Genomic DNA, 576,716 nt, shown 5'->3' on the forward strand with positions numbered 1-576,716 from the left:
TTTTTCACTCCAGAATGTTGCCAAATAATTCTTGTTCATTACTGTAAAGCACTTTGGATCTAAACTTTGCTTTACTGAAATGTCAGCTCTTCCACTGCCTCTAATGGGAGCAAATCTGATTTGACCTCTAGTATAAATAGTTCAAAATAAGAATTTGTTTTAATCTCTATGAGCTGTCTATATCTGCTCTCCTGTTCTGTTCTTTAATCCATTGTCTATCCTAGAAAATGAATCAGATTCTCAGTTGGTATAAATCAGTGTAGCTCCATTGGTTTCAGTAAGAACAGATTTAAAGTCCAAAATCGTAATGATTCAAATGCTACGCAGAGAACAGACTGATTGCGTAGGAATGAACTCAGTCAACTCAATGAAATGATCACATACACACACACACTGTAAACAAGAGACACTTTTGACAAATCAGATTAAAAGCTTCATATTAGGTTAAGTAGCTGGTAAATTGACTAGATTTGGAAATCTTTTAACAGAGGTGGCTATACAATTAGAGATTTTCTTGGTTTCTAGAATGCAGGAGCTGTTTTTCTAAAAAAGGTGCCAAAGCTAAAAGAGTGAGGTTACAGAATGGCCATCACTTCCATACTGGGCCCTGTGCAACATTTACATTTTTTAGGCTACCAAGATAAACTGTTCTAGAGAATGAATTGGGGTGTGTATGTATCTGCCACCAGTTTTTAATGCTGGTTTCTTGCAAGATTCCTGAGAGAGCTTTAAAAAGCAATGAAGTTACATAGTAACCCATATATTTTAAACCTAAGAAGTACATGGCTTCTCAAATTCTATTGACCTTAATGGGAATCAAGTGGCTAAAATTTTGTACTCAGCTTTGAAAATGTACACCTAGTGATCCAATCTCATCCACTTCTCTCACCATCCTATTTTGTCTCTAAACCAAAATGAGGATTGTGGAGAAAAAAAGTATTTGTGATTCCTCACATTCATGTTACAGGCATTGCCATCATCATTATGCTGTGACTGTGCAGGGAAAACAGATTTATGTTAGCTGGGGATTTGAAATTTTACAAAATGAGTAATTGTTTATAAACTTTAAAGTGCTAAAAGGATTTTTCAGGTTAACATTACATTTCAGGTTACAGTAATATATATGTGCTGTGCCCATATTCATTAGGATTTTTTTAATGGCACTTTTATTTAAGAGACACTGCTGTATCCAAGTCCATCTTTCCTGCTTCCTCCCACCCCCCAGCCTCCAATTTTGTGTGTTATCTTTGAGTAATGACTGAATGCAGCTTAGTAAGGATTGGGGGTGTTGCCATATTATTAACTATGCCCATATTCTGGAAACATCATAATAGTAATATTTCCAAAATAATCACTTTTTTATAGCTGTGAGACTGTTGATACTATCTGCATCTTTGTGAGACGCTGACTGTGCAGTTGTTGCTGTGCAGTCATTTAGTGCTTGCATCCACAAGTACTTAATGACTTTGCAATAATCAGCGTTACTGTGCAGTAGTAATGAGCTATTGCGCAGTCAGTGTCTTGTGTAGACATGGCCACTGAATGGCACCATTCCCATTGTCCTTCTATGAGCATCTTGCCTAAGAAAGTACAGTATGAGACATCCATAATATGAAAGTAAAAAATATCCATAATATCTTTATTGTTTAAACCCTCATCCATTCCAAGTGCCTTTGTATGGAAAAATCTGCTTGTTCACCCTCTGCATGTAAAAAGCCAGAGGTCAGTATTCTGTCAAAGCCATATTTTGGTATATGCATATGGAGAGGACTGCTGCCTCCAACCACCATGCTGCCAATGAGACGCTCTCATAAAGGTTGTTCTATGAGGGTAACCAGGAAGCCAGATATGGTTTCTGATAGGCATCTGGCTGGAGGGTGCCTTTAGACATCATAACTTCAGATGGTGGAGCAAATCTGACTAAAATAATGCTCTTGAATTACTGCTTTCCACCTGCCATTGTTTACTTATGTGTCTAAGGAAGTCCTTCAAAATTTAATTCTTAAATTGGCCTGATAATTCCTCTATTGAAAAATAATATGTGGAGAATATGAGGAGAATATGCTTCTCCTCAGCTGGAACATAAAGGATTTTTTTTCATATTAACATGTTTTCCAATTTTGTCATTCACAAATGACAGGATTTCGGGAGCTGAAACATAGTGATAGCTCTTTCCTCCTGTATTTGTATCTGCATGAGCTAACCTCATCCAATTTAAATTCCATCTGCCATTTTTTGATACTTTTTCAAAATCTGTTGCTTCCAGTTTCTCTGATGTAGTAATAAACAGAACATATCAGGTAGAGTACGAGATAAGCCTAGTCTTCCCATAATATTCAAACCAAATCTTTGTGCACATTCCAAAATGCCTTTATGAGTATCCATTATTTTCTATTATCATCTGTTCTTGTATAGCTCAAGTTTTGACTTGGGCTTGCTATAAACATAAAAACAAAAATTACTAGTTGCATTCAGAATAATTACTGTCCAAAACCTGCTAAGAAACCTTCATTTTAGATTTAAGTCACTAGTGGCCAAAGTAGATGAAGTGAGGTTTCAAAGTCTTTGTTATTTTATTCATTGCTACTCATATTTTTCCTCAGTATTCTCTTAACCTCTTTGTCAACCCCCTTTACAGTTAGTGGGGCCTTTTCTCTAAACCTCTTCAGACTGTTTCTTAAGTCATCTCTACTACCTTCATCATTCATGAATTGCATCCAGTCTTTCTTTCATTTTTTTTCTTCATCTTGCTTCTTCGCTAAAATCGTCCAAACTATTCCTGGCATTTCACACTTCTCTGCCACCTTTTATGATTATTATAAGCTGGTAGGGCTGGCAGGCTTAAGTAGAAAGACAAAATTATTGTTTTCAACTTGCCAACTCTGATCATAACCCATAATAAGATTCATTATTATGTTCATGCTGGCCTTCATCATTTCCAACAAAAATCATATGAGAAATGATTATCTAATAAGTTATTTAAGAAAAATAAAACTGGGGAATTCTGCATTAAAAAAAAATCATGGCACTATGCTGAGTGAGAGACTCACAGGAGGGAAGTTCATTGTTAAGGATTAAACTTCTAATATCTACACAGCAGAATAAATATCCTCAGTACTGTAACTACAGATGATATTAATAAAAGCCTTAAGGATTGTAAATCACAGGGATCTTTCAAGAAATAACTGGTAAACTAAAAAGTAGACCAGGGATCAGTTAATTTATTTGTCAGTTTTCTTCACAGACAGTTTATTACATTTCTCAGTAATTGAGACATTTATATGAAACAGCACTGAAAACTTCTCCATTTACTTTACAGCTTGGTTGTGTGACATGTGTTGCGCTTGAAAAATCTCCTTGTCACTGATGAATAGGAAGTCTTTCCCAGGAGGTGGCCACCCATTTATGCAAAATCTAAGGTGTTTTTAAAATATTTTAAGGTCAACATTTTGACATTAAGGTACTTCTAAGCAACTAAATACAAATGGTCCAGTTTTCTGATGTGCTGACTATTTGCAACTTTCCTTGGAAATCATTAAATGAGGCAGGTGTTTCATACACCTGACAAAGAGGAAACAAAATAGGGGACAAAATGTTGATTGTCAGTTTGCAACGAAGCAAATTCCTCCTGCATGGTTAATTGATATCTCTGTATCAATTTGGGTATTGCTCCTCTCAGAGGAGCTAAAGATTGGATCTAGCAATCAGTAAAAGGTTTTTCCACAGTTCAGGAGAACAGACAGGATTTTGTTCTTTGCTGGTTATTTTATCATTTACGTGCCTGTTTTTCCCTCCCAGGAGATTTATGTAAGCTAGGTCACTGCCCTTTGGAACCTGCAATTTAATTTAGACTGCACTCATTTGCTTTCCCTTCAACCTCACCATACCTGAGGTAGGCCACACAACCACTTCAATCAGATGAGTATATGCAGTCTAATCCGTTATCAGGTCATGCTGAATCCTAGGTGACTTATTCTGTGGTTAGCAAGGCACAGCACTATACGCTCCTAATCTTTTAGTCTGTCCAGATAAAGACAGGACCTCCTCCTTTAAGACAGTGTGATAGTCAAGCATGAATTTGACAGATATGTCATAGCTGCCTATGCTTTATGGTTAGGACTGCAAGAGGAAGGGGTGGGGGTAGAAGAGAATTCTGTGATTTCAGAATACAGAAGTGAATGTCAGTGCATGAAAGCTTGTGCCACATACATGCAAATGCGCATGTGCATGCACATAAGGGCATGTCCAGCCACATTTAAAGCTGTACAGACTGGGGCAGCTGCTAGCACAAGCCCAGAATGAGATTTGAACACACATATCCAGTTCATGATAAGATGTCTAAGTTGCTCTGCCATTGTGCCCCATTAAAACCAGTGCACATCTCTAAATATGTTGATCTGTTTTTTTGCAGTAATGTATCATAAATGTTTTCATATTCATTACATTCTATAGTATTTTTCCAATATTCACATAATTTCTCACAAATTATAATTATTTGAATATTGGAAAAAGCATATTAATTCCTACTAATAATTTGGCCAGCTGCATTATATTGTTTTATATATGGGTAGTAGATTGGTAGCTATTTGATGACTCCTTGTTTAATCCATTCTCAATAACTTATTCATCTTACTGATTTGTGCACATTATTTAAGGTATACAGAGCTGGTTTACGTAGAAAAATAAATAGTTATCAGTTTGTAAGTGCCAAATTTATTTTATCTGAATTTTTTTTCATTCAAAAGAATGAAATATTGATTTTAAAATGTGCTATAGTTTTAGGTTTGAGCACAGATAGGAGCTTGTATATAAGAGTATTTTCATCTTGATCTCTGGCTTAAGGAGGTTTATAGTGGAGTCATCAACTTTGGGTTGATTTTTCTTCTAAGACATCTTACACCTTAAACCTATCTACAAACCAGATTGGCTATTGTTAAGTACCAGAAGTTGAAAATAAATAGTCATTGCTGCCATTGAAGATTCTTTTCTGTCTATAATTGCTGTGATTCATTTTTCCCCCGAAGGAAAATATGTTTGAATTGGAAGAAATAATGAAAGATCTGACAAAGCACAAAGTCATTTCTAGACAAGTAGAATGCTGTTCTCCTGGGGCTAGGTCTGTTGCCTACCGTAGTCAATAGAAACATTTCAATTTACCTCAATATATGTGGGTTCGGACACCTCACCCTATTTAAAAATGTTCTGAAGTTCATCTTCATCCAGTGAAGCACTTAAACATGTGCCTTAATTTAAAGCAATAAAAACATGTTATTCAACCATGTTATTAAAATTATGCTGAGGCTTAAGCACTTTCTTCAATTAGGGGCCCGAGAGAACAGTTTGCGCCATGAAAAACTTATTTAGAAGTACTTGTGTTGCTACTGTATATGAACTCAGTTATTTCAACTGTCCAGGGCCTTCCCCACCAGAAATCATGTTCCCTGATTGACCATCCTAATTGTTTGATTTGGAAAGACTTTGGTCATAAGTTCTCTTTTTGGAGTAAGGTAGAACATTCTCGTACCACTTCTTTCAGTAGTTTGGAGAGAAAGTTGCTTCTCCTTGGGAAAGACAGGTATAGAGAAAAAAGGAGTAAGACAAAGGAAGGGAAGAACCATTTTGAAAGAAAGTATGAATGTACCTTAGTTCTGGGGTTTTACCAACATTGGTCATTATCCTGTGCAGACATCTTCTCCAAATCTTTTTTCACAGTAAACCATCTTGTTTCCACTCGACAAAGGTTTGCTATGAACACAAACAAAATAGTGAATTGAGAAGAATGTGTGTTTCCAAGTTAGGAATAAGGTAGGATAGTCATTTTGACTAGGACTCAGATTCAGATTTGACAAATGGATTAGGTTTATTGTCCATGTTCACTGTACCAGTTGTCTGGAATAAGCTATACCTTTTGTTGAAGACTTCACTTACTGGTGCCTCCTTTTTATGCTTTGTATGAGTTCATCCAAATGTCATTTATGAACACTTACCAGCTTTTCCAGAAGTAGAAAGCTATCTATAACTTCATTTCCATGTATATGCTGGGTAGTTGTATGAGCCAATATTATATGGGATTCTGTATTCATAGAATCATAGAAAATTAGGGTTGGAAGAAACCTCAGGAGGTCATCTAGTCCAACCCCCAACTCAAAGCAGGACCATCGCCAACTAGATCATCCCAGCCAAAGCTTTGTCAAGCTGGGTCTTAAAAACCTCCAAGGATGGAGCTTCCACCACCTTTCTCAGTAGCCTGTTCCAGTATTTTACTACCCTGCTAGTGAGAAAATTGTTCCTAATACCCAACTTAAACTTCCCTTGCTGCAACTTGATGCCATTGCTCCTTGTTCCACCATATGCCACCACTGAGAACAGTCTAGCTCCATCCTTTTTCAAAGCACTCAGGTAGCTGAAGGCTGCTATTAAATCCCCTCTCAGTCTTCTCTAGACTACATAAGCCCAGTTCCCTCAACTTCTCCTCTTAAGTCCCCTCACCATTTTGTTGCTCTCTCCAGTACTCTCTCCAATTTGTCCACATCCTTTTTGTAGTGGGGGACCCAAAACTGAACACAATACTCCAGACATGGCCTCATAAGTGCTGAAGAGAGGGGGATAATCACTTCCCTTGACCTACTGGCAACACACCTACCGAAGCAGCCCAGTATGTTGTTAGCTTTCTTGGCAACAAGGGCACACTGTTGGCTCATATTCAGCTTATTGTCCACTGTACCCCTAGCTCCTTTCTGCAGAGCTGCTGCCCAGCCAGTCAACCCCCAGCCTGTTCTGGTGCATGGGATTGGTCTGTCCTAAGTGCAGGGCTTTGCACTTGTCCTTGTTGAACCTCATGAGATTCCTTTTGGCATATCCTCCAATTTGTCCAGATCACGCTGAATCCTAACCCTACCCTCCAGCATATCTACTATTCCCCCAGTTGGTGTCATCTGCAAACTTCTGTGCACTCTATGCCATCTTCCAGGTCACTGATGAAGACATTGAACAAAACTTGCCCCAGAAACAACCCCTAGAGCACTCCACTTGATGCCAGCTGCCAACTAGACATTGAGCCATTGATTATTATCCTCTGAGCCTGATGCTTCAGCCAGTTTTCCATCCACCTTCCAGTCCATTCATCCAGCCTCTACTTCCTTAGCTTGCCTGTGAGAATGTTGTGGGAGACTGTATCAAAAGCCTTGCTAAAATCAAGGTATACCACATCCACTGGTCTCCCTCCATCCACAGAGCCAGTCACCACATCATAGATGGCTATCGGGTTGGTCAGGTATGATTTGCATTCAGTGAATTCATGCTGACTGTTCCTAATCACCTTCTTCTCCTCCAGGTACTTGGAAATGGATTCCTTGAGGATGTCTTCCATGATTTTTCCAGAGACTGAAGTGAGGCTGAATGGTCTGTAGTTTCCTGGATCCTCCTTTTTCTCAATATGGGCACTATGTTTGCCCTTTTCCAGTCATCCAGGACATCTTCTGATTGTCATGAGTTTTCAAAGATGATGGCCAGTGGCTCTGCAATCACATCAGCCAGCTCCCTCAGCATCCTTGGGTGCATCCCATCTGGTCCCATGGACTTTTATATGTTCAGCTTTTTTAAATAGTGCTTAACCTGTTCTTTCATGACTTTTGGCTGCTTACCTCCTCCCCAAACTGTGCTGCCAGGTACAGTAGTCTGGGAGCTGACCTTGCCTGTGAAGACTTTTGTGCAGCTTTTTCTGCGTCCTCTGTCATGAGGTTGCTTCCTTCGTTCAGTAAGGGACCCACACTTTCCCTGATCCTCCTCTTGCTACCAACATACTTGTAGAAACCCTTCTTGTTACCCTTCCTGACTTCATCCCAGCATGCCCAAGCAATGCTCTTATACTTCTCCCTAATTATTTGTCCAAGTTTCCAGTTATATGCTTCCTTTTTGTGATCTAGTTTACTGATAAGTTCCCTGCTAAGCCAACCTGGTCTTCTGCCATATGTGCTAGTTTTCCTGCACATTGGGATGGTTTGTTCCTGCACTCTCAATAGGACTTCTTTATAAAGTACAGCCAGCTCTCTTGGACTCCTCTCCCCATCAGACTGGCTTCTTAGGGGATCCTGCTCATGAGTTCCCTGAGCGAGTTCAAGTCTGGTATCTGAAGTCCAGCGTCCTTACTCTGCTGCTCTCCATCCTTCCTTTCCTCAGGATCTTGAATTCAATCATCTCATGGTCTCACTGCTGCCCAAGTTCCCATCCACAAGAATTCCCCAGCAATTCTTCCCTGTTTGTGAGCAGCAGGTCAAGAAGAACATGGTATCTAATTGGCCACTTCAGCACTTGTACCAGGAAGTTGTCCACAGTACCAGGAAGTTGTCTGCAACACACTCCAAAAACTTCTTGGATTGCCTGCACACTGCAGTATTCCTCTCCCAGAAGAAGCAAAGGTGATTGCAGTCCTCCATGAAAACCAGGACTTATCATCAGGAAACTTCCGCTAAGTGTTTGAAGAAAGCCTCATGCATCACTTCCTCCTAGTCTGGTGGTCTATAGCAGACACCCACTACAACATCACCCTTGTTGCTCTCCCTTCTAACTTTAACCCAGAGACTTCCAACAGGCCTATCTCTAGTTTCATACTGGAGCTCTAAGCAATCATATGGTTCTTTTACATACAAGGTAACTCCTTCTCTTCTCCCCTGCCTGTCCTTTCTAAACAGTTTGTACCCATCCATGACAGTGCTTCAGGCATGTGAGCTATCCCACCAAGTCTCTGTTGTTCTCATCACATCATAGTTCCTTGACTGTGCAAAGATGTCCAGTTCTTCCTGCTCGTTTCCCAGGCTCCGTGCATTCATGTACAGGCACCTAAGGTAACTAGTAGGGGTGTGCAAAGCGGGTCCTATTCGATTCAGATTTGGTCCGAATCAGGGACAGTGATTCAGTTTGTTGATTCGGATCACTGTCCCCAATTCGATTTGGCCAAATCTGAATCTGAAGATTCAATGCTGATTCGGAGAATCAGTGATTCAGACATAAGCACAGCATAAAACGTTGTTCTACATACCTTGAGATAGCAGGCATGGCCTGTGAATGCTGCAATGCTGGGGCACATGGAGCATCCCACAGGAGTGCGGGGGGCCCTCCACATGCTTGGTGGCAAACCAGGAAGTGGATTGGAAGTAATTCTGGTCCACTTCCAGGTCTGCTGGGGAGAATGCTTGGGGGGGGCCCCCCGCACCTCCCCAGCTCAATGATTGACCACAGGGGGACCATGGCTGTCCCCCCTCAGATCCAGGAGACACAAGTGACTGAGCTGGGGAGGTGTGTGTGTGGGGGGGAGGGGCCTGCGCGCTCCCCAGCAGACCCAAAAGTGAGCCAGAAGTGATTCTGGTTTACTTCTGGGTCTCCTGCCACATTAGGGAGTCCTCCATGCTTCTGTGGGACTCTCCACGTGCCCCAGCATCACAGCACTCATGAGGTGCCTGCTACCTACAGCATAGAAAAAACATTTAAAGCTACCTCTATGTCTGAATCTCCAAATCTCTCTGAATCAATTTGGAGGGTTCCAATTTGATTTGGAGAGATTAAAGCATTCTATGATTCAATTTGGATTCTGAGATTTGGCCACCAAATTGGGCTGAATCTCCACCGCATCGAATCAGGGACCGAAGCTTTGACCGCCCTAGTAACAAGTTGATTGCCCTGATTTCTCAGGAAGTATGAGAACATCTCTCATGTTGCCCACTCCTACTTGCTCTTCCTTCAGGTCTTCTGCTTCCCCACTTACCTCAGGGCTTTGGTCTCCATCCCCAGTGAACCTAGTTTAAAGCCCTCCTCACTAGGTTAGTGAGTCTGTTTACAAAGATGCTCTTCTCTCTCTTCATCAGGTGGATCCCATCTCTTCCCAGCAATCCTTCTTCTTGGAACATCCCATGGTCAAAGAAGCCAAAGCCCTTCTGGTGACACCACCTGTGCAGCCAGGTATTAATCTGCAAGATGCACTCATTCCTGCTCGGGCACTTTCCCTTGACTAGAAGAATCAAAGAGAACATCACCTTCTCTGCGGCTTGCCAGGAGCCCAGACCCCTTCACCTTTGCACCCATCCCTGTAGTCACTTTTGATCCACTCAGGGTCTCCCCTAGTAGTATCATTGGTGCTCACATGGATGAGCATCATGGGGTAGTAGTCAGAGGGCCAAATGAGTCTCAGTACTCCCTCCATGACATCTTGGATCTGGGCTCTGGGCAAGCAGCAGACTTCCTGATACAACAGGTCAGGTCACCAGATGGCTCCTTCCATCCCCTGTAGGAGGGAGTCTTCAACCACCACCACCACCCATTGCTTCTTGTTGGTGCTGGTTTTCTCACCTTGGTGAGGCCTGTCCTGTCCTCGTCCATCAATGGAACATGTTCCTCACCCTCTGTTGCTAGGGCTGTATATCTGTTCTCCAAATGAACTGCTGTAGGTGGAAGTGAAGATTTATGCTTCCTGATAGAGGTCACAAGCTTCCACCTTCCTGGGAGTCCATGTCCTCTCTTTTCTCTAGCACCACCTTTGGTAGTTCTTTCTCCAGTCCTGGAGGTGTCCTCCAGCATTGAACTGATGAACTCCTCATGGCAGAGGATGCTTCAGAGCCTCCTCCTGTAACTCTTTTGCCTGTTCCCTGACACACACCACCAGAAATCATTGCTCACACCCCAAGCACTTCCTGACCTAGTTGTCACTGGAAGGAACTGGCAAGCTGCAGTCCCCATACTGCCAAACTCGGACCTGGTGGGGAAGCCTCAATGGTGATTGGTCCTGCCTGGACAGAAACCTCACAGATGCAAGCAGTGGCAGTGGCTCTGGCATTGTGATGTACTCCAGCCACTTCCCTGGGTCTCTAAATCTGCCTTCTCTCTCTTATTGCTCTTCTTCCAAGCACACCTCACTGGCTCCTTTGTCACTCAGGGAGTTTCCTTTTATACCCTGCTGGGCTCTGTCCCCTCGTTAGGGCTTCTGTTAGGCCCAGGCAGCAATAATTCAGCCAGCAATACTCCCAGATTCTCAGAGCATACATCTCAAACACACAAAGCCCACCAAACAAACACTCAGCAAACCAAAGGCACAGGCAGCTCTGGATCACTTACCTTCCCTGGGCAGGATCTGGTGTCTGGTGCCTGGCTTCTCCTCTCCTTCCTCCTCTTGCTCCCAGCAAACTCCTTGCAAACAGCTTACCCTGTTTGCAGCCTCTGTACAATGGCTTCTTAGTCGTTAGCTCCCTGCTCAGCAAAAATTTATGCAGCATCTAGAAAAACTGGGCACTGCTATCAGTTGAGAGTCTCTCTTGAGATAAAAATCACAATGCACCAATAATTCTACATTTCAAGCCAAAGATTACATTTAGTTGAACTAGCACAAATTGTGGATTTCAGCTTTTCAATGAATTGTTTTGTTGAAATATCAAATGGATGAAGAGTGAATATTTTTACAAGACCAGTTATGAATTTTTCTCCATTTGTGATCATCTCTGATTCTAAAGATTATCTTGAATATATTAAGCCAAATTCCTCATGGTGTGACATGTGATGGCAGAACTTGTACATAACAATGCTAAATTAAACTATTCTGTGTTTTTCTACTATTCTCTGGATAAACCAAATGGAGGGGGTTTTTGACACTGCTTTGGAAATGGAGTTCCTGAAATGAATTATGGTTGGTTGATATTCTTTGTTGCTGTTTATAGTATGATATTGCCTAAATCTGCATGCCATTGTGCAAAACACTATCCAAACATATAAAAGAAAAGGAGTCCTACCCAACTGCAAGAATGTTTGCTGTAGATTTTGAAAAATGGGTTACAGGGATAATTCTAAAGAAACTGAGTATTGCGTAAAAATATCCAAGTGGACATTGCTCCATTAAAAAGTGTTTGCAAAGAACACATCAATAGAATAATTTTTAAGGAATATTTATTTTCAGTTTCATTTAAACAACCCACTTTTGTAACACATACTAAAATCTTTAAGAAACATTCTAAGAAATTTCAGCATTGTAGCCACAGGGATAAATGAAATGCATTTCAGTTCTGCAGATTAAAATACAGAATATGTTTGCCTCGTTCTGCATTTTACTTTGTTGCTGCATTTTGGTTTGCTTCACATTAAAAACACATGACTGACACTTGTTATACCAGTAAGCCTTTTTATTGAAAAAAAATATTATTGCATTAAACTACATTCCCAGGAATTCTTTGAATAACCTAAAAAAAAAGCTGCATTGCATGTACAATAGTGCAATTCACTTAGCTACTGTATAATATAAAACACTTTATACAGAGAATACAAAACAAAATTACTAGTTTACAGATTATACTAGCCAGAGTATTTTTCAGTTTTAATATAAACTAAACACTTTTAAAATCAATCAGGTTAAATGGTATTTTTATGCAAATCTGCACAACAAATGTACATGTTCAGTATTTTACAGGGATGCCTCCCTTCCAGAAATAAAAATAGAAGTTGCATTGTTTTGAAAGATAGGGAACTCAATTCTGTTATTGGAATTGTACAATAATTGGTGACCCATATTTTTTAGACTAAGGGCAAAGTAATATACAATGATGCCAAAATAGTTTATTGACTTTGAGTGCATATCCCATATGAAATCACATACCAATACCACCAGGATACTGTAACTCTCTCTAAAATTGTTCTGAATGGAACAGGAATTGAAACTTGGCTGCATATATCAGATCCAAGAATGCTGGTATAAATAATGTATAAATTTGTTGAAAAATAATATACTTGGAAAATAAAATGTATGCGAGTAAATACAGCAAATAATGCACCCAGAATTCTATAACTGTTTAACAAGCTCTTTCAAAAAAATCTACTGAAATGTACTAAGAAATCCATTTTAGCTTTCCTTTGTTTGCATCCAGAGTAGCTATTTTGCATTCACTCATTTTTTATTCCTTCTTAACCTCTGTTTTCTCCATTAATAACTTTATTTTTCACCGTTCCATTTTTAGGTGTTTGTTTTGCCTCTGTTGCTGTCTTGGACATCTGCTATAGTTGTCAAAAGCAATAAAGCTCAACTTTTTTCTTGATCAGGCCTTTTTCCAGGATACCACTAGTTTATTTTACTGTATATTAAGAGATTATGTGTATAAGTATTTTATTAGATGTCTACTAGCAAAGTGATACTGCATGGGTCACAACTTTTGTTTCTGTTTTTTCTTTCATATTTGTTTTGCTGTTGTCAATAGTTCTTGTTACCTTTAAGAAGAAGTGTTCCTCATCCCACACAGAATGGGATTTTGAAGCACATTCTTAAATTTAAAGATTAAAACAATTCTATTGAAGCCCACAGGACCACATGGGTAAAGTTGAATATCTGCATCAGGTTTTGATTTAATATGTGAAGTTCATACATAAAAGCCTGTGTGTGTTTGTGCATCTACTGTCCTGCAAATCTTTACTGCAATTGTGTGTGCAGCTGGATATCTATCAGTTTGCATGTGCTGTTGTTCAATTTGCATATGCAAATACCATAACTATACATACATGCATATATTTGCTCATGAATTTAAGAATGTTATTTCAGTAAAATTTAGCTGGGGTTAAATGGCCTGAAAATGTACTGTTTTAGTGGCTTGAAAAGGTATTGTTTCCACCCCTCCCAAAAGAATCACACTCTTGTTCCCTTCTTAACTGGCAAATGGGTTCAGAATTGATACACTGAGAATTAAGAGGTTAAGATCCTACACCTGTGCTTTTGCAACATTCCTTGCACCTCTGTTGGAGGGCCTGATAGACATGTTAATTTCTGCATCTGTCTTGAGTAAGCGTATTCATCGTAAACAGTTTGAAATACTTATGCATGTCTGTTTATTGCTGGTGATTAGTTACCTTTACATCTTGTCTGCTTTCTATTTTTTCACAAAAAATATTCCTACTGAATACTGTTTAAAACTCCATTACTGAATATATTAAAACTTCACAGATGTTGTTTTAATGTAATTTTATCTGTATGATGTCAAATCTATTCAAGCATAACACACTTGGGGTAACATGAACCACTATGAATCTTATAACAAGAAATCTTTCTATCTCCTTGATAAAGAGATTAATGACTCAAAACAATTAAAACCAAAAACTGTTTTGAACTTCACTATGAAGTCATGTTGCTGGTGCCCCTTTTCTTCTTCTGTTTTGGCAGTATATCTAGTTGAGTTTCCAACTAATTATTAAAGACAATGGAAACACTTCCATTGTTTTGAATTGAAACACTTAATAAATCTGTAGGCATCTATTCAGGCAGCGGTTCCTGTCTGACTAAATAATGCTTATTGTGTCCACCAATTTTGGATAAACAACTTGAAACACAGATGATTTGACTTGCAGAGGCTGAACTTTTTTCAATGAACTGTAAATTCAGCAAAATATGGACATTTGTGGGAAGTGAAACTATTTGTGAATTTGGGTTTAATTTGGCAAATTATTTTAGCTGCTCTTTGTCCAAAAATGGGAACCTGGAAATTACATTTTTTAACATTTTGAAACTGAAGTGTTTTGTTTTGTTCTCTTCAAAATGGCATCATTTATTTAAATGATTAATCTAAAAGAAAATAGGTTGCATTGGAAGGAATAAATGGTCCAAAAGTAAAAAATGTGTGGTTTTGGCTTAGGTTGAATGAAATAGATTAGTTTGAATCAAACTAACTCTTTGTTTCATTGGAAAGCTGACAAAAAATTGACGCAGATCCTATTTCTTTTCCCAATTTTTTGTTTTGATCATCAATCTATTATTTCTCAGGGCTGGTGATTAGTTTACTAACAGGTGTTGACAAAAGCTCTGAAAAATTAAGCCTGTGGGTGGATCAAAATTAGCAAACACTTAAACATGTTGGCGTAATAACACCAATTTACTCTGAAGAGGTCATCCATTGCTCATACTTTTAAATATAAAAAGTGCAGTTGTACTTGATTGTGACTAGATTATTTTAGTCTAGTTTGATTAAAAACAAATTAGAAAATTCAATCATAGATTTTGGTTTTAAAATTCCTAATTTTAATTACAGTTAAGTATCTTGGTTTTAATAGCTTACCCTATGTCATGAAATACGCTTAAGAGTTGGTTATTAGATGTATTAAGTACTAATTTGAGGTAAATCATTAATTGTGCACTGAATTCTTTCAAATTTATTATGTTTGTAACAGGTACAATCTGTTCACCCATTCATTGGCTGATGCTGTTGGTAGGCATACTTCTACTCTAACTACAATCAAGAACTCAGTTTCATGAAGAATATCCAATGTTGTGTATTATAACATCATAAAAGATGACTGGTGTGGTCCAAGTTCAGCAAGGTACAGAAGCACATCCTTAGGTTTATACACAGGAACACTCCCCATGTCTTCAATAGAATTTATGCTGAAGGTAGCGTTCAGTGCTTTACTGGATTTGTATTCAGAGTATCGTGGGAACAATGTTAGAAACTGCACAGTATGTTCATTGTTTCACCAGTGTGTTTTATGTTTTGTTTTGTTTTTTAATTTTTCAATCCAATGTTATTTTTTCAGTATTGAGAATTGATTATCCATTAGAGCTAAACTCTGCCCTGAGTTATAGAGTTTCAGCAGGATTGCAGAGGACAGAAGCAGAATTTGGTCTTTTGGTAACATTTTCATACCCAAAACCCACTTAAAGAAAATTACTTCCTTATGGTAGCTATGTAAAGATATGGTTGCCAAAAAAAATACTAATATTACATTATACTTTTCAACATATTTTCGATTTACCGTGTGCTCAGAAAGGGGTACAAAACGTTTTGTAGAATTTTTTTTTAAGTAGGAAAAATATTTACAAAATCTTTAGGTAAGAGTCTCTCCTGGGCTAGAGCTAGACTAGGGCACCAGCTGCAGCTCTCCAAGTCTCAAGGCCAGACTCCAGCCACATTGCACCTTATAGCTGCTGAGGCCTATCAATGAGTTAAGGTCTTTAATGGATCTTTCCATTAGAAAGTGGAGATGGGTGGGGGTGTTCAGAAAGGAGGCAGAAATATCATAACCTTTTTGTTCCACAGAGTCCCTTTACACCAAGGCAATTCTTTGCTGTGCATTTGTGACCGAATCACAACTTCTTCCAACTGTCCAGGTGACATGTGGTGGCTGTAACATCACTATTGAATCTGGGTTTTTTTGATTGAACAATATTGATAATTGTGCCTCAGGTGTAACTCATCCCCTTTCAGGCTTTTTATGTTATTCAATAGTTTCACCAGCATCTAGAAACTATTTTAAATTTCGTCCAATTAGAGACAACATAAACAGCCATGATCTCCTGAAAGTGTTTCATGTTCACCTTCTGAAAATCAGGCACATTTAAAGGCTGCTAAGTTGCGTGCATTAAAATTGAAGCACCTCAGGTCATTAGCCCTGTTGAAAACTTGGCCATTATGCTTGCATGCTGTACTTCTAGTTTTAACATCAATCATAGACTTTACTTCAGACATCTCTTCTGAAACTGAGCTACCCTCTGCCGAACTAAGTTAGCAGTACCCTCTCCTCCTAGTTCTAATCAAGTGGAAAGCATTCAAATTGCTTTTACTCAGTAGTATGAAAACCAAATCAACATTCATATGCTGTCAGCCACAGTCTTGACATTTAAATATTGCTGATGTGCTCTGAACATAATCATAGGCTTCTCTTAAGATGCATGTTTGAAGACTGAAAAATAATTTTCTTTCAAACTGATTTCTGGAACTAAGGAGTAATAGTTTTGCTAGTTTAGATAACCAGAAATGCTGAAAACTTCTTTCATTGCAGGTAACTGTTGGGTCTGGCTAGAGCAAGAATGGTGGTGAAAATCTTGCCCTTGAAACAATGGATAAATGAATGGATTCAGATGAATTGCAGAAGCTGCAGCTGCATTCAGGTGGGGAGTCAATAAGGTAGGGATAAATGCAGTGTGTGGCAATGTTGGGAGGGTCATGGGAGAAGGGTGAATAGGTGTGGTGGAGATGAGCTGTAGTGGGTGCCCTGTTAGTAGGGTAGGGTGAGTGGGAATGATGGCTGGAGCTAAAGGTGAAAGAGATATGGGAGTGAAATGTGATTGAGAGAGGGGATGAATGTGGGCCAGAGAAAGATGGCTGCTGTGGGGATGTACGGAAGTTGAGACAGCAAAGCGTTGCAGAAGTGTATGGTGTATGGTAGTGAGAGAAGCATGTTGCTGGACAGGAACAGATTGAACTGCTGGTGTAGCAGAGAAGGCAGCTGGTCCTGTGGCAGGCAAAACTTTAAGATGCTTTGCTAGGATTTGTTTCTGCATATGCTGCTGGGCTTGCAGCTGAAGTAACCTGTACTTGTCTATTTCATCTGGGGAAAAAGTTATAGGCTTCTGAGTTAGAGGAGGAGGAGAGATAGATTTACTATACACTTCTAAATCATTTTTTGATTCATCATATTTATGCATAGCACTGTCAAAATAAGAATTTAAATTACTTTCTACTCGATTCAAGTTCATGCTTACATCATGCAGTTCTTCTTTGGTCTCTATTGAACTAGCCACAAGAGAATATCTGTTAGAAGGAAAAGCACCAGGGAAATCATTTGGTACTGGGTCACAGCTTTGTATAAAGGGTTGTACTTCACTAATTAAAATATTTGATTGATCCTTTATTGCTGTGTTCATTTTTAAGTTTGGAGCCTGATGGCCTATTCCTATTTGAATGATGTCTTTAAAAAGACAATTATCATAATCGCTACCTGATGTAAGAGTAACATTATTTATCTGCGAAGTTTCAAAGTTATCTTTCTCTGAGGTGTTTTCCAATGAACAGATTTCAGTTTTCCGTACTTCTTTTTCACCTATAGGTAGGGCTTCTTCAGGCAAAGGTGACATTTCTGCATCATCTATTGATGATGGAAATTTAATAGCAAAGTGACTTTGTGAGTGGTCCTTCAGTTCTGCCCTGCAATTGTTTAGAAATCCCTCTGAATCATGTGCTTGTTCCTGGTTTTTCTTGGAGTGCACTTGTTCTAGAAATAGCCTGGCTCTCAATGACTTTCTTTCTCCTACTATGTCAGAAGAGCCAACATCAAAGATTCTTGATGGGCATCTTGCATTCTGAGAGTCAGAAGATGTAGATTCAACTTTTCCTGATGCAGTGTAATTCTCTCTCTCTGTCTCTGCTTTGCTTTTGTTCAGATAGACAGCCTGTCTTGAGAATGATCCTGAACTGCTGCTTCTTGATCTTCTGCCACTGGATGATCTTTCACTGCTTCTTGAATCCCTGGTAGCAAAACGTTTGGAGCAATGGTAGCTTCTACTCTGGGTGTGTTTTCTGCCAGAATATCCATGTCTGTTTCTGCTTTGCTTTGATCTGTCTGGACGGTGAAAACCTTTAGGTCTTGAATGCTTCTGATATTTAACTGTATCCCTCTGTGTGCAGTTTCTAGTTCTTAGACTTGTAGTGTGAAAGGAGTAATCCTCCTCTGCATCATCAGAAGAGGAAATACAGTTGTGCTTTCTGTGTTTACACTTGTGCCTTTCAACTGTCTTATTTTTTCTTTTACAACAAAAGAGCAAATGACTTCTACTGTGATTGTTTGACCTGTGACTAGAGGAGCTGCTTAGGTAGCTAATTGTACTGCTGATGGAGCTGTCAGAATAGCTAGAACGTCCATCAGAAGATGACTTCTGCGAAGGTGAGAACCGCCAGCATCCTGCATAACTTCCATCATCTTCATTTTCTGAATACCTGATATGAGAACTTACTTTAGAGCAAAGGAAACTTCCAGTACAGTCTCTTCCATTGTCACTTATGTCACTGCTGCCTCCAGGTAAGTTTTCAATGGATTTGTAATTGTTTTGGTTTTCAAGTTTTTCTTCAGAATAAATTAAATCACATTTTGTAGCTTTGTGTTTTTTAGTCCTAGACATAAAGGCAGAAAAGGAAATGCTTTCACTTCCAATGCTGTGTTTTTTTCTTTCACAGATATGGAAATGGGGCTTTAAAGATCTCCCAGGTGATGTTGCATCCAGAATTTTTTCTCTCAGATAATCCTTTTGTGAGACATCAAGGTAAGCAGGCACTTTGGGTATATTTTCATTCAAATCATCTGAAATGTACTTTTGACCATTTCCATTCATTTCTTTTCCTCTGTCTGAATCAGCTTTTTGCTCAGCCTTTCGAGGGCTTGGAGAACCTTTCATCTTCTTTGGTTTCAATGACTGATTATCTTGTTCATTTGACAGTTGCTTGTCTTTTATTAAACCTGAGGGTTCATTTTCATCTGCACTCGCATTTGTAGAGTGCTTGTTACAGCTTGCTTTGTTTGTTGTGGGTTGTTTCCCATCTCTGTGATTTAAAGAGAGTCTGAAGTCAAAATACAATGGATTACAGCCATAGGAAATACAGGGCTCCGTTTTTGTAAACAAGAGTAGTTCTGTGGGCCACTGAAGGGCAGTGCTGCCATCTTTGCTTATCACATGAAGAAATGACAGGGCTTTGGGCTTAATATCTTGAACTGCTTTCTCCCTTGCAAGTGTTTCCATGTTCCCACTTGCGGTTCCTGAACTCTCAAAGGATGTCTCACTTTCGACTGTACTAAGATTGCAATGTAATTCACTTGCATATGCATACTCAGCTGTTTGCTGTGGTGGGAACTCGGCTAGATTATTAGCTAATGTGGTACCACTGTGCTTATAAGTGTTCTTCTGTGTACAAAGCTTGCTAGTTCGGCATAAAGGTGAAATGAGAGTTTCTAGGGGTTTGTCAGACTCATTCAGCTGACTTTCTTGTTCTGTTTCTCTTAAGGTTCCAGTAAAATCCAGCCTTGAAATATGTATTTTGGTTTTGGGAAATAAAGGATGAGCATTGACTGTTTCTTCTAATTCTTTGTCACTGCTTTGATCATTTTCCTTTAGTATTTTTGTCTGTGCGGCTATATTACCTGCAATATCTGCATGACCTTGAGGAATATTTAACCCTTTCTCCACACCTGCTTTTGTATCCTCAGCCACAAGTGTGCAAGAATGACAGCTCTCAGGAGGCTGCTTTGTTTTATGGTTGGGTGATTCACTGCAATCATATGCTTCTTCATTGTTTTCACTGAAAACTGATGCTGATGACTCTAACTTCAAAGGGACTTTTTTAGAGAAAGAGAAAGACACTCCTGTCCTGTGACTAGCATTTGTGCCATCTGGGAACACTTGCATGACCTGATTTCCAAGTGAATAAACTTTCCCAGTACGTGCTTGGTGTCTGCTTGCTGTGAGCTCCTGTTGTTCTTTCTCTACAGTGCTTCCAGGGAGAATTTGTCCTTCACACATGGGCCTTACTGAGATTTTGTCATCTTTATCTAGGAAAATTCCTTCTTGCAGTTGCTGCTTTTCCACAACCAGTCTGGGAGTTTTCAGCACTGGTCTACTTCCTGTGATGCTATAAATAGATAGACAGATAAATAAATATATAAATACAATTGCTGGATTAATTAAAGTTTAATTTAGAAATTATTAGTATTCACCAGGATCAGCCTGTGGAAGGAACTGGTCATCCATGCTGTTGAAAGGGAAAGTTGTTGCACTATACCCATGTTTATATCTTCCAACAGCAGTTAAATATTGGGCTCCTTCAAAAGAGCCAGGAAGTCTTTATTCTCCACAGTCAATATGAGTTGTGTGGGACACAGTCACATTTTATTCAGTTATGCTGGTATAAATCCAGCGTAAACTCAGTTAACTTGACTAGTTACTGTGAATTTATACCAGCATAACAGATCTGAATCTTGTTCCTAATAACTATCCTACAGTTTGTCTTCACTTCAGAAGCAGCATGCTCCAGCCAGAACACGGCCACGCACACCCTGCCCAGCCACTCCTGCCAGTTAGGTCATCCTGGGTTGAGACCCCAGAGTGGTCTCATTAAGCCATGTGAGCCACGTTTGGTGGGGCCTGCTGGGACTATTGTATCTGGGACATACAGCTGCATTGGTAGAAACGTATCCATAGAGATGATAGTCCCAATTTGTGAAGTGGTGCCACATACAAAACTCAATGGCAGAAGACTCAGACCTCTTTTTCATGCATTTTAATCTGTGTTCCTTTCAGAATTAAGTATTTTTATGATCTCTTCCACGTTTATCTTTCTAACATGTTTTACAATAAAATTATTTTTGTGAAACTTTCAAAGAAAAGCTAAGTATAAACAAGAAATATATAAAATACCTCCCTCTTCTGCACTTTATTTTGATACAGTTCCACACTTGTGTACAACTGACTTCCTTTAAAGTTAATTGCAACTGTGCATGAACATTAAAAGAAACTAGTTTCAGTATCTACCAGGATGTGGCTATTTCTTTCATATCATCTTCCCCTGTGTCTTATTCTTGACCTATGTGTGATTTGCCTTCCCAGTCATTTCATTTCAGTTCAAAGTATCCTAATTTGACTATGAAACAATAAAAAAAGGAAAACTACCATGTTTCCTTATTTTGTATTGGAGAGGGGGAATTTATAACCTCCATAGAGGTATTCTCCAATCAGTGCTTTAAAAATATGTTTAGTAGTAGAGCAAATACCTAATTTTGCAATTGAAGCTCTGTTACAGAACTATTATGTAATACACAGCTAAGCAGCATGGAAACTAAATCCAATAAATAAAGCAAAATCTTAAAATTTAACATGTAGTAAATTGGTTGATTTAAAAGTTGGAAATATTTTAACCAAATGGGGTCAAATTCTATCTAGCTGCTAGCTCTGCAAAGCATGTCTTTAAAAATTCAAATATAGGAGGAAATGGTGAGGGAACACTTATTTCCTCTAGTTCTGGTGCTGCTTCAATCATGGGTGGTGCAAAATGACATGACAGGGTGGGCTTAAAGGCTTTATTCTTTGTGTTTATATGCATACATCCCTCATGTAGCAATGGGAGTTCCAACTTAGTCCCCATGTTGTTTATTTGTTATCATGGAAGAATAAGCGCTTTGGGGTACAGCAAGTGAGTTGTCTTTTTCAGGGTGCCATTACTGTCTAGAACAGCGGTGCACATGGTCAGTGACTTACAGATTACACTGACCAGTGCAGACTACAGACCTAGCAAAAGCCTGAGTTACAAATGATATGTACTTAAGCAGGTATACAATCAATCAGCATACAATATGCAATGCCTTTTGATAACAGCTGAGTTGCGTGCAGTCAACTAGCATCATATTGCAATTACAATGAAACTTTTGTTAACCTTGTGTCAGCCTTGGCCACTTTCAGGAGGCTTATGCTAAGTAGCTAGAGCAGGCCACAAAGCCCACTCCAGAGTAAATCTTTGCAGAGGTTACAACTGGCCTAGGCAGCAAAGTAAAAGAAACAGAACTTAGCAAGTAGTATTCCCAGATGGTGAGGAAAGGAGGTAAGAAGTTCTCTCTCCTAAGTCTGTATTTTTCATGAGCAGAAAGACCCCCAGGTATCTTCCAGGTCCACACCAAAAACTGGCTTAGTCCAGTTCCCCAGATATCAGTGGAACAGAAATTTGAATAATGCCAATCAGAGGATATTATTAAAATAAGCCACACATAAATATTGGGTGTAAACATGGGGGATTTTGGGAAAGACCTCAACAATTCAAGATTATATGCTGCCAATCTGCACGTCACTATCCTCCTTTCTTCTGTGTCTTCCCTGGCTAATATAGGTGAGACTCTGTACTGTGCTGTTGAAAGTTGCAAGTCAGGCATAGTGACAAGAATAATCAATAAAAGTTGGGTTTACAGGTCTGTTTCTTGCCTCTTTATATTACTAGGGTGGTAGCAATATCTTGTCGGCTAAAAGAGAATGGAGGATCACTGAGAAATGTGATTGTATCTTGATTTGATATACAGAAAGGGTAATCTTTAAGGTAATTGTAACTGTCCCTGAATTCTCTGTCAATGCTTGCAAAGAATTCCTGATCATACATAGGCTCTCAAAAGACTCAGTGGTACTGGGATTTTGGTAATAGCACTTCTGCTTGTCATTACTCCAAAAAAGCCTAGAGCAGTCAGGAATCTTGCAGCCCACCTGAATCAAGGAGTGGAATATTTTCCACTTATTTTCTCAACCATTAGGAGTGGGAAGAACTACTGCAATGCATCCTAACAGCAGATTCATTGGCTTCTTTGTGGTATAGCAATCACCCACCTATTGCTCACCTTAGAAGAATATCTGTGGAGATATCCCTGTGGCAGAGAAACACAAAAGAATCCTCCTATAGGTAGTCAAATTTCATTCAATGAAGTTGCATGAAAATAGACTTTATTATAAGAGGATCTGTCAGCACTAGGTGTGACAAAGTGATGTCTTACTCAAAAGAGATTACATATGCTTAAATGACTATAGTATACAATGGATCTTATCATTTGCACTGCAGGACAGGAGTTTCATTAGCTATTTAGCTTGTTGTAGCTTATAGAGTCATAGGTTAACATACACACTAGGTCTAGTACTATCTATTCCACTGAAGCATTTGGTGTATGTTAGGGTCATTAAACAAATTTCTCAAATGTAAATGTTTATGATTATAGACTTCATATTATACCTCTATAATAATCAATACTGGGCAAACTTAACTGAGGTAATCACACGATGATAGCTCTGTCTACTCTAGGGACAAAATATCTAAATGGTCTGAGTATACTAAAAGTAATGAAAAAGTAATGAAAAACAATTCAAAGACTAAACACAGAGACATTATGATCTGTTTTGTCTCTTCACTTTTCATAAAATGCTAAGAGTTGTACTAATCTGTTCAGGTCAGTGTTAATAAGGTAAAATAGTAATGTAAAAAAATAATATTCAAATCAATCAATTTGGGGCAGATTAGATTAAACAGGCTACAGGGGAGGAAAACACAAACCTTCAAATGCCAAGTAATTAATTCAGGGATTTTCAATTTTATGGTTTGCAGAACAGGAACATTTTGAGTCAAGGATAACTGAAAATATGTTATAGTATATGTGTTCACAGTACATAATAGAGAGCAGGAAGAAAGTTAGAGATATTTCTCATGGGACTAAGAAAAGGCAGTGTTAAAAAATCATATAAATTTAAAAAACTTGCCATTCTGACTGCTTCCGTAACTCAGCAAGCTGATGGAGTCGCTTGAGTGCTTTTTCCTGTTTTTTCTCATCCTTCCACGACTTCGATGCCACATTTCTGGCAAATTCCCTTTGCTTTAAATCTTTCAACCTCTGTGTAAAAAAGGCAAAGAATCAAATATGTACATAAGAGATGCATTCCTTCTGACTAAATTCATGTGTCTCTGCTGAGGCCACTGTGTCACTGGAGGAAAAAAATAAAAATCATCTTAAGCAGAGTATTTTTTCATGACAATGCGACAAACTGACGTATGTTTTGTCTTGTAATTTGCACACCTATATATTCATGATGTACTTCTGTGCATGTGTATAATATATATGTACATGTAATATACAGGTACATACACATATCTCATATGTATTATGTGATGAGTGAAAATCCTGGTTCCACTCAATGAATATATATGAAACTACTTCTATAAACTTATCTGTATGGGAATGTGTATGTATAACATCTTGTATTTGCGAGTCTCTGTGTGTGTAATCACAGGTGAATAGGGTTGTATGTGTGAGAATACGTTTTAAGAACAAACTTTTATTTTGAGAGAAACGGAGTGTCTAAAATATTTAATTAGGAATATGCAATAGCTTTCTTTTGAGGAATTTCACTACATTTCTGGAAAACAAATGTACTGGAAAAAATGCAACAGAACCAGGCTATGAGAATCCTTTTGTTCCTGAATGTTACATTTCTTAATTAAGAGGTTTTGCACAGGTGCTAATGTACAATGCAGAAAGAAGCAGAGTCAGCAGAAAAAGTGATGACTGTATTCTTAGGAAAATGGAGATGGTTCATCTTGCTTAGAATTAATTAAAATCTTTAGGACTCCAAGGCTGTAGTGTTAATTTGTAAGCAGGTTTTATGTGAGCTAAGTTACCCATTTAAATAAGAGTTGCTAAGGCCTTTGACTGATAGATTCTGTAGCTGTAGCTGAATCCTACACAGACTTTACTGCGAGGCAGTCAAGGTCAACTGCAGCAGAGGAATTCTGAACCAAAAGTTGGTTAGGGCAGAGACTGAAAGGACTCCACTGACTACTGTGGAAGTTTGAAATACAGGTTACTTTCTCCCTGTTTCCTTTAAAAGAAATATGATATTAAGCTTGCTCTTCCTTCAAATCCCTTCCATTTAATGTCAGGCTTCTGTTTGTGCAAAACCTACATTTCTTCCACTTGCAAGAAGGCCCTTCAATGCCCTTTTACTTGAGACTCTTCTCCCATCTAATCTCATTGTCCTCTGCTCCTCTGTGGATGCACTCTCCGGATCCCCTACCTGCCCATCTATGTGACTTATATTAGCCCATTATTTTAGTACCTAAGCTATTAACATATGTATTCTCACAAATCGAGCTGGGCAGAAAAGAGTTTCAACATTCCTGCATTTCATGAATATTTTTTGTGTTTTTAAGCTTCTTCCATTGTGTTTTAATACAAAACCAAGACATATTTTACTCTTCATGGAAAATTATAGAGAAAAAGAGAGGGAAAAGAACTTATTTTGGGAGCAGGCAGTAGTCATGTTCCTCAAGAGGCACTTAGGCTTAAGCCTCCACTTAATTTCAACTGCAATTTTTAATGTGGCTTCTCCAATTCTTTTTAGGTGCCTACTTGTTAACCTGTCAGTGCCTAAGGATTACCATCCTAAGCATTGCCAATCTCTCAGAGCAAATAGCCACAGGCATGAAATATGGGGTCCAAACTTATGAAGCATCATCCAGCAATGCTCAGCCTCATGTAATGCCTCTCAGGGTTCAAGCTTCCTGATATTCATGCATGTATGGAGGCACTTCACTTATCTTTAAATACAGGCATACTTCGTTTTATTGCGCTTCACTTTATTGCACTTTGCAGATATTGCGTTTTTTACAAATTGAAGGTTTGTGGCAAACCTGCGTCGAGCAAGTCTATCGGCGCCATTTTTCCAACAGCATTTGCTCACTTCGCATTTTTTAGCAATAAAGTATTTTTTAATTAAGGTATGTACATTTTTTTTTGACATAATGCTATTGCACACTTAATAGAGTACAGTATAGTGTAAACATAACTTTTATATGCACTGGGAAACCAAAATATTTGTTTGACTGGCTTTATTGCGATATTCACTTTATTGCGGTGGTCTGGAACCGAACCCGCAATATCTCCAAGGTATGCCTGTAAGTTATCTCAGGTACTGGAAGAAATATGACCATATAAGTACAAAGCTCTGCACACGGTACTTTATCCTTCCATTTAAAGTCCTGCTCACAGTGAGTCTACCCTGTGGGGCTCACTTCAAATCTAGAAGAATATCAGTGGGGTTCTTTCACACACTCCTTCTTCCACACCTACTCCTGAGACCTCTGATGTGCCTGAGAGTGGCTGCTGGAGATAAACCTGAAACAGCCTCATGAGAAAACTTCTGAGTTGAAAGTATGGGTAGTTGGCAAGGCTGGGGTGCACCCCTCAAGCAAATCGGGACACTTGCTGTTGCAGTGCAAACAAGTCATCAGGCAGCAGTGGTACTGCGCCTTATCCATGGTGCTGAAGTGCCAGGTCATGCTGAATTCGATCATACAGAGACGGGGAGTGATTCCAAACTGCTCTCTTGGAGGAGGGTCATTGTGTGCCTGGATTTGGGCTTGGGGCAAGTGAGGATTTGCCCATCTTGACATCTTTGCAATAATTATAATTAATGAAAATGTCCAGTTTACTGTGTGCTTTGCAAGCTGCTTGGTAAACTTACATTGTGGGTGCCTCATAGTGCAGTTGCCTTCCCATTCCAACTGTTTCTGGGTGTTGCAAAATGTATGTGTTAGAGGATCCAGGCTCTCCAGGTTTCCTCCATGATCTGAGGAAAGGCAGCAGTAATTTCAGAGAGGGGACCTCTGTGCTTGTCCCTCCAGCTGTTACTTCTTCATGATGTTCACACTTTCCATTCTCTTCTCGTGACATCACAGCATAGTGGAAAATTTGTAGCAGGAAAATTCAACATACTAGGGTAATGACTGTTCTGTTGTTGGGTCAAAGACTGAAGACTGAAGTACAGCAGATGCAGCGTTCAGGATCCTGTGAATACTGAGAGGGGACTTTAGAAGTATAATAGAACTTCTTTCCTTCTTATCTAGCATTGAACTAGATAATGGAAATGTCCATGTAAAATGTAGAGGCTGTAGCAATCAGTGATGGATTGCACAGTGGCTGTTTCAAACAGATATCCCTGTATAGAGGTTTGAGCAGTTGTTCATGACTTTTCAGGGCCTCAAGTTACCTTGAGGGGTCGGACAGGACAATACTTATGCTGGATTTCTGAAAACTTCACACATACATACGTACAGGCCAGGTCTACATGGGATGCTGACTGTGCAGTAGTCTGTCACTACGTCTCATGTCTACATGAGATGCTGACTGTGCAGTAGTTCGTGACTACTGCACGGTAGTTTCCCATTGCAGGAAGCATGGCACAACACTACTGTGCAGTAGTTATAAGCTACTGTACCATCAGCATCACAAAAAAGCCATTCCTTGGTGCATCTGCACAGTAACTCCGGTAACTGCACAGTCATTTAGCATTTGCTTGTACCAATACTAAATGACTGTACAGTAATGGCTGCACAGTCAGTGTCTCATGTAGATGTGACCACACATTCTAAAAATCCTGCTGTGTCAGGGTGGTGCTGAGCAATACTGAGCTCACGTTCCTTCAAAAATCTATCCCTAATTCTATAACGTTGGATTGTAAGGAATGTGGAAGATACAGATTCAAGTCCCTGAGTTTCTCATATCCTTGATTTGGCTCTGACCACCAGGCAATAAAGTACAAAACTCTGGCAGGAAAGACTGAGAAACCCAGATTCTGAATTAGATCTAGTTTCAGATCACTGCTCTGGTTATCAGCATGAAGGTGATAACTTGTACTATTGTTCATTTTAAGGTGGGTTTTTCTTTGAACAAAAAACCTTTCTGGGTCCTAAGAAACCTCCACAGTGAAAGCTTAGTCCAACTAATACATATCTGCAATAGTATCCATTTTTCAAAAATTGGCATTTTCTGACAAAAATCATTTGTAGAAAAATTGCTAGCCAGCTCTGCTCACAATAGGGTGAGGCCCAAAAACACCTGCTCTAGGTCAAATAGTAAGTCTGTGCTAGAACAGGAAACTTAACCCAAGCCTATTTAACCACTGGCTAGCATCTTAACTACTGGAACAGTCAACCTTCCTAAGTCACCTGAGTTTTTTCTCTTTCTCTTCACTCTTGTTCACCCTCCTTTGTAAGTCCTTCATTCTCTTTTCCCCAGATTCTTCTCTCCCTCCAAAATTTTCTTCATCTCTTTTTCTTTTCCCCATGGTCCTCAGTCTAGTTTCACTTATATTCTTTCCTCTCTATGTTATTCCTGTTTTCTATGATGCTCATAACTATAAAATCATTCCCTTCAAAACCCATTCCTTACTCTTCTTCCAGCCATCCTTTCTCCTCACTACCACTAGTATTTCCTCCCTCTTAACTGTGCCAGTCCCTACACTTGCTAGCTTTTCCGCCATATCCCTATGTTCTTCGCCCTTCCAAAGCCACCTCACTATTTTCTTTATAAAAGTTCTCGTTCTTGAATGTGCTCATCCTTCTGAATCCTCTTCTTTGCCCCACCTCTGAGGTACTGACTTCATTGGAACCTAAAAGAAATTCAACAAATCTAGTTGGGAAACAGAATTTCCCTAATACAGAAAATTTGGATTTTCTTTTGATCATTCTTATTTGGGACAAAAAGTAAAAATAAAAAAAAATTGTACTGCCTGAACTGCCTGGCTCCCTTCTGTGCTTGGGGCACATTGGAGGCATTTGTCCAAGGTGTTCACTCAGCAACTAGCTCCTCTGGGGGCTAGAAAGCACTCAGGAGTTGGGATCTCCCAAGAGGTTATTCGCCAGCAGCTGGGGGATTCCTGGCTGCCAGGAAACCTGCTCACCTGGTTTTCATTAAAAATTTTGAGAGAAATGCTACAAATCTGGGGAACGTTCTGAATCTGTCAGATCAGCACTTTCAAAAGGAACACTTCCTTGTCAGAAAACTGTCAGCCAGTACTGGTGCTTGGTATCTCAGAGGACTGAATTCTGCAATGATATATCTGCAAATCCCTATTTAAAAGAATGAAACTTTCACAGCCTTGAAAACAAACAGGTTTGTTTTCACCCGTGTTCTTCTATTTTTCTCTGCCCCCACCCACACCTCCATTGTCAACCTGAAATATGTCATAGACTGCCCTCTTCTTCTGAAACACTTCTCACTCTCTGCAATTTATAATTAAATAAATTGGTAAAATAAGACAAATGTTAATCTCAGAAAGAAAACTTCCATTTCATGGAATTCTAGACACAAAACTACTAAACAAATCTGTGGGTACAAAAAACTCCCACTGAACCACATTCTCTGACAGCTTTCCAATTTTACAGGACTATAAAGTTATATAAAAAAAAATAAAGATCTCATTCTTCACAGAAAAACATAAGTACTCCTTGATTCTTATTAACATGTTCTACTTGAAGAAAGGGCGAAGAAACACATTTAAAAAATGTCCTCTACTAATGCTTGCTATGTTTTAGCTGTCACCACGAGCTACTCAGTAGCACACATAAAGTATTCATGAGAAAAAACAGAAACAGTTTCTACCTGTCAAGGAAACAAAGAACAATGTGAAAGCTAGTACTGTGGAATGCAGGTGCTGAAGAGCGGTGCCATTTCACTTCTTTGACAGTCAGGACGATAATCAAGCAAGCAAACGGACCAGCACTAAGAATAGAAGACTTGCTGTATTTTTACTCACTAATGGCACACAGCAGATGTCAAGGAAACAGGGAAGAGAACACAGGGAGTATAGCTACTGCACACAAGTAGCATATTTACCTCAATCTGAGACAACTTTGAATTTAAGATGTTTCCTGCAATAATTAGATTCTATACATGGAAAATGTATAATTGTTATAATTTTCCATGTATAGAAACAAATGATCAAAGGGATTCATGCTGCCTCCCCCCGACCCCCCACTGCAGCAGTGGGGAAAGCAGCAGCAGGGTGACAAGCTGTGGCAAGGGGCAGATAGTCGAGAAGTCAAGCAGCCTAAACCCTGCCCCTTCCCCCCTGCATCATAGAATCGTAGACATTTAAGGGCTAGAAGGGATATCAAAAGATCATTGAAATCAACTCCCCTGCTCTGGGCAGGACTACTGCTGAGATCAAATTATCCCAGCAAGGTGTCTGTCCAGTCTCTTCTTGAAAACTTCCAAGGTTGGGGACTGCAGCACCTCCTTGGGATGTCTATTCCGGATTCTGGTCACCCTAACTGTAAAGAAGTTATTTTTTGCATCCAACCTGAAACCATCCCCTAACAGTTTATGGACACTGCTTCTTGTCCTCCCCTGGGGGGCCCTAGTGAACAGGCTTTCTCCCAGTTCCTAATATTCACCCCTTACATACTTATAGGCTGCCACCAAGTCCCCCTTAGTCTTCTCTTCCCCAAGCTGAACAGTCCCAGATCCCATAGTCTTTCCTCATAAGGTTTGTCCTCCAAGCCTTTAATCCTTCTTGTGGCCCTTCTCTGCACCCTTTCAAGATTCTTCTTGTCTTTTTTGAAGTGTGGCACCCAGAACTGGACACAGTACTCCAGCTGGGGTCTCACAAGTGCTGAGTAGAGAGGAAGTATCACTTTCTTAGCCCTGCTGGTGACGCATCAGTTAATGCATCTCAGTATGCTATTTGTTCTGTTGACTACAGCGTTGCGCTGGCAGCTCATGTTCATCGTGTGATCAACCATAACCCCAAGGTCCCTTTCAGCCATCATGCTAGCCAGGACATCTCCTCCTAACATATCTCTTGCTGCCTTTCCACCCCACCAGTTGCCACCCTACCACCTGACTTCTCCATGGTGCCTGCATCTCCTGGTGCCTGCTCCCTGCCACTTGGCTCATAACCCTCCCGCAGTGTCTGGTTTCCTCCCTCACACGTACAACTTGCACCCTTGCTTTCTGCCTCTCCTGTGGTGCTTCCCCCACTTGCCACCTGTTCCCCCCACCCCCTCTGCCTCCCACCATGTTGAATGGGGGGGAGAGGAATCTCAACTTTGATTCAAATAAATATAGTAAATAAGAATTTCTTGTGAGAGATTAAATTTAAAAATTAGAAGCACATCCTCTATGTGTGCAGAAAAGGAGAAGACTTTTTTGCATCCTATCCATTCACCAACACAACTTGTGTTAACCCAGAACAGTTATTTTACTGTCACCTTATGAATATTTTTGGCTATATTTGTAAAACAATAACAACCATTTTTAACATGCACATGAAGACTTTCAACAGGTGGCGCTGAACAACATAAAAAATGCTCTGTACACCAAAATAAGAGCGCTGATCCAGGCTGGTAAGCCAGGGAATTAACATCTATTTAAGTATGCAATTGCATTTTTCATGCAATTAGGTGCTTAACTAAGCATCTAAAACTAGACATATGCAATAAATTATGAATAATTTAATAGTATTTTAATGCTTTGTCCTCCAAATTTTACAAATAACATTACTATGGGATAATATTTTATTTAGAAAAAATCTACATCCCAATTTATATATATAAAAGCAATACAGACAATTGCAATAACTAAAAGTAGCATGCTCTCTCTCTCTTTCTCCCTCTCTTTTTATACACACACACACACACACACACTGTGGGTGTTCATATGTGCGTGTATGTATATAAGTGAGTGTGTGCGTGTATGCTTCTAATTTTAAAGTTTTTAAATACAAAATTATAAAAACACCCACAGTGTTTTGAAACAATAGAAAGAATTATTCCTGATTTATAGGAAGCTATTACTATTCATTATAAAGAAAAACAGGTTGGAGTCATTATATGCTCTAGCGAATCCTCAGTTTTGGGTCCTGGTGCATCCTGACTCTCTTCTTCCTTTATGCTGATGTAAATCATTTGTAGCTCCACTAAAGTCAATAGAGCTGCAGAATTGTAACTGAGGGGAGAATCAGAACCAGAGATTCACACTTAAATTATATCTTATGGTCCAAGTGAAAAAAAAAGTCTGTCCAGCAGTGATTAAATTAGGATGGAAATTTGAGTGGGAGGGCTATGGCTAAATGTCTACTGCTACAGCAAATCATTAATATTTGATATGGTTGGACTTAAGTGTTATTGGGAGGGAGAAGGGTCTGTGCCAACCTGAGGCTAACCACCAGCTGCCAAACTTACCTAAAGACCTTCTGTATTTTGTATGGCATTGGTCAAAGGGCAATGATTTGACTTGAGGTCAGAATGAACCTCTGTGTAGGGCTGGGCTTTATTGGAATTTTACCATTATCAGTGTAATAAAAAGTACTAGAAACTGAAAAGATGCAGAGAAGGGCAACAAAATGATTTGGGGTATTGAGTGGCTTCCATTCAAGAAAAGGCCATAAAGGGGAGGTCTGTCTAGCTTGGAAAAGAGATGATTGGAGTGGGTGGGATAGAGGTCTATGATACTGGGATCTAAACAAAGTGAATTGGGAAGTACTATTTACTATGTCTTATAGTACAAGGAATTGGGGGCACTCAATGAAATTTGAAGGCAGCAAATTTAAAATAAACATAAGTACTTCTTAAATGTAATACATAATTTACATGTGAAACTTATGTGGAACTTATTGCCACAGGAGGTGGTTGAGGCCAACAGTCAAGCTGGACTGAGAGATGGAGTAGGAAAATTTTATAAAGCTTAAGGCCAATCGGGGACAATTAAACACAACATTATGAGATGTTACCTCAGACTCCAGGCATCCTATGGTTGCTGGTAATCTGGGAAAGTCTGACAGGGTATGAACCATTCTACCCATGCCTCCTCTAAAGCATTCATACTTGCCAAAGTCAGAAGCAGAAGACAGGGTTAGATAAAACTTTGGTCTGATGATGGTAGTTCCTACATTCATGTTCTCACAGCTAAATATCTGTGCTTCACTTTCTGTCTGGCCAGCCTGTTCAAGTATTTATAATTGTTGCCCTCTAGCATCTGATTTAAAAAAGAAGAGTTATACTAATATTACTAATAGATTGTTGCTGAAGTAGAGGCATGTACTTTTGGGAGTTAAAGTCCTGCCTGATGTTCCCCATACTGCAGACAAGTGGTTTAAGTAATATTCACAGTGCAGCCCTGAATAGGTCCGGTAAAGACTTTAAATCTATAATTTCTCTGTTATTGATGAACATAATGGAAAAATGCAAAATATTTTTTTTAACAGAGGATTAATGAAAGGGGTTTTCAGAACCAGTATTTCAAAGTCCTTCCAATGTCAAAATAGTATTTGTGAGAGAGGAGGATTCAGAGACTTTAAACATCTGGTAGTATGAACTTCAGAGAGAAATCCTACAGTTCTGGGTGATTCTTAACTTTGGCACTCTACTTGCCTTCCTACTTTACTCCTCTTGTGCATCTCTGGCCTTCAGGGAACAATTTCTCTCTTTATGGAGGCTGAGGGAGTAGATGGAATATAGTACTGGGGAGTGTATCTCATTGACTGTCAAAGACAATCTTTGGATCATATTCTTAATCGCTCTGAAGAAGCCTGTGTATATAGCTGGTAGGGCAAGGTCCAAATCAGCCTTGTAGTGGCACTGATGATGATGTAAGTTATGCACTGAGAATCTAAATTGGATGAAACTCCACTGACAATGGCATTACATTGATGGAATTAGGAGGTAAAGCAGCCTGTGTTCTTTTCTCCTTTCTATACCCACTGATTGCCAATTGTTTTCTTGCTTCCATTCAATCTTTTTCATTTTACATCCTCTCTTTACCAGTAATGTTCACTACTCCATAATACAATGCTACCATAAAACAAATATGAGAAATGCATTCATTTGCTTTAGGCAGCATTTAGCTGGATTTGGATTATTACATGCAATAAGCTTATGATAGCTGACAATCAACAAAATCTTGGTTTTCATATATAAAGCAGCATAGATTTTCTGCTTTTCTGCATCCTTTCTTATTCTACAAAAGAACTGGTTCAAAGTATCTGAAATAAGTACACAATACAATGGACAAAATATTGACAATAACAGGATATTCAATAATTTTGCTTCTTTTAGTACTCATAACCATAAGAAAATAATGGAACCAATTACATTATTTGCAAAGTAACTTAAGACTATAAAACATCAGATGACTATGATAAAGTTATTAGTGAACATAATTAAGATTTATGTCTATAGCTTACAGTTTAGCTGTCTGAGAAGGGGTTGGGGGAGGCAAGAATGGGGTAATTTGCTTTCACCAACATATTCTAAAAATAAATCTGAAAGGATGTTACATACAGGAAACTAACTTGATATTAACTGATAATATTTTACTGTTTTGAATTGTAAGCAATTACAGATCTTTTAAAATGTGTGGTAGTGACCACACATAGTATATTATATTATAATCAACATTAGCAAAGAGGTTATTGCTAGCAAAAATACATGTAAAGTTAGAAGGAAGCTGAAAATATGGTAAACAAGTTTCTGGTTACAGAACTGGATATTAGAAAGAAGGGGAAAAGAGCTTACTCAGTCATGACCTGTGAAAGTCCCTCCTGCCAAGTATTGCATGAGAAAATAACCATAGATTCAACTTGCATAGAAAAGCTTGGGGGGACTGACTAAGTGCTTGTCTTGCATATTTCTTCCATAGAGTTTCCTGATATCTTGTTGTTAGAAGTTGTTCATGGGGTTCTGCTCTGAGCCCTCATCTCAGAAGCCATCAAAATAGTCTATTTCCTGCATGATTTTTTAGTAGTGGAGCTTCTCCACTTTCTTAGGGTGGCCATAACTGGAAATAAAATAACATACTTTTTGGACACAAAGGAAGACTATGTCTTGAGGCTAATGACAAATTATATTCAATTAATGAGTAAAATTCAAAGATGCCCAAAGAGCTATTTTATTCCTGTGGGAGGTGTGGAATTGCCTTGCCACTGATAAAGCAACATATTTTGATATATTTCTTGCCAATCCCATGGCGACTAAGAAAGCAGTGTAACAAACTTAAGTGACCTAATGAGTAAGGGTCACTTGAACGTAAACATAGGTGGTTCATTCTTTTGAGTTTCCAAGGGCATCAGTCTTAAAGAATGAACTTGCTAGTTCCCTAGCTCCCACAAGCCTTAATAAGGAGAATATATTAGACCATTCTCTGTGTTTAAGTGCTATATAAGTCCTACCATGACTATGCATAATCACACCAAGAAAAAATTTAAGCTTGCTGATACTCAAGATAGAATTTTGTGTAGAGGCAGAGGCTAGAGTCATGCAACACTTGTAGTGGAGTTAATACTGGCATAATCCAAAGGTCCGTATAAATGTGGATAGGGATCTATGTTTGGAGGATCCTCTCTTTCCCATTTTGATTACAGGGAAGGATTGTCTAGATTGGTCAAAACCCTTTTGCTCCTCTTTAGCTTATTTTGGAAACAAAACTTTTAAGTGCTTAGTCTTAGTAATTTGTGAATGATCCAACTGGAAGCAATAGATCTTGCTGTGTCAAAAGAGGCATCCACAGTGAAAAAAGATAAAGGATAAATCATTTGATAATGAAGTCCTTCAAGGAATGATGTAGCATTATTTTATTAGGTGAGTAGGCATTATGTAGGCTTGTACCACTATAGTTGATATCTTAAAGCTTCTTTGGAGAGAGACTTTCTTGGAAGAATGAAGCATGCCCAACCTTTTGATATTGAAGGACATGTTCCCAATAGTTCCTTACCACCAAAAAGAGATATAGTTTATCTAGGGGAGTCCACTCTTTACAAACCAACTCTGTCTGCTTTGCATTGTTTTGTGCTTAGAGGTTCTGGTTTTTTGGTTATTTTATTACTTTATAGGAGAAAGATGTTCTATACACCTCTTTACTTTTGCTATGATAGTTCTTTCTGTTATTGAACATTGGAACTATCTTGTCTTAATTAGTGTTCTTATAGCTCACCACTCTACTTACTCCTCAGTGGCCCTCAGTCACTATAGGCTGCTCAGAAATAGTTAAGAAATCCAAGAATCTGTTAAATGAATTTTTGGTAATGTTGAAGTAATGTAAATGTGAGGTCCAGAGAATATGTGAGAGGCAAGAATTTGTGTGTGTGATATCTTTTATTAGACCAGCTGTGATAAATAAAAGCTGTGATATCTTTTATTAGACCAGACTAAACGGTTGGATATTACCATACCCTTCTCCAGTTCTCTGGGAGAAAAGCAGACACAGCAGAGCTAAGTAGCAGATGCAACAAAAGCTTGTGTAAAACTTCACATGTAAATAAAAACAGGCTTTAAGAGAAAGTATAACATAGCCAAAAAGCAAATGAGATGCAGCATGAATCTGACAATGGAAGAACAAGATCATTCAGGAGGGTCATCATCACTTGGGAAGTGCAGAGATTAGCAAATATCAGGCAGACTACAGTGGTCCAAGAAGTTATTGTCTATGTTAAGTCCCTGGTTCTTGGTGCCCAATAGGCTAAGGAATTTTTTTTCCCAGGCTCATTTTGTGAAGATGTTTTGTAAATTCCCTTTGAGCATGTGAACTGTGAGGTGAGACAAAGTGATTTTTTGTGAAAAGTGTTCTACCTGTGTTCTAGTGTCAATTATCATTCATTTTGGGGTGTAGTATTTGTCTGGTTTCACCCACATAATTTCCATGAGGGCATTTGGAGTACTGGATGAGATATACCACATTCGGGGGTAGACACATTTCTGATCCAGGGATTCTGATAGTTTTGTTGTGGGATGTGTTCATTTTTTGCACAGCAGAAGTGAGTTGACAGGTCTTGCATTTATTGTTAAGGCAGGCCTGCGTCTCATTAGATACCTGTTGATCAGTTGTGAGTTAACTTTTGATGATGAGTTGGGCAAGGTTAGGGAACTATTTGAAAGCCAGGAGTGGTGAGTCTGAAAATATTTCACTTAAGGTCTGGTGCTTTTTGAGTTTAGGTTGTAATTGTTTGATCTTTCTTATTGAAGCAAGTGTGAGATGGTAGGTGACAACTGAGGGTGTGCAGCCAGGGAGGATTTTCTTGTATTGTACTAGGTTGCTGCAGGGTATTTGGGTGACTCTTTCCATGCTTCTAAGTCTATCCTAACCATGCAGTTGGTGTAATGAAATATATCACCCACAAAATATTGCCTCTTGCAAATGGATTTCTGTAAGTTTCCTGCTATATTGCTGATACTCTATTTGCTATGTCTGAGAATTTTCCTCCATCTCCTTGTCTAGATGAGGTATTGCTTGCAATCCATCTTTTCAGCAATTATTCTGTCATTTTTAATTACCACAGCTAATCAGGGTGTCTACTAATTAATATTCAGATCCTTTAATTTAGCCACAAAGTTAATGTAACTGGATGAGATGCTTAATATTTGTATAAGACTTAGAAAGTGTAAGCCACATAATAGTAATGTCCTCTATAATGGGACATAATAGTTATGTCCTTTATAATGGACTCAGATGTCTTCTGTGCCCCCACATCAATACAGAGCACATTATTATTAGACCTAATAACAAGGAATACAACATCCCAGGTTCATTCACTTGCAACTCTACCAATGTCATATATGCCATCACCTGCTCACAATGCCCATCTGCTACCTACATTTGACTGACAGAGCAATCTCTATGTGTAAGAATGAATGAACATTGATCTGACCTCAGCTGCAGAAAGACATAAAAGCCTGTGGCAGAAAACTTCAACCTCCCTGGATACTCCATCTATGACCTCAGGATGCTGTTCTAAGGCAGAAAAAATGTAAACACCAGTTTGAATGAGAAATTGTGGAGCAAGGAATCATCCACAACCTGGACTGTGTTAAGTATGGTTTAAATGGGGACTACGGATCTTTATTTCATTGCTTGGATTAGCTTTTGTGACTACTTTGTTTCTATGGGTTCTTTGCTTATATGCCTTTCACAACACCCACATTCCCCCTTCTCCTCCTCTCCCACCCCTGCTTCCTATCTATTGTTTTCTAATTACTCACTCCTCTTTATCTCTCTATGTACACTTTATTTAGTTAGTCTATGAAGGTGCGTATCTATTCTATCTACTCTGATTGTACCACACGCTCCCATACCATTGCAAGGGAATTATATCTGGTCAGTGATATTGATGTGTTGAATCAGGTTTCTAGCTCTCAAGACAATTTCTTCTATAACTGATTTTAGAACTGGATTCTAGTAGTGAATATAGCTGCCAGCTCCTTGTGCTACCAGGAATGTAGCTGATGGAGCCTCTCCAGCTCCTCAATGAAAATGGTTGAAAGATGAAAGTCTAGGACCAATCTGATCTCCTCTTTCCTCCCTTTCTCCTCCTCCTTTCTCTATGTAGTCTAGGGAATGGCAGGACTGGGAATGGGCCAGGAACTTTAAACAGAAGCTATGAATAAAGCTATATAAACATTTTGGACAGAACTTTGAATATCCCCAAGCTGTTTGTGAATTCCTATTAAATTGTTAAGGCATTTAAAACTGACATTTTTATAAAAATGTTAGAACTAAACCTCTCAATATTTTCTCAAAGAGATGTGTTTTTTTATTTGTAAATTTAATCCAAACAACTTTTTAAAAAAGCAAAAGTAAAAAAAAAGTATCTTTCTATCTGAAACCATTTTTGTTTAGACATAATAACTGAAAAAATACAGTTCCACCCAAACAAGTAGAATTTTTTCAAATAAATTCCTCAATTATTTACATAGCTTTAGCTGTAAAGCACAAATCAAGATGAGCATATTTCAATTTGGGAATGCAAGTAGTTTTATTAAAAACAGCCATTCCTAAACTGTCTTTCAGTCCAATATGTTTGGAATATAGAGGACAAAAAGGGTGAGAGAAACATAACTTTGGTTATAAATCCTTTTTATTGTACTTCACCCAAAAATGAAAAAAAAAATAGGCTGTAATGATGAGTATAGAATACAAATTGTCAAATGAAAAGCCAAGGGAAAAAGTTCCAGCAAATCTCTCATGCAGCTAAAAAATATTAAATATTCAAGCAGATGTAGGTTTTATTAACAGAAACTGCTGTCTTCCTACAAAAACTTTTAACCAAGTATCAAGCTGTAGAAAATGAGTTTTTTAATATTTCTGTTTTGTCAAAAGTGAAATTCTGCTCCTATTATAATAGCTTCAAATAAACAGATTGCTCTTTGAATGGGAAAATGATATTTGAGAAGTTAAAAGGTATCCATTAGGCTAGCTAAGTGCTTTAATAGAAAAGTCAAACTGAGTGAAGTATAGGAGATTTACAAAATGACATTTGATTGGAGGTCTTCTCATATTTTTTTGAGATGATAAGGTCAGACAGAGCCATTATGATCATTTAGTATGAATGAATAACATAGGCCATGAGATTTACCTGGATTAATTCCTGTTTGAGCTATAGTACATTTTTTTAAGAAAAAAGATCCAACTTTAATTTAGTGATAGTTTTAGAGTGGTGAGCTATAACGGTCCAGTAAAAATGAAAAAGGCAGCGATTTTTGTGGTGATATCTTTTATGGGAGGAACTATATAGGATAGATACAAGCTTTTGGTTATCAAGTTCTCCTCTTCAGGTCTGAGAAAAAAGCGGACACAGCTTGAGCTAAATAGCAAATATCTCCCCATATACCAGGACATCAACAATGCCCTTGACCATCAACTAAAGTTACACAAGTCCTTTCGGTTGCACACATACTCCCCCTCTACTCCTCATACCCCGCCTCTAAGCGGCACTGGTCAGGCCGCAGCTGGAGTACTGCGTCCAGTTCTGGGCACCGCACCTCAAGAGGGATGTGGACAGCATCGAGAGGGTCCAGAGGAGGGCCACTCGCATGATCGGGGGCAGCAGGGCAGGCCCTATAAGGAGAGGCTCCAGGACCTGAACCTGTTCAGCCTCCACAAGAGAGGGCTGGGAGGGGGGGAATCTAGTGGCCTGTTACAAACTAGTTGGAGGGGACCAGCGGGCATTGGGGAGTCCCTGTTCCCCCTGTGCACTACCAGGAGTGACCAGGAATAACGGTCACAAGCTGGCAGAGGGTAGGTTTAGGTTAGATATCAGAAGGCGTTACTTCACGGTCAGGGCGGCTAGGGTCTGGAACCAGCTTCCAAGAGAAGTGGTGCTGGCTCCTACCCTGGGGGTCTTTAAGAGGAGGCTGGATGAACACCTTGCTGGGGTCATTTGACCCCAGTATTCTTTCCTGCCATGGCAGGGGGTTGGACTAGATGATCTGCTCAGGTCCTTTCTGACCCTACAAACTATGAAACTATGAAATATTTAACCTTCAACAATATGACTTCAACTCTGACGAGCTTAGAAAACTGAATGGAGTTCACGGGATGCCCCACATAAACATCTTGTGATAGAGCCAACACAGAAAGTCCCTGGCTTTGATCTCCCATGATGCTCATGGGCAACTCTAAACTTTATCTGCACAAACTCTGGGAGGTGCAAATACTTGATGCACAAATGGAAAAATAAAAACTCTCTAGTGTGAGACTGATTACCCAGGACAGACCATGGAACAGATAATGACTCAATGCCCAATCCAAAAATATGAAGGAGATATCACAGTAATACACTCTGCTGCTCCTGACACAACTGTGTGGCTCAGCCACCGAAATATAAAATGGTAGTTGCTGTTCTGTATTTACATCAGCCATACAAAAGAAGAAGTGATGAGACATATCAGTTAGATAATTTTTAACATGTGCTGTATTAATTTTATATTGTTTTAGTTCATTGATTGCCAAATTTTTCCAACCAACAAACCACTGTCATCCCTCAACATTTCTTGGCAACCAACATGCACCCTTATAATGAAAATATTAATTGAAAGGGGAGAGGGAGAGCTCATGAGGGCCCACTGGTAATCTGTGTACCATAGTAAGGAAACAACTGTTTTAGTTTCTCAATCAAATTATCATGTAATACCCAATCATGCCTTACAAAAGTCTTTTATATAAACCCTATTACCTTTATCAGCCAAACAATCATCTTATAAAAATTATATTTTTGACAAGCTGCTTTCTATAAGCCTGTATGGATTAGCATTAATCATATTACCTGTCTTTAATCCTGTATTAATCAAGGCTTTATTACTCAAGGCTTAGTCAATAAGAATGCTTTGTACCTGAAAGCTTGTGTAACTTTATGCCAACTGTAGAGATGATCCAATAAAAGATACCACCCCAAAACAATCCTTGCCTCTTACCTAATTCCTGGAGCATCATAGTTACAATGTCTCTGTAACATTTCATTAATCAAGTTCTTTATCAGTGATTGTGTTATTTTCCCTGGGTTTGATGTCAGGACAACAGGGCAGGGTGTAGGTGTATAGGGTTTGTGGGGTGTGAGGGAGGGTGGGGGTGGAAACCCCCATGGCGCACAGCCCCCACCAGAGGTGGCAGCAGCAGGCCCTTGGGATGCTTGTGGCCCATGCAGGTGCTTCCACCTGGTGGTGCATGGCTCCAGCCAGAGCTGCATGTGTGGGTTTTTTGCACAACTGGAAACCAGGATAAAGTACACAATAAGGACACAACCATTTAAATACAGTGGTACATACAACATTAGATGGGAAAGTGTCATTTGATGTCCTGATTGTATTTGTGACTTTCCCCATACCCAAGGTAAAAAAAAAGGGAGGAGCACCACCCCAAATACACCCTCTTTGCCCAGCCTGTTTGTGGGCATGCCAGATTTCTCTTTCCACCACCTGTTGAGTTATCACGGAGGCAATTCTCTGAATGTCCCTCAAGCAATATGTCTTTATATCACCTCTTGAAATGAGTGGTGCTTTAAAGGCATGTCATATCATGAATGTACATAAAACTACCTTTAATATTGTAAAATGGAACTGTTGGGTAGTTTTATATATTTATACCTCTTCTCAAATTCTTTGCCTATCACTTAACATAAACTCTCCTTCTTAGCAAACAATGATCTTACAGCAAGTCTACTTTTATTATTTATTCCTGGGAAACTATTTTTGTATGTTTTTTTAAGTTGATTTTGATTCAGCCAGTAGCTTGCTATTTATGTAGCCAATACCACTTTTCTCACAGCCGTGAATTTGAATTATTTATTGTAAAAAATAAATGTGAGTGAGAGCATTCATAGAAGCACAATCCCTTTAAAATATGCGCCAGCACAGATTGAACATGGTGATAGTGACTTTATATCCTTTGGACGAGGTGAGCCAAAATGATACCGTAAGTTATTCTGAAGACAAGGAGAAACAGGGCACTTCAATCCTATTCACCTTATCATTTTATTCTCTGAAACAATATGTCATTGCTTTTTTGTACAGTATTGGTTTAACTCTTTAGAATAACCTTGTACAATTCTGTGGACTCTGGAAAGAATGTACTGAATGCAAAACACTCTCTATTTCATATATGAGTTTACTATAGCAATTCATAAATGTTTCACTCAGCCAGTAGGCCAATTTAATGTAATGTGCTTTGCTTTTCTGCATACCTGGATTTGATGCCTGTTTTATTTTTACTATCAATTTCAAGGACATTTTTTCACTTTTAACTAGAAGATAAAGGCCCTTGTACTCACACAGGATCAGATGGAGATACATTTAAAATAAGGTATTCCTGATTTACATTTCAGTGTGATGGAAATCACAGTGTGGCCCAGGATACCTATTTATATACTTATTTGGAGAAGCTGAATGTCTGACATAGTACTGGCTAAAATAGCATGAAACACTTAACTGCAAAACCAAAAAAAAGGAAGGTAATCACTGGAGCCTTTGAGAGAAGTGAATTTTCTTTGGAAGAAAGATCAACCTTAGTACCATAATTTGGGTACGTTGCAAGGGGGGAAAATTATACTGTGGCCTTTAAAGCAATATTTTCTGTAGAAAAATGCAGTTGCTGATAATTATGCACACTAGTGAATGATATTATTTTATTCCAATATCACTGTTGCCAAGTTTCTATCTTTATACACAATACAGGAGACCTAGTGAGGGGAAAGGGAAAGAGAAATTAAGGTGAAACCTCTGCTTTTACTGTGCTGGTTCCTGTCACACCATCCACCTTAGGTGCTCATTGTGGTTTGCAGGGAGAAGGGTCTTGGCTGTGTTCCCAAAGGGGCTCCTGAAAAGACAATCCATTTGGCCATGGTGTGAGTTTTATCTGGAAGAGATAATGAGCTCCCTCTCATGCATGACTCTGGGGTGGAGCTTGAGTACTGGAGGCTCTGTTTATTCTGTGCTATCATGCTAAAATGATATTTCTTCACATGATATTATGCTGCTATAGTGCCTAGGACAATAGTCTGGACCATGACCAAAGCTCCCAGTCAGGACCACAATGCAAATAAAAAAATAGTGTATTTTCTCACACATATCTCACATGGTTCCCCCCCAAAAGTAATTGGAGAAAATTGGGGTGTGCATTAGACATGAAGAAAAGTGCTCCCCACAGTTCCAGAAACTTGTTGCAAGGGGAGGAGGAGCAGTGGCAGCATTAAAGTCACAGCTCTAGGAGCCACAGAAATTAACACTTGCCACCTCTCCCTCTCGCCCCCCTATTCTCAGGTGCCAAATTTCCAGACTAATAGATCAAGGCAGCACATGGTATTTGTCCACAGCAGGACCCGGCCTGCCAGGTCTGACCTAGCACATGGCCCTGGATCTGGCATGTGGCTCAATGCACAGCCCCAGTAGAGCTGGCATGCCAGATCAGGCTCTGCTGTACAACCCCAGTGCAGTGTGCCAGATCAGCTTCTGCTGGAGCCAGCATGCAACGCCAGTGGGGCCAACAAGCTGAACTGGGTCCTTCCATGCAGCCCCAGACCCAGAGTGCTAGAGCTAGTGTCTAGAGTTTGACTTGGTACAAAGCCCCAGACCCAGCATGCCAAGTTGGGCCATGGGCCTCATCTAGAGCATAAAGCAGGCAACAGACTTGGAAGCAGGTTTGGCCCTATAGCTGTTGGATGATTTGTCTTGTTTATTCAATCTCTTCTCTCAAAACAAGCTGTGTACCATATACAGGGGCATTCAGTATGCACAAAAATACCCAGAATAATTATTTAGTGTATTTCTTACTAGTCTGGACACCACAAATCCCCAAATGAGTATATAAAGACAGATCAAACAAAATGTAACTGAGTTTTACATATGTACCATTTACCATTTTCATGCATAACTGAAAGTGTGTTTAGACATATACAAGCTGGGTTATGTATTCCTTGGCCTTTTAAGGCACTGAGCCAATGTCCATTGAAGCACAATGACTAGACTCCCACTTGTCCCATGGGATCTGGATCTGACTCTATAAATTAGATATTAATCTTAATCATTAACTGTAGTTATTTGTGTATAATGGTAGAGCTGATTGGAAGCCAGAAAGTCTATTCAGTAAGAATCTGATATTTGGGGTTATGTGGTTACCATTCGTCTTCAGAAGAAAAAGCCCAAATTTCAAATTAAATTAAAAGTTCAAAAAGTTTCCCCTTGGGACTGTAAAAATATATGTTACATGTGAATACAATATACTGTAAGATAGTCAAACTGAATCATATGGCACTATGAAAACAAATTATTTGAATAGTAACTAAAGAAAATATTTCAACATTTTTGAAGCAAAATGTTTCGATTTTTAAATTTATTTTCAATGACTAATTTTGTCAAAACCAATACATTTCTGGGGAAAATTGATTTCAACAAAGCAGATTTTTGATAGAGAAATGCTAATCTGAAAAATTTTGATCAGTTGTAGTCATTAAGAATTGCTATGGTATTCCATGTATCAGCATCTATCATAATAAATTTATTATTTGTATGAATGTCATTCATACTTCCTTATGTATTCCCTGGTAATTTAGCATTAGTTAGAGGACTCTTATAGATCTATTATCTTCTTTGATGCCTGGGGCTGGTGAAGTCTAATTATTAAGAAATTGCTAAAGCGGTAAAATGAAAATTAGTCTGGAGTTACCCACTTTATTTTTTTTTCCCTTGGAGAGGCATTAAAGGATGTTAATTAATACTTCTAACTCTGGGTAACAAATTTCTACTCCCACCATTTTTTATTGCCACCACAATAATACACAGATATGGTCTCTATTTTGTTTTTTAATCTTGGTTTTGCAATAAATGCCCCTTAAAGACATAGAAGATGTGCATTTCCTCATACATAAACATAATTGATTAGCATGACTTTAGAGCTCCACAGGACTCAATTATGCAGTCAAATTCCATACATTAATCACTGCACTGAAGGTACAGATGGCCAAAGTGAATAAATATATCATCGCTTCAGATTCTAGACAGATGTTCTTTGATCCAGATACACCTTTATGGGTTAAAATGGGTGCAAATGGGTTTAGAAGAAATATTCATCCCCTAGAGGAAGGCAAGCATCTGGACTGAAGATGACAGCTTGGAAGTTTTTGAGAAGGGAACTTAAAATTGACTTTCTGTGAGTATTTGAAGACACAAGTTTTCCTACTCGTAAAATCAACTACAGAAATGTTTTCAAAGAGATATTGTAATTCAATAAACAGTTGACCGAAGCTATACCATGTAGGTACTTAATTCAATATTCCCTGAATATTCTGAGGCCTTCCTCCTGTTGTTGTTCCATTATTATGACTCGGATCGCTTGTGTCATTAAATAATAAAGTGAGTTATGGCACCATGATTTACCTTGTCATGATGCCCTAGCTCAGTTTTAAGCAGAGCTCTTACATAGCCACATTCTCAGCTGATGCAAACTAAGCCAAATCAGTTAATTTTAAGTGGAGTTGTGCAATTTTCCATGAGCAGCACATCTCACTTAGAAACCTGTCTCTTGATAACTGCCAGTCTACAAAGCACAGGGGAGATGATACTGTACATCTGCAGTCTGGCATAATGCTCTCATGACACTCAGTAATTTAAAACACTGCATGTTTTAGGCATACTTTTAAAAAAAGTCCCTCAGCAACCTCAACTGCTGCAAAGGGCCCCTGCCAACCCCCAGCAGTAGCCAGAGGTAAGCAGGGCCCCTGGAGAGAGAGACTAGCCCCAGCGTAGCCGCAGAGAGGCGGCAAAGCAGTTGGAGTACTGCATCCAGTTCTGGGTGTTGCACTTCAGGAGGGATGCGGACAGCATTGAGAGGGTCCAGAGGAGGGCCACTCGCATGATCAGGGGGAAGCACGGCAGGCCATACAAGGAGAGGCTATGGGACTTGAACCTGTTCAGCCTTCACAAAAGAAGGCTGAAAGGGGACCTGGTGGCTACCTATAAACTTGCCAAGGGGGACCAGCAGGCAATTGGAGAGTCCCTGTTCCCCCGAGCAAGACAGGGGGTAACAAGGAACAATGACCATAAGTTGACTGAGAGTAGATTTAGGCTAGATATCAGGAGGCACTACTTCATTGTCAGGGTGGCTAGGAGCTGGAACCAATCTTCACCAAGGGAAGTGGTGCTTGCCCCTACCATGGGGGTCTTCAAAAGGAGGCTAGACAGCACATAGCTGGGGTCATTTGACCCCAGCATCCTTTTCTGCCCATGGTAGGGGGTTGGACTGGATGATCTGCTTAGGTCCCTTCCGACCCTACCAACTATGAAACTATAAGCCAAGGAGAGTCTTGCCCCACCCTGCTCCAGCCCCTACTTGGCCCAGCCCCCCACGGAGCCATGCAACCAGGCTGTGCAAACAGGTGTGCTTATCTGCTTGGTGTGTGAGTTAGCTCAGAGTTTATGCAGGAGGGTGAGCAGGAGGGCCTGAGGCCTTGCTTGTGAGCCCCCTTGGGTAGGCATTCCCAGCCATAGCCAGCCTATCAGTGGCCTGACATGGATGGGCATGCACCGCAACCCGAGGGTCTCCCCTCTCTGGTGCCTCAGAGGTCTCCACCCAGATGGACCCTTTGGTTCCGGGCTCCACACAGATGGAGCCCCTGGCTCTCAGCTGCAGGGGCTGCCTGTCGCTTTTTCAGGCTCTGGGGCCTGGAAGCATGGCCACCTCCCCTTGTGGGTTCTGCTCTCTACTGGGGTCTCTGGCATGCCAGCTGGAGGAGCTCCGGACTGCAGTCCAGAGACTTTGTGCCATCAGGGACTGTGAGCAGAAGATAGACTCCTACTACCAGGCCCTTCTCCCCTGGGAGACAGAGGGTAGACCACGGTCTCCCTCCAGGACAAGGGAGGACTCGGGGACCTCCTATTCTGTCTAGCCAAGGGGATGGACCAAGGTGGTCAAGGGCCCCAAGGCCCGCCGCACCAAGGCCCCTGCCCCACTGGAGCCATGCAACAGGTATGAAGCCCTTGCAGCCCCAGCAGAGCCTGCCGAGTTGCCAGCTCCTGCAGGCAATACAGGCACTACTGTAGCTACCGCCCCCGCTCTCCCCAAGACAAAACACAAAGTGTTTGTCGTGGGAGACTCCATCCTGAGGGGGACATCTGCCACTCCGACCCCTTAGCCCAGGAAGTCTGCTGCTTCCCAGGAGCCTGCATCCAAGACATTGTGGAGAGGATCCCTAAGCTCCTCCAGCATGGGATCACTATCCCATGATCCTTATCCATGTGGGCACCAATGATATGGCTTGTGCCCCCAGTCGGGTCATGGGGCACTACAGAGATTTGGGAGTGGGGCTAAAGAGTCTGGGGGTGCAGGTGGTGTTTTCTTCAATCCTCCCAGTCTCGGGCTACGGGCTGAGGAGGATCCAGGTAGTTAACTAAAGACTGCAGTGCTGGTGTCATCAGGAAGGCTTTGGCTTCCATGGCCACAGTCCACTCATGGTGAGAGAGGCAATGAGCTGCTGGGAAGGGATGGCCTCCACCTCTCTCCCCTGGGGAGGAGGCTCTTCTCAGGCAGACTGGCTGACCTGCTCCACCGCGCTTTAAACTAAGCCCACCCACTGGGGGACAGGGGTACTACCGCCACTGCTGGCCTGCTGAGCAATCCTTGCAAAGCCAGCAGGCCAAAGCGCTTAAGGGAGCCCACCTCTGCCCAATCCCTGGAACAATCTATAGGCAAGGCAACGGCCCCCCAAGGGGATACTTGCCTGCTTGTACACAAATGCCAGACGCTTGGGGAATAAGCAGGAGGAACTTGTCTTCCTGCTTAATGCAAGTAATTATGGTGTCACAGGGATAAACAGAGACCTGGTGGGACTCCACCCATGACTGGGCCATGGGTATAAATGGCTATACTCTGTACAGGAGATACTGAGTAGACAGTCTACTGTGGAGGGGAGGGGGCGTAGCGCTCTATGTCAAGGAGAGCTGTGTGTCCCTGCAAGCTGATATTGGTGACCAGGGTGGACAGCTGGAGACACTTTGGGTTAAAATCCATGGGGAATCCAGCAGAGGGGACATGATGGTGGAAGTCTACTACAGACCTCCTGCCCAGGATCAAGAGCTTGAGTAGGAGTTCAGCTGGGAACTGACTGAGGCCGCATGCTCCAGATCCATGGTTGCCATGTGAGATTTCAACTACCCAGACATCTTGTGGGAAGAGTGCTCTGCTAAATCTGAGTAGTCACAAAGCTTCCTCTCGTGCATGGATGACCTCTATCTGATGTTGCTCTACGGGCCAATGAGAGGTAAAGCCCTGATCAACCTGGTACTGGCAACCAGAAATGACCTAAATCAGCGACCTAATGATCGAAGGGAAGCTGGGTGACAGTGACCATGAGCTGATCACCTTCACCATCCGCTGTAAAGCTGGCAAGTCAGTCAACAATACAGAAGTCCTTAACTTCAGGAAAGCTGACTTCCACAAGCTCTGGAGGCTTGTTGGTGAGGTCCTAAGGGACCATGACCCCAAGGGGAGGGGAGTTCAGGAAGAGTGATTACTCTTTAAGGGAGCAATCCTCGATGCACAAGCTAATGCTATTCCATCTCAGAGGAAAGGCAGCAAAAGGGCACAGCAACCCCTTTGGCTCTCCAGGGAACTAGCAGACCTCCTGCAGCTAAAAAGGAAGGCCTACAAAGGATGGAAGACGGAATCCACCTCCAAGGAGGAATATTCCTTACTGGTCCAGACCCACAGAGAGTGAACCGGGAAAGCCAAGGTTGCGACAGAACTCCAACTAGCTATAAGTATCAAGAACAATAAAAAAAGTCCTTTTTTAGATATGTGGGCAATTGGAGGAAAAGCAAGGGCAACATTGGACCCCTGCTAAACCAGATGGGGCAACTGACAACTGACGCCCAGGAAAAAGCCAACCTATTAAATAGGCACTTTGTGTTGGTCTTTCATCAGTCCCATGGGATGCCGCTGCCCACTATGGGACAAGGAGGCCTGAGTGAGGGAAATTTCCTGCCCTCCATCAATGCTGACCTTGTGAAGGAACACCTTGAGAGGCTGGACACCTTCCAGTCAGCCGGCCTTGACAATCTGTACCTCAGGGTACTCAAGGAGCTGGCTAGCATCATAGCTCAGCCCCTGGCATGGATCTTTGAGAACTCCTGGTGCTCTGGTGAAGTGCCTGAAGATTGGAAGAAGGCCATGTGGTGCCAATCTTCAAGAAAGGGAGGAAAGTGGATCTGGCAAACTACAGGCCTATCAGCCTGACCTCTGTCCTGGGGAAGCTCTTAGAAAGGATTATTAAAAAGAGGCAATTCTTAACAGACTAGCCTGAAGGATAGCCAGCATGGGTTTGTTGTGGGTTGGTCTTGATTGACCAAACTTATTTATTTATGACCAGGTGACCTATCACCTGGACAAGGGAGAAGAGATTGATGTCATATATCTTGACTTCAAAAAAGCCTTCGGTCTGGTATCCCATGATCACCTCTTGGAAAAATTGGCCAACTGCAGCCTCGGGTCCACCAAGATCCACTGGCTGGGGAATTGGGTCCATGGTTGGACCCAGAGGGTAGTAATAGGTGGAAGTCACTCATCCTGGTGCTCTGTGACTGGTGGGGTCCCCCAAGGTTCTGTCCTTGGACCCATATTGTTCAACAGCTTCATTAATGATGTGGACATTGGAGTCAGAAGCAGACTGGCCAAGTTCGCAGATGGCACCAAACTTTGGGGTAAAGCATCCACACCTGAGGACAGGAGGGTGATCCAGGCTGACCTTGACAGGCTCAGGAAATGGGTAGATGAGAATCTGGTGGTGTTTAACACTGAACAATGCAAGGTTCTCCACCTTGGGAGGAAAAACCTGCAGCATCCTTATAGGCTCGGCAGTGCTATGTTGGTTAGCACTAAGGATGAAAGGCACTTGGGAGTCATGATTGACCAAAAGACAAACATGAGCCTTCAGTGTGATGCTGCAGCTAGTAAAGTGAGCAAAACGCTGGCTTGCATCCATAGATGCTTCTCAAGCAAATCCCAGGACGTCATTCTCCCATTGTACTTGGCCTTGGTGAGGCTGCAGCTGGAGTACTGCATCCAGTTTTGGGCTCCATAATTCAAAAAGGGTGTGGAGAAGCTTGAGAGAGTCCAGAGAAGAGGTATGTGCTTGATCAGAGGTCAGGAAAACAGACCTTACGAAGACAGGCTGAGAGCCTTGGGGCTCTTTAGCCTGGAAAAGCGCAGGCTCAGGGGCAATCTGATGGCAGCCTATAAGTTTATCAGGGGTGTTCACCAGGTTCTGGGGAAATGCTTGTTCACCAGAGTGCCCCAAAGGATGAGAAGGTTGAACAGTTATAAACTACTGCAAGACTGTTTCAGGCTGGACATAAGGAAGAATTTTTTCACTGTCTAAGCCCCCAAGATCTGGAATAGCCTGCCATCGGAAGTGGTTCAAGCACCTATATTGAATGCCTTCAAGAGAAATTTGGATGTTTATCTTGCTGGGATCCTATGACCCCAGCTGACTTTCTGCCTCTCAGGCAGGGGGCTGGACTTGATGATCTTCTGAGGTACCTTCCAGCCCTAATGTCTAAGAAATCTGAAGATGCTGAGCAACCACACCACAACACAGTGAAAAACCTAAGCATGTGTTAATCTTGAAGCATGTGTTAACTCCACTGAAGCCAACAGAGTGCTGAGTGTGATGCAGCCCAACAGTTTAGCATCTGGCAAGATCAAAACCTGTATCTCTGTTGGGCTGTTTACATTTCAGATTTTGCCACACTACTTGTTAGAATTAGCATCTGTAGCTTCTTTTTTTTTTTAAAAAAAAAAGCTCATTCAAATTTTGTTTTCATTATGAATTTTCAATCCTTTATGTTTCATTTAGCATGTAAATGTTGACTCGCCTAATCAGGTTATAATTTTAAGTAGTTTGCAAGTTAACTGCCTTGACACCTTTCTGCTATGTTTCAAATCTGTGTTTTGATATTATTCTAATGTACCTGAACTTTATTTCTGTTGCACTGAAATCCATGTACAGGCAGTCCTTGACTTAAGTCTTTTCGAGTTACGATGAATGGCACTTACAATCTTTGTAAATTTACACCCTGTTTTGAGGTTCTGACACCAGTTTTGACTTTATGACACTCAACACAGCTGCCTCCAGATGGTAAGTTCCTTGTGGTGGGGAGAAAGGCGGGAGGAAGGGGCAGCAGATCAACACCTCTGCAGTGAGGGAGGGATTGGGACTGGGGACGGGCTGGGGCAAAAGCCGCCTAGCCGGGGTGAGGGGCTGTGGGGAGAGGGTGGGGTGGCTCTCTGATTTGGCACCATGAAAAAAGCAGGGTGTAGTTCTGTACAGGGCTGTATCACATAGCTGTCAGCCTGCCTAAATAGGGGGAGCTGTCAACCATGCTAAATATTTAATTTAAGGTCTGATGGAAACCAGCCACAAAGATGTTACACGTATTTTGTGGAATATTTTACTAGCTGGTTTCCTGTTTTGTTGCACCATTAATTGCTTAACGTGAGGCAGGATTATTATTTATGGCACAATTAACAGGTTAATTGCATCTTAAATGTAACATGTGCCAGGGGGCTTACATTTATAGTTATAATTGCATGTAGGACATTTCCATTCATTTTTATGCACTTTATACATGTCCAATTTATACTAACAGTTGAAAAATATAACCCCCCTGGGTGCTTCATATATTTGAGTAACCAGTCCACTAGACTGGATGATTTTGTCCTTTCCTCCTGGTTGCAGGATAAGTAATAAGATTTTGGTAATTAAAAAGTGTACCCTCAGAGAAGAATGGAAAGGATGATAACAGACAATAATGTAGAGCATTTCCTCGGACAGACGCATCTGATTATTCCTCTGCCTTAAATGCCAAAGTCTGACAATATGATTCTGTAATTCCTCATATAATGAAATACCTAAGAAATATCTTACAGTCATTGGACCATCATTAACAACTATGAAATTAACTGTCCCATGGGTTTTTTTCCAATTTAAAGAGGGTTAAATTGCTAATTTACATGTTAATTAGCATTCTTTCTAAAGAGTAGCAAATGTAATTCCATACCATCTAGCATTTAACAATTTAGCTTATCTAGACATTAAATTTAAACGAAGCTCTTCATTATTTGCTAGAGATTTCTTAAGTACTAATGATTAAAAGAATCTCATTATTCTAAATAACATTCAGTTTTGCTAGGGTGAATACTACTAATTTGCTTTATCTCTGCATAATAGGAAAGTAACAAAGCATTTACAGTGCAGTGAGTGCATCAATTCTTGATAAAGCACACTGGACTTCATAGATTTGGGGGTTTAAAATAAAGACTTTTGTAAGATGACATTTAGAATCGGAATGTGTTGCCTCAAGTCATATCCAGTCAGTAGGCTGTGCTCAGTGGCATTTGATAATTTTGTTTCTGCTATCCCAGCACTACTCTAATACGTACTTTATCATGTTAGGCATGTGTAAATTAACACCTCCTCTCTTAGCATTTAAACAATTAATGTGCAGTATTAGAAAGTATAAATTATAGAACTTAATCTTAAAATCAATTTGAATTGAGAAATAAAAGCTACAGCTTAATTCAGTACTACCAGATATTTTCCACTTTCACTTTTACCCGCCTGTGCCAGCTCTTTGCTTAAATGCCAATGTAATTTAGTGGGTGTGCTGCATTCTTTTGTTACCTGAAGTTACATCAATGTATCTGAAAATGACACAATATGATAGATTGTTTCATGGACTCACTAAATCATATATTAAAAAGGTACTGAAATGCCATATGTAGAAAAGATGATGGAACATGCTGCTGTGCTGTGGAGTGTTGCAGCAGTGATGCATAGAGCTCATTTCGAAGTGTGGGAGTTGTAAACCCACCAATTGAAATGTATCAAACAAAAGTCCAGGGCCCGAAGAAAGGAGGGCATTTAGGTCCCTGCATTTTCTGGTATCAAAAATAGGCAGGACTCTAGATCAACGCCAGTTCTCTTTCCCTCTCAATTTTATTTTTTGCAGACCCTGATGCAGAGCTCCAGGAGATTCACTGTATATAAATCACCCAATTCTGTATCACTACAAAATCTATAGCGTCCCAGTAAATAAAACTGTCCCAAAATACAGCTGGTTACAGAAAAAAATTCCCATCAGTGCATCTTCCCCCTATTCCCTTTGCCTGTCATGTAGCACTTACAAAAGAAAGGGTGAAAGACAATGGGGTATAACACAGGAGAGGAGTGAGAGGTGACAAAAGAAGAACAATTTTTGTGGAAGCTTTGAATGTTAAACCATGAATGTTCATCACCATCTTAAAAAATATATAGTCTGGAAGTATTCTAATGCCAGAGTAACCTGGATACCTCCCCTCTTTTCTTCTTCAGCTTTCATGTTCCAGTTTGTATATCTTAAGTTTTGTAATTTTCTTATTTCCTTTTAACTAGTGTCTCAGTGGTTCAATGCACTGACTTCCTTCTCTAAGCTCACGACTGGAGCTGTTTTAGACAGGGTTTTTTCTTATGGTCTCTTCATATCTTTCACTACTATTGGTGGTCTGCTCTGCTGTTTTCTCCAGGTTCTCCTCCTTTTATATTCCTTATTCTCTCTCTCTCATACACTACCATACTTGCTCCTTTTTCTCTTGTCTTTTCCTCTTGTCCTCTGCCTTGCTTTCTTACCTCCACGTTCTTCTATTATAGTTTCCTAATTCTTACATTCAATTTTGTTGTGTTGGCAACAACTCCAGTCAGTGCACAGATGTATTCCCTGAGCACTGCTCAGCCTGTATACTGAATAACACTAGTGTCTTGTGAAAAAAATTGCATGTGATCATGTAACTGTAAACTGATCTCAAATGCCTGCACACTGGGGGACAAATTTAGATTGCACAAGCAGCTTGTCCTATTTTCTTGAATACCACACCCCTCCAAATAAGACATGTACCTTGCTTTTGGGAGGGCAGAAGGACAAGAAAGAGACTTTTTCAGAGTTATGGCTGCAGAGAGTAGAGACAGAGCCTAATCTTCAGCTCACTTGTTTTCCCTTTCCTGCTCAGGCAAAAGCTACAGTTTTAACTTGTTCATGGCCAAGTTGCCAGCAGCTCTTGGCTGCTCAGCTAGAAGTTGAAACTGTAGCTGCTGCTGAAGATGGACTCCATAAGTAGAGCTAGGATTTTGAAAAGTGTGTAAAATAGTCTACAGGGATGTGAAATAAGAGAAGAGAAACCAGGAATAGCTAACAGACAGCAAAATTGCTGAAGAAAAGATAGTTTGATTAGTGGAGCATCTAGACCATTAAAAAGGAGAAAGGGTCATAAAGAGCTAACAGGAAACAGGAAGATTATAATGAGTCATTAGATAGATTATGAGTCATGAAGTTTAATTGACTACCTGAATAGAAATGCCAGTGCTGCTGCAGAGCACTTGGTTTTAAACTTTTGGTGGAGCAGGAATCAAAGCTGATTTCATTGCCCTCCCCACCCCCATCTCTGCTGGACTCTGTCCCTCCCTCCATGTATCTGCTGAGCTGAAGAGAAAGAAAAGGAGGATCAGCCATCTTATAGCAACCCCTTGCTTATGTTCTAGGCAGAAAAAGCAATCTCTGCTTAAGAAATTAAGCCAAATTTTGGAAGGCTAATTTTTGAGACAAGGGAGTAAGGTATAGGAGTAAATACGGAAATCCTGGCACTTCCGAACTTTTGTATGCTTGGCTTTTTAACCTTAATGGCCTTTTAACTCACTCAGATAATTTTGTAATTCTTTAAAAAAGCAGCTCAAGCCAGAGTTTTCAGTTAGAGCCATATTGACTTTCTCCTGTATCATCAGCTGAATTGGGCCACTAGACCAACAGCACATACAGCTATCACCTGAACTAATGAAATATCACACAGTGGTAGTATGCTGTTACCCTTTGTAACAAAGGAAAGTATAAAGGACTTAATATCACAATGCAAATTCTGGAAGAATGAGAGTAGTGTTGAGTGTCTTTCACTGTGCTGAAGCAATTATGGGAAAGGTAGAGTGAGAAAGTAGAATATTCAATGAGAAATTACCATATGCCCCAAGGGTTGTGCCTATGTGCTATTTAGTAATAATTACCTTAGAAGTAGAAGTAGTATTAATGATGATGAGCAAGAAAATACAAAATATAAGAAATAAATTCGACGAACAAGTTATTAGACACACACATGGCAAAGGGGGATGGTGGCAACAATGTATGGTAAGAAAGATAAAAGAGTGGGAAAAATGTAAGAGAAATCAGAGACTACTAAACAGCATAAGCTAAAATAAATGCATCAGTTCCAAAATGAGAGAGAGAACAAGGGATTTCTAAGGCAAAGATAGCAGAAGTACAGAAATAACAGACTAGACAGACTCTATAAACAGTATAAATGAATTCTTAGCTTTTAGCTTTAGTTTTCATGTGAAAGAAAACAAGACTGATGCCAGGGATATAAACAATATACTGATTCTCAGTAAAGTGAAATGTGTGCATAAAAAACGAACAGAAACTGGAATCACTACATGTATTGTAGCAAAATGGAATAATGAAGCATATAGCAGTTAAAAGATTCTCTCAGGGTCACAACATAACAGCATTTAAAGAAATACAAGCATGCCAAAGAAGCAGTGTGTTTAGTAGGGCCAGACATCCACAGACGATAATCCTAAGAATCTTTTTCCACAGATTGGAAATAAATTCTCTAAGGGCTAAAACTAAGCCAATGTTTCACTGAAATTGAACAATGACTTTTGGGGAGATTTGGGAAATCACTCTCTTTCTTATTCAGCTGAATTTTCCATATTTTGATTTATGTGTTAGAGGCATCTAGCATGACTATATTGGTGCCAATTGTTAGTATTTTCTAAACCAAAAGAATAAGATAAAGTGGCTTCTAAAACCCAGTTTTGTAGAACCTATGAATGTTGTAGAACCTATGAATAGCTTAGCTTTATACCTATGGATACTCCCTTTGAACTAGTGTGGCTACTTATGTTCTTATAGTTAAGGATGTCCATAAGTGTTTGCAGAATAGGATTTCAAATTGCATGCAAATTTACATAAAGGGTAAATTGCAATATGTAAATTGCATTCTCCTATTAAAAAATCCAGCACCTGCCAAATGCATATACCTAAATGCATGATTTGAGTGCATATCCATATCAATTCATACGCAATACACACACACACACACACACACACATCTAGCTACTTAGAAGTTAGCTGTTCCAATTGGTATTTCCTATCTCAGATCACTTGCTATTATGCTTTTACACTTAAACTCATTTCCTTATCAGAAAGACATGATAATAGATTAGCCTTACCCTAATACAGAGGAAGAATCTAAGAGAGATAATTATGAATATTATGTCTGTTTCTGTCTATTTAAATACTGGTAATGTTACAGTGATGTTGTGGCCATGTGTAACAGGAGTGCCGCTTTCGGAGCCTCGCTGGGTGTGCGGCTCTGGTCTCCTGCAATGGGCCGATCGCCCGCCTACTCTCGCCTGCCACGTCTTGATCTTGCTCATAATTGATGAATGGTTTAAATTAGCAGGAAGCTGCCCATTTTTGTGCGCCCCGATGGCAGGGGGCGCCATCTGTGGCTCCTTTTCCTCCCCTGCACCACAGCCCAAGCCTCGCAGATGGTGTTGGTGTGATTCTCTAGGGCCATAGCATTAGGTCCTGGCCCTTTGCTTGCCTTTGGGGCTCCTCAACACCCCTTCTCCCTCTTGGGGCCCCTCGCCACCAGGGCTCTTCACTGCCCCCTTACTCAGGGGCTCCTCGCACCCCCCCAGTCTGGGCTCTTTGATACCCCTAAGTCCAGGGCTCCACACTGCCCCCTAGTCAGGGCTCTATGCTGACCCCTACCCCTGGGGCTGTGTCAACATACCCCCAAACAAAGCTGTGCCCCCACGACACTGCCCACTGCGCCCACTGGGCACCAGGAGTCCCCAAATTACTGGGGAGCTCCTGTGAGGCCTCCTCACACCCCTACAGCCTCACCCAGTCCTCCGGTTGAACAAAACACAAACACAAAGCCCCCGGGCTACAACATAAAACTAGACCCTTCTGATCCGAACAATTAGAAACCTCTCCTTACCAGAGAGAGAGAGAGAGAGAGAGAGAGAGAGAGAGAGAGAGGGGGGGGGAGCTCATCCACCCTCAGCAGGGACCAGGGTGTCCCAACCATCCAAGCTCTCCCCTTGCCCAGGCCGAGTTCCTCCTCCTTCAGCTGCTGGAGGGGAACTGCCCTCCTGGCCTTCTGCCTGGGCTTAAGAAGGGCTAAGCTCCGCCTCTCCCTGGTTCTAGGCTTCCCTGGTTGCTAGGGCAACCAGCACTTGCACAGTCCTGGTGACTGGCAGCTGTGCTTCCCCTTTTCCGCCACTAGGGGTCTCTCCTGAGCCATTTCTACTCTCAGTCACAAGAGCCCTGCCACACTGTGATAACCAGGAATTATGCAAGAGGCATGGATTTCTTAGGGTGATATATTTTATTGGACTGATTGAATAGTTGGGATAGAATTAGACAAGCTTTTGAGTGCAAGACATTCTCCATCAGGTCTGAGGAGTAAAAGCAGGACAGCACAGTAAAAGTCAGCATATTTGGAAGAAAGGGGAGAGAAATTCCCAGGTGTAGATTAGGTAGATTATAATGTGCCATACTATAATATGATATACTATGAAAAAGAATGTCTTGCATTTGAAAGCTTGTCTAACTGCATCCCAACTATGCAGTTGGTCCAGTAAAAGATATCACCCTAGGAAATCCTTGTCTTTTGCATATTTAAATGCTACCATTTGATCTGTTACATGAGTGCTGAATGCTACTTCAGTCCAATATTTGCACATGTGCAGGAACCAAAATCGTTGGTATTAGACAACCCCACTTGTTGGCCATTTAATTGAAAATATAGATATGGATCCCTTATGTTCTTTTGTTTGTCTCCAAGGAGGCACAACCATCCCCAGGATAGGCCAGGAATACAGCCCCTCAGGAAGGATACCTTAAACAAAACATTTGGAAACTATTAATGGCCTCTGTCTGAGGAAGCAGGCTCAGCAGAAAAGCACTAATCTGATTCCCAGTGGAGTATCAGAGACAGGTCTGCAGAAAAATGCTAAATGTAAGACAATCTGTACATAGGCCATTTGTGGTTTTAACCTTTTTCTCTCTGACTAGTATGTACCTATAGACAGGCAACTAATACTTCATTCTGAAGAAGTTTTCTTGGGGAATGTTGAGTTTCCCACAAATCCCAAAGAGAAGTCTCAGGCAGGCAGGGCTGGCCTGACCATCCTGCAAAACCTGCGGCTGCAGGGGGTCCCACAGCCAAGGGGCCATGTGCAACCGGGTTTCTTCCCAGCACGGAAGTGAAAGCCACAGTTTTAAACTCTGCACCCATTTTTGTCACCAAGTTTAAAACTGCGGCTTTCACATTTGCTTCCATGGCAGCTGGAAGCAGGGACCCTCCTCCAGCAATGGGGCTAGGGGAGGTGGGACAGGGCTGGGGTCTTGCTTGAAGAGCCCCGCTGCCCCTGCGGGCCATGAGTGTAACCAGGGGATTGGGGGCAGTGAGACTGAATGTAGCAGGGAGGGAAAAGTGGAGAGGTACCTGGAAAGTCAGATGGCAGGCAGCTTATAGTGTGTCATAAATCCAATGTCTATGTTTAGTCCAGGGATGTACTTAGTAACGGTGTCTTTGAGAGTTGTGCTGTGTTTCTCTTTGGTATGTAGATTAGGTAAAATTCCTTCCCTGGAGGTGTCAGATGGCAGGCAGGGAGGTAACTAATCTTTCTTGTTGTTCTGAAATGAAGTTTAAAATGTAAAATCAGCTAAAATTTGGCATCTTCCATGTTTCAGAGATGTACTTCATAACTGTGTTGGTCTGAGATGAGAAGAAATACAAAAATGTAGAACTCTTGGTTCCAAAATACCTTTTACTAGGCCAACTGGGAAATCACAAGACAAAAGCTAGACCCAAAGGGACAGCTTTCCATCTCCAGCTCCCTCTGTGCAGAAATGAAGTTTTCCTACCTATGGGTATGTCTTATCATCCATACTTTTCTCAGAGCCTGATGAAGGGCCTTTGAGCCCAAAAGCTTGCAGAAAAGGACAATTTTTTTATGATTTCCCAGTTGGTCTAATAGATTTTTGTATTTCTTGTATATTTAGTCCATGAACTCTTGTATCCAGGAAGCTGATGAAGTGAAGTTCATAGGCTTGTCTGTGAAAAGTGTTTTGTGAATTCCCTTTGAGGATTAATATTAAGAGATTGGAGAGAGAGTGATTTTCTTGTGAGAAATATGCCTCCACTGGTAATTGGGTATTCTGGTCTTTACTAGATTTCCGGTATGTGTTCATTCTGGTGAGCAGGTGTTGTTTGGTCTCTCCTACGTATTTTCCATCAGGGCATTTGGTACATTGGATGAGATGTATAATGTTTCTGGAGGTGCAGGTGTGAGATCCAGGAATGGGGATCATTCTGTTGTGGGGTGCAGTAATTGTGGGGGTTGTGGAGATATGTTGGCAGGTTTTGTATTTCTTTTCATGGATCTATTCAGTGTGTTTTGGAAGTTTGGGAAGTTTGATTCTGGTGATGAGGTTAGCAAGGTTCAGTGCTTGTTTGAAGGCTAGGATGGGTGGATCTGGGAAGGTTTCTTTAAGAAACCTTCTAGTCTCCTTCTAGTATGGGTTGCAATTGTTTGAGGATTTTCCATATAGGTTTGAGGGAGGGGTGATATGTCATAACCAGCGGTGTGTGACTTGTTGGGGTTTTCCTTCTGCACTGCAGCAATTCTTCACATGGTATCCAGGTGGCTTTTTCAAATGCACATCTATCCCTCTGAAAGAGTGTCCTTATTGTGTGAAAGCCATTTTAGGATTGGTGAGGTAGCAATCCTTGTGTTCTCAGTGCAAATTTGGTGGGATCTGAGTACTTGACTGTGTATCAGAGGTTTCTTGGTGTGTTTAGGGTGATTGCTGGTTCTGTGCAGATATGTATGTTGGTCTGCAGATTTCTAGTATAACGTGGTCTGTATTTTACCATCCTGGATGCTGATTAGTGTATCTAAAAAAGAGATGTTGGTGCTGGAGTACTCAAGATATAGTCTGATGGAGGGGTGATGATTGCTGAATTTCTGATGAAACTCAATCAGAGACTGCAGGTTTTCAGTCTAAATGATGAAGATGTCATCAATATCTTTTAAGTATAGTAAGGGTTTGATGGTGCAGTCTTTGAGGAATTCTTCTCCCAGGTGGCTTATAAAAAGGTTGGCATACTGTGGAGCCATTTTGGTGCCCATAGCTGTGCCCATGGTGTGGAGGAAGTGTTGGTTATTAAAAGTGAAATTTTTGTGTGTGAGGATGAAGCATATAATTTCAGTAATATCTTTGGGTCTGTACTCAGAATTGTCATCTTGCTCTTGACAGGCTTGGATGGTATGGGATGTTGATATATAAGCTGGTAGCATCCACAGTGGCTAGGAGGGCGTTGCTGGGAAGGTGCTCTATGTTTTTAAATTTTCATAGAAAGTATGTTTTGTAGTGTCTTGGACACTCTTTTGGTAACAAGTAGTTTAAGGATTGATTCCACAAAACCCACTGACTCACGCACTGATTCTCTCACCCACTGACTCCTCAATTTACATTTTCACTGACTGGCTTACATGCAGATCAGCCTTTGGCTTCTTTACTATTCATTCCATCCAGGAAGAGCACACACCAACTGCAGATGCTCCCTCAGCCTGATTAAGGGTTTTTCAACCTGAAAGCTTGCCAGAAAAATGTTTCCAACTATTTACTTGGTCTAATAAAAGATATCAGATTTACCTAAAGAACCTTGTCTGCCATGTGTATGTGTGGAGTGGGGAGCAGGGAGAAGTGGTGGGCATGTGCCCCACAGCCTGGCAGGGTCCACCCAGCCTCCCCTGCCAGCACTAGGAGGGGAAGGGGCCCTTCCCCGCTGAAGCCCAGCTCCCATGTGGGGAGGGGGCCTCCAATTTTGTGCTTGCCCAAGGCACCAGTATACCTTAATTCGCCTCTACACTTGCCTTTCCTACCCGCTCCGCCGATGCCTTCTTTGCGTCAGAGGGCCCAAAAGCTATACCTTGCAGGGGGCTCCAAAAAATTGTGGACCAGCCCTGAAAGCAGGTTTCAAACCCTTTTGTGGCTAAGGACTATGTGGTTGATAAACTGGGGTTCTGTAGCATGGAAACCTAATCTAAAAAAAGAATTCCACCTTAAGAGAAATGCACTGTGCCTGCTGCTTGGAAGACAAAGAAAACTAAGAGGTACAGCCTCAAATCTGTATGTGTCTATTTATCCCTGCTTTTGTGTACCTGCAAACACCAGCTAAAATTTCAATACATGTGCTTACATTTTAAATAGTTTTATACCTACCAGCATTATAGTTATAGTACAAAGGAACCATGGGGGCGCATCCCCACAAATGCACACATGAGTTTCCTTGGGGACAACTAGCAGCGGCACATATTTGCACATATGCTCTGGCATACAGCAAATTGCCATGGGTGGGATAAGGGAGGATGAGGCCAGAAGCTGGCCCCAGCAGCCTTACCTGGCATCCTGAAGCAGTGCACTCCAAGCTCTGGTGTCAGGTGTCGAATGTTGCTGTCACATGCATCACACCACTTTCTTTCTCTGCATGTTTTTTAGATACTGGGATTTCCTGGTATCTAATTTTGCCTCCACACTGAAAACCTATTCACTTGTGCCCTGTGTATTTTGTGGCACCTCAAGAACCTTTGAGGCACTTCAGAATGCACATTCCTGCTTGTGGGGATGCACCCATGGATATCAGTAAGGGCTGTAGGCACAAAAGCCCATAGTTAAACATTGTTGGGGGTTAGACTCTGTAAAGGATGCATCCAAGTGCATGCCAATATTTATATCTAAGTATGTGAATGTTTGTGTATGTAGCCTGAAAAATCCTGCCCAAATAATACAAGGTTCTTTCTACTTAAACAATACTCAGCTGCTTTTTAAAGGTGAGCTTTGCCCTGGCTTGCTATTCCTAAAATATAATAAATACTTGTGATGTCACCAGAAGCCCCAAGATGGCAATACAGCCTTGTTTTTCTTAATTGCTTATTTGTATTATTATTATTATTATATGGCATCTAGATTAGATTTATATCTTAGCATTGTCTCCTTGGGCAACTTCTAAATGCCTTACTAGTTGTCAAAAATCACATATGCAAAAGTGAAAATCTCCAGCTACTACTACAATAAGTGAATGGTTGAATGCTATGAAGGACCACATACCACCAGCAAAACACATACTGTTTATCAAATTCTGCCTCCTTTGTATTGAGACATGTAAATTAGCAACTCTATTAAAGAAAATGTGTACTTATATTATTTTCTTATCACATTTCATATAAGCATGTAAGCTAGTTTTTCAAAAACAAGCTTGTATTTCCCTCTGCAGTAAACCTTTCTTTAAACAAAATGTGACAGGGCACTTGTTTCCTTCAGTTTAAGGCTAGTTTTGGTAAAAAATTGCTTATAATTCAGTTATTGTTCTTCACAAAGAGGAATGTAAACATTTTACAGCAGGAATCATTCATCTCAGATGCTTGGCGGAAAGCACTGTGATGTTATCAAGTTGCCCAAACAAATCTGTTGCCCGGGTCTTCACAGACTCTATATTGGAAAAGAAAAAAAGAAACTGCACTCCAAGCACAGCATATACTTGGAAAAAGTCCCTCTTGTCCAGCTAGACAGACTTATAGATACATAGATGTTAGTGCTGGAAGGGACCTCGAAAATCATTAAATCCAGCCCCCTGCCCCAGGGGCAGGAAGTCAGCTAGGGTTAAAGGACCCTAACAAGACAAGCATCCAAGCATTTCTTGAATAAGTCCAGAGTAGGTGCCTGCACCACCTCTGGAGGGAGTCTATTCCCTCCAAGGGTGGTGCAGGCACTTACTCTGGACTTATTTAAGAAATGCTTAGATGCTTATCTTGTACATTAGTACTTTAGTACATGCCTCCTACTATGAGTGTTACACTCATCTCCTTACTGCCTTTAGTTGTGATATGTTATCTTTAGCAATCCGTAGGTAGGATTTTTCTTTGGAAGTCCAGAAATCAGTATTTGCAAAAAGCAGGCCACTGGCATGCCCCAGCAAAATACCCATACCCTAACACAAAGACACATTAGCTTCCTCTCAAAGTTCTGGAAAGTATTAGTTTCTAAAAGTGGCTTGTCATCAACAGGTCTTTGCTTGTGCTTAGAGAGTGAAAAGGCTCTCCTTTAATCTAGGGATCAGTCCCTGATAGTGTCGATTCTGTCATTGCAGTGACAGGCCATTGGCAATGTCCTTGTCAGTCCCACCTCACCTTTGGCACATTGAAGGGCATTTCTCATGGGTGTCTTGTTAGGTCTGAAGTACAGGTGACCCTCGCTATTTGCGGGGGATAGGTTCTTGTATCCCCCGTGAATGGCGAAATCTGTGTAGAAGGCACTGCATTCATGAATGCTGTCTGTGTTCATGAACTCAGTGCCCCGGTGGCTCAGGGCATGGCTGTTCTGGTGACGGTGGGAGCACAGCAGTGGTAGTGGATGCCTCGTGGTGGGAGCCTGGCGGCAGCAAGCAAAGAGCTCCTGAGGAGCTCTTTTAAGTGTATTTAAGAAGAGGGTTAGGCATTTGTGAATATTTGAAACCGTGAATGCCGAACCCAAGAATAGTGAGGGTTTCCTGTAATGATTTTAGGAATTTTTGGAGAAATGGTTGCCTGAGGACACAGGGGATTAGACTTGTAAAATAGTTCTCTTTCAGTCCTGCATTCTCTGGAGGTCCTTATTCTGGCAAGCTCCTATTGGACTCAGTAAGATTTTGCCTGGTAAAATGTCAATTAAAATTAATAAGGAACTAGCTAATACAACAATTTGTCTTCAAACCCAAACCCCATGCCAAATTCCAGTGTATGTCCAGGTCTGTGTGTTGAAGCCACCTGCCTGCAATTATAAGGCTGTGTGAGGATGATGGAAGGTCCAGAAATAATGAATTAAAACATCTGGCTGCACACTGACATTACTCCTAACTCCCCAACACCATACCAACCCTGATTCTAATACCATACTTAACAACAGATGCAGAGAAGCCCTTGTACTGATAAGACAGCCTAAACACAAGCAGCATCTTAAGATTTACACTCAAGTACTTACTCTTCACTAAGGGTTACCTTTTCCAGCTGGTAAAGACAATTGAAGATATAACACCTGCTTAAAATTTAGTCAGAATTACTTTATGTGTAAATCATATTAGACCATGGTATTTTTTTGGGAGGGAGAAGATAATGTAAAAATATATTTTTTGGAAAAGTGAACTTAACAGACTTCAAAAAAATTCTGACACAATATTCTATAGTAAAACTAAACTAATTTATGAGGTTAGCATAGTGCAATAGAACAAGTCCAGGCTGTTGCTGTAAACTCGTATAAGTTTCCAGAGCTGAAGAAAATGAGTAGTGAACCAAATATTAGAACCAAGTTTTACATTCATTACTTTAATGACTAGCTAAAATCAGATGGCAAAATAGATTATAAAATTACTTTTATAAAATATAATGCTTTGCAATTTTGATGCAGAAATAAAGAAAATCTTTCTGCCACACAAAAATAATAGTGCAGGAGAACAAGGGTCATATGGCACTATACTTAGTGAAACCATAAATGCCTCTACCTTCATTCACCCTTGTACAAAAAATGCCCTTTTCTTTTTCCGTAGGAAATCTGGAAAAAAAAGCACAAAAATATCCAGCCATAGTATAATACCATAATATTCTGTTAAGTAGTTGAATCATTTTAACAGTAATTTGCCACTCATTATTTTCTGAACAACCCTATTTTGAATGCCTATAGCCAAATTCACATTGATTAACAATTCACATTGTTCATTCTCTAATTTTATGGGTCCCCATGTTTATAACAGGAGCTTATGGACAGGAAGTAAGGAGTCTGGAGGAAGTACTAGTACTTTGTATTTCATCTAAATGACTCCTTTGATCAATTGTAAACCTTTCCTGCTGAGATTGATGGAGTCTTTGTCTAATTCAGCCTCAATTAAAAGATTGTTGCCAGAATAAAGAACTATGTGAGTGACATGAAACAGAAAAAAAATGTAACAGAGGAAGCAATGAGGAATTGTCCAGATTTCTGAGAGAGAGGACGTGCCCTAAGGGAAAGGAATTAAATTGACATTTCTGAAATTTTTCTTGTGGTTACCATGCTATTTAACAGTTTGAAACTAACCTTAGAGAATACAATTCAAGAGGTCATAAGCAATGTGATTCCATTTTCTTTTAAGGTTAAAAAATATAGAGTAAATACAGAAGACAGAACTACCCTATTACCTGTATCATGTAGCTACTACCTGAGCTTCAGAATTACTTTTATAAGAGAAGAGTGGAAGAAGCTTGTGCTGCCATGAAATGTGCTATATACTATGTGCATTTAAATATAGGTTGCTAGTCTCTGGTAATGCTGATCTGGCAGCTTTTAGAGCAAGACATTTACTTAAAAATTAAAAAGAGTTTTACTGCTTAAATGTTATCTTTTAGGATGGAAAGCTGCCAAGACAAACTGGCTGGCACATCAAAATGGCAGTTTCATTTTGCATTAATCACACCCAGTGAGTAGCATGGGCACAAGGGCAGGTTGTCTCCATGTGCTGGAAATGGATCTGTTTGAGTTTAGAGATTGTCCTGACAAGTAGAAGAACTGCTAAAGGGTGAAGGCAAATCCTTTTGTGTAGCAAAAGGGGATTATAGGGATTACGTCACACGGTTGGGATATGAAAATGTATTTGTTTTATGTTATTACAGGCATTCTTGTGGATTAATTGTGTTGTGAAGGGCTGTTGTTGTTTGCTTGTTTTTTAAAAATTCCATTAGAAAAATTTGGTTTTGTTTAGTGAAGGATGGATCAAGTTGTGACTGTTACACCCATGCCACACGTTGACTTTGCCCACATTGGCCGTGTCCATATGAGTGTGAACGTTTGTCACCCTGGGAACAAGAAGCAGCAGCACACCTTGTGCCCCTGCTACTTGTCCCCAGGGAACGTCTGTGCCACATGCCCTCTGGTGTGCAGCAGGTTACCCCAGGTGGGGTAGGAGAGGCTGGAGCCAGCACTGTGCTGGCTGCAGCAGCCTTACCTGGGGTGCTGAGGACCTCTTGGGGCTGCAGCGGTGGAGATCCTGCTGCTTGGAGCCTGCCCGGCAGCCGGAGTGTGGCTCCAGCTTCCAGGCTCCAGTTTCGGGTGGCACACACTGCCCCCGCATGCATCACTCTGCTTTTATTTCGCACAGTTTTTTTTGACCCTGGGATCTCCCAGGTTCAACCCCCCTCCCCACCCCGCCTCCCCCCACTTCTACCTTGCAGTGTGAAGAATAGCTGAATGTATGCTACGTGGTGCCACAGACATGTCTGTGGCGCCACATACTGCACATCAATGCTTGTGTAGATGAGGCCACTGACTTCACTAGGTTTGCACAGTGTCAGTGAGGGCAAAGTTGGGCTCATAATGAGAATGCTGCTGTTGGGGATGTCTAGACCCAAGATTTTGGCTAACCTACTGCCCGTGCAACCCCACTCAGGACAATAAATCTGAGTGAGAGTCAGTGCAGCATTTCTGTCTCAGCATGCTGCTATGGCACGTATATGGGGAGGAAATAAGCCTTGCAGTATCTAGTGATTCTTAATCAAATATTTTGTGATAAAGTGTGACTCTCTCTCCCCTCAAGGAGGAAAAACACAGAGCATCCAGCAGGAAATGGGTTAATCTTCTCAGAACCTCCCAAATCAGGTCATAATCATTACAGTGTCTGTCTTATAATTAGAAAGTTCTGAGCTAAAATTCTCTTGAGATTTTGTCTTCATTATGCATTATCTTCCTGTCTCTTTTCTCATTTGGATATGGATGCCTATATTTTCACCACTTAATTATCTTTATCATCTCCCCCTGCCCTACGCACTGGACTAACCCATTTCAATTACATCTTGTGTAGCAGAAGAAAAACCTGATCTGTTACATCAGAAATTCTGAAGGCTCACAGTTCTTGATATGACTTTAGAAAAGTGCTTTACTGCCATTTTAAATGGGCATTTAGCTACATTCAGAAGAAAGTTAGGAAAGCCAACCTTGCAGGGCAGCAAGCATGCACATTCTAGCTCTACCTAACATATAGTAATTAATAAGTTGGTGTAAAACAAATAATGACAAGCAATAAGAAAGGACTATCTGCTTCCAGAAATACCATATCATGTTGTTCAATAGTATGTTATCTTATATTATGTTCTTCGTATAACACAGCATGAATTCCACCCTGAGAAACATTGAGACATAGATTTCAACTTCATAACATATGCTTTTGTTTTTTAAAACAAACTGCTTTTCTGCCCTTCAAACAGCACGATCAGCCTGAAACAGCATGATTGTTTGCCATATGAATCTAAAAGAGGAACTTTGAATGTTTGAGAAAGTGATACATCTCCATTAGTCTGATAGGCAACTCCACATTTAAAAAGATCACATTCAGTGCAATTACTGATCTCAAATCGGGGGAAGTGGCCAGTCAGTTGGATTGTTTTACATTCAATGATGTTTAAGACTAAAATAATATTTTACATTTAATTTCAATGGAAACTAATTTCAAATTGGATTGCATTTGGTGGTTCCCATGACAGCTAGTATTTCACAGGCTGCTCTTCTAAAATAATTAATATAAAATATAATAATAGTCAACTCTCTTTCAAAACCTGATCTTACTCTGTTCCCACCCTAAAATAGCACTTACTTTTAGAGATTCTTTCATTTAGGTTTGATCTACAATCCAGTGAATTCAATGGAAAGAATCTATTTAATGGACTTCAGCAGAGTTTGGATCAAAAGTAATGTAAATGGAGCATGGGATGCAGTTAACAAGAACAACATTCTTAAACATGCCATTCAATATAACTTGAAGTGGCAATAATTATATTATTCTTTAATGATGGAATACCTATAGTAACGTGCATGGTTTTTCAGGTTTACCTGCTTGTGAGCATGGTCATACGAATTGATGTGGTTGTCAAATTCCTGGTGTTTAAGATACTGTTTATCACATAATTCACAATAGAAGTTAGCCTTCACATCCTCCAGAGCCTTTGCTGCAGCCTTCTCTTTCTCTGCATAATCCTACAAAGGCAAAGGTAAAGGTAGCATTTTGTTACAAATAGCAGAGAAGATTCCAGATCTGCCACTTAATTAGATATGTGTTTAAATTATGCCATAAGCAGCATTTTAAATGGTAAACATTTTAAATAGAAAAGAGCAGAACTTTAAAAACTCTGTCAAACAAACCAGACCAAACTGATGATTCACTGAAATCCACAGTGGTGTGAACGTATATGCTGGGGCAAGTCTTTGACTCAAAATATTTTTTCACAAAGATTAAACATTTGTTCTCCAGAATAATTATGCATTTGAGCTTGACCCAAGTCCTCTACTGAAGTGCAAATACTAAGAACCAAAGAAAGCATAGTATTATCAAGTGTATGACTTAAAATGTTTGATGGAGGGAGTTTAACAGTGGAAGGCATGCAAGTGAAAGTGTGGACACAGGGAGGAGTGTGGCAGTGCGGATGCACCCCCTGTTCTGCTCCAGTCTGGGCGATGACTGTATGGGGTGTCAGGCTCAGCAGGGGACAGCAGTTGCAGTGAACAGATTCCTCCTTCCAGCACCTGCTCTCTAGCTGTGCTGCCTCCCCTAACAGCTGTTCCCCCACTGGCTTCAAGCAGGTACTGGAAGGAGGAACCTGTACGCTGCTACCATTTTTCATAGATGATAAAGGCACAGGGAGAACTCCTACCCCATACTGCAGAAAGCAGCCCTACAGGGAGCCTGGCTTGGCCAGGGACAGTGGCAGTAGTGCACAGTTTTCTCCTTCCAGTACCTGCTTCTGGGCAGCAGGGGACACCGGGCTGTGGGTAGGGAGGCAGGGGGAGAGGGCAGGGAGTAGGCACAGACAGGAAGAAAATGTGTGCCACCACCACTATCTGTGGAGGATGTGGGCTCCTCATGCAACTGCTCCCCACAGCTTCTGGCTGGAGTGGGGCCAGAGGTGGTCTGGGGCCTTCTCCCACCCCCAGATCGGCCAAAAACAGCAACAGTGATGTCGACAGGGGGTGGGTACTCCCCCTGTTCATTTGGTCCCCATCTTGCTCCTTGCTGACATGGGGGCTCCAGCCATGCCTTGCCCTCACCCCTGCAGTCTGAGATGCTGCGTGCCACAAGCCACTTGAGTAAATCCTGCATCAGCCTATATGAATACGTGCAATTATGCTGTTATTCCAACATTTTTACCTTGCACAGATATGTGTCTGTACTTTCAAATAACATTGCTCAGAGACAGCAGGCTTAGGGCTTTGTTACACCTTATGCTATGAGCTGCACAAATGTTGATGGGTGTTAAGGCTAGTTTGAGTTTGGAGCAGTTGCATTTTTGGCCAGCAGAGGCCTGAAAGGTAAGAATCCCCATTGTAACTCCAATGGGTTTCCTCCTGCTTCCCTGGTTCTCTCTGTCCCCAGGGCTCCTTTTCTCACCTCCAGCCTCTTGGGGTTCCCCCTTTCCACCACTTACTTTTAGATTCCTATGTGTCTATCCCAGGGGAGCAGACAAAAACGGTAAACGTGCCTGCCTGGCTGTCACTGCTGGGCTGCTGCTCTTCTCTGAGCTGAGCCTACCCAGACAGCAGCAGCAGCAGTGCCTGAGCAGGCAGGTTAATCCTTCCCTGCCTGCTCCCTTGAGACAGACAGTGTGGGCAGCCACAAGTAAGCGGGGGGTGGGGCAGTGAGTGGAGGTCTGAGGTGTTGGGGAAGATGGAGGGGAGTAACTGGGCCAGTGCAGGAGCAGGGCAGGTAGGGTGTTTACATTAAGGTGTAGCCTAGAGTGGTTACCGCTTAGTGTAACAGGAGCTGGGTAACACAGCACAAATAATCCGCCCTGGAGTAGTGGAACTTTGAGTCAGGTAAGGAGTGCTTAAAACTAGTTTCAGGTATTAATGTGTAGACAATCCAAGGGTTAAGAGCTCCAGGAACTACCCCAAATTACCGTGTAACAAGGCCCTTATGCAGTTGAGTTGTGTACTAAGAAAGTTGTCTTTTGTCTTCTGTATTCTATGATATAAAAAGGCTAGAAAAGTTCTGGGTACAATTAGCTCCCTTGGCATAGGGGAACTCTCATCTTGTTCATAATCTGTATCATTCTTGCCTTCATTCAGCTGCAGCATGTGGTTAGGGTATACTGCACCCCAGGTAAACTCAGATGCTACTCAACCCTGTTAGAGGATCCTACCAGGGTGATATAACTTGGAGCCATCTCAAGCTGCTCTAACTTATAGCTAGGACTCCAGTAACATGTATTATCTTTAAGGGTAACTGGTTCTCTAATGGTCTCTGGCTGCATTGAATGGATAATCAAGGAAACAGAAATTATATAGACACAGAGGGCATTGTTTTCAATATTTATTTCTTATGCTGATTGATAAACATGTTAAAAAATGGATTGTCAAGTTAGTCCCCCTAAACACATACTGAAGCCTTTAAATGGGTGGATTTTCAAAAAGAAGCAGTAGCACCAGTTCTGGTGTTGGTCATCATTATATACTGCTGTCATTTTACCTGAGAAAAGAAAAAGCAAATTGCACATGTGACAAATACAGAAAACAAAAGTTGGGAATATATCAGTTAATTTGTTACCCATGATCACATTCACAATGTGTTATTTGTGAGTACCATGCACTTGTACACAGGTTGTGGTAATTCAGTACTTGCTGTAATTAGCATATCCAATCATGAACAGGAATGAGGTGCATTGTTTTTCTATCACAGGGCTTCCATAACTAAATGGAGTTGCTGTCTGCAAACTTGCCCTCAGCAGACCTGCGAATTCTGAAATCTTTATAATAAGAGTCCCAAAGCCTTATTCCACAAAGGGCATGGCCTCCAAGCTTTGAGAACCTAATGTGCCTTCCTTACGTAGTAACACAGACATCACCTCTTAGCACAGTGTGTCAGAACTACTGGAAGAGTTTGTCTCCTGAGTGGTTATAGTATGCAGCTGCCTTGCCTCAACACAAAGATTAGTCCAGGTGCAATCACTAGGTCTTTCTCACCTCTTAAGTTTGAAACAAACATTTAGTTTCCTTTTATTTTCCCTATTCCTTTCTAGATTTCCATGTGAGAAATCTGCTGCATCCTGTTACATGATGTGAAAGCTTGAAGGTGGGGTGTCAAATGGATTCTCAGTACCAAAATATGAAATTCCCATATAACAAGCCATGTCAAACCCAGCCCATCCAATAGTAAGAACATCCAACACATCATCTGTGTGGGATTTCTAAACTCCTTTGACTCAAGTCAATGGAGGCTCACTCTTAAAGACAGTCATCCCTAATACCCCACCTCTGGAGAGTGTACTTAGTATCTCATTGCATGCACTGGACTTATATTTGCAACTAAACAGTTTAAGTGTTTTCATTAGCTCTTCGAAATCTACAAAAGCCTGGTAAAAAGTGATACATTTTTGGTGTGTTTCAGACCTATTGTTTTACCTGCATTAATTATTCACTGGGCCTTTGGTATAATTAAAATGCATAAATTAGAACATGGATGCAATAGCATTAATTGTGCAGAGATTTCTTCCCTAGAAGTCAAGCATAGGGGGCAACATATTTTTATTCTAAATTGGTAAAAGTGCAGGTTTCTGACTCTCTGGCAACTAGCCAAAGCATAATTGTTTTTTCTGGTTATGAACTGTCAATTAAATGTTTACAGCTTACTCCATCATTGCTTGTATTGAAGGAGCAGCCTAATTGCTCGGGGTGAGTGCACTGCATTATCCTCTGTGAAGCAAAACTGAAACTGCTGTTCATGAGCATTCTACACAGCCAGCTTTATCTTTCGCAGCAGAAAGTAATACCGTTCGCTTAGCATAAAGATGTTTTAAAATAGCAACAAGGCATCTCCCAGGTGCTTCCTAAGATAATCGCAGCTACCTCCATTGCCTTATTGCTTAATTATGCTTGTCTGCCATGGAAAAAGATATAATTTCCTGCTTGCTTATCGATCAGATGCAGGGAAATTGAATGCTACATCATATACTTTATAGAGGTCATGGATTTTTCTTTTCCCACACAGGTGTTAAAACTTCCAGCCCAACAATAAACTGTGGATAGTGAAATGAATTTATACATTTAAACTATTTATCCCATCTCCCCTGTTCTACAAAGACCAATGTTCATATTTTGGTCCACATAAAAGAGGCCATGCACAATCATATTTGACAATGTGTTTCACCATAAAAAAGTTTGATTCCCTTTCAGATTTCTCTTCGTTTCACTCAAGAAAATAAGAAAGAAAACCTATATCTTTCTGTATCTGGCACAGCTCTGTAAACATTCTGGATCATATGGTATATTGTGGTGAAATGTACACTTGATGAAATACAGTCACACATTTATGCTTTATGATATGGTGCTTGAAGCACAGATTCTAGGAAAGTACCGACAGATTGCAATGATAACACACTCTTTGTGGGCAGAAAGTCCAACATTGGGTTAACTACTTTACTGAATAACATTAATGTGCATAATATACTATAAAGACTACATAAATGTAGAAAATATACCTGACTGATTTTCTCTAGAAACCTGCAAAGCTATTCCATATTTAAAGATAGTAATTACATTCACACCAATTTAGCCCACAGATGCATATAACTGTAATAAATGTTGATATATTGTATTCATTTAAAATAAATGCATCCATTGTGCATTAGACTGGAAGTGCTTTCATTTAGCAGTTGCTTTTGCTGTTGCTCCTTATTGTGAAAATGCAATTAATGGTATCTGACATTTCATTTTCTAATATAAGGAAAATCAATGAAAAATGCAGTATAACTGAGTTTTCTAGAATGTTGCCGGTGACACCTAGTCAATTAGAAATCATTTATTAAATATAGAGTTTGTAAGAGATATTTAATAGACTGCATGGCCATTAAAGTATGCTGACTTAGAAAAAAAACAATACTATTCAGCTGCCTTCAGAAACTGTTTGCAAATATATCTACCCTGTTCAAGAGCACTAAGGTGAAAAGCAGGTCAGCTTAGACAGTGATAGTTGGAGATGCAGTTCTGTATGAATCTGGGTATTGCTATATATATGTTCTGATGAAATAAATTAATATTAGCAAATAAAGAAAGAGAATAAACACCACATCACTTGGCCTTCTCACTGATCTATATGTGTCTTAAATGAAGAAATGATGACAAGCCAGACAAATGTTGATCAAGTACAGAGTTGAATAACGAGGGACTCTCTTTTCGTGGGAGATAACTGTCTGGTTAGGAGACTTCCTATAGCTTACTTATGTAATGTTAGGTAAAAAATACGAAACTGGAGATGAGTATTAATTTAAAGAGGTACTAGAATCCCTAAGGAACTCAGTTTTTTCATGCCAATAGCCATGTCTACAAAGACACTGACTGAGCAGTGGCAAAACCTGTGATGCAATGCTATTACGCAGTAATATTAGACTACTGCACAGTAGTGTACAAAAAGGGCTTTCGCTGGTGCTACCGTGTAGTAACTTGGGATACTGTGCATTTTAGTACCTTTTTATACAAGTACAAAGTATATGCATAGTAATGACTGTGCAGCAGTGTCTTGCATAGACATGGCCAGCGTGAAGCAAGGCAGAGCTGTTACAGAAAGATTGTACCTGCATATCCTATATACCCTTCTTGTAGACCATTTTGCACCTGTAAAATTACCTCACTTCTCCCTGTATTAAGATCACCACAATTGCATTAGCTTTGGTTTTCTATTAGTTATGGACATTATTATTCATATTCGACTACATGTGTTGTGAAGCTTGTAGGTGGATCCTACTGAACACAGCAAATGATGCTGATGCTGATTGATTTTTATACGATTTTTGTAAAGGCCTAGTCTGGTTGTTCTGATACAGCTCTATAGAGCTGAGGTCTGAGCAAGCACATGAATTTAGGCAGAAAGTACAAAATTGTAATTTTGAACAAGATACTTCAGTGGCATCTATCTTATGTTCACACCTTCTTCGCATATGGCGACAGCTGCAACACAGTGTGTTTCCTCTTCACTTTCTGTGGAACTACTACAATGCTCCAGGCAGATGAGTAGCTGGGCCTAAGTGGAAGAATATGGGAATAATCAAAAGTACTTTTGATTAGATGGTGAAGAACAGGGCATATATGAACTAGAAGATGCAGAAAATGACCTAGGCTGTGTTTAACTGTGTCCAACACTGGGTCTTTTCTCTGCCTATTCACACTTTCCAACAGATAAGACCCTTATTTATTGACTTAGCTTACCTAGGGAGGCTGAGTAGTGGGCAATGAGCAAGCAACATATTTTAACATTGTTTTAGTTTTTGCCCCTTAAGAACTTTGGAAAGTTGGTCAGGAACCATGTGTATGTTGAGACTCCATTTCCACCTTTATTTTCTACTATGCAACTCTCTGAGCCAACCTAGGAATATACCTAAAGCATCCCATGCAGTCCTGAAAATAGGTGGTGCAGATCTCTCTGAGGCCATACCTAGTTGCCTACAGTCTTGGCCATTTGCATTTGCTGATTTGTAACGTTCGAAGTCACCCAGTTTGAAAACTAACTATTCCCATCATTCTGTACCCAGCATATTTCAAAAGAATCTCTCATTGCATATTTCCAGCCACAGCCACTTCCACTAAGATGTGTGTTTTTAGCAGGTCTCACCTGTCTTTCAAAGTAGAAACTTACTGGAATTTTTGGGTTGGATCTTGCAGAGAACTGTTCCCTTAAAAATAATGAACTTTCCTAATTTTAAGTCCATTTCTGATTTAAAAAAAATAAATGATAATCATAAGTTGATTCAATTTGGCTTCAAAGGATTTAGACACAAGGGCTGATGGCTAAGGTTAATTAAAAGAAAAAAAACCCAAGAAATTCAAAATAACTAGTTTAGTGAAGTGTACTAAAATAAAGAGCTTATGGAACTCCTTTAAATCCTAGATACTAAATATCAATTTGCATCCTAAGTAAGGGCACAAACACATGTAGAGAAGGGCTCCAGCACTGAACTGGATTAATAGTTAAAATGATAGGAAAGCAGGGAGACTCCAAGGAATAGAAAAGCGAAACAGGGAAGAAAGTTATGCCTTAGAGATTAGAAAATATAGAGATAAAGTGAGGACTGCCAAAAGTCCGCCTGAGCAAGACATTTTACTGAAAATTAAAACAAATAATAATAGACATTTTAGCTCTATACATAAAAGAGGAAGAGAGGTGCTATGCAGTGACCATGGGATTGAGATTAAAGGTAGTCTAGGTATGGCTCAAAAAATAAATGAATATTTTTGCTTCAATTTCAATTCACATCAGAAGAAATGATGGCCTGTAGCCCAGAATACTGAAAGTGCTTGGAAATGATTTTTTCTCCAGTTGCATGATACCATTCTTTAGTATTTGACAGATTTATTAAAAATCCAGACTACTAGGCTTGCAAACATAGTCCTTATATTTAACAAAGGGAAAAAGTTTTCTGGTGAACTGCAAACCCATTATTCTGGCTTCCATATTATGCATGGATTTAGAACAAACTTTAGGGGAACTAATACTTACAGGCATGGAGATAACTGGAAGAGGTAAATAAAGCCTGACTAAACTGATATCTTTCTTTGATAAGAGTACTAATTTTTTAGATAGTGGAAATGCAATAGATTTAAAGTTTCTGGTTATCCATAAAACTTTTGATACAGTACCACATGGGTAATTATTAGATAAAATGGAGATTATGGGGATTAGTATAAAAACTGCAAGGTGAGTAAGGGACTGTTTAAATAGGAGACAAAAATAGTTTGTGCTGAAAGAATTACTGGGTACAAAAGAGTTAGAAGTGGAATTTCTTTAGGATCAGAGTTGGGACTGATGTTATTTAATATTATAATTAATGACATTAGTATAAAAGATAAATATGTGTTGAGCAACTGCGGCATTGATGCCTACTCAGTGAGATGGGTCGCAAATTGGCTTGATGGTAATACCGAGAGAGTGGTGGTGTATGGGTCATTTTTGACTTTGAGGAATGTGGGCAGTGGAGTCCCCCAGGGCTCGGTCCTCAGGCCTGTGCTATTCAACATTTTTATCAGCAACTTGGAGGTGGGTGTGGAAAGCACGCTGTCCAAATTTGCTGATGACACAAAGATATGGGGAGAAGTGGGGACACTGGAGGGGAGGGACAGAATACAACTAGATCTAGACAGGTTACAGGGGTGGGTGGATGAGAATAGGATGGAATTCAACACAGACAAGTGCAAGGTGCTGCATCTAGGGAGGAGGAACCAGCAACACATCTATAGGCTGGGGAACACCCTTATCAACAACACAGTGGCTGAAAGGGATCTTGGATTCACTGTTGACTCCAGGATGGACATGAGTCACCAATGCAAGGAAGCGGTCAGTAAGGCTAACCGCACCTTGTCATGCATATACAGATGCATTACAAGCAGGTCCAGGGAGGTGATCCTTCCCCTCTATGTGGTGCTGGTCAGGCCACAGTTAGAGTACTGCATCCAATTCTGGGTGCCACACTTCAAGAGGGATGTGGCTAACCTTGAGAGGGTCCAGAGGAAGGAAACTCGCATAGTCAGGGGGCAGCAGGCCAGGCCCTACAAATATAGACTAAAGGGCCTAAATCTATTCAGCCTCCATAAGAGAAGGCTGAGAGGGGATCTAGTGGACATCTATAAACTCACCAGGGGTGACCAGCAGAAAATACATGAGGCTCTGTTCCCCTGGGCACCACCTGTGGTAACAAAGAATAATGGCTACAAATTGATTGAGAGCAGGTTCAGGCTTGATATAAGGAGGCATTACTTTATGGTTAGGGCTGCCAGGCTCTGGAATGGGCTCTCAAGGGAGGTAGTGCTCTCTCCTACCTTGGGGGTCTTCAAGAGGAGGTTGGATAGATATCTGGCAGGGGTATTATGATCCTAGTACTTGTTCCTGCCCAGGGCAGGGGGTTAGACTTGATGATCTGTTCAGGTCCCTTCCAACCCTAGAAACTCTGAAACTATACAGTGTTGGGGGGGGAATTGTCAATATGGAGGAAGACCATGTTATACAGGAAGAACTAGATGGCTGAAGACTGGAGAAATAGAAATAGAATAACACAAAAGTACAAGAGCAAGCACACAGGGGCAAGAGTTTCTTCTATAAACTTGTCAGCTGGAAACGACAAAGGAAAGACTGTGTGTGTTTTAGCACAGTGTTTGATCAGTAGTTGATCACAGAATAATTATAAGTCATCAATGTGATGTGGCTGTGGAAAAGGCAAATGGAATTTTAGGCGGTATTAGGAAGATATTTTCTAATACATTAGGAATGAGACAGTACTCATGCCAGTCTACTTGTCACTCCTCAACCCTGCAAGCTTCATGCAGCCCTTGAGGTAATATGTGACTCCCAGGCCTCTGGTTGCTCCCCACATGGTCCAGCAGCTGTCACTGCTGCCACCGGAGCCTCCCAGATTCCTTTCCCTCCTACAGCTTCTCATGCCTAAGCCTGATTCTGGGGAATGGAGCAGTGTGGCCTGTAGATAAGAGGGAGTCTACAGCAAAGGGATTCAGGGGAACCTGGGGACAGTGTGCAGTATGCGGGTGCTGGCGTGGTGTGGTGTGGTGTGGTGCGGTAGGGAATGCGCTGTGTTGCGAGAGGCCATATGGCGCAGTGTGAGGTGTGAGAGCACTGGCACAGTGCAGGCTGCGGACACCTGCCATCACAAAATCATACAAAGTTAGGGTTGGAAATGACCTCAGGAGGTCATCTAGTCCAACTTTCTGCTGAAAGCAGAACCATCCCAACTAGATCATGTCAGCCAAAGCTTTGCCTAGCCAGGTTTTGAAAAGCTCCAAGAATAGAGCTTCTAACACCTCTGTGGGTAATCTGCTCCACTGTTTTACTACCTTCCTGGTGAGAAAATTCTTCCTAATATCTAACCTAAACTTCCCTTGCTGCAACTTGAGACCATTGCTCCTCATTCTATCATCTGCCACCAGTGAGAACAGTTTAGCTCCATCCTCTATGGAACCCCACTTCAGGTAGTTAGAGGCTGCTATTAAATCCCCTTTCAGTCTTCTCTTCTCTAGACTAAATAAGCCAGTTCCCTCAATCTTGCCTCATAAGTCATGTCCCCCCTAACCCCCTCACCAGTTTTTTTGCTCTCTGCTGGACTCCAATTTCTCCACATCCTTTCTGTAGTGGAGTGCAGAAAACTGAATGCAGCACTCCAGATGTGGCCTCACCAGAGCTGAATAGAGGGGAATAATTTCTTTCCTTGACATACTGGCAACACACCTACCAATGCAGCCCAGTATGTTGTTAGCCTTCTTGGCAACAAGGGCACACTGCTGGCTTGCATTCAGCTTATTGTCTACTGTAACCCCCAGGTCCTTTTCTGTAGAGCTGCTGCCCAGCCCCCAGCTTGTACTGGTTCATGGGATTGTTCTGTCCTAAGTGCAGGACTTTGCACTTGTCCTTGCTGAACCTCATGAGATTTCTTTTGGCCCAATCCTCCAATTTGTCTAAGTCACTCTGAATACTAGCCCTGCCCTCCTGCATATCTACTATTACCCCCAGCTTGGTGTCATCTGCAAACTTGCTGAGGGTGCACTCTATGCCATCTTTAAGGTTGTCGAAGAGGACATTGAACAAAACTAGCCCCAGGAATGACCCCTGGGGCACTCCATTTGATACCAGCTGCCAACTAGGCATGAGGCCATTGATTACTACTCTCTGAGCCTGATGTTCCAGTCAGTTTTCTATCCACCTTACAGTCCATAAATCCAACCCATATGCCCTTAGCTTGCTTGTAAGTATGTTGTGGGAGACTGTATCAAAAGCCGTGCTGAAGTCATAGGTGACACGTAGGACGGGAACGGGGGGGACATGTGTCCCCCCTAAAATTGCCACCACCAGCAGCTGCATCACTGCCTGTGGGAGGTCACTGCTTCCACCCTCCCCCCGCTGACACTGCCACAGCCCGGTCCCTGCTTGACCTACCCTCACCACTGATGTCACCACGGCTGCCTACAGGTGGTCCCGACTCATCCTGCCCTTAACGCTAACACTTCCGCGGCCACCTGTGAATGGTCGCTGTGCCCCCCAGCTTCAGTAGGCATGTGCTGTTCATGGCTGAAGTCAAGGCATATCAAATCCACTGTTCCTTCCACATGCAAAAAGCCAGTTATTTCATCATATTAAGCAATCAGGTTAGTCAGGCATGACTTGCCCTTGGTAAATGCATGCTAATTGTTCCTAATCCATTCATATGGCACAATGGCCAATGGGATCCACATAGTGCCGCACAATGTGATATGTGGCCTGGGCAATTTGCAGCCTGCATGGCATGTGATCAGAGAGTCTGTGACTCCAGACCACTCAAAAGTTGGACAGCCCTGCTATACGTGATAGTTCCAAACTGGAACAGCTGTAGAAAAAGCTTTTCAGTCCCTTCAAGGGGAGGGTAAGAACTTAATTCTTTTAGCCTACCAAATCAATGACTAAGATTTATGATCATTCTCAATAAAGGGTGTAAACACAAGACTTAGTTAAACCAAAGGCCAATATTGTCTTATGCCAACATAAGAACAAATAGGCATAAACCAGCCACAAATAAATGTTATGCTGGGAATTAGAATAAAGTTTTAACTAGGGAGTGAATTTCTAGTACAGACTTAAAATAGGAGCAGTGGGGAGTAAGAAACCCCAACAATTTAAAAAATGGAGCATGATCAGTTTATGAAATAGAACATGTGATGCCTACAATCATGGACTAGACCCAACAACTTGGGAGTCAAATGTTCCAGTCAAATGTTCTTTTGCAGTGTCAAAGGCTACTCAAAGTTATTAATGGTGCATAATTCTTTCTCTGCTCTTCACTGTGAATCTATATTACATTTTCTGCAGTTGTAAAGATTCTGCAGAGGGACAATTATAGCAAGCAGTGTTTAGCCTTTATTTGACTCTTCACTTTCAAAGCATTTCAAAATATTACTAATAATTATCACTATTACATAGGCAAAGCCTATGGTTAAATATTAAGCTTGCAAAGATGAATACTCAAATTTGGGAAATGCCAGACAATCTTATGTAGGTACAGTTGCACAGGAGTAAGATCTTGGCCCTCCCTTAATTGGGTTTGATCCTGAGTATCTGCTTTGCCATTAGGAGAATGAATCCAGAATTAATTGCATTGAGATCTAGCTAAGAGTGGATTCCAAGAAGATTATTTCTTCAAGTAAAGGTAACTCAGAAGGATATTTTCAGAAGTAGACGCCTGCTTATTACACAAAAAAATTCAAACAAAAAAAATAAGGACTGAAACCACTACAGCCATTACTTGGTTGTCCTTAAAGTCATGTTTCTCTGCACATTTTTGAGCCCTCACTAGACCTGGCTGTGACATTATCATCAGCCTTCAATTTAGAGTCAATCCCTTCAATTTGTTCACAATCTAATCCTTTCTCTTGCCTCCTCTTCAGCGATCACTTCTTTTACCTCTTCTCTGATGAGTGCCATATTATCAGTTAATCTGAAGAGTCAGTCCTTCTCCATTTATCTTTTACCATTCTCGTTTTTCCAATTGCAATTCGTAGAGTACAATACATGTTCCAGCATTGAATTTAATAGATTGCGCAATGTTGTATCTCTTTGTCTGATATCTCCTTTCAGCTAAAACCTACTTGACATAATTTTAAGATCCTTGTACATTTTGACCCTGCACTTGTTCTGTAGAACACAATGGATTATGTGTAATGTCTTTCGTAGGGAACTTAGCTCAAAGCACTTTACGATAATGAGCTAGATATTGGTTGTGCAGTAACTATGCAGGCAAATACAGCATCCATTCTGAACTCAGCAACAGTTAGCATACAACCCATCCTTGGCTGTTATAGAACTTTTTTTTATTAAGTAAGTTTCTTCTTCATAAAAGGTAGACTAATGATGTCAAAAAGCTTTTTATAGTCTTTAGATGCTGACAACATTACACCTTTACATTCTCTTCCTTTTAACATTGTTTGATTCAGACTTTGTAGATATCATAATGCTAAAGCCAATTCAAATAGGTCAGTTCAATGGCATGATATCTAATGTGGGAATCTGTTCCTCACAGCCAGCGTGAATAACTTGTCAGTTTGTGAAACTCATTATTTTAAAATTACATTGATATAAATCCAGTGTGATAAATTTGTTTTTGTTTCATAACATGGCTAAGACTATTTTCAATTCTTTTAAGCTAAGCATCTCGTGTAATAACTTTTTGCTGTGTTTAATTAAACCTATATAGGCCACCTTATTTTGCAGATCTTCTATATCAGGCTGCCTCCTCCATATGTCATACTAAATGAAAAAAAATTCCAGAAAACCCAAGCTAACTGTATGTATTACTTTAATATGTTGCTTCTTACAGTATTTTCTGCAAAAGACACGGCATCAAAACACCAAGCTGTGATGGGGAAAACAATCCCCTGATGGTAAAAACACTTGTGTCTACATGGCACTATATGTAATGCCTGTAGCCAGCTCTAAACAAGCTGGAAGCAATATAACTGCGTTACCACAATGTTTTAAGCAGCTAACTTATCCTGCTTATCTAATGTTTCTCAGATGGGAAATTAGCTACAGGAACAGCATATTAATGTGGCTGTACCAATTCCAGTACCTGAGCTACCTCACTGAGAATGAGAATTTAGTTAGATCCAATAAAGATCTTAGGTGTGTACAAGTCAGGCAATACCCAGTGTAGAATGCAAAACCTAGTTTAGATACCTAGCCTCTCTGTATCACTGTATGGAGAGAGTCAAGCACCGCAGATGGGCAATACGAAAAAATGCTGCATTGAGAGTTCCTTGGAGGTAGCTCATAGGAAATGCTTAGGATTTCACTCCTCTCTTTAGGTTCCTGAGTCAATGCTACAGGTTGCCAGCTCTGTCTACTTTGGATTCATAGCCTTGAATTCAAAGCCATGCACAGTGCCCCAAAACACCAAGAATACCTTAACCTTCTCTAGGTAAAGCAGGGGATCAGGACCCCGTCAATATTCTGCTGCTGCAAGGACAGACCTAGTTTGTTAAGATACACTTGAGAGATCCAAGAGCAAGATTCGAGGAAGAGGGCCATGACCTGCACAACAGAGAAAGGCAACTCTGCCCCCACCCTCAACCCCAAGTCCATGCTGATCTGAACGTGGGATAAAATTCCTTCCTGGTCCCAAATGTAGTTATTGGTTTGACCCAAAGGAGAGAAGTAAGACCCTCTAACAAGGGTCAGGTGTATCATCCACTGTGCTGCTATCCCTCTAGCTCTAGGTTTTTTAGTCTGAGCAAAGCCCGGGGAAAATCCCAACCATGGCTGCAGCCAACATACAATGCTTCTGGAGGAAGGAGGAGGAACCAAAACAAAAATAACTCTAAAATCTGTAGCAATTTCTTCCCAGCCAAATGAGGCAACCAGCAATGCCCATAAGCATGGGAATAAAACCAAACACCCTCCACTCCAGCCTGACACAACTCCATATATCACATTCCTCTTTTTGTCATCCTGTTCCCTCCACAAATTTAGTCCAGGTTCTTTACTATTCTTTCTTAATCAGCAAGATGTGGAGCTTTGTTTCATTTTTCTGTGACTGTACATATTCCTTTTCCATTTTCATCTGCCCTGAGCTGCAGAGCTCTTCTCATGATCTCCCAGCAATCCATGTGCGAGGTTTACTGGGCTTCCAAATGTTGCACTTTACAACACACTACAGGCATTTTGACTACTAGATTTTCCCTGACTAATGTTTATCCAATCTCCAATGAAGTAGTTTTCACAACTTAAATAGTCTATTGCATTCACTCCTGTTCTAACAATAAAGAAACTCTTCTTGATTTCAAGTCTCAACCTTTTTCTCTCCAATTTCAAGCCAGTGCTATGGTGATGGAGAAAAGGTGTTCATCTATTTATGGCAGCCTTTCAAGTATCTGAAGACTGCTATCATGTACTCTTAATTGCCTTTTTTGCAAACTGAACATGCCTGTTTCTTTCAACCTCTTCTCATGAGGCTTGCCTTCCAAGCCCTTCTACTATTTTTGTTACCTGCCTTTGGACCCTCTATAACTTCTCCACATCTTTTTTGAAATGTGGAGCACAAAAGTGCACACAATACTCTGTTGAGACCTAACCAGTGCTGAGTACAGTGACACCATCACCTCCTGTGTCTTGTATCTAATCTAACTGTTGATCCTGCTCCAAACCACGTTAGCCTTTTTACAGGTACATACACTGAAGACATGTTTTGGGTCTGTGATCCACCAAGACCCCCACATTTTGTCTCCACTGTGCTGCTATCCACTTAGTTGTCACCCATTTTGTATTTGCATTTTTATTGTTCCTCCTGAGCTTAGCAACTTGCATTAGTCAGCACTGAGCTTCATTCTTTCCAAGCTATTAAGATTGTTCTAAATGATACACCTGTCCTCCAGTGTGTTTGTAGTCCTTCCCAATTTTGTGTCATCTACAAATTTGCTCAAGGAGCCTTCTGTTTCAGCATCCAAATTATTAACAAACACATTGACCAGGACAGACCCCTGTGGGACTTCACACAAACCCTCCTGCCAATCCAAAACATGAATTTACTTATAACTGGCTTTTGTTTGCAGCTACTGAGCCAGTTATCTATCCACTTGGTAGTAGTTTTATCTAGCCCATTCATGGCTAGATCTCTAATGAATTAGCTCTCTAATTTATGAGACAGTTATGTGGGACTGTGAAAAGTCTTGCTGAAGTCAAAGTACAGCATATGTATTGCATTCCTTTCATCCACCCAGCTAGTTATTTTGTTGGAGAAGGAGATGACATTTTTCTGGCATAATTGTTAATAAATCCATGTTGGCTGCTCACAATTAGCTTTTCCTTCTCTAGATGCTTGCAAATGGTCTTGCATCCTTGTAATATGTCACAGTACCTTTCCAGGTATTGAAGTCAGGCTAACTGTTCTATAATTTTCCAGACCCAGCTTTTTGCTTTTTTTCTGCCACTTCACCTGACCCTCACAATTTGGTAAATAGTATCACCAAGGGTTCTGAAATTCCCCTTGCCAGTCCCTTTAGTACCCTGTGATGAAGTTCATCAGGTCCTACTGATCAATCAAAAGCTCTCGAACAGTCTCTTTTGTTATCTTGATTCTCAGCTTCTCTCCTTCCTTGTCCAAATAATCCTTATTAGCTACCTGGTTGCATTTTATTGCATTTCACTTTGTTTTGTGAAGACCAAAGCAAAATAGCTGTTAAACAGCTCAGTTTTTCCCCATATCTTCTGGTAAAAGGTTATCCTGGCTTTGAAAGAATTGAATAATACATAGTTTACTCTTTGTTCCAATCACAGATTTAAAACTTCTTTCCCAAGAAGTTGGATACATGAGTTCTAGGCCCTCCTCCTATTTATGAATTAGTTCAAACCTACATTCCCCATGTTTAGAGAGGATTCTTTAACTTCCAGGCTAGAAGTTAGATGGAATGGAGATACCCTTTTTGTTGAAGCTGTGCTAGTGTGCAGAAAGAAATGTAGGACCTGGGGACCCAGAAGTTGATAGCTGCCCAGCTGCTGTGTAGCTGTAGATAAGGTGCTCATTTAGTGTGGCGTCTGGTTGTCAGGCTTTCCTCCCAGATTTGTTTATGCATTTTACATTAAACAGTGCTTTCCTTGTCCCTCCATTACATGTTACAATCCATGGCAGAGAAACAGGACTCTTACAGTTTCTACTTGAATATCTGTACACTGTATGAAGTGTGTTAGTTATTTTAGCTGTCGGCAAACAGAAGGAAAAGTAAAAAGAAAAAATGCTCTTTTCTGATCAGATTTTAGGGAGTTGGAGGGCCAATTCTCCCTCTCTGTCTGTGGACTTCAACAAAATGGCACAGTTCAAAACCTGTCCCTCCTGTGAAACTCCAGTGCCATTTACCAGTAAGCTATCTAGCTGTCTCTGTCTAGATGTGAGACATATCCCTGAGTGATTTTCCAGAGGCAGTTCCTTTTCTATGTAGCTTCTAACGGCTAGAAAGACCTTCCTAAAATTGTTCCTCCTGGAGCACTCTGTGCAGGCCTATTTCCTCATCCAAAGATAGGACACAGCTCAGCCTCAGTCCTCTCATCAGTTGCCCTCCATAGTGCCCTGCTAAGTTTGGGTCTATCCCAAGCACTCCAGCTACACTGATCAAGAGAATCAAACTATCCACTTTCGTTCCACTGTTGACAGCATGCATCAGACAGAAAGGAACATCACTCCTGAAATTAGTGCTTCATGTAATTAAAATCACTGGGAGTTTCCCCATACATTGTAATGGGTGTGTAGGATTTATTTATTAAAATAAAGGCCAAAAAAAAAAAAAATTATAACAGAACCAAAGTGGGCAAAAGTGCAGATGAAGGGAGGGCTGTGAAGATCATTAATAAAAACAATGAAGGCTTACTTGAAGAGGCAAGTTTGGAGAAGCAAAGAAGTAAATCAGTGATTAAATATCCTTCTCCTTTCTGGAATATTAGTAAAGAATAACATAATGCAGTAGCAAAATAATGGCAAGCTTTTGCTGTGCTGTTGAATCTACTGGCATTCAGTTGTCGATATTAGGATTAGCATTGCAAAACATAACATATACTTTAAAATTCTGCCATTGTCTAGGGCACAAAAGATCTTAAATAAATATTTTGTTGAATAATAAAAGATGTTCCATCCTCATCTGCTCTCAAATGAATAAACTTCAAAATGGAGAGCTAATTCTATTATATGCACTTGGTTGGGAATACATTATCAAGACAGTAACGAGCACTTCTAGTGGTGCCATAGAGACCTGAGGCTTCCTGAAACAACAATTCAAGTAGCTGATTACAGTTGATGCTGTTTCATGAGGCCTCCTGGGGCATCAATTAATCCCGTGAACTCATTCAATTCTACATTTATTTACCAAAAGGATTTGAATTATATGCCAATATAAAATGTTCCCAGTCTCAGAAAGATGATCTAGTTTTGCTTCTTGCTGTCTAACAAGATGTTTTTGGCTCCACTGTTATCTATTACAAATATAAATTTGGAAGTCTCAAGTCCAAAATTACAAGCATTAAATGTTTTAACTTCATTTAGGGGCCCTCACTGTCTTAAATATCAATAGATCTTAAATCTTGAAATGTCTTTTCTAAGCTTTTAATTTATTTTTTAAATGTGATTCCCTACTGGTATTTCTTTTTTTATTAAATATAAACCATGGTAGTCAGCAAAAGTGCTTTATGGATTTAATTGTAGACATTAATCATCTCCAAAAATACCAGAGTTATAGATTAGTGTACTATCTTCTTAGCATGTTTATTAATAAATATATGTGTGTAAGCTTTCTAACATAGGTACTATTTAAAACAGAATACTCAAGGAACTTACAATGAGCAAATAACATTTCTTTCCAGTATTTAAAGCCTCTTTTAAATATCTGCTCTTGAGTGAAAAAAAAGAAAATTATAGGTGGAGTTATGCTGCTTTTATATTAACATGCCACTAGTTTCTTTTTTATGGTAGTACAAATGAAAGTAGAATCTGGCCCACTAGTAATATTGCCCAATTACTAATTTTATTGCATCACTGATTACATTTGACCTGATGTAAATGGATTCACCTTGCAGAGAACTCTCCCGAGACCAAGTTCTGTGATGTAATAAATGGTTGTGTAGGTAACATGTCAGGTATGTGCTGATAAGAAGATCTATGTAATCTATGATTTATTATGCAGGAAGTGGGCAAAGCAAGTGTAGCAGAGAAAGAGTTGATGAGAACGTACAAAAGGAAGAGCTTAACAGAATGTGTCTTGATGTGTGTTGAAGCTATTTTATAATGCACTCAACTGTTAATTACATTTCCTTTCATTCACTCCTTCATTATGTAAGTCCTTAGTTTTGCATGTACATGTGCACACATATACATACACACAGATGTGTACATGCATATAGAATGCCACGTGTCTCTCAGACTTACTTGCTCAGACCTTTTTCCTTAAACCAACACAAATTGATATATTTCCATGATCAGTGAATTTCTTCTATTACATTTAACTCTAATTTCAGAAGGTCATCCCTTTGTACTAAGTATAAGCATACATATGTTACAAAGTCATAATAAATCATTGAGTATTTCAAGATAGGGTGCATTTATTTCTTAACCCAATGCTGGACAACAGTGAGGCGGTTCTTACTAACCTCAAGATAAATGGTAGCAATAATTTTATGGAAGGTTGGTAGTGCAGACAATCTCCACTCACCCCAGCATAACACAAACAAACCATACAAATGTCCAAGTGATAATGTTCTTGTCAGTTCTCACTGTCCACATAAAAAGAACCCTAATTCCTGTTTTGTACCTCCTTCTTTCCAGGACACGAGGAAAGACATCTTAAGCCCCCAAACCTAGCATTTCTTCCAGTTGTACATTTGGTCCAATAAAACCAGTATTACTAAAAGCCCCCTTGCTTCTTGTATAGTTCTTGGACCACTGTGGATGAAACATTTCTCTTACCCTATTTCTTAATGTACACAGGGAGAGGCTCTGCTTGTATTCATTAATACCCCAGTCACAATACCTCAGTCACAGTATGTTTTTAGGCTGATATGGAAACATGTCTAAAACAATTCAGTACTTAAATGTGGGTCTGTATTTATATCATGAAAGCAATGTGCAGATGTGAACAAAACCTTCTGCTAAGTCCAACTAATGCTATGATGTATTTTTTCCTTTCCACTTGAGACACGGAGAATGCAATTTCAAAGTGCTGGCTACAGAACTTCATCTATTGGCCAGATACAGTAAATTCCAATTGTGAATTCAATGTGAGATTCTTTGTAAATTCAAAGTAATCTGCTCGTGTGGCACAGTGGTTGTGACAACATTTGCCAGAATTACAGTACATATTTTATTGAGAGAAATAAAAAAGCAACAGTGGTCATATTTGATGTATGGGTCCATCTGTAGCTTCATTTCTAAATCCTCTTGTCATCTGACTTCATAAGCTTATACTTCATACTCAAAAGAGCCTTATAAAACCTGACCCATACTGAACTGTATGCTGTCAAAGGCTGCATGAGTAGTTCCACCCCTTGACAGTTGCCCTCCCCCCTTACCGCCATATTGGGACCAAAAGTCCCACCCCCTAGCCCCTGACCATTGCCACCTGAAGTCCTTCCCTTTGCCTCCCAGAAATGCTCCTTTTGGAAGAGGAGGTTGCCATCTTGGAACCAGAAACAAACCAAACCATACACCAAAAGTCAAACAACTACTCTAACATATTTTAACTTTATTACAAAAAATATTTTTGACATGATTTGTGTTTGTGTAGTTTATATAGAGGTGATTACATAATAACTCAAAACTAAATTCTTAGTTTTGTTTATTGTGGGGGGAAGGAGTGTGTGCATGGTGTGTGGGGGTGCATGGTGTGTGTATGTGGTATGAGTGTGTGGGAGTGTATGGTGTGTGTGTGCGTGGTATGTGTGGTATGGGCATGTAGCACGTGTGGTATGTGTGTGTGGTGTGTGTGGGGAGTATGTGTATGTGGTATATGTGATGTGTGTGTATGGTGGATGTATATGGTGCGGTGTGGAGGGGTGTGGGTAAGGGGCTGTGGTAGGATGTGGGTGTGTGGGGGGGTTGAATGGGGGTTTGGCTGTGTCGGGGGGACATAGGGTATGTTGGGGGTTGTGTATATGTGGACGATTTTGGGAGCAGGGTGTGGGTGTGAAGGAGGTGGGGGGGGCGAGGATCCCCCACACTCCCTCCATGATGCAGCAGCAGGCAGGGTGCTCAGGGTGCAGGCACCAGCAGGGCTCAGCTCCAGCCAGTGCTGCACCTTGCAGCAAGGGGCACAGCTCTGCACGGCTGCCAATAGCGCTGGCACTCCCTGCCACTCATGCGCAGCCCCTGCTCAAGCACAGCAGGGAGGAAAGCTCCACATGCTGGAGCCAGGTGCCTTCCCTGCTGGGGCTGCACAGCACCGGAGAGAAGCTGCAGGTGCTGGAGCTGGCTGCCTTCCGCGCAGGGTATGACGCTCAAGGCAGGGAAGCCAGTTAGTTCCGGAGCCTCAAGTTTCTCTCCGGTGCTGTGCAGCCCTGGCAGGGAAGGCACCTTGTCCAGCATGTGAGGCTTCCTTCCCTGCTATGCTAGTGTAAGTGCTGTGCTTGAGTGGCAGGGAGAACAAGCAATACAGGCAGCCACATGGAGACTGTACCCCTCACCGCGATTTGCAGAACTGGCCAAAGCCATGCCCCACCAGGCGTCTGCACCCTGAGTGCTCTGCCTGCTGCTGCCGCCACCACCTGCTGGGGCTGTACAACATGGGAGGGATGTGGGGGGTCCCCACACTCCCCAGCTTCCCTCACACCAACACGCTGCCCACCCCAGGTCTATGCTGCTGCCACCCCCCATCTCCCTAGGTACGGGCTATGTGCTGCCACCAGCCACAGACCCATGCTCCAGGCTGACTTCCATCTGCAGCCCCACCCCCACTACCCCCCTACTTGCTGCCAGAAGCCAGCAGGAGACCAGGGAAGTGGACAGGTCCTGGGGGCTGCAGCCCTGCATGGATGCTGCATGCTGGCCAGGGGGGCCCTTCCACACACAAGGGTGGGAGCAAGGCAACAGGGTACATTGTTGGGGCTACGTATACACATGAGCACCTCGCTCCCACCCTTGTGGGTGAAAGAGCTTGGCAGGACAAAATCCTTTGGGGGGCCCTGCGGACTGGATAAAAGTGCTTGGTGGGCTAGATCCAGCCAGTGGGCCGTAGTTTATCTGCCCCTGATTTAAGTGCTTACCCAAAGCCTTTTTTTTTTCAAAAGGAAGCCCATAAATGCAAGAAAGAAATGTGAACCTGAGTCTCCTTTATCCCAGGTAAATGGTCTAATCACTAGACTGTTGACTTAAAGAGGTTCACATTCACCAACTTAAGTAGGGTTTAAGTGCGCTCTAAGAATGCTTACTGAAATGGCCTGTGTAGGTGAGGAACACCTGGTTTGTGAATCCTGATGAGGCTCAGATAAGAGTTGGGTATATAGGGACCTAGTGCTATAAGTGACCTGAGGCTTGCACAGAAGCAGACACTCATCTATCTTGGTGATATTACTGATAAAAGCTTGGATGTCTACAGGATTAGGTAGCAGCTGAGTGGGGGTTTAAGGATCTAAACTATAGGGTTAGATACTAAAATATCTTAGGTGTTTAAAATCTTTTGTGGATTTGGTCCAAATCTCTAGGAAATAAATCCTACAACAGGCCCACACAAATAAATCCTACAACAGGCCCAATCTAGCAGTCCCTAATCATGTAAAGTCACATTAAATATCTTCCAGATATTATTGCAATTGCAAACTATGAGATACATAGGCCAGTGCAGACAATGTGTCACTCTGCCATACTAAGGATAGTATTGAGAAGAACATTTACACTGGAATGAAACCAGCTATCAGAGGGGACAAAATCTGATCTGGCACCTCAGGCAAAGAAGTAATAAATACTAATATCAATTAACTTCAATAAGAGTTTTGCTGATATGGAATACAGGGTGAGATGTTATATTTTCCACATCAAAGAAGTTAATGTGAACTTAATGACATGTAGCTCCTATAATCACTTTTTTTCTCCTAGCGAAACATTTTCATCCCAATTCAGACAAGGGGAGACTGGGCACGTCTATATGTGCATGTAATGTGAAGCAATAAACTGTGGCACTTATCGTGCTGGAGTTTATTGCTCCCAGTTGTGCTGTTTGAATGTGCACCCAGAACTGCAGCACGTTGAGTCAGGCCAGAACAGCCCCAGCTGGCAGAGGGCCCCAGAGATCATCCTGCCAGCCCGGGGCTGCTCTTAGCTGGCTCAACGTGCTTCAGAGGAGCTGGCTGGAGCATAAGGGTGCTTCAGTGTGGGACTAGCTGGCAGACAGCCACAACACTGAAGCACCTTTGCACCCAAGAAAGCCACGTCAGCATCTATATGTGTGGTGCTGCAAAGTAAAAAATTCCATAGCAGGATGGTACTTGTAAAGGATACAAGTACTATCCTGCTGTGGAGTTAGTTTACTCCTGCCTAAGAGCACTGCACATGTAGATGCAAGATGTTTACTGTAGAGCTAATTAATTTACTCCTCAGTAAACGTCTCTTGTAGATGCACCCTCTTGCTGAAACTTGCTGGAGGGAACCTTGCATGCAAAGGGAAGTATCAGAAAAAAACTCAGACTTCCTGAGTTGCAGCCCTGTGTTCCACTCACTGTACAAAGACAACACTCTGATCACTTTCACTGGGAAGAGGTATTTGAAAACAATACAATTAACAAAAAGAAATCAAACAAAATATAAGCATAGGAGGTAGAAAGAAGGAAAAGCTTTCCCCAATACTTGCTATACTACACAAAAAAGAAAAGAACTCATTACTTCTGCTACCTGATTATGCTTGTCAACCTTTTCTCCTGAGTTCAGACAGCAGTCTCATTTTACACATTTGTCTTTTGTATGTAGCTGTAATTTCCATGGTACTTGGCTATTTTTTTACATAGATTTCTGTATGTAAGCTTGGGATAATTTGTGTAGGCCAAATTCTACTGAGAGAGAATCACAGCTGAGCAGAGGTATACATGCATGCTCCCACCGGAATCAAGAGAATTGCCAGCATAAACTATTACAAGAAAACAGCAAATCTAACAAATACAGCGTTGTATATACTGTGCTGTTTGGAAAGGGAAAAAGTAGTGGTTCCTGTGAATCTTATTCTGTTAATGAGCTGCATTTTCATGAATCACTTTGAGTAAACCTATGGCTCCATCACCCAGCATAATAATAACTTGGAATAGACTGAAAAGCTCAAATCTTATTAGAACAAGTACTGTAGATTGGTATGGATGCTCAGAACTCTTGTTGTAGGGCTTTTTGCCTTTACTGTTACAGCTAAAAAGCATCTTTTTGTAGTTTCTTAGGTTTTATTTAAGATGCCATAAAAGAAGAGGCTACTTACAATAATATGCGAGTTTATGACAAGTTGTATAATTTAATGATCACCACTTTTGTCTCTCATTTTTCTGTTTTAGATTCTAGCCCAGTCTAATAATGAATATCGTAATTTGTGGTCCTACCCCAGATAAAATGCACAGAGTTCAATGAACTGAAGTAATTTCTATAGTAGTTGCCTTTTTTACTCTCTTCATAAAACTCTTGCTTTAATTCTGGCAATTCTTATCACAACTGTTCAAGATGTACTGTTCTAAAACATCCCTGCAACAAGCACATACTTAGCTATGCATGCATAATAAACTCTCTTTCCTATTGAATGCCCTGCTTTTCTGTATTTGTTCTCTTGCAAAGATATCACATTCTTGCAAGCAGGGTAGAATAATGGCATTGATTTTATGCTTATATTTTCTATAAACAAAGAAAGGATGCACAAAACAATTAAATAATGGAAACGTGGTATGACAAAGCAAATGGTCATACAACATATACAAAAGCAATATATCTTGGGCACACCCAGGCACATCCAGATGAGCCCACACGTGCCTGTTGTGGTGTCTCAAAGCAGTTTGAGATGATGCAAGAGGCATGCTGGGAACTAAAAAATGTTCCCTGCACCTGCATATTTGCAGAGCAGACTCTACACTTGATACCTGGCAATCCAGGTATCAAAAAAAAAAAAAAAAATGCTGAAAAAAACCAGTGCAGGGGAGCTTGGGGATCATGCTCTGAATCAACAGGAAGCTGGGTCCTTCAGAAAGATGCTCTGGCACCTGGTCAGAGAATCTCTATGGTTGCACACTGCCTCAGCATGCTGGAGCAAATAGGAGTAGGGCAAGGCTGCAGCAGTGACCCAGATCCAGGTGCTGTCCCAGATGAGTAGGGACATGAGGATGGGGGAGACTGTGGGCTTTCTGTGGGACTGTGGGGGGGGGGGGTTGTATGGGTGTGTGTGTGTGTGGGGACAGTGGAGGGAAGACAACTTGGGAGGGGTGGGTCCTCTGCCCCCACACAGCTTAGCACACAGCCCCCCGCTAGGCCCACAGCACCCCACCCACCCCCACCACAGCCTCAGGTACCATTACAGACTGGCACAGCCCCCTGACTATGGGGCTGTGGAGGGGACTGTGGTGGTGGGAGGACTGCTCAGGAGGGATGGGTCCCTTCCCCCCCCCACATAGTGCACAAAACCCCACACAACCCACAGCCCCACTACAGGACCAGCAGCAATGGCCATTGGCATGCTTAGGGCCTGCTACTGACCAGAAGAGTCCCCAGCAGCACAGCATGGCCCTGGCCACCTAGTGCTAGATTGGCACCTCATGTAGGGGCCGTACACCTTCAGGCCTGGCTGGGTCCTGCCTGCATGGAGGTGGCCTGGCTCGATGGCACATGAGGACAGGACCCAGCTGGGACTGAGGGTGTGTGGCCCCCATGTGAGGTGCCCATCCAGCACCAGGTGGCTGGGGCCATGTTGTACTGCCAGGGGCTGTGCCAGTCAGCATCAGACCCTGAGCACCTCAATGGCCACTGCTGCTGCTCTTGCAGCGGGGGCTGTGAGCCCTGTGGGACACTGTGTGCTGTGTGTGTGGGGGGGGGGCTGAGCAGGGCACCCACCCCTCCTGAGCATCTCCCTCACCACAGTCCCTCCCATCCCCACCACAATCCACCCACAAACCCCACACCACCCCTGCAAACCCAGCCACAAACCTCACACTCACAAACCCTACACCCCTCAAATACCTACACTAGCCCCATACCCCCCATAAACCCCACCTCCACAAACCCTACACTCACCCACAAACCCCCCACAAACCCTACACCAACCCTCCCACACCCCTTCCCCTGAAAACCCCACATCGCCCTCACAAATCACACCCTGTGTGCCCAGCTACAAAATGGGATGGGACCTGCTAGCAGGAGCCATGGCTGCAGGGAAAACTGCACCTTTGGAGCCCTTCGCTGGTGCTGGGACATGGAGCCCCAGCTTGGGGGTGTTCCTGGTCCCAGGAATGACTTGGGTGTGTGATGGGCTGGAGTTAAGGGTGGAGGTGGCAGCAAGGGAGTGTGTGTGAGAGAGATGGGGGCTGGGGTTGGGGGAGCACTTCAGGTAAGAGAGGACCCCAAAGCTGGACTTAGACCCCCTCTGTCCCCCTAAAGCAGCCTGTGCAGGGGGAGACCAGGCTGGGAGGGAAGGGCCTTGCCCAGCGCAGTCCTTAAGCCCCAGTCAAAAAACAGCATGGGCATCGCTGGGGCCTGGGCACAGGTGCAGGGAGCAGAACAGTAAGGGCTGGCACTGTTCAGAACCACAAAACAGCAAGTGGAACAGCTGCAGCTGGACTCATGTCTTGGTGCTGGGATGAAGCTGTGGTTGAGAAGGAGCTAGTGGGGGCAAACAGGACCTGCAAGTGAGGAGTGAGGGGGCCTGGGGGCAAGGGGCTGTCAGTTGAGAATAATGGGCAAGGGCAGGGCAGGGCACTGGCATACCAGTGCTGTTCAGTGCCCCACATCCTGGTGAGTGAAGGGGGCAGGGGCAGCTCTGATTTTTCTATGATAAATAAACTAAAAGCAAATGCCAGAGTGTATAGATATTTAGAATTCATTTTAGTATGATAATAGCATCACTGGTAGGCTTCCAAATTGCTTTAAACTTATAAGTATATCAATAAAATATCGCCAACTAATCTCTCTCTATATAGTGGTGTTTTATTTTAATAGCAGAAGAACACAGATTTGGGTTCTGTGCTCCTTTGGGTTCCCCAGAGATTTGGGTGCCCCCACCCCATGGCACACAGCCCTGGGTGCTGGCAGTAGCAGCCAGTCAGGCCATCAGGACCATGGCTTACTGCAGGCACAGCCCCATGGCCATGCCGCACTGTCTGACCCAGGTTCTGCACATGGTGAATGGACTTGGCCCAGCCCCACCCAGTCCAGCCCAGCTAGTGCATGACTTTGAATGGGACCAGGACAGCTTCTGCCACCACCGGCAGCTGCTGTCCATGCATCGGGCTGGGCTGGGTCCTGCTTCTAAGTGTCTCATGTGCTTTCATACTGGGTTGGCTTCATGGAGGCAGGACCTGACCCAGCCCAATGTGCGGCTCCTGCATGTGGTGCCAGGACCCTGGGTGACTGCAAAGGTAGCCTGGTCCTGTCCGAAGGCACAGGTAGCACTGGGTCTCAGGTGACTGGGGCCATGCTGCACTGTGTGGGGACTCTACCAGCAGTGGGCCCTGATGGCCACTGCTGCTGCTGCTGTGGGGCGGGGGGACTGTGCTCTGTGTGTGGGGTGGATTAGGGACCCATGCCCCCAAGCAGTCCCTCCACCCCCACGTCCCTACTTATCTGGGATGGTGCCTGGGTCTGGGTTACTGCTGCAACCTTGCCTTGTTTCCCTAAGCAGGGGAAGGGGAAAGCCATAGAGATGCTGTAGCCTGGACTCAGCCTCCAGTTGTTTCAGGGTAGGCTCCAGGAGTGTGCCCTGCACCACTTTTTTTAAGTGGGCTTGCTTTTTTTTTTTTTTTTTTTTTTTGATACTGGGACTTCCCGGTATCAAATTTAGAGTCTGCACAGCAAATATGCAGTTTTAAGATGCTGCAACATCCATGTGCGCACTCATCTGGATGTATCCCTTATGTTTTACTTTGCAACTGGCATACTCAGGAATTGTGCTTCTCCCACAAGTGAGACAAGTATTAAAGACCAAGGTCTCTTTTATGCAGGTTCTCATGAACATGTATTCTGAAGCATCCTCAGTCAAAGTGACGGTGGGTAACGTTCCCTGTTAACAGGATACAGCAACAGTAAGCAGCTATGGTGAATGAAAATTAGCCCTGTGCTGCTAATCAACAGAAGGACTTGCACCCCCATTGAAGACATATATTAACAGCTTGAGTATGGCTCTGCACTGGCTTGAGTTTCCTTCAGTATTAGTGTCAGTATTCTGATTGCAGGGTAAGTTTTCAAAGTTACTGTAGGAAATACAAACATTGTATCTTGTCTAGCTGTGCCACAGTCTGAAGGGTATCATTATGTTTATTTTCTCTTTATTTGTAAGCTATTACAAAATACCCAGACTGGAATGCCAGCCTAGCATTATAGAATGTAGCAACGTATCCAGCTGTTCGCTTTTATTTTGAACTGGCTCTTATACATTCCACTGGGGCAAGTTACATTTTGCTGTTGCAAGCTGTTGGATGCTAAGACCTTCAGGGCTTCTGAATTGCGACTTTCTCTTACCAGGTTTTTGAACCCTGCATGCAAGGTTGGTTTAAATACTGCTGAGTTCTATCTGCTATCCCCTATTAGCTTTAACCAGCATACAGGATAGGAGAAGCTGGATACTGCTAAGGCTATAGAAAATGAGGATCTGGTGTAGAAAGGATTTTCAAAGAGTATCCAAAAACTGTGGAGATAACATAGGCTGATGCTTACGTGTGGCTGTATTTAAGAATTAAGCAAAGCCTCAAGAAGGTTTGCCCTTTACCTGGAGCATGTACATTCTGATCCGAGTAGGGGAGATACTGCACTTGTTTCTAACCATTTCTGTCAGATATTATGTCAGATGTTATGTTATGCAGTGCTAGGGTTTTTGGACAACATCAAAATGCAACTCAGTGGATGCATCTACACGTGCTCCTGACCGCGCAGTTGTTAGTGCGCAGTCATTTACTACTTGCTCTAGTCATTTAGTACTATGCAGTTCTGGCAGTGCACGGGTTGTTTCTGACCCCACTGAGCAGTAGCAACAACATAGCTCATTGCTACTGTGCGGTAGAATTGGCATCATGGTTTGTGCCTGCTGATGCTATGTTGCCATAGTGACAAGCAACACCACCATAGCTTGTCACTACGGTGACGTAGTATCTCGTGTAGATGTGCCTAGTCTGTCTCATACCATTTCCTCAGAAAAAATCTAGGTTGTTAGGTTTCCCTTCCTTCCTTCCTTCTACTTTGGATACTTCAGACAAGGCTTGCTTGGAGCTGCGTGGGGCAATCCTGAGCGTAAGACTCCCTGGATTCCTATCTCTTTTCTTTTCTGACTCCCACCTGTCTAAAGGTCTCTTGCTTCTGTTTATTTCCCTTTTTGATTCTTTTCTTGTATTTTCTCAGTGTTTTTTATTCTTTTTCTCTGCTGTCTATCCCCTCCCCCTTTACTTCTGGTTTCTTTGTCTGCAAGCTGCTACTTTCCAGCTTTTTTCTTACTGTTTCTTTTTCTTTCTTCCTTTCTTTTCTGATTGCTTGTTGAGGGGAGTTATCTTTTTCTATATCTTGCCTTTTGAGGGGTGTTCTCAATCCCATTTTTTTCTGTTTGTGCTTTATTCCTAACTGCCATAAGCCTCCTGACTCTTTCATTTCCCCACTTTCCCCACCTCCCCTCTGGACACTTAACTTTCTTTTTCATCTTTTTTGGCCGCATTCCCAAACACTTATCTTTGTAGTTAATATACACAACTTTTTCTTCATTCCCTAGTTTTGGCTTTTGAAATTAGCTCTGTCCTAGCAGAAATGGCTGCTCCTACACCCAGCAGCTGGCATGTGGATGCTTCTCAAGACCTCCCTCTTACCCATGGCTTGAGAGTTCACACCCTTCCCTACGTCGGGGTCGAGGTCTGCATAGGTGCCCTACCTGGTCTCCCGGGACAGCGTAACGTATATTACGCAAGTCTGTTAACACGGTCCCAGTGATTTACCTGAGTGCTCCCACCCTTGTCATACACTATCTTGTCATGCCTCTAGACACCCAGGCAGTGAGGGTGGTGATTTCCAGTGTGCCCCCACATGTGACTGACAGGGAGCTGGTCAAGGAACTAGAGCCCTATGGGGTTCCTACGAGTCCCTTTCACCAACTGACAATTGGAAGCAAGGACCCGAAGTTGAAGCATGTCCTGTCTTTTTGAAGTCAGGTTTTCATGCTCCTCAGGGAAGGCCTGCAGTCTCTGCCTCACTCCTTGAATCTCACGTTCAACAGGCGGAGGTTTGTGATTTATTTTCCCTTGGGCCACGTGTTTCCAGTGTGGTAGCTCTTCGTGACTGGCAACCCAGTATCTGCGGGGGAAAGTGGCCAGAACATTGGTGAACGCAGGGGCGCCAATGGATGGCGCATCCACTTCTGGGACACAGGCCCCACCCAGTGAGGCCGGGAGCTGTTCCCGAACTCCTTTCACCCCTGTTCCGTCTTACAGGGCAGTGGTCTCTGGTGTGAACGCACCATTCAGCGGAGGGGCTGGGACTACTCCCCAGCCCTCTCCCCCTCCCATTCCACCTATGGTGCCCATCTCCCCAGTGCAGAGGCCCCACCAAGTGGAGGGGCTGATGCCTCCACTTGCCCCCTGCCTGCCCTGACCTCACTGGCTGAGGCAGCTGGGGTGGCCAGTGACTGTGGCACCAAGGCCCTATTGAATGATGGGGCTCGGGCCTCCTCCTGGCTGCCCTCCACCACGTGCTTGTCTGAGGTGAGCTGGCCCTGGGGAGGTGGGCCAGGAGCAGTCCGGCCCATCCCCTATGAAGGGTGGGCCACCTGCCACTAGGAAGAAGAACAAAAAGAGGAAGGTGAAGAGGACCTCTCAGGACACCCCACTCCTGCTGGGACCCTCCTTGGCTGGTGCCAGGGGGGCCCCTGCTGGAGAGCCTTACCCTGCTCCGGCTGTCATGCCGGTGACCCTGTTGACCATAGATGGGGATGGCTTGGAGGTGGGGGAAGTAAAGACGGCAGTCACCAACCCCTCACCTGTCTTCCAGCTTCTGGAGTTGGGTAGCAGTAAAAGTGATTCAGAATGCCTCTCTTCTCAAGGCCTGACCCAGGGGGTGGCAGAGGAGTCTGTTGACCTCTTGGTCACATCCCGGCTGACCAAATTGAATGAGGAAGCTAGTGAGATGGAGATCCAGCTTTCTGACTTTCACAAGCAACCTCAAGAGCAGGATGACCTCTCTCCCCCCAAGAAGGCAGGGATCACTCTCCCAGAGCCAGTCGTTGACCTGGACAATGAGAGGAGGCTGATGTGTTTAGACATTAAGGTTGTAGACACTGCATTTGTGGGTGAGCTCCCACCTGGGGTGCAGCCTCACCATATTTTTGTCGGATATGTCCAGCAGCAGACTGCCCCCCCCCGGGTTGGCCCTGACTATGGGGGTCTCCTGGCCTTTTTGAAACAGACCAAGGACAGAAGAATGTAGTGGGGCACATCACCCAGTGGTGCGCAGATCCTAAACTTTTTGTCAAGGCTGCCAGAGCTGCAGCTAAACTTATGCAACAGGATCTAGGCACTCAGAAGGTGGCTTACCATCTGCAGAAGCTCACACAGTGGGTGAGAGATGAGTGGGGCCTGGAGGGGTCCCTGGAGTAGAGTAGGGCATAACAGGCCTTCCCAAACCTGTCTCTGCTTTTTTGCTCTGCTCTTGAGTGCTCAGTCTTCCACCTACCCATGGCAGCCACAACCATTGGCACTTTTAACATCAACAGGTGGGGAGATCTGATGAAATGGGAGGCCGTCCTGGAACTTCTGCACCAGAAGCAGCCGGCCATCACCTTCCTCCAGGAGACACATTCCGACAGCTCAACCAGGTGGCTTGGCATGTTCCTGAGCCATGGCACCAACCTTAGTACTGGGGTCATGACTCTCCTATTGCTACAATTACAGAATGATATGGCAGTGGTATGGAAGATCGTCCCTGGACGCCTGCTGACTGTCCGTGTTACTCTAGCACAACACCACCTGCTACTTGTCAACATCTATGCACCCATTGATGGCCAGGAGAGGGTTGCTTTCTTTGAGACTTTGGCTGCCCTCCTGCGCAATGCTAATGAGGATGATGACCTGCTCCTCATAGGCAGGGATTTTAACTGCACCACTGATGCCTCACTTGATGGCATGTGGCCTGAGCCTCACCTGCCCTTAGCCCACAAACTGCAGTCTGCCCTGGAGACTGCAAGCCTCACTGATGTCTAGCGAGCCCTGCATCCTGATGCACACCCATACATCTGGGCCAGGTTGAGTACTGGTGGTCTCACCATGGCCTTCCTTGACCACCTTTATGTCACCAGGCACCATCTGCCACTCCTGCACAGCGGCCACATCGTACCCTCGGGCCTGTCAGATCATGGTGTGGCCTGCTGTGAACTGAACCTGCTGGGGAGATCCTGCACATGTGCACCTAATGGTGCTTCAACATAAGCCTGCTTCAAGACACCTACTTCTAGGACTGCTTTGCCCACTTTTGGTGGGGCTGGGAGGCCATGAGACTGAGCTACTCCTCCTGGAAGCTATGGTGAGTTGAGGGCAAGGTATAGATCCAGGCTTTTTGCCAGCAGTACACCCAGCTGGCTAAAAATGAACTGCGCTGCCGTATCTGAGAGCTGGAGGAATATGTGGCAGAGCTCAAGGCTGCCTTGCTGGTTGCTGGCAGTGATGCAGTGCTGCGCAAGAGCTTCCAGTTCCACAGGAAATGCCTGCATGACTTGGTGGACAGTGCGGCCCATGGAGTGAGGATCTGTGCCTGCTGCCAAGAGCTGGCAGAAACCGATGCCCCAACCCACTTCTTCTTCAACCTGGAGTGGCAGCAGGTAGGCAGCAAACTCTTAGATCACTTCAAGACCCCTGAGGGCTGGGTAATCACAGACCTGGGCAAAGTATGTAAGTATGCCGTTGCCTTCTATTGTGAATTGTTTGCAGCTGAGTTGTCCTGCCCTGAGGCCACACAGGGACTCCACAAGGGCGTGCCATGTCTCTGTGTCCTGGAGGCAAGAGAGCTTGAGTGGGAATTGTCTCTGGAGGAGCTGACAGCTGCTGCAGCTGGCCTCACCTCCAGCAAAGCCCCAGGCCTCAATGGGTTACCTGCTGAGTTCTACAACACCTTCAGGCCTCTCCTCAGCCCCTGCCTCCTGTGCATTTTTCAGGAGAGTCTTGCCGACAAGGTTCTGCTGATCAGCTGCCTCTGAGTAGTACTCACGCTGATGCCCAAGAAGGGAGAGCTTGGCTGCATTAAGAATTGGTGGCTGGTCTCCCTGCTGCATGTGGACTATAAGATTCTGACCAAAGTGCTGGCAACCCACCTCTGCGCCATCATGGTCTCCATCACTGGACCTAAGCAGACTGCAACCCAGTCACAGCCAGTGAACTCTTTGGCCTACACATTAGCCTCATCTCTCTGTATCAGAAGGCCTTTGACTGGGTGGGACCCTGGAGGCCTTTGGCTTTGGGCCCCTCTTCACTGGGGCCCTCCAGGTCTTGTACCAAGATACCTCCAGCCTGCTCAAGATGAACAGCATGCTCTGCGCCCTGTTCTCCACATGCAGGGGAATCTGTCAGGGTTGCCCCCTGTTGGGAGTGGTCTATGCCCTGGCCATTGAGCTGCTACTGCATGCACTGTGGTGCCACCTAAGTGGTGTGGCCTTGCTATCGGCCATGGACCCATCCATTGGCTATCCACTCTGGCTGTTGGCATATGTAGATGACGTGACATCTTCCTTAACACCCAGGAAGATGTGTGGGCCCTGATGGATTGCCAGTGAGCCTACGAACACGCCTCTTTGGCCTGTATCAACTGGGCCAGGAGTGATACCCTGCTGCTTGGCACGTGGATCAGCGTGACTCCCCCCCCCAGATTTGCCAGGGGACCTCACCTGGTGCAGTGAGGGCCTCACGGTCCTGGGCATGTTTCTGGGGCCACCAACTTTCATGGCATGAAACTGGGACAGCCTTGAGGAAGGGGTGGAGGCCCACCTACAACGGTGGTGCTGGCACCTACCTAGCATCTCCTATCACTGATGTGTCCTCATTGCAAACAGCCTGGTGGTGGCGACCCTGTGGCACTGGTATGCCATATATGACCAGCTACAGAACCTACTAGAGAGGCTCCAGCGTCTACTGGTAGATTTTTTTCTGGGCTGGGCACCACTAGCTCCCATGAGCTGTTCTTTACCTACCTGTCACTGAGTGGGGCCAGAGATTGGTCGACCTTGCGGGCAACATGGCTGCCTTTTGCATGAAAGCCCTTCAGCAACTCCTCTATGGTGAGGAGTGCCTACGCTGGCAATAATAGGAGTGCTGATTCCTGCAGAGGGTAGGGGCCCTCAGCTTCAACTGGGAGCTCTTCCTGCTGGACCTTACACTCCTGAACTGGGCAGTGCTTTTGGCTTTCCATTGTAGCATGGTACAAGGCTGGCAGGCCACTTTCTGCCTCCAGCCCTGGGCCCAACACCTGTAGTTCCCGCAGCTGCTGAGGGAGCCCCTGGTGCACAACCCAGCCCTGAGGCATCCTGTGCCATGCCTCGCCTCCGCCAGCCTCATGGCCACCCTCATCCAGGCATGTGTCCTCTGCTTGAGTCATCCCCTTGACCTCACTTGGTCAGCCTGGCTCTCACCCAAGGCCCTTACCACCTGGCTAGGCATGTGCTCCATCCACAGCATGGGCCATCTCCTGCGTGACATCCAGGCTGCCCTCCCAGAAAGGCAGCAGCCACCTTGAATGACCATCTCCAGGCATGCCAGGTCCCCCACGCCACAGATGCCCCAAGTGAGGCTTTTCCCATACTGCCAGTCACCCTGGCTGCAGCCGGTGAGCTGGCCAGGAGGCCAGGCACCCTGCTGACACTCTCTGTGCCTCCTGACAGTGACACGAGTTGCCCCTTTGCTTTTCTGTCATGTAGAAGCCTATATGCCTGCGTGGTTCCTGTCTACCATGCCCAGATGTTGGTGGGCTGCCCCGATACACCTTGGCAATGGTGCCTGGGGCTGCCAGATTCCCCACCAGCCCACCCGGCTTGGCACACATTGTATAAGCCGCCAACTGCCAAGAAGACTGGTGACCTGCGGTGGTGGTTACTGCACAGCATCCTAGCTACTGGCATGTTTGTGTCCCACTTTGTCCCAGCTGCCTCAATGGCCTTCCCCTTCTGCCCCAGGAGCATTGAAGAGAACCTCTTTCATGCCTTCCTTGACAGTCCCCACCTGCAGCCACTCTTTGTTGCCCTTGAGCCACCTCTACGAGCGCTGGGCAAGAGCCTCTCAGAGACCACCTACATTTGCTCCTACCACGCGGCCAAGTAGGATCTCATCTGCCTGGCCAACTTTCTATTGGGTCAGGCCAAGATGGCCGTCCTTAAAAGCTGCCGCAACCAGAATGCTGGGACCAGCTCAGACGATCTCCTGTGGCTTTTTGGCCTCCTGGTGTGGGTGTGCCTCTCACTGGAGTTTGAGCATGGCCTGCTCTGGTGCCCATCTTTGAAGCACACTGGGCCCTTGAGGGAGCACTGTGGCACGTGGAGGACAGCTGTCTTCAATTCGCGCTCCAATATCATGACCAATCTGGGCAACCGGGCAGGTTCTGTGCCAGACTGCGACTCCCAGCTTGTGCTGCACCCTGGGCCCTCACCAGGCTGCTTTTTTCTTTTTTCTTTGTGTGGGACATTGAAGGTGTTGTCACGTGTATGACTGGATAGAGCAGGGTAGGAATCATTTGTTTATAGAGGGCTTTGGTCAATATGACTGCATGGCTGATGTTCCAATTGCATAACGGTATGTGAGGCATGACATATAATAAAGTGAAGCTGTTTGTCATGGTGTGATGTTATGAATGTAATGACATGGTACTCTTGGTTTCATGGTAATTTGTTTGCTTTGCTTTGTATATTGGACCCGGACCCCGGAGGGGCCAACTTTTTGTACCCTGAACCCCTGAATAAAGTAGTTAAGAAGTCAAAGTCCTTCCTTCCTTTTATTTGTTTGCTTTTTTAAGGGGAGAAAGGGGGAGTCTAGCCTTTGGATTCTTATGTTTTTATTTCATTGCACAGTCTGATATTACTCTGTCACCATGGAAATAGGACTGTGTACACAGGGTCATTCTGTGCTGGAGTGAAAGAGCCATGTCCATTAGCAATTTGTAGGTGTAACACAGGAGAAAAGGTTAATTGCTTGGTCATGAGAGTGATACTTCTCACAATATAAGAACAGGTGTCTGGTGTCACCTGTGCATTAAGTTGACTAAGTTCAGGGACTGATTTTTTTCCCCCCAAGGAATCACCAAATGCAGTTTGCTTTCTATAAACTACACATTTTGATAATGCTGAAGTCAATTCACTTCAGGCAGAACTGGTACAAGATTATCATCAAGCAGCATTTCAATAGTCTGTGGCTGACTTTCAGAGCTGCTAATATCATTACACTGTAGCAAACAGTTTATGAACTGGATTAGCTGAACAGCTGTTATCTCCACTCAGAAAATAATATCAGTGGCAGTAACTTCAACTGCTTGACTAGTTAGATGTTCTGCCTTTCTATGCCGATAACATTTTGCAACATTTGTAGAGTAAGAGGCAAGATGTCATTTGATTTAATTATAGAACCATAAATATTTTAGATACACAGAACTCATAGCATAGGTCATCCAGTCTATTTCCATGTGAATGCAAAATATTTGCGTGTTTAGAAACCCAATGCATATTGGAATATCAGAATTATATTCCTTTTATTAGCTTTTTTGATTGGTCTATGCTAGTTTTGTAGGCATCAGGTTAGCCAATCTTCTCTACAACCCAGCCAGTATCACAGTCTGTGCCATATGACACAGACTCTACAGACAGTACATTTTAGTAACTTCACTGGGCAGGAAACAGCAGGGAGAGAAATCACATTTCCAGAATAGCAGGGAAAATGGCCATCTAGATTGTGATTCTCACCAGCAGAGGTTTGTGCTGGGGCTGGCTCTGCTATATACCTCTTAATGTGGGCAGAGATTATAATTGTGGTTTAGAGTGGAGCTGGAAGATATGTTGGGCAGATGATGAGTATTGGAGGTCTGTGATATTGAACAAAGGATCATCTTTGGGCCAGGTTCATCAGCTACAGAAATTCTCTTTGGAAAGATTGCATTTCCAATAGAACTGATATTGAGTAAACTTGTATCATTAAAATACTTTGCTATAAAGCATAGTCTTTTTTTCTTTCCCATGAATCTGTCCTTTCTACTGAACAGTATTGCGGTAGGAACCTCAATATTTACCCTTGCTTAGATAGTTACAATTAGTCAAAAATCTATCTCTGGTGAAAGCAAGAAAAAAGTACTGTGTAAGTGGTGTGGCTATTGCTATAGAGCAATATTGCTGTTTGCTTTATCATCTGGGCTAGAAACCTTCCTATCAGATTAATTTTAGTACTTGTTTAGCACAAATTCCCAAAATGTAGGAATTTATCACTTAAGAGATTCTCTTAGTGTGTGTACACATCAGTGGACTTTGCCTAATCAAATACCTTACTCACCTTAAGCATGTAAAAGTTTTCAAAGATTAACTCCAAGGATAATATTTAATATTGAGAATATTAATACAATGCAAAAACCTCTATTTTTCATCCTCTATGGGCAGAGACAAATTCTACTTTCCATCACCTAGGAGGTTATTCCTGTTTGTAGCTACGGTTTAGTTTTATGAACTACTTTTCTGTGTTTTAAAAGGTAGCTCAGGCTTATCCTTGCAAGGTAGTAAAATGTGAGTGGGAGTCTCCCTTCTTTTTAGTAAAATGTAATGTTCAGTTTAATTTAGCTTAACTGCTTAACGATAATGTTACAGTTACCAAGTTGAGCACCCTGTAGTCAGTAGATGCAGACATTTAGAGCTGAATGTGAAACCTTAATTTTGGTTTCATATGTACAGATATTATAGGAATTTTGAATTAACAGATCATTGGGGGAAAACCACATAAAATGTTTTGCAGTCACATACAGCTGGACCCAAGCTTGTCACTGTTGGACATGGCTGCAGTGACCTTTTACTTGTGACAGCCAGACTTAATAATTCCAACCTCCTGCAGCTAAGAATAGACAGCATCTTCCTCAGAAAAGCACCCGTTGGGTTGGAAGGCAGCAACCTGCCTATGTATTACCCAGTTTACTAAAAGCTTGTTTCCACGGTACTCCACTAGCTTCACTATCTCTTTACTAAATACAGAGACAAACTGATTTTTTTAAATCCTAATTTTCAAAGCCATTTATTACTTTGAATTTTCAAGCTACCTTAGAGGCTTCTTGTCTCTCTACAGCTGTGATGTCCCTTGACAGCTGTACTCTTCAGGGACAATGGAACTGTCAGCCCCACAAACTAGATTGGTCCTACACCCTGGTGCCATGACGTTTGCAGTAGATTCAAATTATCCTGAACCCCAGCAGCCCTTCTGCAACGTTATCCTTCTCCCAGTACCTCAGAGACATACTAATATAAGGAAGAGGATAGACACTCTTACGTCACTTTTAGAATCCATAAAACGTTAGCCAATTTTTGGGGGGGATCTTTTAAGGCAGTCAGCACAAGAAATAGAAGAAGCATTGTGGAAATTGTTCTACGTTACAGTGTATCTTGGTGTATGGAGTAGTCCTTCACCAGACTAGTCTGTCACAGAATTTTAAATACGTCTGTTTTACAGGTCTGTGGAGAATGATGGAGTTCAGCGCACCCTTAGACCACTAAATATGCATTCACAGTGCATCCTTCCTAGGTGTGTATTTAACAAGCTTTGCAGAGAGATAATGCACACTGGGTAAGTGATTTGTACCATATCTGTGTTTATTTAGCATAAACTTCCTAACCATTATACCTCAGTGAGGACTCTATTCGTGCCATACCGCAGTTTTCAACCCTTCAATGGCTTTGGCCCTGTTAGTGTTCAAAGAGCGGTGGCAACTTCTTTCTTTCCTAAACAAAGCACATTTCCCTCCAACATACTTAAGTTATTTTGCTTACATGTTCAACTAAATGTTTTTGGGTAGAGACCAAACATGAAAAATTTCAGGACAAAGGAATAGTGTGGCAGGAAAGGTAAAATCATACTGTAAGTTTTGCCACCTCTCCTATAGGATGAGGAGCAGCTCTCCTAGTGTCCTTGTCATGGGAACTTAGCATTATATTGCTCTGTGATGTGAATGAGTAGCCACTTTTTTTGAAGAACCCTGATAAACAATAAGGATTGCATCCCACATTAATACTTCAGAATGTTGTGGCCACATCTACTTGACTTGGATCAACACATTATATAACACAATTCCACTTGATCATACAGTCGAATTTCCTAATGGACCTAAGGGGTAGTTCCAAAAATGCATTTAGGGTTTGTGATATCGAGCAGTTCAGTGCCTAACTTCTAGGCCTCTAATTGCAGAGTGGAATTTATGGTTCTGAGCTAGACACCTAGGTTTCCTATAAAATGCTTGGGGAGAGAGATGCTTAAGAATTAGATCCCCAGAAGCCACCGTGATGAGCCTAAAATTCTTGAGTAGGAAGAAAGCAAGCTATGTGCCTTAAGAAGTGCCATACTGGGTCAGACCAATGGTCCATCTAGCCCAGAATCTTGTCTTTAAAGGTGGTGGCTCTTGTACAGAGCCATCTCCACGAGTGTGTATCTGGCACACTTCACAGACACCCCCACCATGTACCTTTTCTGTAAACAGAGGAGATCTTGGTATGTGCTTACCTTGAGCGTACCAGAATGCAGCCTGTCCACCACCTCTTCTTGCTGAGGTTCTGTCTGCACTTCTCCCTTTCCTTTTATGCAACTTTTCTTTTATGCACTTCCTACCCAAGCCCCCACCAAGTCCCAAGGACTCCTGGTGAACGTCCTCCTAGCTCTAGCTAAGCTAGCCATCTATCAGACCAGGAAGGAGGCTCTGGTTGGAAGGAACACTGGTGACTGTGGGGCTGTCTTCCTGTTCCTCACACCTGCATACCCCCAGACAAAATTTCACTGGGCAGTGCCTACTAACTCTTTCAACTCATTCAAGAGGCAGTGACTGCTGTCCAGTATGTTCGGCTTCGTGTGTCCCCTTGGAACATTCACTGTTAACTTTGACCCACACTCCTGTCTCTGTTATCATTTGTTATGCATCTAATGGCCTCCCTCTAAGAGAAAGAAACTTTTAGTTTTTGTGTATGCCTAGATCCACAAGTTTTCTACGCATAACAAATAGGCCTGTCTTCAAAAGTGGCAGTAGTGGATACTTTAGTGGGTAAACATTGAGCTGGATATATTAGAATAAACTTTCTGACTATGAGGGTGGACAAGTACTGGAACAGGCTGCTTAGAGAAACTGTGAAATCACCATCTCTGAAAGTTTTCAAAAGTAGGTTGGAAAGACACTTAGTTGGGATGGTTTAGTCTGGGCTGATCCTCCCTTGAGCAGGGCTCTGAACTAGATAACTTTGTAAGGTCCCATCCAGCCAACTTTCCTATGATCCTATCTAGAGTGATCTATCCTCTATTTATTACCCTTCCTGGATAATAAAGTAGGTTTAGAGATGCCAGAGGAAGCATTTTCAACTGTACTCTTCAACAACTATTAATAGATGTATCATCCATGAATTTGTCTAATCCCTTTTTGAACCTGGCATGCTATCTCCCTCTCATCTCCCTCTCCTACCTTCTGTGGCAATGAATTCCACAAATTAGTTGTGTTGCACAAGAAACTACTTTCTCTTGTTAGTTTCAAACCTGTCTCCTACTAATTTCAATGGGTGTCCCCTAGTTTTAATATTCACAGACTTGGTGAATAACAGTTCCCAGTTCCCTTTGGCCATACCCTTTATGATTTCATAGCCCTCTTTTATATCCCTCTTCTGTATTCTCTTTTCCATACTAAAGAGTCCTAGCCTTTTTAGTCTCTTCTGCCATGGGAACTCCCACATGGCCTTGATTATTTTGGTTGCCCTTCTCTGTACCAATTCCAATTCTAGTACATTCTTTTTTGAGATATGGAGACCAGAACTGTACACAGTATTAAAAATGTATTTGTATGAATGTGTTTAGTGGCATGATGATGTTTCCATTTTTTTCACTTTCCTTCTAAATTATGCCAAACATTTTATTGGCTTCTTTTGTTGCTGTTGACCATTGAGCTGACATTTTAAAAGAACTATCTGCAATGATTCCAAGGCCTGTTTCCTGAGTTGTACCACCTACTTCAGAACCCAGCATTAGTTGAGGTTATAATTGAGGTTATTTTTCCCCACATGAAATATAATTTGGTATCATCTGCTGTAGCAGGTTCAGATTAGTGTAAACATACAGTCTCTTGAGTTCATTCACCATCTTTTCTGGTATCTTTACTTCCCCAGGACAAACTGCCTCCTGGCAGGCGTCCACATAAACAACTCAGTCCATAAACCAAATGCGTATATCACACAGGGGTCTTCTAGACCCAAAGAGAATCCTCAGGAATGGGTCTGCTTTGCCCTGCCTGCTTTCTGTCTTGCTCCTCTATTTTCTTCAGCAACAGGAAGATTCACAGTCTCTATGCTACACTTGCAATCCTCTTGGAGAGAGGCACTCCTGGCATGATTGCCAGGCTCCTCTGTGAGCTGAACTGCCAGCTCTCTCCCACTCAACACTCCAATCTCTTTTGCAACTCTCAGCTTCCAGTCCACAGCTCTGTCTCTCCCTGACAGCACCTGGCTCTAAGAGAGCCTTTTAGCTGCCCAGATGCCAGCTAGTCATCTGCCTCAGCTGGTCCCATTCCCTAAGTAGCCTGTAATCAGGTGTTGCTGCCTGCAGCTGGACTAGTCCTCCTAGCAAGCTTGCAAGCAGCCACTTACCATGTGCACCTGGCTGTAGCTCATGAAAGCATGCAGGCAGCTACAAGCCCCTTGAAACATTCAGCCTGTTACATCTGCAAACCTGGAGATTTCACAGATCCCCTATTTCCAGATAACTGATGAAAATGTTGAACACTTTTGACCTCCCTTTATCCTGGAAATAAATCACTTAGTCCTACCCTGTGCTTCTAGCTCTCAATCCACAAAAGAACCTTCCCTCCAATCCTGTGGCAACTCAGTTTTCCAAAAGCCTTTGCTGAGGGACCTTGTCAAAAGCTTTTTTGAAAGCCCAAATATATTATGCAGCCCTTTTTTCCACAGGCTTTTTACCACCCTAAGAGAACTCCAGCAGACTGGTGAGGCAGGATTTCCTTTTATAAAACCATGCTAACTTCCTGATTATATTTGTTCATGCTGATAATTTTATACTTTATTATAGATTCTACCAACTTGCCAGGGATGGAAGTACAGACTCACTCCTGGTCTGTAGTTCGCAGGATCACCTCTGGTGCCCTTTTTGAAGGTGTTATGTTGGCAACCCACCATTCCTTGTGAACACAGAGGCTATTTGTGATGTTAGGTTGTATACTATTCCATCAGTTCTGCAATTTCACCTTTGAATTCCTTCAGAACTCTCAGGGAAATGCAATTCGGTCCTGATGATTTATTAGTGTTTAATTTATTGATTTGTTTTAAAACTTCTGTCATTGTCACTTCAGCGTGGTCCAACTCTTCAGACCTATCTCCTGGGAAGGACTGATTTGACATGGGAATCTCCCAAGTTTCTTCTGTGGTAAAGATAGATGAAAACAATTTATTTAGCTTTTGTGATTTGGCTTTATCTTTCCTGAGAGCATCTTTTCCATCTTTGTCATATAATGGTCCCACTGATTCTCCCCCTGGCTTTCTCTGTCTGATCTATTTTTAAAAGTTATGATTAATTTTCACATCTTTTTCTAGACACCTCTCAAATTCTTTTTTGGCCTGCCTTATTTTACTTCTACACTTGACCTGCCAGAGTTTCTGAGCTTTCCTGTTTTCCTCATTTGGGCATGCTTTCCATTTTTTGAAGGATGTCTTTTTGCTTTGAATGGCCTCCTTAATTCTGCTATTGAACCCTGCAGTGTTTTTGCTGGTCTGCTTGGTACCCTTTTTGATTTGTGGTTTATACTTTCTTGAGCCTCTAATACGGTCTTTTTAAAAAGCTTCCAAGCTGTTTGCAGGCCTTCTATGTTTTTTGACTGATCCTTTTAACATGTTTCTAATTAACTTCTTCATGTCATTTCTGTTCCTAAAGTTCTATATTGGCATAGTGGATTTTTTTTGGCTTACTGCCTCCTGCTATAATGTTGAATGTGGTTATGTTATAGCTGCTATTACAGAGTGTTTTATCAAGAGATACTCTTGAACCAGATCCTGTGTCTAGAATTGTTTCTCCTTTTGTGGATCCCAAGATGAGTTGTTCTAGGAAGCAGACATTTATTGCATCCAGAAATTGTATCTCTACATCTTGCACTGGTGAAGTGTTTTCCCAGTCTATGTGGGGATAGTTGAAGTCTCCCAGTATTATTGCTTGTCCCATTTTAGCAGCTTCTCTAATCTCCCCAAGCATTTTGCAATTATTTTCACTTTTCTGACCAGGTGGTTGGTAGTACAATCCTAGAACTATACTCTTTTTATTCAAGTATAACATTTCTACCCATAGGGATTCCATGGTCATTTTGCTTTCAGAAAGAATTTTTATGCTGTTATGTTTATATTATCCTTACCATACAGTACCAGCCCTACACCTTTATGTACTACTCTGTCATTCCTATATAGTTTGCAATACAGTGTAACAATATCCTTAATTATTATCCTTCCACCAGGTCTCTGAGATGCCTATTATGTTAAAGTCTCTATTTAATACCAGGTATTCTAGTTCACACCTCTTATTATTTAGGTGTCTGGCATTTGTGTAGAAGCACTTATAAATGTTATACTTGTTCAGCTACCTGTCTCTGTGCATGTTATTTGATGGGTACTCTAGATGTTCTGACTTATCCTCACTATTATCTACAGTTATACTTGTTACTCCCCTGCTATCCTTTTCAAGACATCTACCCATCCCTTAAGGCACCTTCACTATTTGCACCTAATTTGATACCTGCTTTGTGTATCAAATTTAGGCACTATTAGCCTAAAATCACTAGTTTTAAGGCACATTAAGGGTGCACATGTGTAGACTTGTGCCCTTAATGTGCCTTAAAAATGACTAAAGTGCCTTATATCAGTACCCATTGAGTAGCTCCACCTTCTTTGTTCTGTTAAGAGTTCCCTATGGCTAGTTAACAGTAGACCCACAGCTTCCATGGTCCTTATTTTCTAGTCAACATATTTATAGAACGTCTTCTGCTTATTTTTAACCCCCTTCACCAGGTGCAGCTCATTCTTTATCTTTGCCTTTCTGATTTCTCCTTGCAGGTTCTTGTTATTTCCTGGTACATTTTCTTGGTGACCTGCCTATTGCCTTTATACTTTCCTTTTACACATAAGACATTTTAGAAACTCCTTGAGCAGCCACATTGGTCTCTTGCCATTCTTCTTGTGCTTCCATTGTGTCAGGACAGTTCTTCTTGGGTTTCAAATACTGTGCCTTTCAGAAGCTTCCAGCTCTCCTGGGTGCTTTATCTTTCAGTCTGTCTTTCCATGGCACCCTGCCTATTAACTCCTTGATTTGGATAAAATAAACCTTTCTGAAATCTGGTTTCCTAATTTTGCTGATCTAATGGTTTTCCTGTCTCGAGATCTGGAATTCTCTCACATTGTGATTGCTACCTCCCAAGTTGCCCACCACCTTCACATCCTCCACCACTTCTTCCCTTTTGGTCTTGACAAGTTTTAAGACTAATGATCCCCTAGTTGTAGCCTGAAACAGAAAGTTGTCCTCCATACAAGTTAGGAACTGGATTGACATTTGATGCTTTTCTACATTGTTCATCCAGATGTCCAGAAAACTGAAGTTGCCTATCGGTACTCTCCCATAGCTTTTGGATAGATTTGTTGCTTAAAGAGTGCCTTATCCATCTTCTCTTCCTGATTTGGTGGTTAATAATAAATCTGCATATGTTTTCCCTATGATGTGGCTAATGGAGGTTCAAGAAGTTACTGTTGCTAGACAAATAATAACTGATACTAACTTGATAACAAAACCAACCATTGTGTTTTATTTTTTGACTAATTACAATATCCAGTCAATTTTAATATGTTTTATGCTGGTTTTGATTCCTGATTTTTTTTTAAATGACTAACATGGTCAGACTAATAAATTCTTCAGTCCTTTGGCCTTTGCTTGATAATGAAATTTTATTTCTGGAAATCTTAACACTGGGACTTTGAACATATACTCTGAATAATTGATGGCATCTACATGCTATTATGTAAGTCTCCTCCTTATCTTTTGACCCATGAGAGAATCTACACTGCAAGGAGTGGATGTGGAGTGGACTATGTGGCTCACTGCAACCCCGTGACAGAAGTATTTGGAGTCCACTGCTAAAAGTGCCTCTCTGACTAGAGAAGAGTGATCTGCATTTGCCTCAGAGTGCAGAAAAGAACTTTTGAAATGTAGCTATGCTATCTAACCCAGAAGAGAGCATTTGTGTTAATGCACACTTGTTTCCTTCCAATCTGATATTAAGAGGTGGAATGAGAGTTGTAAATCGTAATGGTGAAAAAGAAAGGGGCCATGTGTAAAGGCACAATCCAGCTCACTCTAATTAACATTTGCTAGGCCTGGGGCATAATGCTTCTCTTGCTCATCTGTTACCCTGATGAAAACAAGTCAAATTTATTCAGGTGCAGCTTATTCCCTCCATTATGCTTAGCCAGCTCTTCTTGTAAGTAGGAGAGCAGCAGCAAGAGATTAGTCCTTCTCAGCTCCCTATTCCACAGGCTCTGAGAGGAGAGAGTTCTGCTTAATAACAGAGCTAAAATCTCAGTAGATTATATTCAGCTGTTCAGGAAGCTGAAGTGCCTTCTATTGCTTTCCTCTACTATTCAGTGTTAATTTAATTGACACTTCAATTTAAAATAAAGACAAATATTAGCTGAAAAATACATTCCAGCACTATCATTATTTGGACTACTGTTAATAATACCAGCAAGAGACAAGTCATGCATTTGCCTTAAAGAACATGGCATTTCATTTTTATTAATCAGGCGCTGTTAATTAAACTACATATCATCATTCACTTCAGACTTTCAGCTGCTTAGAGTCTGATTAAAACAGTTGGGGGAAGGGCAGATTAAGATGGCAATAACCTGAGATCAGAGGGCTTTGCTAATTCAGTGATTGCCTACTTAATTTGTCAGCTTATTTGCTCTGTTTTAGAAGTTAATGAGAATTTTGAACACATAAATAACCCACTATTTTTACTCTACTTCAGAATGAATGTCTACTCTTAGTACTCCTGGCTATTCTCTCTGCTGGACACATTAGCAATCAGTACAGAATCTACAGACCAAATAGGTGGGAAAGATTAAGGTAATCACCATGGTATATAATGTGACTGTACTGAGGCACGCTGTACTGAGGTCCTAGAAAATGAGGGTCTAACTACTTATGAACCACGCAGTATGTCTTTTACTCAAGGAGATAAGGCCACCTGCCTGTTTTGAAGATAAGTATTGTATGCTACAGGCCAAGCTTTCTAGAGACCTAAATCCATCCTCCTTTTGTACTTACACATCCCCGGGCTCACAAATACCAATCAGCCTTCACTGCTTACTCACAGTTCCTACAAAATGGAGTTTCCCAGTGTTTTTTCTGCTGATTGTGCTAATCAGGAACAAAATTGATTGCTGTTAAGATTTTCTGACCATAAACCAGCTACTGCTGCCTGTTGAAAATCATGAACAGGATATTTATGTTTATTGTTTTCTAATTGAAAGAGAAGACACAGTTATGATTGTATATTGTATGATTATATTAAATTTAGATGTTTTGGGGTCAGTGGGGGAAGGAATTTTTCTTTTGCAACAGAATGAACTTCATAAAATGTATCTTTTTGATATCAGTGTATGGATTTTATTTACACATTAAATTGGGAGTAACTGCATATTAAAATTTTAGTCTTCCATTGCATATTAAAGCCAGATGATGACATTTTGAAATCACCTTTCTTTTTTACTGAAGTCTTATTAATTTTTTCATTATTCCACCATTTGCTGTTTTTGTCTTGGTTTGTTTTTCAGTAGAAGTGCATATGAAAACACAAGACATTGTGTACCACTATATCAATATTTACCCCTACATGTCAAATTGTGTGGGTCATCTAAAAGGATTAAGACATTTTTGTTTAGCCCCCCGGCCAGGAGGCTGGAATTCATCATCAGTTACCAACCAGTGACTGAAAAAAAACAACCTGGGAAGTATATTAAATTAAGTCCTATCTCCAGAGTTCAACAACCAAGTATATCCCAATACTTTTACAACCAATTCTAAAATCTAAGGCCACATCTAAATGAGTGTGGATTTTTGGTTCCCCAGGGACAAGTAGTGGCAGGACACCATGCACCACTGCTACTTGTCCCCATGGAACAGCCATGCCATGTGTCCTTTGGTGCACAGCATGTTACCCTGGGTAGGGTAGGGGGAGGCAGCAGCCAGCACTAAGCTGGCCCCCAGCAGCCTTACCTGGGGTCCTGGGGGCATCCTGAGGCTGCAGCAGTGGCAATTCTGCTGCACATAGCCTGGCCAGTAGCTGGAGCATGGCACACCCTTGCAGCGTGGAGATGTGGCACCACAGATGTGTCTGCAGTGCCATATACCACTTTGCCGAGCTCATCTGGACGTCGCCTAAGGGGTAGTAATTTTGTTCCACAGGGTGGTATTTTATCGTCATTCTTCTAACTCCTAAGTGAAAAATAAGTATAGACTTTCAGGTATGGTTAAATTAATATACATAGATGGCAACAAGATAACTGGCCAAACATAGATATCCATGCATGCTGAATGTCAGAAAGTAACAATATTTCTAAAAGTAATAGTACTATTACTAATAATAATAATTTAGTGTTTCTTTGTTAGAAGATGAGGAGTTTTTAAAATGTTTAGTAGCTTTTTATTTGGAGAATGATAGTATACTGATGATATCAGCATACTGATGATCTCAGCTTACTCTGCTTGCTAATAGTTTCTTCATTAAAGGGCTAATAACATAACAGTATTAAACAGTAAGGAACAAGCCATTCTGGTTTGTGGTTAGGCATGAAAAATATGCAGTAAGATAATAATATTGCTATACTATACCAATACATTTCATTTATCTGCAAGCAGTTTTCCTCTAAAATAATACAGAAAGGAATACTTCTTATTTTTGGAGGTAATTGAAGAATGTTAGTTTATGGATGAAAAGGCAAGAGGAACACTAATAAATACTATTGCCTTGCAACTGGACATTTATCACTCTCACTGGAGGAACTTGTATGGTAAGAAGCATGAGCACAATAAGACAGATTTCCAGATTACATTTTATTTCTCATAAAGTTCTTCACAGAGGACTGTTTGACCTTCCCATATCAGGCTGGTGTGGGTAGAAGATGGTTGGTGATACAATCTCATCAGCAATCTCTAAATTTTATAAAAAAATTTATCTTTTATTATATGTCGGTCATCGTGGAGTCTTGGCTCCGGCTATATATGCAAATAATTATATCAATTAAATAATCAAATATGTAACTACATGTTTAAGAAAAAAGATTAATATAAACCCAAAAACTACTCAAGGTTAACTGAAAATATTGCCATTCTATTTTAGAAATAATGTTTAGTCAATCTGAAACCACTTATAACTCCTTACAACAATTTTGAGACATCTCATTTTCACCAAAGAATTGAAGAGGATCTGGGTATTCTGAAGATAAATTCAAACAGGGACTAGATGTAAGATTACTTTTTAGTTATTTTTATTATTTGGGGATAATTTCTCCTTAGTACATCTGACTCTTCAGTAGAACACGCACACTTACATACATATGTATAAATATTGATTTTATTTTATTTGCAATTTGTTTCCTTATTTTACATTACTTTCTATTCTTTTTTCCTGTAGTTTGTTAGTATTATTACACTGCACTTCAGTTTCATGCATGCATATATCTGGTATTACTTTAATAACAGGTATTTTGCACCATAAAGATTATTATTGCATTAACATTTCCAAACCTCTTATTAAAAGTTTTTACCAAAATGACAACATCTCTGTAACATTCTATTTCCTTATATGCAAAGCACTGCATGCAACTGTCACATCATATTAGCTGGGAAAGCCTTTTGATTATAAGCACTGAAAGGCACACACAGAGTAAGTCAAATAGTAAATAAAAATAGACATTTTTGCCAATTTGTGGTGTCAGATTTTACAATATCATATTTCATTTATTCATCTTGCAGGAGTCTGTCATAGAAGAAATTGTCAGCTTCATAAAAATGGGTATTTTGAGGTTTCCAAACTAGTGCAGAAAAAATGAAAAATCACATACTGTTTTGCCAATAATGTGGTGTATTGCTTTTAATTGCTTTTTAATTATCATTGTATTGTTGTTTCCAGCATTGTGACTGATAATCAGATCAACGGCAATTTGGATACCAAAGCTGCCTTCCTTATGCACTCAAATCTTCTGTTAATTGTTTTAATTTATTAATGATCATATTATAATAGCACTCAAGGGTCTTGATCAAGCTATGGACCCTGACAGGCACAAAGAGATGAAGAAACAGCTCCTGCCCAGAATCTTTACAGAAGTTTTGTTTCCAAGGAATATCCAACTATTACTAAACTATTACTGCCTCAGGGCATTTAACCCATGCAGTAGCTGGAGTACTTTTACCTTACATTTACAAAGCAGGGACTTAACTCACTTGCAAGCATTCATCACATTCAGTTTAGGTTTAGATGGCTTGCTTTACCTGTCTAAACTTAAACCAGGAATGGTGCTTGTAGACATTCACTGCTGCCAGGAGCAGCATAGACAGCCAGAGGAATGTAACTTGGTGGGGAGGAGGGGAGCTACCAAGTCCAAGGGGGCTTGCGGATCCAGTGGGGGCTTGTGGATCTACAGCTGGGAAGGAAGGGGTATTACCCAGTCTGGGGGATGGGAGTTGGGGGTTTAAAAATAGCCCAGTCAAGACCAGGGGGATAGGAACAGTGCAGTTCTTGGGCTGTGACAAGTGGCTATGAGTGTATACAGGCTTGGTCAGGTTAACTCTTCATTGATCTAAAGTTGGTTAACACTTTATCAATCTGAAGTTCACTTCCTGATGTGATCTAACTTAGATTGAGTGCACCATTTTGGGGGCAATTTAAGCTTTGGGAATGTCTGTATGACTGGCCATTTAGATTACCTTAACCATGGTTAGATCAATCTAAATGTAACACACATATGTACTCTATACATTCTTTTAAAAAAATTACATCTCTTTGTTTGCCCAAGTCATATCTCACCATAGTTGCAAGAGTTGCTCATACTACATTGTAATTAGAGGGTTTCTGTTTTGAATAAAATAGAAAGAATCAAAATACTGTAGAAGAACATAGGAAAAAGCAGCAATACAATAGAAAATATTTCTCTGTTTAGAGAATTCGCACTGTAATATTTGTCTATGTTCATTAATCCTTTTGTTTAATATCAGAGTACAGTATTACTGACATTTTGCATATATACAACAGAGCTGAATGACTCTGCAGGATTCCTGCATCTCTCACATCTCTACTACATGTTTCTGTATTCTAAATCAAAAGCATTCCAGACTGATGCTGAGCTGAAATGAAAAGGCTCATCTGCTCTCACCTGTACAACTATGAAATGGATTGATACCAGGTATGATCTTAACTGATTACCACTTTGTGTAAGGCTAAAGGTTTAATGCATTTGGTTTGGGCTTATTTCTCCACCTAGAGAAGTAAGCCCAAACAACTTTTGTTGGGTCTAGTATTAACCTTGTAACTGGACCTGAAGGAAAGAAATTTAAGAAACCTGAGTCAGCCATTAAACTACCCTAATTCTTGCTATGATAGATTCAAAGCTGATGACAGTGATCAATATTAAATCATCCATACTTTGTAAGCATAATATTTGTTAGTATTGTGAACACAGAAGCATATTTATTAATAAATGGCATCTAAAAATGGAGTACTAGTATTACTAAGAAAGTTCTTAAGAAGAACAGATTCTGATACGTACACTAGTTCTAGACAAAAAATTGTAAATAACAAATCATCTGAACAAAAAAAGGAAAAAGTGTAAATGATGGAAAAAAAGAAGTGCTTCTCTTCTCTCAGGTTTTTATTTAATCATACAAATGGTAGCTATTGAAATTCCTCATAATTCTGAAACATTAGTAACAGTGTGTCTGCAAAGTCATTTGCAAAGATGGATAAGTGTTCACAAGTCGAAACACCTTATATATGAAATGTATTGCATGGGCCTGTCAGTTAATACCTGGACATCATTACCACATTTTGGGGGTCTAGCTATATAACGGTTAAAAACTGACAGATTTTTTAAAATGATTTAAAAAAAATTCATTGGAAATGCTTGAAATGACATTTTGATTCTCCCATTGTCTCTTCAAGATATCGATGACTTCATTCCCGTTTCTCTGACTAACACAGCTATAACATTAATCAGAAGTTATATTGACTTAATAATTATCTGATTTTTACTACTTCAATAACACTTTAAGTACATATGACGGGTCATCTTCAAATAAAGGAACTTACACGAAAGCAACTAGTTTAGGAAATGGGTCGACAAATGCTTCTGTGTGTGTGTATATATTTATGCTTTCTGTTGGTTATAAGTATGTTGATGGGTCTTTATTTTTACATTGAAACAGGAGAATGACATTTTAAAAATACTTTTTAAAGTATTTAAAGCAATAAAACAATTTAGTATAGCTCCTAAATACTAATGTATACTAATTATAACTATATAATTTATAGCTTGATTTCTTTACAGGGTAGAATTTAAGGTTGTTTGCAATTGGCCATTTCCATACCTTAGCCTTTTGAGTTTCTTTCTGGTTTTACTTTCTTCTAATTGTATATATATTTTTTTACAATCGCATCATTATAATATTTATTAATACTAGTTTGTTGATATGTGTCTGAGGTTTAATTCCATTTGAATGTATATTTTTTGTTCAGGAATGTAAATTATTCCTTTTCATTTACATTATTCTGCCAGAGCAAAGAGTTATTGAAGCAGAATATTGGTTTTAGGCATTTTCTTGTTAACAGAAGAACGTTAAAGGCCAATATGCGTTTGATAAAAATGCAATATTCTTCGCAGATGAATCTGCCTTAAAAACTAACCTCATGTAAATTCTACGGTGGAGACCACTGGAAAGCAGTATATTGACTGCTGAGCACTGCTATTGAAGGAGGACAAAGTACTCCATTATAATGAATACAGATTACAGTGATTGTGAGGGAACAAGAAACTTCTGAATGATTCTATTTATTCTGATGCTTTAACAAGAGCACTTTAAGGAATCCAAATACTGACATTTTCCCCAAAATTGCTTTCAGTGTTCTTATTTGTAATGAGTTTTCATGTTATGAAGCGCTACCTACAGAGGGGCCCTGCTGACATCTGTATAATGGCAGCATGACTTATGTGTGCTGAAGCCACAAACAAGTTATTCAGGGTATCCCGAAAGAGTGAAACTTTTCTAATACATTGTCACTTATTCTGCATGTATCACATTCTCCACAATGAGGTTATTATGCTAATGATTTTTAAAGTTTTTAGAAATCTGATTGGTGTAATTTTTTGGTTCATATGAATTCAGGCACGCTGTTTATTATAATGGGTCCAACTTCAGAAGGGCAGGAGGAAAAGAAATAGTAGTTCCTGTCAGTTAGCAAGTACTTAATGAATTTAATGTGCTTTAGTAATACTGTTTACTGCTATTTTGTAAATAGAATCTCATGTGGTATTAATTTAAACAACTTACACAAGTTTAAATATATTATATCTCCATGACATTTAGGAATCAGAGTAGACAAGCAACTCAGGTCCTTAGTCCTGCCATCCATGCATTTTATGATGTCTTTAGCTTCCCTGATCAAGCTTCTGGACTTCATATTATTTAATATATATTGATTCTTACCTGTTTTTTCTCTGCATCCCTCAACTGTTATATAAGACCTTTATTTTTTTAATTACTGCCCCCACTTTGACACTGAACTAAAACGGGCTTTTAGTTAAAGACTTCCTCTTTTTTTGATTGTAGAATAATGATGTATTGGTCATTTAGTAAACTCTTATTAAAGAGCATTCATATTTTACTGCATATATTCTCTCCCAGTTACTTTTCTTCTTAAATTGACTAAATTTGTGGACACTTTTTTGAAGTATCAGGCATATATTCTTCTGGTTGTAAATGCCCTTTGTTTGACCTTACTAGTCATCAGGGATCTTGGTTTTCTCTGATTTTAAAAAAATCCCCAATTATTGGTTAAAAAAAGTACCCCCAAATCCACATTTTTCCATCATTAAATGAAATGCCACTATATATATATGCATATATTAGTGGTGTTTCATTTAACTCACAGAAAACTATGGATTTGGGGTTACTTTTTTTTTTAACTGAAAAGTGGGGATTTTTTTTTAAATCAGAGAACACTAGGATCCCTGTTGATCACTGGCCCCTATATAGCCAGTAACTTCCAGACTAGTGATTAATCCATAGTTACCCATCAGAATGATTTTTAAATTGTTATGGTCATATATCCTGTACTAAAGGGGAAAGGAGGGAGGGAGGGAGTAGGAAATTGCTGGTTTTTTGCTTGCCTCCCAACACAGTTGTACTAAGTTTACCTCAGAATCACACTAAACTCTATGTCAGGGGTCCACTAGAACTATATGTAACAGTTGTATATCTAGCTGGTTGAATACTATTCGCTTAATGCATTATTTAGCAAAAGTTGACAGTGTGCAATGAATAATTTATTCACTTTTGTTGCTGTCTTTGACCAGCTTTAATTGTAACCTGTAGTGCAGTGCCGATGCAGTAAAGAGATGAAACAGTAAGTCCAGCTCTTGCTAGGGTATCTAGAGATCTAAGGCATCAAACATCATGGTCTATGTTGAAGTTAAAAATCCTGCTGTTATTCTTCCTTATTCATTCTTTTAAGTTCTTCTCTATTCTTTCCTCTTATATGTCATCTTTTCTCTTCCTGTCCTTTTCCTTTTGCTATCTGTCAACTTTCTGTCATCCTTCTATGGTTGCCCCTCTAATATCTTTTCAAAGCTCATTTTCTCTTACCTATACCTTGTATACTTCTCTGTTTTCCTCTTTTAAATTCCTTCCTGTATTTGTTAAAAGAACTATATGCACTAAAACACCAACATCTTAAGACAGCACCTAAAATACCAGTGTAGTATACTAGCATACACAAATAAGAATATAATGTGTTTGGCTAAGTACAGACATTCAAAGAGCCCAAGACAGAATTGATCAAACTTATACGGGTTCCTGTAAACAGCATAGGCTAGTTTGGGAGCAAACAGAACACACTTTTGCACTTTGGTGGGTTCCACCATTTTTAAACTGGTCTATGTGCACCAAACTTCTGTATTGTTATGGGTTTAGACTGGTTTCCAAGACCTTATATTGGTAAAAATGTAATACCTGTACTTGGCCTTAGTGTACACTAATATAAGACAAGGGGCACGTCTACATGAGATGCTAATTGTGCAGTAGCCTTATAACATTGTGCAATAGCATGCTAGGCAAAAATGGTGCCAATACACTACTGCACCATAGTATTAGGCTACTGCATGGTAAGCATCACTAAAAACCTGTGTACCAGTGCTACTGCACAGTAGTGCAAGTTACTGCACACTGATTTAGTACATGGTTAACCAAGTACTAAACTTAATGCATGGTAACTACAGCACATTAATGAACATGTACACATGCCCAGTAAGTTGTATTGCATTATTTTATGTTGCATTGTATTGTATTAAAATATAATCTAGACCTTTAAGCCTCTTCTGTATTAATGGACCCTTCAAAAAACATTTCTACATTTCCAGAAGCTTTCTTAATAACCAGTAAATAATTACAGTTGTGTGACTACAGTACTGAAATTGATTTTTCATAATACCATTACTTGATATTGTGTCTCACCACCCCATGTTAAAAAATGTGTGTGCTAGACATATTGAATTTGTGGGACAACTGCATGACTGCAAAATACATCACGCTGTCCAGAACAGAGAAAGAAACTAAGCTAATCTATATCTTATTTTCAAACTGCATCATCTTTTAATCAAGCCACAAATACACCTAAACTGATTCAACTAAATGCCTGGGGTGGGGAGGGGGAAGAGAGATATTAGATCTGATCCTATTCCTCCAAGAGCCAGACTCAATACAGCTCCTGACAAATTGGAGTTGGCTCCTTATGTACAAAACAGTCTTGGAAAGAAGGTGCAGACATGAAAAAGAAAGGAAACAAGGTTCTACTTGCCTGAACCAGGTCCAACCTGCCTTTCCATACAAACTAACCATGTTTGAGTTATACTACTATCATACAGGATGAGACAAAAGAGATAATAAAGACAATAGACAATAAAGACAAAAGACATAGTAAGGCCTGTAAAAAATGAAAGAGAGGCCATAATTTTAGAATGAAGACTTTAGAGGATCCACATGAAAAAAGCTTTTTTGAGTACATAAATATTTGAAGATGATATATCTTCAGGAAAACCTATCACTCCTACTCTAGTAGAAGTCCATCTTCAAGTTAATGCTCTTGAATAGGCATTTTGAATATCCTGACCAGGATTTTAGAATTATAAGATCAGATATTATTGTCAAACAATTCCCTGCATACTTTACATGGAAGCTTTATTAAGATTAGAACATGGTTTCGGAACTGTGTTATGTCCAAAGATGGTTGAATACCTATGTTTTTGTATTTCTATATCCTTATAGCATGATCTGAGTCTTGTTCTGTGTCTGGAAATTCTAGGTATCACTAAAACAACTATTCATCAAATGAGTTTTTGCAGCAATTAATTCAACAAGCTACAATCTTTGTTCTACTTCAGCAGAAACACAATTAAAGTTTATGATCATACCTTCAGATATTAGTAATTCTTAGCTCCCTCACAGATTAGTAATTCTTAAGAACTCCTAATAATCCGACAAGTAAAAGTGTATCTTGAGAAGAAGCTTCATTGAAACAGACTGCAAATTTTTAACACATTCACACAAATGCACAGCATTTCACTTCTACAGCAAGCACCGAAACATTCAAAACAGGTCACACAACACAAGAGCAGCAAAAGATTATCATTTAAAAAAACATTGCCTAAAATTTGTATTTTTTATGGGTTACTGTTAAGCTGTGTCTGCGTTTGTAATTCTCTTATGTGTATTTCTGGAAATATGCAGACATCTGATTATGTATTAAATGGTACATAAATAGTACCTTTCTTCATAACTGATATAATTTTTAGATCATACATGCACCAACTGTAGGTCCCCTGAAATTTCACATAGTTTCAGGGAAGCGCTATAAAAGATTATTCTTTTAGTAAAAAACAAAATGAAAACACTGCACCAGTACCATTTTATACTAAGAAAAATGCCTTTAAAAACTAAATACCTATGTTACATATCTATGTTGCATTTTTTGGTTTCTAGGCAAGATAAACTAATTTTTCTAAATGTGCAGTAATTATACATTAATAAACTTTGAAAAAAACAGCTGATAACATACTGCTACATTTACAATTTTAACATTATAATGTATAACATTATAATTGTGACATCTGTTCATAACTAAACATTGTATACCCTGACACTAAGCAACATGATTGAATGTTACAGCTCGACTCATATCACAGGCATTATCACAATGTACATTATACTACAGCAAATGGCTTTTTACAGTAGTTTAGTCAGTTGCTTCTCTGAACCTCAAAAGGGTACAATGTAGCACAAACCAGATATTATTTAGCACATTACCGGTTTAATGTTTACAGTATATAACTGAAACAGTAAACACGGACTGCTTAACGTGTTCTATCCATGCTTAACAAGTCTTTTGTATTATATTATATTGTCTTCAAAATTATAACCAATTCATCAGACTTCTTTATAATAAAAAAAACACAATACCTTAAAACTACTTTTTTAAAAAAGAACAAGAGGCCCATATCCCATGCATATTTCTACTGCACATCTAGTGAAGGACACATTCCAGTAAGAAATTCACTTTAACTGTATCATTACAAGACTTCTGGTAAGTTTCTGAATAATTTTTGGGTACCTGGATCATCTGTTACGAACAGTGCAGTGCAGGCATGTAGCTTTTGCACAGAAAGTCAAGATCACAGCCGAAGAGCAGCACAGAAAATGGTAACAGAACCTTTGCTGGCTCCCTTACAAACTGTATTGCATTTTCTAGGTAGATTAAGTCATGGAAGATTAAGACAGGAGCTTTGCTTAGGCTACCTACCAGGCAAGAGAAAGCAAAATACAGCCCTACATTTGCAATAATGTACCATGTAAAACCTGAAAAGCTGATTGGCAAAGCAATCATCTTAAAAATGTCCCTGAAGACTATAAATATAACACTATTATATTTTATACTGGAGCTCTGTGGTATGAAGACAACCCATTAACTCAATCAGAATAACGACAGGAGGGCCATCAGAATGATAAAGCCATTCTAATGAAATGCAGACAAAGATTAAAAAGAATTAAAAGTGACAAGTAAAATCCATTAAAGGACAGCCTTTAGCTACTGTAATCAAAGGATTATTACTTACCTTGTCAATTAACAGCTGTGTGCCTATTTTTTCATGCAATACAAAAGACTGTGCCAAGTGTCAAGGAATCATTATTAATATGAGACCTCAATTTTTAATTTATTTGGCTTGTGCATGTACATTGTAAGACTTCCAAATGAATCGTATACACAATTTTAGAGGTTGTAGAGCACACAATTAACTGCTGTACTTTGTGCTATTATTGTCCTTACAGCTGAGCATTACTAGAGAAAGAGAGTAATTATAAATGGAATTAGTTGCAGTTTTATTAATCAATGCCTGTCACTTGGGTCTAACAACTAGCATGCAGAAAAACGTTATATCTATCAGAATATGATTTTTCAGAAATTGTTGCTATTTTATCTGTACTTAGCTGTTGTATTTGATATAACCTAAGAGTCTACCAATAAAATCAATGTTATTTTGGGGGAAATGCTTTGACAAAAAGAAAATTCAGTTCAACATCTTTGCAACTAATTCTTTGAAAATGAAAAATAACATTTTCATTAAAAATTTCCAATAAAATCCAAAATAATCTAATGGTCTCAAGCATAGTGGGTGAACTTTTGTTCTTGCTAATTTTGAAATGAACAGATTTGCATGGAGAATAGGTCAGTGTACAACTGAATATTTTGCACTTGGGGGACCCTTTCATTAGTAGATCTCAAAGTAGTTTTACAGAAGTGAGTCAACCATAGCAGAAAAGTCATCTGAAATGGTAAAAAATATAGTGGCATTGATGGTTTGTATTGCCTCACTGACTTTTAGATAAAACTGGTTCAACTTAAAGGTGAAAACCTAGAAGGCAGACAGAGGGATAGGTGATTTGGAGCTGCGTATCCCCTTAACCTCAGGGGCAGATCCAGCTTGGTACTGCTTAACACTGCTGCCAGGCATCTCTGTGGACTTGCCTTCCAGGGGAAAATTTACTATAAACGTCCCTTAAATTGATATTTCTATTCCTTTTTCTGATATTAATGTTTAGTATACATGTCTTAGTTTTTATTGACTCATTTAAATGTATACAGTACTCAGGACAAAAATAATACAATAAGTATACAGAAGGAAGGGTATTTGAACAAAATCACTTGCACCATCTAGTAGAAAAAAAATCTAAGCAGAAGCATTACAGAGCAGTTGTGTGCTCTAGGCATTTCTGGCTGTTCAGGCCAACTGGTGGCAGCTGCTACAGTCAGCCACCTTCAATTATGCAACAGAATCTGAGCCAAAACTATTCTTACATAAATACAGTGGCTTAGTTGTCTTTGTTGTCCTGTTCAGATGAAATAAAAACATTTGCTCTGAATACCTACAAAATTTATATCTGAGGTACCTAGAGAAAAGTTAGGATAATTTGTTCTCCACTTACTTTTCATCCTCACATTTGTGCTATTCCTGGTCCTAAGTCTTCCTCTTCTTTGGCAATCCCTCACAATTGAGGATGATTGTCTTCTACAATTGTCTTATCTGTGTGTCCAAAGATGCCTGATGAGGCGGATCCAGGATCAACAAACTCTACTGCAGCTTGGACATGTGTTTCTGTGTGGGGTGGGTAGCCCTGGATTTTTTTGGTCCATGACATGCTGTTTCTGCCACTCCTGCTTTTCCATCTCCTGTTGTTTTTGTGAGGCTTCAAAGTGCTGAGATTCCTGTAGGAAACTCTTCCTCCATTTGGGGTAGTCCTTGACAATAGTTTCCCATGAGTTGACATCAATGCTCAATTTTTTTTAAGTTGGCATCGAGGATGGCCCTGAAACCCTTTATCTGCCCTCTTGAGCATATGCTTTGGCTGAGCTGGGAGAATAAAACTTGCTTCGCGAGTCTGGAGTTGGACATCTGGATAACATGGCTGGCCCAATGAAGCGGGTGGCAGATTATCGTTGCCTCAGTGCTCATGGTGTTTGCTTGCAGGAGGATGCTAATGTTGATGCTTCTCTCTTCCCACTGGCTTCAGAGGTTCTTCCGCAGGCAGCAGAACAATGTTGGATGTCTCCTGTATGTTGTCCATGACTCAACTCTGTACAGCAGGGCGGGGATCATGACTGTTTGATAAACCATGAGCTTGGTTTCAGCTCTGATATCAGAATCTTCGAATACCCATTTTTTCAGGCATCCAAAGGCTGCACTTACACATTTGAGGCATTGGATTTCTTTGTTGATGTCAGCTTTCTGTGAGAGAGGACTTCCAAGGTTAAGAAAATACTCAACATGCTCCATAGTCTCACTGTAGATCTGGATTATCAGAGTTGGGCACTGATCATTAGGAGCTTGTTGGTGGAGGAGCTTAGTCTTCCAAATAGTAAGTGTCAGTCCCATTTTCTTGCCTCAGTAAAGACATCAATGACCACCAGAAGGTCTGCTTTTGAGTGAGCACACATTACAGCGTCATCAGCATACTGGAGCTCAATGATTATGGGCGGTGTGGTCTTGGTTTTGGCTCAGTCAGCTGAGGTTAAACAGCTTACCATCATTTTGGTAGTTTAGCTCCACTTTGGCTGGAAGCCTATTGGTGGTCAGATGTGATATCATAGCAAGGAATATTGAGAAGAGTGTTGGAGGAATGATGTGGCCTTTCTTAACTCTTGTTTTAACCTCAAAGGGATCTGTGATAAATCCGTTACTGTGAGCCACCATTCGCATACTGTTCTAGGTATGTGAGAGTTGAAAGTACCTAACAGCATTGGAAAGACTTGAAATATTTCTGGAAATAAGAAGTGCTAGAACTTTCTTGAGAACTCTGGTTCTTGGGGGGTTTTTTAGCAAAAGAATCAAAAACAAAACCAAAAACAACACAAATGATCTTCACTGTATTCCTCAGGGTTTACATACTATGTGAACGATATTGTCAAAAAACAAACAAGATACAACCCAAACAGGGTAGCTATATTACTGTCTTTGTAAAACAAGAACTATTTTGTGATGAAAATTTTACATCCTCCATCAGCAGAACAGTAGTCTCAGGTAATATATGACAAACTCTGTGGGGAAGGGCCACTTAATTTTGGAGTTCCTTCAGCAAATACAGATGCAACACATTCCTGAATGATTGATGAAGGCTGTGTAAAATTATTTGTTGGGGGAACTGTCACAACATTCATGCATAAAAGTAATACAATGTGCTTCACCTGGCTAATACTTATAAAAGAGCAATGGACTAGATTTTCAGGTGTAAATAGACAATGAAGGTAATTGAGTGATATCATTGATACCATCTGCGAATTTGCCAGAGAATGTTTTAAAAAAAAGATGTTTTTGATTATTTCAAATGGCTTCATTTAAATTTGTGAATCTTTTCCTGCTTTAAATTGAACTCCTGAAATCTGTGTGGTCCTGTCATCACACAAGATGCAGTCATGAGTGAATACAACATTAATTTGGGGGTAAATAAGCATTTCAAATGTATTGTTTCTGCAGTTTATTTGCAGATTGGATATGCTGATGTTTGAAGTCATTACAGGCTGCCTTCTATTGGAATGTGGTTTGTGGTTGTGCATCTTGTGCTGGAACACAGTTCTTGTATGAAATTGCCATATGAAAACTTCTTCACATGAAACTGCTGATTGAAATCAGGACATTCCCAATGACAGTGAGAGCAATTCTGAAATTGGGCCGACAATCAAATAATGAGTGTAACAGTCCAAGATTCAACAACACTAGGGATTCATTCATTAATTTCTGTGATGCTGATGCTGCTTCTGCTAAAGTGTAGTTTACTGGTAACATCAATTTTAATAAACTGTAGTTTGAGCACTTACATTCCTTTTCTCAGTCTCCATTCCTTGTCAGGCAGGATAAAATGTCCATTTCCAAATTAACCTATGTTAACATTGGATTTGTACAAACAAATACATCTTGCATATGCTGCATGTGTAGGAAGGATGGAGTGATTCATGATGCAAAGCTTGCTTAGTATACTTACTTAGTATACAAAAAATCTATTTGTACATTTCATTAATACAAAACCAAAAATAACACAAATGATCTTCACTTTGTTCCTCAGGCTTTATATATATTATGTGAATGTAAACAGTGCCCGAGTCTGTACAGTAAATCAGCCACGCTAATAATGAATGTGAACAGATGTATAGTGGAAGCAAATTTAGAATACAGAAACAGAAGGCAATCCAAAATCCACCCAGGAATTTTGATTCTTTATATACTATTTAAATTAAGTATATAGATTTGTCACTTGAGAAATTTAGGAAGAAGAAGCTTCAGGCTACTAGAAATAATGCCAAAGAAATAATATCTTATTTTAAACAAATTGTTTTACAAAAGCAATGCTTTCTATAGAAACATCACTCCAACTGTCCTTGCTTACCACTTCCCAGTAAGCCAAAAGGCTTCCATTCCTATGAATGATTTTTGTTCCCCTTGACCACAAGAGCAGCTGCAACAGTGGGGGGATGGTAGATCCTCAAGAAAAAATCTTGAGGGAATTTTCTCTTTTATTTTCATTTTAATCAATTTTTTCTGAGTCTACCACTATCACTAGGCAACGCTATGTTCTTTCATGTTCCTTCATTCAGTATCTCCCTAACTCTCAATTCCCCAAGTTGTGCTGAAAGCACTCCACTCATAAGGTTCTTTGGGGTAAGAGTTATTTTTTGTGGCTTGCTGGGCATTTGTACACATACCATTTTATCCCACAACGTGCCAGAGATCTGCTGCTTCGGAGCAGATTCGATTAATTGAGTCTGCTCTGCATGCAAGCTAACACACACTGTGCTGCACTGTGTGCAGTTGTGTAAGTGGTGAAATGTGTGTCAGTGTGCAGAAAATGGCAGTGGTGTGCTTTTGAACTAAAGCACCTCTGTGGTGTCTTTACATCTGCTTGCATGTGTAAAAAAGCCCACTGATTCTACAATACAGTGTCATGACTTTGGGAATATTCCCTACCTTTGGGCATGTTCACATGAGCGCAGACATTTGGTTCCCTAGGGACAAGTAGCAGCAGGGTACCTTGGGTCAAAAAAACCCACAGGAAAGAAAAATGGAGCCGTACACAAATGGGCAGCATTTCTTGTCTCCAGGAAATGCCCATGCCGCATGTGCTTTGATGAGCAGCAAGTTGCCCCAGGTGGCATAGGGGAAGCTGCAGTCAGCAGGGTCCTGGGTGCCTCCCAGAGTTGCAGCCAAGGCGATCCTGTTCAGCGGAGCCTGGCCGGCAGCCACAGCACAGCTCTGAGGCCTGGCTCTGCTTTTTAGCAGCACATGCTGTTGGAGTGTGCATTGCTCCATTTTTTTCCTGCATTTTGTTGACCCCTGGATATACAGGTGTAAAAAAAAAATGCAAAAAAAATGGAGCAACGCACGCTTGAGCAGTGTGCCCTTGTGGAGAACTCTGGACTGTGTGCTATGTGGCGCTGCAAATGTGTTTTCACAATATGTTTATGGAGATCTCTTCAAAGTCTTTTCAGAGTGCCTAAAGGAGCTTGCTCATCTGCAATTTGAGTCTCTGGAGAACAGCTTTCTGCCGTTCTAGCTCTTAGGAAGATACCTGTCCCTTGGCTGTTTGTTGAGGCTTATTCAGTATGTTATACTGGCAAATGTTCCTGAGAGCTTCTTACTGTGTAAAAGAGTAGATGCAAAAGTGTTTGTTTGACAAAGACATAGGTTTTTGACAGCATCTGGACATATTTTTGTAGAATCAAAAATCTCTATAGCTCTTCCATTTCATGTCTACATCTGTCAGTTGCCCCTAAAAACTCCTCTTCTTCAAAGTAGCAGCAAGGTTCAGAAATTGCTTACCAAAACTGAAGATAGTATGTATTTATAAGAAACTTGCAATTCTGTTTATTATTATTGCTGCAATCAGAACTCATAGTACAGATTATATCTTTTATTAGATAAACAAGATTTTTGCAAAAAAAATTCTTTAATTGCAAGATTTCAGGCTCAGACACCCTTCATCCAGCATTAGAGAAAAGATTGTAAAAGTTCTCCTGGGTAGAAATGAAAGTTCATGTTTCATAGGATTTCACACAGGAGTCAATAGATGGAAAACTCTTTTGGGTGGGCAGGCAGTTCATAGCTGGTATGGAGCCTCTCATTTCCTGTGAGGATCTGTGATGATTCAAATTACCTTGAAACAAAGGCAGGAGCAGGATCTCAGGTTTCAGCTGGTCACAGTTGCTTCTTGCTTGAGAAAATATGAAGATTTCTCCAATGCCGGATAAAGGGGGTTTGTGGCCGAAAGCTTTCAATTAAATAATTTTTTTTGCAAAAATCTTGTTAGTCTAATAAATGATATAATTTCTGCTATGAGCCCTGGTTGCCTTTTCCTCTAGACCAATATGGCAACAACCTGGATACCTTATTATTAGGGGACATTTTTGGCATACTTTTTATTATTATTCTAATTTTATAGCAGTCATTAAGTTTGTTACTCCACAGCAACAAGTTACAACAATTGTATTTATTAAAAGTTAGCTGTGCTACAGGCTACACCCGATGACCATTTAATCAACCTGTCCATTCACTTGAGGGAGATGTCTGATTAGGCTCCAACATGGCTCAATGTTTATCAGGAGGGGCTTGAGGAAGGATTAGGTAGCACTAAGTGTGTGATCATCATCTGCTTAGGTGATAATTTAGGTAATAAATGTTTAGGAGAATTTTAGGTAACAAAACCTCAAGTCCCTTAAGGACATTTTGCATTTAGCACTCAAAATCACTTCTGAAAATGTAAAATGCACTTTGTTTTGTTGCTTCTGTGGCTTTTGGGGTTTTTAAAAAAAATGTCTTGCAGTTGCCAGTTTTACTTTTATAGCAAATGTTCCTAATTTTAAGCCTTTAAATAATAAATAAGATTGCTCATATGCTTAAAACTAGGTACCTGCTTAACTGGATTAAATTCTATCATGCCTCTTCTGATGCCAGTCAATGGCAAAACTACTTGGACTATAAGCTTAACGAATACCTAACCTTAGAAAACAGAGGTCTCGGAAACCCACAGATCTAAAAAAACACTGATCAATATATGAAAAAATACATCGTATTGAAGTTGATTGCAACAATGTTTTAAAAATGTTTTAACAAGTTTTTCTTATGTTAATAACACCAACATAAAAACTATGTTGTACCATAAAAAAACCCTTTTTTCCCCTAATGGAAATTGTTATGTTTTATGATCTTTAAAACAAATTTTAAATCTATAAAGGAAGAAAACTGATGATGGTAATTATGCAAAGAAAGTGGAGGAGTTAACTTCTACCATGCCTAATAAGTTCCTTTTAAAAATGTTTTTCAAGTCTTTAAAACTTCGTCAAATAGCTTGTCTTCCATACAATTTAAAAGTAATATTTCTGATCAAAGCACAATGGGAAACTATATGGATCATGTCTAGAGAAGAGCAACTTCTCTGCTCTGAACCCAGGCTGGATTAGAGTTCCAGTCTAGCAATGTGGGAAGTCAGTGGAATTTTTGCCATTGCCTTCAGTGACAGCAGGTCAGGCTCTAGTTTTGTGTTACCTTTTCTCTGCCTGATGACTTTAGTCAATATACTGGAGAATAGATTTGATCTTGCTGTCTGTATATAATAAAACAAAGATGCACATACAGATATCATGATCGCCAACAACAATTAAACCTGTAACTTTAAACACCAAAAGGACTTGTTCTAATCATTTGAATTAAAGGAATGACGTTTTCAGCTGGGTGAAGTAGCAGGCTATTATCAGAGCAATTAAGCATACACCTCACTTTAAAATACAGTAAGTGGTCATAGTGATTTGCTTCAAGTCAAGTGCCTTACTGAATGGGGACCAGCTGGTCAAGGGATGCTGATCATACATAGTAATTATACTAGTACCATAATTTTTCACATACAACATGCAGCTATTTCCCAAAATTCAGCTACTGGAAATTGGGGTGTGCACCACCTTTATGACAGTTTAAAGGTAACCTATAGCACCACTCTTAGTGCTGTCTATCAGTTTTTTCCAGGAAAATCCTTTTTTTATAACCAAGGAAAAATGGTGGTAGCAGTTTCTGCCTCTGCTGGGGAAAACAAAAGTAATACTGCAGGATGCATATGATGTTCCCTAGCTGCTGGCTTTGGATACTTCTTGTTCCCCTGGCAGTGGCTCCTACAACAGAAGCTACTATTTAGTTACTTAGGGTGCTGTTACTGGTTACCTGTCGAACACTTTAAATCTGTGGAAAGTTATGCCATCATAAAGTTAGAATAGATTTGGAGCTGTCACAGGTAAAATCTTAATGCTATCTCAGATATGCACAATTGTGACTTACCACTAGAAGGCTTGATGAGCAGGAGTGTGGACAGTAGCCTGGGCTCCCTCCCTCCTCTCAGGTGGGGTAGGAGGGTGGTGTGTAGCTTGGAGGCAGAGAAACTACCATTGTGGCTATGGCTTCCCTTACTCTGCAGCCAGCGGAAGCCACTGGTGGAAGGGCAAAAGTCTTGAAAAAAATATAACTTTTTGAACTGAACAGGCATGGGGGAGAAGCAAAGAGACAGGAGTGGGAATAAAATAAAATAAAATAATAACACCAAAATCTTGCACATGTTTCACTGAATTGCGATTGGATTGGAGGGGGTTGGGAGGGAGGGGAATGCAGGCTCATTGCATGAATGCCACACAGGAGCAGAGCTGAACCCAACCGAGCACTGTTTCCATTCTATGGCTTAGTCTCTTCACAGAGTTAGGATTAGGATTGTTATTGCTGTTTGCACAGGGGTGCTAGAGTAAGCAGCAAACTGGTGAGCTGCACCTGGGCACTCATAGTGGTCAGGGTGTGCTGTGGTCGCACGCCCTGGGGGCAGGAGGGAGTGTTTGTTTGGGGTCAGCACCACCCCCATGGGCAGTATTATTCAGGAGGGTTGAAAGACTGCCTATGGAGCAAAGGAGTGGGAAGGGCTGCAAATAGTATATATGAGGATGCTGAGGAATGAAAATAGAGCATTTTATTTCCTTAGAGCAGAGTAGCAATACCCTGGAATGACCTGGTATATCAGGAGGCTTGGTGCTGCTGCTACTTTAAAACAAGGCAGACTGCGGATGGGGCAGCCTGTAGGTCCTGCAGAAGGTGGTCAAGAGTTACATGATCCAAAAGGAGGCGCGGCTTACAGGATGTAAGCCCTAAGCCTGAGCCCGGGTGGTAGTCTTTTCCTGGCAGTCAAGGTGAGACCAACTCCTGAGCAGTAAGGCTGCAGCCAGGCTCCTGGCAAACACCTAAGCTGGGGTGAGGACACGGGTAGTTTAGGGATTGGGACAAGGGGAGGTAATGTGCTCTCAGCTGGCCTGGGAGTGGGACTAGGGCCCAAAAGATAGGGGCCAAGGCTGAAGCCCGGAGACCTAGCCAAAGGGTCTTGAAGGCAAGAAGGGTCAGGGACCAGTAGTCTGCAAGGTCATCCCATGTCCCAGCCTGTTACACTTGGGTAAAACATATCAGAGGTAACCTCTATCTGAAGTGGCATAACTTCAAAACATTTAGGGTATTTTTATGCATGCAGGTGCAGTAGCACTGGGTGCCTTGAAAATCGCTCGGCGCTGTGACACTTGCAGTTGTATAAGTGGTGAAATGTGCATCAGTGCTGAGAAAATGGCAGTGGCACCCTTTTGAACTAAAAAGACATTGGAGGTGCTTTAGGTTGAAAGCACACCACCGCCATTTTCTGCACACTGATGCGCATTTCATCACTTAAACAACTACATAGAGCACAGCACAGTTCACCTTAGCTCACATGTGGAGCAGGCTTGATCAATCTCTGGCACATTGCAGGACAAAAAAGTATATGTATAAATGCTTTTAGAGGGTACTTAGCACAAGTTAGCACCCTTGAACAGGTGAATGCTCCCATTTTAAAGTGCCTTTATGATGATTTAAAGGTAACTTCTAACACTGCTCTTAGTGCTATTTACTAGTATTTTCAAGGCAAGTCCTTTTTTTTAATTCTGCCCTTCAAAAACAAGGTGTGTATCTTATTTGGGGGCATGTTGTGTGCACGAACATATATTAAACAAAACAAAAATGTGTTAAAACAACATTAAGTCTGCAAAATGATGCATTCAGAAGGTTGTCTGTGCAACTGTAATGTCATCTTCATGCATATGTCTTATGGCAGTCTTAATCACATATTTGGTTTACAGGAGCAAACTTCAATTTCAGTTTCAATGCACCTATCCCAACAAGCCAAACAGCTGGTGGTAGAGTAGCTAAGGTGCCTTTCTGTGGCTTGGGATACATGAGGTTAAGCTGCACTCATCCTGAAGACAAGCTCCAGTTAAATCAGCTGTAAATAGATACTTAGTCACTGTGCCTAGGGAAATCAAAGGCAGTGGGATGTTATGATACCTCCCCCCATCACTCCTCTGTGTGCCCCTGCCTCAGTATTACCCTCCAATTGGAGGGTAATACTGAGGCTGCTAGGCTTAGTATTACCCTCCAATTTTTTTAATCCCCACCCACTCATACTTAACCGGGCCAGGTTTTCATCCCACAAGTAAAATATTCAGGAATCTCCATTCTATACTTTGAACAAAATGCATTTATCTATATAAGTAGCTATCTATCCTGATCAATGAGCAGCTGAAATAGAAAATGTTTATAGTTGCTTTAAGTCAGGTAAGTAACTTAAAGTCTTGTTGTTAAGCTTTAACAAGGAGATCAAACTGGAAATTTAGAAGAAGCTCTCCTCATTTTCTATTCCTGTAAGAATATTCTGGTGTTAAAGATAAGTTGTATGCCATCTTTCTTCCTCTTCACATGAATGCCATCCACTGCATTAGTGCCTCTTTGCAATATTAGTGTAATTCCATGCATTTGTCGGTAGCAATAGATAATAACAGCAGGCCATAGTGAAGTAGTTGATATGATAAATCTGACCAGATCAGTTCTCATCCAAGTCCCCTGGAAATGAATGAGGAGTATTTCTATTTATTTGAATGGCCAGTGCATTAGGCCTGCTATCACAAGAAGCATGATTTGGCTGGGTTTTGTCATGAATGCTATGATCCTGTATTTTTTTTTTAATTACTTGGTCCTCCCTTTCTTTGGAAGGTTGTTAATAGCCATCACCCAGCATGGATGGATTGGCTGAGTTCCTGTCACATTGGCTTTTATTCACAGAAATGCATTTTGTTGTTTTGACACAGGATTGTATGGTGTTTATTTCCCTAAGGAGAACTGACAAGTGTCAGCGAGGGATTTTTTTTTAGAGGTATTGTGCCAGCTGTTCACTGACAGACAATTTGCTTTCTGCCTTGGTTTTACCTCAGGATTAAAGGTTTTATTTCCAGTAGGCATTTTTATATTGTGTTTTCCTTACTGATTAAGTTTGAATAGAATCCAATAGGTCAGATGCTTCCCTGGACCTTAGCTGAACACTTTGCGACTCGTGGGTCTCCAAATGACACTGGTCCAAACTCAGCCCAAGTGTTTGCAAACACCACGCCAATGCACATGTAAAACTACCTTTCACAGTGCATGTCACTAGAATAAGGCATCACAGAGCATGTTTCATCTGTATGTAATGAAAGAAAAGTCTTTACCTGATCATTTTAACCTGCAAAATGTTTACCTTATTCATTTGAATTTTTAGCTGAAAGTATGACTCAGCACTTTTAACACCCAAACCTGATTGTCCATTTCTAATTGACATTCGAATTGATCTCTTATAAAACTAAAAAGCATTGACTTGCTTGAGCAGTTATGACATGCGAGGTAATGCCTCAAGAGTTATGTCTACCTGGCACACTGCACTGGGCACATGTATTAGCTTGAGTATGAGAAGCCGTATAGCCATGTTTTTCATAATGACATTCCCTATCTCTCACCTTGCAGGCCCCGAAGAGATATCCAGTCAACTTAAGAATGAGTGGCAACTGATTTTTGAAAAATACTGAAGTAGATTCATTTCAAAATACAACAGTCCAGATCATGGTTCATCCATGTACATTTGAGCAGAAGTGAATGTGCATCTATGCTCTTGAATGGACAAAGGCTGTTCACAACAGTAGTCTGTGCAACGAGGAACCATTAACCCCATGCTCTCTTTAGATGCTGTATCACCCAGGAAAGACACAGGGATATTTTTCTGCCACTCCCCTCCACAGCACTTGCTGAAGGACTAGAAGTATAGCATTATGGGGGCAAACTGAACTATCCAAATGAATGAAACGGAGCGTGTACCCCTCATGAGTACTGTGCACCTCTGGCTGCCCTGAGCACAAACTCTCTCGATCCTCCCACAGGGACTGCACACCGACATAGGGCAGTTCACCACACAAACAATATAGGCAAAAAGCATGCTTTTGGATTTGTAAATACAGACTTACACAATTTACATCTCAAGGCTGCCTCTCAGTCTGCTAACTAAACTGCAATGAACGGTCAGTTTTATTGCTGGAAAAAAAATAAAAGCTCATAGGTCCCCCTCCCCAATATAATCAACTATTTGGAAAGAAGGCCACAAGGCAATTTCCATGGTTTAGTTGGCTACTCCTTGACTAAAACTGTTGGGCTTCAACCAGCAGTCTCCAATCCATATTAATAGGAGTTTGGCCTGTGTGAAGACTGCAAAGTTAGATCATGTGTTTGTAGCACTAAATCTTTCCACTTTTCCCCCTCCTATTAATCTCAGTTGATGCTAATTATCTTTTACAAGTTGGAGAATCCTTCCCTTTCATGTAAAATGTCGGGTCACTGTACGCATAAGGAGGAAAAGCAGTCTATACAAATGCCAACATTTTTAAAATTTTGTCTAAGAACAGAATTCCTTCCACTAGTTGGCAGGCAGCTTTAACAAATCAATGTGACCACATAACATTAAAAAAAGGCATACATTAAAATACAGTAACTGTTTGAACCTAGAGTCCTTTGAAAAAATTGAAGGAAATAAATGGTCTTTGTTTTTTTATCTAAACCAGTTTGACCATCATTAATTTAACACTGATCTAATACCATTTTTTAATTATCCTCATTGCTTTCAGCTTTGAAACATTCTTGGATGTCTTTGAAATAGTTTTGGTAGCTGTTTGTTAGTTATCTATGATAGGAGGTCTGTGGAATATAAATCAACTAGCTGTATTGTCAGAGTAATGTTTGCTCAACAAATAGTTATCTAGGGGAGTCACAGGAAGGAATCACTATTTTTATTATTTATATTACAAAAGAGCTCAACATTTTTACTAGGTGTGGACAAACAGGTAGAACACTACAGTCTCTGCCACAAAAACTTACAATCCCTGTATACTAATGGTTACTTTTAGAGCATAGAAAGAAATGGCAATTTATCTTGTGAAACTCTTCAAGATTTCAGCCTTTTTTAATGTTCTATGTTGGTACAAAATCCAAGCCCAATCAAATATTTTCATTGAAAAATATGGAGAGAGATTCCAGAACAGCCAATAACTGCAGGCTCAAGTCACTGACATGAGATGCGGATCACCTTGGGTCAAATCCTTGGTCTGACTCAGGAAGAACAGAGACTCAGATTTGGGTCTTCTGCTTTGTGGCAAATGCTTTGACCACCAGGCCTTGTTATGGTGGGGAGAGATGGAGGACAAAGTTTCTCTTTGATAAATAAGCCTGGCCTGAACCTTAGAAACTTTCCCAAGTAAAATCAGTATATGTGCTAGTTAGTTAGTTTTATATGGGCCCTGGGGCACCTTCTATCCCTCTTCCTTTTCCTAAAGGGAATCTACCTGCCACTTAATTTATACCACTATGTTTGGTTAAAAGGTACTATATCCATTGGTATTAATTCCATCCTTAATTTAAGACACTCTGGGCATGTCTACACGTGATGTTATAGCACTGCAGAAACACACTACAGCATCTACATGTGACCAGCTGCTACTTTGCTGTACTGACTCGATCCCCCCGGTATAGCACACCCTTATGGTAAAGTAGCTGCTAAAAATAACCATGTGCCATGCATACAGCACAGTACAAGTTGTTACTGCACCACACTTTAGTACTTCCAAATGGTAACACTAAATCATGGCACAATAACAATGTCGCCATAGTGATATGTGTAGACACGCCCTCTGAAGAATTACATTCCTTTGGGGAGAAACAGATGTTTCATTTGTGGTGCCTAAAATTTTTTTTTATGGCAGCACAAATGCTGGTCAAATAGATGTCCTTATCTGTTGTTGCACCACATGAAAGGAAAATCAATGATACACCATAAGGTAGTAATATCCTCTGATGCTTTATTGCAGCAAGTGTCTGTTACTTCTGTGGCACTTCCCTGCTCAGCCAGATCCTGTGCTGGGTCTGGCAGAGGTGGGGGAAATGCTTCCCTGCTCAGCCAGACCCTCAGATCTGACCCTGCAAAGGGATTACAGCCAGACCTTGCAGAGGGACATCCCCCCTGTGTGTCTGCAAGTAAGTTTTCCCCTATGCCACTGTGAACATGGAGAGGGAACCCCCGTTTTAGTGCTTCCCCTGCCCCTGTGCTTCTAGATGTATGGGGCAGGGATTTCCCCCACACCCACTTGCAAACACAGAGGGAGGGGACCCCTGTGACCTACAATCACACTTGTAGGTGTGTATGTGGGGGGAGGGCAGGGACTCCCTTGCAGGGGATTCTCCCACTCCCAAACACCAACGGTGCATCTGCAAGTAGGGTTTTTCTTCTGCTTGGACATGTGTCCCAAGTCAGGGTGTGGCAAACGGGGGATGCCTGCAGAAATCCCCGGAGCAGGATCAGTTGGCAGAAAAGCTGATCACGCTTCAATAAAGATGGCTGTTTCAAGCCTTGAGGTGATGGCAATCACCAAACCAAAACAAAAGCACATTCAAAGCCACTTAGGAATATTAACTGTTATGAAGAGGATATTGTTAGATTCCTGGATATTGCTTGTGTGGGGAAGTTTGTGTCTGAAAAAGTAAGCAGAAATGCTCAAAGAAAAATATGTGCAAAAATCAAGCTAAAGTCTGGTGGCACAATCCTGAGGAAAGCCTACAGAGAGGGCTTTTGAAGGGCACTGCTTGAAAGAGGTTGAGCAACACGGTGGAACAACTATGAGCAATGAAACCAGAGCTATTGGTTGTTTCTTCTCGTATTCAGAGAAATGGTATTTTCTTTGTAAATAAACAAGACTGATTCAGAAAAAAACAATCTATAACACAAATTTTCCCTCCTAAATAAAACAGCCTACAAGGCACTGAATTTCCAGCTAGCCATTAGTTATTAATAGGGAAAGGGTACCCTATTTTGGGGAACTCCTTTCCCAGTAATGGATACTTGGTTATTTACATTTTTCATTAAGGATTTCTGTCCACGTTCCTTAATTACACAGCAGCTCTAATTTCCTAATTCTCAGACTGTCCCCATGGTTTAGATATCCTCTTCATAAAGCTGAAGGTCTATTTTGTGCCACTTAATCCCATACTAGGCAAAGGTTAAAATACTTAACTTATTCTTTTTTTCCATTTTCTTCATGGCTGTTACTGTTTTTCCTGTGCTGCATTCCCTCCAAGGAAAAAGAAATCTTCCTTGGTAAAGTAACCATTACTGTACATGCAAACAATTATCAGTTGATAATATTTTTCTCTCATAGTGATTGATTGTCAGACCATATTCCCTGCTAGTAGATGGGCGTGAGAATTTAGCAATGGAGTGTCAACCTCAAAAGACTTTTTTTTTTCTCTTTCTTCTTCCTCTCCTTAAGAGTTCTGAGGAACAAAGTACGATGGCAATTTTCTAACACCACAGGCTTTTCATTGGAGCATTGCAATAAGCTGATACAAAAATGTTTTACAGAAATGTACTGACTTCTACATTTCTTGACAGAACAGAATCAATATTCAGATGTATTTTAATTTTTCTTAAATTACTTAATGTCCTTTCCATGAAGTATTTTGGGGTGGGAAGGGAACACATTTCATCCTGGTTCTGAACAAAATCTTACTAAATGGTATAATTTCCTACAGACTAGGAAGTCTTGGCTTTAAACAGCTTTTGGTCACAGATCAGACACCAAGTGAGACTGGGGAGCATGGCAATTTCTCACAAAAGAAATTAAAGTTAAGTCACCAGTGGCATTCTTTGTCATTATTTGTTTGTGTTGCTGTACTTATGAACCCCATCATAGACCGTGGGTTTATTTTGCAAAGTACTGCACAAATAGAAAAGGAAAAGAGAGAAGGTAGCTTAAATACCTTACAATCTAAGTATAAAACAAGGCAATAGATGGATACAAACAGGCACATAATGACCAAATTTTTCTTACAAGGTATTGATCACACCACACACTACTGATGAATTTATACTACCCCAAAATTTCCAGTAGCCTGTGAATTGTTCTGTGTAAAGTGATACAAAAATATTATGTAGAAGAACCATTTAAAGTTGGTAACAAAAAAGTTCCTAATGTACCATTTTAACTTTTTTTTGGTCTTCCATTGTTTCTTTTTATAATCAGAGACATGAGGAAGAATATCTAGCATCAAAAGTTTATCTAACTTTATCCCAACTACACAGTTGGTCCAATAAAAGATATCATCCTAAGAAATCCTTGTCTCTTGCATAATTTGTGGACCACATGGCTACAACATCACTACAGTGCTGACTTCTTCATTGTTTGACCACACTCCTTCATCCAATATTCTTTTATTAGTATTAGCTCATAGTATAGTCAATACTTCTTTCATCTTCTAGAACCAACATCCCTATTTGTGCTCCACAACTTTGGAGGGAGAGTGGTCTATTGTGTGGTGTATTTGTAGCCAGGGATTTGGATAAATTAAAATGTTGGATTGCTGTTGGACTTTCTCAGGTGCTATAATTGTGTATATTTAATTGTTTTGTAGTCTCTACAATCTACAGATTTTGAAATTCTTGCTGCAAGGTGCTCTGTGTACTCAGCTCCCACTGGCATCAGTAACAGAATCAATAAGAGAAGGGAAACAAGAAATAAATACAGGTTCAGCAGTGACACTTCAAGTGTCCATCAAATCAGCAATTATGAACAGCAGTTCTGAAGAAGCTCAGCAGTTTAAATGCAGCAAGAGAATATTTTTGACTAAAGTAATGTTGCCCTCTTATTTTGTTGACAGAAAAGGTTTTTGACAGCTCGTTGCTATAGAAAATACCAGCTATGATGTCTCAGAAAGTTCCTGTGTAGAATCATCTTCTCTACAGTTGTATTGTTATGTAGTTACAAAACTGATGGTTAGAACTTGTTCTGTAAGAATAGAAAAGGAAAGGAGGATGGAAGTGAGGTATTTTACATCAAATACACTGTTATTTTGCTAGAGTCACATGCTTTTAAGAATCACAAGAACTTGAATAATTATGGAAATTACCATTTATCTGGAGAAGATGGGAATTAGTCCAAGAATTTTAAGGTGGGCAAAGAGCTTGTAAAGGGAGACAATGACCTGTGTTGAAAGGGGAACTTATGGGCTGTGGACAGGTACAGCTCTCCAAGGAACAGTTTTGGGATCATCATATTGACTGAAAAATTTTGTTCTGGGCAAAACAATGGGAATGGACTAATGACATTTACCGATTAAAGTTGGGAGGCTGCAGAAAAGGATGAAAATGAGTTGCAAAATAGTGTAAGGTCACACAAATCACAAGAATCTCTGCTATAAAGTGGGAGCCCATCACTTGCTCTTCTGCTTATCATACAGTATGGTAAGTAGATCTTAGAGAAGTATTAATTCTCTTTACAAGACAGTAGTGCAACCTTACCTGGAATACTCAGTGCAGCTAAGATCACTCAGAACAGATGAGAAAAGGGAAGATGAACTGAAACTGGAACAAGTGCAAGGACCAGCTACTAAGATGATTATGGAAATTGAAAGCCTATTTTATGAGAAGCTTAGCTTGCTTACCCTAGGAAAATAAAGGCTGGGAATAGGTCTGATTGTTCACTACAAATGCATTCATCAGCAGGAGAAGTGCCATGAAATGAAAAGAGCTATATAACCTAAAGAAAGTAGAAGAATGTATGGGTAGAAACTGGACAGTAATAAATCTTGGCTGGAAATTAGAATGTGGTTTTTAACCACTACAAAAGTGTGATCTAGATCAGGCTACAATAAATGTACCGGGGGCAAAATATTTGCCTGCTTTTAAGGCGGACCAGTTTATAAAATGGGTGATATAATACAGCTGCCTGCAATAAAAGGGACTTGGACTTCAACTGAGGATGTCCTTTCTGTATTCTAGATAAAGAATTCAATGTGAGCTGTCTGTGCAGTTCTGTGACAAACAGGGCTAATGTAGTCCTTGCATGTATAAACATGGGAAAAACAAGTAGAAGTATGGAACTTATCCTGCCTCTATCTACAACACTGGCATAACCACAGACTATTTCTAGTTCTATATAGTACTGTACACAAGTGTTTCTTAGTAATGGTAATATTACTAAGTAATATTAACATTCTTAGTAATGTTAATATTAAAATATATGAATTTTTAACTATTACTTTTACCAGCTAATGTTGATTGACTGTTATTCTTTTTGGAGATTACTGTTTTCCACTTAAAGATACAAAAACATTACTTTTAATACCCTTTTATCAAACAAAAAAACAATTAGATCCTGACTTCTGTGTAAAAATAGAAGCCCCCTCCCACTGCTCTTATTTCTGCCCATTTTAAGGACTGCTACACTTCTAGAGTATCTTAAGAGACTCTCAGTCTACAAGAATAAAAGTCTAAATGCTGGAGACTGTCAGAAGCTGACAATACTTTTTTAAATGGAGTCTTACATTCTCAGCCTATTTTATCTTGATCTATTATCTTGACATGAGTTGGGCACAAAAGATTTGACAGTTTGATCTGGCCAGGGTCAGATTTTTTTCTGGTAAGTTCTTCAATATTGAATGCACTTTTTTGTTAAAAATATTTCCATCTTCCTAGCGGACTTAGATGCTTGACAGTTTCCACTTCCAGTCTCACATTTGAGTAGTGCCACTGATTTCTTTGACACTTTTGCCAGCCTTTTGAATTTTTAGATCAATGTGAGTTTACAGTCTATTCCCAGGGTGTGTCACACATACCAGCATATTTCAATACAGTATTTAACTAACATATTCTAGGGGTCAGATTCCCACCCTGAACAACTTCCTTGCTTCCCTTGCCAAAAGAATGCCCTCCTTTAATTTATTCCTGAGATCTCTAGCTTCTCTTTCAATTCTTTGCTCAAGTTCCTCCTATTTAGTGCTGCCTCCAAGAAAGTATCCCACAAAAACACAGCCAGGACCAGGAGCCATAGAGTATTTTAGTAATATAGTATATTAAAATACTATAAATATTGCATAGATTAAAATTACACAAAATTGTACCTACCTTTCTTTGTTACATTGCTTATATGAGGTGGTAAGCTCTCATGGGTAGGGTTCGCATGTTGTGGGTTGATACATATACACAATAAAACTATAATATTGACCGCAAACTTCATTTGTGCTATCCTATAGAACTGTTCTCCATCCCAGTTTCCAAGTAGAAATATCTCCAAATCTCACTGAGACGTGATTGCTATGTGTCCCAATAAAATATACTGTTCTGCTAAGTGTCAAGTCTATGAGCCATCAGTGCAGATCACAACTACAGCAGCATTTCATAACTGCTCTCACAAACAATGCAAACATTCTGGATAAAATTAGGTGTAATTTCTATACTGATGGATTGAGAATACTTTCCCCTCTGCAACCATTTATAGGCAGAAAAAGTTATGAAGAAAAGGAAAAGATATAAAAGATATAGGAAAAGATATAAAACAAAACCAAAAACTCTGAGACCTCAGTATGGTCTCACTCTGTAATTTGACCCTAAAATGCAGCTGTAGGGTCTACCCCAATGATTCCCAAAGGATGTACAATGGCAAACATCCAAGGTTCCTTAGACAACTATTTGCCTCTCAAGTCATGTCTTAAATACCCAACCTTATTTCCTCAAATATAAATCTCTGCTGTTTGTTTGTTTGTGTATGGGACTGGGATCATGTACTACCCATTTGTGTGACCAGTACATGTAGCCATAACAAATGCAAATTCTCAGCCAGCCAGGCATTATTTCACTTAAGTGCAAATAGCCCTAACTACTAATCAGCACTCACTTAACTGACTAATATCAGTGTTTTAGAAAAAAAGAAAAAAACATTCACATCACACATTGTAGTTCACGCAGACATAAAAGCGATAAATCATAGCTTAACATTAGTTAGCAATAGAGACCGAACACTATATTAGTAAATCTAATTCAGAAAAATATCTATGCATGATATTCTATGAACACTGCAAAATGTTGTAGGTTTGTAGCAAGAGTCAAAATGCTTTTTTTTCACTATGGTAAAAAAATTATTTAGACTTCATTTTTTTGTTTCAACTTAACAATAAAAAAGTATGCTATGTTTCTTTATTTATGTTGTGTTATGTAAAACAGATGTGCATAGTTCCAAATCAACATTTTCCATAATGTTTCCTTTACAGGAAAATTTGACATTTGACTTATCTTTCTTCTGTTAAGGAATATCAGATGGAATATCAGATGGAATGCCATGAATTTTGAAATATTTATTGCATAAATGCAAAGTCCTCAATAATTCAATGATTACTTTTTTCATCTCATATTTCTAATGTTTTTTTACTTTCTGTGCTCTTGAATAGATGTGCTATTTTTGTTTGAGCTGTAATATTGGCTTAAGCTTCCTTCTCATGAATTCAATGATAGTTTGCTACTGACTTCAGAAGGAGCAGTATCAAGCCCAGTCTCTGTATTCTTGAACACTGGGCATGTCTACATGAGACGCTACTGCTCAGTAGTGACTGTGCATTAATTTAGTACTTGTATAATAAATGCACAGTATCTGGAGTTACTGCGCAGTAGCCCTGGTGAATACCTTTTAAGTGATGCTACTGCGCAGTAGCCTAATATAATGTCCAGCAACATATTAGCACTGTTGGTGCTTTAAGATGCTACTGTGCAATATTATTCGCCTACTGTGAAGTCAGCATCTCAGGTAGATGGATCCACTGATTCATTATACTTACTCAATTATTTTGATTTTATTCAATTTATTAAAATGTACAGGGAATTCATCCCTCATTTTTCAAACTTTAATAAATTCAACACTACAGAAAATATATCCATTTATCTTTAGAGTAATAATTAAAAAAACAAAAACAGAAACAAACAAAAAACACTGTAGCTGTTCACATACATGGAATAACTCTGATATCTTTTAAAATAATATTTTCCCCTGAAATAATAGGACCCCTTATAAAGTGTTTTTTGGGAAAGGAACTCTGGCAATAGTTTTTATTCAAATTAATCTGCTGTTCATCTGCCATTACAGCTGTCTCTCCAGGGTTATTTCTACTATCTGACTTTAGGTCCTCTTTCCTTGTCTAGTTTCCTTGATGTTTGATGGGTCCCTTCACATGTCGGGATCTTCAAATGATGGCTTTTCTCATATGCACGCACACTCCTTTATCCAGATGATTTGTGGAACTCTTGGGGCCTTTACACTTTTGCTGTTTGTTTTATTCTTGGGTTCCTAACAGACTGTTTTATTTGGAGAACTAAAATGCCATGGGGACTTAAGAGCAGCAATTGACTTTGTGTAACAATTTTGAGGGAGAATGGAAGCAGCAGGAAGATTTCATGCAAGAGCAGGGCTTGATTTCTACAGATACTTCTTTCACAGACATATAACTCTTTACTTTCTTCCCAACCCAGGGTTATGCAGGCTGCATATATTAGTGGCTAAGACTCCTCTATGCATATCTTTAAAATGACCCTCATTTTACTTCAAGACATTCAATTTGTCCCAGTTTTCCCTATTAGTATGCCCCATTGAACACTGGCATTCATCAGGAGAAATGTCAGACATAACTGAGCATTCCTTCAAAAGTCATTTTTATTAAAAAAAATAAATAAAAGGGAAATTGCATAGCTGAATCTTACATAAATCTGTCCTTGATTTATGTTACAGTTGTCCTTGATTTCCACTGTATGAATTTTACATCTGCATTTCCTATATAAAAAAGCATGCCATATTTTTATATATGTATTGATACATAAACCTTCCCAGGGTTTTCCTTAAAAGAGAATTACAAATATTGAATAAATATCCTAGCCTTTCAGACCAACAATCTGAGTATATAATCAGAAGTGACTTACTGCGTGCATGCAGTATGCATTTTGTTAATTAGGTGCCTTCTGGCACCTCTGAAGCAAAAATCAATTTTTCACAAAATCATTTTTTTCTCCTTGTAATATATAATGTTTAATATTTGCTGGTAGTGTGATAAAATGTATTTTTATGTAATACCAAATTAAATGTTTCAATTACAGCTTCAGTGAACTGTTAAGCAAAGATCTGAATGAACCCCTAAAGGCCAACCTGAAAAAAATTCTTTGGGCCTATAGTTTCATGTACTCACAAAAGATGTGTCAGATATGCAATTAAAACAATCTGTTTTTCCAAATGAGCTGGGAGAGATCACATCTCTCTTGCTCAATTGCACCTGTTTTCACCTTTTTTCTTTATTCTCCTGCAGTCCTGCTCCCTCTGGTATAAGATGACATTTGAGGCTTTAAATTTCTGACACTGAAGATCAAGAGTTGAAATAGGGAAAAAAATAGTTTAATTTTGGAAGTAATTCTAGGCCTAAATTTTCCCTCAACATCCATCAACATGGTATCTACACATTTAATACCTGACGTTTCCTTTGTTGTTTCACATACAGTAAAATCCCTGTTATTTGGCATTCTACTATCTGGCACACTTTACTAACCGTAATTGCTGTCTGGCCAACTGTATGCAAGGGAGGGAAAGCTTGCACATTGCCACTGCTGCCACCTACCAACCTGTGCTGTCATTGCTCCTTGTGCAGCCACCACTAGCCCCCACACCCTGCTCTGTGTTCGGCCACCACCACCACTGCTCTCCCCTCCTCCACCCACCCTGCTCCACATCCATCTGGAAACCCGCGCTCCTCAGGCAACCAGCATTTTAGATACCTGGCACCCCCCATGCTCTTGGTGTATCCATGCAGGCTGTTCCTGATCATGTTCTTCTCCTTTAGATGCTGCAAAATAGATTCCTTGAGGACCTCTTCCATGATCTTTCCAGATTATCAATGTCAGATTGACTGGTCTATAGTTCCCCTGGGTCCTCTTCCCTCTCTCTTTTACCCTATATTTGACTTTTTCCAATCAAGTGGGACCTCACTTGACACCCCCCCCCAACCACAAGAGTTCTCAAAGAGGCTACCAATTATTTCAGACAATTCCTTCATTACTCTCAAGTGTATCCCATCCTGCCCAGCCAACTTGGAAGCATTTAGTTTCTTGAAGTAATCCCTAACCTGTTTTTTTACTACTCAAGACTGTTCTTCTGTATCTTAGCCAACTGTAATCATTATCTAGAAGCTGACTTTATTTGCGAAGTCTGAAGTAAAGAAGTTATTAAAGTTTCAGAATTAGTGTTTCAGAAATATTAGTTTCAAAATAAAAAATGTTTGTCTATATCTCTATCATGATTTGTATTTTGGCTTTGGTTTGGATTGATTTGGAGGATTTTTAACCTGACCTACTTTACTGACAGTTTAGGAAAGCACTTAGAATTCAATGGGATAATGTGTGCGTGTGTTTGCAGTTAAATATGTGCTTCAGTGCTTTTCTAAATCAGAATAATCAAGGATAAAAAAGCAGGAGGGGAGTTCTCTGTAATCATTAGGGCTGTGTGAAGCTGCAGATGGTGATTTGATTCGGAGAAGATTCAGCTTGATTCAGCGGCTGAATCTCCAAATCGAAATCAAATTGGGGGACCAATTAAAAGGTCTGAATTGATTTGAAGCTCTCCCAATTGATTCGGCTAATTCGTGGTAGAGTCTCCCATGGAGCGTGGGTCAGTGGGGAGCAACAGGGACCCCTCCCCCCACCCTCCGGCCTGGCAGGAGCGAGTTCAAGCTTTTTTTTTCCCAAAGAGCCAGGAGCTGGGGCCAGGCGGGGCTGGGAGAACAGGTGGGGGATGGGGCCTGTGTGATTCAGTGATTTGGCTGGTTTGGCAGCAGGTGAATCTCTGAATCGGATTCAGCCAGATTGATTCAGGACAGTGATTTGAATCACCAAATCAAATCACTGTCCCCCGAATTAGCCGAATCCGAAACAAATACTTGCCATTTTGCACAGGCCTTGTAACCATCTAATCATAAGCATATTATCTAACATGACAAGAATTAGACGTTCCCATAAATGGACTAATTTTAAAATTAATAAACAATTAATCTCGTAGAAGACGACATTTAAATGACCTTACAAAATGAGAATTCAGCACTGACAATGTATTCAAAGGAATCCAAGGAAAATGAAACAGGCTGATGTAGCTGTCTTAATTGTTCAAAAGGTTATTACTTCAACAGATTGTAAAGTGAAATTGTGAACAGTACATAAGAATGTTTATTTTTTTAAAAAGGGCAAACAAGCAAACAAAACCCTGTGTTAATTAAACTGGTAACACTCTTTCAGGGCATGTATTTGACAGCAGGTCTTATTCTTGGTTGCAAAGATATCCTGTCAACAGTTGCTAAGAAATTATTCTTGTTAGAGGGAGTCATTCTGCAAAGAAGCTTAGTTTGTAAATGCCCAGATATAAAAAAAAAAAAAGAATTCTACCACATCTGCAGCAAGAATTCTCTCAAATCTAACTGACCATACTTCTAGTCAGTGTCTGTTGTGATGTTCAGTTGCTAACACTGCACATCTATCATATTTATCTTGTTTTTCTTATTGCATGTAAACTTTTATGTGCTACTGATTTAATCAATGCAATTTAATATGTATAAGGAGAGGCTGAATTAACATTCTGATGGAAACATCAGTTGCAGTTTCATTAATTCAGATTCAGTTACCTCCACTGAAATTCAGAAAATTACAACAGACATAAATTTGGTTCTTTAATTGTTGCATTGTCTTGATAACTTCTGAGTACCTGATTTCTTAATGTTAGCATTTCATTAATAAAAGTAAATGCATTTGTTTTAAATAAAATAAAAGTAAATGCAAATGTTTTAAATATTTCCCAGGGTGATAAAAAGTGGTAGTTTTTCTAAAGCAATATTTTATTTTCATTTTACATCCTAACTATACAAGACAATAAGTAAAAAAATGTCAAATCCTAATTGATTGTTAATGAAATCAAAACTATGCCATGAGATTGGAAACATTAATAAACTGTGTGTCATATCAAACATGACACTGAACATGTTTTCAGGCTTTACTTCTAAAGATGTATGTGTCATTTGTCTTATCTCTTTCATTGCAAAGTAGACATCTGCATACAACTCCCAGGACATAATCATAATAAAAATTGAATATTGCTGCTAAAAACAATACAGGATTTTGTTTTTGCTAATAGCACAATTGGTTCCCACAACAGAACTTAGAAATAGCACCCTCAGGAGTATTTTTGAACGATAATGAAATGAAATGAAACTATTTTCATCGCTATTGACAGAACCCAATAAAATGTTTCATACTAAATTGTCTTTGATGCATCTGTACATAAAATTAATTATGCAAATAATATAATATCATATCTCTATGGATAATTACAACAGTAATCATGTTTGTGTCTTTTTCACAGAGATGAACATTTTCCAACTGTGTTATCAAATAAAACTAATACTCTGCTTTAAAAAAATAGCAGCATCAGACCCTGCCAATCACATGGAACACAATATGGCAGATCCTCCATTGTAGAACTATGACAATTGATGCCAGGCTAAGGAATGGCCCTGACATGCTTGATCAGCTCCTCTGGCCACGTGGATAAAACATCCTTCAATTTCTTCCTAAAAAATAACTTCTGGTTGGCATTCATTCCACGCACTGTCTCTGCACTTTAATATATCTAATTTATTAATTTTAAACAAAAGCTAAATGGGAATCAACAGGGCATGTACCTAACAGAATGAATTATTTGCAATTACGTAACCTTTGTGTTCAATGTTCTCCCATTTGCTCCCTTTGTTTAATGTCCTCTCTTACTCTGTAATGTCTAATTTAGATTGCAGGCTCCTTCAGGTAAGGAGCTGTCATTTTTTATTTACCTGTAGAGAACTATGCGTATCTATGTCGCTACATAAGTAATTAACATTAACAGTACATGACACTGTAGTTTTATATACCACTGCACATTGTATGTATAAATAGAGAAATAGATTCCAGTTTTTCAAACCAGTTAAAATATTGCGTTCTATTTTTGAAGGTTGATGCCATAATATAGTATCCACATAACTATAAAGAATGGTATTGTTACCTTTGTGGTATAAACTCAGATTTCCATGTATGGCTGTTTAAAATCCTGAGACTATAACTATGAAACTATGAAACTAGTTGTCCACAAAAATAGCAACATAAAATTATGCGTATTTTATATTTTAATCGGTTTAATTTATCTGGATGGAGAACCCGGGAAATGGGAAATCCTAAATCTCTAGTATCCTGCTACAGCTAAAAGAAGCTACCTGTGACTGGGTTGTCTGCCTCTATTGGGCTGAAAAAAACCAGAGGGCACCAGGTCTTGTTCTGGGTCAGGATGGCCAACAGGTAAATTTACTGATTAGGATGGGGCATGGCTAGGAGACTTAAGAGAGCTTCTGAAAGCTATGGGGTTGCCTTGGTTAGACAGGATGGGAGCTGGTGTAGGAGGAATCCTGGTTTCTAGTTGGCTACAGATTTTTTATAGTTAAGGAAAAAACTGGCTAAAACAGCCTGAAACTGGACCAGTGCTTGCTGACTGTCATTTCCCAGGCAGTCCAACTATGTTGCCACTGAAGTCAATTTTAAAATGCTTCAGCAGGAGAATGGCACCCTTGTCATCTGAAGATGTTTGAGAAATTTCTGTTTCTTTGTATACATAAATCACTGCCTTAATTGTAACAATGGGGGAATCCATCATACACTGCTCAAATTCTGGCTAATGTTATAAAGCTATTTCTATAAAATTGTATGGCAATGTGTAAATACCTTTTCTCACAAGAATATTATATGTATCCAACAGAATAGGAAAGCTTTTAACTTTAAAAACGCCTTTGAACAATAATAGTTATGCTAAGGAGATGGCTGGATCTAGGAGAATCTTTTTTCCCTGCTTTCAGGAGGGGTGTCTGTGGAATGGAAATTTTCTAAATAGAACAAAAGAAAAGAGGTGACAAAAGAGGAGATTAAAGACAGTGGACAGCAGGAACAGAGGAGGAGGCCTCATAGACATAACTATGGGAGTCCTGGACAGGTGAGGGAAAGACGTGTCCTAAGATGAAAGGCCCTGTTTTTTATTTTGAGCCATAATTGGCTGATAGAAGAATGGTGTACCATCCCAGAGGACCTGACAAGAGACAAAAGAATGCTCCAGAGCGGTGTGGATGTTATGAGACGCATGTAGAATCAATTTTTGTCTGGATTGGTATATGTCTTGGATTGTTATGTGTATGCATGCTGACATCTGTTATGTGCTATCCTACACTTTGTCAACATTTGTGGTATTCTGAGGGAGGGCACATGGGGGAAGCTGAGAGGTCAGAACTAATTCAAGATCCAATTGTAAGTCCAAGCTGTTAGGACAGGGTTCCAGTTGTGCACCTAAGTCTTTTGTTTCAGGCATTTTTACTGATTGCTGAAGAATGCTTCTGTAAGAGTGGCTACAAGAATCTTTTCCCTGGTGTGGTCAGGAGGAGATGCAAATGTACCAAAATTGTACTTAGGGGCCCAAGTCAAGGACCATGCTTCCAGATTCCACAGATTCAAAGCATACTGGGTCTTGTAGACTGGGACCCAACACAAAAATCTAGTGGATATCAACAGAAGGGGAGTTTGCCCATGTAATTCAAATGTGAACAAGTGAAGAAATTATATTGAGTTAAAATATGGGTTGATTTTATGTTAAATAATCCATAGCTGATTAAAAGTGGCTATTTTGTGTACCCATTCTATCTAATAGAAGCCAAGCCAGCATAAGTTTATTCATGAATGAAATAACTGCTAAATTACTGTGGTAAGCTTTTATTTGCCATGGGACACAGTGGACACACAAAACAGTAACTGTGGGGCAACTGACAAGTGATAAAGCATTCCCCCTTTTAATCTGATCATCTGTCTACACCATGAAATAGGTACAAGTTCAATAATTTGACATGAGACTGTTCATGTAGCATATTTAACATGAAGCACAAAGGAAGTCTATTTCCACGCAAAGAGAAGATAACAGACGGGCGGGAAAGCCCTCTTGGCTAAACAGGGAAATGATAGTCCTCTTAAGAAAGAAGAAAAAGGCTTATAAACAATGAAAGTTTGGGGCAGGTCCCAAGGAGGACTGTTCTACAACAGTCTGTATTTGCAGTGAACCGATAAGAAAGGCTACAGTAGTGATCAAATTTAGATTAGCAACAGGAAGACCTTCTTCAGCCTAACTTCCATCTTAGGGAAAATCCTAGAAAAGTTCATCAAGGAGTCTATCTGTGATACGCTTACAGAAGGTAAGATTCCGAATGACAGCCAGCATGGCTTCATCACAGGCAGGTCTTGCCTTACCAACCTTATCTCCTCTAACTATGACCAGGTAACTCATCACCTGGACATGAGAGAGCAGGTTGACATTGTATACCTTGACTTCCAAAAGGCCTTTGATCTAGTATCCCATGATGTCCTCACAAGAAAATTGAAGGATTGTGGGCTTAACTCTGAGACAGTCAGGTGGGTGAGAAACTGGCTGCAGGATAGGCCCAGAGAGTCGTAGTGAATGGATTGGTGTCATCCTGGTGAGAAGTGGGCAGCTGTGTCCTACAGGGGTTGGTGCTTTTCAACATCTTTATTAATGATTTGGATGTGGGGGTGAAGAGCCCATTGGCCAAGTCTGTGGATGACACCAATTTATGGGGAAGCATGGTCATGCTTGAAGATAGGCTATAGTTACAGGCAGATCTAGACAGGGTAGCAGGTTGGGCAGATGGGAATTTTATGAAGCTCAACATTGAGAAATGTAAAGTGCTCCACCTTGGGATGAGCAACCGCCAACACACCTACAGGCTTGGTAGCACCAAACTGACTAGCACCACAAATGAAAGGGACCTAGGGGTAATAATTATAAGTTATATCATTATATATGGCTTTTGTACATAGATTGGGGCTCTTTCAAATTCCCATATTATAACAGTTAAATTTAGATGCTTCCATCCTTCACAGTTTTGGTGACACAGTTTGACAGGCTATTTTTTAAACTGAAAAGTTTCTAAAAGCGTTTCCAAAGAAGAGTTTAGTGTTGGTATCTTCTGTTAAATAAGAATTGTATTATGTGCAGACTGTATGATAATGAAACTAGCTAGTGTTTTATTCATGCACCACAAAGGAAACTTAGTTCAAAAGTGAGATGTAAGATGGACATAGCTGTCAGGCTAGAGTGCAAAATGCATGAGTACAAAAGATACATAAGGATGTAAGCACCATAAAAAGCCTGGTTATCAAGTGAAATTTGTTTATGACTCATTCCTGAAAGAATGGAATTGTACACTGTCCTTAGAGCAAAAGTTGAATGAAAATAGAATGGAAGGCATACATTTAAAATGTGTCCTAGACATAAGAAAAGTTAAACTAAAAACGTAGCTTTTTTTCTGGAGTTGATATAATCATGCTATTTACTGTAGTTTATTAATAATAAAGGTAATAACTACCTCTTTAAACTATGTTCACCAGGGGGATGAAGAGAAAAGCCCAAAAGTAAGTAAGGAGCCTGGGGACCTGGATAAAAACACGGTAAGGGAAAGCAATAATGGAAGCCTTAGCAGTGTTCTCAGGGAGAGGATAAGACAGTCAGTTACATACCTGAAATGTTTAGACAGTAATGTGAGAAGCATGGGAACCAAAGAGGAAGAACTGGAAATCCTAGTACAAGCACGGAATTAGGATTATGGGTGCTTGTGGGATAATTCATTTGACTGGAGTATGGTCATAGATGGGTTTAGTTTGTTCAAGGAGGATAGACAAGATGTTGCCATATATGTACGCATGTTCTGAGATACAGTAAAAGTAGAAGGCAGGCCTGTTGAAATCCTCTGGGTAAAAGTTTGAGGGGAGATCACCAGTAGAGAATTTATGGTGGGCATCTGCTACAGGAAGGGCAGGCAAAATACGGCCCATGGGCCAAATTCAGACCATTAGTCCATTCTGTCTGGCCAGAAGAGCCCCTAGAAAATTTAGAAAATTTATATTTATCTGCTCCTGGCTGCCTGTCAAAGATGACAGAATCCAGGAGTTGTAGAACCCAAGGAAAGCCATCAAGACTCAGTAGCAAGGCCAGCTTGGCCCCACCCTGCCCCCAGGCCCCTTTCACCTCTGCCCCCCCAACAAGAAGCCTCTGCCTGCCACAGGTTTCACTGCTTTCCTGCATGCCAGCTGGCTGCTGCAGCACCATGTGACTCCTGGTTGCATCACTGCCAGTACCCCAGGATCAGGAATGGGAGGTCAGAGGGCAGCGCGCGCAATGAGGTAGGGAGGGAGAGACAGTGTGTGTATGTATGTCTGTTCATAGGGCAAGTCCCACATGCACACCCCACCATACACATGCACCCCCCCTTGCACTGCCATACATGCAGGCACCCAGAACCACACCCCCTCATGCATCCTAGCCACCCCCCTACACATCGTTCCCCACAAATTCCATACACATCCACACCCCAAATATTCATACACACACTCACATGCTCCCTCACCCCACACCCACAGCCCCCCACAAACCTATACCCACCCCTCTATGCCCACCATGGCCCCTCAGATACAAAAGTAAGTACTGTACAGACAGTCAAAAAGCCCATGGCTGAATTGGTTCAATTTTCACAGGTTAGTCTAAGCTGTGTAGACTGAACTGATAAGCAAGTGAACATGCATTCCCTTCTGATTCAAGCAGCCACATGCTTGCTGTTACCCAGGCCAGAAGTCAGGGGATGCTAGAGTACACCTCGCTGCTTGGTTGGAGCAGAAAGCTTGTACCAAGGCTAACCCAGTAACCTTGGTGAGGGCAGTTTCCCGAGGAGGTGCAAGGCATCCTGGGATGCTGGGGGAATGTGAGTTAACTTGAATCTGGAGGGAATCTGGGACAGAAGTTTAATAAACAGATCTAACCTAAATCAGTTAAGTCTGATACTACATCCATCAAGGTTTATGTTAAATTGATTTTGGCCATTTTGAAAGTGGTTTATGTGCACTGAATTTCTGTTGTGTTATAGATTTGAACTGATTTCTGATCACTTCTACCAGTTTGTGTGTAATTTCTGTCCCTAGCCCAAAAAGGGATTCTACAGGTATATGAAGAGTAAGAGGAAAACTAGAGAAACCATAGGTCCTTTACACAATGTGGAAGGCAACCTAGATATGGATTATACAGAGAAGACTGAAGTATTTAATTCCATTTTATTTCTGTCTTCACAAATAGGGAAAGCTACCACATGATGAGTTCAGTTCACAGCAAAGATAGGGAAGGAGACAATCAATCTAGAATAGTAGAAGACCAGGGTAAGCGTTCCTTAGAGAAGCTGGGTGTGTTCAAGTTGCAGGGCTGGATGGGATGCACCACAGTGTGCTAAAGGTGCTGGCTGGGGTAATTTCTGAGATATTGAGAACTTGTGGAGGTTGGGTGAGGTCCGAAATGCATGGAAAAGGGCAAATATAGTACCCATCTTTAAGAAAGGGAAGAAGTAGAATCTGCAGAATTACAGACCAGTCTGCCTAACCTCAATACTTGGAAAGATCATGAAGCAGATTCTCAAGAAATCTGGTGTCAAGAACCTAGAGGAGAACAAGATGATCAGGAACAGTCAGCATGGTTTTACCAAAAGCAAGTCAGGCCTAACCAACATGATTTCCTTCTATGACTTCCTTCCTCCTCTGTGACTGGGGGAAGAGGAGTGGATATGGTATACCTTGACTTTAGCAAAGCTGTCTCACAATATTCTTGTTAATGAGATAAGAAAATACAGACTAGAATAAAGTACCATAAGGTAGATATGTAATCAGTTAGATCACCATACTCAACAAGTAGACCTCAATGACTCAAAGTCTACTTGGTGAAGTTATCAAGTGGGGCTACCTAGAGGTCTGTCTTGGGTCCAGTATAGTTTAATGTCTTCATTAAAATCGGATGATGGGATTAAGTACATGCTTAGGAAATTTTCAGAAGACACAAAGTTAGGTGGATTTGCAAACAGTATTGAGGGTAGGACTAAGATACAGAATGACCTGGATAGACTGGAGAAATGGTCTACAATCAATCAGATGAGCTCAACAAGGATGACTGCCAACTCCTGTACTTCAGATGGAGCTACTGCATGCACAAATACAGACCAGGGAATGGCTGGCTAGGCTACACTACTGCAGACAAGGACCAGACTATAAGCTGAATATGAGCAAACAGTGTGCTCCTGTTGTAAATAAAAAACCACCAGAATACTGGCTTGTATTAAAAGGAGTATCACTTAAAAACCAATGGGGGGTGATTCTGCTGCTTTATTCAGCACCGTTGAGGCCTCAAGTGGAGTACCATGTGCAGTTTTGGGTCCCACACTTCAAGAAGGATGTGGACAGTTTGGAAACAATCCCACACAGAGCAACAAAAATGATTAGGGGCTGGGGAGGCAAGGCTTGAGGAAAGGCTGAACGAAACAGGGCTATTTAACCTGGAGAAGAGAAGACTGAGGGAGAGATTTGATAACAGTCTTCAAATACCTGAAGGGTACTTATAGAAAGGATGGAAATTAACTTTTCCCCATGACAGTAGGGAACAGGAGTACAAGCAGTTGCCTCAAGATTCAGCAGAGACAATTTAGGTTGGAGGAATTTTATGACTGTAAGGGTGGTTAAGCATTGGAACAGACTACTTAGAGAAATTGTGGAATCTCCATCCTTGAAAGTTTTCAAGAATAAGTTACATAGATTTGGGATGGTTTACTCAGGGATGATTCTGCCTTGAGCAGGGGGCTAGACTAGGTGACCCCATGATATCTCTTTCAGCTCTCCTCTCCTATAATCCTATGATCTTGTATTGTGTAATATATTTCTTCCAAAAAAGATTTGCATATTTTAACCACTTCTCCTATCCAGGCTGTACAGATTTTTCTTCTGCAGGAAAAACAAGGTATCAGTTCAACTGTGCACAGTAATTCTAGTTAATAGTTTAGGAAAGGAAGTGAACAATATCTTATCTTATTAAAATGACAGAAGTTAAGGGATTTTTAAAAATTATTTGGGGCTTCACTCTGGTTGTGATTTGGTATTTAGTAGGACTGTGTGAAGCTTCAGTAGCTGATTCAATTCAGAGGAGATTTAGCCTGATTCGGGGACCAAATCTCCAAATCCGAATTGAACTGGGAGACCAAGTAAAAGCTCCGAATCAATTCAAAGCATTCAAATTGATTTGGCCAATTTGGAGATTTGGCCATAGACTAAACAGGCAGCTGACAATTGCCTCTAGCTGGTAAGTCTGTTGGGGTTGGGGGAGGGAAGAGGTGTGGGGGAGGGAGAGATTGGTGCTGGGACAACTAACCCAGCCAGGGTGGGAAGCACGTTACTTGGGGGGGGCATGGGATGCAGCTGCAGCTGTCCTGGGAGCAGGGGCTCTGCCCTGCTGCCACTTGCCCCTGCCAGGGCAGGATGCATGCATAGCTTATTGCATGCACACGGGGGCAAGTGGCAGCAGAGCATAGCCCTCACTCCCAATGTTGCTGTGCCCGCATCCTGCACCCCCTCACACCAGCTGGCAAGTGGTGACTGGGCAGAGCCCCCACTCCCAGTGCTGATGCAGGCATGGCAGCATGGGGAGTAGGGGCTTTGCCCTGCTGCCACCTGGAGCAAGCCATGCCTGCATTGTGCTCCGCCCCCCGTGCCGGCTGAGCAAGCAGCAGCATGGCATAGCTCCCACAGCTCCCCTGCTGGGGCACAGGAAGGCACAGCCAGGGGAGCTGTGGGAACAGCCCCCATGGCTGCCCTGCCTGGCCCCATCCCTCACCTGGCCCCAGCCTCTGGCACTTAAAAAAGGGAAAAAAAAGCCCTGCACTCATCGGCTGTAGCAGGGGCTCTGGGGGCTCTGGGGCCATGTGGCAGAGCACCCCCTAGAGCCCCCACTCCTTGATCTCCACACCTCCAGCCCCAGCCTCCTGGCACTTAAAAAAAAAAAAAAAAAAAAAAAAGTCCTGTATTCACCAGCTCTGGCAGCAGAGATTAAGGCCTTTGCGAGCTTGTGGCAGAGCACCTCTGTGCAGCATGGGGCAGTGGGGGGCAGTGGAAATTGCCTTCTCCCACCTGACACCTGCATGACAGCTATCACATCTTGTGGATGCAGTGTGGCTCAGCAGGGTGCCACACACTGTCTGGGAGCTGGAGCAGCTCCAGCCATCAGCCACAGCCTGGCACCACTCAGCCCCAGCAGCCCCAGCTCCCAGACAGCACGTGGAGCCCTTCTGACTACGCTGCACCCGTGCCATGGGGCAGCTGCCATGCAGGTGCCAGGAAGACGAGGGACAATCCCCACTGCCTCCACTGCCCTGTGCTGCATGGAGGGGGCTCTGCTGTGAGCTGTCAGAGGCCCTGATCCCCGTTGCTGCAGCCTGTGAGTGTGGGGCTTTTTTTCTTTTTTTTAATTCCCAGACTGCTGGGGCTGAGAAAAGCAGCCATTGGAGGGGGGGGCTGGGCAGTGATTGGGGAGTGGGGGCTGCATGGGGGGGGGCTCTGGAAGGAGGCCCCAGCACCCCCATAGCCCCTGCAGCATCCAGTGAGTGTGGGGCTTTTTTTTTTTTTTTAAATGCCAGGACTAGGCTGGAGCTGGATGGGGGATAGAGCCAGGGAGGGCAGCCATGGGGGCTTCTCCCACAGCTAGCTCCCCCAACCCAGGCAGAGGCAGGCACAGCTGGAGAAGCTGCTTAGCTGTTCCTGCCTCTTCCTGGGCAATCTGAATCACTGACTCTGTCCAAATCAGCATCAAATCTTCTGAAGCTGATTTGGCCAAATCGATTCAGGGTAGTGATCTGAATCTCTGAACTGAATCACTGTCCTCCAAATCAGCCAAATCCTAATCTGAACCAAATACTTCCCTATTTGTACAAGGTCTAGTTTTTAGCTTTGAAATAAACTACAATATTTGTACTAATAGGAAATGGATAAAAGTTGTTAGAACATTCTGATTTTGGTATATGGGCTACTGAGAAAGAGGCATACATTTTATATTAAAGGGGATTTGAGAGACTACTGTATATGAAATGCCCATTGGAACTTTTTGGTTTCTTTTTCCTTCTACCTGACCTCCTCCCCCTGCACCCAAAAAAACCCAAACAAACCTGTTTTGAATAGTGTATAATGAAAGATTTGGCAAGGGACATTTAACTGAATATAGGATATAAACTGAACACAAAAATGGAGTGCTGATGGTAACTAGTAAACCAGTGTTTTGCCAAAAGAGATAAGGGAATATTTACCACTTCCTTTCTTGTTCTTTTCTTTATATATCTAGACCCTTCTATGCTGAATGAATTTGCAAGCAAATATATGAGGTTTTATATACTTGCACACTTCTGTATGAGGTTTTAAATCTCCAAAAGAGGCAAAGTTCAACCTTTTTCAAGACTGCTAACCTAAATAGAAAATGTCACAGCTGTCTGTATGAATGGCAAGAGGGAAGAAGAACATAGATTTTTAGAAGGTCTGAAGTAGAAGATCTAGCTATAGGCAAAGTTCAACCTTTTGATAGCTAGAACAATATGATGATGTTTGAATGTATATTTTCCACTCATGGAAGGTCTGATCCTTGCAACTGAACAGGAATTCCTAATGCCTCAAGGTCAAATTGGGTTAGATTTATAAGGGAAGCTCATGTTCTGCAATGGTCAACACTTTACTGCTAACTGGCATTTACTACCCCAATTCTCATCTACAACGTGTGGCTTAGTACCTAAAAAGGTGTTCACAGGAGCATAAACAGGCAGGAAATTAAGAAAATAAGTGATTTTAGCTTGGTAATTAGGGTACTTAACTGGATTATCCTGGTTCTAGTCACTGTTCCAATGAGCACTTAACTCCTTTATAAAGTAAAACAAGAGAGACTGAGACGCATCCCAGGTGAGTCTTGAGATTACTAGCACTAGCTTGTGAAATGGGAGATCTAAATTAAGGTCTGCTCCAAACCAGGTGGAGCAGGCATTTGAATCTTTGTCTTCCATAAAACAGAGAAAGACCACTTGCACGGCCATTCGGAATGAGAAAGACTCTTTGCCCTCCTCTGATTTTTGTGAGGAAAGGCTGACCTCACTTAAGCACCTACTTCCTGACAAGGTTTTACAGGTGTAAATTTGTGTTTGAGCCCCAATTTTGGTATCTAAATCCCTGAAAATACCTCTTCTCCTCAGCATTTTCAACTGATTGGTCATGGCAGATCCTGTTTTTTTGCTTTTTTTTATGTGAATTCAGTTCTTGGGCACCTAAGATTATGGAGAGAGACAAATTATACCCAAAGTTATTTTTATTACCTTGCATGGGTCTGCTCCCATCCTGTGGTAAATGCAATCTAAATCTGAATGAAACAGAACTAAGTTACCATAGTTTAGTTTCTGCTTTACCATGGGGTAGAAGCAGACACATGAAGCAGATGCAGTAGAGCAGATGGCACCTTTAGGTTGGCATACTTTATTTGTTCATTAGTATCTGAATTCGACCTGGGTGTTGTATAGAGATTCTGGGCAGCTAACTTGAGGCTGATGCTTCCAGACTGCAGGGTGCCTAAAATTTTATAAGTGTCTTTGTGGACAATGTAATTCTCAGGTAGACTTGCTTTGTGATTAAGATTACCCTTTTTAGTTCCTTGAATTTGAGCCAAACACTGGAAGTTTTTTCACACCAAACTATCTTCCCTGAGGCCCAAGGCAGATTCAGTCTTTGATCAATAACAGCTTTAAAAATATATATATATTAAATTGTCATAGCTTTAAAGCCTCATATCTGTATCTGCCTTACACTGAAAATTTCGTTATAAGAATTATCAGTTCTGATGTCTCTCACACATTTTCTCCTCCTCCTCCTTGGTTTATAGACCCTAGAAGTCACAGGCCTCTAGTAATTTGCTACCCTTCCTTTCTCTCAGCTAGTCTATCCCCTACCACATGCCCTTCATAGATTCATAGATGCTAGGGTTGGAAGGGATCTCAGTGGATCACTGAGTCTGACCTCCTGCCAGTGGCAGGAAAAAGTGCTGCGGTCATGTGACCCCCGCCAGGTGCTGGTCCAGTCTCCTCTTGAAGACTCCCAAGGTAGGGGAGAGCACCCCCTGGTTAATTTGTATACTGCCACAAGATCCCCCCTCAGCTTTCTCGAGGAGGCTGAAAAGGTGCAGGTCTCTCAGTCTTTCCTCATAGGGCCTTCCCTGCAGGCCTCTAACCATATGAGTGGCCCTCCTCTGGACCCTCTCAAGGTTATCCACATCTCTCTTGAACTGTGGTGCCCAGAACTGGATGCAGTACCCCAGCTGCTGTCTGACCAGGGCCTAATAGAGGGGAAGCATCACCTCCCTGGACCTGTTCGTGATGCACCTACTAATGCATGACAAAGTGTGGCTAGCTCTCCTAATTACTTCATCACATTGACAACTCATATTCAACTTGGAGTCAGCAACGAGATCTCTTTCCACCGCTGTGCTGCTGAGAATGTCATCACTCAGCCTATAGGTGTGCTGATGATTCTCTCTCCCTAGGTGCAGCAGCTTGTACTTGGCCTTGTTGAACTGCATCCTATTGTTCCCCACCCACTTCTCTAACCTGTCCAGGTCCACCTGGATTCAGTTTCTTCCCATCAGTGTGTTTACTTTGCTCCATAGTTTTGTGTCATCTGTGGATTTGGACAGAGTGCTTTCCATGCCCTCATCTAGGTCACTGATGAAGATATTGAACAGCATTGGCCCATAATTATGCTTTTAAACTAGCTTGGCTAATTAAAATGATAGAATCAAGAGTGCATCTTTTACCTAGAGATAGTTGACTATTATAGGAATTTGGAGTATACTACAGAGTATACAGCATGGATGAATGTTTGGATTCCTGTGCCTCTAGGGAGTGTCACATGTCTTAGTGCTTGATTTTGCCATAAATACAAATCCTAGTACAGCATATCAGGATGGTTATCTTTAGTTTACAATCACAAAAGGAGCAGTTAGTGAATCCATAATGTCAGTGTAATTAGGCTAAGTACAATAGCTTTACTGTATCTTTAACAAATGAATGCATTGTCACATTTCATTATGTGACATAGAGACTCATTGGCTGGAAGGAAATGGGCCATGTAAAGGGCATTCACTGACTTTGCTTCTCCTTTTCTTATATCTAAACTAGGACGGATATATGAACTGCTATTCTAACACAAATTCTCATTCAGCAAGGAATCTATCTGAAGGATCAAGGTCACAGATGTTCAAAGAGCTTCTGGCTGGTTCAAACATTGGAAAAACTAAGAAAGGTGAATCAGTTCATTCAAAATCACCTGTAACGTATAGGTATGAAATGACTGATTCCCCCTCAGAGTATAGCAGAGCCTTCAACAATGCTTCAATAGCACTCTACTCAACAGTAAAGGAAGGCTGTGGCTTTCTTATGACTATATTATTAATACTGCTCCCTGTTAGCCATTAGTAGTTGCCATTAGCAAAATCTATAGGTCAAATCCTGAACTCTTTAAAACAGTTCTTGTTCAGAACATCCTTAAGCAATATGCTTATTAAAGTCAATTAGAGTTCTCCATGATTAAGGGCTGAGTAAATGCTAAGTTGAGGACTTTATTGTTCCTGTATAATTGAGTTTCCATTCAAAGGAAAGTGATTGCTAATACTTTCAGGTCAAATTATGCTATTTTTTAAATACAAAGTTCAAATTCAGAGTAATTCATTAGACTTCAGCAGTGGTAACTCCAGATGTACAGCCACATAACTGAGCCAAATGTAGCTTTTATATTAGTAAGTGCACATTTATTAGGAATTAAAGTAGACATCAAGGATTGGGCACACATTTCAGATCTGGCAAAATGAGGGATAACAACAAATCAGATGATCCAGTTGTGTAAAAGAATGGTTTCATCCTTAGTTTTTATCCACTTCTTTACTCCAGCAAAATGAAGTCCAAATAAGTAAGGACTGAGAAGTGGGGGGAGTTCAGTGATGATCTTCGAATTTGACTGAAGGAGTTGGTAGCACTCCTACTTTTTATATAATAGACTAGTGGTTAAAACAGTCACCAAGGAAGTAGATGGGTTCAATGCCCACCTTAGTTTGATGGATTTAAATCTGCATCTTGCACTTCCTATAGGACTGCTCTTATCACCACCATACTATAGGCAAGGCTGGGTTTGGACAGACAATTTTGCCATTCCTCTTATTAAATTTATGCCATTGTACAGAAAAGCTGCAACATTTTTAAGGCCAGAGAGAGAGCAACAAAAAATGAATCACAACCTTGGAGCCCAATGGTGAGGGCATTGGGTGAGGGTATCTTTGGGTTCTAGTCTCTGTTTCCTTCATTGCTTATGAATTTTTGTCTAATGCCTCTATAATACAAAATTCACAAGCAATTCCTGGGGCAGGAATTAGAGTCTGATGCCCCTAATGTAGGACAGAAAACAACAGGCCCACTGTTCAGTGGTGAAAATTGCTATGATTTAGATGGTGTGATGTCAATTTACGCTTGGTACAGATCTCTTCCATCAGAAAGAAAAAGAGGTCATTATGTGACAAGGTTCTTTAACAAAACATATTGTGGGTTCTATTAATATATTTATAAAGCAATTCTTAACAAATCACAAATAGTTTGTTTCTTGGAAAATTACTTTCTATCACTTGAATCAAATATGTGAATTTCCCCCTCCCCCCTCCTATCATTCTTCACAGGAACAAAGAAATGATGCCAGCCTAATATTTAACACACATCTAATACTATAGCTCTGAAACTGTTGCTTTTCAAAGCACAATGAAACTCACCAAAAATAGAAGTTTGATTTATGATAGAAAATTAAATATAAATGACAGTGTACACTGAGCAGTTTATTCAGCTTAAAATAATCTAACTTCATAGATCCAAGTGATAGAAATGTAATTTCCTGCTGGGAGATTACAAGATCTGAATTAACTTTTGAAGGGCCAGGTTGTATGGCTCCTAACCATCCTCCTGCTAGTCCATCTGTGACTTTGATTTCTGTAAAATGCATTCTCTGAAAGAATTTCCACCAGCTGCCTGACACACATATGGATATGCATTTGAACCTTTGGAGTCAATGATTGTCCCTGTTTATGGCCTAAATATCCTTTCAGAAGACAGGTAAGCCTTAAAAAAAAACAGGGGTGAGGGTGGGAAAAGGAGCCCATATTCTCCAAATAGGGTCTTCTACAAAGATGCTTTTAAATCTGAAACTATTTGTTTTAAAAGGCAGTAACAGCTTCCACCCACCCCCAAAAAACAACAACAAACAACCATAATCCCCACTGTGAGCTTGAGCAGAATGGATTATAATGACTTTTGTTGGTAAATTGGGAAAACATTGATTAAATGACACTGAGAGGAAGGGGATGGGAATTTCAACAGCCCATCTGGGTGTATGCTATTTTTATTCTAGAAAAGCCCTGGGAATTAATCATTCAGTAAACTTGTTATATCACTGTCAACCGTCTATGTTTACAATGGATACAGTCACGCACACTTATCATCAAATTTAAAACTGAAAAGTAGACAAGATCCAGGGCAAACCATCTACTGTGGCCTGGTGGTCTGTGAAGTCCAATTTGGAAACCTCTGCTTTAAATGAATCTACCATTCCAAAATTTAAGACCCAGATAGTCTTAAATTAATTGGAAAGGATTAGTCAGAATGCAATAAAAAGGCCAGCAGAAGGTGAGCTATTGAGCATATAATAAGGGAGCAACTGGCAGGAAGCCCAGATTTACACAGGCACTTTAGGGAAAGGATGATCACCCACAACTTCTTTTACTCTGTATAAGGAAGCACAAAGGTTTGCACAGGTATGATTTTGTCTCCAATCTGTTCACTGATCTTACACCTATCTAAAATAGTGTCTTTCTAGTGGTCTGAGTCGCTTTTGGAGGCTACAATTTGAAACATGTATATAATGCATTAGTCCCCCCAAAATGTCTGCCAAAAATCTGGTGAATGCATACAAATAGATATTCCTTCTTTCATTTCACATAATTGTGTGACTTGTGGCTCACTTATGTATACAATTGCTCTGTGTACATACACATGCAGGCTTGGCAATGGAGCTGGGCAGGAAACACAACTTTTCTTAAAGCTATACCTGAGAATTTACCATTTTTAAATGTAGAGCAGGACACTGCTAGCCCCATTCATGATACAGGAGAACTTTGGAAGTGGGGTGGTTATAAGCTATTGCCACTGCCAATAAATCTGAAGACTAAGGAGAAAAGAGATTTATACTGCTAAAATAATGGTGAGGGTTTGTTTTTTTTTACCTTCTTATCACTTAAGGTAATTAAAATACTGTGTCATTGGAAGAAGTTTTAAGAAAATAAACTGCAGTCCTTCTTCCAGACCATATCTCATGCTTTTAATTTTGCCTTTTACTCCAATGGGCATTTTTGGTGTGCAGGGTGTTTTCTATTGGTGGGGATTCTGCAGTCAAACTCCTGTCCTCTGAGAGTGCCCCTGCATTATGGAAATAGTGACATAGTAGCTACTTTCTGTGTTACAGGTACTGGTACATATTGGGCAAAGGAACCAGCACGTCGACCTATGTATCACAAAGGTCAAACTACCATCAATAAATATAAGACTTTTTTGAACAAAGCAGATTTTAAAAGAATGAAAGGAGTATGCAGTATCATGTATGAAACCAATAAGGAATGAGGACAGCCTGGTTAGAAAGGGCTACAAACATGGCAGGTATTCTTACAAGGACGAAATGTATGTCATACCTCTCTCAATGGGGCGCCAATGTTTCCTGGTATCTAAGTGCTTTTTCAGCATTTGTTACATAAGCTGGCATGTTTGTCTCTTGTGATTATCTGGATCATTTGTGAAATGTTTACTTCAGATTTTGTTACTAAACCTCGCAAAACTCTCCCTAAATGCAAAAGTAGTGTTGTCTGAGAAAAGACAATTCTGAAGCATGCTGAACCCCAAAGTCTGAGGATAACTCTGTGTATGGGGGAGGGGAAGAAGTGGGGGACAGGCTTATCAACATGTTTTTGGAGATTAGAAGTGAAGGTTGAGTGTGGTCCCAGGATTTCAGGGTATGCATATTAGTCTGAACATTTTTTATAACCAGAAATGTATTCCCCCCTTTTTAAGCATCAATTAAAATACTAATAAGAAAGCACAAAGTACAAGAAAATAGACAGTGGAAAGAAAATGTACCTTTAAAAGAAAGCATCAAAGCAAAAAACTTTACTCATGAACAGTCACTCAGAAAGCAATACTGTCTCCACAGTGTGAGCAGAATAGAAAATTTTGCATATAATGTTAGTTCTGGCTTTATGTCATACTGCATACATGCCCATAGTCAGTAGTCACAATCAACGGTTAGGAGAGCTAAAACAGATCTAGCGTATTTAATTCTCATTTTTGTATTTATTCATACAGCTTTACACTAGTTACTAATCATTTCATAGCCAGCAGCAGCAGTCTCCTTATTCCCTGAAGTCTGTTCTTAGTTAATTACGCTCATGAGTATGGCTAATTTAGAATTATGATTCCCCAGCAAATTCCCACAGCACTATGGCCAGGCTGCAGGTGTAAGAGTGAGACAATATAAGCTAATTATCATTTTCCCTGAACTTCTTGTATGATACTTTAATATGGGTTGTTTAAAAAAAAAATCAGCTGCCAAAATAGCTCTCACTTAGGACTCTCACTTAGGAAGAAAAAGCAGGGAAAATATTTTAATGAAAAGATAAAAATGGATACCTAAATTTGCTTGACGCACTGGATACTTGGGACACTTTGGGTATTTTTACATGTGCTCCAGGAGAGGTGGGGGGTGATTTAATTAGTGAGCTGCACTAATTAGAAGTGCCTGAGTATAATGTGTATTAGTGTCCCCTACACCGAAAAATGGCAGCAGGGTGCTTTGAACTAAAGCTCATCGAATGAGTAAGGGGCACCAGCAGGGCTGTGGGGAGGAGTAAGGGGTATGAGGATGGTTGGGGCAGTTGTGGTAGGGGGATTGAGGGGCATGTGCAGGGCCAAGAGGCTGTGGGGGGAGGGGATGAGGAGCATGTGCAAGGCCAGGGGGTTGTGTGGGGGAGTGAGGGACATGAGTAGGGCCAGGGGGTTGTGGGGGGGTAAGGGACATGAGCGGAGCCTGGGGACTGTGGGAGAGGGAGTAAGGGGCCTGAGCAGGGCCAAGGGGCTGTGGGAAGGGAGGAGTGAGGGGCACCAGCAGGGCTGGGTGTGCTGTGGGGAGGAGTGAGGAGTCTTTCATTTTTAATCATGGATTTTGGAGTTTTTATTAGAGAATTTGTGATTTTTTATCAAGAAATACCGGGATCCCTGCTGATAACCACTCTCTTTTAATACAATTTCTGGTTCTGCCTATTGCTCATTAACAATTGTTTTTAAGTTTTGTTCTTAATTAAAACATTGGCCAAAATAAATAATTGTTCTATTGCCAAGTGTATTTAAACAGGTATACCTCTTACCTCAAAGTAGCTATTCTGATTTCCCTCTGAGAATCAGCCCAAGCTGTTTTGGATGTCTTACAGAAAATGGTTAAAGTCTAGATACCTTGAATTGTTAATTTTCTCTTCATGGATATTTTTTTCTCAAAGGTTGTATGATGTAGATAACTGACTAAGCTTGATAATTTGTTTTCCTCCCTAAAGCCTGGCAGTTTCTGAGGACATCTATAATGTTTCTTTAAACCTGTAGCATAGGTAGCTTGGGAAATGTTTTGTCAGAAGCTCAGCAGCAAAGCAGAGTGAGAGAATATTTAGTTTTAATATAGTTTTCTTATTCTAATAAATCTTGTTTTAAATCATCAACTATTAGATGGTCTTTTACATATTTCCTTACTTATTCCAAAATAAAAATGCTCTGCTTATTGATGTAGAGCTTCTATAGAGGCTTCCACCCTTTATCCAGGCCTAGGACAGTGAATATTTTGGCAAAAGATTGTGATGCACTTATGTGAAGCCTTGGATTTTCCCAAATGGTTTCCGTGTGCTAAGAATATGCATTATTCCAAAGGAAGAAAAAGGGTGACCATCTGTTAAGGTTTGGCTGAGACAGTCCTGGATTCTGGAGGCCGGTCTTGACTGGTTGATTAAAAGCCCGGGGCTGGAATCTGGCGGGGATGTGGAGCAGCATGGTGCACCAGGCAGCCGGATGGACAGGCACCACTGTCACTGTGAAGAAGCAAGGAATGTAGGGACCGCAGATATGACATCTTCAGGTGATCGTGTGCCCCCCCTGCCCTGCCTGCTGTACCATGCCGCTCTACCTCCCTTCTGGACTCTGGCCCAGGACTTCTGACCAATCGGCTGAGACTGGCCTATGGAATGTGGGACTGTCCCAGCCAAACCTGGATATATGGTCACCCTAAGAAAAAGAGGCAATGGCAAAATCAGATCCAGCCTTCCCTGCAGGCACATAAACAGTGAAGCAAGCTATATGGGGGAGCAAGGCACCCATCACAGTTTTTCTAAAAAATTGGACTATTTGGACAAAGTGTGGGCACCACCATTACTCTGAGCTACCTTCAATACAGGGAACAGCTGCATGCTGCAATTTTCCCCCCATAAGTCATTACAATTATAAGCCATGTTAAATGAGATCCTCACTAAGTATATCAGACTGTGGGTGCGTCTACACACTCATTAATGTGCCATAATTACTGCTCATTAAGCGTAGTACTTGTATAATCAAATACTTAAATTAATGCAAGTAACCAGCTTCACTGTGTAGTTAGTGTCTCATGTCGATGTACCCCATGTGTGTCAGTTGTGTGGTCTCAACCATGCTGAAATGACATCTTTCTGACATAAAGCTTGATAAAAAAAACTGTAACAATTGGAGTTTCCGCCTAAGACTGCAGCCCCACTGTGTTAAAAGTATTCAAATATCTAATGAGAGATGGTTCCTACCTGTTTTATCTTGCCCCCTAGGCTTAAGTAAAATTAGCTGTTTCACAGGGCATTCTGGTGCGACTGTTCATCAGTTCTGCTTCCCTGATGGAGACCAAAATGACCTGTTCACACTTTTTATCATATTCCTACATCCCAGGCAGGTGGTACCACAATGCTGCTCCCATTCTTCTACATCAGATCAACTAGAGGAACTCCTTATTTGATATTATGTAATAGAAATCTTTCACCTTATTATTTAAAGGCAAGACCCACAGCACTTTAAGGCCACTGTAATGGTTTCTGTGAGTTTTAACTTGGACCCTAAAAAAGAGGGCCCTACACTGTTCCCACTATTTTCATTGGAATAACAAAAATAAGTTGTTTCTTCATTGAAAGCAATAGTCAGTTTTAATTGTCAAAGGGTTTGCCCTTGTAGTCTAGTGCTCTCATTGTCTTTCTGTGCTCTCCACCTCACCACCTCACATTGTCATTCAAAAACAAGGCTGTGGCAATAACCAGAAGTGAACATTCAGTTCCAGCAGCTTTTTAACACACATCAGCACTGTCACTTCTAAATCAGAGGTTTAACATGAAGAAGGCATTGGACGATTCTCATTAATTCTCTTAGAAAAGCCCTCTATTTAAACTTTCCTTACCTGAAAAAAATCAAATAATGTAATCATTAAAAGTATTCACAACTGTGTAAGAGGCAAAGTAGACTGAACAATAGTAGTAGTCATGGTTACATACATACCATCATGCCATGGTGATGCTACAATTCATTTCTATGAAAAACACAGTAATACTCTAATGTAATACAAAATAATCCCTTAAGCAAAATAACAAAAGGCAGACAGGGAACTATCCATGAAGCATTCAGCTCCATCATAAAACTACTGCACCAGGCATGAGTAATTGAAGTATTCTACATCTATACCTTCAATTTTAGAATCTCATTTCAAGCAATGAAATGAATAAACTTGTTTAAGATTGTAAGTTTCTATAAAAAGTAGTAGAGAGCAAACAAATGGGGGGGGGGAAGGATAGCAACTGACTAATAATTGGCTTTTCAGCACCACAGTAGTTGTTTGGTTCCCCTGATTTGCACTGAACTTCTTGACTAGCATTATTTCAGATTAAAACCACAGCATGCCAAGGGGCTGCCTTTTGTTCATAAGTTATGTAAAGCTGTAGAATTTGCCTAAAATCTATTGTTGTTGTATCTTTATTATTTCCAGGATGAATCAGCAAGTTCACCATGTTTGCATTTATACAGCCTCTTTCACAAACTGTATTGCAACATGCCTTGTGGAGTTAAATGTCCCAGTGAGAGAGTTAAATGTAGTAGAGGGGAAGATAAGGGAATAGACAGGGGAGATGTTTTGAGATTTAAAGCCTAGCCATAGTCAAAGGAAGAGGAAATAGCGAGACTGTTGCTTCCCTGAGGTAAGAAGTACAGAAAAGGTAGATTTCACACTTACATTGACAGAGAACAGAGTTTGTGCTAGGGCTTGAGAATCCAGGGAGAACAAGGTTGGAATACAGAAAGGCAGTTTTTGAAATACAATAGAGAAAACCTGTGGAGAATTTAAAAAATGAGCATCCAGAACTGGAATGAGCTCCATATGGACAGATCTATGTTCTACCACACAAGGTATTTCAGTAATTAGGGCTCTGGGTAGAGTTCGGGAAACCAGGGTTCAAGTCTCTGCTTTGCTACAAACATCCTATGTGACCTTGAGTAAAAAACTTCAGTCTTAGTTCGCATTTGGTAAAATAGACATAACAACAATTCTCTATCACACAGTGCGTTATGAGGATAGATATGTTAAACGATGTGGAGTGCTATTGAATAGAGAGGCTACATAGACCCCTATGCTCATAGGCTTGTTGCACTACTGGGGCAAAGGAGAGTATTAATAAAGGAGTTCTGAAACAAGTGTTGGGAGCCAACAAAGTCATCTGAGGACTGGGACAACAGGGTTTTTTTGAATATGTGAAGATAGGTAGTACCATTTACACTGAGCCTGTTCATTGAAGTTAAAGGGATTTTTTTCATTGACTTGACTGAGAACTGGAGCAGACTCAAGAGGCATCAGTAAAACAAACTTAAAAATAGTTTGTACAATAAAAAAACAGGTTTTCCTATCTCTAGTTAAACATAGCATTGCATGCAGAACAGCACAAAGCACAAAATAGCTCCCCTACTATAACTCCTTAGACCAGCTGAGTTCTCATATAAATAAAAACATACCAGCAGGGGTGCCAATTATGCTCTAAGAAAGTTGTCTTCTGAATGGACTTGGAGAGAGGGAGCCACAAAGCAAAGATGAGGGCATTTTGCTTTCAGAGGATAAGGAAGATAACTTACATCACAAGAGGCTCCTTGGATGGTAATAATTTATTAGCAATAATGACTTTTTAAAAACATAGTCTCACCATGTTTTTGTTTACATTTTAAAATAGATTCAACCCCTTGTGGAGCATCCTACCAGGACGAAAGATAACATCCTTACCAGCTAATCACGGTTCCTCACTGTTGTGTCTCCTAGCTGGAGGCTAAACACTAGATTGGATTTAGCCAATTAGTGGAATCCTGTGGTTGAAGTCACTGGGCCAAATTCAGAAATGATGTATAAAGTAGGTGCAAGGTAGCATGAGTCTGAAGAATGTTGGTGTAATTTACATGCAGAGAGGAATGAAAGAGAAAAGAAAAGCAATTGTTGGGAAGCTGTAAAAAGTTTAAAGTAGCCTTCTAATTTTTTTGTGCCCACACACCATGATACGGCTGTATCAGTTATACCTAGAAAAGGGGAGATACCAAACATTTAAGAGCTACTAAATTTTGTAGCATTAAAGGGAAGAACCTGTTAATATTTAACAACATTGACAGGATTGTTAATACTAGTTGAGGGATTAGTGTCAGCAAAAATAATACAGGTCCTCTTCTAATTCCTTGTAAGACTCTCTGGTCAACAGATATTATTTAAGATACAGTTTTCAGACAATTGTGTGAACTTTGAAAAGGGTGTTCCCCAAAGCAATGGCTTCTTCTAACACTTAAACCATAAAAACACCTGGTTCTGACTTTAAAAACTGTACAAAGTTCATAAGTGAAAATAAGAGCGAGAATGTGCCTTGATCTGGAAAGATTTTACAGTCAGAAGACTTAAAATGGGGTGAGGCCGCAAAAGTATTTACTCATCTGTTATTGCTTCTGATGGCCACCAGGTGATTGCATGCTACACAACATGGCTGCGTGAAGCTTCGCCGGCTGTTTTGTTTTGACGCTTTTTCGACTCGTTTCAAGCTCGAAACAGCAAAATTGAAACGAAACAGGGTTTCAAAACAGCCTTGAAACAAAACGAAGCCAGTCGAAACGTTTCGAAAGTTTTGAAACATTTCCAGTTTTGAAGCTGGGCTTACCTGAAGGGAAACAGAAAGTAAGGAGAGGGAGGGGGAAGAGGGGGGAAGGACTGCTCTCATATTGACTGTGTAGCTGGCCACTGACTGTCATCCTTTCCTGAGGTCCCTTCCAATACCAGTGCTATGGGGGATGGATAGAAAAACAGCATAAAAGGCAGCATTGTTTGAACTGGCCTGCTTTCTGCCTTGGTGTCAGTTACTGATCCATGTGTTCCAGCAGCTCAGCAGCATCAGACAACGAAGGCCACTAGTACTGATCTTCTGAAGGATTTCCTACTTGCTAGCCTAGGCTAACCTAGCAAGAGGGATTTCAGAATACCTTTTTGGCTTTTTCCTTATTCCACACACTTACATTTTATTATTATATTCATTAATTTATTCTTTTAAATTTTATAATTATCTTGGATAGGATTACTATAGAATTTAATTTATATAGGAAGGCAAATACATTTATATTTTATTTCTATACATTTATACTTTGCCGCATACATACATTATGGGTCCTTCTCAACCTGGAAGGACGTGGGCAGTGGGGTTCTGCAGGGCTCTGTCCTTGGGCCTGCACTGTTCAACATCTTCATCAGTGATTTGGATGAGGGGGTAAAAAGCACCCTGTTCAAATTTGCTGATGACACTAAGATGTGGGGGGACGTGGGCACACTGGAAGGATGCAACAGGCTACAATCAGACCTGGAGAGGTTACAAGGGTGGGCGGATGAGAATAGGATGGGTTTCAACACAGACAAGTGCAAGGTGATGCACCTCGGGAGGAACAACCAGCACCATACCTACAGGTTGGGGAACTCCCCTCTTGTCAGCACGGAGGCGGAAAAGGATCTTGGGGTCATCATTGACTCCAAGATGAACATGGGCCTGCAGTGTGGGGAGGCAGTTAGGAAGGCCAACTGCACCTTGTCATGCATCCACAGATACATCTCGAGCAGGTCCAAAGAGGTGATCCTCCCCCTCTATGTGGCACTGGTCAGGCTGCAGTTGGAGTACTGCGTCCAGTTCTGGGCGCCACACTTTAAGAGGGATGTTGACAGCATGGAGAGGGTCCAGAGGAGGGCCACTCGTATGATCAGGGGGTAGCAGGGCAGGCCCTATGAGGAGAGGCTACAGGACCTGCACCTGTTCAGCCTCCAAAATTGAAGGCTGAGGGGGGATCTTGTGGCCTGTTATATACTAGTCAGGGGGGATCAGCAGGCATTGGGGGAGTCACTGTTCCCCCGAGCACTGCCAGGAGTGACCAGGAATAACGGTCACAAGCTGGCAGAGGGTAGGTTTAGGTTAGATATCAGGAGGCGCTACTTCACAGTCAGGGCAGCTAGGATGTGGAACCAGCTTCCAAGAGAAGTGGTGCAGGCTCCTACCCTGGGGGGTTTTAAGAGGAGGTTAGATGAACATCTTGCTGGGGTCGTGTGACCCCAGTATTTTTTCCTGCCATGGCAGGGGGTTGGACTAGATGATCTGCTCAGGTCCTTCCGACCCTAGAAACTATGAAACTATTATAGAATTTATATAGGAAGAAAGATATATTTATATTTTTATATACATTTATACTATGCACCGCATGCACATTATTGAATTTATATAGGGGAAAGATATATTCTTCTTTCATTCATACTGGTTTTTGTACATTTCTACTTTGCTCCATACTCACTCACATTATTGAATTTATATAGGAACGTGAATAAATTTACATATTTGTAGAAAATTAAGACATGAAACACAACATGAAGCATGGTGGAAAGGCAGGTGGTGGCAAGCCTTCAGAGAGGGGCGGAAGAGGGAATAGAGGGAGAGGTGTAAGTTCCCCCCTCCTCCCCAGCAAACTGAGATGCAGCTTCTTTCCTCCAGCTAGAAGGTATGAGGCTTCCGCAAGCAGCAAGGAGAGGTGAGCAGCGCCTGTGCTACTGCCTGTGCCTAAGACTGCATCTTCTCCATGAGCACCAGCCATAACCCCCACCCCCACCACAACTATGACAACAAGCAGCAGCACCAGCATGACAGTATCCTCCATCCCTGTTTCACTTCCCATGCTGAGCTTGCCAGTGCTAAAGGAAGAGCTAGAGCTGGATTTGGATCTCAGTGCCCTAGAAAGGGAAATTCCGGGGAAGGAGGGAGAATCATCTGAGTTTGTGCTCCACAATCCTCAAGTTTCCCCTAGAGTCAGGTCTCCTTCCCCAGAAGGCATTTCAGAGGATGTTGACATACAGGTACAGAGAAGTGGCTCAGCTGAGTCTGCTCCTCCTGTTGCTATGCCTCTGCCTGCTGAAGAGGGGGAAAGTGTAGAACCATCCACACAAGCACCTGTACCCCAAAAGTGAGCAGGTAGTGTGGTCTGGGATCATTTTGAGCTGGCAGATGATCTCACATAAGCTATCTACCTGCATTGCTGAGCCAAAATCAGCCCGGGCAAGAGAACAAAACACATGAGCACTGTGGGGATGCTGATGCATCTCCACAGGCACCATCCCCTTGCCGTTGCTTCTCCTTAGTCTGGCACCAGTGGAAGCATGCCCAAAGGGAAGTCCCCCTCTTTCTTCAAAGCCCTTGTCCCCCAAAGGAGAGGTAGGCCACCCTGGAACAATGGGGGAAAGGTGGACAGAAAGTGGGGCATGTTGCAAGTGTGAGTGAGATCACCCAGAGCACTGGGGAGATGCTTGCTGTCGATGGCATGTCCTTCTCTTTAGTTTAGCAGCCAGGGTTCAGGCAGCTCATGGAGCTTGTGGCCTCATCCTACCAAGTGCCCACATGCACCACCTTCAGCAGGACGGTGATGCCCTCCCTGTATGAGGCATGCAGGGAGTACTTGAGGGAGAAGCTGCACAAGGCAGGTCCACAGGTGGCCTTACACTTCACCTCAGACATCTGGAGCAGCCAGGGTGGAGATCACACCTACCTCTCCCTCACAAGACACTCATGCAACCAGTCAGGCCATAGGTGGGCTCTCCTTCAAGACAAGGTAATAAATGAATCCCACATGGCAACAGAGATAATAGGAGCCATGAACCACTTGGTGCAGGGGTGGCTCATTGGGCAGGGTGAGCTAACAGTGCATTCATGGTCACCAACAATGAGGCCAATATGGTCAAGATGATCCGTGATGCCAACTTTGTTGGCATCCACTGTGTGGCACACAAGTTTCACCTCATTGTCAGGGACACCTTGGAGGGGGACAGGGCTGCTGGTGACAGTGCCAGCACCACCAGCAAGCTCATTTCCAAATGCAGGAAGGTGGTAGGCTACTTCCACTGAAGCATCAAGGCTGGCAAGATGCTGTAGGACAAACAAAGAGTTGAACATCCCGGAGCACAAAATCATACAGGATATAGTGAATCCTCAGTGGAACTCCACATACCTGATGCTTGAGAGGCTGGTGGAACAACAGAAGGCCATCCAAGAGATGGCCTTGCTCAGGGAGATTGGGATCAGCAGCCCCCTGAACAAAGCCAAGTGGGGTACCATCTCCCAGATCTTAGTGGTCTTCAAGCCCTTCCTCAATGCCACCAAGACCCTCAGCACTACTGATGCCCTCCTTAGCCAGGTGATCCCCACAGTGAGGGAACTTCAGAGCCAAATGGAGAGCTTCCAAGGGATCAATGTTTCTGGCTTGGGCAAGTCACTGTCACCAGACGTACAGGCACTGGTAAGGTGGCTGAAGGAGGGCATCAGGAAATGGCTTGATCCCTTGCAGTCCAGTATGGTCCACGTGCTGGCCACCAACTGTGACCCGAGGGTGACGGGCAGTGTATGCAGCAGCCAAACCCTGAATCAGTGGACGGAGGTGCTGGTGAAGGGAGTCAGGAAGGCAGAATGGCAGAGGCAGGAGGACGTGGAAGAGGGGGGATATACTGTACCATGTTAGCACGCCATACACGAGCCAGTCTCCTCCTCCACCACAGGCACTGCCAATGTGGGCCAAGGGCATGGCTTGCATGGTGGGGTCCAGAGGCACCAGACCCCACCATCAGGCAGGTAGTGCTCAGGCCTTGGTGGCTGCTTATCTCACCAAGGATGTGGAGCTGCTGCTGTGCGACCCCTTGGCCTATTGCGCAAGCTGCAGCCAGATGTAGCCAGATCTGGTCATCATTGCCCATTAGCACCTGTCCTATCCACCAAACCGTGTTCTGAGTGAGAGAGTGTTCAGCACTGCTGGGGATGTAGTGACACCACACTGCACCTGCTTGGATGCTGGTTTTGTGGAGCAGCTGGTGTTCATGAAGGTGAGCCTCCTGCTGCTGGGGTTCCCCAAGTTCCAGGTGCAAATGGAGTGAATGCCACCCACCTCACTCCATCCACACCTACTTCCTTTTATCATTTTTAAAAAGCCAGTTAATGCCCTGCTCTCAGAACTGGAGGGGATATACACTGCATCACCAGACAGCAGGGGAAGAACATGTCTTTGCTGAGCTCCTGTTTGTCCATGCCAGGACAAACTTGGAGATATGGGCTGGGGCTGTGGGGAAGGAGAAGGCCCCAGGTCCTAGGCGCGACCACTAAAACTGCACTCTGCCAGGGTCAGGGAGGCCTGGTGGGACTGCTGGGGGCACGGCAGCCCTGTAAATGCCAGGACCAAGGATCCCCCTGATGAAAGGTGGGTAGGAGGTGCCATAACCTCCAGCTACCACATGCATGCACACAGTTCTGGCTGGGGAAAGCCCAGACCCATCACATCTTTGACAGGCCTGAGGCTTAGTGGTTGCATTGGAATTGTGAGGCTCCAGGTGAGCTCATCTTAGCTGCCTAGGATGCCAGCTTTCAGGTTGAAAAACCCTTTGTCAGGCTGAGGAAGCACCTGCAGTTGGTGTGTCTGTGTGCTGTTCCTGGATGGAAGGAATAGTAAAGAAGTGAGAGGATGGTCTGGCATGCAATTCAGGCAAGAAAGCCAGTGAAAATGGAAATGGAGACATCAGGGGTGAGGGACAGGCTGGGATGGGGGAGAAGGGGGATGTAGCAGAGCAGGTAAAAGTGCAGAGGTACCTGGGGAGTTGGATGTAAGACAGGTTGTAGTGTGTCAGAATTTCAGTGTCAGTGTTGATATCAAGTCCGTGAGTTTCTGTATCTAGGAGGCTGATGAAGTGAAGTCCACAGGCCTGGCTGTGAAAAGTGGTTTGTAAATTGTTCTCTCTCAAGATCAGCCCTGAGAGACTGGAGATGGGGCGGGGGGAGGGGGGGAGGAGGGTAAGGAATCTACCTCCACAGGTAGTTGGGTATTGTTGTCTTTGATAGATTCTGGTGTGCAGTTTGTGGGGGTACTGGAGATTGTTGGCAGGTTTTGTGTTTTGAACTGTAGGAAGTTGGCTTCACTTCTGGTGATGAGATTAGGTGCTTGTTTGAATTTACCACTTTTCAAACCCGGGCCTATGAACTTCACTTCATCAGCCTCCTAGGTAGTAGGTACATGGACTCAATATAGACAGTGGAATTCTGACACACTGAAACCTGACGGACATCTGACTCCCAAGGTACCTCTGCACTTTTACTTGTGCTGTTACATCCCTGCACCTGTCTCCTTGAAAGCTGGCAAACTTCATGGCCTCAGCAGGGGCTAGCATGCCTGCAGTTTTCACTCCCCTGCGCTTTCACATGTACAAATGACACAAGTTTTGCTTTCAAGATTTTGAGATGCAGTTTCCCAGAAACCCCTGCACCTATCTTCTTGAAACTTGGCAGGATTCATGGCCTCATAAGGGGCTACTATCCCTGCAAGATTCATTGGAATCAGACAAGAAGTGACAAAGTTATAGGTAGTTTCATGCTTCCCCATTATAGCCTATGGGCAAAACATCAAAACAGCATCGACACAGCGAAACAGTTTTGATGAAACAAAACATAACAGTGGTTTCGAAATGAAACAAAACCCAAAATGAAACTGTTTTGTTGAGACATCAAAAGAGAAGTCACAACAGAACAGTGCCATTTCTCACAGCCCTACTACACAACCGATATACCCTGCACTCCTTCCTGTGCTCTTCTATAGCATGAGGCATACTTCTGCCCTTATTTTGGAAAAGCTAGCACTGTCTAGAGAAGAGGTTCCCAAATGTTTCTTACTGCTGTCCCCCTTCCAGATTTACCAGCTGCCCACATACCCCTACCAATATACAGGTTATATTGTAAGCCCTTAAATGCCAATTATTATTATAATGAAACCTAAATCTGCCATAATACAATTTCTCCTGTGCACCCCCCAGAGGTGTCTTGCATACCCCCAGGGGTACATTTACCACAATTTGGGAACCTCTGGTGTAGAGCACTAGTAAAGAGCACTGTTTTCCTTCATAAGCTAGAACTTGGCTGCTTCCATGATTCCTAAAGCTACCCATGCATTATACGTAGAACCTAGGCACCAAACTCAGGGGTATGGATTTGCTTAGATACCAAGAGACATTGAAGAACAGAGACAAAAACCCCTTTCTTTCATTTATCCCCCTAGTGATTTTGTAAGCATATATAATACTTTAATGTAGTTAGTAACTTTAATCTACTACTTTAATAACCTACCCTCATTAAATAATTCCTGGACCATCACAGCTACAACTTCACTCCAGCACTATCACATGTTCTTACATGATATTCTGCGCACCACAAGCTCTTTCCAGTTCTCATTTGTCCTCTGCATTATGCACATTTTCCTGAGTGTTAACTGTTAATGAAAATGTTAATGAAAATGACTCAGGTGCTTGAAAATAAACTACCTACCACCTATTAGCACAGAAGATGGTTTCTAGGTTTAGCTAACTTGTGAAATATATTAAGAGTGCTATTTTCTTAACTAGGCAGAAAGTGCTGACTTTGGGAGTACTAAGAGAAAAAGCAACGCTATAACTTGACCAATCTATTTATCAGAACCTGAATACTTTCAGATGATATGTATATGCAGAGATTTATTAATACACAATACTTAACTTTTAATATAAGTTTCATGTTGTATCACTGCTTTTTAAATGAATTCTTATACAAAATATAAGGTTAATCCCAGAGGTAGACCTCCTGTTTTATCTCTCTGTGTTCTTCTATTATTCATATCACCGTACTGAGTGAGGTTGAATTTGAAACCAGGCCCTAACCATGCAAGACTCTGTATGCTCTTCTAAGAAAACTAAAACCTTCCAATCTCTCAAATATAGGTAACTTAAAAAAAAAAATGCTCTGTGCTAAATTCTGCTCTCTGTCTCAGTGAAAACTTTGAAGATTCTGGAGTGTTAACTTGGACAAAAACTGTCCCCCTGTTTTTAGAAAGTATTTGAAAAGTTTGCATTTTCATTATTATTTTTGTCATATGTTTGAACCACAATAAGATACAAACACAGGCCGTGCCTACATGAGATGCTGACTGAGCTGTTGTTATTGCACAAGTACTAAATGACTGTGCAGTAACTGGCATTACTGCACAGTAGTGTCCCCAAATGGCTTTTTGGTGATGCTGACTGCACAGTAGCTCGTTGCTACTGCACAGTACTGTCACATGACACTTCATGCCATGCGACACTACTGTGCGGTAGTAATGAGCTACTGTGAAGTCAGTGTCTTGTGTAGATGCAGCCACAATTTTTTATAATCTAATGTTTGCATGTTTTACTATGTACTTAATGTCATTAACATTATCTACGGAAATACGGCATCGTAAATCATGGTGCCATGATGACAATCTATCTTTGAAACATGTATGGGAAAAGTATGTGCATCTTCCATCATGAATATGTCCTTTCAGCCTCTACTAGCAGTGTGTTTTCTCCGTTGTCATAAAGATGGTCTGCACAGAAGTAATCACAACTTTTTCATTTGCTGACACTTTTAATCTATGCAGTAGGTTGTTACATGTACATTTTAATTTTAGGTTGTGTACAGCAACAGTTTTCCATAGTTTGGGAAGGAAGAACGATGGCTTGGCAAATCTGTTCCTGTTTTGGACTTCAGAGATCTACATTCCTGTAGGCTAACTCCAAAAATGTGTTACTACCACTTTAATATAATGTGGAAACACAAAATGCTGTCCCTTAGACAACATAAAATAAGTCCTCTGTGCCTTATAAACACTCTCAATTTCATGTATTCCCATGCTTTGATGGAATTTCTTCATGTGTAACAGGTTAAGAGTGACCCCTGAAAGTAGCTTTCTAACAGTGCTGAGCTTCATTTTTGCTTCCCTTGCTGAACTTTTAAAACTGTTGTCTATGCTCTATTTAATTTGAAACTGCCTCTTAGAACTCTGTGTTCATTTAGGCTGGTAGTTAGTAAACTTACAACCTCAATAAACAGAGGAGTAGAGTTAATCAGTCTACTCATTATTAATAGAGCTGCCTGAAAACTTGAATTCTGATTTCATAGGACACTCCAGAATTAAAAAAAAATCCAAAATGGAATGGATAAAATCCAATATAAAATATCCTCCAGAAAATAAATCTAGAGTTTTTATTTAAAAAAAAATTGATATGGCATTCTGTTTTGCTCTGAAGCTTCATGGAGCCTTCACTGCATGCCAGGTGGGTTTTAGGGGACTTAGGGAGTGGCAGTTGAGGCTCTGGAACAGTTTGCCATCTTTCCTGGTGCTTGGAAGCACTGGTTACTGAGAAGCTAGGAATCTGGTCTGCCAAGAAGTTGGATGAGTTAACTGGCAGGAAGCCAGCCTGGTTTGTAGCAGAATTTTGTCTAAATTACTTCATTCCATGTAGACTATTTGATTTTGACAAATCAGTATTTTTTGACAGAAAAGCATTCCATCCAAGCATTTCTAACAAGTTCTCAATAGAGGGGTCCCTCCAGACATTCAGGTAAAAAAGCATGATAGGATATAATGCACAATCCATACAATAATGCCTCATGCCATGCCACATGTGTATCGAAGGAAATGTGATTGTGGGATCCAGTGTCAGGTCCCATCACACTTTATTCCTGGTTACGGAGAGCCCAGGATCATGATTCTGGGCTCACTTTGCAGCAGTTCTTGCCGTTCATTTTACAAGCTACATCTTATCTCTAGTCATATTTCCCCTCTTTTGTCTCCCCCCTGCCCCATCTTGCACCCATTAACTCCCATTCCCTCTCCCCCCACCCCCTGCCATCTTGCCACACATTTGTGTGTTCACAGATCTGCATTTTACATATTGGCTTAAGCTTCTATTCCATGGAAGCGAATACAGAAACACCAGCAGGCTCTTCCTATGTCAAAAGAAGGGTGACCTGAAAGCTTGTAAAAGAAGGTGTGTACCTGAAAGCTTGTAAAGAACAATCTTTGCAACTATTTATTTGGTGTAATAAAAGATATCATATTTACCCCAAAAGCACCATCCTGAGGGGAACCGATGGTCCAATCCCTTGCTCTGAGCACTGGTAATGGCAAGTGTGCTGTATGCCCATAGCTAGGATTCGGGACATCACGGAGACCATCCTGAAAATCATCAAGCCCTCTGACTACTACCCGCTGGTTGTGGTCCATGTGGGGACAAATGATGCATCCAAAGGCAAGCTGAACAACATCATGGAAGACTACAAGGCCTTGGGACACCAACTCAAGAAGATGGGAGCTCAGGTGGTATTTTCCTCCATTCTCCCACTAAGTGGACGGGGTAGGCATCATGAGGTCTGCATTGGTGTAGTTAACCAGCCGCTTTGGAGCTAGTGCTACAAGGTGGGCTTTGGGTTTTTTGACAATGACCCATATTTCTGTATGGACGGCATGCTGGGGTGGGATGGGCTTCATCTCTCCCCTAAGGGCAAATGTATTTTTTCTTCTAGCTTGGCTGGTCTCATACAGTGGGCTTTAAACTAGTTTTGTCGGAGGAAGGGGCCACTCCAAGTGGAGAGAATGCTTCACCAGCATGCAGAATGACAAGAGAAAGGGATGCCCAGGTAAGGAACAACATCCTGGGAGTAGGGAGCCATAACTATCCTGTGAGTGGGGGGGAGGAATGTGCATCCTCAGGAGGCCTCAAGTGCCTCTACACTAATGCTTGTAGTATGGGGAACTAGCAGGAAGAACTGTGCCTCCTGATTGCAAGTAAGAAACCAGACTTAGTAGGGCTCGCAGAAACCTGGTGGGACCCCACCCAGGACTGGGCAGTGGACATTCAGGGATACACCCTATATAGAAGTGACAGGATAGAGAGGAAAGGTGGGAGGGTCACACTCTATGTCAAAGAGCACCTCAAAAAATCAAGGATTAGCTTTGGGTCAGAGAAGGGTCGGTCAGAGACACTGTGGGCCAAACTATGGGGGGGGTGGCAAAAGGGACCTTACGGTTGGTGTCTACTACAGACCACCCAACCGGGGGAAGAGCTGGACTGGGACTTCTCTGGTCAGCTTATGGAGGTGGTTAGGTCAAGGGATGTTATTGTCATGGGTGACGTAAACTACCCAGGCATTTGCTGGGAGGAGCAGACAGCCAGGTCTGACCACTTGCATAGGTTCCTGGCTGTATTGCAGGACCTTCACTTTATCCAGGAGGTGCACAGCCCCACTACGGGTAATGCCTTGCTGGACCTGGTCCTGGCCACTGGGGATGACTTGGTGAGGGGACTGCAGGTCCTTGACCACCTGGGCAATAGCAATCATCACCTGCTGGAATTCATTATGCAGCGCAGGGTGTCAAGGGCTTACAGCAAGACTAAAGCCCTTGACTTCAGAAAGGCCAACTTCAGTGAGCTTTGGAGACTAGTGGGGGAGGCACTGACGGCCCAGAAGGTAGAGGAGATGGGAGTCCATGAGGGATGGCTGTACCTTAAGGGGATGATTCTCCAGGCCCAAAGGGTAACAGTCCCTGAGAGAAGCAAGAGGGGTAAGAGTGCTCAGAAACCCCTTGGCTCAGCAAGGGCATTCAGCAATGCCTGAGGACTAAAAGGGGGGCATACAAGCAGTGGAAGGGAGGAGCTATCACCAAGGAGGAGTACTCCTCCTCAGCCCGTGAGTGTAGGAGGGCTATTAGGAAGACCAAGGCAGAGATGGAAACCAGGCTAGCGTCCAGGATTAAGGGTAACAGAAAGTCCTTTTTCATGTACATTGGGAGCAAGAAGAGGGCACCAGGCAATGTAGGGCCCCTGCAACACTCAAATGGTAATCTTGAGGCTATGCCAGATGAAAAAGCTGATATTTTTAACAGTTACTCTGCCTCTGTTTTCTTGAACAGGGATTGGGACATCCCTTCTACAAGAGGTAGGGACAATCTCAGGGATAGCTCTGTCAGGACTTTGATCAGCACAGATGTAGTTAGGGAACTTCTGGAAGGGCTAGACATTTTTAAATCCACAGGTCCAGATGCCCTTCACCCAAGGGTGTTGGGGGAGCTGGCAGGGGTCATTGCAGACCCCCTGGCCCAGCTGTATAAGTATTTGTGGTCATCTGGCCAGATGCCAAAGGATTGAAAACTAGCTAATGTGGTCCCAATTTTTAAGAAAGGGAGGAAGGAGGACCCAAGTAACTATAGGTCCGTCAGCCTCACCTTGGTGCTTGGGAAGATCTTGGAGAGAATCATCAAGGAGCACATCTGTGGGGGCCAGCAAGGGAGATCATGCTCAGGGGCAATCAACATGGGTTCATCAAGGACAGGTCCTGCCTGATCAACCTGATTGCCTTTTATGACCATGTAACTAAATCTTTGGATGATGGTGTCACTGTGGACGTAGTTTTTCTAGACTTCAAGAAGGTTTTTGACACTGTCTCTCACCCCATCCTCATCAATAAATTAGGCAACTGTGGCATTGATGCCTACACAGTTGGATGGGTAAAAAATGGCTGATGGGGCTCACCCAGATAGTAGTGGTGGATGGGTCGTACTCAACCTGGTGAGATGTGAGGAGTGGGGTCCCCCAGGGCTTGGTCCTTGGGCCTGCACTGTTTAACATCTTCATCAGCGACTTGGACTAGGGGGTTGGAAGTATGTTGTCCAAGTTTGCTGATGACACTAACATGTGGGGCGAGGTGGACACACTTGAAGGGAGAGAGAGGCTGCAACTAGATTTAGACAGACTACAAAAGTGGGCAGATGAGAACAGGATGGGGTTCAAAGTAGACAAATGCAGGGTGCTGCACCTTGGGAGAAGGAATCCACAGTATACATACAGGCTGGAGAGTTCCCCTCTTGAAAGCACAGAGGTGGAAAGGGATCTTGGAGTCATTATTGACTCAAAGATGAACATGAGCCGCCAATGCCAGACTGCAGCCAGCAAGGCCAGCCATACCTTGTTGTGCATCCAAAGATGCATCTCAAGCCGGTCCAGAGAGGTGATACTCCCCCTCTACATGACATTGGTCAGGCCACAATTGGAGCACTGAGTCCAGTACTGGGCACCGCACTTTAAAAAGGATTTGTCCAGCCTGGAGAGAGTTCAGAAGAGGGCCACCCTTTTGGTGAGAGGGCAGCAGGACAGGTCCTATGAGGAGAGACTAAGGGACCTGAACCTATTCAGCCTTGGCAAGAGGAGGCTGAGGGGGGACCTGGTGGCTGCCTACAAACTCATCAGGGGAAATCATTAGCAAATGGGAAGAGCCCTATTCTCCCCAGCACCACCTGGGGTGATGAGGAACAATGGTAATAAGCTGATGGAGAATAGGTTTAGGTTAAGAGATCAGGAGGCAATATTTTACAGTTAGGGTGGCCAAAATCTGGAACCAACTTCCTAGGGAAGTGGTCCTCGCCCCTACCTTGGTAAAATTCAAAAAAAGGTTGGATGATCACCTGTCTGGGGTCTTGGCAATCCAACATTCATTCCTGCCTGTGGCAGGGGGTCAGGCTAGATGATCTAATCTGGTCCCTCCTGACCCTAGCTACTATGAAACTATGAAACACTGCTTGCCTCTGTTTTTTTTCAGTATTCTCCGAACAACTTAGATGAATAATTTTCAACATCCAGGTTTTTATATTTATTATTCCATTATTATTTCATTATGCATTATTTGCATTATATAATTGACCACAGAAGTCATGTCTCATTTTTTCTGACAACTTACTGAATGTGTAATGCTTTCTAAACAGGAGAATACTAACAACAACAAAAACAACCAAAAACTCCTTGGTTTCCTTGGAATCCCTAAGGACCCAAGAGACTTAATTAACTATCTATCAGACACAGCCTGCTCTGTCTTCTTATACAAGATGGGAATGGAATGTAAAACTGTACTTACTCCATGGTTTACTCCTGCTTAGATTTTGCCTTAATTCAAAGCAGAGTAGCAGGTATTTGACTATTACAAGCATGAAGTGGCTAGACAGAGCTTCTTGGTACCCATGAACACAACTGCATTTACCAGTCAGCTATGCAGACAGGAGAAGACTACTCCATGAAAAAGTATTAAGATGCTTATTCCTCTTGCAACAGTGGGATGAAAAAGGAACTGTAACCCCCTGAATCACTGTTCTTTATTTCTGGGATCATGTGACTTTCTGTTACCTTTTACTTGGCCCAGGCTGTATCTAATAGATGGTTTCTTAAACCTCATAGATCCTAGGAATTCCAAGGAAACCACAGCTGTCTGCACAAAGGCTCTCTGGTTCAGTGCTGAATGTTATGGACACTGGGCACATCTACATGTTCATTAATACACCTTTGCTACTGTGCATTAAGTTTAGTACCTCTAATATAAGGTACTAAATAAAGGTATAGTAGCTGTGCTAATGTACAGTAGCAAAGGCAAACTTTTTTTGTGATGCTTAATGTGCAGTAGACTAACTCTACTATGCATTAAAGCACTAGCATGGTTTTTGCCGTGCTGCACTAATGCTCAGTAGAATGGCCCACTGCACATTAAGGCATCTTGTGTAGACACACCCACTGACAACCTTCCTATTTATTTCTTGTCATCACAGTTAGAGCCAGAATATCACCAGTCCCACCACTGAACAATGCTCCCAGACAAGGGAATCGCCCCCTTAAAGAAGGGCCTGGAAAATTTTAATTTAGCATTAACTGCTTATTAGCTTTTCTAACAGTATCCAAAAGAAGCTGCCAGGGAGAAGGTTCTCACACCAACACTAGTGAGACTGTGTGAAGGGCCTTGAAAAAGTTGAAGTTATATAAAAAATACACTTCATATGAGGCACTGGAAAAAAAGAAGTATTACAAGATGACATCACAGAAGCAAAGAAAGAAAGTAATTGTGATGGTGAACTGGCACACCAATTCATCTTTGCCATGTTTACAGAAAGATGAAAATAGTCAGCTATGAAAGGATGTACATCAGAGAATATTGCTTCTTAACTAACACAGGCTTAAATGCCAACGATATCTGCATATAAGGTTACCATTACAATATGATGCATTCCTTTTTTGAAACCAATCTGTGACAAATGGCAACGACTTCCCCAGGTTGGCTCTACCATGTATAAAGCAGTTTATAACTGCTCTAATACACTTCAGCATCATTAACTGCCCCCTTCTTCTCTTTATTGCAAAGCAAAATGTGTAACTGACATTCTAGGATGATGCATAAGAAAAGGTGAACTGTAATATTGATTCTTCAGATTTCCTTTCCTCTATAAAGGCTAATGAGCCAAATTCATCAAATACATAACTAGCTGACTAACAGCATCAAACAAAACTTCCATTCTATTGCGTAACAGGACCTGGAGTTTTAATGATAACATCTAGTGGTAATTACTCACTTCTATACTTACTATACACAGTTACCAGATTTCTCTGTTTATTAACCAAAAAAGATACATAACTATGTGAACAGCATAGTGTTCTGAACTCCTGTGTTTTTTTCTTATTGTACTACTATAGTCTGTAAGTGATACTTGTATTGAAATACCAATGCAACTGATACTGAGGTGTTATCATGAATACAGAAGTTAAAATACAGCAGTCAAAAGACTAATAGAAGTCAAAATGGTGATGGGGCGCTTTAACTAAAGGAATGCTAAATATACATGATGCTAAAGTCGATTAATCAAGTTTGCTCCAACACATTCCAATTAGGACACTTCAGAGCAGGCATTGGGCACATGTATAAATGCCCTGTATTTCTAATGCATTATCTAATTATTAAGTCTCAAACCAGCGATAAAGAATTCTGCTTACATTAACTCTAGCTCTACATTAGTGGAGCTGTCCTACTATATGGGAGCTCAGTTCTGGAAAGCAGCAGTTCTGAAAACCCTGAGTTTCTGCAGGGTTACAGCATCAGTGATGGAATGATCCCAAAGGTCTTCAAAGAGAGCAGCTATCATGTATGAGGAACATATGCGATTCCAAAGTGGGTCACACCAATGGTCCATCTAGGTCAGGATGCTGCCTCTGACAAAGACTAGTACTCTGGCACATGATTCAGTTTCTTCAGTTATCTGACTGCCTTCCGTGAGTTTTAACATAAAGATAAGAGTTTGATCCTCAAAAGGGCAGCAGCTAATTTTCAGATACCCTGACCCATACTGAGTTAGGCACGCAGCCTTCCTACAGAAACCAATGTATTTATTTAGCATACAGTTTCACCATATTGTTTCAGCCATATTAAGGTGATGTCATCACCAGTGTAAAGAGCTTGAAGGCCACAGAAAGCAATGGGGATGGACTTGCCCCACTGTTGCCAAAACCTAAATCCCACCGACTCTGCTTCCATTCCACATGCTCCAAAGCTGAACCGGGGGTGGTGTGAACCCTCCAAGGATGCTCAATGCTACTCTTCTTGAGCACACTAGAGAGACAGCTCTTGAGAATGGCAGTAGAGGAAGAAACCTGGAGTATCCTCATCACCTCACTTCCAGGTTTGGAACATGTAGAGTGGAGGGGGCAGAAAGCAAGTGGGGAGGGCTTGGCTTTTGGCAGTGACCTCAAAAGTAGTGGAGAAACAGTGCAGATTTGTCCTTAGGTGTCTAACCATGAGATTCAGAGGACAGAGTGGGGAATAACTTGAGGTGGGTCATGGGAAACAGAAAGTGTGTATATGTATGTGTGTTTGTGTGTTTTGAGAGATTTCATTACACATCTTTGAGATTTATGAATCCTCTCCTGTAGACATTTAAATAGCCTGTTCTCACAAGAACAGTAGGGGCTGTGGCATCTCTTTAGTGGTTAGGGAGACATTAAAACAATCTTTTCACCTACCTAAGGGTAAATAAATCTGCAACTTCCAGATGAACACTGTAAGCACCAGGGTATGCTGGGTTGTAGTTTTGTCAACCCTATTAGCTAAGGCATGTGACACTTAAAAATCCATTGGGCCAAAAACAGAACAAGCAGGATTCTCAAGTCTTGTGGTTAAGGCACTTAACTGAGAGAAGGGAGTCCTGAATTCCTGTCCCTTTACTAATTAATATTTTACTACTTTATATCAAGTATCCATCTGAACAGGGTGAGTGTCCTAACAACTAACTTTAGAGTCATGGTCTCTCTCTCTCTCTGTCTAATAACTTCTTAATTAGTCTAACACCAGCCCATACAGCCTTGATCAATAATTCCCATACAACCCCCACAAACACCTGACTGAACTACAGTGCATCTTTTAGACTGACTTGTGATCCTGATTCAAAGACTGTAAGTGATGCTAAATCCACTGTTTCCAGGTAATATATTAATTAAATTCTATGATATAAATATGTTATTTCCCATTTGTATGGTCTAGCTTCAACTTCCAGCCTTTTGGCTACTGTTTGGCTATTTATTAAAGAACTCTTGTCTGTCTTATCTTTTTGGCATGCAGATATTTACAGAATAAGTTTCTTATTCACTGTCAATAAATTGAATTCCTTTAGGCACTCACTTTAACAACCATTTTCTCAAGCTCAAATCATTCTTGTGGATCTTCTCTGAATCTTCTTCAGTAGTTCAGCATCCTTATTAAAATGTAGATGCCAAAGTGTAATCACAACGTTCTGGTCATGGTTTATCCAATGTTATAAGTAGCAATAATATTGACTTGATGTCCTATTTATGTATCTAAGGACCACCTTATGATATAATTTAAATGAGTTGCTAGTACAATGCTATGCTGATAATCCATCGTGACCCCAAATTTGATGTGCTTCCAGGTCTGCTGTGGAGAAAGATTTTTCATTTGGTAATTAGTTCAGTGAAGTGACACTCTCAATTTTACAATCTCCAATCCTTCAGAATTTAAATCCCTCAGAGACTGACAGGCAGCAGAAGTAAAGGTAATATAGGGAGAGGGCTATTGCTGGAAGGCTTAGTAACCCAAGCAGACTGCCTCAGGAAATGGGTGTAGGTGATGCTTCTTGACAGCTTGGTTGGCTTTTCTTTGCAAAGCCAAATTAGTTTGTGATGAATAAGGGAAAGAAATCCTTTGTGCTTAATTGGAAATCTGAAAGATGGTCAGTGTCTGAAAGATTATGGTAATGCATGTGTGGGTGTAGCTTGGAGCTTCGATAATTCATGTTTGTTTGTTCCTCAACCCTTCTCTCCCCGATAAAAGGTGATAGACCAGAAGGACCAACATTTTAAAACTGATTAACTGTTGAATGTTTTTCTTTGAAATGTCAGTAACTAAGTCATCCAAATAATGTCAGGGAAAATCCAACTTTCCTCTGATCAATAACTGCAGTAAATTCAGATACTACATTCATTCCATGAGTTGTGGAACAGAAAGTTATTCCTATGAAAATCTAAGCACTGCTTGTGATATGAAGCTATAACTGCTCCTTGGAAAATACTTGGAAAACTTGCATGTTACATTGCTTAGTTTAGGATGTTAACATTTTGCTGAGACTGTATAGATTTTAAATGTTTTATGACAGAATGCATTTAGTCATTTCCAGTGTGTGATGGTGTATACTTACAATGATACAATGGTGTATGCACTCTTTTTCTTTTCTAATGAGAATTATGAAAATTTCAAACAGCATTTCTCTGATGTGGGAATTACTTAACAACAAGAAGATATTATGTCCATTACCTGGGTATTATTGGATTGAGGTCAGTGTTGATGTACTTTTTGTGTTGACTTTCATTCTATTTCTTCTACTTTATGTGCTATTTAATTTTATAGTTTCATGAACAAGAGTTATGTTTCTCTTATTGGCCTCCCTCAGCCTTGTTTAGGCACTTAATTAGCCGTTATATATGGCTGACTTAGACAGACTACAAGATGGCACTGTAAGGAAGAGCTATTCTGATAGCAAATCAAGTTATGATAATAAGAGTGAAACATATTGCAAGAACTTTAGGAAGAATGTCAATGACTCATCATATAAATTATGGAATACTTTGAGTCAAAATATATCATGACTTTAACCAGAAGCACTAGTTTTCATTATGCTGTATATGTCAAGTTAAATCTATTATAAGAGCTCCAGACATTTTGCATGCATGTGCTTTGGCAACCATTTATTATTGTGGAATGTCCATTCCAACACCTGTATCCTCAATGAAAAATATAAGTCTACAGTTATACCCTGCTACTACATATACTGTTGAAACCCAGCCCTGAATGAACACATTTGCTGGATGCACAGAGTAAGCAATGATCTAGCACAGAAATTAACAGACTGAGTGTAGGTTTTTGGATTTTGAATGAAGTCTTTAGATACTGTTAGTTCAAAGAAAAGAATTTATGACAGCACAGAACAGTTTGATGAGTCTAGTTCTACAGAAATAGTTAGATGTTTGTCATCTGAGTGAAGACATGCCAGTCTGGGTAGCTTGAAATACTGGCATCTGGTAGCTATATGTAGTTTATCAAGCTCCTTGAAACAAAAGCACTTGCTAGCAGAAACTTAAGGTGAGGATCCAGATACACAAAAGTGAGGAGAAATTTAGAAGCAAGGGTGGGTTCCTGTTCTTCAGGGTTCTCATTAGAGGATAAATACCTCTAGCCATAGCCATTCATTCCGAATTCAGCCTACCTCATTAGTGTTCATATTCTGCTATGTTCAAAGTCAGCCCTGATCATTGAAATGTGCCAGCCAGCTGCAAGTTTCCTGGTGGATCCAGAATTGTGGGCAACTGGCCCTAATGCATCTTGTTTCAGGAGGAATTTCCTCCTCCAGGAATTTGTAGTTTGATGACAATGAATCTAACCCAAAACATTAAAATCGTGCAATAACATTCACTCCCCAACATAGCTACCCAATAGCATCCCCTCTAAGCAATCAAAGATATAGCAGCATTTTTATTTACAAAATAAAAAAAATGCAAAAAGGGAAAGTTACACTCGTCTGTTTTATTGTTTCATGAAGCTATGTAGGTGAAATGAACTTGACTCATGTGCTCAAGAATTTAATGTTAGATGCCACATTTCCTCCCATTTCCTCTTTTCTATTTTCCTTTGATATGTTATAAATGGAAAATAAAGACAAGTGCCACTTTCAAGCCAGTAATTGTTTCTTAATGGCAGGCCCTCTGTCAAATTAGCTGCAGCACCCATCTAAAAGAAAACTTTGATGTGATTTGCCCAACTATTAAGGCTATTAGTTGAAACTTGAAATTGATTTATTTTGCACATTGCATTAACCTTCTCCTGCACATTTGTCAGTTTCTTACGCAGGACAAAGTCAATTCTACTTGATGTTTAAACATTTTAAAACACAGAGCACAAAAGTCAGTTTGTTTTAAGCTACATATCACTGTAATAATAAGAGTGACTAGGAGTGCCCAAGAATCTTTATTACTAGCAGCTAAATGGTTTTTTGTAATACAGTGCTATTGGAAAATTAATTTGATGACATTATACAGGAGCCATAATTAGTAACAAGCAGGCTTTATAAGGTAGGTTTATGGAATTATGAATCTATACAGCAAAGAGAAAGGAACTTCTATAATGTAATGTATTTGCAAAGCACTATAGAATAAGATCAGCATACTTTATCAAAAACTTTACCTAAACCTCTCAGCAAGTAGAGTAACCTGTTATTATTGGCAAGGAAAACTCATAAGTTGAAAGTGAAAGGAAAAGTAGAAATACATGCCATTATTTTATTTTTGGAATCTTAATTGACGCCAACAGCAGATCTGTATAAAAACCTGATAAGATGTGATTGAAAACTTGATGCGTAATGAGGCTGTATATCCTAGCAAAAAAATACAGCTTGGATTTCAATATGGGATCCATATGTTCAGGTCCATCTGTATGAATCATGAAGGCATTTCGGTATAACACAAGTGATGTCTCATCATGACTTCAAAAATGTATTTACGCTTTATTACAAGCATTTTGTATCAAGCTATGTAAATAGCATCTCCTTGCCTTCTGATTCTGTTTTCAAATTACATTGGGAACAATAATGGACTGATTTTATTTATCTTCTATTTTGTACATTAAGCTTTTAAGGGCCAGTTATCTCTCTCAGTAAGGCACTCAGTTGCAAAATATTCATCAGCTTTACTGTAAGAAATACGGGACTGGAGATACTTTAGTGATGAGGACCACATAGAGTCCAGAAGCAAGAGAGGATTTTTTTGGGCTGTCAAAGGATGAAAAAAATTAATCATAATTAATTGAGATTTTTTTAAAAATGTTGTGATTAATCACAATTTTTATTGCACAGTTAAACAATAATATAATTCCAATTTATTATAAATTTTTTGGGATGTACACACACATACACAAACCCTAGACATTTCTGAAGACCTGGTACATTAATCAGTGACTAATACATGTTAAAAAATTAATGCAAAATCAAGTTAATATGTGATACTCCCCCTCTATGCGGCACTGGTCAGGCCGCAGCTGGAGTACTGTGTCCAGTTTTGGGCGCCGCACTTCAAGAGGGATGTGGGTTATGGACAACATGGAGAGGGTCCAGAGGAGGGCCACGTGCAGGATCGGGGGCAGCAGGGCAGGCCCTACAAGGAAAGGCTACGGGACCTGAACCTGTTCAGCCTCCACAAGATAAGGCCGAGGGGGGAGCTAGTGGCCTGTTACAAACTAGTCAGAGGGGACCAGCAGGCACTGGGGGAGTCCCTGTTTCCCCGAGCACTACCAGGAGTGACTAGGAATAACAGTCACAAGCTGCCAGAGGGTAGATTTAGGCTAGATATCAGGAGGCGCTACTTCATGGTCAGGGCGGCTAGGATCTGGAACCAACTTCCAAGAGAAGTGGTGCTGGCTCCTACCTTGGCGGTCTTTAAGAGGAGGTTAGATGTACACCTTGCTGGGGTCATTTGACCCCAGTACTCTTTCCTGCCACGGCAGGGGGTCGGACTCGACGATCTGCTCAGGTCCCTTCCAACCCTACTAACTATGAAACCATACTTGCTGGAGTTAACTGAGATTAATTAACCGCCCTAGTTTTGTTGGCGGTTTTTTGGGTAACTTTTCTTGGTAGACCAACAGTATCATTGGGAGAGATTTTTGAGCACAAATGCCCTTCCTCAGGTGACTTCAGGAAGCTTGTCTAACATCTTTGCCATCTATATAGCTGGTCTAATAAAATATATCTCCGCAAAACCATTGCTTCTTCTACATTTCCTAGACCATCATGGCTACAGCAACACTCCAAGTCTACTACATATCATCCAGATGTTAGAAATATTATTAGAAATACATAATGAATAGAGTGTTGTTAGAACTGCACAGTTTGCATCTCATACCTGATAAGTAGAAACACTGTCAAGGACATTCCTCCCCCCCCTTGGCCAATTTGCTAGTTTTCCTTATACTATACTAAATCACACACTCCCCCAGCCTCCCTCTAGCCTTTTCTCATGCAGATTACAGAAGCTGGAATTCAACTGACTGTGTCCTTGAAAGGGGGCGGGATTTCAACTCTTGGTGACCTAGAGAGCTTTCTGAGCATGCGTAATTAGCTGATGCATATATGCCTATCCGCCCCGCATACTTAAGTAGTTAATTATAATGCACATGCGACGGGTGAAGTGACGTAATCACATGTATGTTTGTATGAACCGGAAATGAGTTGTAAGAGTTCCTGTTTCTGCACACGTGCCCAGGAGGAAAGAGATAAAAGCCAGCTAAGAGTTTTCCTCGGTGGCAGAGTAATCTGAGATTTTCTGTCTCTGCTCTGACCCTATTTGCAAATACACCTTTTGTGCTGCTAATAGTGTGTGCCTGAGAATTATTATTTGCGAGTCTCCAAAAAAAATGAACCACAATTTTTGCATCACAGACATCCATCCAAACACCCTTCAGATTGGGTTGAGTTGGAAACAAATTCTCTGTATCAAGAAATGGCAAAACCGATTTTTTATCAAGCATTACTCACAGATGGTGTTTCCAAAGTTTCAGTCTGCTACGTGTAATTCTTTATAGAAAACCAGCATCTCTCTGTCATTGTACCATTCACAATTATAAAATATCATCTAGTTAGCACATCTTTTTTCCGCTTTCTCCTCCCTGCTGTAATCTATGATTAACACTCTGTGTTTCAAGAGCATTATCCACCCAACTCTTGCTATTTTGCTTTCATATTTTCTACTTGTTTTGTTTTGTTCCTGAAATTGTTTTTCTACTTAGGGACTTAGAAAAATCTGGTGATTAGATGGTGTTTTAAAAAACAACTCTGGTAAGCTTTCTGGCATTTTTGTTTGGCTGAGATAGAGAAATAAGACAACAAATATTTCTATCAGGTAACTCCCTGCAGGCAGATAAGCAGATATCCTTAAAAATTAATAGAATTATGGGAGTTTTATACTAAAACATACTAGTACAGAACTCCAACGATAGAAGTACACTTTGTGGCAGATCCAGATCATTTTCACAGGCACCTATATTTTGGTTTTAGCATTCTTGAAAAATAGATGCCTTGCCCAGGAGGGATATGCAAACAAACAGAGTTGCATGTCTCCAAAAGAGTACTTACTACAGAGTACTGAGGTGCACAGGTGAGGAGGTGCCTTGAGCTATTCATTAGAAAACACTAACACAATAGAAAGCTGGGGATAATCAGAACTCTTGGCCCTCTTCTGACCTTAAGTGTACTCATCTAAGTTAGATCTACAGCACCAAAGGAAAACCATAAAATCTATAACGGTGCTACTTAACTTTTACGTGGTAGCATAGGGGTTACTCACCCAGAAATGAGAGGCCTTAGTTCCAAGCGTAATAAGAGGATTCACCATGCAGGGATTCTAGAACAGTACTCAAAGCACTAGGGTACAGAACGGTGGGGCCAAGGATATTTCTGTTGACTAGCAACCAATGACTAGCAACATAAAATACATGTGCACTCTTGGCAATGGTGATTGTAATCTAGATGCCCTTATGCTCAGAGAGTGCCATCATTACTTGGCCACAGAGTCCTACTCTCACTTCCTTGCTCTTCTTCTGGCTCTAGGAATCCTGCGTTCTTCTCTGCCAAGTTGGCCAATGTCAACAGGCAGGGTGGAAAGTATTCCTCAACCAGACTTCTGTCCAGCCTTTTGGTTAAGGTACTCTCTTGAAAAATATGACATGTAGATCTCAGACTCTTCAAAATAGGGAAGGCCTAGAATCTGGGCCTTTTATTTCTTGGGTGAGTACTCTAACTACTAGGCTATTGTGCTAAAAGTGGGCAACATCACCAACTGCCACATTTTATGGCAGCTGTGGCTGCTGCCCTTATGTGGTACCTCAGGGCCTTGTTACACTTTACATTGATCCATACAAATGTTGATCAGTGTTAATGCTAGCTTGGAGTTGGGAGCAGTTACATCCTTAGTTTAGAAACCTCCTCTGACTATCCACAACCTGCACAGCTATGGCTTGCCACTAGAGGCCTGGTGAGCAGGGGCAGGACTAAGAGCAGTAGCTGTGAGTTGCTGCTGCAGGGCTGGTGAGCCAGAACAAGCTTCTATCCCTGCTCTGCGGGAAGGTGTGTGAGAGATCATGGGATACTGGAGGACTTCAACTTGGGCAGCACTTTTGTGGGGAATGCCAGACCTTAATGGAACAGGAGCTGGGTAGTGCAGATCAATGCCCTGGAGTGGCGTAAGTTTGAGCCATATAACGAGTGCTTAACACCAGTTTAAGGTGTCCAGGAGTTAAGAGCTCCAGGAGCCACTCAAAATTACTGTGTAACAAGGCCCTTAGTGCTGTCAGTGTGAATTTATATACTGTGCTGGCACTTAATGGATCAGTCTTCTCTGGGGACTTAAAGCTAAGATATCTATAGCCCAGTTTCCAGTCTAAATCTGTGTGACCTTAGATATGAGTTTGATGCCTAGCTACTCAAATCAGATCACTTCTGAGCATTCACTGAAGCTTGAGTCTAGGTGCCTAGGGATCTTTTCAGGCCAAAACAGAGTCATTTAAATGAACTGAAGCACCCATGTTTTGCTGCTTCTACATCACTTTTGTGATCTAATAGCAGCTGATCTGGAACAGTTTTGTGTCCTTCATATCTTATATCCTGTTTAGGAGTCTAGCTTACCAAGATGGATCTGGGCCTTTTTTCCCACCCTTTTTTCTCCATATAGGCTTACTATGAAAGGAAAATTATTATCAATGTCTATAGGGTTAGACGCTAGAGTACTGTGCTGGGTTAAAAGCCTGATTTAGATAATCATTTTATAAGTTAAATTAAATTTTGCAAATAAGTGAAAAGGAATGTGTGTTGGAAACCACTCCGAGAGCAAGGAAGGTAAAAGAAGCTGTATACAGTGGGCACATCTACATTGCACAGTTGGTACTGCACGGTCATTTAGTAATTGCCTTAGCAGTCCCAAAGGTGCATGGGTCATTTCCAACCCTACATTGCTGTAGCAACAAGCTATGCTGACATAACTCATTGCTATGGTGACATAGTGGCGGCATCAGTTAGTGCCCACCAATGCTACGTTACCATGGATTATCACTATGATGACATAGCATCTCACATAGACACGCCTAGTGAGTGCTGAGCCAGGGTGAAAAAGGAAGACACCAATCTTGCTAGCAGCTGCATGGCTTCTGTTGCACTTCCCTGTTAGCCAGTAGGAGAAGTTGTTACCACTTTAAACAAATTGACATTGGCCTTGTTTGAACCCTCTAGACGTTTTCCGCAAGTATTTGTATTATCAACGTTTCTGGTATGAATATTCCTAAGAGGACAATACTACATTTGAATGCTCAAATACTCTTGAAAATTTTACCTATCTTTCATGAACATTCATATTAGGAACCTAATTATAAGAATTAAACTCTTCCTGTCAGGGTATAGGAATATTGCCACGTGACTGAGGTGACAAAGTAAACAGCACTGGTTGCATTTCAAAGAGCCATACAATCATAAAACAACAGAACAAATTATGTTCTGTTCCTGGGATTTCTAACAATGAAAAAAAGAACCCAATGCCATTCATTATGATTATGCAGCAAGAACGTAAACAGAGCCAACCTTTTTGCATGGCTATTTTTATTGCTGGCCAACTCATTTTACATACAGTATATGTGATCTAATACAGTTATTATGCATTACTATACTCTGGGAATACCTCTGAAATCTGTTGTCCTAAGGTTAGTTATAATGCATAGTAAGGAACATACCTTCTCTGCATAGCTGAGAATCTAAAAAGACAAAAAATAGAAAGAAAAAAAAGCAACAAAACAAAACCCTGAAGTATTATTACTATTCCCATTTTTTCAGACAACACAAAGAAAACCTTTTGAAAAGCTGTCCATGAGGTTACCCAGGAAGTCAGAAGCAAAGCTGAGAACTGAATTCAGATTTTTTGCATCTAGTGCCCTCAGCCACTTCTCTATCCCTCCTCTAAGGTTATGTTTGATATAATTCTTTAAAAATACCTTAAGTTTTCACGTGTAGATAGAGGATCCTTGGCTGATAAAACAACACCTGGAATCCTATGTAAGGTTAATACATTTCTCAAATTATACTAGACTTCCTAACAGTTGTGTTACTTAAAAGAATTGCCTCTGGCTATCTTCATTATGTATCTGATGGTATGAGAAACATTTTCTTGTCTTTCCATGCAAAGTCAGTATATGCACTCTCTGGTATATGCATACTCTTTTCCCAAAAATAGCAGGCACACATTGTATAGAGCACTCACCAGCTATATAGCCTCATTTGAATTTGGCCACCAAAAATAACTTCTGTTAACAATTTTCATGGTGACTGTTCCTTCAATTTCCATGCAGTTCTACTAACAGTCTGGCTTAGAAAATTTATGGTATCATTACATGGAAACCCCAGACCTTATATCTATGCTTTGTTTTATACTTATACTTTTGTTTTTCAGACTTTTGCCAAACCATTTATAATCCAAAATCTTTGGGGTTGTTTTTTTTCAAAAAGGGGTCCTTTTGAAAAAAAAAAATGTGGGAGAGAGAGGGGTAGGAGCTTTTGAAGTAATTGAAAGATCTTTCAATTTCAGGCCAGAATCCTATGAAGTTTATGGACTGACCTCATACAGAAAGTCACAGAACAATTTAAATCTAGAACTGTGTTTTAATTAACATTCAAGGAGCAGAAGTGACTGGCCATATAATCCAATCTGACATTTGTATCATATGGTTACCCTCATAACTACAAGAAATGCATCAGAGGATAGCCTTAAATTTAGATTGGAATCCAGATTTTATAAGAATCATGATATAAATGAATAGTTTGTTACTGTGTGAACTCCCCACCTTCTGTTTTATTTATGTTTGCCTGTTGTGTCATTGACTTTCTTGCTACAGACCATTTAGGTATAAACTATCAATAATTCTTAAGCAGTTTATTAAATAAACTGAAAAAAATTTAAGTTCTATGAAATCGTTGGTAAAATTCCACAATTTTTATGTCGTTTTCAAGCCATCCATAGCATTGATCATCCAAAATAAGTATTTTAAGTCACATGTTTAAGTCACTTTTTCACCTGTAATCCATCTAATTTGTTTCAATAAACTCCTGGCCTGTCAAAGAAACTCTTTAATTTCTGCCTGTAATGTGTATATCATTCAGATAATAGATCACTCCATTTAAGTCCATTATTATGTAGTCCATTATAAGATGAAATGCTGACAGAACACTAACTACTCCAAAGCACACCTTACAAGGAACTGTACATACTAAGTCACATTATTCAGTAGAGCCAATCAAATATCAAGAATTAAATATTCATCAGACAAAATGACTGCTGTTCAACAAGCACTTATTCACCTGCAGTTAAAATGAGAAAGTACTGATTTTGTTTTAGCTATGAATTAATTTGCTACGTAATAAAAGAAATTCCAGCAACATATCAGCCAAGTCTAATGATATCTATGGCCACCAGTTTTGCCCTAAAATATTTTCTTTATGAACACATTCCTGCCACTATGCTCCTCAGAAACCTCTCTCCTTATAAAACTAGGGTTAGAGTGTTAATGTTGCTATGATGGTGCAAGAGATGTATGAGAGTCAAGGAGAGTTTTGTGATATCTTTTATTGGACCAGTTATTATTATTTTGTTAACAGAAGTAAGTTCATTCTGATGATTCCTCCCAAACAAGGATGTTCATGTTAAAAATGTTGGATACAGCAGCAGTGGTGGATCCTGGGGCAGTGGGGGGGGGAGGGGAAGCAGGGGTACAATACCATGCAGTTGCACTCCCCCTTCATTCCTGGTCCACCCAAACTTTAAAACCAACTGCCTGGGAGGGGCAGCAGCATTTCTATTCATGCAGTGCTGAAGGAAGGGAGTCAATTGACTTCATGATTCATTAGAATCTACTGATTCCTGCTAATCTCTTGACTTCCCAGATGTTAACAATTTTCTCTCCTTTTTACTGGTCTTGATGTGCCACTATTCAAACTATCCTTTCTTCTGCAATTTTGCTGTCTGTCAATTATTCCTGTGTCTCTTCTATTTCACAGTCCTGAAGACTGTTTTTAGCTCTATCTAAAAAACTTAACTCAGGTCTGGTAATGTTAACTTAAGTGTAGAAATAACTGGTCTTGAAGTTTTGGAGGCATGGTCAAAACACTGAACACGACTTGATTTTGTTTTCTGAATCTGAATAAGAGGTGTACATTTAACTATAATGCTACAGAACCAATGAAACAATATATTTTGACTATTTTTGCCCAGTTTTTAAACTTGATCTAGGAAATATCTGAAATGTATATTCCAATAAAGTTATATTTATTTTTGCTTTCATCTTTAACTGAATAATGTGACTCTAGCCCCCTAGCATATCAGAAATGCTTATAGCTTCTGTTTAACTGGAGAAAAATATGCCTTGTGTTATCTGAGATGATGCACAACACCATCTGAACCCCCCCTCTTCAAAATCCTAAATCTGCTCACTTACAGCAGCACCATCACTATGGCTGATCTGAGCTCAGCTGCTCTGAATTATGGCACTCTGGATTTGTGGATGGTTCATGACCAGTCTGTTGCAGCAGTTGAGAACAGCCAGAGCACAGTCTCAATCCCAATCCACTGGCAGATCTCAGAGCCTCTAATGTTAGATCTTGGAATCAATTCAAGGCTGGGGACGGGGGCTGAGTGCCCACATGCATGCATGCATGCGCCCCAGCCCAGCAGGTCAGTCCGTGGTGGAGGGAAGTGGTGGGGGCTAGATTAAGGCCCCCGCAGTGAGGGACAGTGCAACAGAGGCAGAAGCAGGGATAAATTAAGTGGGGCCCCAGCTGGGTCCGAATTACCTGCTGGGGAGGCGTGCTCCCAAATAATTTTTTTTCCCTCTGCCTTGATCTGCCACCCCCCCTTCACTTCCCACAGACTAACCTGGGGGGATTGGGTGGTACATGGTAGATCTTGGGTTGCTTTTAAATGCCAAAGGTGATCTTCTACTTTAAAAGGCTGGAGACCACTGCCCTAAAGCCAGGGTCTGCTAATGCAAGAAAAAATTTCACCATATGTTTATGGTTAAGTTCCCTATGCCTTAGTCTGTAGAAAGGTGATATAATTCTGTTTCAGATTTATGTTTCATGTAGGAATCTTTCCATAACTTAATGCCAAGTGGTGGAGTTTAGAAATAAAATGACTTAATGGTTCTATGTGGAGCATAGTGGGAATGATTTTATAGCAAGTGACAGGGATGAGCAAGACAGAAGGGATTTTTTTCTGTTTTAGCAAGCTACTGTCACCAGGGAATCTCTTGTGCTATCACTCATGCATTTTTAGCATTCAGTGGCAAAGGATATAGAGGTAAAAGCTCTCTGTGTATCAGAATGAGTACTACTGGGAACATCAATAACTGTTGAATGTGTTAAGGCAGGTCACCTGCTGATTCCTTGTTCTAAATGCTAAATAAGGTTTATATCTTATTTCTAAATGCTGGTTAATAGATTCAGTTCACATAATCACTTATACAGGCCTCTGAAAGGAAGGTAGAGCATCTGCGGTTAGAGATGCCTTAGAATGGCTGATACCAGTTTTGGCATTCAGGAGGTCCACAGAAGGGTGGGAGGGAGGTTATACAGCATCTTAGGGAATGTCAAAAGGAAACAACCTTGCTGCCAAACACTGTTGTTGCTAAAACACTACTTCCCACCCCTGTGTCTCCAAATGTTTGGAAGTACTCACATATTTGTAAACACACCTTTGTTTTAAATTGTCAGTCCTGTTATCTGATGCCATGACTATGTTGAATAAGTGGCTGTACAAGACACAAAGCAATGAAGATCTGTCTACAGAATGAAAATCCCTTGTATGAAGGGTGCATAAGGGAAAATCCACTATTGGGGTCTTATTTAAATGTCAGGTAGGCAATGCCTGTGATGAAAATTCCACCTTTGAGTGATGGAATAAGACTTGGGATAAGTATCCTCTATGAAGTTTAAGAACAATTGGCTAGTAAAAAAAAAAAAAAAGAGAGAGAAAAACGTTTTTTCTTATAGACAAAGGAGATAAAATATATTAGTGTAAACACTACCCTAAAAAGCTAAAAAGCTAGAAGTTGAAAAACTCTTTCTCCTACCAAAGGATCCATTTTGAAACAACCTGGACTTTCCTCCTAAAAATGTACTGTTTGGTATTCCATAAGTGCCTGTGATTTCCCCCTTTCACAGGAGATGTAGCTCAGAAAAGATTTATGAAATGTGGCAGGGCAACATCAAGACCTTAGAACCATTAATTTAAAATGACTTTCCCCTTCATTCTCCTGTGTAAACTGCTGAGCAATCATGATTTCTTTTTACCTTCTGCTTTCAGTGATATAGTCTGTGTCATGCTAGGATCACAAGTCCTCTGACATTAATTATACACAACTAAGATACACTTTTTATTTTATGCCCATGGGGGAAAATCCTGTGAAGGGATGCCTGATACCCTGAACAGACTTGCTGTTCTTACAGAATTTCATTTCAGCTGCAATTTTTTTTAAAACTGTAGTTTGAAAGTTTTAATTTTTAAACCTGTAAAGAGGTCACTGCTACATTCAAAGCTCCTTATTGTTGAATGCTGTAAAATATTGGATGATAATATAAAAATGGAATCCTTCAGGACTGCTTGCTTCAGTGTAACTAAAGTTAGATGACATGGCAGGGATAATAATCCGATCCTAACTTTAAAACCACAGATATAATAAAATAGAAACATATAAAGAGATCTACAGTGCTAGGTCAGCTGGTCTGTCTCCTACCAGTGCAGGACTGTTACAGCTGGTACACTCTGCAGTACAAATTTAAATGCATTTTTAACTATAATTTTACATCATTATGATTCACCAAAATATCAACAGCAGCGAATATAGCCATAATGCATTTCACTGAATTAAGATCAGCTGTGTTTTATAGATGAAAACAATTATATGGGCCCAATTCTGTTTTATCTGGATATATGCAAACACACTTTGTACCCTGTAATGTATATGCATAGATTTTGTTAAGCCTTGTGAGCAGAAGAAAAATAGCTTATGGCTCCTCTAAGACTCCTCCATCTCTTTCACATTTTTGTGGGGAGGGCAGAGCTGCATTCACTAACTAGAACCAGAATGGAAGTCATGCAGAGGGGTCAGCTCACCCACAGGTACCAGGAATGGGGACAGTATATATATCCTTTTCCTCCTGGTTGTGACCTCTCTTGCCAGGATCAGTTGCTCCCTTCATGGAATCATAGTTGGACTGGGTTTTGTGATATTTCTGTGCATACTGTGCTAGTTACCTGGTGTTTGTGGGGGAGCTGGAAAGGAATCCCTCAGCTTCCCTTACCACCAGAAGGGCTAAAATAGGCTGACTTTTTTTGCCTTCCCCATAGTAAGTCAAGGACTCATTAAAATAAGTGTAGAAGTTAGATTCAAATTGTGCTCTGATTCCCAGTAACTGGCTATGGAAATTCACTACAGGAAAGCTGAAGAAGGAACTTGGGGGATCTTGTACAGAAAGGGAGGAACCCTTCTGTCACTTTCTCCTTGAAGCCTCCAACAGAGAGAAGACAGTGAGGCTGCAGCAATGGACTGGAATCCACCATTTATCCAGCCCTGACCTCCTTTAGCTTTCTTGAAAGACTGTTGTGGGAGACAATATCAAAAGCCATGGTAAAGTGATGGCATATCAAATCCACTGCTCTCCCAATCAACATGAGTTTTCAAAGATAATGGCCAAGATCTCTGCAATCATACCAGCCAGCTCCCTCAGTACACACAGGCACAATGTGTCCGGCCCCATGGATTTGTACATGTCCAGCTTTTCTAAATAATCCCTAACTGTTCTTTTGCCATTGTTGGCTGCTTACCTCATCCCAAAACTGTGCTGCCAGGTGCACTAGTCCGGGAGCTGACCTAGCCTGTGAAGACTGAGGTAAAAAAGGTATTTCAGCCTTTTCTGCATCATATGTTACTAGGCTGCCTGCCCCATTCAGTAAGGGACTTTGATATTCTTGTAAGCTTCCTTTTTGTGTTTTAGTGCATTGAACACCTCTTATTTTAAAGAACATTAAAAATGCAATTATCTGGAGATGTTAGGACCACTGCAGATCAGTGATGGAGAAAGGAGTTTAGTCTGCTTAAAAAGAGAGTTAGCTGTTCTTCAACACTGAGTGGATCTATACCTACAGAATACAAAATAATAATAGCAAATAAACCAAATGGAGACCCGCTCAGTCTTGAAGAAAAGCTGACTTACCATGTCCCGCATAGTCTGCACTCATGTTCTAGAGGTGATAATGATGTTATTAGTCCATTGCATGCTGGGAAGTCCAAAAAAGCCCAAGAAACAACTTCAGTAACCTGAAGCAGACAAAAAGGCAGACTAATCAATTGAAGAATTAAAGATTGCCATGACTTTTGTAGTACTAAGGGCACTCAAACTGTGTTTCAAACATATGGGTTGCCTGAACACAAGCACAGAGCCTGCTCCAATGTGCTGGAATGACAGCATGTCAGCGCCGACAGGATTAATCAAGTCCGCTGGAGTGTAGGACTTACCATACTCTAGCAGCTTCCCATTTTTTAAAATGGCAGCAGAGGCATGTGAATGAGCTTCAGTTTGAGTGCCCCCACTGCCATTTTGAAGCATGGGGATGCTGATACATGAGATGCTGCCACGCTTTAGTTAGAATAACTCTCACAGCCACACTACAGTTCACCCCACCCCTCCCCACCACTGGCGCACATGTAAAAGTGCCCTTAAGGTTTCATTCTATTTCCCTGTTATGTGCTTAAATGGCTGTATGTAGCCATCCAACTGCAATTTTTGGAACTTATACAGAGTTTGGGATTGTCTTTCCATTGATGACAAAATAGGATCACTGTATGAATGTACATGTGGGATGCAAGTTACAAGGGATCCCTCTCATATTTTAGTTTAATAGTTAGGGCACTTATCCAGGGTGAGAGACCCCAGTTCTCCCCACTTCAGCTAGTGGGGGTTTGAACTGGTGTTCCAACCTGCTCAGCAAAGTGCTATAACCATTGCCTGAAGCACTCTTCATCCCACCTCTTGAAGTTGGCCCAAGATAAGAGCAAGCCAAAGAGTGGGTTGTCTATTGAGGCAGATGCTGCCCTGGAAGGGAAGGGGCCTTAGATTCTAGTGTGGCTCCCTACTTCCAATAGGGAAGAAACTATCCCAATGTTATCTATCTATTTTATTCAACAAAATCTTAAAAACAAGATGCCGTGGGCCAGCTTTAAGGGGACAGCTTGACATCACCCTATGAAATGCCTAGTTCATGGCCTGTTTCTTTGGTATGAAGGAGACACAGGTTCAAGTCCTGCTCTGAGTGAGGGAGACCTAAACCCTGCATCTCCCTGACCTGAGCAAGTTCCCACATCACTAGGCTAATGAGCTAGAAGTAGGAGGACCATTCTCTAACACTGAACATCCACTAAATGGTTTTTTTCCCTAAAACTAAGCTTTGGGACTTGCCTGGCATTATGCACATACATGGACCATACTATTCCCACGGGCAACTGGATAGCCAGAGTACAGTCTACTGCCATTTTCAGAATGCAAGATCAGTGTGAGTATTGCTATGCTAAATCCCAACTGTATATAAGGACCAAAAACGGAAGTTCTGTAGCTACGCAAGTGCCACTTGGGTGCACGACAAGGAAAAAGGATTTGGTCCTTAGTCTGAAAAGGATACGGGCATACAAACAAGTTACCATATGATAAGATTGTGCAAAAACTCATTGCTACTTCACAGTAATTGCATTTACGCTTTTTTAAACAGGACAAATAACAAACATGGATCAGCCAATTAACCAATGAAGCCATTTCCCAAAGCAAGCTGTGAATTATCAGAAAAGCTACCCTCCAATTCAATCACAAGCATCCTACCTCACAGTAACTTACGCGTATGCCCACACCTTTACTCAGTCTATAGAATTTCATTTGCAATAAGCATAGGATTTGCAGTCAGATAAGAATATATCTATTTGGAGAATCTACAGCACCATTGGGAAAGTACTGTAATGATTAACAATCTTTACAGTAAAAAATATGTACCTTAGGGTATGACTACAAGAACGAGTTACTGAAAGGCAAGCTAGGTTATGAATTTATATCATGTCAGCTACTCTACACTAACTTCCAAGGTGCGTGCTTTTGCTCTACAGTATTTGCAATGTAGCTAACCTCACTTTTACTGAAACAGGCCACTTCACACTTTCCATGGGAAAACAATATGCCTGTGGACAGTTACCATGGAGTAGCAAATACATTCTATGTTCACAGCTGAACCTGTCTCTTGGTAACTTGTTCACCTAGCCATGCCCTTATTTACAGTTTGGACTTATAAAGCTTCCGCTTCTAAGTACTGGCTTTTTCAATGCTTCTGCTAGATCAGAGTCTATCCATTAAAAGGACACTGGTAGAGTGTGTGTATGTGTAGGTGAGCACGCACATGTGTGCGTAGTAGGAAAATGACCAATTTCTATTCACCCTAAAACTACAGTAATTTGGCAATTTATAAAACTATAGGTCAGAATGGTATAAAATCTGAGGGATTTGCCATCATTTCCTGCCATAAATAACACAACACGTAAAAGTTGTCTTTCATATTTTGAAACATTCAACCAACTCTTTCTTTCAATTATTTGTTATGTAGAAGAAAAAATAACACCAGTCTTTCTAACATGCTGAACATCTGGATGAAGCAGGATTTTTACACCTGGAATTGCGTCAATCTCTGCATCCTACTTAAAATATTGATTCATTGTACTGAAAAAGTTTGTTCTCAGAAATAAGCCTATAGCTAGCTGGACCTGTAAATCTACAGATTTCTTGAATACAGATATGTGAAATGTAGTTTTTAAGGTATAACACTGAAAACTTTTGCTTAGTGTCAAGATGTAGCATTAAATACAAACTTCAGAAGAGATTAAACCAAATTATAGTAATTTCGGTTTTAATCTTTTGCAACCACGTGGATGCAAAAGAATTTTTTTTTTAATATGTGAAGTGATAGGAAAACATCTTGCCTATGTTTTTTGTCTCCAAAACAGATTAGTTGTTGAACAGTTGAGGAAAGTAGAGACACAGCTACTAGTTCTACAAGTTATTGTAGAAAAGTGCGCTGTCAATCTACTTTACTTTTCATAAAGATGACTTCCTGTTTATTCAACCTGGCTTCATGAACTGGATTTTTTAGCTTTCCAAAAATCTATTTTTTATTATGTTTGCCAAATCTAACTGAGTACCCTTTCCTTAGTTACTGTAGAGTAGCTGGCATGCTGTAAATTTACAGTATGTTTTCAAATATGGCTTTTGAATAGAGGTTTTAGCTCAGGTAAGGAAGAAATTGGATATTATGAGGATGAAAACTGGATGGAGCACTGCTGCTTTCCACTGCCAGTACCCCTAAAGACACTGCAGCCAGCCACACGAGTTTCACCTCAGTCAGTGACATAAAAGGCAGTGTGTAGAGTTCCTAAGAGTATTTGAATGCTATGTATGGTTAACAGAGAAAAAGAACAGTATACCTATGTTTCAAGGGTTCTTGCCCAAAAAGGATATGAATGACATTAATAGGATCAGCTTTTATTATCAGTACTGTAAAGGCAGATCTTATACTGATTTTTAAATATGGTTCACAGGCCTATGGAGTGGGGTAACCTCACTTACAAAAGAGGGAAATCTTCAAAGAAAGCATCACTTCAAGGGGGATTATTTTTATTTTCATTTCACACACATTTTCATTGCTTTTCATCCTTCATTGAATGGGTGAACAGATGGGAGTTTTTTAACTTTCTCAAGTGAGTCTAAAAGGGATTATTCACTAGTATTAGTGAATAGCATTGTGCTCTGCTGCGTTAAGTACACTGTAGGTATTTAATCAAGTCTAACTGTAGTGTAATATATGGAAGGTAGAAAGGGTGACAAACAAAAACAATTCACATAATTATTTTACTTGATACAGTTACAGAGCGAGATGGACAAATTGGGTCTGTCTGGCTTTGCCTACCATTCTGGCAAGAAAATCAATTCTTATTTACTTTCATAATGCAGTTAGGTTGAAATTAAAACATGAACTTTAAAGCAGTGAATTCCACAGTGCATTCTGACCTTTTTAGAGTTAATAAGATGTAAAACATTTCTAGGGCTTATGTATTGCATACACTCAGTCGTTGGGTTGGACCAAAGTTGTCTCTCTTTCTCGCTCTCACTTTTCAAAAAAACCCCCAAACAAACCAAGTATTGTAGGAATTTCCACCACCTTCCCGGTCTCTTGTAGTGTACTACTACAGGTGGATTGTAGGGCTGTGTGAAGCTTCGGTCCCTGATTCAATTTGGAGAAGATTTGGCCTGATTTGGCAGCTGAATCTGAATCAAATCAGGAGATCCATTAATCTCTGAATCAACTCAGAAGCCTCTGATTCAATTCAGAGAGATTTGGAGTGATTCGATGATTCAGCCATAGACCTAGATTTATATGTTTTTTCTAAATACCTCGAGGTACCAGGTGCCGCTCATGAACACTGAGATGGTGGGGCAGATGGAGCATCCTACAGAAGCACAGGGCAGTCCCCTGCGTGCTCAGCAGTGGAGCCAGAAGTGGACCGGAAATACTTCTTCCAGGTCTGCCACCGAGCATGTGGGGGGCCCCCATGCTCCTGTGGGATGCTTCATCCGCTCCACCATCTCAACATTCATAAGCTGCACCTGGTACCTCGAGGTATGTAGAAAAAACATATAAAGCTGTGTCTATGGCTGAATCGCTGATTCTCCAAATCAGAACTGAATCTTCAGATTCAGCCAAATGGAATCGGGACAGTGATCTGAACCAGTGCATTGAATTACTGTCCCCTGAATCAGGCCAAATCTGAATCCGAATTGAATACCGCCTGCTTCAAAAACACCCTCAATGGATTGCTATAGCACTTGTCCTATAATACTGCCACAGGATCCATTGCCCACTGCAAGTGAAGAACATGACATGGCAATTGTTGCCAGTAGTAAACAGAAAAGATGCTGCCCACCTGCTGCTTCATGCTCTGCACTAGCTATTGACCAGTGGACGGATTGAGGTAAAAATTTTAATTTTAACACGACAGTTTTACATAAAAAATATTCCAAGGATCTTGGTGAGCTGCTTATGACCAATATTCCATTCAGGTCTCTAGATTTGTATAACACAGTCCCATATTAGGCAGAGGTTTTAGCAGCAGAGATATACAGTCTAGTACTTACTATGTGATTGGGTTCAGGAAACTTGGAATTTGAATGTTGGCTCTAACCCTGAGCCTATGCAATATAAACAATTTATTGAAAACTTCACCTCACTTTTCCTATCAGTAATCTCAATGATCTGAAACTCCTTGTTATCTAAAAGAGGCACATTGCTCAATATCTCTAAATTGCATTGAACTTTTCTTGGAGTGTTCAGAGTTTCATTATTTATACTGTTTTATTTAGTGCCTCCCCTTCCCCCACTTCAGTGACAATTTGTAAATTAAGGCAGCATTGCACTTGCATACTAAGTGGTACCATTGCAAAGGTAGATTGCAGGTTCAAAAATTCTGAGGAGTGCCATGCTTCTTGTCTGTCCCAGAACAGGCATAAAGCCTGATTTTACTTTTTAGAAGTTTCTACAGAAAGGCACAAGCATTGAATAGACAATACTATAGGAACATGGTCACATACATACTGCTAACCATGGTGTTGAACTAGCTAGATCTGGGGTTCTAACTTTTTTGAATCCGAGTACCCCCGGTGACCAGAACAGGGGGTGGGGGTGGCATGCAGCCAAATGTGGGCTGTGTGTGAGATTCCCCTGCCCCCCCGCATCTAGCCAGGTGGGCGATGCCTGCACAGCAGTGCGGGATGCTTCATAGTGGCGCTCCATCCCTACCCGTGTGTACCCCCTAGGGCCTTTTCAAGTACCCCCGGGGATACGCATACACCTGGTTAAGAACCCCTGTGCTAGGTATTGGTATAATGCCTGCTACCATGGTTTCTGAGCATGTCAAATCAACAATGAATTTATCCTCACACATTCAGATACTTTCCTATATGAAAGATGAAGAACTGAGGTACAAAGAAAGGGTTGGATTCAGTCCCAAATGAGTTAAATGATTTGCCTACGGGCACAGGAATTCTGGGGCAGTTGGGAGCCAAATTCAGATTTCCAGAGTTCCAGTCAGTGCTGAGCCCTCAATACTCTGCATCAGGTGAATTACTGGGTGATCACCTGGATTTAAAATATAAACAGAAATGCTAATACTTCCAAATAGGAGGAGCTATATAACTTTTGGATACTATAGCTATTCTGTTACTAATGCCAGTGCACTGCTGTTTGCTCACCATAACCTGAAGGAGATCCAACTTACTAGTCAGATATCCTTCACCAGAAAAAGAAAAATGAGCTATTTTTATTTTAATTTGCATATTAGTTTTAATGAATTCCTGCCTGACTTCTTGGTTATTGTTCAGGCAGGTATTAAGGCTCTAACAATTGTCAACATTTGCATTAATTGGCATTTATATTACAGTTAAATGCAGATGGCAAATGCCTGCAGGCTACTTTGCTTATCTACATATGTCATTCCTCCACTGCTGTATAAATTACAGCTTCCAAACATTTGGAGAAATAAAACATTGAAACATACCATCTAAATGTAGCACAATTACTGCCCTGTGAAACAAGTTCATTTCAATAGGACAACAATGAAACATATACCAATGCCTCAGAATGTTATTCATCATCAGTTTTAGCGAAGGGAAGGAGGGTTTAAACAAGGTTTCACAGGCAGTTTCTACAGGCTACTATCCACATTATATATTAATCAGAATCTCCAACTGGCTATAGCATCAAAAAAGGTCAAGAACTGGATTAGGTGAAAGCTGAACAAGACTGGATGATTTTCTAAAATACATGCTCCCACTCAATCTGAAGTTATGGGCTTGATACAAGAATTAGTGTGTGAAATTGTATGATCTATGTTACTCAGAGAGTCAGAATAAGTAGCATTTCTGGCTTTAAAATCTATAAACTATACTCATCACTAAATGGGGGTAGTATGTGCTGCTCCTGTGATTAAAATAAACTTTGGGTTCCAGTGGGGTCTTCCACCAGTGCTTAAAATACACTTCCTTTTTTGGTTCAAAATGTTAAAAAATATCAGCTACCTACTTCAGAACTGCCGATACCCTTATGCTCATTACATTTCATACCTAAGCAACACATGTGGCCATCCACAATATTTAAAAGTGGGCAAATTCAATCTGTTCGGCTTTCAGCCCTCACATCTCCCTGTCATGTGCACGGCAGCTAACTTGCAATAAATTAGCCTTTGTATCATGGGAGAACATGAATGATTCAGATACAAATGCGTATATTGCAAAAGTTCTGATATAAAGTCCCTAAAAATGTGACCACAGCTACTTCAGTATGAGCTGCTAAAGGCAGTTACATATTGCAAGTAGATGCCACTGCTCGTATGCTTGCCTTGTGTAAGCAGCCTCAGGAGGCAAGTCAGCATTGACAAGAATAAATGCTTCAGGCAGCTTGCTAATCTCCTTTTGTCACTCACAGGCATTTTACTTGTGTGTTCTTTCACCTCATTCAGATCCTTCCCCAAACCACACCTGCAGATAAGGAAGGGACAGAAGATATGCAAAGGGAAGAAGGAAACCATTAAGGGAAGAATTGTCAAAATTTAGAGGTGCCTCAGAAGAACCACTCACTTTTTTATCCTCACCCTTAACCTTCTCCTTTTGACCTTCATCACTAGTTTGTGATCCTTACCCTTTGGTCAGGTTTAATTTAGATCCCAGGCTCCTTGGAAGCCTATGAAATGACTACTATATTTCTGGGCACCTGAAAAAATAACACACTTCTTTTACTATTTTTTTAGAAGCTAAACAAAATAAAAAGATTCATAAAGATTTTTGGGTGCAGTATTTTTATCATAGTGTCTCATTGGTACAATAGTCCAGGCCTGCTGTAGATTCTGTATCAAGAATGTTGTGATTGTTGTTGTTACAGGAATATCTGGAGGCGCTGACTGAGACTGGCGCTCCATTCATTGCTATGGCCACAAGAGTGTATGGACCAGCTGTATCTTTGACATTCAAATGTACTTTGTGGTCTAAAACATTTATTCTTTGCCTCAGTAACTCAGGTTTTAACCATAATTTCTCTAAATCCCTAATTAATTAGTTAAGTTCCCCCTCCAGGCTTCAACTCAGCAAAGCATTTAAGCACATGCTTAAGTGCTCTGCTGAAAAGGTAGTGACCTTAGTGTACATTTAAAGCTAAGCCTAAAGCTTAAAAGCTTTACTGAGCCATGGCCTAATTCCCTGTGTTTCTACAAGGCACAGACTAGGTCCGTTACACTAAACTGATTTCTAGATATTGCTATAATATGAATAATGTTGCATATAATGTTACATTAAAGGTATCTAAGAATAAAACAAGACGACAATTTATGCAATATATTTGAAACTGAATAGAGCGGTACCTCAGGTCACTCCTGGCCTAGGGACAGACATTCAAAAAGCCTGAGTCTGAACTGATTCAGTCTTTGCAGATTAATTTAACCTGGCTAGGCTAAACTGGTTTGTAACTGGACAGACACTCTTTTTGGACTGAGGAAATTCAGGCACGTGCCTGCAGTGGCTTAAGCTAGAAGCCATGGTGGGGAGAAGTGGACGAGGGGCACTAGAGCAGCCCTCCCTTCCCTTTCCTTCCAGAATACTGAACTGCACGGTGTGTGGCTAGGCCCTGGCAGGACCTCTGATTAAGGAGGTCTGCCTGCACCATCCCACGCTTTTCCTCAAGGGGCAAGAGTGTTGCCAGCCCCCTGATAGCACTCTGAGGCAAGGGGGGTGGGGTGTAGTGCATGCATCTGCTGATGATACAGACCTTTTCAATCCCCTTCTTCCTGCTTCTTTATACTATCTGCAGCAAACTGACAGGACAGCAAGCCAGCAAGGACCAGCTAATACTGTTTATCACCACATCAGCAAAACAATAGCCTCTCTCTATTAGTTCAAACTATTCTTAAACAGCTTATGAGCTGACGTGCTGATTAGCTCCAAAAAGCCCTAAGCAGACACTGTTCTGTCTGCCTGTCTCAGTGAAATTGGACATACACATACACAGATACCTCTCATCATTAGCTAGCATACAACATCCCTAGAGTCTGTGGGGCTGGGGTCTGTGCTGTGGGAGATGGGACAGGGGCATCCCTGCTTCAGCAGTGAGCAGTGAGGGGGAGTAGGGCGGGGGGGAAGCCAGGCAGACCCTGCTGTGCCTTCAGTCCCTGCAGGAGATCCAGCCAGGGAGCAGGTGGGAGGGGCCAGCCCAGCTCTCTGGAGCAGAGAGCATGCTGGGATGCTGGAGGAGTCTAGGTTAACTTAAATAAGAAAGGGGTCTGGGACAGACATTGCATAAACCTGTTTGACCCAAATATGTTAATTCTGATACTAGATTCAACCAGGTTTATCTCATAGTTTCTAGGGTTGGAAGGGACCTGAGCAGATCACCTAGTCCGAACCCCTGCCATGGCAGGAAAGAGTACTGGGGTCAAACGACCCCAGCAAGATGTGCATCTAACCTCCTCTTAAAAACCCCCAGGGTAGGAGCCTGCACCACTTCTCTTGTAAGTTGGTTCCAGACCCTAGCCGCCCTGACCGTGAAGTAGTGCCTCCTGATATCTAACCTAAACCTACCCTCTGCCAGCTTGTGACTGTTATTCCTGGTCACTCCTGGCGGTGCTTGGGGGAACAGTGACTTCCCCAATGCCTGCTGATCCCCCCTGACTAGTATATAACAGGCCACAAGATCCCCTCTCAGCCTTCTCTTTTGGAGGCTGAACAGGTTCAGGTCCCGTAGCCTGTCCTCATAGGGCCTGCCCTGTTGTCCCCTGATCATACAAGTGGCCCTCCTCTGGACACTCTCCATGCTGTCGACATCCCTCTTGAAGTGTGGCACCCAGAACTGGATGCAGTACTCCAACTGTGGCCTGACCAGTGCCGCATAGAGGGGGAGAATCACCTCTCTGGACCTGCTCGAGATGCATCTATGCATGCCAAGGTGCGGTTGGCCTTCCTAACTGCCTCCCCACACTGCAGGCCCATGTTCATCTTGGAGTCAATGATGACCTCCAGATCCCTTTCCGCCTCTGTGCTGACAAGAGGGGAGTTCCCTAACCTGTAGGTATGGTGCCGGTTGTTCCTCCCGAGGTGCATCACCTTGCACATGTCTGTGTTGAAACCCATCATATTCTCATCCGCCCACCCTTGTAACCTGTCTAGGTCTGATTGTAGCCTGTTGCATCCTTCCAGTGTGCCCACGTCCCCCGACATCTTAGTGTCATCAGCAAATTTGAACAGGGTGCTTTTTACCCTCTCATCCAAATCACTGATGAAGATGTTGAACAGTGCGGGCCCGGGAACAGAGCCCTGCGGAACCCCACTGCACACGTCCTTCCAGGTTGAGAAGGACCCAACTACTACCACCCTCTGGGTGCAGCCCTCTAGCCAGTTGGCGACCCATTTGACTGTGTGGGTGTCTACACCACAGCCCCCCAGTTTCTTAATGAGAATGGGGTGAGAGACAGTGTCAAAAGCCTTCCGGAAGTCCAAGAAGACTATATCCACTGCTACTCCTGCATCTAATGATCTGGTGATCTGATCGTAAAAGGCCACCAGGTTGGTCTGACAGGACTTGCCACTGATGAACCCGTGTTGGTTGCCCCTAAGCATGCAGTCCCCTGCTGGCCCCTCCTGGATGTATGCCAGCATAATTTTCTCAAACAGCTTGCCTAGGATTGAGGTAAGACTAACCGGCCTATAGTTTCCCAGGTCCTCCATCCTCCATTTTTTGAAGATGGGAACCACGTTGGCCCTCTTTCAGTCCTCCGGTACCTTATAAGAGCACCACGAGTGCTCGTAAAGCCGTGCCAGGGGACTTGTAATGACCTCAGCCAGTTCCTTTAGAACTCTACGGTGGAGATCATCCGGGCTGTCTGACTTGATTATGTCCAACCCCTCCAGAAGCTCCGTAACTAAATCCTCGCTAACCTGTGGCCCAGGTGTGCGTCCCCCGGGGCCCGAGGCGGGCCCAGCAGGGAGGTGGCTGTTCTGGTCCCTACTTAGGAAGACGGAGGCAAAGAAATCATTAAACATGTTAGCTGACCAAATTTCCCAACGCATCCTGGAAGGGCCCCACATTACCCGAGACCTTCTTTTTACCCCCTATGTATTTAAAGAAGGACTTCTTATTGTCCTTAATCTGGGAAGCTAGTCCCAGTTCCATCTCTGCCTTGGCCTTCCTAACTACCCCCCTACATCCCCGAGCAACTACAGAATAGTCCTCCCTGGTGATGACCCCTTCTTTTCATTGGGTGTAAGCCTCCTTTTTAGCAAGGAGACATTCCCGGATGCTTTTGGTGAGCCATGGAGGCTTGTGTGCTCTCCTGCTCCCTTTGATCCTCGTTGGGATTACCTTCCTTTGGGCTTGGAGGATCATCTCCTTAAGGAGCGACCACTCTTCTTGGACACCTGGCTCCCCTCCCCTCCGGGACCTCAGCGCTTCTCCAACTATCCTCCTTAGCTCATTGAAGTCTGCCCTCCTAAAATCTAGGGCCGCTGCCTTACTGCATGCCTTGGCCACCTTGCGCTGGATGGTGAATTCCAGCAGGCGATGATCACTGTTGCCCAGGTGGTCGAGCACCCACAGCCCCCTCACCAGGTCATCACCCGTGGCCAGCACTAGGTCCAACAAGGTGTCTCCCCTGGTGGGGCTGTGCACCTCCTGGGTTAGATGGAGGTCCTGCACTCTGGCCAAGAACCTACATGAGTGTTCAGACCTGGCTGACTGTTCTTCCCAGCAGATGTCCGGGAAGTTCAGGTTCCCCATGACTACCACATCCTTAGCCTTCACTACCTCTGTGAGCTGACCCAAGAATTCCCGGTCAAGCTCTTCTCCCTGGTTGGGAGGTCTGTAGTAGACTCCCACCGTTAAGCCTCCTTCCCCTCAACTGCCTTGTACTCTAACCCAAAGCACTTCAGAGTGCCCCTCCCCTGACTCCTTGCTAATTGACGAGGATCTCAAACCCGTTTCAGGCATTTTCAAACTGGTTGATGTGCACTGAACATCTGTTCTGTTACAGGTTAAAATCAGTTTCTGATCACTTAAACCAGTTTATGTGTAATGTCTGTCCCTAGCCTTGAAGGCCACTTTAGCTAGCAACGCTACCTACAATGCAAAGCTTCTCTTGCAATCCTATTCACTCAGGCACTTTGAAACAACCCTCATTAACCTAAATAAAGGAAAATGATATACTAATTATAGTAATGGTAGCATACAATTGCGGCCTAGTATGACAAAGCCTAAATAAAATTGAAAACAACGCAAATCTCAAATACTATATCCTGGGTAGTGTTGGATAGACCACAGGCCCTAGTACCCATGATGCTGTCTTGCTAAGGCTTCAATAAAATCTTCGTTCAGCAAGGATTCAGTTTCTAGTAGTCCTCCCTCCCCTTCACCTTAGCTTAACTAGGTCTTGGCTTCTAGCCAAATTTCCCCCTAGCCTTTACTTTCCTGGAAGGTGACCAGGCTTGGTGTTTAGGCTGCCAAAACAATATAATAATAATGAGCAAGGTGTTTCAAGGCTGTTGCAGATCACATATGGAAAATGATAAATGATGGTAAGTGACATCTTCCAGGAAGATAAGAGGGTCTGGATTAGGGTACCATGCATAGTTATCTGTGAAGTAACTGCTGACTTTTTTCTCCTTTTTCCTTTAATCATTAAATCCTGATTTGTTTCTATAGTTATTCAATATATAACAAAGTTATAAAAATGCTACTGTTCTATCAAAATACTTCAGAACTGTAACCCATGTTCACCTCTCCTCTGTCAGCTGATCTGATCAGTCAGCTGACAGTGATTATAGGCTGTCCAGTTATGCTCATGGTGTCATTTTATTTAGATTAACAGTACTGAGTGCTGCAAACCAAGTACAAAGCCAAACTGTGTGGCACTAGGACCTCCAAGTGGTCCATCCACTTGCAACAAAAAGGTGCTGTAACCACTAGGCGATTGAGCTAAAGGGTTGGGGAGGCAGGTTTCTTTCTTCTTTTTGGAACTTACACATGGTTACACACAGATACAAACAACCTTATTCTACCACAGAGCCTATGAAGCCATAATGCAACCTTCTAAGCCCTTCTAGGTAGGGACAGCCATTACACATAAACTGGTTTAAATTATCATAAACTGGTTTGAACCTGTAACAGAACAGATGTTCAGTGCACATAAACCAGTTTGAAAATGGCTGAAATTAGGTTGAGATACTACATTCAACCAGGTTTATCAGACATAACTGACTTGGTTCAAACTGATTTATGCAATGTCTGCCCCAGACCCTTTCCTGGTTTAAATTAAATCAGAGTCCCCCAACATCCCGGCATGCTCTGTTAGCTGGGCAGGGCTCTCTGCTCCAAAGAGCTGGGCTGGCCTCCCCCCTCTACTTCCTAGCTGCAGCTCTGGAAGACACTGCAGGTACAGTCTCTCTCCTGCTCCCCCCTCCCTCTCACCATTCCTTGCTCAAGCAGAGATTTCCCCCTCCCCTCTGTCTTACAGACACTTCTCAGCATTAGCTGCCTTCTCAGCATTAGCTAGCATACCACATGCTGGCTATAGTCTGTGCTGTGGAAGACAGGACAAAGTCAGACAGCACTGTGTTGGCTTAGGGCTTTTTGGAGCTAATCAACAGATAGCTGGTAATGTTCCTTCCTTGAAACAAGTTGTTTAAGAAGAGCTTGAACTAATGAGAGAAGATTTTGCTTACTTAATGGGCTGATAAACACTGAGTTAGTGGTGATAATCACTGTGTTATCATTATCAACTCTGTGCTGGGCTGAATCCCTCCCTAATCAGAGCGTACTGGCGGGGTCTGACTATGCCGTCCCCGCCCCCCCCCAGCTCAGCAGTGTAGAAAGGTAGAGAGGGCTGTTCTAGTTCCCACCCCCCTCAGCTTCTAGCCTGAGCCACATTTCTGGAATGAAAAGGAATTGCCTATCCACCTCCAAATCAGTTCAAGCTTTACAGGTCAGACTAAACTGCAAAGATTGACTCTGTTGGTGTCACTGGGCATAACCCCAGGTAACTCAGAGGGATGGAAGACCACGAGCGTTGAGGAAGTCCTTCTGCTTTGGGCTCAGACGAGCCAGGACCCCCCCTTTTCGCCCAACCTTTGTAACCCTTTCTATGGCGCCTGCAATCTCCTGTCCTTCTGGAAAACAGGCGAGCTAAAACTGTTATCTGTGGAATGCAAGGGCACTGCTTGGAGAGAGAAGGGAGGAGGGAAAGGGGAGGAAGAGGGGGGCCAGCTGGTGGAAAATCACTGACAGTGAAACTGACCGAGGTATAAAATCCTGCTGTTGCAGGGTTAAGTGCGCAGGGTTTGAGACAATACAGTCTCCCTGTGCCTTTTACTTGAGCTCAAATAAACTCTGTCTGCTTCTCCCCACAGTGTGTTTATTTGGTGTGACGCACACCGGGCAACGAACCCAATTGTTGCCTCCCTCGGGCACCTTGTGCTGGCAACAACTCAATTCAGGCTCAGGCTTTTTGAATGTCTGTGCCTAGTCTCTGTGACTACATTTGGAAGTATAACTAGCACTCAAGCTCACAGAAGTGAAAATAAGATTTGGTCCAAAGTTTCTGCTCCCTGTCCCATGCTCCAGAACTCTTCAAATTGCCAGTCTTCTACCAGGACCTCCTCCAGGCCTCCAAGTTCTTTGTGTCAAGCAGATCCATCATAGCCACCAAAGGTGAAGATGTCTTTGAAGATGCACTGCTATACATCCAAGCCTGAATCTGCAGAAGCTAGTGGTCCTCTCACTGAACCCAAAGACAGTCCTAGCTAACATCACTAGAATCAGACAGCTCCTGTCATATGGTTGGCAATACTGGATGGAGCCTATATTACCTGGTTGGCATACAGAGTAGGCCACCTCGCCTAATCTGTCCTTCACTGCACACTCCATATGCTGGCTACTATGTCCTTCACTGCAAGCTCCAGGAGATGACACAGGACAGCTCTGTTAGCCTCCTCCAGGCCTTGGGTAAAGACACAATCTACACCATCAGCTTGATGTGGAGGTGAAGGAAGGCGTATTCTGAAACTCTGAGGCTTAACTGTAAGGTCTTTTGGCACCTTACATCTCCAGATGGAATTATTTGGGGAAGCATTCATGGACTCCTTATATACCTTCTGGGAGTTGTGGATATGATACTGTTTTGTGTCTGCCCCATATCCCTCCATTTGAATCTCTGACTTGTATGACCTGAATGAATGTCTGAAATGAATGCATCTCTTCCCTGGTTTCTTGTTAGCTGGCTCTTGAATTCAGTAGTAGCCCTGGACTTGTACCCCTCTCCCAGTAATAGTGAGGGCCTTTAGTTTGGATCTAAAGGCCAACTGGCATCCTTTCTTAGAGCTACAAAAGAGCCCCCACTAAATTCCCTATGCTCAGTCACCTCAGCTTTGCTTTTCAAGGGGGCCTACAGACATTTAGGGCCCCCACTCTCACAGCACTTTACACAAAGTGTCATGCGTTAGAGTACCACCACCTCCCTCCAATCCAATATACATTCATCTGTTGACTTGGGGGGCTGAAACCTGATTGCATCAGCCCTGACCAGCAGGTGGGGGTGCTCCAGCAGTCTCTGAGGAGGCTTCTGAGCTGACCCTCTCCCCATCCTCCTCTGCCATCTCTCCCCCCTACAGGGCTGCTAACAGGGAATGGAGGGGGAGGAGTAGGGAGAAGCACAGAATTGCCAGCTGCCTTGCATGGATGGAACTAGAGGTGAGGATGAGTGTGAAACAGAGACCCCTCACCCTGTGGGCCCCTCTCCCTAGCCAGGCAAAGCAGCCAGTAGCTGCTGCTGTCAAGACGCCCAGGCAGGGGGTGAGAGAAGGGAGCTGCTTCACCTCATGGTCCCAGCCCAGCTCCCTCCAATACCCCAAGCCAGGGTAGCTGGGGGAGGGGAGGCTGCAAGGCAAGGCAGCTCCATTCCACCCTGCCTCCCCCCTCCAGCTCCAGCCAGGCAAAGTAGTCAGCAGCTCTGTGAAGCTCAATCCCTCTCCCTCCCCCGCAGACCAGCCCAGCCCTACAAAGCATGAAAAATTAACCCTGGGGTAACACAAGTTACTTAAGATGCTCTACTTTAGAGCACCTTCATTTATTACCTGATTTGCCCAAGGTTAATTTTTCACGATTGACCATTTAAAAAGTGCTCTGCAGCCATGCATATATGTTACATCATAGTTGTAGAGAGCTCTGAGTGACCTGATTATGTGAAAAATGTAACTTGTCTAAGCACCCTAAAAGACTGCCTCAATATTTGACCTTTGCTGCACCACAGACTAGTGCAAACAGTTCCTGATTTGTGCATACCTACTACTCTACTCCTGATTCCTGACTCGACCCCTGCTTTGATTGGCTCCTAACCCTGAATTCAGCAAGTCTAACTTCTAGCTTATGACTGTTTCCTGGCTTCTGACCATACACCAAGGCTCTTGCCTCTAATCACTAGGCTGAGCTACCCCAGCCTTCCCTGATAGTCTGCAGGGGTCTAGGAAGCATACAGCTAATCTCTGATAGAAAATATCCAACAAAAATAGGGAGGCCAGGGTACTGGGGAAATATAAGCTAATTACAATGAATCTGGAAGACTGATTTGTTGGATTTCTTGTTTACTCCAGAAGAGGGATCATCTGTATAAATTGGCTTTATATTAAGCCTTGCCTTTGAACTAAGCCTTACACAAGGTGTCACAAGATGCATCCAAAAGCACAAATGTCTGGAACTGGTAGAAAGCAATGGAAGGCACAGAGCACTAAACTACTGCAGGGTGTAAGTGGATCTGGACACATGGACAATTAGGAAAACTGCTGGAACAGTCAGACAATTTTAATGAGAATTTAATTTGTATATTTTAAAAATAGCCAAGTTTAATCTAAACATTTTTGACTAAAAACACTGACTAAGGCCAGACAGGCATGGATGAACCAGGCAGCTGCCCAGGGCCTGGACAGAAAAGGGGCTCAAAAATGAAAAAAAAAATACAATTGCAAAAAAAAAAAGTTCTAATATTGTGCATATACAGGACTGGCAATGTTATCAATTAAGAATGAACTATTTAAACATATCAGTACCACAGATGTGATGAAGACTTTTGCAACAAGTCCGATTATTATTATCATTAACTCTGGCAAAGGTTACTAAAAGTTTACCTGGGTCTGCCAGGAACCTAGGTACTGCACTAAGGCCAGATAATCTTGCATTGCACAAATAGGCATACTGCGTAGAATTTCTATTTTCAGAGAGCATGTGATAACCAGTAACAATAAAAACAAGCACACAAATGGGTAAGAAAGCATATGGTTTCCTGCCTTTTGGTCACTTAAAGTGACAGCACCTGAATGTCATCAGAGAAACACCGCATAGTCAGTTCTACGGTGCTGCTTCTCCACTGCATCAGAATGAATCTTTGTGCTTATTAATAGACACGTTAAATATACACTGCTCATCACGATTTCTTATCCCTTTCACTATACCTTCTATCAGATTCTGACATGTCTGTATTCTAAGGGAGTAGTGTTCAACCTCCAGCCTATAGAACAAATGCATCCTGTAGGGCCATGTCCTCTAGCCTATGGGGCTTCGCACAGGTACAGAAATTTTGGTAGTGGAAGAGTAGTGGCAGTATTAATTGCTGCAGCTTCCAGACTGCTGGTGTGCAGGGCTGGACCGTGGCTGGATTCTGCCATGCAGGGCCAGTGTGTGGGGTCACTCTGGCCAGGTCTGGTGCATGGGGCCGGGCAGGCAGGCATGCCAGACTGTACCCGCAGACTGACCCCACACTGGATCTGGCCCACAGACTGACCCCATCTGTGGGATCCAGCACACAGAACTGACCCCACACCACCCATCTGACCTATAGAGCCAGAAGGTCAAGCACCACTTCTCAGGCATTCCTTCTTCTACAGCATCAGCCTACTTTAGCAGGTTCATTGAAACACCTGCTTCTCAATCAAAGCATCATTTCATTCCTAATCAATATTACAACTAAGGGATACCAATTTTGTTCTGGCATCTCCATGTTCCAAATATTAGTGCAATAAAGTTAATTCAATATGTGTAGCCAGGTGAAATTTATTGTTTGTCAAATTAAAATAAAATTTCTGCCTCTCCACATGTGTTATTACCACATTTGTTTTTTTTATATCAGCAGCAAAATAAATGAAAGTTACAAATAGGCCAATTACAAATAATACTAATGCCAAAAGGAGGGATAGTTAACAAAGTAAATTACAGAAAACAAAAATACTTGCTTGAAATATAGCAGTAAGCAAAGCAGCCATGAATCAGTTAAATAACAGTTTATCTGGAGATGACTGTACTGTAACAATTGGAGACAATGGCTTCAGATGAAGAATAAACACCAGGAGTAGAACCCTTGAGAAGTGTTTCCTTTTCATGGACATCTCTGTGGAGGTTTTAAGTATGGTAAGAAAGTGCTCCCCAAACAGGAAAAAATGTCAGGAAAAAATCAAAACCTTAAATGGATTCTTATTTTTAAGGAATAACTTACACCATCAGTGACTAAAATCATTTTGTAAAAGCATACTCTTCTCATTCTTCACTGACAAGATTTGACTGATGTTCTGAGATTCAAAAGGCACTGAATTTTCTGCCCAAGATTGTATTGCCAACTGGTCCCTCAGGAATTCAGCATGGCTTTTGTTTGTTTTCCCTCCAAGCTGTTTAACATTATAAACATATGGTATAAATAAATAACAATATTATGTCAACCCAAATGGAAATATGTATTTGCAACGAAATCTTCTCTACAATAAACTAAATTATATCTACCATTTCAATCTGTCTATTGGACTAGCAATTTTAAGCACCTTTTGTGCTTGTGTTTTATATAACTGAGATCTAGTGAATAAAAGATAATATACCAACAATTTTTCCCCACACATTGTACAAATTCAACCTTGCACAAATAACTTTGACTTCTATGTCAGGTGACCCCCACACTCCAGAGTAAAATTTGTTTCCTTCTTCCTTAAACATAAGAAAAGGTTTCTTGATTACTTTTTTTAAATCAGGAGCAATGTTGTAGCATCATGCACGCATGAAAGAAAAACAAAGAAAATAAAAGATTATATGTAGAAAAATCTAAAGAAAACAGTTTTGGGTTAGGAATTCTTTATACCACACATAGCTCACACAAAATAACTTGAACTGCAAATTGGATCTGACTGATATAGTGACTGAACAGACAGAAACACAGAATCTACTGACTTATAAATGCCATGGTTTAATACCCTAGTCACTGATCACATTTTAAAAAGTAAAGCCACAGCAGAGCAGTATTATCTATCAATGCACCCTGCATTAGAGGGAGATCTATTCATTAACTTTCAATGTCCTCATTTATACCGCTGCCTCTTCATTGTTGCCAGCTAAGTTGTACAAATCTGACTGACAGCAGAGTTTGACTCTGACTTACTTCACAAACTAGTAAATATTTTCACTTGTAATAATTAAAGCAGTGCAATAAATCCAAGGCCAACTCTTGTGCATCGCTGACAGTATAACCTTCACGCTGGCTGCATGGCTGAAAACCAGATTCTCTGCCCCATCAGCACAGGTCACTATCATTTCAACTAAAAAAAAAGAATAACTATCAGTTGTTATATTATGGCACCTGTGACACAAAGAGATAACCCATTCCATTTCTATACAACCACATCTTTATCACCAAACAACCCATTTTGGAATTCAACAAGTCTGATAGCTTTATGTATTTTCCAAAGGGCAGAGACCACAGTGCTGACAGATCTATATCTCAGAGAAGATTAGATGGACACTTGAGACGTCCATTGAATGTGGCCTATGGTTTTGTCTTTGCTTACTATAGCTAACAAAATTAAAGCTCCTATTTCACTTTTTAAAACAAAATAAAATCAATACTTGCTATTTAAAGCTCATTAGACAATGCTGGTAAAACTGAAGACTTCAAAGCACTAGAAAAATGGGACCAGATCATTAGTTGTAATTCAAGACTGCATTCATTTTCAGTAGCTGAGGATATGGTGCAACATAGGCAACTGGTGCCACCTTAGTCGGGGGGGCACATGTCCTGCCCGACCAGTCAGCGACCAGGGAGGGTCTTGCCATGGCCAAATGCAAGATAGCCAATCACTGCAGCCGCTTCCGGAAGTGGTGGTGGCTACTTCCAGGAGTGCCACAGTGCTCCACCCCCTGCCAGCACTTGCAGGGAGAGCACTGGCACATTGGCACTCCTGCCTGTTTCCCTGCCCATCGCCTAAGCAGGGAACATGGCCGGTCAGGGCGTTCACTGGTGCTCTCAGGAGGTGCACATGAACCCCCTATGCATCACCACTGTGGTGCAAAGATGCCACCGGCTTCTCTCAGCTTGAAAATAAGCATAATAAATAGCGAGTGTAAGTGACACACACACACACACACACACACACACACAATTAAGGAACAAATGTAACTGAACTTTGGATCCTTGGAATAAACCAGTACCTCCCACTGAAACCAGAAGAGAGCCAGGGAAACTTCAAGGTTTACCTCAAGGAGTGACTGATAAATATCCTCCTTGAAGAGAAAAACTTGAAGACCTGAGAGACTTGAAGACTGTAACAAATAATATAAAGCCAATTTATACAGATGATCCCTCTTCTGGAGTAAACAAGAAATCCAACAAATCAATCTTCCAGATTCATTGTAATTAGCTTATATTTCCCCAGTACCCTGGCCTCCCTATTTTTGTTGGATATTTTCTATCAGAGATTAGCTGTATGCTTCCTAGACCCCTGCAGACTGTCAGGGAAGGCTGGGGTAGCTCAGCCTAGTGATTAGAGGCAAGAGCCTTGGTGTATGGTCAGAAGCCAGGAAACAGTCATAAGCTAGAAGTTAGACTTGCTGAATTCAGGGTGAGAACAAAATGCAGATAGAACACACTGGGCCTTAGTCAGGTACCTAATGTCTACAGCTGGCATATCAAGACAAGGAGTGTGGAATTGGGACTAAAAGCTAGAAGACAGTTCACACAACTGCACAGTAGCAACACATTACTGCAAGTCAGCGGCTTGTGTAGATGCAGCCATGGAGTATTAGGATTAGTAGCACAGAGTAGCTAAGTCCCAAATACATTCCCATCTTGAATATCAGCCATGCTCCCATTTCAAAACATACCGTAGCTTGCCAATTAGATCAATTCAACCTATAGATTTTTGTGTGGATTTGCGCATAGGGTTAGGAGCCATAGTAATAGCTCAAGCTAACAAGGATGAATCCTCCTTCGTCATTTCAGTCACAAAACAAAGCTAGGAGCAAAAAAGGGTAATAGCAATGCAGCTATTTACCACATTTACCATAGCTGCAGGGAAAACACATAGAGAGACTTCCATTACATAACTGGCATGCTTTGTGGAATTTGCTAATTTTTGTGCCTCATGCCTTCTTTTTGCTTCACCTTTGCTTCACTATGAAATAAAGGCAAAAACATATGGAGCCTTCCCATCATTTGCTCCATCCATGCATTTTTGCACAGACTGGAGTATATAGATTAAAGAGTTTTTGTTTCTCTGTATGTGAATAGCAGGGCATACTGGGTTGTATTTTTTTTAGCATGCCCAAGTCTTGTTTAAAACTTCTACAGAAACAGGAGTAGTAGAATCTGTTTAATCAACACTAGTGATTTCACCTAGTTGTGTAAAAATATCCAGGCAAAACAAGAAAGCCCTATTTTAAAAGGCCAGTTATAGACACACTAGGACTGGAGTTTTTACCAGCATGATTTACTTTATCTTATCAGCAAAAGTAACGTGTGAAGATCCATTCCATTCTACTAGACTCTTAGGAAGAGTGTACACCATTTTTATATGCTGTGGAATTCCATGACATGGCAAGTCTCATGAATTGTGCTTATTTCCAAAACTCCTCTTTCAGGAAGTCTGACCCTCTTCATACAAACCTACGAATCTTAATGATGTATTAGCCATTCCGTTATAGATTTGTTTGTCCCTAGGAGTGACATCAAGTGTTTGACATGTGAGATTTCTGGTCATGGAGTTTCTAGCTCATGCCAGTCGCTGATATTTAATAAAACAACAATATCTCTCAAAATTTCTTGAAAAATCTCAGCATCACATTAAAGGAGTTGCTTTAGTCTCCCTACAAGAACACATGATGCCAGGAAAATCCAGCTGTACATAGAAAAAAGTGCTAGGAAGACGGGTTGCTTCGTCAGTCCCAATTTACACCCATTGAGCTGTAGAACCAAATTCAATGGAGACAACTGAACAGGTTTGGGCAATGACTTCGGGCATTCTGTTGACTTGGACTTCACATAAAGCACTACCATGTGGTTCACATTTTTTTGCAGAGGAAATATACAGCAGTCAGAATGGATTTATAGGCAAGCCGCTTTTTGCCTTCAGAAATATCCAGACTGAGCTGTACAACTGGCTTACAAAGCAATAGCCTATATTATAATTATAGAAATAATGTTACTCACTCTGCCAACATAGTACAATACTTTAGAAAAGGAAAGCAACTCTATCATATTCAGCTCGCTGGCAGAATGTAAATCAAACTAGAATTTGAACAGTTATGTTCATGGCTAAAACTAAATTGGTTTGGCTACAAGTAATTCATATTGTAACTACTTATGCAATATATAAAAACATGCAGTGAACTGGAACAAAGTCCAAGAAAGACTCTGTGTAGTACAGACTAGTAACCTGCAAATTTGATTTAAGAAAAAAAAATCTCTGAGGTACTTTCCCTTAAGTCCTCTATTTCTTTAGCTGAAAGAAAATCTCTCTTTTCAGCACCCATATCTTCAATGATGGCCTCTCCAGTTTTATTTAGTTTGTGGAATTTGACATTAAGGTCAAAGTTCTTTTCTATTATTTTATTGCTATAGGTTTTCAAAAGATTGTCTGGTATACAATGAAATTGCCATTTGCCTGAGATTACTAGTAGAAAATATTTCATACTTTACTGCACAGATCTCAGACCAAATTCTTCAGACTTGGGGTGCCTAAAAATTGTGGCCCTAGATCTACAATTTAACTGTCATGGATTTCAGCCTCTAAGAAAATCATGCCACTCTTATTTAGAGTACATAATGAGCGAGTTGAAGCGTAACTTCAGACACCTAGTTTTGCACCAAGATCAGCATTTGGCTCCTTAACTCTTCTCCCACTGAAGTAAACAGGAAAACTCCCATTGATTTTTACAGCAGCAGACAGGCCAAGATTTAGCACTTTTAAAATCTTACCCCTAGTAGATAAGCATTTTTGTCCAGCTGAATATCTGGTAAATACAAAAGTCCAGGCTCTATTTTCAGTTTTATTTCTGTAATCCTGCAATATTTTGACAGAAGTTAATGATGTCATTCTGGTTTCACAATGCTAAAACTGAAAAGTATTGTTCCAAGAAGTCAAATTTTCATATCCGTAATTCAATATAATATTAACAGGAGTTAGTTTTTTTTTCCAAAAACCTAGAAGCTGCATTTACAATGTGTGTGTGTGCATGAATGCATTCAAAATGCAAAACATTTTCTTAAAAAAAGAAAGAGTGCACTACAAAGAAAACAGAACATAGATGAGAACCTCCAGATTAGAACTAGGATATAATTCCCTTTTCTGGTTGCTCCTGACTGCCAGACTGAAACCAGGCTAAACTGTGTGACCCTTCTAAATTTCAACTTATAGTACAAGATTAGCTATTGTGGAACCCACTTTTATGATCTGCAATCAATCATTATGGAGTGATTTATAAATGACTGTCACTGAGGCAAAGAGTACAGTACTAAGAACTTTGTTTTGCATAATGGAACCTAGCCAGCTCAAGCAATGGTTACTAAGTCTTCTGCTTTGGCAAACCTTTCATTTCAATAGCTTTCCTTTGCAGTCTGTGGGCACATCTGCAAGTGTGGGGTGAGTTTAGTATAGAGCAAACTACATTAAAGTAAATCCACCCTGGGCAGGCATCTACATGTGCAGGGATGCAGGAACAGATTTGCTGCTCCTGGCAGCAGTCTGTTCCCCCCACCTCTCACCCTGCCTCTGCTCCAGGCCCCTGCACCAGCCAGGGGGAGTTCTAGGCTCTCCCTAGTTGCTAGCCCAGGGACTGGCAGGGAGCATGGAGCCAGGAGACAGCTGTCTATTGGTGGGGGCTGGGAGATTGCTGTCTGCCCCCAGGATCTGCTGCTGGAGTGGGCTTCACCATGGGAGCTCAGGCAGAGACAATGTCCTTCTGCCCCAGCAGCAGGGAGGTCCTGGCCCCAGCTCTCTGATTGTGGGCAGGGGGCTAGGAAAGAGCTGCAAGGGAAGGACAGGTCTCAGCCCCTCCCCTACAGCTCTTTGTAAGCCCTGCACCTCAATTGCCTGAACCGAGCACTGGGCCCATTCAGGCAATCTGCCCTGCCCCTGACCAGGATAGTTGCTAGCCAAACCCAGGCTGCACAAAGAAGTCTTCATGAGCAGCCTAGAGCTGGCTGGGGACTGCTTGATATAAGAAAGTCCCCAGCCACCTCCAGGTGCCATGTGTAGACTTTCCTGTGCAGTCCAGGGCTGGCCAGAAACTGTCCCGGTCAGAGTCAGGTTGCAGCTAGCTCCAGGTGGGGTGGGGAACTCTCCTCATGCAGGGAGCTCCAAGCCCCTGCTCCACAACTTTGGAGCAGGGGCTTGTTCCCAGCCCCGGCTCTGCAACTGCAGAGCTCAGGCTGGGAACAAGCTCTGGATCTATGATTAGGGAGCAAGGATGGGATCTCCTTGCTGCCAGGGCAAGGGACATAGTCCCCCCATGCCCCAGGCTACAGTGGTGGAGTTCTCCCCAGCAGCATGTAGCTCCTGGGGGCAGGGAGCAATCTCCCACCCCCTGCTGCCCAGCTGACCAGGCGCAAGTTTGTTCCCAGTCTGCCATCAACATGTGCCATACTGCACAGTAACTAATTGCAATTAAATTTGCTACTTGTATTTACAGGTAGCAAATTTACTCTCAATTAGAGCAAATTACTGTGCAGTAAGCATCTACATGTGTAGATGGTTATGCTTACTGCACGGTAATTTGTGCTAATCTTGAGTAAACTGTCTTGGGCAATCGCACCCTGTGTGAACCAGTTGTTCTGGAAGAGATATTTATGAGGGCTTTCCATAACACTAATTGCCATCCTATAGAAGTGCTTTGACATTTTATTAGCAAAACTGTAAACAAACCGAAAATAGATCAAATAGTACCCAACACATCCTACCACTTCCAATAATTTACAGCTAGTCTTTCTCGCAGCAAAGTAATCATTTCAGGCACTCAACACAAGAGTGCCTGAAATGAGTTTGAAAGTAATTACATATGGATTGACTTATATTATTTTAATTCATATGTGTTTTTCTATTCCAGTATAATAAATATAGGAAAGTTTTACACCAATGCTGATTTTTTATTTTTAATCATTTCCCTGCTTCTCTTATTGATATAAAGAGCAGACTTACCATGATTGGACTTGGTGGTTTTTGTTTGAAATTTATTTTTTAAATATTAGACCATAACACAAGCGTCTTTAGAGATATCCTTGAACAGTAACATTCATTTACACATCCACTCTGAAATTTAACCTAACAGGTGCCTCATGCATAAACAAGCAAAAATGACTGAATTTTGCCTATACCATTTAAAATAAATCCAAGGACCCCTAATCATCCTATAGCTGAGGAAAAACTGGAAGAAAAAATAGTTTGCCAAAACAAACAGGGAAAAAATTAAATTATTTTTCATTTTATAATTTTTACTTTACTTTCACCGTTAATTTTTTTCAACTCATTGGCCATGACCAGATGTACAAAGGTGTGCATCTGTAATGGCACAAATAATAGTGGTACAAATTTGTGGCACTACTTTGTGCCACAGTGCATGCCCCAGCACGTGCACTTTAGTGAGGGACAGATTGTCTTGCTTTAGCCAAACTGCCATTTCCCAACTTCTCCTAGGTCCCGGTGTGCTGAAGCAGCTGAGGCACAAATAAAATAGTAGAGGAGCTATGGCTGAAAGGCCAAACCTCCACTTGTTCTGGTGCACGATATTGTAGTATGCACAAAGCTGCTTTTTTTTTTCGGCTTTTTTTTTTTTTTTTTTTGGTACTGGGAAATTTCATTTTAACATTCAATGCATGTGGTTTGTGGCACTGCAATGAGGTTTTCGGCACCACAAACTCACATGCCTGGATGTGGCCATCATGTGTTTTCTCTGTACCTTAAATGGGTCATGAGCATATGGCACATCCAGAGACAGGATAGCTCTTAATTCTTATATTTATATAAATCCTGTTTTGACCCAGTTTAATCTAGTAGTAATTCCTTCTGAGGCTAGTAACATCTTAATATTACTCACTCAATGAATTCCATACCCTTTGAAATTGCACTGTTAAAGATCTCTTCAGTCTAATTACACCATGGTACTATGTGAAGAGTACAACTGCATGTATTTTCTGGACCACAATCAGCCCTGTAATGCAGCTTCTCTCAAAAGGAAAAGGGTACAGACTAGGGATGTAATTATCATTTTAAAAAATATTCATTTAACCTCCTCTAATTATATCAGTTAAACGATTAACCGATAACACAGCAGCTCAGACACAGCCACTGCTGGGAGCCACTCTGGCTCCTGGAGCCCTTTGACTGGGGAGGAGGCAAGCCCAGCCAGACAACACAGCACACTTGAAACTTTGTGCTGGGAGGGAAAGAAAACCTATGAACATATGAATATCGCATGCCTCCTGAGGCTGGGGGGACACAGGGACCACTCACAGGAGGTGGTGGCATGGTGGTAGCAAGCAGGGAGTTTCTGCAGATGTCTGCAGCAGTGTCAGTGGCATGGGCAGGCCAAACAGGGAGCTCCTGCAGAAAGCCACGGTGGTGTCAGTGGCAAGGGGGGTGGCAAGAGTTGGCCAGTGATCGGCGACCACCTGCAGATGCTGCTGGCAGTATCAGCAGCGAGGAGGGGGTGGCAAGCTGTTGACACATAGCCAATGTATGAACAAACAGCTAATTTCTTATTTGATGAGTCATTAGGCTGCTCACTGTTTCTTCTTTGGCTATAGGTACTACTCCACCTCCTTGCTCCCCCTCCCTCCCTCCTTCCTGCTTACTGCCTCCTGATTCTTGGCAGGGCATCACGTGACTTACCTTCCCCACTTCCCTATCAGACAGCACACACCCAGAGCTAAAACTGGTAAGCTAACCAGTTTATCACTGCACTTATTGGCATAACAATTAATCATTTAACCTTTCACATCCCCAATAATTCTTGGATCATTTTTTCCCAGTGTGGCCATTTTTATTCTGGGAGAAGAATCCAGAACTTTTTTACACTTGTAGTTTCTACTGGGAGAGTAATGACTCTCCTAGTAGAAAGCAAATGTTTGTACATGGCCTAAGTGAAAACGTTCAGGAAACTCATAGTGGGGGCCTTCAGCGTATAGTCTTCCATTTAGAAATTTGTCTGACATTGGGACGGTTGTTCTTGGTCAGGCCTTTGATCTATGTAGTCCCATTAGCTGTATTGGGCCTTAATCAATACTAGATTTTTCAGAAGAAGGTGAAAGCGTACAATTATGTATACATTTGTCAATGAGAAAAGTTTCTTTGTAAACGTCATCAGTTATTGATGTAAATGGGTGTGTATATATATATATATATATATATATGCGCTTTTAATGTTGCTTTTACATTCATTTTCCATAGGAACACCTACTTAAGTTCAGAATCTGATGTTTTCTCAGCCTGAGTGTCATGTTGTAATAGAATTTTCCATAGCTTGGTTAGGCACTGTAGAAAGGTCTCTCTTTATCTGTTCCTTTTAATTTCCCCTCTTTCTTGAAGAATGGATAGGATGGGAGAAGTCTTAATATACCTTCTCTAATCCATTCAAAAATTGTTTTTTCAATACTCTAAGCAGGTGTTGCAGCATCGATAGTGCCCTGTGGTAAACTGAGACCACAGATAGATCTGTAGTCTCTGAAACATTTAGTCACTACAAGATGAATTAAAGATGTCGCACTAGCTCCTACAATCACATTTTATAAAACCAGCAGAAAGGCCGGCAGGTAATAAAAAGCTGTCAAGCCACAGATCTTGCAGAAGGTGAGTGATATGAGGCAGCAGGTTGACCACTGTTTACTGCCTGCTAGCTAAATAAAACAGGATGCAACTTATTACCTGCCAGCTTTTCTGCCAGCTTGATGAAACGTAATGCTAGTTTCAGGAACTGAAGCTTCATGTTCTTCCAGGGCTGTAAACATTCCCTTTGCTTTCGATTTGTCCCTCACCTCCCCATTCCAACATTCATGCATTAATGTGAAACTACTTAGAACCAGTACAAAATACAGACATCAGGGGGCTCATTCCTAAGGCTGACAATATCTCTTGGTTCAGGATCCTTTCCCCCACCCAGACAAAAATTTAAAAAACACCGTCCCATTCCTGGCTTGTTCCACCTACGGGCAGAAAGTATAGACCCTCCCCCTCTGTACTTGATCTAGGTGATCAGAGAGCCATCCAGTGGGCTGCTGCAAGAAAACATAAACTACGGTAAATTAAAAATATAGATTCTACCTTTCCAGGAAATCTCATCTCTCTTTTATACTTCCTTTGGGCCACTGAAGGTTACCCTGAGCTTATGGTAGCCCTTGGTGCGTGTGGAAGGAAAGCACATGCAATGCAACTGATATTACTAGTGATGTAGCTACTGCTATGAATAGTGATGTACATAAGTGTACAGGTTTGATAACACAGGTAACATAAAATAAAGGGACTTGAAAAACTGCTGTTTGTGCAAGAAAGGAGGCTGCACATTTAGATTATGAATGAGTGTAAATGTAGATATTTAAGAAGACAAAGTTCTTTGGGTAAATCTGATATCTTTTATTAGACCAACTAAATAGTAGGAAAAACTTTTCTTAGCAAGCTTTCAGTTTAAAAAACCTTTCATCAGGCAGAGGAAGCATTTGCAGTTGGGGTGTACTCTTCCTGGATGGAATGACTATTCTTCTAGTCCTATCCATTCCTCATGACTATTCATTCCAGACCTAAGTTTACCTTCACTTGCATTTGTGGAGCAAGGGGTTTGACTCACAAAACCTACAGCCATCAATTCATCTCTCAGAAGATAGAGATCGTGGCCATCATATGTCTCCCAGACTCTATAATAACACATATCTTCCCATGGACATCTTACCAGCATCACTCCAATAAAGGCTGAGATTTTTTTATTTTTTTTTGGTAAGAGAAAAAATAAGAATTAATTATCAATTTTTTATGCTAGGAAACCTCACTGGTACAAGAAGAGAAATGCTCTATTGATCCAGCAGTTTAAGGTAGGGAGGCAAGTTGGGTACCATACCCATGCCTTTGGAAGGGATGAACAAAAATGGAAGCTGATGTCAGCCTGGCACCACTGGAATGCTGTATGGGGAAAAAAGAAATTTCATGTAGAATTATTCCATTAGAATAATTTGTCTTATCAACAGTGAGCAGAAAAAGTGAATGGGGGCAGAATTCCTAGTAATGAAGAAATCTGGAATTATGTATATATAAATTTCATAGACATTAGGGCTGAAAGGGACCTTGTGAAAACATCGGGTTTAGCTCTCTGTCCAAAGAGTAGGAAGTCAGCTGGGGTCAGATGACCCCAGCAAGATAACCATCCAAATGCTTTTGGAATGTGTCCAGAGTAGGTGCTTGCACCACTTCTGGGGGCAGTCTATTCCAGGCCTTGGGGACTCAGACAGTAAAAAAGATTTTCCTTATGTCCAGTCTAAAAAGGTCTTCCAGCAGTTTGTGACCATGGGACCTTGTCTTTCCTTAGGGTGCCCTGGTGAACAGATGTTCTCCCAGATCCTGATATACTTATATGACAGTGGTCTCCAAACTTTTTTGATCGTGCACCACTATCAGTAAAAAATTTTTGAGCACGCACCCCCAATATATGTATATTTATTTATTTATAAAGTATATACATGTACTACTGTATTAATATATTATGTACTTTATAAAACATACATAAAAAATAGAAATTAAATCATCATTGTTTTTACCTCGTAATGTGGTTGATGAAGAGCTCGTACTAGGAGTAGGTAGGAGAAGTGTCAGCTCTGCCATCTTCTTGTTGTTCGCTTGTGCTCGCATTATTATTATCTTCAATCCGCGGTTTCTTTGTAGGAATCTTTTTAAGCCACTTGTCCATTTTGTGAGGGTTAGTTTAGTTAAAACTAGATAATATAATCTGTAAATCCAGTTAGCCGGGCACACATAAACTGCAATACGTTGCAATACACTGAAATCAAACGAACGCTTCTTCCCTCAGGATACCTCATGTACCCTACATGGCACGTGACCGTCTGACATACGGACTGAGTGAGGGCGCCTAAGTGTCAATCTTTATATTAAATATTAGTAAAGCTTAATTTCTTTCTTATTTTTTTAGATAAAAAATGAATAAAAACACAAGTTCTAATATTTTCTTCGCACACCCCCTAGGGTGCATGCACCCCACTTTGGAGACCACTGATATATGATACCACATCCCCACTGAGCCTGCACTTTTCCAGACTGAAGAGTCCCATGCCTCTCAGCCCCTTCTCATAAGGCCTGCTCTCTTGACCTTTGATCATGTGCACTGCTCTCCTCTGAACTCTCTCAAGCTTCTCCATGTCCTTTCTCAAGTGTGGAGCCCAGAACCAGATGCCATACATTGTAATATGGTGTCAGTCAGACCTGGAATCATGTACATACTATAATATCATGCCAGTTGGAACTAACCACTTTCAATTTAAATAATGATGTACAGAAGGGAATTTGAAATATATGCCTGGCAAAAACCACTAGTTCTTTAGAAAATGCAGATCAGGTAACAGAGCTAGATTGCAATGAAATGAATCAAATTTGGAAGCTACACTGCTTATGTAAAATGACAGCTGATTCTTGGATATCAGGATGAGGGCCCCCAAATAACTCTATCACTTATTAGCAATCAGACAAATTCATGGTTCTATACCAATTGAGATCCCAGCAGATAGATTACATCATATTTAATATATAGGGGAGGGGGTGGCAGTGGGGGAGTCATTCAGCAATGAGCCATTGAGTGTCTGAGCTCTCTTTCCCTTCTTTATATTTTCTCTGAAGCACAAGATATTAGTCAGTATTACAATGAATAATTAAGATTAAATGAACCTTTAAGCATGTTAGGCGGGGGGCTTATATTATAAAGAATGTAGAACAATTTCTTAAGCAACAAATGCATAAACATTACAGAAGTATTAAACCTCCATTATAATGAACTAGTTACAATGCAATTTACTTGTGTATTAGCCAAAACTGCAAGGATCATTCATGATTTGCCCTTTTTAATGAAAGGTTAAAGTCTGTCCTATACTTAATTGTCCATTACGCTAGCATAAATGCAGGTCAGATTCTGGCACTCATGAATCACTCATGAGAAATTTAGTATCACCCTCAGCCACCTGTAATTCTCCAGCCCGAATGACAAGTTACCCATTTTCAGTTGGGTTGGCAAGGGATGGTCTTTGGTTCAAGTCTGGAACTAGGCTTGAATTCAAACTTCCACAGCCATGGTTAAACACCTTATCCACCCTGTTACTGAACCTTTTAAGACCTTTTATACTGCATCTTATTGTTGTACTTATTCTCACAGGCCTCTAACTCAGGGGCAGATACAATACAGTCCATGGGCCAGATGCAGCCCACCAGCTCATTCTATCCAGCCCACATGGCCTCTAAAAATTTTAGAAAATTAATTTTTATCTGCCCCTGGCTGCCTGTCAAAGATGTCAAGAAAGCAGCAGAAGCAGGACCCAGCAGGAGCTTGTGGCTGAGCAGCAATGCCGGCCAACTCCAGCCTGCCCTGAGCCCCTCACTCTCCTCCTGCCCTTGGCCCCCAACCAGAAGCCTCTGTGACTTATGGCCTCACAAACCTGGAGCAGTTCTGCCACCCTTCCATCCAAGTGGAGAGTAAGGTAAGATTGAAAGGGCGGGGGGGACCACTGCAAACAGCCCAGCAGCTGAGAGCCCCGTGGTGCTTCCTGGGTTAGGTTGGAGCCACAGTGGGAAGCAGTGGGTGAGGTGGTGGTGGAGGGAATCAGCTGCAACAGGGGCGGGGGCCACAGGGAGTGGTAGGAGCTGCAGGAAGTGGTGTGGCAGTGGGGGTGGGTGCAGGGAGCAGCACAGGAAGTGGCAGCAGCACAGGAAGTGCAGGGACCTGGGAAGCAGTGCAGGAAATGGTGGCAGCTGAGGGAAATGGTGGGCAGTGTGAGAAGCAGCAGGGGCCATGAGGAGTGGTGTGGGAAGCAGCAGGGGCTATGGGGAGCAGCAGGAGATACAGGGAGCAGGAAGGCAAGAGGCAAGGGCTATGGGGAGTGGTATGGGAAATGGCAGGGGTAGCGGAGAGTGGTGGGAGCAATGGAGAGCAGTGTGGCAACTGGCGGGGGCTTCAAGAGAGCAGTGGGGTCCATGAGGAGTGGTTTGGGGAATGGCAGGGGCCATTGGGAGCAGCAGGAGCCATGGGAGGTGGCACAGCGAGAGGTGGGAGATGCAGTGAGCAGTGGGAGCCACAGGGAGCAACACAGTGTGTGGCAGGGAATGGTGGGGGCTATGGGGAGCAGCACAGGAAGTGGTGGGCACTGAGAGGAGCAGCACAAGCCATAGGGAGCAGTGCAGTGAGCAGCGGGGGCCACAGGGAGTGGCAGGAGTCACGGGGAGTGGTGGGCAAGCATGCAAGAGAGAATGCAGGGAAATGGTGTTGGTAGGTGAGAACACGGAGCCCATGCATGTGCCCTGAGAACAGCAGGGACCCAGGGTCAGACAGCAGGAGCACAGAGCCTGGGTGTGGGGTCTGCCTGGCTGCATCATGTGTGGCCCTTGACAGCTCCCCGAAACTCTGTAAGCAGCCCTGTACCTGAAATAATTGCCCACCCCTGCTCTAACTTATGTTTGGAACTAATTTATCAGTGGTTGCAATGTTTCTGCAAGCTGCTTTTGTGATGAGAATATGCATACAGTGTCAAAACTCTACTGTATTATTTACTGTTGCTACTGTGTTTTTCTAGAGAAACATCCCTCAATTTAGCAGAATTTAGTTCTCTTCTAAGTAATATGATTTATACTTACCCTATTAAGTAAAAAAACACACCTATGGCTACCTAAGAACTTTACAGTTGATAGCAAAACACAACTCAGATTCTTCTTCCGCAAATGAACTGAATTAAATAAAAACAAGTTACCTGTTAGTAGTCCACATTACTTATTTAATCCAGAGGAGGGTCATAGCATGTGTGAGTCTGTGCAACATACACATACATATACAAGCACACGTTAATTTGACAAAGCTCATTCTCTCAATTCTTATCAATTCATGGGAGTTCAAACTTTCCTTCTACCCATGTAATAAACTAATGCCCACTTAAGAGCTCACTATGGACATTCAGGTCTTAGTGAAAACAGTAAAGATAGAACTGGGATTCTCCTGCTGCAGTGCCATACTCTGGGGAGATGCTGAAGCTAAATGATGCTTCCAGAGTAAATTAGCCAAGGTAGAACTTCACTGAACGTGACTATATCACTTTTGGAAGCTGCACTAGTTTCTACAGAGCTAGTCTGAGTACACATTCCTAACTAATGGCACAGTCCAACCATTTTGATTCCTTCCAGTAGCGGACAGTGTGCACGTGCACACTAACCAGTTCATTGCAATATTATTAGCATTCTCCTAGCAAAAATGCTTGTTAAAAACCTCTCTTCCTTTTCATTATGGGATTGCGCTTGTAAATACAGGGAGGGTTGGGGGGTACATATACTGTCTGGGCGTAACTCTGAAAATCTTACCCTGAAAGTTAATTAAATGTTTAATACATATTACAATTTCGTTCCCATTAATTGTCATTTGCAAAATCATGGGGCACCTAACCTATTAAGTTCAGATAGGTGTAATTTTTTTAACGTTTTTCTTTGTATGAAAATGTGAAGATTGGCTATACAAAGCTTTTGTGTTCACTACTATTCCATGCATAGCCAAATAGATTTTTAAATATCACCGTTTCTATATTTGAAATCTTTGCATCATGTGGGTTGAGGTCTCAAGCACCTACATTGTTATAATGTAAATTTAAAATCCATCTCATCATATACTGATCCATGAGCACACATTCAAATGATAAGCTGTCAAATATGTGCCAATTGTTTTTTTAGACATAATTTCCTCAGGCACGATCCAAATTGATTGAACTTTGCCATATCTAAACTTCTCACATCCAAACATGATTTTAAAAAGTGCTTTATTAGCTAATTGTTACTACTGTAATAAAATTGCATATCTATCATCTTTAAGACTTCAGTTTGAATATGGTGGCAATAATTTACAAAATGAAGAAAAGCTATATTCCTTTACACAGATTTGAGAATGTTGTAGACCTGTTATTCCTGAAAAAAAAATCTCTGTACATACTACATTGTATCTGAAGTCACTAATTTTTTCATGCTGACAACTGGCTGTTATGTGCTAAGAAATATTCAATAGAACTCCTTACTTAAGCGATAAAATCCAGTGTAAGGCAAGGCTTCTAAAGTCATACATCTTACTCCCGGTATTACAGTAATGGCAAGACAAACAGTTGTTCTTTCCTTACTAATGTCCCATTGAAAAAGTAAAATATATCCTAAATTGAATGCCCCAGTAATAATATGCTGTCACTAGAGTGCCACAGAGGTTCAAGCATAATTGATCCAAACCAATGTTGTAGGGTATGTGGTCCCTTGCAGTGGAATGACTAATAAAACATATTTATCTGGAACGTTTTTCCTTAGCTAGACAGGTTCTAGTCTACATGATCTACTTTAACCTTCTTTATTATTTGCAGCAGTATATTCAGAAAGGTTCAAAATGCATAAACAAGTAAATCTGCTGCTTTTCTTACTGCAAAAAAGCCTGTTCACTTGTAGTTAATATTGAATCATGTTATATGTATAGTCCTACAGCCTAAGGCATCCTTCCATTTAGACATATCTAAAGTATTATTCTCAAAGGAAAATTAATTTGTTGGATGTAGAAATAACAAAATTCTCAAACTGTCCACTGTGGCGTCAAATAAAAGCTAGCAGTTAAACAAAACACTTTATGTCTGTCTTGAAAATGAGAAGTGAATTCTGTAATTAAGAAAGATATTGTATTGATAGGCCTGGCTGAGGAAGTCCTTTAATCATCTGGAATAATTGTCTCTATCTTGTGTATTAACCAGAATTCCAGACTTGAACTGAGACTGAGTTCTAGTCCTGAACTTAACACATTTTGTTAGAACATGAAACTACTGAATTTCCCATTAAAAAATGTTGGTTTTGACAAACTTGGATTTCTGGCCGAAAAGAGACATCCAAAATAAAATCTCACCACTTTTCCATATCCCATTACCAGTCACCCTTCTGAGTCCAGCAGACTGTTTATTTGTCATACAAAAAACAAACAAAAAACCAACCCAGTCATCCTGATGAAAGCCTTTTCTTTTGTGGCTCCTTTATGTGAAAGGTTTTACTCAAAATGTATTAGGTTTTTGCAATGCAGAAATGTGTGCTCAGAATGAGAGGAGCGCTTCTCAGTACTCTGAACCCCTAGGAAAGTCTGTTTATTTTTAAATGACAAGGGACCAATTAAAAAGGAAAGGACCTTTATCACTGCCTTCTTAAATGCTGACAACCAGCTAACTTTTCCTTTGGAATCAAGGCAAAAAGAACCCAGATGGACTCCAGTAAGCACAGTAGTTCTCCTGCACAGCAATATTTCAAATCCATATTGTTAATCTAGTGTAAAACTAAATACTAGAAAACAGTCATTTGTTTAGAACCTCATATTCCATGTCTCATCTGGGAGGATCTGCAAGATTTTTTTAATGTATAGAAGGCAGAAAGAAAGTTGATTGCCAGAGCTCTGCAGGATGACAAAAGTCATTCCTGGCTGCATGTAACTACTCCACTTGATTTTATTTGGGAAGAGTTCTTTCCAGCTCTTTTGTTTGCTCTGTGATTGTATGTGTGAGTTCCCAGAATTTATGAGTTCACACAGGTCAAATGAAAAGATACATTTTTTCATACCAAGGATATGACAGGAGAGGGTAAAGTGAAAGCTCAAGTCAAATGCTATAAAAAACGAAACACAGATAAGTGAATAGCCCCTACATAGACATGTCCTAATGATGAAATGTTTCTGAACTCTAACATCCACTCTAAAATGTCCCTCACTGAAATATTTTAGGTCCGTTAACATGATTTCTTTTATAGTGCAAGCCCTCCTTATGCAGCGGCGCCTCCAGAGATATTATAACTGTAGGAATATTCTTCCTCATCAGTAGAAATGCCAGAGGAAATTACTCTAATATGTCTCCACAAAGCTTCTCAGGAAGAGGAGGGCTGCTCCATGTAAGAGGAAACAAATGATAACTCAAGGATGACTTAGGTTTTGGGCTGTTTGCTTTTGTATCTTGCTTGACGCACTCTTAGATTATGTTAGGAAAATTCAAACGCTAGAAGTAAATGACATTTTCCATTTACCTTTCTGATAATGCAGTGTTGGCAAACTGGAAAAGATCCAGATTAATAGATCTGCTAGACTCAGAAACATACAGTTTAACAAATTAATTAATCTTCATGAAAGTGAGGGAGACATGAGAGGCTTCACCTGCCTCATGGGCTGCACATACATTAGTTAGAGTCACTTGTTAAGTAGGGCTTTAGGAATTGATCCAAGCTCAGGGGGAGGCTTTCCTTTGACTTCACTGATTTCAGTGGGTTTGGCTTTGAAACAGACCACAGGAATTTGTTCATGCCCCAATGAAGGCAATAGGAGTTTTGCCATTGACTTTGATAGGAGTAAAACTGATCATTGTTTGGAAAATCTGTTTATTTTTTTTAATTAATGAGGCAGCAAACAGACCAAAGACCACTTGGGCTTGCACATGCAGTTTGCTGTGCCTCAAAGCTAGCTGAGGGGCTGCAAACCACACACACTGGCTCCCCATGCTCTGAACTTCTGTACAGTTAGCACACAGATCCACCTAACTAGCGTAAAGTCTGCATCTGGGCAAACTATGTCAGATTGGGTGGCCATCCTTAACAAAACCTAACTTCCCCCTAACCTCCCTAAGAGTCTGTACACAGCCATTGTCAGGAGCTTTTCATGTTTATTTATTATAATCTAACATGACATTTGGAAGAGATAAGCACAGTACTTATCTCAGCTAGCAGATGGGAAGACATCTACTCAAGCACCTCCCAGAACTATTAGAAGCACAAGATTTGGAAAGGAAATCTCTTAGGAGCACAGCCTTGGTTCTCAGTCTTGAATTCAACACAGTGACTGCAGCTCTGCTACCAGAGGAAGTGAGAATAGGCTCTGACATGTTCTCTCTACCTCACCTCAAACTAAACCTAGGAGTTCAGGTCATAAACTACCACAAATATTGGGAAAGATTACTTTGCTTATCATTGGTGACCGAAAATTACTTTTAGAAATAGAGAATGTCTTTAGTGACCTATTAAAAAAAAAAGTAAGAGATAAAGTTGATGTGTAGGTTAAGTCTACTGTGTGTTGAGACAGCCTAAGGTAATGTCTGCACTTTATCAGTTTCTACTGACTCAGTATGTTTATTCTTTTTATCTATTTGTTTTATAGTAGCTGTAGCATTTGTATGATACAGCAACATTTTTATATCAAAATGTTAATTTTTTACATAGCAACTGAGCATTAAATTATATAAATACAAGCAAGAATAACCAGTATCCAGGAAGGAGGCAAAACCCAAAAGATATACTGAATAAAGCAGAACAGAAAATGCTTGTGTGCTAACTCACCATCCCTGTAAGGTGAAACAAAGTGAAAGCCACCTGTCAACATGTGCCAGGTAATTAGTGCAGTTAAACAAACATGCAGTATCAATAGGTCCCATTATAAATAATAATCAGGGCAAACTGATGGCTAAATAAAGGGGAAAAAAACAAATTTAAATCCACATATTTATCAAGCCAAATTGATTGCTAGGAAATATGTACAGTATAAGGCAAGCAAGCAAGTTCAGTGTCTCAGAAATAAAAACTTCTTACGAGATATAAATGCAGGTCAGCATACAAACACACTATATTTCTTATACAATTTGAAACAATTACTGTATATTCCAAACTACAATACTGAAGGACTAGACAAAAAGGAGGATTACTTAGGACTCTTTCCTGGTTAAAATGTATAGATTAAAACCCTGAGGAAACAAAAACAAACAAACAAAACCAACAGCAGGCAATGCTAATTTGACATAAGAGAACATTGACCCATTATACCACCCGTATGGCTGACTCCTGATGTCTTTATTCTGGCCATTCTTCTGTTAGAGTAAATAGATGCTTTTATTTCCTAAAGGCTACACGTTTAGCCAATAAGGATGAAGGACTGAAATTTTAAGAACCAACCCAAATCTTCAAAATTTGAACAGAACTGTATTTTATTTATTTATGGCGCACTTCAGTTGTTCCAAAATACTGGGGAAAAAAAGCAAGAGAAAGTAATAAGGGGGAGAGAGAGAGAGAGAAAGAAAAGAATGTTTTTGTAATATTCCTATTCCTAAAAGTCAAAGAAGAAGCAGAGCCAGTAATTCCTTGTACAGACACAAAAGGAATGGACTGGTAGGCAATTAATTTTATGTTTATCTGAAAATCCTAATGGTTTGATTGGTGCCAATGACTGATAAATGTGGAATACAGAAAAAGTTACATAATAGGGCTGTACGAAGCTGCAGGTGCTGATTTGATTTGGAGGAGATTTGCCCTGATTCGGTGGCCAAATCTCCAGATCCGAAATGAATCAGGGGACCAAAATAAAGGTCCGACTCAATTTGAAGCTCTCCAAATTGATTCGGAAAAGATTCGGACAGCTTTGTAGATTTGGGCAGTCCCTGCTTGCTGTCACAGGGAGCTGGACCTAGACTCCATGTTGGTAAGTAGGGGGTGGGAGGGGTGGGATGGAAGAGGGGGGGACCCCCACCAGGTCCCATCCCCTGCCTGTTCCCCCAGCTCTCCCTAAGTGCCCCCAACCCCACCCACTCTCCCAGGCCCCCCCCAATGGCTGCCCCACCTGGTCCCAGCAGCCATTGGGGCTTCTAGAGGCTCATGGCAGAGCCCCCCCATGCAGTGTGGAACAGTGTGGGGGGCAGCAGGGATTGCGCCTTGCCTGGCAGCAGCCAGTGAGTGGGGGGGGGGTTGTTTGGTTTTTTTAAGAATCAGGTGGGGCCAGGTGGGGCAGCCATGGTGGGGGGGGGCTCATGGCAGAGCCCCCCATGCAGCATGGGGCAGTGGGGAGCAATAGGGTTTGCCCTCCGCCTGGCAGCAGCCAGTGAGGGCAGGGATTTTTATTATAAAGAACTGGGAGGCTACGGCCAGGCGGGGCAGCCATTGATGGGGCTAGGAGGGTGGGTGGGGGATGGGGCCTGTCCAATTCAGAGATTTGGCTGATTCAGCTGCAGCTGAATTTCTGAATCAGATTCAGCCAAATCGATTTGGGACAGTGATTCAAACCACTGAATCGAATCACTGTCCCCCTGAATTAGCCGAATCCAAATCTGAAGCATGGAGTATATCCTTAAATCAGGGATTCTCAACCAAAGTGTCACAGCACCCTGGTGTGTCTTGAGATCCTTTTAAGGGTGCCGCAGGGTGCCATACAATATTAGCACTATTAGGCATGCAAACATGAAACATAAGATAAACCAAGAGATTTCAAACAGGAATCCATAAGGTTAAAAACTGTCTGACCTGTCATGGTCTTTCTGAATTATTTTCGGCAGAAGAATGGCTCTTAAGTCTGTAGTCAAAAAACCAAGTGAAATATAAAACTGACATTTTCCCAAGGGTGACTTGAGTCTAAAAAGGTTGAGTACCACTCCACTAGACAAACATGGATAAAAAAGAGAAACATAAGAGACAGTAATGTGGGTGGAGCTTCACTGTGGGGACATTCACTCATCGGCTGGCTAAACCAAAGTCTGATAAACTGGGCTATCTCTAGACTGAAAAAATAGGCTTACTGCCTCCTCTCTCTCTGATTCACTTCCCATGTTCACTGGCATTGTAACTGTCCTGCCTAGGAGAGAGGAAGTATGTATTTAGGACAGAGATGGTTAAAACAGTGGATGGGAAACAAAGTGTTAAAGACTTGTCTACTGTCTCTGCTTAGTAACATTAAAATTAGGTCAAGTTTCCAGCAGGCTTCAATTATTTATGAAATATTATTGTTAAAAAATGTCTAACTCATTTTCATTCATCTCATAGATGCCATCACCACTTTCTTCATCTTGTGTGACCCAGTTCTATAAAGTGATGTCCAGAGTGTTTGGGGGAGAAAAGAGTGATTTCCCCTCACCACTTTTTCATTTTTCTTTACATTACTCTCTGCATTTTCAAACCTTCTTTGACCTTAAGGAAGTTTTGAAAACAAGTTGCAAAAAGAAAAAACTGAGATTTTTCTTCACCTACACACACACACACAAATCACCCAGACAGATTTGTTCTATTGCTATCAATAAAATAAATTAAAATAAAGTCAGAGCAAAGGGGAGGGAAAAACAAGCAGAATTCTAAATTTCAAAGTTTTCTGTTTCAACAAGAAAATAGGACATTCTAGGAAAAAATGAATCTTTTCTTCACAAATGTTTTCAGTTAAAAAAAGTGTATTTTTCATGTTGTGAAGGGAAGTGGAAAGAAATGCACATGAACCCCCAAACAGAAGGCTTCCTGATGTCAGAGAGGTTTGGGGGTTTTTTTGCAACAAAAAAACCAGTAATGGTAATGTGAACAGTAGCAGAGCCCTAAAAAGAAAGTGAGTCCTGCACATGCTGATTTTCAGAGGGGAACATAAGAAATAATTAAGGAGGCTTATACCCAGTGGAAAGAAGGGGTCATCACCAGGGAGGACTATTCTGTAGTTGCTCGGGGATGTAGGGGGGCAGTTAGGAAGGCCAAGGCAGAGATGGAACTGGGACTAGCTTCCCAGATTAAGGACAATAAGAAGTCTTTTTTTAAATACATAGAGGGTAAAAAGAAGGTCCCGGGTAACGTGGGGTCCTTACAGGACAACATGGGTAACTTGGTCTTCACACCAGACGGCAAAGCTAACATGTTTAATGATTTCTTTGCCTCCGTCTTCCTAAGTAGGGACCAGAACAGCCACCTCCCTGCTGGGCCCCCCTCGGGCCCCAGGGGAGGCACACATGGGCCACGGGTTAGCAAGGATTTAGTTAGGAAGCTTCTGGAGGGGTTGGATGTATTCAAGTCAGCTGACCCAGATGATCTCCACCCTAGAGTTCTAAAGGAACTGGCCGAGGTCATTGCAAGTCCCCTGGCACAACTTTATGAGCACTCATGGGGCTCTGGTGAGGTACCGGAGGACTGGAAGAGGGCCAACATAGTCCCCGTCTTCAAAAAAGGCAGGAAGGAGGACCCGGGAAACTATAGGCCAGTTAGTTTCACCTCGATCCTAGGCAAGCTGTTCGAGAAAATGATGCTGGCACACATCCAGGAGGGGCCAGCAGGAGACTGTATGCTTAGGGGCAACCAACATGGGGTCATCAGTGGCAGGTCCTGTCAGACCAACCTGGTGGCCTTTTACGATCAGATCACCAGATCGTTAGATGCAGGGGTTGCAGTGGATATAATCTTCCTGGACTTCCGGAAGGCTTTTGACACTGTCTCTCACCCCGTTCTCATTAAGAAGCTGGGGGGCTGTAGTGTAGACACCCACACAGTCAAATGGGTCGCCAACTGGCTGGAGGGCCGCACCCAGAGGGTGGTAGCAGATGGGTCCTTCTCAACCTGGAAGGACGTGGGCAGTGGGGTTCTGCAGGGCTCTGTCCCCGGGCCCGCACTGTTCAACATCTTCATCAGTGATTTGGATGAGGGGGTAAAAAGCACCCTGTTCAAATTTGCTGATGACACTAAGATGTGGGGGAACGTGGGTACATTGGAAGGATGCAACAGGCTACAATCAGACCTGGACAGGTTACAAGGGTGGGCAGATGAGAATAGGATGGGTTTCAACACAGACAAGTGCAAGGTGATGCACCTCGGGAGGAACAACCGGCACCATACCTACAGGTTGGGGAACTCCCCTCTTATCAGCACGGAGGCGGAAAGGGATCTGGGGGTCATCATTGACTCCAAGATGAACATGGGCCGGCAGTGTGGAGAGGCAGTCAGGAAGGCCAACCGCACCTTGGCATGCATCCACAGATGCATCTCAAGCAGGTCCAAGGAGCTGATCCTCCCCCTCTATGCGGCACTGGTCAGGCCGCAGCTGGAGTACTGCATCCAGTTCTGGGCGCCGCACTTCAAGAGGGATGTCGACAGCATGGAGAGGGTCCAGAGGAGGGCCACTCTCATGGTCAGGGGGCAGCAAGGCAGGCCCTATGAGGACAGGCTGCAGGACCTGAGCCTGTTCAGCCTCGAAAAGAGAAGGCTGAGGGGGGATCTTGTGGCCTGTTATAAACTAGTCAGGGGGGATCAGCAGGCACTGGGGAAGTCACTGTTCCCCCGAGCACTGCCAGGAGTGACCAGGAATAATGGTCACAAGCTGGCAGAGGGTAGGTTTAGGTTAGATATCAGGAGGCACTACTTCACGGTCAGGGCGGCTAGGGTCTGGAACCAGCTTCCAAGAGAAGCGGTGCAGGCTCCTACCCTGGGGATCTTTAAGAGGAGGTTAGATGAACATCTTGCTGGGGTCGTTTGACCCCAGTATTCTTTCCTGCCATGACAGGGGGTCGGACTAGATGATCTGCTCAGGTCCCTTCCAGCCCTACAAACTATGAATCTATGAAACTATGATGCAAAAATGCAATTTTTTTCCCCACTAAAAAAATCCCTCATGTGTATTCCCTGGTGATGTGCCAAGCAGCACTTCAGAGGTGTGTCAATATTCTCCAGGGTTAGAGATCTCAGTATTTTTTGTACTGTGCTGCAAGTGTCAGAGACATTTAACAAATGAACACTTAACAGTGTTTTGGGGAAATGGAAACTGGTCCTTGTTAAAAAAAAATCATCTGCTTTCTTTGGAAGAGGGTTTCAGTGACCCAATTGGTTGTGGAGGGAACAGCTGAGATAACAGAGTAGTTACGGTCCAAGTGCAACAGACAATATAAACAGTCTCTTGGATTATCTGTAACTCACCAACTCTCACTAATAAAAAACAGTTCAAAGAAAAACAATCAGCTCCAGTGCCTGCTGTGAAAGAACACCTACCAGATTCCCCTGAGGGGGAAAAATCTTTTAAAAAACCAAAAATAAATAACACCCCCCCCAACTTTCAACTGCCATAAAAACCTGCTTCTCAAGTGCAGCTGGGACATTAAGGATAATTTCCTCCTTCCTTCCTCTGCATCCCACTTATAACGGTGTACTGTTGGAGCCAGTGTTGCTATATTTTTTAAAAAAGGATTCTGTTTAACTCATGTATTATACATAGAGGTGTAGCAGGGTAGCTCTGCACCCAGAGCAATTGTGAGGCATGGGGTAGTGCTGGCTCCTGCTGTGTAAGTGTGTCCAGCTGCCAAAGGCAGCACACAGGACTGCTGCCCCAGTTATCACCCCTCAGTTACAATACTGGTTATATGTATACGTCAGACCTGTGGTGGCCAACCCATGGCACACATGCCACAACTGACAAAGGCAGTGTTTAGCATGTGGGATCCAGGTGCCAAGTTAAAGGGGCACCAGCAACGAATATCGGGGCAGCACTCAGGGAGGCGAAAAACAGAAAGAACAGCAGCTGGGAGGAGGAAGGAGAAGCAGTCAGGGAGGGGAAGGGCATCAGAGCAACAGCTGGGAGGAGGAAAGAGGAGTCAGGGGTTGGTGTTGGGTTGAGAATTGGGTCCTGTGGATGCTGTAAGGGTAGGTGCCACCAAATTCAGTACTGTTATGTCCCAAAGACAGGATTCGGTTTTAGTGGTAAACAGTGCTGGCTTTACTCATACTTTGGACTTAATTTGTGGCACACTTGCCAAGAAGTTGGCCATCACTTCTTCAGATCATGGCTTGCAGAATGAAATATTCCCTGTCTGGGTACTTGCACGGTCCCCCTTATCAACATGAAGACAGCTTATCCTCAGCACCGCTGTACCACTGTGATTTAGGGAAACTTTTTCCCCTTTTTAAAAATAAAGACCTGAGACAGGGTAGTTTGAATGTCTCCTTGAACGGGCAGTGAGCAGAGAGGAGGGCAATAAGTTCAGAAGTTAACAGCTGTGTGTACAAGGACAGAGACTCCAAAGGGGAGTTTGTCCCACCTGTGGGGTTTTTTGTTTGTTTTTTTATCTTTCCTTCAATGTAAGCCTGCTGTGTCGGAGTACCAAAGGAAGAAGAAAACATTTTGTATGAGGTAGCACAGAAGAGGAAGAAGGAGCTAGTAGAAGAATCAGCAAGAAGGCTAGAGAATATAACAATGCAAAGGATACTGCCACAGCTCTCTCTCCTCTGCCTGTACCTAGGGGGTTTTGTCCAAGAAGAGCCGCTGACTGCTGAAGCTTCCACCTAGGTCCTGGTCTGGTTTTGTGGAGACAACAATCTGGACAACATGGACAACCAGGCAGGGAATGCTTGCAGTGAGAGAGATGCCTCCTGATGGATTCTCTCAGAGTACAGATGTTCCCCATGTGCCACCACAAAAAACTGAATGGCGGCACAAGTTGTGAGCAAACAGATACCCTAGCCCCTTGTCATACTCTGCCTTATAGGGGAGAACATTTATTTGTTAATTGTGTGCCACAGGACCTCTCTACAAGGGATTCCTACAGCACACCTATCAGGCTACCACACCAAAGGAAGTGATCTTTCATCACTGTTGAGGCCTCATCTGGAGTATTTTGTCCAGTTTTCAGCCCCACACTTCAAGAAATATGTGGACAGATTAGAGAGAATCCAATGAAGAGTGACAGAAATAATTTCAGACCTGGAAAACCTAGCTTTTTCAGAAAAGGCTGAAAGAACTAGGATTATTTAGATTGGAGAAGAGAACACTGAAGGAGGATTTGGCAGTAGTCTTCAAGTACCTGAATGGTGGTTATAGAGAGGATGAAGATAGACTGCTCTCCAGTGCCATAAGGGACAAGATTAGGAGCAAGAGTCTCAAGCTGCAACAAAGGAAATTTAGGTTGGATATAAGGATGATCATTCCCACCACGAAGGTGGTTTAGTGTTGGACAGGCTACCTAGAGAGGTTGTGGACTCTCCACCCTTGGAACTGACAAGAGACAGACACTTGATTGGGATGGTTTAGTGAGGGATGATTCTGCCTTGAGCTGGGCATGGGACTAGATGACCTCATGAGGCCCTTCTTGCTCTACTTTTCTATTCTATGATTACTTTCAGTAGTGAGAGCAAGGAAGGAGAAATCATCATACCATTCAATAACTTGTTTGAGGATAAACTAAAGCTTAAATAACAGACATTCTGATTAGAGACCTCAATGAAGTACTAAAAAAAATCATAGCTTCATTTTACCTTACATGCAAAGTGCCAGACTACAGTTGGCTTTTTCACAGATATGAAAGGTAGAATAGGGTACACTAAGCATCTCTTCTTTCCAGTACTTCTAGTGTGGATGAAAATGGAGTGAACAAAGAGTGAAGGAATGAAATGAGGGAGTGTAATTCACTCACAATGAAAGAGCAGTTCCCTTCTGATTATTGCAGAGGATGGGCAGCTGAACCTCTCCAAAGCTGGAGCAAGCACCAATTGAAATCATCTGAAATCATGAACCCATGAAGATGAAGATCAATTGAAATCATGAACCATGACGACTACAAACTTCTTCATGGTTTGTATGACCAGATTCTGGAATAGACTCCCAGCAGGGGTGGTGTAGACACCTACCCCAGAGATCTTCAGAAGGAGACTAAATGCTCACCTTCCTGGGGTTATCTAACCCCAGAAGTCTTTCCTGCCTAGAGCAGGGGGGGTGGGCCCAATGATTTCACAAGGTCCCTTCCAACCCTAAACTTCTGTGAATCTGTGAATCTAGACAAAAGGATCTCTCTCCATTAGAATCTCACAAGTGCTTGGTATCTGCTTGGCCACAGGGTGAAGTTTGTACAGTATTGCTTATGAAATGTAAGATCAGGCACATACTTCCTATAAGCCTCAGAATTCTGGAACATATTTAAAGATTCCTCTTGAGGGATATAGTTCTGCGCTGCCTCTAATATGGGTCTTTGTCTAGTAAGCACAACTGTGACTAAGGGCCTCCTCATATGTCCCATGGAAATAAAGGGCAATATTCTTACTGGGAACAGGAAGAAAGGCATTTGGAAATGTTAATGCTTGGAGAATAAAAGCTATTTGCCAGAAACTGTAAATGGAGGGATTATCAGTAAAAACAATACTTTTAAGCTCTATGAAAAATAAGTCCTGGATCACAGATATATACATGCTGCTACTTTCTTTTCAAGAAAATCTGTCCTACAACTTTCTTGATACCTTCAACTTCCACTAAAGTCAAGGCTCTTTGGTGCCTCAGAAGAGTGCTCAGTATCTTCAAAGATTGCTATCCACATTATATTTCCATTATATTTCAGTTATGGGAAGTGTGGTCACGCTTGAAGATATGCTACAAATACAGGTGGATCTAGACAAGCTGGCATGTTGGGCGAGTCAGAACCAGGTAAAGTTCAACATTGAGAAATGTTAAGTGCTCCATCTGGGGACAAACAACCCCCTACACACCTACAGGATTGGTGGCACCAAACTGACCAGCACCATGACCGAAAGGGACTTGGGGGTAATAATAGACCACTATATGACTATAAGCCGGCAGTGCAACGCTGTTGCCAGCAGAGCAAATAATACTCTGGCATGTATCCATCAGTGCATCTTCATCAAAATCAAGGAAGTAAGTTTTCTGCTCTACTCAGCATTGGTGAAACCCCAACTGGAGTACTGCATCCAGTTCTGGATGTCACACTTTAAAAAGACCATGGTAAAGCCTGAGAGAGTCCAGAGGAAGGCCACCTGTATGATCAGAGACTTGCACGGCAAGCCATACAAGGAAAGGCTGAAGGACCTGGGACTCTTCAGCCTGAAAAAGAGAAGGCTGAGAGGGAACTTGGTAGCAGCTTACCGCTACATCAGGGGAGTACATCAAGGGCTTGGTGAACAACTTGGGGAAAACCAGGGGTAATGGTCACAAACTCCTGGAAGACCATTTCAGGCTCAACATTAGGAAAAACTTCTTCAAAGTTAGTATCCAGACTGTGGAATAAGCTCCCTCCAGAGATGGTGCAATCGCCTACCCTGGAAATCTTTAAGAGGACCCCAGTTGCCTTTGCTGCCTGGTGCAGGGGGATGGACCCAATGATCTTCCAATGTCCCTTTCAGCCTTACAATCTATGAATCTATGAAACAAACTCCCTAACACGCCCAGTGCAATTTATAAGCTAACTGTTCAGGAGTCACAAAACTGTAAAAGATATACTGCCAAAAAAAACATATACCCAAACTACAGTGATAACTGTTCATCCTTATTTGTATGAAGGCACAAACATGTCTAAAGTATTCTTCAAATATTACTAGAATTTAGCACAATTAGTGTGCCAGCTTTGAAGTTGCCAGAGATATGAAATAAGGCATTATAACATGGCAAAACACAGTACAACATGTTCAACAAAACACAACACAAACATCTCTTTGTTCTTTATGTGTTACAGACCATTCCATAAAGCTCAAATCATGCTCTATCTGAGCTTGACAGGGCTTCAGAGTCAGGGAGGTTCAAAGGGTGGAGTTTGCTCCCTTATACACAGGAAAACTTTATCGTCTTGCAGAATGGGGACGGCCTCTGAACCCCACCTGAGGCTGAAGATGCGAGAAAACAAGTTCTATCTTCACGGGTGCAAGGGATAATCACACAGAAGGCTAGTCCTATATTTCAGGTGGTGTTCTCTAAACCTCCATGGCAGGAACAGAAAGCCAACACTGTTCACAACGGCACAGATGTTTCAGCTGACTTTAGGAAAGAAGCCAGGAGATCACCTACTTCTAGGTTCTCCTTAAGAGTTATGGGGCCTGAACCATGCAGTGCTGTATTCACATGCTTCAGAAGAAAAGAGCATGATGCTTATTCTCCATTCCTCATTTCCATAGTTTTTAATGTCCTTTACAGCTTTTTCCTTTTCTCTTTGCTCTTCTCCACACCGCAAATTGTAGCATAAGAACTCTACTACAGCAGGGCACTCAGATTGCTACTTTTCCAGGAATTTAAAGGAAACTATACACAGTTGATTTATTGGGGCTGAAATGATGTAAGGTTATAGGGAAGATAAAATGAAAATGAGTAGTCTCAGACTGTGACCATAATGCATGCATTCTGAAAGGAATTATTGAGTCAAAATAAAAAATAGCTAGCTATTGCAAGGGCAGCAGATCTTTTTAACTGTACATAAAGACAGGAAATATGTTATCAAACAAATACGTCTGCATTCAGGAGTTTCCGCTTCTTCAAACAAGAAGGGAACAAGCTGCTTGTTGGTGAAGAAGTCTTCAGTGTTCTGATTTTATATCAAAATACATCATCCACGTATATCATTCTAGGAATAAAAATACGTGGGGAAAAAATAAAGGACAGTACAGATACCATAGCTAAGACAGAAAGGCACAAATAACCAGCCAGAAGCATGTGTTGTTAAAAGGATATTTCAGTCTGTGGCATATAACCATGAAAAACTGATTATGGCTTCTCTCTCTAGCATGACTCAATCAAGTGCAGTTATGCATTAATAAACATTTAACCAAATTAGACTAAAATAGACAAAATAACATTTATATGTAAAAAAAACCAAAACAGCTAAACATTCCCTACTTTTCCATTGCCATATTATTGGACTGAAGAATAGGTTTAATTATCACTCACGGGGATTATGTGTAGATTTAAGGCCATCTGGGGTCTGGATCCAACATCTTGCCTCCTCATTCAATCATCCCTAACCAGCTGCTGCTGAAATATTCATCTCTCCCCTTCCCTTATTTTCTGAGTGCCCTTCCTTCCCCTAACTTAATTTGCTCAAGCATGATCAGCAGAGACAAGCACACTTGTGGAGGGAGGATGTGCTTCCTGGCTGCCTCATGATTATTGCTAGAAAGGGAGAAAGGAACAGAAACTAAAGGAATTATAGAGGAGAGGAGGGAAAAGAGGTGTAGTGAATTGAGGAATCTTTTGCTGCTTACTCCACAGAGATGCAAGCAGCAACATGTGCCTATACCTAGTGATAGCCATTTTACAGTCTGCTGCATCTCTTAATACTTCTCTTAGCAAAGAGTATGGTAGGGCTCTGCAACAGACTGGCTTCCCCTTCTGCCTAGTCTTGTTTTTCTCTGGTTCTGTGAGCAGCAGCTTTGTGGTGGTTAGTAAGGATAAGGAAGATTTCTCAGTCGGGGTGTTGTGGCACCCTGGGATGCCACGTGATCCTTTTAAGGGTGCTGCACAGTATCAGCACTGTTAGATATGCAACAACTTACATGATTCACAAAATAAGTCCAGAAATTCCAAATAGGACTCCATTGGATGAAAAACATTCTGATCTGTCATGGTCTTTTTGAATTCTTTGCAACAGAGAAATGATCTACAATTAATACAGAAAAATAAAGTAAGAACTAATATTTTCTGAGAGGCGACTTGAGTCTAATGAGGTTGAGAAACATTGGGTTAAGGCTACAATTAAGCGTGAGTATAGCATATATCCTTGCGCCAGCATTGTCCAGTCTGATGTCTGTCTTCCATTTGTAGCATAGAGAAACAATTCAACCGGCTCTCCATTTGGCTCCCAAACTCCTCCCTCCCTTGATCTTCATCTAGATTTATTATCTGGATGGTCAGATCTGCCCTGTTTCTTCTCTGTACTCAAAATGAGTGGAGATGGAGGACTATCACTCTCTGGATTTGGTTTCAAATTTGTTGCCCTGAACTGACAGACTTTAAAGAAGGTTCAACTCTTTAACAATTTTCACCACCTTGCTGCCTTCATTTTCAAGTAATTGGACTTGGCAACAGCCAAGTAACTGGACATAATGTGGTTAAATGTGACTTAAATATTTAGTACGTGAACAAATCAAATTTGAGTGGTAAATGCTCAATTTCAAGCCTTGAAGTGACTAGCCCTGGCCCTCTGATCAGGGGCCCTCAGTCCTCCCTACAGCAGGTGCTACTCACTCTCTCCCTCCTTCCCTCCACTGTCCTCCCTCCTCCTCTGGGCAGGCACTTGAGGTACTCCCTCCCCTATGGTGGGAGATGTTTACCAGAGGAAAACTCACTTCCTCTATCCCCACCTTCTCTCCTTCCCCTCACTTTGATATTGGCTGCCACCTTCCTCCTCCCCTATCGAAGGGAACTGGTGGACCTCAGTGAAGGTAGGTCTCAAGCACCTGCTCCCCCCACTCTAAAAGCCTGAGATTTGCTGAAATATATCATATGATAGATGCTCTTCAGAACATTCATGGTGCAAGAGAAATGGCATCCTTGTTGGAAATTAACATGGATAATACTGAGCTTTTTGTTTTAACTGCTGATTATTTCTTCTGTGATAATGTATGTTCGCAGAAAGTGCAAAATAATACGAAATAAATGCCTTCCCCTTTAAAAGAAATAAAAGAAAAGAAACATGAAAGTGCAAGCATAGTTCAGCTAAAAGAATAAAATGCTGAATAGGCACCTCCTCTGGTAAGTACTAAGTGCTAAATGACTGCACAGTACCCACCAGTAATGCACCATCCCACTGGTGCATGGGTCATTTTCAACCCTACTGTGCAGTAACAATGAGCTACTGAGCAACAAGTTACTGAGTAGCTCATTGCTACTGTGCAGTAGCAGCGGCATTACAGGTAGTGCCCACCAACGCTACATCACATAGTGAAAACTATGTCACCATAGCTTGTTACTACAATGGCGTAGCATCTCATGTATAAATGCCCACTATTACACTTCCCTCTTTTAATGTTCAGCTTAACTCTAACAGAAACACAGACCAGACTTTGGTCCTTCAGAACTTTATAGCCTTCCCTGAACTTCTAGACCTTGCATTTTAGGGTTACTATATGTAAAACAAGTAAATAAAACTCTTACTTAGCTTCAAAAACATGATTTATTGGTAAAAATTTTAATATTATAAAAGCCTTTGTCTGTCTGTCTGTCCATAATGCTTTATTCACACTCAGATTGGCTGATGGAAAAAAACAATCAGAATGTGAATACGGCATTTGGACAAGAGGTGGTGGTACACTGAAGTGCTGCCATGATAGTGGGGTCACGGAACGGAGCAGGGGAGTGAGATCCCCCTGCTCCCTGGAGGTGGCAGCAATGGAGTGAATGGAACGGGGGAGCAAAGCTCCTTGGAGGTGGCAGCAGCACAGGGGGTCGGGGGCAGGACACCGCAAGGGGGGTAAGGCCAGCAGTGTGGAGGAGGGAAAAAGCAGGCCCGAGGTAGGGGAGAAGCCGGTCCACCACAGCAGCCTAGGGTGGCAGCAGCAGTGGTGCAGGGGGTCAGGGACACCACAAGGGGGGGTAAGGCCAGCAGTGGAGGGGGAGGGGAAGAACAGGTGGGGGGAGAAGCTTTGTTTCTGTAAGTGTGACTTTTTGACAAACACACACTTTTAAACTTTGGTATGCATCATCAGAGACCTCCTTTTATTTTTCAGAGATGCTTTCTCAGTCTTCATAGCATGGAAGCCACAGAATGCTTGGGCCTGTGTCCCATGTGTTCACCAAAGCCTGAGGAGAATGGCAACCTCTCAGGTTCCCAATAAACCAAATGCTGTAGTATAAATGTGGAGGATATCAGTAAGAGGACAATTACAATAATATAATAGTTTTGTGGGGAAACAGGTACATATCAAATGTTTCCTTCCTATAAATACATCCACTTCAGTGGATTTACACCAGAGTCTCATTTGATCCCAGAATGACACAGAAGGCAAGGAAAAATATTGAGTAAGGTGGTATTGTAGTGACATACTACTCATGAACAATATCTAACCAGACAGAAATGTATAGAAATCAACAAAAAAGGGACGTTTCCTACTAGAACCTTTCATTTTAGATTTTCCTTATACTGGTACCCAGAGAACAGAACTTCTACAACTGGTTTAAAGCCTCCAAACATCAAATTGACAAGAATATGCTGTCTGTGGATGTAGACAAGTCATATCTATGACATTAAAATAGTAGATTGTGGGCATGTCTACATGTGCACTTTAATGCGCAGTAGTTTATTCTACTGCACATTAAAGAAGCATTGTAAAAACCATGCTAATATGCTGATGTGCAGTAGGACAGGCTACTGCACATTAAGCATTACCTAAAAAGCATGCACTTGCGCTAATGTACATTAGCGCAGCTTAATATACATTTATTTAGTACCTCATATTGGAGAGCCTATATTTAATGTGCACTAGTAACGGCACTTTAATGCACATGTAGACGTGCCCTTTAACATTGTAGAGTGATGTTATATCTTGCTGAAGTCAAGAGATACATCCTTATTCACCCTTTCTGTCTATATTATCCTGACAAAAACCAAGTTCACTTAACCTGATTTCTTTTTATGAATCTCTACTTCCTTATGGCATTATTCTCCTCAGAGTGCTCACAGACTGCTCATATTTTAATTTGTTCCCAGATTTTAAATATTATTTCTGCCTTGCAAAGCACAAGATTTGCTTTTTTTAAACTTTTAAAATTAGCTAATAAACTATTTAGAACTTGACTGTTATCTGTAAGAATTAAGTCTCACCATAACTTACGTAAAACAAAGGGACATTTTCAGTCCAGGGTTATTCTTTCTAACTCAGTAACAGTATCACAACTAATATCCAGGGATTTCAGATCTTCTACTGCTGTTGCATTTCATTCTGTTCCATTCAGGTTCTTATAACTTACTGATACCAGTGATATAGTTTCATAGTTAGTAGGGTCAGAAGGGACCTGAGCAGATCCTCAAGTCCGACCCCCTGCCATTTAGTGTGATGACCAAATTTCCTAGCGCGTCCTGCAGGGCCCCACATTACCCGTACCTTCTTTTTGCCCCCTATGTATTTAAAAAAGGACTTCTTGTTGTCCTTAATCCGGGAATCTAGTCCCAATTCTATCTCCACCTTGGCCTTCCTGACTGCCCCTCTGCATCCCCAAACAACCACAGTATAATCCTCCCTGGTGATGGCTCCTCCCTTCCATTGGTTGTATGCCTCCCTTTTAGCTAGGAGACACTCCCAGATGCTTTTGGTGAGCCACAGGAGCTTTTGCGCCCTCCTGCCCCCTTTGATCCATGTTGGGATGAAAGGGGGCAGGAGGGCACAAAAGCCCCTGTGGGCTTGGAGGATCGTCTCCTTAAGGAGTGACCACTTTTTTTGGACACCTGGCTCCCCTCCCCTCTGGGACCTTAGTGCTTCCCCGACTATTCTCCTTAGCTCGCTGAAGTCCGCCCTCCTGAAATCTAGGGCTGCTGCCTTGCTGCAGGCCTTTGCCACCTGGCCCTGGATGGTGAATTCCAGCAGGTGATGATCGCTGTCACCCAGGTGGTCGAGCACCTGCAGCCCCCTCATCAGGTCATTGCTGGTGGCCAGCACCAGGTCCAACAAGGAATCTCCCCTGGTGAGGCTATGCACCTCCTGGGTTATATGGAGGTCCTGCATTCTGGTTAGGAACCTACGTGAGCGGTCAGACCTGACTGATTGCTCTTCCCAGACCTGTCTGGAAAGTTCAGGTCACCCATGATGAACACATCCTTTGACCTAACTACTTCCATAAGCTGACTTAAGAATTCTAGCTCTTCCCTTTGGTTGGGTGGTCTATAGTAGGCGCTCACCATTAAATCTCTTTCCCCTCGACTGCCTTGTATTCTAACCCAGAGCACTTCAGAGTGCCCCTCCTCTAATTCTTTGCTAATTGATGAGGATATATATTCCTCCTTAATGTAGAGCACCATGCCCCCACCTTTCCTCCCTGCCCTATCCCTCCTGTACAGCCTACTTGTTGTCAAAGTCTAGTAGGCACCATATACTCTACCATGTCTTTCTTGTATTATTTGTCAACAAGGAAAAGAGAAAGGGACATATTTCTGGAAATATTCTTATCCACACTTGGGATTCGGCAAATATATCATATGAGCTTATTACTTGTGCTTTATGTCATCCATTATGTAGAAGGTAAGAGACAGTGATTAATTTTCATTTGCTGAAACAGATGCAATTCCCAGCAAAGTCACTGCATTAGTATCAACATTATTATTATTCAAAGGACATGAGATAGAAACAAGATACTTAAACTGATGTTTCAGCATTTCAGATTAAGTAATCTAGACCAATAGGTTGCTTGAATGACAGGCAGCAACAAATAATGGCAAAAGGTTACATATATCCATCCAGTTCTGACTGGTAGACTCAAGGCTTTAGAAATGAAACTAGAGAAATGACTAATGCTGGATGAAAATCTATTATCAGATCTTCACTGATTGGGAAACTATCATACTCAGGTCCTCAGCATTGGGAAAAAAAAAATCAACACCCCCCCACACACACAATTTTAAATCACTAGACAGAACAGCACTACACTTAATAATCTTTAAATTATATTTTATCAAAATAATGCTTAATTTATTTAATGAACAAAACCTGAAAAATGACAGTTACATAATTAGTACCAATTACTGACATTTTATGTAATATAAATATTGTTATAACGTTAATTTAGATGGAGAAAGATTTACATTTTTTTCAGTCACCTATACTTAGTAATTGGAATAACCAAGTTGCAAATTCATGCTTTCTTTCCCCCAGTATAGCATTTGTTCTTTTTTAAACATAGGTGGCCTTGGAGTCTTTTAGTGTGCAATACTTCCACAAGAGAAAGCTGAGGGGAGATCTAGTAGCCTGTTGCAAATAGTCAGAGGGGACTAGCAGGCACTGGGGGAGTCCCTGTTTCCCCGAGCACTACCAGGAATGACCAGGAATAACGGTCACAAGCTGGCAGAGGGTAGATTTAGGCTAGATATCAGGAGGCACTACTTCACGGTCAGGGCAGCTAGGATCTGGAATCAACTTCCAAGAGAAGTGGTGCTGGCTCCTACCCTGGGGGTCTTTAAGAGGAGGTTAGATGAACATCTTGCTGGGGTGGTTTGACCTCAGTATTCTTTCCTGCCATGGCAGGGGGTCGGACTAGATGATCTGCTCAGGTCCCTTCCAACCCTAGAAACTATGAAACTAAAACATGAGTCTGCTTGCTCTGGAGCGTAATTCAGTTTAATACAAGGATCCCTATGACAGTCCCCTCAGTGACAAAACCCCAGGGTGTCAGATGCTACCCAACCTACATGTGGGGTTTCTGTAAGGCAATTGGTCCCCCACTCTGCTGCATGAGTATGGCCAGGTGTAATGGGGCACCACAGCTGCTCCTCAGTCCCTGTTCAATAAACTATCCAGGCATCTGGGCTGACCTGGAAGAATGTCTGACCAGAAACCAGGCTCATTTAGCACTGAGAGTCCTCTTCCCTCTGAGCCTGACTCCCCTCTTCTATATCACTCCTGGTATTGGCTGCAAGCATACTGGGGTGGGGCCAACCCAGCCTAGCCCAGCAGCTCTCTTTAACATTCATAGAACACAGAGATTTGGGATCCTGTATCCCTCCACCCCAGACATACTTTACCATTAACCTTGACTTCTTTAACAAGCTCCACTCCCATGGCAGCAGTTTAAATCACACATATGTACTGAGGACCCCTTCAAATATGTCTATGGCTCCAACTGCCTGGAGTTGGGGGTCTGTCATCTTTTGCCAATATCACAGGGCACTGAGGTTTCAAGTGGTCAGTGGACCCACACTTGAAACATTCCCCAACACTCTCTTATTTGTGTCAAGAAAAAGAAATAGGAATCCAGTCAAATGATAACTAGACATAGATCTTGCCAACTGTGCCACTGGGGGTATGTACAGATGTTACAGGATTAGGTCAATGTCAATGCCAATTGGTACAGCTGTTTGGAGAGGATGGGGAAAGTGGGGGGGAGGTGATAAATCAGACTAAAAATGGCAGGCCTGATGTAAATGAGTTCACCTGAGAAGGTGAACTGACTTAGATCAGGAATGGGTTAGTCCAATCAAGCAGACATCTGCATAGGTTCAGAGGTTAGGCCTGGGGTTGGAAAAGCCCAGCTACCTGCCCCAGACTCAAGGTGGGGCTCTTCCTGCCTCCCATCCTCCACCCTAACAGGTCTTTTTTTTTTTTTAATCTCTGTTTCAAATTTAGATACCTAAACTCTGCTTTATACCCATTTAAGTGGCTCAAGAACCATTCTCAGTCCTTCCTCTGACCTATTACTTTCTTCAACTTTATGTGATATGACGGAAAGACAAGCCTGTGCATGAATAACCAGGGTGGGTAGCTAGGAGGACAACTCTAGTGTCCCAGGGTCTGCACTGCCTTGCAATAGCTTTCCAGGTACAATTCAAAGTTCTAGTTTTGAACTACAGGATTGGAAATGGTCTGGGCCCTATGTACCTTAGGGCCTACCTTTTCCATTAGGCCTTATCGTGATCCCAAAGATCAGTAATCTTCTATTGGTACCATCAGTCCAATAGATACCAGACATGTCACTGGCAAAAACATATGGGAGGTCATTCTTGCTATTCAGCTTTGTAACTTCCTCTCCCTTGTGGCCTGCCAGAGCCTGAGTCTGGACATCTTCCAGAAATGTTGTAAGACCTTCTTTTTTGGGCATGCATTTAGCAAGCCAAGATAGGCTGAGACTCTGTTTAAGGAGCTTTTCTTTCATATTCTATTATTTCACATGTTGCTTTTGCCCCTAACCCTTTGTTGGGAAGGGCAACATATAAATCTAAAAAATAAGGCACTGGAATAATGTTGTAGTTCTGATGGTCCAGAAAATGTGAGATGCAAGGATTTTTGTGGGGGATATCTTTTATTGAACTAAATGGATGGTTAGGATAGACTTAAACAGGGCATGTGCAAATGTTACATGTAGGTGTCCTTAACTAGGGTTAGGTTGACCTAAGTGCCAATCTGTACAAATGTTCAGGGAGGTTAGACTGAACAAAAAGTGGCCAGCCTGATCTAATGTAGTTCAGTTGAGGAGGTGAACTATATTAGATCAGGACTGGGTTAGCCTGCTATATTGAATGTCTGCACACATTTGGAGCGCAGCCCCAGTGCTGGGAAAGCCCAAGAATGGGTCTCAGCCCCAGGATTATGCTTTTTCTATTCCCATCTCCCCTCTGGCTGAGCTATTTTTCACGTCCCGACCCTCCCACCCTTGGACAGACAAGCCCCCTTGCATACCCACCAACCGTCCTCATGGACCTGCCAGCCAACCCCAGACCTGCTAGCCTTCCTAACTGAGTTAAATCGGGTTCCCAGCACTGCTCCCAGACCATGTACACCAGCAAACATGTCCACATGCCACTCCCAATCTATGATCACGCAGCTTAAAGTAAGCTGCGTGATCATAGATTGGATACAGCGAACATGTGGACATACCCACAAGCTTTTGAATGCAATGCATGCTTCTTCATTCATTCATCTTCATTCAGTGACCAAAGAAAGAATGCATTGCATTTGAAAGCCTACGTCCACCCCAACCATGCAGTTGGTCCAATAAAAGATACCACCCCAAAAATCCTTTCCTCTCTTAAATAAATAATACTTTTTGATAGCATTCAGGAAATTGTGATGCTTCCAAATACCTTCTGCTCTTGCCAAAAAATTGGCTTATGTGATATCAAAATTCTAATTCTCTAAAAAATGTTCTACAGTTTTTGGTGTCACTCCATCTTCTGTTAATGTATTATATCATAAGCATTTCTCTACACAAAATATTCTATGTAACAGGTATTCAAGTTGCTAATCTTTTCAAAAGGTTCAACCTCTCACTGTGTAAGCAATTTGTGCTTGCCTTTTATACTAACCAGAAGGGAACTGTGGAGCTAAATCAGAGTACCTGTGCCTCTAATTTCCAAATGTGCACTTACAATATATTGCAAAAAGACACAATTACTTCAAATTACTTTTCAATCCTGGGTGTAATTTGTGTTTGTGATTGTTTTTTGTGGGATAATATTGTTCCAGCATATAAAGTATTTAGGGCTTACTGAAAACATGGTCCTTACTAATAATTTTAAACTGTCTTTCTTTAAGATATTTACTAGGTTAAAAAGGAATGTTAGGGAAAGGAAAGACTGACTTTAGAAAGGATATGAATTGCAATTGAGTAATAGGGAACCAAGAGGAACAGATAAATATGAACAGGTTAAACCTCCAAACAACTGTTCTGCTTTCTCTGAAATAAAAACATCCCTTCTCTTAAATAAATACTTTCAAAATTCCAAAAAAAGGAGCATGCAACTTGAGAGTCAGCTGACAGGCACCTAGACAGATAGTCACGCTCAGTGTTGGAGTTCTATAGGGCTGAGTGAGCGGAGGTATGAGTATAGAGTAAAGCAATCAAAGAAAGCTTGCAGGCCTGACTGCTGCCTATGGAACAGTACAACAAACTACTTCAACTCCACATGAACTTTCACATAGCTGCACACCAGCAGACAATGATTTTCTTCCCTCCCCTGGTCCTTTCTGATCTAGCCAGGTGAAATATCCAAGTATTCCTTGTTAAAGCTTCAAGGCAAGATGCCTTAGTGTCAGATCAAAGATGCCTCAGACCGTGCCTTTCCCTTGGCTTCCAGAGCAAAGGAGCCAATTGAGGGAGGCAGATAATCTTCTTCCAAATATGGTCATTTCGAATGATATCAATATGGTGGTCTGAGCTTTTTTTCTTTCCCTGTAGAGCCTGTCTGAGAAAGGAGAATATAACCTCATTTCCTAATTATGTGGTCTGCCTTATTCTCTTTTTAGAAAGAAAGCCCAGCAGCCAGCTTCCTTACCCTAAACATGAAGCGTGTTTATGTGTAGTGCCCATCTCTGGACACTCACAAATATACACAGGCTGTCACGGATTGTAGTTAGTTGTCCTGGCATGTCAGTCAGACTTTTGGCTTTATAATTGTTCTTTATTTACTATGTCCCACCCCAACAGTGCAAGCCAGGCAGTTTCAGGGTGATGTTCAGGTTACCTTTAAAGCATCATAAAGGCCCTTAAAATGGGACCATTTACCCATTAACGTGTGTCAACCCATCCTGAGTAGCTGCTAAAGCTGCTTGTAGATATTATAAAAAATAAAGTAAGAGGCACTTTACCAGAAGAAGCAGAGTATTGCTTTGAACCAACTCCTCAATGTCTGTATAGATCACACATTTCAGTGGGGCTTTTTGGTGATTTTTTCTAAAGCTGAGTCTATCAGCTATTAGATAAAAGTGCCCAAAAAGCCCTACTAGAGCTCCTGATCCATACAGACATCAAGCAAGTCAGGTCAAACTAATGCGCTGCCTGTTCTGGGCACGTGTTCAGCTTGGCGTGGGAGGGCACAGAATTTAAAGTAAAGTGCCATTTTTGGGGGGGTGAGGGTGCTTAACTTCTGCAAGCAGCCTGAATGTCTTAAAGTGAAGCCCGCCTGGATGAGGATTATTTTTTAGCCATTCTACCCAGGTCAAGGTAAGGTATCACATCCTCTGCCTTTCTGTTGTTCTTTGTGTGAGGTATTAGGACCTACATTTCCCAAACTCCTAAAGGATGAAGCCTACATTTATTACGTCTTTATAAAGTTTTAATTATGTTTAATTACACTTCATGTGTACATGAGGAACTTTTTTGGCTCTTGGACCATATAAAGAATCTATTAATAATGTCTGTGATGAAAATTAACTTTCTTTTGCCCACCATTTAGGTACTTGATAGAATAGCTGAATAGTTTATTTGCAAATATACACATTTACATGCTGGAACATCTTATTCCACCATACACTAAAAGGTACCATACTAATTAACACTGTTTTCCTTGGAGAGAAAGACAAGTACAGATTCATCACTACTGTATTTAATCACAATTGAGTGGTGCTTTATATTTTCTAACTAGCCTAATTTAATAAAGTGCCTTAGTAAAGTTCAATTCTCCTTGCTGAATCCAACTCTCAGTTTATTTAAGCACTTTGTGTTGTTAATTTTGGTTCAGCAATAATTTCACTGGCAAGTCACTGCTTGGTTTATTTCTTACTCATTAAGTATTTCACATCAAATATATTCAAGCAGCATCTGTGTTCCCTTCATACACCAAGTCCCCAATTCTTAGAGTAGATCAAAGAAAAAGCTACAGCTCTAAACCTAAAGCAAGTTTACAGGCTAATCTTGTTGCTCTGAAATGGATTTTTTAAACCAGTATCTTGTTGATCTAAAGAGCCATCAGAAATCTCAAACTACTACAGCATTAGATGAAGCTTTAGAAAAGGAAGTGCATTGATTTCTATTCAAAGTACTAAATATAGGAATCTTAAGATACAGCACTTCCTTAAAGGCACATATCCTTGTTGCTCTTGCAGATCTTTTATGGGGATATACATATACATCTAAAAGATTTGACATAGGCAACAGGAACAGTGCACGGAGAAAACCAAAACCTGCCCAGCAAAGCCAAATGCATACCTGAAATTTTAGAGTTTTGAGAGGTAATATCTTTTATAAAATGTGGGGCTAATATTCTTAAAGACACACAATTCAATATCGGCACCAATATAAAGAAAATTGGCTGTATTGGAAATCGGCCTGATGCAGCTGACAACTTGGCCAATAAATGCCTGTTCCTGCACACAGCAGGCAGGCAGCAAGGAGTATAGCTTGGCAGCTTGGAGAGCTGCATGCAGCTGGTAAGTCCATTGTGGTGGAAGAGAAAGAGAGAGGGAAAAGATGTGGGGGGCAGATAAATACCAACTACGGTGAGGGAGGGAGTGGGGTAGGGGCTGAGGCAGGTGCTACCCAGCCAGGCACAATGGGGTGGGGAACAGGACAGAGCCACGGCTCATCTGGGGGGCGGGTAGGGGGGCAGGTGCATCGCACCCCCTGAATCTGCACAGGGAAGGATGGGTGGTTTGCAGCTGCAGGCTGGAACTGGAGCTGTGCCAGGCTCTTTTTGGCAGGAACTGGGCTTGGGGTGGGTGGCGGCAGTGTTCGGAGGGAGCTGCAGCCACCCCAAATTTTGTTGTAGCCCCCCCCCCCCACACACACTCCTAGTGCTGGCAACGCCTGCCTGGCACAGCCCTGGCTCACCCCCACTCCACCCATGAACCAGGAAGAGCTGGGACTGTGCTGTAGCATTGGGAGGAGTTAGGAGGGGCTACAGCAAAATTCAGGGTGCCTGCAGCCCCCTGCATAGCTCCCTCCCATCACCACTGCGACCTGCTCCAAGCCCAGCCCCCACCAAGAAGAGCCTGGCAAGAAGAGCTGGGCAAAGCCCTGGCTCCAGCCTGCAGCTGTAGCCCGCCCACCCCGCCCCACACAGTTCTGAGAGGTGCGCAACCTCCCCCCCACAAACCTTCTAGATGAGCCAAGGCTCAATCCTGTGCCCCACCCCACCTGGGCAGCATCTGACCCTGCCCCACTCCTTCCCTCACCACGAGGGACATTGATCACTCTCCCTGTGGGTCAGATAGAATGGCCACATTTTTCCCAGCCCCGATTTAAAGGAACAGAGAGAAAAAAGGGTGACTAGCACTGCCAGAATTACTTGTCCTGCCCACAGGTGTATGACTAGTGATATCCTATTGACTGTCACGATGACAGCACTGGAAGTACAAACTGTCTATTTTTTACAGGTGAGGCAAGAAGCATACCTCAACTAAACACTGTAGGCATCAAGTCTCAGAAAAGTATATAGCGGGATGCCACTTTAGGCAGCTTCCACACACAGCAGAGCCATAGCAGAAACTAACTGCTTTTTCATTTTTTGTACATGAGCTGGTTGGTTCATTTGTTGTCACTGCAAAAAGGGGAAAGCACTGTTATAGAAAAATGAGGGCACAAGGTCCATTACGTATAAAGATGCATATAATATGGAGGAATTTTGGTTTTTTGGTGAGTTTTTTTTCTCTGCACACATGACTGAGTGACAGTTGTCCTCCTGCTGGAGGAATGCTGATTATTCATGAGAAAGCAATACATTTTTCCAGCATTAGCCTGTACAAGTGAGGATTGCATATACTGAAGCTGCTTAGGATGAACTCTCATTTCCACAAAAGAGATTTGTTTTCATTTGCACATTTTTGGATGGCAGTTGTAAGGGGAAGGGGAAGGGAGATGTGAATTTTGCTAGGTTTAGGCAATTTTCACTAGATTTCTACCACTTTTCTAAGGTGTCCTCCCACTGTTCATAAATTCCAAGGGCAATTCAAAACCAACTACTTTTGGAAGCTCTATGGAAGATCTTATCAAAGTCTGGCTGCACAGGGAAGTGTATCACCATCCTAAGACTCCTTCCTATGCAGTGGCTCTACTATGAAGAACTTTGCCATTTGAACTTGCATAAAGAAGGGCTTCATGATCGCACCAATTTTGTTTTCCATCTTTCTTGTGGTCAACAAGATACTCATCCATAACTGTCTGCCACATGGCACCGGCATCAAGTACAGGATGGACAGTAACTTTCTCAATCTCTCCTGCCTCTATGCCAAAATCAAAGTTACTTCAGCCTCGATTGTGGAACTTCAATATGCCAATGATTATGCTGTCATTGCACATATGGAGGAGGACTTACAAATGGTCCTTAACTGCTTCTCTCAGTGCCTAAGGCTGACCCTTAACATTAGAAAAAGAAAGGTGCTTCTCCAGTTTGCTCTGGACCAGTAAACATCCCTGGAAAGATCCTCATTGATGGACAGAGGCTGGAGAATGTTGAACATTTTGCATACTTCAGCTGCGATTTCTCAAAGAAAGCCAACATCGACACGGAGGTGCAGTATAGAATCTGATGTGCCAGCTTTGACTGAATCATCATGTGTTCAATGATCACAACATCAGGACTCAAACAAAGCTCCCAACTCTTCTCTACAGCTGTGATGCTTGAATGATCTACAGAGACCACTTGAAAAGCCTGGAATGCCAGTGCCTGCACTATCTCTAGAAGATCCTTAGCATAAAGTGGGAAGATCATCATGTAAATACCAGTGTCCTCACTGATGCTAACACCACCAGTTTTGAAGCACTGATTATTCAACATCAGCTGTGGTGGGCAGGGCACAACTGTTATACTCCCAACTCAGCCAAGGAAAAAGGATACACAGGGGCCAAGGGAAATGCTTTGAGGACCCCCTCAAGGTGACCATTAAGAAGTGTGGAACTGACACCAAATTGGGACAAATGTGCCCAGGACAGAGCTACATGACAACGCCTTGTGAGAGAAGGTACATCTTACTTAAATGAAGACAGAAAAATGACAGAAAAAGAAGGAAAGGAAACAAGACCAAGAAAACTGTGGTCTGACCCTCCCCGTAGTGTTTGCCAGAGAGTCTGTGGCTCAAGGATTGGCCTTCTTAGCCATCAATGGACTCATTTAAAACTCTTTACTTGACCCATGGGAGTGAACATCCTCAACCGTAAGGGATCGCCACCACCACCACCAATTACTTTTGTCCTAACTCACCACGTGTCATCATAAAAAAATATACCTAAACCTAGAAAATGCTGTATACAAGAAGAATGATACAAAACTCTTCTGTTTTCACATTTTCTTGCTAAACAGGTTGCATTAATAAACATTTGGAAAACCACAGGTGTCAACTGGTTGGTAACACAACCTCCAGGAAACATTAGTCAGGCAGAACATCGGAAGTACCAGAGAGCTGAAAATGCTCTCGTAGAAGACTCTAAAGACTAGTTCCTTTACAAATCTCAGTATGCACCCCAGGGTGCTGAAGGAGCTGGCGAGCATCATAGCCCAGCCCCTGGCATGGATCTTTGAAAACTCCTGGTGCTCTGGTGTAGTGCCCGAAGACTGGAAGAAGGTCAATGTGGTGCTGATCTTCAAGAAAGGGAGGAGAGTGGATCCGGCTAACTACAGGCCCATTAGCCTGACTTCTATCCTGGAGAAGATCTTAGAAAAGTTTATTAAGGAGGCCATCCTTGATGGACTGGCCCAGGCTAACATCCTAAGGGATACCCAGCACGGGTTTGTTGCGGGTAGGTCTTGTTTGACCAATCTCATTTCCTCCTATGACCACGTGACCCATCACCTGGACAAGGGAGAAGAGGTCGATGTCATATATCTTGACTTCAAAAAAGCTTTTGATCTGGTATCCCATGATCACCTCTTGGCCAAACTGGCCAGTTGTGGCCTTGGCTCTACCACGATCCGCTGTCTGGGAAATTGGCTCCATGGTCGGACCCAGAGGGTTGTGACTGATGGCAGTCACTCATCGTGGTGCCCTGTGACCAGTGGGGTCCCTCAAGGCTCTGTCCTGGGACCCATACTGTTCAACATCTTCATTAACGATGTGGACATTGGAGTCAGGAGTGGACTGGCCAAGTTTGCCGATGACACCAAACTTTGGGGCAAAGCATCCACGCCAGAAGATAGGCGGGTGATCCAGGCTGACCTGGACAAGCTCAGCAAATGGGCAGACGAGAACCTCATGGTGTTTAACACTGAAAAATGCAAGGTTCTTCACCTTGGGAGGAAAAACCTGCAGCATCCTTATAGGCTCGGCAGTGCTACATTGGATAGCACTACAGAAGAAAGAGACTTGGGGGTCATCATTGACCACAAGATGAACATGAGCCTGCAATGCGATGCTGCGGCTAATAAAGTGACCAAAATGCTGGCTTGCATCCATAGATGCTTCTCGAGCAAATCCCAGGACGTCATTCTCCCCTTGTACTCGGCCTTGGTGAGGCCGCAGCTGGAGTACTGCGTCCAGTTTTGGGCTCCACAATTCAAAAAGGATGTGGAGAAGCTTGAGAGAGTCCAGAGGAGAGCCACGCGCATGATCAGAGGTCAGGAAAACAGATCTTACGATGACAGGCTGAGAGCCATGGGACTCTTTAGCCTGGAAAAGCGTAGGCTGAGGGGTGATCTGATGGCCACCTATAAGTTTATCAGGGGTGACCACCAGGATCTGGGGGAACATCTGTTCACCAGAGCACCCCGAGGGATGACGAGGTCGAACGGTCACAAACTCCTGCAAGACCGTTTCAGGCTGGACATAAGGAAGAATTTCTTTACTGTCTGAGCCCCCAAGATCTGGAACAGTCTGCCAGCGGAGGTGGTTCAAGCACCTACATTGAACACCTTCAAGAGTAAATTGGATGCTTATGTTGCTGGGATCCTATGACCCCAGCTGACTTCCTGCCCTTTGGGCAGGGGGCTGGACTCGATGATCTCCCGAGGTCCCTTCCAGCCCTGATGTCTATGAAATCTATGAAATCCACATCAACCTGCCAATGCATTTGACTATACTCTTCCTCTTGATACTCTCATTTTTCCTCACTTTGCTTCCATGTGTGAATCTTCTCTTTGTACTGTTCCTGACTATGTGCTCCACCCAGGACATTCTTTGCATGATTCTTCCATCTCCTCTCTAAGTTTTGGTGGAAGTCCATAGGGCTCTGTCCTTAGTCTCCTTTGTTTTCTCCCTCTACAACTTACCCATCCTATCTGCAAACAAAAATTAAAATACCACTGTCTATGCAGATGATTTTTGCACCTTGCTACTCAAGACTGGTCTCTTTCTGTCCAAACTAAAATCTCAGCCTGCCTCTGTGACATCTTCTCATGGATGCCCAACTATCAAGTTAAACTTGATATGGCTAACACACAGCTCTAAATTTTCCCTGATCACCTTTCTTTTCCTTCACTATGGACAACATTCCTTTCTGCTTATAACTCAGGTTCATAACCTGGGCATTATCTTTGACTTTTGACTTGCATCTTTCCTAGGTCCTCACACACAGACTATGTCAGAGGCTCATGAAATCTTTCAGCAAAACACCTTTAAGTTTTGACCTTTTCTATCCCTCCATGTAGGTAAAATTCTTGTCATCTATGCCTTGATAACTGAAACATATTTTTCTCTGATATTAACAAATATAATCTTGCCCCATTTATACCTATCCCGAGTCTGATTACAAAAGTAATTTTCCTAGCATGTTGTCTAGACAATGTCATTCCACTGTTTGTAAATGTCATTCCAAAACATCCCCCTCCTGTTTCACATCAAACCAACTGTCTTAATTTTCAAGCACTTCACAGTGTATTCCCATTCTCTCTCTCATCATTCTCATACACTACTGAAAGGCCCGCTGCCATCTCAGATCATTCCATGAGGGTAGCCTCCATTGCTATGCCTCCTGCTACCAAGGAAGGCAGCTCCCCCCGCCCCCCCTTCCAATCCAAAACACCCATAATGAAGACCATCACCTACAATTTTGACCAATATTGTCCCTTTGTTTCTTTATACACCATAATCCATATTATCTATTGCCCATTTAGGGCAAGAGCACATGATATAGTTACTACAAAGTATAAGAGTATGTCACCTGTTTTTCAGTAATTGCCTGCATGAGTACTGGCTCCATGACAGATGAAAGCTAAACTATGGTAGCTTAGCCTTCAGTGGAAGAGCCCCAGTAAGCACAGTCCAGCATGCAACTGGCCAGAATTGTTTTGGAAGTTCAGAACTGAATTTGTAGCCCTGATCATTGGAAAGCTTAATGAACATGCTCCAAGGTTCAGACTCCCTCAATTCCAAGTCTTCAATGAGAGTAACAGTGCTCACTTCTCACCTAAATCAAGTTTTTTGTAATAAACTTCACTGTTTACTTAACATACAAGCCATGACTTGGGATTCACATGAAAAGGTGGCATTGTGCACTAAACGAAAATGCAATGAGGCTTCAAAAATAAAAGATGAGACAATTTGATAGCGGAGACCAATCTGAGGTCATGTTAAGAGGGGCACTGGGAATCATGGAGCAGAGGAATGATGAGAGGGTAATAACTGGCAGAGCATAAAATTAGCTAGGAAATGAGGAGTGGATAAGGTTTTACTTGACACAGATATGCTAGCATGACTTTTTGCCATGCAAAGGAGAAGCAGCAGATTAAATGAAATGAAGCAGTGTAATGTGCTGATGTGACAATATACAGATGCAAAGTATATAAGAAATAAGCAAAAAAAGTGTGGGAAACTAAAGGACAGAGAAACCTGGTAGGCTCATTGATTTAAAATGTATTCTATATGGGAATAGGAGAAGCAAAAAGAGTGATACATCTCCTAGTATATCTACATTACTAATATACTGAATTTTAAAAAAATGGTGTAGAATATTTTGATGAGGATTCCAGGAATGAAAAATAAAGGCAATGCCACAGCAAGCACTGATAAAGGCCTCTAGGGCTGCAGGACAACAAAATTATACTTGGAAAGAGAAGGTCCATATATGCGAATGCAGGCAAGGAACAGCTCAGATCATCTCATCTGACTTGAGTTTGAAATAGGATAAGGCTCAAAGAAGAATATTTTTGGCTTCACATACAAAACTATTAAAAGACAGAGGCGATAACTTTAGTTCCTTTTCAGAAAGTCATTAAAAAACTGGAATTTAAGCGAAAGCAACAGAAAGGCTCAGGGAGCTCCTAGGATTGATTTATGAAAAAAAATTAAAAGTGCTAAATATATACAGTCTGACTAAGCAACTGCTAAAACAGGAGGATAGTGAGAGAGAGAGACATATCTATAAATATTTTAGGAGTGCAAACACCATGGGCATATCCTGCTCCAGTCCCTGAACAGACACAGAGGCTGAGTAGCTCAGAAATACTGCATGTTAAGTTTTAGTATTACACAATGGCAATGTGATTAAATTGAATTTTTTTGAGTCGGGGGGGAATATTTTTATTGACATTTGCTGTGGCTCCAACTGATGTTTTCTTGAAGTTTGAAAATGAAAAGTTTGAAAAAGGAATTGAAGAAAGGTGGGTAATTCTGACACTGTCACATGCCTGGGGAAGGTTGACAAAGGTATAAACAGTGATGCCCACAGTATTATCTTGTTCATCCCTTAATGTTGTGGCACGCTCCCAAGCACAAGAAAAGCCTCTGAGGCACTAGATGTTTTCAGTGGATTTTCCCGACTTTAAGAATTAAGAGAATAAACTCTCAGCAATATAAGACAATATAATAAATCAGTTCCTGAGAGATGAGAGATAGGAATCAAGGTGAACAGAATACAAGCGACCCTTGCCATTCACAGGGGATATGTTCTCATATCCCCTGTGAATGGCAAAATGTGCAAATAAGGCACTGCATTCATGAACTCAGTGCCACTGGCAACTGGGGAAGGGGGCACGGCTGCTCTGGCAACAGCAGGAGTGGGAGCCCAGCAGCGGCAAGCGTGGAGCTCCCAAGAAGCTCCTTTAAGTGTATTTAAGGAGCGTGTTCGACATTCGCAAATATTTGAAACCACAAATGCTGAACCTCTGAATAGTGAAGGTTTCTTGTATAAAATAAAAATCTACCAGCCATGGAGCCATTTGTGAATTTTGCACCCTTCCTTTCCTTTATTCCATAGACTATTACTATATCTTTCACTAAATTCATCTCTATTTTTAATCACAATTTGTATTATATTATTTACTTGACATTTGTAATAGGAGTTGCCTTGTTTCCCTATCACCTGCCATCTAATACTTCACTATTTCTTTTCTTCTCTAGGTTTCCAACACTCCTATTGTTATCCTGTACCATTTATCTTCCCTCCATCCCCATCTCTCTCATTATAAATAATAATGCCTGGCTCTTACAGCAGTAAATTTCAAAGCACTTTGCAGGTAAGGAAAATCTCTTTTCCCCATGTTATTGATGGTGAACCAGAGGCACAGAGTAGTGAAATTCCCCTCTCTTTCTTAGGGGCTAAGTACAGACAGTCAAAAACTCGAGGCTGAATTAATTCAGTCTTCACAGGTTAGTCTAAACTGCGTAGATTGAACCAATAAACAAGTGAGCAGACATTCACTCCTGATTCTGGAAATGCAGCCACATGCCTGCAATGGCGCAAGCCAGATGCCCGGGGAAGGGCACTAGAGCACACTCTGTTCTCAGCTGGAGCAGACAGCTTGGGCCAAGGCTAACCACCCACCCTGTGAGGGAGGTGCAAAGCATCCTGTGATGCTGGGGGACTGTACGTTAACTTGAATCTGGAGATAATCTGGGACAGAAGTTCAATAAACTGATTTAACCTAAACCAGTTAAGGCTGATTCTACATCCATCCAGGTTTAACTTTAACTACTTTCAGCCATTTTGAAAGCAGTTTGTGTGCGTTTATATGTAATTTCTGTCCCTATACTAAATGTCTCATATCGCCTTTTCTTCTTTCATCCTGGGGTCACAAGAGGGCTCCCTACCCATATCCACCTTTTTACCCCTTTAAAAATATTTTTCCATAAAGTTTCTCTCTTAAGTCTCATTTCTCTGTGTTCTAGCTCCAGTGCTTGGCTTGCAAGGTCACCACTTAGTCCACATTACCCTTCTCCTCCATCCAAGGTCCATTCAGGACTGCAGACAGCACTACTGCTACCTGTGAGAATACAGGTATCTGCTTCCTTTCATTTTTGAGAGGTGGCTGCTACTGGCCAGACTAAAATGACACAGTTGTATTGAAATAGTTAGAAATCAAGTAGCAACAGCATAAAGGCAAGAAAGGCCAGAAAGTGCATGCATTTTTGACAGACCCACCAGTTTGGGGTTTTAAGCAGCAATATGCACCTAGCTCTGGGGTGGGCAATTATTTTAGCTGGAGGGCCACTTAATGAGTTTTGGTGACATGTTGAGGGCCATAATGGTAGCCCCACCTCTTGATGGGTGCCCCAACCCCTGGTCGCCATATTGGGAACAGAATCCAGCCCCTTAACCCCTGACATTTGCCACCAGAACTCCCTGCCCTAGCTCCCAAAAATACTCCTTTTGGGAAGCAGGGGGAGTTGCCATCTTGGAACCAGAAAAAAAACCAAATCATAATACTAAAAGTCAAACATCTGCTATAACGTATTTTATTTCAAAAAATATTTTTGTCCTGATTTGTGTGCACTTGCATAGTCTATATACAGGTAATTGCATAATAGGTCAAAAATAATCTTACTCTTGTATATTGTGTGTGTGGGATGTGGCTGGGGGGTGAGGGTATGTGGATGGGGGGGTGTGGGGGGGTATGTGTGAGGGTTTGTGAGGGAGTGTGGCTGTGTGGTGGGTGTTGTAGGGCATGCTGGGAGGTGTGGGCATGTGTATATGTGAGGGGATTGTGGGCAGGATGTGGGTGTGTGTGAGGTTTGCCAGGCATGAGGGAGGGTGAGGAGTGTGGGGACTCCCCATGAACCCTCTCAGGGAGCCCCATTCCCTGCTTCCCAGCAGAGTCCCATGAGCTGCACATAGAATCAGGGAGCAAGGAAAGTAGCTGACTCCATTGTGCAGGACTTTCTCCCAGTGGCTTTTGAGTCCCCAGAGCTGCACAAGCCCCACAAAATAGAGACGGATCAGCCTGGCTCCACTCCATGCTGCCACATGCAGCTCCCAGTACTGCTGGGCAGCTACACCTATGTAGGCCATAAGCAACCCAAGGGCCTGCTGCCTGTTGCTGCTGCCACTGATGGTGGGGGCTGTGCACCGTGGTGAGGTATATGGGGGTGGTTCCCACACCCTTACAGCCTCCCTCACACCCCACACACACATACTCTGCCCACCTGAGCTCTGTGCTCCCACTGTCCTGCTGGGCATGGGCCGTAAGTTCCACACTCCTGCCAGCCCCACACTCCACATTCCCACCCAGCTGCAAATTCCCTACCTGGTGCCCAAAGCAAACACTGCAGCAGGGACAGGAGGAGCTGCTGGAGGTCATGGAAGCTGAGTAGATCCTGTGGCGGCTATAGCAGTGGCAGCAACAGCCCCATCCAGAATCTGTGCATGCTATCCAGGACTGGGGACAGGGTCCTCCTATGCATGAGGATGGAAGTGAAGCATGCAGGCTGGGTGGGGGTACAATTAATTGGTGGGCACCCGTGGGCCATATGAAACTGGCTGGCAGGCTGCATCCAGCCTGCAGGCCATATTTTGCCCACCCCAATCTAGCTTATTCCTTAAGACCACTGTAAATTTTACAAGGTGTTTGTTACTACGTTTATTCCCTGTCATGTAGGTAAATGACCAGCAAGGCATGATGAATGACTTCTAAAGGAGTCACCCGTGGCCAGAAGAGATTACAGAGACACAAACTAATGCCAGCAAGTGAATTGAGTGAAAATACCACCTTCCCACTTCCCGCAAAGGAAAAATTAAATTAAAAAATCACAGATTGTAAACTCTTGAGGATATAGTAACTGTCTTTTATATTGTACCTTCCAGGGGGTCCTAGTACCTCATGAAACAACAATAGAAGAGAGCAACGTTCCACCAGTGATTTTTTGCTGGTGGATGAGAGTCTGACTCTAAGAAAGTACCTTTTTGTTACTTGTCATTTATCCAGTTATTTTGTTTGAATCAATCAAAATATCAGTTGCTTTATTGAAATCTAAAATGTGATACATCGAATGCCTTTCCTTTCAACAATTTCTCATTTGTAGTTCCTTTAGGAAAGCTGTCAGATGCATTTTCCGTATCTTAATTTTCACCTGGGTTTTCTGCATATTATTATAAATCCTTTACAGAAGATTTTAGCTGTTGGCTCCTGTGATAATTTAGGAAATTGCTCTACGTACAATTTATGAGTTTTCACTGATGTTATGAAGTGGCTGAATTGCTGAATAGCTCAATACATGCAGAGTTAGTCATATGCTATCAAGACTGTCATGTCTCCCCTAATGCAGGAGTGAAGGAGAATTGTAAACCTTGATGAATACCCATTCACCTAGGACACTATTTTTCTCTAAACTCTCTGCAGTAGACTGGATTTGCAGGGAGAACAAAGAAGCCACATGTAATCAGTGGCTCTTTGGCTCTTTAGAAGAACAGAGTCTAAGAGAATTGGGGGAATTCTGAGACACAGGAAGCTTGAGTAGGAATGAGGAACAGAAGAATGTGTTAGCATAGCAGCAAGAGTACTTCTTGTACTATCGACTGTAAGGAGCAATTGGTTCTTGGAACACTTACAAAACCTGTGGGTCTGTTTGCTTCTGTGTGCCCTGTAAAGGTGAACCATGAAGCAGAGCTTTGGGTAAGAGTGTGTTTAAGCGCTACTACAGAGTCTGGGGGAATGGGTTCAGCACTGGTACAGGAAAATGGACAGGGAGCCTACGCTCAGGAAGCACATTACAGAGGTGCAGAAAAGAGCCAATGCTGCAGCCTACTCAGACCAAGAGAAGGCAACTGGTGCACAGGACCTGTGCAAGGCCCAAGCACAACAGGATGATGAGTGTCCAATAGGCAGAGCTGCATCAGGGCTATGGCAGCTCCCTTTTTATAAGCTTGAATAGTTTGTCGAAAATAGAATCAGGTTATTTGGTGGGGACTTGCATAGTTTTTCTTTCCTACCTTGCTTAACACCAGGGCGCAGACCAAATTTCACTATTCTAGCCATCAGGTCTCACATTTCTTTGCTTCTGCATTTTTGTCACATGGATTTTTCAATTTATATTTTTATTCAGATACCATGATTGCATTTTAGCAGCCTTATTCTGCTCTGTATATCTTCTGCTACTCCTTGCTGGAACCTTTGCTTCAGAAAAACCTTTGATTATATGCATAATTTTTTAATGCTTACATTTACCTTTAAGCAAATTTAAGAACTCTGCTGAATAACTACAAACTAAAGCACTTATTTAAAGGTATGTGCACCTATGTACTTTTCTGAATTGGGGCCTCAGTGTGGTAAAATGCAGAGTGGGCTCACACATCCAATAATACAGTCATTGTTTTAACACATAGGTTCTCTCTCTTTCACTCCCTCATTTGCCATTGCTTGAATGTTTGCATACAGTACATATTCATACCACTGCTTTTTGAACCTTCCATGCATTTCCTGAATAGGCTGTGCCTTTCTGTTAGAAAAGGTAACCTTCCTACTGAGAATTCTCTCCATGTACCAATCAAGTATAGAATTTTGAGACATCCTGGTTAATCAAGTCAATAAAGATCGTCTATGGTTTATGTACTTTGGGTCATACTTTGAGTCATTTTATTTTAAACTGGATATATTTATCTTAACCAGGACAAATATTTATAACAATAACAATTAATTTAATTTGCTGTCTTGTTCTACTTAAAACCTTTAAAAAATTATATATTTTCTTGCATTTCAAGGTTGATGCAATCTAATCATTTGCTTTGAACTGGAGCAATATATCAGTCTCAAATCACTGTGTTAAGATTCCTAAATTTCTACTCCTAAATGCCAATATACCAGACAAACTCTACCATGAAAAGCAAGACAATGTTCCTGGATTTTTAAATGCCATCCCTGATTACAGTTCTTAGCATTTGAGATCTAACCTTGCAATGCCTGCTCACCTGAAGAATTTTTATTCATGTAAAGCAGGAGCAGGCAAAATATGACTTGCAGGCCTGATCCAGCCCACGAACTAACTGAATCCAGCCTGTGGGCAGGCAGCCAGCAACTGACTGTATCTACCTCATGGCTGACCCTACAGCACTCCACACAGGGCAGAGCCCCAACTGCTCCCACCTGGGCAGCTCGCGCCTTGTTCCTGCTGGCCCCAACCCTTGCCCTGGCCCTGGCACTAGTACATGCACATATTCCCAGCAGGGCTGCTCCTGGTGCAGCCTCCAGGTACAGCTCAGCTCCCCCTGCCACCTCCTGCTCCTGCTGTGTCACTCTGGGCATCAGGTAATACAGGATAAGGTGACGGCTGTGAGGATGCATGCTGGGCACCACATGCCCAGCCAGGTCGGAGAAAACTGAAGCCAGGCAGCTTCTGTCCCAGTATGCAGAGCTCCAGCTTCAGGTCCCAACCACCTTCCCACTCCGCCTGGCTGGCGCGATGAGCAACCACCTGCTGGTGGATGAGTGGGTAGTAGGTAGCTGGAGCCCTGTGCAGTGGGGCAGGAGTCATCTGGCTGCAGCATCATCAGCCTCCTGCCCCCACCTGCTTAGCTGGGTATGTGGTGCCTGGCATGTGTCCCCACCACCACTGCCCTTCCCTGCACTACCTGCCACCCAGAGTGGAGCAGCAGAAGCCGGAGGAGGATGATCTGCAGGAGGCAGGGAAAGCCAGGCTGTACGTGGGCTACTGCAGCCACACCAGGAGCAGCACTGCCAGGGAGCTGCATATGTTGGTCAGGGCGAGGGTTGTTGGTGGGTGTGGGCTACCCCAGGTGGAAGTGGGCAGAGTACGGTCCCATGCAGAGCACCGTGGTGGCAGTCTCAGGCCAGATGGGGGGTGAACTACACCTGCACTGCACCACCTAAGCAAGCTCTGCTGCATGCAGCCCCTGCCTCCCACCCCACTCCCTCACCCACAGCCAGCTACCAGAACCTAGCACACGGCCAATCCCCACCCCACACATGCACACCCACCCTCCTCTGTCCCCAGCATGTCTCCCACCCCTCACACTCCATCCCCCCCACAATATATGAGTAAGACTTTATTCTGAGCTATTATGAAATCGCCTCTATATACTACTCAAAAATACATACATCAGGGAAAAATTTTTTTTTTAAATAAAATTAAAATAAGTTATAGCAGATGTTTGACTTTTAGTATATGATTTGGTTTTTATCTATTATTTGTTAAAATTATATCTTCTGAAAAATTTTGCATGTGTGGCTCTCACTAGCTCAACCAAACTCAAGTGGCCCACCAATCAAAATAATTGCCCACCTCAATGTAAAGCATCCTACTGAAAACTGATTAATATACTTTCGGCTGTTGTTACTGTTGGTTGGCTCAAACTGTCACTGGTATGATCAACATGGGCAATTATATATATACATACATATTTGTGCCCAGATGCACCAGAGATCTGGCACATTGGAGGAGACTCGATTAGTCGAGCCTGCTCCACATAGGAGCTGACACTCATGGCGCTGCATGGCTTGCAGTTGTATAAGCAATGAAATGCACATCAGCATGGAAAAAATAGCAGCAGTGCGCTTTTGACCTAAAACACCACCTATGTGTTTTAGTTCAAAAGTGGACCACCGCTACTTTATGCATGCTTTTCAAAGCACCCAGCATTGTGCCACTTACATATGTAAAAATGCCCCATATGTTTCTCTACTGAAAGTAATTAGCCACTATCATTAGAGACAAATCCTAAACCAGGAGAACAGTGATATGAATGGAAGGACTCTACTATCAAATGCAGTATTATGAAATTTTATGTTGCAAAAAAATGTGTTTGTGCTTGGAATTTCAGGGTAAAATAAAAAGCAAAGTTATAAACAGGTGCTGTTAAAAAACTTACTGTTGAAAGCCTGCAATAATTCAGAATGAGTCTTGAAATAAAGGGGTCTATTTTGACTGACATCCTTCACTTTCCAGTTCTGATTTCCATGTGCACCATATTATTATTGGACACTGGTTGTGTTCCAACTGCATCAGTGCTGTTTATTTTTATAGGGGTTCTAATTAACAAGTCTGTAATGCCTTTATTATTATTTGCTTTGGTGTAGAATAAAGGAACCCTAATTAAGGATTTTGCAACCCCAAAGTTCTTACAAGTTATATCTGCTAATGCTGACATTTAACATACCATATTGGATTGTCATTTGCAGTTTTGACCTTGAGTTTCTTTTTTTGCTATGTAAGCAGAAGACTCATTCTCTATATTTCACACTCCCACTCCCCCAAATTTCCATTACAAATACCATTCGTTGTTCTTGGTTCGTATAGCATTTCAAAAAAAGGGACTGTATGGCCTGTTCCCTTAAGAGTAGGCAGCCAGCCCTGCTGAGAAGCTGCAGCTGTGGGAAAGCAGCTGAAAAAGGTGCGCCTCACTGGGAGTTTAAAAACTGCAGAGAGAAGAGAAGGAAGGCAGCAAATTGTGAAGGAATAGATGAGACAGACAGTGTGGGCTGAACCACTGTCTGCAGAGAGTGGCCAGACTACTATGCAAAGGTCATAGCCACAGGGGACTTCTTCTCTCATTGCCTGAGATGGGATCACCAGGTGTTTTGGGTTTGATTTGGTTTGTTTGAGGACTTTGTTTATGGGTATTGACTGGCTGAGGAGCATCTTCGGGAGCAAAAACCCACCTGGATAAGTCCACAGGCAAGGCAACCTCTTTACAGGGAACCGCATTCTGATTGGTGTTTTGGGGAACTTCATGATAGCAAACAATAAGAAAATCATGATTTGTGATCATAAACTCATATTGCATACACACACCTGGAACCAGGATTAAGAATATTATTTTTGGTATGCCTTGACAGTTGGGTACTTGCAACATCAATATTTCTTTAAGATACGATAGTTAACTTGTATAGAATAATAAACAGAAGCAAAGAATGAGATGTTTCTATTCTACTTTTAAAGGCTTTGTGAATTTCCTGGAAACGAAATAAATGTATTGAGATTTGCTTTTCTGACCATACAAAACATTTTTCATTAATTTTGAAGAGAAACCTTCTTGAAACTGAATTTTTATTCCTTCATTCAAGTCTCTACTGAATAAACAATCCCACAAGGTACTTCATACAAGGCATAGGACAATCATTTAATTTAAAATTGGGTTAATTTACATGGGATAATATACAGGTTTAAGACTAGAGGATTTAGCCCATTCATTCCCAAAATGGTGGGAGGTTGATAGTATGTGGGAGGGGGCAGAAATTATCGTTTAGAGCCTTTAAACCATTTGAAATACTAGTGACCACTAAACTGGGCAACAATTAAAAAAAATTAAAATTAGTGACACAATATAAAGATAAAACTAAGTATGTGTCCAAGGGAAACATGAGGGAGGGTAGCTTGAGAGATTTTGTGCCTTTTCACCACAATATCTAATCCCAGTGAAGCACAGTATTATATGATCCTGTTATTATAAAAATGTTATCCAAATGCTTCTTCCACATTCACAGAAGTGGGTATGTGAAGATTTTATTTAGATTATTCAAATACTGAGCTGTCATGCAAGATCAAATACAACTGATATCTCCTATTATCTTCCACATTATTTCATATTTGTTATATGAAGGTACTTGAGAAAAATCTGGCCTGTAGGCTTCATAGCATGCTATTCTCATATTATTAACAGCACAGAAAGCAGTGTAATAATTACCCATTGATAATGCAGGATCTATAAGGTCAATGCAAAACAAGACAATGGATATCAAAAGACAGCACATAGATAGGTGTCATTTCTTTCCTATTCAAAGAAGGACCTTTGCTGTCTGTTACAACATAACTGTCAAACTATTTTTGAATATGTATAACTGTATGAACCAGGTCCCCTGGAACCTGATAGACTACTAGACTACTCCAAATTTACCAGGTATACAAAAATGAATAGCATTGTGTATCATGCATATATGTAACCTATGCAAATACTTATAGTAAGGAATAGTTATCATATTCACAAAAAGAGAAGGAGAAAGAGAGGTATATGGTCAAACATATGTTTGCGTGGAGTAGTTTCCATCATGGGGTATAATGTAGACTGCCTCCTTGTGGTACAGCCTGGATAACACTTAATAATCTACAATTTGGTGATGCTGAACTGTCTTTTGGACCTCATGGCCAGTGATCAAAAAGACAAATGAATATCAACAGATCTTCACAGAATTTTCAGACCTGTAACATTGGGACCAAACTCTGCATCTACCAATTCAATACTGAGGGGATAGCCATAGCCAAAAGTGAATATTTGTCCAAAATTTGGGGAGAAAACTTAATTGATGTTTCCCTTCAAGAATAACATACTGCCAATGATCATCAGCTACAAAATAAGGGGATAATCTCTGGATCCAAACTGGTTACATCTATTCATCATTCTACCTATGGTGTGGCAATTTATGTTAAAAATATCATTGACAAATATAAAGTCATACCAACAAGCTGCACTGAAGACATTTACATAGTATCAGTCCAAATTTCTCACATGACAATATTTGTGTACAAACCACACATGGTTGTATGACCAACCCCTGCCTTACCTCCTTTACATCACCCAAACATCATCCTAGGTTGATTTTAAAAGTCATAGAATCATGGAAAATTAGGGTTGGAAGGGACTTCAGGAGGTTCTCGTACAACTCCCTACTCAAAGCAGAAGCATGCCCAACTAGATCATCCAGCCAAAGCTTTGTCTAGCTGGGTCTTAAATACCTCCAAGGATGGCAATTTCATACCTCTCTGGCACTCGGGAGCCAGGAGCAGCAGGGAGAGGAAGGATCTAGGCACATGTGTGTCCCGCACGGACGTGTGCCCCTTTACCGGACCCGGAGCAGAGGTGAACACAGCAGCAGCAGAGGCAAACACAGCAGCAGTGGGGGCAGCAGCAGCTGAACCCCTAAGGTAAGTGAGGCAGAGGGACCAATGCAGCTGAGCTGGATCCAGAGGGGAAGCCCCCCAGATCCCTCTTAACTGAGCCGGTAGGGAGCCACACGTGAACAGAGAGTGCAAACAGGCGTGTTCTGTAAGAGTGTGCCAGCGTTTGCATCAGCGTTCGCGTCGACGGGCAAGCAGGAAGGGCCAGGAGGGAGACTCCTACTAGTGTGGGGCGAAGGCACCGCACTCAGCCAGAAACAGGCAGCAACTCCTAAGAAGAAGTTGACACGCAGTGCTGCCAGGGCCACTGCCCGGGGGGAGGGGGGGGGGCGCAGCCTTCCTGGGGCTTGTCTGAGGCCTCCACCCAGACAGAGCCCATGGGGGGGCTCGCGTCCCCCCACCCCCTGGCCTGTGGGAGTTGCTCAGCAAGGCCTGGGAGAGCAGGGATTGAGGACCCCCACATCTGTCCTGCAGGCACCCACCCTAGGGCCCTGGAGGCGTAGGTGAGGGAGCTCCAGGAGGAGGTTAGCAGGATGAGGGGAATCAAGGAGGCAGAGAAAGAAAATGACAGCTATTTTTTTTCCCTGCAGGGTTATGCACCCAAGGAAGAAGCACCTTGGGAAGTGCCCTCCACTGCAGAGTGGCAGACAGTCACCTCCAGAACCAGGGCTGCTTGTAACACAGCAGTACCAGTTCCTCCAGTCCAGCTGGAGAACAGGTACGAGGCCCTGGTAACTCTGGAGGAGAAGGAAGGAGAGAAGGAAACTGGGGAGGAGGCAACTCCACACTCTCCATGTTCCGAGCAGGCCGAAGGAGATAAGCAGGCCAGGAGGAAAAAGCGTCGAGTGATCGTCACACAGGTTCATTAGCGGCAGGTCCTGTCAGACCAACATGGTGACCTTATACGACCAGGTCACCAAATCATTAGATGCAGGGGAAGCAGCGGACATAGTTTTCTTGGACTTTTGGAAGGCCTTCGACACTGTCTCTCGTCCCGTTCTCATTAAGAAACTGGGGGACTGTGGTATCGAAACCCACACAGTCAATTGGGTCGCCAACTGGCTGGAGGGCCGCACCCAGAGAGTAGTGGTGGATGGGTCATTTTCAACCTGGAGGGATGTGGGCAGTGGGGTTCCGCAGGGCTCGGTCCTCGGGCTCGCACTGTTCAACATCTTCATCAGTGACTTGGACAAGGGAGTAAAAAGCACCCTGTTCAAATTTGCTGATGACACTAAGATGTGGACATGCTAGAAGGGAGGAATAGGCTGCAATCAGACCTAGACAGGTTACAAGGGTGGGTGGATGACAATAGGATGGGATTCAACACCGACAAATGCAAAGTGACGTACCTGGGGAGGAACAACCGGCACCATACCTACAGGTTGGGGAACTCCCTTCTCATCAGTACAGAGGTGGAAAAGGATCTTGGAGTTATCATTGACTCCAAGATGAACATGGGCCAGCAGTGTGGGGATGCAGTTAGAAAGGTCAACCATACCTTGTCATGCATCCACAGATGCATCTCAAGCAGGTCCAAGGAGGTGATGCTCCCCCTCTATGCAGCACTATAGTCAGGCCGCAGCCGGAGTACTGCATCCAGTTCTGGGCGCCGCACTTCAAGAGGGATGTGGACAACATGGTGAGGTCCAGAGGAGGGCCACTCGCATGATCAGGAAGAACCAGAGCAGGCCCTATGAGGAAAGGCTACGGGACCTGAATCTGTTCAGCCTCCACAAGAGAGGGCTGAGGGGGGATTTAGTGGCCTGTTACAAACTAGTGAGGGGGGATCAGCAGGCACTGGGGAAGTCTCTGTTCCCCCGAGCACTACCAGGAGTGGCCAGGAATAACAGTCACACAAGCTGGCAGAGGGTAGATTTAGGCTAGATATCAGGAGGTGCTACTTCACGGTCAGGGCAGCTAGGATCTGGAACCAACTTCCAAGAGAAGTGGTTCTGGCTCCTACCCTGGGGGTCTTTAAGAGGAAGCTAGATGTACACCTTGCTGGTGTCATTTGACCCCAGTACTCTTTCCTGCCATGGCAGGAGGTCGGACTAGATGATCTACTCGGGTCCCTTCCGACCCTAGAAACTATGAAACTATAACTTTTTCCAGTGTTTTACTACCCTCCTAGTGAGAAAATTCATCCAAATATCTAAACTAAACTTCTCTTGATGCAACTTGAGACAATTGCTCCTTGTTCTGTCATCTGCCACCACTGAGAACAGTCTAGCTCCATCCTCCTTCAAAACCCCCTTCAGTTAGTTGAAGGCTGCTATTAAATACCCTCTCTGTCTTCTCTTCTCTAGACTAAATAAACCCAGTTCCCTCAGCCTTTCCTCATAAGTCATGTCCCCCAAAGCCCTCACCATCTTTGTTGTCCCCGCTGGACTCTCTCCAATTTGTCCAGATCCTTTCTGTAGTGGGGGGCCCAAAACTAGTCAACACAGTCTATGGGGATATCACTGTGTCACAGGGTCAGACCAGGGGGAAGTCTCAGGCAGAGGCAGACTCCTGATCAAAGAAAAAAAAAAACCTGCTGCAGGGGCCCAGGGGAGCAAAGAGGCATGCCGCAGAAAACCGCCAAAGTGGTTTGTTAGTTGCACCCATCTCCAGCTGGGGCCGGGTGACACAACAAGGAGGCATCACCCAGTGAAGATAAAATTCAGCCCAGAAAGCATGGGAAAGGGGATGCTGAGGGATGGAGGACCAGCGGGGAACCACTGGATGGAGAGTGTCCTACCACCTCAAATTGGCATTGCAGCAGCTGCAGGAGCTGTAGAGGATCCCCGAGCTGGGGAAGTCCAGCAGGGAGGCCAGCAGCAGCAGTAGCAGTGGCAGAGGCAGCAGGAGCTGCAAAAGATCCCTGTGCCGGAGAAAACTGGCGGGGATAGAAGACGCCAGCAGGGAAGCCGGCAGTGGCAGCAGCAGAAACTACAGGGAATTCCCATGCCGGAGAACCCTGGTAGGGATCAAAAGAGCCAACAGGGAGAGCCAGCATGGGAGCACTAATAAGAGGCAAAGGGGGCTGCAGCCACAGGGCAGAGGTGGGTCCTGGATGGGAAGAAGGAGACCCCAGCTGGGGTGAAGGCATGGACCCTGAGGGTATGTTTACTTAGGGATGGTAGGGGACCAAGAGAATACAGGATGCTTCCTGTGATTCCCCCTGGTCCATTTTGCCCTTCTCCATCTCATTGTTCTTGTAGTTGGGGTATCAGTTTTGTTTTTCACGTCGGGTTGTTTCTGAGGCTTGGGGCTTTATGTTGGTGAAGGTATTTTGATTGTGTTTCCCTTTTTTGGGGTGTTCTATTTTAGTTCAGTTCCCTGTCTAGTGCAGGTTAGCGTAGCCCTCCATCCCAGGCCAGGGTAGCAGTGACCCCGGTCGAAGGTGGGAAAGAGACCACAAGAGAGCTCATGGAGGAACAGTGACATCTCCCATAGATAGTGCTGGGCATCGGAAGGGACATCTCCAAAGGCAGCGAGTCACCAGACCCTCTGGGTCCAGTCAGAGCCCTAGGTGAGGAAGGACGTGGGGACCAGGAAGATATCAACAGGGAATAGCCACTGAAGATCTGGAGGCCTATATAGAAGGTTGGTGTATGGCTGGGGTGTAGGGGAGGTTGGAGCCCTGGAGACATCCACTAAGACACATGTCCACTCTGGAGGCATCCTCAAAGGGGACCCCCTTCACTGAGAGACCATCCAAAGTCATGGCAAGCGAGTTTGGGGGACACCTCAAAGGTAATTCAGTACTCTCTGGGGTCTACACAAGGCTCCCTGGTGAACAAGGTCAGCTGCTCAGGCAAAGGTGGCTCGTGAGAAAGCCTTTGAGTGAAGACAAGCACACACCACAATGACCATGTAATAGTAACAGCTTTGCTAAGAGCAAAAGTTTTGCATGCTGATTCCATAGGAGGCTGGTGAAGCAGCACATAGCCTTCTGTTCTGTGAGAGTGACTGAACCATGAACCTAGATAGTAGAATGTTGTGATACAGTGGAATGTGGTAAACACCAGGTGCACTGGATCACGACTCGTTCCCATTTTCCTAGCTTGAGATAACATTGTTTACTTCAGACTATATAAGCTGTATATTCTTAAGTTACTACAGGTTCCTCCACTCTGGCAAGAGTCCTGATTTGCACGGAGCCCTGGCACAGGCTATCGCATCCCTGGGATCGGGACACTCCAGGGCCAGGAGAACCATGCGGTATAGCGGCTGCTGCCTAAGGTCTATGTGAGGTGACTGTCTTCTCTGCTCTGTTCTATCACCTACCCCTGCGAGTATCCTTAAATAAAGCTTTGCAAGGGTCAAAACAACCGTGAGTACGACCTTTGTTCAAGCATGGAGAATCTGCTGAACCCAGTAGTTCATTCCAAGATGGACGAAAAAGGGCTTAAACTACTAGATTGGATGGAGGGCGAGGACCTTGTATTAGTTTACAATGCAAAAGACAGAGCTACGTTCCACTCAGCCTGCTGGCAACAAGATTATATACCTGATTTGTGTTCCAAGATGCAGAACTGGGAAGAGCAGTCAGCCAGGTCTGACCGCTCATGTAGGTTCTTAGAGTGCAGGACCTCCATCTAACCCAGGAGGTGCACAGCCCCACCAGGGGAGATGCCTTGTTGGACCTAGTGCTGGCCACGGGTGATGACCTGGTGAGGGGGCTGCGGGTGCTCGACCACCTGGGCAACAGTGATCATCGCCTGCTGGAATTCACCATCCAGTGCAAGGTGGCAAAGGCCTGCAGTAAGGCAGCAACCCTAGATTTCAGGAGGGCAAACTTCAACATGTTAAGGAGGATAGTTGGGAAAGAGTTGAGGTCCCATAAGGGGAGGGGAGCCAGCTCTCCAAGGAGAGTGGTCACTCCTTAAGAAGACGATCCTCCAAGCCCAAAAGAAGGTAATCCCAATGAGGATCAAAGGGAGCAGGAGGGCACACAAGCCTCCATGGCTCACCAAAAGCATCTGGAAATGTCTCTTTGCTAAAAAGGAGGTGTACGCCCGATGGAAAGAAGGGGACATCACCAGGGATGACTGTACTGCAGTTGCTCGGGGATGTAGAGGGGCAGTCAGGAAGGCCAAGGCAGAGATGGAATTACGTCTAGCTTCCCAGATTAAGGACAATAAGAAGTCCTTCTTTAAATACACAGGGGGTAAAAAGAAGGTTCCGGGTAATGTGGGGCCCCTGCAGGACACGTTGGGAAATTTGGTCTTCACACCAGACGACAAAGCTAACATGTTTAATGATTTCTTTGCCTCCATCTTCCTAAGTAGGGACCAGAACAGTCACCTCCTTGCTGGGCTCCCCTCAGGGGTGGCAGACCTGGGCCAAGGTTTAGTGAGGAACTAGTTAGGGAACTTCTGGAGGGACTGGACGCATTCAAGTCAGCTGGTTCGGATGATCTCCACCCTAGAGTTCTAAAGGAACTGGCTGAGGTCATTGCAAGTCCCCTGGCACAACTTTATGAGCACTCTGGTGAGGTGGGCTCTGGTGAGGTACCGGAGGACTGGAAGAGGGCCAACGTGGTCCCCATCTTCAAAAAAGGCAGGAAGGAGGACCCGGGAAACTATAGGCCGGTTAGTCTTACCTCGATCCTAGGCAAGCTGTTTGAGAAAATTAGTCTGGCACACATCCACGAGGGGCCAGCAGGGGATTGCATGCTTAGGGGCAACCAGCACGGGTTCATCAGTGGCAGGTCCTGTCAGACCAACCTGGTGGCCTTTTACGATCAGATCACCAAATCATTAGATGCAGGGGTAGCAGTGGATATAGTCTTCCTGGACTTCCGAAAGGCTTTCGACACTGTCTCTCACCCCGTTCTCATTAAGAAACTGGGGGGCTGTGGTGTAGACACCCACACAGTCAAATGGGTCGCCAACTGGCTAGAGGGCTGCACCCAGAGGGTGGTAGTGGATGGGTCCTTCTCAACCTGGAAGGACGTGGGCAGTGGGGTTCCGCAGGGCTTGGTCCCCGGGCCCGCACTGTTCAACATCTTCATCAGTGACTTGGACGAGGGGGTAAAAAGCACCCTGTTCAAATTTGCTGATGACATTAAGATGTGGGGGGATGTGGGCACACTAGAAGGAAGCAATAGGCTACAATCGGACCTAGACAGGTTACAAGGGTGGGTGGATGAGAATAGGATGGGTTTCAACACAGACAAGTGCAAAGTGATGCACCTGGGGAGGAACAACTGGCACCATACCTACAGGCTGCGGAACTCCCCTCTTGTCAGCACAGAGGCGGAAAAGAATCTTGGAGTCATCATTGATGCCCAGATGAACATGGGCTGGCAGTGTGGGGATGCAGTCAGGAAGGCCAAACGTACCTTGTCATGCATCCACAGATGCATCTCAAGCAAGTCCAGGGAGGTGATCCTCCCCCTCTATGCAGCACTGGTCAGGCCACACCTGGAGTACTGCATCCAGTTCTGGGCGCCGCACTTCAAGAGAGATGTGGACAGCATCGAAAGGGTCCAGAGGAGGGTCACTCACATGATCAGGGGACAGCAGGGCAGGCCCTATGAGGAGGGGCTACGGGACCTGAACATGTTCAGCCTCCACAAGAGAAGGTTGAGGAGGGTTTTTGTGGCCTGTTATAAACTAGTCAGGGGGGGATCAGCAGGCACTGGGGGAGTCCCTGTTCCCCCCGAGCACTACCAGGAGTGACCAGGAATAACAGTCACAAGCTGGCAGAGGGTAGATTTAGGCCAGAAATCAGGAGGCGCTACTTCACGGTCAGGGCAGCTAGGATCTGGAACCAAGTTCCAAGAGAATTGGTGCAGGCTCCTACTCCCGGGTTCTTTAAGACAGGGCTAGACAATCACCTTGCTGGGGTTGTTTGACCCCAGTACTCTTTCCTGCCATGGCAGGGGGTCAGACTAGATGATCTGCAAGACCTCTTCAGGCTGGACATAAGGAAGAATTTCTTTACTGTCCGAGCCCCCAAGGTCTGGAACAGTCTGCCAGCGGAGGTGGTTCAAGCACCTACATTGAACACCTTCAAGAGTAAATTGGATGCTTACCTTGCTGGGATCCTATGACCCCAGCTGACTTCCTGCCCTTTGGGCAGGGGGCTGGACTCGATCTCTCAAGGTCCCTTCCAGCCCTGATGCCTATGAAATCTATTCAGGTCCCTTCTGACCCTAGAAACTATGAAACTATGAAACTCCTAACACAGCCCTCCTATACACTGCAAAGTTCTTGACAGCTTTCCACACAAGTCAACATAGGCCAATTTTATATACAGTTGGAATTTAAATTCCAATTGTCAAATCTGTTCCAAAGCCCAGGTGGAACTTTAATAAAGCTGATTGGATCTCTTTTGCTAAACAAACTAACTTTAATATAAGATGAATAAAGCACACAAGTGAAAATTATGTGAGACTTGTGGGTGTAATAAAATGAGTGGCTAAGAGATGTATCCCAAGAGGATTTAGAAAAAAGTTTCAACCATTGACCTTGGTTTTTAATCCAGGAGAAAAGTGAGATTTTTTTTTTTTTTAAAGAAATAGCTTAATTCTTCAGAATCAATAACTACTTGTCTAGGTAACAGCCTGACAAGCACACTTAACAGAGTCTACAGGATAGAACCTTCTCTCTTGAGCACTTTAGAAAGTTCACAGAAAAGAATCCTTTTGCTCTGAACTTTCCAAGCTCCAGAACACCTTTCCAAGCATCCTTCCTCCTGAACAGCTTTGAAGCCTATAGATTAGGCTTCCCACGTGCATTTAAATATGCAACACACACAAAACTAAGTCCTTACTATGTTATGAAATTTAGACCCCCTCTGCCTCACATTCCATTCAACAGAAATATTACCACTAACTTGAATGGGAACTGAATAGTGACCTTTAAATACTTAGAGTAAACTTTGTTGTCAGAGCATGAGATGACCTCACCAGAGACGACCCAAGCAGGGTGCAGGGTCTGGAGCCTATGTGGGGCCCCGCCCCTGGCCACAAGAAAGCTGGCAACAGATTTGGCAGCAAGGCGGGGGGGGAGGCAGGGTGTCAAGAAGCCGGACATGCCAGATTCGGCAGCAGGGGGGAGGGGTATCGGTTGGCCGGGCGGCCATGAAGCTGGCAGTAGTGCAGAGTCACCGCAGCCACTCCTCCTAGCTCCGCAGGACCCCCCAAGGGGGGGTGGTCACCCTGATTCCACCCCCAAGGACAGCTCTGCCCCTCACCCCCTCAGTAAGAGAAGAGTGAATCCACTATTACAAGTAGTCATGTCAAGGCGAGTGACACTGCTACCTGGCTTCTACCAGAACTTAAGTGATGGTTTCATCAACCCTGGCCATTCCCCACCACTTTGTGCTAGAGCACAGGGGTACTTTGATTTTGCATGCAACTTTACCCTTTGGAACAGAATGGGAATGTTATTATTATCATTTTAATGTTACTACTATTTTTTTTAGAGAATAATGGATACTTGCAGCTGATTAAACTCAATAACCAGTGACCATGGGTGGTAGGCTCTGTAAGAAAATTTCTGTAGTTTACATATTTTTGTGCATTTAAGACACAAATTTGTGCACCTTTTGTAAAAAGTAAAATATCTCAGCTATTTTTAAAATGGTCACATACATTTAATATAAGGCCACTGTGGCTGCTTCCTATTTTTTTTTACCTTACGAGTAGTTATATAATCCCACCTAAGCCTGTTCTTTTCTCATTATAAAGTCTGGATCTGACACATCTACAGAAAGAATGGTTGCAGAACATGGATAGTAGAAAGCTTGTCTGAAAAATTTAAAAAAAAAAAAAAATCTTTTCTGAAACAATTCTTGATCTCAAACCACCAGCAGCTCTACAATTTCCTGACGGAGTTGGGCTGATATTTCCTTAATTCCTTTTTAACATTTCACAGCCTATAGCTGTCTCCCAAAGATATATTAGCCCTCTACAAAGCCTATTATATATATGGCTTTCTGTAGCTTAAAACCCCCTTGAAAGCTAGATAGGATTTTATTCTCACAGAGATCCAAATGTTGCATAAACATCTTGAAGGCTTACTTAGAACACAGCCTGACCGGTTTCCAGGTCAAATATTTAAACTCTTTTTTCCACCATTGTATATTTGACAGCCCACTCATAGCATTATGGTCACCTATGACTGAGTGTTTTTTTCTAAAAGGCTATAATTGTTGTCTTCATCAAGTTATTGGAAAGCAATGAAAAAAGCTGCATTAGTCAAAGTGCCAGATTTCCATTTTAAATCCTCTGGCTGTTGACATAAAATGAGCATCACTGCAAAAGGTTAGCTAAGAAATCTCATAAAGATTGTTTAACTGCTAGAATACCAATGTAAAAGCAGTCCTGTTAATGCATCAGACTTGATACAGACTTATATTCAGCATGTAGAGATTAGGTCAAAATCAAATTATGAAATTATCAACAGATTGTCAAATTCTAGTTTTCCTCTTTTTACTTTAGGGGGATTGCACAGGTGTAAATGTGGGCGGAATTAACCCCCAAACTTATGCATAATGAAGCTTCTTATATTTCTATAGACCCAGATCCTGGACCTTTTAATAGGTCTCTGACACACATTACATATATTACCCAATTAGCAACACAGAATCATAGAAAATTAGGGTTAGAAGGGACCTCAGGAGGCCATCTACTCCAACGCCCCTGCTCATAGCAGGACAATCCTCCCAGTTAGAGTATCCCAGCCAAAGCTTTGTCCACCCAGGTCTTTAAAATCTCTAGGGATACAGATTCTACATCCACTGTGGGTAGCCTGTTCCAGTGCTTTATTACCCTCCTTGTGAAAACGTTTTTTCTAAATCTAACCTAACTTTCCCTTGTTGCAATTTGAAACCATTGATTTCATAGATTTCATAGACATCAGGGCTGGAAGGGACCTCGGGAGATCATCGAGTCCAGCCCCCTGCCCAAAGGGCAGGAAGTCAGCTGGGGTCATAGGATCCCAATTTACTCTTGAAGGTGTTCAATGTAGGTGCTTGAACCACCTCCGCTGGCAGACTGTTCCAGACCTTGGGGGCTTGGACAGTAAAGAAATTCTTCCTTATGTCCAGCCTGAAACGGTCTTGCAGGAGTTTGTGACCGTTCGACCTCGTCATCCCTCAGGGTGCTCTGGTGAACAGACGTTCCCCCAGATCCTGGTGGTCACCCCGATAAACTTATAGGTGGCCATCAGATCACCCCTCAGCCTGCGCTTTTCCAGGCTAAAGAGTCCCATGGCTCTCAGCCTGTCATCGTAAGATCTGTTTTCCTGACCTCTGATCATGCGCGTGGCTCTCCTCTGGACTCTCTCCAGCTTCTCCACATCCTTTTTGAATTGTGGAGCCCAAAACTGGACGCAGTACTCCAGCTGCGGCCTCACCAAGGCCGAGTACAAGGGGAGAATGACGTCCCGGGATTTGCTCGAGAAGCATCTATGGATGCAAGCCAGCGTTTTGGTCACTTTATTAGCCACAGCATCGCATTGCAGGCTCATGTTCATCTTGTGGTCAATGATGACCCCCAAGTCTCTTTCTTCTGTAGTGCTATCCAACGTAGCACTGCCGAGCCTATAAGGATGCTGCAGGTTTTTCCTCCCAAGGTGGAGAACCTTGCATTTTTCGGTGTTAAACACCATCAGGTTCTCATCTGCCCATTTGCTGAGCTTGTCCAGGTCAGCCTGGATCACCCGCCTATCTTCTGGCGTGGATGCTTTGCCCCAAAGTTTGGTGTCATCGGCAAACTTGGCCAGTCCACTCCTGACTCCAATGTCCACATCGTTAATGAAGATGTTGAACAGTATGGGTCCCAGGACAGAGCTTTGAGGGACCCAACTGGTCACAGGGCACCACGATGAGTGACTGCCATCAGTTACAACCCTCTGGGTCCGACCACGGAGCCAATTTCCCAGCCAGCAGATCGTGGTGGAGCCAAGGCCACAACTGCCCAGTTTGGCCAAGAGGTGATCATGGGATACCAGATCAAAAGCTTTTTTGAAGTCAAGATATATGACATGAATCTCATCTCCTTGTTCTGTCATCTGCCACCACTGAGAACAGTCTAGCTCCATCCTCTTTGAAACCACCTTAAGGTAGTTCTCTTCTCCAAACTAAATACTCTCAGATCCCTCAGCTTCTTCTCATAGGGCATGTTCCCCAGCCCTCTAACCATTTTCACTGCCCTTCACTAGACTCTCTCAAGTTTAGCCACACCATTTCTTTTGTGGGGGCCCAAAAGTGGACACAGTCCTCTTGATGTGGTCTCAGCAGTGGCAAATAATATCACTTCCCTTGATCTGCTGGCAACATTCCTAGTAATGCAGTCCAGTATGCTGTTAGCCTTCTTGGCAAAAAGGGCACACTGTTGGCTCATATTCTTCTTACTGTCCATCCCCAGGTCCTTTTCTGAAAGCTGCTGCTTAGCCAGTCAGTCCCCATGTGCTTGTGCATGGAATTCTTCACCCATAAGGACTTTTCACTTGTCCTTAACTGAACTTCATGACAGCTCTTTTGGCCCAATCCTCCAGTTTGTCTAGGTCTCTCTGAATCCTAATGGTACCAGCATATTTACTGCTCCCCACAGCTTGGTGTCATCCACAAACTTACTGAGGGTGCACGCCATCGCATCTTTCAGATCATTGATGAAGATATTGAACAAAACCAGCTCCAGGACCAACCCCTGAAACACCCCACTTGATACTGGCTGGCAACTAGATATTGAGCCATCAGTTACTACCCTTTAAGCCCAATGATCCAGACAGTTTTCTGTCCATTCCAGTCCATTCATCCAACCCATACTTCCTTAGCTTGCTTGTAAGAATTTGGTGGGAGACCATATAAAAAACCTTGCTAAAGTCAAGGTATAAAGGCTAGACCTCACAGCACTCTGCATGCCCAGGAGAGCAAGGACCATTCCTTTCTAGGACTCCTAAGATACAAGTCACTCCAAAGTGGGTAGGGAGAAGACAGTACTATGCATATTCTTCTGATTCAACTGGATCACAGAGCTGGTCAGCTGCCATGGCAGTGAGAAACCTGAACCTCAAAAAGGGGTTCAGATTAATGTGTGTGCCAATAATCTTGCAGATTACTGTATGCAACAGGCATTGATGGGAAGGATTGTGTCTACTGAGACACTGATTCTGGAATTCCATTTGTGGCTTTACTTCTTAATGTCCACCCAATATGTGCCAGTTCCTATTTGTCACAATTTGGCCACTAAGATATTTTTATTATTGGTCAATAGACTGCATACTGCCAATCCACAGTCCCACAACCTAAAATAGAAAACGGTAATGCAGCTGAAATCTATGGGCAATCATAGTGATGGAACTTTGTTTTTCAGTGGGTAATACACATAAATACAAAATATTTTGTGTCTAGCATTTCCACTCATTTCAGGCAAACCTTATTTTGCCATGCCTACTACTGTAATTTCTAGCATTAAAGATGAAAAATTAGGTGAAAATATTGCTGAAAACCTATATGCTACCTTCTGTATCATTTTAGCATTACTTAAAGGCCCTTGCATCCTCAATTGGCTCTTACACATCATATTTGAAAGGACCTTTCATTGCACTTCTCTTGTTTCAGAGACAAAGGAATAGCTGGTGCAGTCCCATACTAATATTTTTTAGCAGCACAGGCTTAATTAACATTAAAAGATCTTTTAACAAATTCATTCTTAGCAACAGTAAACATGTTGGTAACAATGAAGATGGAACACAGCGCAACATCATACTACAAAATTTTAACACTTTTTACCAAGCACACTAATAAAACCCAATACAGACTTTTGCCATTATCACATTTTGGCAATGTTGGTACTTGCTGAAATTTTAAGCATATATGAATGTGAACTCTGCAACTACAAAACTAGACTTACACAAAACTAGACTTTTAGAAAACAGAGCATTTTCAATATTTTACTTAGATCCAAACATGAAAAAATTTACACATATACTTAAATTTATGCATATGACTAGTCTCATTGAAGTGATGTACACAAAAGAAAAATCAGCATATATGGTTTAGAGTTGGGGAGATAGTCCATTTCTATTAACACAGTGGGTTTTGTGAGATACACTAGCAAAAGGAAAAAATACATATTTAAAAGAAAAAAATACATCTTTGAGCTAAAAGGTTAAAGTGTACAAACCTGGTCTTTCTAAAGCTGTCATAAATACAAATATTGTAAAACACAGAATGCTGAATCAAATAAACAATACTTCTCATAATGTAAAGATAAGCCTTGGGGAAACCTTGACCTCAAATTAGTGCAAGCCACATTAGAAAAAATGAAAAACAAGCAATATTTTTCTTTTTCTACTTCACCATTTCCATTGAGGGCGAGGAAAAATTAGAACAAATCTATTGACTACTAACAACAAAATACTTGTATTGTACTGGCTATTTAGTAGCAGGTTTAAGTTTTGTTAAACTATACATGGAAATTACCCATCAGACAGGGTTGCCAACCCAAGTCTCCCCCCCACCCCTTTTTTTTAACTAACATTCCACAAATATTTAACTGACATGACATGTTTTACATAATGTAAATGTAACCTTTATTCCAGGCCCTGGACAAAGTCTGGGTTCAAATTCATACTAACCACAGTAAAAACAAAAAAGCTAGGCTGTCAGTGAAATGCTTGCAAATTATTATTAAAAAAAATTCGTGGGTTGGCAACCCAGTTTGACTGCAGCAACTATTTTAAATTGTGTTGCTCCCCACCACAGGTGTCCCCTGCTGACCCTACACCATAAAGACCCATCCAGACCACCTCTCAAACCTGAAGCCCACTTATTTTCCCTCCCTCTCAACATGGCCACACAAAAACATGACCAACCCTGGGTTGCAGGACTATTCTCTGCCTACCTTAAACCCAGCAGTGTTACAGGCAGGTGACAGGACACAGAGACAACAGAGGCAACAGCAGAGCATGACTGAGTGAGAATGAGCTGTATGGGTGCTGGTGGGCTACAAAGCTCTGAGAGAATGCTACCTGCAGGTACTGCACTATCATTAACCCTCAAAGGGAATTTACAAAATACCTTTCACAGATGAGCCTATGAACTTCACTCCAATCTACTGGATTTCAAAAAATCATGGACTAAACATAGACATTGGATTTAGGACACATTATAACCTGCTTGACATCTGAATATCCAGGTAAACCCTCCACTTTTTACCAGCTATTCTCATTCCCTCCCCCATCCCCACCTCCATCTCATCTTCTGACTACAGCTACATTCATACCCTCTTCCACCCCCACCCGCCTGTCTTTTATCTATTGGCCACAACAATTTACTTTCTAGCTGACTGGCTTTCTTGCATATGTACTGGCCTCTGGCTGCTTTACCACTCCATCCAGGAAAAGCACAGACCATCTGCAGATGTTTCCTCAGCATGACAAAGGATGTTTGTGCCAAAAAGCTTCCTAAGAATTTTTCCAACTATTTGAGTTGGTCTAATAATAGATATCAGATTTACCCAAGGAACTTTGTCTGCACTCTCATTAAGACACCAGGTGGCACTGCTCTGCTCTGTCTCTCCTTCAACAGAGCTTCAATCAAACAACTGATTGTTTAATTTGTTTTGTTTTCTTCTCTTGCTTTGTTCTGTTTTTTCTTTTACAGACAAGTCCATTTTTTATGGAATTTACAGGCACGTGCTTGTTGCCTTGATTTTTATGGATTGTCTGTAAATTTACAGACAGTCGGCAGCCCTGCCATCAAGGAACAAAGAATACATCTTATTCACACAGGTTGCAATTATGCGACCGAGCACTTATTTTTCTTTTTTATACATTTTCCTAATTTGTTACTAAAATCTTGGCATTAGAAGGCCAATACTTACAAGAGAACTGTTAGAATAGTACTTGTAAAACCCTACTTCAGATTACATCAACTGAAAAGCTATAGAATTTTACTTACAAAACCATTTTCATAGTATTATCCTTCTGAAAAAACTCGCTTCCTGTAAGACAACAAACATTAACCATCACTAACTTGTTATTACATTAAAGAACAGGGTTGGATCAGAAGTTCAGCAATAAAAAAGCATTTAGCAATTAACTCCTTTGAAAGCACCCCACTGTACCAATCATCTTTATGTTTTATGCTTAGGATGGAAACACTTTTGTATGTGCATAAATGAGGCAGGAAAATCTCCCTCCCAAATACTGTTGACCATGTATTTGTATGGACCTCTCAAGAGATTGGGGGTCCTTGCTGAATATGTATATCCAGAGATCAACTTTGCTCTACCAAAACTATAAGAAAAGTGTCTGGAACAAGGAAAATCACATCACATGGTTTTTATACACCTAACAAAACCTTTTGATTTGGTTGGCAGAAATGGCATTTTCCAATTACTATAAAGAATTGGTTGCCCTCAATCTTCCTTAGTCTGATGCAGATTTTCCATAATAGTATGAAGGCTATAGTTCCTGTAATGGTGATCCATCTGAACACTTCGAAATTTGCAGCAGTATTAATCAGGCATGTGTTTTAACACTAGCATGCATTAGCATATTCTTCTCTCAGTTACTTCATCATGTTGTCTGTCTAGCACCAAAGGGCCATGTCTAGATAAGATGCTGGCTGCACAGTAGTAGTAGCATCACATGGTATGAAGTGGGGCATGATACTACTGTGAAGCAGTAATGAGCAACTGCATAGTCAGCATCACCAAAAAGCCATTCAGGGATGATACTGCACATTAGAGCTGTGAGAAGCTTCATAGTTTCATAGTTAGTAGGGTCGGAAGGGACCTGAGCAGATCATCATACCCGACCCCTGCCATGGCAGGAAAGAGTACTGGGGTCAAACAACCCCAGCAAGGTGACTGTCTAGCCTTGTCTTAAAGAACCCCGGGGTAGAAGCCAGCACCACTTCTCTTGGAACTTGGTTCCAGTTCCTAGCCACCCTGACAGTGGAGTAGCGCCTCCTGATGTCTAATCTGAATTTACCCTCTGCCAGCTTGTGACCGTTATTTCTAGTTACTCCTGCCTGGCAGTGCTTGGGGGAATAGGGACTCCCCCAATGCCTGCTGGTCCCCTCTGACTAGTTTGTAACAGGCCACTAGATCCCCCCGCAACCTTTTCTTGTGGAGGCTGAATAGGTTCAGGTCACATAGCCTCTCCTTGTAGGGGCTGCCCTGCTGTCCCAACAATGCAAGTGGCCCTCCTCTGGACCCTCTCCATGTTGTCCACATCCCTCTTGAAGTGCGGCACCCAGAACTGGACACAGTACTTCAGCTGTGGCCTGACCAGTGACGCATAGAGGGGGAGCATCAGCTCCTTGGACCTGCTTGAGATGCATCTGCGGATGCATGACAAGGTGTGGCTGGCCTTCCTGACGGCATCACCACACTGCCAGCCCATGTTCATCTTGGCATCAATGACGACTCCAAGATCCTTTTCTGCCTCTGCACTGATGAGAAGGGAGTTCCCCAGCCTGTAGGTATGGTGCTGGTTCTTCCTCCCCAGGTGCAGCACCTTGCACTTGTCAGTGTTGAATCCCATCCTATTCTCCTCCGCCCACCCCTGTAACCTGTCTAGGTCTGTCCGATTGCAGCCTATTCCTCCCTTCTAGTGCGCCCACATTGCCCCACATCTTAATGTCATCAGCAAATTTAAAAGGGGGGCTTTTAAGCCCCTCGTCCAAGTCACTGATGAAGATGTTGAACAGTGCGGGCCTGAGCACTGAGCCCTGGGGAACCCCACTGCCCACATCCCTCCAGGTTGAAAATGACCCATCCACCACCACTCTCTGGGTGCAGCCCTCCAGCCAGTTGGGTGGTGATTTGATCTGGATGAGATTCAGCTCAATTCAACGGCTGAATCTCTGAATCCAAACTGAATCAGGGGACCAATTAAATGTTTGAATCAATTTGAAGCTCTCCATATCTTCAGAAAAGATTCAGAGAGTTTGATTATGCGGGCAGTCCCTGGTGGCTGCAGGAGGGAGCTGGAGCCAGACTCAGAACTGGTAAGTACTAGGGGTAGGGGAAAGGGAGCTGTGGGAGGGCTCCATGGGGGGACCTCTGCTAGACCCCATCCCCTGCCTGCTCCCCCAGCCCCCCAACCCCTCTCCTCTCCCCCAGCACCCCCCCCATGGGTGCCCTGCCTGCCCCAGCTCCCAGTCATTTAAAGAAAGGCCCAAGTGCTTATGCGGTGCTATGAGGCAGAGGGCTGATCCCTGCTGCCCCCCACTGCCCCATTCTGCATGGGGGCTCTGCAAAAGCCTCCCACCTCCTCCACTCCCCCATGGCTGCCCTGCCTGATGTGGCTCTTGCCCTTTAAGAAAAAAAAATGGAGAAAACCCCCAGGACTCCCACTGCTGCAGTGGCCTCAGGGATTGAGGGGCTCATGCAGAGCCCCCCACATAGTGGGGCACAGTGGGGATCACCCCACCCTGGCAGGAACAATGAGTGGGGAGGTTTGGGGGGGTTTCTTAAAGGGCCAGAGCTGGGGCAGGTGGGGCATCCATGGGGGGGGCTGGAGGTGTGGGAGGGGTAGGGAGGCTCAAAAACAGCCCCTCATGCAGTGGGGGGCAGTGGGGGGGCAACGGAGATTGCCCCATCCTGCCGCCTGGCAGCGCCTGTTGTATTAGGGCTTTTTTTTTAACAAGTGCCAGGAGCTGGGGCAGGCCGGGCAGCCATTGCCAGGCTGGGGAGGATAAGCCTGGGTGATTTAGCCAAATTGATTAGGGACAGTGATTCAAATCACTGAATTGAATCACTGTCCCCCGAATTGGCCAAATCCAAAATTTAATCCAAAGTGAATACTAGCCATTTCACACAGGCGTACTGCCCAGTAATGCCAGTTACAGCACATTAATGCTGGGTACTGCATAGTCATTTATTATTTGTGTATACAAGTACTAAATGACTGTTCTGTAACAACTGTGCAGTCAGTGTCTCGTGTAGATGCAGCCAGTGTATATCTCTATGCAAGGTCAAATGGAAAACTCTTTTCAATATTGCTAGTTCAAGAGAAGAAACCATAGTCAAACACTGACTAATAAATGGTAAGAAGAATTCTTTATGCTGATGATATAATGCTCATCATATTCAGCAAAGATGAGCACAAAAACTTTGCAATAGGGTTATGTTCCTTTGTGATGAGTTTGGACTAAACACAGGGCTAAGAAAGAAAGTCATTATGATGCAAGGCAGCAGATCTCAACCAGGGTGCCATGACAGCTCCGAGTGCCTTGAGATGCTTTCATGATGGCCAAATGTAACTGCTCCATGTACCTCATGCACAGCTAGACCAGGCAGGTCTGTGGCATGTACATGTGCTCTGGGTTGCAGTAGGATTATCTGACAAATGTAAAGCAGTCAAGAGCACCTGGTCCTGTGACAACACTTCTTGGACCAACCCCATCATGTTCCTCTCAGAAACAGAGGTGTGCAGGGTGGGTGGAATTGTCTCATGCACCTCTGTTTCCTGCAGGAGCCTATTTCCTATTTCCAAGGAATAGGCAGCCATGGGGTTAGAGACTATCAGGGTCTATTGCCGTGCTCCCTGTTCTGAAACAGAGCAATAGGGCAGAGACATGATATAGGCAATGGGGGCACTGTGAAAGCAGCCAGAACAGCAGTTGCGAGCTGCTCAGAGGTATCAATCAGGCTCTGATCAGAAACTCCTGCAGGTGGCTGGGGAGCCACCTCACCAGAAGGGACAGGGCTTGGGGAGGGTTATAAATCCAGGGGCCAGATGCAGAAAGGCAGCCTAGCCCTGTTGCTGCCAGAGAGAGAAGTAACCTGAAGGGGAAAAGCTGCCTGAGGGACCTTGCACCAGAACAGAGTGGCAGAGCGGTGAAAGCCCAGGGTAGAGGCTGCTCCCAGAGTGAGTGCTGTTCTGACAAGGCGTGGGGGCAGGTTTCCCTCTTAAAGCAATAATAGCATACTTTTCCTTTTGTAGTGTTTGTTTGCCCAAATGGGCAGGTCTGTGTCCTATCTAGATGGCTTACTATTTGGTTAAGTTAAACTGGTGGATCAGAAGGGAATGTCAGGGAAGACAGGAGTTGCAGGGGCCCAAAGCCCAAGCAGGGTGAAACCGCAGCTGGAGAGCAGTGAGAAGCAAGGCCAGGGACCCACAGCTGAGAAAGGGCAAAAACAGAGCCCAGCAGGGCAGACAGGAGGCTAGAACCCAGGAGCCAGGTCGGGCACCATGGACCTAAGCTAAAGGGATCAGCAAGGGAAAATGGGCAGAGGCTGAGCTGAAGCCCTACAAGGGCATACAGGTTTGTAGTAGCCAGATACTGACTAGAAGATAAAGTGCCCCACCTGAGTGACAACTGGTAACACCTGCAAGGCATGGGTGTAACTGTATGGAAGTTCAGAGGTCACAGAATTAGCCTTTAACATGATTGTAGCACTGTGTGAGGGGGCCAAGACCCCGCGGGGCCCTGCCAGAGAGAGGAACCCCGGAGTTCCACCGCGCTTCCGGGCCCGGACCCGGAAGCCCGGCCGGGAACTTAATGTTTCCCGGAACCTGAACCGCGCCAGCGCGGGACTGGCGTGGGAAGATAAAAGGGAAACGCTTACCCCGAGCAGGGGAAGACGGAGGCTCCAGTCGGAGCCTGCTCCAGGAGCCGCGGAGCCGGGACCTGCAGAGCCGGGCGCGAAGGAGCCAGGAGCGGCAGAGCCACGTGCGGCGAGGCCGGGAGCCACGAGGCGGGAGTCGGCGGCAGCGGAGCCGGGAGCCGCGGATCCGGAGACGGTGAGTCCGGGAGCAGCGGAGCCGGGAGCCCCGCAGTGGGGGCCGGCGGCGGCGCAGCCGGCAGAGGCGGAGCCGGGAGCCCCGCAGCGGGGGCCGGCGGCGGCACAGCCAGCAGAGGCGGAGCCAGGAGCCGCGCGGCGGGAGACAGCGGCGACGTCCCGGAGGGCGGTGAAGCCCCACACGGCCCCAGAGGGACCCGCGAGACAGGAAACGGCGGAACCAGGGACTGCAGGAGCCCGCGACGACCCGAAGGTAACACAGGCACCGGCGGCCGCCGGGCTGAGGGCAACCGGGCAGGGGGCCACCGACGGGGGAAACCTTCTGCAGCGACTTCAGGACACGTGGTCGCGGAAGACGACCCGCGGGCGGGGAAGGCCGGCCGTGTAAGACCCGCTTGACGGGAGATTTAAGTACAGGGGTAGGGTAACCCCAGACTATAGGAGCCAGCGGCACCAGGGGGACTAGGTGCCGCGGGGACACCGGTGAGGGTCCGGCCGTGGGAGGAACCCCCCCCCCCCCCGCCGGACTGGGACTCTGACAAGGGAGCCCCTCACAGAGGCTCAACCCGGAGGACCGGGCGAGGGTGTAGGGGAGGAGGAGCCCTCAGGACCCCTGGACCTTGGAGGTACTGTACCCCACGTGGACCGCCAGCTTCCCGGCAAGGGTGAACCCCCATATTTTCCATCAAGTCGTGGCAGGCGAGAGCGGCGAAGCGGGACGGTCCAACGCGTACCCCTCCTCTCCAGGGGACATCCGGGGATCGGGGTCCCACGGTACGTGGCACACCCCCATCCCCTTACATACTGGAGCATAGACATGCCAGGAGGGTCCACCTAGTGCCAAAGGGGCAAGTTTGAGGCCTGTGGAGTTTGGAAGTAACTCATTGGTTATGAGTACTGATGAGGACTCACTCTGGGATCTTAGGGCAGCCTCTCTTTCCATCAATGTGACTAATTACAACACAGCATGGCTGGTGCAAGGGAAGGAAGGAGACCCAGAGAGCATGGGTAGGTGCAAGAGCTGTGCGGCCACCAGGGGGTGCCATGGCCATCCTGAGGCCTGGGCCTGCTACAGTATGTTGGTAGCTCTAGAAATTTTAGCAGCAAGCTAGAAGTTGACTGCTAAATTCTATTATCTAGGGTTAAATATATTAAATGACAACCTTATCTGTAATAATTAGGGACCTACCAAATTCATGGCAGAAGTCGGCTGTGCACAGCTCCTTTAATCTTGCAGGTTCCCCCATGCATCCTGCCCTGCCAGCTGGGGCCCTGCCACTCACTCCTGATCAACAGGGAAGCAAAAACTACAGTTTTATATATGGTGCTGGTTTTGCCTCCCAGCTGGTCAGCAATATGCAGCAGGGGAGGGGAGGGGATGGTGTGTAGGGGAACCTAGTCCCAGTAATAATCTTTACCTCTTTACTGGCTACAATTGTAATTATGGTTCAGTTCCATTTTGTACTGAAAACAGGAATTCAGCCTTTTTTGTATGCAAGTTATAGGTCTACTCACTTGTACTAATTAAGCACAGAATGGATTTTTTTGAAATTTACAAGCTGATGAATTAACCAAAATCAATTAAAAACTGAATCATTTAAAAAATAGCTTTGTCTAACGTTTCCTTGTCCTCAGTGATTGAAGCAATGGAATAATATAGACACTTTAAAAACTTTTCATATAGTTAAAAGTAGCATCAAGATGCATTTAAGGATTTCAAGGTGTATACGACTACCACTAATTAAAAAGGAAAAAATATTATTAGAACTGTTGTCTTTATTTCCAAACCATGTATTATAACCTCTGTTAGAATTATTCTTAAACCAAGTCTAACAAACCTAGGATATTCAGAGTTAAGGCAGGAATGTCATTCAGCAGTCATATGATTATGATTAAAATGTTTTAATGTTTGCAGTCCCACATTAGTGTAAACAGGTTTTCAAAAGCACATATATTTTTCCTCAAGGAATCATGATAGAGTTTCATGTGCCTTTAAATGTTTGATTATCTTTAAGTATAACCTTTTAACACCCCTTTATTTTTTTTATCTTTAAATTCTGAAGTTTTTGATTACCTTTGGGATTCAGGATAGAATCCACTGAGAAAATCCCTTTCCTGTAAGTGGCAATGGCTCTTTAATGGGCTGCAAGAATATTTGCCTGTTTCCTTCTGGCTGGCATTATTAGCACAGTTCTTTTGAGTTGGTTTAATTTGGTGGGAAGAGTTTGTGAAGCAGAAAAAAAAAATCACTCTGAGTTCAAGCCTCTGGAAAGGTCCTTTTAAGGCTGGCTATGAATTCCAGGGACAGAAAACATTTTTTTTCTAGACTGGAACACAATATCACTGCAGTACACATCACAAAGCACAAAAAGAACTAGATTGAGCCTAAGACTCTGAACCTGTTAGCTATTGCCTGTCATCAAGTTGAGGGAAAAAGCATCCCACATTGATCAGCTTATGAACAGAATGGTCCTTTACCTCAATTCCAGAAGCATATTTAACATCCATCTTATTACTTGATGGAAGTTACATCTGGGGAAAAAAAACCCAACCCCCCCCAAACAAAACTAAACTTAAGCTTTTCCATGGGCTGCAATAATAACAGAATTAGACACAATAATAATTGTAGTGTTATATAAGCTCTTCTTTCAATTGAGTTTTGTTTGAATGACATTTTAGGTTTGACAATTTTTTACATTTCTTTTCAAACAGCAGACAGATTTGGAAGGTGACATATAAAGTGCCATAGGGAAAGACATCATATACAAACAATGAACTATGCGAAGGAACAAACTTGAGTAAAATGTTTATATATGGAAACAAATGAAACTGGTAGAGACTAAATAGGAAAGAACCCACATTTAAACTGACCTGGAAATAGTGAAGACACAATCTGACAAATGAGTCATGTCATTTAAAATGGAGAAATTAAACACAATTTCTTAAATTTAAATACATTTAAGGCTCATGTCAACAAATAGCAAAAGGAATCTTTCAGTTTGATTTGATTAAAAAATGAAACAAACAAACAAGCAAACAAACAGAGTGTTAATACTGGACAATACTATCAGCTCAGAAAACAAAGAGAATGCTGGGATGTGTACATAGAGTAGGAGAGCTTAATTAGAAAGAAAGTTCATTTTGTCCCTTCATAAGTGGCTAATGGAAAACACCAAGATTAAAGTGATTATTTGAGAGTACTGAGGGCTGGTAAAGCACCTGCTTATAGTAATGGATTCCCTTTATGTCAGAAGAAGTAACATAATTCCTTTTTAGAATGAAGAGATTATATTCAGTTACTTCCACTGGCACCATCTAATTCTTCTCTGGGAGTATGAGTGATAATTTCACAGTATTATAGACAAATTATATTTCTTATGAACTTTACAACTACAATGCAAAATCAAATAGACTTCTGCTATGATGTCAAGTCCCCAGATACTGTATTATAGTGATGGACATGATATAAGAAATTTCATAGGCAAACAGAGACACACACAGATGATAGAATGATTACTGAATGATCCAATAATCACTAAATTATAAAACCTTATTTTAATATAGTTTAACTATTAATGTTACACATTGAATAAATGATATTAGAATAACAGAAATGGCAAAGGACCAAGTGTCAGGTTATAATGAGGATAGAAAAAAGTACATTTTGTAGTTACTGGTGTGTCTACACCAAAAGCTACTGTGCACTGTTGGTGCTATGACACACTACTGCACAGTGTTACTCAGCTACTGCATAGTTAATGTCTCATATAGACACGCCCACTGTAAATCCACACATGACAATACAGGTAGGATACTTATACTGGTCTAATTATTGTGGTATATGAAATCATCTTCTTCATCACCTTTGTGGCGGGTCAGTAAGGGGTGTTCCTGTGCTGAGCCACCCACCTCACTGCGCCTGACCACCTTCCAGGCTCCAAGTGCCTCCCTGGGGGTGCCTCAAGTCTGGCTGACCCCCTTCCTGGAGCACACCTGCTAGCCTGGGGGTAGAGCTGCCACCACCTAGGGATGGGCTTGATCCTGGCACTGCATCCCCAGGGAAACACAGACCTAATAGGCCTCAAGGGTACTCAACTCACTTCAAGAACGTGGGGTGCTTCCCTCAGTAAGAAGCACAAGTAGTGATGTCCCTTAGTCAGCTGAACCAAGGGGACCCCACGGCATAATCTAGACCTACTCCCAATAAGTCTCCCATGGAAGGTACAAAGGAGAACTTTACTGGTTACTAGGAATAGGGTTGGTATAGGGTACAGAGTTGAGTAGTATCAGAGAAATCCCATAGAGCAAACAGGGTGGCTGTAGTAGCCTTTGATCATGCATCTGAGTTACTGCAAACTATATATCTAGTGAGATCTCAGGTAGCTTACTCACAAGTATCATCCAGAGGCAGCTGGAGATTCCTTCTGGAGGCAGGCAGTTCCTTGATCATGAGTTCTGAGAGAGAGAGAGCAAGTTTCAGATGGTCCAGCTCTTCTTTCTCCCTGAGTTTTCCTTGTGGCTGCTGCCCCCTCCTCCTGCGCAGTCCTTAACTTATATAATACTTAATTTACATAGTCCTTATGACCTCATTTACTTGGTCCAATGGAGGCCAGCACCTATTGGCTGCCAGCCAACCAATTTGAAATGCATTGTATCCAGCTCAGGTTACCTAAAGAGATAGGGTAAGGTGTGTACCCTCTGCAGGGCCCATACTAACCAAATTGTCACAGAGAAGAGTTTTGGGGGAGAAACAGAGGTGGCCTTCTGCCACAGCCTCTTTCAGTTACACAACTATCCACCAATCCCTCTGAGTACAAGTTCATCACAAGTGTGATCAGATGACACTGGAGCCACCTCTATATGCTACAACCACACCACATTTAAGTATTAATCACAGCATAAATGGGCAGGGTTTTCCACGTGTACCTGAGGTAAGGTGTCATAAAATGGGAAATGAACCATAGAAATGTTCCATATGCAATGCAGAGCATTTCATGGCTGATTTGTATAGTGCCTTATATTTATCATGTTGCCAGTACCAGCAATCAGCTGATTGTCAGTCCCTGAACAGAGACTACACTAGGGTCTGGAACAGCCTGAGACTGACAATCAGCTGATTGTCAAGCCTGGCCAGAGCTGATAGGGCCTCCACAAGGACTTTAAAACCCAATGCCCAGCAGGTATGGATCAGAGGGAGATCAGAGGCTCCCAGTGGTAGCTTCTGTTCCCCTGTACCTGGAGTCCTGGACAGAGCTGTTTGACATGGGGTTTTAACAACCTGCTGGTCTGGACAGCCCCTGGTTCAAGACACATTATTGTATAGCTGGGACTGATAATCACCTGATTGTCTGTCCAAAAGCCTCAGGTTAACCAGACCCAGAGTTCTCTAGGCCAGGGACAACAATCATCTAATTGTCAGCTCTACCCCAGGACAGCACTGGGAACTCAAACCAGCTCTGGTATAGTTTGGGGACTGTTGACAATCAGTTGATTGTTGGCTCTGGCCTAGTTGACTGCTGATGAGTCCCAGACCAGCCCAGGCTGGTTCAAGTCCCCAATACAGAACTGGGGCCAGAACTTATCATTGGCCATACTGGGGCTGGTTTGAGACTTGACAGTCACCTAATTTGTTGACCCCAACCCAACTTACTGATGCAGGGGAAGTCTAGGATCATAATCCTGGGCTCCCCTGCATAGGCAAGTACTAATGGTGCATGTAGCATGGCAGGAATCACAATTGTTGATATCAAGGATAAGAGCCTATTACACCATTAGATGAAGGTGTTCCACTGGTATGGATTCCTTAACCTCTTGTTTATTGATTAAATACTCGTCTTAGTTAACAAATGTGGCCTGGAAGGCATTATTATGTCCAGGGGGTCCTTGGGTGGTCCCTTGTCCTAGGATTATTTTGTAGTTTGTTTTTTAAATGCAATGACTTTTTTAATGTAAAACGCATAAACAGTTATGGAAGCAGGCCCAAAACCTAAGAGTAAAAGTGCCCTCTTCTCTCCTTCAACTGATTGCCCAACCACTAGACTACAGTAACATGCTCCCTCTTGTGCTCTCTTCCTGATCCCATACGTTTCACATTCTTTTGTGTGTAATGGCTGAGCTTCAACATGAGGGATAGGGAGTTCCCCAACTCTCCTTGAACCACTACTCTCATGTTCAGGGCATTGTGCCTCAAGGTAAGAGCCACTGATTTAAATCCTCTCAAACTGGATGGCCTAGAATACAGTCTCCACTTCCTGTGCAAGTGCTCTAGCCACAAGATTTATGTAAACATAGTGGGCAGAATCACTACTATTTCTTTATCCAGTTGTGTTTTAAAAGGAAGACAGTCCTTCACAGCAATACTAAAAATAGTTATGGGCTATGGGCTACATCAGGAGACTACTCTACACTGAATCCTAATTGGAGGCATCACCCAGCAGACTTCAATCAGACACCTAAGATCTAGAGAGCGGTTCTGAAGCTCAGACACATTGTACATTCCTTACTACTGGCTACCTCTACCAGATTTGTGTGGTCTTTGAATCGCTTTTCTCAATTGTATCACTCTCTCCATAGATAGCAGACAAAACTCAGAAGTCTACTCCTGGGTTTCTACTCTGAGGGCCAAGTCCCTAAAAGTTAGGCATTGTAGTGCATAACTTGTAGGGACCTAAGTCTTCTTTTGGCTGTAGCCTCTATTCAACGTAATCAAGAGATTCTGCTCACTTCATTGACCTTGCTTCAAACTGGGGAGCTGTGGTGTAGACACCCACACAGTCAAATGGGTTGCCAACTGGCTGGTGGGCCGCACCCAGAGGGTGGTAGTGGATGGGTCCTTCTCAACCTGGAAGGACGTGGGCAGTGGGGTTCTGCAGGGCTCAGTCCTCAGGCCTGCACTGTTCAACATCTTCATCAGCGATTTGGATGAGGGGGTAAAAAGCACCCTGTTCAAATTTGCTGATGCCACTAAGATGTGGGGGGATGTGGGTACATTGGAAGGATGCAACAGGCTACAATCAGACCTAGACAGGTTACAAGAGTGGGCGGATGAGAATAGGATGGGTTTCAACACAGACATGTGCAAGGTGATGCACCTCGGGAGGAACAACCGGCACCATACCTACAGGTTGGGGAACTCCCCTCTCGTCAGCACAGAGGCGGAAAGGGATCTGGGGGTCATCATTGACTCCAGGATGAACATGGGCCGGCAGTGTGGAGAGGCAGTAAAGTCACTGTTTCCCCGAACACTGCCAGGAGTGACCAGGAATAACGGTCATAAGCTGGCAGAGGGTAGGCTTAGGTTAGATATCAGGAGGCGCTACTTCACAGTCAGGGCGGCTAGGGTCTGGAACCAGCTTCCAAGAGAAGTGGTGCAGGCTCCTACCCTGGGGGTATTTAAGAGGAGGTTAGATGAACATCTTGCTGGGGTCATTTGACCCCAGTACTCTTTCCTGCCATGGCAGGGGATCGGACTAGATGATCTGCTCAGGTCCCTTCCGACCCTACAAACTATGAATTCTGATAAGTAAATAAACTTTAAATGCCTTGTTTTCCCCTCCACCCCACCAAAAAGGTTGTTTAAATATATATTGGTGAGATTCAAGAATTCAGAGATCTAAAGTTAATTGTCCTGTTCTTTTTAACCTTAGAATTAATTGACATTGTTTTCAAAATCAGTTCATGATTTCTTATAAATCAAAGCCAATTTAAATTTTCCATTTGACTACACACTATTACATTACCTTTCCTGGATGGACAAGCAAAACAAGAACATGATTTGCATTATATCTCTGTAATAAATTATCTAAACCTTTGTGTTGCAGATCATTGCCTTTTTTCATACTTTTGACTCTCATGTGTTTATTGACTCAGATTAGATCTGATTACTTTTACTAGCTAAAAACTAATAAAGCTAGCAAAGATGCACTCAGGTATGTAGTGACATGTCTTTCTAATGCAACCCAAGTGAGAATCAGATTTCCAGCTCATAAAATCTGCTTCTGCTGTTGTTAGGAGCTTTCAGCTCAAGTCACTTGCAATAAGCAGAGGAGGATTAGAAATAGAGCTGCACAAATAATGGATTTTTTTTGGTTCACTGACCAAACAGACTAAAATCAGAAAAAAAGAAATGCTGGTTTGGATCAAATTGAAACATATTGTTTCCTGTATTTTTGGGCTCGCTTTCAGTAAAATAGAAATAAATAAATAAATAACACTGTGCATACAACAAATTTCAATTTTGTTTCATACTTAGGTGATTTAACTCTTTTGTTTAAGCTTTTCTCTTTCAACTTAGGTAATTTTTAAACACAAATTACCATTTTGAAACAGGACTATTAAAAGTATTGGTGTTGAAAATATCACAATGAAACATTTTAAACTTTGAAAAACAGACCATTTCCTTTTCCATAGCCCCTACTCCTCTCCTCCACCCATTTACGTATTTTGTTTGTTTGCTTTTGTTTTAACTATTTGCCAAATGTGACCCAAATGCTCAAATAATTTTGGTTCACTCAAGGCTCTATTTCTGGTGAATATACTGTTTACAAGTGAAGGAAATTCTTACATAATAAAGGGCTTAGTCTTTCAGTCTGTCTGTCCATAACGCTCTTGGAGCACTTTGACTGGTTAGTGAAACAACCAATCAGGGTGTGGAGTGCCACCATGATGGCAGGGACAGAGGGGACGGAGCGGGGGCCAGAGCCACAGGCCTCGTCCCCTGCCCCCCCACTCCTCGCAGGCAGCAGAGTACCACCATGATGGTGGGGATGGAGTGGGCATCATGGCAGTGCTTCACTGCCTCTGAGGAGCAGGGTTGAGGGGAGCAAGGCCAGTGGTGCTGGAGGCAGCGGCAGCACAGGGTGCTGGTGGAGGGGGATGGAGGGGATGGCAGAGCAAGCTTCACCCTCCCTCCTTCCCCCCAGCTCCTGGGAAGTGGCAAGAGCGCAAGGTGATGGGTGGCAGTGCTCCGTCCCCACCCATGCCCCCCACCCCCATCATTCTGGATGGGCAATTCGCTAGTAACTTTATAAGGGTCTCCAATACACCAGCTGAATTAAATTCATGTTTTACCATTGACTTCAATGGGAAAAGTAGCAGTCCCTTTTAGTTATCCATAAGGAAATGGCAAAGGAAAGGCTTATGTACATAATATTCATGTCACACCCAGGACTGCCAAAGAAATACATGACTTGTCCACATGCTCTGCTCAGAGCATGGCAAATCCCAAAACAAGACAATAAAGTCACTTTATTGAAAACTGCTGCACATATTATTAAACATATCTGAGACCAAAATCCTAAGAGCAGCCCTGGATATATGTTCAGGGCTGCTGTAAGGTAATTAAATAGCCTAACTTCTGGGATTTGGTGTGCTCTGAGTGGGAACTCATGGGTGGGTCATACTTCTCATTGGTAATCTAAGGATAGGATGTAGACAAGCCCATGTTTTTAGTCCTACAGCGTGGTTAGTATCTGTGTGGCCTCACACCAGAGCAGCAGCTCATGTGAGGCTGCCTCTAAATGAATAAGTGGGATACCATGAACAAATGTATCTTTGTTATATACAGTTTACATATAGTACTTTATAATATTCCTACAGTTTGGACAGGTTGTTATGGGAATGCTGCCCAATAACTTGAAGCAAAATTTGCTTAAAAGACATAATTTGGCTTATTTTCATGGGGAACCTACAAAAGACAACATAGGAACATATTTAAAATGTAGGGTTTGTGACTCAAGTTCACTCCAAATTACTGATACTTAGTGGACATGTCTACACATGGCACTATGTCACCATAGCAACAGGCTATGGCAATGTAGCATCCACAGGTGTCTACATGTGACCAGCAACTACTTTGCCATCATGACAAGCTTCCCCATTATAGCACTCCACTACGACAAGTAGCTACTAAAAATAACCATGCACTGTGCATGCAGCACAGTATGGGAAATTACTGCACCATGTTTTCTTACTTCCAAAAGGAAGTACTAAAGCACAGCACAGTAACAATGTCATCGTAGGGCAAAATGTAGATCCACCCTATGTGTAGGAAACACAAGAAGAGGAAATAATTTGAGAACCACTAAAAAATTTGGGGCTCAAAGGCTATTATAAATTCAGATTAGCTTGACCCTGGAATTATTCTATTTCTAAATATAAAGACTCCTGCTATGACTTACTTTTGCTTCTCTTTACTCTTCATTCATTTATATCCAATTCTATTTATTAATTTGAATTCATAGATTAAGATAATGCTGTTCAAATGAAAATACACATTGCTATTCAGTCCAAATTTTACATAAAAGGTGCTTTATATTCCAGACCAGTTTTCCTCCCTTTGTTTGAAGCAGGATACCAATCCTTCCCCAGCTTTAAACAAGCATGAGAGTGATGTTGCTGTGCAGTGAAGTACAACTATAGGACTAGAACCTTTTCAATCAATTGTTCTTATTTCTATTTCATGCCACACTAATAGAGTTGGCTTTTTTCAAATGTATAGCATTCCTATAAAGTAACTCAAACTGCAATGAAGAAATGGCTTCCGACACGGAAACAAAGATCCGATGTGTTAGAGACAATAAGATCCTAATTTTCAACCTGGTCAGGCAGAAAAAGTCATAAACAGAAAATGTGCATGCATTTACACACCTCATTTGTACATACAGTAACCATGATCGCATGCAAACAACCATTAGTATATCTGACTGATCACTTATGCAGCAAATATTTGGTGAAATGCCATTACATTAGCAATGCAAACTCATTTACGTCTTTGCATGCACAATTGCATGCCTGACCTTTTAGAAATCAGATCCTATTTTGCTATGATTCACACATTAGGTGAGTTTTATGTACTCTGGTGGAATCTCAATGATCTAGACTGTCTTACATCTATTTTACACATAATCACATGGACAGGATTTGTGCTATATAGCAGTAATTTTTTTGCTGTTACACAAATGGGTAGAAGGCCAGAAGAATGGCAAAAGAGGATAAGAACTGTACATACTTAAAAGAACACATAAGCAGCAAATCACAGAAAAAGCTTGGAGATATGTTAAAAAAAATACACCAGTTGCATGAGTTAAATTTTCCCCATGCAGCAAAAACATGTGATTCTGACACTTGAAGAGACAATAATAGAAGTTACACAGAGCCAGATCCAACAAAATCTTCATTCAGCTCCTGTAGAGGTGAAAGGTGTGCAAACCTTGAAAAAAGATCAATATTTTAGGGTTTGTGCAACTTTGCCAGAAATCAGCAGCATAAAAACCTGGAGTTTAGCCATCAGTTCTGTAGAACTGGGATAAATTCAGAAAATGAGGATTATGGGATTATGCAGGTAGACATAAAACCAAATTAGATAGAGTTCAATGGGGCAGCATGTATGAAACAATGACTTGATCATAAAAGGAGTAGACCTCCTGCAGCCCCCACTGTTCAAGTTACAAACAGGACTACAATGGGAGTGCAGGGTTTTCATCATTATTTCCAACCTGGCTGAAAAACAGGTTTAAATCCTGAACAAGAGTGTGGAGAAGCAGGGAGAGAAAATGATTGACAGAGAGGAGTGGTACACAATCCAGCCTGCAGAGGTCAATAGAAAGTTGATCACTGACACAGTAGACTGAATTTGTGACAGGCAGCAGCTAAATGTAGAGCAGCTTACGCAGAAAGGGAAAAGCAACCCTGGTTATACCACAGCTCTAAGAAACCCCAGGAAAGGTCAGAGAGACATTCCAAAGCAATCACAGTACACCAGCAGCAGAAAGTGGTGTGTGTATCCTGAGTACAACTACCATTACTTATTAAAACTGCATAAACATGATGATTAGAGGGAAATTATATTGCATTGCACTTTTGGGTGATCTGTATTAATAAAGACAAACCATATGGTTTTTCTATTTTCAATACATGCTTGATATATAATTATTATAACCGTTTCATAATCTCCTTGTAACATTTTTTCATGATTTCATAGATTCCATAGACATTTGGGCTGGAAGGGACCCTGGAGGATCATTGAGTCCAGCCCCCCTGTCCCAGGGGCAGGAAATCAGCAGGGATCATAGGATCCCAGCAAGATAACCATCCAAATGTGTCTTGAAGGCATTCAAAGTGGGTGCTTGAACCACCTCGGGTGGCAGTCTATTCCAAATCTTGGGGGCTTGGATAAAAAGCTGCTTGATCCAACAGCAGATTTTTTTCAGGAGAATAGGGTCTGCTGTGTGCTCAAGGGAAGGTTATCGATATTTAAGTTGAAACAGAGGGATCATTTTATCATACGTTCTCCTTTTAGTCACATTTTGCTGCTTCCATTAGAGCTGATTACATTAGTGGGACTTTCCACTTGACAAAAATCCAGAACATCCTCCTCCCCTCCCACACCCTCCACATCTCTTCTACAACTGTGTTTCAAAGTCCAGTTTTATGGCTAAGGAAACTTAAGCATCTCTTGCATAGCTGATATATTCCAATTGCTGCAATTTTGACTACTTTGGCACTTGCCCCCACTTTCTGACTAGCTTACACCCTATATACAATTAACACCACTATCAGAACTAGTGGGTTAGTTCACTCAGCTATTGCTGTAACACCTAATTCTCCTGTGACTCAGCCCATCCTTAGGCAAAACTCACATTGACCCCAAAAGGGGTCAAAAAAGTGTTTCGCCCCAGCAAATACTGTGAGATGGATCTATACATTTCATACCACATAATAAGCAATATGGCTTGTTAAAAAAAAAGTTAATGTTAAAAATATTCAAGGTTTTTTTCCCAACGCATTATCTCTTCAATACAAGGTCTTTTTTTCCCTTGTACTGGTATGTTTAAAAAACAAGATACAGAAAAGGTTATAAAATGCTAGAGTGGAAGAGCCCTAAATTTTGGTATTGATGATCAAATAGCTAGGAAAAATAATAGTGAAAAATCTACAACATATTGCTATTTGAAAGGAAAATTATGTTATTTAGACACCTGTTATTATAATAATCCTGAGTATCTGGCTGAGAGGAATACATCTAGACTACCTGTGTAAACATTTACTCATAATTACGATATTTTGTATTCAAATGTTAGTTCCTTTCCTGCTATTCATAATAACCATACAGTATGTTGGCAAAAGGTAAAACAGGCTGCACAGAATACCCAGAGAGAAATCTTATTAAACTTTAAGTTTAAATTGTCCACTAAGTGTTCAAGAGACATGGGGGGTTGAGGTTGGTGTTCACTTGTGTGACAGGGGGCCATCACAAGGCTAGTCCCAATATCAGCCTGCCCACCTGTCTAGGACAATCTGCCCACCTAACTCACCTGCAATACCTCTATTGAAATAAAATAGTTCTTCTTAGGCAGGAGGCTGCCCACTTAATGCCCTGATACCAAGGGTGTAATATACAGCTCCAACCAGTCCTACACCGTGTCCCATACTTCACAGGTGACATCCAAAATCACTCCCATGGCCCCATAACTGGGCTGCACTTGGCCTCTGGCCCAAATTTGGCCTCGGGTGTCTATAGATATGCCTTGGCCACATGCCTTCCCCACCCCACCCCAGGCCTCAACCTTTCTTCCCCCCGGGGCCTCAACTCCAGCCAGCCTATGCATAGTCCTTCAGGCCCGTTGGACCCTACTCTACACAGCCTCCAGCAGCCACTTCATCCCCTCACTGGAACACTACTCTACCTCCCCAAATGGGCTTCTGGACCTTATGCCCCTTAGGCCTCCAGTTACTCTAGGTGTCCCTTGGCCCTGTTGCAGGCCCCACTCAATGGGGCGGGACCCTGCCTGAGGCCCCACTCAGTGGGCCCACTCCCTAAGCCTTTCCCTTTCTTGGGGCACTCGCAAGGCAGTGGGGGCTGAGGCTCACCAGAGAAACATACTCACCTTTCATTAGGAAGGTACAGGTGTTCCATTTCCTGCAGCCTGGGCCACCACAGCCAGCCCCACCACACCATCCAACTCCAACCCCAGCAGGGTGCAGTTTTAAGTCATTCCCCAGGACCAGGAACCTCCTCCATCCACATAGTTCTTACCCTTGACCTCCAGCTGTTCTGGGAGCAGTACTCCAGCTGGGTGATGTTCATCCTTTGGCTCCCCAGTTGCAACTGACTGGCCCTACTGAGCCTGCTCAGATAAGCCTCCCTGAGCCCCCTCTTATACACATTCTGGCCTGGCCTCCTCCAATCAGGTAGCCTCCTGACTGCCACGTGACTGCCTGATTGGGCATGCTCCTAGCTGCAGCCTGGTCTGCAGCCTGCACAACCCCTTAAAATGGCAGGCACCCGAAGGTGCTCTACCACAACTTCTCTTTGGCACAAGTACCTTGGTTTTACTGTAAATATAGGTATTATTACAAGTACTAGCCTGTAACCATATGGAAATGCAATATAGCTGACATTTCACAGCCAGAGTGAGGGACCATCTCCCTCCTTGCCCTGTTTCTGGATCTACTACTGTGTCTGTCCAAGTACTTATATGGTCCCTAGCTTCACAAACAAGCTAAGGAAGTATGAGCTGGTTGGATAAATGGACTGTAGGGTAGACAGAAAACTGGATGGATCATCAGGCCCAGAGGGTAGTAGTCAATGGTTCCCTGTCTAGTTGGCAGCCTGTATCAAGTGGAGTGCACCAAGGGTGGGTCCTGGAGCAGTTTTGTTCAATATCGTCATCAGGGACCTGTAAGATGGCATAGAGTGCACCCTCTGCAAGTTTGCAGATGGCACCAACCTGGGGGCCATACTAGATATGCTGGAGGGTAGGGCTAGAACTCAGAGTGACCTAGACCAATTGGAGGATTGGGCCAGAAGGATTCTTATGAGGTTCAACAAGGACAAGTGCGAAGTCCTGCACTTAGAATGGAACTATCCCATGCACCAGTAGAGGCTGGGGGCTGATTGGCTGGGCAGCAGCTCTGCAGAAAAGGACCTGGGGATTACAGTGGACTGTAAGCTGAATAAGCCAACAGTATGCCCATGCTGCAAAGAAGGCTGATGGTATACTGGGTTGCATTACTAGGAGCACTGCCAACAGATCAAGGGAAGTGATTATTCCCCTCTATTCAGCACTGATGAGGCTACATCTGGAGTACTGTGCTCAGTTTTGGGGCCCCCACTACTGACATAATGTGGGCAAACTGGAGAAAGTCCAGTGGAGGGCAAAAAAATGTTTAGGGGGCTAGGGAACATGACTTCTGAGCAGAGTCTGAAGGAACTGGGCTTACTTAGTCTAGAAAAGAGAAGACCCAAAGGGGATTTAATAGCAGCCTTTAACTACCTGAAGGATAGTTCCAAAGAGGATGGTGCTAGAGTAGACTGTTCTCAGTGGTAGCAGATAAGGAGCAATGGTCTCAAGTTGCAGCAAGAGAAGTTTAGGTTAGATATTAGGAAAAACTCTCACTAGGAGGGTAGTAAAACACTGGAACAGATTACACAGAGAGGTTGTGGAATTTCCATCCTTGGAGGCTTTTAAGACCTGGCTAGACAAAGCCTTGGCTAGGATAATTTAGTTGGGGATGATCCTGCTTTGAACAAGGAGTTGGACTAAATGGCCTTCTGAGGTTCCTTCCAACCCTAATTTTCTATGATCCTGTCAACTTGTCATTCCTTATCATTTCCATGCAAGTCTTTCTAAGATGTTAGATCAACTAACAGGATGGAACACCTAAACATATTATGAAACACTGCACCACACTGATAAAAAATATTATAGAAGAATCATTTACAAAAAATGTGTTTCATTGCTCTTTAAACATATGTTAGGAGCTGCATTTTTCAAAACTGATCTATAAACCACATTTAAAAGATCATAATAATTAGCTGCCTTATCTATGGTAATCTAGAATTAGTTGTCATGTTTGCACAAAGCAAATTCTTCCAGATAGTTTCTAGACTACAGAGTCCAGTAAATTTGTACACTTTACCACCTGCAAGGAACAGCACAGCCAATTTAGCAAGGGACCATCTCAGCTAGCAATATGCAACAGGGCTCCTAATTAGATAGATTAGGTACAGAAGTTCAGTCAGTGACCTTATTTACTTTTTTCTTGGTTTATTAATAATTAATTGTAAATGCATCTTTCTGGCCAGAACAGATAAGTGTGTATAAACATTTCCATTTACAATCTTCTGTTTCAGGGGATTATAACTTCACCATAAAAATTTGTCTGGGGCTGAAATTTGGCATTCCGGGTTGTGGAAATGTGCAGATAAATATTTTAAACAGGAAATCTAACTATGTTTTTAAGAATGAATTTTAACCAATTTTACATATATACTTAAATTAAAAGGACAATATAACTAGTTGGTATTTACTACAGTTCCTCCATAATGGTATTACCACCATTTCCCTACATTTAAATCAGAAGTAATGTCAAAATCTAATGCTACTATGTAGTAACCATTAGTAACAATAAATTTACAGTTAGGAAGTATTTACTTTTTAATGATGACCTTAGACATTATTCATCACAAAATATATTTGACGTAGAGATTTAAATGTTAAGTTTCTGACTCTACCACTGTATTCACATTGAGTAACACCTTTCTCTGCAATGAGACAAGGTGTAAAAACATAAAGTACAATGTAAAGCACAGAGTAAAGATTCTGGAGCAGAAATAAGAAGCTTGAGTACTGTTGGCTTTATTACAAATGAATACTTATAATGGAAAACTGAAAGTTGTATCTCTGGCCATAGGGGCTAGGGACAGACATTCAAAAAGTCTGAGCCTGAATTTGATTCAATCATTGCAGATTAGTCTATCCTGGCTAGGCTAAATCAGTTTTGTAACCGGACAGACATCCCAGAAATGAAGGCATGTGCCTGCAGTGGCTCAGTCTACAAGCCACAGGGAGTGCTAGAGCAGCCCCCCCCTTCCTTCCACAGCATGGAGTTCAGGGAGGCATTGCCAGACTCTAGCAGGAGCTCCGATTAGCCCAGCAGGGAATTGATAACAGTGTTTATCACCCAATTAAGAAAACAGCAAAGGGCCATTATCAGCTACGTGTTGATTCAGCATAGACTTGAGCCAGCATCTGGTCTGCTAGGTAATACACAGACACCTCCTCAGCAAGGCAGAGGGGAAGGTGAAATTCCTGCTTATCAAGGAGTGGTGAGGGGAAGGGGGAAGCAGCCCACAGTCTCTGGAGCTCCAGCCAGGGAGCAGAGGGGAGGGGCCAGCCCTGCTGTGGAGCAGAGTGCCCCACCCAGCCCAGAGAGCATGCCTGGATGCTGGGGGAGTCTGATTTATCTTAAACCAGCAAGTGGTCTGGGACAGATATTGCATAAACTGGTTTGAGCCAAATCAGTTAAGTCTGATATTACATTTAACTAGGTTTTTCTTAAACCAGTATCAGCCATTTTCAAACAGGTTTATGCACACTGAACATCTGTTCTGTTACAGGCTTAAACCAGCTTCTGACCACTTAAACTGGTTTATGTGTAATGTCTTTCCTTAGCCAGGATGATAAAGAAACAGAAATTGAACACGGTTTATTTGATTTGAAATATTCTACTTTTTGTTGGCCATTTTTAAGAAATTTATGGCCAGAAAGTACATCTCTGCTTTGAGTGGAGCAAGCAAGATTTTGCTCTAAGTTGTCTCTCACTTACACCACTATATCACCATGCATATTAATATAAACTTCTTATTTATATGAAGGTGGGAGGAGAAGCAGACCCACTAAAACCTATTAACTATATGCCTATTTCAGTTACAATGCATGTAATTTATATTAAAAACTGAAGGTCTTTTAGAAATATGTTCTGACCCCAAGCTCTACAAGAAATGGTTGGCTGGATTTCAATGAAAATGTAAACGTTTCTAAAGGTCAACAATATGACAAAGTTGTTTCACTGATTAATTGAAGAGAAACACATGCAAAATAATAATTTTTCACCCAAAGATGAGATTATTTTAGAGATGACGCAAAATCCACTGTAAAAACCAATTCTATTTTGCAAAGAAAGTGCCAGATACAAAACAAATGCCCTACATTGAGAGTTTAATGCAAGTCCACAAATCAATATTCAAACTACAATAAGTTCACTAAGTAAAAAACAATAATAAAAATGTGTAATTTTGCTCCTCTGCACCTCATGAAGCTAATTCTTCAGGGTAGGTTTTGCTGAGGTTTTAGGCCCCTCTACATGTTACATTTAAGGCATGATTAACCAGTTAATCATGCCTTAAGTTGGGCCACAGCTACATGTTCAATCAATTAATGGCGTGATAAAACAAGCAATAAGCCAAAAAGTTATTCCACAAAAAATGTGTAATAACTGTGGCTCGTTATTCTCACCCCATTAATTGAACAGCTGATGGAGTTCCTACCCACACAAGTGCACCACAGGCTGTGAGCCCAGTCAGCTGATGGGGCTTGCAGTGCAGTGTTCCATGCGTTGGCCCCGCTGCAAGTGTCATCAGCTGACGGGTCTTGCAGCAGGGCCAGAGTTTCACGCGCTGGCCCCATTATGAGCCTCCTCAGCTGATGAGGTTGCCACCCATGGCAGCATGTGGAATGCTGCCCCCACTGCAAACCTCCTCAGATGTGAGGCTCGGTGACCTCAGGGCTCCCCCTGCACTGGCAAAAAGCACAATAGGATTTGATACTCAATCCCACAATCATGTCTCCTGTCATGCAGATACAGTATAGCAGGTGGTGTGATTGTGTGAATTACACATGTCAGCTGGGATCACAGGATCCCAGCAAGATAAGCATCCAAATTTCTCTTGAAGGTGTTCAATGTAGGTGCTTGAACCACCTCCGCTGGCAGACTGTTCCAGACCTTGCGGGCTCGGACAGTAAAGAAATTCTTCCTTATGTCCAGCCTGAAACGGTCTTGCAGGAGTTTATAACTGTTTGACCTCATCATCCCTTGGGGCGCTCTGGTGAACAAACGTTCCCCCAGATACTGGTGGTCACCCCTGATAAACTTATAGGTGGCCATCAGATCACCCCTGAGCCTGCACTTTTCCAGGCTAAAGACCGCCATAGCTCTCAGCCTGTCATCATAAGAGCCGTTTTCCTGACCTCTGATCATGCACGTGGCTCTTCTCTGGACTCTCTCAAGCTTCTCCACATCCTTTTTGAATTGTGGAGCCCAAAACTGGATGCAATACTCCAGCTGTAGCCTCACCAAGGCCAAGTACAAGGGGAGAAAGATGTCCCAGGATTTTCTTGAGAAGCATCTATGGATGCAAGCCAGCGTTTTGGTTGCTTTACTAGCCGCAGCATTGCATTGCAGGCTCATGTTCATCTTGTGGTCAATGATGACCCCCAAGTCTCTTTCTTCTGTAGCGCTAGCCAGCGTAGCACTGCCAAGCCTATAAGGATGCTGCAGGTTTTTCCTCCCAAGGTGGAGAACCTTGAATTTTTCAGTGTTAAATACAATCAGGTTCTCATCCGCCTGTTCACTGAGCCTGTCCAGGTCAGCCTGGATCACCCTCCTGTCTTCAGGTGTGGATGCTTTACCCCAGAGTTTGGTGTGTAGAAGTAATTGGCTTACTTGACTAGAAAAAAACAGACAAAGACCAGACGTGCTGATACTGCTTAATTCAAATGTTCTGAGATAAAGAATCCACATTCCTGCATTCCTTGGGTTATCTTGATATCTTGCCCTGTGCATTCCTGCATGCCTTGGGATAGCCCTAAGCATAGATAGTTGTTTAAGTAAACTTTCTAAGTTTCTGTGTAATTTACTATTGTTTTGTTTCTCCAAGGTGTATTTTTTTATCTCTTTCTCTAGAGTATATATCTCTTCAGTATATATACGCTTGTAAACTTAGAGAGTCTGAGAAATCCTTTGAAACAGACAAGTGGGTGATTCCTCTTGCTGTATGGAATTCTCCCTGTGATCACAGTATAGCCTTAAATAAAGAAAAGCTGGCTCTGTCAGTTCTGATTCAACCACAACGCGAATTTTGATTTCTTCCACAGGTGTCATCAGCAAACTTAGCCAGTCCACTTCTGACTCCAATGTCCACATCATTAATGAAGATGTTGAACAATATGGGTCCAAGGACAGAGCCTTGGGGGACCCCACTGGTGACAGGGCACCATGACAATTGACTTCCATCAATGACCACCCTCTGGATCCGACTACAGAGCCAATTTACCAGCCAGTGGATCATGGTGGACCCCAAGCCACAGTTGGCCAGTTTCACCAAGAGGTGATCATAGGATACCAGACCGAAGGCTTTTCTGAAGTCAAGATATATGACATCAGTCCCTTCTCCCTTGTCCAGGTGATAAGTCACATGGTCATCAAAGGAAATGAGATTGGTCAAGCAAACCTACCCGCAACAAACCCATGCTGGCTATCCCTCAGGATGCTGGTGTCGGCCAGACCATTAAGGATGGCCTCTTTAATAAACTTTTCTAAGACCTTCCCCAGGATAGAGGTGAGGCTGATGGGCCTATAGTTTGCCAGATCCACTTTCCTTCCTTTCTTGAAGATAGGCACCACATTGGCCTTCTTCCAGTCTTTGGGCACTACACCAGAGCACCAGGAGTTTTCAAAGATCTGTGCCAGGGGCTGAGCTATGATGCTCGGCAGTGCCTTGAGTATCCTGGGATTGTCAGGGCCAGCTGACTTGAAGGTATCCAGCCTCTCAAGGTGTTCCTTCACCTGGTCAGTATTGATGGAGGGCAGGGGATCCCCCTCACCCAGACCTCCCTGTCCTGTAGTGGGCATAGGTGTCCCTCCTCTCCCTCCTCAGCCCATACCCGAGGATTGAGAGGATTGAAGAAAACACCACCTGTGCCCTCAGACCCTTTAGCTCCGTTCCCAAATCTCTGTAGCACCTCATGACCCGGCTGGGAATGCTCTGAGCTGTGTCATTGGTGCCCACATGAATAACGAGCATAAGATAGTGGTCTGTGGGCTGGAAGAGCTTTGGGATCTTCTCTGCAATGTCTCGGATGCAGGCCCTTGGGAAGCAGCAGACTTCCTGGGTTAAGGGGTTGGGGAGGCAGATTACCCCTCAGTCCCCCTCAGGATGGAGTCTCCCACAACAAACATTTTGTGTTTTGTCTTGGGGAGAGTGGGGGTGGTAGCTATAGTTGAGCCCATGTTGCTTGCAGGAACTGGCAACTTAGCGGGCTCTGCTGGGGCTGCAAGAGATTTGTTCCTGTTGCTGAGCTCCAGCAAGGCAAAGGCCTTGGTGCGGTGGGCCTTAGGGCCCTTGACCACTTTGGCCCATCCACCTGACTGGACAGAATAGGAGGTCCCGGAATCCTCCCCTGTCCTGGAAGGAGACCGTGGTCTACCCTCCAGCTCCCAGAGGAGAAGGGCCTGGCAGTAGGAGTCTATCTCCTGCTCACAGTCCCTGATGGCAACAGTCTCTGGACTGTGGCCTGGAGCTCCTCCAGCTGGCATGCCAGAGACCCCAAAACAGAGCAGACCCCACATAAGATGGCCTGGGTAACTATGGCCTGTGCAGATAAGATGGCCTGGGTAACTAAGTTACATACATCACAATTCATAGCTACCAAGAAGACTGGGCTCAAGCAGTGGGTTATGTCCTTGGTAGGAAAAAAAAAAATCACAAACACACTGGGTGCTAAGTATTTGTCTTTGTGCACCTTCTAAACAGAAATATTACATAGCAAAAGTAGAACAGAGCTTACTGCTCTTCAAGCCAGCACCCAACCCTCAAAGATCTCAGGGACATTCAAACTTGTAGGTAGACAAGCTGGCCAAAATTATGATGCTAGCAGTCTATGGCCACTTTGCAACCAAAATGCAAGGAATCAATGGATAATCAGACCCATGGTGCAATCAGGGCTAACATTGCTAACAGGTATCAAGACCAGAAAACCTGACATTATTATATAATGCTATATTGTTTTGGTAAAACAAACTATACTCTTTTTGTATTAAGTTTTGTCTTTAGTTTCTCATTTTCTAAATTATTTTGGATCTGTATTTACATGTATCTACTGTTTGAAACATGGTGAATTTCACTTCTTTTTTTAATGCAGTGTTAAATAACTGACTCAAACTATACTTCAATTGCTTTGTGATTCTTAATTTAAAACAAAATAGACATTAACAATGCTTTCCTAAGATATAAAGCATGCATTCTTTCAATGATAAATTTCAGTTTTAAGCTTATCATATATTGCTATTTTCTACTCCAGGGAAAATATGGTCAATTTAATTAAGCTGATTTATTTTGTCAGCAATATCACAGGTCTAGCCTTGCTAAGCAAGAATTGAAAGTCTATCAGCAACTCAATACAATTATAAACCTTCTCTCTATATACAGGAAGCACCTGCGAACATTCTGCTGTCTCTTTGAAAAATAGCTGAGACTAACAGAGTGATAAGACTGCTATAAAAATAAGAATTTCTTTTCTTTGATTGGATTCAAGTTCTTAAGACTTTAAAACTTGAATCCAATCAGGAAAATCTTCACTTCTGAAGAAAATGCCTAGAGAAATACATTTCTCTATTAAGCCAAAGCAGTTTCAAATGTGAATGACGTGGCCAGAAATGTCCAATGGTATCAGTAATGTGATCAAATCTAGTCAATAGGATAGATTCAGGTGTCTAGTTTATGCAATAACATTCATGGAATGTTTAATTATGTTTATTTTATAGAAGTCCACACAGCCAGACAAGAGGATTGTTTTAAATCTTCATATGATGAGATAATGTTAGCCATTTTGCTTGGAAAAAGACACTGTCACTATACTTCAGGCCTTTTTGATTTCCACAGTAGGTTACCAACAACATTGCCCACACCAGGGTCCACACCTGAAATAACTCTGAAAATGTGGTTGGCTCCTTATTAAGTTGCATATGGCACCTGGGATTCAAAATCTCAGCTAGCTTCCAGTTCATTTCCAAGTGTAGACTCAGGCATCAATTTTGATCTGCACTGCTTTCTGTCATTGAAGTCCTGCTTAGCTTAGAAGTTGCCTCCTTCTTTGCCCTCTTCCTTAGCAAACAGTCTGAGCTGAAGTGTTCAAGATGCAATCCTTAATTTTAAATGTGAATTACAAAAAATTATGCTAGTGTAAGAGTAATGTTGTAGCCATAATAGTTCAGAAATTATGCAAGAGGCAAGGATTTCTTAGGATGACAGCTTTTGTTGGTCCAACTGGTTAGGGGTGCGGTGAAATCTCATCTTGTTAATAATATTTTACAAAACATAGCGTTGGACCAACTAAGAAATCCTTGCCTCTCTTTAAAAATACAAAAAGCACAATAATTCCTAATATGGCTCCCAGCAGGACCCCAGTACAGGACACCATGGGCATCCTTGCTGTATAAGGCTTCTTGTTTCTAGGACATGGATTCCTCTGTAGGCAGTGAGGACAATTGGACTGGACTTCACCCTCAAGTGCAGTGTTATTGGGGTTACCCTCCACCATTATCCTACTTACAGTGGGTTCCTTCTGCAGGCAAAAGTCAGACTACAATTCCTCCCCCCTCTTCACAGCAGCTTAGTTAAATATGCTCTATACAAAGCACTCCAGGTCATGTCACTCCCAGTAGCTGAAAGTTAATTCACTGTGCGTGACATCTTCTCAGCTATGGCATACTTACCAGCCCTTTCAGTTCATGTTCATGTACATGCTCATGAGAGTTCCCTTCTTTTTCATGCCACTCAAAGGCTTCAGGCTTGCCGCACATACTCTGTGCAAGATATCTATTTGCTGCTGTTACTGCAGCTGCTGTCAGCAACAGGCAGTATCTCTGCTTTGCTTTCTATGTTTCATGTCTAGTTTTCAAGTGGACTGTTACTTGATCTTCTTCCAAAGTGTGCCCTTGGGTTTGTGCTTTGAGCCTGTTGCTCATCCTTACACAGCCCTCTGCTTGAGCCTGATCCCCTCTGGAGTCATTCTCTTTCTTGTACCCCACACATCCTGGTGCCCTATACCGGCTAGATGATGAATTGCATTCCTACTGTCCCAGAATGACCTGCTAAATCCTAACCATTCAGCATTTGAGGGATGGGGCAGTATCACAGAGGACAGCCCCAGACAAACGGAGCATCCAGCGAGAATGAAGACTCAGCTCAGTGAGTCGGGAGTTAAAGGGGGGGAGGTGTGTCATAGAGCACGCAGGTGCCCTGCGCCTGAGAGCAGAAACAGCTCGGGAAAGAGCACTAGCAGCGAGGGAGGAAAACCAGCTGCTAGTTACTAGGGCAGCCAGAGTCACAGGTGCTGGTTGCTAGGACAACTGCTGGGGAGCCAGCTGACAGGAAGGGGCAGGACCTGGCACATATAAACCCCAGGCATGAGGCCAAGAGGGCAGTTCTCCACTGGCAGCCAAGAGAGAAGGAGATCAGCCAGTGAAGACAGAGGGGAAAAGCCTGACTGCATGAGCAGCCACTGACTGCTGCTACAGGTTGAAGCATTCCCTGGTAGGAATTAAATGTTGTTTTGGCCGGACGGTTTAGGTTTTTTTATGTTATAGCCCAGAGGCTTTGTGTTTTGTGTTTGCTGTTTATCTGGAGGACCAGGTGAGGCTATTAGGGGTTGGAGGAGGCCTCATAGGGGCTCCACAGCAGCGTGGGGACCCCGGCGCCAGAAAGGGTGCAGCACTTTGGGATGCACTGACCCCAGTCCCATGGCATGGGCATGGGGCAGCGAAAACCCCCAGAGTGAGGGGAGCCAGGAGAAGCCTCAGAGCAAGGGGCAGAGAGGAACCCCAGTGAGAGAGAGAAACAGAGAGAGGGCCATGAGAAGCCCCCAGAGCGAGGGGGCAGTGAGAAGCCCAGAGAGCGGTGGTGGTAGGAAGTCTCACCAAAAGGGGGCAGCAGAGCACCAGGAAGTTCTAGGATGAGACAGGGCGGTGGGAGCCCAGGGAAGTCATGAAGAGGGCCAAATTACAGCAAGGTCCAGGTTAAAACCACATCAGTACCATCTGCGAGGCTTGGGCTGCGGTGTAGTGGAAGAAAAAGAAGCCACAGATAGTGCCCCCTGGCCACCAGGGCAAATAATATGGGCAGTCTCCCGCTAATTATGTCAATTAATTAATCAATTAAGATCAAGGCATGGCAGGTGAGTAAGCAGGTGGTTGGCCCATAACAGGAGGGTGGAGTCACCAATAGAGAGGCTCCAGTAGAGATACTGCTGTCACAATGATGCATTGGCCAGGAATGTTCCATACAGCAGCATGCATCATAAGACACTGGTTTGCCTGTATGAAGAAAAGAGCCCTTGGGTCCATGCGGAGAAAGGAATGAGAAGAGATGCCAATCCCTGGTCCGGAGTCAGGGGATCAAGGTTTGGAGTGGCTATATCAAATGATGCAAGGCCTACTGGATCAAGCCGCAAGACAACAGACCCTGTTAGCCACCATGATCGAAAGCGCCTGACCCCGGCCAGCGATGGAGGTAGGAATGTGTGGCTACAGAGCCCGAGTTGACCCTGAGGTGGGAGACAAGCCACCCACACTGTTAGTAGAAGTAACAATAGAGGGGAAAAGAGTAGTAGCTGTACTGGACTCAGGCTCATGGCAGACGATGGCACGGAGTGACATGCTACTGGCAAGAGAGAGGGAAAGAGCGGATTGTGCGAGGGTGCAGTGTTGGTGCAGGGATGCCCTCAATTTCAACAAGATGAGGGTCACTCTATGAGTAGGCGATAAGACTCACCAGATGTTAGTGGGGGTCATGGAACATCTACCCTACCCAGTAGTACTGGGCTGCGACTGGCCTGAGTTGCTAAAAGATAGTCGGCGTGAGGCGCGAGGAGACCGTGGAGGGTTTCACAAGTGAAACTGGACAGTCTCTGCCTGAAGAGAAATCTGAATAAAGAGTGGATGTTGCCCATTTGTGGGAAGACGAACATTTTCAGCTGGAGCAGAGTCAGGAGACAGACTTTCAATGGGCGCTGCAGGAACACCTTGCCTAAAGAAACAATGATGTATTGAGACTAGAACTGATGAGGATAACCCCAAGGTTCGAGATAAGAAACAGCCTCCTATACCGGATTGAGCAAGGGAAGCCAGAAGGAGAGGAGGTCGTACAGCTGTTGGTCCCTTGGCGATATCGATGGGCCTTACTGAAGGTGGCTCATGAGCTCCCTATTGGTGGGCATCTGAGCCGGGACAAAAAAGAAGCATGCATTCGGGCATGGTTTTTTGGCCAGGATTTGTGCGGGAAGTAGCAAGATATTGCGCTTTGTGTCCCGTCTGCCAAAAAGTAACCCAAGGCAACCCCCAAAGTCTCCTTTAATTTCATCGACTCTGGTAGAGGTTCCCTTTGGGAGGGTGGCAGTGGACATTGTGGGGCCACTTCCCTGGAGTAGCACTTGGAACCAGTACATACTGGTGCTACTAGATTATGCGACTTGGTACCCGGAAGCGGTAACCGATGCGGACAGTGTCTGCACCAAAGGTGGCGAATGAGCTGTTGAAGATATTTTCCTGAGTAGGATTCCCTAAGGAACTACTGACCGATCAAGGAATGAACTTTACATCACGCGTGTTTGAGGAAGTGAGTAAAGCGTTGGGGATCAAACATCTGAAGACCGCCGTATATCACCCCCAAACGGACGGGCTTGTGGAACGTTTTAATCAGACACTGAAACAAATGCTAAAGAAGTTCATGGTTGAGAACCTGCAGAATTGGGACAAAATGATACCACCTTTGTTGTTTGCTGTAAGACAGGCACCCCAGGCCTCGACTGGGTTTTCACCTTTTGAGTTATTGTACAGCTGGCAACCAAGAGGGATCCTGGACCTAATTAAGGAGAGTTGGGAAGAACAGCAGAATAGAGACCAGAACATCATCCAATACGTGATCCAACTGCAGGAACGCCTTGAAGCGGCCTGGAATGTGGTGTTGGGAAATCTCAGAGAAGCCCAGCAATGACAAGTGAGACATTACAACTGAGGCACCTGGGAAAGGAAATTTGACGTGGGGGGCCACATGTTGGTTCTACTCCCAGACAGTGAAAGTAAGTTACTTGCCCAGTGGCAGGGACCCTACAAAGTCGTACACCAAGTGGGGCCTGTAGACTACAAGGTGTACCAGACAGGTAAGAAGAAAAAGAAACAAGTATACCACATCAATATGTTGAAGAAGTGAGAAGACCAGGAGTGTATGTATTTAGCCCCTCATCCCGAGAAGTTGGAATTGGGACCCACGTTAATGGAGGAAAGTGGGCCGGGGGATGTAGAACTGGCCCTGCGACTGTCAGAAGAACAGAGAAGACAGGCCACCAAGCTAGTCAAGGAGTATGAAGACCTGTTCCAGGGAACACCTGGGGAAGCTTGGGGCATGGTGCACCAGATAAAAACTCCTCCGGGACAGATAATACGTGAGAATTGGAGACGGATTCCCCAGCGACTCCAAGACCAGATAAAAACGGAGATTGCAATGATGCTAGAGAAGGGTATCATTTGTGAATCCCACAGCAACTGGCAGAACCCCATCGTGGCAGTACCTAAGCTCGATGGGAAAATACGCCTCTGTATCGATTACTGGAAGATGAATGCAGTGGCTAAGTTTGATGCCTATCCGATGCCCCGAGTGGACGAACTGGTGGAAAGCATCGGGCAAGCGTGCTACATTTCCACTTTAGACTGGACCAAAGGTTACTGGCAGGTCTGAGTGGCATCTGAAGATCAGAAAAAGACAGCATTCGCCACCCCCTGGGGTCTTTTTCAATTCCAGCGAATGCCGTTCAGGTTGCATGGAGCCATGGCCACATTCCAGCAGTCGACGGACAGAGTTTTGGCTCCCCATGGGGGTTACGCCACAGCATAGATTGATGACATTATTATATACACTGAGAACTGGGCTGAACACCTCACCACACTGAGAGCAGTACTGCGAGATTTAAGAAGGGCCAGGCTGACAGCCAACCCAAAGAAATGTACTGTAGGGAAAAAGGAAACTCAATACCTAGGGTTCCTAGTAGGAAGCAGGAAAGTGAGGCCTTTTTTGAGCAAGGTGGAGGCATTGTGGAGATTTCAAGCACCCCATACTAAAAAGCAAGTGAGGGCTTGCTTGGGGCTGGCCAGATATTATAGAAAGTTCATACTGCACTTCGCGGATATAGTTGTACCATTGATGGAGATGATAAGAGCAGGGGCTCCAACCAAAGTGGAATGGACGCCAGAGGCAGAAAAGGCATGCCAAGCGGTGAAGGAGGTGTTATGCCTACAACCAGTCTTATATTCTCCAGACTTTAATAAACCTTTCCTGGTGCAGACTGATGCATCAGATGTGGCTATCATAGCCACATTGGTACAAAGAGAAGGAGAAGAAGACCACGCTATAGCCTACATAAGTAGGAAATTACACCCACCGGAACAGAATTATGCCACGGTGGAGAAGGAATGTCTGGCAATTAAGTGGACTATTGAGACACTACAGTATTACTTGTTAGGGCTACGGTTCACCTTAGTCACCGATCATGCGTCCCTGCACTGGCTGCAGCGCATGAAGATGGATAACGCAAGACTGATTAGATGGGCCCTGAGTCTGCAACCATATTATTTTGAGGTAAAGCATCGCCCTGGAACCTAAAACGTAAACACCAATCTCTTCTCAAGACAATACGAGGAAGAAGTGGGGCCAGGAAAAGCAGGGGGATTCCAGAAAAGGGAGAAGGATAGAGGGGTGGCAGGAAGGTGGACTCCCAACAACTGCAGTAATGCACCAGCCGCCTCCATCAGGGGGGTACACCATGCCCAGAACTACCCACCCAAACATTTAAAATGTAGAAAGAAGATAGGCCTAAGTGGCGCCCTACCAAGGTTGGCTAATATGGCGGTACTATCTGTGGCAGGTAACTCCCAACAAATCCCACATGGTGTGCCTTCGGTAAAAGGTGAATAGGAGGTGCCTAAAAACCTCCACCTCCTGTACCTGAATTGCCAGGTGCCTGGAAAAAGGTTGAGAGGAGAGCCCCGGATGGATGGAGCACCCGGCGAGAATGAAGACTCAGCTCAGTGAGTCGGGAGTTAAAGGGGGGGAGGTGTGTCGCAGAGCACACAGGTGCCCTTCACCTGAGAGCAGAAACAGCTCAAGAGAGCACTAGCAGTGAAGGAGGAAAACCAGCTGCTAGTTACTAGGGCAGCCAGAGTCACAGGTGCTGGTTGCCAGGACAACCGCTGGGGAGCCAGCTGACAGGAAGGGGCAGGACCTGGCACATATAAACCCCAGGCATGAGGCCAAGAGGGCAGTTCTCCACTGGCAGCCAAGAGAGAAGGAGATCAGCCAGTGAAGACAGAGGGGAAAAGCCTGACTGCACGAGTAGCCACTGACTGCTCCTATGGGTTGGAGTGTTCCCCAGTAGGAATTAAATGTTGTTTTGGCCGGACAGTTTAGGTTTTTTTATGTTATAGCCCAGAGGCTTTGTGTTTTGTGTTTGCTGTTTATCTGGAGGACCAGGTGAGGCTATTAGGGGTTGGAGGAGGCCTCATAGGGGCTCCACAGCAGCGTGGGGACCCCGGCGCCAGAAAGGGCACGGCACTTTGGGATGCACTGACCCCAGCGCCAGGGCATGGGGCAGCAAGACCCCCCAGAGTGAGGGGGGCTGGGAGAAGCCTCAGAGCAAGGGGCAGAGAGGAACCCCAGTGAGAGAGAGAAACAGAGAGAGGGCCGTGAGGAGCCCCCAGAGCGAGGGGGCAGCGAGAAGCCCAGAGAGCGAAGGTGGTAGGAAGCCTCACCAAAAGGGGGCAGCAGAGCGCAAGGAAGGTCCAGGATGAGACACGGCAGCAGGAGCCCAGGGAAGTCACGAAGAGGGCCAAATTAAAGAAAGGTCCACTTTAAAACCACCTCAGTACCATCTGCGGGGCTTGGGCTGCGGTGTAGGGGAGGAAAAAGGAGCCGCAGATAGCACCCCCTGGCCACCAGGGCAAATAACATGGGCAGCCTCCTGCTAATTATATCAATTAATCAATCAATTAAGATCAAGGCATAGCAGGCGAGTAAGCAGGCGGCTGTCCCATAACAGGAGGGTGGTGTCACCAATAGAGAGGCTCCAGCAGAGATACTCCTGTCACAGGCAGGAAGAAATTACTTGTTACTGATCCAAAAATGTTATTACTGAAGTATTTCTATCTTTTCAGCAATTCCCAATTTCTTATCTCCAAAAATCTAATTTGGTGTGCATCATTTTTTCAAATCATTAATAAATATTAGAACAAAATCAACCCAACACCAAATGCCATGAAACCATTTGGATGCTTCCCTAGAAATCAGTATAACATCATTTACTGCTGACAATATATTCATAATCCTTGAGATTTAAAGAGAAGATGATATGAACTAACTCTCTATGTAACATTTTAAGAAACACATCCTCAAATATTCTATTAAAGTCTAGATATACTGCATATGCTCTATTTACTTCCTCCATTAATTTTATAATTTCAACTAGGTTTGTTCTGGTTTGTTGATTTCTTAAAAATCCATACCACTACTGGCTCAGTTGTGAACTTATGTAGCCTACAGTGTCCTTGTGATTTTTCTCTTAATATTTTTCTCAGTATTTTATTAGGGGCTGAGTTAGCCAACCACTGAAACTAGTATAGGGAGCTTGCTCCGTAGCAGTTATAGTGCCATTAAAAAATCTGAGAGCAACATCAACAAAACAGTAAACACCAGATTAGTTTATTTCAAACAACACTGAAGCCATAAAACAAATTAATTCAAAAGCACTAGTGGTTTGTGTCACCCAAACCTTTCAAGCAAGAAAACATATTAAACTCTTTGCTGACACGTCACTGTGCTAACTCTAGACCCTATAGTACTCTCTATGTGGTGTTTTACATACCAGATTGAGTATATTTTAAAAATAGCACTAGCAACATTCAAACTAACACACACTTTTGTTCAGATATAATATGTTCAAAACCAATGTGCAACAGCCAATGTTTCCCCTTGGCTACACTGTGCTTCTCATATTGCGCCCCTTCAAAGGGGTAGTACAGAATCTGTCCTCTGGGTCTGCGGTTATGGGACAGCTCCTGAGCTAGTGTAAATCTGAACAGCTGCCTCAGTTTCAATCTGTCAATAAGTACTATCCAATACATTTATGAAAAGCCAAGTATTTCATACTGGGGGAAACAACCAGACCCAGAAAATCTGTGGACATAAAGAGAAAAGTGTGATTTTAATGGAGACTATTGCTCTTAAGGTGTAAAACACAGGTTAGAGGTAAAGTTGGGTAATGATCTTCATTACAGCATTGGGAATTCTGTTAAGTTAAACTATAGCATCACCATGTCTAGGACCCACCATTTCCATTTATTTTGACTCTGTGTTTATAAGCTGATAAAAAGACAAACGTGTAATGAAAAAGTGCAATACCAATGAAGTTGGTAGTTGGCTAAAAGAAAATGCATGTTTCTGTGTTTATCAAATTTTAAGCTGGCAAGAAGTTTTTAAAACAGTAAAGGTCAATTTATGCTCCATTTCTTTTACCTAAATGATCTGAATGAGAGTAGCGAAGCAGAATCTCAACATTTGCTCATAATACCAAACTAAGGAGGTTTAGTATACAATAAAACAGAAACACACTCAGATTCAAAAGGCTTTAGACAAGACATGCACAGCAAAGGGCTAATGTAATATAATGCAAAAGAAAGTGCAACATAGATTGTAAGCCAAGGAAGTGAAATAGAAAACGCATAGAAGTGAACAATCATACATCATAAGGCCAGGAAGAAATCTCTAGACGTAAGTGTGAGAAAATCTTGGTAACTTTTAGTTCAGCATACAAATTCAAGAAGTAATGAAGTGTTGGCTTGTTTAAGCAGGAAGACAGAATATGAATCAAAAGATATGATGATGTTACAATATAAAGTACATGTCATATGTATTTTTCTGAACACCTCATCATAACAAGATTACTGTAGACCTAGAGAAGGTTATCGAGTAGGCTAAATCATATCAGGTCTCAGAATCAAGGCTATTATTTGGATAAACGAGTTGTGTTTATTCTCCGCAGGTAAGTGTAAGCTCAGATATGACCTAAATAAGACTCAATTAGGAAGAAGTTAATAAAAGATAGATGACTAAGCAGATACAGAACTGAAACTAAACCTTTGCAGGACAGGAGACCAAAACATACTGAAGGTACTTTGGCAGATGAAGACTAAGAGGTACATATAAAATGTGATGGCCTCTCTCCATCTCTCAGGTGTGCGCAATGAGGACTTGTTGTCCTACTCATATTTTACAAAACATAGTATTACATTATTGTGATACTGTGATGGTCTGAGTAAAAAAAAATGTAAAAATATGATTTGAAAAATAAGCAAAGGCTGATGTCTGCTTGGGAAAATAAACATGCCATTGCCTCTTTAACAGTTTTAAGAGAGGAAAGAACAGTGTTAGGCAGAAATGCAGACACAACGCCAGGCTAAATTTTTGGCAAATGAATATGACTGATTGGGAGAAAAAGTCACTGAGCACATAAACAAAAACAGGATAACTATGGCTTTTGGCCAAAGTGAGATAACAGATTGTGCAAGTGGAGAGAAACTGGGGGACAGTATGAAGGCAGGATGCTTCATGAGTGACTGGTGCCACTTGAATCTGGGAGGGAACCTGCAGAAGCCACCAACCCTATCGGGGGGCACCAGCCCTCCTGACAGCATCAGTGTTAGCCATTGAGGGGGCACCATGCACCCCCTACCAGTCACCTATGGGCTGCTTCATAGTCTGTTTCAGCCCTGAGCAACAATCCAATTCCAGGGAAGAACTGGCCCTTTATTTTCTAGAATGGCATGGTTTGGACTTTGGTCAAAACCTAATTAGAGGTTTCTAGCACACTATTTTGTACTGCAGTAAAATCATAGTTAAGGGCATTCCTAACAAGGATATAAATATCTTTATTTGATCCTCTTGAATCTAGCAGTTAAAAATAACCATGCCAAGCAGATCTAGTTCCTAAACAGAACTATCTTTCCTTCACATACATCTATATGATTGTGAAGGGATTCTTCAGTCTAAACAATAACTAGCATATATGCCTACTAGTAGGCTGTAGTTAATGCTAATACTTTAACATGATTGACCTTGCGTCTTATACCACCCCCCCCACACACACACACACTTTAAAAAAAGAAGTGTTTTTGTTTCTCACAGTCTTCATTTAAATCCAAAAATAACAACAGTAGAAACAGATATTGTTGTTCTTCCCAAGACAGAGTACATTTAAGAAATGTTTGTTCCTATGCAGGAAATCCATTAGCAAAGGGCCATATCATGGAAGTGAGTAGGCAGTCTCTCAAGGGAGTGAAAGTATCAGAGAATCATGAGAATTGGAGATAAAAGTAAAATTACTGCATCTTATAGAACTTAAATATTACAGCAGTGCCTATAGGTGTCCTGGAAATAAAAGGTATAGAAAAATATATCCACTACTATTGTACAATTTTAAAATTACATTAGAAAACACATGAGAGGGTGGCATGGGCACCTACAGGAGGCCTCAAATGCCTCTACACAAATGCTTGAAGCATGGGGAAAAAGCAGGAGGAACTCGCCCTCCCGCTAGCTAACAAAAACCCAGATCTAGTGGGGCTCGCAGAAACCTGGTGGGATTCTACCCACGACTGGGCAGTAGACATTGAGGAATACAGGCTATACAGCCAAGACAGAGCAGGGAAAAGGGTGGGGGGAGTGCTATATGTCCAAGAGCAATACATATCCTCAACGATCAGGTTGGGGTCAGAGGAGGGGCAAGATGAGGCACTCTGGGTAAGAATGCAAAGGGAGCATAGGGAAAGGGACTTAATAATGGGTGTCTACTATAGACCACCTCATCAGGGATGAGTCTGACCTGGAATTCTCAGGTCAGCTCACATAGGCTATAAAGTCAAGGGATGTGGTCATCATCGGTGACCTAAATTACCCAGACATCTGCTGGGAGGAGCAGTCAGCCAGGTCCGACCACTCATGTAGGTTCCTAGCCAGGATGCAGGACCTCCACCTAACCTAGGAGGTGCATAGTCTGACCAGGGGGGAAATGCCTTGCTGGACTTGGTCCTTGCCACAGGTGATGACTTGGCGAGGGGTCTGCGGGTAGTCAACCACCTGGGCAACAGCGATCCTCGCCTGCTGAAATTTACTATCCAGCTCATGGTGGTGAAAGCAAGCAGCAAAGCAGAGGTCCTCAACTTCAGGAGGGCCGACTTCCATAAGCTAAGAAGGTTAGTAGGAGAGGCATTGGGGTCTCAGAGCTTCAATGAGATGGGAGTCCAAGACAGGTGGTTGTTCCTCAAGGAGACGATACTCCAAGCTCAAACGGAGTCAGTCCCAATGCGCACCAAGGGGGGCAGGAATGCTAAGAAGCCCCCTGGCTCAGCAAAGGTATCCAGGGGTGCCTGAGGGCAAAAAAGGTGTACAAACAGTGGAAGCAAGGGGCTACCACCAAGGAGGATTACACCTTTGTTGCTTGGGACTGCAGGGAGGCTGTTAGGAAGACCAAGGCAGAGATGGAGCTAGGGCTAGCAACCAGAATTAAAGATAATAAAAAGTCCTTTTTCAAATACATAGGAAGTAAGAAGGCGGCACCAGGTAATGTGGGGCCCTACAGGACAGGCTTGGCAATCTGGTGATTGTGGCAAATGAAAAAGCTGACCTCTTTAAAGAATTCTTTGCCTCCATATTCCTGAACAGGGACCAGAAGATCTGCCCCACTAGAATTGTGGATGGACCCAGGGGAGACACCACCATGCCTAGGGTCACGGACAACCATTAGGGAACTTTTGGAGGGGCTGGACATGTTTAAATCAGTAGGTCCAGATGCTATTCACCCGAAGGAGCTGCAGGAATTAGCAGGGGTCATAGCAGGGCCCCTAGCATAGCTCTATGAGCGCTCGTGGGGCATTGGCCAAGTACCAGAGGATTGGAAAAAGGCCAATATGGTCCCATTTACAAGAAGGGGAGAAAGGAGGACTGCAGCAATTATAGGCCAGTCAGTTCTACCTCAGTCCTTGGGAAGACCTTTGAGAAAATTATCAAGGAGCACATCTGCAAGGGCCCAGCAGGGGAGGTAAAGCTCAGTGGCAACCAACATGGTTCATTGCCGGCAGATCCTGCTTGACTAACTTGGTTTCTTTTTATGATCAGGTCACAAAGTCCCTGGATGAAGGTGTTAGGGTGGATGTCATCTTCCTGAACTTTAAGAAGGCCTTTGACACAGTTTCCTACCATGTTCTCTTAAAAAAAACTAAGTGACTGCAGCATTGATGCCTACACAGTCAGATGAGCGGCAAATTGGCTAGATTGTTACAACCAGAGACCACCACGGGTCATTTTCAACCTGGAGGAATGTGGGCAGTGGAGTCCCCCAGGGCTCGGTCATGGGATTTGTACTGTTCAACATCTTTATCAGCAATCTAGATGCGGGTGTGGAATGTGCACTGTCCAAATTCACTGACAACACGAAGTTGTGGGGCAAGGTAGGCATGCTGGAGGGGAGGGACAGAATCCAGCTAGATCTAGACAAATTACAAAGGTGGGCAGATGAGAAAAGGATGGAATTCAATGCAGACAAGTGCAAGGTGCTGCATCTAGGGAGAAGGAACCAGCAACACACCTATAGGCTGGGGGACATCCTTCTTATCGACTTGGTGGCAGAGAGGGATCTTGGAGTCACTGTTGAATCCAGGATGAACACGAGCTGCCAATGCAAGGAAGCAGTCAGTATGGCTAACCACACGTTGTCGTACATCTACAGATGCACCACAGGCAGGTCCAGGGAGGTGATCCTTTCCCTCTACGCAGCATCAGTCAGGCCACGGTTGGAGTACTGCATCCAGTTCTGGGCACTGCACTTCAAGAGGGATGTGGCTAGCATTGAGAGGGTATAGAAGAGGTCCATTTGCATGGTTAAGGGGCAGCGGGCCAAGCCCTATGAAGAGAAGCTAAAGGGCCTGAACCTATTCAGCCTCCACAAGAGAAGGCCAAGAGGGGATCTGGTGGCCATTTATAAACTCATCAGGTGGGAACTGAGGGAGGCTTTGTTCCCCCCCAGGCACCACCCAGGTTTACTGGGAATAATGGCCACAAACTGTTACAGAGGAGGTTCAGGCTGGACATCAGGAGACATTACTTTACAGTTAGGGCTGCCAGGCTCTGGAATGGGCTCCCAAGTGAGGTGGTACTCTCTCCTACCTTGGGGGTCTTCAAGGGGAGGCTGGATAGATATTTGGCTGGGGTGATATGACCCCGGCACTCGTTCCTGCCCGGGGTAGGGAGTTGGACTTGATGATCTGTTTAGGTCTAAGCACTATGATGCTATGAAAAAAAAATCTTCTGGAAAAGGATGTCTAAGATTTTTTTTTAGTATAGCACTTGTCACTGGGTGTTGTCTACACAGAACAATGGCATATAGCCAGATTTCCAAGCTACCTACTAAGTAGTTTAGGAAGAGTGCGATGCTAATATCACCACAGTGCTTTGACCACCTGAGCTAGTTCATTCAAGTAGGCCAGGTAGACATACCTGCTGCCAGGAAGGTTTTCTTCAACCTGACTTAAATTGCCCTTTTAATAAATTACATTCCATTACACCAAGTCAGAGTGCCTTTGAAACATGTTAAATTTGGTGTTGGGACTAAATCAATGTGAAGAATTCAGCCATAGTGGTGATGCCTCCATGGTTACATCTTTTATAACTTTTAGACAACTGTATACAATTTAGTATTAATTATTGCTAGGTCACACTAAATACATTTAATTTGTTTCCCCTCTAATGTCAATTCATCTAGACCCTTAAATATTTCCACTGACAGTGCCCCTTGTGCTTTTCTATATTTTTGCCACTGAGTTGCCTGAACTGGATGCTGGACTGCAAGTGCATTATTATCAGAATCATGTAAAAGACTATGTGACACAGTACCTTTTATGTAATTGATATTTGCATTGGTTATGTAAGAAAGAAAAAAAGGAGTCAATTGCCAATGTGTGTTCTTTTTGCTAGTGTAGCAACAGTGCTGACAAAATGCATAACTATAGTCAGCATGTTTAAAGATCATGAAAAAAAAGCCTACCTATTCCACCTCTTGGTATAAAGTTCAGTCATATAGTCCCTCTGTTAAACATGTCACTGTATTAAGTTAGCCACCACTTTTAGGCTCATGAACTGCAAGTTTAATTTGTTCTCTTCAAGACTCAAGCCTGAAGAGTCTGCTGTACTTGCCTTAATCCTCATATTCCTTGCGCAGTGTGCTGCAGAGAATATAAGCCCGCTCTGTTTTAGTGCAAGTATGGGCATCTATGATCACATTAACTTAAAAACAGGGACCTACTTCCTCAAAGGTACATAGATGCTTAATTCCAATTTTTTTCTCCATGCCAACTGGGAATCTAAATAACATGGAGGATTTGGGCCTAAGTGTCCTCTTCACCACACAATAAATAAAAGTGTAAGACTAGGAGCCAGGCTTACGTGCATTCCCCTTGTTGGTCTGTTTTACAGCAAAGTAACTCCTATAGTTAATAGATAATTACATGCCAGAGCTCCTTGTCCTGCTCTTTCGTTCTTTCTTTTTTTAATTTGGAACTTCCTGATGCAAACCTGCTTTCCACACAATTATAGGGGTAGGCCCAAACTGACATTATATGCACAAATGGCAGTAATTCTCCATCTTAACATTGACAGATTTTGCTGACAACTGCAAATCAGAAGACACTATTTGTGCAACCTGGTTCATTCAACTTGTCCAGTGACCCGGAAACATTCCTCTGTAAATTTTCTTGATATTTTACCTGTGGTTCCTGGTCTAAATCAACAATATGTGAACTGTAACATTTAATTTGTGTTATAGTAAGACATATGGGATCTGTAACATGTATAAGATCTTAAATATGGGAAAGACTCCTCTACTAACTGTATTTAACAAGACAACTGGGTTGTTTGTTCTTGAAGTCCTTGGGTACCACCTTCATAGCAACGTAATGTAATTACTTGATTCCAAGATGAGGTTTTTTCCCCATGTTCCTCATTCAACATGGGGAAAAAAAGCTGGAATTGGGAATCAGACCACTTCACCTGGAAGCTGTGGAGAGCAGCTGTGTAGAAAGCCCAGCTTGGCTGGGGACAGTGGCAGTAGCATACAAGTTCTTCCTTCCCTGCTCGGCACAACTCCCTCTTCCCCTCCCTACCCTCCATCTCCCCCAGTGTCAGGGACAAGACTGGATGGAGGAACCTGCACATTGCCACAGCTGCCTTTTCCAGTGCAAGACAGGAGCAGGTAGGAAGTAGCTCTGGAGCTCCCCCCATACCTGTTGCAGCTGGGAGCTGGACCACTCTAGCTGGGAACTGTGGGGACCAGCTGTGCAGGAAGCCTAGCTCAGCTGGGAACAATGGTGGTGGTGCATAGATTCCTCCTTCCCTGCCAGGTTCCCTGCCCAGCTACTCCCTTCAGGGTAGGACAAGAGTAGATCAGGAGTACCCCTGGGTCCTTCAGTGCCTGTGTCAGCAGGGGACACGGTCTGTATTAGATGGCTTCTCCTGGGGTGGGGGAGAGGGTGGGAAGGGAAGGGAACTAGGCAAGAAGCAGGAGTTGGAAGAACCTGAGCGCCTCCTGTCTCTGGCTGAGCCCCCTTCCCTGCACAGCTATTCCCTGAAACATGGGGAAGAAGTGGGCCAGAAGCAGCTGTGGGGCTCCCCCCTGTGCCTAGAGACAGCAATGGGGGAGGAGGCAAGCAGCAGGGGGGCAAGTGGTGGAGAAGACAAGCAGATGAGAGACAAAGGACCAGATGGCAGGAAGGCAGGCATAGAGGTATGACTCCAAGATCATAGAGCATAGAGATATGATGTTGGCAAGGAGATATGATTACTGTCTATTACAATATGAACACAGTAAACAATAGAGAGCAAAATGAACTATTTAAGTTAAAGGATAATCATGGCACAGGAATCAATGGTATGAACAAGCCATGAAATTAGGAGAAAGGTTCTAACCATCAAAGAGGTTCTGGAATAGCTTTACAATCAGATCAGTACAGGCAAAATAAATCTAACTTGCTTTAAGATGAGGCTTGATCAGTGTCCAAAAGAGTTTACATGATGTGGTTGCCTTTGATAGGAGGTGATTGGACACAATGACACATGAGATTCCTTTTCAGTTCTATAGAACTATATGGTAGATTTCCCATCAGTGAGAAGTATAAGAGGAGAAAAAAGTATGCCAGGGGCACAGCAAGGCAAGAGTCTACTACAACCCATTCAAAACTAGCACCAAGTCCTATAGGAGCTTGCATTAGTGGTCTGAGTCAATCCATCTCCCCCCATATCTTTAATTTGCATTCAGGATGGGTAATGGAGAATAAGGAATTTTGATGCAGGTATCTGTGAAAAAGATACCCAGGCCATGTGAAACAGAGAAAGTGGATAACAGCATTTGGAAGTAATCACTTTTGTCGGAAAGGAAGAAAAAGGAGTGAAGAAGAGAATTAGATCTCAAGTCAATGGAAAGAAAGAAAGTTTGTCAGACAACGGAGACATGTCTTCATTGCCTAAGGCAGTGGCGTACAACCTTCACTGGACCATGGATAATAACACTAAGCAAATAAGTATTTGCAGACAACATCATACCTTGTGCTTCCTGAAAAACCTGTAGAAACATACACATGGAAAATTTCCTCTGGCCTTGAGCAACATCAGAAGTTGCTCATCAGAAGTTTTTACAGGCAACATGATGCCTGTGAGCCACACTTGGGAACCACTGCTCTTAATAGCACAACTACCACAGAGATAGTCCTAATATAACATTTCCTTTCCATATCTCAGGTGAAAGTCTCAGTCCAATACATGGCACGTACTTATTGATATCTAAGCAGACTTAAATATGCTAGTGTTCATCTGTACTAAACAGCTACAGTGGTGTGAATAGGTAACAAACAAAAATTTAACTGGAGGTCTTGTAGATAATAACATTAAATTTTACCACTGAGCTAACAAGCTAAAGCTCTGTAATTCAGATTCTCTGGGTATTTGGCACAGAAAGGAACCTGTAACACACAAAATCTCTAGGAGATTACAAATATAGGAATAAATTGACAAAACCAAGCACCTATGCTTTTTTTTTTTTTTAAACAGATAAACATAAATTGTAACCAAACAGAAACTTAGCTAGAGATACACAAAGAGCATGTTTACATGTGCGCATTTACTGTGCAGTAACCAAAATTACTGTGTGGTACAGGCACATATCTACACGTCATGCAGGTATCAAATTTACGCCCAATTAGTTACTGCACAGTAATGCACATGTAGATACACTACTGCGCAGTAACCCAGGGGGCCTCCCTGCTGGTTCTGCCCAGAGAGGGGCCAGCCAGAGCCCAGCCCCAGGGCTTCTGGTTGGTCTCCTCTGCTGCTGCTGGCCTGGGCTGCTCTCTGGCAGCCCTTAGCCATAGAGTATAAACCCCAGAGCCATTTCTTGCCTTGGGACACATCACAGGCAGTCAGCAGGTGCTACTCTTGGTCCAGGAGCCCAGCAGGACCCATGTGCCCCCTGCACAGCCCACAGGCTGGGAGTGCCTGGGCTACCTCCCCTCTCAAGCTGCTCTCTGGACACAGGTGAATGCAGCAATGGACTGCAGCTGGCTGCATCCCTTGCCCAGCCCTGAGATGCCCCCAGGGCTGCTAGCCCTACTGGCTGTGCCACCAGAGCCAGCACCTGCTGCCTACTGCTGCTCACCCCACACCTCTGTCTCTTTGCAAGACCATGGTGAAGTCCAATCAAGACCCCCAACTCTCTTTCAGTCATGGTGCTAGAGAGCACAGCAGTGCCAACCCTCTAAGTATGCTGCTGTTCTTTCTCCCAAGGAAGCACCCTGCACTTCTCTACATTGAAGTCCATCAAGTTTTGGTCTGCCCACCTTGTGTGTTCAGATTGGCCTGTATCCCCAGCCTATCTTCTAGTGCAGGAGCGGGCAATTATTTTGTGCGGAGGGCTGCTTACCCAGTTTTGGCAAGGTGTCAAGGGCCGCATGGGTAGCCCCGTGCCATGACAGGTGCACCACCCTTTGACAGGTGCCCCATTACCTGGTCACCATCTTCAGACCAATGTCCCAGGGCCAGCACTGGTGGGGCCCAAAGTGGGGCACAGGCTGGCAGGGGTCTGTGGAGCCAGGCTGGGCTGCAGCAGCAGGGAGGGAGGAGCTGGCCCAGCTCCACAGAACCCCTGCCACCTGGGATCCTGCACTCCTGCCATCCTGCTCTGGGCCCCACTGGCACTGGCCCCATGTCCCCGCTGGCTCCCCACCTGCTCACACCCAGTGTCCCCCAGCTTCATGGTACAGGCCAGGGGCAGAGCACAGGCCCGACCCCCTGATCACCAGCAGGGAAGAGGCTGGTGCTGAGCCTGGAGAAAAGTGGCCCCTTGCCTGGCCCATGGCTGGTGCCCCACACTGCAGCTGCTCACAGCCTGCATAGGGCTGTCTGGAGTAGGCACAGGCAGCCACAGGGTGCAAGCGGCTCTGCTGGCCATGGGGCGGGTGAAGGGCCACTTTTCCCTGCACTCAGCACCAGCTTGTAACCCACCCCACTGCCAGTCTGGCACTAAGTCTGGGTTAGAAGGTGGTGCTGAGTGCAGGAGTGGTGGAAAAAGCAGTCTCCCCCTGCTCCATGCCCGGCGCCCCTCTCTGCCGCCACTCACAGCCCACCTGGGGCTGCCTGTGCCCGCTCCAGACAGCCCTGCGCGGGCTGTGAGCAGCTGCAGCAAGGAGCGCTGGCTATGGGGCGAGTGAATGGGCGCTTTTCTCCATGCAGGGAAGGAGGCCAGGGAAAAGCCAAGCGCGTGGGGGAAGAGGCCCCTCCCCTGCCCCATGGGTAGTGCCCCATGCTGCAGGCGCTCACATGCCTGTGCAGGGCTGTCTAGAGAGGACACAGGCAGCCCCAGTCAGGCTGCAAGCAGCTGCAGCATGGGGAACCGGGAGTAGGGCGGGGAGGGTCTGCTTTCCACCCCCACACTCCTTCCCCCACTCATAGCCGGAGGCGAGCGGGCTCGTGGTGGGAAGGGTTTAACTCCTCGCTTGCTGGGAGGAGGCCGCTGCCTGGTGCCGGGCCGGGTCAAGCCCCCACCCAGGACCCTACTTGGCCCAGCCCCCCAGGGAGCCACGCGACCAGAGCCGTGCGAACAGGCTGCGTAAACAGGCACTCGAGTTAGTGTGGAGTTTGCGCAGGGGAGGGCATGGGAGGGCACGAGACCCTGCCTGCGACCCCCCCAGCCATAGCCAGCCCACCAGAGGCATGACACGGATGGGCACGCACCGCACCTCGAGGCTCCCCTCGGGCTCTACGGCCCCTCCACTGGGCACCTCAGAGATGGCCACCCAGACGGAGCCCATGGTTCCGGGCCCCACGCAGACAGAGCCCCTGGCTCTTGGCTGCGGGGGCTGCCTGATCCTTTTTCAGGCCTGGGGCCTGGGAGCACGGCCACCTCCCCTTGCGGGGTCTGCTTCCTACTGGGGTCTCTGGTGTGCCAGCTGGAGGAGCTCCACAGCCCAGAGACTGCGTGCCATCAGGGACTGTGAGCAGGAGATAGACTCCTACTGCCAGGCCCTTCTCCCCCAGGAGCCACAGGGGAGAGCTCCGTCTCCCTCCGCGACTAAGGAGGACTCTGGAACCTCCCACTCTGCCCAGTCAGGGGCATGGACCAAGGTGGTCAAGGGCCTCAAGGCCCACTGCACCAAGGCCTCTGCCCCGCCGGAACTTAGAAACAGGTTCGCACCTCTTGCAGCCCCAGCAGAGCCCACGCAGTTGCCAGCTCCCGCAGGCAACCCAGGCTCGACCGCAGCTACTGGCCCTGCTCTCCCCAAGACAAAGCGTAAAGTGTTTGTTGCGGGAGACTCCATCCTGCGGGGCACAGAGGGGGCAATCTGCCGCCCCGACCCCTTAGCCCGGGAAGTCTGCTGCTTCCCGGGGGCCCACATCTGAGACATTGCGGAGAGGATCCCACAGCTCCTCCGGCCCACAGACCACTACCCCATGCTCCTTATTCATGTGGACACCAATGACACGGCTCGGAGCACCCCAGCCAGGTCATGAGGCGCTACAGGGAGTTGGGAGTGGGGCTTAGGGGTCTGGGAGCTCAGGTGGTGTTTTCGTCGATCCTCCCAGCCTCGGGCTATGGGCTGAGGAGGGAGAGGAGGATCCACACGGTGAACCAAAGACTGCGGCGCTGGTGTTATCGGGAAGGCTTGGGCTTCCATGACCACAGCCCGCTCTTTGGAGAGAGAGGCAGCGAGCTGCTGGGAAGAGATGGCCTCCACCTCTATCCCCTGGGGAGGAGGCTCTTCTCAGCCAGGCTGGCTGACCTGCTCCACCGGGCTTTAAACTAAGCCCTCTGGGGGATGGGGGGACTACTGCCCCTGCTGGCCCGCTGAACGGCCCTTGCAAAGCCAGCGGACCAAGGCACTTAAGGGAGCACACCCCTGCCCCAGCCCTGGCACAATCTGTGGGCAAGACAAGAGACCCCAAGGGCACACTTGCCTGCCTGTATACTAATGCCAGGAGCCTGGGCAACAAGCAGGAGGAGCTCATCCTCCTGCTCAGTGCAAAGAAATATGATGTCATTGGGATAACGGAGACCTGGCGGGACTCCAAACATGACTGGACCACGGGTATAGAGGGCTATACCCTATACAGGAGGGATCGTGTTGGCAAAAGGGGCGGGGGTGTAGCTCTCTATGTGAAGGAAAGCTACATGTCCCTGCAAGCTGACATTGGCGACTGGCATGGACAGCTAGAGACCCTCTGGGTAAAAATTCGTGGGGAATTCGGCACAGGGGACACAATGGTGGGAGTCTACTACAGACCTCCCACTCAAAGTCCTGAGCTTGACCAGGAGTTTGCCCGGGAACTGACTGAGGCCGCTTGCTCCAGGACCTTGGTTGTCATGGGTGACTTCAGTTACCCGGACATCTCGTGGGAAGATCACTCAGCTAAATCTGAGCGGGCGCAAAGCTTTCTCTCGTGCATGGATGACCTCTACCTGACTCAAGAAGTCTATGGGCCAATGAGAGGCAAAGCGCTGCTTGACCTGGTACTGGCTATGGGGGACGACCTAATCGGCGACCTAGTGATTCATGGGAAGTTGGGTGACAGCGACCACGAGCTGATCACCTTCACCATCCGCCGTAAAGCTGGCAAGTCAGTCAGCAACACAGAAGTCCTTGACTTCAGAAAAGCCGACTTTGACAAGCTCAAGAGGCTAGTCAGTCAGGCCCTCAGGGACCATGACCCCAGGGAGATGGGAGTTCAAGAAGAGTGGTTGCTTCTCAAGGAAGCGATCCTCAATGCACAAGCTAAATCTATTCCAACACGGAGGAAAGGCAACAAGAAGGCACAGCAGCCCTCCTGGCTCTCCAGAGACCTAGCGGATCTACTGTGGCTAAAAAGAAAAGCCTACAAAGGATGGAGGATGGGATTCACCTCCAAGGAGGATTACTCCGCGCTGGTCCAGTCCTGCAGGGACCAAACCAGGAAAGCCAAGGCTGCAACTGAACTCCAACTAGCTTCAGGCATCAAGGACAACAAAAAGTCCTTTTTCAGATATGTGGGGAGCCGGAGGAAAAGCAAGGGCAATGTTGGACCCCTGCTAAACCAGATGGGGCAACTGACAACTGACGCCCAGGAAAAAGCCAACCTATTAAATAGGTACTTTGCATCAGTCTTTCATCAGTCCCATGGGACACCCATACCTGCTATGGGACAGGGAGATCCGGGTGATGGGGATCCCCTACCTTCCATAAATGCTGACCTCGTGAAGGAACATCTTGAGAAGCTGGATACCTTCAAGTCAGCCGGCCCTGACAATCTGCACCCCAGGGTACTCAAGGAGCTGGGGAGCATCATAGCCCAGCCCCTGGCATGGATCTTTGAAAACTCCTGGAGCTCTGGTGTAGTGCCTGAAGACTGGAAGAAGGCCAATGTGGTGCCGTTCTTCAAGAAAGGGAGGAGAGTGGGTCTGGCTAACTACAGGCCCATTAGCCTGACTTCTATCCTGGGGAAGATCGTAGAAAAGTTTATTAAGGAGGCCAACCTTGATGGGCTGGCCCAGGCTAACATTCTAAGGGACAGCCAGCACGGGTTTGTTGCGGGTAGGTCTTGTTTGACCAATCTCATTTCCTTCTATGACCAGGTGACCTATCACCTGGACAAGGGAGAAGAGATTGATGTCATATATCTTGACTTCAAAAAAGCTTTTGATCTGGTATCCCATGATCACCTCTTGGCCAAACTGCCCAGTTGTGGCCTTGGCTCCACCACGATCTGCTGGCTGGGAAATTGGCTTCGTGGTCGGACCCAGAGGATTGTGATTGATGGCAGTCACTCATCATGGTGCCCTGTGACCAGTGGGGTCCCTCAAGGCTCTGTCCTGGGACCCATACTGTTCAACATCTTCATTTAACGATGTGGACAGTGGAGTCAGGAGTGGACTGGCCAAGTTCGCCAATGACACCAAACTTTGGGGCAAAGCATCCATGCCAGAAGATAGGCAGGTGATCCAGGCTGACCTGGACAAGCTCAGCAAATGGGCAGACGAGAACCTCATGTTGTTTAACACCGATAAATGCAAGGTTCTCCACCTTGGGAGGAAAAACCTGCAGCACCCTTATAGGCTCGGCAGTGCTACGTTGGTTAGCACTACAGAAGAAAGAGACTTGGGGGTCATCATTGACCACAAGATGAACAAGCCTGCAATGCGATGCTGCGGCTAGTAAAGCGACCAAAATGCTGGCGTGCATCCATAGATGCTTCTCGAGCAAATCCCGGGACGTCATTCTCCCCTTGTACTCAGCTGGAGTACTGCGTCCAGTTTTGGGCTCCACAATTCAAAAAGGATGTGGAGAAGCTTGAGAGAGTCCAGAGGAGAGCCACGCGCATGATCAGAGGTCAGGAAGACAGATCTTACGATGACAGGCTGAGAGCCACGGGACTCTTTAGCCTGGAAAAGCGCAGGCTCAGGGGTGATCTGATGGCCACCTATAAGTTTATCAGGGGTGAACACCAGGATCTGGGGGAACGTCTGTTCACCAGAGCGCCCCAAGGGATGACGAGGTCGAACGGTCACAAACTCCTGCAAGACCGTTTCAGGCTGGACATAAGGAAGAATTTCTTTACTGTCCGAGCCCCCAAGATCTGGAACAGTCTGCCAGCGGAGGTGGTTCAAGCACCTACATTGAACACCTTCAAGAGTAAATTGGATGCTTATGTTGCTGGGATCCTATGACCCCAGCTGACTTCCTGCCCTTTGGGCAGGGGACTGGACTCGATGATCTCCCGAGGTCCCTTCCAGCCCTAATGTCTATGAAATGTATGAAATCCCTGCCCAGGGTCCCCCCCCACTTACTGGAGCTTCCCGTGCCAGGACAGCCATGTGCTCCCAGCTGAGAAACCTTGACTGGAGCTTCCAGCTGGGGGGTGGAGCCAAATTGGCATCGCTGTTGTGGTAGCCTGCTGGGCTTCTCCTTGGCCCAACTGCCCTTGGTTCCTGTCATTTTTGAGAGGAACCAAAGGCAGAGAAATATTAATTTTCTACACTTTTTTAGGGGCTCTGTGGGCCAGATAGGATGGCCTCATGGGCTGCATCTGGCCCGCGACCCATACTTTGCCTACCCCTGTTCCACAGTGACTGCCTTCCCCATAGTTTGGTGTCATCTGACAACTTTGCCAGTCTGCATCTGATGCCCAAATCCAGATCATTAATGAAGATGGTGAAGAGTACTGACCTGAGTGCTGAGCCCTGAGGGACACCACTTGTCATCTTGCACCATGTTGATTCATTCCCATCAACTAGTACCCTTTGGGTCCGACCACAGAGCCAGCTTCCCAGCCATTGGACTGTGAGATGGTCAAGGCTACAGCTCCACGGCTAAACCGTGAGGACATCATGGGAGATTAAGTCAAAGGCTTTCTTGAAATTCAGATATATGACCAAGGGATCTCCCTTGTCCAGGCAATGCATCACCTGGCCATAGAAGATGATGAGGTTGGTCAGGCAAGACCTGCCACTAACAAAGCCATGTCGGCTGGCATTCAAAAGGTTGCCTTCTGTAAGCCTGTTGCTGATGTATCCCTGTTGCTGAGTTTGGTTTTTACTGTGAGTGGGTGGGTGGGTGATCTGGTGATCTGGATGGTGATGGGTCAGCACTGCTGGAGGAAGGGGGTGGGGGTCATGTCTGTTTCATAGTTTCATAGTTTCTAGGGTCGGAAGGGACCTGAACAGATCACCAAGTCTGACCCCCTGCCATGGCAGGAAAGAGTACTGGGGTCAAATGACCCCAGCAAGGTGTTCATCTAGCCTCCTCTTAAAGACCCCCAGGGTAGGAGCCAGCACCACTTCTCTTGAAAGTTGGTTCCAGATCTTAGCCACCCTGACAGTGAAGTAGTGCCTCCTGATGTCTAATCTGAATTTACCCTCTGCCAGCTTGTGACCATTATTTCTAGTCACTCCTGGTCGTGATTGGGGGAACAGGGACTCCCCCAATGCCTGCTGATCCCCTCTGACTAGTTGGTAACAGGCCACTAGATCCCCCCTCAGCCTTCTCTTGTGGAGGCTGAACAGGTTCAGGTCCCATAGCCACTCCTTGTAGGGCCTGCCCTGCTGCCCCCTGATCAGGCAAGTGACCCTCCTCTGGACCCTCTCCATGTTGTCCACATCCCTCCTGAAGTGCGGCGCCCAGAACTAAATGCAGTACTCCAGCTGTGGCCTGACCAGTGCCACATAGAGGGGGAGTATCACCTCTTTGGACCTGCTCGAGATGCATGTGTGGATGCATGACAAGGTGCGGTTGGCCTTCCTGACTGCACCCCCACACTGTTGGCCCAAGTTCATCTTGGCATCAGTGATGACTCCAAGATCCTTTTCTGCCTCTGTACTGACGAGAAGGGAGTTCCCCAGCCTGTAGGTATGGTGCTGGTTCTTCCTTCCCAGGTGCAGCACCTTGCACTTGTCTGTGTTGAATCCCATCCTATTCTCGTCTGCCCACCCCTGTAACCTGTCTAGGTCTGATTGTAGCGTATTCCTTCCTTCTAGTGTGCCCCCTACATCTTAGTGTCATCAGCAAATTTGAACAGGGTGCTTTTTACCCCCTCGTCGAAGTCGCTGATGAAGATGTTGAACAGTGCGGGCCCAAGGACCGAGCCCTGCGGAACCCCACTGCCCACGTCCTTCCAGGTTGAGAAGGACCCATCCACTACTACCCTCTGGGTGTGGCCCTCCAGCTAGTTTGCAACCCAATTGACTGTGTGGGCATCGATACAACAGCCCCCCAGTTTCTTAATGAGAACAGGGTGAGAGACAGTGTCGAATGCCTTCCAGAAGTCCAGGAAGACTATGTCCACTGCTACCCCTGCATCTAATGATCTGGTAATCTGATCATAGAAGGCCACCAGGTTGGTCTGACAGGACCTGCCACTGATGAACCCATGTTGGTTGCCCCTAAGCATGCAGTCCCCCGCTGGCCCCTCATGGATGTGTGCTAGCATAATTTTCTCAAACAGCTTGCCTAGGATCGAGGTAAGATTAACTGGCCTATAGTTTCCTGGGTCTTCCTTCAGATGCAGAGGACCATGTCTGTCAGCATGTCCTGGAGGATGCCACACTCCTCCAGGATGGCCTCCCCACTGGTGGTCTTGCCCACCCCAAATAAGTGCCCCACTTACTGCAGGCTGGAAGGCATGGCCCACTTTACCATGGTCAGGGCCAGGAGGGCATCAGTGGAGATGGCCAAGTGCATGGCCATGTCCTGCTGCTCCAGTTGGGGCTAGAGGTAGTGCAACAGGTCCTCAAATGTTACCTAGGTCATCCAGAATATGTCCAGCCACTGGTCATCATCCCACTCCTGCAGCAGAGCATGCTGCCATCAATCCCAGCAGGCACAGCATGCCCACCAGCAGTGGGGCTCCTAAGACAGCAGGGCAGCTCCAAGAACTCAGCAGTGGGGCTCCTGAGACAGCAGAGCAATGGTGAGGCTAAAAGGGGTGTCCTGGAGAGCATGGTCAGTGTGGCTAGCAGAAGCAACTGTGCAGTGGCATGAGCAATGGATGGCCATATACCTCTCATCCAGCAGGTAGTCAGAGCAGGTGGGGAAGCTGGGTGGTGCCAGGTAACCATGTGCCAGGCAGTGGTAGTGGCAGTGGATGAGGAGCACAGCCGCAGCAGTTCTAAGGTGCAGGAGAGCCTATCCGTGGGTGCCAGGGTCAGAAACAGGGTCAGCCATAGCTAAGAGATGCAGCTGAGGCACAAAGAGAGCTGGCATATGCATGTTGTGCCTCTGCCATGCTGTTCCTCTGGCACAGGAAGTGCCTGCTCAGAGGTCACAGTACAGAGAGTGAGCTTTTAAGATGGCTGCCAAGTGCTGGCAGCTGTCTCTGGCCTCAGCATAGCTGCCAAGAGCTGGCAGCCACGTGGCTGGAGGCTGGAGTTCCCCCTGGTGGCCACAGGGTCAAATGGCCAGCTGCTCTGACCTAGGACTAAATTTAGTTCCAGGTTCCCTGCATGTGTAGATGCCAGCCTATTCTCGCTTACTGAGCAGTAGGCCTGTGTGAAACACCATCATTTCGCCATTTTGAATGGAAACTGTTTTGTTTCATGATTTCATTTCAAAGCACTGTCTCATTTCGTTTAGTCGAAACTCTTTCACTGTTTCAACACATTTCCATGTTTCACCCATAGACTATAATGGGGAATCCTGAAAATGCCTACACCTTTGTTATTTCTTGCCTGATTTGGATGAAAATGCAGGGATGGTAGCCCCTCCTGAGGGCATGTATCCTGCCATGTTTCAAGGAGATAGGTGCAGAAGTTTCTGGGAAACTGTACTTCAAACTGTTCAAAACACAACCCCTGACACTTGCTGGTAAGGGCAGCCCCCTCTCATCTGGCACACAGATCTGGGGGCCCACACCCCCGTGAGGAGTCCAGCACAAACCGGCAGACCTCCCGGGGGTGCAAATCCCCAGATCTGTGCCCCAGATGAGAGAAGGCTGCCTCTGCCACCTGGAACTGGTGCTAGGTGCAGGCTGAACCTAGGCGGTAGCAGCAGTCTCCTCTCATCCATCACACAGATCCAGGGGCTCACACTCCTTGGGAGGAGTCCAGCACAGCATGGCAGCCCTCCCAGGAGTGCAAGCCCCCAGATCTGTGCACCAGATGAGAGGAGGCTCAGGCTGCTGCTGCCACCTGGGACAGGCAGCAGCAGCAATCTTCTCCAGTGCTGGACACAGCCCACAATCAGCACCAGTCAGTCCCGGGTGGAACAGGTAGTCTCCTCTCATCTGGGACACAGATTTAGGGGCTTGCACCCCTGGGAGGGCTGCCAGGATGTTCCAGACTCCTCCCGGGGGGTGCAAGCCCCTGGATCTCTATGTCGGTTGAGAGGAAGCTGCTGCCGCTTGGGACCAGCACCACCACTGAAGACAAGTAAGCCCAGCTTTGAAACTTTCAAAACATTTTGAGTGCCCTTGTTTCATTTCAAAGCAGTTTTGAAGCCTTTTGTTTTGTTTCAATTTCACTGTTTCAATCTCGAAATGCATTGAAACAGCTTCGGAACAAAACACCCAATGAAATTTTGTACAGTCCTACTGCACAGTAACTTACTGTGCCAGCATAAATGCACATGTAGACACACCCAAAAATTACAAATTGCAGTTCTTAAATATAAATAATAAATTCAAATCTTATTCCTAGATCGTTTAGGGAACAAATACTTTTGTTGGATTTATTACTTCCGATCAACATTTTGGCCACTTCAATCCAGGAAGATGGTTCAGATATGTTAAAACTGAATGCTGTTTAAATATTCAAAAGCTCTTTGATGACAAGTGCAATTGCATTCAAAAATAATTAAAAGCAAAGCTTCTTTCTATAACAAAAGATCTTTTCACATATTCTTAGTCTTCCTGCTCCATGTACTTAAACTTCCTTTGAGCAAGCTTCAAGCTTTATATATCAATTTCAAAGTGCAACAAGAGCAAAGTAGGCCATAAGCCACATGTGTAATAGGGTGGGTAAAGGAAAGCACAATAACAAACAATATCTGAACAACAGGTTAACTGCTTCTCATAGCTGCACTATACCCTCCACTTTCCAGCTCAAAAGGAATATTTACCTAACCTCCCATTAACTCTACTTTTTTAAAATACCTCTGCAATGATAAACCATTTTCTGAAATGAGTCTCCTTTCAGTCTGGGCATCTCTTGTATTGACATTATACAGATATGTTCTACATCAGTACATATGATGACTGCATCAGACTTAATGCTTCATTTGAACATGTGTCATATTTGTCTCAAATGTCCTGATTTGCATTTTGTTTTATAAGATCATAATGTAAATAAATCTGACATCATTTTATATTGCTATAACAATTTTTATATAGCAAATTACATTCTTGTTACATATAACATAAAGCCTATTTTGTTGGATCAGAATTATTCAATAAAACTAAGTAGGTTGAATCAGAAGTATTTGTATTATGCCAATAGGATTTACCAATTTAAAGTAAAATTCAGTCTGGCATAATTAAATCTCCAATTCCACTGGTTTCAAGTGGAATTGTACCTATTTTTCCTCACACTGAATTTGAACCAAAGACACAAATAGCTTCTCTTACTATATAGGATCTTGAAGAATGATTCTATTTTTAATTTATCTTATCCATTGAAATACATATTATCATACATTTCAAGTGTATACTGCAGTACTATAAACAAGATAACAAAGTACGTAAGGTAACTCCCTGCCACCTGCTTCTTACAAATCATAAACAATATAGTCTGGTCACGGTTCTGCTGGATGGGGTTAGGCAGAGGCCACATTCTACGTCTATGCATTTTTAGAAATAATAAATGTTATATCAAGATGACATAAGATGCATAGGTATAGGTAATTGTAGAAAAGATCCAATAGCTAACTATTTGAATTGAGAGATACTTTCTTGCAGCATCTTGACAAATGGGCAGTATACATCCACTGTCATAAGAGAATGACTATTATAAATTTAATATCACAAAAATACTACTGCAGTCAATAATTATTTGATAACATGCCCAAAGGACATAACTACCTCAAGTCATTAGTTGACTTGTGAGCATATATATCAGACATTAAAACAGCTCGGCTAAGTAGACACAGTCAAAAATCCCATGGCTGACTGATTCAGTATTCACAGGTTAGCCTAAGCTATGTAAATTGAACCTATAAGCAAGTAAACAGACATTAACTTTTGAAGAAATTCAGCCACATGCCGTGCCTCAAGCCAGCAGCTGTGAGGGGAGGGTGGAGTGCTATGGCATGTCTCTCTGCTAGGCTACAGCAGACAGTTTAGATTAAGACTAGTCTGCCCAACTTGCAAGGTTGGGGTTTGTGGGAGAGATGCAAAGCATCCTGGGATGCTGGGAAACTGTGAAGAATTTCCTTTATCTGGTTCAAATTTTTTGCCAGAAGAATTACTTGATTGCTGAATTATCTGTAGAAAGCGACTAGGACACAGGTTCAAGCATGGCCCAAATCAATGTTTCTCAACCTTTTTAGACTCAAGGCCCACCTTGTTAGACTTGAGATTCCCCTCAGAAAATGATAGCTCTTTGTTTTCACTCATTCATGGAGTAGAGAAAAGTAACAGTTTGATTTTCCTGTAGCAGAGAACTCAAAAACACACATCGGACTATTTTTAATATTACAGGTTCCTATCAGAAATCTCTGGGTGCAAACCGAAGTGCAGGTCTAAGCTGTAACTCAGAACATTTTCTGCAAAGCGTTTGGAGTTACAGCATTACCCCAGACCAAACAGAAGTTCACTGTTGGTTCCAAGGGGGAGAGGAATCTATTTGCAGGTTGGGAGCCTACAGCAAGTTCCCATAGAAATGGCCATGGCTGTCTGCCAGTGCTTGCTATTTTCAGAACAAGCAGAGGGAGCTTGTTCTTGGGGCTCCCCAGCTGGTGTTGAAGGGTAGGATGGGTAGACTGAAGCCCCCCACACCCCTGGGGGAGGTCTCCAATACACCCACCAACCCTCTGAGAAGGCTGAAAAACCCCAAGACTTAACTCCCTCCACTCCCTTTCCCCCCTCCCCTCTGTGTTTACATTATGAATCACATTTGCACAGCTATGGCACACTGCTTGAGAATCCCTAGCCTAAATGAAATCATTAAAATATCCACACTTCTATTTGTAAGGGGGAGTGTTTTGGGGCTTTTTTCTTTTTTCGGGGGAGGGGTTGCAATTTTCACCCAGTTTGAGGAAGTGCCATCATCTGTCAGAATACAATGTCTTTGAAGAAACTATGATACTACCTGGATCCTGTAGGATCCAGCACAGTTTAGGAATTTTGCAAACAGCAAAGATAACCTGTAATGATAATCACTCTTTCCAGTAAATAAAGGCCAGTACATTCTGATGAAGATATTACAAATGTCATCCTACTTTTGCTAACAGTATGGCATTCCTCTGATGGCCAATTTGGTAATCCACTCAGAAGCTAAGCTGAGTTGGACAAGATACAACTCAAGATACAATTTCTATGACAAGGCATCTCCCCTGGTGGGGCTGTGCACCTCTTTGTTTGCCTCCTCTCCCTCCTCCTTCAGGGCTGCCAGGGCCTCGGAGGCTTTCTTTGCCTCCATTTTCCTAAGCAGGGACCAGAACAGTCACCCCCTGCTGGGCCGACCTCAGGTCCCAGGGGAGGCACATCTAGGCCAAGGGTCAGTGAGGAGCTAGTTAGGGAACTTCTGGAGGGACTGGATGTATTTAAATCAGCTGGTCTGGACGATATCCACTCTAGAGTACTAAGGGAATTGGCTGAGGTCATTGCAAGACCCCTGGCGTGGCTTTACAAGCACTCATGGTGCTCTGGTGTGGTGCCAGAGGACTGGAAGAGGGCCAACATGGTTCCCATCTTCAAAAAAGGGAGGAAGGAGGACCTGGGAAACTATAGGCCAGTTCGTCTTACCTCGATCCTGGGTAAGCTTTTTGAGAGAATTATTTTGGCACATGTCCACAAGGGGCCAGCACGGGAGATTATGCTTAGGGGCAACCAACACGGGTTCATTAGAGGCAGGTCCTGTCAGACCAACCTGGTGGCCTTCTACGACCAGGTCACCAAATCCTTAGATGCAGGAGTAACAGAGGACATAGTCTTTCTGGACTTTCAGAAGGCCTTCGGCACTGTTTCGACACCCAGTCAGTTGGGTCGCCAACTGGCTGGAGGGCCGCACCCAGAGAGTGGTAGCAGATGGGTCATTTTCGACCTGGAAGGACGTGGGCAGTGGAGTTCCGCAGGGCTCGGTCCTTGGGCCCGCACTGTTCAGCACCTTCATCAATGACTTGGACAAGGGGGTAAAAAGCGCCCTGTTCAAATTTGCTGATGACACTAAGATGTGGGGGGATGTGGGTACGCTAGAAGGGAGGAATAGGCTACAATCAGACCTACACAGGTTACAAGGGTGGGCAGATGAGAATAGGACAGGATTCAACACTGACAAGTGCAAAGTGATGCACCTGGGGAAGAACCACCGGCACTATACCTACAGGCTGGGGAATTCCCTTCTTGACAATACAGAAGCAGAAAAGGATCTTGGAGTCATTATTGATGCCAAGATGAACATGGGCCGGCAGTGTGGGGATGCAGTCAGGAAGGCCAACCACACCTTGGCATGCATCCACAGATGCATCTCAAGCAGGTCCAAGGAGGTGATCCTCCCCCTCTATGTGGCACTGGTCAGGCTGCAGCTGGAGTATTGCGTCCAGTTCTGGGTGCCACACTTCAAGAGGGATGTGGACAGCATGGAGAGGGTCCAGAGGAGGGCCACTTGCATGATCGGGGGCAGCAGGGCAGGCCCTATGAGGAGAGGCTACATGACCGGAACCTGTTCAGCCTCCACAAGAGAAGGTTGAGGGGGGATCTAGTGGCCTGTTACAAACTAGTCAGAGGGGATCAGCAGGCATTGGGGGAGTCCCTGTTCCCCCGAGCACTACCAGGAATGACTAGGAATAATGGTCACAAGCTGACAGAGGGTAAATTCAGATTAGACATCAGGAGGAGCTACTTCACTGTCAGGGCGGCTAGGATCTGGAACCAACTTCCAAGAGAAGTGGTGCTGGCTCCTACCCTGGGGGTCTTTAAGAGGAGGCTAGATGAACACCTTGCTGGGGTCATTTGACCCCAGTACTCTTTCCTGCCATTGCAGGGGGTCAGACTTGATTATCTGCTTAGATCCCTTCCGACCATACTATGAAACTATGTTTTGCTCTTTGCCTTACCTTTCTATTCACTTCTGAGCCAAACTGAAGGTGTTGGTGATTAGCTACAAAGCCTTTGGTGGGTTAAGAGAAATCTGGCCCTTTAGGTACTGTCACTGTATTTAAGCCTTATGAAGGGAAATTCTAGAGAAAACCCTCCTTTGAAATGAAAATGTTTCTATAGTTGAAGTCCTTGTTTTTGGAATGCTCTGTCCATGACTGTTCACCAAAGTAGTAGTCTATTGAGTTTGACAGGTGGATTACCATTAGACCTTTTACTTTTTATCATAGTTTTATGCAGTTAATATACCTTAGCTTTGAAAATATATGCTAGGTTACTATGGAAACAAGTACATTTATAAAGGTAACTTACACTGTCTCTCTTAGTCAAGCCATACAATGTATGATGTTTTTCATCTAGGTAGGTGACATCAGGTGGACAAACACATTTGGATATAATATATATGGATAAAAGCGGCCAGATTTGTTGTTCTCATTTTGAATTTTAAAAAAAATCAGAAAAAATAACCCAAAATATTTAGAGTGTCTGTAACAGAGTCAAAATACTAAATATCATCAAGAAAGGAACACTTCTGAAAAAGAGATTGCAGTAAAAGGTTTTAACACCAAACTGTCCTAGGACAACAGTATATTTGGAACGTACTTTGGAACGTACAGCTGAAGTCATAGAAAGGTAACCTTGTGGTTATAAATTTATATTATTAGAAAATATATTCCACAAAAAAAAAAAGTAGAGGCAACAAGCCCAGAGAATCCAAATACTCTATTAAGAAACTGGGTGTATATTTTTATTATTTAACATTTAACCCTTGAAAAAGAAAATGGAACATAGCATGATATTTTTAAAGTTATTTAAGCCTATTTAGAATAATATCTTGTATATATCTATATCTATCTAACTATCTGTCTATATATATGTTTTACCTTTTTTAATTTCCTTTCTTATATAAAGCCACATGTTTCTACTGGCATTGCCACAGGTAGTAAAATAATATAGAGGAATCTGAAAATGTATAGAAGAGTATGACGGTCATTCTCATCCTGTGTTTGTACAGTACCTAGCACAATGAGATTCAGGGTCTCAACTACAGTGCCAAAGTCACACTAATACGAAATGGTAGCTCCAATCATGCTGCCCTTTGCTTCAAGACACTGCGATGATCCAAGAAGCTGAGATTTTGTGGGTGTTCAGTAGAGAACAAAAGGAGAGAAGCTGGGAAAATAAATTATGACATTAACAGGGAGATGGTTAGCTGCGTTAGCCTGATGACAGGGAGAATGCACAGTAGGGAAGCACCTAGTCTGATAGGTAGTATGTCCATCTGTTTGACCATATCCGAGCAAGTTTCTTGTGAAGACTGATTGCAGTCCATTTCATTCAGCTGAACAGGTGCCACACTGACCTACTGCCTGACTAGAAGAGAGGAGCTGTTAGAGGCTGCAAGTAAAAGGGCAATCAAAAAGTCAGATTGTGTTTGTCTTCAAACTCCTTTCCATACACTAACTGGGTGGTACTTTCCTACATAATAAACTAGCTAATTTCATTCCTGAAGTTGTCAGTAAAAGCTATACCTAGAGCTAAAGAAACAAAACAGTTCCATAGAACAATAAAAAGTAAGATCAATTCAACTTTGTGTGTGGTGTACGTATATACGTATTTAATTTATAGGTGTATACAATGTATGCATATGTATATGCATGTAGATATACTGTACTGAGAGTACACTCACAAAACAAAAAATGTAACAAATATGCAAGTACAGAATTACAAGTCTCATGCTCCGTAGGGTTGGCTTTACTGTAAGGGACCTACCAAATGTACAATTGAACAATTTTCATGGAAACTGAATTTGAGCAGGCTCCGCAAAAAAAGGCAGACTACAATTTTGTGGGGGCACTGCAAAAAAGTAACAAAAATATTATATTAATAACAAAAAAACTTACTGGCAAGCAGAGAAAAGGGTGGGAAGCCTTGGAGCACAGGGAGAAAGGAGGAAAAGAAGGAAAGGGAAGGGGGAGGAGGGCGCAAGGCTGGGCAGGATGCAGTGGGGTGGGGAGGGCAGGGCTGCAAGCATCAGGAAACACAGAAGCTGCAGGAAGTAGCCCCCCATTCTGCCCATGCTCCAAGACTGCAGGGCTTCCTGCCCTTTCTCTGCTTGCTGGTAAATTGGGGGGGGGTTTGGAGCAAGCCTGCCAAAATTGCGGAGCCTGCCACTTGGGGATGGCCCAAAACCGTGGCTTAATTACCATGATTAAGCCCAGGGAAGCCATTAATCCATGCTTAATAACACATGGATTAATGGTTTCCCAGGCTTAATCAGGGTAATTTAAACCTGGTTTCAGGCCATGTGGTAATCTGCAGGGAGAAGCAGGACTGCCAGGGCCCCTTGGCCAATCAGAAGTAGGTAGAGGGTGTGTGTGTGTGTGTGTAGGCAGGGAGGCACGGGGGAGAGGCAGGACTGCCAGGGCCCCCTGGCCAATCAGAGATAGGTAGAGAGTGAGAGTGAGAGTGAGAGTGAGAGTGAGAGTGAGAGTGAGAGTGAGAGTGAGTGTGAGTGTAGGTGGAGAGGCACGGGGGCAGGGGCAGGAACTTCCATGCTCAGCCCAAGAAAATGTCCACCAGCCCCAGGATCTGCCTGCAAAATTGGCTGACTGCTTCTTCAAATTTGGTAGGCCCCTAGTTATAGTATCTCTGTCACATAAAAGAGTCAAATTCTTTAGGTAAAATTCTAAATATGATCCTATTCTATTGAGATACTTCAAGGAGAAATATTTAGTAAAATATGGCAATTTCAGCTACCTGTCAGATTTACCATACCTTTACTTTAACATTTATGTTTGAATTTTGATATTAGTTAAATAAGTTGAAGATTAGGTTTTGCTTTAGCTTCTTTTTTCACAACATGAAATAGACATTTTGTTTTCTTTTCCTCCATCTTGCAAAGAAAGTCAATTTCCCCACATAATATTAACCATATTAAACAGTGAATCATAACTTCATGTCTTGTTGACATTTTGTGCTCTATCTAAAAACAGAATTTGTTAAACTATTTTCCATATTACAGAATTGTATGCAATACCTATATAATTTCTTAAGAAATCTTCAATGAAAGTGAATTCTCAGGCCTGTGCTACGCCAAAGACTGTTGTTAAGGAATGTATTGAAGAATGCTCAGCTTCTTATTTTTGTTATAACTAAAACTTAATCCCAAAAATCCTTGTGTGATGCGCATGAGGAGGGTAAAGTTATTTTTATCTAGTGCAAATGTGATTTGCAGCTACATGGGAATACAAGTAAAGTTAAGCATCAGGCATAAACCCCTTCATTGCACCAAAATGAGTCTCAGGCCTCTGGTACTCCCTTTATTATTCTCAAGAGCATTAGGTAAAAAAATGAGCAGGTTAAAGAAAAAAAAAGGCAAGGTTTTATAGGAGTGTGTTTGAAAACTTGGCAGGCAAAGAAGACTCCTCTGTTTGTGCAGCCTTTTTTGGAATTAACTCATAAATGACCATGAAAAAACTCTAGAGTACTGTCAGGTTTCACTGCACTCCACACTATTTACCTTCATGCTTCTACCAGGTAGTGTTGAACCCTAAGAACACAGCCCGGATGAGTACACACATGTCTCTTACCCCGTCTCAAACTCCTTTGAGGTGGGACAAGAGGCATGTGCAGGAACGAACAAATGTTCCCTGCACAGCAAACTTGCAGGGATCTAAAAAAAAGGAAACAAAAAAAAGCAGGGCAGGGCATGGTCCAAGATCATGCCCCGAGTTAACCAGAGGCTGGGTCCTCCAAGGAGACACTCTGGATGCCAAAGCGGCTCTATAGTTGACCCCTCACCATGGTGCTGAAACACATGGCTGGACAGGCTGCATGTTCAGCACCAGGGTTCCAGTGATGGTGACTAAGGGGTCAGGGGAGCTGGAAGAGAGTGGAGGGGAACATGGGGGGTCCCCCACCAGCCCTGTCTGTTCCCCCAGCTCCCCCACTCTCTGCCCTGCCCAGTCCCTCTCCCTACCAGCCCCCTGATCCCTGCCCAGCCCCTCCCCCTGCTAGCCCCCCTAACCCCTCTGATCCCTGCCCAACTGGGTCCTGCCACCCTCGGGGCCTCTCTGCCACCCAGCCAAGCTGGTCCCAGGGTGGCAGGACCCAGCACAGCATGTGGGGACTGTTCACACAGGTGCTGGCCCCAGGCTCTAGTTCCCCCTGGCTGCAGATCTGGGAGAAGCCAGGCAGGGTTATTTTGCCCCAAGCAGCACAATTTTCTCCACAACAAAGCGCATGTCTGAGCATATGTGCGGAGGGAAAAAGCCCTGGCTCAAATTTGCACCACTTCCATTTAAGCTGCTGCAAGTGCACGTGCTTGCATGGGTGGACGAGCCCTAAGAGGTGAGGAAAAGGAGGAATTTGCAATCTTCTAAGAGACTGTTTAATAGTTTTGACTTATTATTTGTATCTTCAGATCCAAATTTGTATCTTCAGATCTTACTTAGCACACCAAAAGTGCAACTATTCTATAGAACAGAGTTGCCATTTCAAAATATATGAACTCCTAGGTTTTTTAATCCAAATAGCCTTGTATTACATTCTATTACTAAAAAGAAAAGTTCACTTGTTGTTCATAATACTATTGCTAAAATATCCATGTGTAAGCTGATGAGCAGCAAACAGAGAAAGGTGGTTCTAGGATAAGCAGCTCAGGTGTGGGACTGCCTTAAAGAGGTTTTTCTCTGTGCTGATGACCAGGAATCCGGGTTTTCCATTTCCCACGGAAAAACAGAGAAAACCACGGATTTCCCCTTTTTATTAGAGCAAATACAGATTTCTTCTTTTAGCAGAGAATCGTGTGGACTTGGCTTTTGCAAACAGTCCTGCAGGCTGGCTGAGCTCCAGCCTGCAAAAGCTGTTTGCAAACAGGGTGGGAACCCTCCAGCCCTGGCCAGAGTGGGCAGGGCCTGAGGCTCTCACTGACCCACAGCTCCACTCAACTCAGTTCAGTCTCACTCTTCTCCTTGAGCCTGAGTTAAGTGGGGCTTTCAGGGGGCTGGGGGCCCTTCTAGGAGGACTGTGGGGGAGCCAGGATCTGGCCCCACCCCCACCCAAGCAGGCAGCAGCAGTGAGGGAGCCAGCTCAATGCCGCTTCTGCTGTTGGGGGCAGGAAGCTGCAGACTTGGGTGCCGGGCCCTATAGCCCTGTCAGCTGGGGCCCCTCACCAGCAGAGATGGGGGGCAGGAGCTGTGGGTGGTGAGAAGAGGCATGAGTGGGGGGGGCTGCTGCAGGGGCAGTGAGGTGCACCAGCAATATTGGGGGGGGTTGGGGGGCTGTGAGAGGCACCAGCAGGGCTTGAGGGGGCTTTGAGGACAGTGAGAGGCACAAGCAGGGCTGCGGGTGCTGCAGGGGACTTTTACTTTTAATAATGGATTGGAGGGGTGTCAGACAATTTGCAATTTTTTGTTGGAGAATTTGTCATTTTTTATTAGAGAAAATCAGGATCCCTGCTGGTGACTTGAAGTCGCTGATTGCTGCTAGTGTTTGCCTAGTGCCTGTTGTGTATTTGGCGTCCATGCTCCCCCCCGTGTTATTGCTTTCTCCCCCACTTCCTTTTTTCCCCTTCTCTTTTTTCCTTCTCTCTCTCTCTCTCTCTCTCTGTTCTTCTATTTTCTTCCCCCTTGGAGTGACTAAGTGACAGGGCTTGCTCTGGATGGAGCTAATTTAGGTAATTGAGGGGTGGAGTTAGGATAGGCAGCCTTACAAAAAGTCAGACCCTAGCAAACTGTGGGAGCAGTGAAGAGAGGGCAGCAAACAGAGGGGTTTGCCTGGGTGGTCATGGTAGAAGGGAGCCACAGCGCAAGATAATCTTTCTGTGTGCATGTGTATATGGGTGAGAATGTGGGCAAGGGCCCTGGTGTGCATGCTTGGCCTGTAGGTTCCTGTGATGTTTTCCTCCCCTCACCCCTCACTTTTTTATTGTTTTTACAGCATAGGTGTCCTCCAAAGAGCAAAGGAAGCAAAAATGGAATCTGGGACAGCTGTTGTGACTTGTGTGGGATGTGGCATGTTTGTGTTCCTCCCAGAGGGTCAGGAGCACTTCAAGTGTAAGCAGGTGTCTGCCTGGAGGAGAAGGTTCACAGATTGGTAGCACAGATATCCATGCTGCATTGCTTCCAGACAAGAGATATGAGAGGCTGGTACTGGACAGGCCAAAGGGCAATGAAGAAGTGGAGCATGTGACTACTTGAAGGAGGGCCCCCAGAACTGAAGAGGAGTAGACTGAAGTCAGCAACTGCTATCAAGCACTCTTCAGTGGGACTGCAGAGGAAGAGGCAAAGGAAAGAACAAACAGGCAGCAGGCAGAGGAGGCAGCAGCTGAAAGTGCAAGGCCTCAAGGTCAGAGGCTCCAGGACTACTGCACCATAAAGGGAGAAAAGAGTGGTGGTGGTTAGTGACTCCCTTCTTCAGGGAACAGAGGCACCAAGTTGTCATCCAGGTCTGAGGACAAAGGAAGTGTGCTGCCTATCTGGAGTCTGAATTCAGAATGTCACTGAGTGTCTGCCAAAACTCATCCATCCTTAGGTCCACTACCCATTACTGCTTGTCCATGTAGGCTTGAAAGAGACTTCCAGGAATGATACTGAACAGATCAGAGGTGACTACACAGCTCCTGGCAGAAGGATTAAGGAACTTGGAGCGCAAGTGGTATTCTCATCGATTCTTCTTGTGGGAGGCAGGTGTCCAGGCAAAGACTGCTATATACCAGAAATGAATGCGTGGCTGAAAGTGGTGTCAACGTGAAGGCTTCAACTTCTTTGATAACGGATGGATGCTCTTGAGAAGAGGGGAAGAACATCTTTGGGTGTCATGTGGCCAACCTAGTAAGGAAGTCTTTAAACTAGGTTCCATGAGGGATGGTAATCAAAACCTTCCATCACACAGTCCAGAGAAGAAAGAACTCAAAGAAGCAACTCAACTCTGGGGAAGGGACAGAGAGCTACAGGACTGCAGTAAGTGGCACAAAAGGGAAGCAAGAAGATCAAAATGCAGAATACATACAATGTATGTATACAAATGCAAGAAGTATGGGGAATGAACAAGGTGAGCTGGAAGCTACAGCCTGTGAAAAAAAACATGATCTGATTGGCATCACCAAGACCTGGTGGGACAACTCCTATGACTGGAATGCGTACATCAAGGATTATAGTCTGTTTCAGAAGGACAAGGTTGGGAGAAAAATTAGTGGGGTTGCCTTGTATATCAAAAATACACATACTTGTTCCCTGGTTCAGGAAAAAGGTGACAGCAAAGCAGAAAGCATTTGTGTAAAGATCCAATGTGAAAGATGTCGCATCAATATAATGGTGGGGATTTATAAGACAGCTATTCAGGAAGATGAGATGAATGAGACACTCTTCAAGCAGGTGACAAATCTATCCGAAAGTGACAAAATGGTACTGCTGGAAATTTTCAATTTTTGAGATGTCTGCTGTCAGAATAATGCAGCCAAACATAAAATATGAAGCCCGTTCCTAGATCATGTGAAGGACAACTTTTTCTTCCAGAAAGTGGAGGATACCATTAGAAGATAGTCCATCTTGGATCTTAACATGACCAACAAGGAAAAACTGGTAGGGGCTATGAAGGTGATGGGTAACTTCGGATGAAGCAATCACTATACAATAGAATTCCAGCTCCTGAAAGGGAAAGCATGAGGACAGCAAAATTACGATGCTAGATTTAAAAAAAGGTGGATTTCATCCAACTCAAGGAGCTAATAGACATGGTGTCATGAGATGATGAATTGAAGGCCAAAGATGCCCAGGAGGGCTTGAAGCTTCTAAGAGGCCCAATACTGAAAGCCAAACAAGAAACTGTCCTGACAATAGAAGCCCAAAAAGAATCTGCCTACAGAAGGAGCTCCTAAAATGCCTCGTATGCAAAAGGAAAGCATACAATGGAAGAATGGGCAGATCACCAATGAAGCATGCTAGGAAATAGCATAAACCTGAAGAGAAAAAAAATCAGAAAGGCAAAGATAAAGAACAAGCTGCATCTGGCAAAGAAGTTTAAGGACAAGATGAAGAAAATAAGGACCAAGGAAGCTGTGAATTCTTTGTTAACAAGCCAGGGGGAATTCCTAACCAAAGATACAAAGAAGGTGGAACTACTCAACAGCTACTTTGCCTCAATCTTCCCCTGCCAAAATAAGGTGACAGAAACCTAATAGGTATTATCTGAACAAGGAAGGGGGCAAGATGAGGGAGGAAATAACAAAAAGATACTGCCAGAGAGATTTTTTTGAGTCTGAATGGAGTTAAGTCAGCAGGACCTGATGAGCTTCATCCCAGGGTCCTGAAGAAACTAGCAGAGGAGATCTCGGAGCTCTCGGCAATAATCTTCATGAAGTTTTGGGAGATGGGCCGGGTACCAGAGGACTAGAAAAGGGCCAACGTAATGCCCCTCTTTAAAAAAGGCAAGGAGGAGGATCCAGGGAACTATGGATTTGTTAGCTTCATTTCAATACCTGGGAAGTTACTGGAGTCTACCCTAAGGAAGGCCATTTGCAAGCATCTGGAAGAAGAAAGATTGGTTGCAAGCAGCCAGCAAGGATTTATGAAAAACACATTGCATGAAACAAACCTGATCTTTTTCAATGAGGTGGATATAGTGTATCTGGACTTTATCAAAGACTCCTGACAAGGTCCCAGATGACCTTCTCCTAAACAAACTGGAGGAAAATGAGCTAGATAAAACTACTACAAGGTGGGTAGAGAACAGACTCAATAGCCACAAGCAAGGGTTAATTATTAACAGATCCATGTCAGAATGGCAGGTGGTTTTTAGTAGAGTCCCACAAGGGTCTGTCCTCAGCCCAGTGCTGTTTAATACGTCTATTAATGATTTGGATGCTGGAATTTAAAAGTTTCTTGAGCAAGTTTGCAGACAGAATGAAACTGGGGAGGATTGTGAACATGTTGGAGGATGCAAGCACAATTCAGAAGGATCTCAACAGATTGGAAAGTTGGGCTAGAGCTAACAGGATGAAGTTCAAAGTGAATAAATGCAAGGTGCTATACCTCAGGAGGAATAATCAAAAACACAAATACAAAATGGGGGACACCTGGCTGGATGACATCTCTATGGAAAAGGACTTTGGAGTCCTGGTAGACCACAAACTCAATATAGGTCTGCAGTGTGATGTAGCCATACAAAAGGTGAATGTGGTTTTGGGATGCATCAATCAAAGTATTAGGTGCAAGACCCACGATATGAAGTACCTCTCACTAGACACTGGTTAGGCTTCTTCTGGAGTACTGTGTGCAGTTCTGGCTCCACATTTTAAAAAGGACATGGAGAAGTTAGAAAGGGTCCAGAGGCAAGTAACAAATATGGTCAAGGCTTGGAAGGCAAGTCATATGAGAAGAGGCTGATGGAGCTAGGCATGTTCAGCTTGTGGAAAAGGCACTTAAGAGGGGACATGATAGCAGTCTTCAAATACTTAAAGGGCTGCCGTAAAGAACAGGGAAAGCACCTTTGTTGTCTCGGTGCAGAGAGGAGGATGCAGAGCAATGACATGAAGTTACAGCAAAGCAGGTTTAGGCTGGATATCTGGGAAAAATTCTTCACTGTTAGAATAGTGAGGCAGTGGAAGAGACTGCCTGGAAAGTTGTGAAGAGGATGGACAACTACTGGCCAGGGATGATCTAGATGTAGCTATGCCTATATTCTACTATGGGTATTTCCAATGCTTCTAGGCATTACTGCTTGCTCCCACCACCCCTCCCCTCTTTCTTTTCTGTTATATGTGTCAGGGTGTATTTAAGCCTCTCCAAACATTTGGTGTTGGCTACAGCTAAGGCTGGTGACTTCAGCTGGGGTGTGCTGATTTTCTTGCTGGGAGAAAAGTCAGAGGTTCCTGGATAGAGGGTTTTGCCCCTCTGCTCAGGGTCAGACTGATCACCATATTTAGGGTCAGGCTGGAATTTTACCCTATGGTCAGATTGATACAGGCTGTGGGGGGTTCTGTATTCCTCTGCAGCAAGGGTTATGGCCCTCTCCTGGGGTTCTCTTAAGAATATACTGACAATTTTACAGAACCAGAACATTGGCTGCTGTGGTTTCACTGCTTTACCTATGGCCAGTTAAGGTATTAGGTTTACGTTGTGTCAGGGTTCAAGGTAGTCTTATGTAGAGCTTAGGTTATGGTTTTATGGAATGGTTTGGATAGGGATGATCCTGCCTCAGGCAGGGGATTGGACTAAATGACCTCTGGAGGTCCCTCCCAGCCCCACTAATGTATGATGTTAGGGTTTCGTCCACCTGAGCGTAGATGTTTGTTTCCCTGGGGACAAGTAGCAATGGCACATATGCTACTACTTGACCACAGGCAACACCCATGCCATGTGCACTCTGGTGTGTGGCAGTTACCCCAAGTAGGGTAGAAAAGGTTGAAACCATCAACTGTGTTTGGGGTCCTGGGGCCTCCTGGAGCTGCAGCCATGGCAGGAAACATGACCAGCAGCTGGAACATGGCTCTGGCTGGCCAGGCTCCAGTTTTGGGCAGTGTGTGCTGCTGCTACATGCACCCTGCTTTTTTTTCACATTGGGGTTTTTGACCACCTAGGATCTCCTAGGGTGAAACCCCCTTGGTCCCAGCTGCAAGGTAACAGTGCAGGGAATGCCTGCATGTGCAATGTGGTGCCATACATGGGTCTGCGACACCACATACCACATGTCCGCGCTCATCTGGACATGATCTATGACTCTATAGCATACTACGTGAGGTAACCAACCACAGAAATATTTTTAAAGTTTGAAAAGGAAGTGCTGTGTTTTAGATATGAATATTTCCTTTAAAAGGTCATATTTTGGGATAACCTTTACAGAAAGAAGTATTGGAATTCTAAAATAAACACATTTGAAGGAAAATGTACATCTCTTTGAAAGGAGATGCCCTGAAGTTTATATATCTTGCTGGCCCTTTAACTGATCATTTATATTAGATATTACTAGACCAGAGGTTCCAAAACTTTTTCTTATTGCATACCCTCCTCCAGATTTACCAGCTGCTTGCATACCCCTATCAGCATATGGTTTATATTTTAACCCCATAAATGCCAATTATTATAATAAAAATTAAAATCCACCATTACACGATTTCTCCCACATACCCCCTAGAGATATCTTGCTTACCCCCAGGGGTACACAACCCAAATTGGGAACCCCAGTACTAGACAACTGCAAAAATATATGAAAGAAAATATATGAAACTGAAATGAAATTTTTATTCTGTTTTTTTTTTTTTTTTTAAATTGCAACTTTACTCTGTGGAAAATAAATGGGCTTTCCATTTCTAACTGGAAAGGAATTTGTTAAAATGAATATTCTTCTATAACATTACCAGTCTATTAAATGTACTATACATTTGCGATGGACCCAAATGAGCAAATCTATGTGTAGAAATTATGGTTACTGCTCACACATACTGCATCATTTGGCCCACACTTAAGAAAACAGCTGTGAGGCTGAGTGTCTACAGCAGGACCCAAGTCCCTGGTCCCATAATTCTGGCAGTTGGGGGCCCACTCCAGCAGGGCTGGTAGAATTGTGGGGGGAGTGAGGGGCACCTGCAGAGTCAGGAGGACTGTGGGAGTGGGGGCTCATTTTAATCATGGATTGGGGGGGGGGGTTAATAAGAGAATTTGCATTTTTTTATCAGAGAATTTGTAGGTTTTTTAGCAGGGAAAACCAGCATCCCTGCTAATCACACACACACACACACACACGGCTATATTCAGCAGCAGGTGGCTACAGGCATGGGCGACTGGTGCCTCCTGAATCAGGGGGGCACTTGCCCCCCCCCCAGCAACCAGTCAGCGACTGGGGGGAGTCCCCCTGAAGCCGATCGTGCCGATGCAGAATTGCCAGCAGGAAACCCCCACCCCCTGGTCAGTGCAAATCAGCCATGGGAGGGCCACAGGGATTGCTTCTCCGGGCACCCCCATTCCACAGCCAGCACTCTCAGGGGAGACACCAGTGCTCTCGCCTGCCTCTCCTACCTGTCGCCTAAGTGGGGAATGCTGCTGTCAGGGGGTGCACCAGCGCTCTCAGGGGGTGCACATGAAACCCCTACACGTTGCCAGTGGCTACAGGTGACATTATAAAGGTACTATATTGAACTGATATAATAGTGGTTGAAATGCAACAAAACTAGAAAACTCATGTGCTAAGTACAACAATGTGTACATTCTAAGAAAAAGAAAGATCCATTTCTACAAAATGTAATACTTATTTGGTTGTATGATACTTAATAATTTACCTTAAATCTTACTTTGTGATAGATAGTGTAATATTTTAAATAAGCACCTGTAACAGCTGAAAATTGTGTCTAAGGCGCTTGCTGAACGCTGTAAGGATTAGACCAGGTGTTTCTTGTCATTTGTTCATGTATAAGCTGCATGTTGCTACTAAGAGGCTAATTAAAGTCAAAGATTAGTGAGGCCTTGTATGTAGTGAGGCCTAGTAAATTTAGCAAGGCCTTGTAGAAGTAGTAGTAGGCCTTGTGGCACAGTTAAAATTAACCCTATCAGAAGAAGGCAAAGGCTTGTACTGCTATTGGTCAGTCCTAAGGAAAGTTTGTAGTGGGAGAATCTGAATGGCTGTAAGTTATCAGCATAGCTCAAAAGTTATAAATTGGCTAGCACATTCAAAAATCATTAGAAGGAAGATGCAGCAGTGTGACAGAAGCTACCAATTTAAAATTAGCTGCTGACCTGGATTTGGCTGGGACAGCACCTACTTTAAAAGGCCAGTATTGATTTAAAGAAAATTCTGGAGGTGAGGGCTAATATGTTGTCCAACCAGCATGCTTCATATAAAGACAAGGTTAAGGTATTCCTACCCTTCCATCAGTCAGGAAGTCCCCATCAAAGTCTAAGTACAAACTCTACCCTAAAACAGTTCCTTAAATTTTCTTGAGGTATTTTCAGTATTTTATTTCTAGTCACTTTTGAAGAAAAACCAGTAAAACAAATCATGCTAGTACAATGATAAAATGTCAGTGAGCACAACAGAAGTTATATAACCATAAATCAGTTAATGGAAAACCGAACTACCCTCTACAAAACTGCTACACTGATTTACAAATGCATTCAGCTTCTGGATTCTTCAGTTCTAGATACAAGTTAACAGAATTATACCAAATATAGTATCTCACTAAACAAATCTTCTGAAGGTAAATATCATAAAGTTAGCTCAAGTGTCACATTTAGTCACTGTTCAAAGAAGAGAACTATATGCATTAGCTCTGGAAAAAAAATCAACACTGCAGTGTGCTTTTTAATTTTTATGTGACTATTAATTGTGTCATGGCACAAACTGTATAATAAAAAAATAGCTAAAACATTTCTTCTGCATAAAAAATTGAAGTTTCTATCTTGAAAGAACTTTTGCTTTAAACCTTGTTTGAGCCATAGAATAGGGAGCAGGGCCCTGTTAAAGTTTTCTGGGTCTCTTTGTAAATCATATAAAAGAAATGAGCTGAAGAGGCATCCTTGATTATTTTTTAAAGTGCTATTCATGATCAATGGATTCAGAAGTGTGCTTGGTCTTTCTATTATACTTCACCTGGCAGCCTCTGAATCCTAAATTGAAAGATTTCTTTACCAACAGTACAAGATGATAACTCAAGACACACTAATCAAAGCTTTTGTTTCTGAAGTATAAAAGGATATGAAGTTAAAAAGGGAGCTTCAGTGAATTCTTATGGACCATAGTGAGATTATGTGGTAGAATTCCTTCACAGAAGGAGAAAAGAAAAAACAAAGTATTAGTTCTATGCTGATGTTACAGTGCTTCTTCATTATGACAACACTGGCTTCATAACTGCTTAAATCAAACTTAAAGGGAACATGACTTTAGAAGGTACAACTTTATAACATGAAACAGATGTTTTATTTTGCTAGTAGAAACATAATATTGCTATCACAGTACAGGACAAAGTAGTTCCTGAATTACTGAAGGCAAACAATTAGAAAGTCACTTTTTCCAGAACAAAAGTCTTTCTTGCTTCATTTCTTAGAACAAAATCAGTATTTTAGGAACTGAAAAGACCTGTAGTATCAAAATATCAAGTCTAGACCTTGCATGACAAATTCTACTTGGAAAAAAAGGGGGAGATGACAAGATACTAAGCAGGCATATAAAAGTTCAAATCAGCCTGCTGAAGTTCAACTGGTTGAAGTTAAACTGGTTGATTTGCAAACAGCTTAACCTGCATATAAGTGCAAAGGGATGTCTGCATGCTCTGCAGACAGCCTGCAGTGGTAAAAGCAACCAGCCAAGGGGAACAAAAGTATGCACCCCAGCATGCTTTACAGGCTCTTCTGTCTGCTGGGATAAAGGTGAAAGAGGCACAAGGCATAAGTCAGAGCCAACTGGCTGGCACTCAAAGGACTTCACCTGCCCCACACCCCAAAATACCTCTTCCTCTCCCTCAGCTCCATCAGCCCACTCCTTACCCTGTGGCACCAGTTGTCAGATGTAGAAAATATCTTCACTCTTGCTCCCTAGCCTGTCAGGTAGGATCCATAGGGGAGCATCTGGGGGTCCACGAACAAGTGGCAGAGACAGACTGGTCAGTGTGCATGCAGAGGAGTTGGTCCAGTGTCTTCAGTCCCCATGGAGGATGGAAGCAGGAAGTGTCCTTGTAGGGGCATGGGTTTAGAGTCCCCAGCTGCCATAGGTGTGGAATCCCAGCAGCTTGGGGGTGGGACGGGCTGGACCAGGAAGAGGGGGTGGGTATGATCAAAGAAAAACAAACAAGGAGTGGGGGGAGGGGGGATGGTGGGGATTGGGAACAGGGAGTGAGGGAAGGGATGGGGGAAACCAGAAGGAAGGCATGTAGGGAGTGGAGAATCAAAATTAAAACAGAAAGTGAGGGGTGTAACAGGCGGCTGATCTCACTGTGGCCCACCCACCTGTTCTTGGCTAACCACCCGTGTTCTCGCCCGCCACGCCTTCTTGTTATATTTAATTGGTAGATGTTAACAAGAGGGAGGCTGCCCATTTTCTGCCCTGATGCCAGGGGGGACTACGTGCGGCTCCTTTCCTCTCCTACACTGCAACCCAAGGCTCACAGATGGCATCACAATGTTCTCACTATCACCAGCCCCTTGCTAGGCCCCAGAATCCTACTATTGAACCCCACCTGGATTCCTTCCCTCAGGTGGACTCTTCCACCGTCATACTGGGCAACATAGCTCCCTGAGCTGCTTCCCTTTGGGTGTGATCCCCCCAGAGGGACCTTAGGCTCTCTAGCCCTGGCCCACCTCCAGTCCAGTTGGAACCCTAGACCCTCGGCTCTTGGGCATTCCGGTCCTGGCCAGTCAGGGAAAGTTCAAACAGGCCCTGAGTCAATGGCCCTTACTCTTCTTCATGGGGTCCACCTTCCTCACCCTCCAACAAGGGGTAACCCACCTGGTTGCAGGGGTTAGGAGTTAAGGTGCCCTGACCCACCTTTCACCAGGGTGGTAACTGGCCTGGCATTTCCTGGGGGCTCCTGTGCCACTGAGAGCCCCACCAGGCCACCCACTCCCACCAGGGTGAAGTTTTAGGTTGTACCCAGGACCAGAAGCCTCCTATCCTTCCCCTACATCTCCTCCCTTACCTCCAGTTGATGTCAGCAGCCCTCCAGCAAGGCAATGTTGTTGCCTGGCCTCCAGAAGCTGAACTGTTCTGATTATATGGGCAGCCCTGAATCTAAAATGGTTGCCCTAATCAGGCACCTGCCAGCTGCTGCCTTCTAGCCCTTAAAGTGGCAGGCACAAACAGTGCCCTGCCACAGAGGGTCCCACCTGCACCAGGACCTGACACTTCCCCCCAGAAGGTCAAGGCCTAGTCCCTGCAGGCCAAGACACATCCTTCTGGGGGGCAATGTCAGGTCCTGGTGGGGGCAGGATCCCTGCAGAGTTAGGAGAGGGAAGATTGATCTGCCAGACCCTTCCCTTTCCTTCCCCCAAACTGCAAGATCTGGTGTCCCTGTGTCCAGGTAGGATCCATGGAGAGGGGTAGGGGGAGAAGAGGGAATCAGGCAAGGAGTGGGCTGGGCCATAAGGAGCGGGGTCCCCAATGGGGACCACAAGGGTGGGGGCAGGCCATGTTCAGTCAGAGAAGAGGAGGGATCAGGGGTCACCAGGAAGGCAGGGGAGGGGAAAAGGAGGGCTGGGTTTAAGGAAGCTTGAGGATGGTGCAAGATGGGGTCCAGTTGTGGTGGGTGGTTTTCCTCTACCAACACCATTTCAGGGGTCTGACAGATCCATAGACGCCTTTGGGCTGTGGAGCGGGGCTGGGCTTCTCTGACCCTGAGCAATTGGGGAAGGGGTGGTCTGTCATTCACAGTACAGCAGTAGAGCACAGCCAGAGTCACAGAGCATCTCCCTGGAAGCTGGTGGGAAGAAGGCATGCTCAGATGCCAGAGGGCCATGGCAGGGGGTCAGACTGGATGATCTGCTCACATCCTTTCTGACCCTACCAACGATGAAATTATGAAACTATGCCTCTCCAGTTGTTTGGGATTGTGTGCAAGCATTCATTCAAATCCTTGTACTCCAATCAGTTAGCACTTGAGCCTCATCCTATGTGGTGGAGGTTTCCATTGCATCAGCTATTTTTTAAATGACTGAAGTGCTGTGAACATTGTAGATGAAGCATTTTCAAACAATGGAATTTAGATTCTACTCATTGAAATTTAACATTTGTATACCCCCTAAGTTTACAATTTCTGGATGATACATGGTTTGATTTCTATGTTCTATATTCACCAGAGATCAAAAGGCCTCTAAAGACTGCTGATTTTCTTATGGTTATTACCTCATGTAAAGCACAGGTATACAGTAATCAAAGTACTTTGAAGTGTTTTGATGTGAAGCATTAAATTTCACAAGTGCATATTATTATTATTAAGGTGAAAAAGGATAGGAATCCTCTTCATTCCCATGAAGCAAACTGAACATATTCAATAATTGGATAATTGGATCAACTCAGGGCACCCTTAAGCCTTAACCCACTAACCATCTACTTTAATAATTTTATTTCATTCCTAGCAGTGGAACCTCAAGGATCTTTGTTTTGTATTCAAAAATCAAATATCCCATAAGTTCTTCGACCTGTCTTCCAACCTAACTACATCTAACTTCTTCTTTCCACTGCCCATAACTAGAGTTACTCTAGTTAGAAGGAAATACAAGCAGAGTGCAGACTGAATCCTAGGAGAAGCCTGCTCAAGCATCTGGTTCTTTGAGCGAATTCATAAGATTGGCCCAATCTCAGAGTCTACGTTTTAAATATTAGAAAGTTTCTTCTCATTCCCTGGTTAACTGAACCTACCTAACTTTGAGATGAGTCAACAGAAGATATTATCCTTCCAGTTTCTCAGATGGAGAGGCTGTTTAGCATGTTTTCCCTGGGCAGAGATAGAAATGTAGCTCCAGCATCTAAACTCATGGCACTGCACAAAGTGCCATAAATTAGACGAGTCCTCCCAACCCAAAAGACATTAGCTGTTGGGTTAGGAGGGTGGGGGAGTCAAGCTCCAAATTTAGAGCTAATCCAGGGAGACATATTGCATCTCTGCAGCCTCTTTCCCTAGCCCCACCCCCCTCTCCCAGCCCCCAGTGCTGTCTGAAAACGGGAGAGGGAGAAGGCAGGAGCGGCAGGTCCATTCTGGGGTTTCTCCAGCCTGCACTGGAGTGGAAGAATACATATTGGGAGGGCTCCAATCTACCCACTCCACCCCCAGCATCGGCTGGGCAACTCTTAGAATGAGTTCCCTGGTGTACCCATGCCAGCATCTGTGCACTGGACAGCCACTTCTCTTAAATCACCCTCTAATCCTCACCTGGCAGAATTTATTATAATATTCTTGGAACTAGGAGGTTACCCTTGGTTTTTCTCAAGTGCCTGGGACCCGCTCTCTTTTGTGGACTGCTGACAGGGTCTGTCTGCAGGGCTTCTCCTCCCCTACACCCTGCTCCCTTACTTCTGGTGGACAGATGGAGTCCGTGTTTCTCTTTCTCTCTTTTCTGTGTTCTGTTAGTTTAACTTCTGCCTTGAGTGCAACAAATGTATCACTTTCCCTTTAAGTAAACAAAATGAATGAAAGTCCCACCATCTGGTTTTCCCTCTAGTCCTTGGACCCCAAGAGGAAGGGAGTGTTCCCTCCTCAACTGCAGGTTTTGGTTTGCCTGCCTCTGCTCTCAGTCTGGTCCCCTCTTTCCACAACCTTTCCTGATGATCCTTTTCCACAGGGCCCTGAGAGGAAGCAACATGAGCATGGTGCTTGTCCCTCAGCTCCCTCACCCTCTCTTCCCCCCTTGCCTGTGTTCAGCAACTGGCTCTCATTCCCTGTTCCTATTTGTTGCCAAGGCAAGTCATCCTGGCAACTAGAGTTCATTAGGGGAGCCCAGGCACACCCAGGGAGTTGCAGGGGTGTTTGCTGTTGTTCACTTTTTTCTCTCCTATAATCTTGCTTTTCTATAATTGCCATCACATTCCCTTTGCACCCCCCAACCCCATTCTCAAAACAGTCGTGGGAGCAGAGCTGGGCTGCATCAGCCCAGCCCTTCTCCCAGCATGCACAAACACAAGTTAATGAAGGCACTTCACTTTGGAGAGCCTTCATCTAAGCCCTCACGTAATGAGGGTTGATTATCATGGGATCAGGCCCTCATAAGCACTCCACAGCCATTCGCTTGTGTTAGGGCACAGCTGTAGAGTACTTTCAGGGACTAGATTGGGTGAAAATTGTTACTTCTGTCCACAACCTCTGGGCCCTGGCAAAAAAAAAAAAAAAATATCAAATAAAACTAAACAAACAAACAAACAAACCCCTAAGCTCACATTATCTGTCTCTTGCTAATTCTGGTAAGAATCAATACAAATCCTTTTCTAACCTATTACTAAAATTACACAGTCAACTTGTCAAACAACCAAAAAGCATAGCACTCTAACCTGCCATAGGCAAAGCTGGGGAACACCAGCAGCCAGTGCCCTGATGCTGCACGGGTTGTTGAAATACACTTGAGAGATCCAAGGAACAGGAACACACTCCCTACTACAGAGGAAGGGAAAAATCCCCAAAGTCCATACCAAACTGACCATAGGGAAAAATTCCTTCCTGATCCTAAATGTGGCAACTGGTATGAACCCAAGCAGAAGGCCCAGTAACCTCTGAGTTTAAGTCCCAACAAGAGCACTGACACACCCCAGTCAAAATCCATAGTCTTGGCTGCAACCAACAGCCAGTGCTTTTGAGGAAGGCAAAAAACCCCAACCAAAAACAAAAAAACCCAACCAAACCTTGACACATACAGCAACAGGAGGGGAAAAATTCTTTCAGAAACCCATGCAGCACCCAGCAGAGCCCAGAAGCATGTAAAATACCCATACTATAGCACTGGCAAAACTATATGTCTAGCACTCGCACAGCATTGGCTGAAATCATCCTGGACAAATATTTATCCAACTTCTCCTTGAACACCTGCAGCATGCAGTTTCCACATCTTCCTGAAGCAGTCTATTCCACTGCCTCACTGTTCTAATAGTGAAGATTTTTTTTCCTGATATCAAGTCTAAACTTACTTTGATGCAAATTCAAACCATTGGTTTATGTCCTGCTATCTCCAGCAAGAGATGAAAGGAGTCCTTCAGATTCATAGATTCATATGTTTGAAGATTCATATGTCTGCTATCATGTCCCCTCTTTTTTCCACAAGCTAAGTCTGCTTATTTCCTTCAACCTCTCTTCCTATGGTTTGCCTTCCAAGCCCACTCATTTTTGTCACCTGCCTCTGAACCCCAACTCTTCCATGGTTTTTTTCAAATGCGGTTCCCAAAAGTTTTGGACTTCAAAAATGCAAATTTCAACAGGCTCCAGTCACTAGTACAGAAAGCACTGCAGGACCAGGGACAGAAGGTAAAGGGAATAAATGAAGAGTGGTTGTTCCTTAAGGACTTGATCCTTGAAGAACAAAGGAAGTCCATTCCCATGTGGAGAAAAGTTAGCAAGTGATGGGAAGCTCTCTTGGCTAAGCAGAGAAATCATGGTCCTTGTAAGAAAGAAGAAAGAGACATACAGACAATGGAAGCTTGGGACAGGCCCCACGGAGGACTATACAACAATGGCCTGCATTTGTAAGCATTAGATTAGAAAAGTAAGGCAGCGACTGATTTAAAATTAGTGACAGAAATCAAGGACAACAAGAAATCCTTCTTTAGGTACATAGGGAACAGGAGGAAAACAAATGGGAGTGTAGGTCCACTGCTCAACAGCTCAAGACAGCTGGTTACCGGCACTCAGGAGAAAACTGAATTCCTGAATAACTACTTTCACTTTGGTCTTTCACCGAGCCCAGGGGAAGATCACACCAGAGAGAGTACAGAATGAGGAGGGTAGAAATGACCATTTTTCCTACTATTGCCGTAGAACTGGTATGTGATCAGTTAAAAAATTAGACATCAGAGTGCTGAAGGAGCTGGCCAAAGGCATAACGGACCCCCTGGCAAAACTCTTCCAAAACTTGTGGAACTTCAGAGAGGTTCCTGAGGACTGGAAGAGGGCCAATGTTGTGCCTATCTTCAAAGAGAGAAGGTAGGACCTGGGTAACTATAAGCCAATTGGCTTAAATTCTATCCTAGGGAAAATCCTGGAAAAATTCATTAAGGCATCTATGTGCAATAGGCTTGCAGAAGGTAGTATTCTAAATGACATCCAGCATGACTTCATCATGGGCAGTCTCATCTTACCAACCTCATCTCCTTTTCTGATCAGGTAACTCACCATCTGGATAAGAGAGAGGAAGTTGACATGGTACACTTTGACTTCCAAAAAGCTTTTGCTTTGGTATCCCATGAAGTTCTCACAAGAAAATTGGAGGATTGTGGGCTTAACTGCAATACAGTTAAGTGGGTAGGAAGCTGGCTATGGGGTAGGACCCAGAGAGTCCTAATGAACGGATCTGTGTCATCTTGGCGAGAAGTGGCCAGTGGTGTCTCACAGAGGTCAGCACTTGGTACAGTACTATTCAACATAGATTACAAAGATTTCATAGACATTAGGGCTGGAAGGGACCTTGTGAGATCATCGGGTCAAGCCCCACCGGCCAAGGGGCAGGAAGTCAGCTGGGGTCAGATGACCCCAGCAAGATAAATATCTAAACACAACTTGAATGTGTCCAGAGTAGGTGCTTGCACCACTTCTGGGGGCAGCCCGTTCCAGACTCTGGAGACTCGGACAGTGAAGAAGTTTTTCCTTATGTCCAGTCTAAAACAGTCTTCCAGCAGTTTGTGACCATTGGAGCTAGTATTCCCTAGGGGAACTCTGGTGAACAGACATTCTCTTAGGTCCTGATGTGCACCCAGATGTACTTATAGGCTGCCACCAAGACCCCTCTGAGCCTACACTTTTCCAATCTGAAGAGTCCCATATCTCAGCCTCTCCTCATAAGGCCTGCTCTCTTGACCTGTAATCATGTGCGTGGCTCTCCTCTGGACTCTCTCAAGCTTCTCCACATCCTTTCTGAAGATTGGATCCCAGAATTGGATGCAGTACTCCAGCTGTGGCCTCACCAAAGCTGAGTAAAGCGGGAGAATGACATCTTGGGTCTTGTTTGAGATTAATCGGCAAATGCAAGCCAGGATTGTATTTGCTTTGCTGGCTGCAGCATCGCATTGGTGGCTTATATTCATCTTGTGGCCAATCACAACCCCCAAGTATTTTTCAGACATAGTGCTAGTGAGTGAAGTATTATCAAGCCTATAGGTATGGTGTGGATTCTTCCTCCTGAGGTGTATTACCTTGCATTTATCCATGTTGAAGATTATTGGGTTTTTGTCCACCCACTTTGCAAGTCTGTCTAATTCAGCTTGAATCCTCAGCCTATCCTCCAGTGTAACCGAGCTTCCCCACAGTTCAGAGTCATCTGCAAACTTAGCCAGTCTGCTTCTGACACCAAATCCAGATAGTTTATAAATATATTAAAGAGTACTAGTCCAAGTACTGAAACCTGAGGGGTGCACTGGTCACCATGTGCCATGTTGACTTGGTTCCATTGCCTATCAATCTCTGGGTCCAACCATGGGGCCAGTTCCCCAGCCACTGGACTGTGAGGTTGTCAAGGCCACAGTTCCCCAGTTTTGCCATAAGGACATTGTGGGAGACCAAGTCACAGGCTTTTTAAAAATCCAGGTATATGACATCAACCTCAACCCCCCATCCAGGTGACGCATCACCTGGTCATAGAAGGAGATGAGGTTGGTCAGGCATGACCTACCCAAAATAAAGCCATGCTGGCTTTCTCTCAGGATGGCAACTTCTGTCAGCCTGTTATTGATGAATTCTTTGACAATTTTCTTGAAGATCTTTCCAGGGATTGAAGTCAAACTGATTGGTCTGCAGTTCCCTGGATCTTCCTTCCTTTCTTGAAGATAAGCACCACGTTGGCCCTCTTCCAGTTGTCACAAACCTCACCCAAGTGCCACAAGTTTTTGAATATCCATGCCAATATCTGAGCTAAGATGTCAGCCAACTCTTTCAGCATTCTTGGGTGCATTTCAGCAGGGCCAGCTGACTTATGGATGTCCAGCCCTCAAGGTGCTCCCTCACAGTATCTTCACAAAATGAAAGCATATGGTCACCCATACCCTCGTAGTCCTATGTCTCGTCAGGGAGGGTGACCCCCTTGGGCTGGTGAAAAACTGACACAAAGTAATCATTAAGAAGATTAAGCTTTTTCCTGGGAGTCTGTTGTCAGCTGCCCTGTTTGATTCAGCAGGGGTCTAACGTTGCCCTTATTTTTCTTATTACTTCCTATCCATCTGAAAAAGGACTTTTTATTGTCCTTGATTCCCGTAGCCATCCTGAGTTTGGTTATGGCCTTGGCTTTTCTGGTCCATTCCCTACAGGTGTGGACCAGTGATACATAATCCTTCTTAGAGGTATTATCCATCTTCCAACTCTTATAGGCTTCTCTTTTAAAATTAAGGTGGTCCATGAGTTCCCTATTTGGCCAAGGGGATTTCCCAGCCCTATTACTCCTTTTCCTGTGGGTTGGAATGGACTTCCCTTCCTTGAGCTATTAGGATCACATCCTTAAGTAGCGACCACTCATCTTGGGCTCCCTTCCCTGTCAGATTATGATCTTTCAGGGCCTTGACAACCAACCTTCTGAGCTTTTGGAAGTCAGCCTTCCTGAAGTCAAGGATTACTGCATTGCTGACTGAACTGCTAGCTTTGCAATGGAAAACAAAGGTGATCAACTCATGATCACTGTTACCACAAGCTGACCTTTGATCCTCAGGTCGCTCACTAGATCATTCCCTGTGACCAGAACTAGATCAAGCAGCACCTCACCTCTTGTCAACCCATAGACTTCTTGAGTCAGATACAGCTTGTCAGTGCAGGTGAGGAAGCTACACAACCAATCAGATTTGACTGAATGCTCCTCCCATGAGGAGTCAGGGTGGTTCAAATCACCCATTACAACCATGCACCAAGAGTGTGCAGCCTCAGCTAGTTCCCTAGAGAATTTTTGGTTGAGCTCTTCCTCCTTGTTAGGTCTGTAATAGACTCCTAAAGTTACAGACTCTTTTACCACATTCTCCTCATATTTTGACCCAGAAGGTTTCGAGTTGTCCTTCTTAGGTGCCAATGTCAGCTAGTAGGGAAGTGTACTGTTTCTCGAGATAGAGAACTAACCCCCACCTTTCCTCTCAGCTCAGTCTCTCCCGTGCAAGGTATAGTTATCCATACCTGTAGTCCAGTCACAGGTGGAGTCCCACTAGGTCTCTGTTATCCCTATGAGATCATATTTATTATTGCTTAGCAGGAGGGCCAGTCCCTCCTCGTTGTTTCCCATGTTCCTGGCATTAGTGTATAGACAGCTAAGCCTGCTTGGAAGACCTAGGCTTCTCTGTACACTTATATAAGAGTCCTGTCCATGGCCTGGGGTAGGAGTAAGTTCAGCTGTATTTCCTGATCTGCTGATTATGTGTTTGACTCTTCCTGGGCTTGTTCTGATGGTTGTCTGTTGGTCCCCCAGAAAGCTTAGTTTAAAGCTCTGTCAAGCAGGACAACCAAACTGGTTGAAAAAAGCTTCTTTCCCACTGGGGTGAGGTGGAGGCCATCTCTTCCCAGCAGATCACTACCTCTCTCCCTGAGGTGTGGGCTGTGGTTGAAGAAGCTTTAGCCATCACAATGGCACCAGCATCTCAGTCTTCTGTTACCTCTTCAACACATCTTCTCCTGTTCCTGTGCCCTGTAACCAGGAGGATCAAAGAGAAAACCACCTGTGCCCCCAACCCTCTGAGCCCAACCCCCAGAGTCCTGTATTCACTCATACCCACCCAGAATTGCTCTGAACTGTGTCATTTGCACCCACATGGATTAGAAGCATAGGGTAATGGTCAGAAGGCTGAATAAGTTTTGGGATCCTCTCAGCTACATGCACCTGGGAGGCAGCAGATCACAATGTCTGTCCCCCTCAGGAGGCAGTCTCCCACAACAACAACTCTGTGTCTCTTCTTCATCAATGATTTGGATGCGAGGGTGAAGAGCTCACTGGCCAAGTTTGTGGATGACACCAAGTTATGGGGAAGCATGGTCACACTTGAAGATAGGCTGCAGATATAGGCAGACCTAGACAGGCTGGCAAGTTGGGCAGATCGGAACCAGATGAAGTTCAACGTTGAGAAATGTAAAGTGCTCCACCTGGGGACGAACAATTCTCTGCACACCTACAGGCTTGGCAATTCCAATCTGACCATCACTATGAATGAAAGGGACCTGGGACTAATAATAAACCACAGGATTAACATGAGTCGGCAGTGTGATGCCGTAACTAGCAGAGCTAATAATACCCTGGCCTTCATCAATCCATGCATCTCCAGCAAAAGCAAGGAAGTGATTCTTCCATTCTACTCAGCATTGTTAAGACTGCAACTGGAGTACTGTGTCCAATTCTGGGCACCGCACTTTAACAAGGACATGGTAAAGCTTGAGAGAGAGTCCAGAGAAGTGCCACCCATATGATCAGGGACTTGCAAGGCAAGCCATACGAAGAAAGTCTGGGGGACCTGGGACCCCTCAGCCTGAAAAAGAGAAGGCTGAGAGGGGACTTGGTAGCAGCTTAATGCTACACCAGGGGCATACATCAAGGGCTCAGTGCCCAACTGTTCACCAGGGCACTCTTGGGGAAAACTAGGAGTAATGGTCACAAACTCCTAGAAGACCATTTCAGGCTCAACATTAGGAAAAGTCTTCTTCATAGCTAGGGTGTCCAGAGTCTGGAATAAGCTCCAGAGATGGTGCAAGCTCCAAAGATGGTGCAATCGCCTACCCTGTAAATCTTCAGGAGGAGACTGGATGGTCACCTTGGTAGAGTCACCTGACCCCAGTTGTCTTTCCTGCTTGGTGCAGGGGGCTGGACTCTATGATCTTCCAGGGTCCCTTCCAGCCCTATAAGCTATGAATCTATGAAAAAAAACCCCACACACAATACTCTAGATGAGGCTTAGTCAGTGCCAAATAAGGAGGCACTATCACTTCCCATGTTTTGCATCTAATTCTCCTACTGATGCAGCCCAAAACTGCAGGTGCAGGTATACACACTGCAGGCTCAGATTGAACTTGTGATCTGCTAGGGCTTCTACATTCTTCTTCACAAAGCTGCCATCTAGCCAGGTGTCAGGTAGCTTAGAAACTTAGTTCAATATGTTTTGTTCTTTTGGTTTGCTCTCGCTTTATTGCTGTTTGATATTTTTTACATTGTAACGTTATTTTTATAAGAAATTAGAGGACTACTATTAATCTGTGCATTCCTTTCGTGTATACACTCCAACCGTTTGTTCATTCTGGCATATCTTCACTTATTAGTACTGTTACTGTTAACTGGTAACTGTTACTGTTACTGTTAACCTGGTAACTGTTTCATTTGAGAGCAATTTGTTGAGGTTGCTTCATATGCTTCAGTACAGTAACTACTACATGTATTCCAGACCCTGATCTCACTTCCCTTTCCTAAATGTGCCACATCTAGGATAAAACAGCTCTGTGCCTTGAAGTTCATTGTGTTCAGTCATCCATTCATCATGGCTACATATGCAACCTCTGTTCTATTGCTATCCATCACAATATATGTATAGGCATACATGTAGGTAGGTATACTTACTCTCATCCACAAACATCAATATAAAAGAAACTGCAAATCTCCCACATATATAGTAAATTGAATATTAAAAATGATAAGAGTGCTATATTGCCTGACATATCCTGAAAATATCACACACAGAGAAATAAATGAATGGCTGCGCAGCACAGCAGAACAAAGTGATTGCTGTTATCATTGTAATAATTATTTACAGAAAGCCACAAGTAAACATGGTTCTTTACAAAACGCTGAAACACCCAAGGCCCCTGCCCTGAAGCACTTAGAAAAAAAACAGTACAATTCAGTTGTAGTGCAAGACATAATAGTAATAATTCTAGTACTAAGAGAGGAACTATAGAGATTCTCAAAACAAATCAGCTTCAAACAGGAGGTTAAAGGAGAAGAGGGCACTTGGTTTTGAAAAGAGTTAGGGGAGGGTTTCAGCAGAAGAGGGACACATGAAAGAAAACAGGTATCCAAGAGCAAGAAGGAAAGAAAGGAACCAATTATGAAAAGAACTTTTTAACACTGGAAACATTAAATAGTTCATGCATTTCCCACAGGAAGGCATATATTATTTGAAGATGAAAACAACTCATAGCAGTTGACATTTAATAGGAAAAAGCATATTCTTGGCTCCCCTTTTCTGTTATTTATTTTCCATCACCACATCTGCCCAGGTTTATACAATGGCTCAATGGGCATGTCTATATATTCGATAGTACAATTTTCCTAATACACATTAAATTTAGTACCTCTAAAGTGAGATACTAAAATGCGCATTAGGCTGCCTACTGCACAACAGTGAAAGTGCACACTTAATGTCCAGTAGCCTATTTTTACTGTGCATTAGTGGCACACATTGAGATGTGCCCTGTGACTCTTCTCTCTGCAACACAATACCACGTAACTTGGAGTCACCTCAGGCATGGAGTCTGAAGCCTATGTAGTAAGGGGTCTGAACATTTTTTATTTATAGTTAGGGTATAATTCACAGCCATGCCAATGTCACTGTAAGACCAATGCACCCTTAAATCTAAGTCCTGTTTTGAGGTCTTCTGCAGTCTTCTGCCTTAGATTGGCCACTAACCAAATGTAAACTTGTTCCTAGAATAGCACTAATACACAAAGAAATTGAGCATCCAGGGAAGAAAGTGACCAATACTTGGGATTCTCAAAAAAGAAACAAACAAATATATTTTAGGTCCATTTTTGGATACATATGACCCTTTATCCACTACTTTTTCTCCCTCTCCCTAATGGTAGCTATGTGCTCACACAAGTAGATTTCTACATCAATGCAGGGATATAGCCAAGTGGCAGAGCTCAGGCTGTTTGAAAAAAAAGTAAGGATTTTTTATTCCTGCTTAAAAGACCCACAGTCCTTGGGTACCCAGGCAGGGACAGCACCTGTTTCTAAAGTAGATGGTAGGAAGCAAGATAGGAGTAAAGACAGAACTTTAAGACCAGATTCTATTCCACCTGCTACATGCCGAAATGGACTTAGGACTCTAAGCATGATCCTATACCCCATCTGACTCCCTGAAAAACAAAAGATAAAAGAGCTTCAGTTCTTCCTCAGTGGCCATGTCTACAAACAATGCTGACTAAGCAGTTCTTACTGCACAATCATTTAGCACTTGAATACCCAAATATTAAATGACTACAAAGTAACTGGCGTTACCATGCAGCAGTGTCCCCACACAGCTTCATGCTGATGCTGACTGTGCAGTAGCTCATTACAAGTACACAACAGCTAGTTACTACTGTGCAGTAGCATTGCGTCATGGTTTTTGCCCTGCAACGTTACTGCATGGAATTAACGAGATACTGCACAGCAGTAGTGAGCTACTGCACAGTAAAACATCTTGTGTAGACACAGCCAGTGCTGATTATAATTCAGTCTTAAGTCCAAGATGATAGTGCGCTAAAAAAGGTCAACATATTAACAGTTTTTCAGGGACTCAGCAAAGTGTTATGGAATTACATTTAGGTGATAACAGAAGGAATAATCTCCTCATAATAGGATGAGACAGTGGAGACAGGGATTCAAAAAGAACCACCCTGCTCCTCATGCACGGTGGAAAACATCCCTGTTAGAACAAAGGAATCCACTGACTAATGTGGAAAGGGATGTGCAGAGGGAGAGTAAAATCAAGAAAAAAAACATTCCTCTCTGAGAATCAGTTGGGATGAGGGAAGAAGTTGTTCTAATCTGTAACACCATAAGGAAAAATGGTGAAAGATGCTGGTGTGGCTAGGGAAGAGCATGTGTGTGTAGATCCTATCAAAACTATTTGATGCGTCAGGAACCAGAGAAAAATACAGCCCTTTCTGCACACTCATTCAAAGATGGGCATGCTATGCTGGTGGCTACCATCTGTTTTCCTTCAGATCATCACTTGGTCTATACCTCTTTAAGAGTTTTATTAAGCTATCAAATACCTTCCTGACCTCTGCAAGGAATTCTTGTTGACAGTGGAGTTAGCTTTATGAGGAAACATTTAAAGAAGCCATCCTGATATTCAGAAGACATAAACGTCATCCCAAATTAAACAGCAGCCACTATAAGCCACTCATTCATTGTCAGATACTGTGAGACAATATGCCAGGGGAATGGCAGGCTAATGCCTAAAGGCCTGATTTTTCCAAGGTCCCTTGTCCTCTAGCTCCAGTTAAAATCAAAAGGAACTGTAGTATTCACTCCTCCTAGAAATTGGGTGCTGGATATATAAAACATTTCATATAGCTGTCTAGACAGAGTAATACAACAGTGCAAAATATATACACACTACTTTAAAAGCAGCAGTGGGTTCCCTTTCTCTTCCTCTTAGTCTCAGGACCTGACAAGAGTAATACTTGAAGATCAAACCTGTGAAGTCCTAGGCAGGAGGATTTCTGACTTGATCAGTTGATCAGGGATACACTGATACACATTCAGGAGAGGAAATTAAATATGACAGTAGCAGATTTGGATCTGGAGAAAGCACATCATAGAGGGATCATGATTTTACATTTGAAGTGTTAAGAAAAGTGGGTTTCCCTGATAAATTGATAGGATAGCTAAAATGGTTATATAGAGAGGTGGAGGCAAGTGCTAATAAATGGACACCTGAGCAGAGCCTTTAAAATCAAAACAGGGGTAAGACGAGGGTGTTCATTGTCACCAATATTGTTTGTATGTGCAACAGAGCCACTGGCACAAAGAAAAAGGAAAGATAAAATTGTATACTGGGAGGGACAGAGGTAAAGTGTGCACTCTATATGGATGACACTAATATAGTGGTTAGAGACAAATTATCGATTGAAAGGGTGCTAAAACATACAACAGAGTATGGTGAAGTGACTAGGGCTAAATTGAACAAAATGAAAAGCACTATAATGAGAGTGGGGAACTGGAGGGATCTAGAGAAGCTTGGACTACAAGTAGTGAAGGGAGAGATCAAAACTTTAGGGATCTTAATCAAGGCAGAAAGGAAAGAAAATAAGGCATTAGCAAAGGTTACACTGTGGGTACAGCAAGTGTTATGGTTGTGGACAGGAAGGACACTGTCCTTTGCTAGAAAGGTGATGGCAGTTAAAGTGATGATCATTTTGTATACTGGAATTATGTTTCCACTGTCAGGGCAGCAGTTAGCAAAAGTACAAAGGGAAATGTGTGTTCTTTTGGAAAGCAATAAGAAAACGGCTAGCCAGAACAAAACTGTATAAAACGAGACAGACAGAGGGGATGGGGGAAGCTGGATATAAGGTTATTCGTTTGCACAAACTATACAAGTGTAGTGTGTAAAGTGGTAACAGAGGGAGAACGGACAGCAGCATGCTGTTGCTGATTTTTGATAGGTATGATCTTGAGAAGATGGAGAATATATGGGGGCTCTTGAAATAGGCCCAGTATATGGAAAGTAAGAAACGTTTGGGTGTTTAAGGGGCACACTGAAATACAGTGCCTGAAGCTAGGACTGTATAAACTGAGATCATCTTTTGAGTAAATATGGTAGCTATCAGATGCCAAACTATCTGAGCTGTATTATTTTATACAACCCAAGCTTCCCTTCATATAATTTAATTATCACATACATGTAAATTAATTATTCATTACTAAATGTAATTATAGCATACATTGAGATCTATTAGCATGTTCTATTTTAATATGGGAGCAAATCTTTCATCTTATGTATAAATGTGCATTTTGTATACAAGGTAATATGAACACACGTTTGTGCTTTGTTCAAAAGTTGTTCTGAGTTTGTCTTTATCTTCAGTAGTTGCTCAGATACCAAAGTCATGTTCACTCTGTTTTCATTAAAACTCAAGTTAGCTTCCTGGCTGTTGGCCACATGAAAAACTAGGCAATTTTCATTCTACTGTTGGATAAGGACTGTTTTAGATACTGAGGACAGGAGCTGAGTGTATTCTTTAGTATCAGATTATGCAACAACCCTCTGAAAAACAGCATACAGAATTGAGACCATTCAGGCTGCTATAGTTAATGATCTGTCAGCATTTCTATTTAAGCCTCTGTTTTCAAATGTCTCAAGTTTCGTGCACCATTTTCATTATTGTTCAGAAGGCTGAAGATAAGCAATTTTCTGATGATTTTGCACAAAACAGTTGCATACAGAATGACACTTTGGCTCCTCCACTCTGCCCCTAACAAGTAGTTTCATAGTTTCTAGGGTCAAAAGGGACCTGAGCAGATCATCTAGTCCGACCCCCTGCCATGGCACGAAAGAATACTGGGGTCAAATGACCCCAGCAAGATGTGCATCTAACCTCCTCTTACAAACCCCCAGGGTAGGAGCCTGCACCACTTCTCTTGGAAGCTGGTTCCAGATCCTAGCCACCCTGACCGTGAAGTAGCGCCTCCTGATATCTAACCTAAACCTACCCTCTGCCAGCTTGTGACCGTTATTCCTGGTCACTCCTGGAGGTGCTCGGGGGAACAGTGACTTCCCCAGTGCCTGCTGATCCCCCCTGACTAGTATATAACAGGCCACTAGATCCCCCATCAGCCTTCTCTTTTGGAGGCTGAACAGGTTCAGGTCCCGTAGCCCCTCCTCATAGGGCCTGCCCTGTTGTCCCCTGATCATGCGAGTGGCCTTTCTCTGGACCCTCTACATGCTGTCGACATCCCTCTTGAAGTGAGGCACCCAGAACTGGACGCAGTACTCCAGCTGTGGCCTGACCAGTGCCGCATAGAGGGGGAGGATCAGCTCTTTGGACCTGCTCGAGATGCATCTGTGGATGCATGACAAGGTGCGGTTGGCCTTCCTAACTGCCTCCCCACACTGCCGGCCCACGTTCATCTTGGAGTCAATGATGACCCCAAGATCCTTTTCCACCTCCGTGCTGACAAGAAGGGAGTACCCTAACATGTAGGTATGGTGCCAGTTGTTCCTCCCGAGGTGCATCACCTTGCACTTGTCTGTGTTGAAACCCATCCTATTCTCATCTGCCCACCCTTGTAACCTGTCTAGGTCTGATTGTAGCCTGTTGCATCTTTCCAGTGTGCCCACATCCCCCCACATTTTAGTGTCATCAGCAAATTTGAACAGGGTGCTTTTTACCCCCTCGTCCAAATCACTGATGAAGATGTTGAACAGTGCGGGCCCGAGGACCGAGCCCTGGGGGACCCCACTGCCCACGTCCTTCCAGGTTGAGAAGGACCCATCCACTACCACCCTCTGTGTGTGGCCCTCCAGCCAGCTGGCGACCCATTTGACTGTGAGGGTGTCTACACCACAGCCCCCCAGTTTCTTAATGAGAACAGGGTGAGAGACAGTGTCAAAAGCCTTCCGGAAGTCCAGGAAGACTATATCCACTGCTACCCCTGCATCTAATGATCTGGTGATCTGATCGTAAAAGGCCACCAGGTTGGTCTGACAGGACCTGCCACTGATGAACCCGTGTTGGTTGCCCCTAAGCATGCAGTCCCCTGCTGGCCCCTCCTGGATGTGTGCCAGCATAATTTTCTCAAACAGCTTACCTAGGATCGAAGCGAGACTAACTGGCCTATAGTTTCCCGGGTCCTCCTTCCTGCCTTTTTTGAAGATGGGTACCACGTTGGCCCTCTTTCAGTCCTCCAGTACCTCACCAGAGCACCACGAGTGCTTGTAAAGTTGTGCCAGGGGACTTGCAATGACCTCAGCCAGTTCCTTTAGAACTTTAGGGTGGAGATCATCCGGGCCGGCTGACTTGAATACGTCCAACCCCTCCAGAAGCTCCCTAACTAAATTCTCACTAACCTGTGGTCCAGGTGTGCCTCCCCCGGGGCCGAAGCAGGGCCCAGCAGGGAGGTGGCTGTTCTGGTCCTACTTAGGAAGATGGAGGCAAAGAAATCGTTAAACATGTTAGCTTTGCCGTCTGGTGTGACGACCAAGTTTCCCATCACGTCCTGCAAGGGCCCCACATTACCCTTCTTTTTACCCCCTACGTATTTAAAAAAGGACTTCTTATTGTCCTTAATCTGGGAAGCTAGTCCCAGTTCCATCTCTGCCTTGGCCTTCCTAACTACCCCCCTACATCCCCGAGCAACTACAGAATAGTCCTCCCTGGTGATGACCCCTTCTTTTCATTGGGTGTAAGCCTCCTTTTTAGCAAGGAGACATTCCCGGATGCTTTTGGTGAGCCATGGAGGCTTGTGTGCTCTCCTGCTCCCTTTGATCCTCGTTGGGATTACCTTCCTTTGGGCTTGAAGGATCGTCTCCTTAAGGATCGACCACTCTCCTTGGACACCTGGCTCCCCTCCCCTCTGGGACATCAGCGCTTCTCCAACTATCCTCCTTAGCTCATTGAAGTCTGCCCTCCTAAAATCTAGGGCCGCTGCCTTACTGCATGCCTTGGCCACCTTGCGCTGGATGGTGAATTCCAGCAGGCAATGATCACCGTCGCCCAGGTGGTCGAGCACCCGCAGCCCCCTCACCAGGTCATCACCCATGGCCAGCACTAGGTCCAAGAAGGCATCTCCCCTGGTGGGGCTGTGCACCTCCTGGGTTAGATGGAGGTCCTGCACTCTGGCCAAGAACCTACATGAGCATTCAGACCTGGCTGACTGTTCTTCCTAGCAGATGTCCGGGAAATTGAAGTCCCCCATGACTACCACATCCTTAGCCTTCACTACCTCTGTGAGCTGACCCAAGAATTCCCGGTCAAGCTCTTCTCCCTGGTTGGGAGGTCTGTAGTAGACTCCCACCATTAAGTCTCTTTCCCCTCGACTGCCTTGTACTCTAACCCAAAGCACTTCAGAGTGCCCCTCCCCTGACTCCTTGCTAATTAACGAGGATGTGTATTCCCCCAGTAATTTCACTGGTAGTTAAAATGTAAGTTCCATTATTTCAGATTCTGCTGCTGTTCTGCCTCTGATCAAATGATAGAAATTAGAACAACAGCACATGGAATCAATGGTTACCCTAGTCCAGCATCCTTTCTGACAGCAGCCAATTCAAACAAGGGGTAAAAAAATGCCATGATGTACATCTATAGAATAATAGGACCTAAAAGATTTCTGGACCTTCGCACTTCCATTATGCCTTTGATGGAACAATACTACCTTAGATTTCTCTCCTTCATATATGAGATCTCCCCACACCTGCTCATACTCGCCAGGTATTGGTGTACAACACACTCTGCTCATATTTAAACTTCTAAATTATGGCCTTGTTTTATACACATACTGAAATCAAAAGAAAGGCTCCCTTTGGCTTCTGTAGACTTTGAGTCAATCTCTAGGTAACACCTTTTTCAAAAGGGATGAACATTCAGTACTTCCCACTGAAGTCCAAACTGCAGGGTCCTCAGTACTTTCAAAAGTGAAATCACTAAATTAAGAGCCTACACCCTGCTAAGCACCTAGTTTTAGGGAGCCATTAAAAAGAAAAAAAGAAAAATGCTGAAGTTGCAGTAATATTAGAGGAATTCTAGACAGTATGAATGGCTTTGTTTGGGAGTGTTGTAGATGCAGTGGTAGGCATACCTGTTTGTCACTGAATTGTTATATGGGCAGGAAGGACATAACTAGTTAAGCTTGTTACTGTATTCACTGAGGTCACTCAAACTTATTTTGCATAAAGACTGCTTTACCCTGGTGATACAAACAGGCTTTAAATCTGGCTTAATTTACAGCTGGAGAGCTTCCACTGGACAGAGAAATATTTGGGTGGCTTAAGGTAACTATAGTGGTTCCAGCCTCAGCCATTGCTGAAGAAGCAACAGGCAAAATTGCTCTGATTTACGAAAAAGATTAGAAGGGTACTTAGATAACTCCAGTATATGGAAAACATTAAAGTGGCTCAAATCTATCTCTGTGTTGGCTCTGTTGAATTCCACTGAGCTGTCCTTGCCTGTAGCTCAAGATCTAGAATTTGCCTCTGGTAAGTCTTACTTGCTATTCTACTCGTCCTGCAAATTTCAGTTTTATTTACTTTGTCCAGTGTAATAATAATGGGGATGAGATGAACACTGCAAGTTCTTCAGATTAGCTGTCAACCAAACTTACATTGTGCACAATTTGTTTCTATGCTTACTGATTGATGGGTGTGGACAAGGGTGGAGTAGTACCAGTCACATCAGCCTTCCTTGGTTTGGATGGTCTTTACACTTGCTGTCAGGATACTGCCAGTGGCACTGTACGGCTACTACTCCTAATAACCTAGTTAGCTGTAATAAAGAGACCACAGGCTTCAGTTCCTAGTAACAAAGACTCTTTGAGGTTTATTTGCAAATAATTTTGAGGTCAATTTCACATATGAATAGGGGCCTACCAAGCTTGCAATTTTTGCAGTTTCAGGCAGGCTCTGCAAAAACACACAGGTTCCCTGAAAAAAAAATTTACCAAAAAATAAAATGCTAGCTCCCTCTGAGGAGCCAGCAGTCCTTGTGGCCACTGTGACCCAGCTATGCAGCCGCTGGGGAGCAAGGGAGGAGCACAGTTTCCAGAACGGCAAGATGGCTGCTGCTCCCACTCCTCACCACTGATTGGCTGTGAGGGCTGTCTGTCATACAGTTCCACCCCTCACCACCAATCAGCAGTAAGGGGTAGGCCCACATGGTGAACAGCCCTTATAGCCAATCAGCAGCAAGGGGGGGTTCATATGACAGACAGCCCTTGCAGCCAGTCAGTGGTAAGGGGTGGGGCCACTGGGGCCTCTTGGCCAGAGGCATGGGGGACCTGCTGCACTCCGCCCACAAAATGGCTGCCAGCCTCATGATTTGCATGAGTTGGGTAGATCCCCTACTCATGAGAATCTCTGTTCTTGAATTGTTCACATGTATCCAATAGGAAGCTGAAGCCCTTCCAATGTTTGATCCAATTCAGATCTCAACTACAAACATGTTCTCCTCAAGTGATATAAATCCAAATCCTTCTTGATTTCTTAAATTAAAATGAATTCAGATGTTGGCTCATCTTTACTGCTAGATAAACCACAAATAGGGCCAAAGGAATCACCATACCACTTTTTAAAAAGTATTTTTGCAGCACTTAGATTTCTGCTTTTGTTTCGTTTTTTTCCCTCCTGAGCTGAGGGAACTCATGACATTTATCTTGTGTCCAAAAATTATTCTCAAGAGTCCAAAAATTATAGAAAAACTAATAAAAATAAATTAGTCCTGACTGCAAAACTAATGTATAGGAAACAGTTAAAATGGTTTCAGTGTTTATAGCTAGTGGGCTTCAATATATTTCAGTTCTTACAGCTAGAAGGGTTCTTCAATTTTATGTCTGCAGCCAGAATATAAAAAAGATAGCATGCCACGCCAAGATATCAAGTGCCTACTCAGAAAATGATTAATTTAAGATAAATAGATGCTGGCTTCAGCCACACTGATTGTATTTTGCATCCTGATGCAGCAGTGTCAGTGTTTCCACTCAGATGTTGTAAAACATATGCAGGAATCATTCTTTTCCACTCACAAACTACAATGCATCACCGATTTAATCTAGCTCTTCTGCACTCTGTGCTTGAACTTAATTTTACTTATGCCATCAACCTAATAGACAGAAAATGTTTCCTATTTATTTTAATACATAAACTTAAAACTCATGTTATTCTGATATCATCCCGTTTCAATTTTTTGTTTTGGTATCAACATACCATTTAACTCTACATTCTGCAGCGTAATGGAACTGCTTGAAACAAAGTATTAAATAAAATATACAGTGATTATATAATACACCTAATTGCAACTGCCAGCTACTTGACAATGATCTGGGCCCTGATAATATACATATTCAAAAAGCATAGCTACACTGTGGTGGTGGTGGTGGGTCTTTGCACCAAGTGGTCCTTATCCACTCTTCCACCCACTGCATGCACTCCTGACCCCAATAAACTTGAAACCCAGAAATTTTCCAGTGAAGCTGCCTCAGTCTTGTCCCTCCGCACCCATCTTGGAGCCCTCGGACTCTGGCAAGCGTAAGGGAGACAGGCCTTGAGTAGCCTCAGTGGTGCACTCCTGGGTTTGAAGTGTCTCAACAGGTTCAGATGATGGGATATGGCCTGGATGTGCTCAAAACCTTTGGAATTAGGACTAATTGCCACCACAGTGAAGCCTTTAGAGAACAGGAAGACTTCGCACAACCGTTGTCTAGGTCTAACCCAAAAATAAAGAATTCTATCTTATGAAAAATGGCAATTTTAGAACTGGATTTTGTTTGACATTCAAATAAAACTAAACAGTCAAAATATTAAAAGAAAAAAAAAATGTACTCCCAGTAGCCCCATGGCTGAGAAATGGTGGATCCAGGTTCAAGTCCAGAATAACAGCAGGCAAATGAAGTATCATGAACTTGCAATATTTTGGGAGTTCATGTAATATCATACATACACAGTTTCATGAAGCAGGTGTGCTGAAACAGTGTGTAGGCTGTATTTATAGCTAACATTAAGATGTGTTTAGTCCTATCACTGTTATGTCTGTATGAATTATAGTATCTAATATGAAAATGCATTCATATCTTTATAATATAGCTGGGATTGAGTAATATGGTAGTAATTAAATTAGGTTTGCACCTACAGGGATCAAAGCCTAAATGGCTGAAAGAAGTAATCACTGAGCATGCACATCCTGGATGGCTATGCATATCAAGTGCAGACATGAGTCCTAGCACGTGGGTTGTGGCCATCCCAGACAAGGATGAATTAACATTTTAAAAGTGGAGGATAGCAAGGCTAATACCTGGAAACAGTCTAATCAGACACCGGCATTTCTCACAGTGGAAAGAACAAGTAGAACTCTCTGGGGTAAGTGATAACCAAGGATATGGGATTAGCAATCTTTATGTCTGTTATTTCCTAGTTATAATTGGATCGGGCATCACACCTGACCTGTCAACTGGATGTCCAAAGGGAGAAAGTTATATGCTTAATATTCACATACTTCTTGAGAGGATAATTCAAAAGAAATGCAAATGGACAGATAAGATTGGCTATTTAAGGCATGCCTTGAGAGTTAATCATATTCTACAGATCCCAGGGCATAAAGATAACTAAGTCCCCCAGCCAGTGCTTGCAGAAAACTTTGATTTGGTCAGAAGTAGAGGCCACATTTTTAGGGACAAATATCAACCTTACTATTTTTTTCATATCTCTGTCTGTACCTCAATATATGGTTGCTGATTCTTGTGATTTCTCGTTTTGTAATAAACATTTTTACTAATTCTTACAATTCCTTGGTCTTTCATGCAGGGGAGATGACCTATAATTTCTAATCCAGCCAGACAAAAAGGTATAATTTATTAGCTGATAAAAACTCCTTTGCTATGAGTTCCCAAGGCCTGAACAAGTCCTAAGGTGTCCTGGGTTAAAGCAGGGACTTCCCCTTGGAATTCCTTCCTGACTCTGATAAATCTTTACCAACATAAGTTTTGTCCAAACTGCTATATAGTCACAAAAAGTTATGATATTGATGAATCAGCATTTACCAACAAGAGAACATTTTATTTAAAAATTCCTGACTCCTTTCTACCATCAGAAATAGATTTTTTTCTGGAGAAGGAAGCAATTTCTATTTCAAACATTCTGGATACTTTGAGACCCATAGGAACATCAAGTATCCATGGGAAGCACAGAGGTACACATTCAGAAGCCAAATCTTTCAGCAGCTTTCTTTGGAAGCATGTTCTCACACACACCACTAGCTGAATTTCCTTTGAGGGGTTTTCTGCTACAGAATCTGATGCTGTGAGATAGAGAGTTAATGGAACAAGGGTTGGTAATGAAATGGGAGGTGGAAAGGAAATGGGGATAGGGGAAGGGTGGTGAAATGAAGTCAGCCAGACACTGAAGGATAAAATAAAAAGAAGTTAAAAAATAAAAATAAATGAAAAGGAACTAAAATACATTGGGATTAGGGCATGGGGGGGTGCTGGTTTTGCTTCCTGGAGTGGCTGGGAGGTGGGAGCAGTGAGGGAAGGCACTTTCAGAAATGCTACTGCCCTACCCCAAAAAGAAAGCCTCAGATCATGGATACCAGATCCAGCGCCCTAGCTTGTTCCCCCCACAACTCCCACCTAGACCCATCCATGCCCCGCGATTTAACTAGTTGGCATGCAGCCTACATGCTGTTTCGACAGGGTTCCACCCCTAGGTGTGGGAAGGCCACACCCCTGGGCATGGGAAGGGGCAGGAGAGGGAATTTGGCTCAGTACTAGAACCACCCCCTGGGTAGTACATTTCACAAGATGGAAAGTTTCTCCACAGAGAATAGGAGGGTGGGGGGACTCTGCATCCTCGGATGCTGCAGGACTACAACTTGGGCAGCTCACCTGTGGGGAATAACTACACATTAATGGAATATGAGCTGGGTCAAATGGTTCAGAGATCAACCTCTCCTGGAGTGGCATCACCTAAAGTGTGCTTAAAACTAATTTCAGGTGTCACTGGGTGGGTTAAGAGCTTCAGGAGCCACCTAAAATTAATGAGCTACAAGGCCCTGACATGTAGCCATTTCAAAATATAATTTTGCTTTGGAACCTATTTCTTTCACGATCATTTCTATAGACAAGGTCAGGGAAGACTTGTCTAAGCTGTTTACAGGAATAAAACCATCTCTGGGTCAGGTTCTAAACCTGTTGTTGATACTGATGGGCAATTACTTATTCACATAATTCCATTGTAGTCAGTGGGTCAGTTAATCAACTGTTCAGTATCTCAGTAGTTCCAATAAAGTCTGTCTGAGACTGAGGAGATACTAATTTGTTTCCAGTCTGTATTCTGAACTAGTCATTTTCATTTTTTCCCCTGAAGTGGAACATATTTCTTGAGACAAATGTATGACAAGTGTAAATTGGTACAAGATTTTTTTTTTTTAATTTTATGGTAAGACAATACCAATAACATAGAATTAGAATCTCTGTTTTGACATAACTAGAAACCAGCAGTGCTCTAACAAAAAGAAAACTATTGTGAAGCTAAAAAGGTTACAGCTGCATTATATTTTAAGTCAGAATGGTCAGCTGGGATGTACCCTGGGGTACTGGAGGAGCTGGTTGAGAATTTCAGAGCTATTGGCTATCCTCCTTGAGAACTCATGGAGTTCAGGTGAGGTCCTGGATGACTGGAAGAGGCAAATATAATGCCCATCATAGATTCATGGATATTAGGGCTGGAAGGGACCTTGGAAGATCATCAAGTCCAGCACCCCGCCCAAAGGCAGGAAGTCAGCTGGGGTCATAGGATCCCAGCAAGATAAGCATCCAATTTTTTCTTGAAGGTATTCAATGTAGGTGCTTGAACCACTTCCGATGACAGACTATTCCAGACCTTGGGGGCTTGGACAGTAAAGAGATTCTTCCTTATGTCCAGCCTAAATGGTCTTGAAGTAGTTTATAACCATTCAACCTTGTCATCACCTGGGGTGCCCTGGTGAACAAACATTCCCCCAGGTCCTGGTGAACACCCCTGATAAACTTACAGGAGGCCATCAAATCACCCCTGACCCTGCGCTTTTCCAGGCTACAGAGCCCCATAGCTCTCAGCCTCTCAGTGTAGGGTCTGTTTTCCTGACCTCTGATCATATGTCTGACCCTTCTCTGGGCTCTCCACATCCTTTTTGAATTGTGGGGCCCAAAACTGGATGTAGTACTCCAGCTGCAGCCTCACCAAGGCCAAGTACAAGGGGAGAATGACATCCTGGGATTTGCTTGAGAAGCAGCTATGGATGCACGCCAGCATTTTGGTGGCTTTACTAGCCACAGCATTGAATTGAAGTCTCATGTTCATCTTGTGGTCAATGATGATCCCCAAGTCTCTTTGTTCCATAGTGCTAGCCAGCATAGCACTGCCAAGCCTATAAGGATGCTGCAGGTTTTTCTTCCCAAGGTGGAGAACCTTGCATTTTTCAGTGTTAAACACCATCAGGTTCTCATCCACCCATTTGCTGAGCCTTTCCAGGTCAGCCTGGATCACCCTCCTGTCTTCAGGTGTGGATGCTTTGCCCCAAAGTTTGGTGTCATCGGCGAACTTGGCCAGTCCACTCCTGATTCCAATGTCCACATCATTAATGAAGACGTTGAACAATATGGGTCCAAGGACAGAGCCTTGGGGGACCCCACTGGTCACATGGCACTATGACAATTGACTTCCATCAATTATCACTCTCTGGGTCTGACCATGGAGCCAATTTCCCAGCCAGCGTATTGTGGTGGACCCAAGGCCAAAATTGGCCAGTTTTGCCAAGAGGTGATTGTGGGATACCATCGCGAAGGCTTAAGAAGAGGTTAAGATGAGGTTCTCTATCCTTAAGAAGAGGAAAAAGGAGCGTACAGGGAGCTACAGACCAGTCAGTCTGACCTTAATACCTGAGAAGATCACAGAGCACAAAATACCTAGAACAGAACAAGGCGATCAGGAGAGAGAGAATAGATTCACCAAGAGCAAGTCAGTATCTTCATGAGTGCTTTGGATGAGGGTGTAGTTGTCCAAATTTGCAGATGACACCAAACTGTGGGGTATAGTAGACACACCAGAGGGTAGGGAGTGAACTCAGACAGACTGGGGAAGTGGGCAGATCAGAATAGGATGCAATTTAACAACAAGTGCAAAGTGCTCCACCTGGGGAGGAAGAATCACCAATACGCATATAGACTAGGAAGTGCCATTCTAAGTAGCACAGCAGTGGAAAGGGATCTCGGAGTCATAGTCAAAGCAAAAATAAACATGAGTCACCAGTGTGATGAGGTAATAAGTAAGCCTAACCACACTCTTTCTTGCATTAGTAGGTATATCATGAGCAGGTCCAGAGGGGTGATACTTCCCCTCTATGTGGCATTAGTGAGACTACAGCTGGAATACTGCATCCAGTCTTGGGCGCCATACTTCAAGAGGGATGTGGATAACCTGGAAAGGGTTCAGAGGAGCGCTACTCATATGGTTGAGGGCCTGTAGTTAAAATCCTATGAAAAACAGCCTGAGGGACCTGAATCTCTTCAGCCTCCGCAAGAAAAGGCCGAGAGGTGATCTTGTGGCTGTCTACAAGCTCACTGGGGGGTGGGGGTCAGCAGGAAATAGGGGATACTCTGTTTCCCAGGGCACCCCTTGGCGTTAACAGAAACAATGGCCATGAACTGAAAGGAAAGCAGATTTACATTGGACATCAGTAAAAAATTCTTCACGGTGAGTATTGCCAAAATATTGAATGGGTTTCCAAGAGAGGTGGTGCTTTCCCCTACACTGGAGGCATTTAAAAGGAGATTAGACAAGCACCTGACTGGGGTTACTTAACCCCAGCACTCTTTCCTGCCCAGAGCAGGGGTTCAGACTTGATCTAATATGTCCCTTTCAACACTAGAAATCTATGAAGGCAGGCCTGACCAATCTGATTTACTTGTGATATACCTTTACTTTAGCAAGGCTGTGGACACCGTTTCCCCCAACATTCGCATAATGAGATAAAGAAATACAGACTAGATGAAAGTACTGTATGCTAGATACATAACTGATTGGATGACTGTACTATTAGGTGGTTAGCTAGTTGGAAGGACATTAAAAAGAATTCCCCAGGAGTCTATCTTGTGTCCAGTATTGCTTAATATCTTCATTAATGATTTGGACAATGGGATCAAGTGCATCCTTAGCAAATTTGCGGATGACACCAAGTTGGGTGGACTTGCAGATACCCCAAAGGTTAGAACTAGGATTCAGAAGGACCTGGATAAACTGAAAAAATGCCCCACAATCAATAAGATGAGATTCAAAAAGGAAAAGTATGAAGTCCTGCTCTCGCAATCTGGAGGTTGCAGTAGACCATAAGCTGAATTTGAGCCAACAGTGTACTCTTATTATAAAAACGTTAATAGTATACTTGGCTGTATTAACAGGAATGTCACTTGCAAATCAAGGGAAGCAATTCTTCCATTTTTCAGCACTAGTGAGGTTTTACCTGAAATACTGCGTCCATTTTGGGCCCAACACTTCAAGAAGCTCATGGAGAATTTGTAAAAAGTCTAGCACAGAGCAATAAAAATTATTAGGGGCCTGGGGTCTAGCAAGACTTACGAGGAATGGCTGAAAGAACAGGAGTTATTTAATTTAGAGAAAAGAAAACTGAGGTAGGATAGTGGAAATCGGCTTTTTTTCCTGTGGCTGAAGGGAAAAGGACTAGGAGTAATGGCCACAAGCTACAGCAGGGAAAATTGACGTTGGAGATTAGGAGAAACTTTCTAACTAGAAGGGTAGTCAAAAATTGGAACAGGCTACCTAGAGAAACTATGGAACTTCCACCCTTGGAAATCTTCAAAAGCAAGTTGGACAGAAACTTGTCTGGGCTGGTTTAGTCAGGGATAAGCCTACCCTGAACAGGGGCTGGACTAGATGAGGTTGTGAGATCCCTTCCAACTCTACTTTCCTATGATCCTATGTAATTATTGACAGTAAGCGATACTTTTAAGGAAAGTGAGGGCAAAAAAGAGAACTTTAGAGCTGTCCTTACCCGACTCAAAATTATAAAAGTTTGAGGCTAGCCTCTCAGACTGCCTTGGTGTTATTGCATAATAGTATCAAAGTTTGTTTTAAAAAAAAAAAAAAAAAATCCAGGCACCAAAGATAAGTTCAACTGGTTCCTGGAAGAAAAAGTAAAAAAAAGCAATTTGTATTGATTAATCTAAGCTCTTGTTTAGTTCTAAGGGTTCGGAGCTTGTTTCAAGTTTCCACTGCAAGAAAGCCTCACAAAAGCAGATTCTCTCTTTTACTGAAGACACAACTTTTCAAAGGACAAAAAATGACGGCACTTTAAAGCAAAGACATAAAGCTAATGTATTCTGCTTTGGATTCACAAAGGGGTAGTATATGGAAGATAGAAGAGGCATGTGCAGTAGATTTAGGAACAGCACTGTTTGGGACCTGCACCTAACTAAGGTCTAGGTTAAACAAACATGACTTTAGAATTTTTTGTTTAAACTCTGAACATTTCTTGGAGAAGGATCTTAAAAGGATTTATGAATAACCTTGTTTTAATCGTGTAGCTAGAGACAAGTTTTGAACAATTAAGGATGAGTCACAGAAAAAGAATAATATAAACTGACCACATTCTTTAGTGACTTCCACAATTGTCGTGAATCTATACCATGTACTGTACAATAAACCACATAAGATGCCTTTGAACTGGCCTTAAAAAGGAAAGGAAGCTAGAAACCATGCCTGTTCAGCCAACTAAAAAAAAAAAAAAGGATCATATAACTTAGTATTGGGTATGTAGCTTCTTGTGAATGGTACAGAACTTTATATTACTTTTATTTAAAATTTTAGATGCCTGTGAAAGGTGCTGGGTATGCAGTCTTGAAAACTAAAATCCCTTCTGTATCCACAAAAGAAAAAAAAAAAAACAATTCATGCTGCATACTGCTATACCACAAAAATGGCCTAACCATGAGTTTTAACATTCACCCCTATGGATGAGAGGGCAGCTTAGTCCTTGTGCCCCTTATTTAGAGTGATTATATATCCCAGTTTGCCTGAGGCAATCCCAGATTTCAAAGGCCAGTCCCAGGCAAATGGTAAAAATTAAAAAATGGGAGTCCTGGAATTGCTGGACTGTCCCCCATGACCCTGCAAGGAGGCAGACTTGCCAGACTCCCTGGCAAATGGCCGTGGGTGATCCATAGATTGCTAAAGAACTAGTAAAGCTACTAGATAGAAAATATACAACCAAGACCTCATCTCACCTCTTACAGTGTTAGATCTACATAACCCTATTTATGTATCTGACATTACTCAATAATGTTATATCTTCTGTTCAATTTGAATCAGATCTCTGCCCCTTCTTTAGCAGTTTGCATTACCAGCAACATAGTGTGATCGAAGGATTTATTTTGAGCTAACATGCCCTGTATGCTCACTTGTCTTTTAGAGTGCCACGCCTATGCTTAGTGACGGCATTAGTATGGCATTGCTGTGAGCACTACTATCATTTCATGCACTTTTTCATTTGGGCATCTAAGATATTGTAATCAATAGTACTAGCTTCTTGGAGCCATAAACTCAAATGGTTTTGCCTTCTCTGTGTAAATGAACTGGGACGGTTGCACACAAGAGTGAAGTTTGACCTTCAAAATAATTCCATGGTAGATCTTTATGAAGTGCAAAACTATAAGAGGATCTTGAGCTTCAGCCTGCACTTACTTGTAAAGCAGCTATATTACTCCAGCTTTGTCCATCCTTCAACTGTGGGTAGAGTTATGGAAATAGCTTGTGGGTACTTAATCTTTCTAACTATGGCAAAAGTGGAGATGTGACAGTAGTCCTACAACTCTAACATTTTGACATAAGCACACGTCATAACTTTATATTCACCACTGTAATGTACTGCAACTCCAGAGACAGAAACCAGAGACTTGCTGCAAATATTCATAATACAAGATGTGTAAAACCACAGCTCTTTATACACCATACATAACTATTACCAAGCGGGTAGCAGGTAGGTTTAGCTTCATGTGGTTCATGGGCATGCCAAGACTAGCGAGTACGTGCCTGTTGTGGCATCTCAAAGCAGTTTGAGATGCCACAAGAAGTACGCTGGGAACAAAAAAATGTTCCGCTTGCTGACTCTAATTTTAATACCAGGCACCTGACCAGAGCATCTCCATGTGTGGGTGGGGAGCAATGTATGTGAGGGGGTGGGGGAGACTGCTCAGGAGAGGTAGATCCCCCACACTGTCCCCCCACAGCAGCAACAGAACTCCTGTGCCACAAACCTGTGGGGTTTGTGAGTGAGTTGGGAGTGCCCCCACAAACACAGCCCACCCACCCCCACATCCCTACTTACGAGGGACAAAGCCTGGGAACTATCCACTGCTGCCAGGCTTGCCCCACTTCTACTTGCTCCAACATGCTGCAGCAGGGGCATAGAAATGTTCTGGCCACATGTTAGTGTCTTTCCAGAGGACCCAGCCTCTGGTTACCCCTGGACATGCTGCAAGACCACTCCCTGTGCCACTTTTTCCCAGCATGTTTTTATTTCATACTGGAATTTTGCAGCCTGTTAGTTTTTTTGTTTTTAACTAGACTGGAAGGAGAGAAAAGAACACAATTCCGCCTGTTGAAAAAGACTCCAGCCCTACCCTCACCTCACCACCGTCCTCCAGAAGGGCCAAGGAAAAAGGATCCAACCCTTGTGGTTAAGGTGTTACCACCAAACATAAATTCAAGGAACCTATCAGGAAGACCTTGAATTTACAAGCTTTTAAAAATTTCCCAGTAGTAACAGGAAAACCTAGAGTATGAGTATCTAGAATGGAGGCTTTATCAATCATCTCCTGCGCCCAGATCCATAAACCCCCTTAGAGAATGTTTAAAGTAGCAAACACAAAAAACCCAAAGAAACAAAAAGAGAATACGGTGGAACTAAAAATGGCCTGAACCATGATGCCAGGGAGCTGCAGTGAAGAAACAAGCAAGAGCCAAAGCCAATGTGGAGATGCAAGAACCCTAGGAAGGTGGTCATGTGCCTCCATCTAATATCTCAGGATCTGTGGACTTGAGGGAGAAACATCCTTACCTCTGCATGTGTACTGCAAAAGCAAAATTCAAGAGAAATTCCACAATGCGAATAAAGTTTCTGTGCCATTACCTACCCATTTGCAGAAAAAGACATTGGTCTAAGCTCATATTATGATTTGTATTCTAGCATAGAAAATGTTTGGTTATTTTCTGAAACCTTTCAACAGAAGAAGGTGGTAAGACCCTGTAATTATCGCAGCCAACTGACAACAAAATGTCTGTCTTGATGCATACTCAAAGCCTGTCTGTTGTGCATTTAACCAGCCCTGTGATTAGTCGTTTTCCAATATTCCACCCTCAAGAACAATGGAGAGGTCTCTAGATAACTCACCTCTAAGGCTAGCCTGAAGCATATTCCTGCACTGAATTTCAAATTCAGCCTGTTTTTATCCATTAATGTTTTCATGACAAGTACTCCAGTCATTTAAGCTGACTTCAGCAACCTGCTGCTATTGATAACCATTAACATTGGGTCACAAAGAAGCAACATTTACTTACAGACTGCCAGCAGGCCAAAACTCTTATTAGTGATGGTCTGGGAATGCAACACTCAAGAAAATGAGTCATCTATGGGCATCTATTTTCATCACTCCACAAAATGCTGAACCAAATTTTGCTCTCATTTACCTACGGACATTGTAACTGTTATTTCACCAAAACTACAAACAAGTAAATGAGGGCAAAATATTGCATTTAAAGCTACAGGAAGCGACTAGAACGTAGAGTGTCCTTGACAGCACGGACAGCACAAAGTAACATTGCCCTGGTCAGATCCTGTATGCTAAAAAAGGTGTGTAACGCTCACTTCAGCAGACCAGTATAGGACACCACCTCATTTTTCCGTATTATACAAGATTTCAGTACAGTGGATCCATACTGCTCTGACTCACTAAGTCTTTGCTTTTGCCTACATTGAGCTTCTTCCCCTCCGTTCTTCTACATATAGAGGTCAGCTTGGTGGAATACAGAACAAGTGCTCCACATTCTGTCTACTCCCTGTGCAGCTGGAATGTAGTACTCCCAATGTACTAGGCCTTTAAACAACTCCTGAGCATGGAGAGGGTGTACGAGGTTCTGACTGCATATACACGACTGCTAGAACATACTGCTACTATAAATGACCAATTCTCTATCAGTCAGGTAGCAAACCTTGGTGGAGCAGCATCACCTCCAAAACAGTTGTCTCTGTAGGGAATTCTTCCAGGAATAAATGACAGCCAATACAGTGGATCCCAACACTCACAAGAACAATAAATTGTACTGTACTATCATAGGCCTTTGCTGGAAAAAAGATAGCATTTCTTCTGTATGAAAAAAAGAAAAAAAAAATCACAAATTTAGGAAACTCACAGGAATATGTAAAGATTAACCTGAAGCTTCACATTATTGAAGATTATTAGTGAAATGCTAATAAATTACCATTATTGATTTATTCTGACAGACTGATGTGGTCTGACAGAGAGGGAGGGAATTTCTAACTCCTGATATTTCAAAATATTATTATTATTACTATGATTTCAGCACTGGCTAGAGGCCCCAACCTGTACAGTTTCTCTTAGATACTGTATCGTCCTCATCACTAACAGTCTAAATCACCTGTAATCAGGTTGGTTAGCTGTTGCCTTGCAGGCTGGCTTTGCTCCCTATGGAGCTCCCTTAAAGTGGAAACATAATCCTTACACCAAGCAACTAAATAAGCCAGCGAACAAGTCTTTGGCTCTTCTATGGGCAGGAGGACAGATCTTTTGGCTCTGGCCAAGTATAGTAATGTGGCCTGACCCTGGTGACCTTCCCCCAGCAAACTGCTGTTTCACCCAATTGCCAACTTCTTCTCTGAGATTTTAAACTACTAGAGGGATATTTCCTCATTACCTAAATACCCACATGTGGGTTTTTTTTACCAGGACTGTCTTCTCCATCTTAAAGGGCCAGACTACCCTGTTTTATAGAGGAGGAAACAAGACATAAAGATTAAATCACTTGCTAAAGTCGGACAGGAGGTTTGTAGCAGCAATGGAAGATTAGCCAGATTTGCTGGGTCCCAACTTAATACCTTAGCCACAAAATATTTTTTTCTTGTTTCACTTAATGTTACCTAAGGAATGGGGAAAATCAGCTAAGTGTTTTCCTCATCTTCAAAATTAAGATATTACATAAGCCCATATCATCGAGAAATTCTGCAGTGCTGGGCAGTGGGGCTCTCAAGTGTTAGTCTAGGTAGGCTGCTTCCTGTATCAGAGGCAGTGAAGATCCATCTGCATAAATCTGCCTAAAATGTTGTTATTAACACTACATAGTGAGAGGGCCTATTAGCCAACCCAAGCTGCATAATTAGCCTACTCCAGGCACCACATGGACTTGTTTGAACTGTTTCCAGTTTAAGGAACAGCCCATACAGAGAGCAGTACCTCATACTTAAGGGCACCATTGCCCAGCACTGGAAGGATACCATGTAGACATGACCTGAGTTATCTACCTTAAAGAAACATAAAGGCTAGGGATAGAAGTTACACATAAACCAGTTTAGGTGATCAGAAACTGGTTTAAACCTGTAACAAAACAGAAGTTCAGTGCATATAAATGAGTTTCAAAATAGCTGAAACTGGTTTAAGATAAACCTGGTTGAATGCAGTATGAGACTTAACTGATTTGGGTCAAACCGGTTTATGAAACTTCTGTCCTAGACCCCAACTGGTTCAAGTTAAATCACAGTCCCCCAGCATGCTTTGCAGCCCTGGACTGGGCAGGGCTCTCTGCCCCAGAGAGCAGAGCTGGCCCCACCCCTCTGTTCCCTAGCTGGAGTAGTGAGGGTTGGCTGATTGGGGGGGGGGGGAAGGGGCAACCCCAGCTGGCGATTCAGCCCAGTTTGCTGAGGAAGGGAGTGGGGGAGAGGCCCACCCTCACCCCCAGCAAACCCTGGCTGGGTGCTGGGGCCAAGGGCCAGGGAAGAAGGTTAAGCACTCAACAGCACTATAACTTGCTGCTGGCTGCAACTGTGGACTACATATCCCAGAGGCACCTGGATGCAGGAAAAGGAAGTGATGAGCAACCCTGCAGAGTCCTACTGCTGTGATTTTGGTCTGCAAATCCCAGAAACCTCAGGGGTAGCAGGAAGAGGAAAGCGAACACACAGCCCATGATGGCTACGTGCCAGAGGGCTATGCTGCAGCACCCCCCAGCTGCTAGTGAGAGTCACTTCACGCATATGGCTGCATTTCCTGAATCACAAGTAAATGTCTATTCACTTCTATTTCACCTTAGTCTTTGCAGCTTAAACTAACCTACAAAAATCAGTTCAGCGTTGGGCTTTTTGACTGTCTGTACTTAGCCTATGAGGATAGAATGGTTAATGTTTGTAAAGCAATATGGAAAGTACTGTATAAATGCCAAGTATTATACTATGACTACTAGTAATAATCACACTTAGAACTTGTAAGTGCCTTTTATCTGAGTATCACAAAGCATTTTGCATAAATCAATTATTAATAACCTGTCAGATAAATAAGTATTATCTAACTTTCACAAATGATGAAACTGAGTATCACACAGGTTAAGTGAATTGCCCAAAGGCATCCAGGGAGACAGAAAAAGAGCTATAATAGAGATCAATTAAATGAGTCAAGACTTTTCAGTCTTGTGCTCTAACCACTAGGTCTGCACCCAATGTCTAGTTATCACTGTATTTTCATCTACCGTATCATTTTTTTGAGCTCTCTCCAATTGTCTCTTTAGTTTTTACTGTTTGTTCCCATCCACATAAATGGCAGAATTAAGGATGCCAAAATCTTCTCCCACCTGTCTTTATTTCTAGGACATGGCATGTATGTTAACTTTCAGGTTAAGAAATTAAACAAAATCTGTAATACATAAAACATAATTTTGGTAATCCATCTTGACCCCTTAACCAAAGTGTTATCTGGTTCTGCAAGTGGTGTATTCAATTTTAAGGAATTTTCATATTTTAATGTACCATATTTACTTGAATAGAAGATAAGCCTGATTATAAGACAACCCTCCATTAATTAGATTCTATACAGAGATTTGTGAAACTCTTCAGGAAGGATAGGCAGGGGAGAAGAGGAGGAGGAATTGCACTTTATGTAAAAGAGATGTATGATTGCTAAGAGCTCTAGTGTGAAACTGGAGATAGGCCTGTTTGAAACTCTTTGGGTTAGGGTCAAAGGAGACAGCAACAAGGGTAATGTCATGGTGGGGCTCTGCTATAAACCACCAAACCAGGAGAAAGTGGTGGATAAGGCTTTCTTCAAAAAAACTAGCAGAAGTTTCTCCGATCACAAGCCCTGGTTCACATGGGGGACTTCAAATCACCCTGACATCTGCTGGGAGAACAATACAGCAATGCGCAGAGTGCAGGCAATCCAGGAAGTTCTTGGAAATTATTGGGGACAACTTTCAAGTTGCAAGTACTGGAGCAGCCAGCTAGGATCCATGCTCTTCTTAACATACTTCTGACAAACAGGGAAAAATTGGTGGGGAGTGTACTAGAAGATGGTTGCTTCTACCCAAGTTGCCATGAGATGATTGAGTTCAAGATCCCAAAGAAAGGAAGGATGGAGAGTAGCAGAGTAAGGACACTGCACTTCAGATACCAGACTTCAACTTGCTCAGGGAACTCACGGGCAGGATCCCCTGGGAAGCCAGTCTGAAGGGGAGAGGAGTCCAGGAGAGCTGGCTATACTTCAAAGAAGACCTACTGAGAGTTCAAGAGAAAGCCATCCCAATGGGATCGAATGGAATGCACCCATGGGTGCTGAGGGAGTTGGCTAATGGGATTGCAGAGTCACTGAAAACTCATGATGATAGGAAGAGGTCCCAGATGATTGGCAAAGGGCAAACGTAGTACCCCATATTTAAGAAAGGGAAAAAAGAAGGATCCAGGGAACTACAGACCAGTCAGCCTCACCTCAGTCCCTGGAAAAATCATGGAGAAGATCCTCAAAAAATCCATTTTTAAGTACTTGGAAGACAAGAAAGGGATTAGGAAGAGTCAGCATGGATTCACCAAGGGCAAGTCATGCCTGACCAAATTGATTGCCTTCTATGGCAAGGTGACTGGCTCTGTGGATGTGGGGAGACCAGTGGATCCAGAGGATATGTTAAACCTTGATCTTTAACAAGACTTTTGATACAGGCTCCCACAACAGTCTTGCAGGCAAGCTAAGGAAGTACAGGCAGGATGAATGGACTGTAAAAGCTGGATAGAAAAACTGGCTGGAGCATCGGGCTCAGAACAATCAATGGCTCAATGTCTAGTTGGCAGCCAGTATCAAGTAGACTGCTCCACAGATCAGTTCTGGCACCAGTCCTGTTTAATGTCTTCATCAATAAACTGGAAGATGGCATAGAGTGCACCTTCAGCATATATGCAGATGACACCAAGCTGGGGGGAGCAGTTGATACACTGGAGGGTAGGTCGGGATTCAGAATGACCTAGACAAAGTGGAGGACTGTGCCAAAAAAAAAATCCCATGAGGTTCAACAAGGACAAATGCAAAGTCATGCATTTAGGATGGAGCAATCCCATGTACCAGTACGGGCTGGGCAGCAGCTAGGCAGAAAAGGACTTGGGGGTTATTGTCATAAGCTGAATATGAGCCAACAGTGTGCCCTTGTTGCCAAAAAGGCTAATGGCATACTGGGCTGCATTGGTACGTGTGCCACCAAGGAAGTGATTGTTCCCCTCTATTCAGTACTGGTGAGGCCGCATCTGGAGTACTGTGTTCAGTTTTGGGCCACCCACTACAAAAAGGATGTGGACAAATTAGAGAGAGTCTAGCAGATGGCAACAAAAATGGTGAGGGAGCTGGGGGACATGACTTTTGAGGAGAGGCTGATGGAACTGGGCTTATTTATTCTGGAGAAGAGAAGACTGAGGGGATTTAATAGCTGCCTTTAAAACTACATGAAAGGGGAGGAGGTGGAGGTTGAAAGAGGATAGGGCTAGACTGTTCTCAGCATACTGGCAGATGACAGAACAAGGAGCAATGGTCTCAAGTTGTAGAAAGGGAATTTTAGGTTAGACATTAGGGAGAGTTTTCTCATTAGAAGCGTAGTAAAACACTGGAACCAGTTACCCAGAAAGGTGGTGGAATCTCCATCCTTAGACGTTTTGAAGACTTGGCTACACAAAGCTTTGGCTGGAAAGATCTAGTTGGGGATGGTCCTGCTTTGAGCAGGGGGTTGGACTAGATGACCTCCTGAGGTCCCTACCCACCCTAATTTTCTATGATCAGCTAAAGACAGACAGAAAAACCTGTAGCAGAACATTTCAACCTCCTTGGACACTCCATCCCTGACCTCAGGATTGCTTTTCTCAGGCAAAAAGTTTTACGAAACTGTTTGAATGGGAAAATTTCAGAACAAGAAATCATCCACAAATTGGACTTTGTTAGATAAGGTTTAAACAAGGACTATGTAATTTTATCTCATGATTTGGATTAGCTTTTGTGGCTTGTTCCTACTGGTTTACCGCTCATTTGATTTTCTCTCCTAGCACTTTCCCCCTCCCTCCTCTTGCTCACCCTCCTCCCTTGTCTTTTGTACACTAATTTCTCCCTCGTTTTCATTTCCATGTTTTTCAAGTCCTTTCATAGCATTTGGTGAAGTGACCCTGAGTTCACAAAAGCTTGTGCTCTAAATATCTTAGTCTATGAAGGTGCATATATATCTACCCTACCTTCTGACTGACTTCAGACTAACATAGCTAACTACCTCTCAAAATTTAAGATAACCAGTGAAGTACTGATCCAACTTCTCTAATATATATTCTTTTTTGTATGCAGGTTTCCTAATTCTTTCTGGAATATGAACTCTTTACGAATCTAGACCTCTTATGATATTACAGAAATATCCTTGACTAAACATTTTTAATGTCCCATACAATTCAATTTTAGATATGATTTCCAAACCCTTCAAACAATGCTCTGGAATGCCTATTCAGCATTTTTATAGATAGATTCGTAGATGTTAGGGTTGCAAGGGACCTCTATAGATCATCAAGTCCGACCCCCTGCATAGGCAGGAAAGAGTGACGGGTTCAGATGACCCCAGCCAGATGCCCATCCAATCTCCTCTTGAAGACTCCCAGGGTAGGGGAGAGCACCACCTCCCTTGGGACCCCATTCCAGATTTTGGCCACTCTAACTGTGAAGGTGTTCCACCTAATGTCCAGTCTAGATCTACTCTCTGCTAGCTTATGGCCATTATTTCTTGTGACCCCCAGGGACACCTTGGTAAGTAGGGCCTCATCAATTCCCTTCTGCACCCCCATGATAAGTTTATAGGCAGTCACAAAGTTGCCTCTCAACCTTCTCTTGGAGGCCGAAGAGGTCCAGGTGCCCTAGCCTCTCCTCGTAGGGCTTGGCTTGCAAGCCCTTTACCATATGAATGGCCTTTCTCTGGACCCTCTCCAGGTTATCCATGTCCCTCTTGAAGTGTGGCGCCCAAAACTGCATGCAGTACTCCAACTGCGGTCTGACCATCATCCAATAGAGGGGAAGCATCACCTCCTTGGTTCTCTTTATCATGCATTGGCAGATGAATGACAAAGTGGCGTTACCTTTTCTGATGACTTCGTCACACTGATGACTCATGTTCATCTTGAAGTCCACTAGGACTCCCAGATCCCTTTCTGCTTCCGTGCTGCTGAGCAGGCCATTGCGTAAGCAGTAGGTGTGCTGGACATTTTTCCTCCCTAGGTGCATCAGTTTGCTTTTCTCCTTGTTAAATTGCAGACTACAGTTTTCTGCCCATTTGTCCAACCTGTCCCGGTCTGCCTGTAGTTGTTCCCTGCCCGCCGGTGTGTCCACTTCTCCCCACAGTTTTGTATCTTCCACAAACTGGGACAGAGCATCTTCACTCCTGCATCCAAGTCGCTGATGAAGAAATTGAAGAGCATCGGTCTAAGGACCGATCCCTGCAGGACCCAACTGCCCAATCTCTTCCAGGTTGATACTGACCCACCCACTACCACTCTCTAGGTACGACCTTCTAGCCAATTTGCCACCCACTAAACTGTGTAATCATCCAAGTCACAGCCTCTTAACTTGTTCACCAGTATGGGGTGGGATACCATATCAAAGGCCTTCCTGGAGTCTAAGTAAACGATGTCAACCCCTACTCCTTCATCCACGTGTTTTGTAACCTAGTCATAAAAAGACACCAGATTAGTCAGGCATGATCTTCCTGCTATGAACCCATGCTTGTTTCTCCTCAGCATAAATTTTTCCTGTTGGGCTTTCACATATATAAGCCTTAATAATCTTTTCAAAGACTTTGCCAAGGATGGAGGTGAGACTGACTGGCCTGTAGTTGCCTGGATCCCCCTTCCTTCCCTTCTTGAAAATAAGGACCACATTGGCCCTTTTCCAGTCCTTCGGGACCTGGACCATGCGCCATGAGTGCTCAAATATTCTTGCCAGTGTCTGTGCAATGACATCAGCCAGTGTCTTCAGTACCCTTGTATGGAGCTCATCCAGGCCTGCCAACTTAAAATGCATCCAGTCCTTCCAAGTGACTCTGCAACATCTCAGGGTCAACGCTGGGAAGATTTTTGCAGTAACAGTCTGGATGTACAAAAAATTATGTCTCAAATAGGTGTGCACCAATAAAGATTTTTTGGGGCACCAACAGTGGCCAATTTTTAACCAGCCATATCAGCCAATACCAATCTGATTGCCGATATGCAGCCCAGCAGCTTGGAGAGCAGCCCAGGGCAAGGGGCAGATCAAGGCCTCCATGGGGAGGGAGGAAGTAGGACTGGGGCGGGGCAGACACTGCATAGCTGGAGCAGGGCAGGGTGCAGAACAGAGCCACAGCTTATCTGGTGTCCGTGAAGGGGGCAGCTCCCACCTCTGTGCACATGCCCAGGGAAGGCATGAGGGGCAATGTGCCCCCCTGATCTGTGCATAGAGAAAGGGCAGGGTACTGCTGTGCACTCAGGACCAGGGCTGCACCAGGCTCTTCCTGGCAGGGGAAGCTGGGCCCAGGCAACGCTTGGGGAAAGTGGCAGCAGTGCTGGGGGGGAGGGGGGGCTACAGCTACCACAACATTTCCTGTAGGTCCCCTGTAGCTCCCCTCCTAGCACTGCCGCTGCCTGTCCTGAGCTGAGCCCAGGCCCAGAGCCTCCTGCCAAGAAGACATGAGCACAGCCCTGGTCCTGGCATGCAGTGGCAGCACGTCCTCATCCCATGCACAGACCAGGTAGCAAGTGCCCCCATGCCTCCCCTGGGAGTGCACACAGCAGCAGGAGCTGCCACCTGAATTCCCAGACAAGCCATGGCTCTGTCCCAAGCCCCACCCCACCCCTGCTGTGCAGCGCCTGCCCTTGCCCCAGACCCAGTCCCTCCCTTACTATGGGGCCTCTATCTCCCCCTCCCCCATGTCCCTTCGCCCCTACAGACTTACCAGCTGGATGCTTGTCTCCAAGCTGCCGGGCTGCGTTCCTCGCCACCTGCATGCTACAACATTTATGAGTGACATTATTGGCCACATCAGCAAAAAAAGCCAAATTGCCAATAATGTCAATTTTCCTTTTATCGGTGCCAATACAATATGCACCAACGTATCGGTGCACCCTTAGTCCCAAATACAGTCACAATCCCCAACTTACAAAAAAAAAATCTCTAAACATCTTTAGGCTCACCTCTAAATCACGTCTTGTTTTTTGTTAAGTAAACTCTGAGGGAGACTAATGCTAATTATTAATTAGCGATTTCTGGAGTACTGAATGTAATGATATGATAGTAATCATTGTGTCTAACTGATTTTTTTCAGTCAGAAAGTAATATTCAAGTCTGGAAAAACATTTGTTCTGTAGGCCAATAAATGAAGTCTTTAGAAGAAATTTAAATGTGTATTAAAAATAAATTAGAAGAGTATATTAAAACATATTTAATGTGTATAACATGACACCTAATGTATAGTCAGATTTTTATTTTGCTCGTTTTTGGGGGGGGGGGGGCGCTTCACCTTCACTGCATTGACTAAGCAGCCTGAAAATGTTTTTAAGTATTCAGCAGAAATCTAGAACTTCTAAGTTCCAGTCATAAATTACATTACAAACCCAATCCTACTTCTATTTATATCAAAAATGAAACTCTGATAGGCTTCAGCAAGAACAGGGTCGAGCTCTTCATTTGCACTATTCATCCCTAAGTGAGCAGAGTATAAAATTAATTTGATGTGTTAATTTTCCATTCTACAGTAATATTTATCTTAAATCCCTTCAGGGAGTACAAAGAGTTGAAACAGCAGCTAAGAATTCCTGCTTTATACTAGGCAAGAATCAAAGACATTCATTCATTTAGCAGTATAAAATTGATTGCCTTCACTATCTTCATCCATTCCTGTCTTGTGTGCCTTCAACCTCCAGTTGTCCACATTTAATTGCTGCAGGTCTGACACTACAACATCTACCAACTTTGTTTTGTCTGTCCTAGCGGCCTTCTCCCTTCAGGTACCCTCAGGTGTACTTATTTTAGTGTCCAGATCGCTTCCATTCTTTTGATGTGACCCAAACACTGTAAGCACTTGGACAAAAAGGAGGTGCTTAGGAACAGTTATAGCATGGATTCACCAAGGGCAAGTCATGCCCTACTATCCTGTTTGCCTTCTATGATGAGATGACCATAATGAGATAACAAGAGAAGAGCAGAAGACATAATATACTTTGCCTTTAGCAAGGCTTTTGATATGGTCTCCCATAATATTCTCACAAGCAAGCTAAGGAAGTACAGTTTGGATGAATGGACTATAAGGTGGACAGAAAACTGGCTGGACTGTTGGGTTCAGAGGGTAGCAGTCAATGGCTTGATGTATGGAGTCAATCCTAGGGCTGATTTTGTTCAATATAAATGACAAGGAAGATGGAATGGAGTGCACCCTTAGCAAGTTTGTGGATGATACTAAGCTGGAAGAAAGTGGATATGCTAGAGGATAGGACTAGGATTCAGAGAGACGTAAACAAACTGGAGGATTGGCCCAAAAGAAATGTCATGAGGTTCAATAAGGACAAGGACTGTACTTAGGACACAAAAAAAAAAAATTGCATGAACTGGTACAGGCTGGAGACCAACTGGCTAAGCAGCAGCAGCTCTGCAGAAAAGGACCTGGGGGTTACAGTGGACACTAAGCTGAACATGAGCCAATGGTGTGGCCTTGTTGCCAAGCAGGCTAATGGCATACTGGGCTGCATTAGTAGGAAGTGATTCTTTGCTTCTATTTGGCACTGGTGAGGCCACAGCTGGAGGACTCTGTCCAGTTTTGGGCCCCCAATACAGAAAGGATGTGGTCAAATTGGAGAGAGTCCAGCAGAGGCCAACAAAAATGGTTAAGGGACTGAAACACATGACTGATGAGGAGAGACCGAGAGAACTGGGCTTATTTAGTCTAGAGAAGGAAAGAAAGTGGGGATTTAATAGCAGCCTTGGACTACCTAAAGGGTGGTTTCAAAGAGGATGGAGCTAGACTGTTCTCAGTGGTGGCCGATCACAAAACAAGCAGCAGTGGTCTCAAGTTGCAACAATGGAAGTAGATATCAGGACGAACTTTCTCACTAGGAGGGTAGAAAAACACTGGAATAGGTTACCCAGAGAAGTTGTGGAATCTCCATCCCTGGAGGCTTGAAAGACCTGGGTAAGCAAAGCTTTGGCTGGAATTATATAGCTGGGGATGGTCCTGCTTTAAGCAAAGGGGTTGGACTACATGACTTCCTGAAGTCCCTTCCAACCCTAATTTTCTATGATGCCTGTGTCAAACCAAAGAATAAAAGCTATTATTAGCTACTCTAACTTACTATACCATTTTTTTTTTTTATGAGAACCTGAGATCCATATATAAAACTACAGAGGCAAGGGAATAGTCTTTCTACATTGTTTACTGGGTATAAATCCCATCCCTCCATCACAGTGCATAGGAAAAAAAGAGTTTCTCTTCTGCACGGTCCTCCACAGCCCACTATAGACCATTCAGAGCATCATGGATATTCTACCAATATTAACAAGTGATTTGAACTAAACTTTTCCCCACATAGCTGAGGACAAACTCTGCTTCCCAAGTTTGCAGCTGCTTTAAAGGTTTCAGCCATGGGAATGAAGAGTCTGTTTCTTTTCTCACTTCCACAACACTCTGTCCTGTCACTATAATCAAACAGAAAAGTAACAAACTTAAGCTACACTTAAGTTGACAGAAATGAACCTCATAGTCTTTCTTCCTTAGTTATAAGTATGCAAAAAGTACTGACAACACTTCACAGGCCTCAGATTGCATAACATAAATAGATGGGTCAAAACAAGGATCCTACAAATTGAGAAGTCAGAGCACCCCTGAGCTAATAGTTAGACAAATGTTTTCTTTTGTTCCCTTTCTCTCATATTCAGACTCGCATACAGATTACTCAGGTACCTCCTCAGAGCATGTCAACCATGTCCTAAAGGTGCAAGTGGAAAAGGCTTGCCAGAGACATCATGGTATAATGGCTCTCTGCTGCAAGAAGGCCTTGGTTGGCAGTAGGTTAGAATACTTTAAGGAGAATGACAAATATGGCTGTACCAGGTGGTGCACACTGATGCTATGGTTCCCATGGCTCGCTGCAGCTGTAGTCTAGTTTATTAGCTATCTCTAAAGCATGGACAAAAATGTACTGGCGCTCTGTGCCTGAGATTCCATTTCCTAAACAGTTTGTTCCTCTATGAATATTACTTTACAACTTGTGCCTCACTGTGTCACTTCATCCGTGCATTGTTATGCCCCATCTAGTGGCAGATGCCAAGTAACCTTATTTTGAAGACAAAAACTTTGTAACAGTTGCATGTTTGTATACTTGATTGTCTCTTTTTCCTTCCTCCTCCTCCTCTTTTCTCCTCCTCCTCCTTCCCCCAATTTTCCTTTGGTCCCATGTTCTTCCTTCCCTTCCGTATCCTCTTCCTTGGATAATTCTGCTATTCAGTACTGTACTGGGACTACAACCCAGGGACCTTTCTTCTAAATTAAAAATGGTTAAAAAAATCTGCTCAGACTGCTGCAAACTGTGGCACAGGTCCTCACAGCTTTCTGATATTCAACCGAGAGTCCTCCCTGAATTTCTGGAAGCCAATAACTGAAAGATAAAGACCATTTGCTGTCTGTGTCTTGTAATGCTTCCAGCATGGCAGCATAAACTTGCTTTGAAGTGAAAGTGCAAACAAGCAAGCAAGTAAAAAAGAGGCTTCTGTTGTACATCGAGTTGAGCCCACAGTATCTGGGACACTCCCTGTCACTTGTGGTGTCTGATCCCTTTAAGCAGGTTTGATGGTTTCACTGACTTTTGATTTATTATTCAGAATGACATGTTTCTAATTCATGTCCCCCTAGCAGTAAATTCAGAAGTTCAACTGCAAAAAAAAAAGAGTGAGGGCTGCATTTCAGAGCTGTGGAAGGCCCCCTGCCCCTGTACAATGAAGTGCTCAATGCATGAGTCCCTGGGTAGTAATATACTGACAGTAGGAAGATAAAGAGAGGAGCATGTAGAAATCAGAGCATTCATTGCTACGGAGACTCTCCAGTTCTACACAAAACGACTGTGATATGCTACTGCAGAACTAAAGCAGTCACAGACCTAAAGTTACTCTATGCCCTTAAAGAAAATGTCACTGGTACCACATGAAAAATGAGTGCTTAGCCCTCTATCCTATCAGAAGTGCTGGGCCCCTATATTTGGCCATTCAAATGTAGGATCCCATCTACAGTATCCTGGCTGCTATGTATTCTGTAAAAGAAACAAGCAGATGGGCAAGGTACATAAGATTAGAACTCTGGGGAAGAGAAGCCTAAAATAAGTAAAATAAAATAAAACTGGGGGCGGGGGGAAATCGATCATGTATTTTGATGACATTAGTTGTTATATTTCCAAAAAACATGAAGGTGGCAGTTGTGCCATATAGTAAACAAGTTACTTTCCTAGAACTTTAGCAGGCATAAATGTTAATATAATTAATATCAGCTGAGAAATTGCTAATAAGAAAAAAAAAGCCCTTCATATTTCCTTTGAAAACTAATCAAGAATTTAAATTTTTTAACTCTATTCTGCTTTCCCTATTCAAAGTTTCCATTGACTTTAACTGGAGCTTTGTCCTGATGATAAACTAAGACCTCCCTAATTATCTTTTTGATGGAAATAGGTTTTATTCCATCCAGCTATCCTGGATCTAGAAAGCAAACAGTGCTGGTATTACCATGAATAGGCAATGTCTGGTATATAACTCCACTCCACAATGAATAAAACAAGAACAATGCTTCTTAATGTACATCTATCTGTAGAAAGGAATTTTAAGTCAAACTATGTTCCAGGAAGAGTCTGCAAATCAGGGAACTGCTGAACAGCATGAAAAGTCTTCTGATGACTGAGCGAATATATGCTAAAGTATAATGGTACCACAGAGAAGACGGGAACAAAGCAGATTGCCAGGGAGAGCCAAAAATGCACTATATTTTTTCCTTAACTTACATTTTTTCTAATGAGAATTAATAATTAGGGCCTGGACAAATGACACAATTGCACCTCTGTAACCCACCTTAACGTCAGCGTAAATAAAGAACAGAGGCATTATGCTGCACAAACATATACTAGTGTAAATCACTAGAATTTGGGGCAGATTTACTTTGGGGGAAAGTCTCAATTACAGTATTATGTACTGTAGATGTGTACAGCAGCAACCGGGCACCTGGGCTTGTTACTGCATACAGGGGCAGTGATGACTTCCAGTTGCCATCAAATCAGAATAGCATAGTGGCAGCAAAAGCAAATTTTTTACCCTACCCCCATTGGTACCCAGAGTGGTTGCCCCTGTTACCCCACCCTAATTATTTACTGGATGTGCACTTTATGGAAACAGGCTTCCCACCACTAAGGGTTAAGGTGCTACTCTATTATCTAATGCAGCATCTACCCTAGAGTAACTAACCCTCTGTCTAGTCCAGATCCCAGTATAAGTTGCACTGTTTTATAAAACTGTATAAAATTACACTGAAGTTAACATGTCATGGGTCCAACACAGGGGTGGGCACAATATGGCCCAGAGGCCAAATCTGGCCCACCAAGATATTTTGTCCAGCCTGTGGCAGGTCCTTCAGCCCCACCCAGCCCAGGCATAGGGAGCAGTCCAGGCCATGATGCATTAAGCTGGACTTGCTTCTCAGCAGCCCCGGCAGTGGCAGCTCCTTCCAGCTGCCGCTGCCAGTCTCTACCACCACTGCCAGACCCAGCCCGCTGCCCGGGCACTCCAGCCCGTCCACTCTACACTCACCGCTGCGGTTCCAGGCAAAGTGCACAGGAAGTGCATCTTCAAGCAGGACACCACTTCCCACAGCCCTATCTCATCCACCCGGCCTTGCATCCTGCCCCCGCAGGTCCCTGCTTGTCTCCATAGAGACCCCAGGATTGCAGGATGGTGACAGCTTGGAGCCTGAGGCAGAACTGGGATCTGCTCCCTGCACGCCCCTGCCTACAGAACCGATGCGCATCACAGGGGCATACAAGGAGAAGATTGCAGCTCTTCCTTGTGTCCCAGCTGCGTATTGTCAGTGCCCCACAATCCTGATCCCAGCCCTGGCCCTGGCCCCAGCCCCAGCTGCCTGTCCCACTCCCAGCCGCCAATCCCCACCCGCCCATGGCCCCATCCCATCCTGGCCACTGCAGGAGTTTTGGTGAGCTGCTGCAGGCAGACAAGTGGTGCAGAGGGGAGCGGGGGCCCAGATAACTGCCCACCCCTGGACTCAAGTCTGTCAATTACTATGTGGTAGTTGTAAAGAAATGTAGCTGAGTGCCCCCTCTTGGCCACTCACATATTGCTGTCAGGGGATCTAGCCTCTGAATCCCGCAATGTTTTCCTCTTAACCAGGGGTGTCAAACTCACCTGAGGCCCTAAACCAAATTCAGACTGCAGGGGCAACAGGGATAGCCACTGCAGTGGCAGCAGGAGCAAGGGGCCCACAGGACACAGCAGTGAGGGGTTAGGGGACAACAAGGGCTCCAGAGACAGTGGGAGGTCTGAGGCTGGGGGTTCACTGGCAGTGACAGTGGGTATAGGGGAGGGATTCAGGGGCAGCAGTGCCAAGGCAAACTAGCCACTGATAGCTATAGCTACCATGACCAGAAGGCCCTGATTTCTGCAGTAGTCCACACTCTCCAAACTCCAGTGGTTACTAGTAGCCTGGCATTCCAGATACAGTGGCTCCACGGGCTGCATTACGCACCCCCGATCTAAAAGCAGCCTGGGCACTACCCTTCAATCCTGCAGCCTCTACCTTTCCGGGGTCTGTACCTCCCATTTAGCACCACCTCCTGAGAGCTCACAACCCAACTGCCTGTCCTCAAAGTCCAGTGATGACTCCTTAAACTGGCACCATAGCTTTGAACCTTTCTTTTCTGGTATCTCAAATGCTACCAGCTTTCTTGGTTACAGTTTAACTTTTCAGCAGGCACTTGAAAGTTATAAGCAAGGAGACAGACTTTGTACTGAGTTTCTAAGCACACCAACTCGTATATTTAAGAAATGAAACAAAAGAACAAAGGTGGGGGAGGAACCTTCCTGAACACAATTTTGTGATCAGGCTTCCCCTGGGAGTCCCTTGGGATGACCATGTTTCTCCTTGTTTCATCACGTTCCAGTACATGGAGCTGCCTGAGCTTGATCTACTGAAAATGGTGAGATAACCAAAGCTTCATCTGCTTTTTCATAAACTCTCAGTCCCTCTATCATGTTACTTGCTTATTAGCTTCCATTAGGTGTTCAGTATAAGCTTCCATTAGGAGTTCACTACCAAGGTGACCTCCCTGCTGACAACCCAATCTTCCTTGAAAGGAGCTCTCTTGTTTTGTAGAGCAATTACCTTTCAATGATACAACACTAAAGACAAAGCCCCTTCGTGGTTAGCCATGAGGCAGTACCCTTCAAGTGATTTAGTCCAAGGTGCAGAATAAAAATAAGACCAGTCTTAGAATCAAAATGGAAATTACTGTCCAATACAGACATAGTGTATGTGTCCAATACAGAATTCATAATCTCAAATATAACTTGTTTCCCCCCAATAGATTCCCCACAGTGTCACAGTAATATTGTAATTGTTGGTAAATGATTTAGATATCTGGATGTATGAAAGCACACTAATATGCACACAAGATTACACTTGTCTGTCCATCTGTCCTTCTGCTCTTTAATACATTTTACTTAGGTCCTTTTCCTTCAACCAGTGCATTCCTTATCTTGGTCATCTCATCTACTCACATACACTCAGCTAATGCAGTTATGCTGAGCAGTCCCAAATCCTGGTTTACCCACTGTCCAAATCAGAGATAACTTCCTAGCTTATCATCACTTCAACCTCAGAATGCATAATATTGACTTTTTCTTTCTTCTGCTTGTATTGCTGTGAGAAAACCACCATCACCTAAGATAACATCTATAAAACTTTGACTTCTTCCTTTTCTTTTCTCCTCCCCACCATGCCTGGCCTAACACTGACTTTTTTCCCCCCCTTCATCGTAACTTCAATAATCCTAATTTCCTCTATCTTCTGCAGCAACATTAGTCCATACTCCAGTAATTTCCCACTCCAATTATTCTCTCTCTCTTTGCTTCTCAACTTTGGCTTCCCCTACTTTTCCAAATAGAATTTAGGCTTCTCTTTACTTTCAAACATTCTACTATTACCCTTCCACAACATCTCTGTCCTTATTTTCTCCTAAAATTATGCCAAATGTATACACTTCACACTACTCCTTCTCTTACCTTAGAGCCAAATAATGCTCTCATTAAGTACTGCATCCAGACATTCACTGCAAATTATGGGCTGGCTCTGCTGCATCCATGGGCTTGTGTAAGTGATAGCAAAACTTAAGATGCTTAAATCATCAGTAGGGATTAGGCAACTTTGATCTTCTGGGCCTTAATATGCACTTACAGGAGGCATCACTTAATTTACAATTAACCTACCAATTAAAATATATTAAGTCTTTTTCTTCTCTTTGGTTATCTTCTGAAATAAACACTTTTGCAAGCCTACTAATAACAACTTCCATATGAGATAATTTGCTCACTGTCCTGTACTTTCAGATTGTAAGCAAGGATCTAGGGGTGCACCGATAGAGATTTTTGGGGCTGATAGCAATAGCCAATTTTTAAGGAGGCATATTGGCTGATACTAATCTGATTTCCGATACCAGCCTGGAGGTGAGGGAGGAGTGTGGCTGGGGCAATTGTTCCCCAGCTGGGGCAGGACAGGCATGGGATGGAGCCATGGCTCATCCAGTGGACATGGGGAGGGGGGAGGGATGGCTCCCACCACTGCACGCTGCTCATCTGGTGGCTCCCACCGCTGCTCCCACCACTCATCCGAGAAGGTATGAGGGGGACATCTTCCCCCAGATTTGCATGGGGTAGGGCACACTGGGAAAAGCCCCATGCAGCCCCAGCCCTGCCTTCCCCACCCCAACCAGCATCTCCTGGACAAGCAGTATGCAGCGGCAAGAGCCACCTCCCCCCTTCCCCCAACAAGCCATGGTTCCATCCTGCACCCACCCTGCCCTGGCTGGGCAGCGCTTGCCCAGCCCCTGTCCTAGCCCCACTCCTCAATGTCCCCATGGTGAGGGAGTTGCCCTCCATGCCCCTTCTCTCCCCCCTCCCCTTCCACCACACCAAACTTACCAACTGCACGCAGCTCTCCAAGCTACAAGGCTTTGCTCTTCACTGCCTACATGCTGCGCTGCAGCTGTGTGCACACACGGGCATTTATCAGCCAAATTAATCGGCCACATCAGACCGATTTCCAACATGATAAATTTTCTTTATAACAGTGTTAATCCAATATCGGACCAATGTATCCGTGCACCTCTACAAGGATCATCAGTTGACTATATCCTACCTATTGTTAAGCACTACGTACAGTTATGATGTTGTATGAATAAATAATAACCTCAGAACTTAGAGCTTATTCTGGTCTTAATATGCATGAATAATCAACATGTAGTAGCATCACCAAACAGAAAATTGACACCTTTATATTAATTCTGTGAGAACTGAATCCTACAATTTACTGTACAATATGTTGTAATCAGAAGCATAATTTCTAATTAAATTAGTCTGGTGACTAATGCTTGCTTATCTCACCATTATTAGCCAGACAACAAAAATATGAAATATAAACATAGTTAACGAAGTATATAAGATTCTAGAAAAGAATATATAATTTATTTTATACTGCATAAATGAGCATCAGTACTTTTTTATTGTAAGGAGACAGCTCCCAGCAGCTTTAAGTGTTTAATAGTTTTGGTGCATGGAGCCATAATGACTGGATCAGTTATTACTCACATTCAAAGACAATTAGGATCCACATAACTGCTTCAGACAAATAAAAGGCAAAAACTGTACCTGAACACACCAGATGATTCAAGGTTGGTAATGTTTCTAAATCATTCTTCCTGGCCACAGCCTACTAAACCTTGTTGCTATATTTCTTGCAAACAGGTTGAAATGAAATATTACTTAAATAAAATACATTTAAAAGTGATTACTAGTGAAAATATTCATGGGGGAAATGGTTTTTAATGACCCGACTCTCACAATCCAAATTGTAAAAATACCACACTACAAGCTCCTATATGATCCAGTGCTAATTCTGAAGAGTACTAGCAATTTACAAATGTTACATTAAGCATTACTGACAACTTTCTTTAATTAGAATAATTACACTTTCTGAAAACAGTTTAACTCAAAAGCACTGCAAAGTCTTGCAAATATCACCTTTTGTGACACTTTCATACACACTAACTAAAAATACTAAAGTTTGAATATGTCAAGGTGATGGTTAGAAAATGATATTTAGAGGTTTGCTTTAGGGAACTGGCTTGTAGGTAAAACAGATATACATTAGACCAATGGTCCAGGGGAATGGCAAGGGTTAACTGATTTCTAAAAGTCTATTTGTGACAAAGTTTCCTTCCAGGCCCAGTGTCTGAAGCCAGCAGACACACAGGCTGGGAAACTGCAGACATGTACCACACTTTTCCATAACATGAGATAAGATAGTATTAGATCACAGTGCCCACTCCAGAGCCCTTGGGATTTCTGGTTTTGGTAAACAGATCAAATTAGGAGGCCCAGTAAATAACCAAATTAAGATGTGTGCATGTGATGGGTTTGTTGCAACAAAGGAATACGCTGACAGGACAGAACATGGACAGTATAACAACCACAGGAAAACCAATCAACAATGCCCAGGAATAAAGTCATCAGAGCAGGAAAAGGATACAAAATGAGGGATTTCAGCAAAGGGTCCCCAAGCTGCTGACATGTGACGTTCAAGAAAGAACCTCAAGTGAAGCCTGCATACTGGCCAGACATACCTTTCCTCTGCGACAGCTCTAGGACTAGTAGATATAGAATTGTGTATTTGCTATCACTGTGTATCAATGAAGTTTGAAGATTATCAAAAGGAGAGGTCCGTGGTCAGTCTGAGGGTTTGGGTCTGCCCAGAACAAGGTATCTGGGTCATAAATCCAGTACCAAAGGTATGGCAGCTCTTGGTTGCAATAAGTCTATTGATTATTCTAAAGATGATGCCATGCAAGAACTTAGCAAAACAATCAATGCAGCTACAGCTAATAACATTAGGTGAGATACATTATAGGACTTTTAGTTTTCAGTAAAACTCTGGATGAATGTTAACCAATTTTTTCTGCTGGACTGCCAAATAAATAATAAATAAATATGTACCATAAAACAGTTACAGGTGCACCTCAAAAAAAATTTAAACTACCAGTCAAGACATAGACACTTGGCCAAATTCTGCTCCAAATTACATCATTCACTACATTATTCTTCCATAGGTAAAATGAAGGATAGAGCAAGGGTAGGCAATGCCTGGTAAGTGTGCCAGAGCATGACACACAAAAGCATTTTGCTTTGCACACAAGCCTCAGGGTAAAAGGTGCAGAAAGGCCAGATCTGCACTGCCACAATGAAGATTGGGCCCTTCACAACTCCCCTGCTGTCCACCCTGGCATGTGCACCAACTGCAGGCAACAAGCCAGGCCAGGGCTCCGCAGACCCCAGCGCACCTACTTGCAGTCTCCCCACTGCCTGCCATAAGCAACCTGGGCTCTGTGGTGGATAGAGGGGGCCTCCCCAGAGCCCAGACCAGCTGTGGCAGGCAGCTAGGAGGCTGTAAGCAGCTTCTCTGGGGATTGCAGAGCCTTGGCCCAAGGCTCTCACTCACTGCCAGCAGCTGGTGCATGCATGCCTTGGGTCAGATGACAGGTGAATTGCAAGGGGCCTGATCCTTGTTGTAGCAGCACAGCCCCTGCCCCTTCAATGCCATCCACCCCAAGGTGTGCATGCACCCACTGCTAGTGATGATCCAGACTAGGGTTGTCTGCCACAGCTAGCCCAGGCCCTGGGAAGGCCCTGCCATCTGCTATGAATCCTGGGCTCCTTGCAGCAGGTGGTGGGGAGGCTGCAAGCAAACAACTGTACCTCTGCATGGATGGCAGGGATGGGGCCCAGGTTGTGCTGCCACAACAAGGACTGGCCTCCTCATGACTCCCCTGCCATATTTCCCTAGCATGCCAACATCTTTCAAGTAGAGGTTGTGAGTGTTTTTGGCACTCTGTCCAAAAACTTTGTGACCCCTGGAATAGAGTTTCCCTAATAGGAAAGGATATACATATATTCCATCTACAAAGAAGTCACATTTTGTGTTTGTGTATAAACTATAGGTGCAGACAGAAATTACATTTGTCATGTGATCAGCCCCTTGAAAGAGCTCTACAGCCATGCCCTAACAGAACAGCACAGCTGCAGAGCAGTCTGATCACACAACAAATTAACCCTCAATATATGAGGTTCCAAATGAAAGCACTCCAAAGTGGAGCACCTTTATTAACTTACGTCTGCTTCAAGAGCTGGGTTGCTGCAGCCCAGCCCTGCCCCCAGTGTTGCCTCAGGATGGGAGGGGGGGGAGAAGAGAGAGGAGGGTGCTTGAGCTGATGTTTGCACAGCCTGCACTGGAATGGGGACAAATAGAATGGAGCCTGATGAGGCTAGGAGAAGCTGTAAGTCATAGTTTATCTCCCTGAATTAGCTCCAAACTGGAGCTTGATCCTCCACCATCCCAACCCAACAATTAACATCTGTTGAATTGGGAAGATTGGTCTAACATGGCACTTTCTGTGAAGTGCCATAAGTTAGACCAGAGAGCTGCACTTCTGTCTGCACCTTGTGTGAGGGGCAAGGATTTCTTAGGGTGGTATCTTTTATTGAACCAACTGCACACCTTGATTACATTAAGTTACAGACAAACAGATTTTTGTTCCCAATGGATTGCAATAATCTCTTGTTCTATCTTTTTTTTCTACTCTTCTTTTCCCACTATTCTTCCCTTTCTCCTAAATGTACACTCATGTGTTGACTTACATGTTTGTAAATACTCATCAGGCAAGATACCCATTTTTTCCATGTATCCTTTAAATCCATTTCATAATCACTTGAACGCCACCTGAACTGAGTGATCTCGCTTCATCCCACTTTTATACAGACAGGTTGTCCAGATATATGGGACTGGGTCGTAGACAGGTTTGCCTAGTGGTGAGGCTACTACAGGAGCCAAGAGAATAGTCTAAAATGAGCCAAGTCAGAGTCTGGGAGCCAATTTACCAGACCAAGGGGGATACCCTATATGCAGTCCAAAACACAGGGTCGCGGTTCAGGAGGCTGAGACCAATGCAAAACACAAGCAGGGTCAGGATCTAGGAATCAGATGCCAAGTTATCAGATCCTAGGGAATATCTACAAGCCAAAATCCACAAAAAGCCAGGCAGTGTCAGGAACCAGGAAAGCTGGCAAGCACAGGAACAGAGAGGTTTACCAAAGCAAACCCTAACCAGAACTGTTGGCTGGCCTCAAATACGTTACCACAGGTAGAGCTAAATGGAGAAGCTGCTGTCCCAGCAGCCAATCAGGAGGCCCAGATAGTGGCCACCTGGAGTCATTAGCCAGGTTAAGCCAGCTAGTCAAACCCCTAGGCAGTTGTGGCCTACTAAGCAAATTAGCCCAGGTCGGGCCACCGGCTAGGACCCTTGACACCAACTTAAATTGACAGAAAGCTATGTTCTCCCCCACTTCTGCAAAAAGTAAGAACTAAAACAAAGGAATATATTTTTTCTTGACAGCTAAATGTGTGGAGAGAACATCCTCACAGGCAGCCTGATTTTCAACATCCATCTTCTGAAAAGGGCAGGATACCAGTTAGGCATAATTGTGCTTATGGTGTGCAAAGATCCATGAAGAAGTCATACATGTGAGTAAAGGGTAAAGCTTTGCTGAATATATTACTAGGAAATTCAGTAAACTTCTGCCCTATTCTCCCAAAACCAGCACAATTGATGACAACTTGTTTGTTGTATCTGATGGTATAATAATCACAGATTTATTTTTCTAATGTATAAAACATGCCTTAGAAACATCTTAGGGTTTATACAAATATAAACACACCATTTTTCCTCTTATCTGTGTAGAAAAAAAAGACATATTTCATAAATATCCCGGAGACAGTCAGACCTCCCTACTCAAGAAAATACTTGAGCAGCATGATGCCCAATGCTCAATATATTTGGCTTCTACCAGTCTAGAAAATGAAATACATTTTAGAGTCAAGAGCCCTTCATGGAAAAAACCTTCAAAACATGCAAATCAAGGGGCACACCGAAGAGAGTTGGACCACACTGAAGTGACAACAAAAGAAGGTGGATCCAGTTGGCTTAATATATTTGGACTTTCAAAAAGCTTTTGACAAAGTCTCACACCAAAGACTTTAAACAAACAAAAAAAAAAATTGGTTGCTACAGGATTGAAGGGAAGGTTTTTTCATGGTCTGAGAGCTGGTTAAAAGGTAGGAAGCAAAGGGTAGGGCTAAGCGGTCACTTCTCGGGATGGAGAGAGGTCAGAAGTGGGGTACTGCGGGGACCTGTGCTAGGCTCAATTTTATTCAACATTTTCATCAATAATCTGGAAATTGGAGTGCACAGTGAAATCTCCAAATTTGCAGATTATGCCAAATTACTCTGGTTAGTCAGGTCTCAAACTGATGGAAAGAAGCTGCAGAAAGATCTCACCAAATTGACTGAGTGGGCAAAAAAATGGCAGATGAATCTCAGTGTTGATAAGAGTGAGGTAATGAACTTAAGGAAAAATGGGGGCACCCACTGAAATCAGTAAGAGTTAGTTTAAAACTAACTAAAGAAAGAGCTTGTTTATGTAACATTTAATTAACTTATGAAATTCATTGCCACAGGATGTGGTGGCAGGTAGCATAGCCAGGTTCAAAAGGGATTAGACAAATTCATAAATGCTAGATCTATCACCAGCTCTTGAGCAGAACAGTTGGATATATCAATTCAGTTCTCTTCAAGCAGTGGTGCTCAACCCTTTTCAACTAGTAGGCCAGATGAATGGGACACAGCTAATCTGTGGGTCATATCAAGCCTCACATGCCAGGATCATGCCCTGGAACCCAACATTACCCCTTCCTGCTCCAGTGCACGAGGACTGGTCCCCAGGCACCCGACCCTTCCTCCTCCCCCCGTGCACCAGGATTGGTCCCCAGCAGCCTGGCACTACCCCATACCATCAGGATTGGTCCCTGGGGGCATAGCATTGCCTCTTCCAGCTACAGTACACTGGCATTGGGTCCTGGCGCTGCCACCTCCCAGCCTCCCATACTGGAGTTGGGCCCTGGAACCCAACATCATCCCCACCTAGTCCTCTGTGCTGGGATCAGGTACCCAATCCAGCATGCAGGGCCAGGGGCTCCCCATGTATCCAGAAATTTGGCAAGGAGAGAGCAGTGCTACCTCTCTCCCACCACTAAATTTCCCAACCCATAAGGAGTCCCGGAGGCTAAGCGACACAGGGATATGGGTTGAGCAACCCTCCTCTAAAGTATCTACTCCTGCCTCTGTTGGAGACAGGCCTACTTGATGGGCCATGAGGTCATGGGCTTAGGCCTAACATGAGAAAACTAATAAGGGAGATCACTGGGTATAGATCAAATGATTTCTTGGGAAAACTAAAAAGAAAACAGGAATGGTAGTAAAGTTATAGGTTAATAACAAGGGAACTGGAAGGGAAAACCAAGCACAGCATACCAGCCAGCATCCAGCACACCCTGAATGAGTCAAGGGAGCCTGTGGATGCCAACCAGTGAAACTGCCTGGAGACATGAGCAGAGGAGTGACAAGAAGACAGCCCTACACTTGCCCAGGGTCCCCCCCAGTCACAGCCTCCTTCCCAGTATAGATGGCCAGCTTAGCCAAAGTCAGGAGGAGGTTCTGGGATGTGGTGGGGCCATGGACAGGAAATGTGTAACAAAAAAGGTGCAGAGAGAAGTGCAGCCAGAACTTCAGCAGGAAGTTATGAAGGAGGCAAAAGAGATGCTGCAGCCTGGAAGATCAGGTAGGCATATGGCAAGGTGTCCCTCAGCTGTCAAAAGGAGCAGCTGTTGGGGGTGTCCATAAAGTGTGCCAATAACATGCCCATGGGGATGGCTCCGTGGAGAAGCCACCAACTGAGATCCCTAGTGGTTCGTGGGATCAAGTTAGAATATAGACATGTTCACCAGAGATCTTTACCACCAACCTACCCTAGGATGTCTCATCGCTTCTTGTCAGGGTGGGATATAAGTACAAGAAGATGGATTATGTGGAGCACAAACATGTAGAGCTGGTGGCAATGGGCTGTTCAGAGGCAAACCAACATGGTATCCCCCAGCCCGCTAAGATGGTGGGGCAGGGAACACCATGGGGCCTGCCAAGCCAAGGGCCCCATGACAAGCTTCAGGGATCTGGAGGATACCGGGGAGTGGGGACTGTCTTCATGCAGGACCTTACTGTTATAAAAGAGAGGGTAGTACCTGGCAAGGCGGCCTCGACCTCTTAGAATAGATGACAGGGCACACACAATGTGGACAGCTGCATGCACCAAGCCAGCTCAGCAGGATCTGCCTACCACTGCTTGGCATAGTTCAGGTGGTCCCCGATATGGGTTAGGCTAGCCAGGACCATTCTCCAATGTGCCTTGAATACCTCTGTCACTGGCATCAGCTTCAGATTTTTCAGCAGGGACTTAGTGAGATCAGCAACCTAAACAACCATGTCTGGGGACCTGGAGGTAGAGACCAGCCTCCAGGCCTTGAGGAGGTCCTCGTAGAAATCCAGCTGCTCCTCCAGGTCCTGCTTGGGTAAACCTTGCAGATCATATGCTGCTGGTCGTATCAGAACCCTCAGAGACAGCGGAGGAAGGTGCAGCTGATCAGGCACCACTGTTGGAGACAGGATTTCTAACACATCAATGAATTTCATGACCCCAGGCACACCAAGGAAATTATAAGCCCCCATTAGTACTGGGGGCCACTAATGACATGTTACAAATTACTTGGGACAAATAATAATGAAAATAGGGACAGGAGTGGAGGTCAAAAGGTCATAACAAGTGCCATGGGGAGACTCCAAGCAGAGTATGCTGGACAGTGCCCAATGGCTCTCAAATGAGTTCAAGGAGCCAGTGGACACTACCCAGTAATACTCTACTTGGAGACGGGAACGAGAAAGGGCAAGAAAAGCAGCCCTGCAGTTCCCAGGGACCCTTCCAGACAGAGCTTCCTTCCTGGTTAGACACACGGCCAGCTTGGCCAGGGCCAGGAGAAGGTTGACCAGGAGATCCAAGGACTTGGTAGGACAGGGACAGGAAGCGCATAAATGAAAAGATGAGAGAAACAGTGCAGCTGGAACCTCAGCAACAGTTTCTGGAGAAGGCAGTGCAGGAGCTGAAACCTGGAGCATTCTAGGTATGCATGCACTGGGGTCTCTCTCTGCTCTCAAAAAGGGGCAGGTGTCAGGTGTCAAAAGGGGCAGATGTCATCTGTTAGCCATGCCAGATACACACCTGTGATGATGGCTCCATTGAGGAGCTACCAGCTGAAGTCCCCGGTGATTCGTAGGACCAAGGTGAAGTACAGACTCATCCACTGGAGACCCATGACCCTACCCTCTCCTAGAGTGTCCCACCACTTGTGGTCTGGATGGGACCCAAGGATGAGATGGTGGATGGTCTGAAGCACAAGCATGTAGACCTGGCAGTAGTAGGTGGTGCAAAAGTCTTCAGGTGAGTGCATGTGAGGGAGTCTTAATGGGTGTGGGGACCCTGCCCCGATGCTGCCTCTCACCCAGGGCTCCTCTGAGGCCTCCACCCAGACGGAGCCTTTGGGTGGGTCAGTGGCATCCAGGCTCCCTGCCTGCAGGGGTTGCCTGGTGGGTATTCAGGGGCCTGGGAGCAGCGGGATGGCCGGGAGTCCCCTCACCTGTCCCACATGTGCCCAGATTGAGGCCCTGGAGGGGCAGGCAAGGGAAATTCAGGCAGAGGTTAGCAGACTGCATGGGATCAGAGCCATTGAGGATGAGACTGATGGGTACTTCCACTCTTTGCAGGATCACTCAAATGACAGGATGGCAACACAAGAAGGATCCGACAGACGGAAGGAAAGACAGTCACCTCTAGTTCTAGATGATGCACAATTAGACCCTGCACTGCTGGAACAACAACTCCTCCAGTGCAGCTGGGGAACTGATTTGGGGCCCTGGCATTGCTGGTAGTGAGTGCAGCAATGGAGGCCGCACCCACCACACCCACAGCTACCACCAAGCAGGCTGCGCAGCAACAGAGCAACCAGAGAAGATGTCAGGTAATCGTAGTAGGCAACTCCCTGCTGAGAGGAACGGAGAGAGACATCTGCCACCCAGATCCCACAGCACTTCTGTCTCCCTGGGGCATGGATCCATGATGTCACAGAGAGGATCCCCAGGCTTGTCCAGCCCACAGATTACTACCCCATGAGAGAACAAATGACATGGCCAGGAGCAATCCAGGACTGCATCACGAGTGACTACAAGGCTCTGGGACCTGGGCTTAAAGAATCAGGGGCTGTTTTTTTTCTGTGCTCCCTGTTGTAAGCCACAGTCCAAGGAGGCAAGAATGCATCAGTTAGGTGAACCAGAGTCTTTGACAGTGGTGCCACTAAGGCAGCTTCGGCTTCTATGACCACGGTGCCCACTTCAAGGACAGGGGACTCCTGGGGAGAGATGGCATCCACCTCATGCAGAAAGTTAAGTCCCTTTTCTTGGCCAGGATGGCCGATCTCTTAATACTTTAAAACTAAGATTGCAGGGGGATTGGGAAACATTAACTGGACCCTACCTGGGGACCAATATACAGGAAAGCTCCATAGACAATGAAACTAAGCAAGCCACTCTTATGAGAGCTAAGAAAATAGCTCCCCTTCAATGCAACAGGCAGCCAGTGACTTCAGTAGAAGGTTTAAGTACCTGTACACCAATGACAGAAGCATGGGGAACAAGCAGGAGGAACTAGCCCTCCTGCTTTCCACTGGGCACTACGATCTAGTAGGGAACCACAGAGACCTGGTGGGACTCCTCTCACAACTACAGCATGTCCATAAAGGGTTACGCTCTTCACAGAGGGGATCGGGTAGGGAAGAGAGGTGGAGGTGTTGCCCTCTATGTAAAGGAGCAGTATACCTCCCTACAGCCTGATGTCGGCCCCAAAGAAGAACAGCTTAAAACTCTCTGGGTTTAAAAAGCTCTGGGGAAGGTGCGGTGAGAGAGACCTGACTGTAGGTGTATACTATGGGCCGTCTAACCAAGGAGAGGAACGTGATCTAGTGTTCTCCCATGAACCAATGGAAGCCGCACATGCACAGGACATGGTTGTCATGGGTGACTTCAACTATCCAGACATCTCCTGGGAGGAGATGCTTGGCCAGCTCGGATTGATCACGATCCTTCCTGAACAGCACCGAAGTACTTTGACTCAGGAGGTGCACAGGCCAACTAAAAGCAATGCACTTCTTGACCTGGTCCTGGACAAAGGGTGACCGACTTAAACATAGAGGGGAGCCTAGGTGATGGTGACCATGAACTCATTATGTTCATGGTCTGTTGCAAGGCTGACAAAAGAGATACCAAGCTCAAAGTCTTAGACTTCAAAAATGCAAATTTTAATAAGCTCAGATCACTAGTAGAGAATGCTCTGAGAGACAAAGCATCACAGGTAAAGGGAGCATGAGAAAAATGGTCGTTCCTTAAGGACACAATCCTTAAGGCTCAGAGAAAATCCATTCCCTTATAAAGAAAAAGTAGCAGAAGGGTCAAAAAACCCTCTTGGCTAAGCAGAGAAATTGCAGCCCTCCTACAGAAAAAGAAAGAGGTGTACAAACAATGGGAGCTTGGGACATCCTCCAAGAAAGACTATTTGACAATGGCCCACACTTGTAGAAACCAGATTAGGCAGGATAAGGCAGAAACAGAACTAAAACTAGCTATAAGAATCAAGAACAAGAAGTCCTTCTTTAGCTACATAAGGAGTAAAAGTAAAACTAATGGGAGTGTGGGGCTGCTGCTCAACGCCTCAGGATACCTGGTCACTACCACTCAGGAAAAAATGGAACTCCTAAATGACTACTTTGCCTCGGTCTTTCATGAGGCCAAGGGGAACAACACTCCAGGTAGAGCACAAAATAAGCAGGACAAGATTGCCACCATTCCCACCATTTCCATAGAATTAGTATACAATCAATTAAAGAAATTAGACACACAAAATCAGCAGGACTGGATGAACTTCACCCAAGAGTGCTGCAAGAGTTGGCCAAAGTAATCGCCGAGTCCCTGGCAAAGGCTTTTCAAAAATCATGGGCCTCTGGAGAAATCCCAGAGTGTTGTGCCCATCTTCAAGAAGGGGAAGCATTAGGAGCCAAGAAACTACAGGCCAATTAGCTTAACATCTATTCCAAGGAAAATCCTAGAAACATTCATCAAAGAGGCTATATGTAACAAACTTGCAGAAGGCACGATACTGAATGAATGGCTTCGTCACAGGCAGGTCTTGTCTGCTGACCAACCTAACTTCTTTCTATGATCAGATAACTCATCATCTGGGTGAGAGAAAAGTAGTTGAAATCATATACCTCAACTTCCAGAAAGCCTTTGACCTGGTATCCCATGAGGTACCAGTCAGAAAACTGGAAGATATCGGGCTCAACTAAGGGACCGTCAATTGGGTGTGAAACTGGTTGTGTGGTAGGATGCATAAAATCCAAATTAATGGATTGGTGTTGTCCTGGTGAGATCTGGGCAGTAGCATACCCCAGAGGTTGGTACTTGGCCTAGTGCTGTTCAACATCTTCATCAGTGACCTGGATGAGGGGGTGAAAAGCCCAGTAGCCAAGTTCCCAGACAATACCAAGATATGGGGTTCACAGACTCCCCCACAGATAGGCTGCAAATACAAGCAGACCTACACAAGCTGGAATGTTGGGAAAAACAGAACCAGATGAGGTTCAACATAGAGAAATGACAAGTGCTACATCTGGAAAGGAAGAACGCCCAACACACCTACAGGCTGGGCATCACTAACCTGACCAGCACTACAAATCAAAGGGATCGGGGGATAACAGTAGACCCCAGCATGAATATGAGCCAGCTTGCAACCCAGTAACTGATAGGGCCAATAAAACTCTGTCATGCATTAATTGATGCATCTCCAGTAAAAATCAAAAAAGCAATTCTCCTGCTTTACTCAACATCGGTGCGGCCACAGCTGGAGTACTGCATTCAGTTCTGGGTGCTGCACTTCAACAAGGATGCGCTAAAGCCCGAGAGGGTCCACCTGTATGATCAGGGACTTGCATGGCAAGTCATACAAGGAGAGGCTGAGAGATCTCAGGCTCTACAGCCTAATGAAAAGAAAGATGAGAAGGGAACTGATTACAGCTTACCACTATATCAGAGGCATACGTTAGGGGCTCAGTGAACAACTGTTCACCAGGGCGCTCTGGGAGAAAACTAGAAACAACAGCCACAAACTCCTGGAAGATAGTTTCAGGCTGAACATAAGGAAAAACTTCTTCACAATTCGGGTGTCCAGACTATGGAACAAGTGCCCTCTCCCCCCCCCCCCCCCAAGGTGGTGCAACCACCTACCCTAGAGGTCTTCAAGAGAAAACTGAATGGTCACCTAGCTCGGGTCACCCAGATGTCTTCCCTGTACATGCAGCGGGCTGGACCCAATGATCCTTCAAGGTCCCTTCCAGCCCTATGATTCTATGGAAGTAGGCCAGCTTGGTGTCCCATAGCCTGCTAAGATGGTGAGGCAGGGAGTGCCGTGGGGCCTGCCACAGGGTGGGGGGGAGACAGACATATTGGAACCCTCAAAGGCAGTGGAGGAAGGTGCAGCTGATCAGGCACCATTGTTAGAGACAGGCTACTGGGCTGAATGGACCATTGATATGACCCATTATAGCACTTCTCATGTTCTTATTGACATGTTATGTCCAACATCTCAGCTATCTTCAACTAGAGTTTGGGACGGGAAGGGAAGAGAAGGTCTATCAGGCCAACAGAAACTAAGCTATATAGGACATCATAGATCAAAGGCCACATATGGAACTGCCCTGGGAAGCCAATACTCTTGGAGAACTGACAAGACATAGCTCATTATATTAATACATTAATGCACTTGCTGCATCGCTTGAGTCATTTTCAAGGAAAGTGAAAAGGAGAGCACATCACAAAAATCCAACCTAGAAGCCACAAAGACACAGTTTATTCTACTAAGGATTAATTTGAAGGAAAAGTCACATCCACTTTGGCCCACAGATCACAATTTGATTTTTAAAGAAGGGAGAAAAACCTTTTCTCTTTAAAGAAGGAAAAACCCAGGAAACCATGGATTTCCCTTTGTAGGCCGGCAGAGTTCCAGCCTACAAGGGGCTGCTGGGGGTAACAGGAGGAGGGCAATCAAAGGCATACACGAATGTGGCTGGCAAGGCAATGTGGTGCAAAGAAGGTCCCATACCTTCCTGCAGGCAAGTCTATGGGGGGGGGCCATTGGTGACAAGTTGTGTCCCCCAAGACTTCTGCGCCCACAGCAGTGCACTGAGCTGCAGCCTGTCCAGATCAGCACCAGCACCAGGCAGAACCCACCTCCATGGCCCAGTGGGCAACACCAGGCACAGCAAGCCAGAAAGGCTCAGTGCTGCTGTCACCAGCACCACAACCAGGAGCACCACATCACCATGACCACCAAGGTAAGGGGCCACAGTAATGGCACAGAATTGTGACTCCTCCCTCCCCACCTCAAGGCAGTGTGCAAGGGACACATCACCTTGGCAGTCATAGCAGTGTGGTACTCCCAGCCATGGCAGCACCAAGCCTCCCCTCCCTGATCTGCCACCCTGCACTGGGTCCTGCCTGCTGGGCTGCAGAAGCAGCTCCTGTCTGGAGCTGGTCTAGACAGGATGCAAAATGTGTATTCCACTGTGGGCACAGAAATCTGGGGGGGCACAACTTCCCTCTCCCCTCCCCACATCCATTGTTCAAGCCATTGAGGAAGCTATGTACTGAGACATTTTCAGTGGCAGTCCTTTTATTCATGTTGTGTTTTTTAATTTATGCAATAGAAATACACAGTACTATATGGGCATTTAAAGGTAATAATTTGAAAGAAAATTTAATATGATAAAATAACGTAATATATACATACACACATATACATAAACAAACCCTTTATTATTTATATGTGATACAGGGGTAGCAGTTGACAGTCTTCCTGGACTTTCGGAAAGCCTTCGACACTGTCTCTCACCCTGCTCTCATTAAGAAACTGGAGGGCTGTGGTGTCGACACCTGCGCAGTCAAATGGGTCACCAACTGGCTGGAGGGCTGCACCCAGAGAGCGGTGGTGGATGGGTCCTTCTCAACCTGGAGGGATGTGGGCAGTGAGGTTCCCCAGGGCTCGGTCCTCAGGCCCGCACTGTTCAACATCTTCATCAGCAACTTGGATGAGGGGGTAAAAAGCCCTCGGTTCAAATATGCTTATGGCACGAAGATGTGGGGAGATGTGGGTATGCTAGAAGGAAGGAATAGGCTGCAATTGGACCTAGACAGGTTACAGGGGTGGGCGGAGGAGAATAGGATGGGATTCAACACTGACAAGTTCAAGGTGCTGCATCTGGGGAGGAAGAACCAGCACCATACCTACAGGCTGGGGAACTCCCTTCTCATCAGTGCAGAGGCAGAAAAGGATCTTGGAGTCATCATTGATGCCAAGACGAACATGGGCCGACAGTGCGGGAATGCAGACAGGAAGGCCAACCGCACCTTGGCATGCATCCACAGATGCATCTCAAGCAGATCCAAGGAGGTGATCCTCCCCCTCTATGTGGCACTGGTCAGGCTGCAGCTGGCGTACTGTGGTGTCCAGTTCTGGGCGCTGCACTTCAAGAGGGATGTGGACAACATGGAGAGGGGTCCAGAGGAGGGCCACTTGCATGATCGGGGCAGCAGGGAAGGCCCTACAAGGAAAGGCTACAGGACCTGAACCTGTTCAGGCTCCACAAGAGAAGGCTGAGGGGGGATCTACTTGCCTGTTACAAACTAGTCAGGGGGGACCAGCAGGCATTGGGGGAGTCCCTGTTCCCCCCAGCACTACCAGGAATGACCAGGAATAACGGTCACAAGCTGGCAGAGGGTAGATTTAGGCTAGATATCAAGAGCCGCTACTTCACTGTCAGGGCAGCTAGGTTCTTGAACTAACTTCCAAGCAAAGTAGTGCTGGCTCCTACCCTGGGGGTCTTTAAGAGGAGGCTTGACAATCATCTTGCTGGGGTCGTTTGACCCCAGTACTCTTTCCTGCCACGGCAGGGGGTCCGACTCAATGATCTGCTCAGGTCCCTTCCGACCCTAGAAACTATGAAATAAGTATAATATAATATTTTAGCAAGCAGTAAAAACTGATACCTTGTACAGCATATACCAAAGAATAATAATCCCAGGATATCGAAGGCACCACGGTGATATAAAGATCTTCAGCAGAAAATACTAATATAATATACGACCAGCAAATTCACATATTCAATACTTATTTTAATCCCATTTTCATGTTATAGGGTATGAATACAATTTCTGCATGAAAAGGCACTAGTTTGTGATTTTTCTATCGATTATTAATAACCACACATAAATTTATAACTCACTACAAGAAATAAAACTCCCCAAGATGTTTATTTTGTGAGTAAATCAGTCACCAGCATTGCTTAGCCTTCTCTTAAATTGGCTCTCAGCCACATAAAATAGCCAAAGATATATTTATCACTTCAGGAGAGGTTTGAAACCTTTATTAAAGCACTCTGTATACAGAATAGACCTTACTTGTGCTCACTAAAATTTACCTTACCTCATAAAGTTTTGTTTTCCTTTCTTTACACATGAATTAAGTGTAGAATTAATGCTATGAGAGACAGATGTCCCTTTCAGTCAGAATAGATAAAATTCAATCATTTTTTTAATCAGATTTTTTTATTTAAATCAGATTTTTATTTTTTGTAAAGATGCTTTAAAAAAAAAAAAACTAAGATATGTTAAATTTCAAAGATCCCATCATGAAATAGTATATAGTTAGAGGTTATAAACTCTATTTGAGACACTATACTCATGTAACCTTTTTAGAAAAGTTTTATAAATAAGTCACAACAGGCCATTGTCTACACCAGGGGCCCACTCTTATGGGGCTCCCAGAGGCTCATCCATAGATTAGTAAAGATTAAAGAAAACCACTCTAACCAATGGGACTCAGTGCTCAGTCTGGAAGATCCCATTAAGCATCTCTGTGATGCTTAGTTTCAGTTCTCAAACTGTGGATTTGTGTCTCCAGAAATAACACCCTTGTTAACAGCAGTATATGGAGATAAGACATAACCAGGGATCATGGTTTTCCCTTATAATCAAAAATTCTCTGATTAAAAAAACTACACAGCTTCTCTGATAAACCCCCCAAATCCATGATTAAGATGAAAGGCCTATATATGTATGTATCAGTTGAATACAATGTTTTCTTGACATATTTACAATTTTAAAGCAATCTAGAAGCTTACCAGTGCCTCAAATCACTACAATAAAATAAATTCTAAAGACCTATAAATTTTGGCATTTGATTTTGGGTTTTTTAGCATGGAAAATCAGAACTCCCCCTGCCCCCTTAGGGGCACCAGGTTCGTCCCTCACCAGGACACAGGTCCAGGCCACTCATTCCCAAGACACAGCCCCCCACCCCTGCTGGTGCCCCCCCCGCCGCCCCTCCAGCCCTGCCAGAGGTGGCCTCCAGCTGCAGGGCTACAGAGCCAGAGACCTGGGTTCGGAACCCCCTGCCCCTCACAGAAGGCAGCAGCAGTAATAGAGCACAGCATGGAGTCCAGTACCCAACCCCTGCTGCCTGCCTGCTGCAGGCTTGGGATGGGGCTGGCTCCCCTCTGTTGCATGCACTTCTGAGGAGGGCAGGGGAATCCCCCTGCCCTCCCAGATCAGTGCACAAGGTAGGGGTGAGTGCAGGCTGCTTGCTTCGGCTCCCCACCCTGCTGCCCTCCCCTAGGGGTGCTGCAGGGAACAGCAGGGCCATGTGGGGAAGCTTACTGCTGCTGCAAGCTAGATGCTGCCCTGGCAAGGCATCCCCTGTCCGCACAGCAGCAGTGGAAGGTGATGGTGTGGGATTCACGGGCTGGGGACACCTCACCAGCACAGCACAGCGCTTGCAGCAGTAACAGGCTTCCCCACATGGCTCTGCTGTTCCTTGCAGTGCAGGGTCACACCCACTGGGCTGCAATGGTCCCAGGGGAGAGCAGCAGGGGAGGGGAGAAGGAAGCCCAAGCCCGCAGCAGCCAGCTTGCACCCACCCTCTTCCCATGCACAGAGCCGGGGGGCACACATCCCCGCTAACCCTCTGGGAGTATGTGCAATGCTGGGGAGCCAGCCCCACCCTGGCTACCCAAACAAGCTGCCCGAGACCCCATCCTGCTCCCTGCCAGGGCCCTGCAGCCACACATTCTGCCCCCGGCCCCAAGCTCCACATACCACCCAGCTAGCCCCAGCCCAACTCCCAACTCCCTCCCTATAGGGGGCCTCAGTCCCTCCCCCTCACCGAACTTACCTGCAGGAGTTGCTGTTCAGGCTGCCTGGAGACTAATCTAATTCACAGTAACACATCACTGTCTACACATGTGCAGGACTTCCGCACATTAGTCTAAAGTGCCATTTGCTAGTACCAACACATACAGGTACTAGATAAATGTTGTATTAGCTAATGCACTGTAGAGCACATGTAGATGCTGACCAGGAGCAGCAGAGGGCCTGCTGCTGCCTGGCTAAGCCCCAATGCGGGGGAAGCTGTGCCCACTGCAAGGACAGCCATCTCCCTGCCAGGCAGGGATTAGGATGGGTCCCGATCCCCATGTGTCTGGGAAAGCTGTGTCAGCTGCAGGACCAGCTGTCTCCCCACCATGTGGGGCACCACCCGTCCCCATCCCAATCTCCACATAGCAGGAAGACAGCTCCCTCTAAAGCTGGCACAACTCTCCCCACTTGGCAGGAATTGGAACTGGACCCTGTGCCTTCTACCAGCCCCCAGGGAGCCTAGAGCTCCCCTGGCTGCTGCAAAGGGACAGAGTTAGGCAGGAGCAGCCCTCTACTGGGCTGTTTCTGTCAGGTGCAATTTGCTACCAACAAGGGAGCATGTGTAAGTGCATGTGTAGATGCACCCACTATTTGGTCCAAAGCTGTGCTGCCAAGCTCCTATGGCGAGACAGGGGCAGTGAAAAGTTTCCCCAGCTGTAACAAAGGCTTCCAGAGGTGGGGATTCTGGCACCTCCTCACTTATCATCCTGACTGGGTGTCCTGCTCTTCCTGCCCAAGTTAGACTACTGCTCAGACATAATGGGGGGCAAAGAGACCAAGTGGCCTGTTGAAACTATTAGAGGGAGGGAAGGTGAAAATCTCATAGTTTGGCATACACTCTGGGTTTCACAATAATAAAAGTGTACCTGAAAGAGGTCTAGAAGTTATGAAATCCTAAATGGGTCATTGAAATCCATGACAGCAAGACCCTACATTTTTTTTTACAAAGATTTTTTGTCTTTAATAATGTCATTCTGCTCTGCTAGACAATGGACAGAGGCAAAGGGAACCCTGGGGAGAAGCACTAGAGCTATTTCTCCCCCTCCTGAAACTTTTCTCCCATAAAACATCAGAAGTTACAGATTTTTACAGCTCATACATTTTAATTCTTAACCAGCTTTTAAAGTCCTGAGAAAATGACGGTAACTTTAGACTTCATTACTCAATTTTAAACCTCATGCAAAATAATTATTAAAAAACAACGTCCAAATTTTTTACTGAAAATGCCATTGAAAAATCTGTGACTAGCACTGTGTTAAGGTACTGAAGCTGTATAGCCTTAACATACATATTCACTGGGAGATAATTATATGAGTTCAATTTTTTAGCAGCCAGTCAGATCAGTGTTTTCATCCAGATCACATGCATCATTTAGGTGATTTATTTCATTTTTAAACCAAAAACCTCTTTTGTGAAAATATTCAGCTATCACACAGAATCTGGAAATAATTTGTTTCTTACATTTTATAATCTAGTTTCACTAGCCTTCCTTACATAATACAATCTAAGTGCAAAATTCATAATGCAGATTTACAGCCGATTATAACTGAGAATTTTCTGAAAAACATCAAATACATCTCTCCGGCTCAGTCTGAACAGAATATAGATAAAGTATGTCTGTTGACATAAATGCACTAAATCTGTATTGTGGAAAAAACATCAATTGAAAAATGAGTTGTTTCAGAACTATACGCAACCTTCTTGGCAATAATTCTATTTCCTTACTTAAGCCAGCTTGCCAATTATCATTATGTATAACTATGTCCCATAAGTATGGGACAAAATGTTGATGATGGTGTTTAGATTTCATACAGACAGAATGCACATACATTTAATCGAGTATAAGAGAACATCAAAAGGTTGTCATTTAATTGCTAATGTAGTTACAACTATCTTGCTACTGGATGCCAAGCAAGAAATATTGATCAGTGAACCCCATTTCAGGCATGTGCACATACATTGTGAAAAAATGTAGTTACTCATGTGCAATGGCTGAGTTCTCAAGAAAAGCAGTCATCCATACCAACATAAAAAGCATAAATAAATGAAGGATTGAAACCTGAATACCTAGATTGGATATTGCCATAACTGCTGCTGATATAATCTATGCAGAGTGCAATCATGAATCAAGTAATTTTAATAATGTGCACTCATATGTTTTATAAAGGTTTTAAAGGTTAACAGGAGAGGTTGCTGCATACTGCAAACTAGTGTTCGTAGTCAATTTGAATTCCAAAACGTAAAGGCTCTACTTTGTTGCTCTTCAGGAATGTTTGCATGCATGATCTTCTGAATATACATGTTTAGGAAATAACTGTTTATGGGAACTGTCTGTGGGAATTATTTATAAGCCAGAGTGAGCAAATCAGACTAAGGGATGCTAAAGTTGAGGCTGAAAGCTCTGGTTTTCTCCAGACTCACTTATGTACATCCAAGGTTTTCTGCCATTGACTTCACACTTTGGAGGGCAGAAATTGAAATTTAATGTATGTTATTATTGCTGCATCATTTTTAGCCGATTTAGGAAGGCATTACTATTTACAGTGGTGTCTGCTTTCTTGGGCTGCAAATGACCTTTTGGTTTGGGTCGTGCTTCTCACAAGGAAGGAACTGTGGACCTCCATGAGAGATATTGTCCAGCTAGGGGGTCTGGCTTATGAAGGGGAATGGTAAAATGAAGAACTCAAATAAAAAAAACTCTTCTGTGGTACTGAAGTGGTACTTTGAAACAGAAATATTTCACCTTGAAAACAAAAGAATTTTCATTTTCAATTTTGTTTTCAAGTCAGTTTTCTCCAGACAAAAGAAGCCCATAATCCAGCCAGTTCTTATAAGAAACTCAAAGATTTCCTACCAACAATGAAAAAAGTGACATTTTAAATTCTCAGTTACTTAAATTCTCTGAAAGAATCAGGTACAATGTAGTAGAAGGACTTCACAAAACTGCTTAAAAAAAGATGATGTGCCGAAACAAACTGTTCTATATTGGGTAGGGTGACCATATTATTTTTGAAGGAAATCCAGGGTGGGGGACACCGCATACACATGCCCCCAATCCTGTGGCTCTCAGAAGCCCTGATGTAAGAGTCGGTTTGGGGGCAGGACAGCATGGAGGTCCAAGGCCAGGCTCCATCCCCTACACACAGAGGCTGGACCCAGCTGGGAGCAGACCCTGTGCAGCAACCCCCAGGCTCCAACAGCCCACACTGCCTGGCCACACAGCACCTCCCCGCACCACCAGCAGCTGCAGCCTGAGCATGAGGCTGCCGGTGGCAAGAGGCCATCCCATCTTGCCCCGCACAGGTGCCCGAGTCCCAGTCCTGACCCCAGCCCCTGCCCCCGTCTCGCCCTCCCCACCTGCCATTCCCTTCCTCCCCCCGCATCCCCTCCTGGGAAGGAGGAACAGTGCTCAGCCCAGCCTGACCTCCAGCTTCCAGCCGCTACTCAGGAGGAGCTGGGCCAGGCATGTGCAGGCAGGGCAGTGCCACAAATCCAAGACTTTTGCTTTGATTTTAGCCAACTGGCCAGGCAGCCTATGATATCAGGACTCACTTGACCAGACTGGGACATATGGTCACCCTAATACTAGGAGAGTGTAAATATGCATGACTTGAAAGTGGAGATGGAAATGGATGGAAGGGCAGCAACCTCTGTGAATTATGAAGAAACGTATAAATGTTGCCCGATACAAAATAAAGAGAAACTGATCTATTTTTGAAACAAAGTATAGCCAAAGGACAATAAAAGGAGTAGGATGCTAGAAAGCCACTGTAAAACATAAATGCACCTGCTTATCATTACCATTAGTTGTGAGTGAAGGAAATGGCTCTTGGCGGATAACAAAGTTGACTAACGAAGATTATATTTGGTTCTAACACCATGTTGAATCCAGTAAAGGAATTAAAAGCAAAATATGAAGCTGTATGTAATAAACACAGAGGGTTAATAAAAGGCAAAACAACAAAGCTGCATGTAGCTAGAAGTGCATTATAAAATTTCTAAAGGCTCATTCTCTCTCTTACACTGTAGAAATTTATGGAAAGGCAATAAAAATTACTGCAAATGTAGAAAATAATTTTACCTGTGAAGTTTAGTAAGTGGCTGCATAAACGTTTATGCTTTCAAAAAGGGTGAAAGCATAGAATCTGTAGAAAATACACACAGCGTAAGTCAGCAGGACGAGCTGGAAAATCTCTGGCATGTGAAGTACCTGCAAGTAATAAGTGTAGAAGTACCTGGATGTGGGGGAGTGGCTTTCCTTAATTATTGCCCATATGCCTACAAAAGTGTACAGGTTTGCCAGAGTGCTGGAGGCTTTCTTTCAAATGTTTCTTTTTTTTCCCCCTGGTAGGTTGCCACAGTTTGGGTTCTGATCTCAAAGCAGCTCTCAGAGACTTCTTTTTTTTGTATAAAAGGATTGTAACTACTATTTCCCATTTTTCTTTTCTATTATCTCTCTCCACACCAATCCCTACCCCCCCCTTCTTTTTTGGAGGGGTATGCTTTTTTTTTTCCTTTTTTTTTTCCACAAAAGCTGAAGAGGAAACTCCCCACATTAACTTATCGCAGCTGTTGGTTTGCTGTTTATTCCCTTTCATTTTATTTTTATCAAAGTTTTTTTTCCTTCTTTGTGTCTGCAGTAAGTTTTCAAATGGTTTCCATGACAGAGGTGGCACCAGCCCCCTTGATTCTTTTTTCATTTGATGAGCTTTAGTTAAAGTGCCCCTACCACCATTTTGAAGTACGGAGATGCTGAATACACAAGACGCCGAAGCTGCTGGATCATGCTAATTAGTAGACTCAACTAATTACCATGTGTCAGAGGAGACATCCAGCATGTATGTAGGTGCCCATACTGGCTCTGGCCTGCCAACTACCTACTCATATATGCTTTTTCTCAGGGGACTGTCTGCCTTTAAGCAACCACTGTCTATTTTTCATTTCATACCTGTACCTTGTAGCACTTCTTGACCAGTAACTTGCTTTATCAATGAACCCCACAGCTGGCACTATGCTTGCTATAAATCTGTCCTTTCTGGGGGGTCATGAAAAAAACCTTTCCAGGGCTCAGTGTGATAAGCAGATCTGCATTTGGGTTCAGAACAGTTGAAGAGTTTCTTGGCCTTACTGCTTTAGACCTACTATGACCAATTGCATCTTTCTGGCGCGCACTTTTTTCTCACAAATACAATTTTTCTCTCCTTCCTGAGAAATTTTTGAAATTCCTGCTGTTGTTATCCTCTTATTAAAGGATGAAGTGCAGTGGAGGCTGCCCCACAGTCCTTCTGACATGTTAATTAGCATGGGGGTAGAGGGGGGGCACTCTGAGGTGCTCTGGGTTAGAGTAAAAGGCAGTCCAGGGGAGAGAGACTTAACGGTGGGAGTCTACTATAGACCTCCCAACCAGGGAGAAGAGCTCGACCTGGAATTCTTAGGTCAGCTTACAGAGGCAGTGAGGGCTAAGGATGTGGTCATCATGGGGGACCTAAACTTCCCAGACATCTGCTGGGAGGAGCAGTCAGCCAAGTCTGATCGCTCACGTCGGTTCTTAGCCAGACTGCAGGACCTCCATCTAACCCAGGAGGTGCACAGCCCCACCAGGGGAGACGCCTTGTTGGACCTAGTGCTGGCCACGGGTGATGACCTGGTGAGGGGGCTGCGGGTGATGGGCCACCTGGGAGACAGTGATCATCGCTTGCTGGAATTCACCATCCAGCGTAAGGTGGCAAAGGGCTGCAGCAAGGCAACAGCCCTAGACTTTAGGAGGGCTGACTTCAACAAGCTAAGGAGGATAGTTGGGGAAGCGCTGAGGACCCAGAGGGGAAGGGAATCAGATGTCGAAGGTGAGTGGTTGCTCCTTAAGGAGACGATCCTCCATGCCCAAAGGGAGGTAATCCCAACAAGGGTCAAAGGGAGCAGGAGGGCACATAAACCCCCATGGCTCACTAAGAGCATCCGGGAATGTCTCCTTGCTAAAAGGGAGGCATATACCCAATGGAGAGATGGGGTCATCGCCAAGAAGGACTATGTTATAGTCGCCCGAGGATGTAGGGGGGCAGTCAGGAGGGCCAAGGCAGAGTTGGAGATAGGACTAGCTTCCCGGATTAAGGACAATAAGAAGTCCTTCTTCAAATACATAGGGGGTAAAAAGAGGGTCCCGGGTAATGTGGGGCCCCTGCAGGACACGATGGGCAACTTAGTCATCACGCCAGATGACAAAGCTAACATATTTAACGATTTCTTTGCCTCTGTCTTCCTAAGTAGGGACCAGTTCAGCCACCTCCCTGCTGGGCCCCCCTCGGGCCCCGAGAGAGACACGCCTGGGCCAAGGGTTAGCGAGGAGTTAGTTAGGGTACTTCTGGAGAAGCTGGACGTGTTCAAGTCCGCTGGTCCGGACGATCTTCACCCTAGGGTTCTACAGGAACTGGCTGAGGTCATTGCGGGACCCCTGGCACGGCTCTATGAGCACTCGTGGTGCTCTGGCGAGGTGCCGGAGGACTGGAAGAGGGCCAATGTGGTCCCTATCTTCAAAAAGGGAAAAAAAGAGGACCCGGGAAATTACAGGCCAGTTAGTCTGACCTCAATCCCGGGTAAGCTCTTTGAAAAAATTATCCTGGCACACATCCAGGAGGGCCTTGCGGGGGAATGCATGCTCAGGGGCAACCAACATGGGTTTATCAGTGGCAGGTCTTGTCAGACCAACCTGGTGGCCTTTTACGATCAGGTCACCAAATCATTAGACGCAGGGGTTGCTGTGGATGTAGTCTTTTTGGACTTCCGGAAGGCTTTCGACACTGTCTCTCACCCTGTCCTCATCAAAAAGCTGAGAGACTGTGGTGTCGATGCCCACACGGTCAAATGGGTCGCCAACTGGTTGGAGGGCCGCACCCAGAGGGTGGTAGTGGATGGGTTCTTCTCGACCTGGAAGGATGTGGGCAGTGGGGTTCCGCAGGGCTCGGTCCTCGGGCCTGCACTGTTCAACATCTTCATCAGTGACTTGGATGAGGGGGTAGAAAGCACCCTGTTCAAGTTTGCTGATGACACTAAGATGTGGGGGGATGTGGGTGCACTAGAAGGGTGCAATAGGCTACAAGCTGACCTTGACAGGTTGCAACGGTGGGCGGATGAGAATAGGATGGGGTTTAACACTGATAAGTGCAAGGTGTTGCACATGGGGAGGAAGAACCGGCACCACACTTACAGGTTGGGGAACTCTCCTCTTGCCAGCACGGAGACGGAAAAGGATCTTGGAGTCGTCATTGACTCCACGATGAACATGGGCCGGCAGTGTGGGGAGGCAGTCAAGAAGGCCAATCGTACCCTATCATGCATCCACAGATGCATCTCGAGCAGGTCCAGGGAGGTGATCCTCCCCCTCTATGCGGCACTGGTCAGGCCGCAGCTGGAGTACTGCGTCCAGTTCTGGGCGCCACACTTCAAGAGGGACGTGGACAATATGGAAAGAGTTCAGAGGAGGGCCACTCGTATGATCAGGGGTCAGCAGGGCAGGCCTTATGAGGATAGGCTACGGGACCTGAACCTGTTTAGCCTCCACAAGAGAAGGCTAAGGGGGGACCTTGTGGCCTGCTACAAACTGGTCAGGGGGGATCAGCAGGTATTGGGGGAGTCCCTGTTCCCCCGTGCTCTGCCAGGAGTGACCAGGAATAACGGTCACAAACTGGCGGAGGGTAAGTTTAGATTAGATATTAGGAGGCGCTACTTCACAGTCAGGGTGGCTAGGGCCTGGAACCAGCTTCCAGGGGAAGTGGTGCAGGCTCCGAGCCTGGGGATTTTTAAAAGGAAGTTAGATGAGCACCTTGCCGGGGTCATCTGACCCCGGTGCTCTTTCCTGCTAAGGCAGGGGGTCGGACTAGATGATCTACCTAGGTCCCTTCCGACTCTAGCTACTATGAAACTATGAAACTATGAAACTATGTTAGTGACTCTGCAATGGGCCTTTGGCTGCATAGCACTGGGTCAAACATTTCTAAATACTGTTGTATTATTTTTATTACTACTGAAAAACCAATATTCATGCAAACTGCAACCTCTACATGCAGACTACAGATGCGCTTTCGAAAAAATTTTCTCCATATAGCTGAGAACTGCTTTTTCCCTTCGGTGAAATGAAGCCAATCTTAAAGTGTAACAGAGCAGCTGTTTAACAGCCTTATTACAAAATTGCTCAGGGAAGGAGGTGAAAAGAGTACAGTTTTCATATGTAACTGCAGGGAAATTTATAAAAGAAAAAGAATTAGTCAAGTTAGAGTTTGGCTAGGGCATTCAATTTAACTCTTCTATTTTTGCTAAAGCATGGAGGGATTGTTAATAACCATAAGTAAAAGAGACTTTGTTTTCCTCTCTCACCTGAAAAGCTGCAAGCAGCACAGTGCACCCTAGCAACATTGGCTCAGAAGCAATTCAGGAAGAAGAGAGCCATCTGCTGAACCCCCAGCACTACTTTCTGTAATCACCTCAATATTCCTTGGCAGTTTCATATCCAAGTACTTTTCAGGTCCAACTTTTCTGGGCTTGTAAAGTCTGACAGGTTACATTCATGAGAAGGTTTGGCCATAGGTCAATATTACAGCATATCAGGCACAGATATAAAACTATATATAGCACATGGATCAATGTCATCCAAGACCATAAAAAACTTCCCGAACGCAACACAACTCCTTCAGAAGAGCTAGATTTTGTATTTGGATCTTAATTCCATTTAGCTAAGAGACAGATAGAAACTACTCTTTCAGAAAACTTCCAACTTCTTCAGCATGAAAGGATCAAAAACAGGTTATTCCAAATAAAATCAGGAGAACTATAAGTGTTTTTAAGACAGATTCACTTCTTTTGATCACGGCACTTCCCTCCTTTGCCCAGACTACGTATTCTTTTCATAACAGTGGCATCATACTTTGGAGAGTATCCAGTGGGATCATGCAGTTGGACCCTCCTTTGATTCACAGTCCATCCAAAATTTAAAACCAACTTCCTGGAAGTGACAGCAGCATTTCTATTCAGTGGTGATGGAGTCAATTGACTTTATGGTTCATTATAATCTACCTGATATCTTCTAAACTCTTCATTCCACAGGTGTTAACAAACTTCTCTCCTTTAACATGTTTTGATGGTCAGCTGAACAAGCTAACCTTGCTTTTGCAAGTCTGCTGTCTGTCAGCAACTCCTGGTAACATAGTTCCTATTTCACAGTCCTGAATAATGTGTTTAACTCCAACTAAAACACATTAATTCAGGCATGGCAATAGCTTTCAGTGAAGCACTGGATGCACTGTCAAGATGCTCAAGAAGGCTAGATGTCTATGAATCTGAGAGAGATGTACATTTAATTCTTATAACTACAGGACCATTGAAACAACGGGGTTTTTTTTTGAGTTTTGCCTAGTTTCTTCCATTTTATGGATAATATATAATGTAGCAAATTAATATAAATTCACTGGAATGTACATTAGTTTTTGCTCATATCTAAAATCAAATAACATAGCCCTGGGCCACTAACTAATTAGTAAAGCCTCTAGTTCCTTTTTATCTTGATAAGAATCTGCATTGTGTTACATACAATGATGAACCACACCATCTGCACCCTGGTTTTCAAAATCCTAGATAAGCCCATGAACATATTCAAACCTAACTTTTCCTTATCTTGAAAATCTACTCTGTCCATAAACTGTCTGTCACCACCCCTAGAACATGCTCCACATGGGACACCACTGGTGTGCTTCCAAGTCAATTCTACCCTCAGAGATACCTTTATATCCTCTTACACACACACACACACACACACACACACACACACACACACACACACACGCACGCGCGCGCGTACTTGGAAGGCCTGACATGCCTCCATCACCAAGTGCGAAGGTAGAAAACCTTGATAGCTGACCTTTTCCTAGCACTTATGCAATAATATATCACCTTCCATAGGCGACTGGTAGGGGGTACACATGCCCCCACTGATGGGGCCAGTGCCCCCACAACAGTGGACACTGATGCTGTCGGTAGGGCTGGAGCTCCCCTCCCCCTCGACAGGGCTGCCACTGGTGGCGGCTTCTGCGAGTGCCCCCCAGATTCAGGAGGCACCAGTCACTCATGTCTCCTCCCTCCCCACTGACTTTGTGCACACCACATATGGTTTCCCACATGTTGTTCTCCTCACTTGTCCCACTGCCAAAGATACCTATACCCACATGGAAGAAGGACTGGACTTTCTCCTCTCTAAATGACAGCAAACTATACTAAATAAATACCATGAAAGCATCCCATGTGAGAAATCCTTGTTCATATAGCCATGAAATTTGATAAAGGTATTTAAAATATTCACTACTGTTCTTGTTTCTGAAAGCATAGCCTTAAGCCTACTGACATTTCATGGTCTGTTAATACAGAGCACTTTAGATATAGAAAGGTGCACATTATAGATTAAAGACCATGTAGGCTCATGCATGAGATACCCTGAACTGTATAAACATTGGATTGTTTTAATGGTACAAATTATAAGACCAAATATTCAACACTGTTTTCAAGTTCAACATAGAAAAAGACCACAATGAATAAACTGACATCTTTCAAATCGTATTTGGAGTTATTGAATAAAATCACAAGTACAGTATAACACAGACTACACAAAAATGTCACTTGTTCAAAACTTTCACAGGATTTATTTCTGAAAGGTAAATAAAACAATTAGATACTGTTTCCCAGCACTTAAAGAGGTCGATTCATGCCTTATACTCTGGCATGTAAGAGTTTTGTTTCTCTTAACAATATAATATATCCAGATGCCCTCTTCTATTCAATATTCTAAGTTTTATATAATTTGATGATCATTAAGGATGAGGTCTAGAGTGTTACAGTGGCATACACCTAAATTCTGCAGTCTTACTGCTTCCTATATGTAATGCTGATTGGATAGCTAGTTCAACAACTAATGATTTCACCTAACCAAGGTATTTGTATGTATCACCCTTGCAAGCTAGAACATAGATAACAAGAAGGGTTCAATCCTACGGATACTTCACTTACATGAGTAAACTCATTAAAGTAAATCAGAGTTTGTTGTGAGTCAAGTGAACTGGATCTGGTCTTGAATGTTCACAGATACATTTAGAGAGAGGCACTGCGATTCCAAAGAGAGAGTCAGATTCAATTTTTCACCTAACAGGAATTTACACAGAAAATGAGTAAACAAGAATTATTTCTGTATTAAGATTCAGAAATCAAATACTCTGAAGTCCAGAAATTCAAGACAGAAGTTGACTCCCAAGTTAACTCAATAGCGCATAAAATGTGCACCATGCAGTGTGCACTGGTAATATGAACAACAACACATTAGTATTTACAAATACCATAAAGAACAGTGCACCATTGAAAATGATACATATGCAATAAGACTCAGTAATAATCCCACAATAACCTTAATTCTCAAAATTCCTGGTAACAAGATACTTAATTTCTCCACCACAACCTTCCTTTAAAATATGTCATTACCATTTTATCCATTCAGGTCCTTGTTTTTCTATAATGAACAGAACACTTAACTACTTTGTTAAGATTACAGCCACCACTGGCAAATTTGGTGAAACCTACAAATTCCTTGAACTAGACCAGAACCACTAGTCAGTGCAAGTTAAGCACCCATTTAGTGATTTTGCTAATAAGAGTTCTCTTCAGACCAGCAGATCTTTATAAAATTCATTTATCAAGCACCTGTATTCCCACTGATCCATTTCCCAAGGTTTAATCAACACCCTTGCACAGCTTTAACAACTAGTCATTATAAAAAGAACAAGAAGTCACTCCTGTCTAGGAGACCTTTTCTCCCTTCCAAATATAGAATTTTCCCCTCACAATTATCCTGGATGAAGGCTCAAGGTTGACAAAACTGTCTTGCCTGGTTACCAGCATTCCTAGACATGCCATTTCATAACTCTCAAGGCCCACATCTCATGGCTCTGCAAATCTAAAAACTCGAGTTGTTACACCTATGTAGTGGAAAGCGTACACAAATCGGGTATTACACTGGGATTTCTCGGGTTTGAAACAGGTGTTGAGTATCCCGAGGCTCCCCCACACAAGAAAACTATAAGAAGATAGTTTCAATGTATTACTGTGTGTGTATACACAAGTTCATTTCAAGGTATTATATATGCACACAAACACACCTCTCTCACATTTCAGTAGTTTTATGTTTTAAGTCAGTCTCTGCTACTGACCCTTGGACACTTGGACTGATACTAACTAAGCACTTAAATTTATAGGCAGAAGATACGAGACCATTTTTAAACTACTTTTATAAATTCCCTTTTTAAAAAATACTAATTTTTTGAGAAATCCAGAAATTGCTGTTTACTGCATCTCCTTTCTTTGTCTGATATTTATATTCATGCAGAGACTTTCTAAACAATGTTATAGGATTACCTCAAGAAAATTAATGTATGCTAATGGCAAATTTGAAAAAGAGTTACATTTGTTTCTGTTGGTGCTTAGATTGGGAGGATTGGCAGCCTACCAATTACTCAGTGTCTCCGGCTGAAAGAAAGGGAAACTACTTTAAGGGGAGTTGGAACAATTATTTAAGGAACGTTTCCAATCTGAGCATTGACAATTAAATAAATGCAAGGAAAGTTCTGCTAAATACAAAATATTTACAGCTTCTTGCCACTTGAATAATGCAAAAGAACTCACTTTTCTCTTCAATACTTTGTACCTCTCTTTCTAACCTGACATGTCATTTCAAATATACCACAAATCTATTCTCATAGTCTTAATTCTATACTGCAGGTGTGCCCAAACCTCCTGTTAAGGACCAAAGATGTGCAAAACAAGCAGAACTGAGTCTACACATTACAACTCCAGCAAAGTGGTTTGGAAAACACATGATACAGATACTAGATAAGCTGCACTGTTCCTGAAAAGGAGGAGAAAAATCCATATGTTTACTTCTGTCTATTGTTTGGTACCTACACTTCTATATCGTTTAAGGGCACACAATGACGCAGACTTCATGGGCACACCGTCATAAGCAGATCTGAACTTCGAGCAATAATCTATCTTTACAAGACCGTGCCAAAGGCAGAGTTACTCAAAGTGCTGTGAGGTAGAATCAAATCCAACATATAGCAACAGAATGCATGTTTATAAAACCACTTAAGGCCGATCCAGCTACTCCCATTGACTTAAAAGGGTTTGGGATAAGCAGAGATCCTGAAGCAGCTCGAAACAACAATTAGTCTGCAGCCAATGCAAGGTAGGTGTTATTTACTATGTGATAAAACGAAAACCACGGAAATAGCATCCCCTCTACACCCCCAGGCACTGGCTCAGTGCCCGGTGAGGGTTTTAGTTATATGTTCAGTTGTTATTCAGATGACTCTTGATTTCTTGGATAGAAGGTAGGGACTTCGCGGCTTGGGAATGGCTCTGTGATGCACAGCAGGCACAGCCTGACCCTTTGCAAGTTGATAGGAGTTTTGCCAGCGCCAGCAAGGAGGCTAAGCTTTTCACTTGCAGCGAGGAAATGATCCCGAGCTCAGGTGACACGTTGCGAGGTGCAGGAGCACGGCGCTGCTGCGGCCCCTGGGCAATGCCCAGCCCCTTGGGCAGCCTGGGCCGGGAGAGCGGCCGCACCTCCTCCCTCCAGCAGCGGCCCCCGGGGACTCGCTCGCTCGCGCCCGCCCGCCGAGGAAGGCTGCTCAGCCGGGGCCCGGGCCGGGGCAGCCCCTGGCCGCCGCCCCACAGCCGAGCCGAGCCGAGCCGAGCCGAGCCAGGGCAGGGGCGCCCGCCCGAGCCGCGCGCGGCGGCGGCGGCACAAACTTTTCCAAGTGACCGGAGCAGCGGCGATGGCCCCAGCCCGGGCGCAGCCGCGGTCCCCGCCGCCCCGCCCCGCCCCGGGTGCGGAGCCACTTACCGGCGAGCGGGAGCCCCGGCGCAGCGGTCCCCGGAAGACTCCCTTGATGCCTCGGTAGTGGCCGTTGCTGAGGTGCCGGGAGCTGATGACCAGGTAGCACGCCATGCGGCCCCGCGCTGCCTGCGGCCGGGCCGCGCTCCGAGGCTGCCCCCGCGCTCAGCCGGCCCGGCCCGGGAGAGCGCCGCCGGCAGCGGGGCGCGCGGGGGGGCCGGCGGGCCGCATGCTGCTCCGCTCCGCTCCGCGCCGGGGAACCGCCGCCGCCGCCCGGCTCCGCGGCTCTCCCGGGCTGCCGCTGCCGCTGCTGCAGTCGGCGCCTCGCCTCGCCTCGCCTCGCCTCACCTTAGCTGGCGGGGAGGGGGGAGGCGGGCGAGGGGTGGGGATGGGGATGGGGATGGGGGCGCGCCGGAGCCAGCCCTGCGCCTGGCCGGGGAAGCGGCAGCAGGTGGGAGCCGAGCCGAGCCGAGCCGAGCCGCCGGGGAGGGGGCGCGTGGCACCGAGCGCGGCGGCTGCCTCCCCTCCCCTCCCCGCCCCGCCCCGCCCTGCCCTGCCCTGCCCTGCCCTGCCCAGCGCCCCCGCCCTGCGGCCGGAGCATCCTCCCTGCCTCGGCTGGCCCCGGTGCCGCGCCTGGGGGCACGGGGCCTCTCCCGGGAACCTCCCCGCTCAGGAGGGAAGAGGAAGGAAATCCCTGCCGGGGGAGGCAGCCCAAGCCCTCCCGGCTCCATTCTTTCCCGGAATCTCTCCGCCCTGACTGTCCGGGGGAGAAGATGCAGGATCAGCGCCTCTCCGCAGCCGGCGCTGATATCGGATTAATTGCAAAGGTTCCTGCTCATGCTGCCGCTATTGACTGGAAGCACAAATGCACCGGGGACCGCGGTGAAGGAGGCCAAGGCTGCATGCGTCGCCCACTTGATCAAACTCCGCCTGGGAAGGCAAGCTCCCCAACTTCGGGCCCCAGCGGCCCCCCTGGCGCAGGCAGCTGGGGTGAGGGAGTTTGCGACCTGAATCACTCGCTCAGCACTACAGGCAGGACATCCTTCCAGCACTAGGCAGCTAAAGCAGGTCCTTGTTTTGCAAGGGGAGACCCCCCCACACACACTCCTAGTCACCACCATCACCACCCCACACACACACTCACAGCCCCCCCATACACCCACACATTGATAGGCACCCCCCCACACACACACACACTGCACCCCTGAACTGTAACCACTGCAGCTGCTCCATTAAATTGGCTAAAAAAAGCCACAGCCTGTGAAGTTACCTGCAAACTAGACATTTCTGCAGGAGGCTGCCCTATATTTGCAGTCTCTAGCCTACAAAGTGCTTAGGCATTCCCTTTTCACACAGCCAATAAAACCTTTGTTTTCAAGTAGCTAGTGAATGAAGCTGGTCATCCAGACAAGTTCGAGTTTCAAACCCTGAAAAGTTATATTGCCATATGCAGATGGAGAAATAATTTTACACAAACCAATGAATGCTTTAATAACTCTGGTAACAACTCTAGATCAGAAGGTCCAAACAAATCAAATGTCAATTTCTGGCTAGCTCCACCAGCCTGTTTCCGAGAAAGTTATGTCTTGTGCAACCTTGATATTGAACACACACAAACTGTTCCTACAGTTTAAAATTTGAGCATACATGCCATCAGGAATCAAAATAAGGCTGAAGTTTATGAAAAAAGTGTGAAAGGCAGAATATTTAGAATCACCTATATATTTGGTATATAGTCACAATAATATTTTCCATTTATAGAGTATTTTTTTCCATCCTAAAGAAACCCTACGTGATTTTAAAAACTCTATAGACACACAGAACTATGGAAATGCAAGTATCCTGGAGTAGTATTGTCAGTAGCCAAAGCACACTGCAAATAGTGGGGGTGAGGAGAAATATGGGCCAAGGCCATAGGGACAAACAACATATTCGTGAACATTTTTTGCTCTATTAATATTTATACAAGGCAAACCAGAATCCGGGCTAAGTTGTGCTCAGGCAGAAATCTGTGACAACTGGCCTCAGCAGACTCAGAATGGACTCATTGTTTTTTAAGTCTGATTCAGCTCTGGAAAGTGACTTTATGTAAGTGGCACTACCTTAATCCAAACAGTCTGATTTCCATGGTAATTCTTTTTGTCTTTTGTAGGGTCTTTCTTTTTGTAATTTTTTTCTTTTGTAGTGTTTCTATGGCTTTGAAAGTTGTGAAAGCGAGCAGGAATTGATTGTGGCTCACTCTCCATCCATGGAATTGTTAACTAAGGGCCTTCTTACACCTCACGTTTTGAACATGCTAACTGCACTTGCAACATTAACATCTCAGTATTCAAGCAGTTCAGCAGAGGCTAAGTGCCACCATGGTGTACAGTTTGGCCTTTTCCAGCAAGGAGTATCTCCAGATCATATTAAGGATGTAAGAAAGTGCCATACTGGGTCAGGCCAATCGTTCATCTCACCCAGTATTCAGTGTCCAACAGTGGCAAAAATGAATGCTGGAGAGGCATTCTACCTGGTTCAAGGAAAGCCTTGAACCAGGTATTGCTAGACTGATCAACCCCTATTCAGTACCCTCCCTGACATTTATTGATTTAGAGGTGCCAGAGGAAACATCTTCAGACATTCTGTTCAATAGTTATTAATAAATCTATCCAGGAAATTATCCAGTCTCTTTTTGAACCTGGCATTGCTATCTGCCTTCACCACCTCCTGTTTCCTAACATACTGAACTAACATCAGACTGCTCCACCGGAGGTGATAGTATCAAGAAGCTCCAGTATACTGGAGGGGCTGGAGAGCCCATGGAAGTGGTTTGTCAGGTTCCCACCCTCCTTACAGTGGAGCCTTGCCAGCGCAAGGCTCCAGTGTAGTAATGAGGCTGAAAGCTTGACAAACAGTTGGTTGCCAGTCTACCCCCTTTCTCCCACTACAGCCCTGTTGTGCAGGGGCTGGGAGCAAGCCTAGCAAAGTGCAGGAGTTAATCCCAGCCCCTGCACCACAAAGGAGCTAGTTCAAGGCTCCAGTGCAGGGGCTGGGACTGGCTCCTATGCTGTATTATTGTTGCTTCCAATCCCTATACCTCACTGTCTCAGCCTGGGGCTAGTACCCAAGCTGCTTCAAAACTCTCATGCAGTAATACACTCTATATTAATGTGTGACTTCTCAGAACACTTTTTAAGTTGCACTAATAGTTACTACAATCTAAATGTAACGTACTAAGTGTAACGTGTTATAAGGCTTGCTCTAACTGCAGCACCAAATTATTGCTTAACTTAATCTTCTGCCCCCTATCAACGATAATGGTGTTAAGGAAATAACTCAGGGTAGAATTTTGGCCTGTAGCTTGAATTTGATGTAGGACTAAGGTTGCAGATATGACAGTTAGGAAAAATCCGCCTTCTCACCTGGAAACAGAGAAAAATTAGCATTGGAAATCACTGGTTCTCTGTTATACAACAGTTGGTTTTCAGAGTAGGAAAGCAATTTAATTTCCCATCTGAATATCCCAGATGGAAGGTCAGTTCTTTCAACCTGCCAAAGACATGAAAAGCCCTATGTGTTATGAAATTGGTGCAATTCCATTCTGGAAAACAGAGGGATATATACCCCTTGCATACAGTGGAACTTTATTCTATACTAAAACTCCTTCTAGCATAGAATGAAGAAATGCTTAATGAGAAGCAAATACATAGATTTGCCATCCCTATTTAATAGGTACAACCTTGACACTATACAGAAGCTTCATGGCTTGGTAAAAGAGGGAGATAATTTTCTACAGCATATTTACTGAACTTCTGTGAATATTTGGCCCATATTGGACTTACTGATACTCATTTTATTTCGCTGGTAAGAATCATATGTTCAAGTGACCCTGCTGTATTTTGTAAAGCAGAAATCATTTTAGAAGAACAATAACTCAGGGGAATAGTAAGTATTGCTAACAGACAAATTTATAAACAACCTGGAGGACACAGTCTTGAGGAAATGAGATTAAGACCTGTCAAATGGAACGATTAGAGATTAATTATGACTCTCTGAACAGTATGTCATGGCTCTGGAGGCACTCTGCATTCCATTCATCAATCACAGGTAATCTAAAATTGATTCTTAATTATTTGCAAGGTCCTTCTACCACCTGGGCCTAATTCTTCACTACTTTTTACCTCATATACTGTAGTCATTTCCTTCTGTCCAAGTTGGGTGTAAAATACTGCCTTGCAGAGCCTCCACTCTGTGCTCCCTTTACAGAAATGTAATTGACTTCAAGAAGCAATTAAGTGGAGAATCAGGTCATCTGTCACAAAAAAAGATGGTTATTAGAATAATGAAAGGCTCACCAGGTCATATGTCCATTCAGTTTACACAGGTTTATATTATTATTACTAAGCCTATGTAGCATTTATTATCATGACATTACTTTATAACATTTGTTAATTTGTCATGATGGCTCCATGATGAAATACCCTGTAGAGAGAAAGCCCAGGTATTAGAAGCAGTCTCTTAAGAGGTCCTTTATCTCCATTTTGCCAAATCAGATCCTGAAATCTTCATTAAGTCAAAATTCTCACTGAAATCCATTGTGTCTGTGTAAGGTGAAGCCAGGACAGAAGTTTAGATCAACATTTGTAAACTTGGGTGCCCAAAATTTAAGTACCTAACCTAAAAAGGGCCTCATCTTCACTGCAAAGTTGCCTTGATTATAGTGGTGCTTTAAACTTGAGCTGCCAAGCCCATGTTAGCACAGCTTAAGTTGCTAATGTGTGCATTGTATTGTGGACACTGCTTGCTCCAGTCAAGGGTCACAAGTCAACAAATGCCTTTCCATTTTTCCCCCTCATTGGCCACGTCCACATGCGTGCGGACATTTAGTTCTCCAGGGACAACTAGCAGTGGCACACCTTGTACCTGGGGAACACCTGTGCTGCATGTGCTCTGGCGCACAGCAGGTTACCCCAGGTGGGGTAGCAGAGGCTTGGACCAGCAACTGTGCTGGCCGCAGCAGCTTTAGCTGGGGTCCTGGGAAGCTGTACCTGCACCGCTCCTGCAGCTGGGAATCTGGCCGGCAGTTGGAATGTGGCTCTGGCCAGTCAGACTCTGCTTGGTGGCGCACACACCCTCCATGTGTCACCCCACTTCTTTCTGCATGGGTTTTTTTGATCTCCCAGGGTCAAGCTGGCTCCCCCCGCAAATGGAGCAGCACAGGAAATGCCTGAATGCGTGGTATGTGGCGCCACAGACCTGCACATCCGCACTCATCTGGACAGGGCCACTTGTGTCCAGAAAGGACAAATATGTTTGTCCTAAAATTCACTGGGGCAAAATAAATCAACAGGTAAAAAAAGATGCCTAAGATATCACCTCAGAAATCTTAGAGCCATATCTAAATGAGAGTAATGCCCTGTGAACATTACAACTCAAATATTATTTTTGCAGTATGACCATTCTCACTCAAGATAGGCTGGTTTAAGAGTAGTTGAATACATTTATATAAAAAGCTATTAAACACTGAAGATGAAGACGTGCTCAAAGAAGTGGCATGATTTTCACAAGTATTGATTTTATAGTCTCTCCTAAAGGTGAAGGAGCTCAACACCTATGAAAGTCAGGGCATTTAAGGCACCTACAACATGAGTGCAGAGGCTGCTTGATGAGCACGAATTCCAGCACATCGGAGCAGACTTGATTAATTGAGTCTGCTGGAGCATGGCAATTACCATGCTCCAGCAGCCGTCTGCATCTTGCATATCAGCATCACTGCACTTAAAAACGGCAGCAGGGGTGCTTGAACTAAAGCTCATTCAACAAACTTTAGCTCAAATGCCCCGACCACCATTTTTAAGAATGTGGATGCTGATACACGAAACAGTGGTGTTTTAATAAGAACAGCTCTCAGACCCATTCTAATTCAAGCACCCCCACAACCTGAAGCACATGCAAAAGAACCATTAGGTACCAGAATACAGCCCAAATACAGTATTAGATATTTAACATCAAGCAGCTTAGCTCAGCAGTGTTGGCATAGGACCATAATTCTTAACCCAGGGTACCCTGCTATTCTTTCCCTGGGGTGCTTTGAGATTCTGTCAAGGGTGACATGGGTTTCCACACAATGTTAGCACTGTTAGGTATGCAAACATGATTCACAAGATAAAGCCAAAGCTTTCTTAGAGGAATCTATAGTTAAAAACTAGCTTTAAAAACCATTCTGACCTGTTCTAGTCTTTCTGAATTCTTTTTAACAGCAAAAACTTCTCTATTATTTTTCCGTGGTCAAAAAACAAGTGAAAAGTAAGAACTGGCATTTTTTGAGGCATATCTTGAGTCTAAAAACATTGAGAACCACTGGCATAGGATGTATGTTACCCACTGTCACAAAAGGATCAATTGTAAAGCATTAATATTCTTGAATTCCTCCAAACAGGTGTGTGCCTGGACAACTGGACAATAACTATTTTGCCTGTGTTTTAATGATCTATACTCTGTAGCCAATTCATAAAGGTTTGAGGCCATCTTCAAACATGATAGATAGATGAAATCATGATCCACTGAGGTCAAATGAGAATTTTGTCCCTTGTGCCCATAGGGCCAGGATTTCATTGGAGATTTCAAACCTATTGACTTTAAGCAGGGTAAGAAAAATCCTCATAGAAGCCTGGAATATGCTGCTATTTCATAAATAATATCAGATTGCATTATATAAAATGTAGCTTTCCTTATAAAAGTATCTTTTGTCCCTTTATAAAGCTCATTTGAGTCAGATATTAGACACAGTCACTGTTTCTATAGACGGCGTAAATTATGTTGATCCCATAAAATAGTCTGTTTTCTCTTCAGGAGTGTCACTTGCCTGTTTACATATCTTGTGAAGTGCTCTGCATCTTTACAGGGTCTTACAAATGTAACAACAATTAGGCATACTGAGAAGTTGGTATTTTCAATTTTTTTTTTCTGATTTCAGTGACTTGGTGGCAATTTCAAGTCTCCTATCTCTGAAGAGTTTTTACTTGAATCACAAAAATGTACCAGTTTTATTTCTCTCAAAATAAATATAAATAAAAGCTTCATTACATATTTGTTTTAATTTAAATACATTATTTTGCATTATTTTATTCTTTCTTCACTTTATTCCATTTGAAGTAAATACAACATTGCTTTAATCCCAAACTCTCCTTTTATCTCAACCAGAGCTAAATTCCTGGTGTGAATCACTTATTTAATCAGCTTCCCCAGTTAGCAAATGTCTGTTACCTATATATATATAAAATCTATATTATGTTCCCAAGGTAAAGTGATGTCATTGTTTCCATGCAACCAAAGGATTCAACAACATAGTTTATTTGCAGTGACTCAAAGATTATATACATATATGTTTGTGTATATTATTCTATATTATATATACACATATATAATATATTTATATGCAGTGATTTGTCTGACTTTATCTAAAGTGATAGTTTATCTGACATGATGCAATTTATATATTTATAAAATAAGATAATTATAATAATATATAAGTATATATAATAAGATTCAAATATTATAAAATAATTATATATTTATTATGTATTATCATATCTCTTATATACATATATCATATATAATAATTATGATAAGATTCAGAGAGTTATATTATATATTCAAAAGTTATCTGTATTATACAGATAACATTTGAATCACCACAGGTAAACTATGTTGTTGAATTCTTTGGTTCACATGGGATGGGAACAATGACATCACTTTACTTTGGGTGGAGCTTTTTGGAATTCATAAGTGCTGAATAATCTATTTACATTATATAGCTTGTAATGTGTTGCACAGCTGACAAAAGAGCATAATCTGACAGATGATCACACAAAAGCAGAACAATGATAGGCCCTAAAGTGCTTTTCTGTATTCCTTATAGCCCACAAATTCCACTGATTATGAGAAGGGTCAGATCTAGTGATTTATGGAACTGGACAAGTATCTAATTCACACTTCTGAACTCTAACACTGCTCTGACATAGAATATCTCTGGGGCCTTGGGCTACCTATCTGCACCAGTTTCCTAATCTTAAACAAAAGGGTAGCTAATACTTACTTCACTCACAAGGCAGTTGCAGAGATTAATCAATTGGATAAGAGTTATAATATAAAAAGTGCTAATTATCTAGATGACATCCAGTTAAATCAATCATTTCTTAAACAGTTCAAAAACTGAGCAGATAATCATCATTACCTTCAGAAAATGCTTCATAAATCCAGTCACACCATTTAATAGTTCTGTTATATAAATAGGACCCTAGGCTAGTATTATCAAAGGTTCACTATTTCCAGTGGATAATGGTGTCCAATGAGGTAATGATATTTTCCTTTTTCTATTAAAATTGGTATTCATTGGTTTCTCATTATTGTTGTTACCTGTGTTGTTTAGCTGAATTAGGAAATACTATAGAAAGAATAATATCGCGTAGCCAGTGGTGTGAAAATTATAGAGCATGGTTACAATTCAATTCTATTTTTATAGCAAATTCTTTTGCAGAAAGATGAGATGTGAAAGTGATGAAGATGTAGTAATGTTTTCATACACTTGCCAATTTATTATGTTTGCATAAATATTTAATACATCAATCTCTTTCTGAAGAAAGAACATGCTCTGCATTTCAACTCATCTCTTTTTATTACATTTGCCTAGTGCTAAATTCCACAAAGAAAATGTAATTATTTGATGGACATCTGTAAGAAAGGTAACTCAAGTTTTGACTTCTCATTGATCATCTTAATTCTGTTAAGACAGCCTCCATGTAATAGCAAAGCAAGTGTCTGTTGAGATACTGGATATTTAAAAACTAAATAAAGTTGCTTTATTGCATTACTGGCCATACGAAGAAGGAATTATAACTGAATATTAAGTGCAAAATAATGATACTAAAAATGATATTAAAGGAAAGGTGCAAATAGATGGAAATGTTTGTTTAAGCTGTTACCTCAGTCTTAGTTCAACTATATTATGCAGGAATATGTGGAAGTCCTGAAGGATGAATATCTTCTCTAGACCTCAGAGAGACTGAAAGATTAGACTTGGGCTACAATAACTCGAGTAGCCATGTTGAGAATCTCTGTTCTTTCATGCATGCATTTTTTTTTTAATGAGCATTCCAGGAACAACTATAAATCAGGGATACATGGCAGCCTGGGAGGCTCTGGTCAGATAATCCTACACTTTTAACAACCCAATTGAGACCCACAGGTCTTGGAACCAGAGTTCTCAGCCTGTCCTACAAGGGAATAAAACCTTCCCTCAGAATGGGATGAAGGCAATTTCACTCTTCTGATTTTTCACAGATAAGGACAAACTCTTCCTTCCTTCTTTGGAATAATAGGGCTGATTTTTTTATGTTATAAAAATCAGTTTGAAATACATCATATACTTCCACACCCTTAATATCCGCAGTATTGTCTACAGTGACGTTTACTGATCATTTTATCTTGACATTTTGTTATCAACCTTTTTGCTTCTCACTAGCACTGCCATAAGATGCCCACAAATTGTCAGCCTATAATATGTAAGTTTGTTTTGCTCCAAGTACAGTTTCCAGCTCTGGAGGGTGTTAATTGGATATAGAACTTTCACTGTCTACTGACAAATGTGAGTGAGTCCTTCTTAAAGGAGATGCCACCTGTTTATAAAGTGCAAGAGAAATCAACTCAGGAAAGGGAATGGGGAAGAGAATGGGGAAAAGAATGCTTAAGATAGCACCTAAGTGTTAGTAATACCATTGTCCTAAACACTGAACAGATATTCCAGCCAAAGGAAGTAAGGAATGGACCCAGAGACCATTTCTTTATGCTATGTAACATGGTAGCTCACCAAACCCTTCTTCCAAGAAGTCTGACAATTAACAAATAGCTATTTAATGTGAACAGGAAAATTAATAATTGAATTTCAAGACTATTAAACAGCCAATGACTGAATCTGATGCATGTGTCCCTTTTCCCTCAATCAGGAAGAAACTAAGGATTTTTAAAATCTGGAATCAATGTACATATGATTCTTTTTATTATCAAAAATGAAAAGGCTTTGAATTCTTTAACATTCCTAGACCTGCTTATTTCCCACTTTCATTTTTTCCTCTCTCTCCCCCTTTCCATTGGAAGGCTCCTCCCCGGTTCTGACAAGATATCTCTCCATTCCCCAACACATTTCCTCTTTAGCAATGGTAATCGAACTTGAAAGGGGAAGGGGGTGTTTTTGTTTTTTCAGAGGGGTAGGAGTGGCGATATTGGCAAATTTCAGTGGGGACTCTAAGACTGCTTTTCACTAAACTAAATATTAAGTCAGGTACCACTTAAACCACTATACAACCTGCAAAATCTCTTATCCAAATACTTCTTTGGAAGCATTTATTATGTACCAGCATAGGACCACAATGTCAAGTTATGCATGCGTCATGGTGCCAGCATTTTATCAGCTATCCTCACTGATACTTCAGAGACAACTTTTAAAGAGCCTTTACAAAGAGACATATCAAAGACAAGAGAAGTTTTAAGTTGGCAACAGTTTTGTCAGTTGATGTCCTATGGAATTTGATACTACTAATTGAACATGTGTACCTTGATATCATTAGCTGTCTGTGAAACAGTAGTGCTTTCAAGATTGACACCTAAATCCTTTCACGTAAGAAAAGAAGTCTTGTCTGCTATAAGGTGTGCCAAGGCTTATTTTTGTTCTTTGTGGTAAGAGGTAAATGGCTTTATATATACTTCAGATTCCATCCAAGTTAAATGAAATGCAGCTTTCATTCCATATTGCGAGGTAACTGCAACCTTATATGGCAGGATAACTGCAACGTATAATTATATATGAAAAAAAAGTTAAATAGTTTTGCAATGGCATTAGTTTCAGTGATGATCAAAAATGGGACAATAATTATGCAGTAAGATTAGAGGGTGAAATTTAGCTTGTGCAGAGAGCTTGCACAAGGATTGCACACTTCGTAAGTCTCACATCCACAAAAGAGGGTGTAAGTGGTACGTGGACTTTTGTTGGCCTTTGCAGAAGTGAATTTCACTCTAAATGTATTACATTGGCAACTTGCTTTATGGCCAAGAAATGTCACTATTCTTATAAGCAGAAATAAAACAGATACTTGGTTCAAATATAAATTCAGTCACTATTTTTACAGCCATTTTGTGTTCTAATTATAACAATCTAATTTGTAAACAACACATGCTGAGGTTTTGACAGTGAAGTTCTGATGAAACAAATTTTAATTACATACAGTTCTAATACAGTGAGCACTGCAGCATTTCTGTCATCTTTGAAATGGTAACAAAATGAAAAAAAAGTTTTTGAAATATGAGCATGAAGGTAATGAGATCAATAAATGTCAACTAGAAAAAGTAATCACAACTCTGGAGACTCACTAACCTTTCTACAAATTCCAGAAATAATAGACTAGCTTGGATGAGGAATTTTTTTAACAATGAGAAACAGATACAATTATAAGAGGAAAGAGACCCAAAGATTGCCTTTTAATACCAAAAACAATGCCTTTCCAAGTAAATATGACAAAATAATTGATTTTTTTTTTTGCTTCCCTCCTAAGGTATTCACCAACCTAGACTTGTGACTACAACTTTCTATTTCAAAATCAGAGTAAAATAAGGTTATACAGATAACATAGAAATAAGTAAGGAATACAGGCCTAACAATTTTTTTCGTATCAAGGGCCAGATTCAGCTCTCAAGGGAATTAAAAAAAGCTAAAAAAAAGTTAGCTGTCCTCCACAAAAATTCTAAGGGCCTCACACACTGCACGATTTGGTGCAATGTGCATTTTTATATACAAATCATTCACACTCTGCTTTAAAAGAAAATTGATTTAAAACTAGAGCTTATATTCTATGTTTTAATACCCATGGTATAATTTATTTAGGAGAAAAGATATTAAATATTCAGACTGTTAGATAAAATCTTATATAAAATGGCATAATAATAGTTTTTATTTTATTTAAACCTGCAAGTCACATTGTGGAAAAAATGTGAAAAGAACAGTATAATGAAGATGTGAAAAGAACAAGGGAATAAAACCTATGAAGAAAGCCAGGAACTACTACTTCAATGTTGGGGTATGCAATCTTCTGAAAACATTAAGGAAAAAAAATATTTGAATTTCACTTAAGAATTTTAGATTTTGGACAGATTTGAGGGAAATTGATGTATAATATGGTAGAGAATATATAGGAATGCATCTATAACATAGATAAGTTAAGTTAAAATCAACAGATGTTCTTTTCACTTCAACATAACCGAGACCAATCACAGGTAGCTGAAAAAAGTGGGAAGTGTGAGGCTAAAATATATCCTCCAAAAGCCTAAGGCAAATTTAAAATGTTTGCAAATCACAAACAAATGCAATTATATGTATAATAGCAATATTATATATATATTAATTATATGATATTAAAATGAATATATTATTAAATTATGTATACAATAGCATAATTGTAATAAGTGTCTATACTGTAATTGCATTTGTTTTTGACCTGTAAACAAATTAAATTGATCCCAGGCTTTTGGAGGGTATATTTTAGTTATACACACACAGCTATATAAAATAGGTATATATAAACAGTTTTGCAGGTAAAACTACTTACAAATGCTGCTGTCAATGTTAAGCCTTGGGACACTGACAGTTACATTCTGTCTGTAGTGGGCTAACCAGTAATAAGAGCATGATATGCACGCTGGTGATTATTAAAGAAATGTACACAGGAGCACACACAAATCACAAAAGTGCCATTTTCAGGTTTTCCAAAGGATTTTTTAAAGCTCTTTCTAGTATTCTATAGGTCTAATTTAAATGAAAGGAACAAGACCTTTTTTTAGGCCCTAGTCCCTCAAATTCTTACCATGTACCTAACACAAGTAATTCCATTGACTTCACTGGGAATTACCTTTGAGTGAAGATACATGTGTCCATAAAACTCTGCAGGGTTGTGGCTTTACACAGAGAAGAGGATTTGCAGCTTGTAGGCAACCTGAAATATATCAATAACTTCATGCTAGGGTAACCTCTTGTTTTCATTCTGGGACTTCAGCAAAGAAATATTATAGTAGTAGAGGAAATATACTCTGGAAATCTGCAACTATTCATTTAAGAGGTAAACACGGCAATTTTCCTCTATTTCTATTTACTTTTCATTTGGCTTTAAATGCTCATGGGCAGACTGCTCATATGTCCTCCTACAGATCTCACACTATGGAGTTCTAACACCTTCACTAATGGTAATAATTTCCCTATTTAATCTATTTCAGTAATGGTGTATTCAAATTTTCTTCAATAAACAGACCAAGCTTGTACCTATGACTGATAATCTCAAAAGTCCCCATTAATTACCACAGGATTGGGTTTAATATTAATTTTCAGAGTTTGCGCCCCAGAGTTAGTCCCCTATTTTATTCCACACAAATCCTGGACTGAAGTAACTTGTGAAGCATTTTCTCTTTTCCTCTGAATTTTAGATACATTGGTGAATAAAAGTTAATGTGCTTTTTCTGTGTTATTTACATAATGCAGGCCAGATCATGGTCCTAGCTATGGCTGGTTTAATGCCAACGCAGCAGCAAAAAGCAGCCCCTAATGCTAACTTAATTGACAAGGAGGGACTCTCCAAATGGTATAGAGCTGTTGAAGCACAAGAACAATTCAGCGAAAGGCAGGCAGCATGACCACTGCCTCTTTCTGAACTAACCGTTTCCAGCTTCAAGAGCAGACCCTGGGCTCCAGGGACAAGTGGGTGTAGCTTAAATTAGCAGTAAGACTGATCTTTATTGGGGATTTGGAAGTTACTGACATGTTAAATGAGGGAGAGGAAAATGTGTGGGTGCGCATGTGCATATGCATAGGTGGATAGGAAGGGACATAAAAACAATAAGAATGTCTCCGACCATTCCACCTGTGAAGAAAACAGTGGTGGTGTCCTGAAACATTTGAGGCAGAGTATAAGACAGGTGCTGTTTATAATGTAAGGTCTCCCATAAGTACTACAGACAATTTTTGGAGGATGAGCCTTTGTGGTCACAGAATAGAAACAAGCATTCTGGTTCCTGCATGTGTACATGCATTGCTGTGCCTAAGGTTTAAAAACAAAAAAACCCAAAAAACCCTTTGCATTCTGTGGTTGAACAAGGTTGACTGCATTTTGTTAATGAGCAACTGGTTAAGGTGCATTCGTCCTTATGAGAATTCCTACACACGCACAGATCTGCTCTCATCCTAGTGGCTTTTAACATTTGGTATTATTTTCTTCACTGGAGTCATTCTCTTGTGAGTCTGGACCATGCAGACTATATGAGCCATGACTTTTCAGACCTTTTGTATTCAGCATGCATGCACTGCTTTCTAGCTCCCACTCCCGCTTTCCTTATTATACCTTGCTACGTATGGGTGGATTTCATATAACTACAGTACTGTTTTGGGTATTGTAAAGAAGGTGCTCTTTCAAAAGGCCTTGGGCCAAATTGCCATATGCCTTGGTACAATGAATGTGTCTAAAACCAAGTTTATGACTCTAAAGATCACACATCTGAGAAAATTCATTCATCCCCAGACCTGCCAAAATGCCTGCAGTGAAACATATCATGGGCTAGATCTCTGACCAGCAACTGGTAGAAACAGCTCAGCTGAAACTAGGTTCATTATACCAGCTGTAGATCTGTTTCTAGCTATGTTTTATGCAGAACTATCTACATGGAAAAGAAAAGGTAACTAAGTGGGCAAGAAAAAGGCTACATACCTGTACTCAGCACGGATAGCTGTACATACAGATACCCTACCAAAACAAAAATAGAAAACAAAAACCTATGCCTAGACACTTTGGGCCAGACCCCTCCAAAAAAGAAATTAGACACCTGTTCTAAGAATGGCAATCACAAATCTGAGTTAGGTTCCTATGACACTCAGGATGCTGAGCAGAGGAGCCTAAACTAGTCAGTAGGAAACACCAAAGAAAGACGGGGGTGGATCTCAAATCTCAACTCACAGGTATAGGAGCCTCCTGACAACCCTAAGATAGTTACCTAAGAGATCAAGATTCACAACAAAAGGCTAGCACCTAAATTATTCTTTTGTGCAATACTGCTACTCGTCTTTGCATAATAGTCTAGTGGTAAGAGCACATACCCACAAAGTGTGAAACCTGAATTCAATACTCTTCTTGATCTGAAGAAGTTTAAATTGGTATCTCCCACTACCCAGGATACTACTGTAATCATCTGGCTAGAAGCAAGTCTCAGATAGGGCACTTTCCACCCCTTCTGTTGAAGATAAGATAGGATTCTGTTCAAAAAAGGTATGAAAGATTCATAGGGGTAGAGAAAAGCAAAGTGATAAGGACCCTTCCCTGGGAAGTAGTATCTTAGGCTCTACTCTTTAAATCATGCATTTTAGATTAAAATAACTTGATCAAATGCACTGGGTTCTGCTGTCTGCTACCAAGATTTATCATTGGCTACAGACACATGTTCCTCTTGCATGCTCCCCCTCTGGCCCCATGAAACTATTATCACTATCAAACTTTGGCTTTTGTTTCATTGGTAATTTGCGGGCAATATATTTGCCTACAAAGAGCAGCCTTAAATAGGTCACGGTAACTTCTGAGAAATATCGTTTTAGCGTAGGCTAACATGTAAAAGGTCTTCAAGCTATGCTCTGTTAGCAAAATGCATCCCTACTATGGTGCCATTGAACTAGATAGGTTAACATCATGGATGAATGTGGCCTGATTCTATTAGGAAAGAGGTTAGCACACAACAGGGTTTTTTTTAAGTAACTGAACTCGAGAAAGAGGTGCCCCTTACACTCTACCTGTGGCAGGCTGCCTGCTAATATAATGTATTACTAACAGAGAGTGGTTAGAGATGTCCTAGAGCTTTATATTTTTTTCCACCACTTAGTAGTGCTAGACAAAGTTTTGCTAAATGGATCCCTGCCATCCCTTATTAAACCTGGCCTTCCCCCAAATTAATACAAATTAATAGTGTCAATTTGTTACTATTTATAATCTTTTCCCCAAAACAGTATTGAGATACTAACAGACATAAGAAATAGTTTTCCTTAGCCCCAACGAACTCTTAATACATTCAAAACATAGCTATTAAAAAAAAATCAATGCTGGGTATAACCCTTTGTGCTACTCTGCAAGTCAAACCTTCTTCAAATCCTTTCATTGGCTCTCTCAGCTACTGTATTATGGATTTTCCATACAAGAGTCCAATTCTCTGCTACAGTATAAGGGGGAGGAGGAACTGTGTTGAGAAAATACTGAAGTTTAGGACATCTCTAACTATTCCCTGGTCACACATCATGTTGCTCTATCTGTAGTATCTTCCTGAATTACATTTATAATTTAACATATGTATTACCTTCTTCCAAAATAGAATTAGGCTACATTCTTTGGAAGTCTATCAGTGCTTCAGTCATCATAATAAAATTAATTCGAATTAATACCAAATTATTTTGGTATTTGATTTTGTGTTTTTTTATCATGGAGAAATCAGAGCTCCCCCTGCCTCCTTCATTCACCAGGATGCGAGTCCAGCTGTGTCTGTTCCCCGCCTCCCCACTGCTTTGTGGTGCTGAGCAGCCCAAATATGTGGTGTCTCCTGCCCCTTGACCCCTGCGTCCCACTTCCTCCAGCCCCAGGTAGCCTCTTAAAGACTGGAACTCTGCCAGCTTGCAAGAAGAAACCTGCCATTTCCTGGCTTTTTCCCCTTTAAAGGAGAAAATCCACATTCTTCCATGGCAAACAGAAAACCCAGACCTCTGGTCATTACTTAGTTGGGCTCAGAAAAGAGTGAAAAAAAATTTTCCCCACCCCAAACTCCTTCAATCTACATTTCAGATCTAGTTTACCCCTACTATTTCCTGCACAGCAGCTTCACCCCTTCGATAGTGGGTGCATCTGGAGGATACCATGATCAGATAAGAAATCCATACCATACTCCTGGCTTATCTTCCTTCCAGCAGAATGAGTCTACATTGTCCAAGGAATACATCTGAATACATCTGGCTCAGTTACCAGACCACCCTCTTGTGCAAATAAGCACGGGTTCTTCTGTTTGTGAGGAAAAAGGGAAGATATTGTACAGCTTCATTGTCTACCACAGTATTTTTCAACCCTGGTTCTGAGGCATCCTGGTGTGTCTTGAGATCCTCATGCCATGCAGTGTTAGCATTGTTAGGTGTGTAAATGATTTACAGGATAAACCCAGAGATTTCAAATAGAAATCCATAATGTTAGAACCATTCTGACCTGGTGTGGTCTTTCTGAGTTCTTTGCAAAAGAAACATCTCTGCATTATTTTTCCATAGTCAAAAAAAAGAATGAAAACTAAGAGCTGATATTTTCTGAAGGGCATCTTGAGTCTAGGGGGGGATGCCTTGAGTCTAACAAGGTTGAGAAACACTGATCTACCACATACCATTCTTTCTAGATTCAAAACACACTGCTTCAAAGCATCATGCCATCTATGAGAGCCTAAAGAGAAATGTTTATCAAAACAAAAAGATCCACTCCAAACTTAGACCAGCCTGAGTGTCCGACCTGTTTTGTACATGCAAATTAGAATGGCATGGGGACTAGTCTTCTTCTGGGTTCTGTAAGCACTGGCCATAACAATTCTCTGCTGGGATTCACCAGAGCTTCTTGTTTTATAATTCCCTTGCCCAGATAAAAAAAAAAACAACTATGCATTTTAAAAAGACAAAAATACAACCAGAGATAGATATGCATGCACATAGGCACATTAAAACTGTATTTGTGCTAATAGTCAGCTATGATACCTGAGAAGTTCTGCTTTGATGTTTTAGCTTTAAGAAAAATTCTTTAATATGGAAAGGGAATTATGGTAATTGAGAATGTCTGCTGTGACAGGTATTTATACCTCTTTAGAATTCCGTGGGCCTAAACACTGCTATTCATTTATAATATTAACTATCATTTATATAAGCATAGTGCCCCTAACTCCTTAGGGAAAGATGGGTTCCTTCGATTGCCAGCAAGAAAAAACGAAGCATGCATGGACAAAAAGGCCCGCCCCGCCTGAGAACTACAGAAACAGGACCTGAAAGAAGTTGCAGCAATGAAATAGCCTAAAGGACTGTGAGATTTGGTTCTAATCTGATTTGTATGATCATAATGTTTTCAGGACTACATTGTGGTCAGACAGTATTAAGGAAGATCTGTTTCTCAAGTTTGCCACAAGATGGAGGTACTGTAACTCTGAATCATTCATTAAGCAGCTAGGAAGATGGTGGGTGGTGTACAGAGGATGCTATAGGATTTTCTTGAAAAGAAAAAAACACCCTAAAATAATTGTGTGCGACAGTGCCAAGCTATTTTATTAACAGATTTCAAAGCAAGTGTATATATAGAAAGCCTTTGCCGATTCCAGTGTGCTACAAAGAATGTATGTAAAAATGCAGTAGCTTCAAAATTTGCATTTCTGGCAAAAGACTAAAATAACTAAGTTTGGTAATAACTAAATCTCAGCTCTACCAGTGTGGCTTGACACATTCTCTTTTGAGAGACAAGGAGAAGCAGTTGATACTGGTGTCCAATTGTTGGTGTTCTCCAGTCTTTGCATACTGTCCTTACCCAAGCTGATTTTTTTCTCCACAAAACTGTACGTATTGGCACTTAGCAATCCACACTCTCTCTGTGTTTTATACTACAAAGCTATTTGCCCAATGGTCAAAACTTCAAGCCATAAAGCAAACATCATGGATACTTTGCCTAAACTATCACTTGATTTTTTTTACGCCGGTCATAATATTATTCACTTGCCTAGGAGAAACTTAGTTGAAATGGATCAAATCCAGATATGCAGGGGTTAATAATCCTTTTTTAAAATCCAACACAGTAGGTTCTCGACAGGACCTGATCTTTTTTCCCAAAAGTCGGTCTGCCCGTGGACTCAATTCCTCTCTTTTATTCAACATCAGTGTAAACTCACTAGGGGAAAATCACTGAACTTCATGTACTATAATAAATATGCTAACAGCACTCACCCCTTCAAGAATGGATAACATCGCCTCTCTGTCATTCCACTTAATGGGAGGGATTTGAAACATGGATAAAATATTAGGATAAAATAGGGTGGATATTCTACCCTGCCTTCTGGATAGCTAGAAAAGGAAAAACATTTTAAACATAACTAACCAACGCAATACATTTTAAATATGAATATCAAGTATCTTGATACTTATGCTGTACATGCAAAATGATGAAATTGATACATTTCAAGATTTACTTACAAATGTTCTCAAAGACAGAAAAAGGGAAAATTAAGATTTATTCAGCTACAGGTCTCATGGACCTCACAGTCAAGGATTTGGGACCAAATCATTTTGGTGAGAGTGTCTCTCCATGACCAACTATATCAGTTGTATCTGAGGAGCACCAAGGAGAGTACCCACACATAGGAAATAGAGTAGTCTCAGTGGATGGTCATAGGCTTTGATTTTGTTTAAAGAATTTAAAAACCTCTAAGAACCCACTAAAAAATTCAACATTTTCAACAGACCTTCTCATCCTACTCCTATTAAAATAAAATGGACAACAACCAAGGTAACCCACAGGAAGCCCCAGGCAATTTCTACTCCATTAAAACAGATTAATGTTGATGTAATGCTTTAGCTATGCATTGGCTTAACAATGGTATAATGTTATAGAGAACTAAACATCTTTGTGCTTAGATTTATACAGTCTCATTCCCTGCTCAATACCCCAACAAGTGAACATAAGCAAGTCTTAAGCTAACAAAAATCATGACCTGAGGAGGGCAGAAGAGTCACAAGAATTAACAACCAGTAGAAGTGTAGGTTAAAGCAAGGCATATGTTACACCTTATGCCATATGCCTTTCATTTAAATATTACTGTGGGTGAAAATGTTAAAGTAATCCAGCTGAGAATGAGGTGGTGTAACTTAAACTCCTTTATGATTTGATCTTTAAACACATGTACCACTTGTGATCCGTTACTCCTAGAGTTCCATCTACAATTAATTGGTCAAGCAGTATAACCAAGCCACAATGCTTAGCTATATTTCTGTTTACATATAGTTGCTCAAGAGAAGGTTGTAGAAAAGAGTTGATCCTTTCTCCCCAAAACTGGTCCATCTGCAGTACTGCTGCCCTTCACATCCTCTTAGTTTTGTTGGTTGAATTTACTGTCAGTAATAATAAAAAATGACTATGCAGCAGACTGAAATGGAACAGGGACCAACTAATGTGGTAGGCCATTTGTAGATGATACAGAGGTTTACTTTGCCCCAAATTGAAGCAGTGGTTTTTGAAAAACACCACTTCAATTTAGAGAGAACCCCTGTGTTGTGTACACCTATATTGAAGCCTGACCCTTACCTGCCTCTCCAGCAGTGGGGAGGGGAGAGCAAGCCACTGGCAGGCAAAGCAGACCCTGAGCTATGTGTGTGTGTCTGTGTGTGTAAGACTGGTGGTTCCTTCCATGGCAGCAGTGCCCCCCTTTTCCCCCCAGGTAGCACCCATGCAGTCCAGGGGTCACCGCAGCTGCAGAGAGTAGCACCAGGCCCCCGTGCAGCTCAGGCAGGCAAGCAGGTTTGCAGGGGGGTAAGTTGGCTCGCTGCTTTTTTCACCCCCCCCCCTTTGTGGAGCCTGCCTTCCCCAGCTGTTGCCAGGATGCCTGCATGATCTGCCTGCAGACCCCCTGAGCCACACAGAGTGTGGTGCTTTCCTCCACAGCTGTAGAGTAGGAAACTAAAACTCCTTGGAGGTGTTTTACTTTGCAGCGCCCCAGTCATTTAAGGCACATTATGATGCCAAATGTGTTACAGGGCCTGGAATTAACACACAATACACACTAAGTTTTCAAACTCATGCAAACAGCAGCACCAAGGATAGGATGCAGTACAACAAGAACAAGTGCTGAGTGCTGCATGTAGGGCACAAAAAAACCCAGCACACCTACTGGCTGGGAAGTGACCCTCTCAGCAGCACAGAAGCAGAAAGGGATCTTGGAGTCTTAGTGGACTCCAAGATGAACATGAGTCGTCAGTGTGACAAAATCATCAGCAAAGCTAACCGCACTTTATCATGCATCAGCAGATGCATGACGAATAGGAACATGGAGGCGATACTGCCCCTCTACGCAACATTGGACAGACTGCAGTTGGAGTACTGAGTCCAGTTTTGGAGGCTGCACTTCAAGAAAGATGTTGATAGACTCGAGAGGGTCCAGAGGAAGGCCACTTGTATGATTAGGGGCTTACAGGACAAGCCTTATGAGGAGAGACTGAGGGACCTGGACCTGGACCTCTTCAGCCTCCACAACAGAAGGCTGAGAGGCGATCTTGTGGCTGCCTACAAATTCATTAGCAGGTCACAGCAAGGGTTCAGAGATGCTGTGTTCACCAGGATGCCTCTTGGGGTAACAAGGAACAATGGTCACAAACTGACAGCAGATATAGGCTAGATATCAGGAAAAACTTCACAGTAAGTGTGATCAAAATTTGGAATGGGCTTCCAAGGGAGATGGTGCTCCCCTCCTACCTTGGGGGTCTTTAAGAGAAGGCTGGATAGGCATCTGACTGGGGTCATCTGACCAACACGGGTTCATTAGAGGCAGGTCCTGTCTGACCAACCTGGTAGCCTTCTATGACCAGGTCACCAAATCCTTAGACGCAGGGGTAGCAGTGGACGTAGTCTTTCTGGACTTTAGGAAGGCCTTCAACACTGTCTCTCACCCCATTCTCATTAAAAAACTAGGAGACTGTGGTGTCGACACCTACACAGTCAAATGGGTTGCTAACTGGCTAGAGGGAGGCTTCCAGAGAGTGGTGGTGGATGGGTCATTTTCGACCTGGAGGGATGTGGGCAGTGGGGTTCCACAGGGCTCGGTCCTCAGGCCTGTACTGTTCAACATCTTCATCAGTGACTTGAACAAGGGGGTAAAAAGTACCCTGTTCAAATTTGCTGATGACACTAAGATGTGGGAGGATGTGGGCACACTAGAAGGGAGGAATAGGCTGCAATCTGACCTAGACAGGTTACAAGGGTGGGCGGATGAGAATAGGATGGGATTCAACAGTGACAAGTGCAAGGTGATGCACCTGGGGAGGAAGAACCAGCACCATACCTACAGGCTGGGGAACTCCCTTCTCGTCAGTGCCAAGGCAGAAAAGGATCTTGGAGTCATTATTGAGGCCAATATGAATCTGGGCCGACAGTGTGGGGATGCAGTCAGGAAGGCTAACTGCACCTTGTCATGCATCCACAGATGCATCTCAAGCAGATCCAAAGAGGTGATCCTCCCCCTCTATGTGGCACTGGTCAGGCCAGAGTCGGCGTACTGCATCCAGTACTGGGTGCTGCACTTCAAGAGGGATGTGGACAACATGGAGAGGGTTCAGAGGAGGGCCACTCACATGATCAGGGGGCAGCAGGGCAGGCCCTATAAGGAGAGGCTAAGGGACCTGAACCTGTTCAGCCTCCACAAGAGAAGGCTGATGGGGGATCTAGTGGCCTGTTACAAACTAGTCAGAGGGGACCAGCAGGCATTGTGGGAGTCCCTGTTCCCCCGTGCACTATCAGGAGTGACCAGGAATAATGGTCACAAGTTGGCAGAGGGTAGATTTAGGCTAGATATCAGGAAGCACTACTTCACTGTCAGGGAGGCTAGGATCTAGAACCAACTTCCAAGAGAAGTGGTGCTGGCTCCTACCCTGGGGGTCTTTAAGAGGAGGCTAGATGAATACCTTGCTGGGGTCGTTTGACCTCAGTACTTTTTCCTGCCATGGCAGGAGGTCGGACTTAATGATCTGTTGAGGTCCTTTCTAACCCTAGCATCTATGAAAACCGTTAAGGTGGTGCAAAAGGCATTTAACCCACTTTAAACCCTTTTTAAAGTGTCTTCTACAAATGGCCATAGAGGATAAGTACAGACATTTAAAAAGCCCAAACCTGAATTTATTCAATCTTTGCAGGTTAGTGTAACCTGTTTAGATTGAACCAGCAAGCAAGTGTACAGACATTCACTTTTGATTCCAGAAATATAGGCACATGCCTGCAGTTGCTCAAGCCAGAAGCCAGGGGTGGGGGGAGGGAGGAGAAGAGGTCAGTGCACTAGAACACACCCTCCCTTCCCTTCTACAGTGGCCACCAGGGGGAAGCTGAACTGAGGGAGGGCTCATGGCTAGGCCCTGGCAGCCCTAAGTATGATTAGGGAGGGACTTAAACCCCCATTCTGGCCTTCAGGAACCCTAGCCGGGGGGGAAGCACCCTTTGCCAGGTTTTGGCGAGGGTGGGGGAGGGAAAGGACTGTGGCCAGACCTTGGCCTCCAGGCAGACACCGGCCTGGCATGGTTCTGTAAGGCAAAAGGGGCAAGGAGGGGATTTATTCACACTCCCTCCCCTCTCTCTCCAGGACACCAGCTGGAGTATGCCTGGCCAGGAGGCAGCAGCCCCTGTCAGGGTACCTCCCCCTTCACTGGTTCAGGGGCAGGGATGTGGCCAGCAGCATGGCCCCCTGAGGCAAAGGGAGCAGGAAGGAGGTTTGTTCCCCCCTCCCCTTTCTCTCCTCTGCTCCTCCGGAGGACCCCAGCCAGGGTCTGCCTGGCCGGGGTGCAGCAGCCTGTCAGGGTCACTCCCCACTTGCTGCTTCAGCAGCAGGGGTATGGACATGGTCAAATGCTGGCTAGCATGACACCCTGAGGCGAATGGAACAGGGAGGGAGTTTATTCCCCGCTCCATTCCCTTTCCCACTGGGGGACCACAACTGGGGTCTGCCAGCCCTGGCCACTGCCTCCATCACTTGCACCCAGGTAGGCAGATCCCAGCTAGAGTTCCCCAGGGAGAGAGGAGAGAGGATGGAGAATAAACCCCCTCCGTGATCCCTTCACCTCAGGGAGCCATGCCAGCTGGCATCTGGCCACACCCCTGCCCCTGCCACTGGAGCAGCAAGGGAGGAGTGACTCTGGCAGGAGCTGCTGTGCCCCAGCCAGGCAGACCCCAGCTGAAGTCCTGGGGGGAGAGGGGCTGGTGTGTGGCCATGCCCCTGCCCCTGAAGTGGGAAGGGACCCTGACAGGAGCTGCTTCACCCCAGCCAGGAAGACCATGCCTGGGGTCCCCTGGGGGAGGGAGCAGAACAGGGAAAGAAACCCTATCCCTTCCCCCTTCACCTCAGGGGGCTATGCCCCTGCCCATTAAGTGATGAGGGGGAGGGACTCTGGCAGGGGCTGCTGCACCCTGGCCAGGCAGACCCTGGCTAGGGTCCTGGAAACCCCCTCCCTTCCCCCTTCACCTCAGGGGACCATGCCAGACCAGCATCTGGCCATGTTCCCACCCCTGCTCCAGCTAGAGAGCAGAGGGGCGGGACTAGCTCTGCTTCACTGGAGCACACAGCATGGCATAGCCTAGAGTTGCAACATGCTGGGAATCTGGGAGACTCTGATTTGACTAATATCATGAAAGGGTATGAGACAAAAGTTCAATAAACTGATTGAACCTCAGTCAGTGAAGTCTGATACTACATTCAGCCAGGTTTATCTTAAACCAGTTTCAGCCATTTTGAAACTTTTATTTATGCTGAACTTTTGTTCTTTACATTTAAACCAGTTTCTGATCACTTAAACAGGTTTAAGTAATCACTTAAACTTCTGCCCCTATCCCAGAGTGAGTATTAGGGGGAAAAACTCTATCACAGCAGAGGAGGGAGTATGGAAGTGGGGATGAAAAAAGTGAGAGAAAATGAAGAGGTTAGGAAAACCCAGAATATTAGGTGCTGTTACTATTTGCTGTTCCCTGACACTCAAAAAGGTTAGATACCAATAAATCCTAACTGATGGGTCTTGCAGTAGGACAATCCCGTTATTCTGCTAGTCCAGCCATCTTGGAGAACTCTTTTCTGACAACTGCAACATACAGTAGCATAAGGCCTAAACAAGTTTATTGTGTAGCTTTGACCCTTATATGTTTTATTTTCCATGCAGCAGGTATAGTAACAAGCAGGATTTCAAAGAGTGGTTTAGTGTGGTTTGCTGCAGTTGTTTGAAGAATTAGATAAAAGTTTAGATGTGCAATAGTAGTGGGATTATGCAAGAACAGAGGAACATAAATATAAGAACAGATCCTGAAAAGCATGCTGAAGTACAAAATTAATCTGGGTTGCTTGCATTGGCGACATGTAGGGGGGTTTATGTATTTAAGACAAATATTCATATGCATCAGGTTGAGTCCGAATCTTTCCAATTTCCAATTCTTAAGAACTCAAATTACAAAAAACTGTTAACTCCCTGCAACCATGGATTGGAATCAAGGTTAACAAATTATCTTTATGCCTTGTGATTAACTTAAGTGTGAGCGAGGCCTTAAATGTCTTCCTGCAGTTTTATGGAGTATATTCTCTGTCAGTATTCCCCACTATTCAGTATCAAAATGGAAAAAAAAAAAAAACTGTTTTGTTTCAAAAGAGCCCGAGATAGACATTTTGACTTTTCCAGAGCTCATTTTTTGATGAACAAATAAATATTTTCTGTGATCAGCACAAATCTCACTTGACCCCAAAGGGGCATTATTTAATTCATTAAGCTTTTCAGGAAATTTCACCTAGATCTAATGCAGAGTCTCAGCATGAGTCATCCAAATAAATTTTATCATTGTCATCATCAGCTATTTGTGCTACAGTTCACACCTATAATTTTCAATCCCTGACCACATAATTTCTGAAAAGAAATAGGCTTATTAGAAAGTTGCAAAGCTACAGTAAGGAAATTGTTTTATGTGCACATTATTTCAGAACTCAAACCTCTTAATAATAGCTCATCATTGAAAATGTGGAAACATTATTCATATTCTACCACAGTAGCAAAAGTGTGGGTATTTGGGATCAAAGTCTGTCATCAGTTACAGTGGTGTAATATCATTACGCTTATGCAAGTAAAATTTGGTCTACTCCCTCTACCAACTATGTTCATTCCAGCAAACAAGGTAGTAGTACGGCATTGAATCCATTTGCTATGCAATTCAGTAAAGACTTTGATTTAAAAAATCCTTGTTTAGAATCCTGTGTCTTTGAAACCTTGATATTAAAATTAGATTGTGTTCATAAAACTTCAGATTTTGTTCTCTCTGTAAGCAGAAATTATGGGACATGAACAAAGTAGAAGGAGTAGAAGGAGTCCAACAGACATGCAAGGTTAAGAAGAATGAAGTACAGAACAATAATGAAATCTAGGCACCCCAAAGTTACAGCTGATAGCAACTAGAAAAAAATATTGCATAGGCCTCCCAGTACTGCCTCCACAGAAACCTATTACATGTGACTAACTGCTTTGAAAAACTGCACTTGCATCAGTGAAGGGTCCTGGGGAACTACAGCACTGACTTATTGGAAATTAAAGAATCCCTTGGCACTCTTATGAAGGCTATTTGTTGATGATCTTATTAGAGATTTTTCTAACTCTTTTTTGGAGCTATTTATTAAAAAATATTCCAAGAATGTTTTTAATGCTTATGTTTCTTTAATAAGAGTAAAACCAATATTTCAGCACAAAGCCAATGTGCTGCTAAAGTTTTATTATTAACCTTAATACCTTTGGCTAGGTACAGATGTTACACATATTGTGTTTTAAGTGCATAGAAAGCGCTCTAAAGCCGTAACTGAACAGATGTTCATGGATTTTAGAGCGCTTTAAAAATGGCAGATCATGCTCTAAATTAATCCTCAGTGGATGAGGTATTAAACTAAAGCGCTTTCTTTCTGTTACAGCAGTTTATTGAATCCCATCGAGGGTTAATTTAGAGCATGATTGCCACCATCCCAGGTGGTGTTTGAACGGGCTATGCTCCAGCCTACAGCTTGTTTGCTCTGCCCCAGTACTGGGCTGGCCCCACCCCCTTGGCAGTCACTGATCTGAGTCAGTGACAGCATCCGATCCCAGCCCCACCTCCTTCCACCGGCCAGCTGTGGGCAGCAAGTAAAGGAGGGTTTCTCTCCTGGCCAGGGGGCTGTGGGGGAAAGGGATCTGGGCTCTTTGTTCCAGCAACTGTCCTTACCCTGCCAGGTGCCCAGACAGGAGGGCTGCAGAGGAAAGGGTCTGGGATCTGGCTGCAGTTGTCAAGACGTTTGGGTGCAAGGGGGGAGAGAGCCCACCTGCCACATGGACTCAGCCTGCCCCCACTCCAAGCCAACTCAGCCATGGTCCATGTGACACAGCGGCTCCTTTCCCCCACCCTCAGTTCCTGCACAGTCAAAAGCCGGGACTGGTAGTTTTGGGCTGCAGCTACCAGCTGCAGATGTCAAAAGGCTGCGGCAGAGGGGGAGGGAAACCACTACTGCATGGACCTGGCCCTACCTAAGACCCAGTCCAGCAATCTGGGGGATCTGCATGGCCTGGGGGCTCCATCCCTCCCCTACCCCAACCTCCTGACATCAGCAGCCAGCAGCTACAGCTTGAGACTGTCTGGTCCAGCTTTTGGCAGTGCTAGGAATTAGGGGGTGGGGGAAGGGAACCCCACTACCATGCTTATGTGGCTCTGCCCCCACCAAGACCTGACCTAGCAATCTGGGGGGGGGGGGCTGCATGGCATGGTTCTGAGCCCCCCCCCCACTGAACAGCAAAAGTCTGTTCAGTTCACTCCCGCTCTAACTTATAGCACGAAGTAAAGTGCTATAGTTAGAGTGCTTCTGCCAGGGGCTTTTTGAACATCTGTGATTAGTCTTAGTGACCAGAGGCCTAGTCAAGGAGCATACCCCTTGTGCAAGATGATTCAGCAACTGTTTGATTACCAAGATTAGATTCTGGTTTTACCCAAATTGACAATAAAATGGTATTATATAGACATGGATTTATTTACAATTTATAATGAGCTCTTTAAATTAAGTGTGTGTTTCACTGAACACCAGAGTATTTTGAAAACTTAATAGACACTGCCTTAATGAAGAAGAAAACTGCAGATGTACATTTTTCTGCTGAAATGGAGCCAAGTCTGATATAGAAATAATTTTGTCCTGTTGAATTATAATACACCACACTCATTTAAATTAGGAAACCTCCAGGTTCCTCTTTATGGAGACTATGGGTAATATAAATACTATATCAATTTCTTACTCTGTAATTGCAAGAGTAAGAGATGGTTATTAAAATATGTACAAACCAAGCCAGATATAAGAAAGTATCATTTAAAAACCCTCAACAATTAGAGATCTCAAAGCTAATGAGTTTGTTTTAGCTCTTTCCCTTCACTTCTGTCAGTTAAAAATATGAAGATAGATGTGTATGAAATAAATATGGCCTTTGCGTACTCTTACATAAAGATGGTAAAATCCAAGGTAAAGGCATTACATCCCCACCCCACCCCTGAACAAAACAGAAATAGAAAAGCATGTCTAGAACCAAAATTTAAATTTTGCAGTGCAATAGTCTACATCAACAAGTGACTGATTTTTCTAGTGAAAATTGAACTAGACCTGACCAGGTCAAGGATCTTGGAAGGTTTCCTTGAATGCCTATGTGAGAAAACTGATCTGTACTTTGTTAGCAATGTGAAGAGAAAATTATAATTTATAAATATTACTGGAGCAACTAAAAACTCAATTAAGGATCAGAACCCCTAGTGCTAGATTTCATACAGACAAAAGTAGAGAGGCCAAGAGCCGTGTCCTTCATTTGGTCACAGGCCCAGAATATTTCTGTCTCTGGTTCCAAGCTGAAAACATGGGAAGTTCACCAGAAAAGCAAGGAAAAAAGAAAAAAATGTGAATAAATGAAAACCAAAAACCAAAAAGGAGGCTTGCAAGAAGCCATTAAAATTAGGCCCCATTCCTCTTTGAGAACCTGAAAAAGTAGAAGTGTGCTCAGAAACATACCAGGCGATGTCTACCGCTTGTTAATAAGCAAAACTACGACACTGAGATACGTATTTAGACATTTGCATGTTGCTGACATCTTAGTTTGAGCATACTGCTGTCAAAATACATTTAATGACAGCATTCTTAAAAAAGGTTTATTTTTTTCTTATTTAAAATAATTTAGCATGTGCCATCAGCAATGTAACAACTCCTTTAATGATTTATTCCATGCCCTGCATTTGTAACTAGAAGTTGACAGAAAGGGATCACTCTGTAACAACTGTTGAAAGCATGTTTTATCTAAATAGCTCAACATGCAGAATGGACCAAAGGTAGTTAACAATATTTTACATCCCTCAAATGGCCAAAGAAATCTAGAGACAAAAGGAATATTAGAAAAAAACCCACAAAATACATTCACTTTGCTCTACAGCATGAAGCAGAATTTAAAGATGTATAATCATAAATCTGTCATTAAATAAAAGTAATCTTTAGTTTACAAATGCTACCCAATCTTTGTGTTTACATTGAAGGGCCTTGCACAACTTTCCATGTCTCTTATCGAAGGCACTTACAATATTTTGGGGGAGGTGGAAGAGAATGTACATGTCCAAGAATTGTCAATGAAGCCAGGTGTGTATACACATCATTAAATATTTGCTCCCAGACTTTGTAAGAAAGTTACATAGAAGAGCATGCTACCAAAGGAAGAACAGACCCCTTCTTTTTGAGCTGGAACTTTTTCTAGGCCCTCACATCCCAATTACATCTAATATCTTTTTTATTCGTCCTATATAATTTTCCTAGATCACAGAATCGTAGGAAAGTAAGGCTGGAATGGATGTCACAAGATCATCTAGTTCAGCTCCCTGCTCAGGGCAGGATCATCCCTGACTAAATCATCCCAGCCAAGTGTCTGTCTAACTTGCTCTTGAAAACTTCCAAAGACAGAGATTCCACAATTTCTCCAATTGGCCTGTTCCAATGCTTGACCACCCTCTGGCCCCTGGCAGACATTATGCTAAGATGCGATTAACCAGTTAATCACATCTTAAGTAGTAACTTGGCCATACAATGCAATTCACAGCATGATGAAAAAGCCATAAAGTTATTATATAAAAAATGTGTAATAACTTTGTGACAGGTTCCCATCATGCCTTAAATTGCATGTGTGGCCATGCTAATCAGGGCTCCCAGCTTTTGGGGCCCACTGGAGGCAGGTGCTTTGATGTGCCCCTGAGGCTGGAAGTCCTGATCTGCTACCACTCCCAGCTATGGGGGAAACACTGGAGCCCTTGACTCTGCTGCATCCCCTGGCCAGGAGCAAAGTGATCTGTGTTCCCATGCTCTGGGGCACAGTGGAGTTAAGGGCTCTGTTGTACCCTCACAGCTGGGAGCATCAGCTGATCTGTGCTCCCAGCCTCCGGAGCCCGAAGACTTTGAGTCTCCTGTACCCTAGAGCAGCATTTCCCAACTGGTGTGCCATGGCACACTGCTGTGCTATCAGGCATGTCCAGGTGTACTGCAGCATTTTGGGCTGTAACCATGCCCCCTGCCTGCCTGTAGCCATACCCCCACCATGCCCCCAGCCAGCCAGATGGAGAGCATGGCTCCAGCCAGTGATTCAAGCGCCGCACCACCTGCTCCCCACTGTTTTGCATTCAGCTGTGCACCATCACCACCCCTCCCACACTCCCCTTTAGGCCACTTGCCAATCGCCACCCCCTCCACAGTAGGCCACTTGCCACCCCCCCAGCCTCCACATTTAGCTGGTGTGCTGTGGGGTGGGAGAGGCCATGTAAGTGTGCCATATGGTGAAAAAGGTTGGGAAATGCTGCCCTAGAGGCTTGGAGCAGCAGGTGATTGAGGCTTCCACCATCAGGGGTGTGTGCTGTTTTCAAAAGACCAAGGGGTTAAGCTTATAGAACTGTGAAGTTTCATAGATTTCATAGACGTTAAGGCTGGAAGGGACCTCGGAAGATCATTGAGTCCAGCCCCTGCAGGGCAAGAAGTTAGCTGGGGTCAAAAGATCCCAGAAAGATAAATGTTCAAAAGTCTCTTAAAGGAGTCCAGAGTAAGTGCTTGCACCACCTCTGGCAGCAGTCTGTTCCAGGCCTTGGGGGCTCAGACAGTAAAGAAGTTCTTCCTTATGTCCAGTCTGAAATGGTCTTAGAGGAGTTTGTGACCATATGACCTTGTCATCCCTTGGGGAGCTCTGGTGAACAGGTGTTCCCCCAGATCCTGATGTACACCCCTTGCATACTTATAGGCAACCACCAGGTCCCCCCTTAGCCTGTGCTTTTCCAGGTTGAAGAGTCCCATAGCTCTCGGCCTCTCATCATAAGGCCTGTTTTCCTGCCCTCTGATCATGTGCGTGGCTCTCCTCTGCACTCTCTCAAGTTTCTCCACATCCTTTTTGAATTGTGGAGCCCAGAACTGGATGCAGTACTCCAGCTGTGGCCTCACCAAGGCTGAGTACAGCAGGAGGATGACATCCTGGGATTTGCTTGAGAAGCACCTACAGATACAAGCCAGAGTTTCACTCAATTTGCTGGCTGCAACATCACATTGGTGGCTTATATACATCTTATGGTCAATCATGACCCCCCAAGTCCCTTTCGGCCACGGTGCTAGCAAGCGTATCACTGGCAAGTCTAGAAGCATGTTGTGGGTTTTTCTTCCAAAGGTGGAGTACCTTGCATTTTTTGGTGTTGAAAGCCATCAGGTTTTCATCTGCTCATTTTCTGAGCCTGTCAATGTCAGCCTGGCTCACCATCCTGTCCTCCAGTGTGGACGCTTTACCCCAAAGTTTGGGGTCATCAGTGAACTTGGCCAATATCCACATTATCAATGAAGATGTTGAAGAGAATAGGCCCAAGGATGGAAACTTGAGGGACCCCACTGGTCACAGCACACCACGATGATTGACTTCCATGAACTACCATTCTTTGGGTTTGACCTCAGAGCCAATTCCCTAGCCAGTGGACTGTGATGGAGCTGAGGCTACAGTTGGCCAGTTTTTCTATGAAATGATCATGGAATACCAGGTTGAAAACATTATTAAAATCAAGATGTATGTTCTCAATCTCTTCTCTCTTTTCCAGGTAATATGTCACTTGGTCATAGAAGGAGTTGAAATTGGTCAGGCAAGACCAACCCACAACAAACCCATCCTAGCTATCCCTCAGGAAGTTGCCTTCAGCCAGTTTGTCAAGAATGGTCTCTTTGATGATTTTTTCCAGGAACTTCCCCAGGACAGAGGTCAGGCTGATGGGCCCGTAGTCCCCCGGATCTACTTTCCTCCCTTTCTTGAAGATAGGAACCACATTGGCCTTCTTCCAATCTTTGGACACTTCACCTGAGTGCCACGAGTTCTTGAAGATCTCGTGGCAAAGCTATGATGCTTGCCAGCTCCTTAAGTACCCTGCTGTGTAAGCTGTCTAAACCAGCTGCCTTGAAGGTGTCCAGCCTCTCAAAGTGTTCCTTCACATGGTCAACACTGATAAAAGGTAACAATTCTCCCTTGCCCTGGCTGTCCCATACCATATTGAATGGGACCATGCCTTGGGGCTGGTGAAAAACTGACACAAAATACCCATTAAGCAGGTTGGCTTTTTCCTGGGCGTCGGTTGTCAGTTGACCCATATGGTTTAGCAGGTCCAGTGTTACCCTGGGTTTTCCTCCAGCTCCCCACATATCTAAAAAGGGACTTTTTATTGTCCTTGATATTTGTAGCCAGTTGGAGTTCAATCACAGCCTTGGCTTTCCTGGTTCTTCCCTACAGGTCTGGACCAGTGAAGAGTATTCCTCCTTTGGGGTGGATCCAGCCTTCCATCCTTTATAGGACTTTCTTTTTAGATGCAAGAGGTCTGCTAGTTCCCTGCAGAGCCAATGGGGCTGCTGTGCCCTTTTGCTGCCTTTTCTCTGAGATGGGATAGACATTACTTGAGTTTCCAGGATTGCTGCCTCGAGGAGCAACCACTCTTTCTGAACTCCCCTCCCCTTTGGGTCAAGGTCCCTTAGGACCTCACCAACAAGCCTCCTGAGCTTGTCAAAGTCAGCTTTCCTGAAATCGAGGACTTCTGCTTTGCTGCCTGATTTGCCAGCTTTATGGTGGACGGTAAAGGTGATCAGCTCCCAGTCGCTGTCTCCCAGCTTCCCTTCAATTGTCAGGTCGCTGATGAAGTCACCCCCATTGTCAGTACCAGGTCAAGCAGTGCTTTACCTCTCATTGGTCCAAAGATTTCTCCAGTCAGATAGAGCTCATCCACACACAAGGAACCTTTGCGACCGTTTGGATATGGCCAAGTGCTCTTCCCACAAGATGTCAGGGTAGCTGAAATCTCCCATGACAACCATGCACCAGGAGCGCACAGCCTCAGCTAGTTCCCTGGTGAATTCCTGGTCAAGCTCTTGATCCTGGCTAGGAGGATTATAGTAGACTCCCACTATTGTGTCCCCGGTGCCTTCTTCACCACAGATTTTGACTCAGAGAGTCTCCAGTTGTCCTCCCCTGGTTGCTAATGTCAGCCTGCAGAGACGCATGTCTTCCCCGCCCCTTTTTTCCACACAATCTCTCCTGTCCAATGTATAGCCATCTATACCTGTGGCCCAGTCATAGGTGGAGTCCCACCAGGTCTCCGTTATCCCTATGTGATCATAATCCTTTTTGCTTAGCAGGAGAACCAGTTCCTCCTGTTTGTTCCCCATGCTCCTGGCATTGGTGTACAGGCACATAAATGTCCCATTGGGGGCCCTTGCCTTCCCTACGGAATTTGTTTATTCAGAGAGCAGCACTCAGCCTACTCTTCTGCAGTTTCCTTCAGTTCCCTTAGGCAATTCCTGGGGGAATGTAACAACTTATAAATAACACTCTTAAAGATATTCACACAGGGTGCTTCAGACATAAGGGCTCTGCTGAGCCCTGAGGGTGGGAGGTAGTGCTGTGCAAAATTTTGGCAGACGTTTAATTTTGGAGGCATTTCAGGCCATTTTGGCACCTGAAACACCAAATCTGAATTGAAATGGAAGGCTCCAAAACATCTCTGAAATGAAATGAGGCATCCAAAAGATTTCGGAAATGTTTCAGAAAATTTAGGACTTTTGGATCTGGGCTTGCAGGAAAACAGCTGTACGCTGCTGTCCTGCCACACAACTCAGCTCTGCAGGGAGCAAAGATCTGCGCTGGGGGTCTCCTTGCTGCCGCTGCCCACCCCGCTCTGATCCCTGCTGCATGACTTGGCTCCACAGGGAGCAGAGACCTGGGTCAGCACGGGGAGGGCAGCGGCATCCAGGAGACCCCCGGCGTGGATCTCTGCTCCCTGCAGAGCAGGTCACGTGGTCTGGTCTCCTCGCCACCACTGCCCGCCATGCTCAGCCCTATGTTGTCCTGCAGAGCTGAGTCACATGACAGGGACCAGCAGGCTTGCTGACCACTCTGAGCTGCTTCCCTGCCTCATGACCAGGTGTGACAGGGAGCAGAGAACCATGCAGGGGTCTCCTCACTTGTACGGATGGCAGTGGCCCTCCTCCTCCCATGGACAAGCCACCCACAGCCCTATCCTGCTCCCTGCTGGAGCCCCAAGCCTCTGGCCCTAAGCCCCGCCTGGCTGGGCGGTATGGCTGTGCAAAGCTTGCAGCCTGTTTAAAACAGATTTGGATGAGATTTGGCAGAGCGAAATCTCCAAAACAGATTCAGCTAAAACAAAATAGGACAGTGATCTATAGTAGCTAGGGTCAGGAGGGACCTGAACAGATCATCTAGCCTAACCCCCAAGAATTTCCCCCTGTTATTTCACTCGCACCAAATCACCCCAGTTAGGATGTGAACTTAGATCTCCCACACAGTGTGCAGAAACTTTACCACACAGCCACCAGTGCTGGTAAGAAAGCAGCTGCCCAGCCCTGGTGGGACATGAACCCACAATCCCCAGCTGAAACACTGAAAATGAATCCGAAACATGGAAATGAATCACTGTCCTCCAAAACAGCCAAATCCAAAACTGAATTGAAACACAGCCGTTTCACACAGCTTTACTGGGAGCTGCTATCACCTGATCTGTACTCGACTCCAGTACTTCCCCTGTACGCTGTGAATCAGGGATGAGCTGACTGGCTTCCTAACTGCCGGTGCAGGGAGAGCCCAGAATTATGGCAATATGGCACAATGGGGATTTAATCCCCCATCCCAATCTTACCTCCTACCATGCATGTGTAGCATGGCAAGAAGTACTATTTTTGCAACTTTAGGTCTCAGAGAAAAGTCCATCTCCATTGTCTCTGTAATCACCCTTCAGGTATTTGAAGTTTGATATCAAATCCCACCTCAGTCTTCTTTCCTCCAGACTAAATAACCCTAGTTCCCTTAGCCTTTCCACATATGCCTTGTGTCCAGCATCCCAATCAATATTTTTTGCTCTGCTCTAGACTTTTTCCATGCTGTCCACATCTTTCTTGAAGTTTGAAAAATCAAAACTGGACATAGTATTCCATGCTGAACAAAGCAGAAAAACTACTTTCCTTGATTTGCAAGCGACATTCCTGTTGATGCAACCCAGTATGCTGTTGGCTTTATTGCAACAAGAGCACATTATTGGCTCATATTTAGTTTTGGTCTATTGTAACCCCCAGGTCCTTCTCTACAATACTGCAGTCTTTCTAGTCATTCCTCAGTCCATATTTGTGCATGTAATTATTCTATTCCAACTTTTCCTTGTTGATTGATCTGATCTGATTGATTGCAGACCAGTCTCCAGTCTCTCCAGGAGATTCTGGATCCTGACCCTACCCTCCGGGGCATCTGCAATTCCATCCAACTTGGTGTTGTCCATAAATTCGCTAAGTATGCACTTAATCCCATTAAAGGAGATACTAAACAATAATAGACCCGGGACAGACCCCTGGAAAACCCCTCTTGATACTTCCTCCCAAGTAGACTTTGAACTATTGAGCATGATAATGCCAGTATGTATCCAGTAATGCAGAAGTTCCCAAACTGTAACAGATTGCACACCAATTTAAAATGATACAACCTTAAGTACCACCAGCAAATTTTTATCATATAAGGCAATTATAATAAAATCTGTTAATGTGTACCACTGACAGGTTGTCTGCATACCACTGGTGGTACATGTACCACAGATTGGGAAATGAGTAATGTATCATATGTTTAGTCCATATTTCCTTAACTTGTTAATGAGAATGTCATGAGAGACAGCATCAAAAGGCTTGCTAACGTAATGGTATGTCACATCCTCTGCTCTCCCTCCATCCATAGAGCCTGTCACCTTATCATAGAAAAAAATCATATTGGTGAGGCATGACTTGCTCATGCTGGCTCTTTCTGATCACCTTGTTCTCCTCTAGATGCTTCCCAATAAATTCCTTGAGAACCTGCTGCATATTAGATTCCAAGGTCAGGCTATCTGTAGTTCCCCGGATCCTCATCCTTCTCTTTCTTAAAGTGGAATTATGTTTACCATTTTTGCAGTCATACATGACCTTATCCAACCTCCATGAATTAGCCGAGGTAATTTTGTAGCCAATTCCTTTACTACCCAAAGGTGCATCCCATCTGTGCTTGCTGACTTGAAAGCATCCAGCTTTTCTAAGTACAGTAAAAGCTCTGTTATCTGGCATCCCCCTGGAATGGGGGATGCCGGATAACAAAATATGTTGGTTAATCAAGTGGCCCAGGCTGCTGCTTCTCCCGCCATGTCTGGGGTGTCCCTCTTCCCCTCCCGCAGCATCGCTGTCCCTCCTGCAGGCCCTGCGGGACAGGGAGGCGGGCTCCACACAGCCCTGTGCAATCCGTTATGCCCTGGGGTCATTGGGGCTCAGCAGCGCAGGCTGCTTTGCCTCGGGCCATGGGAGCTCAGAGAAACTGGAAATGCCGCACTGGGCACTTCCGGTTTCACTTCATCTTACAAGCTAACCTGTTCTGCCATTACTCTTGGCTGGTTGTCTCTTTCCCTATCCTTGCTGCCAATTGCACTCATCCAGTAGCTGCTCCTATTTGTGAAAACTGAAGTAAAAAAAGCTATTAGATACTTCAGCCTTCTCTGAACTAGACTGCCTTCTGCATTCAGTAAGGGACCTATGGTTTATTTGGTCTTCCTCTTCCTTGTAAAATCCTTTTTATTGTCTTTTATGTCCCTTGCTGGCTGCGTCTCAAATTAGTCTTTGGCCTTCCCGATTTTTTCCCTTATATACCTATGCAATACTCTTATACTCTTCCCTAGTGCTATGACTGAGTTTTCACATTTTATGCAATCCCCTTTTGAGTTTCAGCTCATTGAAGAAATTACTGTCTAGCCAGACTGGTTTTCTGTTATATTCCTTATTCTTCTATTGCATCAGGATAACTTGCTTCTGCACCCTTATAAGGGCCTCCTTAAAGTTTAGCAGCTCTCCTGAAATCCTTTCCCCCTCAGACTTGCCTCCCAGGAGATCCTGGCCACCAGTTCCCAGAGTTTGTTAGTCTTCTTTTCTGAACTCCATTGTCCTTATTGTTCTGCTCTCCTTCCTTCCTCCCCTTCATATCTTGAACTTTAATAATTTCTTGATCACTGTACCTTCCACCTTCACACAGTCTCAACCAATTATTTCCTGTTTGTGAGTATTAAGTCAAGAACAGCTTCCACCCCGCCCCCCCTACTTTGCCTCTCTACCATCTGTATCAAAAAAAGTTATCCCCAACACTCTCCGGGAGTTTGCTGGACTGTTTGTGCACTGCTCCGTTTTTTCCCCAGCAGATATTAAAGACTCCCCAGAGAACCAAGTCCTGTGTTTTGGGAGCCTCTGTCAGTTATTTAGATGTCACTCTATGGCTAGGAGCAGATGTTGTAATTGTCCCTGGACAAATTGTGCTTGTGTTTTCCCAGAACAGACATATCATGGGATCAGCATGTACATATATATCCCTTCTAATCAGGGATTAGTGAGCAGCTGAATTGAATGGCACTTTTCTGTCATTGATGGAATGATGCAAGCCTGAGATTTTTTCAGGCACATATTGCAATGTCCTGGGATAAACTTAGTACTTCTTAGCCTATGAACCTTTCTAGCATGTATCCCAGGACAACAGACATGGGCATATAAACAATCACATTGTGTCCCAGGATAAAAATGGTTTATCCCAAGACAAAAGTGACCTCTGTTTGTAGCCTAAGATACAATGTTTCTACCCATTCATCCAGTTAAACTCTTATTTGGTATCTTACCTTCTGTTACCATAAATCAATTTCTCACACTGACAAACTTAGTGCTTTGACCATGTTAGCCATCTCTTCACTTCTCTGTTGCTTGGATGGTATTTGTCTTCATTTAAGGCCCTTTATAGCCTTTCTCATTCACTATACCAATGAAGAGCCCCTGCCTCCACTATACAACCAGCCTCCATTGCACACTTGTTAAATAAGAATAAACAAATAGTTGATTTGTTTCAAGGACTGAAACAAAAAAGTGGAAAAAACTGTATTGACCACAAGCAGCTTCTTTTTTTTTTAAATTTCTTGCAAATAGGGGAAAGTCTACTTCGGGTAAAATTAAATCTTTCAGTCAATCCACAGAGTAGTAATATATTTCTGGATAAGAGCAAAGAAATAGATTCACAAGGAGCTATAGAGACCATTTAGAAAAATAGGAACAGATAGGTGCCATTATACCCAAACTGCTAAAAGAATACTCAACTGATAAAAGTAGACAAACGTGAACAGGCACTCTTCCACCACTCAGGAGAGGCTCTTAGCTACGGGGCTACAGCCTATGCAGAGACAGAACTATTAAGTTTGGCTCCCTACCAAATTTCCCTGCCAGGTGTGATAGATGGGTCACCAAGCCCTATAGAGCAATGGGAAGGGGAGCAGGAGGGGAAAGAAGGGTAGTGAGACTTACCTGCCCTGACTCCTACAGCCAGCAGCATAGAGCTGCTCCTACCTTGTTCATTCACCCAGGTCCTACAGCTGGGCAGCATGGGACTGTTCCTGACAGCAAAGACATGGGGTTGGGGGGAGCACCATTCTGGAGCCCTCTTTAAGTCAGTGCCCATGGATGATGGCCCTCTCACCCTCCTACTTATACTACTGTTTAAATGAGCAATGCTACAGCCTGGCAGTTGGGGACATTCTACAGTACCTTGCTGATTTCTGTTCAAATCTCCGCTCTGATATCTAGTGGAAAACGAGTGGGACCTGGGCATTTCCTGTCCCAAGTAAGAGAGTGTCCTTACTGCTGGGTTAGAGCATGCAAGACAGAAAGGGTAGCAGCGTGGGGCAACAACACTGTGCCCAAAAGTTTGTCTAATATCTCTCCGACCTATTCACTTGGCCTGACAAAAAAAGATATTACCAAAAGAAAAAAAAAAAGTCTTTTTCTTGCTTTATTTTGTATTCAGTCAAACTATTCACCATTTATCACTCAAATTCACATAGTTTCAGGTCACCTGAAAGTGCATTTGTGTCAAATAAACCATTAAGCAAAAATAAAATCTGCCAAGTTCTTCCAGATTTTCAGAGAGACTTCCATGTCTTCCCTCACTGTATCCATCACTTCTGGTCATTCTCTATAAACATCTACAAGCTTGCTTTGATATCTCCTTTCAAACACTACTGTAACCCAGGCAGTACTCCAGGAGGTACCCCCTCTCCAATTGAAGGGATCAGAGCAGGTGCACAAGCACTGTGGGAGGTGTAGGGACCCTCCTCCCCCTATAGAGCAGAGCCAGACCACCAATGGGGACTTAACCATATACCTTTTAATGAGAAAACAGTGCTGGTAACATAACCAGTATAAGCCAGGAAGTATAAGGGACACTACAACGCCCTGAGGGGGCAGGATTCGATAACGGTTACACACTTACAATCATAGACATATTCATCCAGTTGACAAAAGACAGAGTTAACAAAATATAAAACACAAAACAGCAGAACAAACAATACTGGTGGGCGAAATATAAAAGACACAAAATACAAAACATCAAATAACAAGGAATATAGGGCCTAGGTACCTGGAAGGGTTTGGGTTTTTTTTTTGAGGGGGGATGGGGGGGAAGAGGGGAAAAAACACAATGACCCCTTTCCACTGCAACAAGAATTTCTCCCTGTCACTTCACTCCTCCTGAGTCATCCCAGCTGGGACCTAAACTCAGATATCCCACATGGTAGGCAGAGACTCTACCACTCAGCCACCAATGCTAGTACTGCTCCAGGCTGCTAGGGGTCTTGATCTTCCCAGAGCCCGGCCTCATCTCGAGCTGCCCGGCCTCTAATTGGAGGAGCTGGAAGCAAAGCTGGAAACCTCTCAGGTCACTGCTCAGATCCTTGCTGGAGCTGGGGAGCCTCTTCTGCTGGCTGCAGCCTCTCATAGGGGATCCTGGAGCCCAGCAGGGAGCCTCTCCTGCCTGCTGCATGCTGCACTGCTGAGGGTCCAACCGCTGCCTGCAGGTCCCACTCCTTCAGGGCCTTCTGGGGCAATTGCTCCTGCCCTGCTGGCCCAGCTCTTTGAAGCTCCTTCTTTGTGGTCCTGCTGGTCTTCCCGAAGTCAGCTGTGCTGTCCCTTTTATCCCCTGCCTGGCGACCCAAGGGGCCAATCAGGGGACATGGAGGGTGAGTTTCTGGTGCCTGATTGGTGAGGAAAGGGAATTCCAAGCCCTCCAATCATCTTTTACCCTTTCAAAACCCCTGGGCCAAATCATTAGCAGCCAGCCCATCTCGCTACACTAAAAACTCTATGCTGTCCATGGCTAGGCTTCTCATGTGCTGCCTCTGATGCCAACCATTATCTTTTCTTTGTTTCTTGGCAGTTCCCAAAGTCTCTGTAGCCACCTCTCCTATCTTCAGGGCAGGGCCAATATGTTGTTCTACTTGTACAACACCAAGCACAACAGGTTCTGGCCCATGAGAAAGGCTCCTATATACTAGGGCAGTGCAAACACAAGTATCAAATCAGAGTGCATTGAATAACTCTGTGTTAATATAGCTGTAATCTGTTACACAAAACTATTCAGTATTTGTATCAGTGACCTAGAAATGGGAGTGCACAGTGAAATCTCCAAGTTTGCAGCTGTTACCAACTTATTCCAAGTACTCATATCTCAAACTGAAGGAGAAGAACTGGAGAAAGATCTCACAAAGCTAAGTTAGTAGGGAAAAATGGGAGATCATTTTCAGTGTTGACAAGAACAAGGTAATGCACACAGATAAAAAGTAACCTCAATTACCTTGTTTTCTTGCATATGACACACACCATTTCCCCAAAATTAGGGTGCATGTATAGACCAGAATAGAAGCACCATGCTTTCATTCCTGCTCCACAGTACAGCAGCTATGGCATCACTATCAAGGCAGCTGAAGGAGGAGTCAATTGACTTAATGGCTTGATGTTCCATTAATCAAGAGAACCTATCTTAGGGCAATTTTGCTATCTGCTATCTGTTCCTGGTCTCCTCCTATTTTACCAGCCTGGAGGCTCTATAGCTGTCTTCAAAATCATAGATCCACTTTTGGATACCAGTCCTCAGTAGCAGCAGGAGTTGCAACATTAGTTAAGTAGGCATGGGACAGTGAATTAGTTGAAGATTAGGCTCTGTCCTTGCTCAATGCAGTCATAACTTTGAAGATATTTTTTTCTTCATTCTTCCTTTCAGAAGACAAGGCATGTAATTAATCCCAGAGTATACTGTGCATGAGAAAACATGGTACATGAGCTCAATGTTGGGTTCTGACCTAGCTGTTATGATTTAGGAAAAAGACCTTGGAGGCACCATAGCCAGTTTTCTAAAAACATCAGTGTAATGGGCAGCAGTGAGCAAAAAAAAATGCCAATAAAATATTGAGGGGATTAAAAAGATTACTAAGGGGATTTAAAACAAAATGGAAAATATCATCCCCCTATACAAATCCATGGTGCATTCAAATTTTGAATGCTGTGGGAGGTTCTGGTCTCTGCTTCTTAAAAGGTAAGTAGAATTAGAAAAGGTAGAGAAGGGCAACCAAAATGGCAGCAGCTCCATCCCCCTGATCGTATCAAGAGTCTAAAAAGATCTTCAGTTTGCAAAGGAGAAGGGAATATGATAGACTTTTGTAAAATCATGAAGGATGGGACAAAGTGAATAGGCAACTATTCTTCACTAAGTCCTAGAACACTAAAATACTGTCAAGTGCAGTTAACTTGTGGAGCTTACTACCATAGGAAGTTGTAGAGATGGGTAATATAGCCAGGTTCCAAAAGGGACTAAACACATTCAGATGTATATCCTCTGGCATCTCTAACCAATGATGGTGGAAGTCAGGGAGGGTAATGAACAACAGATAGATCACTTTAGATATGCCCAGTTCAGTGCTCTCCCTCTCAAGCATCCACTGCTGTCATTGGGCTAGATGGACCATTGGTCTGCTCCAGGATGGCACTTATGTTCTTATTTAATACTAAAATTAAACCAGCATTAGCATATAACGTACTAATCCAATCTCCACTGGCTCCCCATGAAAACAAGAGCCTGAGGCCATCAGCTTGCATGTATATTCTGTGCCAAACATTGCATGGAGAAATTGTTTCTGTCCATGACCCTCATTTAGGTATAATGCAGCTCTACAGAAGCAGTTACTAGTGTATACAGTTTGTTTGTTTTAAACAGCGAAACCTTAAGTGCCAGATATATTTTGTGCTCACACTCTACCACCTGCAAACACAGAATTTCGTGTGTAGTTACTGCATCCAGGAGATTTGATGGCCACTCCTGTGCAAGTACAAATGGATCTTAAAAAAAATTGGCCTGTAGATGCTGTATAACCTCCTTCCCCAAAGTTCTTTCAAAGTTAGTCTCCACTGCCAACCTGTCATAGACAAGTTATCCTGTGTCTATTTGGTAAACTGTGTTTTTATCCCCAGTAGTGGCACCCAGACAGTCTGCCTCCAAAAATAGCATAGTCACAGGGTAACTGATCCTGCCAATCAGAATGAAGAAGAAATAACTGCATTATTTCTTAGTATAGCAGTGCAGCAAGCTTGAGGATGTCATCAGTCAGGAGAGAGCAAGGTTGACATAACTACGTAGACATAATTCTTATATAATAAAAGGGCTTAGTCTGTCCGTCTGTCTTTCTGTCTGTAATGCTCTTGGAGCACTCTGGTAAAGTGAAACATGCAGAGCAACACGATGACAGCAGGGTGGGAGTGGAGGGGTGAGACCAGCCCACCCCAGCCGTGCTCCTCAGAGGTGGCGGAGCACTGCCATGATGGTGGGAACAGAGGGGATGGAGCAGGGGGACCAGGCCAGTGTTGTTGCCTCACCTCCTCCCCAGCCATGCTCCTTGGAGGTGGCAGAGTGCTGCCATGATGGTGGAGATGGAAGGAATGGAGTGGGGTGGTGAGGCCTCACCCACCTGCTCCGCCCCTGCCATCATGGCTATGCTCCACCACCTCTGAGGAACAGGGTCAGGGGGTGGGGAAGAGACCAGCTGCACTGGAGGCAGAAGTGGTGTGGGGTGCTGGCAGAGGGGGGTGAAGAAGATGGCAGGGCAAGCTCCCCATCCCCGCTGTGTTCTTAGGAGGACAGTGTGGGATGGTGGGTAGTGGCGCTCTGTCCCCGCCTGCCCCCTCCCCCCATTATTCTTGACAGGCAATTCACTAGTTTTATAAAGATAATTGTTCAAGGCACTACAGAGACAATAGTACAGTCAGGTTTTCTCCCCTTTCAAACATTACCTAGACCTTTCAGCACTAGCAGTCTTTAGTCATGCTGTAACACATTCTTGTGTTCAGTTATGAAAACAGACAAGCAACATATCCAAACATGGGTGTAACAGGGGGCTCTGTCAGGCTCAGTCCACCACTGGACCACCCACCTGTTTCTGGGCTAACCACCCACCTCACTGTCCTGCCATGCCTTGTGTCATAATTGGTTCTCATTAAGTGGGAGGCTGCCCATTCTTGCCCCAGTGCCAAGGGGCACTATCACAGAGGCAATGCCTCACAGATGGCATTCAGATGACACATACTCCCAGCCTACAGCCAGACCAAGCTTAGCCCTTATTGTCAGGCCTTGTACATACAAATTCATACCGCTCTCCTCTCACTAGGGCCTCTCAAACTCCACCCCCTCTCACATGGTCTCTTTCACACATCAACAACTTATACCATCTTGCTCCCTCTCGGAGTAGGCCCCTTCAGCCATATGCTTTACACAGCACGCACCTTGGGTGGCAGACGTGAGGTCTTTTGGGCCTCTCCAATGACCCTCAATGGGGTAGTGGCTAGCCAATTACCCAACTGGGGCCAAGCTTGCCCTGACACCTCCCAGGGCAACTCTACACAAACTCTCTCACACACACTGGGCTCCCAGCCCTCTGGTTTTGTACTCACTGGGGCTCCACATCTTCTACCCCCTCACTAGGGCTCAGGTGACCATAGCCATGGCTGGCCCAACTGCTACCCACACTGATTTGGGAGCTAGAAATTACTGAGGTGCCCTGACCCACCTTCCACTAAGGTGGTAACTGGTCTGGTATTTTCCTGAAGGCTCTCATGCCACTGCGAGCCCCACCAGGCCACCCACTCCTAGCAGGGTGCAGTTTTAGATCATGCCCAGGACCAAGAGCTGCCTACCTGCTCATACAGCAGCTCAGCTAGGCAATATTTCTGTCGGCAGCAATCTTCTCTGTTTATATAGGCAGACAGTGTCTCAAAATGGCTGCTCCAATCAAGCAACTGCTGGCTGTTTGACTCAGTCCTTAAAGTGGCAGGCACCAATGGTGCCCTGCCACAATGGGAGCTGATCCCACTTGTGTAACCCTACCTTCAGCTTGTTGCCCCTGTTGATTAGGTCCATTACTTCTGAAATCCAAATCTAGGATGTGTGAATTCAAATCATCAACTCAGGAAAAAATTATATAAGGGCTACCTGCTACTCATTGTCAGTTAAGTGATATATAAAAAGGAGTCTAAACAATAGCTATATGAACTAACTATAGCTCTCTGTTAATCCTTATTGACTTCTAAAAGTTCTTCCTGGGATGGAAGAGCCTGGAAAAGCTACTGGCTATAGCAGTTAAAAAAAAAAAAAAAAGGAAATATAGTCTTTCAAAAAATTCCATGAGTGCAACCTCATGCTATAGAGTTGTATGGCATAGTTTACGATATAAGTATCAGAGCATTTCAAGAAAAGATAAAAATGTTACTAGCTTCCAAAACTGCTAAAAAGAACTTCACAACAATCATTCTTAATACCAAATTTTGAACAATTAAAGCTGAAAACAGCTGGTTAATTTCTATTAATTTTAAATATGATAACTCTTTTGTATAATGCCTACAGATGTCCTTTAAGGATACAGCTTGAAGGGCTGTACAGTCAGATTTTGTAAAAACCAAATTATTTTACACTATTTTACAAGCACCTTTAAAACAAAATAAAACAAAAAAGTTACACTAAACTTCAATCCCATATCTTAATTTGGTGGTAAATAATAGATCATTCTAGTTTTGTTCCTCAATGTAGGCTTTTTGTTTGCTTGTTTTTTTGGTCAGGGTAAAGGAGAGGTTTGGTGGTCCTGTTAAGGAGTAAATTACTATTCTAAAAGACAAACCTTGCTATTGTTAGTTAGAATAATAGTCCTGAAGAAGTAAAAACATTCAGGAATGAATAATACACATTGTATTATAAACACATTTCATAATTATTGTACCTATCAGAAAACAGATTGTTTTAAAAATGATCCTAAGTTTAAAATGTTCTACTTCATTGGATTAAGCATTTTTATTCCGTACCTGTTCAGATTAAATCCAAAGAGATAATTACAGAGCACAAAGACCCTTTCTCCAATTCAAGGGGGGAGTGTTTGGGGGGGGGGAATAATTTATTCATGAAAAACTGCAGAAGATGAAAAGACCAGCGTCTCAAAGGCAGCACTGTTGTAAAGAAACAGCATTGTGACTCAGCACATTGTGAAGCTAACTACAAATCTTTCCTCTCCCCCACACACACCAGACTGTAGTTTCACCTTTTATGCAGAGAAATTTTACATAATATAGCAGGTCAGAAAATGGGATTTCACTAGTGGGAAAATGTTGGGATTTAGTATTTTGCTAAAAGAGTAATATTTTTGGTTTTAGCAACCTTTTTTAGGCCAAAGCATTCAAGTTTTTCAGTTTGGGGAAAAACACATCATTCGGTTTATAGATACGTTCTGTAAAATTTTGTATGAGAGTGTGTGTGTGTGTGTGTGTGTGTGTGTGTGTGTGTGTGTGTGTAGAGGGGGAAACAAAATCCTAGAAACAAACAAAAAACATTTTTGTGGCAGAAAAGTCTTATAGAAAAAAATTTAGTCAGCCAGAGTACTTTTTTTTGACAAACATAATGTTGTCTGGAACAAAAGAATTCTGGATCTTCAGTGATCTTCAGTGATCTCAAGTCACTGTTTAATCTTCTATATTTGCAGTGTGTCCTAGGTCTAAAGTACTACTACTAAGTTAGTCCAGAATAGGTGTTTAAATTCAGAGCTATTCAAACCAACTGTTTAAACCTGGGCTTAATTTTAAACATATAAATCCCACTTACTTTATTTGTAAGTGGGAGCCTCCTGAAATCAATAGTTTTTCCATGACTTGCAAGGCCTTTGTGGCATGATCTTGATGCTAAATAGGGATGGACTTATTCCAGCTATGCATACACTTAGGAGTTTTGTTAAAGCCAGGATCTAGGATTGTAGATGTCACAAAACATTTTTAAAGAAAAAGTTAGAGGGCATATCTTCCATGGTCATAAAAATCAATAGCAATAGGTAAAGAAGGAAGCAAAACAAAGGTCCTAAAATTGAACTGAACAATTTGGAACAGATTAAATTAGGCTTGGCTGAAACCAAGCTGCTGATTTGGGCCTCCACCATCAACTGTTGTTTGTTTTAGGTTGGTGATCTGCTACAAAAACAAAGCATAACAAATGCACACTCTTTGGTATTTGGTGGAGGTACGTAAGGGTCTGAAGGTGATACATTATAACTAGATCAAGTTCATCATGGAAAATGTCTTAGTCTGGCTCGACTGTGAAATTGCCAGCATATATATGCACCCATACAATGAACCAGTACCACATTAAATCAGCCACAAAATCTGCTTCCCCAATACAAGTACAGGTACTGGAGGTTCAGAAATTAGACAGTAGGCCTCTGCAAAGCTTCGATCCCTGATTCAATTCAGCAGATTCAGCCTGATTTGGTGGCCAAATCTTTGAATCCGAATGAAATCAGAGGACCCTTTAATCTCTCTGAACTGAATTGGAACCCTCCAAATAGATTTGGAGAGATTTGGAAAGATTCGGAGATTCAGACCTAAACACAGTTTTAAATGTTTTTTCTACATACCTTTAGGTAGCAAGGGCTCATGAGTGCTGCAATGCTGGGCCACATGAAACATGGGGGACTCCCCAGCGTACTCAGCAGCAAACCCAGAAGCGGACCAGAAGCACTTCTAGTCCACTTCCGGGTCCAATAGAGAACATGCTGGGCCCTGCCCTATGCCCCCTGGCTCAGTGACTGGTGCTTCCTGAGTCTGTGGGGGGCACTTGGAGTCCCAAACTATCACCAAACTGGGGGGAAGGCAGGCCCTCGGCACAGTACCTGGCAGGTCCACTTCCAGGTTTGTCACTGAGCACATGGATACTCTATGAGCCCCAGCATTGCATAGAGTGTCCTCACCCCTGTGGGACACTCTATGTGCTCCAGCATCACAGCAATCATGAGCCATACCTGCTACCTCAAGGTATGTAGAAAAAACTTTTCAAGCTGTGTCTATGTCCAAATCGCTGATTCTCCAAATCAGCATTGAATCTTCAGAGTCAACCAAATCAAATCTAGGACAGTGATCCAAATCATATATTGAATCATGGTGCCTGATTTGGGGTGAGTCTGAATCCAAATTGAATAGGGCCTGCTTTGCACACCCCTCTTAGACAGCCCTTCTGGACTGTCTAAAAGAATATAATGTTGGACAGAAAAACAATTCTCTATTGGATTTGCATTTAGATAACTATTTGGAAGAAACTGATTTAATGTTTGTCAGCCCTTTGAACTGGGACAGTTAATCCCTAATACCTTCTTTCCATTGACTGTATGGTGGGCTCCAGTTTAGTGCATAGTGGGTGTGTCTACATAAGACACTAACTGTGCAGTACCCTAATAACACTGTGTAATAGTGTGCCAGGCAAAACCTGTCCTAATACGCTACTGTGCAGAAGTATTAGGCTACTGCGCAGTTAGCATCTGTAAAAACCCTGTGTTTCACCAAAAAAACCAAAACCTGTATTTCAACAGACCTAGGGGAAAGTCAAGCAAGATAAGGCTGATAGAGGACATGCTGGGAATGACAGCCTTCCCACTGTGGATGCTGAGTGGGTGCAATACCAACTAGAAAAGCTAGACATTTATAAGTTGGCAGGGCCAGATGGACGTCAGCTGAGAGCTGAAGGTCATCGCAGAACCCTTGGAAAATCTCTTTCAGAATTTGTGGCACACAGGAGAAACCCCTGAGGATTAGAAGAGGGCCAACATTGTGCCCATCTTTAAGAAGGGGAAGAGGGAAGACCCAGGCAACTATAGCCAATCAACCTAACCTCCATCCCAGGGAAAATCCTGGAAAAACTCATTAAAGAATCTATGTGTGATACACTCACAGAAGATAAGATTCTGAATGACAGCCAGCATGGCTTTTTTCATGGATAGGTTTTGTCTTACTAATCTCATCTCCTTCTACGACCAGGTCTCTCACCACCTGGACATGGGAGACAAGGTAGATGTTATGTACCTAGACTTCCAAATGGCTTTTGATCTAGTATCCCACGATAGCCTTGTGGAAAAACTGGAAGACTGTGGGCTCAGCTGCTCTACAGTTCAATGGGTAGGAAGCTGGCTATGAGGTAGGACCCAGAGAGTTCTCAAGAATGGATTTGTTTCATCCTGATGCAAAGTTGCCAGTGGAATCACTCAGGGGTCCGTGCTTGGCCTGGTGCTTTTCAACATCTTTATCAATGATTTGGATGGGGCAGTGAAAAGCTCACTGGCCAAGTTCGCAGACAACACCAAGTTATGGGGCAGTGTGGTCATGTCAGAAGATTGGTTGCAGATACAGGTGGACCTGGACAAACTCAAGAGTTGGGTAGACCAGAACCAGATGAGGTTTAACACTTCCAGGTGTAAGGTGCTCCATCTGCGGGCAAACAACCCTCAACATACGTACAAGGTCGGTGGTAACAGCTTGACTTGCACCATTGCCGAAAGGGACCTAAGGGAAATGATTGACCATCACATGAATATAAGCCATCAGTGTGAGGCAGTGGTCAGCAAGGCAAATAACATGCTGGCATGCATCAACCAATGCATCTCGTGTAAAGTTAAGGAAGCGATACTCCCACTGTACTCAGCACTTGTGAGACCATAGTTGGAGTACTGCATCCAGTTCTGGATGTGAAAAACTTGATAGGGTCCAGAGAAGAGCCACCCATATGATCAGGGAATTGCAAGGCAAGCCATATGGGGAAAGACTGAGGGACCTGGGCCTCTTTAGTCTAAAGAAGAGAAGGTTGAGAGGGGACTTGATAGCGGATAACTGCTATATCAGAGGAGTGGACCAGGAGCTCGGTGAACAACTGTTCACTAGGGCACCCTTGGGGAAGACCAGAACCAATGGATACAAGCTCCTGAAAGGCTGCTTCAGGCTTAATACCAGGAAAAACTCCTTCACGGTCAGGGTGTCCAGACTGTGGAATAAACTCCCTCCAGAGGTGGTTCAGTCATGTACCCTGGAGATTTTCAAGAGGAGACTGGACAGTCACCTCACTGGGGTGCAAACAACCCTCAACATACATACACCTCACTGGAGTCACTTGATCCCAGTTGTCTTCCCGCCTAAAGTGGGGGTGGGGCTGGACCCAGTAATCTGCAAGGTCCCTTCCAGCCCCTAACGATCTATGAATCTATGAACCCATGCACAGGTGCTACTGCACCGTAGTGCCAGTTACTGTGCATTGATTTAATTCATGGTTATCCAAGTACTAAACAATGCACAGTAACTATGGAGCATTAATGAATGTGTAGAAACACCCAGTGAAGTTAGGATAGCAGGGCTGAAGTTAATCTAACCCAAAGGTTGGCTCTACGGGTTGAATAAATGTAGGGTAGTACATACGTATTTTAATATAATGGGTGAGAAAACAGGATTATCCTGCTATTGTTTGAATATGTGGGAAGCAAGGTTTTTGAGGGGGTCATATCTTTAACTAGACCAACTATATATTTGGAATAAATATTAGACAAGCTTTTGGGAACAAAGTACCTTTCACCATACATGGAAATGAAGCAGGTACACCTTAAGCTAAATCTTTAGTTAAATAATGTCTTGCATATAGTCTCCCAGCTATACAGTTAAGCCAATAAAAGCTATTACTCATAAACACCCTTACCTGTCACATATTCCCTGGACCATTGAGACCACAACAACATTCCTACCATACTGTATCATTTGAATACTCAGTCCTAAAAACTTACTTCATCCCAGTATATAGTAAGTGTGTGTATCTGTGCCAAATTGCCAAAACTGAATTTTTGTTTCAAATAAATGAATGACAACAGAGAGGAAATTCAATACATTACTGTATACATCCCTTTCACAATTTCTTCCAAATATTAATGGTTTTCAGGTGAAAAATCTTTCAGGCTGAAATAGTATAAAACAAGTATTTAAAAAAATCTTAAGCTTCATTTATGTGTCAAAGGAGCTAATTAACAAAAAGACAATTTCATAAAGAGGCTGCTACTTGCTGATGTTTTAAAAGAAGGCATTTCAAAGTAGCCTATTTATTTTTCTAAAAGATGATTATGTTAAGAATGGATATATTTAGGCATACAATACAGTGAACACAACATAGATGATCCACAACATGGATGTGACAGTACAGTTGAAAGAATATATGCACTAGAAACATAGTTCTGCCCTGAAATAGTCACAACCATGCATAGGAAGGAATAAAGGCATTCATGTAGAAAAGCAGATCAGTGTAGCCTGTTTTTTCCATTTGTCTAAACTTTTTCTTAAATTTATAAACATACAAAATATTAAATAAAATGAATAAATTTCAGAGGAAAAATTCTTCATGAATTATGGATAAAGGATGGGATTTAGCAAGGCACTCGATTCTTGAAGGTTCCTTTGGGAATCCTAGCCTGGAATTTTTAACCAACATTTATTTATATTGTATGGCTGGCTACCTTATCTCATGGCCTTGTTTTATAGCTCTGATTGACTGGCCAAGACTCTCCAAAATAAAATGAAGAAGGAACAAAATAGTAAGATAAGTAACTAACTTCCATATACATTTTCTGAATTAAATTGTTTTTCTAAATTTTTAAGTAAGTTGAGATTCACAGATTTGATAGTTGGCCGGATAGTACCAAGTAAAACTATACATACCAGAAATCTGAACCCTGGGCTCAGATTCACAAGCAGATTCATTAATTGATTTTTACAATTCCATCAGATACAACGTACCATTTTCTAACATTTACAAGAGCCCGGCTTCTTTAATATGCACTCTATCATTTTGTGCTTCTACAGGTGCTTGAGAACCTCTTCCAAGCTGCTCTAACATTTTGTAAATATGTGTTTTGTTGTATTAGAAGTAATTATACTGTTGGCTTCCATACACATAAGAGACACTACCCTTAATCCAAAGTGTTAAAAAGTCTGAAAGTATAGAAAATTGAGAAATACTGCCCAGGCAGGGAAAGAAAAAGACTTTTTTCAATTAATAGGAATTATTAGCATGCACAACCATTCTGATTCTTTTTATAATCCTCAATACATGGAATTTCTCATTCTATCAATTAAAAAAAACAGTATTTTCTAACTGCCCACAGTGCTTTGGTAAGGTTTCAACTCTAAAGTCATAGACCACATGTAGCAATTGAAAACAGCAAGTGTAATGTCTAAGGTAGGATTACTTCATATGTAGTACTCCATTATTTTTGTGCCTTGGACCAAGACAACTGAAACAATAAACACAACCATAACGTCATCCTGGTTCAGGAGAGCACTTAAGAAAGTCTAAAAAATGTAAAACTTAAACATCTAGAAACTATCTAAGACCTTAGATTGTATAACAGTAAACAAGAGCATTGCATTTCAAAAGCTCTAAATGATTTAATCTACAGGAACAGCCACATGCAAAAAAATTCTTTCCATCTCTTTACTATTTAGGGGATCACACCCTGACCCTTTTTTAAAAAACCCAAACAGCTGTTTTTTACACTGTTCCCAGAAAGTAATCCTATTTGGCTTAGTTTGCAATAAAGTGTAGAAGGACTAGATTCCAGAGCCTGGAGTCTTCACAGAAAATGATCTGACATCCACCTTAACAAACAGTGGACATGAGCAGGGACATATTGACTTTAAAGGAATTGTAACTCAAATGCCTCTTCTGGCCACAACCAGTAAGGCTTAAGGAAACATTAATCTCTCATTGAGAGTTTCACTCAGTTCTGAAAAACAACAAGATCATGCAATTATATTAATTAAAATGCATGTTTCTAAACATAAATTTAACGTGCTGACATATGTTAATTGAGCTGTTAAAGACATCCAATAAAACTGTTTTGAACACTTTGAAGAAATCATCAATCTTTTTGGAACTCTTTTCTCCAATATCATCCAATCTACCTGCAAGTATTACACTATGTAATTTGTAATTCCACTCATACATAACTGTAAAAGATTAGTGAATCATAGAACTACTTCTAAGAATAGCTCTGCTAGCTTAATTAAATGGAATTTTTTTTGTAGGTTTGTTTTTACTCAACCTTATCCTCATGGTAAAGTGTAACCTGGGACTTCAAATAGCTTCAAAAAAGGATTATATTAAGCATTAAAGCCCTGATTCAGTAACATGTAAGCATGTGCCTAAGTCTCATTGAAGTTACTGCATAGTAAATATGAAACTACAGTAAGAACTGAAAGATTAGACAGATGCAATTTTCTAAAAAGGAGTTATTATATCTTGAGCAACTCAGTCAGTGTTTGTCAGAACTTTTGCATTTATATTCAGTAACATGCTTATTTGTGAATAACTTTTTAAGAATTAATAGAAAATGCTATTTTAAAAAGCAACACAAACAGAAAATTTAGTTTAAGAGGTTCTAGATGATACTGGGACATCTGGGGACCAACTCCGGGGCTAAGGACAGACATTCAAAAAGCCTGAGCCTGAATTGATTCAATCTTTGCAGGTTAGTCTAATCTGGCTAGGTTAAATCAATTTGTAACTGTCCAGACATCCCCTCTGGACTAAAAAAAATGCAGGTACATGCCTGCAATGGCTCAGGCTAGAAGCTGGGAGGAGGGGCATTAGAGTAGCCCTCCCTGCCTTTGTACAGTGCTGAGCTGAGGGAGGTGTAGCCAGGCCCCAGGGGAGGCTTTTGATAACGGAGCATTTATCAGCTTTGTTTATCAGCATCTAGCACCCCATCAGAAAACAAAGCCCCCGCTCATTAATTTCAGCTCTTCTTAAACAGCTTTTTCCAAAGGAAGAAATGCAGGGACATTACCAGCTGTCCTGTTGATTAGCTCCAAAAAGTCCTAAGTGGACACTGTCCTATCTGCCTTACATAAACATGTTTCAGCATTAGCTAGTATACCACACACTGGCTAGTCTATGCTGTGGGAGAGAGGAAGAAGGGATTCCTGCTTAAGCAGTGAGTGGTTGTGAGGGCACATGAGGAAGCCAGAAGACCCTGCCATGCCTGCAAGTTCCTGTCAGAGCTCCAGTCATGGAGCAGAGGGGAAGGGCCAGCCCTGCTGTAGAGCAGAGAGCCTCGTTCAGCTCAGAGACCGTGCTGGGGGAGTCTGATTTAACTTAAACCAGCAAGGGGTCTGGCACAGATATTCCATAATTCTGTTTGAACCAAATCAGTTAAGTCTGATACTACATTTAACCAGGTTTATCTCAAACCGAATTCAGCCATTTTCAAGCTGGTTTATATGTACTGAACATCTGTTCTGCTACAGGTTTAAACCAGTTTCTGATCACTTAAACCAGTTTATTTGTAATATCTGTCCCCAACCAAGGACATCTGGTTCTATATGAAGAGCTTCCTACTGTATAGGTCAGAAAGCCCTATTAGCTAAAGATGTAGCAGATTCAATCATCATGTATTCTGCTGTTACTTGAGGATAGAGAAAGCACAATGCTGAATCAGTGTGGGTTACAATAGAGCCTGAAAGATTATTTTTGTAACTGAAAAACATATTCAGATGTAAATGTTATTAACTACAAATCTCCCAGCTCCCCCAAATAAATCAGATTTTTCTAAATAATTTCCTGTATCTTTCTGACCCCAAAGTCTAGACTGAGCCAGGAAAATACATTTTAGACCCCCACATCCTGTTTTCCTATGCCAGATTCAATTTCTTTTTCCACTGACATACTTCTAACACTCACTTCAACTCTAGCCTGACCTCCATTCTTTCCCCTACATATACCCTTGCCATTATTCTAACCTCAAAAACATCCACTTTACTCCCTCACCTCTTCTCTTGCTACTTTGGCACAGCCCACTCCACCTTTAAAAAGATCAAGGGCATTTAAAGCTTATATTAATTAATTTATTTATTTATAATCTTAGTCTTTCCATGTTCCTAGTTTTAACAGGGAGTTTTTGATACCTTCATTTAACACTGCCTTCTTAAAGAACCAGCATGGCCTTTGACACTCCCAGATCAGGTGTGGAGGAGTAAGTGCTAGACTCTATACAGTACTTACTGTTTCTAATTGCTTCTGCAGGAGTAACTCAGTGACTCTTTATGAATGTGAATGTCAGAAACCCAAGGCATTCACCACACTGTTAAAAAGCTAGGACACTGTTTTAGAGCACTGGCAAATAATTTTCAAACAGAATACTGTGATTCTGAAAGGCTTAGGGTTGCAGATGATTATTTGTACCTCACTTAATCTGGGCACAGTTTAACAGTAAGTGCAGATGTTTCACTTAGATTGACCTAGCTAGGGTTTGGCTGATCTAAGTGCTGATCTGTACAGATGTTCGGAAAGGTGAGATTGGGCAAAAAATGGCTGACCCAATCTATTGTAGAAAGTGGAATAAATTAGGTCAGAAATAGGTTAGCCTAATCTAATCAACATTTGGAGTGTGGCTCCAGGACTGGGAAAGCCCAGCTATCTGTCCCAATACAGAGGCTGTGCTCTTCCTACCTCACTCCAACCCTGAGTGGGATATTTTTAGCCTCGATCCCTGCACTGCCAGATGGACAACCCCTCAGCCCTGATCCTGCCCACCCTCCCACCCACCCAACTTAGATCAAGTTTCTGGCACAACTCCTAGCACCAGCAAGTATCTGCACAAGCAGGACCCAACCTACAATCATGTGGCTTAAAGTAAGCCACATGATTATAGATTGGGTACTGGGAATGCATGAAAGCATGCCAAGATAGCAGCCAGTGACTGCTGACAAGTATTGAAATAGGGATGAACATAAGTTAGAATGCTCGAAAAAAGTCCTTTCAAATACTCTAGGCTAGGGACAGAAGTTACATGCTTGGTACGTCTCCATGTCACCATAAGGCACCGTTGCTACAGAAGCGTACTTTAGTACCTCCTTTTAGAAGTAGTGAAGTATGGTGCAATATGGGGGTTACTGCACTGTGCATGCACACACAATTAGATTTTGCCACTAAGTCACTGTAGTGGTGCACTATAACTAGGGAGCATGTTGCTATGGCAGTGTAACTGGTGATCATGTGTAGACCCGTGTGATCATTATGTTGCCATAGAACGCCATACGGCCACATCGCACATCGGTACATTGCCATAGGGCAACATGTATATATGCCCATAAACCAGCTTAAGTGATCAGAAACCTGTTTATACCTGTAACAGAACAGAACTTCAGTGTATTTAAGCTGTTTTCAAAATGACCAACACTGGTCTAAGATAAACCCGGCTGTATGTAGTATCAGACTTACTGATTTAAGTCAAATTGGTTTATGGAACTTCTCTCCCAGACCCCCTCCCAGTTCAAGCTAACTTACAGACCCTCAGCATCCCAGGATACTTTTCAGCCCTGGGCTGTGTTGGCACTGTATTTATGACCCAGATATCTTGTTCTGGGCAGGCCCAAACCCTTAGACCAGCCATACTTTTTATTTTATAATAGGTAAATGTTATTGACACACAGTGATAGCAGATAAGAATAATGCAAATAATTTTATATTTACCAGTTTTAAGGCTGTTACAGAGGGAACATACATTTGGCCAGTGTGCAAGCTTTACCTTTGCCTCTAAATACTATTTTCCATCCCTAGCCAGAGCCCTATCACTCCTCGGGCCAGCTGAGAAAGGGATGGGGGTCGGAGGGAACCCCATCACTGGACCCCAGCCAGCATCTCTTTGGTAGGAAGGAGTTTAAATCCCCCCCTGACCCATGCTGGACCCCAGCCCAGGTCTGCTGTGAGGGATGGGGGCAGAGGGAACCCCTCTGAGGCTTTTCCCTGCTCCCCACTTTAGCAGAGAGTGGGAAAAGCCTCGGAGGGTTTCCCACCCCCAGCCAAACAGACCCTAGCTGGGATCTAGCATGGGCCAGGGTGGAGGTTAATGCCCCCCTCCCCCCAATCCTCCTCAGCTAGCTGGGCTAGGCCAGGAAAGCCTGGCTATGCCCCTGATCTCCACTTGAGTAGGAAACCTCAGAGGACTTCTCTCCTCCCTTCCTCTTCCCTCCCCCACTCCCGCCAGCAGACCCTGGCCCACCCTGCCCCAACTAGGATTGGGGGGTGTGACTAGGGGAATCATTCCTGGCTCCAGGCAGGAACAGGGAGTAAAGCCTCTGCTTCAGGCTCTCCCCTTCTCTGCCTCATGGATGAGGCAGAACCCCCACCCCACCCCCACACACACGTGCACATGCACACACACATATTGGAAGGGTTTGGGGGGTTTGTTTTGGGCAGTCAATCAAAGATAAGCCCCACTTGGTTACATTTAGTTGCCTTCAGCACTGGCTGGCAGGCTAGGAAGCATGCTCCATGGCCCCACAGCTACTTGTATGGGCCACTGAAGGGGTCTGGCTGCCTTTCCGGTTTCAAAAGTGAGTGTTTGTTCACTTAATTCTAAGTTCAATCTACACAATTTAGACTAACCTGCAAAGATTGAATCCATTCATCCTGGGGCTTTTGGACTGTCTGTACTTAGCCCTAGTGTGAATCATAAATGGGAATGGGTTAACAACCAGCAAATTTTTTTGTGAGGAAACTTGTCTTTCAAAATGCAAACTCTGCAAACCAAACTTGAATTTAACCCAAAAAAAAAGGTGAAAGAGGAGGGGGGAAATAATTATCTAATACACACCTCTCTATAGCTTTACCTACCTAAGGAATAAGCAGAACCAAGAAATGCATTTATAGTAATATTTTAATTTGTTATTTTTTCTCCTACCATCTCCCCAACATACATTTTGGCTTAAATGCTGCATGAATCAGCAGCATGTTGCAAGCATCCAAAGAACATAATGCAATTTCAGGAGTATAATGGAAAGAATCAAATTTTATTTCAGTATCACCTAAAACTCACTGAAGAATTCACATTTTTATATTAAATGTATGGAACTGAAACCCTCCCCCACTTTTCTTAATGGTATTGATAAATTTTAATTAAAATAAGTGAATGCTCAAAGTAATACAAGCCACTTGCAAATGCCAACCAGTTTACGGAATGCGTTAGTCAGCAGCTGTCAAAAATAAAAATCAATGAAACTGGTCATTGTATATTAACCAGGGCACTATTCTGCTTCTGTATGGCAATGATAAATAATGTGAGTTATTGGAGCAGCCATCTATTAAATGCAGCAGAATAAACCATTACGCTTAAGGAATATGAACATATATAGCTAACACTAGCCAGCTTCAAGTATGGCAAAAACAGAACATCTGAAACACAGCCATATTAGTACTCATTATAGCTTATAACCATGTTATACACTAGAATAACTTAAAGATGGTGTTATGTTTCCAGCTTCCAGGTTTTATTGACATCTTGCCATTTTTTTCTGAACAGTTTGGAAATAGAAAAAAAATTGGAAACAACTTTAAGAACATGGAACCCAGAACATACATCAAAAACTTCTCATCATAGTTGAATTTTCTATGTGAATCTGAGAAAGAAGGAAGACTCATTATACCTACAACAAGCACACAGCTGCTTACATTCATCACTTCCTCGGTGCTCCCATCAAGCTGCAACTTGCTGCTTTATTGTCACAGAAACCAATTCTTATTTTGGAGGGCTATCTGCCCTCCTCTTTGGGAAGTGTATACTCCTCCAAACCCTGTCTCTTAATAGCCCCTATTACCATGTGTAACGATTAGACTTTGAGACAGAATTCCAAATCAAATCCCAAACTCTCTTTTATATATGGAAACCTTGACACCATCTGTTTTTCTTTGCCCTGCCTTCTCTTGTAGCCACAAAAGAGTTAGGGTATTTCCACAGACATGCAGTATTCCCTCCAATGTAGTATAGGTATCCCTCACCTGATTAGCATTATGGGTTGATCACCCAAATATTTCCTTGCTTCTCAGTTTAGTTTTGCAGCTGCAGTGAGCTCTGAACTCTACAGCTAAACATGGTGCAGGAGAGTTAATTATCCCTTGCCTAATACATATGTAAGAACTAGGGGGAAGGGGAAGGATCTGGCTTCAGATATTAGTTAAGAGTTCTGCTCCTCAACAGGTTTTTTGAGTGTGGGGGTTGCAGTTTCTAACACCCAAAAGAGCTTTTGTGTTTACTTCTGCACCAGGGCAGCCTATCTACAAATGTGGCGTCCCTAGGCACAAATATGGGACTTCAGCAATTCAGCTCTGATTCAAATATGTTCCACTGTAACTGGTCCTTATTCCAAAAGTATTTGTTTTTCCTTTGCAGATCATTGGCCTGAAAAAGTATGGCCAACCATACCAGGGTATTATACAGTCAACTTCTTTCATCTCACATCAAGTTCTTCCCACCTAATTCTCTTTTTTGTTGGGTTTGCTGTGTAACAGTACAGGTAGAATCTGCAAAAACCATACAAACTCTGACACTAAAGACAACTCTAAGATCTCTCATATGCTCTTCTGCTGCCTCTAAAATAGTACATACACAAAAATTATTAATCTTTAGAAACTACCATCGGGAAATACTGAAACATAAAATAGAACAATTACAATATACACACAAGCAAGATATGATGTTTGATAAGACTGTCTAATGTTGCTTTGTTTTCCTACCCTCTGCCTATTTGTCATTTGTCTCTAGAACATGGGGGCTAAGCCTGTGCAAAACACCATTTCATTTCAAGGTCCATTTCACCATTCACCATTTTGAAGGGACAATGTTTCATTTTGTCATTTCATTTTGAAGCACTGTCTTATTTCATTTTGTTGAAACTGTTTCGCTGTTTCAACTAGTTTCAACGTTTTGCCCATAGGCTATAATGGGGAATCATGAAAATTCCTAAAATGGTGTCATTTGTTGCCAGATTCAGATGAAAATTGCAGGGATGGTAGCCCCTTCTGAGGACACAAAGCCTGCCATGTTTCAAGGAGGTTTTTCTGAAACTGTGTCTCAAAGTCTTAAAAGCAAAATTTGCCAGCAGTAGCAGCCTCCTGTCATCCGGCAGACAAATCCTGGGGCTCGCACCCCCGAGAGGGCTGTGGGGTTGTGCCAAAATCTGCCTGGGGGTGCTGGGCCCTGGATCTGTGCTAAATGACAAGAGGTTGCTGCTGCTGCCTGGGACCAGCGCTGAGTGTAACCTGCACCCAGCGCTGGGGAAGACAGATGCTGCCATTGGCTCCAGGCAGCAGTGGCAGTCTCCTGTCATCCAGGCACAAATCCAAGGGCCCACACCCTGGGGAGGGCTGCGGGGCTGTGCCAGACTCCTCATGGGGGTACAGGCCCCGGATCTTAACCGAATAACGGGAGGCTGCTGCTGCCAACTGGGACCGGCACTGGGCACAGCCCACACCCAATGCTTGGCTCCATGGAGCTCAGCCCCACAGCAGCAGGAGGAGTGCAGGCCCAGCTCTGCCCACCTCTCGTCTCTGGGCTGCACTCCGATCGGCAACACTAGCCCCGTGGAGCACAGCCCAGAGATGGAAGGTGGGCAGAGCCAGTGCTGTGCTCCATGGGGCTGGCGGAGGCAATTGGAGTGCAGTCCAGTGGCAGGAGGTAGAGTGCAGAGCCAGCTCTGTCTGCCTCCTGCCACTGGGCTGCACTCCATGGGGCTGGCAGAGCCAATCAGAGCACAGCCCAGGGGTGGGAAGTGGACAGAGCAGGCACTGTGCTCTGATCAGCTCCACCAGCCCCATGGAGTGCAGCTCTGTCCACCTCCTGCTTCTGGGCTGCACTACGATCAGCTCCACCAGCCCTATGGAGCACATCCCAGTAGCAGGAGGTGGACAGAGCCAGGAATGTGCTCTATGGGGCTGGCGGAACCAATTGGAGTGCAGCCCACATTGGGAGGTGGCCTGAGCCGGCATGGAGCGCATCCCAGCAGTGGGAGGCAGGGAGCACCAGGGCTGCATTCCCTGCTGGGCTGAGCTACATGGTGCTGTGTAGCCACTCAGAGCACAGCCCTGGCTTTCCCCTGCCTCCCACCACCGGGCTGCTTTGAAACTCAAAACATTTTGAGTGCCCTCATTTTGTTTTGAAGTTGTTTCAATGCTTTTTGTTTCCTTTTGATTTTGCTGTTTCAAGCTCAAAACACATTGAAACAGCTTCGAAATGAGACTCTTGGCGAAATTTCACATAGCCCTAATGAGTGCCTTCCAGCAGTAACCTTGGCTCTGAGAATCATGCACTGTTTTTGAGTCTGCAGGGACACTAGAAAAAAATGGAATGAAAAAAGAGGTAATATGGCAAAAGGCATAAAATAATTCATCATATCAACAGTTTAAGTTGTGGCACTCTTTAGGAAGTAGAAAGAGGTTAAGATCACACAATACTGAAGAGCACACTGAATGTGCTTTCAGATTCAAAATTAAGGCATGTGTGACTTGACCAAGGTCACAGAAGTCAGTAAGAAAATAGAACAAAACTGATCTCATGACAATCATTTCAACTGTGTGTGATAATGTGCACATAATCAAATGAAAGAAATTTATTTGACTGTATTGTATCACGACCATGGTTACACCTATTTATTGCTGTACTTGTAATACTGCACTTGAAGCTGTTTAGGATTCCTGAGTAATGACTCTTTCATGCATGTTTCCTATAATGGTATATTTAATTTCTTTAAAATCCGTTTAGAATGATGTAGGCTTAATTTAACAAAATTTTGTGCTAACCATGTATGCTTTAATCATGCTGTCAGCTATCTGGGGAAAGTTAGCTGAAGCATGAAAATGACATTTAATATTTGATAGGAATCAGACTTTAAAAACCCCCAACAAACACTAGGCCTGTGCAAAGCAGCTAGTATTTGCTTCAGATTCAACTGATTTGGGGGACAGTGATTCGATTCGGTGATTCAAATCACTGTCCCAAATCGATTCAGTTGAATATGACTCTGATATATGGCTGCTGCTGAATCAGCTGAATCTCCAAATTGGCCCCATCCCCCACCCACTGTCCCAGCCCCATCATTGGTGCCCCACCCGGCCTCAGCTCCTGGCTCTTTGGGAAAAAAAGCCTGGCACTCACCGACTGCTTCCAGGCAGGGGAGGCAATCCCTGCTGGCCCCTACTGCCTCATGCCATGGGGAGGGCTCTGCCATAAGCCCCCCAACCCCTTCCAGCTCTCCCAACCCCCTGCCATGGCTGCCCCACCCGCCCCAGCTCCCAAGGTCTTAAAAAAAAAAAAAAAGCCCCCACTCACTGGATCCTGCCAGGTGGGTTGGGCAATCCCCATTGCCCCTCCACTACCCTGCACTGCGTGAGGGGCTCTGCCATGAGTCCCCCAGAAGCCCTGAAGCTGCTGCAACTGTTGGTGAGTGGGGGCTTTTTATTTTTTTTTCTTTTAAAGAACCGGGAGCTGGGGCCAGGTGGGGCACCCATGGTGGAGGCTGGGAGAGTGGGTGGGGGTTTGGAGGGCTTTTGGAAGAGCCCACCATGCTGTGGGGGGCAGTGGGGATCACCCCGCCCCACCTGGCAGCAGCCAGGGAATAGCGGCTTTTTTTAAAGAGCCAGGAGCTGGGGCCAGGCAGGGCAGCCACGGTGCGGGGGCTGGAAGAGTGGGCAGGGGTTGGGGGGCACTCAGAGTTGCTGGGGGAGCAGGCAGGGGATGGGGCCTGGTGGGGGTCCCCTCCCTTCTCCTCCACACCCCCCTGCCCCACCCCCTACCTATCAGCACGGAGCCTGGATCCAGATCCATGTGGCAGCAAGTAGGGACTGCCCAAATCACCGAAGATCTCTGAATCTTTTCTGAATTGATTCAGAGAGCTTTGAATCGATTTGGACCTTTTAATTGGTCTCCTGATTCAATTCAGATTCAGCTGCCAAATCGGGGGGAATCTCCTCTGAATTGAATCAGCACCCAAAATTTCACACAGCCCTGTCAGATACTATATTTTAAGATACTATTTAATGCCTCTTACTAAAATGATTTTATCACAGAAAACATTTTTTATTAAAAGATGTTTTTAAAAGTAGCAGTTGCTTGCCAAAATACATTTTAATAAATGTAGAAATTACTCAGATTATCACAAGTTGGTAAAATTAGCTGATGACTGAGAATTTATGCAACAGAAAATAAGAAAATTATTTATTGAATTTGACATGATCAAAATAAGAGATGGGATTTTATAAGAAATTATTTTAATTCTTTTTAATTTAGATGGAAGAAATTTCTTCCATTCCTGACTCCATGACTGTATTTGTTAACCTAGTCCTTCACTAGGGCAGATATTAATGCATCAATATAAGATATTCCAGATTTTTTTAACACACTTAAGAAAACAAAAATTACCAGAGGGATCAGCAACTCTGAAGCTGAATTTTTGATGGACTACCTCAAGCAGCATTTGCTTCTTGCATGACCCCATTAAGTCTACTTGCACTGCCTTTTAAGATGCTTGCTAAAGTGTTTCTGTAAGAGATACCAATTATAGTTGGGAGCTGGCCTACCTGGAATATTCAAATCTCAATCCAGAGCCAAATTCAAATTTCTCCATATTCACGAGAATAAGGATATGGCATTCCAGATCAGCCCATCTGGAACTCAGCATGGTGGATGGATTTCCATTCTAAATCAGGAACAAACTAAGTTCTAGTTTAGAGAGAGACTACGTGGGTCCCATTATTTTAAAAAGTCTAATTCAAAACTGACAGACTTATATCTGCTTTTTTAAATAATAGGTTTCTTTGAAAGTCTGAGCTCCATATTAAGGATGGAAAAGGACATCTGAACCTAGAGAAACATTTATCATAAATAACAACAGATGCCAATATGAAACATCACATAAATAATTGTAAAAGATAATAAGAAGGATTAAGGTTGAAAGTGTATTTCAGAGAAGTCCAACTAATTTACCATAACATTATTTTCCTACAAAAATGCTGTACCTTTCAAGTGCTAGAATCCCTGGAAGAAATCAATAAAGGAATTCAATCTCCTACTGACACCTACACCTGCTCTTTTCGCCCCCACCTGACTTGGCCTTTCTTTGGTTCTGAAATGGAAATAAGCACCTGTATACTGAAGATTATGTTTTAGGTGGGTAAAGATTCCACAACAGAACACAGCTTCATATGATCTCAGTAGGATGTGTTATGCACTAGAACTGTTCTAAGATTATAATATGACTGACTGATCTGGTTTCATAGTTTCATAGTTGGTAGGGTCGGAAGGGACCTGAGCAGATCAAGTCCGACCCCCTGCCATGGCAGGAAAGAGTACTGGGGTCAAACAACCCCGACAAGGTGTTCATCTAGCCTCCTTTTAAAGAACCCCCAGGGTAGGAGCCTGCACCACTTCTCTTGGAAGTTGGTTCCAGATCCTAGTCGCCCTGACAGTGAAGTAGCGCCTCCTGATGTCTAGTCTGAATCTCCCCTCTGCCAGCTTGTGACTGTTATTTCTAGTCACTCCTGGTAGTGCTCAGGGGAACAGGGCTCCCCCAGTGCCTGTTGGTCCCCCAGACTAGTTTGTAAATGGCAACCAGATCCTCCCTCAGCCTTCTCTTGTGGAGGCTGAACAGGTTCAGGTCCCTTAGCCTGTCCTCACTGCCTCCCCGATCATGCGAGTGACCCTCCTCTGCACCCTCTCCATGTTGTCCACATCCCTCCTGAAGTGCGGCACCCAGAACTGGACGCAATACTCCAGCTGCGGCCTGACCAGTGCCGCATAGAGGGGGAGGATCACCTCCTTGGATCTGCTTGAGATGCATCTGTGGATGCATGCCAAGGTGCGGTTGGCCTTCCTGACTGCATCCCCACACTGCTGGCCCATGTTCATTTTGGTATCAATAATGACTCCAAGATCCTTTTCTGCCTCTGCACTGATGAGAAGGGAGTTCCCCAGCCTGTAGGTATGCTGCTGCTTCTACCTCCCCAGGTGCAGCACCTTGCACTTGTCAGTGTTGAACCCCATCCTGTTCTCATCCACCCACCCCTATAACCTGTCCAAGTCCAATTGCAGCCTATTCCTTCCTTCTAGCATGCCCATTTCTCCCCACATCTTAGTGTCATCTGTGAATTTGAACAGGGAGCTTTTTTACACCCTTGTCCAAGTCGCTGATGAAGATGTTGAACAGTGCAGGCCCGAGGACTGAGCCCTGTGGAACCCCACTGCCCATGTCCCTCCAGGCTGAAAATGACCCATCCACCACCACTCTCTGGGTGCGGCCATCCAGCCAGTTGGTGACCCATTTGATTGTGTAGGTGTCGACACCACAGTCCCCAGTTTTTTAATGAGAACGGGGTGAGAGACAGTATCGAAGGCCTTCCAGAAAGACTACGTCCACTGCTACCCTTGAATCTAAGGATTTTGTGACCTGGTCATAGATAGCCACCAGGATGGCCTGACAGGACCTGCCTCTAATGAATCTATGTTGGTCACCCCTAAGCATAATCTCCCCTGCTGGCCCCTCATGGACATGTGCCAGGATAATTCTCTCAAAAAGTTTACCCAGGACCAAGGTAAAACTAACTGGCCTATAGTTTCCTGGGTCCTTCTTACTCCTTTTTTGAAAATGGGAACCATATTGGGCCTTTTCCAGTCCTCTGGCACAATGCCAGAGCATCATGAGTGCTCATGAAGCCGTGCCAGGAGTCCCGCAATGACCTCTGCTAATTCCCTCAGCACTCTGGGGTACAGATCGTCAGGACCTGCTTATTTACACACATCCAATCTCTCCAGAAGTTCCCTGACTAGGTCCTCACTGACCTCACTGGTTGATATTGATGATTGTGAGGATTACATGGCAATGGAAGTTAATGTAAACCTGCCAGTTTGTTTAATATCAGCTATTGGAGCAGTGTGTGAAGGTTGGGGATTTTTTTAGGGCTGTCAAATGATTAAAAACTTGGATCAGGATTAGTTGCACAATTAAAAAAATTAGTCACAATTAATCGCTATTTTAATTGCACCATTAAAACCTCAAAATTATGTGCAGAAAAACTCAAAATTATGCAAAATTATGCAGGTACTTTGTATGGTTGGGGTGGTGGTGGGGTATGTATATGTGGGGGAATTTAAAGGTGTATGGGGCTGTGGGTGCATGTGTGGGCTTTGGAGCCCGAGAAGCGAGAGTCCCCAAACATCCTAGTAGAATGCAGGATACTGTGGGTCAGGAGTGAGGGGCAGCAGCAGGGTTGGGGGCCTGTGGCCTGGGAGTGGGGGTGGGAGGACAGACACACATACACATACGCACACACACACCAGCAGGTAAGTCTGTGGAGGGGAAGAGATGGAGGAAGAGATAAGGGGAGGTGGGTGCAGATTGAGGCCCCCACGGGGAGGGAGGGAGTGAGGCAGGGTCTAGGGTGAATGGTGCCCTGCGGCCAGGGCAAGTCGTGCCACAGAGCCATGGGAAGCTCGTCCAGCTCATGCAGCTGCTTGGAGAACATTTCCAGGCTGCCCTGTGGTCCTTTGAGCTGCCATTGCTGTCCTGCTGGGTGGCCTGGAGGCAGTGAGGCAGAGCCCTGGCATGGGCTCCAAAACCATGTGCATGATTAACATGTTAAAAAAATTAACACAAGAACCAGTTAATGTGTTAATTGCACACATTAACTGCGATTAATTGACAGCCCTAGTTTTTTGGTTTGTTTGTTTTTCTGAATAAGGCCCCATTCCTGTGAGCATTTATGTTTGTTCTTAAAAGTTAAAAATAAGAGAAGCTTCATGAAACAAGCCACATGCAATAAGCTAAACCTGCTGCTTAAGTGCCTAGTTGAACTGGGATCTCATATATAGACAATGGAACATGCACAGCATTCTTTCTACTCCTTGAACTTAAAAAACGTCCCCTCTGCCCCCTCTTCCTCCTTTTGGAAAACCTCTCTCAGTCCTCTCCAGGCCTCAAGCTATTCTCCTTCCCTTGAGTATGTGGGGGCTTTTTTAGTGGGTGGGGAGTTTAATTGAGACCTGCTTTTCTTCAGACAAATTCTAACTCTTTACTGTGCCTTTGTAGGTCCTGCTGGGAGTCTTGCTGTTGGTCCAATGGTTTAAATTAATATTTAAATGTAGTACAAAACCACACTATTTTTATTTATCATTAATTATTCATTAAAAATACAGAATGAGCACACACAAATACCAATCTTGCCTCCTCATGTCCCTGAAATGCACAATACTGGAAACAAACTATAGTATAGATTTAAATCAGAGGATTAGAGAAACAAACATGAGCAGGAATCAATTATTTATGTTCCATTTTGTGTAAAATACTTAAACATTAATTGAGCCATAGACGATGATGCTAAATCATAGCAGCTGGATCACTTGCTTACAAAGCAGGAGAAACAAGTTGAAATCCCCTCAAGAGAAAATTGAACCCAGACCTCTCTTTCCCTTAGAATAAAATCCTAAACACTGGGTTACTAGATTAAAGAAGAATCATGACCTGTTGCTTAAGGCTAGCCTTTCATTTCCATTTCTTTGCCTTTTGTTAAATAAACCAAAACAGAACTGAAATATTCCATTAGATTCCTCTATTTTTTTTCATTTAATTGAAAACAATGAATTTTTCTTCAACTCGATCCAAGTCCAGTTTCATCGAACTTTTCTTTTTTTTTAAGCTTAGCTAGCTAAACCCTGCCGCCAAAATTTGTCCCACTAGTCCTTGTCTCTCCTCCTTAGGCTTGGTATATGAATTCCAGCCTTTTACCCTCATGACTCAGTCTCTTAGCGAGTTCTCCATCCCTCCCCTCTGCACCTCCAAACACATTTGCCACAGCTGTGGTCAGTTGACACCTTCACCCACACCATAGGCGACTGCTGATCCCCGATCACCTCTTGCAACTCCCCTCTCCCCCACCCTGCCCCCACCGCCAGCTTCTGCAGGCGGTCGCTGCTTGCCACCCCACCACTGCTGCCACTGATGCTGCCACCCACAAATTGTGCCCCCCCCCCAGTCTCAGGAGGCACCAGCTGTTCATGACCCACCCCTGATTTCCTTGAAAGTTTGTAGTTGCAGTATGCTATCCAGCCAATCCATTTCTCTCTCCAACTTTCTGCAATCCCAGTCTATCTCTCTCTCGCTCTCTTTTTCAGTCCCTTCCCCTACACATCTCTTCAGATAGCTTTCTTTCCAACTGAGTACTAGCAGAGAAGATTACTGAAACAACAGTCAGGAAAAGACAGATTCTCTTTCCAGCCCAGAAGAATACAGGAAATGTCCTTTTGACTTCCCATAACCTTAGGCTGGAACATGCCCTGATTCTTTGTGGATCATAGAATCATAAATAGGGCTAGAAGGTACCTCCAAAAGTCATCTAGTCTAAACCCCTGCCTGAAGCAGGACCATCCCTGTCCAAACCATCCTATACATACCCATTGTCTAACCTGTTAGCAAAAATATACAGTCAACCCTGACACAACCACAAGACGTAATACTCTCATCTCCCACAGGTAAGGCAGGGGGACCAAACCACATGGTCAATATACAGCTGCTGCAAAGTCTGTTAAAAAATGCTCAAGAGTTCCAAGAAAGAGGGCCAGAAGAAGGAATGCTTCCCCCTCCCCCTTCCTCCCCCCCAAGTCCTTACCAATCTGACCATGGGGCAAAAATTATTTTCTGAGCCCTAATATAGGAATCAGTCTGACCCTGAGCAGAGGGCAAGACCTTTTAGCTAAGAACTTCCCAGTTTAATTCCCAGCAGAAACACTGGCACACCCCAGCCAACCAGCTGGTGCAGATCCAGCCTGATAAGTGCTTTGAGTATGCTGAAACCTCACAGCTCCTCAGGATGGAATCTCCAGAAGCTGCCCCAAAAGTTTAAGAAGTCATAGTATGCTGTAAGTCAGAGATGGATAAAATACAGCCTGAGCCAGATCTGGCCCATGGGTGGATTTTGCCTAGCCTGTGGTGGGTCCCTCGGTTCTGCCTGGCCCAGGTGCAAGAAGTAGCCCATCCGTGGTGCATGGAGCTGTTTCTGCCACGCCCGAGCACACAGCAGGGACGGAGGCAATTGCTGCTGCACACTGGGCTTTGCTCCCAGGTGCAGCTGCCCCAGGAGCAGCCAATGCCAAGTGCCTGCCATCACTTGGTTGCACCGTCCCACTGCTTACCTGGCAGCAGGATGCACATGGCGGTGCCTGGCTCTTGGGGCAGCAGGGCTCAAAGCACAGCGTGCAGCAGCCTCCATCCTGTGCACAGATTGGGGGGGCACATGCCCCCTGGACCTCCACTTGCCCCACCACCCAGCCTGGCTGGGGGCCCACTCACCCCAGCCCCTGCTCCTGGCTGTGCCCCACTCCCTCCCTCATCACTGGGACCCCACTGATGGCCTTTTCCTCTCCCCCCCACCCCTGCCACGACAGACTTAACTACTGGGGGGAGGCACGCACACACATAACCCCCATCAAATAATTTTTACTCCCTCCGCCTATGGTCAGACTCCATTTCCTGGCAGCCCCAGTGGCAGCAGCTCCTTCCAGCTGATGCTGCCAGACCAAGCCCCACTGCTCAGGCACCTTGGCCCATCTGCTCCATACCCACCACCAGGGATGGGACCCATGCAGGCAGGGCACACAGATTTGGCATCTAGGATAGGGCTACAGGGTGGCAGGGAGCAATGTCTGGGAGCAGGACAGCAGGTGATTACCTAGGATCATAGGGTGGAGTTGCGGGGCAGTGACATTGCGGGACTGAGGCCTGGGGCACAACTGCAATCCACTGCCCACATGCCCCTGCAATGGGTGTGGGTTCCCTGGACAGGGGCATGCAGGGAGTCAAATGTGGCCCTGCCCTGGCTCCTTGGTATCACCAGCCCAAGATCCCAGCTCCAGATACAGTTTCTCACCTGCCCACATAGCTTCCAGCTGGTCTCCATGGAGACCCCAGGATTGCAGGGCCATGATGGGCTGGGGCTGGGGCTGGGGCAGAGCCCTGGTTCTGTGGGCAAGAACATGTGGAGAGTGCATCATGGCTCTGCCCCAGCCCCACACTGTCATTGCCCCATGATCCCAGGGTCTTTATGGAGACCAGCTGAGAGCAGGGCATGAGTGGGGGCAGGGAGCTGCATTCAGGGCCAGGGCTGGGATCTTGGGGTGGTGACAGCATGGGTCAGAGCTTCAATATGTTCCCTATATGCCCCTGCCTGCAGAAGCCATGCCTGTTACAGGGGCATGTGGGCAGTGCATTGTGGCTCTCCCCCATGCCCTGGCCCCATGCTGTCACCACCCCACAACCCGGCCCTGTGATCCCAGCCTTGCCTGGCAGCCTACTCCCAAACACCAGTCCCCACTCACCTGCAGCCCCATCCCACAAAGGGAAAGTTGGAGAGTTGTTGTGCTGGGAAGGCAGGGGTGGGGGGGAGGAGCCGTGCTGACCCAGCCCATGACAGCTCAGCAAAACTCCCTATGTGACCTGCAAACCCAAATAATTGCCCACCCCTGCTGTAAGTACAGCTTTCACAAAATTATAACTTGGCCAGATTTGGGTAGATTTTCATGAAAACAGAACCCCAACACACCCTGCCAAATGTCAAGTTCCTGATCCAAAGCATGAGGGTATTAGAGTATTATGCATTTAATTCATTTGATTTATATTAGAACTCCCTTCCACCACCTCCAGTCTCATTTTAAAGAAATGCCTTCTCTGTTATGACTGAAATTTTCCCAAATTGCATATGCCAGGTATCTGCCTCAGGCTATTTCAGCCCAAAGGGTTAAGAGTTTGGAAAAGTTATCAGATTGTGCTGAGCTGCTATTAATGAGAAAATGTCAGGTCAGCTTAATAGATGAGGGTAGGAGCCTGCAATATTCTAAATCATGCTGAAAAGGAAGTTGCTGCATTGAATCCACCAGAACAGATTTTGTGCCATGAATTTCTTGCCCAATGAAAGCAAAAGATAAATATGATTCAAAATTTTGGGATGATGCACATTAAATACTGCCTCCAACTGTAGGTCTTAACTATGGGGGTAGAATATTCACTTGCTCTGCATTTAAGTGGAAAGGAGTTTGCTGTTTAGAACCACTTGGAAAGGGGAGCCTGGATTTCTGCACCAGTGAACCATAATCAATAAGGGAACAGCCCAACCTAGAACAGCTTATAATCTTGTAGACAGGACACTTGTAAGTGATGGGAACTGGAGGTTCACATCTCCTTGAGCAGCAGAAAGTGAGCCTGTCTTTCCCAGGAGAAGTAGCTGACATCAGGACCTGCCATACATGTGCTCTGGTAGAGTTTCTTCAGGGTAGACTAGGCCAGTGTTTCTCAACCCGTGGGTTGCAAAAATATTTCAAAGGGTCATGAGCAAGTGCCAGAAAAACACACGAAAGTTTAGGTTTTGCCTTGCAGGCTGGATGGCATGGTGATCAGGCTGCCTGGCATTGTGCAGGAGACCCAGCCCAGGGCAGATGAGTCGCAGGTCTCCCCTCCTACTCCCTCCAGCCCAGGCCAGGCCAGACTTGCTCTGCTGCCGCCCAACTGAGCTGAAGCTGCTGCAGCCACCGCACTCTATCCCAAGAAGGCTGGGGGCAGCTGGGGGCCCCTTCAGCAGGGCTGAGAGGGACAGGAGACTGTGGGTTAGGAGTGAGGGGCCCCAGAATGGCACAGGGGGGAGGGGACTGTGGGTCAGGCACCAGCAGGGCCAGGGAGGTGTGGGTCAGGACAAGCCATCGATCTTGGCAAATAGGTCCCAGTACAAAAAAGATTGAGAATCACTGGACTAGGCCATACAGCCAGGACTTGGTTGACTTAAGCCCAAATGCCTAAGACTTAGCAAAGTAGAACACAGCCTAAAAAACAGACTGACTTTTTAAAGGCACTTAGGACTGCAAAAAAAATTACCAAGCACTGCTCAGAGAAAGGGGACTATTATGGCAACTGCAGCATGTGATGTTATCTTGCTGCTTTAGAGAAAAACTCTAAGAAGGACAAGCAGAGTGAAGTGTTTAAACTCCTTTATTACCATGCAGGGAGGCAGGAAAACAATGGTAGAACCCAGCTGCATACGCCTCAGTAGAGTAATTAAAAATAAAGCTTTTAGCTTCCAAAACGTTCCAAATACAAGGCAAACAACCTCTTTTCTTTCTGGGCAACTTTAACATTCCCGATTTTATTTGTTGAGCTTAGGCCAGGCCTGCAGGCTGATGGTAGGAGTTCTGCAAAACAGAAGTGAGCTGGCCACCCAAGCACTCCCAAAGCCCAGGCTTCACATTCACAGTATGCTAGTGGATAGGCATTAGAGAGCAAAAGGACGGGGATCTTCACCAGACCAACAAGTGACATTTGCAAACAACTCTCTCTAATGAAATACTAACTTTGTCCATAATCCCACAGCAGAAGGTCTAAAGCAAACTAGGAAAATTCATACTCTTTTTAAGTAAAATTATTTGGCAGGTTTTTGTAAACTATTTCAAAAAGTCACATAGCTCTTTTGTAGGGGTTATATGAGAGTTAAAGAATCAAATCAAATCAAGCTAATTGAACAGGCTTATTTCTAAAGATCTCATTAAGCTTAAAGATTGGTGTTTACTTATTTAAAATGTTTTGGTTTTATTATTAAAAACTCCATCAAATATCCAGAATACTTTTTTCCAGCCTTGAGTGTCTGGGAAGATTCAGCCATTACAAAGCAAGCCCAATTCTAAATTTATTAAAATCCCAACAGTGTTGAGTTTTTCTTTTGTATATAAACTTTGCTGTGAGTCAGGGAGGAAGGGGGTTGGGGAGGAGTGGGAGGAGTTATGTTTTAATTCAACACTTTGTTTCACTCTGAGAGTATGGGAGGACCTAACTATTAAAAAAAAAAATCAAAACCAAGAGATTTTTGCCTTTACTTTTTCATGTGATGTTGCTTCTATGAACAGGCACAGGCAAGCATATAGGTTATACACTTCAATTCATGGTATGTTATGCATTTAAGAGAATAGATTTGTCCATTCTTGCTTTCCAAAGAACCAGAAAACTGGCTAGCTACAATGTTAACTATATATGACCAATACTGTCCATTATTAAAGACTGAACAACTGCAGGACTTTATATTAACAATATTAGAAATCTGACATTTTTCCTTCCACACATACTGCATTTCATATTTCTTGTTTATGTTTGCAGGTTGTAATATTAACTCCTTAGCTGTAACCATTAAAACCAAGCTATAAAACAAAACCAGTTGAACGTGCCAACGAAGAGAAAATGGAAGGAAATAATTTAACCATGATTGTTCCTAAAAAGAGCAATAACTGTTACAGGAAAAAAAAAATGACAGAAGATATATATATGCTACTTCCAGTAAGACCACACATGTTGCCTCCCAACATACAGAGCTTTTATCATTGTATTTTATTTTTAATTTGCTAAATACAAGGCAGTTGCCTCAACATTTATCTCTTGGAGACTTTTGTAGATTGTTAAGAGTGGAGTTTTTTTGCCTCATTAATTGGACTCTAGTCCAGGGGGCAAAGAAGAAAAACTACAGTACCCTCCAAGCCACATAGTCACACCAGCTGTCACACAAGCTGCTGGCTGCTTAGCTGTCCAACAGTTCAACCTCAGAGAAAAACATTCTTGTTCCCTCTCCTGTTGTTGACAAGAGTGTAGCAAAGTCTGTTAGTTTTCCCTCCCTGCACTTTAATTACTACTCATCCACCCCTCGCTCTGATACCAAGGCAGACATTAATCAAGTACTTCCATCCCAGGTGAAATTGACATTTTCACGTTTTCTTGTCACCCCAAATATCAATACTGGGGGAGGCGAGACAGGCAGGGAAATTCTCCATGGAACAGAAATTAAGAATGTAAGAAATGCCATACTGGATCAGTTTGGGTCATCTAGGCCAATATCCTATTTGTAACAGTAGCAGAAGATAGATGCTTTAGATAGTGGTTCTCAACCTTTTTAAGGTCAGGGCACTTCTCCACAAGTTTTCAGAGTTTAGCAACACCCCATTTAAAAGCAATAAAAAGATGTTATAAACATAGTAATAATTAATATTATTAGTAAGTATTCATATTTATTTATTTGTAGTAATAATATTCATAATTACTACTAGTGTTACTAATCAATTGCATTTCTAGGTTACATTATAGTTTCATAGTTTGTAGGGTCAGAAAGGACCTGAGCAGATCATCAAGTCCAACCCCCTGCCATGGCAGGAAAGAGTACTGGGGTCAAATGACCCCGGCCAGGTGTTCATCCGGCCTTCTCTTAAAGACCCCCAGGGTAGGAGCCAACACCACTTCTTTTGGAAGTTGGTCCCAGATCCTAGCCGCCCTGACAGTGAAGTAGCACCTCCTGATGTCTAGTCTGAATTTACCCTCTGCCAGCTTGTGACTGTTACTTCTACTCACTTCTGGTACTTCCTGGGGGAACAGGGATCCCCCAATGCCTGCTGGTCCCCTCTGACTAGTTTGTAAATGGCGACTATATCCCCCCCAACCTTCTCTTGTGGAGGCTGAACAGGTTCAGATCCCTGAGTCTCTCCTCGTAGGGCCTGCCCTGCTGCCCCCTGACCATGTGAGTGGCCCTCCTCTGCACCTTCTCCACATTGTCCACATCCCTCCTGAAGTGTGGTGCCCAGAACTGGATTCAGTACTCCAGCTGTGGCCCAACCAGTGCCACATAGAGGGGGAGTATCACCTCCTCGGATCTGCTTGAGATGCATCTGTGGATGCATGACAAGGTACAGTTGGCCTTTCTGACTGCATCCCCACACTGTCGACCCATGTTCATCCTGGCATCAATGATGACTCCAAGATCCTTTTCTGCCTCTGCATTGATGTGAAGGGAGTTCCCCAGCCTGTAGGTACAGTGCTGGTTCTTCCTCCCCAGGTGCAGCACCTTGCACTTGTTGCTGTTGAATCCCATCCTATTCTCATCCACCCACCCCTGTAACCTGTTTAGGTCTGATTGCAGCCTATTCCTCCCTTCTAGGATACCCACATCCCCCCACATCTTAGTGTCATCAGCAAACTTGAACAGGGTGCTTTTTACCCCCTTGTCCAAGTCACTAATGATGTTGAACAGTGCGGGCCCGAGAACCAAGCCCTGTGGAACCCCACTGCCCACATCCCTCCAGGTCAAAATTGACCCGTCCACTACCACTCTCTGGATGTGGCCCTCAAGCCAGTTGGTGACCCATTTGACTGTGTAGGTGTTGACACCACAGTCCCCCAGTTTCTTAATGAGAACAGGGTGAGAGACAGTGTTGAAGGCCTTCCGAAAGTCCAGGAAGACTATGTCCACTGCTACCCCTGCATCTAAGGATTTGGTGACCTGGTCGCAGAAGGCCACCAGGTTGGTCTGACAGGATCTGCCTCTAATTAACCCATGTTGGTTGCCCCTAAGCATAATTTCCCCCTCTGGCCCCTCCTGGATGTGTGCCAGCATAATTTTCTTGAACAGCTTGCCTAGGATCGAGGTAAGACTAACTGGCTTATAGTTTCCCAGGTCCTCCTTCCTCCCCTTTTTGAAGATGGGAAACACATTGGCCCTCTTCCAGCTCTCTGGTACCACACCAGAGAACCACAGGTGCTTGTACAGCCATGTCAGGGGTCCTGCAATGACCTCAGCTAATTCCCTCAGCACTCTGGGGTGGAGATTCTCCAGACCAGCTGATCTGAATACATCCAGTCCCTTCAGAAGTTCCCTGACTAGTTCCTCACTAACCCTTGGCCTAGGTGTGCCTCCCCTGGGGTATAAGGGGGGCCCAGAGGCGGGCGGCTGTTCTGATCCCTGCTTAGGAAAATGGAGGCAAAGAAGTCATTGAATAGGTTAGCTTTGTCATCTGTTGTGATGAACAAATTTCCTAGCGTGTCTTGCAGGGGCCCCACGTTACCCGGTACCTTCTTTTTGCCCCCTATGTATTTAAAAAAGGACTTCTTGTTGTCCTTGATCTGGGAAGCTAGTCCCAGTTCCATCTCTGCCTTTGCCACCTTGCGCTGGATGGTGAAGTCCAGCAGGCAATGATCGCTATCACCCAGGTGGTTGAGCACCTGCAGCCCCCTCACCAGGTCATTGCCGGTGGTCAGCACCAGGTCCAACAAGGCATCTCCCCTGGTAGGGCTGTGCATCTCCTGAGTTAGATGCAGGAGGTGTATTATATATGTCAGTATAATAGCCACCTCTCCAAGCTGTTGTTCCCAGCTATGCCTGGCCACACACATGTTTGCTTCTACCACAGCACTTGGACTCTCTACACATTGGTCCAGGTCACCTTGGGAATCAGAGGGCCAATTTCTACTTTTAGTTATCCCAGAGTGATTCCTCTCCCAAACTCCAGTCTAAGGACCAAAACACACAAACTCCAGGGACACCCAACAGCAGAGATGAGGTGCCAGGCTGCACATGTCTGGCACTTGGGAGGTGCTGAGGAGGATGGAGGGGCAGGGAGATGTGCAACAGAACACCTATGACATAGGAGGGAGGCAGGGGGAAGGGGCCTGTGTCTAGTCTGTACCAGAAGGGCAGAGCAGCCCCTACTGCCACACTGTTCATCCAGGGAATTGCACACCAGGGCCCAGAGCCACCTGCTCCTGTGGCCCACAGGACTCTGGGATGTGTGAGGGGAGGAGGAAGCAACACTAAATTCCATGGACCAGAAACAAGGGTTGCCAACTTAAGAGAATTCTTTTAACTGACAATCCACAAACTGGGCTGAGTTTCATGGGGCTGCAAGCTGCTGGGAGCTGATCCCAGTGGTGGGAGGTGCTTCCCCCAGCTGGGCTCACTTCCCCTGGGCTGCGAGCCACTGGGAACTGAGTCCAATGGCAGGAAGTGCCTTCTGCCGCCAGGCTTAGTTCCCAGTGCTGGGAACTGAATCTGGAGGCAGGAGGCCCTTCCACCAACTGGGCTGAGTTCCTCAGCAACGGGTCCCAGGTGGAAGGAGCAGCCTCCTGTCATCCAGCAGGCAGATCAAGGCCCACACCCCGGGAGGTCTGCGGGGGCTCTGCTGGACTCCTCCCATGGGTGCAGGCCCTGATCTGCCTGCCGGATCACAGGACATTGCTCCCGCTCCTTGGCTCCTGCTTGTCAGCAGCTTGAGGTGCAGTTTCCCAGAAACCCCTGAACCTACCTCTTTGAAACTTGACAAGCTTCATGCCCTCAGAAGGGGCTACCATTCCTGCAAGTTTCATTGGAATCAGACAAGAAATGACAAAATTACAGGCTTTCATGCTTCCCCATTATAGTCTATGGGCGAAACGTTGAAACAGCGTTGAAACAGTGAAACCATTTCAGCAAAATGGAAGGGAACAGTGCTTTCAAAGTGAAACAAAACACTGTTCCATCAAAATGTTGAAATGCAAGTCAAAGCAGAATGCTGCTGTTTTGCACATCCCTGGTAATTTGCTGTAGGAATTTCTCCCTCCAAGTCCCACAGCAAGATCTCAGCCTCACCACCCTGCTCTGTCCTGCCTGGTGCCTCAATTAACCTGGGACTGCATGGTCCTGCCTACTTTAAAGGCAAATAGCCATTGCAGGCAATACAGGCTAGTGGGGAAAGGGGCTGCCAAGGCTCCTGTGAGCTACAAAGCCCTGAGAGAGAGAGTTCCCCACGCGATCCTGCTCTCCCACTAAGAAACAAGGTGGCATTACTCTGCTCTGTCTGACCTTCAACGCTTGCATTCAGCTTTATTCAGACAGTGGAGCTTCAATTACACTCACATTTTCTTAGTTTTTCATTGACATCTCTATTTTTATTTTTTAAACAGACAAGCATTTTTAGCCCTTTTTTTCGTTAAAAAAAAAAAGAATATACAAAGATCTCAAAAAAACCCAGTTAAGAATCACTGCTTTGTAGGGAGGGCATATATTGAATAGTATACCTTTAACATACTTTCCTGGGCATCAGCTATCATTGGTTTAAGGGTGTCAGAGGATACATCGCTGACTGTTCTATTTAATAGCTCTCAACTGATTTGTTGTCCTTTAATTTGTGTAATTCTTTTGCTGACCCCAGTTATAGTATCTGGCAAAAGTACAAAATTTCAAAAGTTTGGTTTGGAAATGTCAAAATGAAATATAATGTTTGGTTTGCAGCAGGCTGATATACAAGTTTCATTTATTAAACTGATCCTCTGTGCTTCATTCAAAGTCAGCTCAATGATAAACTGTATCACATCATGGGTGCTCTAGCTCAAAAGCCTGAGAGCCCCTATGGGTCAGGCTCCATACAGATTGATCAGTAGGAAATCACGGTATGCATCTGAAAATATAATACCTCCACAGAAAAATCCTATGGACTGCATTTTCCATCAGGAAACTATTCCAGTGGAGAATTTCCAACTAGCTCTATACAACTGGAAAATCCCAGGGAGGTGCTTAATGACTACAAAACAACTAAATAAGTAAGTGGCTTAATCTCTAGCCAGCATTGCAAATTGCAGATAACCCTCCATCCTATACTGGATGTTACACCAGTCTTAATTATAGGAAGTATACAGGTCTTTTAATTTATTTTGCTGTTCTTTACAAATACTGCCTTCCTCCAAAAAACAGATGTTTCCTGGCTCACCCAAAGGGCTCAATCATGATGGGCAAGATGGTAAAATATTTTCACTGATGATCTGTCATGCTGTTTTATATTTTTCTCCACATTCAAATTCATTATTTCTCTTCTGCTTGTTCTCCTTTCCAAGAGACACTTTCTTTGCATTCTTTGACATTAGAGCCTCTTTCTCTGCAGCAACTAAGATTCAGAGCCAGAAGGATGGAATTGAGATTTGCCTTGTAGCTTCAGAGATTGGGGATGGAAGTAAAAGAGAGATACTTCTCTTTGGGATGGCTAGAAGGTTTTAAAGGAAAGAATCAGAAGACAGAGAGCAATTTTAGTTTTCTACATCACTGGTTTCTTACAAAACATGCTATTTAGTATCGGTTGTTGGAGACACTGGAGCATCAATTATTTTTTAATACTAGTCACAGTTATTAAGACATTTTAAGTAAATATTTCTCTTGTCCAATAACATTTAAATAGACAACATAAAAGTTGCTTTTATTTTAATGGTCTTTATTTCTGAGCTACAAGGAAACAGAGTAATCTGGTCAACAACTCCTTAGAGTCAACATAGTGTACCATCACAAGGAAAGACAGTAAGTAGTTGTCCATTTTCACAGTATTTTATTTGAGAGTCAAACAACAACAAAAGACAAAAATACAACATTAAGGAGACAGTCCTGTTCTCAGTTAAGTTAATGATATGTCATTGACTAAGCTTCACCAGGAGCAGGATTAGGTTTTAATACAGAGCTGTGACTCTCTCATTATCTCATGGCCCCTCAAAATTTTAAGCAACAACAGAAATTGCTAGTCCCTCATTTAATGTTTTTCTCTCTGCAGATTTACCTGAAGGAGCTTGCAATAGCAGAGTGAATGCAATTTAATGTCAGATCCATGTTGAAAGCAGTTTACAGCCATATGATAAATGCTTAGGGCAGTTCTAAAGTGAATTTTTTCAATTTAAATTCTTATAAATCCTTCCCTTACCTGCCACCGTGCAGCTCCTATTTAATTCTCTGAGAGCCACATGGGTGCATTCAAGTACAGCATTTCAGCCACCAGAAGATGACTGACTGAAGGGCTGTTTTTGTTTGGTTTTGAACAAAAATAATACTTACCATTAAACTTGGGAGATAGACACAACCCTTGATACCAAGTCACTTGAGTTTTCAGAGAATGAGAGGGCAGAAGTTAACACCAGAAAGGTTGCCAATTTTTAATACTGGCCCAAACCCCCAAAACTCAATATTGCTGGATGTTAATTTTGCAGTCCTTCCCCATGGTGAACCAAAAGGGATTAACATGCTTGAACTGAACAGACAAGAAGTGAGCAGTTCTCTGCAGTATATATTCTTTTGGTTCAAAAGTTCACATTTGCACAATAATTCCACCATAATTCCACCTGTTCTTCCTCAGTGTGGTAATAGTAATTTAGCAATAGCATGTCAAACCTGACCCTTGATGATAGCACATTAAAATTTCCCTGTTTCGAAATCTACCTTATTAAATGCTCTCTGTTACTATGGCATTGCAAGCTGTGCACATATGAACTTCGAAAGAACGCATTTTGAAACTTGTGATTCTGCAACACTTTGTTATACCAACAGGAATTTGACCATTACCTAAATAATAATAATAAATTTGTCACTTTAAAAAAGTCTATATCAGGATTATTCGCATGGGTGACATGGGGAAAAAAGGCATGATATTGCACTATGCGGCTTAGTGGGCCTACAAAAATGCTGGTATTCTCATCCCTGGGCTACTGCTAGCCTCAAAGTTTTTGCTCCCCCTCCACCTTTAGATCACCTTTGATCAGTTCTCTCCATATTGTAGGCTTCCAGTGACCCAGTTTTCCCCCAGAGACTTCCATTCCTGTTTATTTGCCTACAATAAAAGCTTTAGTCTCTAGGGCTTTTGATCAATAACATCACGATCTCTTACAGAAAAGAAAGACAGACTGTAACACTGGAGGTAAGTAATAAGAAATTTAAGTGATTCTGAAGCTAAAACCCTAAGCATAATTCAACGGCTACTTGCTCTGCTTTAAGGGCTTGTTGTGGCAGCACCAGCCCTGTAACACCAGTTTTGCCAACAGAGCTACGGCAGCTGAAACGGGCATACAGTATTTGGCAGCTTTGCAACATCATCTCACTGAATAGAAATCTCCCAGCAGAAGCCATCTTCTGTCAGCCCAGCATTATCCATAAAGTGCAATTTGGGAGCAAAGCCACGTCATCTAGAGCAGCTGTTCTCAACTAGCGAGTCAGAGGTTTCTATGGATATGCTACATAGGTGGTTTTGTTGCATGGTAGGTTTTGGCCAATACCAGACTGTCATGCTTGCTACATCTGGCATTGGAAGCAGCAGAGACTCCTTAGCTTGGCAGTGCAGGTGCCAAAGGGTGACCTTTCCATACCCCTAGCCAATGGAGCTATATCAGCCAGCAAAACCTTGAAGCTTAGACCAAGTCTTGAGGAATGAAAAGGTTACAAGAATAAGAAAAAAGCAACACAGTTAATAATCTTAACCATGCTGTTGTTGTAATGGTAATGCAAGTTTCTGTTTGCTTTGTGAGAAAACCTGAACAGGAATTGCTCTTCCATTATAACTTTAGAAAACAGCTAAATAGAAATCTATTTCCCGGCAGAGCAATATCAAACATTTATGCTTTTATGGCTCTGCTCACACAAGACAATGCAGAACAGCATTCCCACATTCAGCTCCATGAAAAAAAATGCTGTAACAGTTCAGTACAAACTGGCCTTGACACAAGAAATTAATGATCTCACTGTAATTAATAAAACATTCAATGAAAGCAAAAAGGGAAACAATTGTGGTTTAATATTATCATGATAAAAATCTCTGAATTTGCTCAATTCCTCAACTGTGGAAACCAGAATTTTAATTATGCAGACCATGCTAACCAAATAGATAAGTGCAGAAAAATGACACCATCTCTCTGTAAGCACTCAGGCCCCCATTTCTGAGAAGACTCATCTCTCTGCAGTACAGTCAGGTCACAAGGACTGGGGATTGAAAGCCATAAAAAAGAGTTTTCAATAGGTTTTCAGTAGAATGGATGTTAATGTTTATCACCCCACAAGAATGTTACTCACATACTTTAACGGGAAAGATAAAATGTTTGAGTACACTAACACGTACATAAGAGGCATCATAAATAAAAATACATTTCTCTTTTACCCTCACAATCATTGCCAATACAGCCTGGAGATTTAGGTACTTATCTGGCTCTTGAAAAGCTAAAATTTACCTTGAGTGTTCATTAAAAGAATATTCCTTTGTAACTCAGTGATCTTCTATAAAAAATGTCTATAAAAATCTGTTATATCCATGTTGTTTTGAAAAGCTTCTATCATAAGTCTTTTTTTCATAGATGTTAGGCACTGGAAGGGACCTTACAGATCATCATTTTGTAAGTAGACACCCAGCTAGATGCGCCCAATATGTGAGAAACCAAAAATATGGTTTCTATGGAGATTCTGATCATCCTCAAGCCAAAATTTGTTCCCATGATAGAATGGTACCCCCAGTCTATAGGCGAGTTGGAGATTCTCTCTCTCTCCCCAGGTGCAACACTTTGCATTATATCCTTGTTGAATTGCATCCTATTCTGATCTGCCCATTTCCCCAGTCTGTCCAAATCTGCCTGAATTCACGCCCTGCCCTCCAGTGTGTTTACTATGCCCCATAGTTTAGTGTCATCTATGAATTTGGACAAGGTGCTTTCAACACCTTTGTCCAAATCGCCAGTGAAGATATTAAACTGTACTGGTCCAAAGGACAGAGCCTTGGGGGATACCACTCTCCTCGCACACATTGAATGGGAGGGGACCTCATGTTGTTTTTGAGTAAATATAGTACATCATTTGAAAGGCAGGGCTGTGCCATGTTGAGAGATGTGGTAGGCAGAGCACTAAACTTTAGATTTTTCACTAAAATAAATCCATACATTTGTAGCCAACATGATCTATCATGTCTGAGCAAGTGTAGGAATTACTTTAATGTGTCAAACAGAAGGACAATTTAAGGGGAATTGGTTTTAAGTACTCCTCCTCCATTAAGGCCCAGCATGATCTTTCTTTATCTTTTATCCAATGCATGATTTGTTTTAATGTTGAATGATTCATGATTTAGTGTAACTTAACATTGGAAAGCAGGATCCTTTTTATTACTAAAGATAGATAATTTAGTAAGAGATAATTTAGACTTTTTTTCTGGTTCCCCCCAAATGATGTTCTGAAACTAGCAATTGCAAACTACAGACTATTTAAATACTTTGAATTAATATACAGTTTTGAGCTGGTTATCAATTCCCAGAAAGTGCATTTTCCCTGGAATTTCTGGGCACTTAAAGCTGCTTTTGGAAGTCAGGGCATATTACAGCTAATTATATAGTGTCCAATTTGACTGCCTAAAACAAGAGTCTCTATTTGCAAGCTATATGCCAGCTTTTGAGGTAGTACACAAGCCTGAGAGATTCTTGCCATGAAACTGGTGATGATATACATTCCTTACAAAAGAAAAAGCTGATGGACAAACATACTGCTTTAGAAGGGAAGAGATAGCTGCTGTTGAAGAATACACAGTAGCTGTTATGTGGCAAATCCTACATCTGCACAGGCCTGCAGCAATACAAGTGAGATAAATCACACTGTGGAAGGAAAGACCTGGGGAGGATAGAAAAGCTGAGCATGACCTGCTACTTACTGCAGATAGAGTGGAGAATACCAGTGGGGAACGGAGCTCCATGCTGCACTTTAGGAGCTATTGTTCCCTCTGGATTGGCTGAGGGCTCTCCTGAGGAAGCATTTCTGGCCCCAGAGAAGGGCAGCTGAGGGGAGACTCCAGTGCTGCTGGCCACAAGACACCAGAGGGCTCTCCTCCTTGTGGTGGCTTGCAGCACGAGGCAGGTGGCAGGCACGAGCAACAGGCACAGGTGAGCAGAGGATCACCAGACAATGTCAGTACTGAGGGCCAGGACATCAGAGCTGCCATCCTGACTGCAGAGGACCACTGCAACCAAAGAAGAGTCAAGTCAGAGGTGTTACCATTTGGGCTACAAGCCAGGGAAGGGCTGCCCAGCATGGAGACCCAGGGAGGGGGTTGGTCCTAGACAGAAGGACTAAGAACTGAGTTGATAAGAGAAGAAACCTGGAAGGTACTGACAGACTGAGCAACCAATCTTGGGTTGCAGAGACGGAAAGATTTACTTTCTCTATTATGGTTGATTGAGGCCTTCATTGATTGGTTTTATTGCGTTTAAGCCCAGGTGAAACTGCTCAAGTGAGAGACTAGCATGATGCACTGACCCTGAAAACACTGTCAGCCCCATTACACTAAGGAAAGGAAGGAAGAGTTTTTGTCCCTGGATAAGAACATCACACAACATCGAGGAAGTGGTAAGAGTGGGGTGTAGGGTAGGTGGAGCCCCATGAAAAAAACCCTGTGCCAGGCCTGAGGAATCGCCCAGCAGAACCAGCTCCCTAACAGAAGTTAAGGTCTAAGTCATGGCTGGTGAGAGAATAACACCAAATAGCATCTGGGGGATGGTGTGATAGCTTTCATCCTGCACTCATTCCTTGAGAGGACACCAGGCCAGAGGGTACCCAGTCCTTACAGCATCTACCCTGACACACCCTAGCATTAATTCTGCTTTATTCAGAATTAAAATTGGAGCTGTTTCACCACACTTGTATTACTGCAATCATGCAGACCTAACAGCTGAATTGTAACACCTTATATCAGTATCCTTTGGTATTGACTCAATTGTTGTGTCTTTCTGTACTTACTGATAGGCCTTTCCTGGGCTTACCTTCCCTGTTTCCCACACACCCACTTTTCTTCTTAATATTGGAAGTGCTTTAACAGAGTGGAATTTTTATTACTTAATACATACTGACATTGTCTTGCTACAATGACTATAGGCTAAATCCTGTTCCTATTGTCCCATTAGCCATCTCATTATGAAAACACTGCAGTGGCAGCTGTTAATTCAAGTAACTCATTTCAGGCTTATTTATTGTAACAATAATTTAAACTATGTTTCTTGTCTAGAATGCAACTGCATAATCCTTTTACAGCATGCCACTGATAAATAGTAATAGTTACTATATAGTAAATCTCTCATATTATCCCATGTCACTCACTGCAAGACAGAGAACTGGTGTATTAGCCAAACTCTAAAAGTCATTAAATTTAGCCTGTGGACAGGTTGTTAAAAATATCAGCTTAGTGTTCAGCAGCAGACAAAAAATAAAATAAAATGTTATGAATTAAGAAGGGAATTGCCAGCAGAACAGACGGTATCATTATACCCCTCTTTGTAAAACTATGGTGCATCCACATCTGGAATAATGTGTGTAATTTTGGTATTCCCAACCTTAAAAAAATTGATAGAAGAACTAGAAAAGATACAGAGAAGGGTAACATGGATGATTTGGGGGTATGGAGGGGCTTCTAACTAGGCTAAATAGACTTTTCAGCATAGAAGACAGATGTTTGGAGAAGAGGGGCAGGATAGAGGTTTACACAACATTAAATGGTACAGACAAAATAAATAGGGTTTTCTTATTTACCATCTCTCACAACATTAGAACTAGGGACATAAAATGAAACTATTAGGTAGTAGTTTTAAGCATAAGAAAAGTGAGTTCTTCTTTACACTGCCTGCAATTAACTAGTGGAATTCATTGCCACAAAAATATTATGGAGGCTAATAGTTCAATCCAGTTTGAAAGGAGATTCGACAAATTAATGAAGGAAAGGTCTATCAGGAAGTATTGAACATGGTAGATGGAGGTGCAGCCTTTGACCCAAATCTTCCAAAACACTGAAAGCTGGAAGCTTCAGTGGGAGGAGAGGAGAGGGTAGAAAATTCTAGTTATGTCTGTTCATCATGCCCCTCGGTATCCAGTCTCTGCCACTGTGTGAGAACAGGCTACTGGGCTACATGGAGACCATGGTCTGGCCCAGTAGGTAACAGTTCTTGTGATCTTTCAAAAGCCCAATTATGCATGAGGATCTGTCTACATGGTTTGTTGTGAATCAGCACCCAAATTTGACAGGACTTATCAAATCCTTTACTTGCGTCAAGAAATATTATCAAGTTCTTCATTATACTGTCAAATATTATTACCCATCACTCCAAAAACAATGGCATTTCAGTGGTGAAAGCAGCAAGTCCTCTACACAATTAATGCATTCATGTGTTACAGTTGGTTAAACTTAACTGAAGCTGGTGGATACACATATATCCTGAAAGATAGCAGTTTTGAAGTTATCGAGCTCACTTATGGACTAGATAGTTTGTCCTGTTTTGGTTATCACCTGCGCATAGCTAGTCAGAAACTAAAATCATGGCAGAGGTGTTTTACTGAAGATTTTCTGGTAGACGAAGGTAAAGCTCATGGAAAAAGGCAAAGGGGCAACCTAGAACAGTCACTGTGAAATCAATGGGAATGTCACCTGAAGTTGATGGAAGAGGCTTGAAACAATGAGCAAAGGAACTATTTGATTCCTACTGTATTGAGGAGAGAAGTAATTAGCTGAGTTAGTCTGAAGGCAGATAAAAGGCAGGGCAGGGTGGCACCTTTGGGTGCCTGTTCACGTGCCAAGAGGCTGCACCAATGTGCTGTAATTACAGCACATTGGAGCAGACTCAATTAATCAAGTCTGGTAGACTATGCCAATTAGTGCACTCCAGCCAGTCTCCGTGTCTCGTATATCAAAATCCCAGATCTTCAAAACGGCTCTAGGGGAACTCTAACTGAAGCTCATTCGACAAGCTTTAGCTAAAGCACCCTCGCCACCATTTTGAGATCTGGGAACAGTAACACAAGATGCAATTAGAGTGCCTCTCAGAGTTGCTCTAATTGAAGTGCCTTCACTTCCCCCCAGATCTTGTGTAAAAATATCCTTAGATTCTGACTTGCTTAGAAAGACAGAAATTTTCAGAGGCAACAGCTTACTCTACAAAAGCTTATACTAACCTACGCTACCACCTACAAAAGCTTATACCTTTCTGAACAAGTCAGTGTCTAAGGTTTTACCTTGTTCGGTCTTCTACTGTGTTGAGAAAAGCAGGACTTTATGCATTTTCCTTGTAAGCAGACCAAATTGCAAAGAGATTTCACTATTATCTTTTTCTTATTATTATGAGAACACCCTGAAAAATCCCTGAACTAGTAAATCATTTGGGTCTCAAAGATCATTTGGTGGGGCACGTCTACATGTGCAATTAATGCAACTGAATATACTCCAGCTCAATTTGAGCTAGAATAAACTAATCCTGATGTCACCTTTTACATGTGTGTTTAAGCACAGTAATTTATTGCACTGCCGGATACCACTTGTAAATCTGTTAGAACATTAGGTTAATAAAGTACTCAAGAACTGAGGAAATACCTAGTTTGCCTGCATTTACATTGACTGGTAGGCTTTGGATAAGACTTTCAGGGAACATCCACAGAACCTTCCTTCGTTCAAAATTTGACTGAAGTTTGATAAATAATTCATTGAACTTTTCTCAACAATGTAGTTACTCATATGCCACCCTCATTTTTTTAAAAAAACATAAAACACTATCTTTTCCTCACCAGAATCAGACATGTCAGAAAAAAAAATCTTGTTTTTGACACAAGCAAAGTATATCTGGTGAATTTTCTAAAAACATTATATTTTGGCCCCAGATCAAAAGTAAACTGTATATCCTGTTGCGTGTGAAATGTTTGCAGAAGTAGTAGTTCTGTCCTATAACTTGAGTGATTGCCCAAGAGATCAGTTTCAATGACACTGGCCAACTGAAACGAGATAGGGAATGCACTTGAAGGGATGCTACATACTTCTCAGGAGACTTTGAAAGGACAAGGTGTTTACATTTCTGACCAGGATAGTTAATATATAACTGTTTCTGGAAAAGACAAGCAAAAACCTCTGAGCACTTACACACCTTGAATACACTTTTCACACCTTGAATAAACAAGTCTTAATCTCCAGGCTGTCTGTATTTATAGGTGCAAGTAGTAACATCATTGTTTGCTTTTCTACAGTTACAAAACAACTTATACTTTATTCTAATGTTTTAGGATTTATTCAGGACACTGGGTGCACAAACCACTGAACGTCTCCTGCAGAGAGCAGGGAAGGTGCATTCACAGAGGGGCAGATTATAAAATCATAGACGTTAGGGTTGGAAGGGACTTGAATAGATCATGGAGTCCGACCCACCCCATAGGTCAGATGACCCCATCCAGATGCCTATCTAACCTCCTCTTGAAGACTCCCAGGATAGGGGACAGCACCACCTCCTTGGGAGCCCATTCCAAATTTTGGCCACTCTAACTGTGAAGAAGTTCTTCCTAATGTCCAATCTAAATCTTCTCTCTGCTAGCTTATGGTCGTTATTTCTTGTAACCCCCAGGGGCGCCTTGATGAGTAAAGCTTCACCAATTCCCTTCTGCTCCCCCATGATGAATTTATAGGCAGCCACAAGATCACCTCTCAACCTTCTCTTGCAGAGGCTGAAGAGGTCCAGGTGCCCTAGTCTCTCCTCATAGGACTTGGCCTGCAAGCCCTTAACCATATGAATGGCCCTTCTCTGGACCCTCTCCAGGTTATCCACATCCCTCTTAAGTGTGGCGCCCAAAACTGCGTGTAGTACTCCAACTGCGGTCTGACCAGTGCCCGAGGACAACAGCTGAGTGCCAAAGGGGAAGTATCACCTCCTCGGTTCTGTTTGTAATGCATCTGCTGATGCATGATAAAGTAGCATTAGCCTTGCCAATGACTTTGTCACACTGACGCCTCATGTTCATCTTGGAGTCTACTAGAACTATTGAGATCCCTTTCCACTTCTGTGCTGCTGAGCAGGTCATTTCCTAGGCAGTAGGTGTGCTGGACATTTTTCCACCCTAGGTGCAGCACTTTGCGTTTCTCCATGTTAAATCGCATTCTATTGTTTTCTGCCCATTTGTCTAACCTGTCCAGGTCTGCCTGTAGTTGCTCCCTGCCCTCTGGTGTGTCCACTTCTCTCCACAGTTTTGTATCATCTGCAAACTTGGACAGAGTACACTTCACTCCCTTGTCCAAATCACTGATGAAGACATTGAAGAGTATCGGTCCAAGAACCGAACCCTGCGGGACCCCACTGCCCATGTCCTTCCAGATCGATACCGACCCGTCCACCACCACTCTCTGGGTAAGACCTTCTAGCCAATTTGCCACCCACCAAACTGTGTAATCATCCAAGTCACAGCCTCTTAATTTGTTCACCAGTATGGGGTGGGATACCGTATCAAACGCCTTCCTGAAGTCTAAGTAAATGATGTCTACTCCTACACCCGCGTCCAGGTGCTTTGTAACCTGGTCATAAAAAAAGACTAGACTCGTCAGGCATGATCGACCTGCTACGAACCCATGCTGGCTTCCCCTCCGCATAATTTTTCCTGCTGGGCTCTTACATATGTGAGCCTTAATAATCTTTTCAAAGAGTTTGCCAAGGATGGAGGTGAGACTGACTGGCCTGTAGTTGCCTGGATCCTGCTTCCTCCCCTTCTTGAAAATAGGGACCATATTGACCCTTTTCCAGTCCTCCAGGACCTGGCCTATGCACCATGAGTGCTCAAATATTCTTGCCAGTGGCTGTGCAATGACATGAGCCAGTGCCTTCAGTACCCTCAGATGGAGCTCATCCGGGCCTGCTGACTTAAACACATCCAGTCCTTCCAAGTGACTCTGCAACATCTCAGGGTCAATGCTTGGTAGTCTGGCTCCCTGCTGTTGCCTCTCTTCAATCCCACTGTGAAACTTGTTTTGCCCCTCGTTTAGGAACACTGAGGCAAAGAACTCAGAGCCTTGTCCCCCCTGTCTGTCACCAATTGCTTTTGCCCATTCAGTAGTGGTCCTATACCACCCTGGACCTTTCTTTTACTCTCTATACATCTGAAAAACAATTTTTTGTTATCCTTAACTTGGGATGTCATCCTCAGCTCCATGGTAGCTTTGGCCTTTCTAACTGCCTCCCTACAACTGCAAGCTGAAGAGGCATACTCCTCTTTAGTAATTTCTCCCTGTTTCCACTGCTTATATCCCCCCCGCCCTTTGCCCTTAGGCTGCTCTGGATTTCTCTGGTCAGCCAAGGAAGCTTCTTGGCCCCTTCCCCCTTTTCTCCCACATCAGGATCATCTCCCTCTGTGCCCGAAGGAACGCTTCCTTAAGGCAGAGCCACCCTTCCTGGGCTCCCATCTCACCAAATCTCTTACTCTGCAGTGCATCGCTGACTAAACACCTGAGCTCACTGAAGTCACTCTTCATAAAGTCTAGCACTTCCACCCTACTAGTTAACTTTCCCACTCTACCCCTTATGGTGAATTCTATTATTTGGTGGTCACTGTCCCCCAGGTGACCACTGATCTGTAGGTCCCCTATCATGTCATCTTCTGTTGCCAATACCAGGTTCAGTATGGCATTCCCCTTAGTGGGACCATGTACCTCCTGTGCCAGGTGAAACCTGTGTGAACAGTGGGAATTTCCTGTCTGCATCTCCCAGCAGATGTCAGGGCAGTTCAGATCCTGCATGACTACTGCTTCTCTAGTCTTTATGTTCTCTGAGAGCTGCCTCAGGAGTTGCAAATCTAGTTCTTCCCCTTGGTTTGGGGGTCTGTAGCAGACCCCTACCACCAAATCCACCAAATTATGTCAGTGACCACTGGGAGACTCAATTACAGCATCCTCCAGACTCCCCTAGCTTTTATTGTGGTGGGACAGAAGAAGATTATCAAGAAGCCAAATTTAGCTCCCAACAGACCCTTACTCTATTGTTCCTAGTGAAAACTAGATACTGCAGCAAAAACAGACAAGAACAATGCAGAAAGTCCTAACGAGGGTGTAATATTAGCCTGACCAAAAACCCTGTGTGTTAACCTGGATATAACACAACAAACAAGGCTCTTCTGCTCTCCAAAACAGTCATGTTTTAATTCCAGCGTTTTACTTGTCTGTCATTCTTTTTCTTTTTAGAAAAGGGTGCTGGGCTCATCGGGGAAGGGAAAGATGAGGGAGGAGGAAGTCTTGGACCGCTAAACCAAGCAGCACTCACAAGTACAGCCCAGCCTAGACCAATGAGTGGAACATATACACAGGCAAGCAACAGAGGCCAGGACAATGCTGTGATTAGGGGGCCTGTACACACATCCACAGGAGGCCTCAAATGCCTCTACACAAACACTCGTAGTATAGAAAACAAGCAGGAAGAACCCTCCTGCTAGCTAACACCAACCCAGACATAGTGGGGCTCACTGAAACATGGTGGGACCCAATGCACGACTGGGCGGTGAATATCAAGGGCTATAGGCTGTACAGGAGGAACAGAACAGGGAGGAAAGGCAGGGGTGTGGCGCTCTACATTAAGGAGGAATACACATCCTCATCAGGTAGCACAGAGGTACACGGAAGTGCTCTGGATTAGAATACAAGGCAGTCGAGGGGAAAGAGACTTAACGGTGGTCCCAGTGGAAGGGCTGATTTGGTCCCTGCTCAGGAAAATGGAGGCAAAGAAATTGTTAAATAGGTTAGCTTCATCGTCTGGTGTGATTGATCAAATTTCCTAGCGTGTCTTGCCCCACATCACCCAGTACCTTCTTTTTGCCCACTATGTATTTAAAAAAGGACTTCTTGTTGTCCTTGATCTGGGAAGCTAGTCCCAGTTGATCTGGTGGGGGTCTACTACAGACCACCCAACCAAGGGGAAGAGCTAGACAAGGAATTCTTAAGTCAGCTCACGGAGGTGGTTAGGTCAAAGAACATGGTCATCATGGGTGACCTGAACTTTCCAGACATCTGCTGGGAAGAGCAGTCAGCCAGGTCTGACCGCTCACGTAGGTGCCTAGCCCAAATGCAGGACCTCCATCTAACCCAAGAGGTGCACAGCCCCACCAGGGGAGACGCCTTCTTGGACCTGGTGCTGGCCATGGGTGACAGCCTGGTGAGGGGGCTGCAGGTGCTCAACTATCTGGGCGACAGTCATCATCGCCTGCTGGAATTCACCATCCAGGGCAAGGTGGCAAAGGTCTGCAGCAAGGCAGCAGCCCTATATTTCAGGAGGGCGGACTTCAAAGAGCTAAGGAGAATAGTCAGGGAAGAACTGAGGTCCCGGAGGGGAGGGGAGTGGAGCCAAGTGTCCAAGAAAAGTGGTGGCTCCTTAAGGAGACGATCCTCCAAGCTTAAAGAGAGGTAATCCCAACATGGATCAAAGGGAGCAGGAGGGCGCAAAAGCCCCTATGGTTCACCAAAAGCATCTGGGAATGTCTTCTATCTAAAAGGGAGGTGTACACCCAATGGAAGGGAGGGGCCATCACCAGGGAGGACTATACCATGGTTGCTCGGGGCTGCAGGGGGGCGGTCAGGAAGGCCAAGGCGGAGATGGAACTGGGACTAGCTTCCCAGATCAAGGACAACAAGAAGTCCTTTTTTAAATACATAGGGGGCAAAAAGAAGGTACTGGGTGATGTGGGGCAAGACACGCTAGGAAATTTGATCAATCACACCAGACGATGAAGCTAACCTATTTAACAATTTCTTTGCCTCCATTTTCCTGAGCAGGGACCAGATCAGCCCTTCCACTGGGACCCCCTCAGGCCCCAGAGGAGGTGCACCCAGGCCGAGGGTCAATGAGGATCTAGTCAGGGAACTTCGGGAGGGACTGGATGTATTTAAACCAGCAGGTCCTGACGATCTTCATCCCAGAGTGCTGAGGGAACTAGCAGAGGTTATTGTGGGACCTCTGGCATGGCTTTATGAACACTCATGGTGCTCTAGCGATATGCCGGAGGACTGCAAAAGGGACAATGCGGTTCCCATGTTCAAAAAAGGGAGGAAGGAGGACCCAGGAAACTATAGGCCCGTTAGTCTTACCTCGGTCCTAGGTAAGCTTTTTGAGAGAATTATCCTGGCACATGTCCATAAGGGGCCAGCGGGGGAGACTATGTTTAGGGGTAACCAGCATGGATTCATTAGAGGCAGGTGCTATCAGACCAACCTGGTGGCATTCTATGAACAGGTCACCAAATCCCTGGATGCAGGTGTCACAGTGGATATAGTCTTTCTCGACTTTAGGAAGGCCTTCGACACGGTCTTTCACCCCATTCTCATTAAAAAACTAGGAGACCGTAGTGTCAATGCCTACAGTCAGATGGGTCACTAACTGGCTAAAGGGCCGCACCCAGAGCGTGGTGGTGGATGGGTCATTTTCGACCTGGAGGGATGTGGGCAGTGGGGTTCCGCAGGGCTCAGTCCTCAAGCCCACACTGTTCAACGACTTCATCAGTGACTTGGACAAAGGGGTAAAATGCACCCTGTTCAAATTTGCAGATGACACTAGGATGTGGGGGGATGTGGGCACACTAGAAGGAAGGAATAGGCTGCAGTCAGATCTGGACAGACTACAGGAGTGGGTGGATGAGAACAGGATGGGTTTCAACACTGACTAATACAAGGTACTGCACCTGGGGAGGAAGAACCAGAACCACACCATAAGACAAGGCTGAGGGGAGATCTAGTGGCCTGTTACAAACTAGTCAGAGGGGACCAGCAGCCATTGGGGGAGTCCCTGTTTCCCCGAGCACTACCAGGAGTGACTAGAAATAATGGTCACAAGCTGGCAGAGGGTAAATTCAGATTAGACATCAGGAGGCGCTACTTCACTGTCAGGGTGGCTAGGATCTGGAACCAACTTCCAAGCAAAGTGGTGCTGGCTCCTACCCTGGGGGTCTTTAAGACAAGGCTTGACAATCACCTTGCTGGGGTCATTTGACCTCAGTACTCTTTCTTGCCATGGCAGGGGTTGAGACTTGATGATCTGCTCAGGTCCCTTCCAACCCTACTAACTATGAAACTAAGAACTATCATATCTCACCTAGGATCTAAGGGTGACAATTACAAGCAATGGTATTGCCTAAGGGCCTTATTAAATGGTAATTTGGGGTGGCTCCTGGACCATCTGTACATTAACACCTTAAAGTAGTAGGCACTTGTTATGCAGCTCAAAGTTGTGTCACTCCAGGGCAGGATTATCTCTGATCCAAAGGACTCAACTCCTGTTTCATTAAGGTGTGGCCACTCCCCACAGATGAGCTGCCCAAACTGAAGTCCTTCAATATCCCAGAATCTCTCACACCCCCACCCACAGAGCAGGGATAGAAGTGTAGTGCCTGTAGTGGCAATTCACAACTACAGCTCCTAGTCCTGCCGCTGTCCAACAGATGTCTAGTGGCAAGTCACAGCTGGACAGGTGTGGGACAGTCAGAAAAGTTTCTACACTAAGGGTATGACTGCTTCAGGCTCTGAGCTTGCACTAACACCAATCAACCTTTGTGCAGCTCGCAGCTTAAGGTGTAGCAAGGCCCTTAAAAGAGTGACAAAGTAAGCACTGGCTTTTGATTAAGACATTACATATGGACAGAAATTATCGTACCTTTTCCTTACCCAGCTCCAAAGTTACACTGATACTAATGTAAGAATGGCTATAAACTAACTGTCTATTTGTTCAGGATGTTTACTTCATAGTTTCATAGATGGGAGTGTTGGAAGGGACCTGAGCAGATCATCAAGTCCGACCCGCTGCTGTGGCAGGAAAGAGTACTGGGGTCAAATGACCCCGGCCAGGTGTTTATCCAGCCTCTGTTTAAAGGCCACCAGGGTAGGATTCAGCACCACTTCTCTTGGAAGTTGGTTCCAGATCCTAGCTGCCCTGACGGTGAAGTAGCACCTCCTGATGTCTAATCTGAATCTACCCTCTGCCAGCTTGTGACCATTATTTCTTGTCACTCCTGATAGCGCTCAGGGGAATAGGGACACTCCCAATGCCTGCTGGTCCACCTGACTAGTTTGTAAATGGCCACAAGATCCCCCCTCAGCCTTCTCTTGTGGAGGCTGAACAGGTTCAGGTCCCTTAGCCTCTCCTTGTAGGGCCTGCCCTGCTGCCCCCTGATCATGCAAGTGGCCTCCTCTGGACCCCCTCCATGTTGTCCACATCCCTCTTCATGTGCGGCACCCAGAACTGGACGCAGTACTCCAGCTGTGGCCTGACCAGTGCCACATAGAGGGGGAGGATCACCTCCTTGGACCTGCTCAAGATGCATCTGTGGATGCATGACAAGGTACAGTTGGCCTTCCTGACTGCATCCCCACACTGCCGACCCATGTTCATCTTGGCATCAGTGATGACTCCAAGACCCTTTTCTGCCTCTGCAGTGATGACAATGGAGTTCCCCAGTGTGTAGGTATGGTGCTGGTTCTTCCTCCCCAGGTGCAGCACCTTGCACTTGTCAGTGTTGAAACCCATCCTATTCTCCTCTGCCCACCCCTGTAACCTGTCTAGGTCTGATTGCAGCCTATTCCTCCCTTCTAGGATACCCACATCCCCCCACATCTTAGTGTCATCAGCAAATTTGAACAGGGTGCTTTTTACCCCCTCGTCCAAGTCACTGATGAAGATGTTGAACAGTGTGGGCCTGAGGACCAAGCCCTGGGGGACCCCACTTCCCACATCCCTCCAGGTGGGAAATGACCCATCCACCACCACGCTCTGGGTGCGGCCATCCAGCCAGTTAGCAACCCAATTGACTGTGTAGGTTGACACCACAGTCCCCTAGTTTTTTTTAATGAGAATGGGGTGAGAGACAGTGTCGAAGGCCTTCCTAAAGTCCAGAAAGACTCTGTCCACTGCTCCCCCTGCATCTAAGGATTTTGTGACTTAGTCATAGAAGGCCACCAGGTTGGTCTGCACAGGACCTGCCTCTAACGAACCCACGTTGGTTGCCTCTAAGCATAACCTCCCCCACTGGCTCCTCATGGACATGCACCAGGATAATTCTCTCAAAAACCTTACCCAGGATTGAGGGTAAGACTAACCGGCCTATAGTTTCCCAGGTCCTCCTTCTTCCCTTTTTGAAGATGGGAACCATGATTTGGGGGGGTGTTGACCAGGTCCCTACTCAGAAAAATGGAGGCAAACAAATTGTTAAATAGGTTAGCTTTGTTGTCTGGTGCGACAACCAGATTTTCTAGCATGTCCTGCAGAGGCCGCACATTACCCGGTACCTTCTTTTTACCTGCTATGTATTTAAAAAAGGACTTCTTGTTGTCCTTGATCTGGGTAGCTAGTTCCAGTTCCATCTCTGCCTTGGCTTTCCTGACTGCCTCCCTACAGTCCTGAGCAACAGAGGTATAGTCCTTTCTGGTGATGGCCCCTCACTTCCAAGAGGTATACACCTCCTTTTTAGCTTGGAGACATTTCCAGATGCTTTTGGTGAGCCATGGGTGCCTTTGCACCCTCTTGCCTCCTGTGATCCATGTAAGGATTACCTCCTTTTGGGCTTGGAGGATTATCTCCTTAAGGAACCACCACTCTTCTTGGATACCCAACTCCCCCCCACTCCGGGACCTCAGTGTCTCCCCTACTAATCTCTTTACCTCATTGAAATCCACCCTCCTGAAGTCCAGGGCTGCTGCCTTGCTGCAGGCCTTTGCCACCTTGCACTGGATGATGAATTCCAGCAGGTGATGATTGCTGTCACCCAGGTGGTCAAACACCCACAGTCCTCCCACCAGGTCATCGCCTATGGCCAAAACCAGATCCAACAAGGCATCTCCCCTGGTGGAGCTGTGCACCTCCTGGGTTAGATGGAGGTCCTGTATCTCAGCTAGGAACCTATGTGAGCTGTCATACATGGCTGACTGCTCTTCCCAGTAGATGTCTGGAAAGTTTAGGTCACCATGACGACTACATCCTTTGACCTAACTGCCTCCGTGAGCTGACTTAAGAATTCCTGGTCCTGCTCTTCTCCTGTTTGGGTGGTCTGTAGTAGACCCCCCACCATTAAGTCCCTTTCTCCCTCACCTATTCTAACCCAGAGCACTTCAGTCTGCCCCTCCTCTGACCCAGTGCTACTCATTGAAGATGTGTATTGCTCCTTGACATAGAATTCCACACCCCCACCTTTCCTCCCTGTCCTCTCTCTCCTGTACAGCCTATAGTCCTTGATGTTCACCGCCCAGTCATGCGATGGGTCCCACCACGTTTCAGTGAGCCCCACTATGTCTGGGCTGGTGTTAGGTAGCAGGAGGGCAAGTTCCTCTTGCTTGTTCCACATACTGCAAGCATTAGTGTAGAGGCATTTGAGGCCTCCTGAAGATGCATGCACTCCCCCCCTAATCCCAGTACTACCTGGGTCTCTGTTACTGACCTGGGTATTTGTTCCACTCATCATTGGTCTAGTTTGGGCTGCTCTTGCAGGTGACGCTTGGTTTGGTGGTCCAAGACTTCCTCCACCCTCATCTTCTTCTTTCTCCAATGAGCCTAGTCTAAAGCCCACCAGAGGAGATCAGCCAACCTAGAAGAGAACACACGCTTACCTTTGGGGTAAAGGTGAAGCCCATTCCATCCAAGCATGTCTCTCATCCTGATGTGTGGGTCATTGTCTAAGAAGCCGAAGCCTGCCTCAAGACACCATTTCTGAAGCCTCAAGTTGACCTCACTGATGCAGGTCTCATGTCGTCTTCCACATCCGCTCACTGGTAGGACAGAAGAGAATACCACTTCCTGCAATAAAATATTTTTTGAATACTTCTCAGGTCCTGGAGCTCTGAATTATGCAGTCTTAGTAAGCCAGAGTCCCAATTATACCAGAGTAAATCGAGGTGTTCTACTTTCTGCCAGCAGAAGCCTATCCACCACTCCAGACCACCTGAGTGATTTGTTCTCCATTCTTTCTTGTCCCCAGCCCACTTGGAAATGCCCTCTATTCCTGCTGAGAGCTTCCCAAACAGGACATATCAGCTGCTGCTATAAGACAGCTTCATTTATGGTAGCTGTTTGCACTAAGGTATTTGAGCATTAAGTACACATTTAGTTAGACTGTTTTTATATCCCTTCTAACTTACTGACTGTCATTCACAGAAAACGGGGTTTTGTTCACACAAATGCTCACTGAAGTACAACTTTTTATGTGAATGCCTGTACTCACATGGAAAGAAGGGAATTCAGTCAAAGAAGTACAATTGTTACTTGGCACTATTTATCTCTTCTAATTCTTCCATTTAAAATGGTGAAGTGACCAATTCAAGAAAGCAAATAAATTAAAATATATGCCTGGGAATTAGATAGCCTACCACATATGACAAAAAACAAGCTAGATTCTGATTCCCTGATTCAGGAAGAGAATGTCTTAGTCCATCAGTAGCTCCATAGACCTAAGCAGGACAATATGGAGAGTAAGTTATAACCAGGGATCCAGGTTTTCCGTTCACCATGGAAAAACACTGTAAAACCCAGATTTTCTCTTCTAAAGGAGGAAAATGTGGGAAACAGTGGCTTTCCCCTTTCATAGATTTCATAGACATCAGAGCTGGAAGGGACCTTGAGAGATCTTTGAGTCCAGCCCCCTGCCCAAAGGGCAGGAAGTCAGCTGGGGTCATAGGAGCCCAGCAACATAAGCATCCACTTTACTCTTGAAGGTGTTCAATGTAGATGCTTGAACCACCTCCACTGGCAGACTGTTCCAGACCTTGGGGGCTAGGACAGTAAAGAAATTCTTCCTTATGTCCAGCCTGAAACGGTCTTGCAGGAGTTTGTGACCGTTCGACCTCGTCATCCCTTGGGGCGCTCTGGTGAACAAATGTTCCCCCAGATCCTGGTGGTCACCCCTGATAAACTTATAGGTGGCCATCAGATCACCCCTGAGCCTGCGCTTTTCCAGGCTAAAGAGTCCCATGTCTCTCAGCCTATCATCATAAGATCTGTTTTCCTGACCTCTGATCATGCACATGGCTCTCCTCTGGACTCTCTCAAGCTTCTCCACATCCTTTTTGAATTGTGGAGCCCAAAACTGGACACAGTACTCCAGCTGCGGCCTCACCAAGGCCGAGTACAAGGGGAGAATGACGTCCCGGGATTTGCTCGAGAAGCATCTATGGATGCAAGCCAGCGTTTTGGTCGCTTTATTAGCTGCAGGCTGGCAGAGTTCCAATTTGCACTGGGCTGGGGGAGAAGGAGAAGGGCAAATCAGGCAGGGGAAACCATGTGCATGTATGCACATACACGTTCACATGGCAGCCAGACAGCCTGCAGCACAGCTCCCCACACATAAGTCTGGAGGGGGGAGGGGGATTGAGGTCCCCATAGTGAGGAAGGAAGGGAGTTTGGCAGGGCTGGGGCTGGGGCTGCTGCCCAGTTCAGGCAGTGCATGGGGCTTGGGGCTCAGTGCCAGAATGCACAGCCACAGAGCCCAGGCAGGGAGCAGTTCAGAGCCTCAGGTTACCAACTCTGAATGAAGCTATTCCAGGAGATTTTTCTTCCCTCAACATGATGTAATGTCACAAATTGTACTGTTCAACCCATTCACGATATCAGTCTCTCAGATTGCTTTCAATAGTCACTGAGAGATTGATGCTGATTCCAGTAGACTCCTGGCCAATCCAGGAGGGTTGGCAACCCTAACGGAGCCACAGGCGGTTCATCCAGGGGCAGTGGGGGGCTGACTCTTTGCCACTGCATGTACCCCTAGGGGGATAGAAGGGACATGTGTCCCCCAGATTTGCATGTGGGGTGGGAGGTACAGGCTGCCTGCTGTGGACTCAGACTCCCCATCCTGCTGCTGTCCCCGCAAAGCCTGGCAGGTGGAACCTGAGGCAGCAGGACCCAGTGGAGTGGAGAAGTTTGGTGCTGCCACTGTGAGCCCCACATCGCTATGGCAAAGCCCTGCCTGCCCACCTGGGAGTACCAGGGGTGGAGGCACAGAGCTGTGCCCCTTGCTGCTGCTGAGCTTCTCCACCCTGCTCCACTCTACCCTGCCATGCTGGGTCCTGTCCCCTGGGCTGTGGAGGCCCCAGGGGGATGGCGGCAGAGCAGCTAGCCTCCTCCCAATGGGGGAGCTGGGCTCCCTGCTTCACTCCACTGCTGCAGCCACTGCCTCCCGTGGGTGGCAGCTGGGGTTCGGGCACTGCTGTGAGGGCAGAGGTATGTGGACCTAGGTCCCTGGCCAGCTAGGGGGTGCCCTCAGGCAAGGCTGGGGGAGGTGGGGCCTGTGGGTGTGGAGAGAAGGGCACCAGCAGGAGTGGGGGAGCTGTGGGTTGGGAGTGAGGGGCAATGTCATGGGCAGGGCACCGACATATCAGGTCCACTCAGTAACACAAATACACAAAGTAGTGGGGGGGGCGGTAACAGCAACTGGACCCACATCCTGATGAGTAAAAAGGGGTAAGGAGAGCTCTGATTTTCCATGATAAAAAACCCAAAAATCAAAGACCAAAATTTATAGGTATTTAGAATGTATTTAATTATAGTGACTGAGCCACTAGTAAGCTTCTAAGTTGCTTAAAAATTGTAAATGTGGACCAGACTGGAGGCCAGTCTGAGAGGGAAAGGAGTCCAGGAAAGCTGGTTATACTTTAAAGAAACCTAACAAGAGTACAGAAACAAATCATCGTGATGCATAGGAAGGCTAGCAAGTACAGCAGAAGACCAGCTTGGCTTAGCAAGGAACTCTTCAATGAGCTAAAATACAAAGGGAGCTTACAAGAAGTTGAAACTTGGACAAACAACTAGGGAAGAATATAAGAGCATTGCTCAGGCATGCAGGGATGAAGTCAGGAAGGCCAAAGCACAACTGGAGTTGCAGCTAGCAAGGGATGTGAAGGGTAACAAGAAGGGTTTCTACAAGTATGTCAGCAACAAGGGGAAGACCAGGGAAAGTGTGGGTCCCTTACTAAATGGGGATGGCAATCTAGTGACAGACGATGCAGAAAAGGCTGAAGTGCTCAATTTCTTTTTTACCTCAGTCTTCAGAGGAAGGTCAGCCCCCAGACTATTGTATCTGGCAGCACAGTTTGGGGAGGAGGTGAGCAGCTATGGCAAAAAAAAGCCCCAAAAAACAAGTTAGGGACTATTTAGAAGAGCTGAACATGTACAAGTCCATAGGGCTCAATGTGATATCTCTAGTGGTGGACTGACGGGGGTGGGAGGGCAGGACGGGCCACAGTCCCCGGGTGTCGGCATGGATGGGACACCAGCCAGCCCCTTCAGAGCTCTTATCACATGACATGGCTTTAAGTATTCCTACGAGAAGGACAGAGGGGTGGGGGATAGTGTGGCACAAATGCAAGCTCCCAGGTGCTGGAGACCCACAGTACATCACTGGATATTCCTGAGGGTGCTGAGAGACTTGGTCAATGTGATTGCAGACAGCTGCTGCCCATTATTTTTGAAAACACCAGGAGAGGTCTCAGACAACTGGAAAAGGGCAAATATAGTACCCATCTTAAGAAAGGGAAGAAAGAGGATCCAGGGAACTACAAACTAGCAAGCCTCACCAGAGTGCTGGAAAAGTCTTGGAGCAGGTCCTCAAGGAATCCTTTTCTAACCACTTGGAGGAGAAAAAGGAGATTAGGAATAGTCAGCCTGGATTCACCAAGGACAAGTCATGCCTGACCAACTTTATTGCCTTCTATGAACTGGCTCTGTGGATGCAGGGAAAGCAGTGGATGCGATACACCCTGACTTCAGCAATACTTTTGATATGGTCTCCCACAATATTCTCACAAGCAAGCTAAAGAAGTATGGGTTGGATGAATGGAGTGTATGGTGAACAGAAAACTGGTTGGATCATCTGGCTCAAAGGGCACTACTCGGTGGCTTGATGTCTGGTTGGCAGCCAGTATCAAGTGGACTGCTCCAGGGGTCAGTCCTGGGGGCAGTTTTGTTCAATATCTTCATTGACGATATGGAAGACAGGATGGAGTGCACCCTCAGCAAGTTTGCAGATGAAACTAAGCTGAGAGGAAATAGCAGATATACTGGAAGGTATGGTCAGGATTCAGAGAGACTTAGACAAATTGGAGGATTGGACCAGAAGAAATCTCATTAAGTTTGATAAGGACAAATGCAAAATTCTGCACATAGGATGAAACAATTCTATACACCAGTGGGCACTGATTCGTCTCCTACTTTGAGCAGCAATTCTGCAGAAAAGGACCTGGGGGGTTAGAGTGGACAATGCACTGATTATGGGTCAAGTGTGCCTTTATTGCCAAGAAGACTAACAGCATACTGGACTGCATTAGTAGATGTGTTGCCAGCAAATCCAGGGAAGCATTTCTTTCCCTCTATTAAGCACTGGTGAGGCCACATCTAGACTACTGTGTCCAGTTTTGCCCCCCCCCCACTATAGAAAGGATGTGGATAATTGGAGACAGCTCAGCAGAGGGCAATGAAAAGGCTAGAGGGCTGGGGAACATGACTTATGAGGAGAGGCTGAGGGAACTGGGTTTATTTCATTGGGAGAAGAGAAGACAGAGGGGACTTAATAGCAGCCCTCAGCTACCTGAATCTGAAATTAATCCTAAACTCAGACTGTAAAACAAACATTTTAGACATGCTGATGCCACCTTTGCAATAGTCCAACTGGTATTTTGTAGTGAAGGAAATATGGGTATCATTCACAAAAGAAAAGGGAGCACCCAGTTTGTTCTAGGGTAAATGATATTTGATACCACTCAAAATCCAGCCCTTGATTTTTCCTTCTATTGCATGTACTCAGAGCTCTTTTGTTATAAACCTGTTACTGATAGAGAAAGTGTTTCATATATGAAATACTGCTACTAAGAAACATGTCCTCAGCACCATGGATATGCTTCCCTAGCAATTGGGTCCTGAGAGATTATGCTCCTAATGCTGAAGAGGATTTAGGAAATAGAACCCCCCCCCTCTCCAACAGTGTAATTTAAGAAACAGATTGTAGTCCCTTCCTCTCAGGGTCTGACCTCTTCCACCACAGCCTTTAACCCTACTCTCAAGCCCTTCTCAAGCTCAAGCTCAGTTTCTAACCCTCCTGTTAAAGTCAGCCTTTTCTTCCCACCATGACTACAGCCCGTGGTGGGCCAGTAGGGGGCGCTCCTGCGTTGAGCCGCCCACCTCCCTACACCCGACCACCTTCCAGACTCCGAATGCCTCCCTAGGGGTGCCTTATGTTTGGCCGACCCCTCTCCTGGAGCACACTCTCTAGTCTGGGGGTAACTTCGCTGCCACCATCCCGAGAAGACACTGTCTCGGCCCTGTGTCCTCGGGGAAACACTGGCCTAATAGTCCGACGGGTACTCAACCCAGTACAGGCACTTGGGGCACTTCCCCAAGTCAAGGGGCAAGAAGTAAAGTCTCCCTTAGTCCACAGACCTAAGGGGTCTCTTAGGCATAATTTAGACCCACCCCTCAATAAGTCTCCCACACCAGTCAGAAAGGAGAACTTTATTGATTACAAGGGGTAGGGTAAACTAGGGTACAAGATTGAGCAATATCTTAGAAATCCTAAAGAGCAAACAGTGTGGCTGAGGTAGCCTTTTGATTACGCATCCGTGTTACTGCCAGCTAAATATCTAATCCGATTGAGTAGCTTACTCACAAGCATCTTCCAGAGTTCTCCAGTTTCCCTTCTGGAGTCTTGGGGTGAGAGAGAGAGCTAGGTCCAGATGGTAAGGCTTCTCTGTCTCCCCTGCTTTGCTGCTGCTTCACCCCATGGCCGAAGAGAGAGAGCCTCCTTCCCCCCCTCAACCTATATAGTCCCTGTGACCTCATTCACCTGGTCCAGTGGAGGTCAGCCCCAGTTGGCTGTCAGCCAACCAATTTGAAATGCATCACCAGTTGCCAGGCAGATTCCAGCTCCCCAGGTAGAAACCCCTCACCCAGGTGGCGGATGCCAGTCCCGTAGGCAGAGGGAGCAGGTTTCCCCCCCGCCCCCTCAGGAATGCAGCCAGCTCAAGTTACCTAAATAGGCCAAGGGTGCGGTCCCCTGTGTTCTGGGCCCACCCTAATCAAATGGTTGCAGCTCAGAGATTTTAGTCACAGTGTCACAGGGCAGAGATTTTGGGGAGAAACAAGGTGGCTTTCTGCCACACAGCCCATAAGAGGGAACCAGTATCCCTCTGCCTCCTCATTATAGACTCCCAAGCCACCAACTCTTACTAATAAGCTCATCCGCTCCCCATCAAGCAACCTGTTTTTCCTTTCTTTCTTAATGCTTCTTTCTCTCCATATAACCCAGCCTTCCAACCACCCATCTCCTAGGTGTCCTCCTATTCCATTCAGTGGAAACATACTTACCTAAAGGTTTCCCTTTGACAGAGTTCAAACTATTTTCTTCCTCTCCAGGAGCTCCCATTCACAGTGACATCCTCCCAGTCATTCAGCTTTTGAGGAAAAGAAGGAGCCAGCTAAGCCTGCTACAGGTGAAGCCAAGTCCCGCTCACAAAATAAGGTTATCTCACTCTAAAATAATCACTAGCAAGACACACACAATACAGTCTTGATTCTTTTATTCACACACACATTTGGCTTCTTGTAATTTTGGTTTGCTTTGGTTTGATTTCAAGTAACAATTTTAAAGTTATCTTTTACCATATTCTGTTTCTGACGAAATTAAATGAATTGCCATAGTTGGCATACTAGTTTTGGTATAGAAGACTGAGGTTTAATTATTGCTTTGAGCTATTAAAAGCATTCTTATTTTTGGTGAGCTATAACCCCATGTTGTGCTAAAATTCCCTCTCCACAATGCATAGCTCTAATCCCCTGCAGCAGCTAGATAACATTTCTGAAGTTGTTGAGATATTAAAGGGGTAGCAGTTTATTATAAAGCCACTTATATTTTGTCAGACTGCTAACAAGATTTGTGTTATCTGCACCATGCAACAGGACTGCTGCAGCAAAATTCATAATAACTTCTAACTATGCATGCCAAATCATTGCTGCAATGGCCAAAATTGGAAAGGAAACAGAAAATTTATATTAGTTACCCCCTTCATGAATAGGAAGCCAAGTTAACACTAATGATTTTTATACTAGGGTTTGATTAAATCCACACTACATCATCAGCCTATTGAACACTGAAATAATCACAAACCTTTAAAAATTGTATTAACTAAATTTTTGGAGTCAGAAGAGAATACATGGTACATGCACTTCTGGCTACTGAGATCACATTAGATTATGCTTTCTTACAAGCCATGCATATAGCAGTGCTATAAATATGCCAAAAATGACAGTTTAAAAGCATTCTCTTCTTACCCATCTTCCCTTTGGGCTGGATCATGAAAGATGTAATGTGCCCTCAACTTCCACTGTCTTCAACAGTAGTTCAAGGAACTTAGTACACTGCAGAATAAGGCCCTATATTGGACCATTATATAAAAACTGTCAGTGTCATTAGAACTCTTAAAGCTATATGCTGTGTGTCAACCTATTCTGAAACCACATCTACTACACTTAAAGGGCTTGATCCTACAAAATGCACTCAGAAAAGCATTTCAGCAAGTGCTGTATTGTAAGTCCGTGAGTAGTCCTGTTGATTCCAGTGGGACTGCATCCGGGTTCATAACACACTCATCAATTCGTAGGATTAAATCAAAAGGTGGGAAGATATTATTCCCCCCGTACTCCCTCCACTTTAAATTTTCTGTAGAAATTACTGAACAATCAACTCATGTCTAAGAAAAGCTGTGGGGGGCAATGAGAGAGAAGTTCAAGGAAATGTTATTAAGTTAAATATGTAACAACATCCTATCTATAGGGATTGAATCAAGGGCCTTTGGATCTAAAGACACAAGCTAATATAGCTTGAATTAAAGGATCAGGATCACAAGCAGTAGCAGATTCAGAAGCTTATCAGCATGATTTAGTAATAGACTTGTCCAGCCAAGAAAACTGCTCCCTAAGCTTCAGATACCTACAGATGCTCAACTCCACTTGTAATGGAACATCCATCACCTGAAGGTAATGAAACCACAGCCTCTGGGCCTGAACAGCACACGTCATTACTCTGCTTCAGCAGATAGTTCATTAGCTTGGAGATGGTAATGCTTTCATAAACCTCTGTATATTGGATCTAGCCAGTAGAGAGAAACAAAGAGCTACAGTATCATTGTGGAACTGCCTTTTCCTACAAAATATTTGGCTTCTTTCACGGGGATAGAACACAGATTTATTTCTGTAGTCCCTTCACTGTAGGAAAGGAAACAGGGAGCCAAATCCCGTAAACCTCAGTAAGGGCATTCAAACCTCCAGGACATGGTGCTCCCTTCCCCCTGTCCTTGGAGTTCTCGCTTGGCCCCTAAACACTGTCGTAGCCCACATCTTTTCACTCTCAAATCAAAGCCTTGCATGCAGAGTAAAAATTTGACAAGAAGATTTTTCATTAGCCTTTCCACCTAATCAGAGCTCAGATTAAATGGTGCTCCTGCACAAAGGATGTTGTAGGATCAGAATCAAGGAGCAGACACTTCCCTTCTGTATCTCCTGCACCTGATTTCTGTTGATGTCTGCTCCCCTCTGCCTTTCCCACCAGCTGTCTCTCAGGATACGTTAGAGAAAGAGTGAGAAAAAAAATGAAGCCTTGCAGGTTTGTAATGTACTTGCTGAAACTAAACAAAACTGCAAAGTCACTTGAACACGACTGGGCTCATGTTAACAAATTCCTTGCTGAGCATTTTATGATTGCAGTTTGAAGTGAAGTTGTTTTTGAATATAGTACTGATTTTTCATTTGCTAAAGGTAATGTCAGTGTCACTAAAAGTGCTCTGTGTTCATATGTTTTCATATGTTAATCTTCAAGTACTGAGCAATAACATACTGTAAATTTCCAAGTCCATGATTCTACTTATGTATTCTCATATGTGTTCCCTGTTAAAAAATACATGTTCAGCTAAAAGATTTTTCTACCAAAATAAAACCAAAGATATCAATTAAGATTTTTCTATCTCTAACTATAGCTATCACTTTGCCATTGTATACACTCTTTAAAAAAGGTTGTGGAAATTGCTTATTAATTTAATAAATACTGGTGACTTTTTGACTGATGTAATTAACTCAATAGTTTGATTTGAATTATTTAACTGCTAAATAAACACCATGAATAACATAATGTTGAAGAGAAATGAAAAATCTCTCTTTAGATGATAGCCAACACTTTTCTCTCCACTCAAATCAGACCTATAACTTTTTACAGATGAACCTCGCATGCTTGACCTCAAGGTCCCTCTTTCTTTTAAGACTGGAAGTGTTTCTAAGCTCTTGTCTCAACCATCTGCATTTATGTAGTTGTATTGGAGTTTCCTAGACATTTACCCATGCTGTGGAATACCAGTGGGAGATTCTTCGTTTTCCATAAAAAGGCAGTAGAAATTTTCAGAGAGACATCTTACACATCCCATCCTCAAGCAAAAGCACTCAAAATTTAGTACTGAAGTTCTGCTCAAGTTCTTTAATTCTTCCTCTCTCCTTAGTTTATATTAGAAACCTTGGTCAACTTTTTTAAGTAGTTTGATGTGATTGAGAAAACTGTATTTTGAATAAGGATTTAACCACACTAACACATTTTAGTACCTTACCTATACCAATACAGCTAATGCAGTACAATCCTCCCCTGGAGTTATGAAGTTAAAAAGGTATTTATACTAGTATAGCTATTCATATACAGAAAGCGGAATAAATATTTATAGTATGAAGGTGCCCACGTCAGTCAACTGTGCAGTATACTGGTGTAACTCAATAGGTAAAAAGGTCATGCTCAAAACCAACATGATTATACCAGCACACCTATCAAGTGCAAATAAGGTCCCTGATCTCTTTGGAACCAATGAAATATATAATGGGGTTGTGCTATTGAATACTCTTTATTGCAGGAGTGACAAATCATATTACCATAATGACATCTACAAGTAAGGTAACAGTAAATATGCTGAATTCATGCTTCTCACAGTTGTGTTGGGGAAGCTCAAACCTCCTTTAGTCCAAAGCAATCCCTTTAGGCAGACAGAACAGCTCCAGAGCTGCTCAAGTCACACAGTTCATCATCACTGAGGGTTTAACCCAGGATTAGTCCAGCCCTAGCACACACATTGACATTGCAAACATTTAGAGTCATACCCATGTTACCATATCCATGTGGGAGCTGCACCAACCTAAATGAGATTCTAGGACTTCTGGGCCCATCCCATGGCTCCTGGTGCTTTATAAATTGTGTTACTCTTTGAGTTGTTTTGCTTGAATTGTGATAGAACTTGACTGTCTATCTTAACCCATGTGTGGAAGTGTTCCTAACCTGCCAACTTAGTAAATAAAAGTATTATGGCTCACCACCATTTACCCTACTGTCCATGGCCTCTATTCCAACCCATAGGGAGACACAAATGCAGCTCATGATGGTACCTTTCTCCCAGTATGTACATGAATACAACTTTCATTTCAGCAAGAGGAGATTTCATAGATTTCATAGCCATTAGGGCTGGAAGGGACCTCGGGAGATCATCGAGTCCAGCCCCCTGCCCAAAGGGCAGGAAGTCAGCTGGGGTCATAGGATCCCAGCAACATAAGCATCCAATTTACTCTTGAAGGTGTTCAATGTAGGTGCTTGAACCACCTCTGCTGGCAGACTGTTCTAGACCTTGGGGGCTCAGACAGTAAAGAAATTCTTCCTTATGTCCAGCCTGAAACGGTCTTGCAGGAGTTTGTGACCGTTCGACCTTGTCATCCCTTGGGGCGCTCTGGTGAACAGACGTTCCCCCAGATCCTGGTGGTCACCCCTGATAAACTTATAGGTGGCCATCAGATCACCCCTGAGCCTGCGCTTTTCCAGGCTAAAGAGTCCCATGGCTCTCAGCCTGTCATCGTAAGATCTGTTTTCCTGACCTCTGATCATGCGCGTTGCTCTCCTCTGGACTCTCTCAAGCTTCTCCACATCCTTTTTGAATTGTGGAGCCCAAAACTGGACGCAGTACTCCAGCTGCGGCCTCACCAAGGCCGAGTACAAGGGGAGAATGACGTCCCAGGATTTGCTCGAGAAGCATTTATGGATGCACGCCAGCATTTTGGTCGCTTTACTAGCTGCAGCATCGCATTGCAGGCTCATGTTCATCTTGTGGTCAATGATGACCCCCAAGTCTCTTTCTTCTGTAGTGCTAACCAACGTAGCACTGCCGAGCCTATAAGGGTGCTGCAGGTTTTTCCTCCCAAGCTGGAGAACCTTGCATTTATCGGTGTTAAACACCATGAGGTTCTCGTCTGCCCATTTGCTGAGCTTGTCCAGGTCAGCCTGGATCACCCGCCTATCTTCTGGCGTGGATGCTTTGCCCCAAAGTTTGGTGTCATCGGCGAACTTGGCCAGTCCACTCCTGACTCCAATGTCCACATCGTTAATGAAGATGTTGAACAGGATGGGTCCCAGGACAGAGCCTTGAGGGACCCCACTGGTCACAGGGCACCATGATGAGTGACTGCCATCAATCACAACCCTCTGGGTCTGACCACAAAGCCAATTTCCCAGCCAGCGGATCGTGGTGGAGCCAAGGCCACAACTGGCCAGTTTGGCCAAGAGGTGATCATGGGATACCAGATCAAAACCTTTTTTGAAGTCAAGATATATGACATCAATCTCTTCTCCCTTGTCCAGGTGATAGGTCACCTGGTCATAGAAGGAAATGAGATTGGTCAAACAAGACCTACCCCCAACAAACCCGTGCTGGCTGTCCCTTAGAATGTTAGCCTGGGCCAGTCCCTCAAGGATGGCCTCCTTAATAAACTTTTCCAAGATCTTCCCCAGGATAGAAGTCAGGCTAATGGGCCTGTAGTTAGCCGGATCCACTCTCCTCCCTTTCTTGAAGATTGGCACCACATTGGCCTTCTTCCAGTCTTCGGGCACTACACCAGAGCGCCAGGAGTTTTCAAAGATCCGTGCCAGGGGCTGGGCTATGACGCTCGCCAGCTCCTTGAGTACCCTGGGGTGCAGGTTGTCAGGGCCAGCTGACTTGAAGGTATCCAGCTTCTCAAGGTGTTCCTTCACAAGGTCAGCATTGATGGAGGGTAGGGGATCCCCCTCACCCAGATTTCCTGTCCCATAGCAGGCATGGGCATCCCATGTGACTGATGAAAGACTGACGCAAAGTACCTATTTAATAGGTTGGCTTTTTCCTGGGCGTCAGTTGTCAGTTGCCCCATCTGGTTTAGCAGGGGTCCAACATTGCCCTTGCTTTTCCTCCAGCTCCCCACATATCTGAAAAAGGACTTTTTGTTGTCCTTGATGCCTGAAGCTAGTTGGAGTTCAGTTGCAGCCTTGGCTTTCCTGGTTTGGTCCCTGCAGGACCGGACCAGCGCGGAGTAATCCTCCTTGGAGGTGAATCCCGTCCTCCATCCTTTGTAGGCTTTCCTTTTTAGCCACAGTAGGTCCGCTAGGTCTCTGGAGAGCCAGCGGGGCTGCTGTGCCTTCTTGTTGCCTTTCCTCCGTGTTGGAATAGATTTAGCTTGTGCATTGAGGATCGCTTCCTTGAGAAGCAACCACTCTTCTTGAACTCCCATCTCCCTGGGGTCATGGTCCCTGAGGGCCTGACCGACTAGCCCCTTGAGCTTATCAAAGTCGGCCTTTCTGAAGTCAAGGACTTCTGTGTTGCTGACTGACTTGCCAGCTTTACGGCGGATGGTGAAGGTGATCAGCTCGTGGTCACTGTCACCCAACTTCCCATCAATCACTAGGTCGCCGATTAGGTCGTCTCCTGTAGCCAGTACCAGGTCAAGCAGCACTTTGCCTCTTGTTGGCCCATAGACCTCTTGGGTCAGGTAGAGGTCATCCACGCACGAGACAAAGCTTTGCGCCCGCTCAGATTTAGCTGAGTGATCTTCCCATGAGATGTCCGGGTAATTGAAGTCACCCATGACAACCAAGGTCCTGGAGCAAGTGGCCTCAGTCAGTTCCCGGGCAAACTCCTGGTCAAGCTTGGGACTTTGAGTGGGAGGTCTGTAGTAGACTCCCACCGTTGTGTCCCCTGTGCCGAATTCCCCACGAATTTTTACCCAGAGGGTCTCTAGCTGTCCATGCCGGTCGCCAATGTCAGCTTGCAGGGACATGTAGCTTTCCTTCACATAGAGAGCTACACCCCCGCCCCTTTTGTCAACACGATCCCTCCTGTATAGGGTATAGCCCTCTATACCCGTGGTCCAGTCATGGGTGGAGTCCCACCAGGTCTCCGTTATCCCAATGACATCATATTTCTTTGCACTGAGCAGGAGGACGAGCTCGTCCTGCTTGTTGCCCAGGCTCCTGGCATTAGTGTTCAGGCAGGCAAGTGTGCCTTTGGGGGCTCATGCCTTGCACACAGATTGTGCCAGGGCTGGGGCAGGGGTGGGCTCCCTTAAGTGCCCCCTTAAGTGCCTTGGTCCGCTGGCTTTGCAAGGGCCGTTCAGCAGGCCAGCAGGGGCAGTAGTCCCCCCATCCCCCAGCGGGCTTAGTTTAAAGCCTGGTGGAGCAGGTCAGCCAGCCTGGCTGAGAAGAGCCTCCTCCCCAGGGGAGAGAGGTGGAGGCCATCTCTTCCTAGCAGCTCGCTGCCTCTCTCTCCAAAGAGCGGGCTGTGGTCATGGAAGCCAAAGCCTTCCTGATAACACCAGCGTCACAGTCTTTGGTTCACCGTGTGGATCCTCTTCTCCCTCCTTAGCCCATAGCCCAAGACTGGGAGGATCAACGAAAACAATCGACGAGATCAATGCAGGGCATGAGAGACAATGAATACAATTTCAGCAGTGGCTTGTTGTCTTGAAAGACAGCAGAGTACTTTGCTTAGGAGACAATATTAGCTGCAAACATGGCAAAGTGAAAACAACTGATGCAGGGGCAAACGCAGGATGAAATATAATCAAGCGGAGGAGCATGATTCACCAGTACCATATATTTATTTCATGTTAATTTGTGATTTTATCAATATTTCTTTGCTTCCCAAACACGCAGACATATTGAGGACTTCTACAACAAAATATTTTATTATATTTCAACAACACAGGCAGTCTAGCTGCTACAACATAAAGAAAGTGCAGACCTCAAAAAGTGCAAACAAAAACAATACTCAAGCCAATTGGTGCAATGTTACTAGTAATGAAATTGCACATGATCAGTAAACCTGGATTCCTTCCACTGGACCTACGAGCAGTTAGAGCAAACAGGATATATCTTCCCATGTACAGTTCCATTCCTGGATTTTATTCATTGCTCATTCCCAATCCAGAAGAATCAATTGGCTGCATAACATTGCAGCATGCAAAGAAGTGTTTTGGAGGAACAGATACAGGTGTAGTCCAGACTGGCATACTGGCCAACTTGTCAAGCAGCTACTCGGATATTGCCCTCTACTGCTCTTGATCCCATAATCTAATCATCTCTGTCAAAAAAGTGTTTCTGCATCAACATACAGGTGTGAACTAAAACTTGGAAACACAAAGATGCTGAATGAAGATAAAAAACCTTATGGCCTACACAGAAATGCCTTTGCTATATTGATCCTAGAATTTTACCAACACCAGTGAAACTGTCAAAATGCCAGGGAACTGCGTTGGTATTTGCTCCAGTAGAATATTGTGGGGTAGAAGCCAACAGAAACATTTTGTTCACATTAAAATAAATACAACCATGCATCTGATTAGCTATTTTCTCAACCATGCATTAACAGCTAATCTTTACTAGTCAGCTTGCATTGTCACCCCCAAAGTTTTGACAAAATATTGTCACCCTTAAGCTGCATGGGGAGTTATAATAGATAAGAATAATTTTCTGCATGCAAGGCTGAGTGCAGATGTACTACCAGCAGCTCCCTTAATAAATGTATTCACTTGCAGAAGAAAACACTTAAAGATGTGGCTCCTACAAGCTTTCTAAGACTGAACTCATGACGTCCCTTTGTGCTGGCTGCTCATGTACATATATAGCTAGTGCAGGGACACTTACAGTGAAAGAATGACATAATGGGGCCTTATAGCTATGTCCTTGAAGAATGGTGACAGCTCTGGGATGGAAAGGCAGGCATGTGACAAAACCCAGAACAAGTTTGCAACATAGATCAAAAATCCTGAACCAGGCTGAATAGGCTGTTGAGCAGGATAGAGAGAGTGACAGCTAAAATGCAGGTATCCAGTCTGAATCAATCCACAATGTGACCATGGCAGTATTGCAGATAGCCAAACGTGGTGAAATACAAAATCCAAAGTTTAGAGCCAGAGCTGTCAACTGGGGGTACGTGTACCCCCGGAGGTAGTTGGGAAGGCCCTAGGAGATACAAACGGGTGGGCAGAGACAGTGCAGCACCACCCACTACCCCACATCGCTGCCTCTCAGGAGGGCCAGGGGGAGGGGAGGGGAGGAGAGGGGAGGCAGTGGCACTCCTCTGCTGGCCACACAGGTACCGCCTGGATGGACGGACCACAAAGGGGGAATCTCACATGTGGTGACTGCTGCCGCCACCCACCACCCCGCACTACTGCTGCTCCATAGCTAGCTGTGCGCCACTCCCTCCCCCTGCTCCGTGTCTGGCCACGCAACTCTCTTACCCCCCGCTCTGCATCTGGCCCCCGAGGGTACGTTTATTTTAAAAGGTTGAAAACCCCTGCTTTAGAGGGACTGCTGCTATGTCAAACTTGACCAAATATCAAGAATATTGACCAGGGATTGCATTAGGAAAAAGCAGCAGCAGCAGGTTCACAGTTCCAAAACCATTTTGCAGGTGCACTGAACTTAATGCCAACTCTGGTCACACAATGGGACTCAATATCCAGGTCACCTCTGACAATGCTTCAAAATATGAGACCACCTTGGAATGCATGTGGCCAGAGGCAGAGAAGAAGGGGAGGAGAGAGCAGATAACTAGAGATGCAGTGGAGGGAAGAAGAAACAAAGCCTTTCCTTTGGACATAATATCCCCATTACAGTAATAAGAGTGCTGATCCCTGACCATGATCAATTTCCCAGTATTGTAAAATCCCTAATAACAATAACGTGGGTGGTAGCTGTATCTTATACAACTGCTGTAGCAGCAGTTCCTTTACCTTGTCCTCTCCTGAGCATTCCCCCATTTCCTCCCCAAAGATGTCCTGGGACTTCAGAGGGGCTTTAAAGGGGGCCCCTACTCGAAAGCAGTTGACCATACTAAAAGCAGCATGCTCCTGCTTCTCTGATTTATCTGTGTCCAGTGTCTCTTGTACACACTCTGGGCTGTCAGTCTTCAGTCCTGTAATAACACTGTTTGATTTCAAACTTTGTGCTTGGAGTAGTATCAAGTACTCAGTCCAACTGTGTATAGAAAAGGCAGGTTGACATGGAGCTGTGAGACTGGCCATGGAGTCTTTTGACCGCAGGTACATAGCCTTCAGGTTTTTGATTCTTCTCCTCAGCGCTGAACTGATAAATCTTCTGCTCCGAGCCCTTGCGGACATTCTTATGGGCATAATGATTTTCAGGTTCATCACTGTAAATTGTGTCCTTTTCTTACTTTGCACTAGACTTGTCTGCCCAAGTCTTAACTTCACCCTGCCACCCCCACCAATTCTCAGAACACAGGGACAAGGATTTCCTGGATAGTTTCTCCATTCAAGGGTTGTTCAATAGTTGTGTAGAAATATAGCAGGTTGTGTGAAATGTTTGAACAGATAAATACCAAATCAGCTTAAGAACATGAGAAGTGCCATACTGATGGTTCATCTAGCTAAGTGATGTGTCTCCAGTAGTGGAAGGAGTGGATGCTTTAGAGGGAGAGCATATAAGCAAGGTATACCTAGTATGATCTATCTCTTGTCGTGCCCTCTCTGGCATCTAACATAATTTGTTTAGAGATGCCAGAGGAAACATCCCCGCCTGTTCTGTTTAACAGCAGTTAATGCATCTATCATTCATGACTTTGTCTAGTCTCTTTTTGAACCTGGCTATACTATCTGCCTCTATAACCTTCTGTAGTAATGAGTTCCACAAGTTAACTACGTTCTGTGTAAAAAGAATACTCCTTCTTGTTAGTTTTGAATCTGTCTCCTGCTAATTTCAGTGGGTGGCCTCTAGTTTCAGTATTCTAGGAGTTGGTCATACCCCGCTTTGGATGTGTGGGGCATAGGCAATGAGCTCTCTGGAATATCAGGGCATCTCCTGCTGATGCTATACATCTTCTTTGAGCGTGAAGCTCACTGGGTTACTTGGATGGGCTTTGGCTGGAACCCTTGCTTTGCTTCAGCTCCAGAGCCCATAGGGTGAATGTCACCATGGCTGCTCTGCTAACTTTTCTCTTGCTGCTGACTTCAGTAGGGGGAGGACAAGTAGGAGCAAGGAAGGGCAAATAGTGGCAGTGTTCACCCCCTGGGCTCTAGAACTGTGTGAAAGCAGGGGTCTGACCAGAAATTGTGCTGATCTGCTTGATCCACCCATGCCAGTGGCTTATCACAGTTTATCAGTTTGTTCTAAAACTCCTTCTGGTGTAATGTCAGTGTGATCTATATATGTGTGCGTGTGTGCGTGTGTGTGTGTGTGTGTGTGTGTGTGTGTGTGTGTATGCTTGCATGCTTCTATATATATGCTGGTCAGTGATCACCTGAGCAAAAGAGCCGAGTAACTAAAAAGGGAGGAAAATGTGGCCCCAGATGCATGGTGGAAAGGCACTGAAGAACTATGAGCACTCAAATCCTATAATCCAGGTTAGATCTATGAGTCTATGGGGAAAAAAAACCTGTGTTACCATGGTAGAAGTAGATAGGTCTCAGTCCAACTTAAAGATGAACCTGGACTCTAACACATATCCCCAACCTGAAGGCAGTAGCTGAAGAAAGAGCAGCATATGTAATATATTAGGATGTGTGCTTTTGACCCAGTATCTCACAAAATCTTGCTTGCAAATTTCAATCAGACAAATCTGAATATGAACCATGTCCCATGGATTACAAATTGACTGTTTATTTCCACCAAAAAAAAGTTTACTTCATTAACATGGAATAAATATACATAAAATACCAGAAATTTAAGAAGATTTTTTTTAAATGATAATGTATGTTACAGCCAGTTATTCTAACAATCTTTACTTTGGAGTGTCAGCCAGAAATCTTGGCATCATTAAACAAAACACTTAGGCATGTGTTCAAATCCTACTGACTTCAAATCAGAAACGCTATTTTATATGCACTTTCCACAATGGCTGTGGAAGATGCAATACTTTAGAGAATCTAGCCCCATGCTCCAGTAGATTCAAAGCCTAGTGAAGCAGTGAAGTTTCTTCCCTGATTTTAATGAAAAGATGTTTTTAATGCTTTTAAAGAAAATGTAATATGAAACGTGGATCAATACATTCACATTTTTTACTGAAATTCTATAATGCTAGAAATTCCCTTTTAAGTAAGGGACACTGCTATCTTCTGTTAACAGGGGGGCTGTTTAAAGGGAATTAATGATTCTGGAAAACAGAAAAAAGGAAGGGTTTGGGAAAAGAAAGATTCTAGGCTTTATAACTCTACTTCTGGTAGCTGTGAATGATCAGGTGCTAGCAAGCTTTCTGGATAAACAACAATTACTATTAGGTGTGTACGAAGCGGGCCATATTTGATTCAGATTCAGCCCAATTCAAGGGGCCAGTGATTCAATTTGTGGATTCGGATCACTGTTCCAATTCAATTCGGCCGAATCCTAATCTGAAGATTCGATGCCACTTCAGAAAATCACCGATTTGGCCATAGACACAGCTTTAAATGTTTTTTCTACATACCTTGAGGTGCCAGGCTGGTGAATACTAAGATGGTGGGACAGATGGAGCATGCCACAGGAGCACAGCCCCCCACCCCGTGCGCTTGGCAGCAGACCCCTCCCCATGGCCCCCTCCCGCTCAGCAATCGGCCCCAGGTGGACCCTGGGTGCTCCCCCCCCAGACCCAGGAGGCACCAGTTGCTGAGCCAGGGGGGCATGGGGAGGCCCCCCACACACTCCCTGGTGGACCCAGAAGTGAGCCAGAAATGTTTCTGGTCCACTTCCGGGTCCACTGCCAAGTGTACTGGGGAACCCCACCCGCACTCCCATGAGACACTCCATTTGCCCCAGTGTCTCCACAGTCATGAGCCACCTGGTACCTTGAAGTATGCAGAAAAAACATTTAAAGCTGTGTCTATGTCTGAATCATTGAATCTCTCCAAATTGATTCAAAGGGTTCCAGTTCGATTCGGAGAGATTAAAGGGTCTCCTGATTAGATTCAGATTCAGAGATTTGGCCGCCGAATTGGGCCAAATCTCTGCTGAATTGAATCAACAACTGAAGCTTCACACAGCCCTGACAACTATCCTGTATGTTTTCAGGATAGATAATGGAGGCTTTGCTGTAACTGAATGCAAACAAGAAGAGTAAGACCCCTAGCTTCCACATCCATTGAAAGAGAGAATTGGCTGATGCTCTTTAGACCCATGAAGACTAAGAAATCCCAGTTTAAATTGCTTGTTCTGAACTTGCATCAGTGAGTTCTCTTATCGGCTTTTAATGGACTATCTACCAAAGTCGGTTCCTAGGGTCACTGTTCATATATACAGATCTCTCCATGGTAGTGACAGTGGAGAGGGGATTCTTATGAGTTCAGATTACTAATGTCAAATGCCAAAAAAAAAAAAGAGGAAGGGGGTGGGGAGCAGAGAAACAAATAATGACAAAGGGAGCAGGGAAAGGAGTGATTGCATATTCCTGGGTGCCATTCTGTTCACATGCCAGCAGCAGCAACACATTGTTTTCCATGGTCATTTAAAACCTGTACTTTGTCTCATCAAGCACAAATTTTAAATAACACATCTTGAATGCAATAATGTTTGCCCATCATGTATGCATATTTCATTGTTTATTCATTGTAGAATAAGGTAGATAGATGGGCTGTGCTCACATCCATTTGAACATCACAGTTTTGACAAATCAATGAGATGAAGAGCTGCAAACTGGATGGGGGAACTTGGCAGTAATCCACTAAACAGCAAAAGTTATGTCATTCTTGAGGCAACTGAAGTGACAAGTGTGTACTTATTTTACTTGTCAACGTATGATAAGGCTGACATGAGCCATGCTCTCCTGTAAATGATTCTTCCACAGCAATAAAAAACCTATGGAATAGTTGCAGTAGGTAACAGTCAAGTTCAATTGCTTTGGGTAGCACAAGTTTACATAATGCTTATGTAACACATAAGCCACATTAACACATTGACATAGATGACAAATATCAGTACTCTGTAACCAATCTCTACAGCAGCCAGAAAGTAGAAGACATTGCACAGAATCATATTTCCTCTTACCAAGCTATAGGTGAATTAATGCTGTATCTAATTCTTGAAGCAGGATGCCCATTGATCTTGAAGGATGCAGCCATCACAGTGATGAACACTTGCTGCTTAGCATAATTTCATTATTATCTTTCATTAGTGTAATAATATGCATAGCTGTATCTTTCTCTTTTCCAACATCATCAAAAATATTTGGCTGGGGTTTTTTTCTTAGTTGCAATCCTTCCTACAGGAAATAAGTAGAGGAAAAATATAAAGCACTGTCTTCAAGAAACGTAAGACATGATTAGGAGTCAATTTCCAAAATAAAGGTGTAAGGCAAGATCCTAAAAAAGAAATTAGTTGCCTCAAACAGGATTTAGACAGACTTTAAGCATGTAAATCCAGACCTCCAATGCAAAAAACAAAGATCGCTGAAATGGAGGGAAAGCAAACAAAAGGGAAGAGAACTCTAATGCAGCAGGTAGGGTACCAACCTAGGGAGAAGGAGTTCTGGGTTTCTGTCTGTGATCCCAGGATTATTTCTGTTTTTACTCAAAGACTATTAAATATAGTATATATAAATAAATATACTATAGTACATAAGCGGTCTTGATTGTACAAATCAAAACCCTGGATTCCCTTCTACCTGAGTGCCCTACCATTAAGCTACAAAGTCAAGATCCCTCTTGCTTGCTCCCCTTCTAACACAAAGAATCATATTTCTTTCTGCAGGGTAGATTAACAGGTGGTGTGGAGTATGCCCCACCTAGTCTATCTTCCCAGCTGGTGGAAGTCTTTTCTGGAAAATATAAAACTTGGATGCCTCATCCTCACCTCCCACTTGTTTACTGAAGCGCTCTAAGAACAAAGCATTCAGCGCACAAGTCCAGAACTACAATCCAAAAACAATTAATTGGACCAGAAGGAGAGGAAACAAAAGAGAGCATGTGACAATCAGTGGGCATTAGCAGTGGCATCAAAGCTTTTTCCAGCAGCTGTCTTTTAAAGGGAAATAGAGTTCTACTCATTTTTTTGAAAATATACAGTATGTTTGGATGGCGTTTCTCAGATGCCAAACTTTCTTCATGCCCTGTGTAGGGAATCTAGGCACTTCCTTCCATGCTCTGGATTCCACTGTGGGGTCCAAGCACCTAAGTTAGTCATTGCAATGGTAGGTGCATTACATCCTTTATTTAATCTAGCCCATAGAGTATGCATCTCACAGAAATCCTAGATTGACCCTTATCACAATTCTTTTTCTCATCCCAGAAAAGTCTCTACGTTTATAATGATTATATTTTCTAATCAGTTAGTCACGCATAATGCAATTTGGAAGACATTTGCAATGACAAGTTAAATAATGTAATACTTGATATTAGAATTCAAATGATTCATAGCAAGGGTGCTCAACCCCCACCCGCAGTTCCACTTCATCCAGCCTCCAGGGCTCTCCATGGATCTTTTGGGAGCCCTTTGGGCTGTGGCCCTGAGTGCAAGGATGGGGACCTAGAGTCCAATCCTGGCCAGGCAGAGGGGGTGCATCCGCAGAGCGCACACAGTTATGTGGAGGTAGAGGCAACATAGGGCCCACAGAGCTAGCCAAAACCATGAACACCATTGATTTAGGGATCCTGCAGGTAGTAACTCCTATGCACAATGTTCCTGCAGCTCCTATCCTCTATCAAAAACCACAACATAATACAATACAAGTCAAGTGCAAGTGTGCCCTGGACTCCCTCTCAGTACTGTGGCTTTTGGCATTGGTACAACTACAGGCAGAAACATAATCAGTCAGAAGGTTATTGTAATTTATACTGTTTGCCTTCATCCATTAACTGGGCATAAAGATGACTTGGCCTAACCCTTTTTCTACCCAAAGCTCCTACACTGAGGGTGGGGTGGAAATATGAGCTACTGGAACAGATTTAAACCACCTATTGATGCTCCAGCTTGAAAGATCTGCAACAGCCAGTGTAATTACTTTTAGTCACCTGAACAGTCTTGCCAGTGTAAAGTACCCTTTCTCCTTTGAATATATTCACCATAGGCTAGGTGTGGAGCTGGGAGTAGTTTGGCAATGCTGTAGCTTTAATGCATAAGAAAATAAAGTACTTTTTTATTAAATTGTTTCCATGATTACTGCTATACATTATTACTTTAAACTAAACTTTTAGGGTAGTCCATAAAAGAAATGAAGGATTTAATGAATGACTCAAGATAATTACCTCCTATATTTAAGTTTTCCTTTGTATTAGTAACTCATTTTATTTAATATTTTTTAAACCCTTTCTGTTTGTTTCTGAATATTGCTCACATTTTTACCTAACAGATATATGTAATTTTTCCCATGGCACAAGTCTAGCGATTCTTTTAATTTGGCCCTAGGAATTTAAATATTTTCAATTTTTTGCACAAACTGTGTAAAAATTAACTTTTTTCCAAAAGTACTTCACTTCCTTGCTTACAATACAGATGTTTTTGTTTGTAAGGATATACTGAGTTCTAATGAAGATAGCTTCAAATGATATGAATCCTGCAATTAAAGCATTTATTTATTTTCATTAGCATGTTAGATGACTTGCAGACATTGCTTACAATGTAAGACTTGGTATTCTAGACTTGAAGGAAAAAATGCAGATCCAATAAGCTACAAATTTCAGATGAAAACAGATCTTAATTGCACTTGTTATTCTTTTCCATCCTATGCATTTTCACTAGTAAAAGTGGGGGGTGTCCCCTTTTTGTTTCTTTCTTCTCTCACTACCTACACAGCATACAAATCCAACATTTCACTCAAATAGCAAAAATTAAAAAAGAAAAAAAACCTAGTGTGTTAATTAAACATAATTTACCTCACAATGGTATGTTTACACAAAATGTTTACTACAGTTACCTAATTAACTCTGCAGTAAAGTCTCAGCATCTACACATGTGGCCCTACTAGGCTGCAGTTAAGTAATAAATGTCACCATAAGTTAGTACTTGTAAACCCAAGTACATCCTATGGTGGGGTTATTTAGTGCACCACAGTGCACATGTAGACACTGACAGGGCTGGCTGGGGCACAAGGGTGCTTCAGTGGAAGGGCTGCCTACTGGCTAACCCTGCACTAGAGCACTCTCATGCCCCAGCCAGCCCCTCAGGAGCACATCAAGCCAGGTCAGGGCAGACCCAGCCTGGCAGGCTGACCTCCTGGCCCCCTGCCAGCCAGGGCTGCTCCAACCTGGCTCAACATGCTGCAGTCCCAGGCGCATATGTAAATGCAGCACCTGGGAGCAATAAACTCCAGTGCAAACTTCACCAGAATGTATTCAGTCACATTAATAACACATGTAGATGCGTCCATTCTTATGGCAGTGTAGTTACCATTTAGAGTCTCAGTTCTTATTCATGAAGAGTTAAAGCAGATTTCAATTTCTTGCTTTGACTCAAAACCTTTCATTTAAGGTCATCACTCACAACAAAACTTTTGACGGAATTTTGCTTTGGCCACATTTCAGTTAGGGGATTTGTTACAAGAGAATGATATTTCCTGTTTCTAACATTGGGATGTTTTTCAATGAACCATTGATACAAAAATGGTTTTAATTTTTAATAGACTGTAAATATTAAATGCTTTTTGAAGACCATTAGTCTATAATAAAGTAGGATTAGACTAGTTTGCTAATTTCAAAACATAAATAAGAATAATAGCTAGGAAATGCCTATGATATTTGGAACCATGTTGTTAAGGGCTGTGGTTTCAAGAGGATGTTGGGTGTAGGTTCAAGTTCTCTGTGCAGAGAT

The 576,716-nt window shown here is 43.3% G+C and overlaps 1 protein-coding gene across 2 annotated transcripts; it reads right to left on the minus strand.

The window, feature by feature from the left end:
• Nucleotides 1-12,078: 12,078 nt before the first annotated feature.
• On the minus strand, nucleotides 12,079-456,189 carry ZNF804B (zinc finger protein 804B). Of its 2 annotated transcripts, XM_090047131.1 has the most exons (5): nucleotides 455,822-456,189; nucleotides 308,761-308,823; nucleotides 68,424-68,567; nucleotides 24,050-24,180; nucleotides 12,079-20,402 (listed from the first exon to the last, which is right to left on the minus strand). In XM_090047131.1, the coding sequence occupies exons 2-5, from the start codon at nucleotides 308,767-308,769 to the stop codon at nucleotides 16,742-16,744; spliced, it is 3,945 nt and encodes a 1,314-aa protein (XP_089903257.1). In that variant the 5' UTR covers nucleotides 308,770-308,823; nucleotides 455,822-456,189; the 3' UTR covers nucleotides 12,079-16,741. The 2 variants fall into 2 exon arrangements, with proteins under 2 accessions (XP_089903257.1, XP_089903256.1); XM_090047130.1 differs by lacking the exon at nucleotides 308,761-308,823.
• Nucleotides 456,190-576,716: the final 120,527 nt, after the last annotated feature.

The sequence above is a fragment of the Crocodylus siamensis genome, chromosome 5, assembly GCF_052110815.1.
Source record: "Crocodylus siamensis isolate JL-2025a chromosome 5, ASM5211081v1, whole genome shotgun sequence".
NCBI classification, from domain to species: Eukaryota; Metazoa; Chordata; order Crocodylia; family Crocodylidae; genus Crocodylus; species Crocodylus siamensis.

Excerpts from the sequence above, each read along its gene's own strand:
- ZNF804B (XM_090047130.1), bottom strand. The coding sequence starts at position 455,926 with ATGGCGTGCTACCTGGTCATCAGCTCCCGGCACCTCAGCAACGGCCAC. Across the intron at positions 24,181-68,423 it reads ATGACCATGCTCACAAGCAG|AGGTTGAAAGATTTAAAGCA; the intron begins GTAAACCTGAAA and ends TTTTTTACACAG. Across the intron at positions 20,403-24,049 it reads TTACGGAAGCAGTCAGAATG|CATCACAGGAAGTAGACCAG; the intron begins GCAAGTTTTTTA and ends ATCTATTTATAG.